Genomic DNA, 576716 nt, shown 5'->3' with positions numbered 1-576716 from the left:
TAACACCATATACAAAAATTAATTTAAAATGAATCAATGAACTAAATATTAAATCTAAAACCACAAAGTTCTTGGAAGAAAATTTAAAAAACCAAACCCATTGCCATCGAGTCAATTCCGACTCATAGCAACCCTACAGAACAGAGTAGAACTACCCCCATAAAGTTTCCAAGGAGCACCTGATGCATTTGGACTGCCAACCTTTTGGTTAGCAGCCATAGCACTTAACCACTATACCACCAGGGTTTCCATATAGGGAACATTAAAACCCATTGCTGTCAAGTCGATTCGGACTCATAGCAACCATATAGGACAGGGTAGAGCTGCCCCGTGGTGTTTCCGAGGAGCAGATGGTGGATTCGAACTGTCAGCCTTTTGGATAGCAACCAAACTCTTAACCACTGTGCCACCAGGGCTCCGTAGGGAACATTAGAGAGATGCAAATCAAACTACAAAGAGATACCACTTCACCCCTACTAGAATGGCAATGATAAAAAAAAAAAAGCAGAAAATAACAAATGTTGGTGAGGATGTGGGGAGATAGGGAACCTGATCCATTGCTGGTGGGAATGTAAAATGTTACAATCATTTTGAAAAACAGTATGACAGTTCTTCAAATAGTTAAAAAAAAAAAAAAAATAGATCTACCATGTGACCCAGCAATTCTACTCTGAGGTATATATCCTAAAAAAAAAAAAAAAAAAAAAACCTGTTGCCGTTGAGTTGATTCCAACTCATAGTGACCCTATAGAATGAAGTAGAACTGCCCCATGGAGTTTCCAAGGAGTGCCTAGTGGATCTGAACTGCCAACCTTTTGGTTAGCAGCCGTAGCACTTAACCACTACACCACCAGGGTTTCCGGTATATTTCCTAGGGACCCAAAATTAGTGACACAAAAAGATATATGTACACCTATGTTCATAACAACACTGTTCACAATAGCAAAAAAAACACAAAAGGTGGAAACAACCTAAGTGCCCATCAGTGGATGAACAGAAAAACAAAACATGCTATATACATACAATGGAATACTACTCGGCCATGAAGAGAAATGAAGTCCTGATGCATGCTACTACATGGATGAACCTCGAAGACATTATGCTAAGTGAAATAAGTCAATCACAAAAGGGCAAATACTGTATGGTCTCACTTCTATGAAATGACAATAGTAGGTAAATATACAGAAAACAAAAAACCAAACCCATTGCCAGTGAGTCAATTCTGACCCATAGAGACCCTATAGGACAGAGTAGACCTGTCCTATAAAGTTTCCAAGGAGCTGCTGGTGTATTCACACTGTCGACCTTTTGGTTAGCAGCCTGAACTCTTAACCACTATAGTTACGAGTGGTTACCTGGGGTGTGAGAGAGGAGGGAGAGAAGGAATCATTTTCTGGGAAGCAGTGAGTTTATATCTATGGTCCTGGGAAAATCGGCATTGATTATACAACTTGACTAACGTAATTGATATCACTAAGTTGTACACCAAAAAAAGGGCAAAATGGCATATTTTTTTTTAATGTAATTTTACAACAGCAGCCAACATTTTTAAAAAAGGCTGCAGTTACTGATACTATCTATAGGTACAACCAAACACCTCATAGGATTTTCTTGGTTCAAAGGCTTGGCGTCACGGCTTCATGGGACTGCCCAGCCAATTGGCCTAACACTGTTTTTAGAGTTTCTGTTCTACACTCCCCTCCACCCCGCTGCTTTGGAAAGTAGTGCCTGGGGTCTTAAAAGCTTGCAAGCAGCCATTCAAGATCAGCGATTTGTCTCTATTTTCCTGGAGCAGCAGAGAAACAAGGAGACCCAGGACTCAGAGAAGAAACTGGACTGTAGGTCTAGTTGCCTCCAGGAACTACTGCCTCCTTTGCCATGAGACCAGAAGAACTGGGTAGTGTCCCACCATCCTTAGTGAACATTTTGATCCAAGACTCAATAGATGAATTCTGATAAAAGGGGGTAAAATTTAGAACAGAATTTTAAATTTCTTATAGAACTGAGCCTTACTGGACCCATTGAGGCTGGAGGAACTCCCAAATCCATTGCCCTGAGGAAACTTTTGAACTTTTAACCAAATCTATCTCTCCAAGTCATCTTCAAACTAAACAACAGTTTAGCCAAATTAGTACAGAATGTTCACTGTGAGCATTGCGGGGAATTATCTATATGAGATCAAATTAACAACAGTGACTTTAAAACAAATGTAGATGAGTAGTTTATCGGAAGTGAGTCTAAGTCAAAGGTGGAGAAATAATAATAGTGAGAATGGCGACACGACGCAAAGAATGTAAACAATGCCCTTGAACTGTACATGTAGAAATTGTTGTATGAAATACTGCATATAGTTTCACCAAAACTTAAAAAAGAAAATCATAAGGTAGCACACAAATAACTGAAAGTTGAAACACTTCATTCTAGGCCTGAAGTCAAAGGAGTTCCCATGGCTTGGGCCAATGAAGTGATACAATAAAATGGTTTTATAGGCCTGGAAGCCTTGCTGCCTGTCTGGGACCTCAGCAAAGCTGCAAGAAGGACTCGATTTTCTCATCATGTTAGGAAGTCTTATTCCCAACGGACAGAGCAACAGTAGGGGGTTCCTTTTATGATCTGCAGACTGTGGGTCAGGGTACAGATGGTAAAGAGGTGGGAATCCTTCCAAATCCCTGAAATTGCACTGAACATCCCCAGTGCCCTGGAGAGGACAACAAGGGCTCTGTTGCTATTTTGGACCAGTTTGAGGCACAGGCACAGCCGAGGGGTTCCTGCAGCTCTTGCCCCATCCCCTTGACCTCCATCCCTGCTAGAACAAGTGGGAACAGTTGGTCAAGGCTTGTCCACCTCCTGGGACAATGAGGAGCGCCTTGGTGAGAACCATACAGACTGTGGATGCTGCCGCACAGGACCTCAATCCTGGCAGTCCCTATAATTTGGCAGGAAGGTAAACTTGGAAGTGAACCATCATCGCACATGAAGAAAAGAGTTTGGTGCTTTTTTACTTACCACTCAGCCATCTCTGGTTAAGTAAACTGTGACTCATCCCCGCAATGCCATACTGTGTGGTTATTAAAAATAATCCGTTAGAGTGGACGTGGAAATGGGGGGGGGGGGAGTTGCAGAAGAGCATTTTAGTATGGGTTTTTTTTGTGTAAAAAGAAAGCATTTAGGATTTAAATATGCTGGTATGTAAGCACAGAGCATTTCTGGAAAGATTTATCTAAACTGTTAATGATGGTTACTTATTTGAAGTAGGGACAGTGAGGGAACTACAGATGGGGGAGATTTTAAGCTCCATCTTATAGCTGTCTGTGTGTTGGTAACTTTTGCAATGACATGTATTGCTTTTACAACAAAAGCACTTTTTGAATGATAGTAAACAGTGGAAAAATATTTAAGAGCTTATGTCAATGTGCCAGAAATACTTAGTCCATGAGACATATGTTACAGTGACACGCTCATTTGCATTTATATTATAATTACTATACTTAATCCATATTACATAATAACCATTGAGATGTATTTGCATTTACATACCAACCATAATACAGAATATATATTACTTAAGAGTCATTGTGGAGCCCTGGTGGCAGAGTGGTTAAAGAGCCTGGCTGCTAACCAAAAGGTCAGCAGTTTGAATCCACCAGCCGCTCCTTGGAAACCCTGTGGGGCAGTTCTACTCTCTCCTATTTGGTTGGAATTGACTTGACAGCAACGAATTTTAATGTTCCCTGTATTTTCTTCCAAGAAGTTTGTGGTTTTAGACTTAATATTTAGTTCATTGATTCGTTTTAAATTAGTTTTGTGTGTGGTGTGAAGTAGGTTCTTGCTTCATTTTTCTGCATGTGGAAATTCAGTTTTTCCAGCACCATTTGTTGAATTAACTGTTCCTTCCCCATTGAATGGACTTAGCACCCTTGTTTGCAAATCAGTCAACCATAGATGTATGGTTTTATTTCTGGGCTTTCAAATCTATGCCATTAATTTGTATGTTTATCATTAAAGCAGTACCAGGTTGTTTTAAATACTGTAGCTGTATAGTGTGTTTTGAAATTGAGAAGTGTGAGGCCTCCTACTCCTCCAGTGCTGCATCTGTTTGTTGAAATACCTCAGCTGATATTCCGTCAATTCCGGGAGCCTTGTTTTTCACCAAGGCCTTCAGTGCTGCTTGAACGTCTTCCTTCAGTACCACCAGTTCCTGATCATACGTTACCTCCTGAAATGGTTGAATGTCGACCAGTTCTTTTTGGTATTGGGACTCTGTGTATTCCTTCCATCTTCTTTTGATGCTTTCTGTTTCGTTTAATATTTTCCCCCAAAGAATCCTTCAGTGTTGCAACTAGAGGCTTGAATTTTTTCCTTCAGATCTTTCAGCTTGAGAAATGCTGACTGTTGTCTTCCCTTTTGGTTTTCTATCTCCAGGTCTTTGCACATGTCTTCATACTACTTTACTTTGTCTTCTCAAGCCACCTTTTGAAATCTTCTGTTCAGCTCTTTTACTTCATTATTTTTTCCTTTTGCTTTAGCTACTCGAAGTTCAAGAGAAAATTTGAGTCTCTTCTGACATCCATTTAGGTCTTTTCTTTCTTTCCTGTCTTTTTAATGACCTCTTGCTTTCTTCATGTCACTCCACCACTCATCTGGTCTTTGGTCATTAGTGTTCCACGTGTCAAACCTATTCTTGAGATGGTCTTTAAATTCAGGTACCTAAATTCAGGTAGGATACACTTAAGGCCCTGCTTTGGCTCTCATGGACTTGTTCTAATTTTCTTCAGTTTCAACTTGAACTCGCATATGAGTAATTGATGGTCTGATCCACAGTCTTCCCCTGGCCTTGTTCTGACAGATGACATTGAACTTTTCCATCGTCTCTTTCCACAGGTGTAGCCTATTTGATTTCTGTGTATTCCATCTGGTGAGATTCACACGTATAGTCACCATTTATGTTGGTGAAAAAAGGTATTTGCAATGAAGAAGTCATTGGTCTTGCAAAATGCCATCATGTGGTCTCTGATATCATTTCTATCACCAAGGCCATATTTTCCAGCTTCTTGCTTCTCTGTTTCCAACTTTCGCATTCCAATCACCAGTAATTATCAGTGCATCCTGATTGCATGTTGAATCAATTTCACACTACCAGGATGGTAAAAATCTTCAATTTCTTCATCTTTGGACTTAGTGGTTGGTGTTTAAATTTAAATAATACTCTTATTAACTGGTCTTCCTTGTGGGCGTACGGACATTATCCTATCACTGACAGCATTGTACTTCTGGATAGATCTTGAAATGTTCTTTTTGATGATGAATGCAACACCATTCCTCTTCAAGTTGCCATTTCTGGCAGTAGACCATATGATTGTCTGATTCAGAATGACCAATACCAACCAGTCCATTTCAGCTCACTAATGCCTGGGATATCGATGTTTATGTGTTCCATTTCATTTTTGATGATTTCCAATTTTCCTAGATTCATACTTCATACACTCCAGGTTCCAATTATTAACGGATGTTTGTAGCTGTTTCTTCTCATTTTGAGTTGAGCCACATCAGCAAATGAAGGTCCCAAAAGCCTGATTCCATGCACGTTATTAAGGTCAACTCTACTTTGAGGAGGCAGTTCTTCCCCGTTGTCTTTTGAGTGCCTTCCAACCTGAGGGGCTCATCTTCCAGCACTATATAAACAATGTTCTGCTGCTATTCATAAGGTTTTCACTGGCTCGTTCTTTTCAGAAGTAGACTGCCGGGTCCTTCTTCCTAGTCTGTCTTATTCTGGAAGCTCATCTGAAACCTGTCCGCCATGGGTGACCCTGCTGGTATTTGAATACTGGTAGCATAGCTTCCAGCATCACAGCAACACACAAGCCCTCACAGTACAACAAACTGACAGACATGTGGAGCCACTGAGATGAGAGGGTTCATTTGTTACTGCTGCTTGTGGTATCCTAAGTAATACAACTACAGGGCAGCTCCAGAATACCACACCAAGACAATCAGATTTCAAAGCCCATGCCTATACTATCATGCTAAAATGTCCCCCAAACCATACTAGAAATCTACTCTGCTTATTTATGACCTTACCCACCACCAGCTCTAAAAGGGGGCCCTGGACAAGCCAAGGAAGGAAACAAGAGGCATCACTGCAGATAGCACTGCTCCAGGAAGGGAACACCTCCCCGGTCACTCTTCTCTGCACAGGAGATAATCTGAGGGAAGGAATGGTTTCTCAAACCTGCTATCAGGTGATTCTCAAGGGCCATCAATTCATCACCAAAGTCACCGGGAATCTCCATGCCAGGGAAGGGTCTGGGAGTCTCAGCTTCAATCAATCCTCCTCCAAAACCCACTTCAGCACCTCCTCTGACTGCACTCACATATACATAACCAAACATGAGCCCCAACTGCACTTCTAACACCCTGTCTCTATAAGGTTATCAGCCTGGCCGGTGAGCATCTTCTTGCCTGTCATGATGGCTGCGCTGTGCTGGACCCCCTTCCCATGCTGGCTAGTGTATTCCTGATCCTCATCTAGTCAGATTGCTCGTGGAGGGAGGCTATGAGCTGTTGTGTCAGCAAGGGGCTGGCAGTGTGGGGAAAGGATTTGGGCTGTACATTTTAGCGGATGCTTATCCTCTACACAGCTCCAAATGTTTTATAGATTTGACCCTGTCACAGTGACTGGTAGAATTGGATCTGACAAAAGGAAAAAACGAAATTAATTTAGCCAGCCCAATACACTGTGGTCTTTTTACTCTGTGAGCAAAAGCCATGTAAAAATACTGGTTTCTACATTATTCCTTCATTCACCAGGTTGTTGGCTCCATAAGAGCAGAGACAGGTCTGTGTTTGCCTACCATTGTGTAGCTAGATCCCAGCCAACTGCTAGGAACACAGTGGGTACTTTAGAAATATCTGTTGTCAAGTAAGGGGACTTCTTCATGAGCCATGGAGAAGTGGACATCCATAATCTCTGAGAGACATTAGATTTTGCTTCAGTCATAGGTGCAGGCTTTGGCTGACTTGTCCAGACATGGTTCCTGCAAGATAGAAAGAAATGTGTACTGGTACTCCCGCAAATAAGGTGAAAGTAAGCAGAGAGGATTTGATTGGGCCCAGGTGACATGAGGCTACATGATGAGAGGAAGATTTAAACCTAGACTGTTCATTAACCCCTGTTCTGCCAGACCACACAGCTTCCGCTACTCTCTCTGGGGACAGGAGTGTGCTGGTAACAGACATAACATCTGACTGAGGTACCAGACGATTTGGTGAGAACCACGTCATCTCACACTGCACAGCCAGTGGTCAGAAAACAGAAGTGAGGCCCAAGTCCTGGAGACAAATGAGGAACTCACCAGTCAAAGCCATAGTAACCCAGTGGGGGATGAAAACAACGTGGTAAGCCTGTAGAACGGTATGTGGTAAGTCTATAGAACAGTTCTTTTCTAACATTTCCTGAGACCCTAAGCTTTTTTTTTTTTCCAAACCCTATGCAAGAAAGTGTTACACAGAGGCCCTGTTACAGCAGTTGCTTCACAAAAGTTGCGTCAATTTTCAGCTTAATATTTGCTTTTAACTCTAGTAGAGATCCACTAGACACAAACATCCTGAATTAACCGAGTCATTAATTTCTTCTTCCAATTTTATGTATTCCACTGATGCATCCATAAAATTTGTTAATTCCTGGGGAAGAAAACCAATCACTAATGTTATTTTAAGATAAAACTATTAAATTTTTTTTTTTTTTTTTTTAAGGAAAAGAAGACAGAGCTAGAATAGTTGGGAATATTTCTTTATTAAGTACCATGAGAGCATTTTCCAGTGGTATCATTTTCTGGTTCATAACAACATAATTTTCTATACGTTGATTATTTTATCCAAAGATACTGATATACTAAATATCCTACCCCACTATGTATCTGTCAATTTGTCATACTGTGGTGGCTTGCATGCATGTTTCTATGGTGCTGGAGACTATACCACCGGTACTTCAAATACCAACAGGGTCACCCATGGTGGACAGGTTTCAATGGCACTTCTAGATGAAGATAGATTAGGAAGAAAGGCTTAGTGATCCACGTCCGAATATTAGCCAATGAAAACTCCATAGATCACATGAGAACACTGTCTGACTTGCTTGCTTTGGGCATATCATCAGTAGGATCTATTTCTGGAGGGGGTAGTTGAGTTCGGTGAAATGGAAGGCCAGCCAGGGTGAGGGAGACTCTCAGTGAGATGGATTGGCACAGCAGTCACCACAATCGACTTTAACCTGCTGGCAATTATGAAAATGACACAAGACTGAGCAACATTTTGGTCTGTCGTACATGGGGTCTCCATGAGTCAGAGTTGACTCAGTGGCAACGAACAACAACAACACAATATTCTACCAATAAATGTTTCCTCTAGCACGTAAGTGTTGTTCACACTTCCATTCATTCAAAAATATTCAGTAAGCACCTACTATGTCCCAAACTCTCTAGGTATCGAGTATACAGCAATGAACAAGTCAGATCACAATCCTTGCCCTTCTGGAGTTTATATTCCGATGGAATAAGAGGTGAAACCCAAGAAACTGAGGCCCTGTGTTCCTGGCAGTCCCAGTGTTAGGACATACTTTCTGGGCAACCTTTTGGCTATATATCCAAGTACCTCAGACAAATAGTGGGAAACTTTACCCAGCCCTCTTCAGGTCTTTCCCTTACCCTAATGAGACAAATCAATGTGTCTCAGGTTCCAACACAATATAGACGTCAAATATAAGATGTGACCCCAAGCCAAAAGATGGAAACAACCAAAATGTTCATCAACAGACGAACAATTAAAATGTAGTACAATGGAATGTTACCCAGACGTAAAGAGAAATCAAGTCCTGATACATGCTACAACATGGATGAACCTTGAAAATATCGTGCTGAGTGAAATAAGTCAGTTGAGAAAGGACAAATATTGTGTAATTTCACTTATATGAAATAGGCAAATGTATAAAGACCAAAGTTTATTAGTGGTTACCTGGGACCTGGGGTAGAAAGGGAGGAGAGAGTGAAGTGTTTGCTTAGGGGGTATTGAGTTTCTGTTAAGGGTGATGGAAAATTGCACAATATGATTGTAATCAATGTCACTAAATTGTAAATGTAAAAATTGTTGAATTGGCACATGTTTTGTTTTATATATTTTTACCACACACACAAAAAAAGATGTGGCTCTAAAGTAGTCAGATGTTGTCATTTTGGTCAGGTGGCTGCCTGGCCCCAGAGGAAGAATTCCAGACAGCCTGTGTCAGAGCACATTTGGAACAGAGTCCTCAGGGCGTGAGCATCTGGCATCGGGCTGAGGGAATAGCAGGCCTCAATACGTCCTCACCCATAAGCCCTGCAAAGTGTGCAACCTGAGGAAGCCAGGTGGGCTTTTCAAGCAGCCAGTTCTCTGTCTTACCTATGCCCTCCTTTGTGTGAATATAAAAAATATTTGTGTGAATATACCATGATTTATTTATCCATTTATCCGTTGATGGGCACCTTGGTTGCTTCCATCTTTTTGCTCTTATAAACAATGCTGCAATGAACATGGGTATGCATATATCTGTTCGTGTAAAGGCTCTTATTTCTCTAGGATATACTCGAAGGAGTGGAATTGCTGATCGTATGGTAGTTCTATTTCTAGCTTCTTAAGGAAGCACCAAATCAATTTCCAAACTGGTTGTACCATTTTACATTCCTACCACCAGTGTATAAGTGTCCCAGCCTCTCCAACATTTATTATTTTGTGTTTTCTGGATTAATGCCATCCTTGTTGGAGTGAGATGGAATCTCATTGTAGTTTTGATTTGCATTTCTCTAATGGCTAACAATGGTGAGCATTTTCTCATGTATCTGTTAGTTACCTGAATGTCTTTAATGAAGTGCCTGTTCATATCCTTTGCCCATTTTTTAATTGAGTTGTCTTTTTGTAGTTGAGTTTTTGCAGTATCATGTAGATTTTAGAGATCAGACGCTGATCACAAATGTCATAACTAAAAACTTTTTCCCAGTCTGTAGGTAGTCTTTTTACTCTTTTAGTGAAGTCTTTGTATCAGCATAGGTGTTTGATTTTTAGGAGCTCCAAGTTATCTAGTTTCTCTTCTGCATTGTTAGTAATGTTTTGTATACTGTTTATGCCATATATTAGGGCTCCCAGCATTGTCCCTATTTTTCCTTCCATGATCTTTATTGTTTTAGATTTTATATTTAGGTCTTTGATCCATTTTGAGTTAGTTTTTGTGCATGGTGTGAGGTACGGGTCTTGTTTCATTTTTTTGCAGATGTATAGCCAGTTATGCCAGCACCATTTGTTAAACAGACTATCTTTTCCCAATTTAACTGACTTTGGGTCTTCATCAAATATCAGCTGCTCATATGTGGATGGCTTTATGTCTGGATTCTCAATTCCGTTTCACTGATCTATGTATCTGTTGTTGTACCAGTACCAGGCTGTTTTGACTACTGTGGTGGTATAATAGATTCTAAAATCAGGTAGAGTGAGGCATCCCACTTTGTTTTTTTTCAGTAATGCTTTACTTGTCCGGGGCCTCTTTCCTCTCCATATGAATTTGGTGATTTGTTTCTCCATCTCATTAAAAAATGTCATTGGAATTTAGATCGGAATTGTGTTGATTCTGTAGATGGCTTTTGGTAGAATAGACATTTTTACAATGTTAAGTGTTCCTATCCGTGACCAAGGTATGTTTTTCCATTTATGTAGGTCTCTTTTGGTTTCTTGCAGTAGTGTCTTCTAGTTTCCTTTGTATAGGTCTTTTACGTCTCTGATAAGATTTATTCCTAAGTATTTTACCTTCTTAAAAAAAAAAAAAACCTTCTTGGGGGCTACTATAAATGGTATTGATTTGGTGATTTCCTCTTTGGTGTTCTTTTTGTTGGTGTAGAGAAATCCAACTGATTTTTGTATGTTTATCTTGTATCCCGATACTCTGCTGAACTCTTCTATTAGTTTCAGTAGTTTTCTTGAGGATTTTTTAGGGTTTTCTGTGTCTAAGATCATGTCATCTGCAAATACTGATACTTTTACTTCTTCCTTACCAATCTGGATGCCCTTTATTTCTTTACCTAGCCTAATTGCTCTGGCTAGTACCTCCAGCACAATGTTGAATAAGAGTGGTGATAAAGGGCATCCTTGTCTGGTTCCTGATCTCAAGGGGAATGTGTTTAGACTCTCTCTATTTAGGATGATGGTACCTGTTGGCTTTCTATAAATGCCCTTTATTATGTTGAGGAATTTTCCTTCGATTCCTATTTTTCTAAGAGTTTTTATCATGAATGGGTGTTGAACTTTGTCAAATGCCTTTTCTGCATCAATTGATAAAATCATGTGGTTCTTGTCTTTTGTTTTATTTATATGATGGGTTACATTAACTGTTTTTCTAATGTTGAACCATCTCTGCATACCTGGTATGAATCTTATTTGTTCATGGCGAATTATTTTTTTGATATGTTGTTGAATTCTATTGGCTAGAATTTTGTTGAGGATTTTTGTGTCTAAGTTCATGAGGGATATAAGTCTGTAATTTTCTTTTTTTGTGGTGTCTTTACCTGGTTTTGGTATCAGGGATATGCTGGCTTTATAGAATGAGTTTGGGAGTATTCCATCCTTTTCTATGCTCTGAAATACCTTTAGTAGTAGTCGTGTTAATTCTTCTCTGAATGTGTGGCAGAACTCTGCTGCGAAGCCGTCTGGAGCAGGGCTTTTTTTTGTTGGAAGTTTTTTAATTACCTTTTCAATCTCTCCTTTTGTCATGGGTTTATTTAGTTGTTCTACCTCTGTTTGTGTTAGCTTAGGTAGGTAGTATGTTTCTAGAAATTTGTCCATTTCTTCTAGGTTTTTGAATTTGTTAGAGTACAGTTTTTCGTAGTAATCTGATATGATTCTTTTAATTTCAGTTGGGTGTGTCTTAATATCGCCCATCTCATTTCTTATTCAGGCTATTTGCTTCCTCTCCTGTTTTCCTTTTGTCAGGTTAGCCAGTGGTTTATCAATTTTGTTAATTTTTTCAAAGAACCAGCTTTTGGTCTCGTTAACTCTTTCAATTGCTTTCTGTTCTCTATTTCATTTAATTCTACTCTAATTTCTATTATTTGCTTTCTTCTGGTGCCTGAGAGTTTCTTTTGTTGCTCTTTCTATTTGTTCAAATTGTAGGGATAATTCTTTGATTTCGGCCCTTTCTTCTTTTTGTATGTGTACATTTTTTGATATAAAATGATCTCTGTGCACTGCTTTCACTGTGTCCCAAAGGTTCTGATAGGAAGTGTTTCCATTCTCATTGGATTCTATGAATTTCTTTTTTCCATACTGAAGTCTTCTGTAACCCAGTCATTTTTGAGCAGGGTATTGTTCAGTTTCCAAGTGTTTGATTTCTTTTCCCTGTTTTTTCTATTATTGATTTCTACTTTTATGGCTTTATGGTCACAGAAGATGCTTTGTAATATTTCAGTGTTTTGGATTCTGCTAAGGTTGCTTTATGACCTAATATGCAATCTATTCTAGAGAATGTTCCATGTGCACTAGAAAAGAAAGTATACTTGGTTGCTGTTGGGTGGAGTGTTCTGTATATGTCTATGAGGTCAAGTTGGTTGATTGTGGCATTTAGATCTTCCGTGTCTTTACTGAGCTTCTTTCTGGATGTTCTGTCCTTCACCGAAAGTGGTGTGTTAAAGTCTCCTACTGTAACTGTGGTGCTGTCTATCTCACTTTTCAATGCTGTTAGAGTTTGTTTTATGTATCTTGCAGCCCTGTTATTAGGTGTATAAATATTTAATATGGTTATATCCTCCAGGTATATCGTCCCTTTAATCATTATATAGTGTCCTTCCTTATCCTTTGTGGTGGATTTAACTTTAAAGTCTGTTTTGTCAGGAATTAATACTGTCACTCCTGCTCTTTTTTGATTGTTGTTTGCTTGATATATTTTTTTCCATCCTTTGAGTTTTAGTTTGTGTCTCTAAGTCTAATAATGTGTCTCTTTTTTTTTATAGGCAGGGTATAGATGGATCGTATTGTTTTATCCATTCTGCCACTCTCTGTCTCTTTATTAGTGCATTTAGTCCATTTACATTCAGCATAATTATGGATAGGTATGAGTTTAAAAAAAAAAATTTTCTTTTTTATGAGTTTAGTGCTGTCATTTTGATTTTTTTGTGTGTACGTTGTTGACAGTTTCTTTTTCCCACTTAATTCTTCATGCTGAGTAGTTTATATATTGTCTTTTCCTCTTATTCTTTGTGGTTGCTTTTGTTTCTGCTGAGTCTCTATTTTTTTTTTTTTTTTTTTCCTCATATTTTATTTTGATGAGTCAGGTTGCTAGTCTCCTTTGTGGTTATCTTAATATTTACCTAACTTTTATTTCTTTGCATCACCTTGACTTCCTCTCCATATGAAAGATCTATGACTACATTTCTTAGTCCCTCTTTATTGTTTTAATGTTGTCTTCTTTTACATAATGACATCACTATTTCCCTGTTTTAAGTGTTTTTTTAATCTTGATTTATTTTTGTGATTTCCCTGTCTGGGTTGACATCTGATTGCTCTGTCCAGTGTTCTAGTCTTGGGTTGATATCTGATGTTATTGATTTTCTAACCAGAGAACTCCCTTTGGTATTTCTTGTAGTTTTGGTTTGGTTTGTATGAATTCCCTAAACTTCTGTTTATTTGGAAATGTCCTAATTTCACGTTCATATTTCAGATATAGTTTTGCTGGATATATGACACTTGGCTGGCAATTTTTTTCCTTCAGTGCTTTATATAAGTCATCTCTTTGCCTTCTTGCCTGTATAGTTTCTGCTGAGTAGTCCAAGCTTATTCTTATTGACTCTCCTTTGTAGGTGACTTTTTGTTTATCCTTAGCTGCTCTTAAACTTTTCTCTTTATCTTTGGTTTTGGCAAGTTTGATTGTAATATGTCTTGGTGACTTTCTTTTAAAACCTTCCTTATGTGGAGTTCAGTGAGCATCTTGGGTAGTTATCTTCTCATCTTTCATGATATCAGGGAAGTTTTCTGCCAGCAGATCTTCAACAATTTTCTCCATATTTTCTGTTATCCCTTTCTGTTCTGGTACTCCAATCACTCGTAGGTTATTTCTCTTGATAGAGTCCCACATGATTCTTAGGGTCTCTTCATTTTTTTTAATTCTTTTATCTGATTTTTCTTCAAATATATTGGTGCCAAGTGCTTTGTCTTCATTCCCTCCAATTTTGCCTTCCACTTGCTCAATTCTGCTCCTTTGACTTTCTATTGAGTTGTCTAATTCTGTCATTTTATTGTTAGTCTTCTGAATTTCTGGCTGCTGTCTCTCTATGGATTCTTGCAGCTTATTACATTTTCATTATGTTCTCGAATAACCTTTTTAATTTCTTCAGTTGCTTTATCTGTGAGTTCCTTGGCTTGTTCTGTGTATTGCCTGATCTCCTTCCTGATATCATTCCTGATGTCTTGAAGATTTCTGTGTATTAATCTTTTGTATTCTGCATCTGGTGATTCCAGAAAGGCACCTTCATCCAGAAGATCCCTTGATTCTTTGTTTTGAGAGCTTGTTGAAGTGATCATGATCTGCTTCTTTATGTGATTTGGTATTGACTCTTTTCTCCATACCATCTTTAAGTTATTGTATTAGTTTATTTTATGTTTGCTTACTGTATCCTAGCTTCTTGCTTTGTCTTGTTTTGGTATGTCCAGATAGGTTACTTGAGTGTGCTAGCTTGATTATTTTCACCTTTGAAGCTCTAACGTCCTGTCACCAGATGGCTAGAGCTGTTATCAGGTATATGAGCCTAGGAGTCCACTCACTTTTCTCATATGAATTCAGCTCAGGTGTCCAGGTAGTTGGTTATCAAGTGTGTGGGATGGCCCCGTCCTACAGTCTTAGAGGGGCAGGGGTGATTGGTGTAGGTACTGGTATCTGGTTGCAGCAGGGAGTCATGCTCTGAACAAGGCAGGGGGCTGACAACCATCCCCCAAGTGCCTGTGAGGGAAGCACGTCCTGTTCCCTAGAGCATACGGGTGGTTGGGTTCTGCAAATGGACCTTGGACACCCAATGCTTTTGGTTGTAAGGACTGGGAGGTACCAGTTATCCTTGGACCCCCCACCACAAGTGGCTGGGTGACCTGAGTGGAGCTACCAGTGGAGCTACCAGTGGAGCTACCAGTTCTTAGGCCCCTGATGCGGGTAGGTGAAGACCCTGTTTAATAGGCAAGTTGGTGTCAATTATCAAACCCCCACCTCTCTACCACACAGCTGAAACAGTTGCAGTCTGCCAACAAGGGCTTATTCTCCCCAAATAGGCCCACACAGGCCCATGTTGGAGGGAAAGGTATTCAAAGTCCATGGACCATTTATGCCTGGACAGGAGCCAATCCTCTCCTGAGCTCCCCAGGTTAGCGGAGCTGACAGATTATATTTTCCCCCAATTGTGAATTTATTCCTTCTCCAAGGTTGGGAGAATGGCTCAGAACACACAACAGAACCTACCTCAGGCCCCCGGAAATTGACAGCCATAGAACCTGGCTTGGGGGCTGGGGGCGCGGTAAAATATACTTAGCTTTTGCCGAGAACCCTGTTCTTCTCTGGTTCCAGAGGTGTGAGTAGGCTGTGCAGCTGGCTGTTTCTCCCTGAGGAAACTGTGACCAAATGCTACCACCAGCCCACGGCAGCCTGAGGGTTCCCAGTGATTCAGGTCCGGTAACTCCTTTCTGCTTCTGAACCATCTCTCCCTTCCCCTGCCACTCAGTCCGTTTTCTAAGTTTGCTGTTGATGTTCAGGGCTTCTAGCTTGTCACAAATATAATCGTTTCACTTGTTTTGGGGGGTCTTTGTTGTTAGAGTGCTCACTGGAAGTGTCTGACTATTCTGCCATCTTGGCCCTGCCTCTGCCTTACCTGTTCCCTTCTTACCTCACCTACCACCACCCACAGAGGGAGGTAAACCAGTTGCCATCAAGTCAATTCCAACCCATAATGATCTCATGTGTGTTAGAGTAGAACTGTGCTCCATAGGGTTTTCCTATTCCTGATTTTTTAGAAGTAAATCACTATGTCTTTCTTCCAAGGTATCTCTGAATGTGAACTTGAACCTCTAACCATTCAGTTAGCAGCCAAGCACATTGCCAGTTTGCACCGCAAGATGTAGCACCAGCCTTCTAAATACTATATTAATATCACTTGGCTTGAATTGACTAGTGTTGCACCATAGTGTTGGATTCTTCAGAGAAAGACACTAAAACGGTTGTCCCATTTTAAAGTGGAGGAGATTAAGGTATAGGAGAGTAGACCAACGTTCTCTGGGCAAAACCAAGTGATGCATCAGTCAGTGACAGGCCTGGAATTTTTCTGTTTCTGCAAAGTGCATTTCCTTCAATTAAAAAATTATGAATACACCAACGTTCATTATAACACAATTCACAACAGCCAAAACGTGGAAACAACCAAAAAGCCCATCAACAGATGAATGGATAAGCAAAATGTTGTATATATATACAATGGGATACTACTCAACCAGTAGAAGATATGAAGCCTTAATATATGCTACAATATGGATGAACCTGGAAGACATTATGCTAAGTGAAATAAGTCAATCTTAAAAGGACAAATAATACATAACCTCACTTGTATAAAAAGACAAGAATAGGCAAATGCATAGAGATTGGAGTTTATTAGTGGTTACCAGAAAAAAAATAAAATTTTTATTTTTTTTTTACCAGGGACCGGCGGGGGGGGTTGGGGTGGTGGGAAGGGAAGTGTGTGTTTGTTATGGAACACTGCGTTTGGGTTCACAGTGATGGAGAAATTGCACTGATTAAGGGTAGAGTTGCACAACCAATTAATATAATTGCTGTCAATAAGTTGTATACCCAAAAAAGTTAAATTGGCAAAAATTGTGTGATAGATATATTTACAACAACAAGAAGAGCAGTTGCTGAGGCTACTTACATACAACCAAACACCTCATGGAATTTGGTGTCTTGATTTGGAGATTTAGGGTCATATTTTCATGGGACATACCAGTTAATTGGCCTAATAAGTGTTTAGGGCTTCTGTTCTATCTCCTAACTCATTGTGTAGTGCCTGGGGTCTCAAAAGCTTGCAAGCAGCCATCCAACTTGCAGCAATTGGTCTATATTCACCTGGAGCAACAGAGGAAGAAGGAGAGACAGGAAGAGGAAGAAAAAATGGACTATGTGGCTAATTGCCACCGTAAACAACTGCCTCCTTTGCCATGAGACCAGAGCAACTGGATGGTGCCTGGTTACCATTACTGAACGCTTTGATCAAAGATCAAAATTCCCATCAAGAGGGAGAAAAATGCAGAACAAAATTCAAATTCTCATGGACTCCAGATTTTCTGGAGTCATGGAGATGACCCCTGAAACTATTGCCCTGAGATAATCTTTAAACTTTAAACTAAAAATATTCCCTGATATCTTTTTAAAACCAAATAATAATTCAGCTTAACTAGTAAAGAATGTCTGCCTTGAGCACTATGCTCTTTTAAGAACTGTCTACACGGGATCAAATCAACAACAGCAACTTTAAGGATTAAATATGTTTATGCTTATGAGTTTCTGTTCATGGAGGAAGAACAACCCAGAAAAGGAGGATGAGAATAGTTGCACAACTTGAAGAATGTCATCAATGTCACTGAATCACACATGTAGAAACAGTTGAATTGGTGTATGTTCTGCTGTGTATGTTCTCAACAACAAAAAATAAAATAACTATTTATAAAATTATGGAAATACTCATTGTGATTCCTCAATTAAATTACTGTGAATTAATTGTGCCCCATTTAGCATATTCCCTGGAATCACCTACCACTTTGTTTTCTTTCTGTCCTGACCCCCACAAGGTCTTAGACTGGGAGATTCCCGAGGACAGGAGCTATTTATAATTTATCTTGGTAGTTCCACCGCACCTACTAAAAAACCCAACATAACATAAAGCTGGATAAATTTTATTTGAAAGGAAAAAATAATTGACAAATGGACCCAGAGTTCCTTCATTAGACCATGTCTTTTCTTAAAACTGTGCTCATAGGATACAAACAACAACTATTAGCAGTGCTGAGCACTTTGTGATCAGAGTAAATAATATTTTCAATCCAAAAAAAATTAAATGCATATATCTAGTTAACCACATAAATGTAAGATTTAAAAAAAAAAAAAAAAAAAACTCATATTTTGGTTCTAAGTAGACCCAGCCATTTGTGTAAGCTATATATATATATTTTTTTTTAGTCATTCTTAGCAAAGAGTACAATATCTGTTTTCATTGCAGAACAAAACCAAAGTCACAGCTAAATAAAAGCTACATATAAAAATAAATGGAATTTTCTGATTAGTAAAATGGAATTGCAGGTTTGTTTTTTGTTTTTTTTCTTGCCTGTATTCCCCACATAACCTTCACTTCACTCTAATAAGAAGTAGACATGATGAATGAATGCATGAATGACTTCCTTCATAGTCCACAGGGCTATTTTCCCAGTCTGGGTATCAGGAGTATTCCATGCAGTGAGCCCTGAAGGTCCCTGGTGAAGTATATATATATATATATATATATATTTTTTTTTTAGGTGCCTTCAAGTCAGTTCCAACTCAAAGTGACCCTATAGGGCAGAGCTGAATTGCTTTATAGGGTTTCCAAAGAGCAGATGGTGGATTTGAACTCCCAATCTTTTGGTTAGCAGCTGAACACTTAACTACGATGTCACCAAGGTGAAGTGTAGGAACCCCCTAAAAGTTGTTTCAGCCAAGACTCCCCCTTCTTGGATAGTTCCTTATTCCAGGGTGAGAAGGGAAGTGATCCGCAGCTGCCTCCCTGCTGGCTCAGCTGTGAAATTCTTCACAGTAATTTGACTTCTCTGATGTTTCTTTGGATTATGGCCTTTTCATTTTTTTATAAAGCAGCTGTTTAAGGGACAGAAAACACCACAGCAAAAGAAAGGAAGAAAAGAAGTAAGAAATCTTTGTGTTATTAGAAACCAGAAAGCACTCTTGATATAGAAAACTGAAGTGCCTTTCTCTTTCTGTTCTCCTTTCATTACTGAACAACACTCCTAGTGTCCTCAAATTCCCAGGATTTTTTAAAACACCTCATATTTTGATACAAAATAAATTCAACCACTTGTGCATGCTAGGCATTTTTTGCAAACAGTACAATAGCTGTTTTCTTTGCAGAACAAAACCAAAGTCTCATCTAAACAAAAACTGCATATAAAAATAGATGGAGTTTTCTGATGAGTACCATGGAACAGCCATGAATTTGGTCAGGGCCCCTGCCCAGTTTCCTAAGATGTTCCCAATATTTAGGGAAACCTCAGAACATATAGCCATCATAGGGAAAGTCACTTCTTCTGGGCTCAGAAATTCAATATGATAGGAGCTATCATTTGTGGCAATACCAAAAAGGAGAATCTAAAAAACCTCTAGCCACAAAATACCTAGACTTGCTGTATAAAAATAACAAACATGGATTTAAAAGCATTGCTGAGATTAGTAAAAGAAATCCCTGAAGCCAAGTGTAAAGCAGAACTGAACACAGAGCAGACACTAACACTTTGTCTGCCTAGGAGGTGGAAGCTCTAGTGGGGAAAAAAAAGTCAACTTGAGTTTCATAACCACAGGCCACACTTCACACAGGTTTGGGGTTTAGATTTACTCACTTGTACAGTTTAGGAACCCCCAAGACAATAAGTTAACATAAAAAGAGTCTCAACCTAGTAATATCAAAAGGGCACTTGCTAATGCAAATGAAAACTTCTCTGTAGAAACAGATCCTCAACCTATGTACACAAGAGTCCCACGGCAAATGTTTAAAATTCAAGCTCACAGTAAAAAAAAAAAAAAAAAACTACAAAATGCTTAAGGAGACATGACCAAAAGTCCCCCATGAGCAAGAATAACAGACACAACAGGCAGTACAAATAATGAACCCCAAGAACACCAGATAATAGAATTATCAGAAAGAAGCTATAACCCATTGCCATTGAGTTGATTCTGACTCATAGCAACCCTATAGGACAGAGTAGAACTCCCCCACAGGGTTTCCAAGGAGCACCTGGTGGATTAGAACTGCTGACCTTCTGGTTAGCAACCGAACTCTTAACCACTACACCACCAGGGTTTCCAAAGAGGCTGTAAGCTGTGGTTAAAATAATTAAAATAGAAAAGAAAAAAGCCAAACGTATGAGAAACTGAGACCCTCAAAATATCACGTATATTTGAAAAAGGACCAAATATTAAATTCTGGTGACGAAATGTGTAAAATTGTAATAAATGTTAAAAAAAAAAAAAATTTCTTTTTTTCGTCTGACCTGCTGACAGCTGAAGGGAGAGTTGGTGATCCAGGAAATGGTTTGGAAGGGTGCTACCTAGAATGCAGCACAGAAAGATAAAGTAGTTTTTTAAATCAAAGAGGGAACCCTCATCTATTGCTGGTGGGATTCTAAATTGGTACAGCCACCGTGGAAAACAGTTTGGCTGTTCCACAAAAAGAACTACCATCATACGCAACAATTCCACTCTCAGGCATGTACTCAAAAGACCTGAAAGCAGCAATGTGAACAGACATATGTACATCAATATTCACACTGCATTATTTACAGTAGCCAAAAAGTGGAAACAACTGAAATGCCCATCAAATGATGAATGCATAAACAAAATGTGGTATATACATACAATGGAATGTTACTCAGTCAGAAAGAGGAATGAAGTCTTGATACATGCCACAATATGGATGAAATTAGAGAACACTGTGCAAAATAAGTCAGACACAAAAGGGTAAGTACTGTATGATATCACTTACATGAAATAAGCAATTATATAGAGACCGTAAGTAATTGGCAGTCACCAGGCAAAGATGCTCTGGTGGTGCAGTGGTTAAAGTGCTTGGCTGCTAACAGAAAGGTTGGTGGTTGGAACCTACCAGCCACTCCGAAGGTAAAAGATGTGGCAGTCTGCTTCCATAAAGATTTACAGCCTTGGAAATCCTATGGAGCAGCTCTACTTTGTCCTATAGGGTCACTATTAGTCAGAATGAACTTGACAGCAGTGGTTTCATTTTGGTTTTAGTTACCAGAGGCAGAAAGAAGGTAGATAGTGGAGGTTTTTGTTTAGAATTCATTGAATGTATGTTAATGGCAGTGGGGTAATTTGGAAAAGGATAGTGGGAATGTTTGCACAAGTGGAAGACTGTAATCTATGTCACTGAAGTGTACTTGTGGAAATTGATGAAATATTGTACGTTTTGTTGTTTGTATATTGCTATAATAATTTTTTTTTAATTTAAAAGAAAAAATGAAAGAGAAGTTAAAGACATGGAAGATAAAATGAGCAGATCTAAAATGAGCAGATCTGGCATATATCGAATAGGAGCTCCAGAAAGAGAGAATAGAAAGAATGGGGGAAGAGGCAATATTAAAAGATAATGGCTGAGATTGGACTGGACAATGGGTTGGAGAGGGATGCTGGTGAGGAGTGAGCTTCTTGGATCAGGTGGACACTTGAGACTAGGTTGGCATCTACTGCCTGGAGGGGAGATGAGACAGTGGAGGGGATTAGAAGCTGACAAAATGGACACGAAAAGAGAGAGTGGAGGGAGAAAGCAGGCTGTCTCATTAGGGGGAGAGTAATTGGGAGTGTGTAGCCAGGTGTATATGGGTTTTTGTGTGAGAGACTGACTTGATTTGTAAACTTTCACTTAAAGCACAATAAAAATTATTTAAAAAAAGGTAATGGCTGAGAATTTTCTAGAACAGGATGAAAATCAGATTCAGAAAGCCTAATTATTTCTAAACAAAATATATAAAATTCTAGCCACTCTGTAAGGAAACTGCTGAAGGGCAATAATCGGTGAGAAAACAGCAGCAACAAATTACTTACGAAGAAATAACAGCTTAGCAGCAGATTTCAATAGCAAAATAGAAGCCAAAAGTCACTGGAATATTTTCAAAGCACTAAGAGATATAGATGATTTTATTATGGGTACAACCTAAAAATAGTGAAGAAACAAATTAAGCTAAATTGAAGATCATGCGTAGGATTGTTCACGGCAAGTTGCCTATGTAGGATGAGCAGCAATCATGGGTCCCAAGCTTGGTTAAATATTAGTTCTGCTGTCGCCATCTTGATATTCTTAATAATTTTCCATGAAGGAGCCCCACGTTTTCATTTTTCACTTGGCCCTACAAATTATGTATCCAGTCCTATACATAGGCCCTGAGGACCTTGAAAGGAGGCAAGCAGCATTCTATATAATGTGTTGTCAGGTTCACACTAAAACAAAGCCAACATATATCTATCTGTATGCAGCAATGTAGGTCCTGTAGCTTAAAAGACAGAAAGACAAATTTATGCAAATACATTTGACAGACTTTATTCAAGTCACTTGTACATGGGGAGGGAAGAGGGAACTAAGCATCATGTCTTCAGAGATAGTCTCAGGAAGGTGAGAGAAAGTTACCAAAAAGCAAAACTCTGTTGAGCCAGATTACTTGCATAGTGCACTAAGAAGCTGAACAAAAACAAAACAACAGCAATAACAAAAATCTGATGGATAAGAAGATAGAGCTTGTGTCAATGAAAAGGAAAATATCTTTCTCAAATATGTCTACATAATGCTTATCATCAGCATCATTGATGATGTCTAGCTATTGGTACCATTTGGACAGCTAGAAACACGATAATATTAATCAAGAAAATCTATAGGAAGTCATGCCTCCAGTCCTTCACATTAGACAAGGACCTTGTATCAGGTAATGATGAAAAAAAGCTGCTTTTAATGAATCTAATTGGTTAACTCTTTTGTTATCAGAAGACCCGGGTGATATTAAACCAGTTACTAGTCAAGTCAGCTTTGACTCATGGTGACTCCACGTGTGTTAGAGGTTTTCGATGGCTGATTTTTCAGAAGCATATCTCCAGTACTTTCTTCCAAGGCACTTGGATGGACTCAAACTTCCAACCTTTCGGTTAGCAGTCCAGTGCTTTAACCATTTGTACTACCGAGGGACTCCCTGGTAATACTAGAAAATGCTTTTAAAGCCAGAAAAATGTAGAAATATTAATATTAAACTATCTGATTTGTTATTTTTTCAAAGACTTGAGTTTATGGTTTAAATGAGTCCTAGCCATTAAGATATTCTTTCACTGTTGCCCTGATTTTTAAAGAAATGCGGAAAGAATTGGAATATTTATATTTGCAGCCTTCTTGGTCCATTAGGCAAAAAAAATCAACACATCCATCAGAGGAGGTGGAGCCAAGATGGCGGATTAGACAGATGCATCCAACGAGCCCTCTTTACAACAAAGACCTGAAAAAACAAGTGAAACGAGTATATTTGTGAAAAGCTAGGAGCCCTGAGAATCAAAGGCAAGCTTAGACAACAAACAGAGGGGCAGGGGGAGGAAGAGACCATTCAGAAGTGGAGAGGAGTTACCAGACCTGAATCGCGGGGAGTCCTCAGGCACCATTCCTGGAGCGGCGGCGGTGGCGGCAGCAGGCTGGTACTAGCATTCGGCCGCAGTTTCCTCAGGGGGAAGCAGCCAGCCACACAGCCCATTCACACCTCTGGGACCCGAGGAGAACAGCGCTCTCGGCAAAAGCTAAGTACTTGCATATATTTCACTGTGTCCCCTCCACTCCGCAAGCCGGCTTCAGTGGCTGAACCCCTGGGCCTGAGATAGACCCTGGTGAGCACCTAGAGCCATCCTCCCGGCCTTGGGGAAGGAAAAAATTTTGCAACTGGGGGCAAAGGATAATTTGTTAGCTCCATTAACTGGGGGAGGTCAGGACAGAAGTGGCTCCTGTCCAGGCTTAAACCGTCTGTGGACCCTGAGCACCTTTCCCTTCTGCATGGACCTGTGTGGGCCTATTTCAGGAGAATAGGTCCTTATTGGCAAACTCCAACCATTTCAGCTGTGCAGTGGAGAAGTGGGTGTTTGACATTTGATATTGCTTTGCCTATTAAACAAGGTCCTCACCTACCCACATCAGGGACCTAAGGACTGGTAGCTCCACTCAGGTCACCCAGCCACCCGTGACAGGAGTCCAAAGATAACTGGTACCTCCCAGTCCTTACAACCAAAAACTTTGGGTGTCCACGGTCCCTCTGCAGAACCCACCCACCAGCACGCTTTAGGGAACAGAGATGTGCTTTCCTCAGAGACACTTAGGGGTCAGTTCTCAGCCCCCTGCCTTGTTCAGAGCGTGACCCCTTGCTGCAATCAGATACCTATATACATGCCAATCACCCCTGCCCCTCTAAGACTGTAGGACAGAGCCTCTACCACACACTGGATGATCATCTACCTGGAAACTTGAGCTGAATTCATACAAGAAAACTGAATGGACTCCTAGACTGATATACCTGATAACAGCTCTAGCTAGCTGGGGACAGGACACCAGACAAGGGTGAAAATAATCAAGCTAGCTATCTCAAGCAACCCATAAAAAAAAAAAAAAAACCCATAGGGGTATACAAAAACAAAACAAAGCAAGCAGCTACAACACAGTAAGCAAGCATAAACTAATACAACAACTTACAGATGGCTCGGAGACAACAGTCAATATCAAGTCACATAAAGAAACAGAACATGATCATCTCAACAGGCTCTCAAAACAAAGAATCCAGGGATCTTCTAGATGAAAGGGCATTCCTGGAATTACCAGATGCAGAATACAAAAGTTTAATATACAGAACCCTTCAAGACATCAGGAAGGAAATGACGCAATATGCAGAAAAAGCCAAGGAACACACAGATAAAGCAACTGAAGAAATTAGAAAGATTATTCAGGAACATAATGAAAAGTTTAATAAGCTGGAAAAATCCATAGACAGACAGCAATCAGAAATTCAGAAGATTAACAGTAAAATTACAGAATTAGACAACTCAATAGAAAGTCAGAGGAGCAGAATTGAGCAAGTAGAAGCTAGAATTTCTGAACTCGAAGATAAATCACTTGGCACTAATATATTTGAAGAAAAATCAGATAAAAGAATTCAGAAAAATGAAGAAACCTTAAGAATCATGTGGGAGTCTATCTAGAGGAATAACCTACGAGTGATTGGAGTACCAGAACAGGGAGGGATAACAGAAAATACAGAAAAAATTGTTGAAGATTTGTTGGCAGAAAACTTCCTTGATATTGTGAAAGATGAGAAGATATCTATCCAAGATGCTCAATGAATTTCACATAAGGTAGATGTTAAAAGAAAGTCACCAAGATATATTATAATCAAACTTGGCAAAACCAAAGATAAAGAGAGAATTATAAGAGCAGCAAGGGATAAACGAAAAGTCACCTACAAAGGAGAGCCAATAAGAATAAGCTCGGACTACTAGACAGAAACCATGCAAGCAAGAAGGCAATGGGATGACATATTTAAAAAATGAAGGAAAAAAATTGCCTGCCAAGAATCATATCCAGCAAAACTGTCTCTTAAATACGAAGGTGAAATTAAGACATTTCCGGATAAACACAAGTTTAGGGAATTTGTAAAACCAAACCAAAACTACAAGAAATACTAAAGGGAGTTCTTTGGTTAGAAAATCAATAATATCAGGTATCAATCCAAGACTAGAGCACTGGGCAGAGCAACCAGAAGTCAACGCAGACAGGGAAATCCAAAAAACCAAAGCAAGATTATAAAAAATTTTTTAAAAAGCCCAAAACAGGGTAACAGAGATGTTATTATATAAAAGAAGACAACATTAAAAAACTAAAGAGGGACTAAGAACTGTAATCATACAACTTCCATATAGAGAGGAAGATACAGTGATACAAAGAAATAAAAGTTACTTTTAAATTTAGAAAAATAGGGGTAAATAATAAGGTAACCACAAAGGAGACAAACTATCCCACTCATCAAAATAAAATACAAGGGAAAAATACAGACTCAGCAGAAACAAAATGAACAACAACAAATATGAGGAAAAGACAATATATAAAGAAAATCTACTCAGCACATAAAATCAAGTGGGAAAAAGAAACTGTCAACAACACACATAAAAAGACATCAAAATGATAGCAGTAAATTCATACCTATCCATAATTAAACACTGAATGTAAATGGACTAAATGCACCAATAAAGAGACAGAGAGTGGCAGAATGGATTAAAAAACAAGATCCTTCTATATGCTGCCTACAAGAGACACACCTTAGACTTAGAGACACAAACAAACTAAAACTCAAAGGATGGAAAAAAATATATCAAGCAAACAACAATCAAAAAAGAGCAGGAGTGGCAATATTAATTTCTGACAAAATAGACTTGAAAGTTAAATCCATCAGAAAGGATAAGGAAGAACACTATACAATGATTAAAGGGACAATACACCAAGAATATATAACCATATTAAATATTTATGCACCTAATGACAGGGCTGCGAGATACATAAAACAAACTCTAACAGCCTTGAAAAGTGAGATAGACAGCTCCACAATAATTGTAGGAGACTTCAACACACCACTTTCGGTGAAGGACAGAACATCCAGAAAGAAGCTCAGTAAAGACACGGAAGATCTAAATGCCACAATCAACCAACCTGACCTCATAGACATACACAGAACACTCCACCCAACAGCAACCAAGTATACTTTCTTTTCTAGAGCACGTGGAACATTCTCTAGAATAGGCCACATTTAGAATCCAAAACATTGAAATATTACAAAGCATCTTCTCTGACCATAAGGCCATAAAAGTGGAAATCAATAACAAGAAAAGCAGGGGAAAGAAATGAAAAGCTTGGAAACTGAACAATACCCTGCTCAAAAAGACTGGATTATAGATGACATTAAGGATGAAATAAAGAAATTCAGAGAATCCAATGAGAATTAAAACACTTCCTATCAGAACCTTTGGGACACAGCAAAAGCGGCTCTCAGAGGCCAATTTATATCAATAAATGCACACATCCAAGGGCCAAAATCAAGGTGTTATCTCTACAACTTGAACAAATAGAAAGAGAGCAACAAAAGAAACCCACAGGCACCAGGAGGAAACAAATAATAAAAATTAGAGCTGAACTAAATGAAATAGAAAACAGAAAAACAATTGAAAGAATTAACAAAACCAAAAGCTGGTTTTTTGAAAAACTCAACAAAATTGATAAACCATTGGCCAAACTGACAAAAGAAAAACAGGAGAGGAAGCAAATAACCCAAATAACAAATGAGAAGGGTGATATTAAAACAGACCCAACTGAAATTAAAAGAATCGTATCAGATTACTATGAAAACTACACTCAAACAAATTTGAAAACCTAGAAGAAATGGATGAATTCCTAGAAACACACTACCTATCTAAACTAACACAAACAGAGGTAGAACAACTAAATAGACTCATAACAAAAGAAGAGATTGAAAAGGTAATCAAAAAACTCCCAACAAAAAAAAAAGCCCTGGTCCGGACAGCTTCACTGCAGAGTTCTACCAAGCTTTCAGAGAAGAGTTAACACCACTACTACTAAAGGTATTTCAGAGCATAGAAAAGGATGGAATACTACCAAACTCATTCTATGAAGCCACCATATCCCTGATACCAAAACCAGGTAAAGATACCACAAGAAAAGAAAATTATAGACCTATACCCCTCATGAATGTAGATGCAAAAATCCTCAACAAAATTCTAGCCAATAGAATTCAACAACATATCAAAAAAATAATTCACCATGACCAAGGCACTGGGTTTTAAGTGGGATTCATACCAGGTATGCAGGGATGGTTCAACATTAGAAAAACAATTAAAGTAATCTACCACATAAATAAAACAAAAGACAAGAATCACATGATTTTATCAATTGATGCAGAAAAGGTATTTGACAAAGTTCAACACACATTCATGATAAAAACCCTGAGGAAAATAAGAATAGAAGGAAAATTCCTCAACATAAAAAAGGGCATTTATACAAAGCCAACAGCCAACATCATCCTAAATGGAGAGAGCCTGAGAACATTCCCACTGAGATCGGGAACCAGACAAGGATGACCTTTACCACCACTCTTATTCAACATTGTGCTGGAAGTCCTAGCCAGAGCAATTAGGCTAGATAAAGAAATAAAGGGCATCCAGATTGGCAAGGAAGAAGTCAAAGTATCTCCTATTTGCAGATGACATGATCTTATACACAGAAAACCCTAAGGAATCCTCCAGAAAACTACTGAAACTAATAGAAGAGTTCAGCAGAGTATTGGGATACAAGATAAACATACAAAAATCAGTTCGATTCCTCTACACCAACAAAAAGAACATCGAAGAGGAAATCACCAAATAAATGCCATTTATAGTAGCTCCCAAGAAGATAAAATACTTAGGAATAAATCTTACCAGAGATGGAAAAGACTTATACAAAGAAAACTACAGTATGCTTCTGCAAGAAACCAAAAGAGACTTATATAAGTGGAAGAACATACCTGCTCATGGACAGGAAGACTTAACATTATAAAAATGTCTATTCTACCAAAAGCCGTCTATAGATACAACGCAATCCCCATACAAATTCCAGTGACATTTTTTAATGAGATGGAGAAAGAAATCACCAACTTCATATGGAAGGGAAAGAGGCCCTGGATAAATAAGACATTATGGAAAAAAGAACAAAGTGGGAGGCCTTACTTTACCTGATTTTAGAACCTATTATACCGCCACAGTAGTCAAAACAGCCTGGTACTGGTACAACAACAGATACATGGACCAATGGGACAGAATTGGGAATCCAGACATAAATCCATCCACATATGAGCAGTTGATATTTGACAAAGGCCCCAAAACAGTTAAAGGGGAAAAGACAGTCTTTTTAACAAATGGTGCTGGCATAACTGGATATCCATCTGCAAAAAAATGAAACAAGACCCATACCTCACTCCATGCACAAAATCTAACTCAAAATGGATCAAAGACCTAAATATAAAATCTAAAACGACAAAGATCATGGAAGAAAAAATAAGGACAACGTTAGGAGCCCTAATACATGGCATAAACAGTATACAAAACATTATAAAGAATGTAGAAGAAAAACTAGATAACTGGAAGCTCCTAAAAATCAAACACCTATGCCCATCCAAAGATTTCACCAAAAGAGTAAAAAGGCTACCTACAGACTGGGAAAAAGTTTTTAGCTATGACATTTCTGATCAGCACCTGATCTCTAAAATCTACATGATACTGCAAAAACTCAAATGCAAAAAGACAAATAGCCCAATTAAAAAATGGGCAAAAGATATGAATAGACACTTCACTAAAGAAGCCATTCAGGTAGCTAACAGATACATGAGGAAATGTTCACCATCATTAGCCATTAGAGAAATGCAGATCGAAATTACAATGAGATTTCATCTCACTCCAACAAGGCTGGCATTAATCCAAAAAACACAATATTATAAGTGTTGGAGAGGCTGTGGAGAGATTGGAACACTTACACATTGCTGGTGGGAATGTCAAATGATACAACCACTTTGGAAATCGATTTGGCGCTTCCTTAAAAAACTAGAAATAGAACTACCATACCATCCAGCAATCCCGCTCCTTCAAATATATCCTAGAGAAATAAGAGCCTTTACACGAACAGATATATGCACACCCATATTTTTTTTTTTATGTTTATTGCAGCACTGTTTACAATAGCAAAAAATGGAAGCAACCAAGGTGCCCATCAACGGATGAATGGATAAACAAATTATGGTGTATTCACACAATGGAATACTACACATGGATAAAGAACAGTGAGGAATCTGTGAAACATTTCATAACATGGAGGAACCTGGAAGGCATTATGCTGACTGAAATTAGTCAGTTGCAAAAGGACAAATATTATATGAGACCACTATTATAAGAACTTGAGAAATAGTTTCAACTGAGAAGAAAACATCCTTTTGTGGTTACGAGAGGGGGGAGGGTGGAAGGGTGGGAGAGGGGTATTCACTAATTAGCTGGCAGATAAGAACTACTTTAAGTGAAGGAAAAGACAGCACATAATACAGGGGAGGTCAGCACAATTGGACTAAACCAAAAGCAAAGAAGTTTCCTGAATAAACGGAATGCTTCAAAGGCCAGCGTAGCAGGGGCAGGGGTCTGGGAACCACGGTTTCAAAGGGACATCTGAGTCAACTGGCATAATAAAATCTATTAACAAAACATCCTGCAACCCACTTTGAAGAGTGGTGTCTGGGGTCTTAAATGCTAGCAAGCAGCCATCTAAGATGCATCAATTGGTCTCAACCCATCTGGATTAAAGGAGAATGAAGAACACCAAGGATACAAGGCAATTACGAGCCCAAGAGACAGAAAGGGCCACATGAACCAGAGACTACATCAGCCTGAGACCAGAAGAACTAGATGGTGCCCGCCTACAACCGATGGCTGTCCTGACAGGGAACACAACAGAGAACCCCTGAGGAAGCAGGAGAGCAGTGGGATGCAGACCTCAAATTCTCATAAGACCAGACTTAATGGTCTGACTGAAACTAGAAGGACCCCAGTGGTCATGGCCCCCAGACCTTCTGTTGGCCCAGGACAGGAACCATTCCCGAAGCCAACTCTTCAGACATGGATTGGACTGGACAATGGGTTGGAGAGGGATGCTGGTGAGGAGTGAGCTTCTTGGATCAGGTGGACACTTGAGACTAGGTTGGCATCTCCTCCCTGGAGGGGAGATGACAGGGCGGAGGGGGTTAGAAGCTGGGGAAATGGACACCAAAAGAGAGAGTGGAGGGAGAGGACGGGCTATCTCATTAGGGGGAGAGTAATTGGGAGTGTGTATATGGGTTTTTGTGTGAGAGACTGACTTGATTTGTAAACTTTCACTTAAAGCACAATAAAAATAATATTAAAAAAATCTATCAGATAGTACCATTTTTAGGACTAACAATTCAGAGTTGCAAAACACATAGCCTTCTAATTCAGAATTAAAATGGGAATCATTTATCCAGTTTCTGAGGTCTTATTGAGTGGGATGAAATGGGGTGGTGAACCAAAGTGAAGTGGCAGATGAGAGGAGAGAGAGTGAGAGAGGGAGAAAGAGGAAGGAAAGAGAGAGAAATGGTTTCAACTCTGTACTGGGTCCTGAGGGCCAAGTTGTACTAGACCAGGAGATGGTTTTTAGAAACTACCTATGACTCTCCTTGTTGATGTAGAAGGTGGAGATTTCCTGTGAAATGAAATTAAACTGCATTTGTGAAGAAACTAATTGGATATTTCTTTTCAGTGAGTCATTGCACATTGGAATAGGAGGGTATGGAGTCTCCTTCTTTAGAGGTCTTTCAAAGTACTGTGTTTTTCGCAAATAGCACATCCAGGTAAATAACACTCTAACACATATAACTCTAGGAAATGACAAAATTATGTTAAAAGTTGTGGCATAGTGCACGCATATATATACCATGCATGTCTTGTGACACATCCAGAAATGAATTTTGGCCTCCTTCGCCCTCATTCAGTAGTCTGACAATGTTACTTTTGATCATATTTGTATAATGAAGGTATAAGCCATGGTCCAGAAGTTGTGGATCAAGTTTTGTAGTGCTGCAATAATCAGAAAATAAACAATTGAAATTGCATGTGTTTCTATTAATTCAAGTTGATAATCGTATCATCAGTTGAGTCATCAACAGAACCTTGAATCTACTGAAGCCTGTCCATAAATTGCGTGCTATCAGTTAGCTGCATAAACAAAGCAAACCCTGCACTGGCATAAATAGTCATTGAATAACTTTCAATGGAAATCTCAATCCAATCTGTACTGACACAATTACCACCGTCATCTTCCGACTCTGGCTTTTAATTGGAGGAGTAAACAAAGCAAAACTGACACACAATCGCCGTGGCTCAACAGTTGAATGCAAAAACCTTATCTGATCATTGAAGTGAAACCATTAAGGTATGTTAAAAAAAAAATGTTAGGTCTGCTTATTTCATAGTTTAATTATGCCTTCTTAGTGCCACTATCTTTGATCCATGATCATAAGTCACATACAGTCATATGATTGTGAGCATAGAAAAAGACCCCTGCTTTTGAACACCTCACGTTTGAATTTTGTGATCTCTTTACTTGAACCAGCCCGTTATCAATTATATTGTGCACATTTTTTTCTGTGTATAAATCTAAATCTTAGAGACCTTTAGGTTTATAGCAGGAATTAAATGCAGGTCCTACACCACTGACTTCAAACGGAAAGTTGTTGCGAGGGAAGAAGAAACAAGAAACAGAGTGGCAGCAAGAGAGTTCAAGGTTGGAGAGTCATCATTTCACGGGTGGAGAAAAAGGAGCTGGAGAAAAGGAATCTGTGAAAACAAGCGCACATCATGGGCCCAGAGTAAAATGGCCTGAGCTGGGGGACGACTTGAAAGAGTGGATTATTTCCCGAAAGGAAAAAAATTAAGCTGTCTCTACTATCACAAGTCAGATCAAAGCTAAGCTTCTGGAAAATGAAAAAGGACTTCCAGGTTTTAAGGCAGGTTTCACCTGGATTTATAAATTCATGAAAAGGGATGCCCTTGCCATGAGAATGAGAACCACTGATGATGACAATGAATGAATAAACTAAAATGGTCTATTTTAAGATGAAAACACAATTTCTTCTGGTGACTTTTATTCATTTCAAAGACATTATTTATCAAAATTGTTTCAGTTTAGGATTTAAAAAAGCAATAAAATATAGACAACATCTTGTTCTTGTAGTTTTAGGCCTAGGATCATGTCTTACTAATTTCTAGCTCTTTGTGCATTCAGGCTCTTTGGTTTCAACATGAAGAACCATTTCCATCACAAGCCCCTTCAGTTCACCATTGGTTGCATTTAGTTTAGGAAAATACCTACTTAAATGAAGCTTCCATGAGATCAAGTTTATCCCAGTAACATTAAATCCACTGGACAGAAAAAAAAAAATTGAAATTGAAGTCAGCAACATGTAAAAAAAATATTGGTATACTGTGCTTACGAAAATAACACGGGTGGGGTTACAGAGTTTGCAAAAACATAAACGTGGGCATTATTTGTGCAAAATACAATAATTTAACTCTTCAGTAGTGCAGGACACAGTTTCCCAAGTTGAAATTTCTCTTCTGTGTAGTATGCTATAAAAAAGAAGTGAAAATTCGAGGGGAGAGGGTGGTTCAAAAGGGTTTGCAAGCTGGCTTTACAAGAATATACCGTGCTTGCTTCTCTCCTTCCTTCTCCTAACTCTTCCCCCTTCCTCAGAGAACTCCTTAAAGATGGCTGTCTTGGCCAGCTTCTCTCCCGCTCAGAACAAGTTGTTGCTGTGGAGGTGGAGAAGATGTTGGCCTATGGAAGGCTGGGATAGGGGATGTTAAGGATCAGGACTTGCCTAAAGACACAAAGAATGATCTCCTCACAGCCTCCACCTAGATTCTTAGACTCTTCTTCCTTCTAAGATTCCTTCAGATTGCCTTTGACAGCCAAATTTCCACTCCTTCCTCTTTCCGTCTCTGCATAGCAGGTTGGGCAAACAATGCCACTTCTATCCCACCGTTGTTTCTATGTGCTTTGGGAACATACATTTTGTGGAAATAAAAAAAGAGAACCTGTTTCTGCTGCTTTCCCATGCAAGGAACCTGAAGGCTATGGCTTAGCAGTGGTTTGCTGGCTTGTTTTGAGCCCGATGCCCTGAATGAACCACAAGGACTGATGACAAGTTCACCACAATTGCTAGTTCGATGAACTGGACCTAAATCAAATACAGGTGAGCACACTGCAAAAATGTTCATGGTAAGAGGAAGAAGACAAAAGGATGTAAGGAATGGGGCATTAGAATAATGAAGATGAAAGACATAAAGGACAGTAATTTCAGAGTACTAGCTCCGGATTCAAGAAGAGACCTTGGCAAACAGCCTTCTCCTATTCAGGGGCGAGCTGGTGAGGACACCACCCCAGAGACCAGTAAGCAGTTTAGAACAAGGAGCCAATCTTTCAAAGTCAAGGTCTTTAAATGCTACTAAGAGCTGGTGCCCACTGGGTGAAGAGAGGCATTTTTCCAGGCATAGTACAGGTCTGCAGGAAATGTTGGAACATTTCCAGAATGTTGCAGGTAGAACAAAGCAGAAAGCAATTTCACCCTCAGGTTTAGTGCTTATTTACAGTTAATGTATTTAGTGGATGTATCTGTTACATAACAACCCGTGGGCATGTTTATAGAAGAATGATAATAAAAGAGGAAAGTCTCTGCTATCAGTCAGGACTTCCAATGCATTGTCTGATGCATGCCAATGGCCAGCTGTTTCAAGGGGATTGTTCTGTAAGCCAGCTCTACGGTCCTCCCATCAAAGCTTCTAGCACTGGCTGCATGGAGGTTCCACCTGGAAGAGGGTTCTTCAGTCCAGGCACACTGGGTGATCACACTGGGGAAAAATCTCTGTTCTATGGTGTTAGAGATGTTTTGACAGTCACAGACAGACACATCCTGCCAAGGGAAAAACGTGTTGTCAATATGAGTTTTTAAGCTAAAGGGAAAAAAGCTTGTTAACAGTTTGAGGAACTTAGTATGAAGATTCAAAGCCACAAGAATGACATTTGCTTAAAAATTCACAGGAGATGACAAAGTAGGAAGACATATCTCTCTACTGTTTTGTTAGGAAACAGTCATGTAATGACAACAGCAGGGAACGCTGAATGGGCACGTGCTGGTGCCCCCACCTGACTGTTGTGGGGAGGGGTGGCCCCCAGCCCGGAATGCTCGCCTTCAGCAAGGGGGATGACAGCATTCCCAGCAGTTCGCACATCGCTTCACCTTTCTAGCATTCTCTTGCTTCCCCTTTTGTCCCTGACCAGAAGCCGTAGACGAGAGAAGGGAGAAGGGAGCCAGGACACCTGGCTCATAGCAGAACTGAAGCCAGCACCTGCTGCCAGGCAGTGGAGCATGTGGCCTATCAAAGGAAGAGTGGTGAGGAACTGCGGCCCTGGGTTTGAATCCTGACCACCACAACCTTTCCTTATGCTTTCACTTCCAGCAGCCGCCCCTGAAGCTCTTTTTCAGAGTGTTCCCAGAAGAGGTCTAGAACCACTTTGCTTGCACAGAGAGTGAGCCAGGAGCGCATGGGAATTTACGGTCCTGGGGCGGTTCAGTCAACATACTAGGATGCCAACCAAAAGGTGGGAGGTTCAAGTCCACCCAGAGGCACCCTGGATAAAAGCCTCGGCGATCTACTTCTGAAAAATGAGCCATTGAAAACCCTCGGGAGTACAGTTCTACTCTGACCCTCATGGGGCCGCCATGAGTCAAAGTAGACGCCACTGCAACCGGTTAACTGGGGGCGGCCCTACACCAACTGCTAAGAGGCCACGGGTCAGGCCACTCTGAGACTCTTACAATTTAGAGTTGCCCTGTGGGCAGGTCCCTTGTTTAAAAAAAAATAAACTATTAAGAATTTCAAGACATTTCACCTAAAGCACAATAAAACTAAAAAAAAAGAAAACAGTTCCCCATGTTAAGACTCTTAAAAGAATGCAGAATTAAATATGATATTTGGCAGTCTTTATCACGGAGTTAAGCCCTCAGTGTCAACGGGGCTTATGTACTGAAGCTGCAGAACAGCAACTTGTTCGATAGCTAAAAAAGTATAGTTCAATCAAACCAACTGTCTTGTGTTTCCAACAATGCCTTAATAAGTTTAACTTTACAAAAAAAAAAAGAGAAAGAAAAGAAAACCCTATGGAGCATAGTTCTACTCTGCCACACACGAGGTCACCAAGAGTTGGAATCGACTTGACGGAAACTGGTTTTTGTTTTGTTATTAATCGTAAAAATCAACGTAAATGCATGTGCTGATATGCCTCCATCGTGATGACTCTTTTCGCCCCCGATCTACACAATGGAAATGTTGATGAGTTTGGAAAAAAGAATTCCAAGACAGCAAGAGCAGAGCATTAATCCCAGCGCGGGACCCTTCTAAGCATGGGGCCCTGTATGACTGCAAGGTCACAGACCCAGGAAGCCTCCCTGCCTGCAAGATCAGCCTGAAGCCCTCTGAGCCACTAGCCGGAGATCGCACCTGCTTGGCTTCCTTCCTGTCCTGTTTTCCGCGCTCTCTCGCCAAGTTCTCCAGGGAACACTTTCTTAATAAGCCCCTGCACACAAATCCTTATCTCAGGATCCGCTTCTGGGAGCCTGACTTAAGACAAGATCTTGGACGTGCTACTTGAACTTCTTTAAGCCTCAGTTTCCTTCATCTGTAAAAATAGGAGGAAAATATAGAATTCCTTGCAGAGCTGTCAGGAGAATAACTCAAGCTAATGCAGGCTAAGTGTTTAGCACCAGGTCAAGCACACAACAATTGCTCAATGAATGTTGTTGTTATTGATGTTAGTTACTGTTGAGTTGGCTCCTGATTCAGGTGACTCCATGTACAACCAGATCAGACTGTTGTGATCCACAGGGTTTTCATTGGCTGATTTTTGGAAGTAGATCAGCAGGTCTTTCTTCCTCGTCTGTCTTAGTTTAGAAGCTCTGCTGAATCCTGTTCAGCATCAGGGCAACATGCAAACCTTCACTGACAGACAGGTGGTGACTGCATATTAAAGTGAGAACTCTACCACTGAACCACCAAGGCCTCACTCCATGAATGTTAGTTAACATCATTTTTATTATCATTACCAACAAAATTAAGGGCCTTTGCCTTAACAAGGGGACTGTGAGTAAGTATGATGTTCCTCTTTGCTCCATCCCCATCCTTGGAAGCTCATGCCTGAACCCTTGGCCCAAGTTTTGTCCATAAGTTTTGACAAAGATAGAGGTATCAAAGAATGAAAGGAGAGAAGTTCCTTTGACAAAATAATTATAAAAGAGCAAATCTGACTTACGGGTGCTTATAGCCTTACTTCCCTTGGCCAAAACAAATTAATTGTATGATAAGATTACTTGACAAGATCATTACAGAATTGCTAAGTTTCATCAATTTCATGAGTTCTTCCAAGACAGAGAGACAAATGCATTGCCACAACAGATAATGGAGAAGGCCGGAAGAAAGCGGCTGGTAATTAGTATTCTCCTTACTGTCATCTGAACTCCTGGGCTGCAAACAGAACAGGACAAGCAGGCACTGAAATCTCAAGTCTTCTGACACTTCTCTTAGAACAGAGAGATGTCTGTGACCTTCAGAATCGGTGTTGAGATATTCTGATTTAAAAAAACAGTTGCCTTCAAGTCAGCTTTGACTCAGGGCAACTCCATGTCTGTCTGAGTAGAACTGTGTGCTCCAGAAGGTTTTCAATGGCTGATTTTTCATTAGATCACCAGGCCTTTCTTCCAGGGTACCTCTGGGTGGACTCGAAGTCCAGTCTTTCAGTTAGCAGCCGAGCATGTTAACCATTGGTAATACCCAGGGACTTCCATTCTGATAAGAAAATCCACAAATCATTTGCGCCTTAAAGCCTCTCAGTTTGTGGGAGAGCACGTCTCTGAAATGAAACCCCAGTCAGAGCCAAGAGCGGGTAGACTCTGTTCACCGCTTAGAACCAACAAAAAGGGAACAGCCTTCAAGAGAGCAGAGGTTTGTTTCAGTATGTTGATTGATCTCCTGCTCAGCCCTAACTCTGTGAGAGGCATCTGAGGATACCAAAATATGTGGAACATAGAGCCCTGCCCTCAGGGAGCTCATAGGGTGAACCAACTGAGGCAGGAAGCCCCAGTGCTCTCTGACTTAGGAAGACTTGATTTCTGGATGAGCCGCAAATATTCAGAGGCATGTGAATAAGGACCCCCTCCTACCCTTGCCCTTTACCCCTGAGGAGCACATTTGAAAAATGGCTGGCCTGGAGCATGGGCCTCTCTGATATGGCCACAGAGGTGGGAGATTCTGTGTCTCTCTGACCTGCCTCCTTGGTCAAGGTGCCACCTGCTGCTGCTGCTCAGATCAGAAGGATGGTCTTAGCTTCCCTCGTTTCTTCCTAGTATATGGTAGGCAATGACTAAGTGACTGACTGACACAATGAGTGAAGGAACAAACAGATGAACAAAGATACTTGAAATGTATCTCCCCAAAGAAACAACATCAGTGGTGGTTACTGGGCCCCGAAACCAAAACACCAGCCAAACCCATTGCCATTGAGTTGATTTCGACTCATAGAGACTCAATAGGACAGAGCAGAACTGCCCCATAGAGTTTCCAAGAAGCACTTGGTGGATTCAAACTGCCAAATACCCACCCACTCAACCAGTATCATAGCTGACAGTAGAACTAGGGATAATATTATTATATTGTAGTGTATTTATTGTATTTATTATATCATATCATATATTATATTAAGTAGAGTACAGTAGCTAAAGCAAATGGCAGAAATGATGAAGTACAAGAGCTGAACAGAAGATTTCAAAGGGCGGCTCGAGAAGACAAAGTAAAGTATTATGATGAAATGTGCAAAGACCTGGAGTTAGAAAACCAAAAGGGAAGAACATCCTTGGCATTTCTCAAGTTATACTGAGCAAATAATCCTAGAAAATGGACTATATGAAGAAGAACTCAGCATCAGGATGGAAAGAAGACTAATTAACCACCTGCAATATGCAAATAATACAACCTTGCTTGATGAAAGTGAAGAGGACTTGAAACACTTACTGAGGAAGATCAAAGACTACAGCCTTCAGTATGGATTACACCTCAACTTAAAGAAGAAAAAATCCCCGCAGCTGGGCCAATAAGCAACATCATGATAAACAGAGAAAATACGGAAGTTGTCAAAGATTTCCTTTTTACTCGGGCCCAGAATCAACGCCCATGGAAACAGCGGTCAAGAAATCAAACACATTGCATTGGGCAAATCTGTTGCAAAAGACCTCTTTGCAGTGTTAAAAGGCAAAGATGCTACTTTGAGGACTAAGGTGCACCTGACCCAAGCCATGGTATTTTCAACTGCCTCATACACATGCATAAGCTGAACAATGAATAAGGAAGACAGAATTAGAATTTATGCCTTTGAATTATGGCACTGGAGAAGAATAGTGAATATTCCATGGACTGCCATAAGAATGAACAAATCTGTCTTGAAAGAAGTACAGCCAGAATGCTCCTTAGAAGTGAGGATGGTGAGATTTTGTCTTACATACTTTGGACATGTTATCAGAAGGAACAAGTCCCTGGAGAAGGACATCATGCTTGGTAAAGTTGAGGATCAGTGAAAAAAGGAAGACCTTCAATGAGGTGGATTGACACAGTGGCGGCAACAATAGGCTCAAGCATAGCAACAGTTGTTGAGGTTGGAGCAGGACTGGGCAGTGTTTCCTTCTGTTGTACATAGGGTCGCTCTGAGTAGGAACCGACTTGACAGCACCTAACAACAACATATTACATCGTATCATATATTAATTATATTACTCACAAACGAACTTCGGAAGCCCAACTTCATTCACAGACTGGAGACTCGGCTAATGAATGGAACCCTAACTACCTTTCCCTGGCTAAAGATAAGCCAAGACTTGAACAGAAGGAACTGTGGTGTGTTAAATCAGCCAAGCTTCAAGTCTTCCATTAAGTTCCTTGTGAGACTCACTGCAGGGCCCACGGGAGAGCAGGACTCACTGAATGACAGGTCATTCAGTGGAAAAATTCAGAAGAAAATTTTGGGTTTCATTTGACTCTCACCTAGAATAAGGTCCAAGTGGTTATCACTGTAATGTGGCACTAAGAGGTGCTGTCCCCATTTTGTAAAAGCTATTTTTTTCCTCTTGACTGGCTTCACAGTAAAGGGTGGTGCTGTAGCTATTTTGGGTGGGTGAATTGCAGCGAGCACCATTTGCAGTCTCCTCTCACCAGGAGTCCTCACTGCTCTCAGACACCAGCAGATCCCCTCAGAGGCACTCTGGTCCCCAGGAGTACTTTTAGCTACTTCCCTGTGTTATTGCTTGATACCAGTACCCACACCGTCCCCTAGCAGCTATTTCTGTGTCTTGCTCAGGTATCTTGGCGAACTGGAAGAGGACCCCCCCTACACACACCATCCATGCAGGTGGGGGGCCATCTCTGCCACTGAAAATCAGTAAGTGCAAATTCCTGGCTGTGGCACTTGAGAAAAGTTCCTCTGCAAATAGTAAGTTGGCAGTGTTGTGCTTACCGTTCAGAGCTGCAGCAAAAGGATCGTGCGGACCTCCCAGCACAGGCCCTGGCCAAAGATGGCACATGTCAGGATGGGGAACCGTCACACCAGAGGAGGAACACTGGGAGATAAGGTTCTCTCCCCTAACCTACAAACCACTGGGACATAGAGATCCAAGCCTAAGACCAAGGTCAGAACTTTTGAATTCTCAAATTCAACTCATTACTCACATGCTGCAAGTACCACCTAAGTCATATCTATATTGCAGAAATTCTGCAAGGATTCCACAGTCCTCAGACACCTTCATTTACATTCTGCCCACCCCTCTAAGGACGTCATTGGCCAATGAAGAATCAATTAATGAGGCCATAAATACAATTTTTCCCTATAGTTATTTTTGTGATTCTTGTAGCTGAGTGAGGTCTTTCTAGCCTTAGAGATGGATGAAGTCTCAGGGACGAGGTGTAGACAGTTAAAGGGCAAAACTTCTTTCAAAGCACAAGCTCCTCATTGCACTCTAAGCTCCTAGGTGAAAAGAGCTGTGTTGTACTGGATACTGATTCCCACTGCCAAGCCCAGGGCACGTCCTAGGAGAGGTGCTTCACAAACCTGCGCAGCACGGACTCTGGATCCAGACTGGCCAGGTTCATGATCTGGCTCTGCAACACACACACTGTGTAATCCTGGTCAAGTTATTTAACCTCCCTATGCCTCAGTTTCCTCATCTGAATATGGGAATAATAATTTTATGAGGGCTAAATGAGTTAATAGCTGTAAAATGCTTCAAGCACTGTATGTTGCTGTTGTTGTTGTTAGTCACCGTTGAGTTGACTCCAATTCATGGTGATCCATATACAGCAGAACGACATATTTCCCAGGCCTGAGTCATCTTAACGATTGTTGGTATGCTCAGGCCCATCGTTGCAGTCATGGTATATTTATTTTGAGTGACTTCCGGCCTAGAGGGCTCATCCTCCAGCACTATATCAATCAATGTTTCATTGGCTCGCTTTTGGAAGCAGATCACCAGGCCTTTCCTCCTAGTCTGTCTCAGCCTGGAAGCTCCACTGAAACTTGTCCACCATGAGTAACCCTGCTGGTATTTGAAATACCAGTGGCATAGCATCATAGCAACACACAAGCCATGACAGCATGACAAACTAACAGACAGGTAGTGGGAGCACTATATAGGTGTTTGTTAAACTGATAGAATAAACAGATCCAGCTATGGATCACAGATTTTACGCCATTCCTCATTTTTGTTTTTTAAAAAAAAAAAAAATTTTTTTTTTCTTTTTCATTTTTGTTGCTCCACCACCTCCAAGAGGTCAGATCGACTTCCAGGGGGAAGATCAAGGCCTGAATGGAAGGTCCCTGCATCCCCTGGCCCATGACAAGAATAGAAGGTGCAGAATGTGGACACTGGGTTCTGAGCTCCTGCCTACCCACACAGAGCCTAGTCGCTGACTGCGACATGCCACCGTCCTGCCCATGGGACTGTACCCAGGATACAAGCTCTAGCACCGGGGGCAGAGCAAAGTGCTTTTCCAGGATTTATCTTCATCTTTGCAGGAATGTGGAATAAATGACCTTCTTTCTCTAGATCACCATTTTCCTATTTATAAAATTGAGACTCCTCAAGTTTGGTATCGGGTCCAGTGCATTGAGCTCCCCCTATACAAGGACTATAATGATCATTCAGTTCTGTGTGATGTGAGTTGTAATGGCTAGCTTCAGTTATCGATGTTAGATTCAACCCAATTTCGAAGCCCAACTATGATGATGGTGATGATGATGATGCTAACAAAATATTCTTGTTTATTGGCTCTTAGAAACCTTTGAGAAAGATGATAATAGGAGAACCAAGGACTATTAGGCCTTAAATGCAAAAGGAAATGAATCTGTAAAAGTACCTATTGAACTCAAGTAACCAAGTCCCTCAGCTTGGTTTCAGTAATTCTTTAGTTTCTAATCCTTACGAAAGATACTACTGAATAACTGGCACTGTTGATTGGAGTATCATTTGTTGGGGTGTGGAGGGAGTTGGGTGAGGGTGGCTAGCAGCAGTCTGGTTTTTGTTTTGTTTTGTTTTTTGTTTTTTCCCCATCATAGCATTTGAGAAGTCGCTTTACTCCATTGCAGAGCCTGCCAACATGAAGCAGGTTGTTGCTGTGTTTGCAATGGGGCCAGAACTGAAGTGGAGATGTTGGCGTACCACCATTGTAACTGCCATTGTTATCTGCTAGCCCTGGGACCCTATAAGCCTTCAAGGCCTGATAAACCCCCTCAGTGGCCTGGGACCCTTCACATCCTGTAGACAAAGGGGGCGACAATAGTGGGGCTGCGGATGAGAGGCAGAGGCAGGAGTAGGATATTGTGTGTCCAGGCATGGGCCAGTAACGTGAAATTTGCCTCCCAAATTGCACGGTGCCAAGAGACCAAAGAAAGAGGTAGGCAACTGCAGTGTGGTGGCGAGAAGTTCATTAGGGAGACCAACAAAAAAGGCCAAGTTCTGAGCAGCCTCAGAACAAAAGCAGATCTCTGCCCTCTGAAATGGGAGGGCAGAGGTTTTATAGTGGTGGTGGACAATAGTGGCTATAAGCCAGGGGCTCACGTAAGACTGACTCAGCAAATGGTAGTGAACTATCGGATCATACGAAGGCACTCATGTTCAGCTTTGCGGAGCTTGTTTCCCCTTCATGTTGCCATTCCAGTCACTAGGGATGAGAAACATAAATGACTGGACCTGTCTGGAATAACATACTTTTTCAATATAGAGTCCTTTTTTCAACCCAAAGCTTAATGGGAAACTCATAGCAAAACAGGTAAAGGCAGACTTGTTTTAAAGCAAAGGGATGGAGCAGTTTAGAGTTCCACTTCCTCCATCCTCCTCCTCCTTGGACCCTAAAACAGCTACTCACTGCTGAATGGCCTTAGGCAAGTTAACTGCCCCTCCAAGTCTTCATTTCTTCATCTGAAAAAGGGAGAGAAAATGCTTTGGAGGACCGTTGCGAGGATTAAATAAAATGGTGCACAGATGGCACCAAGCAAAACGCACAGCCCACTGGGGTGCTTGATATCAGTTACATTCCTTCCACCCAGTTGTGGCGATTGAAGAGGAAAAGAAAACTAAACTTTGTTCCCTAAAATCACCTGAGTCCTGGATGAGCCCCAAGTCAGTTGAATAAACTTTATGGGAGACTCCAAAAATCTTGGGGAGTTGCAACTGGGCCTGCCTTTTCTGTCTTAGACTGACACCAAAGACAGGGTAGAATGTGGCCAATATCTCTCCCTGGATTACTAGCCCACTGGTCACCTGTTAATTCCTGTTTTCCTTCCATCTCCAGGGGAATAGATCAGTGATGGGTCAACATTCCTTTCACCATGTTCCAGGGAGGAAGCAGTCAGAGGCTTCATTCAGCTGATGGGTTCAGAGGAGTGGTCCAAGCCAAGGGTCTACAGATAAGCAGCCACAGGTTTTGTAGCTGGCTGGAATTTTGCTTCTCATCTATGGCCTTGGTTATTTCCTTTCTGTGGTTTGGGGCTCAAAGGAATCCAATTATAGACAAATTCGTCATAAATTCTTCTCTCCCAAGTAACTACTCATGCTTTTTCACACCTTTTATATTGGTCCAAAAATTTCTAAAAGTGAGCGTCATCTCCCAAATTCCTCCTTATAATAGGACCCTCACCTCTCATGAGGCACACTCTTTAACATCTCCACCTCAGTTATGGTTTTCCCAAAACCTTTTTGAGGCTGCCTTCTTCTAATTTCTAAAATACCCATTTTGGATACTTTCCAAAATAATATTTTTTTATTCTTTAAATTAAAGGCTTTCTGAATAAATGACTATAAACTATGAGCATTTGATAATCCTATCAAAATTGCAAATACATTTACCCTTCGACCCAGCAATCCTACTTGCTGGAATTTACCCCACAGATGTACCTGGACATATAGAAAATGGACTGAGTGGCAATGTTTGCAGTAGCAAAGACGGGAAGCAACCTAAGTGTCCATCAGTAGGAGAGTAGTTAGATACATTGACGGTGTGTCCGTGAATGGGATACAATAAAGCTATAAAAATGAATGAGGACACGCTCTATGTACTGATTTGAAAGATCTCCAAAGTATACAGTTAAGTGGAAAGAGCAAAGTCCACAACAGTTTGCACAGAATGCTAACTTTCGTCAACCTTGCAACAGACGTATTTCAGTATAGTTTTAATTTGCATTTCTCTTAACGTAAGTGAGATCGAACTTGTTCCATTCTTTTAAGAGGGATTGGATCTCTTTTTCTGTGAAAAGGAAAAACACACACACATTTGCTTGCATTTGATAAAGACCCTCTGAATGGTTACCAAAGAAAGCAATATAAATGGTTATTTGAGTTGGGGTTGGTGGCAGCAAGGGTAAGAGCAAGGTTTTGTATAGTTTTGATTTATGAACTAAGAAAATGAATGATCTGTTGAAAAACAAAATAAAATTAATTAAAGCTTTGCCTACCAATTCTTCAGGTTCTTTATCAACCGATCATTTTTACATTTGCCAAGTATTAACGGGGTAGGGTCAAGGATGAATGGGCAGTGGGGATAGTCAGGGATGCGCATAAGACCCACCCATGTGGATGAATTGTCTCACACATCTGTAAAGGATTAGGTCAACAGAGGGGCTGTTATTTTTCAACAAGAGGCAGCCAATGCTTTGGAATGAAACTGGCCACTGAGTCAGGGTATCTAGGCAAACAACTTCGGCAACAGACAATGGATTCCAGCACTAGCTGAGGAAACAGAAGGCTCCCCAGCCCAGAATGGTACTGTCCAGCCTTTGGTGCTACAGCTGGGTCCAGACCTAACCTGACTTCCCTGGGGTGTTCCGAGATTTTCCCCCAGATTCCAAACGTGCAGCTGCTCTGTATTTTTGTGCAGCTCTCTGCGTTTCTCTTGGAGCTCCTGGGACCGCAGTCTTTCCCTCCTGGCTTGATACATTTTCTCCAGCCTAAAGGGCCCCTGGCCACAGCTTTGCTTTATCTTCCTTAGCGGAAGAGTAAAAGCTGGCAACAGCACTGCAAGATGAGATGGGCGCCTCTGACGCACAAGGAAAGAAAAAAGCAAGCTGAAATCTCCAAAGCTGCCAGTCCCTCTGGACCCTGAGTGCTTGCAGCCTCTCCCTTTGATTCCTCGGGTTTTATGAGCTCAGAGCACAAACTGTTGGAAGTTAACAAAGGCAGCTGCCCCAGGAAAGAATGTACGCTTTCCACTGTTGCAGACTTCAAGGAAAATCGCTGAGCTGCGTGGGGCCACAGGGAGGGCTCCAGAGTCAATTTCTCCACGAAATATCCAGTTTCCCACCAGCCTGAGCTATCTCTAAATGAACTAGCTGATTGAGCCTGGTGAGGTTCCAATTCCGGGGCTTTTGTAGTAGACTAGGGAAAACACGGTCGCCCTGGTGGCGCAGTGGCTAAGTGCTCGGCTGCTAACTGAAAGGCCTATGGATTGAACCCACCAGCCTCACCGCAGGAGAAAGATGTGGCAGTCTGCTTCCCAGCCTTGGAAACCCTGTGAGGCAGTTCTACTGTGTCCAACAGGGTCTCTATGAATGAGAATCTACTCAACAGCAATGGATTTGGGAGCGGGGGGGAGTTGGGTTGGGTTTTGCTCTGAACTCATGGAGAAGGCAGGACGGTGCTGGTTCAGTGGTAGAATTCTCGCTTTCTATGCAGGAGACTCGGGTTCAATTACAGCCAACACACCTCAAGCACAGCCACCATCCGTCTGTCAGCAGAGGCTTGCGTGTTGCTATGATGCTGCACAGGTCTCAGTGGAGCACCAGGCTAAGACAGACCAGGAAGAAACACCTGGTGATCTACTTCTGAAAATCAGCCAATGAAAATCCTATGGATTATGACAGAAGATGAGCCCCCCAGCCGGAAGTTACTCAGAATACAGTGGCCACAACAGTGGACTCCAGCCTACCAAGAGTCATAGACCGAATTGTGTCCCCCCCCCAAAATGTGTCACCTTGGTTAGGCCATGATTCCCAGTATTGTGTGGTTGTCCTTCATCTTGTGATTGTAATTTTATGTTAACAGGATTAGGGTGGGATTGTAACACCACCCTTACTCAGGTCACCTCCCTGTTCCAGTGTAAAGGGAGTTTCCCTGGGGTGTGGCCTGCACCAACTTTTATCTCTCAAGAGTTAAAAGGAAAGGGAAGCAAGCAGAAAGTTGGGGACCTCATACCACCAAGAAAACAGCACCAGGAGCAGAGTGTGTCCTTTGAACCCAGGGTCTCTGCACCTGAGAAGCTCCTCAGCCATGGGAAGATTGAGGAGAAGGACCTTCTTCCAGAGCCGACAGAGGGAGAAAGCCTTCCCCTGGAGCTGACGCCTTGAATTTGGACTTTTAGCCTACTTTACTGTGAGGAAATAAATTTCCGTTTGTTAAAGCCGTCCACTTATAGTATTTCTGTTATGGCAGCACTAGATGACTAAGACACCAAGGATCATGAAGATGGCCCAGAACCGAGTAACGTTTCATCCTGTTGTGTACAGGGTCATCATGAGTCAGAGCCAACTCGACGGCAGCTAACTACAGCAAGTAGTCCTCTTGTCATAGTGTGGCCCTGGTGATTCTGATGAACAAAATGCATTGGTCCCATCGTCTCTGGTTTGAAATCCTGGAACTCTGGGTCTGTAGTTAGTGACCATGAGGCCAGGCTCTTCATGTTTCTGAGGTGTAGTCTCACAACTTACAGCATCGTCATGGAAAGTTGGGCCTGGGAGGAGAAGGCGAGGAGCAGTGCGTGCCAGTGTGTGTCCTCCCGCCGACCTGCTGCCTGGCTTTACCAGACCTAGTGTCTATTCCTCCTCTGAGGGCCTTTGTGGGTGCTCCAGCTTCCCCATTGCCCCAGTGTGAAGTGGACTTTGGAACCTGGAAGAGCAGTGACCCAGATCATAGGCATGCAAGGGCCCAAAGGCCTTGCTGAGGTGTGAGAGATCCCGAAGGCTTGCGCACGGACAGAAGCAGTGCAGAGAGGAATGGGTGGGTAGGCTTCAACATTTGATAAAAACGCTGGGAAAATGTGAATGGCACATGCGTCCAGGCTGAGTCATAAGTCCCTGTGTACCTGCCGTGGGTGTAGGAGTTATCTATTGCCGTGTAACAAATTAGCTCAAAACTTAGCAACTTAAAAGAACAGTAAAAAAAGAGTTGTCATTGAGTTGACTCCAACTCATGGCAACCCCATGTGTGTCAGAGTAGAACTATAATCCGTAGGGTTTTCAATGGCTGATTTTTCAGAAGGAGTACACCAGGCCTTTCTTCCAAGGTGCCTTAGGGGAGACTTGAACTTCCAACTTTTCACTTAGCGGCCAAGCACATTAACTGTTTAGACCACCCAGGGACTCCAAAACAACGATTGCATTTCTTCTCTCCCAGTTTCTGAGGGTCAGGAATCTGGGAGTGGTTTTACTGGGTGGTTCTGGTCAGGGTCTCATGAGGTTGCAGTTAAGATGCCAGCTGAGGCTACAGTCATCTAAGTACTTGACCGCAATTGGAGGATCATCTTCTAAGATGGCTCCATTGTCACACAACTGGCAAGCTGATGTTGGCTGTTGGCAGGAGACCCCAGTTCCTCTCCGCATAGACCCCTCCATCGGGCCACTTGAGTGTCCTCACAAAATGTCAGCTGGCTTTCCCCAGAGGGAGTGATTCAAGAGAACAAGGCAGAACCCACGATGTCTCTTATGACCCTGCCTCAGAGATCACATGACATCGTTTCTAATTTCCTCTTGGTTACATGATCTGTCTCATTCAGTGTGGGAGGAGACTACACAAGGACATGAATACAAAGAGGCAAAACTATCTGGGGCCATCTTAGAGGCTCGCTACCACAATGAGTGAGTTTTATCTAAAGGAAGTTCCTGAGCTACAGCTGATGTTTGTTTCACCAAAGACAAAGTGGCTTCTCTACATGTCTCCTTCCATATTACTATGGGTTTGTTCTGTAACAGGACACTAGTTATCAATTATGTGTCAAGCGACACAGAGCCTGCTCAGCTGAGGGGTGGAGCTCCTGACTCACTCAGGAATAATGGGGTCAACTCTTAATTATCTCTGACAGAGCAAATAACACTACAAAGAGAGGGGACAAGGACCACCTCCAACCCTGCTCCTCTTACCCCATGAAGTGCTTAAGATTATAAGAAGACATTGGGCGCCATACTGGGTACTTCCACGTATATTGTCTTTCACCACTACACCTGGAGTCTTTGTCCTAATTGCTGGGTATAGGAGGGCATTGAAAGAAACAGAATGAGTGAGACCAGAAATTGTAATCCTGAAGGAAGGATAAGAAAGGACTGGGCAAAACCACTTGAGTAGCTGGGTGTGAGTGTTAAATGTGCTTGGTTCAAGGATATACTGTTCAGGTTATTGTTTGAACTCATAAGCCTGGTGTTCAGATGCCTCTATAATTTGATCCAAATCTACTTTTCCAAACTTACCTCCCCCTGCCCTTTCCTGAACTTCTCACCCTAGCCCAACTATCTGTTCAATGGTGGTTTCAAACATGTTTTGTAAATGTCTACTTATACTATTCTTTTCCCCAGAGGGCTGATAATACTAGCAACTATTTCTATGGCACTTTCTATGTTTCAGGCCCTGTTCTAACCATTCTACAGATCCCAAATCATTTAATCCTCACAACAAACCTATGAAGCACATACTGTTATTATCCCGACTTTACAGATGAGGAAACTGAGGCACAGAGGCTTTAAGTAATGTGCCCAAGGCCACACAACCACCAAGTGGTAGAGTCAGGATTCAAACCCAGGCTATCTGGCTCCAGGGTTGCTGACCCAAGCAGCCCACGTTGATGGACAGAGCTGTTTGTGCAGGAAGGTGTCTCCTACAGCTCAATATTTTAGCATTAACCAGAACTGGCATGGTGTTATGGGGATTTTGTAGTGTAATTCCTGGAGGAAAGTAAGTTTTCCCACTGACCTTCAGGCCTGTGAAAGGATGATGAAACATTAAGTCATCCTGCCATTAAAATTAAGTTCAATCACCTCTAATGGAATGTCACCTCCAAGATAGCCATTAAAGCCACCCTGCCTAACCATTTGACAGGGTCCAGCATATATCACCATTACCTTGTCCCTCTAACAGCCATTTTGTCCAAGGAGCAGGGAGGCCCAGGGAGACCTCTAAGTGTCACTCAGATTCGTCCTGCAGAAAGAGGTCTCCAGAAGAGAGAAGCCTGCTGCTTGATGCTGGGAAGGCAACTAATATTTTCTAAGTGTGGTTGGGGGACTTGGATAGAAGTCAAAGCCATGTCAACGCAGCCAGGATGGAATTCTCATTGCTAAAGGGGTAAACAAGTCACTGGGTAGTAAAAACAATTAACACATTTGGCTGCTAACTGAGAGGCTGGGGGTTGGAATCCACCTAGAGGTACCTCAGAAGAAAGGCCTGGCAATCTACTGCCAAAAAATCAGTCATTGAAAACCTTATGGAGCACAGTTCTAGTCTGACACACATGGGGCTGCCACAGGTTAGTGGCTTAAAGCAGTGAAGACATGCCTCCATGAACTTGCCTGGCCCTTGGATGGATACTGAGCCACCCAGCCAGTGCTGTTGCGTTCTCAAAGGACACACGCTCCCTGCCAGGATTGGGGTTGCCAGGCAGACATCCTGCAGGACCTAACTCCTGCCTGCTCACCATCAGGTCCCCAGCCCTCACAGAGAGCTCCCTCAGCCTCAGATTCCATTCATCAAGTATTTTAGGCTTTCACATCCAGTATGTCGTTTGTGCTTTACAGCAACCAGATGAGGTTGTTATTTTTATCTCCATTTTGCATATGAGATAAATTAGGTTCAGCTGGTGAAGGGCTTGCCCTAGGTAGAAATAATTGAGACTCCCCCTGCCCACCATGCTGTTTTCTGAGCACCTTCCTGGAGATATTTCTTCAATGTCTATACTATACCCTGTACAGTAGTAGATAGTACTATTTCCAATTAGTAGATGGGAAGACTGAGCCTACACTGTTGAACAAAATGCCCTCTGTAGCACATCTGGCCAGCCATGGAGCTCAGCATGGATGGAGCCTCACTGGAGCACAGTGCTCTTTGTACACCATGACTTAGAAGCAACCTGCACCCATGCCTGGGCCTCATAAGCACCAACACCCAAGCATCAGCCCTCTCTGCCAGTGTTCTAGCCACCCCTCGCTTTGGCTCCTCCTTGCTTTTGTTGGCCTTCTCAGGCCTGGACTCACCTTCTCCCTGGGTCCAGGAGCCCTTGGAATCTGGTTTGACTTATCCTCCTAGAGCCCAGGGCCCTACTCCCCTCCTGCCTCACGGAGCTCCCCGCTCTATACCCCCAGGATTCGCACCCCTCACTTGCTTTTCATGCACTAAACTTGCAGACTGTGGCTGTCCTGTGGGTCTTCGTCTGTCCTCACTTGGCAGTGCTGCCACCTCCACGCTCCAGAAGCCAAGGTTTTACTGTTGCCGCCTATTCCTGGGCAAGTTGATTTTCCCTTGAGCCTCTTTTTGCCCACTCTGGGGGTGGTCTGGGCTGGTGCAAACTGGGACTTCAAACCAGTTCAAACAGGTTCAGTCATGGCGAACGAAGAGAAAGTGGAACAGACCCAAATGTTCAGAATTTGGGCGATCTGGAACCATAATTGAAACAGAAAAAATTATGGATCAAAGACCTAGAATGGGAGATTCACAGGAGGCATAATGAGCCCTTTCAGATGCCTGATATATGAGACTGGATTATTGCCGGGGCTGAAGAGAGCAAAACACATTCAGAGCGATTTGGCCAGCCACCATCTTTGAGCAGGACACCATTGTTTCCAACTCTGCACAAAATCTGGTAGGCAAGAGATTTGGTTGCTATGCAACCTGTACACTACTTTTGTTTTCCAATAGGGAGATTAAGTTCCTAGCAGGGCTTCGGCCCATAATTTTTCCCATTCCTGTTATGGTTCTGGTTCACTCAAATTTTAAAGATTTGGGTCTGTTCCAGTGTGGCTTCCTTGGCCATGACTGAACTGAGAAGAACCAGTTTGAAGCCCTGGTGCAAACGATTACTGCGCTCAGGTGCTAACCAAAAGGTTAGAGGTTTGAGTCTACCCAGAGGTGCCTGGTAATCTACTCCTGAAAAATCAGCCAATGAAAATCTTATAGAGCACAGTTCTACTTTGACACCCACGGGGTTGCCATGAGTTGAAGTAGACTCGATGCAACTGGTGGTAGGGCCAGCCTTGGCCTGCACCTACAGGTGGAAGCTTGATGATGCTCTGAATTCCCTGGAACCGCCTCCAAGAACCTGTGGCCTCAGTGAATTCAGAAAGTTTTTTAACTCTCAGTTATTTTCAATCATTTCAATTATTTTGTGCTTTCCGATGCCTGCCTCATCAAATGGTCCATGCCACCAGGCAGGCCAATGCCACCAGGCACCAGCCACTCCCTGCCTCCTCTGTCTGGCTGGCCCACCGTCGCAGGAGCCCTGCCTAAACTACCCCATCCAGGGCAACTGTGCTGCCCTCAGAGACATCGACACATTGTTTTCTCCCGAAATAAGACAAGACCTGATGAAAGAGGAACTTTGATTTCCAACAGCAGGTACCTATAGCAGTAGTTAACATTCACAGGGGCCAGACACAGTTTTGTGCATTTTACACGGTTGACTCATTGACTCTTCACACCAATTCTCTGAGGAAGCTGCCATCTTACAGCTCAGCAACCAAGACAAACAGAAGCTAAGGATGTTACCCAGAGTAAGTATTAGAGGTACGATTCAAACCCAGACACTCTAATGTGAGAGTTAAATCTTAAGAACCATCTCTAATTGTGGCGCAGAGTAAAGAGTAGAATTCGGGGTCAGAATTCTAATTTTGGTACTAACTCTGTGACATCGTCAAGTCATGGAACCTTTCAGAATATTGATCCCCTCACATGTAAACCTAGGCTAACAACTGGATTATTAACAAATTATCCGGTGGAGTTAATGAGAATTAAATAGAATAGTGTGTGTGGAAGTGTCTAGAATGGTGTCTGACATGTAGTAGGTGCTGGGCCATTGTTAGTTTCCTTAGTTCCTCTAATTAAGAAAGTCTTCAAAGTGAAGTGCCTACTGCTATGGTGACGGCTTTAGTGCCAAAGACTTCAGGGTCAAGGGGTTTTAAAAGAGCTCAAGAAACTATCATAGAAGGAACACTTCTAATCTGAAGTGGAGATTTTTTCTAAATCACATGGATAAAAGAGAAAAATGTTGGTCTTCCGCAAGACTATAGTTGGATTAACCGTATTTAATAGCATTTCACAAATATAATAAACCATAATGTTTTTCATATAAGATACATTTTATATTATATTTTATCAATATGTATTCAGATAATATAATCCACATTATATATATTATATATTTTTTATATATGTATCAAATCCATTCATAAATAATTCACATAATCTATCAAATATTCCTATTTGGTCAATAGTCTGGCATTTCTAGGCTTGTCAGTAAGCCAACATAAAACAGTTTATATTTACTTCAGGAAGAGAAGCGTTTCCATTCTCTGAGGTACAGGCTGCTGCCCTGGGCTTCCAGTCCCCAGGAGAGACACGGAGAGGCTGGCAATGGGCTGTGGGTGATTCTGCTCACGTGCAGCCCAGGCCTAGAACTTTCCCTCCTGAATGCTGCCCATCCGTGCACACTGAGCCCTGCAGGCCCAGCTCCTTCCCTGCCTGGCACAATGGCACAAATGTGCAGTTTGCAGTTATTTAATGGAGGCATGGGTGTTACAGGGGCACGGAATAAGGTCAGGACGCTGATTACTTCCAGAGATTCCCTGATCATACATTTTCCTCTTCCTCCCCTCAGATAAATCACTTATCCTCTCTGAGTCTTTATTTTTTATCATTCGTGAAGGGTAGATTACATTACGATTGTCTTGAAAATGCAGGGCAAGTGCAGTTTCCCTTTCCACAGGCTATTCCCTCTCCTTGGAATATAGCTTCAATCTTCTTCCCTCTTTCCTCCCCCTTCTTCTAACAAACTCCTATTTCTCTTTCAAGACTCAGCTGAGAAGCTGCCTACTCCTCCAGGAGGCCCTCCCTTCCCCAACAGTGAGATGGGTGCCCTTCCCCGTCCCCCACAAGTGCCTGGGGCTCCCTTCCTCATGGCCATGATGCTCTGTCTCTCTCATTAAACGGTGAGCTCCTTGCCAGCAAGGTGGATGCTGGCCATCTTTGGATCCCAGAACCAGGAGAGGACCTGGCACATAGTAAATTCTCAAACAGAGCTTCTTGAATAAGTGAATCACGAAGCTGCACTCCATAATCAAAGCCACATTTTCTCATTTGCTTGCAATATGGCATGTAGATCACACCTCTGGAAATAAACAAATCAGAGGCTGTGAGGTCAGATAGCCAGGTTAGAAAGCAGGTCGAGGGCAGGAGGCATGGCCCCTGCCTCCTGGCAACCCAACTAAATGGCCCAGCAACCTCTGGGAGGGAAGGGCAACCACCTCACTGGCCCTTGCTGAGCTATAAACAGGGACTGCAAGAACCATGGCCTAGTCTGCCTCTTGAGAGCATGCCAGCTTATGGAATTTAACCACGAGAAGATTGATAAATCCAGAACAAAGTCGGAGGACAAAGTCTAGGTCGGGCATCAGCCAGATATGGGCTCGCAGAGTTGCAGAGTCATGGTGGATTCAGTGTCATGCAGTTCTAGTTCACCAACTGCTTGGGGTACAAAGCCTGCCTGAGCCCATCATCACTCACAGGGATGGGGAATTAATTTTTAAGTGGCAAACAAAAGAATCACTCCATGACCCCTCTGCTAGAGTGATGTTTTCAAGAATCAGTGTAACACCTGACATGCACAGTGCTCTAGCTTGGGAGCCATGGAGATCACAAGGGTGGAGCGGGCCCATAGTGCCTGCCCTCAAAAAGCTCTCTCTGCAGAGCGGTGATGAGGCCAGTTTGCATGTAGCCATGGGTGAGGACACCTATAATAGAGGCCAAGGGGCAGTGGTGGTTCAGTGGCTGAATTCTAACCTTCCATGCTGGAGATCTGGGTTCAATTCCTGGCCAATGCCCCTCATGCACAGGCACCATCCCTCTGTCAGCAGAGACCTGCGTGTTGCTAGGATGCTGAATAGTTTCAGTGAAGCTTCAAGACGAAGAAGAAAGGTCTGGTGATCTACTTCCAAAAATCAACCAATAAAAACCCTGTGGGTCACAACAGTCACCATGAGTTGGGGCTGATTCAGTGGCAGCTCACAATAATAACATAATAAAGGCCATAAAATGGCATGAATAGGGCAGAGGCAGTGTCAAGAAGCCACGTGTGGGATGTTCTACAGAACAACCAGACTTATTTCTTCAAAACTCCACCAAATGTCTTGGTGGATCTGGATCAAAAAGCCAGCTGTTAGAAAAAACTGAGACAGTTGGGGAAATTTCAAGATAGGCTGGGTATTTAAAAAAAAAAAAAAAAATTAGATGATAGCAAGGAACTATTGTTCTTTTTTTTTTTTTTTTTTGGCTTAATAATCACAATATCTGAGTACTTTTCATAGTCCATACTTTTCAGAGATGCAAAATGAAGAAGGTGGGAGAGAAACGACATGGTGCTTTAAAATAATTCTGTAAAAATACATAAATGAACAAAGCGAGAGAAAACAGGTGGATGAGGCAAGCGCGGTAGAATCTTGTAAACAGTGGAGCCTGGGTGACTCATGGATGGGAATGCTTGTACTCTGCTCCCTAGTTCGGGGAATATTTGACATTTTCATCATTTAGGAAACTTGAAAATGACAAGAAGGTGGCACATGGAGGAAGAGGCGACCTCGGCTAGGCCCTGAAAGATGAGAAGAATTCACAAGTGGAAATGGAAGATGTGTTGGCGAGGGGACAGGCCCGGCTGAGGCCCAGAGGTAGGAGGGCTGGCCTGGCTCTGGGTCATTGGGTAGCAGCCGAGTTTGTCTCTTTGCTGGCCAGAGTTCCAGATATCGACCTGGTATGTAACGAGGGCCACTGTGTTGACCTATTTCTCAAGGATGTGGTGAGTGGGGATCAACAAATAAGGCAAGAGACTCTGCAAATGGCAGGCCCTGAACACAGGCCGAAGGGGTGAGTGTCAGATAATTTTCCAAAACAACTTGTTTGTTCTCACCTCACCAGCCCTTGTCTCAAGGACAACCCCCCGCACCCTTCCAAAAAACACCCAGACCAGTTGCCATTGACTTGGCTCCGACTCATGGTGACCACACGTGTGTCAGGCTAGAACTGTGCTCCACAGGGCTTTTAATGACTGATTTTTCAGAAGAAGATCGTCACGCCTTTCTTCTGAGGTGCCTCTGGATGGATCTGAACCACTAACCTTTGGGTAGCAGCTGAGCAAGTAACCGTTTGCATCACCCAGGGGCTCCTACACCCTTCACGGCTTGCATAATTACCCTCCTAGTGAGTCCAGCTACCTCTGGAGACACCCTCAGCCCCGTGTGAGACTCCATTGTTTCCTTCTTTGGGGCACCGACCGTCTCTTGGGGAATAACTCCTCCCCTTTCCCCTTCTCCTCTGGACTCACAAGCAGCCTCAGTGGAAGACATACAAGAGCAGGCTGTGGGGTCACCAGGCCAGTGGCACATCCCCCTGCCTCTCCTCCCTGGCCCCTTCCATCAACACCTCTCTGGACTCCCTCCTTGCCTGGCGCTGTTTCTGGAAGGATACGGGCTGCCTGAGGGTTCCATCGGGTGCTGCTCTCTCACATGCACCTCTGCCACTGGCCACCTCCCCAGGGGCTGCCACAGCCTCTGCTGGGGCAGGGTGGGTCTCAGGGCCTGCAATAACTTCTTACTACCTCAGCTCTGGGCCTCAGTTGCCCCTGGCTTATCCAATTCTTGTGAGAAATGGAAAAATTAATTCTAGTCATATCTACAGAGTGGCCTTGATGTTCACCTCTTGAGAACCTTAGAATCATTCAGAAACTGTCCATAGGTCACTCAGGCAAGGTGGATGGTTTCTCCTTCTCAAGCTTATCTTCATTTTGCAGCCGCTAGTAATTGCCTAGGGTTGCAAAATCAAAGAGAAAATATTTACAGTGAAAGGTGGCCCAAAAAGCCTTAGACTGGGGCTCAGTACACATTCAGCTTGGCCTGACTGCTTAAAAACACAGCAACTTTGGACAAGGGACTTCGTTCTCTCAGCCGTAGGAAGAGGCAGGGTGATGTGGTACAAGACCATGGGTTTCAGAGTTCCACCAAGAACTGAGTTCAAATCCTGTCTCCACCACATACTAGTTTGTGAGCTTAGGCAGCAGAGTTAATCTCAGCTTGTATTTCCTAGCTCAGAGTTTCCTACAGGTGACTGAGATTAATGCTCAGGAGCTACTAGGCAGAGACACAAGCATGAGTTCTCTCCCCTGCATCCCCTTCCTCCCACTTCAGGTCCTCGCCTCTTAAATAAGGGAGGTGGAGGTGACTGATGGTCACCAAGACCACATTCACCTCTGTTTTTCTATGGAATCACAGGGGTCTTGAACCACTCCCTGTGATTTGCAAGCTTGGCTCTTTGATGTACCCTTCACTCACACAGTCCCCACTCCCTGGACGATTACCTGTGACGTGCCCTGGGCCTGGTTAGTGCTGTAAGACCGTGAGAATACAAAAAGACCTGGGAGGAGTCTGCCCAGCATCCAGACAGGCTCCCAACATTTTCTCTCCATCTTCTGTGTGGGTCTCTGCTCCATGGCACAGCAGGAGCTCCCGTTCCTATGTTCCTGCATTCTTTTGAGAGTCACCAGTTAGGTGGAAATGAATTATAAGAAATTCAGGCCCTAGCTATTGTCCTGGTGGGTGGCATAGTGAATAGAATGTTCCTGCAGCCAGACACCAGGAAACAAAGTCACCCTCCCAGGCAGAGTGGCTTTGGGCACATCTGCTCCTCAAATCCCTCACCTCTCAAATGATAATCTATTCCACTCACCTTGTACTGAAAGGTGGAATTTTCTGGTGAAATAGTGAATTTTGTGAAGGTTGTTTTGTTTTGTTTTTTAATACAAAACCATGGGGAGCTGCAAGGTATTTTGATGACTCAAATACTAGTTTGTGTCTCCAAAGCAGACCTCCAGGAAAGACCCTCCACCTGAACAACCTTTTGTTGTCCTTTTCCCAAGACCTTCCCAACTGGCCAACCCCTTCTCAGTCACTAATGGTGGGGCTATTTCCACCTGTGTGCCAAACCCTTGCGAAGCGGCCTCACCATTTTTCCAATGGAAGCCACCATGTGTTTAAGCAGCTCTATCACCCTCTCATGACCCCTAGGTAGGTAACCATACGTCCCCATTTACCCAGACAGTCCCAGTTTATTTCTGTTAGTCAGTCATTATTAATAGCACCTTCTTTCCTTCTCAAAGTCTGCGAGCTTGCGCAGTAAAGTATATGGTCACCACACCTCTAGACCACGAGGCATCACCACAGATCTCCCATCTAGCCAAGCCGGCCTCCCCCTGCGCTGATTTCCCGGCTCTGAGGTCCTGTCAAGTTGTTTAGTCCCTGTATATACCATCTACCACATGCATTATCCCTAGAAGGCAGCCAGGCACAGATTTGCTCACCAGCCCTCACCAGGTCAAGCACGCAACTCCATTTTGTAGCCCTGGTGGAACACTTTTCCTCATCTCTTCAATCCTTCTCTTGACCAATTCTTTATCTGAAGGTTTGTTGTTATTTTTGTTAGCTGCCGTGAAGTCAACCCTTGACTCATGGCAAACCCATGTGCAATGGGATTGAACTGTTATGATCCAGAGGGTTTTCACTAGCTGATTTTCAGGAGTAGATCCAGGCCTTTCCTCCTGGTCTGTCTTAGTCTGGAAGTGCCACTGAAACCTCTTCAGCATCATAGCAACATGCAAGCCTCCACCAACCAGTGAATGGTGGCTACGTATGAGGTTCATCGGCCAGGAATTGAACCCGGGTCTCCTGCATGGAAGGCGGAAATTCTACCACCGAACCACCAATATCCTCTTATCTGAGGATTTACCACACAATATCCGCATAAGGAGGCACTGCTCCTCCGCCGCTGTACCAGAGCTGCCCCAGGCTTTGGCTCTCAAGGCTGCAGAACAGCTTCCATCTGAGGAGAGACATATGGGAGCCAAGAACATTCTGCGCACAGATTGGAGCTCCTCATCCCTGGGCTAATTGTTCTCGGCTGTTATCACACCATGACAAGAGAAACGGAAGAAGGCTTAGGGTGCCACAGATAGCTGAACTGCTGATGTTTTGACTTTTTTTTTCTCCTAAACCTGTAATTCTGTGTTTTTTCTTACTGGATTGGAGAAGAAACAAATGCCTTTCAGAGCACTTCATGTTTGCAGAAGTTTATAATTATGTTACTTCCATATACTGTGTGCCTTAGAGGTACATCAAAGTCATGAGCCCTGGTCCCCTTTTACAGGTGGAGAAACTAAAGTTCTAATAAGGAAAGAGGTTCTTGTCTCTAACTTGATCCATTTAGTCAGGCTTCCTTCTGGAGATAAGCAAGTCTTGGGACTCAATTGTTGAAACACACACTCGCACACACACCCATATACACACTCACTTGTACACATACACACATGCACACTTACACACATGCACATACATATATACACACTGACACACACGCACATACACACCACACACACACATATATATCACTCACACACATGCACATACACACACACCACCCACCCACACACACACACTCACACACATGCACACACACACACATGCACACACACACCACCCACACATACATATACATACCACTCACACACACACATACATATACACATCACTCACACACACTCACACATACATAAACATGCATACACATATACATGCCATTTACACACATAATTACACATGCATGTATGCACATACGCCACTCACTCACACACATACACACATATATGCACACCACTCACACACATACACACATATATAGACACACCACTCACTCACACACATACACACATATATACACACACCACTCACACACACACATACACACATATATACGCACACCACTCACACACAAACACATGCGCATATTCACATACATATACACATGCCATACACACATGCACACACACATATATACACATGTCTTGCACACATATATATATTTATATACATACCACTCACACACACATACATATACACATCACTCACACACATACATGAACATACATACACATATACATGCCATTTACACACATACACAGACACACATAATATACACATCCACCTGCATGTATGCACATATGCACACATGCACACATTCACATACATATACACATACCATACACACATGCACACACATACAAACACGTCTTGCAACATATATGTACATTTATATACATACCACTCACACACATACAGACATCACTCACACATACATGTACATACACAGATACACACCATATATGCAATACATGTGCACATGTAATATACACATTCATATACATGCATGCACATACACACATATATACTCACCACTCACACACATATACATACACACATGTGCACACTCACATACATAAACACATACCATACACACATGCACACGCATGTATACGCATGTCTTACACACATATATATACACAAACATGCACACACACAAATAAACACACCACTCACACATACACAATCATACACATACACACTCCCATGCATACATATGTACACACCACTCACACATACACACTTCCGTGCACACATACATACACACCACTCACACATACACACACACAAACTCCACTGTTCCCAGGGGACATTACTTGGTTTCCCTGAGCTGGTTTTCCTTGTGAAACTTTCCTATTTCCTGACTATAAATATACCAAGGTCAGACATGTCTCTTGGTTTCACCTCGTTAGCCAAAGAGGCGGTTACGCAGCGGCAGACAGCAGGGAGAAGCCCAGCAAGGGGAGAGGTGGCAGATTTAGATGGCCCCGGACAGAGGTGGCATTTTCTTTATTTCCTTGCCTTTCAGACACAGTGGACAGATTGCTGCCCAGGAATCCTGGCCATCACACTCTCTTGGGCACCAGAAGCCTTTCATGACTGGGGTTGGCCATCAAAGGTACAACATGACCCTCACTATAGATCTTGCCAAAGCCACAAACTGACCAGTGCTAGGCCCCACACAGCCACCCACTGGCTGGCTGTGGAAAGCCCACCTCCAGCCTTCTCATGTGGGAGTAGAGGCTGTGCCTCATAGAAGCCATTTCTTCTAACTGTTTTTTTGCCACCCTCTTCCTCTGTACTCACTTCCAGAATAAATTCTCCCTCCATTCCTCATAGACTTAGAGTCAAAGTTTCTTTATTATCATTGATGTTTTCTAAATGAATATGTAACTATAGAAGTGATATAACTATATAACAGTATTATTAGCATATATTTACTCGCTGCCTGCTATATATCAAACGCTTACATGCATTATCACGTGTATCACTTTCAAAAACTCGAGAGTCTAGGTAATATTATTTTTGATGCATTAATACCATTATTATCATCATCACATAGATGAGGAAACTGTAGCCCAGAAGGTTAACTAACACGCCCAAAGCTACACAGCTACTAAGTGATGGAAGCAGGATTTGGACTGTCTCCATGTTCCAAATTATGATATTATGCCCTCCTTCCTATCACAGATCGTCTAGTCCATTATTTCCCAAATGGAACTCTACTACCACGAGATGCCAAGAGTTGCTACCTGACCTAAAAGATAGGAGGGAATCCTGGTCAAACGAATTTGAAAACAGCAACAAACCAGTTGTCCAAGAGTCAACTCTGATTCATGGTGACCCCATGTCTGTCAGAGTGGAAATGTGTGCCATAGGGTTTTCATGGCTATAACATTTTGGAAGCAGATTGCCAGGCTTTTCTTTTGAGGCACCTCTGGGTGGGTTCGAACTGACAACCTTGCAGTTACTAGTCAAGCACTTAATTGTTTGCATCACCAAAGGACTCTTATTTCCCAAATAAGTTTAGGAAACATTATATACCAATGGTTCTCAAACTTTTTGGTCTCAGGAACACTACACGCTCTTAAAATTTTTTAAAGTTCCAAAGAGTTTTTGTTTACATGGGCTATATTTATCAGTATTTATTGTATTAGAAATTGAAATTTAAGATTTGTTAATATTTATTAACTCATTTTAAAATAATAATAATAAACTTACTACCTGTTAAAAAAAAAAAAATCTCATTGCCATCGAGTAGATTCCGACTCATAGTGACCCTATAGAACAGAGTAGAACTGCCCCATGGGGTTTCCAAAGAGTGGCTGGTGGATTCAAACTGCCAGCCTTTTGGTTAGCAGGCAGGCTTTTAACCACTGAGCCACCAGGGCTCCAAACACACTACACATTAACATAAATATTGCATTTTTATGAAAAATTACTCTATTTCCAAAAACAAAAAATATAGTGAAAGAAAGTAGCATTGTTTTACATTTTTGCAAATCTCTTTAATTTCTGGCTTAAGAGCTGTGTGCTCATCTCTGCTTCAGCGTTCAGTCTGGTGCGATGCCACACATTATGTAGGCTCTGCAAAACACCAGCATACTCTGGTGAAAGGATGAGAGTGGAAAAGACAAATGATGTCTTAGTGCTATTTTGAAAATAGTCTTGACTTCACAGACCCCTGCCAAGGGTCTCAGGACCACAGACTGAGAACACCACTATAAACTGTTTCCTTCTCCTAGAAACTCACAGTGCAAGTTAGCTTATTAAAGGCTCTAAGAAGCCCCACAGGAAGGAACTGTTTATAAGTGTGTCTAATCCCGTGTTTCCCAAACTGAGTAGAATGTCTTCGTCCATGGCCTACCTGATGACATCTGGTGGAACAACCCTCCACTGACAACAGTTTTAAAGCCACTAATTGGCCAGCTCCCTGCTTCAGGCAAGATGACCCTGGAGCCATTCAGGAAACATCCCCGTCTTCCAAGAGCCTACGACACAGAGTTGTTTAATAACTGTCTCTAGAACTTGTGAAGGAAAGCACAAATGCACACCCAGGCTATCCCAGGAAGCAGACCAGCCTTCTGGGGGGTCCTCCGACCTAAGGAAGGTCATGGAATAGTGATCACGGAACACTGGACACCCCAAGGGCAGACATGCAGACCCAGGGTTGGGCCAGGCAGTGCCTCCCTTGGGATGGTGCATGGCTGCCCCTCTACTGAGCTGGTATCTTTAGCTGTCTGTCATGCTTCAGAGAAAATAGCCTCTCTTAGAGGCACTCCCTGGTGATCAATTGGCCATTGTGTCCCTCAAATTGCTCTGCCTCTCTGGGGTGAGCGCTTTAGGGGGACTCCACACACACACCCTGTTGAGTGGTATGGCATGTTGTCCAACATAGGATGCACTGGTCAACACCAAGGAGGTGGAAAGGACAGGCAGGGCCTTGCTGAGAAGCAGTGGGGAGGGAGTCCGAGGGGGAGAGAGTTGGGGCTGGACTGCCCCTCATCCCCAGCTCCTCTAGACAGGACATATTCGGGAACAGGCAGGGCGTCAGCATTGCTCAGGGGGCAGATGGTTTCCTGCATGGGGCCCTCATAGTCCAGGAGGTCTGTTGTATGCAACATGGGCCCCTAAAAGAAGTAGGCCCAGGGGACTCAAGGCCCCCTGTTCAATGAACACATGGAGCCTTCTGCTACAGCCTGTAGGGCAGCCCAAGATCAGGGTGGGTGGGCACAGCGGGGTGAGGATCAGCAAAGGCTCCTTTCTCCTTCCCACCTCTCAGATGTGCATCTACAAAGCTGAGCACGGGGGAGATTGAGATCACAGCTGGAATGTTCCTTGCTATTAGTGTTCACGGAAATGAGGCTGCTTCTGGCCCAGGTCCTGCGCAGCCCAGGCACCCCAGGGAGCCACAGAAGTTGTGGTAAGCAGCCGGCCGAGCCTCAGTGGGAGGAAGCACTGTGTTCTGAAACTCAAGTGGACCTTGGCTGGAGGCAGCCTTGACTGTGCGACAGCCCCACTATTTTTGGAAACTTGTTTAAGGGGAACGCTCATAAATGACTTCCCTATCACTTGAAGGGCAACTTCAGATCTTTTAAAGGAGGTTGTGAAATAAACCTTGACAGTTTCCTCCTGGTTTGGGACTTGTCTCTGTTTTAAGTGGACGAACAGCTCCATGTTTAATCTGGGTCTATAAAGCATAGTTAGCTGGTCTGTAATTATGAATTAGTTGGTAGGTTAGTACAATACAGCATCAGGCTGGAAATGGGTGAGCCAAAAGCACTATTTTCTTAGAGAACCCAGAGAGCTGCTGATTTTAGCCGACCATCTCTGACAGGCCTGACAGAGGACAGACACAACCTTAGGTTGAAATAAAAATGGTGTCCTTCTTGCATTCAGTCTTGCTAAAAGGCGACTTCAACCCACCCTGCTGGCTCCTCCACCGAAAGGCATCTGTTTCAATGGTAGCTAATGACCCAATACCAGGGAGGCTCCTGGGCGTCCAGTTCTACCCATTCACCAAGAACCTCGAGGCCACAGTGAGCTCAGGAAAATATTTTCCTTTCTGTTTTGGTTGTGTTTCGGTTCTGATTTTCAGAAGCCAGAAACAAATGACATAACAAAAGGGTCAGCTCCAAGTCCTCATTATCCATGAGCCCATTGCCAGCACAGCAGATGTTACAGGGATTAAGTCATCTGCAGAAGAAATATTGGGAAGGATATCACCCACTGTAAAATCAGTACCATCGGTCCCAAGGAGCAAGCAGTGTAAGTAGAAAGGAAGAGGGGGTTGACATTTCGATTTAAAGCTCCAGTAACTTGCAGGTAATGTTTTGAGGATGTTCAGCGCAAAGGAAGAACAGGAATAAGACATGAGAGTGATTAACCCCTTAACCTCCACTGCATTTTGGGCCTTGACTTCCTCTGTTACAAATAAGGGCAGAAGGTACTACCAAAGAAGTGAACGGACGTGGGGGTGGTCTGTCCTTGTGTCCAAAAGCTAAGCCTAGTCACAAATGTGGCCTAGTCTTAAATGATTTACATGCAAGAACATCTTTCATGACATATGTGTTCTTTCAGACTGCCACTTATGGAAACAGATACATATTAAGCATCAAATATGCTCAGAAGTAAGTATCGAGTGCCTGTGTGAGACTTAGTCCAGGTTCTCAAATGCCTTAAGGGTGGGACAAGGCAAACCCAGATAGAAATAGTATTGTTGTTGTTAGTTGTCATCAGGTTTGCTACACCTCATGGTGACCCCACACACAACAGAACAAAATGTTGTCCAGTCCTGCGCCATCTTTACAATTGTTGGCATGTTAGAGTCCATCGTTGTGGCCACTGTGTATTTTAAGTGCCTTTTAACCTAGGGGGCTCATCTTCCAGCACTATATCGACAATATTCTGTTGTGATCCATAGGGTTTTCACTGGCTGATTTTCAGAAGTAGATCACTAGGCTTTTCTTCCTAGTCTTTCTTAGTCTGGAAGCTCCACTGAAACCTGTCTACCACGGGTGACCCTGCTGATGTTTTAAATACTGGTGGCATAGCTTCTAGCATCATAGCAACACACAAGCCACCACAGTAGGACAAAATGACAGACTGGTGGTGGAAAAAGAGCATAGAATGATAAGAGACAGAGGACAGGAAAGAGCTAACGCAAAAAGTAAATTGGATTTCTGTTTATAGTGATGGAAAATTTGGCAATGGATATTGGTGATGGTTGCACAACATGATTAATGTAATTGGTGTCACTAAATCATACATGTAAAAAATGTTGAACTGGTAAATGTGTTATACACATTTTTAAAACAATTTTTTTTTAAGTGAATTGGAGACAAACTGTGTGAGGGGCCTGCAGTAGATGGCTAAGCCTCTCTGCCTCAGTTTATTCACTTGTCCACTAGGAAATCCAGTTTTCACATAGCCATAACACATCTGGGTCTAGAGCTCTCAAGTCAGCTGGTAACAATAAAGGCACAGATGTACCGGGACCCACACACCCATGGCCTCCTGGGATAACCCCCACACTGGGACAGAGAGGCAGGGCAGTGGATGGGTGGACCCCTGGGCTAGACACAGGGGAGGGCTGCCCGTGAAGGAGCCATGGGATTTAGGCGGACAAAGGAGGCAGGTACGTGAGTCAGAAAGCACAGTATGGGCAGAAGCAGGGATGAAAGAAAGGGGATGTGCCCGGGAGGAAAGCCTCCTGAGGTAAGGTAACTAAGGAGAAGAACAAAAAGTCACCCTTAAAAGCATTGGGATCTGGCCAAACCAGGAAACAAAATAAGTTCACTACCCAGCAGAACCCTTAACCAAACTCAAGGTTTATGTAGTTGGGCCAACGAGTAATTGTGCTATGTTTTACTGATGCTCACATTAACCCTGCAAGATGAAGACAGGATTATTCATCCATTTTACAGATGGGAAACTCTGACCCATGGCAGCCCAGGGACTGATCCACAGTCAGCTGCCGATGGTGGTACTGCCATTATACCGCCAACCTCCACACCATGGTGCCATTTTGAACTGAATCCAAAAATACAGATTTCTCTGAGTCTTCATATTTTCTAAAACTCCCAAACCAAGACATCAAAATACACTCCAAACAAAACTACCCTTTTATCCATTTCTCGAACCGTCTATAGAGAGAGCCACCAAATAGCATTTTATCAGTGGGTAGGAGCAAGCACCAGAGGTCAGCTGGAAGAACAAAGAGTCCATCGTCAATCAATACAAGAAGGTCAGCCCTGCACCAGTCTAGAATTCCTGCTGTTTAAATGTCTTTTTCCAAGCCAGAGTATAAAATAAATTAGGTCTGCAGGAGTGTTGAAGTTCAAGGTAGGATAAAAAACCACTGTCAGCTGAGGCTTTTCACTTTGGGAACTACATACACACACAGAGTGTATCAATGAACCTGAATGGGGAGACTCAGAGAATCAGCCTTTGGATCAAAAGGGACTGCAAAGAGCATTTCATCCAAATGGCCACTTCATTTTGGGAAGGAGGAAACTGAGGTCCCAGAAGGTCAAATGACTTTCTCAAGGTCACGGAGCTAGTAACCAAGTGACTCTGTCAGTCTGCCTCTTCCAGACCCCAGGCCGAAGCCTCACCATGACGGAAGTAACGTGAGTCAAAAACCCTGCTCCACAGCTCACCCCTCTGAGGACAGCAGGGACACATTCTCAGTGCTGTTAGCAGAAGCAGCAATAATGAGCACTCCCCAGGGGTCATGGCACAGCACCAGGGTTCCTGTCACCTTCCAGCCACCCAAGGAGCAAAGGATGGAATGTGCAGTGGGAAGCAGGTCAAGGAGTCATGGTTCCATGGAAAGAAGCTGACTGTGAAGGGATTTAAGACAGGAGGAGGACAGTGGCACAGAAGACAGGGGAGGCCTCACATAGGGAAGAGCTCTTCCAGCAGGATCAGAAGAATAAGCTGGATGCAGTGAGTGACCATATAATTCCATTGATAGCAATGTCAGGTGTAGACAAAACCACTCTAAGGTGGTGAAGTCAGGAAAGTGGCTGCCTTAGAGTGGCGGGCGGGGGCCATTCCCTGGAAAGGGGCATGAAGAAACTTTCTTGAATGAAGGAAATGTCCTATGGCTTGAGGTGGTTACACAGGTGAATACAAACGTAAAAACCTATTAGACCTTACATTTAAGATTTTCATATTTTATTATATGTAAATTGTGCCTCAAATAAAATTCAGTGGAAAAAATAAAGAATGAATTGAACAGGCTACGTTAAGAAGTAGTGACTATCCTGCCCCTAAAAGTATTCAGACTCTATAAATACTCAGTGGAGCCATCGAAGGGAGATAGGGCTGCATGGCAGTCTGAGTTCCCTAGTGCTGCTGTAACACAAATACCACAAATGGGTGGCTTTAAAGAACAGGAGTTTGTTGTCTCACAGTTCTGACGGCTAAATACAGACCAGGGTCTCCACTGCGTCAATTCCTTCCTTGTAGGCAGCTCTGGGCACTCCTCGGTCCCTTGACTTATAGACCATCCTCACATGGCATCTGTCTTTCCCCACGTGTGTCTGTCTCTGTGTCTAATCTGCTCTTTTTGTCTAACTCAGAAGCAATTAGATTTAAACCCACCCTACACTGGCATGACTTCAACTGATCAATCAATTACATTAGAACTGATTAGATTGCTTTATGAAGGACGATTATATCACATTAGATCACATCCACAGGTACAGAAGTTAGATTCCAGCACATATTTGGGGATGTTGGTGGCACAACTCAATCTATAACAATAGCTTTCAAGGATTCCTCTATCTCTGAGCATTCGAGGCCCGGCCCAAGAGCCACATTCTCCCATAGCTCCTTACTGTCATCTGTCCACACTGAGTCTCTCCTAATGGTTTCCTCAGGACCCAGGGTTCTGTAGCTGGTCCTGCATAGAAGGCTCCTTCCTCCCCTCCAAACACACACCATGGCTCCAGGTGATGCTTCCAGACCCTTCTCCTTCCTCTTTTCTTGTCTCTTTCCCATCCTTTCCTTTAGGTCTCCGGTTTGCTTCAAGCCTACCCCCTTAGTATTCTAGAACCTTCCTTGCTCCATGGCCCTCCCTCAACGAGGAGAGAGATGCAATTCCCCAGCTTTGAACCTCTACCCTTGCCCAGGCTTAGTTCTTAGCACCCCATCTCCGTTACATACTCTACGCTCCAAGCTCCCAGCCTGGACCAGAGGTCAGTCCCTGGGCTGAAGGCCCCAGATGTCTGAGGTGAGGTCACTCCAGGCCTGGCCTAAATGTCCTCACAGGAACTGTCCGGTCTCTGCTGAGAGAGAACGCAGAGACTCAGGCACCATATCTCTAGGGCAAACTCTCTCAGCTCCACAGCCCCTTGGATAGACATGCTTATTTAAATATGAACCTACATGCCACTTCCCATCTCAAATACTGCATCAAAACTAGTTGGTCGAGTGTCCTTGTCCCACGAAGAAAAACCATAAACGCAATAACTCAGTTTGGTGACACAAGTAAACATGGATTCAAAGAATTTAGCTCCAAGGTTGCTCTGTTTGAGGACTTGATTGTGATCAAGGATTTAACAGAGATGAAACTAAGGCTGGAAGGACTTGAAAAGAACAAAACACAGCAACAGCAATAAATCAAAAATGAAAGAAATACCATCAGCCAGTGAAGTCCCTCCAGGATTGGGCTCCAGGACCTGGTCTGAGCACACCAGGGGCTGCAGGCCTGGTTTACCTCTGCTAGGTCAGTCATCACTCCTGCCTGATGTGGGTGACTTCGTTCCTGTTCACCAGATGGGAAGACTGGTGAGTGGACATACAGCTAGTGAGTGGACAAGCACAGATATTCATACAGCTAGTGAGTGGACAAGCGCAGACATCAGAGCACTATCAACTGCACCTGTCCTAAAAAGGCTTTAAAATGTGGCTAGAGAGAAGAACAGCTTGTTGTTGTTGTTGTTAGGTGCCACCAAGTCAGTTCCGACTCGTAGTGACCCTATGTACATCAGAATGAAACACTGACCAATCCTGAACTATCCTCACAATCATTGCTATGGTTGAGCCCATTACTGCAGTCATTGGCAATCCATCTCATTGAGAGTCTTCTTCGCTGACCCTCTAACACGCATGATGTCCTTCTCCAGGGACTGGTCCCTCCTGATAATATGTCCAGAGTACATGAGATGAAGCCTCGCCATCCTTGCTTCTGAGGAGCATTGTGGCTATACTTTGTCCAAGACAGATTTGTTCATTCTTCTGGCGGTCCATGGCATATTCAATATTCTTCGCCAACACCATAATTCAAAGGCATCAATTCTTCTTCTATCTTCCTTATTCATTGTACTGCTTCCTTATTCATTCTACTGCTTTTGAATGTATATGAAGCAATTGAAAATAGCATGGCTCGGGTCAGTTGTACCTTAGTCCCCAAAGTGACATCTTTGTTATTTAACACTTTAAAAAGATCTTTGAAAGGGCAAGTATTGTGTGAGACCACTATTATAATAACTTGAGAAAAAGTTTAAACACAGAAGAAAATATTCTTTGATGGTTACGAGGGTGGGGAGGGAGGGAGAGAGGTATTCACTAATTAGATAGTAGAAAAGAACTATTTTAGGTGTCGGGAAAGACAACACACAATACAGCACAACTGGACTAAACCAAAAGGAAAGAAGTTTCCTGAATGCAACCAAACACTTCGAAGGCCAGAGTAGCAGGGATGGGGGCCTGGGGACCATGGTTTCAGGGGGCATCTAGGTCAATTGGCATAATAAAATCTATTAAGAAAACATTCAGCATCTCACTTTGGTGAGTGGCAAGTGGCCATCTAAGGTGCATCAATTGGTCTCAACCCACCTGGAGCAACGAAAATGCAGAACACCAAAGACACAACATAATTATGAGCCCAAGAGGCAGAAAGGGCCACATAAACCAGAGACTCCATCAGCCTGAGACTGGAAGAACCAGGTGGTGCCCGGCTACCACCAATGACTGCCCTGACAGGAAACACAACAGAGAATCCCTGGTGGAGCAGAGCAGTGGGATGCAGACCTCAAATTCTCCTAAAAAGACCAGACTTAATGGTCTGACTGAGACTGGAGGGGCCCCAGAGGTCATGGCCCCCAGACGCTCTGTTAGCCCAAGACAGGAACCATTCCTGAAGCCAACTCTTCAGACAGGGATTGGACTGGGCTATAAGACAGAAAATGATACTGGTGAGGAGTGAGCTTCTTGGCTTAAGTAGACACAAGAGACTATGTGGGCAGCTCCTGTCTGGAGGCAAGATGAGAAGGCAGAGGGGGATAGAAGCTGGTTCAATGGAGATGGGGAATAGAGGGTAGAGAGAAGGAGTGTGTTGTCACATTAGGGGGAGAGCAGCTAGGGGTGCATAGCAAGGTATGTTTAAACTTTGTATGAGAGACTGACTTGATCTGTGAACTTTCACTTAAAGCACAATAAATAAAATAAATAAATAAATAAAAAGATCTTTTGTAGCAGATTTGCGCAAAGCAATGTGTCGTTTGATTTTTGACTGTTGCTTCCATGGGCATTGATTGTGGATCCAAGTAAAATGAAATCCTTGACAACATCAATCTGTTCTCATTTATCATGATGTTGCTTATTGGTCCAGTTGTGAGGATTTTTTTTTTTCCTTTATGTTGAGGTGGAACCCAAACTGAAGGCTGTGGTCTTTGATCTTCACCAGTAAGTGCTTTAAGTCCTCTTCACTTTCACCAAGCAAGGTTGTGTCATCTGCATAACACAGGTTGTTAATGAGTCTTCCTCCAATCCTGATGCTGCATTCTTCTTCATATATATAGTTCAGCTTCTCAGATTATTTGCTCAGCATACAGATTGAATAAGTATGGTGAAAAGATATGACCCTGATGCACACCTTTCCTGACTTTAAACCACACAGTATCCCCTTGTTCTGTCTGAACGACTGCCTCTTAGTCTACGTACAGGTCCTTCATGAGCACGATTAAGAGTTTTGGAATTTCCAGTCTTTGCAATGTTATCCATAATTTGTTATGGTTCACACAGTCAAATGCCTTTGCATAGTCAATGAAACAGAGGTAAACATCTTTCTGGTATTCTCCGCTTTCAGCCAAGATCCATCTGATGTCAGCCATGATATCCCTCATTCCACATCCTCTTCTGGATCTGGCTTGAACTTCTGACAACCCCTTGTCGATGTACTGCTGTAACCATTTTTGAACTATCTTCAGCAAAATATTACTTGTGTGTGATATTAATGATACTGTTCAATAATTTCCTCATCCCATTGGACCACCTTTCTTTGGAATGGGCACAAATATGGATCTCTTCCAGTGGGTTGGCCAGGAAGCCATCTTCCAAATTTCTTGACATAGATGAATGGGCACCTCCAGTGCTACATCTGTTTGTTGAAACATCTCAGTCAGTGTTCTATCAATTCCTGGAGACTTGTTTTTCACCAATGCTTTCAGTGCAGCTTAGGCTTCTTCCTTCAGTACCATCGGTTCTAAATCTTATGCTACCTCCTGACATGGCTGAACATTGACCAATTCTTTTTGGTACAGTGACTCTGTGTATTCCTTCCATCTTCTTTTGATACTTCATATGTTGTTCAATATTTTCCCAGTAGAATCCTTCAATATTGCAACTCGAATTTTTTCTTCAGTTCTGTCAGCTTGAGAAGTCCCAAGTGTGTTCTTCCTTTTGGTTTTCTATCTGTAGGTCTTTGCACATTTCATTGTAATACTTTATCTTCTCCAGCCACTCTTTGAAATCTTCTGTTCAGCTCTTTTACATCATCATCTCTTCCATTCGATTTAGTTAGTCTATGTTCACAAGCAAGTTTCAGAGTCTCTCCTGACATCCATTTTGGTCTTTTCTATATTTCCTGTCTTTTTAATGACCATTTTCTTTTTCATGCATGATGTCCTTGATGTCATTCCACAACTTTTCTGGTCTTCAGTCAATGCGTCAAATACATCCTTGAAATTGTCTCTAAATATTCAGGTGGGATATACTCTAGGTCGTATTTTGGCTTTCATGGGCTTTCTCTAATTTGCTTTAGCTTCAACTTTAACTTGCATATGAGCAATTGATGATCTGTTCCACAGTCACCCCTGGGCTTGTTCTGACTGATGATATTGAGATTCTCCATTGTCTATCTCCACAAATGTAGTTGATTTGATTCCTGTGTATTCCACCTGGTGAGGTCCATGGGTATAGTAGCCATTTATGTTGTTGAAAAAAGGTATTTGCAATGCATAACTCCTCAGTCTTGCAGAATTCTGTCATGCTATCTCAGATGTGGTTTCCATCCTTGGCCATGACAAGGCCATATTTTCCAACTACTGGTCCTTTTTTTGGAAACCCTGGTGGCGTAGTGGTTAAGTGCTACAGCTGCTAACCAAAGGGTCGGCAGTTCGAATCCACCAGGCACTCCTTGGAAACTCTATGGGGCAGTTCTACTCTGTCCTACATGGTCCCTGTGAGTCAGAATAGACTTGACAGCAACGGGTTTGAGTTGGGATCCTTGTTTGCTTCCAACTTTCGCATTCCAAGCACCAGTAATTATTAATGCATCTTGATTGCATGTTTGATCAATTTCAGACTGCAGAAGTTGGTAAAAATCTTCAGTTTCCTTATATTTGGTATTAGTGATTGGTGGGTAAATTTGAATAATAGTGGTATTAACTGGTCTTCCTTGTAGGCCTATGGATATTATCCTATCACTGACAGCTAACTCTTATTTATTCTGAACCACCAGTGCCTCCCCCGCCCCAAATCTGACTAATGTACCTTATGTGCAGCTACTGTCTGTCGGTAGAGCCTTGTGTGCTGCTATGATGCTGAACAGGTTTCAGCAGAGCTTCAAGACTAAAGTGGACTAGGGAGAAGGGCTTGGCAACCTACTTCTGAAAATCAGCCAGTGAAAACCCTATGGATCGCAAGAGTCAAATCCACAACCAGTCATAAAATGGTGCAGGCCCGGGCAGCATTTCCTTCCGTTGTGTGTGGTTTTGCATTGAATTAGTGACATAAGTCAGTCATGTTGAAAATGGTAACGCCTTTTATTAAATGATTACCACAGCTAGACAGTTTGCTGAGGATTTTTATATGTGTCAATGCATTTAATCCTCACAGTAACCTTCTCAAGAAAATAGTACTATCGTCTGCCACTCTAAATCTGAAGAAACCAAGACATGGAGAAGAGACATAAGTTCAGGGTCACACAGCTGGTGAGCAAAATCCTAGGTATGTGATTGTTTATTGTTTATTGTCAATCTCTCCCACTAGAATGTGGGCTCCCGGGGGGGGCAAGAATTGATGGCTCTGTCTTTAGTGCCCAGCAGAGTGCCTGGCACATAGTAGGTGCTCAATAAATATTGATTGAATGAATGACTGACAGAGCCAAGATTGAACCAAGTAGTCTGGCCTAGATCTATGCTCATAAACACTACACTGTAACATGAAATGTCAAATAGTACAAAATCCACTATCAGTCCAGGAAAGTAATACCGGTGCGAGAGTTGTCACAAGGTAATGGGAATGAGTTTTGATTTTGTATAAGGATGACCAGGAGGATTATAGATACCAGGTAGATTACCAAGACAGAGTCTAAATCTTCTAATGTAGATTGGTTTTTCCAGAGCCCTCTGGGACTCATTGAGCCCGGAGCTTCGTCCTCACACCCATCTCCACATACAGGACACCAGGAACTCTGCCTATGAAGGGGAAAATGGTTCCAGTATTAGTCAGCCAGCCTTCCTGCAGGTGTGGGGTGAGCCCTGATTTTCTGAGAAAACAAAGGCAGGTCATTCTTTCTTCATTGCTCTGGCCTCCTGCCCCTGTCCGGGGACATTCATTGAATTACTGCCCAGGTGTGAAGGGTCAGCCCACAGCTCTCTCCATAGCTGAGTAGCTCAGTCCCCTCCAGCCTGCACCTCTTAGAGAAGGTACCCCACCCCAGAACTGTGAGTCAGGACTCAGCAGCTGGCACGCCTTCCCCATCCCCGCCCCCCCCCCCCCCCCCCCCGTTAGAAGTCTCACAGCTCCTGTTACTAGATCTGGAAGGAGCAGCCTGAGCTGGGCTCTCCTCCCTCACCTGCTGAGCCCAGCACACACTTTATCCCAGCACCTCTCAAGCTGCATGGGCAGACCAGTCACCTGGAAAGCAGTTGCTATCGAGTTAACCCATATTTATGATGACTCCATGTATGTGGGTTTTTTTCATGTATGTCAGAGTAGAACTGCTCTGTAGGGTTTTCAATGGCTGATTTCTCAGAAGTCAGGCCTTTCTTCTAAGGTGCCTCTGGGTAGGTTCAACCTCCAACCTCTCAGTTAGCAGCTGAGTGTGTTAACCATTTACACCACCCAAACCAAACCCAGAAACCCGTTGCCATCGAGTCGATTCTGACTCATAACAACCCTATAGAAAAGAGTAGAACTTCCCCATAGGAATTTCAAGGAGCAGCTGCTGGATTAGAACTGCTGATCTTTTGGTTAGCAGCCGAGCTCTTAACTACTGTGCCATTGCACCATCCAGGGGACTCCAAATCACCTGGGGCTCTTACTAAAAAGTAGATTCTGACTCAGTAGGTCTGGGACAAGCCTGAAGTTGTACATTTCTAGCAAGCCTCCAGGTGAGGTCAGTGCTGCTGGTTCCTGGACCACTCTTTGCGAAGCAAGGCTTTAAATAAGGCTATTTTTAAAAAACATATCCTTCCTCTTATCTTTAGGGAGGAAATGATTATGAATGTGTTCACAGATTTGAGATCTACCAGGGTGTTCACTGCGGTGTTCATTCATTCATTAAGGACCTACTACGTATTGGGAGGGTTCCCTGGGTGGTACAAACAGTCAGCGTCCTCAGCTGCTAACTGATTAAAGATTGAAGGTTCAAATCCACCCAAAGTCACCTTGCAAGAAAGGCCTGGCAATCTACTTTCGAAAAATCAGCCACTGAAAACCCTGTGGAGCACAGCTCTGCTCTGACACACATGGAGTTGCCATGAGTCAAAAGAGACTCGATAGTAACTGGCTCATGTGAGGAGCTAGGGGCATGTGCATAATGGGGATCAAATGAACCCCTGCCCTCGTGGATTTTACAGCCTACAAGAGAGACCATTGGATGAGCAATCCCAATGCAACATGGTCAGTACCAGAGACCAGATGCAGAGACCCTGCATACCTCAGAGGGTCTCCATGAAGACTTCCTGAAGGAAGTGGCATTTTAGCCAAGATAACTGGAGCAAGTGTGTTGTAAGAGCTCCCTCCCAGACCCTCCTCAGTTTTTACCAGCTCTCAGAGTCCTCCTCATCTGGCCTCCCACTGGTACTTCCCCTAATTGATTTGTCATTTGTCATGGCCCACTTGGGAAGTGGTAATAGAGTATTTTTAGGATATAAACAGGTGACAGCTCCAGGATAAGATAGGAGTGGTGCCTTTTTAGGCTATGAATGGGAGATAGCTCCAACCTGGGGGCTGAGGGAATTAACATCCCCTTCACACATCTCTCACAGCATGGCACCCCAGGTAGGAGACTGCACTCCAAGCACACTCAGTCGCGTCTGCCCATGAGGCACCCAAGACCCGCCGATCTTACACTCAAAAAGTGTTTTATAATAGTCATGTCGATTTCACACAGTTTCTCATCAGAGTCTCACCATCAGCGCAGGTGTTATTAACCCCATTTTACTGGTGGAAAAGAATGTGGGTAAAGTGACTCACCCTGGGACACACAGTGAGTCAGCACTGAGCCAGAACCAGTGCCTGAATCCAACCCCAGCAGGTCTGTGACATGTGTCCAGAGAGCCAAATAGGCTGACCTGCATCACCACGTATTTTAAAAAGAGAACTGATGATGTGGAAGGCACCACCCTTCCTGCAAAAAAACCCTTTCGGTTTCTTTTAAATGCCCCACATTCCTCCTGCTTGTCTGTTTCGGTGGTTTCCATTGACATCTATAAGTTGGCTGCACTGCCCTAGAATTCTGAGAAATTCTGTGCTGAATCTTTTCAACAATGAAAAGCTTGCTTTTACTGAAATACAGCAAAGCCCTATAAAGGGAGAGACTGACAGTTCAAGAAGACACAGTGACATAACCTAGAAATATTTGACTCCAAGCAAGTGGAAGCACTTGAAGATTCAGGATACACACCAGACCCTTCCACAGCTGCATCAACAATAGCTACGGGGAAAAAATCAAGACAGCACAAGAGACTCTGGCCACAGATCCCAGGTACTAAATCAGCCAAGCTTTGGAAGGAAGCCATTTCAAACATTCGTGTTAAAACAATGCTGCAATATTTCTTTATTTCCACTGAGGCTTCCACTGAATAACAGCTGTCAACAACTCAGGAAGACAGGGGTTTGATCCAAGTCTTTCTTCTTCGCAAGTGTTCTTTTATAAACATTGTATTGCTCTTTTCAGCAAGGGCAAAATCAAGGCATGCAGAATTACTCCAAAGGGGCAAAATATTTCGGCATGTGTTCATGTCTTTGCTTTGTGTCTACATCTGAAGAGCCAAACAAAGGTCCTGTATTAAGAAAACAATATTTTAAATACATTGTGGAAGGAGGGAGTTATTTGAAGCAACCTCTACTGTTTGCTGTAAGACTCCTTTGGTCTTTACTAAAGTTTCAGTAAAATAAAAAGAGATCACCAGGCTGAAAAGAATTTAAAAGGCTTTGTAAGTTTATTAATATTTAAGAATGTGGTTGTTGTTAGCTGCCGTCAAGTCAGTCCCGACTCACGGAGACCCCATGCACAATGGGATCAGACCTTTGTGATCTGTAGGGTTTTCATTGGCTGATTTTTCAGAACTAGATCACCAGGCCTTTCTTCCTAGTTGATCTTAGTATGGAAGCTTTGCTGAAACCTGTTCAGAATCACAGCAACATGCAAACCTCCTCTGACAGACAAGTGGTGGCTGTGCATGGGGTATATTGGCTAGAAATCAAACCTGGGTCTCCCACTTGGAAGATGAGAATTCTACCACTTAACCATTGCTGTCCCCAATACTTAAGAATAATAATAATAAAAAAAAAAACCCCAATGCCATCGAGTCAATTCCAACTCATAGTGACCCCATAGAGTTTCCAAGGCTATAAATCTCTATAGAAGCAGACTGCCACATCTTTCTCCCATGGAGCTGCTGGTGGTTTCGAATCGCCAATCTTTCAGTTAGCAGTTGATTGCTTTAAACACTGTGCCACCAGGATTCCTTATATTTAAGAATAGCCCTTTTGATTTTACTTAATCATTAACTCTGTAGTCAAAGCACCTGATTTTTTTAACATACTCAGAAATACTGAACACTCTAGATTTCTGTGACTCACTTAAGCCCAGACCCTTGAACGTGAAGAGGTGACTCTGTGACCTGAGGATTTTGTAGACATTTTTTCCCCAGTCCACTGTCTGGCCACCTGTAACCACTACAGTGGGCTTAAGCAACCAAACTGAGAGATCACAAAGTGAAGTCAAGAGCCAGTTCTTCTCTTTGCTTGGTGTTGCCAGTCAATTGGTTCCAGGCGAATATTTCACAGGTGAAAACATGCAGCCAAGCTCATGTTCATCTTGAGATTGTCCCAAGGGAGCTGACAGGCTGGGCAACAGCTCGAGGACGCAGTTGCTGGGCACAACTTCCTCTCACTTGGTACCCAGAAAGCATGCCCAATAGGATTGACTACAGGTCATGCTGTGATGGGTGATACAGCAAAAAGCCCAAACACTGCTGGAAGGACCTCTGTTTTCTATTTCTGAAAGCTTTTTATCTTTCCTCCATTAAAATTTTAAAGCAGTTACTTCAAAGCTATTTGTCCGTGGGATGACATATATTGACTTTCCAATACCTTGTCCAGAGGCAAACCCCCAAATAATAAAAACTCCAACATACGGGTTACCTACCATGTACCAGGCACCTTACTATAACATCTCTTGCAATCTTCCCTGCAGCCCTGCAAGGGTTGTCTCCATTTGAGAGATAAGGGAACCGAGGCTCAGGAGTATTAAGCAACTCTCCCTAGGTCACACAGCTGGTGAGTGGCAGAGCCAAACTCAAACCCAGACCTGCCTCTCTCCAAAACCACACTACCACCAACAAGCAAGGCCAGACAGAGATGACTCACACATGCAGCTCACACTGAGGTCAAGTCCATTTCTGCCACCAAATATACGGGTATTTGACAAACTCTGAATAGCTACTTGAAATGTTCTGCTCTCACTGTACATAACATAAAGAGGCCATCCCAGAATCCAACCACATCACAGCCACTGGTGGAGACACTCAGGAACTTGACTATGATCATAGAGCTAGATCAAGTGCTCTTTGTGTGAGATGCTGGGTGTACCTCATTTAATAACTCAGTGAGCAGGATGGTAACAAACCCTATAAAAGAAATCAGCATGTCCTTTGGAAGTCTTTTGACCAAACATGGCAACACCAAGACGGCAGGTTTCTCTCTAAAATCAGAGCCTTCATGCCCCGTCCTGCTCCATCCCATGACTGGTTGTGGGTCAAGTCATTGTGATCTGTGGGGTTTTCACTGGCTGATTTTCAGAAGTAGATTGTCAGGCCTTTCCTTCTAGTCTGTCTTAGTCTAGAAGCTCTACTGAAGCCTGTTCAGCATCACAGCAACACACAGGCCTCCACTGACAGACAGCTGGTGGCTGCACATGAGGTGTGTTGTCCGAGAATTGAACCCAGGTCTCCTACACAGAAGGTGAGAATTCTATCACTAAATCACCACTGTCCCCAGAGCCTCCATACAGTACTAATCACACTGTCTGGTGACAGGCAAAGCACATGTCTGGCTGTGCTGGCTGCATCCATGTAGGGACACATTCCCTGAGCACACCTGTGTCATGGCACCCGAATCTGCCCTTGAGGCTCTGGCCAGTCCTTCCTTGGGCCAAGATTAGAGGAGGTAACTTTGATTGGGCTGGAGAACACAGACACCCACAGGGTCTGCACACTGCTTCTTCCCAGAGTGGTGGGTGAAAACCAAAGCCCAAAATCAGTTGAAGGCCCCACCAGCAGACAATGGGGACTCAAGTGGCCTAAAGCCCTTTCTTGCACATTCAGGCAAATGTGACCCAACCCAGCTGACAAGTATCTGCTCAGCCTCACAGGCCCCCAAGCTAGTAACTCCTTCAAAATTACATCCAGGAGCAAGAGAGCATAGTCAGGCCAAAAAATGATTTTAGAAGATGAGATTTTGAAACATATTCCTAATCCAGCAGCTTTCTAACTTTATTTGTGCATCAGAAGCACGAGAATAGCCTGCATATTGCTGGACCCCACCCCAGAGTTTCTGGTTCAGTAGGTTTGGGATGATGCGAATGGTTAACACAATCAGCTGCTAACCAAAAGTTTGGCAGTTTGAGTCCACCCAGAGGTGCCTAGGGATAAAGACCTGGTGGTCTACCTCTGAAAAATCAGCCCCCGAAAGCCCTATGGAGCACAGTTCTACTCGGACACATACGGGGTTACCATGAGTCAGAGTCGACTCAATCAATGGCAGCTGGTTTGAGGTGGGCCTGAGAACGTGCATGTCTAACAACTTCCCAGGGGGTACTGATGCTGCTGGTCCAGGGCCAACACTTTGGGAACCACTGTTCTAATTATTTAAAGTAAATTATTTAAAGCCATGAGAACATGGCTCTGAATAGAAAGGATATTATTATCAAATGCCTCCCATGTGCCAAATACTTCACTGCCATTGACATTTACAACAACCTTGCCAAGTAGGAATTTGTATTCCCATATTCCCATTTTATAAACTTGAATACTGGGACTCGAGAGTTTGAGTAACTTGACTAAAGTTGCAGTAATAGCTGGCAGAGCTGAGATTGTAACTGAGGACAGGGTGACTGAAAGTCATCTTCTCCCCAGCTCCTATTCAATTTCATGTGGTAGTAGACCCTGAGGTGGGCACTGGGCAGGCTGGGGCAGGCGGGAGCGGGGGGTCGAGATGCAGGCACAGCCCAAGGCTGCCCCTCTGGGGACTTGTGAGGTTCATGGGCACTTCAGGTCACTGAGTCCTGATAGAAGCCAGGGACTCTGAGCTGAACTGGCCTAGCAGCGAGAGATCAGGTGAGAGGCGGGCTCTTGAGTTACACCTGTCTTCAAAGACAGATGGTACCTTCCATTTGAATTACACTGCAGTGACCAATCTAGCTTCCTGTTGTGTGTGTGTTGCAGGGAGGGACTTGGGTCTGCCATGGACAAGGACTGCACTTGAGAGGCAGAGGGGCTGTGTTGCTTTGGGTTGGGAGAAGGGGGAAAAGCAGCCAGCATTTATTCAGCACCTACTATGAGCCTGACTACTCCTCCTATCACCCAACCATCTCAGGGATAAGGAAACTTAGGTTCAGAGAGGTTAAGTGACTTTCTCCAGGCTGCACAGCACGTAAGAAGCTGAGACATGGGATTTGAATCCAGGTTTTCTAGAAGACAAAGCGGGTACCCACCCTCTAACTGACCTCACAGAATCTCAGGTCAGAGTAGGTCCTCAAAACCTTCCAGACCAGCTTCCTCATTAGCCTCATGAAGCCCCTCTGCTGCCTCTGACCAACGATAACCTATCTAAACGCAATGCTCCCTTATTTAATGGTTTACGGTAGACCCCTCTGTGGAGTCTCTGGTCTGAAAGGCCACCTTTGCCTCCTCCCCTAAAGGGTTATCTCTTCACATGCAAGAATATTTTTAATACTTAACAGCTTCCAGCCAATGAGGGTGTTAGCAAGGGCAGGCCTATCTGCCCTGTGGTATTTTGAGGTAGTGTGACCAGGCCACAGAAAAAGACTTGCCAACCTTTTCTCCCCAGCTTCCCCGCCTGCGTGGCAGTATTCCAGCCAGGAGAGGGACCTTTCAGAGGCCTGTAGGACACGTGTAACCTGAGCTGGAGCCTTCGCTGGCTCTGCATCCCTGGAACAGGAGAGAGAGCACAGCTTCGGGCACAGTAACAATGCAAAGAGTAGCACCTCGGTCCTGGCACCCAATACAACCATGCCCTAGTGTCTGCTCCTTGTTAGACGATGACCCAACACCCCTGGGAAAGTGGGCTGTCAGTCCCTTCTCCCACACTGCGGGGCCTCCGTGTCAGCTTCTTTGATGTGCTATCTCAACTGCACCATCTCTGAGATGGATCTCAGTAGCTGCCCCTGGATTTCGGCTTTGAAGGCCTAGCCACCGCAAGAGCTGTAACCAGAGAAGCTCATGAGGGCAAACTGGGCTCGGCCGGAGGGCCTCAACCCATTCCTGGTGGAGTAATCTAGCCAGGCAGCAGAATTCCAAATATTTTTCTGCTTTGGGGTGCAGACAGCCTCATCTTACATTCTGAGACAGTCTGTCGGTCTGTGACACGTGACACCGTCTCCCCACCAGTGACCTTCTGGTCTGAATTTCTGCCAGACTAAACACCCAGGGCGACGGCGAGGAATTGGGAAGAGGCTGATGCTCCCTGTGGATACCATCTCCTGCCACTCAGTGTTGTGTCTTGCCTTGTTTGATAACAAGATGTTGTGTGTCTCAACATAAATACCATCTAAGGCAGCATATGGCTTGCAAAGCCCCATTTGCAACTATGAGCGTGTACCAGCTTCCAGCCCTGCATAGCTCGCTGCTGCGCGGTGCAGCATGGTGGGGGTCTGCATTCCCCTTGGCCTCAATCTGTCTGCCATGGCTCCTGCTGATGCTAATGGAAGGGAAGCATGTGGGTCCTGGAGAGACGAGTCCCAGCGTGCAGCGCTAAACGAAGTCAAGCAATTGTCCAAAGTGAAATATTGAATTGAAATGAACCTGCTGTTTCTGTGAGATGTTTTTGGCTAAGGCAGTTTAAAAATAAAATCCAACCAAAACATCTGTGAAACCGGAGGAACAGGGCATCCTTGAAAACAATCATGTTAAGTACAACTTAAATACACTGTATTTTTACACAAATAACACGCACCTTCTAGGTTTGTTTGCCAACCACTCCCTACCCACCTCCCCCACCACAAGGTGTTTTCGTGTTCCTGTAAAAAAAAAAAAAAATTAGCATAGTGCACTCAAAAAAAACCTTGAAGGGGGAGGGAGCAGTTGGCAAAAAAACATAGAAATTGGGCATTATTTGCATAAAAATACTCTTCTCCAAATGTGTTTTTATTGTTGTTGTTAGGTCCCATCAGTAGGCTCTGACTCATAGCAACCCCATGTACTACAGAACAAAATACTGCCCAGTCTTGCGCCATCCTCACAATCTTTATTGTGCTTGAACCCATTGTTACAGCCACTGTGTCAATTCATCTCATTGAGGGTCTTCCATTTCTTCGCTGACCTTCTACTTTACCAAGCATGTCCTTCTCCAGGGACTGGCCCCTCCTGATAACACGAATGTGTTCTTAGACATACTTAATTTCACAAGTCAATTCCAACTTGTAGTGACCTTATGGCCCTGGTGGCATGGTGGCTAAGAGCTACAGTAACCTCTGGCTGGTAACCACAGGGTCGGCAGTTCAAATCCACCAGCCTCTCCTTAGAAACCCTATGGGGCAGTTCTACTCTGTCCTGTAGGGTCACTGAGTCGGAATTGACTCAATGGCAAAGGGGTTGGTTTTTTGGTAATTTCACTGGCCACAAAGCCCAGTTTATGGAGGAGACAAATGAGTGGTTGGTGTCATTACAATCACGTGCTTTCATTGCAAGACCTTGGAACCTTTTAAAATAGGAGGCTCTTATGAAAAGTGAGGCTTTCTCTAGGTGATCAGAGAGGCCCTGTGCCCAGCCCTCTCCCAGCTGAACTGGCCATGGAAATCCTATTCTTCTTCTCCTCAGTGACCCAAAGTGCTGGATAGGTCTTCCATCTGCTCACGCATTTGATTTGGTTTTTGTTTGTTTGTTTTCTTTTGTTTTGTTTAATTTTGCTTGCGTGTTCATTCTATGTGGGAATATCTGTCTCATACTGTCAGGCCCTCAGGAGCAAGAAGATCAGCCCTCTTCTCCATCTCTTTTGCTCCATGTCCTTGAAAAAAAAAAAAGCAGAGAGAAGGTACTAGGGCAACCTTCATCAGCCAGGAGAGGATTCAGGAGTCTAGGTGAAGTAATCAGGTGGGGATGAAAATATAGAGATCAGGACCTACAGGAAAGAAGATGCAGCAAGTGGGAAGTGAGGTCAGAACAGAAGAGGCTAAAGTCAGGTCAGACACGGCTCAGATCCAAGTCAGGAGAAAGTTCCACAGTGCAGGCTCATGGGGTGGGGTTAAGGGGCCTGGTGGTTTCTCCTAAAGGTCATCCTTGCTGCTTGATTGGCCCTGCAGGTCCAGCCTGTCTTCTTCCATGTAGGATCTTGTACTACATCAGAGGCACAGCACCCTATTGATTAGATACCTAAGAAATGCTATAAGATAGGAACGTTATTCCCATTATTTTCCCCATGTCTTTAATGTAACATCTCTTCTCCTTTACCTGCGATTCAGAATATTCATACTGAAAAAAAAAAAATTTTTTTTTTTTTTGAGCTTTGAAATAAGCAGCAAGACAGAGGAAAAGACAGCACAGTACAGTAATCGTACTGCAAATCTCATTACAAAGGTATAATTGGGAAACAGCACCATGCACCTCCGTTGCCACGCTGGCCAGGTGCTGGCCCAGCCTGGGGTTGAGAGTCTGAATTGGGATGAGAATGGATATTCTGTTCCAATCCAGGAAGCACGTATAGTGCAGCGCAGCCTTGAGATAGTATCAGGGCAGAGGCTTCCCAGAGAGATGAGTAAGGTTCTGTACAAGGCGGGTGCACACTACAACTCTCTGCAGACTACAAAGGGATACTCTCCTTCTGGGCCAACTGCACAACCTTGCCTTCAGCTCCACCTTTGCTCTACTCCCAGAGCCAAGCCTCTTGAAAACACTCTGGGCAGAGGGATGCCCTGGTCCAGAGCCCCACCCCTGGAACTGGGCTGGGCAAAGCTGGGAAAAGTCGGCCACCAGAATTAAAAAGAGCCAGCTCAAGACGGAAATCTTCACCGGGATTTTGTTCTGTATTAGTATTCAGCAGGAACAGTTTTTAAAAAAATAAACAAACACACAGTTGCTGGTTTGTTGAGTGGACTCCAACTCATGGCAACCCCACGTGTGTCTGGGTGGAACTGTGCTCCATAGGGTTTTCAATGACTGATTTTTTTAAGTAGATCACTAGGTCTTTCTTCCCAGGCATCTCTGGGTGGACTCGAACTGCCAACCTTTCAGTTAACAGCCAAGTTTGTTAAACGTTTGCACCACTCAGGGGACTCCACAGCACCAGTAAACCTAGGTAAAAGTGGCTCTTGTCTTGGCCGCTGTGGTTTGGGGGGCCCTATGTATGTAAAAAATATAATTTTGTTAAAACAGATATGGGCACCTCTGTCACTTAGGAGCCAGTGCTCAGTGCTGGCAAAGCCAAGCCCTTAACCCTAAAAATCTACTCCCGTGACTAACACGAGGACACGCTTCCAGCCTCAGAGAAACGTTTCTCTGTGTCTTGTGGCCTGTGCCTTGAAAAAAACTCTGCTGCATCCAACTGCTCTGAAGGTTTGTGGGTTATACTCTTGCTGCTGATGTCACAGAAGGATAGTGTTTCAGGGTGCAGAGAGGATTTGAGCAGCAACAGAGCTTAGGTAAGAGAAAAAAAAAAAGAGAGAGAAAAGACTCACTAATTAACCTGTCAACTCTTTCCCCTTAGATGGTATGAATGTACAAATTCTTACATAACAAATACAACAAATGACTGTCTCTCATTTTCTTCTTTCTCTTCCTGTTTCAGTTCCTAGTTCTGCAGATACTCAGAAATGAACATGGTCTTTTCAACAATTGTGCATGGCAGCTGAGGAATATTTTGCAATATTCCATAATTCTTCTTTCTCCTACTTTGTATCTATATATTCTAAATGTAACATGTGTGAAGATAATACGTTGTTGTTAGGTGCCTTCAAGTGGATAGAAATACAAAGTTTCATTTTATAAAAATATCTAATAGGATTTAATTTTCAGAAAACTACATTTAAATTCAATTTTATTTAAATCATTTTGACTTAGCATTTTGCTAGTTATTAATTATAATTTGTATTTTTGCCTTCCAACTTTAAATTTTAACATGTCATAAGAAAGAAGGACTTTTTTGAAAATGGATGCAAAAAGTAATTTTGGATGCTCTTACATGTACTTTCACATTTCGATGAAAATATATTTAAATTTTATATACCTTGAATACAATAATATTTTTAAATCCTTTAACTCGTTGCTGTCAAGAGAAAAAATGTTAGGTGAAAAGTTGATTAACAACGCAACTGATGATCATGTTGAAATGAAGGTCCTGGGCCATCACCATGATGGGTTATAGATCAGCTCTTTGTGATCCACAGGGTTTTCACTGGCTGATTGTCAGAAGTAGATTGCCAGGCCTTTCTTCCTAATTCATCTTAGTTTGTCAGCTCCTCTGAAACCTGCTCAGCATCATAGCAACAGGCAACCTTCCCCTGGCAGATGAGTGGTGGCTGCACGTGAGGTACATTGGCCTGGAATCAGACCCTGGGCTCCCACACAGAAGGCAAGAATTCTACCACTGAGCCACCCCACCCTCAAATCAAGCCTACAAACAGTTGAATAAAATATACTCTTATTCTCATACTTTAACAAAACTGAAAAAATGTGTAAAGCTGTAGTTTTTATATGACTAAAAGTTGGCAGAAATTAAAGGTGGATGAATTAATTATTATTGCACATGTTTAAATGTTCTATCGACAGATTTGTAATGTTTGATGACTAATAAAGACAAACATAATTTATAATTATTACTTTTTTTTTCACTTGATTTTTTACCTTCATTTCAACTCAACGGCAGCTAACAACAACAAGCTTGATTTGTATCCCTATGTATTAGAAGCCCTGGTGGCATGGTGGTTAAAGCAATCAACTGCTAACCAAAAGGCTGGCAGTTCGAAACCACCAGCAGCTCCAAGGGAAAAAGATGTGGTTATCTCCTTTTGTAGAGATGTACACCCTTGGAAATCCTATGAGTCACTATGAGTTGGAATTGACTAGACGGCAGTGGGTTTTTGGTTTTATATTTGGGCAATGAGGAGTTATGTCTGTATTCCTGCCCCAGGCTCTGCAAATGTTTGATGCGGGCCTGTGAGTATAGAAGGAATTCAGCCACATGTACTTACAAACACAGAAGACGGAACAGTGTTATACACTTACCTTTAAATAACCACCTTTACATAACTGCAAAATACCTTCATCTTCTGTTTACAGAAACTTCTTCTGGCCTTTGTGGTAACTGATCTTCCTCTTTGGCCAAGTACTGTTTGCCCAGCACATAGCTCAGTGCCTAACACAGAAGATCCTCCATAAGTATTTGTAGACTGAATGCACTTTACAAACCACAACGTGTGCCATAGCTTCCGCCTCTCTGTGTTTCCAATACCTCATTCGTTACACGTGGGAAGAGAATATGAAACCCCAATAGACAGCAAATGAAGCCCGAACAAGTTAATCAGCGGCTGTAAATCCCCAAAAAGGGATCATCAACTTGTATTTCACTTATATGTCATAATTCGACTACTAGAACTTGTTGCCACCATCATCGGGCCCAGGTGATGCCTGGCTCCAGAACAGGTGTCCAATGATCATATTATGGTATCTCTAGATGGCATGTGTCATGAGGTACCAAAGCCACAGAGCCTTCCCTTTGTTTAGGGAAGAAAAAGAACTGCCATGTGTACAACGCTGCTGTATCTGTGAGCACTTCACAGGAAGAGAAGGCTAAGAGGCTTATGGGTAGAAAACAAAAAAAACAATACAACAACCCAAGCTGGAGAACAATAGCTCAGTTTCACATCACACGGGAGCTGCATTTTCAGCAAGCACCTGTTCCCCACGGCATGCTCAGTTGCAAAACACGCAAATTAATCTGGGAACATTAGCACCACCAAAGGTGATTTTCATCAGGTAATGAAACAGGTCACACCACCTTTCTCTTTCTTATCTGCACACAACAGATTCATTTCTCCCAAACAGCCAGGTACATTACTGTCTTTGCCCCTGAGGGCTGTGCTTCTCAATCTTTTCCACAAAATGGCACACGCAGAAAATACATTGGAGTGAACGGGAGGCAGCTGTTCACAGCAGGATGTGATTGGCCCAGGACGCCTGGCTACACCAGGCCCCTCCAAGCCACTGAGGGGGTAAAGGGGGTACAATATCTGTGCACAGCTATGATGTCTGTGCTCAGCCCATGCGTTGGGAAGCATTGCTGTAGGGTGATGCCTCCACTAGTGAGTTCCAGATGAGTAGATGGGGAGAGGTCCTTTGTAATTCTAGGACACAAGGTTAGCCAAAGGAATGGGATGACCCAGAACCTGCCGGCCTTTATCCCAGGACCTGCTATAGACTCTGAGAAGTGGTACTGCCTTCTTGCGTAACTACATGGCCAAGCAGAGTGCCTGTTGGCCTCACCCACTTATAGCAGAGCGGATCCACCTTAGGAAAGGTAAGAGAGAGGGCCTCAGAGTCTCTATTCCTGGCCTCCTCTTTTCACACCAGGGTGGAGCACTCTGCCCTGCCTCAGGTTCTCAAATCCCCCTGCCGGGGTCTTGAAATTCTCCCCTCACCAAAGCAGGGAGAGGCCCTCACCCCACCCACCCACAATAATTTACCCTTGCTCCTTTGACTGAGGCTCCATCACCCCAGACTGCCTGAACAAGCATATGAATGACACCAGAAGGAATGGATTTCTTATCTGGGCCACAGTATCCATGAGTAAGAAGCTTCTTGTTGCCATTGCTAAGTAAGGGAAGGAACAGAAGATTGGTGGGAGGGGTAATAACTCAAAGCCTTCCTGAGTGGCCCTAATTTAATCTTTGTTGAGTGTCCAAGAGGGAGGTAGCTGAAGGAACGGTCTGGAGGGCACACACCCCTCAAGGGCCCTACTGTGCTTGTGGGGCCCAATCCCAGACTGTGGGGGAATGAGAATTGCACTCACTGCTCACAGGCCTCTCTCCAGGACTGGAGCCAGCCCAACCTGGCACAGGCCTCTGGCCCTCTTCCTTTGTCCAGCTCTGTGCCTTGCTACCTCCCAAACACCAACAAGACCTGCCCTGCCCCTCTGTTCCTACAGACCTTGGGCACATATTTAAGTTTTCTGGGGAGGCAAAGAACACAGCGGCTGCAAATGCAGGCTCTGTAGCCACACAGGCTGGACTCATGGCCAGATCCACCTCTATTCACCCCTGACCAGATGGGGTCAGTGATTTGGCCTCTCCAAGCAAATCTCATGAGGGTAAAATCAAAATAATATCCGATACCCAGGGAGGATCATCTTTTAACACCCCTCCCCGCGCCACCACAAAACTATTCGTGTCATAAAACCAAACACACACAAAAAAGAACAATTGCCATGGAGTCAATTCTGACTCATGGCAACCCCATGTGTTCAGAGTAGAACTGCTCCGTAGGGTTTTCACAGCTGTGACCTTTCGGAAGCAGATCACCTGTCTTCCAAGGTTCTGGGGGTGGATTTGAACCTGCAACTTTTCAGTTAGTAGTCAAGCACTTAACCATTTGCACCACTAAACTGTGTGGGTATGCACATACGTGTACTTACATACAGGTTTATACAATAAATCCCAAGCAATCACAAGACTGTAAAGATGAGGGCTCCACTGTCTGATCCAATTGGGCCGCACGCACAAAGACACTTTACAAAGTGTTGGCAATTGAAAGCCATTATTATTATTTATAGAAGGTAAGCAGTAGACAACAAGAACAGATTACTTACAGAAAGAAACAATAAACAACAGGAATAGATTTGAAGTGAATTAGTCTTATGTCTAATTACCCATGTCCATTTCTGTGTCACTGGGTGGGCACATTGTGGACCCGGTGTCTCTCTTTCTCAGTAGGTGTGTTGTCAGCTCAGGTCAGGTGTGGCATGACTGTGTTCCTTCTTTATCTCTCTCTCTGTCTCTCTGCAGCTTTTCTTAGCTGGGTCCAACCTCCTGTGCTTGCAGGTTCAGCTGTCACCCAGCAGCTTTGGAACAACCCTGAGTCAGTGCCAGGGTTAGGCCAGCCTTACGACAGCTCTCAAGGCAAAATTGTTTTACAGGCAACCCCTGTATGGGCAACCTCTACGGGCACATTCTCAGCCCCCTCAGGACAGACCCCCTCTAGGTCTCCTCAGGAGAGACCTCCTCTTGGCCTCCTCAGGAAGCTGGAGCATCTGCCACTGACAAAAGCAGTCCAGTTAAGCCGCGATGCTGCCACTAGCTCTGCTTGGACGTCCACCTGCACATGCACAGACTGAACATTCTTCCCCTTTACAGGGTGCCCAGCTTCTTTGGTGACCTCCTGCTCGAAGGTTCTCAACTCTATCCTGTGAGCTGACTCTGCCCACAGCCACCATCTTCTCCATAGGCCAGCCCTGCCCACCACCACCACCTTGACTACTATCTCTGCCTAAGATCTTGGCTGCTAACCAAAGGGTCAGCAGTTCAAGTCCACCAGCTGCTCCCTGAAAGCCCTATTGGGCAGTTCTACTCTGTCCTACAGGGTCACTATGAGTTGGAATCAACTGGACAGCAACAGGTTTGGTTTGTTTGTTTTTTTCAGGAGATTCTTAGTACAGGGACCCTGTGTCCGAAGGACACATTCCTCTCCAAGTCCTTGTTGATCAGGAATCCCCAAAAATGCTCTGTGAGGTTGGCCACTTATGTAAGAAAATGCCTTGTCAATTTTAAGCCGTGGCTTTCCTAAACTAATTGCTTAGGATTGTAAACCAACCAAACCTATTGGGTAGATTGGAAGTCACCTACATGGACAGCAAACCAATCAATCTTTGCAAGCCAGCTTGTGTGGGCAGCAAACCGACCAATTCCTTGACAGATCGCAACTGACGAATCATTTTGAGAGAATTGCAAATCCGGGGCCAGAAAGGCCACATAAGAGAAACCCATTGCACCACAGATACCCAGGGACTTTGGCTCATATCATGATCACAAAAGAAATAGGAAAAGCCATTACTCTCTTAATATGTTCTTCAGCTTTAAAATAAACAATTAGCAATTTAGAAAGAAAAACAAACATCAGTGTTAAAGATACTGTTTGAATTTAGTAAAACATTTCAGATATAAAATAAAATTCGCACTTCCCAAATAAAAAAGTCACAATTCACAATTCGCCCTGTACTTCGCTGCATTAAATTTTCAACATAAAATCCCCAAGTAGTCACGTAGAATAGACAGAATTGAACTCATTCAAGTTTATAGCTTTGTCTTTACAACCGCTCTGCTGTCACTCTTTCTTTTGAACCTGCAGTTGAAACTCAGGAATACGCTGGGTCACAGGGGTAGGAGACATGAACTGCACTCAAAGTGAACTTGAGTGGTTCCAAATGGTTATGAATTTACTCTCGAAATGAACCATGTATCTGGGTAAGCGTGTGTTGTGGGGGCTAATGGTATAACTGGGAGTTCTACAAATTAATTTCCACATAGAATACAATGTTTATTAAAGCATAAGTAATAAAAACGTGCCAAGGAGCTTACATATATTTTATTAAAACTCAACAGTAACTTCAGCAATTGTTTAGAACCTAAAACTAACAAGATTTTGTGGGGGGGAGTAGGAAGAGTATTTTATCAACTGATAGTGTTTCACATTGCCTGCACATGATGATAATAAAAAGTAGACTTAATTTTTGATTGACTTTATCACTATTTTAAAATCCTCTAGAGATAATCCCTGACATGTCAGTCAGTTTGTCTTACTGTGGGGGCTTCTGTGTGACAGTGATGCTGGAAGCTATCCCATCAGTACGCAGATACCAGCAGGGTCACTCATGGAGGAGAGATTTCAGCTGAGTTTCCAGACTAAGACAGACTAGTAAGAAGGACCCGGCAGTCTACTTCTGAAAAGACTTAGCCAGTGAAAACCTTATGAATAGCAACGGAACATTGTCTGATACAGTGCTGGAAGATGAGCCCCCCAGGTTGGAAGGCACTCAAAAGACAACTGGAGAAGAGCTGCCTCCTCAAAGTACAGTCGACCTTAATGCCATGGATGGAGTAAAGCTTTCGGAACCTTCATTTGCTGATGTGGCACGACTCAAAATGAGAAGAAACAGCTGCAAACATCCACTAATAATCGGAACATGGAATGTATGAAGTATGAATCTAGGAAAGCTTGAAATTGTTAAAAATGAAATGGAATGCATAAACATTGATATCCTAGGCATTAGTGAGCTGAAATGGACTGGTATTGGCCATTTTGAATTGGACAATCATTTAGTCTATTATGCCAGGAATATAACTTGAAGAGGAATGGTGTTGCATTCATCATCAAAAAGAACATTTCAAGATCTATCCTGAAGTACAACGCTGTCAGTGATAGGATGATATCCATACACCTACGAGGAAAACCAGTTAATATGACTATTATTCAAATTTATGCACTAACTACTAAGGCCAAAGATGAAGAAATTGAAGATTTTTATCAGCTTCTGCAATCTGGAATTGATTGAACGTGCAATCAGGATGCATTGATAATTACCGGTGATTGGAATGCTAAAGTTGGAAACAAAGAGAAAAGATGGCCTTGGTGATAGAAACAATGCTAGAGATGGAATGATAGAATTTGCAAGACCAAACACTTCTTCATCGCAAATACCTTCTTTCACTAACGTAAACGGCAACTATACACATCCTTGCCAGATGGAACACACAGGAAGCAAATTGACTACATCTGTGGAAAGAGACAATGGAAAAGGTCAATATCATTAGTCAGAACAAGGCCAGGGGCTGACTGTGGAATAGACCATCAATTGCTCATACGCAAGTTCAAGCTGAAACTGAAGAAAATCAGAGCAAGTCCACGAGAGCCAAAATATGACCTTGAGTATATCCCACCTGAATTTAGAGACCATCTCAAGAATAGATTTGACGCATTGAACACTGGTGACCAAAGACCAGACAAGTTGTGGAATGACATCAAGGACATCATACATCAAGAAAGCAATAGGTCATTGAAAAGACAGGAAAGATGGATGTCATAGGAGACTCTGAAACTTGCTCACAAATGTCAAGCAGCTAAAGCAAAAGGAAGAAATGATGAAGTAAAAGAACTAAACAGAAGATTTCAAGGGAAGGTTCAAGAAGACAAAGCAAAGTATTATAATGACATGTGCAAAGAGCTGGAGTTAGAAAACCATAAGGGAAGAACACGCTTGGCATTTCTCAAGCTGAATGAACAGAAGAAAAAACTCAAGCCTCAAGTTGAAATAGTCAAGGATTCTATGAGGAAAATATTAAATGATGCAGGAAGTTTCAAAAGAAGATGGAAGGAATACACAGAGTCATTATACCAAAAAGAATTAGTCGATGTTCAACCGTTTCAAGAGGTAGCGTATGATCAGGAACCGATGGTACTGAAGGAAGAATTCCAAGCTGCTCTGAAGGCATTGGCGAAAAACAAGCCTCCAGGAATTGACAGAATATCAATTGTGATGTTTCAACAAATGGATGCAGCGCTGGAGGTGCTCACTCGTCTATGCTAAGAAATATGGAAGACAGCTTCCTGGCCATCTGACTGGAAGAGATCCATATTTATGCCTATTCCCAAGCAAGGTGATCCAACTGAATGTGGAAAGCATACAACAATATCATTAATATCACACACAAGCAAAATTTTGGTGAAGATCATTCAAAAACGGCTGCAGCATTATATCAACAGGGAACTGCCAGAAATTCAGGCTGGTTTCAGAAGAGGATGTGGTACCAGGGATATCATTGCTAATGTCTGAAGGACCCTGGCTGAAAGCAGAGAATACCAGAAGGATGTTTACCTGTGTTTTATTGACTATGCAAAGGCATTCGACTATGTGGATCATAACAAATTATGGATAACATTGCAAAGAATGGGAATTCCAGAACACCTAATTGTGCTCATGAGGAACCTTTACATAGATCAAAAGGCAGTTGTTCGGACAGAACAAGGGGATACTGATTGTTTTAAAGTCAGGAAAGATGTGCGTTTGGGTTGTATCCTTTCACCATACCTATTCACTCTGTGTACTGAGCAAATAATCCGAGAAGCTGGACTATATGAAGAAGAATGGGGCATCAGGATTGGAGGAAGACTCATTAACAACCTGTGTTATGCAGATGACACAACCTTGCTTGCTGAAAGTGAAGAGGACTTGAAGCACTTACTAATGAAGATCAAAGACCACAGCCTTCAGTATGGATTGCACCTCAACATAAAGAAGAGAAAAATTCTCACAACTGGACCAATGAGCAACATCATGATAAACGGAGAAAAGGCTGAAGTTGTCAAGGATTTCATTTTACTTGGATCCACAATCAACAGCCATGGAAGCAGCAGTCAAGAAATCAAACAACGCATTACATTGGGCAAATCTGCTGCAAAGGACCTCTTTAAAGTGTTGAAAAGCAAAGATGTCACTTTGAAGACTAAGGTGCGCCTGACCAAAGCCATGGTATTTTCAGTTGCATCATATGCACGTGAAAGCTGGACAATGAATAAGGAAGACCGAAGAAGAGTTGACACCTTTGAATTGTGGTGTTGGCGAAGAATATTGAATATACCATGGACTGCCAAAAGAATGAACAAATCTGTCTTGGAAGAAGCACAACCAGAATGATCCTTCGAAGCAAAGGTGGCAAGACAGCATCTTACACACTTTGGACATGTTGTCAGGAGGGATGAGTCCCTGGAGAAGGACATCATGCTTAGCAAAATACAGGGTCAGTGGAAAAGAGGAAGACCCTAGTGAGGTGAATTGACACAGTGGCTACAACAATGAGCTCAAGCATAACAACGATCCTAAGGATGGCACAGGACCAGGCAGTGTTTCGTTCTGTTGTGCATAGGGTTGCTATGAGTCGGAACTGACTCAACGGCACCTAACAGCATAACAACAACAGATAATGCGCCCCATTATCACACTGAGGGAAGATGACTCCTACCACTTGCCCTCATTCACCGCTGCTAAAAGCCATGACGTTGTAATGCATTCTCTTTATTGTCTAAAATTCCAGCTCCAGCACCTTATTTGTGAAAGCTGTCCAGCCAATTCCCTATTGTGAAACAAGGTAACCAAAATTAACGGTAGAAGGTTTTTTTTCTATAACAAATCCTAACTTCTTGACTTCCTCTAGGAGTCCCTGGGTGGTGCATACGGTTAAGCGCCATATGACTAGCCAAAAGATTGGTGGTTGAACCTACCGAGAGGCATCTCAGAAGACAGGCCTGGTGATCTGCTCTTGAAAGGTCACAGCCTTGAAAACCTTATGGAGAAGTTCTACTCTGCACACATGGGCTTGCCGTGAGTCAGAACTGACTCCATGGCAACTCACAACAACTCCACTTCCAGCATGAAAGTTACATACTCAGTAAGTCAAAAAGAAAAAACCTTAACCCATTATCCAGCATTCGAGTGCTTGCTGGGTGTCTGTCATTGTGCCAGGAGTTTTACGTTAATTATTTCATTCAATCCTATGAACCCTGGGAAAGAGGTTGTTGTTGTTAGGTGCTGTCGAGTCAATTCCAACTTACAGTGACTTTATGTACAACGCTGACTAGTCCCGAGCCATTCCAGAATCATCGTTATGATCGAGCCCATGTTGCAGCCACCATGTCAATCCATCTCATTGAGGGTCTTTCTCTTTTTCGATGACCCTCTACTTTAACAAGCATGATGTCCTTCTCCAGGGACTGACCCCTCCTGATAACATGCCCAAAATATGTGAGATGAAGTCTCACCATCCTTGCTTCCAAGGAGTATTCTGGTTGTACTTCTTCCAAGGCAGATTTGTTTGTTCTTTTGGCAGTCCATGGTATATTCAACATTCTTCGCCAACACCGCAAGTCAAAGGCATCAATTTTTCTTTGCTCTCCCTTATTCATTGTCCAGCTTTCACATGCGTATGAGGCAACTGAAAACACCATGGCTTAATCTTCAAGGTGAGGTATAATGATTACAATTGTTTTTGTTGTTAGTTGTTCTCCTATCAACTCCAACCCATGGCAACCCCATGTACAACAGAATGAGCCATTGCCTAGTCCTGCACCATCTTCATGACCATTGGTATGCTTGAGTCCATTGTTGCAAACGCTGTGTATTTTGAGTGCCTTCAACCTAGGGGGCTCATCGTCTATATGGGACAATATTCTGTTGTGATCCATAAAATTTTCATTGGCTAATTTTTGGAAGTAGATCACCAGGCCTTTCTTCCTAGTCTGTCTTAGTCTGGAAGCACCACTGAAACCTGTTCACCATGGATGACACTGTTTGTATTTGAAATACTGATGGCACAGTTTCCAGCATCACAGCAACACACAAAAAGTCACAGTAAGACGAACTGACAGATAGGTGGTGGATAATTATTATTAGCATCGCCATTTTTCAGGTAAGAAAACTAAGCTCCAGAGAGATTAAGTAAATTGCCCTTGGCCTCACAGCTAGTAAGAGACAGAATCCTAATTCATAGCTGGCTGGCCTAGCTCCAGAGGCTAAGCCCCGAACTCCAGCCCAGAAAACTCCCAGGAGAGGGTGAAGCATTAAAACCCTAACACTTCAGAGTGAATACACTGATTAACTTTATTGGATTTTCTCCCCTCCTTGAAAGATAAGATCTGCAAAACAGTCCTAAGACCTTGGCAAGAAAGATGGACCTTTCAGTTCTGCAGCATGAATGCAGAAAGGGGGAGTAGAAGGTGACAAGTCCAATTTTACCCTAATCATTTAGAGGGGAAAATACTCCCCATCCCTTTTACAGACATTTATCGAGCACCTTGCATGTGCCAGACACCGTGCCAGGTGCCACAGCCGAGAAGTTTCTCCTCCCATCCAAGATGGGGCCATCCAAAGAAAACTTCACCATGGGGAAACATTCGCTCAAATGTGGCTCAGGCTGGGTCTTAAAGACCAGCATTCTGTGTGGAAAAATGTTTGGCTATTCCTACAAGCTGGGGAGACAGAACGGAACTTCATCCAATTACACAGTTCCTCCTGGAGTATTGTAGTTTTCCATGAAGGTTACAGCTTGGCCACAGGATTGGCCAGCCTCTTACTTACAAAGCTGGCGTGGTGACTTTGCAACAGGGTGTTGGTCCTGATCTAACACTTTTATTTCCTCAGCTGCTCTCACCCAAGAGCAAAGCCACCTCCAGAAGGACTGGCAGCTTTCCAAGTATAGTCATAAGTTTCTAAAACTCTCTGGTGGACCAGGCACTCAAATTTCTCAGACCAGCAACATGATCATGGGTTCCATTGCTCCCTGGATGCCCAGATAGTCTGGAGATTGAAACCTTGGGCTTTGGAATGTCAGAACTTTGGGAAATCAGAAATCCTAAAATCAATTCCAAATTGGCCTCTAGCATAGCCTCCTCCCACAATGGTGATTATTGGCAGGAACTGTCCAAGTCCTTTATGGCCAAAGCTATGCATGGAAAATTCAGTGGAAAACTGAGGCCATTACTTGGAAAAATTTAGGCCAAAAAAGCACTTACATCTGAAATACTGGACAACTGAGACTTAGAGGAGTTCTTGTGAATTTTTTTTTTTTTTCCCCCGGAATGGTCTGAATGATAGCCATCGTTTTCCTCTTCCTCCCCTTGTAGAAAACTGGCCTCTGGCTGCTGAGGCATTTTATCCCCCTTCTACTCAGAATTCCTCACAGGGCCCAGAGCATCATGAGGTAGCTTCCAGGAGGAAGAAGCGAGGCAGTGTCCTGGTCAATGGCTGCCTTCTTATGGTCTAAAACCAACTGTGCTGTCCCCCCATTATATGGCAACTATCCTTACCTTGCTTGACTACTGAGACCACTTTCTGAAAAACCAAACCCTTCCTCAGGCAGACCTCTTGGATTGAGGCTACTTGTTACTTCATTGATTCAATAAAAAAAAAAAAAATTCTTGCTGTGATGGATTGAATTGTGTCCCCCAAAAATGTTTGTCAACTTGGCTAGGCCATGATTACCGAGTACTGTGTGGTTGTCCATCATTATGTCATCTGCTGTGATTTTCCTATGTGTTTTAAATCCTACCTCTACGATGTTAATAAGGGAGAATTAGAGGCAGTTATGTTAATGAGGCAGGGCTCAATCTACAAGATTAGGTTGTATCTTGAGGCAATCTCTCTTGAGATATAAAAGAGAGAAGTGAGCATAGAGACAAGGGGACCTCCTGCCACTGACAATGAAGAACCAGGAGGGGAGCATGTCCTTGGACCTGGGATCCCTTCTCTGAGAAGCTCCTAGACCAGGGAAAGATTTACAACAAGGACATTCCCCCAGAACCAACAGAGAGAGAAAGCCTTCCCTTGGAACTAGCACCCTGAATTTGGATTTCTAGCCTCCTAAACTGTAAGAAAATAAATTTCTCTTTTTTAAAGCCACCCACTTGTATTATTTCTATTATGGCACCACTAGAAGACTAAAGAAGCCCTGGTGGCACAGTGGTTAAGAGCTTAGCTGCTAACCAAAAGGTCAGCAGTTCAAATCCACCAGCTGCTCCTTGGCCACAGGGTGGCTATAAGTCAAAATTGACTTGACGGCAATGAGTTTGGTTCAGATACTCTGGTTGCATAGTGGTTATGAGTTTGGCTGCTAACCAAAAGGTCAGCAGTTCAAATCCATCAGGCATTTCTTAGAAACCCTATGGGGTAGTTCTACTCTGTCCTATAGGATCACTATGAGTTGGAATAAACTAAGAATTTAGTACCAGGAGTGGGGTGCTGCTCTAACAGATACCTAAAATGTGGAAGCAATATTGAAACTGTGAATGGTTAGAGGCTGAAAAAGTTTTAAAGTCCCTAATAGTAAAAGCCTAGATTGCCTTGAAGAGACTAACCCAAAAAACCCATTGGTGGAATTATGGACATCAAAGACAATTCTGGTGAGAATTCAGAAGGAAGTAAGGAAGCTGTTACACTGGAGATGGCGCAGAAAGCGAGAAGCAGCTGCAGAACCAGAAGACCAGCTCAACACAGTGCTGAAGCTGACCTATACTGTGAGAGAACTGAGTGGCTTTGCACAAGAGGCTTTCTGGCGGAGTGGGGTGCCTCCAGGAACTTACTGGTGGAGCTAGGCTTCCCAACCCATGGAGCAAGAGAGCTGAGTGCCTTCTGACCAAACTTCACTGGTGGAGTGGGGTGTCTCCAGGCACTTACCAATGGAGCTAAAGAGCTTTGAAAGACTTGCCCGAGCAGGGCAGACGTGGGTGTCAAGGCCCAAGGAGCTAAAAGGCCAAGGAACAAGGAAGCAGAAGCTAATAGACAAGCAACACAGGGAGCAGAGCTGCCTCATTCTCAAAGGATAAAGCCGCCACTTCCGGGGCCTCAAAGAGTGGAGCCACAGCCTCCTAGGTTTTAGAGTCAGATCTTCACCAACTCAGTTCTGGAGTGTGGGGGCTGCCTTCATGAGCGCCTGTGGGATGGGGCTGGGTTCACTGCCCAGAGTTGTGGGGGCAAAGCTGCCATGCCCAAGAGGCAGAAGAACAAGGCCTGCTGGGGTCAAGGGGGTGGAGTTGCCACTCAGATGGACTAGGAGAATGGGGCCGTCCAGATGTGAGGGGGCAGAGTTGCTGTTCCAGTGGGCCTGGAAGGTGGAGCTGAAGTCCAGGGCCAAGAGGCCTCCACCCAGAACCCAGAGAGTGAGGCCAACACCCTGAGGCCGGAGGGCAGGGCCATTGCCTAAATGGTTGCAGAGAACAGAGGAGTATTTTCAACCCTTGAGGGCTAATGTAATGTGTTCTGCTGACTTGCTTGGTACCTGTTATCCTCTCTTTACCTCCAATTTCTCCTATTTGTGATGGAAATGTCTACCTTGTGCCTGTTCCACTATTGTACTTTGGAAGAAGATAACTTGTATTCTAGATTTCACAGATGAAGAAGAATTTTTGGAGTTGATTTAAGACTTTTGCTATGATATTATGGGATGAATGTCAACTTGGCTAGGCCATGATTCCCAGTATTGTGTGATTGTCCACCATTACTTCATCTGATGTGATTTTCCTATGTGTTGTAAACCCTACCTCTACAATGTTAATGAGGCAGGATTAGAGGCAGTTATGTTAATGAGGCAGAACTCAATCTATAAGATTAGCTTGTATCTTGAATCAATCTCTTTTGAGATATAAAAGGGAGAAGAGAGCAGAGAGACAGGGGCACCTCCTGGCACCAAGAAAGCAGTGCTGGAAACAGAGTGCGTCCTTTGGACCCAGGGTTCCCACACTGAGAAGCTCCTAGATCAGGGGAATATTGATGACAAGGACATTCCCCCAGAACCAACAGAGAGAGAAAGTCTTCACCTAGAGCTGGCATCCTGAATTTGGACTTCTAACCTCCTAAACTGTGAGAAAATAAATTTCTCTTTGTTAAAGCCATCCACTTGTGGTATTTCTGTTATAGCAACACTAGATGACTAAGACACTCGCCATGGTGAATCACGGGGCCTGTGCATCTGTGGCCTGAGGAGTTCTCAGAGCTAACTTGCTGAGGTTCTCCTTATCAGGCGTCTGTGATTGGCTTCTTTGAAAAAGATTGCTCCATGCCCACCAGAGTGTTGCTTCCTGGTGGCGGTTTCCCCAGAGAATCCATCTGTGTATAACTCTTGGGAAATGCCTAGATGGGTTCAGAGAACACTGCACAGGTAGGCCCCTGCTGCGGACCCTTATGGGGGCTAATGGCAAGACATGAAGACAGGATCAACTATGGCCTGTGGAAGTGGCTTCGTGTGGCATCTCTCATACCTTCTGAGCAGACTGAATACCTGAGCCCTGGGAGAAGGCAACCAGAGCAGAGGCAGTGATGGCTGTCAGGGTAGGTGCATGGAACATTCTTCACTGCTGCAGGGAACTGTCAACCATGGTCTTCCAGGAGGTTAGAGTACTGCTGAGGGCACCTTGGACACCTTGGAGCCTGAGGAAAGTTAGACGCTGAAGAGGATTCCTATGACGGCATTCCCCACAGCAAAGGGGGTGATGCACTAAAGAACTGCCACATCGTCTTCTAGTAACAATAAGAATATTTACATTTCACTTAAAAGTCTTTCACAGACATTTTGTCATTCTATCCCCTATGAAGTAGTTAGCATAGATGTTAGTATCCTCATAAAAGAGGAGAAAAAGGAGGCTCAGAGGGTTGAAATGGCTGACCCAGGATCCCTCGGAGCAACAGTGAAGAACCCAGGCCAGGTGCTCCTGACCAATACTTCGCCCCAGGCCACATGCCTCTTGGCCAAAGCTGTGTCCTAATTTTGACACAGCATTATAGCCCCAGAGTTTTGTTTTTCCCTCAAGGCTATAATGGCCACCAGATCTCCTCTGAAACTCCCCTCTGCAACTTTCATTTCCTCTCCCAGTGGTTCTCTCTCTTCCTACAGTAGTCATTCTACATCTAAGTCATCAACAATGACAAAAGACTCACTGAGCGCCCGAAATAGCACAGAGCCCTGTACTGAGCAAATTCAGTGAAACATCTAGAAAAGAGCTCCTTGTCTCTGCTTCACAACATCCCCTCTGTGTCCTTCCAGGCCTAGCCAAATCTTGCCTGCCCTTTCAGGGCTGGTCCAGGGCTTCCAGGGTTATGCTGTCCAGTACAGCAGCACAAGCCACAGATGGCTGTTAGCACTCAACATGTGACTCGTCCAAATGAAGATGGGCTGTAAGTGCAAAAAGCACACTGGATTTCAAACACTTGTTCTTAGGTATCATGGAGTTGGTTCCGACTCATAGCAACGCTATGTACAGCAGAATGAAACACTGCCCAATCCTATACCATCCTCACAATTGCTGCTGTGTTTAAGCTCATTGTTGCAGCCACAGTGTAAATCCATCTTGTTGAGGGTCTTTCTCTTTTTTAACCAACCATGATGTCCTTCTCCAGGGACTGGTCTCTCCTGATAGCATATCTAAAGTACATGAGACACAGTCTCAACCATCCTCCCTTCCAAGATGCATCCTGGCTGTTCTCCTTCTAAGACAGATTTGTTCATTCTTCTGGCAGTCCATGGCATATTCAATATTCTTCACCAACAACATAATTCAAAGGCATCAATTCTTCCGTCTTCCTTATTCATGGTCCAGCTTCTACATCCATATGAGGCAATTAAAAATACCACGGCTTGAGACCTGAAAGTGCATCTTTGCTTTTTAACACTTTAAAGAGGCCTTTTACAACAGATTTGTCCAATGCAATACGTTGTTTGATTTCTTGGCTGCTGCTTCTGTGGGCATTGATTGTGGATCCATGTAAAATGAAATCCTTGACAACTTCCATCTTTTCTCTATTTATCACAATGTTGCTTATTGGTCCAATTGTAAGGATTTTGTTTTCTTTAATGTGAAATAAAGAATGCAATCATCTTACTAATATATTTTATATTGATTACATATGAAAACGATAATATATAGGGCTAAATAAAATATAAAATTAAAATTAATTTCACCAGTTACTTTTTATTTTTAATATGGTTACTAAAGTTATCTACGTGGCTTGCATTATATTTCTATTAGACAGTGATGCTCTAGAAAAAAAGAGGATATTCTTAGTCCAGGAGAAGCAGGGATGCATTCGTCATTCAGAAAGCACATTGAGAAGCTTCTCAGGGTCTGGCAGACACTAATTAGAATAAAGGGAATAAAGGCAATGGGCTGAGCGAGTTATCACAGGGGTACAAATGTAGTAGGACAGGTCCCTGCTCCTCAGGGGCTGGCAATGTCAAAGGATCGTAAGCTCACACCAAGAGAGCCAAATAACAGCTCTGACCAAGGTGAAACCAAATGCTTTGGGACTATCTAGGAAGAGGCAGGTATGGAGTCCTGTTGGCGAAGTGCTAAGTACTCAGCTGCTAACTGAAAGGTCAGTGGTTCAAACCCACCAGCTGGAGAAAGTTGTGGCAGCCTGTTTCCATAAAGATTTACAGGCTAGAAAGAGGCATGGTAGGAGCACTTCACAGAGGGGAGTGAATTTTTAGGACATCAGATTATGTTCTCTAGTAAACACCAACATGAAGTTGGCTTAAAAAGAGAGAGACTGGGAGCCAAGATGGCGGACTAGGCAGACGCTACCTCGGATCCCTCTTACAACAAAGACACGGAAAAACAAGTGAATCGATCACATACATAACAATCTACGAACCCTGAACAACAAACACAGATTTAGAGACGGAGAACGAACTAATACGGGGAAGCAGCGATTGTTTCCAGAGCCTGGAGCCAGCGTACCAGTCAGGTACGGCACAAGCACAGAGACCTGCTCCACCCCCTTGAACTAACCCCGGGAGGGGGACCAGCTGGTTCCACGGGCGGCGTGGGACGCAGCCGGTAGGAGAAGTCCCCGGGAGGCAGTGACTGATCTTGGAGCAGAAAGAGCAGCATCCGAGCCGGGGAACCGTCCCGCAGGGATTAGGACTGCACGCAGCGGATTTTCTGGAAAAACTAGTTTCCCAGTGATGGCTCGGAGACAACAATCCATATCAAACCACTTAAAGAAGCAGACCGGGACAGCTTCTCCAACCCCCCAAACAAAAGAATCAAAATCTTTCCCAAATGAAGATACAATTTTGGAATTATCAGATACAGAATATAAAAAACTAATTTACAGAATGCTTAATGATATCACAAATGAAATTAGGATATCTGCAGAAAAAGCCAAGGAACACACTGATAAAACTGTTGAAGAACTCAAAAAGATTATTCAAGAACATACTGGAAAAATTAATAAGTTGCAAGAATCCATAGAGAGACAACATGTAGAAATCCAAAAGATTAACAATAAAATAACAGAATTAGACAACGTAATAGGAAGTCAGAGGAGCAGACTCGAGCAATTAGAATGCAGACTGGGACATCTGGAGGACCAGGGAATTAACACCAACATAGCTGAAAAAAAATCAGATAAAAGAATTAAAAAAAATGAAGAAACCCTAAGAATTATGTGGGACTCTATCAAGAAGGATAACCTGCGGGTGATTGGAGTCCCAGAACAGGGAGGAGGGACAGAAAACACAGAGAAAATAGTTGAAGAACTTCTGACAGAAAACTTCCCTGACATCATGAAAGACGAAAGGATATCTATCCAAGATGCTCATCGAACCCCATTTAAGATTGATCCAAAAAGAAAAACACCAAGACATATTATCATCAAACTCACCAAAACCAAAGATAAACAGAAAATTTTAAAAGCAGCCAGGGAGAAAAGAAAGGTTTCCTTCAAGGGAGAATCAATAAGAATATGTTCTGACTACTCAGCAGAAACCATGCAGGCAAGAAGGGAATGGGACGACATATACAGAACACTGAAGGAGAAAAACTGCCAGCCAAGGATCATATATCCAGCAAAACTCTCTCTGAAATATGAAGGCGAAATTAAGATATTTACAGACAAACACAAGTTTAGAGAATTTGCAAAAACCAAACCAAAGCTACAAGAAATACTAAAGGATATTGTTTGGTCAGAGAACCAATAATATCAGATATCAGCACAACACAAGGTCACAAAACAGAACGTCCTGATATCAACTCAAATAGGGAAATCACAAAAACAAACAAATTAAGATTAATTAAAAAAAAAAATACACATAACAGGGAATCATGGAAGTCAATAGGTAAAAGATCACAATAATCAAAAAGAGGGACTAAATACAGGAGGCATTGAACTGCCATATGGAGAGTGATACAAGGCGATATAGAACAATACAAGTTAGGTTTTTACTTAGAAAAATAGGGGTATATAATGAGGTAACCACAAAAAGGTATAACAACTCTATAACTCAAGACAAAAACCAAGAAAAACGTAACGACTCAACTAACATAAAGTCAAACACTATGAAAATGAGGATCTCACAATTTACTAAGAAAAACGCCTCAGCACAAAAAAGTATGTGGAAAAATGAAATTGTCAACAACACACATAAAAAGGCATCAAAATGACAGCACTAAAAACTTATTTATCTATAATTACCCTGAATGTAAATGGACTAAATGCACCAATAAAGAGACAGAGAGTCACAGACTGGATAAAGAAACACGATCCATCTATATGCTGCCTACAAGAGACACACCTTAGACTTAGAGACTCAAATAAACTAAAACTCAAAGGATGGAAAAAAGTATATCAAGCAAACAATAAGCAAAAAAGAAGAGGAGTAGCAATATTAATTTCTGACAAAATAGACTTTAGACTTAAATCCACCACAAAGGATAAAGAAGGACACTATATAATGATAAAAGGGACAATTGATCAGGAAGACATAACCATATTAAATATTTACGCACCCAATGACAGGGCTGCAAGATACATAAATCAAATTTTAACAGAACTGAAAAGCGAGATAGATACCTCCACAATTATAGTAGGAGACTTCAACACACCACTTTCGGAGAAGGACAGGACATCCAGCAAGAAGCTCAACAGAGACACGGAAGATCTAATTACAACAATCAACCAACTTGACCTCATTGACTTATACAGAACTCTCCACCCAACTGCTGCAAAATATACTTTTTTTTCCAGCGCACATGGAACATTCTCTAGAATAGACCACATATTAGGACATAAAACAAACCTTTGCAGAGTCCAAAACATCGAAATATTACAAAGCATCTTCTCAGATCACAAGGCAATAAAACTAGAGATCAATAACAGAAAAACGAGGGAAAAGAAATCAAATACTTGGAAAATGAACAATACCCTCCTGAAAAAAGACTGGGTTATAGAAGACATCAAGGAGGGAATAAGGAAATTCATAGAAAGCAACGAGAATGAAAATACTTCCTATCAAAACCTCTGGGACACAGCAAAAGCAGTGCTCAGAGGCCAATTTATATCAATAAATGCACACATACAAAAAGAAGAAAGAGCCAAAATCAGAGAACTGTCCCTACAACTTGAACAAATAGAAAGTGAGCAACAAAAGAATCCATCAGGCACCAGAAGAAAACAAATAATAAAAATTAGAGCTGAACTAAATGAATTAGAGAACAGAAAAACAATTGAAAGAATTAACAAAGCCAAAAGCTGGTTCTTTGAAAAAATTAACAAAATTGATAAACCATTGGCTAGACTGACTAAAGAAATACAGGAAAGGAAACAAATAACCCGAATAAGAAATGAGAAGGACCACATCACAACAGACCCAAATGAAATTAAAAGAATCATTTCAGATTATTATGAAAAATTGTACTCTAACAAATTTGAAAACCTAGAAGAAATGGATGAATTCCTGGAAAAACACTACCTACCTAAACTAACACATTCAGAAGTAGAACAACTAAATAGACCCATAACAAAAAAAGAGATTGAAACGGTAATCAAAAAACTCCCAACAAAAAAAAGTCCCGGCCCGGACGGCTTCACTGCAGAGTTCTACCAAATTTTCAGAGAAGAGTTAACACCACTACTACTAAAGGTATTCCAAAGCATAGAAAATGACGGAATACTACCCAACTCATTCTATGAAGCCACCATCTCCCTGATACCAAAACCAGGTAAAGACATTACAAAAAAAGAAAATTATAGACCTATATCCCTCATGAACATTGATGCAAAAATCCTCAACAAAATTCTAGCCAATAGAATCCAACAACACATCAAAAAAATAATTCACCCTGATCAAGTGGGATTTATACCAGGTATGCAAGGCTGGTTTAATATCAGAAAAACCATTAATGTAATCCATCACATAAATAAAACAAAAGACAAAAACCACATGATCTTATCAATTGATGCAGAAAAGGCATTTGACAAAGTCCAACACCCATTCATGATAAAAACTCTTACCAAAATAGGAATTGAAGGAAAATTCCTCAACATAATAAAGGGCATCTATGCAAAGCCAACAGCCAATGTCACTCTAAATGGAGAGAACCTGAAAGCATTTCCCTTGAGAACGGGAACCAGACAAGGATGCCCTTTATCACCGCTCTTATTCAACATCGTGTTGGAAGTCTTAGCCAGGGCAATCAGGCTAGACAAAGAAATAAAAGGTATCCGGATTGGCAAGGAAGAAGTAAAGTTATCACTATTTGCAGATGACATGATTATATACACAGAAAACCCTAAGGAATCCTCCAGAAAACTACTGAAACTAATAGAAGAGTTTGGCAGAGTCTCAGGTTATAAAATAAACATACAAAAATCACTTGGATTCCTCTACATCAACAAAAAGAACACCGAAGAGGAAATAACCAAATCAATACCATTCACAATAGCCCCCAAGAAGATAAGATACTTAGGAATAAATCTTACCAAGGATGTAAAAGACCTATACAAAGAAAACTACAAAGCTCTACTACAAGAAATTCAAAAGGACATACTTAAGTGGAAAAACATACCTTGCTCATGGATAGGAAGACTTAACATAGTAAAAATGTCTATTCTACCAAAAGCCATCTATACATTTAACGCACTTCCGATCCAAATTCCAATGTCATATTTTAAGGGGATAGAGAAACAAATCACCAATTTCATATGGAACGGAAAGAAGCCCCGGATAAGCAAAGCACTACTGAAAAAGAAGAAGAAAGTGGGAGGCCTCACCTTACCTGACTTCAGAAACTATTATACAGCCACAGTAGTCAAAACAGCCTGGTATTGGTACAACAACAGACACATAGACCAATGGAACAGAATTGAGAACCCAGACATAGATCCATCCACGTATGAGCAGCTGATATTTGACAAAGGACCAGTGCCAATTAACTGGGGAAAAGATAGCCTTTTTAACAAATGGTGCTGGCATAACTGGATATCCATTTGCAAAAAAATGAAACAGGACCCATACCGCACACCATGCACAAAAACTAACTCCAAGTGGATCAAAGACCTAAACATAAAGACTAAAACGATAAAGATCATGGAAGAAAAAATTGGGACAACCCTAGGAGCCCTAATACAAGGTATAAACAGAATACAAAACATTACCAAAAATGATGAAGAGAAACCCGATAACTGGGAGCTCCTAAAAATCAAACACCTATGCTCATCTAAAGACTTCACCAAAAGAGTAAAAAGACCACCTACAGATTGGGAAAGAATTTTCAGCTATGACATCTCCGACCAGCGCCTGATCTCTAAAATCTACATGATTCTGTCAAAACTCAACCACAAAAAGACAAACAACCCAATCAAGAAGTGGGCAAAGGATATGAACACACATTTCACTAAAGAAGATATTCAGGCAGCCAACAGATACATGAGAAAATGCTCTCGATCATTAGCCATTAGAGAAATGCAAATTAAAACTACGATGAGATTCCATCTCACACCAGCAAGGCTGGCATTAATCCAAAAAACACAAAATAATAAATGTTGGAGAGGCTGCGGAGAGATTGGAACTCTCATACACTGCTGGTGGGAATGTAAAATGGTACAACCACTTTGGAAATCTATCTGGCGTTATCTTAAACAGATAGAAATAGAACTACCATACAACCCAGAAATCCCACTCCTAGGAATATACCCTAGAGATACAAGAGCCTTCATACAAACAGATATATGCACACCCATGTTTATTGCAGCTCTGTTTACAATAGCAAAAAGTTGGAAGCAACCAAGGTGTCCATCAACGGATGAATGGGTAAATAAATTGTGGTATATTCACACAATGGAATACTACGCATCGATAAAGAACAGTGACGAATCTCTGAAACATTTCATAACATGGAGGAACCTGGAAGGCATTATGCTGAGCAAAATTAGTCAGAGGCAAAAGGACAAATATTGTATAAGACCACTATTATAAGATCTTGAGAAATAGTAAACCTGAGAAGAACACATACTTTTGTGGTTACGAGGGGGGGAGGGAGGGAGGGTGGGAGAGGGTTTTTTATTGATTAATCAGTAGATAAGAACTGCTTTAGGTGAAGGGAAAGACAACACTCAATACATGGAAGGTCAGCTCAATTGGACTGGACCAAAAGCAAAGAAGTTTCCGGGATAAAATGAATGCTTCAAAGGTCAGCGGAGCAAGCGCGGGGGTCTGGGGAACATGGTTTGCGGGGACTTCTAAGTCAATTGGCAAAATAATTCTATTATGAAATCATTCTGCATCCCACTTCGAAATGTGGCGTCTGGGGTCTTAAATGCTAACAAGCAGCCATCTAAGATGCAGCAATTGGTCTCAACCCACCTGGAGCAAAGGAAAATGAAGAACACCAAGCCCACATGACAACTAAGAGCCCAAGAGACAGAAAGGGCCACATGAACCAGAGACCTACATCATCCTGAGACCAGAAGAACTAGTTGGTGCCCGGCCACAATCGATGACTGCCCTGACAGGGAGCTCAGCAGAGGACCCCTGAGGGAGCAGGAGATCAGTGGGATGCAGACCCCAAATTCTCATAACAAGACCAAACTTAATGGTCTGACTGAGACTGGAGGAATCCCGGCGGCCATGCTCCCCAGACCTTCAGCTGACACAGGACAGGAACCATCCCCGAAGACAACTCATCAGAAATGAAAGGGACTGGTCAGCGGGTGGGAGAGAGATGCTGATGAAGAGTGAGCTAATTATATCAGGTGGACACTTGAGATTGTGTTGGCAACTCTTGCCTGGAGGGGGGATGGGAGGATAGAGAGAGAGGGAAGCCGGCAAAATTGTCAAGAAAGGAGAGACTGAAAGGGCTGACTCAAGACGGGGAGAGTAAGTGGGAGTAGGGAGTGAGATGTATGTAAACTTATATGTGACAGACTGAATGGATTTGTAAACGTTCACTTGAAGCTTAATAAAAGTTATTATAAAAAAAAAAAAAAAAAAAAAGAGAGAGACTTTTCATTCTCTCTCAGGTTACTACATGAGCATAAATATTCCAGGGCTAATATGGCAGCTGCACAGGGCAGGAGCCCAAGCTCCTTCCATCTTGTGGTTCTTCTATCCTCAATGCAGAACATTGACCTGATAGTCCAAGATGACTACTCTGACTCCTGACACCAAGCTCATACCTGCCAGCAAGAAGGGTGGAAAGAAACCAGTTTTGGGTGACGTTATTACACTTTGCTTCCAGGAAGGCTGAGAAATATTTCACTTTTAGCTGAGTGCCCTGCTACACCTTGGGAGTCCTGTGACCACCGGAATAGGGGGAAGACAGCTGGCATTCTCTGCACAGATGATTGTTTGAGCTGAACCCAGATGGATGGATAGAATTTAGTAGGTGGAGAAGGGAGGAAAAAGATGTCAGGCTGTGGGAACAGCGTTAACAAAAACACCACAGTGTGAAAGCACCTGACAGTTCGGGGGGGTGATTGAGTGAGACAAATAGGAGATGTCTGTGGCAGATAATCAGAACTTTCTAGAAGGTTCTCATCACAGTCAGAAGCAGATTTAGTTCCCTGCTTTATTTCTCAAGAGAAGATGGGTGTCCCTATGAAAGCCCCAGGAACATCTTTCACCCGGGCAGGCAAGGACTGAAGAAAGGGGACATTTAAGTGTGGGCACCAGCAAAGACATCCTAACAAAGGAAAGGCTGAATAGGCATAAAGTCCATGGAATTCCTATATCCCTGGCTCCCAAAGTGAGGCCCAAACAGATTCTGAATCTCTCTAATGAACCCACCATTGACAACCTGTGCAGGTAATTTATACCCACAAAGACTGGTATGTCCTATATGTTTATCGTGTCTCCCCTCACCAGGGTATAATCTCCATAAGGACAATTGTTGACTGCTGTAGCCCCAGCACATAGAACAGTTCCTGCCACATAGCTGGTACTCAGCAATATTAGTTAGCTGAATAAATAAGTAAATGCCAGTACCTACAACAAAGAAGTTCTTGTTACACATCCAAGAAGATGTCTGAGAGTATGATGCTTTCATGACTCCTTACAACAAGAAGCAAGGGAAGCAACAGTAATAATAATAATTGCTGCTTAGCAAGAAACAGAAAGGTTCACATAAACCAGAGACTACATCAGCCTGAGACCAGAAGAACTAGATGGTGTCCGGCTACAACCAATGACTGCCCTGACAGGGAACACAACAGAGAACCCCTGAGGGAGCAGGAGAGCAGTGGGATGCAGACCCCAAATTCTCATAAAAAGACCAGACTTAATGGTCTGACTAAGACTAGAAGGACCCCAGTGGTCATGGCCCCCAGACCTTCTGTGGCCCAGAACAGGAACCATTCCCAAAGCCAACTCTTCTGACAGGGATCGGACTGGACAATGGGGTGGAGAGGGATGCCAGTGAGGAGTGAGCTTCTTGGATCAGGTGAACTTTTGAGGCTATGTTGGCATCTCCTGCCTGGAGGGGAGATGAGAGGGTAGAGGCGGTTAGTAGCTGGCAAAATGGACATGAAAAGAAAGAGTAGAGGGAGGGAGCCGGCTGTCTCAGTTAGGAGGAGAGTAATTGGGAGTGTGTGACAAGGTGTATATAAGTTTTTGTGTGAGAGACTGACTTGATTTGTAAACTTTCACTTAAAGCACAATAAAAATTAAAAAATAATAATTGCTGCTTAATAGCTTACTGTCAACAGTGTTCTTATTTGGTCTTCCCAACAATCCCTTAAGGAAGGCATTGTTCGCGTTTACAGATGAACACCAAGACTCAACAAAATTGAATGTCTTGCCTAAGGTCACTCAGGTAGGAAGAAGTCAAGGTCAGATTCCAACCTAGGTTTTCCAGCTCCACAATTGCTGCTCTTTCTATCAGTTTCTTTTATTTTATAACCTTCTCTGGACTCTTGGTCAGTCTCTCAACTACTAATAGACCCATGCCAGAGGCTTCAAGGTCCTTGACCCAGTTTATGTGAAACTGTGTCCATTAGGTATTACATGGCCTTCCTAGGAAAAAAGAAGAGTCGATATTGACATAGGCCTCTGTATGTGCCAGGCACTGGAGTAGGTGCTTTCTCCATATTGTCTCATGTCATCTGTACAACAGCCCCATGAATTCAGGACTATTATTTAACTCCATTTGGGAGTTAGAATTCTGAAATGGCTTTTGCTTTTCTTTGGATGCCTAATCACTGAACCACTGAATAGGAATTGGGTAATCCTGATACCTGGAGCTAGTGAGAGCTTTACCACAGTATGTCTGAGCAGTGGGAATAAGTACTAGGAGACGCCTGTATCAGCCAAGAAAAAACTCTTGTGGTTGGTAAATAATGCAGGATCTTTATGGTGGTTTCCAGAGAGAAAAGGAGATTCAATTTCTCTGTACACATTTTTCTTAATGAAAAAAAAAAAAGTTTCAACACTGAATGAGCCAATCACAGCATCATGGTATATGTGTTGTGCTGACATCTGGAAATATTTAGTAGTATTACAAACAAATAGTTAAGGAGTTCACCCAGATAATCGAATACAAATTTGACTCTAACCCAGATTCATAGTAACACATAACAAGAGAGAATGAGCATCAAGCTCCACCTCCATGCCAGAATGGTTGGTCCAGGTTCTTGGGCCTGGGAGAGGTGGGGGATCGTGGTCTCCTGTATACGCTCCCTCCTCCCCACTGCCCCAGCTGGCTCAATGAAATTGAGCAGAAACACTGCCACAGGAGCCCAGCCTGTGAGGTGAGCCAGGCAGATGCCCAGACAGGCAGGTGGAAGCTCAGTCCAGAGGGCAAGGACTAATGGTATGCGGATGGCGGGGAGGGGGAGGCAGAGGTCAGGCCAGATGCATCAAAGGCTAGGCCTGAAGGATGAGTGCCATGCCACACACAGGTCCAGCAGATCTCCATGGTTGCCCAACAGAGGCAGGCCGCACACAGCCCAACACAGTCTAGACTCAGGCTGGGGATCCAAAGCAAAGGTTCAGGCCCTTTTGTCACTGGGTGCTTACGGAGCGAGAGTGGGCAGACCCCCAACTTAAGTTGTGCTAGTTCAGATCAATCTCTGACAACAGGAATCTCTCCCACAACATAGACAGTTATAAGGATTAATAGAAGTAAGAAATACATTAGCCCGTGAGTGTCTCAAAAGAACAATAAACCCTAAATTCAGGGAGAAAAACCAACGTATTAACGGAATAAAAGATACCAACAAGCTGAGGAAATAACTTTCTTTATTATTAAATCTATCAATCCATCTCATAAGCATTCGTTCACTCTTTGCAATATTAGTATTATAACAGGCAGAAGATTTTCAATACCTGGTGGCTCCCCTCCAGAACCAGTAGACATGAGAAAGCTAACAGATCAAGGGTTAAACTGCGTGAGGTTGACTCAAGGTGGAAAGCTCAGGAAGGAGAGCTCATACTTGTTGTTTGGATGCCTTTGAGTTGATTCTGACTCATAGTGACCCCAAGTGACAGAGTAGAATTGCCTGTACTGTAAGGAGGTCAAGTCCTCATCCCAGCCCAGATCTAAACTGCTGGTATTGCCAAGGCATGAATGTTAATGTTTCAGGAAATCGGGAGCCAGGTAAGCTGGAGGGCCTTTGTCAACCACAGTGGCTGTTTCTAATGGTAAAGAGGCTGTCCCCAGGCCAGCATCTTTGTGGAGGGGAAGGTGATTCTGTCTCTGATGCTGCTCTGCATGCACCCATCGGGGCCCCCGCTGTGAGAGAGGTGCCCCTTCTCTTCCCCGCATATATGCACAAAAAAAAACAGTGTTAATGCACTGGGCTAGGCTGCTCCCCTGTGAAGCATCCCACTCCCCTCCATATCCCATCACACACACACCAGGGGGCAAGTTACTTCTACAACCTCCATCTCCTCATCTCTAAAATCACTAAGAAAATCAATGTCTTATATGAATGTTGTCATAAGAAAGAATTGAGATCTAGTATATTCAGAACCTAGAACATGGTATGCACTTAGTTAATTCTGACTCATAGCAACCCCATGTGACAGAATAGAATGGCCCATACTATAAGGAGGTCAAGTCCTCATTCTAGCCCAAAGCTAAAGTGCTGGCATTGCTCATTTCATGGCAGTTGTCATTGCTTTGTATTTTGTTCACTTTGGATTTTGTTCCATTTATTGACTAACATTTCTGTGTAGGCTACTCTGAACTGTTGAAGTGTAAGGGCTTAGAGGGAAGGAGATGCAGCCAAACAAATGGGCTCTGACTGTATAAATCACTATGGCGGCATGCCTGTTGCTGTGAGGCTGGAAGCTATGCCACCAATATTTCAAATACCAGCAAGATCGCCCATGGTGGACAGGTTTCAGCAAAGCTTCCAGACTAAGACAGACTAGAAAGAAAGCCCTAGCAATCTACTTTCAAAAAATTAGCCAGTGAATACCTTATGGATCACAGCAGAACATTGTCTGACACCCTTGCTTTGGACCCATTATCAGGAGAGATCAATTGCTGGAGGAGGGTACCATGTTTGGTGAAGTAGAGGGCCAGTGAGGGGGAGGAAGTCTCTCAGTGAGATGAACAGGCACAACAGCCGCAATGATGGATTCAAACCTGTGGCAATTGTGAGAATGGCACAGGACCTGGCAACGCTTGTTTGGTTTCGTGTTTTGTTTTGTTTTGCTGAGCGTGGGGGGGTCATCATGAGTTAGAGCTGACTAGGTGGCAGCTGTCTAGCTCTCTAACTCTATAATGCCCAGCAAAATGGCACACAGGTAATAGTGGTAATGGCAACCATAGAAGGGGTCCAGGCCCCCAGGATTGAAGGCCCAGGGAAGTCGGCTTGAAAAAACTCCAGCTTTTCGTTTTTCAAGAGTAGCTTGGCTGAGACAACAGTGCATTTCACTTCACCGTGCCAAATAGCATTTGCTCCTCCCCGCCTCTCCCCACCCCACAGTGGCCATTTGGAATTCAGGGTGACTCACCCTAGCTAGAACACAGCAAAGGGGTGAGTAGCAATGAGGTGTTCCTTGTTTACATCCTGCTGGCTGGGCTGTTCACAGGCGAGTTTACTTTCTGCATTCTCCGGTCCTAGAGCGTGAGGACAGGAGGAAATGTTCTGCCCGGCATTCTATAATAAAACAACACAAACTCAGCCGCAAGGAGTTACAAAAGGGCTCTCTAGGGGAACACTTCCTGCCTCAACACACTCCCGTGAGACCCATGCTTTTAAAGGGAGATATAAAATCCCCACCCTTGCTCTTTAAATCATATTACAGCAGAAACGGCCAATGTCCACCAAACACACACACTGCTCTCCTTCCTGCTCACAACTGCCTTGAAATCCTCATATGCTTCCTTGGGGTTGGGGGGCTTCTTCTTAATGTCTTTAAGTGCAGCATATCCTCTGCACTTTCAGAATTGTCTTGTGGACAATACATGCCATGCAACGTAAAGGATCCAATCACAACACACTGCTACCAACTTGCCCCATTTCTAGGGACAGCTAAAGATTACAGCCTTGATGTCCTGGTGTGCACAGCTATGGGTCTTGGGGCCTCCTAGCCCCTTCCCATCCTGCCTGTGAAAGAGGGGGCGAAAAGGAAGCACACACCCCTATATGTCAGTCACTGGCACTAATGGAAGTGCGTGACCGACCCCAAAACATAACTCTGGCAAAGACCGCTGAAGGTCTGACAAAAACCATTCTGGTTTCTTCCATAGCAGTAGCACTTTTACCTGGGCACATTTATCCGGAATAAAGATTTTACTCCCAGGCTCCTTTGCAGCTGGGTTCGGGCTTGTGAGTACATTCTAGGTAATGGGATGTAAACAGAAGGGTCCTGTGGATGCACTTTGCATCTCTTCTTCTTTCTCTGCCTACTCCCTGCTGCCTGAAATGTGGGTGCCACAAGAGGGCCACACCTAGGGACAGCAAGTGGTGCATCCAGGAACCAGGTCCCTGAGAACTCAGTGGGTCAATTCCCTCAGGACTTTACGCACTAACAAGAGAGAGGGAGAGGGAGAAATGCCTACCTTGTTTAAGTCACAGTAATACTGAGTTTTCTGCACCTTGGAGCTAAATCCTCACCTAATTACAACAGTTCTGTCCTAAGACAGAGTCATCATTGAAGATGGTTACATCCAGGCATGCCTATTCACGATGGCCCATCCCAAAGCCATTTCTCATAGTAAGAACCTACAAGTACAGGTCACCATCCAAGCAACCTTAAGACGGTTCCCAGAAACGTTGAGCCATCAGTTCATCCCTTCATTTGTCAACTACTTAGTGAGTGACTACTGCATGTCATGTCCTGGGATGGATCCTGGACATATAGCCATAAACAGGACAGACATAGACCATGCCCTCCCAGAGAAAGCTTACAATACAAAAGGGAAGAGAAACAAGAAAACAAGTAACTGCCATAAAATGAGGTAAGTATTGTAGGGGAAGCCTGGGGTGCTAATGGAGGCATGGGTTGTGGGGACTTAGCTCAGTAAGGGAGTGCTTCCTAGAGGAAGTGATGTGGGAGCCATGACCTGAAGGATACCTTATGGGTAAGTTCACCATTCTACATCCATCAGACCAATGACTCATATTCACACATGAAGAGAGAAGTTTGTGGAAATGACAAATGGTGAGCATAAATTTGCACAATACCTGGAAGGCAGTGGTAACATAGCAGCCACTGTACTTGGGAGACAGGTGCAGGCCCCAGGAACCACTGAGGCTCATGGCACAGTCCCCACCTGCTGGTTCACCTTGATGACATGGGCCGCAGCTCGGCTCATGGCATCTCTAGCCCCCTGGATCTCCTTCAGCTTCTCTGAGTCAGCGGTGAAGAGCACCAGCTGCATCTTTACATACAATGGGACACAGACATGGCAGCCACTGTGTTCCCCCAGTGTCTCTTTGTCTTTTCTCTCTTGCTTGGCCCCCATTTTTCTTCCCAACTATGTGCCTTGCTGACCACAGAGGCCCCAGGCGCACCATCCACAGCAGAAGCACAGCCCCCCACAGACGTCCACACCAGCTTCCCAGGTGGCCCCAATTGTCCCCTTCCAGACTTTACTTCTCCACACAACAACAAGAGATTGCACACCCTGTTTTTGTGGCTGCACAGCTGATTATTGTAATCGCTGTCAATAAGCTACACCTGTAAAAAGTTGAACTGGCAAAAACTCTGTGATAGATATATTTACAATAATGATTTAAAAAAAAAAAAAAGAGTAGCTGCTAAGGCTGCTTATGTACAACCAAACACCTCGTGGGACTTGGTTCCTTGGTTTGGAGGTTTAGGGTCATGGTTTCATGGGACATCCCAGATAATTAGCCTAATAACATCTATAGTGCGTTTGTTCAACCTCCTAGCTGGTTGCGTAGTACCTGGGCTCTTAAAAGTTTGCAAGCAGCCATTCAAGGCACAACAATCAGTCTCTATTGATCTGGGGCAACAGAGGAAGAAGAGTCAGGAATAGGAGGAGGATATGGAATGGGTGGCTAATTGTCTCCATGACAACTGCCTCCTTTGCTATGAGATCAGAAGAACTGGATGGTGCCCAGCTACCACTACTGAACATTTTGATCAAAGATTCCACAGAAAAATTCTGAGTGAAAGGGGGAAATTGTAGAACAGAAGCTCAGGTTCTCAGGGGTTCTAGACTTTCTGTAGCCATGAATAGTGGATAAACACCTGAAACTATTGTCCTGAGATGATCTTTAAACCTTAAACCAAAAATATCCCTTGAAGTCATCTTAAAACCGAACAATAGTTTAGCTTAACTCGTAAAAAAGTTCTACCTGGAGCACTATATTCTTTTAAGAACTATCTACATGGGATCAAATTGACCACAGCAACTCAAAAGATTAGATAGGAAACTTAGGAGGCAGTGAGTTTCTGTTAACGGGGGAGGAACAACTCAGAAAAGGAGGGTGAGAATGGTTGCACAACTTGAAGAACGTAAACAATGTCACTAAATTGCACACGTAGAAACGGCTGAATTGGTGTATGTTTTGATACATACATTCTGAACAACAACAACAAAATAAATAAAAGTTAGAAGAAAAAAAAGAACAAGAAGAGGCTCAGATGTAGCAAAAGGGATATTGATGAAAGCAGAAAAGTTTGCAACTCCTGAAAAGTCACCAAGAAGGACACTGTGGAAGACATGGTGTCATCTGAGAAGTCCCCAAAAGCGGAGGGCCAGAGCCACAAGGTCTTCTGAAGGCTGTATGCCCCAAGGTCCCAAAGTGATGACAACCACCTCCCCAATTTTGTTTGCCCCACTATTTATAGAAGCAATTGCTTTCCGACATAAAGCCCTGAAATAGAAATGTTAAAGAGCAGCTGGTGCCTCACGGGAACCTACTAAAACGTCTGTTTCCAAACAGTCCTGCTTCTCTCCATCATAAATATTCTGTAGTTCTGCTCCCTCGTTCTTTCTTAGCAGCCACATTTGCATAAAGACGGGACTTGGTTTATTAAGAATTTATCTCTCCCTGCTGTTTACAGCCTGCCTGGAGATTCACATGGCAGATTGTGACATCACCAATGATGGAGCCACACCCAGCCTTCGACCTGCATGCAGGTGAAGGATACGTAAAAAAGACCCAGCAAACAGTTGAAGAAGTGTGGGGGTGTTCTCAGGCTTCTGTTTCTTCACTTCAGTAAACAAGAAAGAAAAGTTGACACGCACACATGAATGCATATATGCGCGCGCACACACATATGCACCCATGCTTGCATACAAACACATGTGTGTGCAAGTGCACACACATGCACTCACGTGTGCACTCACATGCATGCACACCAAGCAAGCTCACTGGCAACGCCCCAGTGCAGCTGGGTAAATGCTCAGTGGGGTCTCAGAAGTCTCGTAATCGGCTGGATGGTGACTTTTAGAGTCTTTTTGCTGCAAGACTTCCTGATCCCTGTGCCTTTCAGATATGTCACTGGGAGACAAGCCTGCTCTCACTGAGGTCACCAGAGCCCTTCTTTTCAGCTGCCACAGGTCCCCTAACCATCTTCTCTTCACTGCCAAATGAAGTCCTTGAGGCCACCAGGCGCTGTTGGCCAAGGGCGTGACTAAGGGGAATAAGGGCACGAGACCAGAGGCGGATATGGCTTGAAAATCCAAGTCTGTGTGCTTCTCTATAGCAGCAAGCATGTGGCGGGCATGCAGCGGGTAGGGGGCCCTGTGTGTGCGGAGCACCAACCCCAGCCAAGGCCCCGTCCCTTCTTGATGGGGCTGACCCTGGACTTGGGCAGGAGCCACCAGTTCTGGACTCTGCACTCCACGCTCTGCAGTGCTTGCCCAGCACAGCAGCCTCACATGGAAATACCATTCAGCTTTTTGGTCTATTATTGCGTGCCTAACAATCGAGAGTGTTTTTTTTGGACCCGGTGTGCGATCCCACCATGCTGGACTTCCTTTGTACTGAACGAGTGTTATTTAACGGGGCAGTTTTGATTGTTTTGGAGATAGGCACATATTCGGAGAGGGGAGGGGTTTGTTTAAGTTGATTATGTTGGCCAGCTTCCTTTATTTTCTCTGGAAATCCTTCTTCCCATGTGTATAGACAGTAAGTCTCACAGAGCTGCACAACATGGCGTGTGAGGCCCTTGCTCTGGGCTGCTGCTTCACGAGTTTCTATCCAGGCCTGCAGTTCAGGGATCCTGCAGCAAACACAGCGCAGGCAATCAGGCAGTGGCACCTTGTAAAGTCGCACGCAGGTAAAGCCATCAGCATGAGTGCGCCTGTGTCCTTTATGCACTGAGACAGGGACGTATCAAATTCCACATGCAGTTCCAAAGACCTCTTGCTTTCCTCAGGATCGGCCTAAGCTCTCTGGGCCCCTTCCTTTCCTTCCTCAGCCTGCCCCCTCCCCTCCACTAGCATTCAATGGAAGAATGGCTATTATTCCTTCTCAAGAGGAAAAGCTCTCCGTCCCCTCTGTCCTCCTTGTATCCTGTTCCTGATTTCTAAATCCCACTGCGGAGCAGCGCCAGGGCCTTCCTCCCACCTGAGGGCCTGGCGGGTTCAGATTAGCCGTTTCCTCCCCTGCCTGCCCTCTTGTTCTCTCCTTTCCCGTCGAGCCAGCTGGTCTCTGGCCACCTCCTCCCCGCCTTCCTGGCTACAGGACACCCTTGGCTGAAGCTCCCCGAAAGCCTTGTTCTGCTCGGCCGCCTGCCCTCCGAGCTGCCCTGCGCCATCCTTGCCTCTGATTCACCTGGGCTCTCGGCCTTCCCTCTCCTCACCTTCATGCTCCATCAGTCATGGGCATATTTACCCAGGACACAGTGGAGAAGGCCACCCGGATTCTGGCATCCGCATCCTTTGTCCTTCTCAGCCCACATCACCTGGGGCCCACCAGGAGGGAAGTGTCCTTCTCCCATTTCTTAATGGCCCAATGAGGTCTACAGACAGTGTCCTGTGTCCCAGACCTCTGTGTTACCTGCTCCCTCACCCTGGAACAGCCATTTCTGTGGGCTGATTAACAACAAAGGAATAGGTTTGCTTCCCCGCCCGCCGCTGTCCCGGAAGCAGTACTGGCCAGCTCAGAGGAAGCTAGATTCCAGAACAGCCTTCACACCTTCTGAAGTGACAATTTCTATTCACCATCTGGAGGCTTGGTTCCTTTGGAACCGTGAAAAAATCCAATATAATCATTTTCCTACACAGAAAAGAGTGCCTGCTTGGGATTTAACCAAAATGCCTTGAATTAAGTACACAAAATTGCACAATGACCCAAGAATGCTGTCCTCAGCTTCTTGGATAGTCTCTTCTTTTCCAGCGTCTCTCTGCCTCTGTGGCCACAGGACGAATGCACTCGGGATGTTTCTGAACAATGCTCTGAAGGGACAAGGAGGAGGCTGGGAGCTCTGGGGGTTCCTGGGTGTCTGGCAGTCCATTTCTTGGTTGGTACCTGGATATATCTGGATTTCCTAGGGCTCATGCAGCTTGGGCACCAGCTGTCCTGGAGCCTAGTCATCACAGATTTGTGAATGTGCTGTATCTGCTGTGACAGTTCTCTGAGAGCCAGAAAGAATGCATTTTGAGGAAGAGAAATCTTTTTCTGAAATTGCAGATAAGCTGACGGGGGCCTTGATAATGCAAGAGCAAAGTTTCGTGACTGGCTGCCCCCCTGTTCTCAGTCGATCTCATCACTGTCACCACCATCATGGGAGAGAGACACACGTGCTTCACAGGTTTCATAGTTTAGTTTTCCAGGGATTATGAAACGTCCTGATAAACCCACACTTTATCCAGTTTCAGAGGAAAGCCAGCAGTGTGTGTACCTGTTTTAGGAGGTGGGTACACGCCTGCTGGCTGCCCACAGGGACCAGGGAACCCAGCTGCTTTCATGCTTTCCGGGTGGCCATTTTGGGCTCACTTACCTGGCCACTCTGCTCCCTCCTGAGCTCCAGCCCCTACTCCTCAGGAGTGTCTCTCTCAGCCACCCCCACCTTTTCCAGCTTAGCCCTCACCCCTGCTGCTTGCCAGCTGCCATGCTTCCGACCATCCACCCAGAGCCACAGTCCTCTCCATCTTTTCCAAAGGGGAGCCACTGAGGGTCAGGCCCACGCACCAAGGAGAGTCCACCCAGCAGGCAATGCCTTCCTCCTCCTGTCCCAGCATCTTATGCAGAAACAGCACCTCCAGCTGGGCAGCTCAGGTGGATGGGGCGCTCACTCCTGTACTCATTAGGGACCCCTGCACCACCTCCCCAGGACACAGCAACCGGGAGCGGGGGCTGGGGAACAAGGCCCAGCTGCAGCCGCTGTGTGAGGGCACCTCTCTCCTGTCCTCCTTCCACCCAAAGAACCATGTGGTCTGGTGTCTGGGGTCCTGTGGTGCCTGGCCATGCCACTGCCAACCCCACACGTGCAAAGAGCACGCTCAGGGCTCCTGGGTTCCTTCCTCCAAAACTCTTTGGCCATAGGATTTCAGTCACCTAAAGCCAAAGGCCAGAATATTGCTCAGAAACCGGCGAGCCTTCCTCAAGGTGTAAGGATCAGAGGGGAGCATGCAGCCCAAAGAACTGTCATCATCATGACTCAAACATGCATACAAAGGACCCAGAGATGCATGATAATGGCCTTGTTTGTACCACGAGGCTGCTGAGTAAAGTAAGCAGGACAAATGCCAACCTGGCACAGGGTGCCAGGGCCTTGGTGATATGACAATGATATTCTGAGGGTGGAGCCTGGAGGGGGGAGGGGGAAGACCGAAGATGTGGGCTTCGTGCCTTTAGATCAGCTCAGCTCTCACGTGTTGTAGTTATCAGCCTCCTCAGGATGATTTGTTTACATTTTTCCAAAATTGTCTCATCTAGTCCCCTCCAATTACATTCCTTTGGTTTTAAATTGTCTGTTTTTTAGCTTAGTTTTCTGCCCCCCAAATGAGGGTTTACCCTACTTTTTCCTTCAATATGTCTATGACCAATTATGTAGACTTTGATTGCAAAGCTTTCCAAAACAATAGACACATGTTACTACCTTTGTCCTATAAACAGAAGTTCACCAACTACAGAACGATCTTAAAACAAAATCTGTGGCTAAAAGGCCAAGGCAACTATAGAGAGCGGTTCAATTTTCCCCTTAGCTCAGGGGGAAGAGGAATCCGTGTGAGCACCCTGGGACTCCAACATAGGGCTGTTCCAAGGTAAGGCAAGGCATGTGGGGGCTTCATGAGTTGGAATCAACTCCACCACAACAGGTCGGATGCTTATGGGGCTGATAAGAAACATTTTGTGTTTGACATTAAAAACACAATATCCCTAGTTTCTCATTGCTTAAGGGAGTAATAGATAGAGGCCAGTGTTAACCCAGACCAGTAGCTGCTGCTGAAAGAGAGAACCACCTGAAAGCTAAAGTAGAGGGTTTTCTTCTTTCCTTCTGTGCATGAGTTCCCCAGTCCTGAAGCCCTTTCCCAATGGGGCCCTTCCTCCCAATGGGGCCCTCCCAGTGGGGTACCAGTACCATGCGGACCACCTCAGAGGGCTGTTCTTGCTTCCTAGCAGGCGCTTCTCACCATGGTCATGACTGTTGAGTCTCCTGCCACAGCACAGAAACATATGTCCTGCAGATCCACCCCTAGAAATGTTGGGGTGCCCAGGGATTACTCTTCCTTACCAACTCCTATCTTCCCAGGACTCCAATCACCTGCTGCTCTTGTCGAAAATCTTCCAGCACAAATTTCTCCTCTGGGCATCAAACCCATATGCCTGACTTTCTACTGGACAATGGAGCCTTGAACTCAACATGCTCAAGACCTAACTGCTCACCTTACTTTACTGTTACGAACTGAATTGTATCCCCCTCAAAATATATGCGTTGAAATCCTAACCCCTGTACCTATGAATATAATCCCATTTGGCAAGAGAGCCTTTTTGTTATGTTAATGGGGCCACATCAGTGTAGGTGTGTCTTGAACCTAATCTCTTCTGATTTATAAGGAGCAGCATGGACATGGACAAGCAAACGCAAATGAAAGAAGATAGATGCCACATGAGGATCTACAAGGAACTGTGGAATGCTGGGGTTACAGAAGCTGAGACAAAGACCTCCCCCCAGAGCTGAAATAGGTAGCCTTCCCCTAGAGCCAGTGTCCTGAATTCGGACTACTAGCCTCCTGAACTGTGAGGAAATAAATTTCTGTTCTTTAAAGCCATCCACTTGTGCTGTTGCTGTTACAGTAGCACTAGGGAACTCAGACACCCACTCCTTCCCCAAATCTGTAGTCTCTCCCATGCTCCTTCCCAGAGAATGGGATCCTCATCCACCCAGTCACCCAAACCAGCCATTTTGGGGCTGCTTTGGACCACTCCCACTCCCCCCTTCCCCTGAATTTCATCACTTTTTAAGTCCTATAGATTGGACTTAAGTCACATCCTTGTGTCCAGCCACTGCTTTCCATCCCCACTGCTATGGTCTGCTTCACCATCTCAACACCTCCCACCTGGACCTGCAAGGGCCTCCCCATCACCCTCGCAGCTGGCCCTTCTCTGTCCATCCTCAGCCAAGCCACCAGAGCTTTTTCTCTAAAACAAGACACTCTGGGCATGTCATTTCCTGGTTAAACCCCTCAGTGGCTCTCTGGCTCACTGAGAATGATGAAGCTAGCCTTGGCAGCCTCTCCAGTCTCATCTCACCCCAGGCCCACCTTGTCTCTACCCTCCAGTTACACCGAATGCACCTTCTTTCCCAAGTACACCGTGCTATCTCTCACTCGGGTGTCCCTGCCCACGTTGCTCCCTCAGCCTGGACTGCCCTTCCCACCCCACCTCCCAACCATGCCACCAGCAAACATCTTCTCTCTTTCAAGCCTACACTCAGCAGCAGACTTCCTATGAAAACGTCTGCCCTCACAGCAAGGGGGTCAGCATTTGATGGCTTTCTTTTACCCTTGTCTGTTTCAGCTACTGCACTATAAACTCCTGGTCCTCTTTATATCCCTAGTGCCTAGCATAGTATATAGTATTCAGGCAAGAGATGAGAGAAGGGGGAGAAAGGGAAGGAAGCAAGGGAACATAAACTTGCCCATCTATCTGGGGGATTAGTTGTAAGATGCATGTATATACGTGTGTGTCTGTGTCTGTGTGTGTGTGAGTGAGTGAGTGATGCTAGGGCTCCTTAATCTAAACAATCTAGTATCATGACTTCAAGTGCAGCTCAAGTTGTGGATCATAAACACACCTAGAGACTCACAGCATTCCCTCAGAAGAGCTTCATGGAGTATTATTTAGCAAATACCACTGAGGACCTCCCACAGATCAGACCGCATGCTAGGCACAGGGGAGATAAAAATGACTAACACTTGTCCCTACCCTTCAGAAGCTCAGAAGGAATTCCAGAGCAGTAGACAAATGGGCCAAATACAGCCAGGACCTGATTTTGTAAATAAAGTTTTATTGGTGCTCAGCTACGCTCATTTGTTCACGTATTATCTGTGACTGCTTTCACACTACAATGGCAGAGTCGAATAGTTGCAACAGAGACCATATGGCCCGCAAAACCAAAAATATTTACTACCTGGCCCTTGATGGAAAAAGTCTGTGACCCTGCTCTGGACGGCAAGTCCTTTGTCTTGCTCACCATTGTTTTTCCTCTGGCCAGTAGGATGCCAGGCATGGTGGCAAATACTTATCAAATGCTTCCCCATGTTTCTAGAAGCTCTTGGGTTGTGTCTGACTGATGGGTAAGAATCTTTCCTCAGCAGCTAATAAGTGTGCACTCCCTGGGTTGTACAGTTAACACGCTCAGCTGCTAATTGGAAGATTGGAGGTTAGAGTCCACCCAGGAGCACCTCGGAAGAAAGGTGTGGTGCTCTACTCCTGAAAAATCAACCATTGGAAACCCTATGGAGCACAGTTCTATACTGACATACGTAGGGTCGCCGTGAGTCAGAATCAGCGCTACGGCAATTGGAACCAGTGATTCCCCTCTTAGCAAAATGACAGCGCGACGCTACCAGAAGGAGGCAACACAATGCCCAGTGGGTCTCAGTGATCTGGCCTCCATACACTTGCTGGACTCATTGCTGGGGTCAGCCCCTACCCAGAGATCTTCATCAGGTGTCTCACGGTGCTATGGCCAGAGCTGAGCCGATCTAGAGACCCAAGGCGAAACCACAACTCCTCTTGAGAAGCGAGTCCAAGAGGCTGAAGTGCTGGGTCACGTTAATATTGAGTGAAGGACAGAGCCCAAAACAAAACTAAGGGCAGTTCTTAGGAAAGAGCCACCCTCTTAGGGAAGAGAAAAAAAAAGGTGCATGCAGCATCGCCTGAGGGGCCATCAGTTGGTTTGCCCCCATACCGCACTGTCAACTTTGGGTTCTATTGCCTCCTCTCAAACCAAAAAGTTCACCCACAGAAAACATCTCCCTTCAGCCAGAATAGGGAACACTTCATCTGTGTTAACAATAGTCTTGCAATATGTGCCAAAGACCACCTCAAGGACGTTTTGTTCACCTTCTGTGGACAATTAGCAATGATGGGTGTGAACAGAAAGGCGAGGACAAAGGAGAGAACAGGACAGCCAGGGCCACCGCTCAAGTGTGCAGGACACATAACTACCTCTCACAAGGCGTGAGACAAGCTTGGTGTGGTTCTGCTGGAGTTCAGCCCCACCCCACCCACTGCTTGACTCATCTCTCCCTTGGAACCCTCTGTCTGCTCTCTCCAAAATGGAAACAACGCGTCTCAATGGAAGAGTTATGTGAGATATTCAGCCCAAACATTCGCTAAGAAAACAACACATTCACATTTCAAGAAGAGTTGTCCCAGCCAGGAAAAGAATTTGTAAACTATTAAAAATTCGAGCGGTGTTAGTCAGCTCAACCAAACAGTTTTGTCTTGGCCCTTGCTCTTGGAGTCGTGCTCTGGTGCTTAGTCAGCTCTTCAACATGGTTCATTGTTGTATGCGTGTGTTTTTCCTGTGAGTGTGTGTGTTTAACTTTTAAAGAACTGTGGTTTAAAAAAAATAAGTTGATCAGTAAGTCAAAGTGTCAGAACTGTCTGGGTGAGAAGAGGCACTAACAGGAAATCAGGAAACCCAGTCTGTAAGCTTAGAGGGGAAGGAAACAGAATTTCCATTCAACACCAAGACTGCAGCATAACCCTGACGGAGAACCTAGACAAAGCCAAATGTCATTTTCTTTATCCTAATTTAATGATTTCTGCTGGCTGTCGGGAAGCACTCAGAGGAGGAAGTGTAGTAAGTCCAGAGCTAATGCTTTTCATTGTTCTCACATCAAGCATTGTGGGTGTTGGAGGTGGGTGGGCTGTGGTGTGCAGAAAAACGGTGAAGGGGCTGTGGCGGAACGTGTCAGAGCACAAACATGAACTTGCATTTATTCACTTTCAGGGCTTTTTAAAGGGGCTTATTTGTTTACTTCGAAGAGATCTCATGCCAAGAAAAAAAAAACAGTATCACCCTCTGCACACACACAGAGTCCTCTTCAATTACCAGCCCGGCAACACAAGAGCTGACGATGAAGCACCCTGAAAATGGCCGTTCTGAGAGCACCTTTTAGAACGTCTGTGTAACATACATGTAAACCACAGGAGCTGCACAGAAAACCTTCACTCAGATGGTGTCTCCTAGATGTAAGGAAGGCCTGGTGTCAGGGGGCTGGGCGGAGGGAGACGCATGGACCTCCAGATTGTCCTACGAGCCTGAGAGAAATCTTTGGCCCTCGGGATATCAAGAAACCTGGTTCTTCAGAGTCTTCTTTTCCATTCAGCTACTTCAAGGGAGCTTTTGATTTGAATTTTTCTAGTTATTTTCATAAAAACTCATTCCAAAACTGAAACCAGCATTGCAGAACAATGAGAAATCACCAGCCCATGACACAAGCTCAGAGTTGTGCCTCTGACCACCTCAACTCGTTAAAAAAAAGATTCTCGTATGTGTGAAATGACCTCCCACGTGGGCTTTCCCCAGTCTGCCTGCTCCTCCCTCTAGGTGCCCTCTCACTCAGAGCAGCCAGCCACCTGCTCGCAGCTCCACCTGGGTGCAGGGTCGCCTCTGTGCAGACAGCTCCTGGGCTTGCACACACAGCCCTGACCTCTCTATATTCCTCCAGGTCCCCCAACACCACCCCAAAGTCTACCAACACTTCACATAGCTTCCCTTTGGGCCTTCCCATTTCTGTTGAAGTTGGGTCAGCTTTCGGCCACACAGACTTGAAGCCCCACTGTCTCCAGTGAGTCCTGGAGTCTAGTTTACTCTCCTTAGTGACAAGTTGTCCATGCTCCACTGTTATCCCCCATGCCAACCCCTGGTTAATACAGGCCTCTTCCCAGAAGGGCCTCCAGTCAGCAGCTCATTCTCTGTTCTCAGACCCCTCACATGGCTGTCCACCACCCGTCTATCAGTGTGTTGTACTGTGGTGGCTCACATGTTGCTGTGATGCTGGAAGCTATGCCACTGGTATTTCAAATACCAGCAGGCTCACCCGTGGTGCACAGGTTTCAGTGGAGTTTCCAGACTAAGACAGACTAGGAAGAAAGACCCAGCAATCTACTTCCCAAAATTAGCCCATGAAACGCTATGGAACACAACAGAACATTGTCTGATATAGTGCTGGAAGATGAGCCCCCTAAGTTGGAAGGCTCTCAAAATACACAGTAGCTGCAACAATGAACTCAATCATACCAAAGATCTTGAAGATGGTGCAGGACTGGGCAACGTTTCGTTCTGTTGTGCATGGGGTCTCCATGAGCCAGAGCCAACGTGACAGCAGATAACAACAACATAGCACTCTGTCCCTCTTCTTCCCTCTACTATGCTAGTCTCCTCCTAAAAATTCCTCCTTCCCTAAGCCTTTAGCCTAGCACCTGAGACTCCCAAACCTACGCAACCCACCTTTCAAATCTTCCCTCTTGTTAATCTCCAACACAAAGCTTCAACTCCATCCAAAGAGATGGCCCCAATCACCCCGTGAACATCTCTTTGTTCACACCTTTTTTTACAGCAAAAAGCTACCTGGAAATTCCTCTCCCTCTCATTTGCCTATTCAATTCCCAATTCAAGTGCCATCTCCCTGTGTAACCTTTAGTAACAGTCCAACGATGACCTCTCCACTCCCTGAAATCCCAGCCCTCTTACTGCCTATACACTTTCCCATTTTGCATTGTTATACCGGGAAAATATTTAAAGGTACTAAAAGGGTGCTGTTTCCCGTACTTCCTTATACAAGACCCCTATCAGATCACAATACCACCACCCATCTGTCATATCTCCTGTGGTGGCTTTTGTGTTGCTATGATGTTGCAAGCTGTATCATTGGTATTTCAAATACCAGAGGGTCACCCATGGTGGACAAGTTTCAGCAGAGCTTCTAGACTAAGAAAGACTAGGAAGAAAGGTCTGGCAATTTACTAAAAATTAGCCAATGAAAACACAACAGAACATTGTCTGACTCCCTTGCTTTGGATATGTCATCAGGAGGGATCAACTTCTAGAGGAGGACATCATTTTTGGTGAAGTAGAGGGCCAGCAAGGGCATGACAGACCCACGGTGAGAAAGATTGGCACAATAGCCACCAAGATGGACTCAAACATGCCAGTGATTGTAAGGATGACTCAGAACCAGGAAATATTTCATTCTATTGTACTTAAGGTCACCATGAGTTAGAGTCGAATCAAGAGCAGCTCTCTCTCTATCAGATCATATGCAAATTTGGAAAAGTTCCCCTCTTCAAAATGCTTTCCTTCTAACTCTCAGATAATTGTTACAAAAGTACAGCCCATTCTTGAAGTGTGTAACGACTGGGGCCCCTGGGACGGCCAGTGCCCAACCTGCACACCCCAAGCAAGGAAGTTCAGGCATCAACCAAGCAACGTCTCAACCCTACACTTCTCCATGTGCATGAGGTCGATGCAGACAGAGGAGATGCCGCCTCCACACGCACAGCAGCCTGCTCACACAACAGGCTTACATCATCTTTCTTTGTTTGACCACATAGCTGCTGACAAGGCTTTTTCCCAGGCTGGAACTGCCCAGTGTTACAATTAAGATGTTTACAATAGCAGGAGCCGAGATTGCAGCACCCGGCTCGTCTGTCCCTATTTGGGATGACTTTCACATCCTCCATCTCATGGGATGAGTCTATGGGATGATGACATTTGCACATTTGGCTTCTCTGAGACCTAACCATTGAGGTGTTATGTTTGGTTGGGTTTTTATTCCCTCACCGATGTCTATACAGCACACCCAACATAGGTCAACAGTGGGAGAGAGTGTGCCGGGGACATCTGGGCTGGCTCATCAGCTCAGCTGAGGGGTTTTACCTCAGAGCCTAGCAAACCAAGTAACTCCAGCAGCTACCTCAGAAAGTCAGCCCCCAGGCCCAGGAACTGTGGGATTTGATTTTCTGTCTTCATAGGACTAATGTGCCCACAGAAAGGGCCCCTCTCTCAGTCTCACAGCTGTGTTTTAGTATTATTGTGAGGAAAACATACACACCAAAACATCTACCAACTCAACAACTTACGTGTTGACAATTCAATGACATTGACTACATTTTCCATATTGAGCCACCATTATCGTTATCCTGTTCAAATATATTCCACCACCATTAACGTAACCTCACTGTTCCCCAAACAAAAACTTCCCCTTTCCCACTCTCTCCCACCCCGGTAGCCATTAATAATCTTTGGTTTCTATATACTAGCTTATTTTGTGTAAATGAGATCATACAGTATTTGTCATTTTATGTCTTTTTTTCACTCAGCATAATGATTTCAAGGTTTATCCACGTTGTAGCATGCATCAGGACTTCATTTCTGTTTACAGCTACGTAACAGTCCATTGTATGTATAGACTATTTTTTATTTGTCCATTCGTCTGCTGATGAACATTTCGGTGTTTTCTACCTTTTGACTATTGTGAAAAGTGCTGCAATGAACACCGGTATACAGGTTTTCTGCTATGTTTTCACCAAACCTGGTTCCTACAAACATTCAGCAAATGGAAAGTCTCCCAGCAAAATTGTGTGGTCTCCCCAAGAGCATCTCAGCCTTTCCAAGACTGATGACAGAAACAAACCAGAAAGGAATATTATGGGAAAGGAAACGAGAAGTAGTACAATTGCATTTGTCTAGATTCTGAATCTTCTTAAGAATCTATATATGACTGGAAGGAAAGTGTTCTGTCTTCCTCATCGCTGTATCCCCAACGTCTAGCCCAGCTGAGGAAAATGATGGTGTCCACTAGCCTGGATGACAACCCTGCAGAGCAATGCCCTGTGTAAAGAAAAGGGTCCCTCTCTCCAGGGAAGGCAGCCCCGAGCCCATTCCACAGGGAAGCACAATCTGGATTTCAGAATCCATGTGCGTACTCCCCTCCACACCAAGCCTAGCGCCTTTGTGCAGTGCACAAACTCCACAACTGTACATGGCACCCCTGAACATGGAAAGTGTTTAGAACACATCATTAAGCTGAATTCAGGAGATGAAAGGCACTCTGGCTTCCCAAGCCATTAGCCTACAAATACCAGGTAAGCAGCATTTGCAATACGAGTTTTCGCTGATTTTACTTTACACAGTAAATCAACCCTTTTGGAAAATCCAGTTCCAGATCAAATAGCCTGACCACTGCCATTTGAAAGTTTCTTGGTCTGTTCTGGAGACGAGGACAGACCCACGAAGGAAGGACCCTGCCCCTCATCCTAGAGATCCTACGGCTTGGCCCAGAAGCTCCCTGGCCCTACAACGGCCCCACTCCCAGCAGAGTTACAGTCAGAAATGTGGCTTGAGAGAGTCCTGTGGGGAGCTCTCTAGCTGTGCCTGCCCCTCTGGAGCCACACCCCTCCTCCCAAGGGCTCCCTGTGTGGGATCCAGCCACACTACCCAGAACACAGCAGGTTAACTGCTGCTCCATGCCAGACGCCCACCCAGCACACAGAGCCTGGTGACTGCACACAGTTTCCCTGCAGGGGAGACAGTTATCCTTTGAAAGATTTGCCCCTCCCTATCCTACAAGAGGAGCCCTGGTGGCACAGTTATTAGGAGCTACGGCTGCTAACCAAAAGGTCAGCAGTTCAAATCCATCAGCCACTCTTTGAAAACCCTATCAGGCGGTTCTACTGTATCCTACAGGGTCGCTATGAGTCAGAATCAACTTGATGGCAACAGGTTTGGTTGTTTTTGGTTTGGTATCCTACAAGGAGGAGCCATGGTTGCACAGTGGTTAAAGCTCTCGGCTGCTAACTGAAGAGTTGACAGTCCAAACCCACCAGCCGCTCCACGGGAGAAAGATGTGGCAGTCTGTGTCCTTAAGGATTTACAGCCTTGGAAACCCTATGGGGCCATTCTACTCTGTCCCATAGCGTCACTAGGAGTCAGAATCGGCTCTACTGTAGTGCGTTTGTTTGTTTGTTTCTAAAACCTATAAGTCAGGGATGTTGAAGGTTCAGTGGTAGGATACTCACCTTCCATGCAGGACACCCAGGTTCAATGCACCTCAGGGCACAGCCACCAGCCATCTGTGAGTGGAAGCGTTTGTGTTGCTATGATGCTGAGCAGGTTTCAGAGGATCTTCCAGACTAAGACAGACTAGAAAGAAAGGTCTGATGATCTACTTATGAAATTAGCCACAGAAACCCTGTTCACAACTGATTGTGTGGATGGCACAGGACTGAGCAGCGTTTTGTTTTGCTGTGCGTGAGTTAACTTGATGGCAGCTAACACCAGCCACAACAATCTTACAAGGAGAGCCAGGATTAAAGTGACATACAAGTCCAAGGCATGGTTATACTATTGCTCACACTGCCTCCATTGCTCACAGGCTATTCCTGACTCCTGCAATCCCAAAATGCACACACCCCAGCAACACTGCAGACTGGGCAATCTGTCCGTGGACACCCTTTCAGTATTCCTCATGTTCCCAGGGGCATAGATTTCCATCCATCTGCATCTACCCCACAGATGGCTCTGTCAAAAGCATTATAACAGGTGGCATTTGTTCAGATTATTTTTCATATTAATTTATCATCCATCTCAACATCTCTGAAGGAGGTAAATGATAGACACTAACTTTAGTCTCCACCACCCGTCTGTCAATTTGCTGTACTGTGGTGGCTTGCATGTTGCTGTGATACTGGGAATTATGCCACCAGTATTTCAAATACCAGCAGGGTTACCCATGGTGGACAGGTTTCAGTGGAGCCTCCAGACTAAGACAGACTTGGAAGAAAGGCCTGGCAATCTAATACCAAGAATTAGCCAGTGAAAATTCTACGGATCACAGAACATTGTCCAAGACTTCAACTCACTTACTTTGGACATGTCATCAGGAGAGACCAATCACTGGGCATATATTTGGTCAAGTGGAGGGCCAGCAAAGTCAAGGGAGACCCTAGAGAAGGTGGATTGACGCACAGCTGCAGCAATGGGCTCCAACATACCAATGATCATGAAGATGGTACAGGACCAGGCAACATTTCTTCTGTTGTACATAAGGTTGCAATAAGTCAGAGCCAACTCAATTACAATTAACAACCACAACAACTTCGATCTTAAAGATGATGAAGCTAAGACCCCAAGAGTGAGCCAGGGTGTGCTGGACTTGATGGCCATCACTGGTAGAGCATTAGGGTCAATCAGCCCACCTGGCTACTGGTCCACTTCTCCTACGCTACCCACATGTGTCCCTCCAGAAGCTTGTCTCAAGAGGCTATTCTTCCTGATGGGAAGAACTGTTCCGTATCAAGGGCAGACGTAGAGCTGTGCCTCTGCACTGTAATCTCTAAATATCAGGCCCTAAGAGGAAGGGAAGGGAAGAGTCAAACAGTTAACACTATTTAGTGCAAATGGTTAACGTTTACTAACCAAACAGTTGGTGGTCCCAGCCCACCTAGAGATGCCTCAGAAGGACAGCCTGGCAATCTACTTCCAAAAAATCAGCCATTGAAAACCCAGTGGAGCACAGTTCTACTCTGATGCACCTGGGGTCACCATGAGTTGAAATCAACCTCATGGCTGCTGGTTGGTTACAGGAAGAGAAGGACCTCCTGGCCTTTAGACCCATGAGAACACAGGACAATTTCAAAACCCAGTTCCTTCAGCGTTCACCTAGATCTATGCATACGAGAACATTCTATTCAACTCAACAAATGTTTACCACATGCTTAGTCCATGTCGGAAACTGTTCATGGATATTAGGGATACCGGAATGAACAAGAAGCTTCAAGTACTTGCCTTTACACAGCTTATATTCTAGTTACATGCTCTTTTTATGGGCATTTATCCCAAAAGCATATCAAATCAGTAGGCTGCTTCTTGGCACTGCATTCAAATTCTGTCTAACATTTATTGACGAAAACATAGAATAAGTCCAGCCTGGGAAGAGATAACTTCTAACTGAGACATAACATGTTCTTAGCTCTTCTAATGATGTGAATCCAGTGGTTCAACTTATCCCTGAGATACATACATTTTTTTTTTTCTATCTTCCTTCATGTTTCACCCTTCTTGATTTTCTCTACTTTCTATACCATTTCTTCTTTTCTCCCCTGTGTAATTATCTTTAAGGCCACTGGGCTCATGGCTAACGAGGCTCTTGACCCTGGCAAAGAACATCCACATCTGAAATATTTTCCAAGGGCAAGGTTGTTAGAGGGACATCCTCGTGCTAGAGCCAGGCATTACAGGGAGAGGGAAACTACTCATAGACTTATACCATAGCTCCAAAGGAAAAGGGCCAGGTAGTGTCCTCACAGGCCTTCCTGACCCACCAGGGAAGGAAACAAGGTGTGCATTGACTGGCCTGGGAAGAACTCTGATGAGAGAAGGTGCACCACCCAACTATGCCTTTCTTCAGGCAGTCCAGAGTCTAAGTAGCAACGGTTGCCCCTAGGCTCACTTCAACCTCTCACCTTCTGTCTTAGTTATCTAGTGCTGCTGTAACAGAAATACCATGTCTTTAACAAAGAGAGATTTATTTTCTCACAGTATAGTGGGCTAGAAGTCCAAATTTAGGGCATCAGCTCCAGGGGAAGGCTTTCTCTCTCTGTTGGCTCTGGAGGAAGGTCCTTGTCATCAATTCTCCCCTGGACTAGCAGCTTGTCCACGCAGGAACCCCAGGTCCAAAGGATGCGCTCTGCTCCCAGCGCTGCTTTCTTGGTGGTGTGAGGTCCCCCGTTTCTCTGCTCACTTCTCTCTTTTATATCTGAAAAGAGATTGGCTCAAGACAAAATCCAATCTTGTATATCGAGTCCTGCCTCTTTAACATAACTGCCACCTATTCCACCTCATTAACATCATAGTGATAAGATTTACAACACATAGGAAAATCACATCAGTTGACAAAATGGTAGACCATCATACAATACTGGGGATCACAACCTAGCCAAGTTGACAGATATTCTGGGGGGACACAATTTAATCCATGACACCCTCTATCAGACACTTGGGCCCAGGAGGCTGCAATGTCCACAGACAATGTCTGTACAAAGGAGCTTCAAAGAAGAAGAATGAGTCAGGCATTTCCACACCACTCTGAGAGCACTGGCCAGGACCCAAATGCCAGAGTTTCTCAACCAGTGAGTCTAAAATGTTTCTGAAAAGAGATCCAGGGATTCACCTCATTAGAAGAGCTAAAAACATGTTATGTCCATTTCTCTTTTTTAACTCAACAAATAAAATGATTATTTAAATTTTTCTGCTTTGAAATGCAACTGTTTCAGGGCCTTCTAGTATGTACAGCGTGAGTGCGTACAGTTGTTTGCAGAGGAGGGATGAGCTTCCTTGGGATTCAACCAGTCATCCATGTGGTCCTCAACTGACCACTGCCAGCTGCCATGGTGGTCTTGGGCACAACAGTTCTTAACTGTTTTTATCCTTTGTTATGTATCATTTATTGCATATCCACAGTGTAGCAGTGGCTGAAAACAGGTAGTGTACAAAGTGTACAAAGTGTACAAAGCTTTGATGATGAGATACAAGAATTAACAAGAAGTATAAAATGATAATCAGTCTGCAAATTCATGTCCAGGTTATTTTCACCAGGACCAGATTTCTAGCACTTCAGAAACGTAAGTTGAAAAGAAAAAAAAAAAAAAAAGTAGCAATTATATCCAATTTGGCTTTTAATTTGTTGATGAAAAATATTCATATCCACAATGTATTATTTGAAAAGACCAGCTAAAAATCTCTTGCCTTATCTTGTTGTTTAGAAAAAAAATATCAAAAATTACCAAAGTAGACCAATTGGGTCTCACTGCAAAATATAAGCATTCTAAACATCAGGAAAATAAAACAATTTTTTTGCCTATTTTTATGCTATAACATTGTAAAATACATCTAATAAATGTTTAGGAAGTAAAATTGAAAGCCTAATAAGCCTTTTTTACTTTATTCACCACAAATAACACTTTTTACTATATAAATTCATGTCAAATAAACTAAGTGGCATTTGTCACTTGTTAAAATGGAGAAAAAGACAAATATCATGAATACTTTTTAAATTGTATAAAATAAACTTTAGATACAAACACTAAGAACATACTAACCTAAAAGATATGTTTTACTCAAAATCATTTCTTTATCATATACAAAACAAAAGTGAAAAACACGTTTTCGTTCCTAGAAAGTTTTAAGAGATTGCATGTGAGTACAATATTGGAAAAAAACTAACTCAGCATATAATCAGGATCCATTAGATACGATTTTAATTTTTGAGTTCCTTTTTTGGGTAGTTCTGCCTAATTGTAAGGATTGATATTACTTGACTTTTATTCTTACTTAGAGATTTTCCAAAGAAAAAAGACAATTAATTATTTTTCTTAAAAGTAATAAAACTCACTCTGTATTGCAATTACCATAGGTGTCCTTCAGACCATTTTATAACAGCTGAATTACATTTAGGAACTCGAGCATTCTTATTTTTCTTATATCTTGAAATATTTTGCTATTTCATCATTATTTGTTAATTATTTTTTTTATGTTTAAAAAATGATGGAGCTACCTAGATTAGAAGGATGCTGCAATAGCAAAACAAATAATCAGAATTGCATCATTCTCAGTATTATTGCATTGGTGGAAAGTATTGCATCAGCTTCAAGAAGGTGTAAAAGAAGCCTGGAGACACCATCTTGGTAGCTGGCATTGAACAGTTGAAAATGTACAAATTTTTTTTTTTTTTTCCTGTTGGTCTGTAATACAATGCAGTGAGCTGTCTAAATTCACCAGGGATAAGAATCAGGATCAGCACAAAGCTGGTTCCTATGAGGTAGAGGTCAAACATACCTTCACTCTCCAACTTCTTCACCATTTCTGACACCAGCCATTCCATCCATGGCACTCTCTGCTCTTCTGCAGGGTTCAATAATTTGTTGCAATGGCCACACAGTACTCAGACCACACCTACTGCTGTTGAGTTGATATTGACTCATAGCGACCACATAGGATTTCCAAGGATGTAAATCTTCACGGAAGCAGACTGCCACATCTTTCTCCCAGGGAGCCCCTGGTGGTTTCAAACCCCTGATCTTTCAGTTAGCAGTCAATTGCTTTACCCACTCCACTACCAGGGCTCTTTACTCACAGTTATTCTTTGTCATGTATTGTTTATTACATATCCACAGTGTAGCAGTGGCTGAAGACAGGACACATAAGAAGTACTGATGATGAGATACAAGAATTAATAAGAAGTATAAAACGGTAATCATTCTGTAAATTCACCTCCAGATTATTTTCAATAGAGGCTACAACTCAGGATCAGGATCAACTTGGAAGCAATAGAAACAACTCAGGGTCAGGATCAAGAAGCTCACAGGCAAGGTGTGGAAGGCTCCCTTGAAGTGGAGAGCACATCCCTCTCTTCCTCAGTGTAGGACAGCTTCCAACCAGGACAGCTCTTTTAGCTGCTCTCAGCCATCAGGCCTCTCTGCCATCAAGCTTCCCCACTATCGGCTTCTCTGCTGCTAAATGGCCAAGCTCCTAGCCAGTAAAGCAGCCCTTTCAGCCATGCAGACCCTCTCTTAGGTATGCAGTTCTTCACAGCTACTGGCTCTGCCACTGAGTCCCTTCTGGGCCTCTCACAGTCAGCTCTGCCAACAGGACCCTTCCAGGCCTTTCGTTGCCTTCAGTGCTACTGCACTTGACCCATATTATAGCTCTTTTAGGAGGTTTCCCTCACAGGAACCCCAGGTCCAAATCATTCTGCTCTGAGCTCTTCTTGGTCTTAAGGTTCCCTCTTCCCCTTTTCTAAAAAGTTCTGTGGGACAGAGAACCCTTAAGGGAGCAGGAGAGCAGTGGGATGCAGACCCCAAATTCTCGTAGAAAGACCAGAGTTAATGGTCTGACTGAGACCAGAAGGACTCTGGAAGTCATGGTCCCTAGACCTTCTGTTAGCCCAAGACAGGAACCATTCCCAAAGCCAATTCTTCAGACAGGGATTGGTCTGGACTATGGGATAGAAAATGATACTGGTGAAGAGTGAGCTTCTTGGATCAAGTAGACACATGAGACTATGTGGTCAGCTCCTGTCTGGAGGGGAGATGAGACTCACTCTGGGGGTCAGAAGCTGGCTGAATGGTCACGAAAGTAGAGAGTGGAGGGAAGGAGTGTGCTGTCTCATTAGGGGGAGAGCAACTAGGAGTATATAGCAAGGTATACATAAATTTTTATATGAGAGACTGACTTAATTTGCAAACTTTCACTTAAAGCACAATAAAAATTAAAAAACAGAAAAGAAAAAAAATTTCTGTGGGGCTGGTGCTTATGTAAGCAAACTCTTCGTCAATTTCAAGATCCCCCATGCAGGGCCACGAACCCACTAATCTCCTCTGTGGGCTGCAAGTTACTTAATTCTATTGGGTGGTTTTACACACCACTTTTCAACTATCAAACTGACCAATCCCTGTAAAGTTAGTAAAATAAACCAATCACAGGGCATACTGCTACCCAACCAAGAATTTCTGGCAGAATTACAAACCCAAGGCCAAAAAAGTCATATATAAGAGAAACCCATTTCACTGTGTGGTCTAAAATGGCAAAAAAAAAAAGACACAGGAAGATGTTTCACAACTATTAGCTGAATCAGAAAATGGAGACAAAGAGACAGTGTCATGGATCGAATTGCGGCCCCAAAAATATCTGTCAGTTTGGCTAGGTCTTGATTCCCAGTGCTATATGATTATCCACCATTTTGTCATCTGATGTGATTTCCTGTGTATTGTAAATCCTATCACTGTGATGTTAATGAGATGGATTAGCAGTGGTTATGTTGATGAGATCTACAAAATCCGTTTGTGTCTTAAGCCAATCTCTTTTGAAATATAAAAGAGAGAAGCAAGCAGAGAGACATGGAGACCTCATACCACCAAGAAAGCAACACAGGAACAGGGAGTGTCCTTTGGACCCAAGGTTCCTGTGTGGAGAAGCTCCTAGACCAGGGGAAGACTGATGAAAAGGACCTTCCTTCAGACCAACAGAGAGAGGAAGCCTTCCCCTGGAACTGACTCCCTGAATTTGGACTTCTAGCCTACTATTCTGTGAGAAAATAAATTTCCCTTTGTTAAAGCCGTCCACTTGTGGTATTTCTGTAATAGCAGCACTAAATAACTAAGACAGGCAGCAACTCCTATCTATAACGACGGTGATGAAATTGATCATAAAAGTGAAATCTCAGACCATAAGACTTCAGATGACAATACCCAAATGAACTTTCTCAAACTTAAAAATATGATTTCCAAGGACCAAGAGGAAACATAGTATTCTCATTCAGTTAGTCATTGCACAGAAGGACTTCTTCACGCAATATTTTTCACAGGAACCTGGACCATCTCGTTTGCTAAAAGGATGCACGATGGTGTTCCTTCGTCTTTTATGATGTTTGTCCACTGAAATTTACTTGACATGATTTGTAAGTCGACAAATGCTAAAGGCACATGTGTATACAAATGTGACTGGAGGGAAACAGATGATGTAGAAATGAACAACTTGTTGGACTGAGCATCTGATCTGGTGTTCATAAATCCAAAAATTATGGAAGATGTCCATTCTCTCTTGAAGAAAATTGTTTTTGGTGGTGGTGGTTGCCATTGAGTTGGCTCCGACCCATGGTGACCCCATGTGTGCAGAGTAGAACTATGACTCCATAGGGTTTTTAAGGCCATAACCTTTTAGAAACAGATCAGCAGGTCTGTCTTCTGAGGCACATCTGGGTGGGTCTGAACCACCAACCTTTAAGCTAGTAGTTGAGAGCTTAACTGTTTGCATCACCCAGGGACTTTAACAAAGTTATGCACTATCGAAGGTTTCAAAAAATTTGTTCCCATATTTTGATGACACGAGTGCAAGAAGAAGAACCAGAAACAGTGATAAGCTAGAACCTACTAGAGATGTATTTGAAATCTAAGTCTGTATTTACAAGACAGATCTCCCAGATTCATGCACAACAGTCGATGGGAAGCAGGTTGCATTCAAAGAGCGTTTCCCACTTCAGGTATATATCTCTCCAAAACCAGGAAAATATGGAATAAAAAATTGGATTTGCTGTGTTTAAATTCTTATTAAAAATTTTAATAGAGCTGTTTGTCACTATCCTTTTGTCCTTACCTCTACAGATTACTCACAAAATGAATGAAAAGTATTGTTTAAAGGGTTCATTGAATCCTGAGGGTAAATAGTGATGATTACTTTTTTCTGGAGTATTAAGAGCTAACTTAGGCAGAAATTTCTCAAGGTGTACTCTTCAGAACACTGTTTTGGGGTCAAATAAGTTTGAGAAATGGTGGGTAGTTAAAAGAGTTTCTAAACTACAGGACTCCTCCGAGCCTTTAATATGCAAGATTTCCAAAATTGGTTTGACCACAAAAGTCTTTTTGGTGAATAATATTTCATGAGAATAGTGCTCTGTGGAGTCCCTGGGTGGTGCAAACACTTAAAACACTCAGCTGCTAATTGAAAGGTTGGAAGTTCAAGTCCCCCTAAAGGCGCCTTGGAAGAAAGGCCTGATGATCTACTTCCAAAACATCAACCATTGAAAGCCGTATGGAGCACAGTTCTACTCTGACACAAGTGGGCGCACCATGGGTCAGGATGGACTCCATGGCAACTGTTTCTGTTTATTGCTTGCCTTTTTCTAGTGCTGAAAAGTCACTAAAAAAATTATGCTAGTCGGTAAAAGGAGAGTAAGCTAAACCATATTATTAGTTAGCTAAGATTAAATTTATGAAGACTTTTCCCTTTTTTTAGGGAAATAGAAAGTGTAAGAAAACCAGCTTGCACTTCCTGAGGGTAGCCCCATAACGAGGCTGGGGCAAGAGGGAAAGGAATGGGCCAGGACCCCTAAGAATGTCTGAGGAGGCTCTACTTAGCAGGGTAGGTGCAGAGCAAGGACCCTATGCTATCAACGAAGACAACTCAAGAGGAATTTCTTTATTAGCTTCATTTTGAATAAAAGGAGCAAGAAGCAGCCCATTATTCTAGGAGAAGGGGATGTAATCAGACTCTTTGTGTTTAAAAAGTTTAAAAGAAAAAACAGCCTGATTATGACAAAATACCCAAGAGGGGAGATAGGATGGGGGATGGAGGGAAGAAGGGAAGGCAGTGGTTCCAGACCTTTAAGGAGCAGATAACTTAAATCCTAACAACCACAACAAAACACAGTTGCCATCAGTTGACTCTGACTCATGGTGACCTCATGTGTGTCTAAGTAGAACTGTGCTCCATAGGGTTTTCAGTGGCTGATTTTTTGGAAGTAGGTTGCCATGCTTTCCTTACAAGGAGCCTCTGGGTGGACTTGAACCTCCAGCCTTTCAGTTAGCAGCCAAGGGTATTAACTGTTTGCACCATCCAGGGACTCCTAACTTAAAGCCTGGAGTTTGCATATGTGAAATGAACAAATCACCTGTGCAACTGGGGGCATCATCCCACAAAAGGACTAAAACAGGGACTCCAGCCCTTGCCACTAGGTTCTGAGCTGGACTTTCTTCACCTCTTCCACCAGCCACAAATTCCCACCACCGACTATGGTAACAGATATGCCTTCCCTTATGACAACAACCGAATTGTCCCTGGACTATCTAAGGAGAACAGCTCTACACGTGCCCTGAATTACCTCCTCTCTGGTTTCTCAAGGACACCTTTCCCACCATTATCCTCTCTCTCCCTTGATCCCACATCCTCCTCCAGCAACTGACCCATCTCCATGCTTTCTTTCAGACAAACATCCCCAAAGAGCTGTCTAAACACCATCACCACCTCCTCATCTGCCATTCTCTCCTTCAACTGCTCCAGTCAAGATTTTGTCTCCACCACTTCCCTGAAATAGCTCATGAAAGACCTTCATCAAGCCAACGCTAGTGCTCAATAGTCTTCACCTTACTTGAGCCCTCCACAGCACTCATGGGTGACATCTCACTCTTTGGAACACTTTCTTCAGATGAATTCTCTGATCCCACAGATGGTTTTTCTCCTGACCCACTCCCCACATTTTCTCAGGCCCCTTTGTCTCTGCCTTCTCAACCAGATTTCTAAATGTCATTCACGTGCCCCCAGAGTTCTGACGTCAGCTCTTCTCCCTTCCTTATCTACTCTGTCATTTAGTCCCAAGAATTCAAATGTCATCTATGCGCTGATGACTTTCAAAAGTTATCCCCTGTGCCTATTTTTCCCTGAAGTCCTAGACTGGTATAGCCTAAATTGCCTAGCTCAGCATCTCACTTAGATGTCAAATAGGCATATCAAACTTAGAATGGCCAAAGCTTAATTATCAATCCCAACTCAGCTCCCCAAGCCTCCTCATCTCAGTGAATTGCACCAGTTACTCAAGCCACAAAACTAACAGCCAAATCCAACTCTTCTATATCATCTCCCCACCCTACACCCAATTCAAGAGTAATGTCTATAGGGTCTACCTCTATAATATATCCTGAATCTGACAGCTTCTCATCATCTACTCAGGCACTACTGTGCCTCCCCGTCCTGGCCTCCTAGAGTTCATCTCCAGAAGCAGCCAGAGTGATCTTTCCATGGCACTAATTGGACCATATCAGTCTTGCATTAGTCTCCTAAGGTGTCATAATAAATTACTACAAACCGGGTGGCTTAAAACAACAGAAATTTATTCTCTCACCGTTCAGGAGAACAGAAGTCCAAAATCAAGGTGTTGGCAGTTGATGGAGAAACTGTCCCATGCCTCTTTCCCAGGTTCTGGTGGTTCCTGGCAACTCTTGGTGTTCCTTGGCTTGTAGACGCATCACTCCAGTCTCTGCCTTTATCTTCACATGGTCTTCTTCTCTGTGCGTCCCTGTATGTCTTTTACTGTCTCTGATAAAGACACTGTTTTTTTTTCTAACCCAGGATTATCTCATCTCTATCTCACCTTAATTACATCCGTAAAGACCCTATTTCCAAATAATGTCACATTCGGAAGTTCCATGTAGACATGAATTTGGGGACACATTATTCAATCCACTGCAACTTCCCTGCTTAAAACCTTCTAGTAACTTCCTGCCGCAACCAGAATAAAATCCATACTCCCGCAACGCCCTCAGGGTTCAGCGCCTGCCTAGCTCTACGACCTCATGTCCCTCCACTCTCCCTTCATTCACCGAATTCTAACTATACTAGACCTTTCCCTTCCCTGATCATGTCAAGTTATGCCTGTCTCCAGGCCTTGCCCTTGCTGTTCCCTCCTCTTGAAACACCATTTCCCCAGATTTTTGCATGACTGTCTCTTCATCATTCACATCTAAATCAAAAGTGTCACTTCAAGAGGCCTTCACTGATCACTCATGCTAAAGCAACTACCACCCGACCCTGGCCACTCCCTCATTACACGACTTTATCTACTTTGTAGTGCTCACCAGTACCTGAAATTACTGTATTTATTTGTTGATAAACATGGTATCTGCATCCATGAGAAAGTAAGCTCCTTGAGTGCTTGGACTCTGTCTTATTCACTTGGAATAGGCTCAGTATACAGTAGTTGGAAACCCTGGTGGCATAGTGGTTAAGTGCTACGGCTGCTAACCAAAAGGTCAGCAGTTCAAATCTGCCAGGCGCTCCTTGGAAACTCTATGGGGCAGTTCTACTCTGTCCTGTAGGGTCACTATGAGTCAGAATCAACTTGACGGCAGTGGGTTGACTGGATTATATAGTAGGGGTGTGTGTGTGTGTGTGTGTGTGTGTGTTAGAAACTGTGGGTTGGCTCACTCAACACCCATTGCAACCAACTTGTATGTTGCCTTCCTGTAATGCAGTAGCTGGAATGGTAAAACTATATTTCCCCAACTGCCCTGCAGCTAAAATCCTGGCTGTAATTTAAATTCCTCGAATAGTAGGCAGTCATGCAAGACTTGAATTTGGAACCGAGTTCAGTGGGTAGAGAGGCAGGGCACAAGGCTTCATTTTGGGGTGCAGACTGTAGCAGCTGTAGGGCAGCTCTGCAGCTGGGCAGCCAACTCCCTGGTGGTGGCAAGAGCAGCGGCTCTCTTAGTGGACTCACCCCACACAGGCCAGTCCACAACCGTTCTTCTTGGCCCTGCCAGCTATTTTATTAGCCATTTAATGCCTTGCAATAAATCTCTTTCTGCTTAAAGTAACTAGAGTGACATCTGTGCTCTGCAACCCAACGCTGACCAACACATTGTCAATAAATACTTGTTGACTTACTATGACATAGCAGATGGGGCACCCCAGATGTGGGCTTCCAGGTGCTTCTGGGGCAGCTTCTATCCAACCACTAGCATCCTTGCCACAAAGTTACTGCAGAAAATGACATGTTCTAACCACCCTCAACACTCGGAAGCACTAGGTTTTTCCTGGATACATAATAGGGAAAGGCAATGCTTTATACTTAAGGGCAAGAGTGTCAGCTACTGGGGCATCCATACTGTGGAGGCCCTAAGCTGTGGAGTGCTGGCAGGAACCCTGACTGACATTAAATTCATATGCCTCTTCCTATTTCCATCTTCTGGTATGGGCTCACCAAGTAAAATTCCGAACTATTAATGTGGTCTCTTTGGGAAGGGTGCCGTGCCTGAGACTGACACTCTTCTTCAATAAAGATAAAAATTGGAATATTCTGATGTAGTATCCAGTCTAGACCATCGGTTGCTATGAACCCAGTCGAATCTCAGTGAATTGATCAAATTGAGTTTCTGAATCAAAAGAGCTGAGAGTCAGCATTGGCTTATGCTCTTCCATTTAAGTGCCCTGTAAAGCACAGCTGGCAACAGTATTACAGCAATTAGCTCTGCCATAATTGTGACTGGCTGGGTCACAGTCGCCAGTGGCTACTGTAAAAAATTACCACAAACTTGGTAGTTGAAAATAACAGAAATTTATTCTCTCACAGTTTTGGAGGCCAGGCGTCCACTGGGCTGAAATCAAGATGTCGACAAGGCCATGTTCCCGCTGGGTGCTCTAGGGGAGAATCTTTGGCTTGCTTCTTCCAACTTCTGGTGGCTCCCGGTGTTCCTTGGCTTGTGGCTACATCACTCGAATCTCTGCCTCCCTCTTCGCATCACTTTCTATAGTGTGTGTGTGTGTGTGTGTGTGTGTGTGTGTGTGTGTGATCTCCCTCTGCCTCTCTCTTATAATGACACTTGTGATAGCATTTAAAACCCACCTGAATAATTCAGAATAACCTCCCCATCACAAAATTCTTAATTTGGTCACACCTGCAAAGACCTTTTTTCCAAATAAGGTAATATTTACAGATTCCATGGGTTAGGACTTAATATCATTGGGGGTCATTATTTAGCCAACTACACTGGCCTGGACCAGAAAACTTTTTTTTGAAAACCTTCTCGATTATGCTACGGGAAAGTCATTCTGTGTGCCATATCCCACCCTTGAAAGACTTACATATTGGGGGAGAGTGGAAAGGGAGGAAAGGAGCTAAGATACTGTGGCTGTCAGACACCATCTGCCAAGGGAACTAGGAAATGGGTGAGCCAAGCTCTGACCAGGTGGTCTACAATCAGTTCAGAGCCAAAAGCAAATAACCAAATTGCTAGAGTATCAGCCAAACGTATTCAGCTGTATCTGATAGGCCAAGAGGGAGACGAGGGCTTGGCTTGTCCATTCTGGCAGACAGGTGTATCGGGCCTGATGCACTCTTGGAAAAGAGCCACTTCCCAGCTGACGGCTGGTTTGGCAGAACAGCCTTGCCCACTTTTAAGGCCAAGGAGGAGGAAAGAAGGTCAGAGAAGGAAATGAGAATAGTGACTTAGGAACAGATGTTTGCCTGGGTCTGATAGGCCATTCAATAAAGATCAAGAGAAGTGAATATTTGAAGCAATTATCCGGATAAATTAAGCAAAAATAATAGGGGGTGATGGGACTTAGAGACCTTTATAGCCAAGGTCAGTTGTCTCTACCATTTAGCCCTCCAAACTATCATTCAAACTTCTCTACACTTGCAGGGCAACAACAGACTGAGGCAATGATGGGTATAGAGGTCCATGATTACTTCAGCCATCTTAGCAGCTATGTGATATTAAGTCAAGCCATTCAACTGGGTGGAAATAGGAGTGCCAAACTAATGACTGCATATAACAAGGCAAAATTTGGTTGAATAAAATAAAGTAGGGTTGATCTTTTTAATTAATAAAATGCTGACCTAGATCTAAGTTGTTTGATAAATGTGCAGTATTCATTTATTCATTGAATAATTCTTTAATAAGTACCTGGGGACATACTGATTAACCAGAAAAGGATCTTGTGCACAAAGGGCTTACAGACCAGTAATAGAAATAGAACATATTCATAAATAACTCATTTAATCTTTATCAATAAACCTGTGAGTTAGGCACTCTTACTCCCGTTTTATGAATGAGAAAACTCAAGTTTGCAGTACTTAACACCTTATACAGGGTCACACAGTTAGTGACTGAGCCTGGATTTGAAGCATATATCTTCCTGCTGAAACCCACACTTTTTCATGACACAACTCAAAGGCTTCTTGAAAGAGAAGGCATTGAGCTGGCCCTTCAAAGCTACATGGTATTTGAATAAGTGGAGAGAAAGGGAAGGGTACTTAATGTAGGGGAAAAATATTTACAGGGAAGTAGTTATGACAACAACAGACATGAGAAATTGGAAAGAAGAGGAAGTTTTACAGGTGGAAATTATGAGCTCAATTTTTAAAATATTTTTGAAGGACCTCTAGGATATGCATATAGAAAAGAAATCAGCAGTAATTCAGAAAAGCAGAACTGGAACTCCACAGAGAAGCCCGGTCCAGATATTTAGATTGGGCAGCCTCACACAGAAGGAATGGTGTAAACCATTAATTTACAAAAGCAAAGAATTTACAAAAAGAAAAAATGAAAACAGAAAAGAGGACCAAAAACAAATCCTTTTAGAATGTCTACCTTTAGGAAATAGAAGAAAAAGAAATAGAAGGTGTACAAGAATAAGTAATCAGAGAACATGAGAAGACCTAAGAAAATCAAGCCTTTGTTTTCAGAACCTAAAGAAGGAGAGAATTTAGGAGAAAGGGCTGAAACTATGGCAGATTCTGCAAAAAGATCAAGGAAAATGAGGACTGAGGAAAGGTCACGGAATTGATAACTAGGATGTTTTGGTGACCTTTAAATGATAGTGAATGTTTGGAAAATTGAAACGGGAAGAATAGATTACCCTTTCAAAAGCTTTGACAATAAAAGGGAGGAGAAAGGAAGTAAGAGAGAAAGGCAGAGACAGAGCTTTCATAGAAAAATTTACGTGCTGGACTACAGAACTTAAAACCTTATACATTTTATCTTTCATTCCTCCCTTTTTCCTACCCTCCCCCTTCTCTATTATCCACTGATGTGTAAACTTGTTCTGGCCAAGTGAATCAATCCAGATGGGAGCGCTGATTTGAGCAGACTTGTCACCATTACTCTGAAAAAAAAAAAGGTGGGGGAGGAGTTAAACTATTCTAGCAAGAACTGTCATCAAAAATAATACTGTATAGGATGTAAATTTGAAAGAACAGCAGAGTTTACTGAAAGGTTTTTGTTGGTTTTATTTGTTTGTTTATCTAGAGGATACTTGGGCATGTTGTAGAGGAAAGCTGTAGTGTCAAGGGAGAAATTAAAGATGATTTAAGAGAAATAAGGCCAGGTCATATCAGCAAAGTCTTGCTTTGGAGAGAAGAAAGGACATTTCTTTCCCTGAGATGTGAATTTAAAAAAGGCTGAAAATGAGAAATTAGAGGTGGAGGACCACGGCAGAGTAGGTAATTCACACCAAGCTTCCCAGTAAGTACAAACATACAAGCTACATGAATTATAAAAAAAATATATTCCTGGAAGCATCAGAATGCTAAGAAAAGAGTAAAGAATTAGTGAGCCAGGAAGTTGGAAAAATGGAGATTCAGGAGGTAAGCCAGAGTCTGAAGCCACTCTTCCTCTGGGCTGTTAGGAAACTCCAAATCAGGCAGCAGAGATGTCAAGGGGCTGAGCAGCACCTTAGATAGCATCACATGGTAGAGCACCAGGAATTGGAGCCCAGGGCCTAACAAGGTGGGTGTCTCAGGAAAACCCTTATCTTTGGGTTGGGGCCCTGAAGGACGAAACCATAGGAGTAAATATTAACCAGAAATAGATAAACCTTGCAGACCTTGTAGATCAACCTCAGATCATCTCAATACATGAAAGTGGATTAAATTAACCCGAGGATGCTAGTGTTCCCAGGCTCCTGACAAAGCAAAGTAAATCCTCTCTGGAGCAAGATAACATCATTCTCTGCCTTAAATTATTTCCACAATTAATTTTTCAATTATGTGCACTGTAAGAGCAAAAAAATACTAAACAAGACGAGAAGATAACAGGAATAAAAACCAGACGGGCAATGGACAATAGAAACTAATTCATAGGATCTCCACATATTGGTATTACCAGACATGGACTTTAAAATAAGTATGCTTACTATGTTCAAGGAGATAAAAGACAAGATTGAGAATTTCAGAAGAGAATTGGAAACCGTGGAAAAGAACCAAATAAAAATTCTAGAACTGAACAATACAATAACCAAATTTAAGAACTCATGGGTGGGTTTAATAGTAGACTAGACAAAGCTGAAAAGACCATACGTAAATTGGATGTTAGTTCAGAAGAAAATATCCAGAATAAAGCATGGCGGAACAAAAGGATGGAGAATACAAAAAAGAGGGTGAGAGAGAAATAATAGATTGAGAAAGTCTAATATACTTTTAATGGGAATTCTAGAAAATGAGGAAGAAGAAATATTTGAAGAGATAATGGCTGAGATTTTTCTAAAACTAATTAAAGCTATAAAGGTAAAGATTCGAGAAGCCCTTAAAAATCCCCAGCAAGATTAAAAAAAAAAAAAAAAAAAAGCTAGATAAACACACAGAAATTCACACCTAGACACATCATGGCGAAATTACACTGAAAACCCAAGCAAATAGAAACATCTTTAAGAAATCGGGGGTGGGGGACGGAAAAAGAGATTACTGGTGAAGAAAAAATTAGACTGATAGATTACTTTGCAACAGAAATAATAAAATCTAGAAGGTAACAAATAGCTTTAACACACTAAAAGGATCACGATTTTACACAAATAATGCACACCTTCTACATTTGTTTACCAATGGTGTTCTCCCCTCAGCGAGATATTTTCACAGGCACGCTATGCTAATTTTTTTATAGCAAATATTTTAAAAATTAGCATAGCGGCACTTATGAAAATGCTTCATGGGGGTGGGGAGGGGAGGGCATGGCTGGCAAACAAATGCAGAAGGCACATGTTATTTGCATAAAAATATGGTAAATGAGTATCAACCTAGAATTTTATGTCTAGCAAAAATATTCTTCCGTAATAAGATGAACTAAAGATATTTACAAAACTGAGAATAGTTGTCACAATCAGGTCAGGAAAGAGCATACTAAAGGAAAGATTAAAGACTGTTGTTCAGGCAGAAGGAAAACAATCCCAGATTTCCAGAGGTGCGGGGAGAAAAGAAATGCATAAAAAACAAGTATATAGGTAAATATAAAAACACAGTGACTGCATAAAACGATAATTTAAAAAATTGTGCATATAAAATACATGTTGATTAAAATGCATGATGATAATAATGTAAAATTTGAAAGACGAGCAAATGGAGGTAGAGTGTTCCAGAGTCCTCGAAATGCCTGAGAAGAGGAATCTCAAAATATTTAGACCAAAAAGCAACATATCTACACACAGACCACTCCACTATCATACTGGGGGAATTCAACACACCTTCCTCAAAATCTGATAGTAAAAGCAGACAAGAAGTCAGTAAAGATACAGAAGATTCAAACGACACAATCAGCAACTATATAGCCTATTAGACGTATTCAGAATACTGAGCTCACAGCTTCTAACTGTACATCCTTTTCAAGCCCACAAGGAATAATTTCAAAAATCAATTATATACTAAGCCCTAAAGCAAGTCTTAGCAAGTATCAAATGACTAAAAATATATTCTCTAACTACAAATAGCCAATAACCTTATGAAAAGGTAGCCAACCTCAGAATAGTCAGTGAAATGCAAAATAAAACCACAAGGAGTTACTATATTGAAATGGCTGAATTTTCCAACATTGGCGATAACACATGTTGGCAAAAATTTTAAGCAACTTTCAAACACTACTGGTAAGATTCTAAATTGGTATAACCATTTTGAAAAACCGTTTTAATAGATACCCAAACCCATTGCCGTTGAGTCGTTTCCCACTCATAGCAACCCTATAGGATAGAGTAGAACCGCCTCATAGTGTTTCCAAAGAGTGGCTAGTGAATCAACTGTTGACCTTTTGGGTTAGAAGCTAAGCTCTTTAACCACTACGCCACCAGGGCCTCATTTTAATAGATAGGTAGAACGTATTAAAGCTGAATGTAAGCGTAGCCTATGAACCAGTGGCAATTCCATTCCTAGTTAATATCCTTAGAAATGTATGTTCACATGCACCAATGTACAAACACAAGAATGATCGTAGTGACATTCATAAAAACCCTGAACTGGAAACAGCTCAGGTGTCTATCAGGAGTAGAATCGATAAGCAAATTGTGCCATATTCACTGAATGTAATACTAACCAGTGATGAAAATTTACAAACTGCAGCTGTATACAACAACATAGATGAATTTCCCAAGTATAATGTTGAATGAAAGAAGCCATGCGTGAAAGAATACATACTGTGTAATTACATTTATATGGGTTTGCAAAAACAGGCAAAACTAAACTTTAGCATTTAAGGATACATATTTTGATGGTAAAACTATAAAGAAAATCAAGGATGTAATTACCATGAAAGTCCAGATAGTGTGCCCCTCTGGTGGGCAGGGAGGGAGGGAGGTATGGAAATGGAAAGGAGAATGAGGAGAGCTTCTTGAGTACTGGCAAAGCTGTATTTCTTGACCTGGATGGTAATGACACTGGTGATGAGTTTGTGATAAATCATTGAGCTACACATCTTTGTTGTGAGCACTTCTCTGTGTGTTTTATTTTATAGTTTTAAAAAGGAAAGGAAGAGGAAGGGAGGGAGGGAGGGAGGAAGGGAGGGAGGGAGGGAGGGAGGAAGGGAGGGAGGGAGGGAGGGAGGAAGGGAGGGAGGGAGGGAGGAAAGAAGGAGTATTTAAAGGAGGAAGGAAAGGAAGCTGAGAAGTTGAGGAACACAAGTTGTGTGGTCTCAGGCTTTTCAATAATGCATAAGACCTCCTGGAGAGATCAAGGGCATGAAGAGCCTAGGCAGGGTTTGCGACAACCCTGTGACGACTGTGGTGGGCTAGGAGTCCACTAGAGATAAGGTTGCTGAAAAAACTTGATTGAGCAGGAGACGAGCTCCAATACCCAGAGTAATCAGTCAGGCACTTAACGAATGAAATAGGTTGGGGGAGATGCAAAACCAAAAAGCAAACCCTTCGCCATCCAGTAGATTCAGATTCACAGCGACCCTATAGGACAGAGTAGAACTGCCCCATACGGTTTCCTGGGATCATCTGGTGGATTTGAACTGCTGACTTTTTGGTTACAGCCTGAGCTCTTAACCACTGCGCCAAGGCCCCAGAGGGGGACACCAGCTCATTGATAAATGGCATCTAATACTCAGTCTCCACGTCCAGAAAGACATCCTCTGAATGTTGAAAAGCCTGTCACAACGTGGGGAATGTGTGCATGTGACAGAGGGGCAGCTGCCTCTCAGTTCCCAAGCCATCATTCCAGAGTGAGGAAAGACCCGCTAGGCCAGATCTCCAACTTTTCAAGTAGAGTAAAAACCTATATTTTTGTATGATCTCCTGTTCCTCAAACGTTGATTGTAGTTGTTGCTAGCTGCCGTTGAGTCGGCTCTGACTAAGGACCCCCTCAGGTACAACAGAATGAGACCGTGCCCAGGCCCACATCACCCTCACCATCGTTGGTACGCTTGAGTCCATTGTCGTGCCTATTGTGTCAATCCATATCACTGAAACGAGGTGAGATGAGGGTTTCACTCTTTGTTTTTGTGTTGTCGCCCGCTACTTTACCGATCGTGATGTCCTTTTCTAGTGGTTGGTCTTTCCTGATGATGTCTCCAAAGTCAATGAGCCAAAGTTTCATCATCTTCACTTCTAAGGTGCATTCTGGCGGTACTTCTTCTAGGACAGATTTGTTCGTTCTTCTGGAAGTCCGTGGTATATCCAATATTTTCACCAACACCACAATTCAAATGAGTCAATTCATCTTCTGTCTTCTGTTTTCATTGTCCAGCTTTCACATGCAGATGAGGTGACTGAAAAGGCTACAGCTTGGGTCAGGCACAGTCTAGTCACCAAAGTGACTTCACATTTTGAAATGTTGGTAACTAGATCAATTTATTTCAAAAAGCATTTAGGCCAAACAAAACCCATTTTATGTTCCAAATGAGGTTCATGGGCATTGACATCTGTGGGTTAGGTGATCAGATTTTGTTGTGGAACCAGTCAACCCAGGTCCATGGCTCTCTCCAGCAATTTGTGGTAGCAATCCAGTCAGCAGATACCAGATTTGAGGTAAAACAAGGCTGGGTGGCAGAAGAACAAGAGGAATAGGAAAGCAAGGGAGGACTTGATTGTAAGGACTCGCTCTAAGGTCCTGAAAGTCGGAAGGCCTAGTGGTCCATGGGACTTGGGTGAGATCGGAGCCAGTGAGGATAAAGAGCCAGGTTAGAAGTGGGAGCTGTAAAAGGATGAAAGAGTCTGAAGAAGGATTTTCAGAATTCAAGAGCTTGAAAAATAAACATCTCCCTTTCATCACTTTTCTTTTTTTACTTTAGTTGCTCTCGACTGACTTTTTTTTTTTTTTTTTTTTAAACAATTCTGTAGGCAACCAGAAGTGTGAACAAAACAAAGCAATGCTCGGTTTTTGTGGAGCTGCTCTGCTCATTCTGTTTTTAGCCCAGCTGATTTCAAAGGTAGGCACACACACCTCCTCCTTCCAAAGGAGCCACTCCTTGATTCATACCTAGGAAGTCAAGGCCACAAACAACAACGCTTGTGCTACATCTGCCTTGGCCCCTTGTGGCCGCCTTCCAAGAAACGCTGGAACAGAGGAAGCAACTAGCACAGTCCTAAGAAGTGGTCAGCAGTTGGGAACAGCTGGAGGAAGGAGAGCCAGTGAGCAAATATCAAGCTTGAGAAATAACGTTTTGGCTGAACAAAGTTCACTGTTGTTTTCTAAGGAAGCAGAGCCTGGTGCAGCCTCCCCAGAGAACAGGGCAAGAGCGACTGAACTGAATGTTGGCTCCCAGCTCCTAAGGCAGGGAATGCTTGGCCACCCAACGGTGACCACGGCTATTGTTGCTCCCTCAGGGCAGAGGGCAGGCGGCAGCTTGGGGCAAACAGGGAAGATGGACAGGCAGTCAAAACAAGACCACACTACAGAGGTGAAGAGAAAGATGAAAGGAAAAACAACACAAAGGCTTTGCGTCCTTCAAATGTGCTATGCAAATTCGCTTAATCTCCCCCTAATTTTTCCATCTTGAACGTTCAGAGCTGTTCAACCCAGCCCTCAGCTGTCTTTTGAAGTAGTGAGCTCTCCATTCCTGGCAGAATTTGAGCAGAAGTGCAACGATTTTCTCTCATAAACTCTGTAAAAAGGGTGAGAGGTTGAACTAGATAAGTTTCAATTCTTAGAAAATGACGCAGAGCGGGCCAGTGTTTTTTCTGTTATGCATAAACTCGCCAGGAGTCGGAGCCGACTTGACAGCAACTAACCACAATTCTTAAGACTGGAATTTAGCAGAACTGGATAAGCCCTGATAAATAATGCCCTCTCTGAGTATACATGTGTCACTCTTTTAAAGCCACTTAGACAAACCAGACTAGTTGCAAATGGACCAGATCATGGGCAAACTAGCCGATTGAAGCTTTCCAAGTGTGAAGCGGGGCTTGTTTTAAGAAATCAAGTTAATTTCGATGATGGTTTTGTTTAAAATCAATGAGTCAAAAAACAATTAGAAATAAGACAGCTTCACTTTATACATTTTTTTTTTTTCCAAATTGCTTCTAATCATTGATCTGTTAAGAAAATGTCTTTGTAAATTAATTAAATTTTTTTGGAAGTCATTCTTTTTTTTAACTCAATAGAACTGTGTTCTGTTTTGTTTTTGTTTCCTCGTAGCATATTTACCCATGTTTTATGTGTTTGTGTCCCTATAACACACCCAGTCCTGCACAGATGCTCAATAATTGTTTGCTGAAAGAATCTGTGACAAGGACAGAACTTGCAACTTGGCAGTTCTGCACACTGGCAGTAATAATCACAGTTTGAACACTTAGTGCATGCTAGTGATTGGGCCAAATAAACACTTCATATATATTCTCTTATCTCATCCTCATAATAATCCCTAGGAAGCAGTTGCTACGATTAGCCCCATTTTACAGATGACTCAACTGAGGCTGCTACGTATCTCTGAGACCAGGTCTATCCAATTCCCAGGCTGACGCATGGTATTTAACTGAATGTCAATTCATCTGAACCTCAACTGCTTGGTCTGCATTTTTTTTTATGGCTGCGACTGCATAGAGTGTTCAGCAGATGGAAAGAGCGGTGTAGAAGGGCAGCCAGGCTCCCTAAGCCTTAAACTCAGCCTGGTTTCCCCTCCCCCGGATCCTAAATCACTCCCAGGCCCTTTGTTCTTCCCTACAGCTGCTCAGCAAATTTCTTGATTTGAAATTATGATCACAGGTTGGAGTGCTACTTAAAATAATTTCGCCAAATGTTCCATCTCTGTGCGTTGATGAATATAATGGATAAAAATTTAAAGGGGAAAAAAATTAAGACTTCACTTTGTTGAAGACAAAAAAGAAATCTTAATCTGGGTATGCCGCAAGCGTCCAGGCTGGAGGAGTACTCTCCCCCAGGAAGCTGACCCACTGGAGGGCCACGTGGCCGCCCAGGAGGGTGGCTGTGGGCAGGCAGTGCCCCCCGCGCTGCAGATGGGGAGAGCAAAGGTCAGGGTGTGTGCCGGGTTGTTGGAGCATGAGTCAGAGATGTAGTGGGGATAGCGCCCAGGTTTCCAATTTCCAATTTCCTGTACAAGTCGCTGGGGTACACACCTCTCCTTGCCCGGCGCGGCCTTTGATAAACACGGCTCTGCTGAACAAAGGCACATCCGGGCACACATAAAAACTGCGACAGGCCAGGTCTTGCGCTAATTGAGACCTCTCTGGTAATAGAGGAACCCCTGGGTGTTGCAAACAGTGAATGCATGCAGCTGCGAACCAGAAGTTGGAGGTTCAAGTCCACACAGAGGTACCTTGGAAGAAAGTCCTGGCTATCGACTTGCAAAAAATCAGCCATTGAAAACCCTATGGAGCACAGTTCTATTCTGACATACATAGGGTCGCCATGAGTCTGAATCAGCACAGTGAGCAACTGGCTGGCTTGTGGAATTCAGGCTTCAAGGGAGGCAAGGACTAGGGCAAACCGCTCTATTTACACATTTCTAATCTGAGGCCTACTGTGTCCTGGCTCATCCGCCTCCCCCAGGGCTGCAGCCCTATGACACACAGCCACCGAATGGAGCCCATACAAATCAGTAGTTAGGATCTGCCCTGCTGTGCAGGGGTACCAGGAGCTCTGGGTGTAGCAGCTGTGCCTGGGGGGTTGGGAAGAAGGGTGTGATGAATCCATCAGAACAAGGGACTGTCCTGTCACTCAGATGTTTTCCTAGTTTTCTGACGCTCCCTCTATGCTTGAGCCCTAAGAAGTCGAGGAGCAGGTGGGGAGAGAAAGAACATTCTGAGCAAAGAGGTGTTGTGAGAGTCTATCTCCGAGTGTCTACAACTTAAAAGCCATCACAGCTAGGAGGTGCTTCAATCTGCCAGTCCCAGCCCCAGGCATCTGCTGAGTGAGGCCTCTTCCAGGAATCCAGTGAAGAACTCTGCCTCCAGGGCCACCTGAAAAGCAAACTGCCATCTAAAAATCAGCTCCGCAGGCCTGCGGGAGTCCTAGCACACAGGGAGAGCCAGCCCCGCTGGAAGTGGCCCCTTTCAGCTGAGGAGTATGCTGTCTGACACAGCACCCGTCAAGGCCTCCCAAAGGTGACGCCCCAGGATGGTGCTGAACTGCGATGTGCTCACCTACTGAGCTTCGGGGGAGCTCATGTGTTCCTCCCCAAATGGCCTCCCCCACGGCGCAAAGCAGTAGAAAGACATGCTTACTGCTGAGGGGGCCTTCTCAGTCTTTGAGAGCAGTGAGGCAGTGTCAGGGGGCAGACCCTGGAGCCCAAATAATCCTAGGCCCACTGCTTACCAACTGGGTAATATCGGGGAGGCTCCTGCACTTTTCTGAGCCTCAATTCCTAGGTGGTGGTGGTGGTGTTCGTTGCCATCAGGTTGGCACGCATGATGACCTCATTTACAACAGAATGATACATTGCCTGGTCTGGGCCATCTTCACGGTCATTGATATGCTGGAGTCCATTGTTGCGGCCACTGTGTATTTTGAGTGACTTCCAAACTAGAGGCTCATCTTCTAGCACTATATCGAACAATATTCTGTTGTGATCTACGATATTTTCATTGGCTAATCTTCAGATGTAGGTCACCAGGCCTTTCTTCCTAGTCCGTCTTAGTCTGGAAGCTTCACCGAAACCTGCCCACCATGGGTGACCCTGCCCCTATTTGAGCTATCAGTGGCATAGCTTCCATCATCACAGCAACATGCAAGCCACCACAGTTAACACGCTGACAGACGGATGGTGGCCTCATCTGTTAAATGGGCATAATTCTGTCCACTTCACCAGGTGGTCGTGATGGTTAAATGAACCTGCCCTGTTGGTGAGCAGTGAGTCTCTAGAGATATTTTCACCAGAAATAGCAGAAGCATGGCAGAGTAGTGGGTCTGGACTGAAGGGAAAGTGTCTTTTCACGCAGAGGTCCTGTGTTCTCTGTGGTGCCCTTGGCCTCCAGTCCTGCCCGCTTGACCATAAGATCTGCTTACCAGATTCTCTCCAAAGTACGACCCCTAGCCCAGCCCAGCCTCCTCATGATCTCTGCTCTCAGACCCTGGGAGGGAGGTAGAGCCAGCTGCACGCATCTCACCAGACCACGGAACTTTCTTTCTCCCTCTCTCAGTTGACTCTTTTGGCCTCCACCCCAGGCTTTGAGATCACCCATCTTCTCCACCTTCCTTTGCTGGGAAGTGGAAAGACATGTCTCTAGTTTCTTTGATGCCTTTTAATTATGGTGCTAGTGAAGAATATTGAATATACCATGGACTGCCAAAAGAACAAACAAATCTGTCTTGGAAGAAGTACACCCAGAGTACTCCTTGGAAGGAAAGATGGTGAGACTTCAGCTCACATACTTTGGACATGTTATCAAGAGGGACCAGTCCCTGGAGAAGGACATCATCCTTGGTAAAGCTGAGGGTCAGCAGAAGAGAGGAAGACCCTCGACGAGATGAATTGACACAGTGGCCCAACAATGGGCTCAAGCATAGCAACGATTGTGAGGATGGTGCGGGATCAGCAGTGTTTCTTTCTGTTGTACACGGGGTCACTATGAGTTGGAACTGACTTGATGGCACCTAACAACAACAGACAATGAGGTCCACATTGCCAGTGTGGGCAGACCACCCCACTGCTCTAGGTACTGTTTATACAGTGCGGCATCTTCATGAGCCTCCTGGCTGACCCTTTGTCTTGCCTTTGATGCTCTTACCACAAAAGGTGATTTGCGCCCTTGCTCACATCTCTTCTACAGGAGCACCTGGGAGAGAGACCCATTGAAACTCCAGAGGAGAGTGATCTTCCTCTCTCTGGACTGATTATTGGGCCTTTGGACAAGAAAGAAATAGCCAGTCCCCAAAGATCGCCACAGGCACACAAGAAGAGTTGCAGGTGACTCATTTTTCTTCTTGTGCTATTTTGTTGTTGTTGTTTTGTTTTTATTCTTTTTTGCAAAGAGCTGCATTTAATGAGGAAGTGGTATCAGCAGGAAGGAAAGGAAACCTTCACCCTGGTCACTCCCAGGGTCTCATTCCTATCAGCAGTGAGGCAAGAACATTCTTTTACTCTATCAGGTACCTGAAGGGCAGCCCCATCCACTCATGGAAACAACAAGTAGGAAAAGCCGACAGAGAATGAATTATACTTCTCCTTGTGCAGGTGACTTCCTGGAGAAACTTCTGGAAAAGGAAAACAGAAATTTTATTCCACACAATAAAAATTACATAAATGATGAATAAACCTAATAGTTTGGAAGACTGAGTGTATATTACAAGCCAAGCTACCATCCAGCCCTTCACATGCATCTTCTTACGGAATCCTACAACAACCTTATGAGGGAGACACCATTCACCCTCATTTTACAGACAAAGAAATCGAGGCCACAGAAGGTAAGTAACTTCCTCGGGTGGCACAGTCTGTCTGAAGTCAAGGTTGCTCTTCATTTCATTATACAACCTCTCCAGGGGGCTCCACAGTGTGTCGAGCCACCCTCGTTATAAGGCCTTTTAACTAAGGGTGTCAAAATACCTCACCAATGGAGGATAATTGCCTTCATAAAGACTAGGAAATGGACGCTCCTGAAAGCAAACACATTTCCAAACTTGGAGTTAATGATAAAGCTGGAAAAATGCACAAGACTCGTTGTTCCTCTCCTCCTTTATCAATATATGACTTAGATTTGGATGCCAAGTCAAATTTCTCCAGACCTATATCCTTGGTGGTAACTTATTAAGAGTAAATCAAAGTTTGCCTTAAGAGAAAAATAAATAGACCCAGTTTTCCGTATGACGCCTGGCCCCGAGGTCACTTCCTGGTCCCACTGTTGACTTAGGTTGTAATCTTAGATAAGTGACTGCCCACTTTCTGCCCTGGATTTTTTGAAGCTTTGCTCTGCAAAGCTGGGGTAAGAGCCCATCCCCCGTGCGCACCCCAGGGGCCTTGTGAGAGGGACAGGTGGTATCTTCAGTGAGGTCTGCATGCATCCAAGAGAAAAATCTGACAAAAAGTGCTGCAAAGGGGATACAAAGTTCTGCATTCAGGTAGCAGCCGCTTGTCCTTTTGTCTTTGATTGTGAGGAAAGCAGTCAGTCATTCGTCACATCACCAGTACAACCTGGCCATTTGTACTCACCCGCAATTATTGGGTGCAGACGGGAAGGGCTGCACTTTTGGACTCAGATGGCAGAGAGGATAAGAACAAAGTTGACAAGAGTCAACTCTTAATCACACGGTGAACATTTTCAAAAAAAAACAAATAAAAATAGCCAGAAGTGGGTCAGCACTTAGAGGCAGGAAATTGGGGCATACTCCGAGTCTTGTGCACTCAGTGGCAATGTAAGTTTTATTTATAAGTAAAAATTCATACTATCTTTCCAAGATGATTCCCTGCTTTTCCTTTTTTTCTTCTCCTCACAGTCATTTGGATACACAAGAAATACACAGACAGCTAAAAAAGAACAGTCTGATGTTGAATCGTTGCTCCATCTTCTCAATTCCAAGACTCTCCTTTTTCTTGAGGCTGAAGAAAAAAAGATACTTAGAAAGAATTCATTCAAGAGGCAGTCAAGAGGAGAAATGTAATATACATTTTGCCTATGTTTAGGGTTTCTGCAATCCCAGTGCTTGATGCCTCAAGGAGAAGGGGCAGCCAATCAGATGAAAAGCGCTTTGTACTTAAGTAATTTACCTGTTCCAAGCACAACCTCCTCACACCAGCCCCGTCCCTGCCATGGCCTCCCCCGTGGATCTGTGACATTCCAGTGTGTCACACACAATATACAAGTGTGTGTGCACTCACACACATACAATACACGTGACACACAGTACTCATGTACACACACAGTGCATAGGCACATGGCACATGTACACAGTATTGACATGTAGTACCCATGCTCACTCACGGTATGCATGCACAATACTCATTTACACACAAGAATACACACATACAGTACTCGTGCGTACACATTACATATGCGCACAATCAGTGTATACAGAATCTATACACATGGAACCCAAGTATGAACACAGTACACACATATACACACGGCATATACATACGGTACCCATGTACACACACAGTACACACAGTATACACACATACAAATTACATACATATGGGTAGTATATGCACATGGTACCCATGCACATACACAGTATACACAGAGTAGACACATAGGACGCACGTACAGTACACACACCATATATATACATGGAACCCATGCATGAACATAGTACCGAACCAACAAAACCCACTGCCATCAAGTCTATTCTGATTCTGTATACTATGTGTACTATGTGTGCGTACTATGTTCAGTACACACATACACAAACAGTATATACATATATAATTCACGTTCACATACACTACAGTAATACATGTACACTTAGTATATACACATAGTACCCATGCACACACAGTACACACACATAGTATACACACAGTATACACATCACACAGTATATGCACACAGTACCCATGTACACACACTGTATGCACACACAGAGTAGGCACGCAGTACACACACATAGTACACAAAGCATACACACAGTACACATGTACAGTACACACGTACATATACACATATACAGCACACACAATATATTCACAGGGTACCCATGCATACACAGCACACACACAAGCATGACCCAGAAAGGGCCCTTTCTCTCGCTGAAACCTTAAGATTTTGGCAGTTCTTGTTAGCTCCCACACTTGGCAGGATTATGTTTCTTTGTGGCCTTAGTGACGTGACTAGGGCAGATTTATCAGGTTTACCAAAAGAAAAAAAGAGCAGGAAACTCTAGTATGCAATCATCCTGGACCTTGGTTTTCAGTTGCAGATCACCAGGCCATGGCAGGGGAATGGGCAAGATGGGCTCACTGGCGAGAGTCAGCATGTTTGACTGGTAATCTGCTATAGCACGTGGACACTTCTTCCAGATGCCGTCTTCTCTGAGGTAACTGAAAATCACACACATGCAGACATAAAAAGTATAGCAAGGAATATAGCCAAGATGACTCTGGGAGGAATTTGCCCTCCTTCTCTTGTGGAAGGAAAGCAAGAGAAGCAGGTGGCTGAAGGGCAGTCAGGAGGAGCAGGAGCCCTGTTTCAATGTTTAGCTCTGATACAGAATGTTTTCAAGGCCTAAGACAGCCCTCACATACCTAACCAACGGAACTTTCTGTCCTGTGGTCAGTTAGCCATGTCACACAGAAATGGTCTCTGTTTTCATTTATTTCAAAACATGACCTTAGGTACTGGAAGCCCTTGCCTATTAAAAAGCCCTACCAATTGGCTAAGAGAAAGTTAGGTTTCCAGGAGGACATGGTATTCACCTGCACTTTAAAACTCCCAGAAGACCAGGCATGTGGAAAAGTCTCAGGGTTTTTTTTTTTTCAATCATACGATTTTAAAAGATGTGCTCGTTGTGAATCTAGCCTTGGAGAGGATTAATCGAACATCGATACACAGAAAAATTAGCAAGAATAGATGTTTTTTTTTACCTTGGGGTTTTCAGGGTGGGATTTTTGGGGAGTGGGAGGGAAGCTACTCAGTCAAGATAAACTCCTTAAAAGCATGGGCAAAATTCCCTTTTCTATTACCCGTTTTTTAAAAAATGACAAAGTCACACAAGAGAGGAAATGAAAAGGGAAATTTTTAGATTTCTCATCTGTCCAGAAAGCCCCGGGTCTGTTTCAGAACCCTGTCAGGCTAACTGTTGGGCCTGCGGTTACCACGCTGCAATCCCATGAGGCCTTGCATCACCCGCCCATTATATCAATAAGGAAGTACAATCACCAAACCACAAGCCAGCTTCTTTTCTAAGCCCACATGTTGCTTTAGAGGGTTTTTAAACAAGAGACTTTCCTGTTTTTGAAATCTATGAATCCACAGGTCTTACAGGTTACTCAAATTATCTTATCGCTTGAAGCAACCACTGACATACATTTCAAAACTGCTTACTCCAGCCTTCCCCTCCCCTCACTACACATACACCTATTTACTCTCAGGAATCCTTATTTACAGTATCTTACTGCCAACTGCTGACACAGAAGAAAAAAATACTAGTTATACATTAAGCTTTTTGGTTAAAGTATTTGTGCCAGACACCATCCAAACACCATGTATTCACTGACCTTGAGTAGAACAACCACACCAAAGCAAATTCAACAGAAATGATTTTTTTATCCCAGAAGTTTTTCTTAATAGCCAGACTATTTTTTACACAAATGCATACACTTGTCTGTAAATACAGTGTAAGAAATCATCTTAATTCATAAGGAACTGCTATACTTCTCATAGGCTATGCAAAAAATCTATTGGAAAATTTAACATATTACCAAAAGGTATTCCAAACCACCTAATGAGGGTGCTGCCCAGATCGCCAGAAAATAAATGTAGAGACATGTGGGCAGAGGACTGTACAGGGGCATGGGTGAAAGATGCAAAATATTCAGTCTAAAATCCTCGGTGGAAGGCAAAGCAGACTTGTTTTTCTCTTGAGCAAATAAAAAAATTCAGATTAAAGAGTGCATTCTAGAACTGATGAGCTAAATCCACAAACAAACGTCTCTTTTTTCCTGCTCAGCACAGCAGCTCAAAAAAGTTGTGCCAAACCTAACAACTACATTTGATAGCCATCTTCTGGTTTAACTTCTACCCTGGCCAGTGGCCACTTCGTGTTGCTCAATACATGCCTGCAGAATTCATCATGTGCTCCCTTGCTAGAAGCGTCCACCCTCATAGGCAGACCTGAAGTGAACAGAGAGCTTCTGGAAGGTAGTTCAGGTTCTGTTTTCAGTAACCGCCCAATCAGAGTGAAGATAAACAACCAGTGAACTTTATTCCGCAGCTACCACCAGTGATCTCTAAGCTCACTTCACAGAATCCACATGGCAGTAATGAATCTAGCAGACGCTTACCTAACCTCACACTTTTCCGTCTTTTTGGGTTAGAATTAACAGAGTTCATCAAAAAAACACATCTTCCCAGAAGGACCTGCTTTCTCAATTCGAGCCCACTAGTATTTTGTTTATCTTATTTTTCTGCGTTTCAATAAATCTGCTAGCTCTGAAATGTTGAGGTCGACACCGGAAAGCGATTGTGCTGTGATTTTTATGGCTGAGGGGTTTTTTTTCAAAATATTAAAAATTCTTTTATGATATGTTAGGTGTGAATGATGGGATACCAAAACGTGTCTGAAGTAAATCTCGCTAAAGATCATGACAGTCTACTGTGGCAGAGTGAAATAAATACATCTTGGGGGGAAAAATACCATCACGTTAAAGAATCACAGAGAAGTCCAGACTCCCCACAGAGTCCTAGTAAATTTTGTTTTAATCCTTGGAGGACTGTTTATACTTGTTGGCAAATAATTTACTATGTTTGTATGAAAAGCGTCCCATTCTTCAACCATTTTTTTTTTAATAGTATCTTTTTCTTTCCTTCTCTGGAAAAGCCATTGCCACAAAACCAACACCAAGCAAATATTGAAGTTTTCTGATCAGTTTAAACAGGAGTGATGTAGGACTCTCAAGCCTGAACACTCTTGACCAGCCTAGACCAAATTTGCTGGGTTATTGCTCGATCGCCCTCTGGCACTGGCCGGGTACACCCGGGTTTGTGTGCTCTCTCCAGGGGATGAGTACTGTCCAATGAAGAAAAGGTTGGCTCTCCCCTCTCATGTCACACTGACACCCCATCCCCAGGCCTGTGCCACCAGGCCCACTGCCAGGACTATGGGTACATGTTCCCTGCTATCCTGGGCCTCCCAGCTCCAGTGCTAATGAGGGCACTAGATAAGGACACTTTTAGACAAAGAACATGGAACTAGGTCTTTTCAACATTTACAAAACCAAAACCAAGGAAGCTGACCATTCGGGATCATTACCAACCTTGTCTACTCAGACCAGCAAAGCATAGAGGAAAATAACATATATGGGCAAATATAAGGCTTTAAATCATCCCCCGGGGAAAAAAAAAAAAAACACCACTTTATATTTGTGTCCATAAAAAGCTTCGCACGTTTTAGGGTGCTATCTCAATTCTTTATTTTGAACGACAATATAGCCTGAAAGGAATTTAATGAATGCTAGTTGGAGAGCTTGTAGTTATTCTTGAAGGTATGGCCTCCAATTGCAAGCATTAGATATTATTATAAGCAAGTCTTTAAAGCTCATGTAAAAATATTTTTATTATTTTTTTTCAAATATACTAAAAAAAGAGCATATTATACAATGAACCTCCATACCCATCACCCAGATCAATGATTATTCAGATTTTTCTACATTTGCTTCACCTGACTCTTTTGTGCCTTTTTTCCTTTGCTGAAATGTTTTAAAGAAAATTCTAGACTTCATGTATCTCACCCTGTCTTAGTCATCTAGTGCTGCTGTAACAGAAATACCGCAAGTAGATGGCTTTAACAAAGGGGAATTTATTCTCTCACAGTCTAGTAGGTTACAAGTCCAAATTCAGAGCATCAGCGCCAGGTGAAGGCTTTCTCTGTTGGCTCTGGAGGAAGGTTCTTCCCATCAATCTTCCCCCAGACTAGGAGCTTCTCCACACAGGAACCCCAGGTCCAAAGGATGCGCTCTGCTCCCAGTACTTCTTTCTTGGTGAAGGAGGTCCCCCATGTCTGCTTGCTTTCCTTTTATCTCTCGCAAGAGAAAAGATGGTGCAGTCCACACTCCAGGGAAACTCCCTTTACATTGGATCAGGGATGTGACCTTAGCAAGGGTGTTACAATCCCACCTTAATCCTCTTTAACATAAAATTACAATCACAAAATGGGGGACAATCACACAATACTGGGAATCATGGCCTAACCAAGTTGACATATATTTTGGGGGGGACACAGTTCAATCCATGACACATCCCTTCATAATTTAGTATGCATCTCTTAACACGCGTGAAGATTTTCTTACACAGTCACGACCTCACTCACTAAGCTCGCTTTTAAAGGCAGTGCAGGAAGAGGCTAACTTTGTGGAAGTTGCAAGTAGTGCATGATATTGAGGCTTAGATAACACTTCCAGTGACCACAGCGTATAGATTCAGAAATTACTAAATCTCAAAGAAACTTGGCAGAAGCAGAAATGATGTGTTCTGGAAGACTAGATTATTTAACTCAAAAAGTGGCTCAAGTGATGACAAAAACAAGTGATGAGAAAGGGTCTAACAAGTATAAAAAGACGGTGTTTCTAAATAAGTATATTCACATGCGTAATTTTAAATATACATGTAATTAAATCAACAAATTAAATTTTATAGCTAGAAATTTAAAAATTTCATTACTTACATCATTAGAAGTTAATATACTCAAGCAAGCCAAAAAAAAAAGTTTTAACCTGTACATTGGGAAATGGGTCATTCCCTTGTATTTGGGGTTGCATGCATGGCACCTTTAGCCCATTGCCTGCCACCCTTAACCACGTAGCAATATTAAAACCAAACCTGTTGCCGTCAAGTTGATTCCGACTCATAGCAAGTCTATGGGACAGAGTAAAACTGCCCAATAGAGTTTCCAAGGAGCACCCAGTAGGCTCGAACTGCTGACCTTTTGGTTAGCAGCCATAGCACTTAACCACTATGCCACCAGGGTGTCCTGTGGCAATGTTAAGATTGGTGCAAAGAGTTAAGTACTTGACTGCTAACTGAAAGGTTGAAGGTTTGAGTACCCCCAGAGAAGCCTTGGAAGAAAGACCTGGTGATCTGCTTCCAAAAGGTCACAGCCTCGAAAACACTATGGAACACAGTTCTACTGTGACACACATGGGGTTGCCATGAGTTGGAATCGACTCCAGGCAACTGGTTTGGGTTTACTTTGGTTCATTGCTGTTGTCTTTAGCTAGTTAGTTGCTGTTTAGTCAGCTCCACATCATGGCAGTGTTGTCCAGCCCTGCACCATCTTCATGATCATTAGTCCGCCTGAGTCCACTGACAAGGTTTCTATTACATACTTAAATTAAGGAGAACAATGACGCTTGGAAACCCTGCTGACATAGTGGTTAAATGCTACGGTTGCTTACCAAAAGGTTAGCAGTTCAAATCTACCAGCCCCTCCTTGGAAACCCTATGGGGCAGTTCATCTCTGTCCTATAGGGTTGCTATGAGTCTGAATCGACGCAACAGATTTGGATTTTTTGATGAGGCTGGGAGGAGGGTTTAGCATCTGCCTGATTCACTGTATAGACATAGCTTCTTTTTGTCACCGCTGAATCATCGTTTCTGGCTGTAATAGTCTGGTGATAAACAATAGGCAACACCACCAAACGGTTGCTCTAATTCAGCTAAGACAAATAAACAGCCAGAGCATTTGCAGAAAGGCCTGGTTATACCGGCAGCTGAATGTACTCGCCCTTTAATGATACTCTTTATGTGCTATCATTGCTTGTGTCGGTTTATACAACATCTTCCTACTCAGTTTCTAACTCCACTTGAGAGTTCTTCTCTGCCACCTCCTATGGCATTAATGCACCATAAGGTAAGGAAGAGAATCACAACACAAAGAGCCTACCCAGGCACTGGTGTAACACATACAGGCTTGTGCTGCACCTCAAAGCCAAACAGTAACTCAGGAATCCTGGTTCAGCATCATCTCTGAACTTCGGAGCGATCCCTATGAAGTCATTTAAAATTCCTTCACTGCAGCTTCTTCATCATTAAAATGTGGTACTTCAGGGTCATGACTGAAATAGCCAAATCATCTTATCCAATTAAGGTGAAAAGCACCGTATAAATGCTACACAGGCTAGGGCTTAAATAGCCGCATATGGTTTCATGAAAAGCACTCCAGTGCGTCAGCGAGCAGTAAAAACACGCAGGAGCGAAATGATCTGGTTGGAAACGAACTGCAAATTGATAATCATTTAGCCGTCAATGCAGTGTTTATTATTTTTTACTAGGATAAAAATTAACTTGTGCGGCCTTGGCCTGCAAACAGACTGAACCCTGAACCCTGCCATCTGGGCAGTGGGATCAGGATTTCTGTAGCCCCGGGTTACAGGTTAACGCTGCCAGCTCTGATTTTATTTGTCTATATGCCTTGTGTGTGCAGACAGCAGAACAGGGGAAAGCTGCCGACAAGCAAACTCAAACCTGCCGGGGCGCTGAGGGTGACCCTCAGGAGGGGGCTTAGAAAACTGGGCTGGCCCTTGTCCTCAGGAGTCCCATGTTTCCCAAGAAAGGGGTTGCGACATGTGCCAGTGGGTTTTCTTCACCCTGTGAGTCAACTGGGCTATAGGCTGTGGCCTGGCGGGGAAGAGTGCGAGCCTGGGCAGGACAGACAGCCACGTGACACGCCTGCAAATGCCTTCCTCCCCCCCTGGGCACTTTTCCATCCAGCTTTGCGAGCAGCTGGATCAATTTACGCTAGGCCCAGCGCCCTCCACCAGCACCGACTGAATTATTACTCGTGGAAATTCCCTCAGCTTCGGGGAATCAGGTAGCTTTCAAACTCCCAACAATTAATGACCCTTTTGGTCAAGGGAGAATAGTAAAAAAACACACACCAAAAAACACTGCAGGCTACGGGTTTCAAAACCGGCTGTTTGGTTTCTAGTAAATTAGAGGGAGTGGGTGGTTGAGGTACCAAGTAATGTTATCCTGTGGAGTGTGGTCTTCTTTGACGTCAGCAAGATGTTTCTCTCTCTCTCCTTTTGCTCCTTCTTTTCCTCCCCTCTCTCCTTCCCCCATCTGAGCCCTCCTCCTGCTCCTCCCTCCTCATGTCTAGGAGACAGATGACACAGGGCCCGCTCTGGAAAATTGCTCACAGTTTTGCAGCATAGCTCACAGGCTCAGAAAATCCCCACATTTTCAACAGTGAAGGCCACTTCGCTGAGAGACTCCACTAAATTAGGAGGACAAAAATATACGTGAGTCACAGAAGGGAGAGGGAAAGCAAACAGCAGCCACCACTGCCTGTATGCTCCTTCATCTTGCCCTTAGCAGTTCTGTCTGAGGGAACATTCTTCCTGTGGCAGAGAACACATTCTTCTCTCCGGATGGGCCTGAAATAGTATCCTGAGGGCGTGCCCCTCCCCCTGCCACTGTATCCATATCCAGGGGACCCAGCCGGGCTGCTGGCCCTAGTGTTCCTCTCACTCCGCAGTTGTTTTTCCCTGCTCATCAAAGACAGCAACAGCTGCCCCATGTTAACACAGAACTATCTAGAATAAGAATTCCAAGGCTGGGTAAGTGCGTATAGCCTGACCCTGCAGTATGTTTGTTTCCCCTTTGAAATTGCTTTCTTCTGCCCCCCTGTTTCATCAACGGCAGAGATGGACACTCAGGGGCAGGATCCAGCCAGTGAGTGTTGGTGGACAGGCGCTTCCTCTGTGCCTCTCAATGGCCAGAGAGCCCCGGCAGGATTACCTGTTTTCTGGAGTGACTTGACTCTCATTCTGTGTCCAGGCAATTCTTTAAAAGCAGAAATTGGTCCCAGACCTCACTTCAGGTCCCGAGGAGCCAGTTGTAAGCTCGGTTCCAAACTGGGTAGGGTAGAAGGTAGCCCGCGGAGACACGTGTGGCTGATTTACTCTGTCCAGGATGTGGTGGCTCCTCTCGTCGCTCTTTAGATCTGGTCAGTAAGGGCATCAAAGGGCCTTAGAGACAGGAAGCACTCTGTAAATCAGAAACAATCGAGCGAGGTTAACATGGATCTATTCAGAAATTAGACTTGGACTCGGAAAAAGAAACGCGTGTGTGTGTGTGTGTGTGTGTGTGTGTGTGTGTGTGCACGTGTGTGCACTGGGTGAAGGGGTACACGGGACTACCATGAGCACATTCATCGGCACCAGCACCACCAGTTGCCTTTGAGTCGACTCCAATTCATGGGGACCCCCTGTGTGTCAGAGTCGAACTGCGCTCCGTAGGGTTTTCAGTGGCGGAAGCAGATCACCAGGCCTTTCTTCTGAGGCTTGTCTGGATGGACCTGAACTGCCAACCTTTCAGTTGGCAGCCAAGTCCATTAACCACTTGCACAGCCAAGGGACTCCATAGCTCAGAGCAGATATCGAATATAAGTGCTGGGTAGGTGATTGAATATGTGGCTGAATAAGAGAAATTCATTAGTTTAGAAAACAAAGAATGCAAAAAGGAGCTAAACTTTCTGGGGTGGAAGGGAGAGGTAAGGAGGGGACTGCTGGCAAAAAAAGTTTTAGTTTGGAAAAGAACAGACTTCTCTAGCATAAGTGCAAACTGGAGCCTGGCATAGTAATAATCGATATAACAATGTTTGTTTTGTTTGTTAGCTGCCATGGATTTGGCCACCAACTCATGGTGACCCCATGCGCAATAAAACAAAACACTGGCGGGTCAGCACAGGCAGAGCCTGCCTCGCATTCCAGGGCAGCTCAAAGTACACGCCGAGTGCATTGTGCAGAGGTGCAGAGAGCTGACTGTGCGTGCGGTGTAGAGGGGGCGGGGGGGGGGGGGTGTGGTATGTGTTTGTGGTGTATGTGTGTGTGTGGTGTGCAAGTGTGCGTATGTGGTGTGTGTGACGTGTGTGTGTGTAGGGTAGGGTGTATGTGTGATGTGTGCGTATGTGGTATGTGTTGAGTGCATGTGTATGTGGTATGTATAGGGTGCGTGTGTGTGTGTGCTTGCACACCCTCAGGCCAGGGCAGCACTTTCAGCCAGCACACCAGTCCACCAAAGGCCCATGCTCAAAAACTGCCTATTGAATAGCTTATCTCTGATTCGGCAGGACAGACCCTCAGCCCAGAGCAAACGTAGGAAATAAACAAGGGCCATTCAAAATCAACTCCACGTCCACACACTTTGAAAGAGGATTGTGATTCAAATGGGAAGCTACTGCACGGTAACAACGCTCAATAAACCAAAGAGCCAAGCCCATAGGAAAGCTTTGGTAGACATTTGGACAATGATAAATTTATTTTAAGTCGTTAGAAAGGGAGGGCAAGAAGGTAAAACTAGTTTCTGCTTGGGCAGAGATTTATCCTCATCCCTTCTCTCAGGGTAGAGCCAACAAGCCTGAGTGCTGGCTTGAACAGAGAGAAGGCACCCCTTGCAGAGCTACGAGTGTCTGTGAATGAGCTGTAACAGAAAGCCTACAGGGATACAAAGACACGTAGGTTTAACACATGGACTCTGAATGGTGAGAAGCCCTATTCTGTTCTTTATCCCTCCATATCCTCTTGAGTTTAATGAGGAAGACTCCCTTTTAGCTCTTCCTTCTTGGCAAAGCCACACTTGTTAAGAAGCCAGTATCCTAGAACCTAAAGTAGCCTTGGATGTCATTCTGTGTTTCGGCAGACCAAACTTTCCTTGCTGAATCAAACCCCATAAAATATCAACCATGAGTCACATGTGAGCCACTGTTAAATAGAGAGATACTGAGGTGATCTTTATCAAGGGCTGAATCTGAGCATTGCCTAATCATTAGACAGCTTCCTATGCATTACCTTCCACCCCATCACTTGGTAGCTCTTGGGATGGTTTCTAACTGTCAATATTTACAGGAACCAGGCACTTAACAACACACGCCAAGCTGGCTGGATGTCTCCAAGGATGAGTCATGCCAAGTGAAGCCTTTTATCTGAGGGTCACCGCTCTGAGTCCTCAATGGCTGGAGCTGACGGGAAGTCATTAGGGTACTGAAAAGCACGTGGGTGGGTTGTGGGCTCCGGTGGGTTCTCTGGAAGTACGCGCATTTATGAAATTGAAGAATGGGAGGAGAGGGCAAAAGCTTTAAAGCACATAGAGCTGTTATTTTAATCTGAGAGCTGGTAAACATAGCTCTGGGGGCAGGGGGAGGTGGCAGAGAGATGGCACCAAGAACCTTAATCAGCCTCCACTTAAAATAAATACCTTTGAGTGGCATGTCAACCTGTGCTAGAGAAGACACCTGCATCACATCAGACTTACACACAAACAGACACGCAGCAATGTAGGAGGTGCCTGTGGACCTAGAGCCAGGCATACTATCAGCCCTGGTTATTTGAATTCGCAAAGTAGACTAGGCAACCTAACCAGTCCAAATAGAAATTCTTGGCTCTATTCTTGCATTGGGTGATGAGTTCTTTGGGTTTTGAAAGCTTAGGGTGTTCAGGAGTTGCTCGTTTAAAATGCAGATCACCTCCGGAGAAAGGCACACCGAAAGGACTTATCAAGTAAGGGATTCATACTTTCAGTAAGCAGGGGACAAGAGGATGAGACTGAAGGCCAAAAAAGAAAGGCAGTGCGGGAGAAAATGGGGAGGGGAGGACACCAAGCACGCTGGGCCTTTGTGACACCTTTGCCAGGCTGACCCTCAAACCATCCCTACAAATCTTGGTTTATTTGTTCATTTGTAGAAAAGAAAGGGAAGCTTGTTTTAACATCAACATAAACTAAAGAAATGTCACAAGACTTCAGAAACACCACTAGCAACATGAGGGAAAAGTAACCATGATGTCCAAACTTCACTCCTTCAACACACACACAGAAGCTGATGTTTCTTGGCCAAAGTCCTTTGGTGACCCAGAACTACGCAACATGGGACCAGTTGGTCAACAATGAGCTTCTGGAATTCCAGTCCCCTTTACAATCAATGAGCTAAGCTAGGATTGTGAAAGGACCTAGAAGAAAAACAGTTGTTGTCAGGTCGGCTCCAACTCATGGCAACCCCTTGCGTGTCAGAGTAGAACTGTGCTCCATAGGGTTTTTAATGGCTGATTTTTTGGTAGTAGATCGATAGGCCTTTTTTCCAAGTGCCGCGGGGTAGAATCGAACTGCCAGCCTTTCAGTTAGCAGCCAAGCACGTTAACCATTTGTACCATCCAGGGGCTCCAATAAGCTAAACTAGGATTATAAAAGGAACCTAGAAGGGGAAAGGATTATTTTTGAGTTTTCTTGTGGAAAATGAATTTGGTCTGAAACGGTAGCTTCCAGAGAAGAACAAGAAATATCAAGACTTAAATACTGTGTAAGTTTTCAAATGGGGCTGGCTTCTAAATAGGCTCGGCACGTTTGAAAGCTCAGAAATGTTCCCAGAGATCCCAAGATTTTTCCATGATGAAATGAGCATGTGACTGCTGTGGACAAAGACATCAAAGCACACAGCCATCACCAAGGCCGTAAATCAGAAGACAATCTCCCTGCAGCCTCTGTGTGGAAACACTGACATTGCTATCACCTTTAGCTAAACAGGGCAACGAGGGACGCAATTCAGCGTCCAGAGATATATTTCATCGCGGCCCTTCCCAGTCACTGTACATCTTAAAGTTCGGGCTGGCAAATACCCTGAGCATGCTGCCAGCTGCGCAATTCCAATTGCCCACCACAGCTGTGGACCCTATTCCTGGTCTTCCTGCTCCTTCTGTGGGGCCATGTGTGCAATCTGGCCATGTGCACGCACACACATGAGCTAAATAAGACCTTGTCAGGGCAGGGAGGCAGCCAGAAAAAGACAGTGCTTCTGGTTCTATATTCAAGGCCTTTCTTTTATTCCAGAGTTTCTGTAGGGTGGCTTACTGAGGAGCCCCCTGTTTCATTTCCCCTTAAGTTTCCGCTTTCTGTTGGGGTAGAGGTAAGGAGTAGCTCTATGGGAAGGGTTTGGGGAGGAGACAATGAAAAGGACGGGCCTGTTCCTGTTCCTCTTTTCCTCTACTTCTCTGCTTTGTCTCTGTATCTCCCAGCTGGCCTTGCACATGCTATCTGCTCAGTGAAGGTGCTCAGTGGTGAAGCAGGAGGCAAGGGCAGCACTCACGCAGAGCCATGCCAAGGGCTTGGCACGGGGCCAGCAGTGGAGATAAAACAATAAGAAGATGTAAAAATGGCAGGATGGAGGCATCTGAACTCCTCTAACCTCACAAGTGGGGAGAGAATCACTATCAGCCTCAACAGCCCAAGGCTGCTCCCCATGAGGCAGAGGTCAGACATGCCTCCACCCTCCAACCTTTTTACCAATTCTGACACCAGCTGTCCCTGCCATGGCACTGTCTCCTTCTCTGCTGTGTTTGTAATTCGTTGCAGTGGCCACTCGCAACTCATAGACTCTACTCACAATTATAGGGCTTATTTAGGGAAATAACAGGTTACAATTCAGGATCAGAAAATACTCAGGACACAGTTCTTCAATCAGGACAGGCTCTTCTCAGCTGCGCCCACAGGCAGGCCTCTCTCTGGCCCTCAGCCCCTCGGCCTGGCTTCTGCCCTGCTTGGGAAAGTGTAACAAAGCTCATTAACTCCACCAGTAGTGCCCAGAGGCACCCCACTCCACCAGGAAGGCTCGGCCCAAGAGCACTCAGCTCTCTCACTCCATGGGCTGGGAAGCCCACCACACTGTCTCCTGCAGATCTGGTTCAGCCACCTCTGCTGCTGCTGCTTTTCACTCTTGCTATTGCTGCTCTTGCTGCCTTCCATGTTACAGCTCCTCTCTCTGTCTCCTAGGTCTAGGAGGGTCTCGGCACAGGAATCCCGGGTTCAAAGGATGTACTCCACTCCCATCTTTCCTTCTTGGTGGTAGTCACGTCCACCACTTCTGCCTCCAGGATGACTCATTTTAAGCCTCGTGAAATAGCAAAACTGACCAATCCCCTCATTAGGGTTCCATATGCCCAATTTGCATGGTACCACCCCTACAGGGTTCCATGCACCTTATTTGCATTATTAGCAAGTTGTCCAATTCCCTTGATGGGCCACAAGCACCTTATTTGCATAGTCTCACCCAATCATTATATGGGAATCAGAAAGACTATGGCTAGAAGGGCCATATTAAATAATTCACTGCACCGCAGAAGACATAGTCTCATTGTGACTCCAGATGACAGTCCTAGTGAGGGAGGAAATAAACAGAAGGATGGATCAATAACAGATGAACTGAACGAACAAACATCACAGCTGCCCCCAAGCCCAGAGGCCTGTATAAACCCAACCTACCCTGACTTCAGCAGCATAGCTGACTCCAGAGCTGGCAGCCCACTCCCCTCACCACCTACAGATAATTAGAAAACTAAGGTGCCAAAGAGATGTTAGTGGTTCAGTGGTAGAATTCTCACCTTCTATTCAGGTTCGATTCCTGGCCAATGTACCTCATGCTTCGCCACTACCCATCTGTCAGTGGAGGCTTGCATGTTGCTAGGATACTGAATAGGTTTCAGAAAAGCTTCCTAAGATAGACTAGGAAGAAAGGCCTGGCAAGCTACTTCTGAAAATCAGATGATGAAAACCCTGTGGATCACACTGCAACCAATCACCAGCACGGCGTGGGACTGGGCAGCATTTCCTTCTGTTGTGCATGAGGTTACCATGAGTTGGGGGCTGACTTGATGGCTGCTAACAACAACAACAAGGTGCCCAAAGGGCCACTACTCCATCCCCGGGGAAGCCCAGCCAGCTCTTGCCCAATTGGCCAAAACAAGGGTAGAGCCACCATGCTGTGCAGAGAGGTGTGGAACTCCTTGGGGAAACCCTGGCCTTCCCTGCATGTCTGCCCACCCTCCCTGTGAGGCCTGGGGGAGCCACTCCCTCAGGGGGCTCACAACAGCCCAAGGCCACAGACCAGACGTGGAGCCCACATAGGCAGGTGTGCTGAGAGGGGTGCCTGCCACAGCCACACCCAGGTGTTGTGTGGTGACAGCGGCCTCTGTCCACAGGGCCTTCTCACACCAGTGAAATGAGAGTGAAAGTCTCCACGTCCTCAACTCCATCCCCTTTGAACGCTCTGTGTGCCTGAAACTGTGACGGTGAGGAAGCCAAATGAGAGGAACAGAAAGGCAGCAGGCCTGTCAGCTTCGTAATCAGCACATTCTTCTACTGACTGCAAATAACCCAACGACGTCACTCAATTATTATTATCTGTGCTGTGAGTGTTTACTTAATCAATCTTCAAAGAGATTTCCAAACTGGTATTTTTGTGACTAAATCAAGGTCAGAGTTCCTGCAATGATAAATCGGAGCTGGCCAGGGGGCAGACTCAGCTGAGAGTCATCTGACCTTGGCTGCTACGCACACAGTTTGAACCAGTTCCTGTCAAGCATCTCTTTCAGGCTATGCATGAACCCTGATCATCGGCCAGTTCCTGAATTGCAACAACATACCAGACACACACACACACACACCCGTGGACTTCCCATTTGCATGACTCCTTGTCGTTGTTTTCCAGCACATTCTCCCTCAAGTCCAAACAAAATCACCTCAGAATGGCCTATCTGTGAATCTTTCCTTTATTACTGAGTATGTGGCTCAAAAGCATCAAGTTGGTATTTCCTCTGCCCAAGAAGGGATTTTTATGGGGTTTTTATTTGGTTTCATTTTTGCCATGCTTCTGAGAAAGGTTCCTTTGTTCTTCCTTTGCTCGCTGTTTAGATCCTCCAAGGCATTCTCCTCAGAAAATCACACAGCTGCTGCCCCAGACATGTATCCCAAAAAATATGTAGCTAGGAAAACCCCCATCTTCCTATGGATTTTCAAGCAATGAAATAAAGCGTTCTGAGAACAGAGAAGGCCCCTCCCCCAGGCATGCCACACACCGACTGCCAAACCCCAGGGAGGCAGAAGTGAAGCACTGTGGGTCTAAGTCTTCAGCCTGGGCATGTGGAAGAACATTCACCACCCAGGCGAATTGGGCCCTGTTACTTGTCTGCCTGGGACAGGGACCTCGTCTTCTGGAAAATACTCCCTCCCTCTCCTGCCCTAGTCATGGAGCCCCTGGGTGGTACAGTCAACACACTGAGCTGCCACTCAAAAGGTTGGAGGTTTGAGTCTACCCAAAGGTGCCTTGGAGGAAAGGCATGGCAATCTGTTTCCAAAAAATCAGCCACTGAAAACCCAATGGATGGCAATAGTGGTTGTACAACGTACAGAATATAATCAGTGTCATTGAACTGTACGTGTAGAAATTGTCATATTGGCAAATTTTTGGGTGTGTACGCTTTCACCACAATTAAAAAAATTAATTAAGAAAAATCACTCAATTGAATAAATGAAAGAAAACCCTGTGCAGCACAGTTCTACTCGGACACACGTGGGGTCGCCATGAGTCGGAATCGACTCCGCAGCAACTGGTTGGTTGGCAGCAGTTTTGCAGAGAGTTGCAAAGCCTTGATCAGGTCAGTACTCTCATGACTCACATACTCTTACCCGGATAATTAAAGTGTTTCTTAGCACAGGTTTCAGGTGACAGTAGTGACAGCCCATTTAGGTAGCATATTAGTGACAGATCTTTGGAAAAATCAATGCCGTGGAATAAAAAGCCCCCCGTGACTTCACAGAGGATTGTGCTGGCTGCACACCCAGCCTTCTCCTGTCACATCACTGCTTAAGTGGACAATAGGCTTCAGGAGGATGATGTCCACTACCTCCTCCATCAGTCTAACACCTGCCAAGACCGAGCCCCTCAGAGCCCGACCAGCCCCCCAATACGACTCCCACCTCCTCCCCAGAAGGAAGCCCCTGAGGTAGGCACAGCTGCAGGTGATAACCTCAGCTCTCCACCTCCCCGGTGGTCACAGGCTCTATAGAGTTGAAACCACAAGAAGGCCTCAAGTCAGAAGCAATTACCCAACTTGGAGCGAGGTCATAGAATCAACCTTAATCCCCTTACTCATCCAAAAGGGGTCAAAGGAGGGCCAGTGGCCACAAGGGGTCAGAGCCTCAGTTTTGACTCAAAGTTCAAAGACCCTAGCTAAAGCCACACAGTGCCCCCTGGCACCACCCTACGAAACTGATCCAGTCCTGAGTCAGAGAGGAAGCAGACACTCACTGAATCACCCACCAACTTCCTCCTACCCGCAGCAGCTCAGCCAACACCAGCAGCCTCTTCCCAGGAACAAATAGTGACCGACACTTGGAAAAGTTGATGCTCCAAAGACAAGCAAGCAGAGCTGCACTCACCCTACAGGAAGCCCCACTGGCCTTGCTGAGCCTCCCTGCCCCCCACATTTTCCAAAGTGAAACATCTTGTAACAGCCGCTACCCTGTCCCCCACTGACCTTGGCTATGTTATTTTTCACTTCCCTCTTCAGAACACAGCCACACTTTCCAAATGCCGTGAATCATCACCACTATGCAACGGACATTTAGAAAGAGGAAACCACTGGGTGCAGACCTAGAAGGAACAGTGTGAAGATGCTCCCTGCTGCAGACCTCTCCTGCCCTGCTGGTCATAAGTGGTACTGCCTGCTGCAGTTCTCTCCTCCCCACTGGTCATCAGTAGTGCTCCCTGCTTCAGCCCTCTCCTTCCCTGCTGGTCATCAGGCAGCACTTGAGGCTGCAGCAGAAGTGGCCAGGTCAGACCCGCCGCTGCATACACCCAACAGTTCCACCATCCTCCCTGGGCGACTGCTCTCTCCTCTTCCAATCCACCCTCATGCTGGTCACAGGCAGCATTAGGCATCTTCTGATGTTTCTAAAAGCTCTCTTGGTTGCCTTGGCAGCCATCTTCCAATCCTGGGAGGGAGAGAAATCGGTAGATCCATTCAAGACAAGGGGAGGTTAGAACAGGTGGACCCAGCATGGAGCAGAATCATCATCAGGACCCGGAGAAATCAGCTCTCTGCCTGGAAATACCCTTGCAGTTATGGTATAAATGTTACCCCTACCATTCAAACCCCTTTACGGCTGAAACTATATGGCCTTCTAGATGCCACCCAACAAGTTCCCAGAAGGAGTCTCCAGTGAATCCACAAATAAATAAATCAATGAAATGTTAGCCTCAAAGAGTATTGAACCCTTCAGTCCTGGGCTCCTGACCCTCATGTCTCTGAATAATATAGGTCTGTCCTTATGCCAGTCTTTGGTTCTCATGTAATAGTGAGAACCTAAAAGGAAGTCATTATTTTTGCCTGTATTTGATCATAAATGGTGCCATTCAAAAGTAAAATGACCTAGGAAATGCAAATTAACACAATAATACAATATCAATTATAACATATCAGTTTGGCGGAAACTTTGAATACTGACAATGGCCGTGACCAGTGTTGGCCAGATGGTGGAGAAGTGGGCACCCCTATGTTGTTGATGGGTATAAACTGTTAACATTTCCTGGAGGCAATTTGACCTCCATGTGCATTACTGTGTAATTATTAATGAGGACTCTTTGACTCATTAATTTTAAGGCTAGGAATTTATCCGCAGCTGAACAACCAGGAAAATGAACAAAAATGGTAGCACAAAGATAGTCATCGCACTGTGGTATGTAATACAAAATATATATATATGTATTTTTTTTAAACAACCTAGATGTGATTGGGCAAATGAATTATGCATTTAATAAAATACTATGGGATAATTAAAAATAATGTTGCAAATCTACATTCAAAGTCATAGAAAGATAGTCATACGGATCATTTGGATAAATGAAAACCAAAAAACCTGTTGCCTTCGAGTCAATTCCAACTCATGACGACCCTGTAAGATAGAGTAGAACTGCCCCACAGAGCGCCTGGTGGATTTGAACTGCCAGCCTTTTGGTTAACAGCCGTAGCAATTAACCACTATGCCACCAGGGTTTCCAAAGTAGGTGGCAAAACATGTGTAGCCCATCTATGTCAAGGTATTGGTGTGGGTGGGCTGCACAAAAGAGTTGCCGGGAAGGCTCTTTCAGTTTTAATGGTCGTCATCTTTGCAGAGTGGGATTTAGGGTGGTTTTGACTTTCTTCTTCATATTTTCTGTATTTCTTGGAATTGTCTACAATAAACAACGAGCTTTTTTAAGACCAGTAAACAACTATTTATTTTCAGTTTAAAACCAAAGCAAAACCTGTTGGTTTCCCTGACAGGTCATATCTGTCCAAGATATGTTTGCATCCTACCATTCTGGTAGGTTTTATTGTGGACTTTCTGCCAGGAGGCCTTGGGCTCGAAGTAGTTTTCCCAGGGCTCTGATGGGCTGAACCAGTCCTGCTCACACTTTCATAAGCAGCCCCTGTGTGGCAGCTCAATTTATCACGATGGCTGATCAGGGTCAGGAGTGGAGACTGGGGCATGGCAGAGTTTTCCCCAACAGATGCCAAATACCCAGTGCAGTAATCAAATCCCAGATTTCAACACTAGGAACTAACTAAATTAACCACCGCAGACCTCTCTGGGTGGCCAAGCAGATTCAGATGTTTGGAAAATATATGAATTACAACCCTCTATCTACTCAACTTTAGAAATAAATTACAGACCCTTAAAGATCCCAGAAACTTAAAGCCAGAAAGATCTTCAAGAAATCATCTACTCTGGACATCTCGTTTGACACATGAGGGAACCAAGGCCCAGAAAACTGAAGTGACTTTCCCAGTGCTACATGGAGCCAAAAAGAGAGATCATGTCTCTAGACCCGTAATCTCAGGTCTTTTTTTCACTTTATCACAACCAGGACAAGTATAATGGGTGCTGAGGCAGAAGATGTGTTTCCTACTCTCAAAACCTAGTCCTGTGAGGAGTACAAGAATGTACTACAACTGTCCTGGCCCTGGAGAAGAGGTTAGTTAGAGCTTACAAGTAGCCATTCTTAACCAGGAGGTCGTGCATTTTTTTGAAAGGAGGTCCATATGTAGCTTTCATCATATTTTCAAAGAGATCTCATCACACAACAGAAATTAAGTACCACTGAATGAGATCATGGATTGGCAAACTTTTTCTGTGAAGAAGAGAGCATGCATATTTTAGGCTTTGCAGATCTAGTCTCTGTCACAGCTCCTCAACTCTGCCCTTGTAAAGGGAAAGCAATCATAGACAGTACATGAATGAATGGGCGTGCTCCAATAAAACTTTATTTACAAAACCAGGCAGTAGCTGCCAACCCCCAAACTAGAGGACCTGATCTTTAACATAATCTTTCCATTACATCAGCTTCTGCTTCTGGTCACTTAATGACTCGCCAAACTCCCCCTTTTATCAGGTAAACCAAACCACATCTATATTCCTGGCACTGGATTCAGTTCTTTGCTAAGGACCACCAAGGAAGTAGGGAAACACATAAAAGGAATTTGTTTCACTTTTTCATTAAACAACGAGTTCTTTGAATTTCTAATTGGAAACTTTCACACATGAATTGAGGTTGCTGCAACTCATTTCCTGCAGTTCTGCTTGAAGTTTGTTATTTTGAGCAAAATAATTGTTGAACATGGAGGATGACCTTTGACCTCAGTGACTGACCGAAATACACTTTACTAACGAATTTGTACCTAGGGTGTTCAAAACAAGCTGGCACATTCTTCATTTTTCACACAAAATTCTGAGCTCCTTGATTAACTGGGGACTAAAAAAGGGTTCAAGAAGAAACATGGCTAGGAAGGAATTAGGGGTTTTTTTTTTTCCTCCCATCGTTAGTAAAGGACCTCTTCAACTCAAGTCAATAGTGTTTGTTGAGTACCAACTAGCATGGAGGTAGGCCCTGTGTGTGCCCTCCCACCCTGCTAGGGAAGGAGTGGATGCTATACAGGGATTAGAATCCAATAAATTTGTCCTCTGTTCTTGCATGAAAGGTGAGATTAAAAAAAAGAAGAAATCTTACCTCTGTTGGACCTCTGCACCCCCACCCAGGACCCATCACTCTCCTTCTTGCACAGACACTCACCCATCTACAGTTCTGAGAAAGACAGAGAGAAGGAACACAATGGAAGAGAAGGCAAGGGTAAGACTGTAGCATTTGCACCTGTCTACCACTATGAGTAGGAATCGACTAGACAGCAGTGGGTTTAGTGGCGTAGTAGTTAAATGCTACAGCTGCTAACCAAAAGGCCGGCAGTTCGAATCCACCAGGCACTCCTTGGAAACCTATGGGGCAGTTCTACTCTGTCCTATAGGGTCCATATGAGTCAATGGCAACTAACAACAATAACGACAAAGTTAGGAGCCCTGGTGAGTCAGTGGTTAAGTGTTCAGCTGCTGAAAGGTCAGTGGTTTAAATCCACCAGCCACTCCTTGGAAACTCCATGGGGCATTGCTACTCTGTCCTATAGGGTCCCTATGGGTCACAATCGACTGGACGGCAATGGGTTTTTTTTTGTTGTTGTTGTTAGGGGTGGGAGGAGCCCTGGTAGTATAGTGGTTAAGAGCTCAGCTGCTAACCAAGAGGTTGGCAGTTTGAATTCCCCAGCTGATCCTTGGAAACCCTATGGGACAGTTCTACTCTGTCCTATACAGTCACTAGGAGTAGGAATTGACTTGATGGCAACCGGTTTAGTTAGGAGCAGGAGAGGGTAAGGGGCAGAATCAAAGGTGAACAAGGATAGCCAGTCAGCCTCCTCAGCCTCACCCAACCCACTTCTGGCCTTGCCCCTTCCACATTCTGGGAGCAAAAAGACTGAGTCGGCTAGTCTTGAAAGTGAGAGACAGGTAAAAGAAAAAAATTCCATTTGTATGGACTACAGTTCTAAATACAATGTACCCATATACATCAGAAATACACACTGGATACTAGCTTCTTGTTGTTCTTAGCTTATGTGGAGTCACCCAGGCTCATGGTGGCCCCACGCACAACAAAACAAAACACTTCCCAGTCCTACGTCATCCCCATGATCAGTTGTGGATCTGACCATTGTGATACATAGGATTTCTACTGGCTGATTATCAGAAGTAGATCTCCAGGTCTTTATTCCTAGGCCATCTTGATCTGGAAGCTCCACTGAACCCTGTTCAGTGTTGTAGTTACACACAAGCCTGCATTGACAGATGGGAGGTGGCTGTACACAGTGTGCATTGGCCAGAAATAGAACCCAGGTCTCCCACGTGAAAGGTGAGAATCCTGCTGAACCACCATTGCCTCCATGGATAATACCTTAAAAGAGGTAGAGATTTATTTTCCGAAACCCTTTGGGTTCTTTGAGACCCCTTTTCATGCTTTGGCTTTAGGGCATACATGAACACATCTCTATAAGGGATACCCAGCACACTGCCAGCAACTCCATTCCGACTCATAGTGACCCTATAGGAAAGAGGAGAACAACCCCATAGGGTTTCCAAGGCTGTAAATCTTTACAGAAGCAGACTGCCACATCTTTCTCCCTCAGAGCAGCTGGTAGGTTCAAACTATCAACCTTTGGATTGGCAGCTGAGTGCTTTAACCACTGTGCCACCAGTGCTTCTATAAGGGACATACGAGGTTCAAATATCTCTTCTTCCAAGAGGGAAATGGAAGCAGTGTAGGATTTGTTGATGTTGCTGGTGGTGAGTCAGAAGCTAGGACACGGGTTCCTCCTCTGGTGTCCTGGTCTCTCTACCCCGCCTGAACCCAATTTCACATCTCAAGCAACTTCCAGAGAATCAGGAAGTGTCTTCTCTTTTTCTTCTTGTATCAGGATGTGTTTCTAGATCATTCAGTCCCAACCTTCCTATGGAAAATCCCTGAGCCAGCCACTTCCTGTTTTTGTTTTGTTTCCCTCCCCCACTGATGCACCCTTCAACCTTTTGTCCTTTGTCATGATCTTCAGTCTCAAACTGGGAAATGACGCAGTTCCCAGCTCCAGTCACCAGCCACAGCAGGTAGCTCACTCAGCAACCGGGCAAGGGAGAGTTAGCCCAGCTCCTTGGGCACTGGCAGTGTGGGCACAAACAAAGCATTTCACCCAAGGCTCTAATGATCGGTTTATGCTAAGAAGACTAAGAGATTTGTTTTTGGAGATCCCTGCCCAATACAAGTGCGAATTGCAGTAACAATTGTTTTTTGAGTTTTGAAACTTCTTGATCCACTTCTGTTTTGGACTAGGACTCCTCTTTTGCTTTGTTTTGACAACTAGATTAGCTAGAAGTATGCAGGGTGAAGGGCCATTCTTTCTCCTTCTTTCTACTGTTTGTCCCCTTCCTCTGGGCCCAACATTCCTGGCATATTTACAGGGAGTAGGAGCTGGACGGAGGCCACTCTTCTGACTGTCTTCCCAGCCCTGCAGTCCTAGTTTCCAACACAGTATCTTTGCTTTGTTTATTCTCTGCTTCCCACTCCCCGGCCAGGGCCAAATACAGGGCAGTCCAATGGAGGACACCCACCGCCCCCCTGCCGACACCCGCCCGTAGAGGTAAGCTGACACTGGAAGCACCTAGCTGGAAACTCCGGGGCCCCCACAAACTCCAAAGGGGAACATGTGAAACTGTCAGACAAAGGAGGTGTTAGCAATGCTCCACTCTTACGGGGAATTTCCCCAAACACATCTGGCATATACAAAGCAAAAGAAGAAAGAGTTATCAGATGAAGAGCCCAGGCCTGCCTTTGAGGATGTACCATGTGGAGCAGTTGTCCCTTGCAAGATAATTAACGGCTCTTGGTTGAGCCCTAGCCGCCCCACCCCATCACTGTCTCCTGGGGTCACCTTTGCTAAGGCACTCCACTTCCCTGGGCCTCCAGCTTGTTCTCCCTGGAGGTACCCTCAGAGCTGTACAGAGGGAGCAGAGCGAGGTGCTTCTGGCTGGAAAGAGGGATGGAAAGCAAAAGGTGAGAATTGGTGATGCCTGGTGTCATCACTCTCTGTCGGGCCCAGCTAGTCCGTCTTTAAATCTTACCTCGAGGAAAGGTCAACCAAATTCATATCAGACAAAAACCTGAAGTTTATTCTAGTCTCTAAATTGTTTTCAAGTTCCCATGGGGGAGAGAGATTGATTCATTTTGTTAATAAGAAAAGGTCTTATTTTTCCACCTTCCATCGTATAAACGTCAAAGAAAAAGCACTTCGTGTTCAATCAAAAACAGTTCCAGCATTTTTAAAAAGTCAAGTGGAGATAGAACAGATGGTCTCCCCCCAAAAAGCATGACCTTACCTCCAAAGCCTTAATACCTTAAATTATCCAATGTTAAGCTACCTCAACAAAGGCCTCATAAAAATGCTTGCCCGTGATAATGAATAGTTAAAAGCAGTCTGGGCAGGAGCAACAGCCAAGACAATTCCAGATTTCTTGTATCTTTTGAGGAATCAAACCACCGAATTAAGAAAGCTGAGGCCTAGAAAGGAAAGCCCGTAAGTGGGGCCATGATCTAGGATTCAGAATATTGAAGAAAGAATGTTGAGTGACTAAATCTGCCCCCTCTTCAAAAGCACATATACCAACTCCTCTCTGAGGAACGCACTAGTTTCCTGAATTTAGAGCCCACGCCTGAGTGCAGTAATCTACACACAAGGGTTTCTGCCCCAGAACTCAGCTGGAGCTACGCATCTGTGAGGGAGAGAAAGGGAAGCTCTTTGCCCCATTTGACTAATGGAAAAACCAAGGGTCATGGAGGTTAAGTGACTTGCTCAGGGTTACAGAGTTCACAAGGTCTTCCTCCAGTTAAAAGTTCTGGGTGGAGCTGTCTCCAGATTTATAGCCCCCCCCAAAACACTGAATAAACATGGGACAAAACAAACGTTTGACGTGAGGACTGAGTTTCCAAAATGAGTTCTAAAACCACAGCCATATGAACAAAAAACAGAAGGACTCTCAGGTTCCCTCGTTCAGATGGTGCTGACGGAGCCCCTCTCATGTGCTGGGTTCTCTGCAAGGCTCTGGGTCCTTTGTCCAGTGTCCCTCCCAGAAACTCGGGGTCCTGTGTCCTCTGTCCCTCCTGTGTCACTACTGTGAGCTCTCAGTAGTGCAGGATGCAGGCAATTCAACCAGCAATTACTAACCAGGTCGCAATGCAGAGACGGGGCTGTGGAGAGTGTAGCTAGAGCACAAAGGAGAATCGCAGCCTATCCTGAAGTGGCGCTGCCATCCAGCAGCAGCCAGGGCAGCTGGCACTAAGCAGGGGCAACTGTGTGTTGCATGTGCAAAGGCCCTGAGACAGAGAAGCCACTGCTTTTTAGGGAACCGTTCCTTTGATCTCCCACATCTCTCTCAACCCTGGATGTTCCCATTTTCCTATAAATATGTTGTACCTTCTTCCCTTTTTAAAAGACCGCCATTGATCCCCATGGCTGCCTCAGCTATGTCCCCATTTCTCTGCTCTCCATTGTAGCAAAAACCCTCAAAAGAGTTGTCTAGGCACACAAATTATCGTTGCTATGTTAGCTGCCATTGAGTCAGCTCTAACTAGTGACTACCACATGTACAACAAAACAAAACATTACTTGGTCCTGTGCCATCTTCGGAAACCCTGGTGACATAGTGGTTAAGTGCTACAGCTGCTAACCAAGAGGTCAGCAGTTCAAATCCACCAGGTGCTCCTTGGAAACTCTATGGTGCAGTTCTACTCTGTCCTATAGGGTCGCTATGAGTCAGAATCGACTCGACGGCAGTGGGTCTGGTTTTTTTTTTTTTTTTTGGTGCCATCTTCATGATCACTGGTATGCTCGAATCCATTGCTGTAGCCACTGTGTATTTTGAGAGCCTTCCAACCTTGGGGGCTCATCTTCCAGCACTATGTCAGACAATATTTGTTGTGATTCATACAGTTTTCATTGTCTAATTTTTGGAAGTAGAGTGCCAGGACTTTCATTCTAGTCTGGAAGCTCTGCTGAAACCTGTCCATTATGGTGACCCTGCTAGTATTTGAAATACTGGTAGTATAGCTTCCAGCATCATACCAACACACAAGCCATCAGAGTATGACAAACTGACAGACAGGTGGTGGAGACTCACAAGTACCAACACTAAATGTGGGCCTACCCCAGGCCCAAGTGATGTCACCCTATGATCTTAAATGCCACCTCTTCCTAATGACCCTTACATTTTTATCTCCAGCCTTAACTTTACCGCAGAGCTTCAGACCCATATGTCCAACTAAAACAAAGCTCTTGATTTTTTTCTCCAAACTCAGCTCCAGCCCCATGTCCTCATTTCAGTAAATGGCACGCTTTTTCAGGGCAAAGCCTAGAAGTCACCCTTGGCTATCCTCTTCCTCACACTCTATTCATTCCATCAGCAAGGATGGCTTTATCTTCAAAATCTATTGCAGATTCCGCTGCTTTTTGCTACCTCCACACCATCATGCCTCACCTAGGAAGTACCTCCTAACTGCTCTCTTTCCTTCCATTTGTGAGTTGTTCCATAAGTGGGAGCCAGAAAGATTATTTTAAAGCATAAATCAGATCATCTCTCCATTCCCATTCAGACCCTGCCATCACATGCAGAATAAATCCAAACTCCTTACTACAGCTGACCAAGACCCTCTCTAATCTGGGTACCCTCCAAGTTCATCTTCCTACCATGACTTTTCACATTTCTCATTTGCCTTTTGCCATACAGGCATTCTTGTTATTCCTCAAACACACCAACTTGTTCCTACCTCAGGGCCTTTGCACATGCTATTTCCTCTTGGCCATATGCTCCTTCCCTAATATTGTCAGGGTACTCAGTCTCAGTTTCAATAGCACCTCCTCTGAGAGACCTCTTCTGACCACTCTATCCTAATATCACCGCTCCAGGTCATTCTCAATTCCCCACCCTGCTTTATTTTTCTTCAGTACCACTTATCGCTACCTAACATTAATGTCTATATTTATTCATTTCTTTTCTGTTTCCCAGTGTAGAATGTAAGCTTAATTAGGAAAGGAACTTGTCTTACTCACCAGTGTATCCCAGAGCCTAGAACAGTGGTACTACGTGACAGGGAGGTACAAAGGTAGTAAATACTTGTAGAATCAGTACATAAAATACAAGCAGTTCTATCTGCTTTGATCACAGACCTTTCAAGGTACATAAGATCAGACTATAAAGGGCCTATGAAGCTTGCTAAAAATTAAGGACTTGAGAATTCTGAGTACATGGCAGTGTGAGCAGCCCTAATCAAACCTCCTCACACAAACACCAAGGAAAGCTACTAGAAGTCTGAACTGAGTCCTGTGAGAACTCTATAATGATGAGCAAAGGACTACAGCAAGGAGCTGCAAACTGAATCAAGACAAGGACAAATCTCACGAAAGAGGAAAAGCACTTCTTTCACTGCCCCTGCCCCTCTCTCTCTTGGTGTGGCAGATGGACGGCTACAGCAGAGCCACAGCCACAGCCACACTCCAGCCAATGCACAGCTTTCCTGTGCACTGGGAAGGACCCCAATCTCTGACCCCAAAAGAAATAGAACAGATCTTGCTAATAGACAATTCAGGGTGTATATTCTGATTGGTGATTGGTCTAGAAGTGACCCGAAAAACTGAAACCTCAGTCTGTCCAGAATTGAGGCCCCTCACAGAGCATGAGAGTAGTGACCAAGGACTGAGGGTTATACCTACCTGAGGTCGAATTGAGCAGTGTGCATTTCCTGATCACTCTGGGAGCCGCTAAAAGATTAAAATATTGGTCTGACCTGAACCAGATTAAGAGGGAGGGAGAGGTGAGTGGTAAGCAAAGACTGAAGGCTGTGCCTGCCTAAAAGCTTCTAGCAGAAATAAACACTGTTAAAAGAACCATGTATTCAGGGGTATTGAGAGAGCTAACACCATGGAAAATTTTAGTGTTCCAGCTTCAACAAAAAATCACAAGTCGGGAGGTCCTAAAAATCGTACACCTAAGCTCATCCAAAGACTTCACCAAAAGACTAAGAAGACTACCTACAGACTGGGAAAAAGTTTTTAGCTATGACATTTCTGATCAGCACCTGATCTCTAAAATCTACATGATACTGCAAAAACTCAACGTAAAAAAGACAAATAACCCAATTAAAAAAATGGGCAAAAGATATGAATAGACACTTCACTAAAGACATTCAGGTAGCTAACAGATACATGAGGAAATGTTCACCATCATTAGCCATTAGAGAAATGCAAATCAAAACTGCAATGAGATTTCATCTCACTCCAACAAGGCTGGCATTAACCCAAAAAACACAAAATAATAAATGTTGGAGAGGCTGTGGAGAGATTGGAACACTTACACACTGCTGGTGGGAATGTCAAATGGTACAACCACTTTGGAAATCGATTTGGCCCTTCCTTAAAAAGCTAGAAATAGAACTACCATACCATCCAGCAATCCCACTCCTTGGAATATATCCTAGAGAAATAAGAGCCTTTACACGAACAGATATATGCACACCCATGTTTATTGCAGCACTGTTTACAATAGCAAAAAATGGAAGCAACCAAGGTGCCCATCAACGGATGAATGGATAAACAAATTATGGTGTATTCACACAATGGAATACTACACATGGATAAAGAACAGTGAGGAATCTGTGAAACATTTCATAACATGGAGGAACCTGGAAGGCATTATGCTGAGTGAAATTAGTCAGTTGCAAAAGGACAAATATCGTATAAGACCACTATTATAAGAGCTTGAGAAATAGTTTCAACTGAGAAGAAAACATTCTTTTGTGGTTACGAGAGGGGGGAAGGAGGGAAGGTGGGAGAGGGGCATTCACTAAATAGATAGCAGATAAGAACTACTTTAGGTGAAGGGAAGGACAGCACACAATACAGGGGAGGTCAGCACAATTGGACTAAACCAAAAGCAAAGAAGTTTCCTGAATAAACTGAATGCTTCGAAGGCCAGCATAGCAGGGGCAGGGGTCTGGGGACCATGGTTTCAGGGGACATCTAAGTCAATTGGCATAAGAAAATCTATTAAGAAAACATTCTGCATCCCACCATGAAGAGTGGCGTCTGGGGTCTTAAATGCTAGCAAGAGGCCATCTAAGATGCATCAATTGGGCTCAACCCACCTGGATCAAAGGAGAGTGAAGAACGCCAAGGACACAAGGCAATTACGAGCCCAAGAGACAGAAAGGGCCACATGAACCAGAGACTACATCATCCTGAGACCAGAAGAACTAGATGTGCCCAGCTACAACCAATGACTGCTCTGACAGGAAACACAACAGAGAACCCCTGAGGGAGCAGGACAGCAGTGGGATGCAGACCCCAAATTCTCATAAAAAGACCAGACTTAATGGTCTGACTGAGACTAGAAGGACCCTGGTGGTCATGGCCCCCAGATCTTCTGTTGGCCCGGTACAGGAACCATTCCCGAAGCCAACTCTTCAGACATGGATTGGACTGGACAATGGGTTGGAGAGGGATGCTGGTGAGGAGTGAGCTTCTTGGATCAAGTGGACACTTGAGATTATGTTGGCATCTCCTGCCTGGAGGGGAGATGAGAGGGTGGAGGGGGTTAGAAGCTGGCGAAATGGACATGAAAAGAGAGAGTGGAAGGAGAGAGCAGACTGTCTCATTAGGGGGAGAGTAATTGGGAGTGTGTAGCAAGATGCATATGGGTTTTTGTGTGAGAGACTAACTTGATTTGTAAACTTTCACTTAAAGCACAATAAAAATTATATTTAAAAAAATCACAAGTCGCATAAAGATATTGGAAATAATGGCCCATTCAAGTGAAGGGGACAAAGGGAGAGAAATAATATTTATGGAGGCCCAAATAATAAACAGATTAGAAGAATGTAATACAGTATTAAACAAGTTCAAAGACTATAGGAAAACACAGACAAAAAGTAAAGGAAATCAGGAAATCAATGCATGAACAAAGTAAGAGTATAAATAAAGAGATCCCATTAACCCATTGTCTTTCAGTTCCAGTCTTTCTTTTTACAGTGTCTAAATAAAGAGGTAGACACTGTAAAAAAAGAAAGACTGGAACTGAAAGACACAGTAACAGAAATTAAAAAAAAAAAAAAACTCATTGGAAGTATTTAAACACAAATTTGAACTGGCCAAAGAAGGAATCAGTGACCTAGATGATAAGGTCATTAAAATTATGGCAGATGAGGAGCAACAAGAAAGAACACTCAAGATTGCTAAGCATAGCCTAAAGGAAATGTGGGGACACCAAGAAGTACACTAACAAATGCATCGTGGGAATCCCAGAAGGAGAGAAAGAGACAGAAAGAATATTTGAAAAAATAATGGCAGAAAACTTTCTGAATCTGACAAAGGACATGAATCTATGAATCCAAAAGGCTCAAGGAACTCCAAGTAGGATAAACCCAAAAAGAGTCACACCTTATCTCCAAACAAGGTCCCATCACAAGTACAGGGGTTAAGACTTCAACATATATTTTTAGAGGTACAATTCAACATATAACACCTCATGAGAATCCTTGGGTGGTGACCTCATACCTTTAATTGTTAATCTTCCTCAGGATTCTATCCTAGGCACTTTTCTCATTTAATTCTGCATTGTCCCCTTGGACCATCCCTGTGGCTTCTAATAGTCACAGTGCTACCAATAGCCCCGAACCTCTGCTCTGGCTGGCTCACTGCCACTCACCCAGGACTCTCACAGCCTGCAGTCTCACTCCCTGCAGTCTCATCTCCATGCAGCAGCCAGAAGGATCTCTCAGAATGGAACTCTGCCTAAAACCTATCTTTGAAATAAAGTCCTTGTTGTTGTTGTTTATTTTTTAATTCTTGCAAATGTATATAACAAAACATTTGCCATTTCAACATTTTTTATGTGTGCAATTCAGTGACATTAATTACATTCACCATGTTGGTAATCTTCACCAGTGTCTGTTTCCAAATTTTTCCATCACCCTTAACAGAAGCTGAATGTCCCTTGAGCGATGATTCCCCCCTTCCCCTCCCTCCTTCCCCTGGAAACCAGTAAAAAACTTTGGTTTTTACGCATTTGCCTATTCTAGATAGGTCATATAGCTAGGATCATACAACGTTTGTTCTTTTGTGATACAGCATAACATTTTCAAGATTCATCCATGTCATAGCATATATCAGAGCTCCATTTATCTTTATGGTTGAGTAATATTCCATTGTATGTGTGTACCACATTTTGTTTATCTGTTCATCAGTTAATGGACATTTAGGTTGTTTCCACCTTTTGGTTATTGTGAATGGTGAATCAACGAACATTGGTACAGAAATATGTTTTTCTTTTATTTAACGAAGGTCATACTGGAGTAGAGTAGGTCCTAGTTCTAATCCCTTCTGAGTGGTGTCCTATAAAAGAGAAGAACATACGCAAGGCAGAGCCGCACAGGGGGAAGATGTCATGTGAAGATATATGTACAAGCCAAGGAACACCAAGAGACACCTGGGGCTACCAGAACCTGCAAGAGAAAAGCAGGGATCTTTCTCTAGAGCCTACAGAGAGAATATGGTCCTATGGATGCCCTGAATTCAGGCTTCCAGCCTCCAGAACTGTGTGATACAATAAATTTCTGCTCTTTAAAGCCACCCACCGTGGTATTTTGTTATGGTGGCCCTGGGAGACTAAGACAGAAGGTGTGGCCTGAGACACAAAAGACAGAAAAGAAGAGTACAGTGTCACAGAGCTTGAGGAAATATGACATTTCAAGAAGGTTAAAGGAGTGGTCACCAGCATCCAGCGCTAACAAGAGATCATAAAAAGAGGTATTGAATTCACCCCAAAGGAAGTTGTCAGTGATGTTAGTAAGAGGATTTTCACAGAGTCTAACTCTCCAAAGTGTCTTCCTGGGCATATACTCTTGATGAAGTATATGCGTCAAGCAGTAATTTAGATGTTGGTCTCCAAATATGAACAGTATAGGCCCGAGGAGGAGTTTTCCCTTTCCTGAGCTAAACGCCAAAGCAATCAACAAGAACAGGAAATGGGGACCAGAATCCATCAACTTCCACCAAACATGGGCATGGGACGAGGAGGACAAAGATGCCAGTGAATATCCGCGAGGCCTTCAGGAAAACACAGAATCCTGCATCCAAAACCAGGGTCCGCCCCTCATTCTAGGGAGATTTCTTTGCAAATCGCCAGATCTTCGGATACTTTGTTTTCCTACTTCTCTAAAGCAAAGGTCATACAGCCGATCTGAACCTTCGAGGACTTCTCAGACTCTCAAATCAAACAATCCATCTCCCTTCTGGGACCTCAAGTTCATTTATGTAGTCCTAGAACTATTAACCTTCAAAGCTGGGCCTATGAGTTCCCAGGGTGACCTGAGCTGTCAGCAAAACCCCCATGGCCCCACATCCCCATTTACCTGGCCTCAGCCCTGTGGCCAACAAGCACCTGTCCGATTGTTTAACGTCATCACAAGTTTGTTTGGCATAGAACAAACGCACAAGGACATGGCAAGCATGTCTTGTGCTAGTTGATCATAAATCTAAAGGGGTAAGGTTTTGCTACACACACACACACACTCATACACAGCACACACACACTCACACACACCATACACACTCACTCACACACACCACTGTCACACTCACTCACACACACCACATACACAACACACACACTTGCTCACACTCAGACATATTCATTCACACACCGCACTCACGCTCACCCACCACACATATCATATTCACACTTACACACACACTCACACATATGACATTCACACTCATACACACCACACCTACCACATACCACACATGCACTTGCACACATACTAACACCCACCATGTATGCCACATATACCACACACACATTCACACTCACTCCCACCACACACACTCACACACACTTTTCTACCATCATATTTTACTCAGCTACTCGCCGAATCAGATAGGAGATGAGATCTCAGCTAGTCCCCTCTCATTACAGATGAGGACACAGAGGCCCAGAGAAGTTAAGGGACCTGCCAACAACACCCAGCTAGTGAAAACAAGAGCTGCCCTGAATCTCAGCCCTCCTCTCTCCCAGCCCAATGCTTTCTTAAACTGCTTCTTGTCCTTTTTTTGACATGCCCTTCCCTCCCTGCAAAACTCAACTCTGAGCTTTCTTCCACCAGCACTGGCCCTCCATGATCAGCCCGTCCTAACTCCTAGCACTCTGCTACTCAGAGTGGGCCCACCCGGAGCACACTGGCCTCCCCAGCAAGAAAAAAACAGAGGCATAAGCACACAGCTCTGGGCCAACACCGCCTCAGCCTCCTTCACACCTGGCAGTGCCTTTAACTGCTCCTTCTCATGGCTGCAGAGCAATGCTTTGCAATAGTGGGGTTTCCTCTCGTATTAAAAGGAAAACTCCCTGAGGGCAGAAGCTGCCCTCAACATCTCTTAAATTGGATCCCCAGCTAACGTGTGCTCTATAAAAAGCATGTGCCCCCTGCCCTTCTGCATGTTTCTCAGAGGTCAGGTAGTCTTGGGAGCACCAGGGGACACCATGCCAGCGCTCTCAGCCCTAGAGGGAGCCCAACTCCCCTCCTCTTCTTGGGAAGTCACCCAACAGCTGACATTCTTCAAGGATCAGGGCTCCTCTGAGCACCTGAGGAATCCTCCAACTATAACCTGATACCTACGAGTAAGGTCCAAAAAAGACTCCTTTTTGCTAGGGCTTTTCAAAGCACAATTTTTCTATCAAAGCCTAGCCAAATGCATTCATTAGAGAAATCAGAGATGGAGGCTTATGAGCACAAACACAGAATCCACAGTTGGTTTATAACCTTCCCTCTTCAGTCCGAGCAAAAAATAAAAAATGAATCCTATAATTTATCCTAGGGATGCCATCAGAGAAGGACTGAGATAGGAAACGTCCTAAATATCCAGCAACAGATGACCAGCTAAATCAGAGGTTGGCAAAGCACAGCCTGTGGGCCAAATTCAGGGTGGAACCTGTTTTTATAAATAAAGTTTTATTGGAACACAGTCACACTTGTTCATTTACATATTATCTTTGACCGCTTTGGCTCTACAGCGGCAGAGTTGACCCACAAAATGGAAAATACTATCTGGCCCTTTACAGAAAAAGTTTGCTGACCCTGGGTTAAATTATGATTCCTCCTTATGCTGCTATTAAAATGATTATGTAAATCTATAATTACGATTGTGGAAAGATGTCCATGAAATAGTAGTAAGCAAGAAAATTATGTTGGAATATGTTGAGTTAATCTTATTCTTGTCAAAAGAACATGTGTTCACCTAAATGTGTATATTTGCATAGAAAAATACGTATATTTCTTCTAGAAAGATATGGAAGGAGGAAGATAATACATGATTTTTTTTTTTTACTTCTGCTTTATACTTTTCTTATTATGTCTGATTGTTTTTTCATAATGACTACATCTCAATTTTTCATAAAAAAGCAATAAAGTTATTTCTATTTTGGAAAAAACTGGGCTACCCAACTATCCCCCCCCCCATCCATGATCATCTAGCTGAGCTCTGCTCATTCCCCATCCTCATGTCTAATATGCTGGTGAAAGTGCCAGAATTAGGAGGGGCCCCTGCTAGGAAGACAGCTTGGCTTCTGTGAGAAAGAAGAGACAGCAGAGGGCCCATGTCCCCCATCATCGCCTCAAAGGATCTCATCAAAGAGCCTCAGAAGACAGTCCCCTCAGAGGAGTGGACATCATTGGCACCTTGGAGGGAGCTCTTCAGCCTGGGCAGCTCCTTGTCCTGCTACAACACTTCAGCATTTGGCCACTGTCCAAGGCTGAGATGGGGAGACTCACCGCCAAGCATTGCCTCCATTGCACCTAACCTGGCAGAAAAAGAGTCAAGAGAATGTTCTCTCTCCTGCGTCAGACCCTGGCCTCGACCCACAGGGCACCACATGACTTGGCGTGGAGAAAGTATCAGCTCTCTGAGAAGACAGCACTATGTCCAAACATGAATGGCTTATTTTTAGAAATGTCTACCCCTCATGCCCTGGCCCCACTCCAGGGTGAGAAATGGCATTCCCTCTGACTCAATTCCTCAAACTTACTCCATTTCAGAGGAACGAGATACTCTCCCCTCTATGACGTGAGCCGCAGGTATTCCCAGCCCTTCAGAAGAAAACACTACAGCGGTTCTGAATCTTTAAGGGCCTCTGTGCAGGCTGCTTTAACAGTCCGCCCCTCCAAGCAGAGGGCAGAAACCTCTACATTAAGTTTCCTGGATTCCTGCTTTCAGAGCAAATATGTAAGGGAGATCTTCCCATATGATTTCCCAGTCCAGTGGGCTCGATTAGATAATATATCCAAGGAAACCAGAGGGATAAATTCTTCCTCCTTTGCTTCCTTCTCTTACACGGTGGGCCAACAGCCCACAATCCTTGGGGCCTCAGGCCTCAACTAGGGCCTTTTCCTCAGGCATTTCTCAGTCTCCTTCATCATCAGTCTCCACAGGATGCCCAGGGGCTAAGAAATGAAGGGAGGAATTGTTTTCTTCTGGTAAAGACACTACAACCCATGTTCTGCTGTAATTAACAATGTGAGTCTGACAGAAGAAAATGTCATCAAGGTCAAGAAAAACAGTGCCACATATAGACTGTCCTGCTTCACTGCCGGAGAGAATCCCAGGTTTGTGTATGTAGGGGGTGGGAAATGGTGGGGGTGGAGATGGGGAATATGAGAGAGCCAGAGAGTATCTTCTTTCTGGAGGCCAATGCCCCTAACATTCCAGAGGTAGCAAGGATGCAGCTGTCCCTCCCCAGTTGTTACTGTGTGATTGGAGTTTCAGGTGTCAGTTGTTTCAAAGCAAAGAGAGCCCAGGGTCTGCACGTATTCAAATCTTTGGAGAGAAGAGGCCTCTGTTCTCTTTAGCTGGCAATGGTGTTTCTAATTTGCTCCTGTCTCCCACGTACTGCCTCTTCCATCCTGGGCAACATGAGCAGCTCTGGCCCCGTGAAACAAGTCGAGACCTCACTGTCTGAGGTCAAAAGCTTGAGTTTCTCTTATTTTGTTACTAGGCACCATGCATCAGCCTTGATTCATGCCCTATAAAGTTGTAGCCTTTAAGTTCGGTCTCGTCCACACCTGTAATTCTCCACCAAAGTAATTCATTGTGGAGAAAGAGCCCTCCAGCAGGCAGTGCCTGTGAGTCACAGCTTCCTGAGAAGTATCTGTGGGTATCTACAGCTGTCCGTTAGGGTCAGACTTGCAGAGTTTCTTTGAATCTTCTTTGCAGAAAGTGAAGAGTTTTTGCACGAGGGGAGTAGAAAGGAAGCCAAGTCCCTTTCTTTTTCCCTACCCAGGCAAAAGGGGCCACCATTAGCAGGAGCCTTTGATCTTTCAGCCACTCTGGGATTGGGAAGAGTTGGTCGAGACTCACCTGTGCTCAGGTCAAGGACATTCCACCATGAATAGGAACAACAGAACTCTTTTAATCTGGTCCTTAGTCTTTAAAAAAAAAAAAAAATTTTTTTTTTTTTTTTAGTCTACTCATTTGGGCCTTTGTTCCTCACGTAGGGTTTAGACCTTTCAACTCTGCCGTCTACTTTTCAGATCTTTGAATGGGTGAGATTCTTCGTTCCAGGGCAAGGTGCTTCTCACCTAGGAATTATTAAAGTCCCTAAAAAAAAAAAATTTTTTTTTTTTTACTGGAGTCCTGGCATCATCTCACTCAGTGGATGTGGCCCTACTGTGGAATACAGAGCCTCTCAAGGCCCCTTCCCAGGCCATAGAAAAGGCCCAAGACCACTCTTCAAGTGATGCCCCCTTTCTAAGACTCAATTTCCTTATCTACAAGGTGGTGGAGTTGGGGTAAATATTTGTGAAGTATCCATTCAGCTCTAACATGCTAAAAGTCTATAATTACCTGGATTTTCAGATGTCCAGATAAGACCCGGTTCCACTCAACCTTAATATGTGACCATTATGCTAATGGAATCGACTCGACGACACTGGGATGCTAAAAACCCTCCAGACCAACCCTAACACTTGCACAGAGTTCTCAATCATGATTTTCATTCAAGCCTCACAACACCTGAGTGATGTGGGCGATGTTCATATTACAATTAACACTTTAGAAATGGGAAACAAGTTGCCAAAGGCCACAGAGCTAATACATACAGGAGCTGGGGGACCAAAACCTGATCTCCTGATACTGAAGCCCAGAGCCCCATTCAGCAACTCCACATCTCCCCTACATGTGCGTACACAGCTATAAACAACACCGGCCAAGGGTGGAGCCTCAACCCGCTGCAGTCAGTAGGCATTCAAGTGAGCCTGCAGGGCTGGAAAATAAGATGGGAAAAGCAGATAGCTCTGCTTCTTCCTGCCATTTTAGCTAACAGGAGGTCAGTCAGAGTTCATTAATAGCCAGCTATCTGACAACCCCCAAATAAAACTCAGTTCTCTCAGTTTTTTTCCTTCTTCTGAATCTCTCAGGGGTCTGCTGAGTCAGGGCCCTCTTCTGTGGGTATCTACAGCTGTCCGTTAGGGTCAGACTTGCAGAGTTTCTTTGAATCTTCTTTGCAGAAAGTGAAGAGTTTTTGCATGAGGGGAGTAGAAAGGAAGCCAAGTCCCTTTCCTTTTCCTCTGACCTTGGAAAAAGCCAAAGCTACACTCTTCAGGGTCTGAGAGATCTGAAAGGAAAGAAACTGGAGTAAAATTCACACTCCCACACTCCCGTTCCCACCCAAAAAATGGTTAAGGAGTAGTAAGGGTGGAAACCATTGTTTGAGTTTAAATCAGAGGCCTCCTCAGCCCTTCAGTCCTATGTCATAATGGGCCAGAGTCAGGGAAAAGGTACAATTCTCTTCGTGGCCCCCATAACCCTGTGACTATGGGAAGTGACAGAAGATGTGGGGTGAGGGAGGGAAGTATCTGTGCCTTGTCAGAGTTAGAAATTGCCCAGGTCACCAGCATACACCACCAATCCTTCATTCACAATCCCCAATCCCTGCAGTGGCTCAACCTCGAAAAGACACAGCCTTCTCAAAACATTTACATTTCTGCCAAGCAAAGATTCATGTGACTTTGAATCCCAAAGTACACAGGTTTTCATGGGACGATTAAAAGAGGATCCTGATCATTACATGACAAATTAACCGGTCTTGCCAAACTTCATTTAAAAAAAGAATCCTTGCTTTGCCCAATTGGATTTCCTTATCTTTCTTGAATCCTATACATACTGATTTTGTAGCTTCTCTGACAACTTTTGACTGGAGCTGAATTTAAAGAAAATAGAGAGCAGTGTAAGCCTTAGTCCCCAGTTTCTGCAGAGAGTGTAAAAGGAGGTCACCAAGGGCTTGGAACAGACCTGCAAAACTTCTTGTCAAGGGGCCCAAGATTCATGAAAGGATGTGGTGAGGTCAAACCAACTCACTGACCTCAGAAGACACTGAAGAAGATGTTCTCTTACATGAGGACAGTTGCAGTAACATCTGTCATAGCCCAGTGCTGAAAACACACAAGTCACACACACATGCACACACACACACACACACACCAATGCCCTGCCCCCAGGTAGGAAGAGTTATTCTGTCTTTCACATGCCAAAGGAACAACCCTTGTGCTTAGACCCCTTAAGTATTTTGCCAGAGCCTGAGTTCATGTAAAGCATATTTATCTATTTACAGTTCAACCCATTTCATTAAATGTGAAAGTCAGAACAAAGCATGTACATTTAATATACACGCATGCATTAACGAATATGATGCTTTTGGACTGTCAATCCTCACCTTGAAATATTATTAGAATTTCTTTTTTAACACAGGGAAGATCTGAGGAATTCTATTTGGGTTTTCATTATTGTTTAACACAGGTGATGTAATGATGACACCCTACAGTAAGTGTCCTCTGACTGGTGGGTACAGAAAGGAGGTAGATTTGTAGTGGGATGGGGGAATGAGCTATTCAGAACCAGTCACACAGTGTGGCAACACACAGGCAGCTACAGCTGAAATCAGTATCAAGTGAAGGTTTTATGTGATAAAATGTAAATTTGGTACAGTGAAATCTTGTTTAATCCTGAATAAGAATCTGCTACTAGTACTTCCCAAGACCTACCAGGAAATGGCATTCCATCTACAGATGTGTATTATGAGTATCTGAGTGATTCCTGTGAAGAGAAGGGAGTATCTCTAAATAGCCCGACGATGGTAGAAGGATCCCAGACACGGGGAAGAAGAGCTACAAATGCTAAAGCCGTATTCCACTAATGGTACTATTGCCCCAGCAGTTTTGATATTCCCATATTGTGTTGAATATCCTCAGTGATGGTAAATCCTTATCCTTTAATGGTGGATAAAAAAAAAAAAAAAAATTTTTTTTTTTTTTATGATTTGTAGAGGCAACCAAGAGAAGGCAGTAGAGTGTAGAGGTTAAGAACATACGTTATCTGTGAGTATTGGTAGGCTTCATTGGAATAAAGTCCTTCCAAGGGACCACTGCAGTCTGCAGATGACATGTATCACTTCCTTTGAGGTTCCTTTGGTGAAAACCAGACATGTGACCCTGCCTAGACATCAGGACTAGCAACGTACAGAGAAGAGGATGAGTACGCAGGAACTTACAAGCACTAGCAAAGGTGCAAACTGCTCCTCCCTGGCTAAGAACCAGTCTCCCAATAGAACCAAGAGGCAGAGAAGTAGAGCCAGGAGTGTGAAACATCTAAAGCTAATATATTTTCACCGAGGGCTGATCAGCTCAATGAGAAAGCAAACAGGTCCATAGTATCCCAGTTTTATGGACTGAACTGTGTCCCCCAAAAAGTTATATTTCAGTACTTGTAAATTTAGCCCCATTTGGAAATAGGGGGTTTCTTTTGTTATGATAATGAGGCCATACCAGAGTAGATTGGGTCCTAAACCTAATCCCTCCTGAGTGGTGTCTGATAAAGGAGAGTGCAGATCTGGAGAGATACACACACAGGAGGACAAGACCATGTAAGGAATCATCTACAAGCCAAGGAACACCAAGGAATGCCCAGGGCAACCAACAAGGAAGGACCCTCCCTTAGAGCTGATGTCCTGATTTGGACTTCTAGCCTCCAAAACTGTGAGATAATAAATTTCTGTTCTTTAAAGCCACCCACTTGTAATATTCTTTGTTACAGCAGTACTAGGTATAACTAAGATACCCAGATATTCTCAGACATGCATGCCTTAATTTACATGTTTATCCAAGCACCAACCCCTCAACCTTCTTTGTCCCCTCTTTTGAGTCCACCCTGAATTCTTCCCAGTATATCCTTTAGGTGTCCTGGGCCATCCTCCAGATAGTCCTGTAGTCCTGCCTTGGCGATTCCCCTAAGGCGAACTATCTTCCTTCCAAGCGTGTGCAACTTATAGTATGTTTCTGTGATCCAAAGTATGCAAAGAACAAGGTGGTTACTTTCCATTATATCTCATAATCTCAGCCGGTGTTAAACAGGCCTATCTGACTTGTCCTGACCATAGACTACTTTTAGTTCAGTTTTTAGTGCAAACCTGTCATTACTTTTACATTTCATGGTTAACTTTACCTCTCCTCAGTTTACTCTACAAATATATACCTAAGAAAATAAGTGGAGAATGGAAATGGTGGCCATGGAACTGTATGGAAGGAGATTTTTGAAACTTTTTAATGTTTATCCATGTGGGCGAGTATCTCATCAAAAATACTTTCAAAAAAATAAATGATAAAACGAATGATAAGACTAGCAGGGAGATCCTGTTGGTGAGGAAGAGAGTGGGAAGGGATAGCTGAGGAAGAGAGAGGGGGAAGAAGTGCCATCTGCCACAGGAAGTAGAACTCAGGAAAGACATAGATGCTTAAAAAACAATTTTAGAAATATTTGCAGCATAATATGGAATGTAACTATCTTCCTCCAACCGCCACCAAGAAATATTCAATGAAAGTCTATAAAACCCATTAAAACTTTGGGAGTCAGGGGTGTGCATGCGTGTTATGTGTGTTGGGTTGTTTAGGGGCTGGGGAGGCAATCGGGAGGTGACAATGTGCAAATCTTAGATTCTAGGCCAGGGCAAGATGGACCAGTAACATTTGTGTGTCACATCCAGTGCAAACCCCTGGGCCATGTTCAGGTGGTTTGTTTGGCTCCAGAGTATCTCGATCCTCCTTTGACAGTGGTGCCAACTCCTAGCACCCAGCATGACATCACCTGCTTCCTGGTAAAAACAAGGAACCGCCTGCCTTGGACCACATGCAATGTAGCTCCTGACATCATCCTTGTTTTCTTGAAGTGCAGTTATCCTCATTTCCTTCCCATATCTGCTCAGTCATTAGCTAGCAAATGGTGACTGGGTACCTATTACGGCCAAGCTCTGTGCCAGACGCAGGGACCAAAAGGTGAGCAGGGCAGAATCTCTGCCAGCAGTAGGCTCACAGTCCAGCAGGAAGACAAAAAAAACAGACAAGTAAGTGCAGCAAAGCATGTGGCATGCAATGGCCAGCACAGACTAGGCACCGTGGGGACACACGGCCTCGGGTGGCCCACCTCCTTCAGAGGTCATGTAGAGCACTACCAGCGGAAGTGACAAGTACAGCTCAGCTGAGATCTGAGGTCCTAAGGAAAATTAGGAGCTATCCCTGCAAAGACTGGGAGGGGGATGAAGAAACAAAGGTGGAGGATATTGAAGCAGAGAATAGCACCGTGAAGGCCTAGAACCAAAAGCCACCTACCATCCGTCAGCTTATTATACTGTGTCAACATCTTGCGTGTTGCTGTGATGTCAGAAGGTATGCCACAGGTATTTCAAATACCAGCCGGGTCACCCATAGGACAGGTTTCAGCAGAGCTTCCAGACTAAGATAGACTAGGAAGAAAGGCCTAAAGACCTACTTCCAAAAATCAGCCAGTGAAAACCCTATGGAATCACACAGCAGAATGTTGTCCAATACTTTGCTGAAAGATGAGCCAAATACACAACGGTCACAACAATGGACTCAAGCATGAGGATGGCATGGGACCGTGCAATATTTCCCTCTGTTTTTCATGGGATCACCATGAGTCAAAGCCAACTCAGCAGCAACTAATAACAACCAAAGAAGCAAGACAGAGCATGGAGTATTTAAGGAACAAGAGAATTCCAGCGTGGCTAAAGCTGGAACGTTGTATGTAGGTGATGACCTCAGCGAGGTATGCAGTAACTAGATACTGAGGACCTTGGCAGCCCTGGTTAGGAGCAGTTGGTCACGAGGCCAAGGACATGGGGAAACAACAGAAAGTGTTCAAATGAAAGAGTGACATGATCAAATTTGTATTTTCAAAAGAACACTGGAGCTGCGTTGAATTGAAGGAGTATGAGGGTGGGTGTGGGGAGACAGTTAAGAGGCCCCTGCAGTTTACAGGGAGCTAGGCTAGCTTACAGGGAGCGGAGATAGGTTCTAGAGCTTCAAGGGAAGTAGAGTTGAAGGGACCTAAGCCAGGGCTGAGGGTAAGGAAGAAGTCAAGTTTAACGCCCTGATTTCTGTCTGAGATAACTCACAGAATTTGGGAGTGCTGAGAGAAAGTGGGTGGGGAAGGGGCATGAGAATTGTCCTAGACACATTTGCAGATATTAACCAAAAGCAAAAAAAAAAAAAAAAAAATTGGGCAGAGACCTGCCAAAATCTTGAGATCCCACACAAAGACCTTTGCTTCAAGTCTGAGAGACATCACACTTCATGTCGGCTAGTTTCAAGGTCCTTCACAGGGAGGCATGAGCAGGAGGTGCCTGGACCCAGCAGGAGACCCACATGCAAGCACTGGCTCCACTGCATATTCCTCCTCCATGGATCTGTTTGCTTCTCTACAAGTGAAGGAAACAAATTTAATAAATCCACAAAGCACTGACTTGTGCCCAGTGCTGTTCTTTAATCCCCTTAAAACTCGCAGAGGTGGACAGTATTATCATTATCCTCATTTCATAGGTGAGAAAACCTACGCTCAGAGGCGTTAAGCCACTTGCTCAGGATCACACAGGTGCACAGTGGCAGAGCTTGGATTTGAACTCAAGCACCCTGGCCCTGGATTCTGTGTTCTTAGCCAACACTATGTTGCCTCTTTTTTCTTAACAGAGCCCCCTCCCCAAACTAACTCCAAAGCCAACCACAAAGGCCCCAATAATCAATTCACTGAAGTAAGCCTCTTACTGATAATGGGCCAGGTGACAGGTGTGGGCTAGGTACTGCTACTGAGGAGCACTGAAATACAGATGAGGCCCTGGAGCTCTCTATCTGTACCTAAAGACCCATCAGAGGAGGGAGCAATGGGGAAGGTGATTCAAATGAGTCAGGTCAAACTTAGCTCTAGGCTCAGAGGGAAAAGTCTTCATGAGGTGGCCTTTTAAAACAACAACAAATGTTGACAAAGGAAATCGCAAATAGCTAAAATAACATGGTGGTTTCCCAAAAGTAGCTGAGACCATCAGTGAGCTCTTCAAGACTTTTATCCAAGTCAGACTGAACTACTATCTTTGTAAAATGTCTTTTCCACAGAAGTTTCCATTATCACTGAAGAACACAGAATATAGACATAGCCAGAGCAAGGGCTTTTTACCCTACAAAATGCCCACAAACCTTTTTTTATTATTATTTAATTTTTTTGACCAGGGAAATAGGGGATACCCAAGTTTTGGTCCCCAGACCAGAAAGATTATGGGTGCCTCAAATAGAGCAGGGGGTTTTAGTGAGTTCCCCACAGGGACTCTGGAGGCCCCACCCCACACACACTACCTGCCCGCACTCACCCCTGCCCCCGCTTTTTCCTGCAGTCTCACTTCCTCCATCAGCCTCTTTCAATCTTGCAGCCAGCCTGCCTCTCTCCCCTGGCCACTTCAGTAGCAAGTCGGTCTCTTACCCAAGTCTAGAGTCAAGGCTTTCAACTTCACTGCATAAAAATTTCCTGAGGAATTTATCAAGGCCCACCCTCAGAGATTTGGCGTGAAGCTCAGGCATCTGCATTTTAGCAAGCCTCCCAGGTGATTCTGATACTTTTTGAATCCTAAACCACACTTTCTGTGTGGACTAAGCCTCCTCAAAGACAGAGACCTCATGTTTTACCTACCACTCATCCACACTTCCATACATGCCTGCATACACTCACACCCATAAATGCACACACATATACACTCACTCACACACACTCACGGCTCAGAAAGCTGCAGGACATATAGTAGGTACTCAATACTATCCGTGAAATAAAGACCTGATTAGCTGGAGGCTTCTCTCCGAACCTGTGGAGGCATGCATAATTATTTTCAAGTCTCTCTGACCACCTCCCCTGCTATCTGACAGCTTCCCATCCAGAAACCACACAGTACAGTAATAAAAAGAAAAAAGAAAGCTGTTAAACCCCAGCGAATGTTATTTTTAATGAAAGTGGTGTGTTTTGACTCATAATGTTGAAACCAGATTATAAATGAGTCATCAGTAAATCAACCACAACGAGCCTTTCTGAAGGTGATTTACAGGAGAGTGTGACGTCTGCTGTCCCTTCACATGGTTCACAGAGATGCTGTCAGACTTGGAGTTGGTCTGGGGCATCTGCTGCTGCATCAGCTCAAAAGGATGTTGTGTTGTCACCAGTGGGATTCCCCAGCCTGGCCAGCATTGTGGTCCCACCCACAGAATAAAGGCAGCCATCACTGAACAATGCTGTGGTTACATCACAGTTGCTGGCTTCCAGGTAGTGACGAGTAGATACTAGAGAGAGATACAGGCCATCTGCTGCTCCTGTGTTCCCTGAACTCCTCCCTAATGCCCACATCGTCTTATCTGGCTTTCGAAAAGTATCTCAGGTCAAGGCAGACCTAGGCTCAAGTCCCAGGACTAATGAGGTGGACACAAAGAGTCAGGTAACAACCTCACTTTCCTTATCTCTAAAATACAAGCAATATCCTTGGCCTTCATTTCTGGAATGTTACAATGCCCTCATACAACCATGTGTGTGAACATGTTTTGAAGACTATTATGGGCCCTGGCAATATAAGTGGTCAGTAGAAGACCAAGGCATCCTCTGCTAGGACAGAGCTGAACAACCAGACCAGGTGAACTGGGCAAAGCTGGATGGGTATTAAATGCTCCTTCATCTCCAACCCAGAAATGGAAGACACAATTGCCAATAGCCCACACTCCGGGAGCTAAATGAAAGTCTTACTAAAAAGGACTTTTCAGGCAGCTCGGGCAATGCAGCAGGACTACTAGCTTCTGGTTGTCTGCTCAGAGCTGCCTCCACTGGGGTAAGAAACTGCAGCAAAGAACTCTTGAGTTTTAATACCCCCTGACAACACCAGGGAAGGTGCATCAACCTGGTAGAATGGTGAAACATCGGCCAATTCAGCAACCCCATGCATCCTGGTCAACTGGGAAGAGCAGGATCAGTTGTGAGCTAAACTGCACCTCATGAAGAGTAACGACTCAGTAAATGTAACTACTAAGCATGTGACAGAAAATCCTGAAAGAAGAGGTAAGGAACTCATGAAATCTGAAAAGGGGATAAGAAAAAAACTGCTTAGCAGAGTCAAATGAATTCCTTTTGCATATTCACAGATGCATGACCAGTTTCAGTGTGAAGAAGGAGAGAAAGAAAATTAAAAAAAAAAAAAAAAAAAAAAAAGCAGCCTCTTAGAGTCAGACAAATCTGGACTTGAATACCAGTCTTCATTCTGCTGGATTTGGTCCTTGGACAGGATATCTATTGTCCCTAAGACTCCGTGTCTTCTGTTGGCTTCCTCCCAGGACTATTGTGAGGATTGAGTGAGATCATGTGTGTCATACCTACACATTGGAAGATTGCAAAATATGGCCACGAATATCCTTCCTTTAGCAATAACTTAGTTGCTACTTCCATCAAAGAGTTAGAATCTATTTCCCTACCCCTTTAATCCGAGCAGAGCCCTGGTGGCACAGTGGTTAAGAGATCAGCTGCTAACCAAAAGGTCAGCAGTTCGAATCCACCAGCCACTCCTTGGAAACCCTATGAGGCAGTTCTACTCTATCCTATAGGATCACTATGAGTTGCAATCAGCTCGATGGTAATGGGTTTGATTTAATCTGAGCCAACCTTGCGATTTGCATTAGCCAATACAATATGGCAGAAGTTACAGTGTGTGATTTCCAGGGCTAGCCCTTGTGGCTTCTGCTTTGCCTTCTCGGAATGCCGTCCTGGGACCACCATGTAAGAAAGCGGATCTAGCCTACTGGAAGAGGCCGTGTGGAGGAGAAATAGGGTTCCCAACTTAACAGCCAGCACCAGCTGTCAGATACATGGGAGAGGCCATCTCAGACCTTCCAGTCCAACTGACTCTCCATCTGAACACAGCCACATGAGGGAGCCCAGACAAAACCAGCAGAGGAGCTGCCCAATTAAACCTAGGAATCATGAAAAATAATAAATCCCTGTTGTTTAAGCCACTAAAGCCTTGAAGTGACTGATTTATTATGGAGCAAATTCTGACCAAAATATCTTCTCCCTTGGGTACTCTTGGATTTCCCCTAGCCATACCTGGCAGGTTATTTGATAAAAATTGAGAATTATGGGGACCAGGAGCTGTGATCAACTTTATGAAAATGTTATAAAATCATTTTCATGCCCGCATGTTGTAATAGTTCTTCAATCTAATAATTAAGAAGTATCTACCAACCTATGTTGGTAATTAGCAAGTCTGCCTGTTCTACCATTAAGAAAAATCACATATTTGACTATGTCCACTTCCATCATGATCTCTTGCTTGAATTATTGCAGTAGCCTCCTAATCTTGCTTTTCCATTTCTGTCACTTTACATATTATCATTTTCTGCAGTGAAACCAAAGTGTTTTTTTATGTAAATTAAGTTGTGTCATTCATACATATTCATTCACTCAACAAAAATTTAATGGTTGGCCAAAAATACCCGCCCCCATGGAGCTTACATTGTAGTTGACACTAAAAAAATTGATAAGTAAAATACATGGTGATAACAGCTAAGAAAAAAAAATGAAGCAGAAAAGGGGGATAGGTAGGTTGGGAGGGTTGCAATTTTAGATAGAGTAGCCAGGGAAGATTTCAATGATAAGGTTATGTTTGAATAAAATCCAGTAGAACAGCAAGTGTAAAGACCCTGAAGCAGAACCGTGCATGGCATACTTCAGAAATAGTAAGGAGGTTAGTGTGGTGATAGCGTTAAAAGTACAGTGGAGAACAGTATGAGATGAGGCCAGAGAAGTAACAGGGAGGGGAGGTGGAAGAAGCTAGATTGTGTAGCACCTTGTAAACCAATGTAAGGACTTAGCTTGTGCCCTAGAGATATGGAGAACCACTGTAGCATTTTAGTGGAGGGGTGACATAATCCGATGTACATATTAATAAGATCATTCTGGATATTGTATTGAATATACACTGAAGAGGATTTTGGACTGGTGCCTATAGCATAATTTTTTAATATCCCCAGATTCCCTCACAAAAAATACATAGTACAAGTAGTAGAGGACAACAAAACCAAAAATCCATAGATAACATGTACAACAAAACAAGTTGACAATGATCTCTAAAATACAAGTGGATGGAGACAAACCACCAACATCTAGAAGACCCTAATGGTATTAACATCTGTATAAGAAGAAGCAAAAAGAGCAAATCAGGGTATCTGACAAACCTGAGAATCCCAAAATACCCAACAGGTGATCCATGGAAAGTTGAGAGAGCCTATGTGAGAATAACAGTTGACACTGGGTGAGTGCAAGGTGTTTGCAGTAAGATCTGAAGGGGCTAGAGCTGTCTGAGACAGTCTCATACACCTGAAAAACTAACCAACCAAAATCCCTCCAGGGCAAAGTAGTACATTGAGAGAAAACTGCTGGGAATAGACTCCAAACTGGGCAACACATGAGATGATAGAGACAAAGGAAGGAGGCAAAGGAAAGGGGAACAGAGCCTGAAGATCTCAAAAAGTAAGCCACCTTATTCTTGAACACAACATGAAAACAACAGAAGAGGAAGCTCTACAGCAGTGAAGTTAGAAAAGTCAAGTAGCCTACATCTTCTAGAGATTCAGTGAAACTGATCACATATGAAATTTTTCAACAGAAATTATCAAAGTCAAATACCATACAAAGTTATTTAAGAAAAAATATAAAAGACTAAGAATCACAGCCCTACAGACCGTACAAAATGCCAGAAAGGCATGTCCACAAAACAAATGAAAATGACAACCTATGTCAAATGAGCTAAAAGAACAACATAAATCAGAACTACAAAAACTCAGAAACAAAATGATAGAATTCAGGAAAGTATTAGGAATACAGTGCAAAAATCGTGCATACCAGAAATGAAGATTAAAAAGAAGAGTGCATAAATGCAGCAGATGATGCCTTTAGAAAATAGAAAGTATAAAGGAGAAAATTTTTAGATCAAAAAAATTAAACAAAAGGAATTTGATACAAAGTAACAAACGTAGAAGACAGGCAAAGAAGATCCAACATATGTACAACAGGATCCCCCCCACGCCCCCAGCAGAAAATGAAAGGAACAAAACAAATGCTAAAAACTATAATTCTAAAGAACTTTCCGAAAATTATGCAAAAATTTGAATATATTTTTTATGGAAGTCAAAATCAACCCAGAACAAATACCACCAAAATATATTCTAGTAAAATTTCTAGACTTTAAAGAAAAATACAAAATCATTTGGATATCTAGGCAAAAAAGACCAAGCTACTTATAAGAGAAAAAAATTAAATTGTCATCAGACTTTTCAACAGCCATACTTCATTTCTAGAGAATTGATGGAAAAGGAGCAAGGATGGAGGCAGGGACAACTGACAGGAGGCAGAACAAACAGGATTTGTTGATGCATCACACATGAATAGTGAGAGAAAGAAAGGGGTCAAACATAGCCTGAGAAACTAGAAGGATGGAGTTGTTATCTGATGATATGATAAGGAGGAGACTGTGAAAGAAACAGGTTTGGGCAGGAAATATGCTAACACTTGAACATATTACATTTTAAATGTCTATTAATAATCCATGTGGAGAACTGAGTAGGCAGCTATATAAAGAATCTGGAATTCACCTGCGGTCTGGGTTAGAATTATACATATATTTAGAAATCATCAGTATATAGAAGCTATTTGAAGTCATAAGACTGGGTAAAAGCACTGAAGGAGTGAGTGTAGAGAATATTCCCCTGTTCAAAATTCCACATTAAAACCTTACAATAAACCTCAAAGCCCTACATTTGACTCTCCAACCTCAACCCCTACCAGTCCCCATCTCATTCTGTTAGGTCTACCCACATAGTCCATCTTTCTATTCCTTGAATAATCTCATTTCCATCTCAGGGTCTTTGTACTTCCTATTCCTTATGACCAAGACATGTTCCCCCCACCCCAGATGTTTGCGTGCCTGTATCTTCACATAACTTAACTCCCTGCTCAAATGTCAGCACCTCAGAGAAGTCTTCTGACACCCTATCTAAAATATCTGGCCCCAACCTCACCTCTCTCACTCTCTGACCCCTTAATCTGTTTTATTTTTTCGCCTTTTACAAGTTGCCTGTCCCAGTTGCTATTGCCGCATAACAAATTACCCCCAAATTTTGTGGCTTAACACAATCATTCTATTATGCCCATGGATTCTGTGGGTCAGAATTTGGACAGGGCACAGAGAAGATGGCTTGTCTCTTCTCTACAATGTCTGGGCCCTCAGCAGGGAGGACTCAAGGGCTAGGGGTGACTCGACAACTGGGGTTTAGGATCATCTGAATGCTTGTTCACTCATATATCTAGCACCTGTGCTGGGATGACTCAAAGGCTAGGACTGCTGATCAGAGGTCTACACATGGCCTCTCCATGTGGCTTGGCTTCCTCACAGCATGGTAGCCTCAGGATAGTCAGACTTCCTAGTTGGTGGTGCAGAGAGCCCAGTGCAAGTGTCCCAGCAAACAAGGCAAAAGTTGCATCGCCTTTTATAGCCCAGCGTCAGAAGTCATACAGTGCCACTTCTCCCATACTTTATTGGTCAAAGCTGTCTCAAAGCTGTCAAGGGTGAGACATAGGCTCTATCTCTTAAAGGGAAAAGAAGCAAAGAATTTTGAGGCTATATATTGCTACATCGCCCTGAAACATGCTCCCAATTTTGAGCCATTCTTCCCAAGCCTGTGACCAGCTGCCTATTCAAAGAGTTAATTCTCCCTCCTGTTCTTCTGTTGGCCCTGTGAATATCTTGCTCTAATTATCTCCCCCATACCCTAGGGAGAAGACTGCATTCTCAGCTGCTCTAGTATATATCAAGAAGTCTTTCCTTGATATAAGACCCTGACTCCACAAAATGGAGAACATAGTGCCTGCCTCTTTGCAGCAGGGCTTCCAAATCTGTCAACGGCCCCTCCTCCATGATGGATAGTTCCCACCATTTTACAACCTGGTCCCTCTTAATCTTCTGTAACTTCTTGTCAGGGCTTCTTAAAGGGATGAAATATTTTTTCTGAACATTGAAAAAAAAACCATAAAAACACAACAAAAGAGTTATTAAACAAGTTCACAACAGCTTCTTCACAATGCCATCTTACTGAAAATAAATGGACAAGAAAAATTAATTCCAGACTGAAATGAGGAGTTATTTTCCTAAATGGAAAGAAATGCTTCTCTTTCCACCATCAAAGCCCCCAAAAATGCCACCAAGACTGTTGAATAGCATTAACTTGAGACAGGAAACCATATGACTGGAAACCCAGCTTCCCCGGGTGTATTCATATTTACGCCCACAGATTCACCCTTTGGCCTTAGCATACTTGACTCAAGAGAAGAGTTGCATGTGCCCGGGCACCTAGCACCAAGTTTTAGAAGCTTAACATTATACCGACCAACAAGAATTTCTCACGGAGTAAACCTAAGGCTGGACATCAATTGTGTGAAGTAAGGGGATAGAAATAGGCAGAGACCACATCCCAAAGGGAGATCAAATGAAACAAAACAAAGAGAAGGGTCAGACCCAAAGCCAGATCCCACACACAGGCTAGGACATGGCTTGGGTTGTCTGGAAGCAGCTCCCAGACAGAAACCTCAGTGTGATGAATCAGTTTCCTCGGACATTGAGGGGATAAAGAGCCTGCTGCAGACACAGGGCGTATTTATTCAAGGAATGGCTGTGAGAATTGGGCATGGGTGGAGGTGGAGGGGAGCAGGGGTGTGGAGTGTGTGTGGTAGGGAAAAGCCACCATGAATCCCCAGTCTAGACTGTGAGTGGAGCCCACAACGCACAGGGAGAAGCAAAGCATCTAAAAGAAAAGGCATATTTGGCAAAGGCCAGCTGAGCCCAGCTCTAAAATGACTGGTTGTGATACCAGACTCAGGTATTGCAGATAAGTCTAAAAATCACAGAGAGGAGAAAACAGGGACGATTAACAAAAGACGTTAATAGAAGCGCAGGTCTTCTTTTCTGTCCTGTAAATCAAATTCCATTATAAATAATGTCATTAAAAAAAAAAAAAGTCTATACTTCTAAATAGCAAAGATTTCCAAGTTCTAGATTAAAGTTCTCTTATACCAAGATTGTGCCTGAGTGGCACAAACAGTTTGCATTCAACTACTAACCTAGAGGTTGGCAGTTTGAACTCACCCAGCAATACCATGGAAGGAAGTCCGGGCAATCTTCTTCCATGAAGATTACAGCCAAGAAAACCCTATGGCGCAGTTCTACTCTGCAACACATGGGGTCACCATGAGTCAGAACTACAGGTTTGGCTTGGTTTTGGTTTTACATCAAGCAATATATATATATGTGTATATATATAATTTTGTATTTATGTAATATGTATTATTTATATATATATATATAACATATATATAGATATCAATTTGTTTTACTGTGGTGGCTTGTATGCTGCTGTGAGGCTAGAAGCTATGTATTTCTCATACCAGCAGGGTCACCCATTCTGGTATCTATTGAGGTTTCAGCAGAGCTTCCAGACTAAGACAGACTAGAAAGAAAGGTCTGAAGATCTGCTTCCGAAAATTGGCCAATGTATCACAGCAGAATATTGTCCAATATACTTTTGGAAGATGGCAACGTTTTATTCTGTTGTACATAAGGTCTCCATGAGTCGGAGTTGACATGACAGCAAATAACAGCAACAACGTATCTAACAATATGATTGCATTACAGCATGAAAACAATGTTTTGACTTATATCGCTCAGGACTAACAAGCGCCTTGACACTGATGACATGAATCCTCATGCCCAGGCAAGATAGAGAAGCCCAGCATTTGGTCAGCAGAGTGTTCCACATTATACACTTCTAAACAATGGCACTCTGGTGTGCCTTGTCTTTCACTTCTTTCACATTCCATACTTAAAGGCTGGTCATTTGTGACCAGCGCTACAGATGCCCAATAAATGCTGGGATGCTTCTCGCTATTATAGCAACTATTTGCAGGGGCTGGAGTTCTAGGCTACTTTCCCTTTAAGTGTTTTCATATTGAAAAAAATAATAGCAACTCACACTTGTATTGCATTTTCATGCTTAGAAGGCATTTTATAAACGTTATCTCAATTTAATCTTCATAAGACTCGTGTGAGGTAAGCATGGCAGGATTTGTTCTGACTCATTCACGTGCACATGCAGCCAGAAGCCCTGTTCTTTCTCCAGGGGAGAAGGAAGGCATGTGGAAGGAATGGTAACACGCTCCCTGCCTTGCATTGGTATGGGCCAGGCCCTCCTCATCCTCCAAGAAGATAAACCAGTTTTGTGGTGCTAAGGATATAAGTGCCACTTCAGTGAACTGGAGGGACCGTATGGCAGGGCTTTGGTGTGTGGGGATCTGAAGAGGGAGGGGACTAGGGCCTCAGAAGAAGGGTGGGAGAAAGGGACTTTCAGAGTCACCAAGGCTGGGAGCCCAGAACGTCTGGAACCAATGCCGTGGGACAAGGGCATCGCGAGGGGAATGCATGAGTGTACAGTGGCTGAGTGGGACCAGAGTTCCAAGGCCAGCACTGAGAACTGCAGACGCCTTGCAGATCCCTCCACCTGGGATGTAAGATCTTGCTGGCAAATTTCTGGCCACAGCGGAGCAGGATCATCACCACCTTCCCCTAAGTAGAGTCAGCTTCCTCCCAGTGCTATACCCCCACCCCAGTGCCAGATGGCTCAGCCACCCCACAACATTCCAGACACTCTAAGCCCTAAGAAGGGCAGGGAGGGAGAGCTTCCATTTCTGTTCTTTGGGGTCAGAGTGGTGCACTTTGAATCATCACTCAAGCCAAGGCCAGAGGGGAGTAGATGCCATCTTTACAGTGGCTTTATTATTATTATCTCATCTTTACTGACGAGTCCATTAAGGCCCAAAGAAGTTAAAGAACTTTCCAAGACCTTGTAGTTGGTGAACCACCAAGTCAGTCCTCTGACTTCTCTGATTATTTGGTTATCCCACATTCACGCTCCAAAGGTCAACAAGTGCCAACGCATGGGCCTGTTCATTTGTAACTGGAGGGGGACTCTGTGCTCCACAAGTCCCTCATTCCCTGGTCCTGTGATCCTCTAGCTCTGGGATCCTGACTTAGAAAAAGCAGCAACTCTTAGGTCAATGTGTTTAGTGCCTTTCTCCTGCAGAATGAGCATGGTCCCTCTAAAGTCCTCCGCCTCCTCACAGCAGTGTTCCCTTTGTCCCTGCTATGGACCTGCTTTATAAGATGATAGCTCCCTTTTCATAATAAAGCCCTTTTAATGCTGAAAACATTAAACACCTATGCCTGGGGACAACTCCCCAAGACTATTGCCCTAAGATACTCTTCAAATCTAACTCCTGAGGTTACCTTGTAGCTAAATAACAAATTGGCTCAAAAATAATGAATATCACCCATGAGTACTGTACTCCTTTTTTAGAAAATCACCTATATGAGATCAAACACTCAACAATGACTTTAAAACAAAGATAAGAAGGTAAGGGGGCAGGGAAACTAGATTAATGGAAACAGAACAACCAGAATGGAAATAATGAGAACGCTCACGCATTGTGAAGAATGTAACCAATGTCACTGAAAAACCTGTGTAGAAATTGTTGAATGGGAACCTGAACTGCTGTGTAAACCTTCACAGAAAACACAATAAAAAAATTCCTAAGGAAAAAAAAACCTTTGAATGAGAGGAGTTCCAGACAGACAGACACAGTTTATACAGAGTTCCCCAGAAGCTGAAAGCATTTTCGGGCAGGCCCAGCTGCAGTCACCCATGAAGTGGCTTGGAGGAAAGGGACTATCTTGTGACCAGACAGAAGAACCCTTCTTTCTGTACTCTGTCTGTAAAAGTAGCAGCTGTGCTGTGTTCCTCTGTCCAGGAAACTGGTGACCAACTCAGAGAAAAGCAACAAAGATGATTAATGAGCTAGAAAAGCAAGTGATGGTCTTGGGGGATCATTGCCAGGGCGGGATAGTGTCATTTGCCAGATCCACACATGTGAGGGAGGGTCAGCCACAAAAAAAGAGAGAGGAGCTATTGAGCCAGGCCGCAGGGAGGGTGAGCGCTATAGGAGTTATGGGAATGAAATGGAGAGGAAAGGAAAATGTCAGCCGAAGATCAGGAACCAAGGCCTCACGCAGGGCGTCTCCCGGGACAGGGATGGAAAGCTCGTTGTTTTAGTTGTGTAATGGGAAGCTAAGTTTCAGGCAAGCGTGGCAGCAGCACCAGAGAGATGGGGAAAGTACACTGAGGCTCTGAAAGCAACATCTGGGTATTTATAGCCCCATGATGAGTTAGAATCTTCGGGAAGAGATAGCTGGCTAACCAGACCTGACAGCAGCAAGGCTCCTCAACTCTGCAAAAGCCAGCTTCCCTCCAGGGCCCAGCACTCCTCTGTTCCCAGCCCTCTGCGGTTGCTGTGATTTATATGATAATAGCTTTCCCTAACATGGACCTGGGGAGCTTGGTGGCAAGTCGTCTTTTCTTGGTCCACTGAAGTCCCTGGAACCCATTAAGGAAGTTTTGTCCCTGTCTGTAAATCACTGTCTTAGTCATGAAACATCACTTTTAAACAACTGAGGGGGTTGTTTTGAATTCCCTTAGACTATGAAGCATAGAAGCAAATACCGGTCTGAATGCGGCCTTTGTTCTTATTGTTCTCCTGCACATCATCTCCCAGCTATCTTCTTCTCTGCGGTAAGTAAGCTGCCAGTCCAGCGTCATGTAATTCTGGCCATGTCACACAAGCGGGAGGGGTGGTCGTGGGGGCTGCAGTCAGGGAGGGAGGCTGGGGCTCCATCTGGAATGCTGACTTACAGCCCTCCCAGACGGGAGTGATTTTTGCAGCAGCCTCTGATCTGACTCTAGACACTCTTGCCGTCTCCTCTCACTGCTCCCTCCTCCACAGCCACTGCTTTCACCTGCTGCCTTTTCTCACCTCCAAAATGCCCACCACACCCTGGGTTCTGTGTCCGGCCCACCACACTCAGCCAGCTCGCTCACTTGCTTACTCCTGCAAGTCAAGAGGCACCACAAAGAAGGGACTTTCTCTCTCAGCCTGCACCAAGCTTTGACAAGTGACTGTGTTCTTAAATTCCCAAAAGCCTCCCCTCAGAGGGCTCTGATCAGAAGCGCTAGAGGGTTGGCTTCTCAGGAAAGGCTCACACTTGCTTTGCCTGTTCTTCTGGGGTTAGACCATTTGGTTAGAGTTGATGACACCCAAAGCTATGGGGTTCCTAACCCAAACTCCTCAACCTGACTCGTCAGAAACTTATTCCACCTGAAGAAGCCAATTAAGCTCTGTGGAGGTCTTTTTCCTTCTAACCTACCACATTTCTATGCAGAGACAGAAAATTTGAATAAGTCCCACTTGGAGAAGATGTGCACATAATCTTATATTCACTTCTTATATTCAACAAGAAGTTCATGGGTGGTGCAAACTTAATGGGCTGGGCAGCTAACTGAAAGGTTGTAGGCATTTTGGAAGAAAGGCCTGGCAATCTACTTCCAAAAGGTCACAGCCATTGAAAACCTTAGGAGCACAGTTCTGCCCTGACACACATGGGGTGGGATCGCGGTGAGTCGGAGTCAACTCAATGGCAACTGGTTTCTTACTGGTTATGTTCGATGAACAATTTATTCAACAGACATTTGTTTTTCACCCAGTTAGAGCCGTGGTACTTTGCAAATGATAAAACTCGAAAGTTCGAAGCATTGAAGAAATTTGTGTAACATCACACACCTCGTTTGGGGCACAGCCAAGTTTCAAACACAATCCTGTCTTGTTCCAAAGCCCTTGATTTTTCAGTGATGTCGTATGTTCTGCAATTAGTCCTACAAAATGTTTGCTCCCCACCCCATGCACTGAACACTCCCAGACCGAGTGGTCATCTGAAGACAGCCATATTTGTCAGGACTATTGGTGACAAGTAGCTTTAAAATAAATAAAGTGTTCCATCACGGAAAAGTCTGGTGTTGATTTTAATCATGGCTGGACCCAGTGGCTCAGACAGCATTCTCAAATATCTGCCACTTTCTAGGCCTTGCCCTGCTTTGATCATTTTGGTGTCATTCTTAAACCGATCTTCCCACGAAGAAGGAAAATGGCAGCCAGTGACCCCAGACTCCCATCCTCACTTAGCAACCCAGAGGAAAAGAGTTTTCTATCAGCTCCAGCAACAGTCCTGGGAGTGAGTCTCGTTGAACTAATTTCTGTCAGCTTATTTACCCTTTAACCAATCACTGTGTTCAGGAGGTTGGAATTCACTAAGAGCCCAAGTCTGGACTGTGCGGTCTCCCTGAGCCTGGGGAGGGGTCACATTGTTTACAGAAAAATGGAGCGCAGAGAAGGGCAGACAAAATAACCAAGGACTAACACAAAGACTCTGATGAAAAATTACAAGGTAGAACCTTCAACACATTACCGGGCCCCTGCCTACCTCCCTTGGTTTTTCTTCAGTCCTTCCTCTCTGACACCAAGTCCTTGTTCCCTTGTGCCTCCTCCCTACCTCCTTGCCCACCAGCTCCTACAAGTTCTTCAACACTTAGCTCAGGCAGCAGAGCTTTTGAGGTCTTTGGGCTTCTTGGGAGAGCTTGCTGTCATCACTCGAGCAGGGGTAGGAGGATGGTGCCTGTACCCTAACCCAAAAGAGCAAAAACAACTCCAGAAGCTTTGGAGACCACAGGAAACCCTGGTTTCTCTGCATGTGAAAACAGAGGTGGCAGTCACTAACACAGCACGCTACCATATTGTTCAGGAAACAACACTAAAAGCAGAAGGAATTCTGGCCCTATGGGACCCTGGGGCCTTTTGTAGAAAGATGCAGAGGGACACACCTTAGGCATGTGAAAGCCAAGTTAGTGGCCAGTCTGCTAGGCTCAAAGTCCTTGAGGGCAATAGGCAAGAGGCTTCCTGAAGCGTGCACTGTGGCCACAGGGCTTGTGAGAACCTTGGTCCAACCCCATCATTTTATAGACAGGGATACTGAGGCCTCCAAGGTGAAGCAATTTGCCCAAGGTCACACCTAAAGCCATCCTCAGCAAGCAGAATAAACACTTACTGTGAACCACTGGGCATCTTTTTTGAATACAAGCCTACACCAGCCTCAAACCTTTTCTTTTACTAAGACCCTTCTCTACCCCTCCAGCTCCCCACAAGCCCTGCTCTTTGCCACCTATGGGACATCTCTTGATCCATCCACTCCTCTCCACACCAGCTCCTACACCGAGCTACCCTCACCTGCCTCACCAAGAGTCTAGCAGTGACCTCTTCGCCTCCACACTTCCTCCCCCCATACTGTAGCCAGAGTGATCTGATACCATATACCCGATGCACCCACACACATACCCCTCCAGACTCACCGCTGGCCTCCCTCACTCTCTTTCTGTCCTGCAGCCACCCATGGCCTTCCTTTTCTCCCTCAAGTAAAGCTTGGTCCCGACAACCTCAGGACCTTTGTTCACACTGGACTTTCCCCCCCACTCTCAGCTAGGTGAGGGCTATGCAGCCTGGAGGGCAACTCTGCTCCCGGGAGCCCCCCATAGGGCTACTCTGTTCCTGGGAGCCTCCCCCCCGGCACCAACAAGACCTGCTTGTGGCACGTGAGCTGGGTCTGGGTAGCTGGAAGAAGGGAGCTGGTTGCTGCCTGCAGAAATGCTAGCATCTCCATGTACAATTTTGGACTCATGCCGTCTTCTTACAAGGCCCCAACAGTCGTTCTTAACCTTGGGTGCACATTGGACTCACTTCATTCACAGAGATTCTGATGTAATTGTTCTAGGGTGAGGCCTGGGCCTGGGGGTTTCAGAGCCCCCCAGGTGAGTCTAGAGCTCAGGCAAGGTTGAGAGTTACTGCCCTAAACAGCTCAAGGCTCTCGGGTAAGCTGTTCCATGGATGCTTTTACTAAGTGATTCCCACATGCCAATCACTGCATTAAGCACTCCGTGTCTCACTTTGTGTCAGTCTCACCAAAGCTCTTCGAGGTGCAAATAAATACCTCTATTTTACAGGTGATGAACATCAGGCTCAGAGAGGGAAAGAGACATGCCTAAGGTCACGGAGCTCCTCCAGCCCAATCCAGAGCACGAACCCAGGTGCAATACCTCTGCAACCTGTATTCCTAACCATCCTAGACCCTGCCCTCCCCGGGTTCCAGTCAGGCACACAAGCAAGCCCATGTTTTCTATAGTCATCTCAAATACAACATATAGGTGTGCAACCATGAAGGAGTCATAGGAAAAAAGTGCCCCAGTATAGAAACACGTGTTTGACTTTGGATATCAGGCCCTGCCAATGCACAAATAACGCATGGAGGGACAGGGCCTGATTACCCAATAAGCAAGGTATGCGCGGGTTTACCTGTGCTTCCTTACTAATCTGTAGTAAACAATTTCACCTGTTTTTCACCACATCTTTGATATGGTGGAAACCCTGGTGGCGTAGCGGTTAAGTGCTACGGCTGCTAACAAAAAGGTCAGCAGTTCAAATCTGCCAGGCACTCCTTGGAAACTCTATGGAGCAGTCCTACTCTGTCCTGTAGGGTCACTATGAGTCGGGATCGACTCGACAGCAGTGGGTTTGGTTTATTTATTTATTTATTTATTTTGGTTTGATATGGTGAACCCATGTGAAATTGCTCGCTATAGATTAGTAAGTAAACACAGGTAAGCCCATGCGTACCTTGCTTAATGTAAGCCAGAGCATACCTTATTTACTGGTTAATCCCCCCTGCAAAAGTATGTCCATCAATCATTGTAAATAAACTCTAACGTGCCTCTTAAAAAGACCAAAGTCATGACTGTACCAAAAAAATCAAATTTGGTGAGGCACTTTTCAAGCGCACATTGTTTAACTGATGTCCTCTGCTTTCTTTATTGAAAAAAATCTAGTTCAAGTGCATTTCCAGAAGCTACTTGAAACATAAAAGGTAGGTTCTGGGGTGTTAAGATACACAGCTGGTCTCCTTCAGGCTCTGGGCCTTCCACTAAGCCATTTGTTGTGGGGAAAAAAAAAATTTTTTTTTTAATTTAGTCCATACCAGTAATCCATGACCTGATTAGATATGAAAAGATTTTAAATTATTGAAATAATTAAGATGTCTTATAGTTATATAACTGCTTTACTACTTTCAGGAGCCCTGGTGGCACGGTGGTTAAGAGCTCAACTGCTAACCAAAAGGTTAGCAGTTCAAATCCACCAGCTGCTCCTTGGAAACCCTATGGGGCACTTCTACTCTGACTTATAGGGTCAGTAGGAGTCAGAACTGACTTAACAGCAATGGGTTTGGGGTTTTATTTTTGTTTACTATTTTCAAAGGAGCCCTGGTAGGCCAGTGATTAAAGTGCTCAGCTGCTAAGTGAAAGGTCAGCAGTTCAAACCCACCAACTGCTCTATGGGAGAAAGATGTGGCAGTCTGCTTCTGAAAAGATTAACAGCCTTGGAAACCCTGTGGGGTCACTATGAGTCAGAATCGACCCCATGGCAGTGGATTTGGTTTTTGTTTACTATTTTCAAAGTACTTTCACACACCTTATTTCATTTGAATAGCAGGTATTAAGTGTGGGCTGTTATAGATATGGGCCCTGGTGGCGCTGTGGTTAAGAATTACGGCTGCTAACCAAAGGGTCAGCAGTTTAAATCCACTAGCCACTCCTGGGAAACCCTATGGGGAATCTCTGTCTTAGAGGGTCACTACGAATCGGAATCTACTCAATGGCAACAGGTTTGTTTGTTTGTTTGTTTTAATTATTATTATGGATAAATATATCTGCTACATTATCATCTTCAAACACTATTTTGAATAACACAGATTAAATAAAAATATACAAAAATAAAATGTTCCTTAAGTAAAGCGGAAACCCTGGTGGCATAGTGGTTAAGAGTAACAGCTGCTAACTGAAAGGTTGGAGGTTAGAATCCATCAGGTGCTCCTTGGAAACCCCATGGGGCAGTTCTACTCTGTGCTATAGTGTCACTGTGAGTCGGAATCAACTCCACAGCAACGGGTTTGATTTGGTTTTTTGAAGGAAAGCAGCACACATTCATCAAGTTATGTTTTACAAGATTAGCAAAGCAGTGAGCATAATTAGGAGTTAAAAGCATGTTTCTTGATTCTTTCATTTCCAGAAATAGGGCAGACTAATAAGATGACTAATTCTATTGCTGAAATTAACACCCATCTGTCAGCTTGCTGTACTATGGTGGCTTGCGTGTTGCTATGATGCTGGAAGCTATGCCACCAGTATTTGTAATATTAGCAAGGTCAGCCATGGTGGACAGGTTTCAGTGGAGCTTCCAGACTAAGACGGACTAGGAAGGAAGGCCTGGTGATCTGCTTCAGAAAATTAGCCTATGGATCACAACAGAATATCATCTGATGGGATTCAAACATACTAGCGATTATGAAGATGGCACAGGACCAGGCAACATTTTGTTCTGTAATACGTAGGGTCACCATAAGTTGGAGCCAACTCTACAGCAGTTAACAAAAACAACAATTGCTGAAAACAACTCAAAATATTGAACAAAACACTTTCTAAATAAAAACTTTTTTGAAGAACATCAAGAAATTAGGAAATAATTAAAGGACAGACACTAAAGCAGTCTAAATGAAATTAAGAACCTAGAGATCACTAAAGTCAGCTTTCACATTAAGGACAGTTGCCAAGCTCAGTAACTTAAGCTCTAGTTTTCCAGGCCCTGAGAAGTGCAGAAAACAGGAGACAAGGTTGAGAGTTTTATAAGAAACATCCAAAGCTTCCTATGATGCTAACATATATAAGAACTATACTCGTAGTATACGGGTGAACTAGATCAGGAACTACAAAGAAGATTTTCTGTCTCAAACCTTGGTGCTACATGGAGGGGAAAATTTTTTTCCTGAGAATCTGTGACCACAGCTAGCCCTTACATGAGTTTGCAGTTCTAATATGGCCTGGTGATCCAAAATAAATTAGGAAGTTAGGTCCAGAAAACCTCAACTGAGAATTTTGTTTACAAAGACCTGCTCTAAAAGTTCCAGTTCTGGGTAAGATGGAATAAACACATTCCACCCTGTCTATTCCACGGAATGCATTGACAGAATGCATGGACAGAAATAGTAAATAGAACACTGTTTACTCTGAAAAGTAAATAGTAACAGGAATATTGAAAAAAAAATATTGAAAATACTACTGACAAGAAGTTTACCATTTTTCCCCCTCCAGCCTTCCCACTGCTGGCCCCAGACATGAGCACACTCAGAAAGTACATGGCACAATGGGTAACTAAAGCCCCAGCTTTCTAGATAAAGGACCAAAACGAGGAGACCCAGGGAACCAGAAAGTAGTGTACAAATTCTTGGGCTAACTCCCAAGTGCATATGTGGATCTGATTCTAAAAAGCCTACCAATGACTTCGAGAACAAACTAACAAGTAGACTAACATCTGGGTTCTGAAAAGGCCACTGGGTGAGTGATACACACATGGGACAGATATAAATAGCACTGCAAAGGTTTTAAAATTGAGCTGACATTGGAACTATTTCCACAGAAGGTGGGTTGGAACTTACAGCCTGAACCTAAGCAGGTTGATAATGGGCTAAATCACAAATAGTAACATTCTCCATAGGATTTAAACAAGAGTTAGCCTCATAGCATAATAATCAAAATGACTAGGATATGATCTAAAAGTACTCACCATACAAAAAACCAGGAAAATTTGAACTCGCATGGGACAAGACTATCAGCAGACACCATGTAGAAATGACATGGATGTTGGAATTATCAGGTAAAGACTTTAAAGTAGTTACTATAAAATGCTCCTACAGGTAAGGGTGAATACTCTTGAAATGAATGGAAAGATAGAACATCTTAGTAAAGAAATAGGAAACATAAAGAAGAACCAAAGGGGTGTTTTAGAAATGCAATATAAAATAACTGAAACAAAAAACCCACTTAATTGGCTCAATAGCAGAATAGATATGACAGAAGAGTCAGTGAACTTGCAAATAGGTAAATAGAAATCATTTGATCTAAACAACAAAATGAAAATAAGGAACAAATCCTCACTGACCTGTGTAATAATAACAAAATATCTAACATTCATGTTAGCAGGGTACCAGAAGGATAAGAAAAGAATGTAGTGCTAAAATCACATTTGAAGAAAAAATGGCTGAAATCTGACAAAATATAGAAATACACAGGTTCAAGAAGCTCAGAAAACCCCAAACAGGATAAACCCAAAGAAATCCATGCCTAGTTACATCATAATCAAACTGTTTAAAACTAAAGACAAAGAAAAAAAATCTCTAAAGCATTCAGAGGAAAGTAACATATTACCTAAAAGGGAACTACAATTCAAATAACGGGATTTCTCATCAGAAACCATGCAAGCCAGAAAGAAGTAGCACGCTTTTTTAATACTAAAAGAAAATAACTGTCAACCCAGAATTCTATATCCAACAAAAATATCCTTCAGAAATGAGGGTGAAATGAAGACATTCTCAGTTAAAGGAAAACTGAAAACCTGTTATAAGGTGATAAGTGATATACCAAAAATTGAAGTGCATAATATACAGGATTACCGTCTTTGAGAATTATGAAAAAACATTTTTTGATCAGTGTTTCATTTAGTGTATGAAAAAAATTAGGAAAAATGCACTTATTAAATGCATAGTAGGAGTGCCTGTGTGGTGCAAATTGTTAAGCACCAGACTGTTAACTGAAAGGCTGGCAGTTCAAACCCACCCAGAGACACCTCAGAGGTAAGACCTGGCAATCTGGTTCCAAAAGGTCACAGCCTTGAAAACTCTATGGAGCAGTTCTACTCTGCACACATAGGATCACCATGAGTCAGATTCAGCAACTAACAACATAGTACTGATCACAATCTATAAAATGCTGAATAGACCAAATACTGACCGTGCAAATCCCAAATGATCAAGGGGCGGTTGCTTCATAATATCATTCCTCCCCCAATAGAAGAAAAGAAATTCAGCCCACCCATTTGCATGCCCAATGAAAATGGATTTTTTTTAAGAATGAGAGAAAAAAAACACATTCCTAGACAAAAAAAAAAAAAAAACAAATTTGAGTTTGCCAACAAGTAGACCTTCACTTACTTGAAAAAGAGGGGAAAAAAATGATTTTAGGGGGAAAATCTGAATACAAAAAGGAATTATGAGCAAACAAAATTATAAATAAGTGGGTAAATCTAAATAAAATTTGATTGTATAAAACAATAATAATTATGGTCAATTTTTGGAGTTATAACAAGTCAGAGCTAGGATACGCAACAGTAATAGCACATAAATCAGGTGAGGGTGACAAGAGTTCGGATGCTCTAAGGTCTTTGCATTATTTTGGAGAGGGATAAAGATACTCATTAACTTTAAACATGCCATGTTAAAATTTTGTGACTAACTACTAAAAGAATAGAAATAAGGAATATAATATCCAAACTTGTAGAGGGAAATAGAATAAGCAAAATGCTCATTCAATTAAAAAAAAGAATCAAGAAAGATATAAAATATTTTCCTAAATAAAGGACAAATAGAAAGCACAAAAGATGGTAAAAATAAATTTAAAAATTATAAATAATTATAATAAATGTTAACAGACTAAATGCTCCAGTTAAAAGGTAAAGATTCCCACTGAGTATTAGAAATTAAATCCAGCCTCATGATGTCTATAAGAGACACAGCTAAAGCATAAGAAATGGTTGACAGTAAGAAGATGAAAAACAGTATACCAGCAAAAGAAAGCTTATATATTAAAATATATTAGTATACTAATAATAATTAATATAAAACAAAATAGGACTTAAGTAAAAAATAATTACTAGAAATAGAAAGTCAGTACATAGTGATCAACAAGTTGGATTGACACACTGGTTGCAACAATGGGCTCAAACAAACAATGATTGTGGGGACGGTGCAGGATTAGGCAGCATTTCTTTCTGTATATAAGTTGGAACTGACTCGTCGGCACCTAACAACAACATACTGATAAAAGGTATAATTCTCAATTTGTACATACCTGTGATAGTTAACTTTATGTGTCAACTTGTTGTTGTTAGGTGCCATTGAGTTGGTTCCAACTCAAAGTGACTCTACGTACAACAGAACAAAACACTGTCCAGTCCTGCGCCATCCTCACAATCGTTGCACCACTGTGCCAATCCATCTTGTTGAGGGTCTTCCTCTTTTTTGCTGACCCTCCACTTTACCAAGCATGATGTCCTTCTCCAATGATTGGTCTCTCCTGATAACATGTCCAAAGTGTGTGAGACAAAGTCTTGTCATTCTCCCTTCTAAGGAGCATTCTGGCTGTACTTCTTCCAAGACAGATTTGTTTGTTTTCCTGGCAGTCCACAGTATATTAAATATTCTTCACCAACACTGTAATTCAAAGGCATCAATTCTTCTTCAATCTTCCTTATTCGTTGTCCTGCTTTCTCATGCATATGAGACAACTGAAAACACCATGGCTTGGGTCAGGCACACCTTAGTCCTCAAAGTGACATCTTTGTTTTTTAACAGTTTAAAGAGGTCTTTTGCAGCAGATTTGCCCAATGCAATGCATGTTTGATTTCTTGACTGCTGCTTGTGTCAACTAGGCTAGGCTATTGTTGTTGTATGCCATCAAGTCAATTTCGACTCATGGCAACCCTATATGACAGAGTAGAGCTGCCCCATAAGGTTTTCTAGGCTGTAATCTTTACGGTAGCAGATTGCCAGGTCTTTTCTCCCATGGAATCACTGGTGGGTTTTAATTGCTGACCTTTCAGTTAGCAACTGAGCACTTTAATCGTTGCATACCAGGGCTCCTGACTAGGCTATAGCACTCAGTTATTTAATCAAACACTAGCCTAGGTGTTGCTGTGAAGGCATTTTATAGACGTGCTGAATATCTATAACAGTTGACTTTAAGTAAAGGAAATTACCCTCAATAATGTGAGTGGGCCTCATCCAGTCAGTTGAAGGCCTTAAGAACAAAAACTGAAGTTTCCCAGGGAAGAAATTCTTACTCAAGTCTACAGTATCAACTCCTGCCGAGTTTCCAGCCAGCTCTACAGATTTCAGACTCAAGAATGCATCACCAACTCCTGCTTGAGTTTACAGCCAGCCAGCACAGACTATAGACTTGACAGCTCCCATAATCACGTGTGCAGATTCCTTAAAGTAAATCTCTTTATTTTAGTTGTGTATTATTTAGTAGGCCTCATTGAGAGGACCTGTGACCTTCTATCAAATGTGCAGTATGGCCACACTCACTTTCCTCCCCTGGAATCCAATCCCAGTCTGGGCCAAAGCAACTGAGTTCAGAATAGGGGCTGCCAGGTCACAGGGTTCAGGCTGATCACACAAGAGAAAAGCTGACCCCCAAACCTGTCCCTAAATTTTCTTTGGTTGCCCCCAGGATTATCCAAACAGAAGAGACTTGGGCCCACTCAGAACATACCCTCATCTGAGCCAAGGACACAATGGCCCTTGGGGATCAAGAATAAGGAAAGCTGGGGGTGAATATGAGAAAACCTGGAATTTTCTATCAAGTCATGGGGGAAGGATTGAAGTAGTAAGAGTAAAGAAGGGAAAAAAAGAAATAAGTATCAGTGAAGAAAAATGAAAAAAATCAAAGCATGCTGATAGTTCCCTGAGCAACTTTGTCACCTTGAACAACATCTTTACTGATGGTTGGCAGTTTCTTCTTCTATAAACTGCAATTTTCAAGGGTAACCATGTGAACAAATGGGTTTCATGTAACCAGCATGCCCAAGTCTTTAGGAATTTAACCCAGGTCTTCTGATTTTTCATTCCTTGCTCTAGCAGCCAAGAGACAGGCCACTTGTCTTCACTGCTAAGGTGGAAGAAGGAGATAAAAAGAGTATCTGAATATTCCAGAAAGTTCCAAACAAACCTGTTCCATTTTTTTCCCTAAAAGCTGGACCACATTCTGAGAGTTGAGAAGTACATTTTCTTTCCAAACAAACTTGTCCAGTTCTGCTTCATTCCTACAAACATTGAACTCCTATCAAATGGCAATCGGCTAACTCCCAGGATAGGAAATCTATAGATCAGTATACCAGTTGCAAAGTTGGAAATTCAAAGATTCAAGTGGTCTGCATAATTTGTCACTGGAGTTCCAGGATCACATGGCAGGATCTTTGTGATGGTGTCTCCCACTGCCATGCACCTTGAGTGTAAGAGAACAAGGTAAGGTCAGCTGCTCAGGGAAGGATGAGTAACAACCATTGAGGACCCCCAGAGATAATCACAGCCACACCTCCACACTCTGGTGTGAATTCAAAGTAGGAGCCCTGCACTCCCACAAATAGAGACATCCAAGGCTGGAATTTAAGGCTTGTCCACAGGGCATAGGCTGGATTCGGCCCTCAAGGACCATTCAGTGGGAAACCTTATGCAGACCACTTTTTGCACAATCTTAAAGGCCACATCTCTGGGCAGCATCAACCACTAATGATTCCATAGCAAAGGTAACTGGATGTTAAAAAGTGACACTTTGGGTGCCAAGGTACACTGAAATGCTAAAGCAGAGAGGTATTTTCACAGAAAATGGTAAAGAACCTGAAGAACCTGGTCCACAACCCTAGAACCTCCTCCCTCCCTTGGAGAATATAAAGAGTCAGCTTATGAAAATGCAGAATTTTGAAGAGAAGATTTTTTAAGAGAGGCACTGTCTTAGTTATCTAGTGCTGCTATAACAGAAATACCACAAGTAGGTGGCTTTAACAAATGGAAAATTATTTTCTAACAGTTTAAGAGGCTAGTTTCTTTGTCAGCTCTGGGCAGAGAACTTTTTTTTTTTTTAATAATTTTTATTGTGCTTTAAGTGAAAGTTTACAAATCAAGTCAGTCTCTCACACAAAAACCCATATACACCTTGCTAAAAAAAAAAAATTCTACACACTCCCAATTACTCTCTTTGGCCAGTTCAAATTTGTGTTTAAATACTTCCAATGAGTTTTTTTTTTTTTAATTTCTGTTACTGTGTCTTTCAGTTCCAGTCTTTCTTTTTACACTGTCTATCTCTTTATTTAGACACTGTAAAAAGAAAGACTGGAACTGAAAGACAATGGATTAATGGGGTCTCTTTATTTATATTCTTGCTTTGTTCATGCACTGATTTCCTGATTTCCTTTACTTTTTGTCTCTGTTTTCCTATAGTCTTTGAACTTGTTTAATACTGTATTACATTCTTCTAGTCAGTTTATTATTTGGGCTTCCATAAATATTATTTCTCTCCCTTTGTCCTGTTCACTTGAATGGGCCATTATTTCCAATATCTTTGTGCAACTTGTGATTTTTTTATATATATAATTTTTATTGTGCTTTAAGTGAAAGTTTATAAATCAAGTCAGTCTCTCACACAAAAACCCATATACACCTTGCTACACACTCCCAATTACTCTCCCCCTAATGAGACAGTCTGCTCTCTCCTTCCACTCTCTCTTTTCATGTCCATTTCGCCAGCTTCTAACCCCCTCCACCCTCTCATCTCCCCTCCAGGCAGGAGATGCCAACATAATCTCAAGTGTCCACTTGATCCAAGAAGCTCACTCCTCACCAGCATCCCTCTCCAACCCATTGTTCAGTCCAATCCATGTCTGAAGAGTTGGCTTCGGGAATGGTTCCTGTACTCGGCCAACAGAAGATCTGGGGGCCATGACCACCAGGGTCCTTCTAGTCTCAGTCAGACCATTAAGTCTGGTCTTTTTATGAGAATTTGGGGTCTGCATCCCACCGCTCTTCTGCTCCCTCAGGGGTTCTCTGTTGTGTTTCCTGTCAGAGCAGTCATCAGTTGTAGCTGGGCACCATCTAGTTCTTCTGGTCTCAGGATGATGTAGCCTCTGGTTCATGTGGCCCTTTCCGTCTCTTGGGCTCGTAATTGCCTTGTGTCCTTGGTGTTCTTCATTCTCCTTTGATCCAGGTGGGTTGAGACCAATTAATGCATCTTAGATGGCTGCTTGCTAGCGTTTAAGACCTCTGGGGGAAGATATTTGTCTCTTTCAGCTTCTGGTCCTTGGTGATCTTCAAGTGTCATCTATCTTCCCAGTCTGTCCTTGCTTCTATGCCTAATCTGCTCCTTTTATATCTCAAAAGTGGCTGGTTAAAAGGTATACTACATTGATACAGCTTTATTTACGTAACAAACAAAACCCTATTCCCAGATGGAATTACATCCACAGGTATAGGGGTTAAGATTTACCACACATATTTTGCGGTGACACAATTCAGTCCATAACAGGTGTCTGTGGAGAAAGCTGTGCTTCTCGAGAGGAAAGCGGGGGCCTGTCCCCCCACAACCTCAAACATGTTGGAATTTTTCCACAAAACACTGGGAAAGCTTAACACATGACTCTGTCTAGCTGAGGGTACAAAAGATTGGGGCCTCTTCACCAGCCAGGATGCAGAAGGTGAGAGTCAGGCTGTGGTTGGCTGAATAATGGCCCCCAAAGATATTGTGTCCTAATCACCAGACCTGTGAATGTGACCTTATTTGGAAAAAGGTCTTTGTAGATGCAATTAAGTTAAAAACCTTAAGATGGGGGGATTATCCTGGATTATCCGAATGGGCCCTAAATGCAATTGCATGTATCCTTGAAAGGGGGAGGCAGAGAGAGATTTTAAACACACACATATACACACAGAGGAGAAAGTGGTGAGATGCAGCCAAGAGCCAAGGAATGCCGACAGCCACCAGAAGCTGGAAGAAGCAAGGAACAAATTCTCCTTTGGAGACTTCAGGGGGAAGGCAGCCCTGCCAACACCTTGATTTCGGCCCTGTGAAACTGATTACAGACTTCTGTCTTCCAGAAGTGTGAGGGAATAAATTTCTGTTGCTGTAAGCCACCGGGTTTGGTGATTTGTTACAACAACCCAGGAATCTACTACGCAAGCCACCTAAATGCTTTGGTGGTGGAACCAGGAGCAAGCGCATGACTTGGGGTCTACCTCCATCCCTGAGTTTGTCAGCAAGCAACACATGAGGGTTACACCAGTTGTGGGCCACAGCAGGTGAGAGTCAGTAAGGGGCCATCTGGGAGCCTGAGCAATAAAGTCACCTGGAGGGGCAGAGGGACCCCAGCAGCAAGAAGCTGGAGATGAGCTCTAGGAACTGAGGAAAAACTCACAAGTGGTCACCCAGAAGAGAGATATTCCCACCTGGGACAAGGAGGGCAGGCCTACAAGAGCATCCCACCAAGAGGAAGGTCAGTGTGAACCCTCACCAGGGTCAAAGAAGGTGATGCTAGCTCACCACTGTGCCCATTCTAGTAAGAAATGTCTTATTGCCTTCCTTTCCTCCCCCCTCCACCCCAGCTTAGACCTTAGGTAGGAGTTGGGTGGGGACGAGGAGGAGTTCCCAGCAGAAAAATAGAGAAGCCAACTTCACCCCCTCCACATGCGGCCCTAAGACGGAGATGGGAGAAGATGGGGTGTTAAAGTTAGAGTCTCTATTAATAGCTTGGCCTGGACATTCACATTCCAAATTTAGACTATCTTCCATTTAAAGTGAACTTGCTGTTGTTGCTGTCATCAGCTGCCATCAAGTTGGCTCCAACTCATTGTGGCCTCATGTACAACAGAACGAAACATTGCCCAGTCCTGCACCATCTTCACTATGCTTGAGTCCATTATTGCAGCCATTGTGTATTTTGAGTGCCTCCCCAACCTAGGGAACTGACTTTTCAGCACTGTATCTGTTATGGAATGAATTGTGTCTCCAAAAAATGTGCGTCAACTTGATTAGGCCGTAATTCCCAGTATTGTGTGCCTGTCCACCATTTTATAATCTGATATGATTATCCTATTTGCTGTAAATCCTAACCTCTATGATGTTAATGAGGCAGAATTAGAGACAGTTATGTTAATGAGGCAGGATTCAATCTACAGGATTATGTTGTATCTTGAGTCAATCTCTCCCGATATATAAAAGAGAAAATTGAGCAGAAAGGAGAGGGATCTCACAACACCAAGAAAGAAATGCCAGGAGCAGAGCGTGTCCTTCAGACCCTGGGTCCCTGCACTGATAAGCTCCTAGAACAGGGAAGATTGATGACAAGGGCCTTCCCCCACAGCCAGCAGAGAGAGAAACCCTTCCCCTGAAGCTGGCATCCTGAATTCAAACTTCTAGCCTCCTAGATTGTGAGAGAATAAGTTTCTGTTTGTTAAAGCCATCCACTTGTATTTGTTATAAACCAAACCCACTGCCATCGAGTCAATTCCGACTCATAGTGACCCTATAGGACAGAGTAGAACTGCCCCATAGAGTTTCCAAGGAGCGCCTGGTGGATTTGAACTGCCAGCCTCTTGGTTAGCAGCCATAGCACTTAACCACTACGCCACCAGGGTTATCTGTATTTGTTGTAACAGCACTATATAACTAAGACAGTATCAGACAATATTCTGTTGTGATTTGTAGGATTTTCACTGGTTGATTTTCAGAAGATCACCAGGTCTTTCTTCTTAGTCTGTCTTAACCTGGAAGCTCCACTCCACTGAAAACCTGTCCACCATGGATGACCCTGCTGGTATTTGAAATGCCAGTGGCATAGCTTCCAGCATCATAGCAACACACAAGCCACCACAGTACCATGAACTGACAGATGGGAGGTGGTGGCCATCAGACTATTTCCTAAGAGAAGCAGAAAAATGGGAGCCTGCCTGGGTTCCCACCCAGGAGCAGGGGACATGAATTCTACTTCATCCATCTTAAAGGGGCAGTACAAAGCAATAATTAATACTGCGTTTTGATTACACTGTGAATAATGCTTGTTCAGCATACTCGTTGCAGAAACGCTGGTGAAAACCTCTCAGTGGAACTGAGTCAAGTTCTCATGAAAGGAAAACATGTAAATTTGTTTTCGATATCACATTTAAGCTTCCTGAGTGGAGCCCTTGTCCTAGGAGGACTAGAATTGACGTCAGCCCTGCGTGACCCCTATCAGAGCAACTGCACCCTCTCCACTCCCCACTCCCGCAGCCCCAGTGCAGAAATCTTTGTTTTACAGAAGATTAAAAACATTTGCTGCCCCACCCATAATTCACAACCCCTGTAATCACTGGTTCTAGAAATACTGAGCAAGAAACACTTAAACCCCAGCTCAAAGCCAAGGGGAAACCCACCGAGAGAAGTCAGGGATGAGGATTATGTGTCAGCTGGAACTTGCCCGGACCCCTGTCACTTACATCTGTCCCCATTCTACCCGAACACCAGGAGACAGGACATGTACTGCACACTTGGGAGCCCTTACAAATTATCTAATCTACTTTCCTATATACTTCGTGCTGTTTCTCCTCACAACCCTCTGTGAGGTAGACAGGCAGGTATAGTAAAGGTCAAGAGGATCTTCTCTGGTTCAGTAGCAAAGTTGAAGCAAGCCAGGATGCGAAAACAAGCTTCCAGTCTCATCCCTGGGGTCTTTCCAGGTGGCATTGGTGACAGTGCTGCCTGTCATGTGGCCTGCCTTGGCTTTACCTTGGATCTTCTGGTCCGTCCAGCATCCAGGACAAGGCTCTGGCAGGTAAAGCCCAGCAAAAACAGCTGCTGCAGCACACAGCTAGTTCTTTTCCAGAAATTCTGGTGGAGTTTCATACCACCCTGTGAGCCAGTAGATAAATCCTCACCTTTCCAAAGTGCTGCTCAGACACATCCGGAGATAATTGTTGTTTTGAGATCCCACTAAACGGGAGGCAACAGAAAAGGATGGGTATTTTATCCTTTGTTTAGTTTCAGAATATAAAAGCATCCTTAAACCAGTGATTGGGGGTCTGAAAAGGAACATGAAAGCCCAGAAAGTAGGGGCTGGGTAGAGGCTGGAGTGCTCCATGTGCCTCTAGGTGGTTTTTAGATACTCTGACAGGGAGCTATGAACATGCTGAGGGTGCCTCAGAAGTAGCCTCTTGGCTCCACCAGTTCTCTGAATTCTGAGTCATCAGCAGAGAAGCAGAAGATCTGGGTTTGAGTCTTCCTCAGTTTGTCCCTTTTTCTGTACCACTCTAAATGCAGCAATAGGTGTCTGAGCACTGCGCTAAGCTCCCAGGCAATGCTTGAGGTTTAATGGCTCCTGTCTCCCATCTCACCTCTTCCAGAATGCCTTCCCTGCTCTTCCCATCCCCAAGGCTTGTTGAGTTCCCTGTGCTGAGATTCATCCTCTCGCTATTGTCTCACTAACCATGCCAATCTATACTGGGTTCTACGCCTCCCACTGGACTGTGAGCAACTTGAGGTAAGGACTGTGCCCTGCCTAAATCCCAGCACCCAAAACAGCATCCATTATATAAAAGGGGCAAATAAAGATTCTTGGTGGAACTAGAAGCTCCTCTAATGTTCCCACCATTATTGGCAGGAAAAAGAAAAAGATATTTCTCATGGTGAAGGGGTCAGAGAATAAATAGAGTGGATCTTCCTTGCAGAAGCTGATAGGTGATTGGCAGTGCTAGGGTTCCTAACAAAAGAGAAAACTCATTCTCTGCAGGACCCAGCAGTAGGGCCCAGAACAGCATGTACTTAATAAATATATGAAAGAATGGATGGAATGGAAGGAAGATGGATGGATGGAAGGAATGGACAATAGATGATGGATGGAAATGAGAATAAATGGATGGCTGGAAGGAATGGAGGATGGATGGGTGGATGGATGAATGGATGGAATGGAAGGTGGATGGATGGAATGGAAGGACAATGCATTGATTGAATGGGGAATAAATGGATGGATGGAAGGAATGGAGGATGGATGGATGGTCATATCTTTCATATAAACATGTGCCACTGTCACAGCCATTTTTTGGAGTTTCAAACTCTTGAAAATAGAGGAATGACCCTATGACAATTCCTCAACCAGCAATAATGGTGCCACATTCTATTAGAGATGTTTTGATTCCTGGAATGGGATCAAACATATCTCAAGATAACAGGAAACCAAAACCCTTTAAACCAAGACCAGTTAATACGACTATTATTCAAATTTATGCACCAATCACTAAGGCCAAATATAAAGAAATCGAAAATTTTTACCAACACCTGCAGTCTGAAATTGATCAAACATTCAATCAGGAAGCATTGATAATTACTGGGGATCGGAATGGGAAAGCTGGAAATAAAGAAGAAGGACCACTAGTTAGAAAATATGGCCTTGGTGATAGAAATGATGCTGGAGATCACATTATCAAATTTTGCAAAACCAATGACTTCTTCATTGCAAATACTTTTTTTCACCAACATAAACGACTACTATACACATGGACCTCACCAGATGGAATACATGCGAATCAAACTGACTACATCTGAAGAAAGAGACAATGGAAAAACTCAATATTGTCAGTCAGAGCAAGGCCAGGGAAGACTGTTGATCACACCATCAATTGCTCATATGGATATTCAAATTGAAACTGAAGAAAATTAGAACAGGTCCACAAGAGCCAAAGTAGGACCTTGAGTATATCCCACCTGAATTTAGAGACCATCTCAAGAACAGATATGATGTGTTGAACACTGTTCTTGTTGTTAGGTGCCGTCAGGTCAGTTCCAACTCATAGTGACCCTATGCACAACAGAACGAAACACTGCCCAGTCCTGTGCCATCCTTACAATCGTTCTTATGCTTGAGCTCATTGTTGCAGCCACTGTGTCAATCCACCTCATTGAGGGTCTTCCTCTTTTCTGCTGACCCTGTACTCTGCCAAGCATGATGTCCTTCTCCAGGGACTGATCCCTCCTGACAACATGTCCAAAGTATGTAAGACGCAGTCATGCCACCTTGCCTCTAAGGAGCATTCTGGCCGCACTTCTTCCAAGACATATTTGTTCGTTCTTTTGGCAGTCTATGGTATATTCAATATTCTTTGCCAACGCCACAATTCAAAGGCATCAACTCTTCTTCAGTCTTCCTTATTCATTGTCCAACTTTCACATGCATATGATGTGATAGAAAATACCACGGCTTGGGTCAGGTGCACCTTAGTCTTCATGGTGACTTCTTGTTCTTCAACACTGTAAAGAGGTCCTTTGCAGCAGATTTGCCCAATGCAATGCATCTTTTGATTTCTTGACTGCTGCTTCCATGGTTGTTGATTGTGGATCCAAGTAAAATGAAATCCTTGACAACTTCAATCTTTTCTCCGTTTATCATGATGTTGCTCATTGGTTCAGTTGTGAGGATTTTTCTTTTCTTTATGTTGAGGTGTAATCCATACTGAAGGCTGTGGTCTTTGATCTTCATTAGTAAGTGCTTCAAGTCCTCTTCACTTTCACCAAGGAAGGTTGTGTCATCTGCATAATGCAGGTTGTTAATGAGTCTTCCTCCAATCCTGATGCCCCATTCTTCTTCATATAGTCCAGCTTCTCGGATTATTTGCTCAACATACAGACTGAATAGGTATGGTGAAAGAATACAACCCTGATGCACACCTGTCCTGACTTTAAACCAATCGGTATCCCCTTGTTCTGCCCAAACAACTGCCTCTTGATCTATGTAAAGGTTTCTCATGAGCACAATTAAGTGTTCTGGAATTCCCATTCTTCGCAGTGTTACCCATAGTTTGTTATGATCCACACAGTCGAATGCCTTTGCATAGTCAATAAAACACAGGTAAACATCCTTCTGGTGTTCTCTGCTTTCAGCCAGGATCCATCTGACATCAGCAATGATATCCCTGGTTCCACGTCCTCTTCTGAAACCAGCCTGAATTTCTGGCAGTTCCCTGTCGATATACTGCTGCAGCCATTTTTGAATGATCCTCAGAAAAATTTTGCTTGCGTGTGATATTAATGATATTGGTCTGTAATTTCCACATTCGGTTGGATCACCTTTCTTGGGAATAGGCATAAATAGGGATCTCTTCCAGTCAGTCGGTCAGGAAGCTGTCTTCCATATTTCTTGGCATAGACGAGTGAGCATGTCCAGCGCTGCATCTGTTTGTTGAATCATCTCAATTGATATTCCATCAATTCCTGGAGCTTTGTTTTTCACCAATGCCTTCAGAGCAGCTTGGACTTCTTCCTTCAGCATCATCAGTTCCTGTCATATGCCACCTCTTGAAATGGCTGACTATCGACTAATTCTTTTTGGTATAATGACTCTGTGTATTCCTTCCATCTTCTTTTGATGCTTCCTGCATCATTTAATATTTTCCCGATGGAATCCTTCACTATTGCAACTCGAGGTTTGAATTTTTTCTTCAGTTCTTTCAGCTTGAGAAATGCCGAGCGTGTTCTTCCCTTTTGGTTGTCCATCTCCAGCTCTTTGCACATGTCATTGTAATACTTTACTTTGTCTTCTCAAGATGACCTTTGAAATCTTCTGTTCAGTTCTTTTACTTCATCAATTCTTCCTTTTGCTTTAGCTGCTCAATGCTCAAGAGCATGTTTCAGAGTCTCCTCTGACATATATCTTGGTCTTTTCTTTCTTTCCTGTCTTTTCAGTGACCTCTTGCTTTCTTCATGGATGATGTCCTTGATGTCATTCCACAACTTGTCTGGTCTTCAGTCACTAGTGTTCAATGCATCAAATCTATTCTTCAGATGGTCTCTAAATTCAGGTGGGATATACTCAAGGTCATATTTTGGCTCTCGTGGACTTGCTCTGATTTTCTTCAGTTTCAGCTTGAACTTGCATATGAGCAATTGATGGTCTGTTCCACAGTCAGCCCCTGGCCTTGTTCTGACTGATGATATTGAGCTTTTCCATCGTCTCTTTCCACAGATGTAGTCAATTTGATTTCTGTGTGTTCCATCTGGTGAGGTCCACATGTATAGTCACCGTTTATGTTGGTGAAAGAAGGTATTTGCAGTGAAGAAGTCGTTGGTCTTGCAAAATTCTATCATTCGATCTCCGGCATTGTTTCTACCACCAGGGCCATATTTTCCGATGACTGGTCCTTCTTTGTTTCCAACTTTTGCATTCCAATTGCCAGTAATTATCAATGCATCTTGATTGCATGTTCGATTAATTTCAGACTGCAGCAGCTGATAAAAATCTTCTATTTCTTCATCTTTGGCCCTAGTGGTTGGTGCGTAAATTTGAATAATAGTTGTATTAACTGGTCTTCCTTCTAGGTGTACAGATATTATCCTATCACTGACAGCGTTGTACTTCAGGATAGACCTTGAAATGTTCTTTTTGACTATGAATGCAACACCATTCCTCTTTGAGTTGTCATTCCCAGCATAGTAGACTATATGATTGTCCAGTTCAAAATGGCCAATACCAGTCCATTTCAGCTCACTAATTCCTAGGATATCAAAGTTTATGTGTTCCATTTCATTTTTGATGATTTCCAATTTTCTTAGATTCATACTTTGCACATTCCAGGTTCTAATTATTAATGGATGTTTGCAGCTGTTTCTTCTCATTTTGAGTCGTGCCACATCAGCAAATTGAACACTAATGATCAAAAACTGAAGCAAGCTGTGGAATGACATCAAGGTCGTCATACATGAAGAAAGCAAGAAGTCATTAAAAAGACACGTAAGAAAGAAAAGACCAAAACGAATGTGAGAAGAAACTCTGAAACTTGCTCTTGTATGTCCAATAGCTAAAGCAAAAGGGAGAAATGATATACTAAACAACAGAGGAAACATCAAAAGAAGATGGAAGGAATACAGAGTCATTATACCAAAAAGAATTGGTCGATGTTCAATCATTTCAAGAGGTACAATACAATCAGGTACTGATGGTACTGAAGGAAGAAGTCCAAGTTGCAATGAAGGAATTAGTGAAAAAGAATGCTCCAGGAATTGATGGAACATCAATTGAGATGTTTCAACAAATGGATGCAGTGCCGGAAGTGCACACTCGTCTATGCCAAGAAATTTGGAAGAAAGCTACCTGGCCAACCGACTGGAAGAGATCCATATTTATGCATACTCCGAAAAAAGGTGATCCAACCGAATGTAGAAATTATCAAACAATATCATTACTATTACATGTAAGCAAAATTTTGCTGAAGATCTTTCAAAAGTGGCTGCAGCACTGTATCAACAGGGAACTGCCAGGAATTCAAGCCGCATTCAGAAGAGGACGTGGAACCAAGAGATATCATTGCTGATGTCAGATGGCTCTTGGTTGAAAGCAGAGAATACCAGAAAGATGCTTACCTGTGTTTTATTGACTACACACAGGCATTCAACTGTGTGGATCATAACAAATTATGGATAACATTTTGAAGAATGGGAATTCCAGAACACTTAATTGTGTTCATGAGGAACCTTTACATAGATCAAGAGGCAGTTGTTCAGACAGAACAATGGGATACTGAGTGGTTTAAAGTCACAAAAAGTGTGCATCAGGGTTGTATCCTTTCACCATACCTATTCAATCTATATGCTGACCAAATAACCTGAGAAGCTGGACTATATGAAGAAGAGTGGGGCATCAGGATTGGTGAAAAACTCATTAACAACGTATGATATGCAGATGACACAACCTTCCTTGCTGAAAGTGAAGAGGATTTGAAACATTTACTGACAAAGATCAAAGACCACAGCCTTCAGTATGAATTGCACCTCAACATAGAGAAAACAAAAATTCTCACACCTAGACCAATAAAGAACATCATGGTAAGTGGAGAAAAGTTTGAAGTTGCCAAGGATTTCATTTTACTTGGACCCAAAATCAACATCCATGGAAGCAGCAGTCAAGAAATCAAGACACATTGCATTGGGCAAATCTGCTTCAAATGAACTCTTTAAAGTGTTGAAAAACAAAGATGTCACCTTGAGGAGGCAGGACCAAGATGGTGGAATAGCCAGGCATTTCCAGCGATCCCTCTTACAACAAAGACCCCAAAAAAACAAGTGAAATGATTATATTTATGACAAGCTAGGAGCCCTGAACAACAAAGGCAAAGTTAGAAAACAGCGGCAGGGGAGGGAGAGATAGTTCAGAAGCAGAGAGGAGTTGCCAGCCCTGAACCGCCAGAAACCCTCAGGCGCCATTCCTGGGAGTAGCTGCAGTGGGCTCGTAGTAGTGTTCAGCTGGAGTTTTCTCAACGAGAAGCAGCCAGCCACACAGCCTACTCACATCTCCGGAACCAGACAAGAATGGTGCTCTCAGCAAATGCTAAGTACTTACTTGTTTGTATTTCACTGTGTCCCCCCCCCCCCACCCCACCCCAAGCTGGCTTGAGAGGCTGTTGATTTCCCTGGGCCTGAGATAGGCTCTGTTGAGCGCCAGGAGCCATTTCCCCGGTTGTGGAGAAGGAACAAATTCACAATTGGAGGAAAAAATAATTTGCCAGCTCCACTAACCTGGGGAGCTCCAGACAGAAGAGGCTCCTGTCCAGGCATAAAAAGCCCTTGGACTTTGAATACCTTTCCCCCCTGCATGGACCTGTGTGGGCCTATTTCAGGAGAATAGGCCCTTGTTGGCAAATTGCAACTGTTTCGGCTGTGCAGCGGAGAGGTGGGTGTTCGATGTTTGACACCGCTTTGCCTATTAAACAGGGTCCTCACCTACCCACATCAGGGGCATAAGGACTGGTGGCTCCACTCACATCACCCAGTGACCCGTGTCGGGGTCCCAGAATAACTGGTACTTCCCAGCCCTTACAACCAAAAGCACTGGGGGTCCATGGTCTGTCTGAAGAACCCCAAAACCCATACATTCTAGGGAACAGGGACACGCTTTCCTCACAGACATTCGGGGGATGATTCTCAGTCCCCTGCCTTGTTCAGAGTGTGACCCCCTGCTACAACCAGATACCGGTACCTACACCAATCACCCCTGCTCTTTAACACTGTAGGACAGAGCCTGTACCACACACTTAATGACCAACTACCTGGACACCTGAGCTGGATCCATACAAACAAAGTGAATGGACTCATAGACTGATATATCTGATACAGCTCTAGCCATCTGGTGATGGGATGTCAGAGCTTCAAAGGCAAAAATAACCAAACTAGTTCACTCAAGCAACCCATTTGGGCATATCAAAACAAAACAAAGCAAGAAGCTAGGATACAGTAAGCAAACATAAAATAAACTAATAAGATAATTTATAAATGGCTCAGAGACAACAGTCAATATCAAATCACATAAAGAAACAGACAATGATCACTTCAATAAGCTCTAAAAACAAATAATCAAGGGATCTTCTAGATGAAAGTGCATTTCTGGAATTACTGGATGCAGAATACAAAAGATTGATATACAGAACCCTTCAAGACATCAGGAAGGAGATTGGGCAATACGTAGAACAAGCCAAGGAACACGCAGATTAAGCAGCTGAAGAAATTAAAAAGGTTCTTCAAGAACATAGCGAAAAATTTAATAAGCTGCAAGAATCTATAGAGAGAAAGCAATCAGAAATTCAGAAGATTAACAACAAAATTACAGAATTAGATAACTCAATAGAAAGTCAGAGGAGCAGAATTGAGCTAGTAGAAGCCAGAATTGGTAAGCTTGAAGATAAAGCACGTGGCGCCAACATATTTGAAGAAAAGTCAGATAAAAGAATTTTAAGAAATGAAGAAACCTTAAGAATCATGTGGGACTCTATCAAGAGAAATAACCTACCAGTGATTGGAGTACCAGAACAGGGAGGGATAACAGAAGATACACAGAGAATTGTTGAAGATTTCTTGGCAGAAAACTTCCCTGATATCATGAAAGATGAGAAGATACCTGTCCAAGATGCTCATCAAACTCTACATAAGGTAGATATTAAAAGAAAGTCACCAAGACATATTATAATCAAACTTGCCAAAACCAAAGATAAAGAGAGAATTTTAAGAGCAGCTAGGGATAAATGAAAAGTCACCTTTACTGGGTACTGGGTAGGGATAAACGAAAAGTCACCTACAAAGGGGAGTCAACAAGAGTAAACTTGGACTATTCGGCAGAAACCATGCAGGCAAGAAGGCAATGGAATGACTTAAATAAGGAATTGAAGAAAAAAAAAATTGCCAGCCAAGAATCATATATCCAGCAAACTGTCTCTCAAAAATGAAGGTGAAATTAGGGCATTTCCAGATAAACAGAAGTTTAGGGAATTCATAAAAACCAAACCAAAACTACAAGAAATACTAAGGGGTGTTCTTTGGTTAGAAAATCAATAATATCAGGTATCAACCCAAGACTAGAACGCTGGAGAGAGCAATCAGAAGGCAACCCAGACAGGGAAATTACAAAAATAAATTTAAAAAAACTCTCAAAACAGGGTAACAGCGATGTTATTAAGTAAAAGAAGACAACATTAAAACGATAAAGAGGGACTAAGAAATGTAGTCATAGATCTTTCAAATGGAGAGGAAGACAAGGTGATAAAAAGAAATAAAAGTTAGGTTTAAACTTAGAAAAATAGGAGTAAATATTAAGGTAACCACGAAGGAGACTAACTATCCTACTCATCAAAATAAAATACAAGTAAAAAATAGAGACTCAGCAGAAACAAAATCAACGACAATGAATAAGAGGAAAAGACAATATGTAAAGATATACTACTCAGCACAAAAAATTAAGTGGGAAAAAGAAACTGTCAACAACATACAAAAAAAAGATGTCAAACTGACAGCACTGAATTCATACCCATCCATAATTACGCTGAATGTAAAGGCACTAAATGCACCAATAGAGAGACAGAGAGCGGCAGGACGGATAAAAAAAAAAAAAAAAAAAAACACGGTCCGTGTATGTGCTGCCTACAAGAGACACACCTTAGACTTAAAGACAGAAAGAAACTAAAACTCAAAGGATGGAAAAAAATATATCTAGCAAACAACAATCAAAAAAGATCAGGAGTGGCAATATTAATTTCTGACAAAATAGACTTTATAGTTAAATCCACCAAAAAGGATAAAAAAGGACACTATATAATGATTAAAGGTACATTTTTTTATACCAGGAGGATATAACCATACTGAATATTTATGCACCCAATGACAGGAATGCAAGATACATAAAACAAACTCTAACAGCACTGAAAATTGAGATAGACAGCTCCACAATTATATTAGGAGACTTCAACACACCAGTTTTGGTGGACAGGACATCCAGAAAGAAGCTCAATAAAGACACAGAAGATCTAAATGCCACAATCAACCAACTTGACCTTGTAGACATATACAGAACACCCCACCCAACAGCAGCCAAGTATGCTTTCTTTTCTAGCGCACATGGAACATTTTCTAGAATAGACCACATATTAGGTCATAAAGCAAGCCTTAGCAGAATCCAAAACATTGAAACATTACAAAGCATCTTCTCTGATCATAAGGCCATAAAAGTAGAAATCAATAACAGAAAAAGTAGGGAAAAGAAATCAAACACTTGGAAACTGAACAATTCCCTGCTCAAAAAAGACTGGATTATAGAAGACATTAAGGATGGAATAAAGAAATTCATTGAGTTCAATGAGAATGAAAAGACTTCCTATTAGAACCTTTGGGACACAGTGAAAGCAGTGCTCAGAGGTCAATTTATATCAATAAATGCACACATAGAAAAAGAAGAAAGGGCCAAAATCAAAGAATTATCCCTACATCTTGAACAAACAGAAAGAGAGCAACAGAAGAAACTCTCAAGCACCAGAAGAAAGCAAATAATAAAAATTAGAGCAGAATTAAATGAAATAAAAAACAGAAAAACAATTGAAAGAATTAAAAACACTAAAACCTGGTTCTTTGAAAAAATCAACAAAATTGATAAATGATTGGCCAAATTAACAAAAGAAAAACAGGAGAGGAAGCAAATGACCTGAACAAGAAATGAGATGGGCGGCATTACAACATACCCAACTGAAATTAAAAGACTCATAGCAGATTACTACAAAAAATTGTACTTTAACAAATTTGAAAACCTAGAAGAAACGGATGAATATCTAGAAACACACTGTCTACCTAAACTAACACAGAGGTAGAAAAACTAAATAGGTCCATAACAATAGAAGAGATTGAAAAGGTAATCAGAAAACTCCCAACAAAGAAAAAGCTCTGGCCCGGATGGCTTCACTGGAGAGTTCTACCAAACTTTCAGAGAAGAATTAACACCACTGCTACTAAAGGTATTTCGGAGCATAGAAAAGCACAAATACTCCCAAACTCATTCTATGAAGCCAGCATATCCCTAATACCAAAACCAGATAAAGACACCACAAAAAAAGAAAATTACAGACCTATATCCCTCATGAACTTAGATTAAAAAAATCCTCAACAAAATTATAGCCAATAGAATTTAACAACATATGAAAAAAATAACTCACCATGACCAAGTGGGATTCATACCATGTAGGCAGGGATGGTCCAACATCAGAAAAACAATTAACGTCATTCATCGTATAAATAAAACAAAAGACAAGAATCACATGATTTTAATAATTGATGCAGAAAAGGCATTTGACAAAGTTCAACACACATTCATGATAAAAACTCTCAGCAAAATAGGAATAGAAGAAAAATTCCTCATTTATACAAAGCCAACAGCCAACATCATACTCAATGAAGAGAATCTGAAAGCATTCCCCTTTAGATCAGGAAACAGACAAGGCAGCCCTTTATCACCACTCTTATTCAACACTGTGCTGGAAGTCCTAGCCACAGCAATTAGGCTAGATAAAGAAATAAAGGGCATTCGGATTGGTAAGGAAGAAGTGAAAGTATCTCGATTTGCAGATGACACGACCTTATACACAGAAAACCCTAAAGAATCCTCAAGAAAACTACTGAAACTAATAGTAGATTTCAGCAGAGTATCGGGATACAAGATAAACATACAAAAATCAGTTGGATTCCTCTACACTAACAAAAAGAACATCGAAGAGGAAATCACCAAAACAATACCATTTACAGTAGCCCCCAAGAAGATAAAACACTTAGGAATAAATCTTACCAGAGATGGAAAAGACTTATACAAAGAAAGCCACAACACACTACTGCAAGAAACCAGAAGAGACCGTCATGAGTGGAAAAACATACCTTGCTCATGGATGGGAAAATTTAACATTGTAAAAATGTCTATTCTACCAAAAGCCAACTATAGATACAACGCAATCCCCATACAAATTCCAGTGACATTTTTTAATGAGATGGGGAAACAAATCACCAACTTCATATGGAAGGGAAAGAGGCCCCAGATAAGTAAAGCATTACTGAAAAAGAAGAACAAAGTGGGAGGCCTCACTGTACCTCATTTTAGAACCTATTATACTGCCACAGTAGTCAAAACAGCCTGGTACTGGTACGATAACAGATACATAGACCAATGGAACAGAATTGAGAATTCAGACATAAAGCCATCCACATATGAGCAGTTGATATTTGACAAAGTCCCAAAGTCAGTTAAATGGGGAAAAGATGGTCTTTTTAACAAATGTTGCTGGCATAACTGGATATCCATCTGCAAAACAATGAAATAAGACCCATATCTCACTCCATGCACAAAAACCAACCCAAAATGGATCAAAGACCTAAATATAAAATCTAAAACAATAAAGATCATAGAAGAAAAAATAGGGACAACGTTAGGAGCCCTAATACATGGCATAAACAGTACTCAAAACATTACCAACAATGCAGAAGAGAAACTAGATAACTGGGAGCTCCTAAAAATTGAACACCTATGCTCATCCAAAGACTTCACCAAAGAGTAAAAAGATTACCTACAGGCTGGGAAAAAGTTTTTAGCTATGACATTTCTGATCAGCGCCTGATCTCTAAAATCTACATGATACTGCAAAACCTCAACTACAAAAAGACAAACAACCCAATTAAATAACGGGCAAAAGTGGGGGCAGAGCCAAGATGGCAGAATATACAGACGCTTCTGGCGAGCCCTCTTTATAACAAAGACCCCAAAAAACAAGTGAAACAAGAATATTTATGACAAGCTAGAAGCCTGAGCATCAAAGGCAAGCTTAGAAAACGAACTGAAGGGCTGGGGAAGGAAGAGACAGTTTAGAAGCAGAGAGGAGTTACTGGACCTGAATCACAGGGAGCCCTCAGGCACCATTCCCAGAGCAGCGACGGTTGGATGGTACTAGCGTTCCGCCGCAGTTTCCTCAGGGAGAAGCAGACAGCCACACAGCCTACTCACAACTCCAGAACCAGAGAAGAACAGTGCTCTCAGCAAAAGCTAAGTACTTGGTATATTTTAATGTGCCCCCCCACCCCCACCCCCAAGCTGGTTTCAGCAGCTGAATTCCCAGGGCCTGAGATAGGTCCTGTTGAGCACCTAGAGCCATCCTCTCGGCCTTGGAGAAGGAAAAAATTGCATTTGGGGAAAAGATAATTCGCCAGCTCCACTGACCGGGGGAGCTCAGGACAGAAGCGGTTCCTGTCCAGGCATAAAAGGTCTGTGGACTTAGAGCACATTCCCCCTCTGCATGGACCTGTGTGGGCCTATTGCAGGAGAATAGGCCCTTGTTGGCAGACTCCAACCACTTCAGCTGTGCGATGAAGAGGTGGATGTTTGATATTTGACATTGCTTTGCCTATTAAACAAGGTCCTCGCCTACCCACATCAGGGGCCTAAGGACTGGTAGCTCCACTCAGGTCACCCAGCCACCGTGACAGGGGTCCAAGGATAACTGGTACCTCCCAGTCCTTACAACAAAAATCACTGGGTGCATATTGTCCATCTGCAGAACCCACCCACCTGCACGCTGTACAGAACAGGGAAGTGCTTTCTTCAGAGACACTGGGGGGTCGGTTCTCAGCCCCCTGCCTTGTTCAGAGTGTGACCCCCTGCTGCAACCAGATACTAGTACCTACTCCAATCACCCCTGCCCTTCTAAGACTGCAGGACAGAGCCTGTACCACCTACTTGATGATCAGCTACCTGGATACCTGAGCTGAATTCATATAAGAAAACTGAATGGACTTCTAGACTGATATACCTGATAACAGCTCTAGCCATCTGGGGACAGGACGTCAGAGCTCCAAAGGCAAAAATCATCATGCTAGCTCATTCAAGCAACCCGTCTGGGCACATCAAAACAAAACAAAGCAAGAAGCTACGGCACAGTAAGCAAACATAAACTAATACAATGACTTATAGATGGCTCGGAGACAACTGTCAATATCAAGTCACATAAAGAAACAAACCATGATCTCCTCAACAAGCTCTCAAAACAAATAATCAAGGGATGAAAGTGAAAGTATATTCCTGGAATTACCAGAAGCACAATACAAAAGTTTAATATACAGAACCCTTCAAGACATCAGGAAGCAAATGAGGCAATACGCAGGACAAGCCAAGGAACACAAAGATAAAGCAACTGAAGAAATCAGAAAGATTATTGAGGAACATAATGAAAAATTTAATAGGCTAGAAAAATCCATAGACAGCAATCAGAAATTCAGAAGATTAACGACAAAATTACAGAATTAGACAACTCAATAGAAAGTCAGAGGAGCAGAATTGAGCAAGTAGAAGCTAGAATTTCTGAACTCGAAGATAAATCACTTGGCACTAATATATTTGAAGAAAAATCAGATAAAAGAATTTTAAGAAATGAAGAAACCTTAAGAATCATGTGGGACTCTATCAAGAGAAATGACCTACCAGTGATTGGAGTACCAGAACAGGGAGGGATAACAGAAAGTACAGAGAAAATTGTTGAGGATTTGTTGGCAGAAAACTTCCCTGATATTGTGAAAGATGAGAAAATACCTATCTAAGATGCTCATCAAACTCCACATAAGGGAGATCTTAAAAGAAAGTCACCAAGACATATTATAATCAAGCTTGCCAAAACCAAAGATAAAGAGACAATTACAAGAGCAGCAAGGGATAAAAGAAAAGTCACCTACAAGGGAGAGACAATAAGAATAAGCTCGGACTACTTGGCAGAAACCATGCAGGCAAGAAGGCAATGGGATGACATATTTAAAAAACCGAAGGAAAAAAATTGCCTGCCAAGAATCATATATCCATCAAAACTGTCTCTTAAATATGAAGCTGAAATGAAGACATTTCTAGATAAATACAAGTTGAGGGAATTCATAAAAACCAAACCAAAACTACAAGAAATACTAAAGGGAGTTCTTTGGTTAGAAAATCAATAATATCAGGTATCGACCCAAGACTAGAACACTGGGCAGAGCAACCAGAAGTCAACCCAGACAGGGAAATCCAAAAAAAAAAGCCCAACAAAGGGTAACGGCAATGTTATTATATAAAAGAGGACAACATTAATCAAGAGGGACTAAGAAATGTAATCATACACCTTCCATATGGAGAGGAAGATACGGTGATTCAAAGAAATAAAAGTTAGTTATAAATTTTGAAAAATAGAGGTAAATAATAAGGTAACCACAAAGGAGACAAACTATCCTACTCTTCAAAATAAAATACAGGGGAAAAATACAGACTCAGCAGAAACAAAATCAACAACAACAAATATAAGGAAAGGACAATATATAAAGAAAATCTACTCAGCACATAAAATCAAGTGGGAAAAAGAAGCTGTCAACACACAAAAAAAAGACATCAAAATGATAGCACTAAATTCATACTTATACATAATTTCCCTGAATGTAAATGGACTAAATGCACCAATAAAGAGAGAGTGGCAGAATGGATTAAAAAACAAGATCCATCTATGAGCTGCCTACAAGAGACACACCTTAGACTTAGAGACAAAAACAAACTAAAGCTCAAAGGATGGGAAAAACTATATCAAGCAAACAACAATCAAAAAAGAGCAGGAGTGGCAAAATTAATTTCTGACAAAATAGACTTGAAAGTTAAATCCATCAGAAAGGATAAGGAAGGACACTATATAATGATTAAAGGGATAATATACGAAGAAGATATAACCATATTAAATATTTATGCACCCAATGACAGGGCTGCAAGATACATAAAACAAACTATCAGCATTGAAAAGTGAGATAGACAACTCCACAATAATAGTAGGAGACTTCAGCACATTACTTTCGGTGAAGGACAGGACATCCAGAAAGAAGCTCAATAAAGACACAGAAGATCTAAATGCTGCAATCAACCAACTTCACCTCATAGACATATCTAGAACACTCCACCCAACAGCAACCAACTACACTTTCTTTTCCAGTGCACATGGAACATTCTCTAGAATAGACCACATATTAGGTCATAAAGCAAGCCTTAGCAGAATCCAAAACATTGAAATATTTCAAAGCATCTTCTCTGACCATAAGGCCATAAAAGTGGAAATCAATAACAGGAAAAGCAGGGAAGAGAAATCAAACACTTGGAAACTGAATAATACGCTGCTCCAAAAAGACTGGATTATAGAAGACATTAAGGATGGAATAAAGAAATTCATAGAATCCGATAAGAATGAAAATACTTCCTATCAGAACCTTTGGGACACAGCAAAAGCAGTGCTCAGAGGCCAATTTTATCAATAAATGCACACATCCAAAAAGAAGAAAGGGCCAAAATCAAAGAACTATCCCTACAACTTGAACAAATAGAAAGAGAGCAACAAAAGAAACCCACAGGCACCAGATGAAAAAAAATAATAAAAATTAGAGCTGAACTAAATGAAATAGAAAACAGAAAAACAATTGAAAGAATTAACAAGACCAAAAGCTGGTTTTTTGAAAAACTCAACAAAATTGATAAGCCACTGGCCAAACTGACAAAAGAAAAAACAGGAGAGGAAACTAATAACCCGAATAAGAAATGAGATGGACGATACTACAACAGACCCAAATGAAATTAAACGAATCATGTCAGATTACTATGAAAAACTATACTCAAATAAATTTGAAAACCTAGAAGAAATGGATGAATTCCTAGAAACACACTACCTACCTAAACTAACACAAACAGAGGTAGAAAAACTAAATAGACCCAAAACAAAAGAAGAGATTCAAAAAGGTAATCAAAAAACTCCCAACAAAAAAAAAGCCCTGGTCCAGACAGCTTCACTGCAGAGTTCTTCCAAACTTTCAGAGAAGTTAAGACCACTACTACTAAAGGTATTTCAGAGCATAGAAAAGGACGGAATACTACCAAACTCATTCTATGAAGCCACCGTATCCCTGATACCAAAAGCAGGTAAAGACACCACAAGAAAAGAAAATTATAGACCTATATCCCTCATGAATGTAGATGCAAAAATCCTCAACAAAATTCTAGCCAATAGAATTCAACAACATATCAAAAAAATAATTCACCATGACCAAGTGGGATTCATACCAGGCATGCACGGATGGTTCAACATTACAAAAACAATTTCTCACCACCACACAAATAAAACAAAAGACAAGAATCAGATGATTTTATCAATTGATGCAGAAAAGGCATTTGACGAAGTTCAACACTCATTCATGGTAAAAACTCTCAGCAAAATAGGAATAGAAGGAAAATTTCTCAACATAATAAAGGGCATATATACAAAGCCAACAGCCAACATCACCCTAAATGGAGAGAGCCTGAAAACATTCCCATAGAGATTGGGAACCAGACAAGGATGCCCTTTATCACCACTCTTATTCAACATTGTGCTGGAAGTCCTAGCCACAGCAATTATGCTAGATAAAGAAATAAAGAAATAAAGGGCATCCAGATTGGCAAGGAAGAAGTAAAAGTGTCTGTCTCTATTTGCAGATGACATGATCTTATACACAAAAAACCCTAAGGAATCCTCAAGAAAACTACTGAAACTAATAGAAGAGTTCCCCAGAATACCAGGATACAAGATAAACATACAAAAATGAGTTGGATTCCTCTACACCAACAAAAAGAACATCGAAGAGGAAATCACCAAATCAATGCCATTTACAGTAGCCCCCAAGAAGATAAAATACTTAGGAATAAATCTTACCAGAGATGGAAAAGACTTATACAAAGAAAACTACAGTACACTTCTGCAAGAAACCAAAAGAGACTTACATAAGTGGAAGAACATATCTTGCTCATGGATAGGAAGACTTAACATTATAAAAATGTCTATTCTACCAAAAGCGATCTATACATTTAATGCAATTCCGATCCAAATCCCAAGGACATTCTTCAATGAGATGGAGAAACAAATCACCAATTTCATATGGAAGGGAAAGAGGCCCCAGATAAATAAGGCATTACTGAAAAAGAACAAAGTGGGAGGCCTTACTTTACCTGATTTTAGAACCTATATACTGCCACAGTAGTCAAAAGAGCCTGGTACTGGTACAACAACAGATGCATGGACCAATGGAATAGAACTGAGAATCCAAACATAAACCCATCCACATATGAGCAGTTGATATTTGACAAAGGCCCCAAAACAGTTAAATGGGGAAAAGACGGTCTTTTTAACAAATGGTGCTGGCATAACTGGATATCCATCTGCAAAAAAATGAAACAAGACCCATACCTCACTCCATGCACAAAAACTAACGCAAAATGGATCAAAGACCTAAATATAAAATCTAAAACAATAAAGATCATGGAAAAAAAAAAAAGGGACAACGTTAGGAGCCCCAATACATGGCATAAACAGTATACAAAACATTATAAAGAACACAGAAGAAAAACTAGATAACTGGGAGCTCCTAAAAATCAAAGACTTATGTTCATCCAAAGACTTCTCCAAAAGAGTAAAAAGACTACCTACAGACTGGGAAAAAGTTTTTAGCTACGACATTTCTGATCAGCGCCTGATCTCTAAAATCTACATGATACTGCAAAAACTCAAGTGCAAAAAGACAAATAAGCCAATTAAAAAATGGGCAAAAGATATGAATAGACACTTCACTAAAGAAGACATTCAGGTAGCTAACAGATATATGAGGAAATGCTCACGATCATTAGCCATTAGAGAAATGCAGATCAAAACTACAATGAGATTTCATCTCACTCCGACAAGGCTAGCATTAACCGAAAAAACACAAAATAATAAATGTTGGAGAGGCTGTGTAGAGACTGGAACACATCTGCACTGCTGGTGGGAATGTCAAATGGTACAACCACTTTGGAAATCGATTTGGCACTTCCTTAAAAAGTTAGAAATAGAACTACTGTAACATCCAGCAATCCCGCTCCTTGGAATATATCCTAGAGAAATAACAGCCTTTACACGAACAGATATATGCACACCCATGTTTACTGCAGCACTGTTTACAATAGCAAAAAGATGGAAGCAACCAAGGTGCCCATCAACAGATGAATGGATAAATAAATTATGGTATATTCACACAGTGGAATACTACACATCGATAAAGAATGGCGAGGAATCTGTGAAACATTTCATAACATGGAGGAGCCTGGAAGGCATTACGCTGAGTGAAATTAGTTGCAAAAGGACAAATTTTGTATAAGACCACTATTATAAGAACTTGAGAAATAGTTTCAACTGAGAAGAAAACATTCTTTTGTGTTTACGAGAGGGGGGAGGGAGGGAGGGTGGGAGAGGGGCATTCACTAATTAGATAGTAGATAAAAACTACTTCAGGTGAAGGGAAAGACAACACACAATACAGGGGAGGTCAGCACAATTGGACCAAACCAAAACCAAAGAAGTTTCCTGAATAAACTGAATGCTTCAAAGGCCAGCGTAGCAGGGGCAGGGGTCTGGGGAGCATGGTTTCAGGGGACATCTAAGTCAATTGGCATAAGAAAATCTACTAAGAAAACATTCTGCATCCCACCTTGAAGAGTGGTGTCTGGGGTCTTAAACGCTAGCAAGTGGCCATCTAAGATACATCAATTGGTCTCAACCCACCTGGATCAAAGGAGAATGAAGAACACCAAGGACACAGGCGATTACGAGCCCAAGAGATGGAAAGGGCCACATGAACCAGAGACTACATCATCCTGAGACCAGAAGAACTCGATGGTGCCCAGCTACAACCGATGACTGCCCTGACAGGGAACACAACAGAGAACCCCTGAGGGAGCAGGACAGCAGTTGGGATGCAGAACCCAAATTCTCATAAAAAGACCAGACTTAATGGTCTGACTGAGACTAGGAGGACCCCGGTGGTCATGGCCCCCAGGCCTTCTGTTGGCCCCGTACAGGAACTATTCCCAAAGCCAACTCTTCAGACAGGGATTGGACTGGACAATGGGTTGGAGAGGGATGCTGGTGAGGAGTGAGCTTCTTGGATCACGTGGACACTTGAGACTATGTTGGCATCTCCTGTCAGGAGGGGAGATGAGAAGGTGGAGGGGATTAGAAGCTGGCGAAATGGACACAAAACGAGAGAGTGGAGGGAAAGAGCAGGCTGTCTCGTTAGGGGGAGAGTAATTGGGAGTGTGTAGCAAGGTGCATATGGCTTTTTGTTGGGGGGGACTGACTTGATTTGTAAACTTTCACTTAAAGAACAATAAAAATTATTTAAAAAAGAACGTTAGAATTAGGACTACCATGCTATCCAGAAATCCCACTCCTTGGAATATATCCTAGAGAAATAACAGCCTTTACACAAGAGATATATGCACACTCATGTTCATTGCAGCACTGTTTACAATAGCAAAAAGATGGAAGCAACCAAGGTGCCCATCAACAGATGAATGGATAAATAAATTATGGTATATCCACACAACAGAATACTATGCATCAATAAAGAACAATGATGAAACCATGAATCATTTCATAACATGGAAGGCATGCTGAGTGAAATTAGTCAATTGCAAAAGGACAAATATTGTATAAGACCACTATTACAAGAACTTGAGAAATGCTTTAAACAGAGAAGAAAATATCCTTTGATGGTTAAGAGAAGAGGGAGGGAGGAAGAGAGGGAGGGAGAGCAGTTTTCACTAATTAGTAGATAAGAACTATTTTAGGTGAATGGAAAGACAACACATAACACTGGAGAGGTCAGCACAACTGAACTAAACCAAAAGCAAGGAAGTTTCCTGAATAAACGATGTTTCAAAGGCCAGCATAGCAGGGGCAGCGGTTTGGGGGCCATGGTTTCAGGGGACATCTAAGTCAATTGGTATAATAAAATCTATTAAGAAATCATTCTGCATCCCACTTTGGAGAGTGGCATCTGGGGTCTTAAATGCTAGCAAGTAGCCATCTAAGATACATCAATTGGTCTCAACCCACCTGGATCAAAGGAGAATGAATAAGACCAAAGATGCAAGGTAATTATGAGCCCAAGATACAGAAGGGGCCACATAAACCAGAGACTACATCAGCCTGAGACCAGAAGAACTAGATGGTGCCTGGCTACAACCAATGACCACCCTGATGGGGAACACAACAGAGAACCCCTGAGGGAGCAGGAGAGCAGTGGGATGCAGACCCCAAATTCTCATAAAAAGACCAGACTTAACAGCCTGACTGAGACTAGAAGGACCCCGGTGGTCATGGTCCCCAGACCTTCTGTTAGCCCAAGATAGGAACCATTCGCAAAGCCAACTCTCCAGACAGGGATTGGACTGGACAATGGGATAGAAATTGATAACTGGTGTAGAATGAGCTTCTTGGATCAAGTAGACACATGAGACTATGTTGGCATCTCCCGCTGGAGGGGAGATGAGAGGGCAGAGGAGGTTAGAAGCTGGCCCAACGGACAGGAAAATGCAGAGTGGAGGGAAGGAGTGTACTGTCTCATTTGGGGGAGAGCAATTAGAAGCATATAGCAAGGTGTATATACATTTTTGTATGACAGACTGACTTGATTTGTAAACTTTCACTTAGAGCACATTAAAAATAAAAAGATGTCACCTTGAAGACTAAGGTGTGCCTGACCCAAGCCATGGTATTTTCGATAGCATCATATGCATGCAATAAGGAAGACAAAAAAGAACTGATGCCTTTGAATTGTGGAGTTGGCAAAGAATATTGACTATACCATGGCCTGCCAAAAGAACAAGCAAATCTGTCTTGGAAGAAATGCAACCAGAATGCTCCTTAAAAGCAAGGATGGTGAGACTAAGAATCACATACTTTAGACATGTTGCCAGGAGAGGTCAGTCCCTGGAGAAGGACATCATGCTTGGTAAAGTACAGGGTTAACGAAAAAGAGGAAGACCCTCAATGAGATGGATTGACCCAGTGACTATAACAATGGGCTCAAGCACAACAGGAACTGTGGGCATGGCACAGGACGAGGCAGTGTTTCGTCCTGTTGTACATAAGGTCGCTATGAGTCGTAACCAACTCAGCAGCACCTAACAACAACAAGACCCTTTGGAGGAAAGGAGAAGAAGAGCATTTCTCAAGCACCAAATTTGAACAGAAGCCTTGGTTTGTTGCTTTACATGTAACACCTTGTTTAACCACCAGGGTGGTCTTCTGAGGAAAGCCAGTCTCCTTTGTTCTCACCTTGAGCCCAGAGAAGATAAGGGAGGAAAGTCATTCTCATTAGATAAGAGAATGGAAAAAATGTTTTTGGAGTTACATACCACCATGCATAAACCTAAGCTGAGCCCTCTACAATCAGAATAAAAACTATATAGTTTATGTGTAAGTGCATTGCTTTTATATTAATATCAGTAAATACTTTCTTTGGCACCTGATCACAAACCTCAGGAACTAATTTGCAAAATGATTCCTACAGAAAGACTAAGCTGAGCTCATTTTGCCCCTTTCCCTCCCAACCACCAGCAGAGAGATACTCTCCACTTGGATAAGAAGTGACTCTGAATAGCAAAATGATGGAAACAACCTAGGTGCCTGTCAACAGACGAATGGATAAACGAACTATGGTACATATACACAATGGAGTATTACCCAACAATGAAGAACAACAATGAATCTGTGAAGCATCTCATAACCTGGATGAATCTGGAGGACATTATGCTGAGTGAAACAAGTCAATCACAAAAAGACAAACATCAGTATGAGACCACTACTGTAAAAACTCATGAAAAGTTTACACACAAAAAGAAACAACCTTTGATGGTTATGAGGGAGGGGAGGGTTGGGGATGGAAAAACATTAAACAGACAACAGATAAATGGTAACTTTGGTGAAGGATAAGATAACACACAATAGGGGGGAAGCCAGCACAACTTGTACAGGGCAAGGTCATGGAAGCTACATAGACACATCCAAACTCCCTGAGGGACCAAATTGCTGGGCTGAGGGCTGTGGGGACCATGGTCTCGGGGAACATCTAGCTCAACTGGCATAACATTGTTTGTAAAGAAAATGTTCTACATTCTACTTTGGCGAGTAGCATCTGGGGTCTTAAAAGCCTGTGAGCGGCCATCTAAGATACAACACTGGCCTTACCCCTTCGGGAGAAAGGGAGGATGAAGAAACTAAAGATACAAGGGAAAGATTAGTCCAAAGGACTAGTAGACCACATCTACCACTGCCTCCACCAGACTGAGTCCAGAACAACTAGAAGGTGCTCGGCTACCACCACTGACTGCTCTGACAGGGATCACAATAGAGGGTCCCAGGCAGAACTGGAGGAAAATGTAGAACAAAATTCTAACTCACAAAAAAGACCAGCCTTACTGGCCTGAGACTGGGGAAACCCCGAGAGTATGGCCCCCGGACACCCTTTTAGCTCAGTAATGAAGTCACTCCCAAGGTTCACCCTTCAGCCAAAAATTGGACAGGCCCATAAAACAAAACAAAACTAAAGGGGCACACCAACCTGGGGGCAGGTACTGGAGGGCAGGAGGAAACAGGAAAGCTGGTAAAAGGGAGCCCAGGGTCAAGAAGGAGGAGTGTTGATATGTCGTGGGGTTGTTAACCAGTGTCATAAAACAATATGTGTACTAACTGTTTAATGAGAAACTGGCTTGATCTGTGAACCTTCATCTAAAGTACAATAAAAAAGAAATGACTCTGAATTTTTATTGTGCTTTTGATCTTGGGTGTCCCAAAGCATTTTCCAGATATTCTATAGTTTATCCTTCCAGTAGCCTCCTAAGGAAGATGGAAAGTAAGACCTAATTGTGGGGATTGAAAAAAGTACAGCCGAAAGGATTAAAGTTACTGAGGCCTAGGGTAGCCGCACTTTCCTGAAGCTGGAAAAGTGTGAGATTTGGAAGACAGAAGGGACTAGTGATTGTTAACCTTTTATCTGCCAGCGTCTTTTCTTTCCAGCAACTGCCTCTCCTGTACCTGGTAAAGCTATAGAGCAGGTCATCCCCCCTTCTGCCACACAGAAGAGCACAGGACACAGGCTGCCAATCAGTGTCCCCATCCCCCTGGCCACAGACATTGATTAGGGATAAGCCATCAGGGTGTTCACTGGGACTTTTGCTGGCAGTTCTCAGGGAAGAGGTCTTCTCCTTTCTTTTGAAAAACTAACTGGATGAATAATGTCTGTCTAGAGTTGAAGAATATAAACATTGCAAAGAATAGGAATTCCAGAACGCTTAATTGTGCTCCTGTGGAACCCATACATAGACCAAGAGGCAGTCATTCAAAGAGAACAAGGGACTACTGTGTGGTTTAAAATCAGGAAAGGTGTGTGTCAGAGTTGTATCCTTTCACCATACTTTTTCAATCTGTATGCTGAGCAGATAATCCAAGAAAAAAATCCAAGAAGCTGGACTGTATGAAGAGGAACGCAGGATCAGGATTGGAGGAAGGCTAATTAACAACCTACAGTATGCAGATGATACAAGGAACTTGAAGTGTTTTCTAAAGAAGATCGGAGACCACAGCCTTCAGAATGGATTACTCCTCAACATAAACAAAAATCCTCTCAACTGGACCAATAATCAAAATCACGATAAATGGAGAAAATAATGAAGTTGTCAAGGATTTCATTTTACTTGGATCCACAATCAACACCCATGGAAGCAGCAGTCAAGAAATCAGATGGCATATTGCACTGGGCAAATCTGCTGCAAAAGACCTCTTTAAAGTGTTAAAAAGCAATGTCCACTTTGAGCACAAAGGTGCACCTGACCCAAGCCATGATATTTTCGATCACCTCATATGCATGCGAAAGCTAGACAATGAATAAGAAAAACCAAAGAAGAATTGATGCCTTTGAATTACGGTCTTGGTAAAGAGTACTGAATATACCACGGACTGTCAAAAAATGAACAAATCTGTCTTGGGAGAAGTACAGTCAGAATGCTTCTTAACTGCAAGGATAACGAGACTTTGTCTCACACACTTTGGACATGTTATCAGGAGGGATCAGTTCCAGGAGAAGGACATCATGCTTGCTAAAGTAGAGGGTCAGCAAAAATGAGGAAGACCCTCGATGAGATGGATTGACACAGCGGCTGCAACAATGGGCTCAAGCATAACAAGCATTGTGAAGATGGCACAGGACTGGGCAGTGTTTCGTTCTGTTGTACATAACTCATTTTGTACGTGAGTCAGAACCAACTCAATGGCACCTAACAACAAGTGTTCCAAATATTGCATGGGACAAACTTATACTAAAAAAAAATTTATTCATTGTTTCTCTGAAATTCAATTAAAATTTAACTGGCCATCTTGTATTTTCATTTGCTAAATCTGGCAACTCTCCCTGGAGAGGAGGCTCAAATGGGACCACACTCTTCGAGCTCCTTGAAGAGCAACACAGTCATCAAGGACACAAGAGATACTGTCCGTAATGTAGATTGCAAAGGTAAAAGGAAGCAAATCCCCCTTTTGAAGTACCTGTCACATTCCAGGGATATACTGGGTGAATTATACATATTATACTTGACTTCAAAGAATGGATGTTCTAAATCCATCTCTGCCCCTCCCAAGCTGTGTGATCCTCGGCCCTCTGAGCCTCGATTTCCTTGTCTCCTAAATGGAAATGGGAATTCCTATCGCGTAGGTTTTTGTTTGTTTTGTGTGTTGAATGAAATTCTTTAACCTCAGAGTGATGATTTGCATTGCTCCTGCACCTGCCACTAAACCAAGACACATCTACTAAGGGAGGGTAGGGCAGGGGGCACCTGTAAACCCTCCATTGCAGGTGATGTGTCTGGCTGGGAGATACCAGCGGAGGTGCTGAGCTCCTGGTGAACCAACTGAGTCACGCTCACAGGGCAAAATGGGGCCAAGTCTGCAGAATCCTCCTTCTTAATTGTGCTTTGTCACTGTCCTTCAGTGCCATGGCAACTGCTGCAACTAGCACAGAGATGGTTTATACTGCACGCAGAGCACTATTTAAGGGGCTCAGAGGGGCTTGGGAGCAGCTCCAGGTCCACTTCCTGTGTGCAGCCTCTGGAAAGCCAGGCTAGACCACCGAACAGCCAGGGAGGCCTCTGGCTCCCATGGGACCCCTCCACCCTGGCACCATTTCTGGCACATTATAGGGACCCCATAAATGTTTCTTGTTGGAAATACTAAAGTTAACTTTCATATAAAAACAACTTTATATTAAAGTTGTCTTGTTGGAAAGAATAAAGTCCATAAATCCAAAAGTCTGCTGTGGTAGATATCAAGGTTGATCACAAATATTCCTCTTCTACATGGGTGAATCTCAAAATAATTATGCTGAGTGAAAGAAGCCAGACAAAAAGAGAACATACTGTGTAATTCCTTGTATAGAAAATTCTAGAAAATGCAAAATAATCTACAGCAACAGAAAGCCAACCGTGGCTGTCTAGGAACTGGGTGCTAGGGAGGTGCAGGGGAAGGCTGGCAAAGGGCACAAGGAAACTGTTGGTTTTGTGAATACGTTTATTATCTTGATTGTGGTGATGGTTTCACAGGTGTATGCAGGTGTCAAACTTATCAAATTATACATTTTAAATATGTGCCTTTTATTGTATATCAGTGATAACTCCATAAAGCTGTTATTAAAAAATCAAATATTGCTCTTCTCCTCCTGTCTTCTGTGCTTCTGTTGGATGCAGGCTAGGACTGCCCTGTCCCACCCCCTTTGAAGTTAGATGTAGCCATGTGACTTGTTTTGGCCAATGAAATATGAGCAGGAAGTAATGGGCATCACTTCCAGGTGGAAGTGTTAAGAGCCTGTGGATGACTCATCACCTTCCCTTTGTTCCTGCCTTTATGTGTCAAGATGGAGCCTTCAGCCTCCTGGGTCCCTACAATGGCCAGCGCCCCCTGGTGACATGTACCAGATGCGTTCATGAGTGAGAAGTAAATCGTTGCTATTTTAAGCCACACTGACTGGGGGTTTGTTTATTGCCTTAGCATATCTAGCCTATCCTGACAGATCCACTTCTGAGGGTGAGAATTTGTCATTCTACTGTGGCCTGACTTTGAATCAGGCAGAAGATGGAAGCCACATAGCTAAAGGATGAACCCAGCTCACCACACAGCCTCCCTCTCTCCGCATAGCTTTTTTTTACACCGCACTAATTTTTTGCATACACAATTACACTTATAACATGGCTCCCAAAAGAAAGTGATCTGCTAGTGGCTTAAAGAAGAAAGGACAGTGGTCCAGGAAGGTCCATAAAGTCAGAAAACTGCTTCATACATTACTTGGATCCTGTATTATAAGATCATGGAGTCCAAAGTGGTAACTTACAGCTTCAAGTTTTATTTTCCTACATCATTTGACAGTTAAACATTCCAGAAAACCAAAAACCAAACCAGGCGACTTTGGCTCATGACAACCCCATGTGCGTCAGAGTAGAAGTGTGCTCCACAGGGTTTTCGATGGCTGATTTTTCAGAAGTGGATTGCCAGGCCTTTCTTCTGAGGCACCTCTGTGTGGACCTCCAAACTCCCAAGTAGCGGCCCATTTGTGGACTCCTATTTTCCAGAGGTAGCCTTGAATTCAAGAATTCACAAAAGCACTGATGCTTAATCTCCCTCTTGAATTCCAAGGGCCTAATGTACATTTTTTAATGTACATTTTCTAAGACTCATATCAAACACAACCCCGTCCAAGCAAATCCCCCTTTACAAGGAGACAGCCTGAAGTGAAGACCTGAGGTTTGCTTCTTGCCACTGGGGGAGAACCAGGAGGCTCCACATTCAGTGCCGGCTCCTTCGCCAGCTCACTGTGGGCCCAACTCCTGACCTCAGTCCATAAATTTGGACTAGCGACCCCTATGGACCTCTTCAGCTTTGAGGTTCTGCAGTTGCTCTGTGCTGGTCATTTTACCTCCCCTACTTGTATTTTTTTACTCCATGCTTCAGAGCAAATAAACTTTCTAGACACTAGGCAAGATATTAATCCTCACAACAAACCTCTGAGAGGCATGCTATTATTATCCTGATTTTACTCATGAGGACACTGAGGCTTGACAAGGTCAAGTAGTTTTCCCAAAGTCACACAGCTTTATGAGACACAGCCAGAAATGCAACCCCAGTTTCTCTGATGCTGGAGTCGAAGCTCCTAGCCAGCCTGTCACTGCTTCACAACCTGCGGTCCGCAGACATATGCTCACATATGTGCAAGTTCTCCATGATTTTTTTTTATTTTATCTTTTCATTATGTTAATCATCTGAAAAAATAATTTTGTTGTGGATTATCTGGGTAACTCCTCATAACCAGGAGCCACCTCTTGATGTTGGAGCAGCATTTGCCCTTGTGCCCCACTGGCCCTAAGGGGACCTTAACAAGCCCACATTTATCTTGCAGTGCTAGGTGCCTCAGAAGGGTCTGCACATCCTTGACGGGCCACTGACATAAATATGGGGTCTCATGTTCTCAAAGTCGAAAAATACTGCTTTGTTAAGGGGAAGGAAAGAGAAAGACAGACATCCTCATGATACCTCCTATGCTCCCCAGAAATAGGAACCTGTTGTTGTTGTTAGGTGCTGTCAAGTCAGTTCTGACTCATAGTGACTCTGTGCACAACAGTATGAAACACTGGTTGGTCCTGTGCCATCCTCACAATTGTTGCTATGCTTGAACCCATTGTTGCAGCCACTGGGTCAATCCATCTTCTTGAGGGTCTTCCCCTTTCTCGCTGACCCTGCACTTTACCAAGCATGATGTCCTTCTCAAGGGGTCAATCCCTCCTGATAACATGTCCAAAGTATGTGAGACATAGTCTCACCATCCTTGCTTCTAAGGAGCGTTCTGATTGTACTTCTTCCAAGACAGATTTGCTTGTTCTTTTGGCACCCCATGGTATACTCAATATTCTTCGTCAACACGACAATTAAAAGGTGTCATTTCTTCTTCAGTCTTCCTTCTTCATTGTCCAACTTTTGCATGCATATGAGGCAACTGAAAAACACCATGGCTTGGGTCAGGCACACCTTAGTCCTCAAGGTGACACCTTTGCTTTTCAACACTTTGAAGAGGTCCTTAACATGTAACATGCAGTTCAAAATTTTTTTTAGTTACTTTAATACTCTTTTCCTGTGAAACTCGACTTCTAGGTAGCTATAAAAATAATTATACTTAGCATTTGTCCTTGAGTTTTTAGGCACCTTAAAGTATTCATTCTCACCTTGGACAGGTGAAGGAAATGCACATTGTTCATTCTATAAATCAGTATCAATTCTACATTTCTAGAAGTCTGCCTGGGAGCCTCTGGACCCCTCACACAAACAGGCCCCCAGGGTTAGCCCAACTGACCACTTCCAAGCACGTCCTTCAGAGAGGGGAGAACACAGACACATCAAGTCCCAGGAGCATATGGGTGAACGGAGCTATCACCCAGGCCCACCCCCCACAAGAGATGATGATCCCTGCTCAGTGCCCAGATGGCCTTCTCTATAAGCTGCAGATAATGGACACGGCTTCTCCCATCGATGTTCTTAGGCATGTTGAGGAACAGTTAAAGATGTGTGCAAGTATTTAATGAAAGTAAAAGTGACAGAAAAAATTGACTTAAGCTATTTATCTTAGTTGCCATTGAGTAGGCTCCAACTTATAATAACCCCATGCCCAGTCCTGCACAATCTTCACAATTATTGGTATGCTTGAGTTCACTGTTGTGGCTACTGTGTGTTTTGAGTGCCTTCCAACAGAGGGGGCTCATCTTCCAGCACTACACCAGACACTGTTGTGATTCATATAGTGTTTTCAGAAGCAGATCATTAGGCCTTTCTCACTAGTCCATCTTGCCTGGAAGTTTCTCCGAGATCTGTCTACTATGGGTGCCCCTGCTGGTATTTGAAATGACTTGTACTAAAGGCAGGTAAAATATAGGAAGATACGAGGAATACAGATTTAGGTAGATATAAGGAAGGATTCTGGAAAAGATTTCTTCCTTCTATTCTTTCCTCCCCTTTTCCATAAATGGTTCTTGAATCTTGAGCGCCTACAAGCCAACCACTGTGCTAGATGCTGGGGTACACAATTATCAAATGGATGGCCAGTTCTCTAAAAGTGTACAGTTCACTGGACCACACAAGTCCCTCAAGTAACCCTGCCATCATGGGGCAGTATTACCATGGAGGAGCTGCTCCCCTTCCCTACCACCACCCAGAGGGGCAGTCTGAAATGGCAGATGGAGTCTCATCTGATGGGTGCAGCTCAGGCAGACTGCTCCAGCCAGGCCTCTGATTCAATAAAGTGAAAAGACTCACAGGCTGTTGGGCTGGCCAAGTCCTGGACATCCGTGAGGCCAATACCTGAGGGCCTGCAGCTGGGTGCCAGGCCTCCCCACTCTCAATCCCCAGAACAGGCAAAAACCCACTCCCTCTACCTAAACAAAGTCGATTTTCCCTGCCTGGCAATTTAATTTATGAGGGTTTTTTTTATGGTAATGAGCTGGAACGGAACTCTGCTGCAATGCAACACAAATTACTGAAAGAGGTGAAAAATGCTGATCTCTTTCCAACATCTCCACGCCACGCTCCTGAAACTACCTGCTCCAGCAAGGTTCCCGCAGGTTAATCATTGCTGCAGAGGAAATTGCATGGATTTGCATCAGCTTCCAATGACTCTACCCAGCAAATGTCAGTCCTGCAGGAACAGGCCTGGATTCACCTGCAGCCCAACTGCTCCCAGGCGAGAGGGACACAGGGACATAGCTTTGGCGCTGCCTCCCTGCCTCCACCACCGCTGCGTTTCCCTTGACTAATCACACGCAGTGACTTGGCCCGCCTGGAGCACCCGCGGTGATCCGGTTACCTATTCACCTGTACTTCGAACATCTGATACTCTCCTGGCCTCCGCACCTGCTCCTCACAGCAGCCGCGCGAGGCCCCAAGCTCAAGGCCGGGTATTTAATTTGGCCTGTTTGAAAAGTTCCATCCATACCTGGTGCGCTCATCAATAACCATCAAAGCCAGCTTTCTTCCCCTCCAAGTCCCAGGCTTTTGAAAAAGACCAGCCTCAAATGTAATTTCAAAATCTGGCTGGCTCACGGGAAAGCCGGCTCAGGCTCTCTGACAGACTCATGTTTGAAGGCAGGGGAGCTATAGAAACAGAATGGCTCGCATTAAGAAACAGGAGCTAGAAATCACTAACTCGCTGTATGGGACCAGCCTCTGGGACACTGGAGACCAGAGACCTGTATTCTCACATCACACAAGATTTGAGAGCTGGCTGGCTGCTTGTCCGCCTGTGTGTGTAACAGGGCACCTCCTTGTTCTGAGACAAGGAAAAACCTGTAATCCATACATTGATATGCAAATGTTGCTTACTCAGATGGGGTGTATTGTGAGAGGTGCACCTGGGATAGATTCTCCCTCTGCATTTTGCCTTTATTCCAGAATTCCTATTACATTGGACTACCCAAAGAGGGTTTAAAAAGAACATTCTACCTGCGTACTATGACTGGCCAACACAAATCTTTCACTGAGCCACATTTTAAGCCAAAAAACCTGATATTATTATTTTTGCATTCATACACGTAGACTGTGTTTAGTTGTTTTTGATTATCATAATGGCACCAAGAGTTTTACATCAAGGTAGCACCTGTCCTGGATGGTGCTTTGATGATACTAAGTATATTTAGAAGTATAGTTGTTGTTGTTAGCTACCATTGAGTCAGCATGGTGACCCCATGCACAACGGAATGAAACCTGCCCCGTCTTGCACCATTCCTATGAGCACTTGTGGATAGGACCATTATGATCCACAGGGTTTTCATTGGCTGGTTTTTCAGGCCTTAGGTCACAAGGCCTCTCTTCCTAGTCCATCTTAGTCTAGAAGTTCCACTGAAACCTGTTTGGCATCATAGCAACACGCAAGCCTCCACTGACAGACGGGTGGTAGCTGCATATGAAGTGCATTGGCGGAATTCAAACCTGGTTCTCCCACATGAGAGGCGAAAAATCTACCTCTGAGTCACCAAATAAGTATGTCACATTTACTGAGAACAGACCAGGTGCCACTGCGTTTTCTTTGTGAAAGGGGGTTAGCGACTCTACGTATGCCATGTCTAGTGCCCCCACGATTTTGTTCTTTTATAGCACTTTGCTCCCTACCTTGTGGTTGCTTCTTACAAGCTCTCGAGGGTGGGGACTATGTCTCCGTGATGTTTATATACCTTGGCTTAGCAGAGTGCCTGGCGTAGGAGGCACTCAGTGACATTTGGGGCAGAAGCGAGTAAGTAAAAGTATATACGAATGGATAGAGAGCAAACGCCCTCCCTTAGATAAATCAGGCTGGGGAGAAAAAGCCACCACCACCAGCCAAGGCAACTCAGTGAGGACAGTCAGCAAAGGAAGGTGACTACTACCTTTGAGCTACCTGAATATGCAGAGTTAAGCGTCTGCAGAGGAATTTGGCACCAAACATGTGGCGTATTGTATGACCAGTTTACAGGGATCTTCCTGGGAGAAAAAAAAAGATTGAGGACTCAGAAGGTGCAAGCAATGACTAACCTGGTTAGCTAATTACAGGAGTTACACAAACTGGCTTCAGGGTAAAGTCCATTCAGGTTTTACACAGGACTACCCTCCCTTCCCCAACAGCAGATTCTGCTTAAGCCAACAGCAGTGCTAGGCCCAAGTCCCCCCTCTTACAGGCAGTCCCTCAAATGCTATTCTCATCCCTGTTCTGGGCTGCACACTGGGCTCTCCAGTTGCCATTATCAATCGTTGCCTTGTGCCATGGCTAACAACCATGATTTAGCTTCAAGTGCTCCTGCCTGGAGCACCTGACCCTACAGCATCACCTCATCCCCACCCCCCACCCAGGAGTTGTTGCCACAGGTAGGAAGGGCTCCAGAGCGTGAGTCCCTTTGCTGACAAATGCACTGGGCCAAAATGGAGCCCACGCTGCAGGTTAAACTCTGCGGCTCTGTCTTACGCCCTGACCTTTGTTGTTAGCTGCGGCTGAGTCAGCTCCAACTCATGGGGACTCCATGAGCAGAACGAAACATCATCTGCTTCTGCTCCATCTTCAAGATCATTGGTATGGTGGAGTCCACTGTTGTGGCATTGTGTATTCTGAGTGCCTCCCAAGCTAGAGGGCTCATCTTCCAGCACTCTACCAGGCAATGTTGTTGTAACCCATGGGATTTTCATTGCTTAATTTTCAGATGTAGATCTCCAGGCCTTTCTTCCTAGTCTGTTTTGGTCTGGAAGCTCTGCTGAAACCTGTCTACCACTGGTGACCCTGCTTGTATTTGAAATACTGGTGGCATAATTTCCACCACCATAACAACATGCAGGTTACCACAGTACAACAAACTGATAGGTAGTGGATGTCTGTGATGGTTAAGATTGTGTGTCAGCTTGGCTTGGCCATGATTCTCAGTCATCTGGCAGTTATGTAATGAAGTAGTATGGCAGGTATGTAACGATGTAATTTGGCAATTATGTAATGATGTAATTTGGCAGTTATGTAATGATGTAGTCATCCTTTGTGTTGTGATATAATGTAATAACCTCTATGATGTGATCTGATGTGATCAGTCAGTCAGTTGTAAGGGGAGTTTCCTTGGGGATGCGGCCTTCATCCAGTATATACTGAAAGTTTTCTGGCTTTTGCTCGCTCTAGATCCTGCATCCAGCTTGTCATCACCTGACCTCTGGTTCTTGGGACTTGAGCCAGCAGCCTGCTGTATTGCCTGTTGATCTTAGGATTTGTCAGCCTCTGCAAACTGTGAGCCAGCAGCCTGCTGTCTTACCTGCCTATCTTGGATTGGTCAGCCCCCGTAGCTACGTGAGTCAGGAAAAGCCTCCAGCCTGATACCTGACCCACAGACTTGGGATTGCCAGCCTCTACAGCTGCATGATCCGTTTCCTTGAGATAAATCTCTCATTCTCTCTCTCTGTATCTATAGATATAAAACCAGACCCAGTGCCATCGAGTCAATTCCGACTCATATTGACCCTATAGGACAGAATAGAACTGCCCCACAGAGTTTCCAAGGAGCGCCTGGTGGATTTGAACTGCCGGCCTCTTGGTTAGCAGCTGTAGCACTTAACCAGTACACCACGAGGGTTTCCTCTATAGATATACATACATATATATATATATACACTTCACTGGTTTTGCTTCTCCAGAGAACCCAGCTGAAGACAGTGTCCTAACCTAGATACCCCCAAAATAATGCTGGCCTTCCTCAGCCATCACCCCAGTAAAGAAACACAGCTGCTAATGCCCTTAACCATTTCCACCTGAGACAGCGTTCCGGCCAGGTTTCCTTAGAATGTGAGAGGGCCACAGAGAGTGGTCTGAGAACACTAGAAAGAGAAGAGTGACCCTCTAGTGATGTGTGGATGGGCTGGCCTGAGTCGGAAGGGGCAGTTCCTTCTCCGCTTCTGGAGGGAACAGGGGAAAAATAAGAGGGGGACAAGGAACCAGGTAAGCTGGGACAAGGAGGAACCAGAAATTAAGAACTGTATTTTATTCTCCCTTATGCAAAATGAGCTTAACAAAAGTTATCTAGGTAATTAAGTTATGTTTTAAAAATGATCAGGTAAGAGAATCTTTAGAAAGATAAACTAACGTGGTCATATCTCTCCATGTTACATGTACATACATTGATTACACAACCAATGCCATGGGGAAAAAAAGTCCTCTCGGATCTGGCAACACTGAATTATTTTACAGAGATTTGGCAAAACCACAAGAACAATAGAATTCAAGTGATAAAACCACTGAATATCAAACACCATAAAGATTTTAGCTACCCCTACTTGGAATAATCAAAATTCATAAAAACAAAACATAAACCGCTGCTCATCTGATAGAAGGAACCTCTGGTTTTGTACCTATTCTCACATATACCACCCAACTCAAGAACCAAAATAACTTTCATCTCCAGAAGGAGAAGCCGGTCCCACTACACAGAGCCAAGTAAAAATGCTTCTGGAGGCAACTCTTCAGACAAAGACTGGACTGTAAGGCATAAAATAATACTTGTGAAGAGTGTGCTTTTTGTTCAAGTAGATACATGAGACTTATGGGCAGCTCCTGCCTGAAGGAGAGATGAGAAGGCAGAAAGGGATAGGAGTTGGTTGAATGGACAGGGAAAATCCAAGGTGGAAAGGAGGAAGATGCGGTCACATTATAAGGATAGCAACTAGAGTCACATAACAATGTGTGTCTAAGTTTTTGTATAAGAAACTAACTTGAGCTGTAAACTTTCACCTAAAGCACAATTAAAAAGAAAAAAAAAACTTCTGGAGACAGAAGTTTGAGGACATTTTGAAGACTTTGTTCTTCTGAAAAATTTCAAGCACTGGGTTGGGTTGGGTTAAGATCAAGAGGCAAGGAGAAATCAACATATCCAATATTCTAAAGACTCAGGGTCTCCAACTTCTCATTTGACCAAATAAAGACTTAAAAGAGCATTGGCATCTCCAGTGCATCTAAACGAGATAGCCAAGACAATGGGATTTGAATCCCATTACTTCTGTGAGCAGGATCCCTACAGAAGGTATAAAGTTTGTGAAGGGATGTAGGCGTCCACACTGTAGGCCCCTTCCATTAAACACCCAGCTCTTAATGTGGAGCAGGTGCTATACCAAGTAGAGAAACAGTCATGGAGCCCACCTGCCAGAGGCTTCCAACTGGAACAAACTATGAAGTAATGACAGCACCCAATCCACAGAACTCCTTAGAGGAATAACTGGTATAACATATGTAAAGAGCTCTGCCCAGGCTTGGTTCGTAGATTAGCAAAACAGACCCTTCGTTCCCCTCATCAAAACCAAAAACCAAACCTGTTGCCGTTGAGTCAAATCTGACTCATGGTGACCCCATGTGTTACAGAGTAGAACTGTTCCCTAGAGTTTCCTTGGCTGTAATCTTTACAAAAGCAGATCACCAGGCATTTCTTCCAAGGTGCCACTAGATAGATTCTAGACACCAACCTTTAGTCTAGCAGTCAAGCATAAACGTTTGCGCCATCCACAGTCCTTCTACTCCTTGTAACAGGAGCTAAAAACTTTTTCCATCAAAGGGGGAGCTGTTGCCTAGGGGCCACTGAGCTTTGTTCGGGGTGATAGAAAAGATTAGAAATGGATAGTTGTGATGGTTACATAACATGATGAACATAATTGATGTCACTCAATTGTACGTGTAAAAACTGTTGAAATGGCAAATGCTTATTATATATACCTGTTCCACAATTAAAAAAAAAACTCTTCCACCAATAGCACTTGGGCAAGTGAGAGGACTAGGGTCACCTGGTCCACATGGCCTGGACCAGGTGAATCCCACAGAGCCATATCTAGCCTTCTTGAGTCACAGACATTGGCCTGGAGGCTGTGCTTCTCTGGAGTCCTGCTTTTTGTGGTTGAAGAGTATTCACGATTAAGTTGGTTCTCTGGGCAGAGTCAAATTGCCCTGTGCTCTTATTCTGGGGGGACAAAAGAGGGCCCGAGTGAATGTGACATTGCCCTTCCTGGAAGAATAAAGCTGAGGGCACCCACCAGGCTAAAGTCGAAAGGCATGATGCTGTGTAAGCACGAAGGAGCAAATCACAAACTGGGCAGGAGCTAGGGAGCTAGGCGCTCTCTTCCAGAGCCCTTTTTTTTTTTTTTCTTTTTTCTCTTTTTCCTCTCCTATTCGAAAGATACTTTGTACATTTTAAATTCAAAGGAAGGATTTGGAGGGAAGAGCAGCTGTTGCATCCAGAGAGTACTTGTCGGAACAAGCCATGTGCTGGGGCCAACCGGCCTGCCCCTCGGTCCTTGGGCAATGGTTGGGCCCCAGAGCACAGCCTGCTCATCAGAGGGAGGGCATTCTTCTCAAATTACCAGACCCTCCACCACCACAACAAGCTGTGCCTTTCTCTTTCCCACGTTCCTGGGTCGAGAGGCAGGTGTGGTCTATTAAGGCAAGTTTACATCAATGAAAACCACATTCCGGGGCTCCTTCCCTCAGGAGGGACACGTGCAGTTTCTGAGGCCCAAATGATGCCTGACCTCCAGGTCAGTCCTTGTTTACTCATCCGCACAACCCACTCATTCATCAGAGGGTGACTGATCCTGTGATGAGGCTCCCGCTCAGGCCCAGAGGAGGCTGGAGGCATGGGGCAGGCCTCCCTCCAGGGGCTCCCAGGCTACCCAAGCCAGCATGGCACCTCCTTGCCCCCACCTCCACCTCCACCACTCCTCCACATTCATTCAGCCAGAGGATGATCCCGGGTGTGCCTTCACCCCAGGCACTAGGCCAGGTGTTGAGGGTACAATGGTCCCATCTCTTGTGCCACTTACCTTCAAAGAGAAGAGACATCATAAACAAGCAAGTAAATGAATAAACCAGATATTTTCCCATAGTAGTAAGTGCCATGGAGAAAATTTACCAGGGTGAATGTCATTGGGATGGTTGGCAATTATTGTTAGTTGCCATCAAGTCAGTTCCAACTCATGGCAATCTTATGTACAACAAAACAAGACACTGCCTGCTCCTGTACCATCTTCATGATCGTTGGCATGTTTGAGTCTATTGTGGCTATCATGTTAATCCATCTCATTGAGGGTTTCCCTTGTTTTGGCTGACCCTCTATTTTACCAACAGTTGGAAAAGTGGATGTTAATTTATATCAGGGAAGGCCTCTCTGAGATGGTGACACCTGAGCTGAGCCTGCATGAGGGATTGCAAGAGCACTGCAGCACTGGTCTCCTGAGGAGACATACCCAATGGGAAGCTATGATAGAGAATCCACTTACTAGTGGGAGATGAGGCATTTTTGTGAGCTCGTCAACATGGGGCATGGTTGGCCCATGGGATCCATGTCCAGGCCTCCAGCCCCAGCATGGACCACAGCACTCGGCATTTCCTCCTCTGAGGCGGAGCTCTTTGATGGACTTCAGCCCAGGTGGGAAATCCATGGCCCCTCACGAAAAGGAAAAGACCTTGACCAGCTAAATTAGGAAGAAAAGTTACCTCCGTGAGGATACTCTGGTAGCTCAATGTGGGCGTGATTTCTTCGGGTGTCACCAGAGGTCAAGAGCTGCTGATCCTCCAGTTGGGCCTGGCCTGGCCTGGCATATTCAGGAGCCAGTGGTGGCTTCCAGCCACCTCCTGCCAATTTTTTTTTCTTTGCCTGCCAATAAAAAAATACCTCCTGCTAATTGGCACCCTTACCCCAGCTTGTGGGGGTGGCCCCCACAGAGTATTTGGGTTCCATTCCCCAAAGAGGGGCTGATTCAGGCGTGGCCAAGGTCCCTAGGGCTCTGGTCCTTTGGGCTGGTTGCACTGCACATCCTGGTTTCCCAAAGCTCCCCATCTCCCTGCCACATGGGAAAAGTGCCAGCCACATTGCAGGTTTGGCTCAGGAGTAGTGCTCCTCTCCTCCTGAGTGTCGCAGATCTTTGTGCTTCCTAAGGTGACAAATGACCTTGATTTACATTGGTGAAGTAATGGCTTTCAGTCCCAACCTTCTCATCCTTTAGTCACGTTGCAACACAGCCCTCCATGAAGCAGAACTAGTTTCCAGGAGCCAGCTCAGGGAATTTCAAACACCTCCCAGGCTGGGCTTACCAAACACAGAGTCACACAATCAGACCAGGTGCCGAAATGCCTTGGCCCAGTGCCATCACAGGCTCGACATCACAGGCATGTGGGAAAGTGTGACAGTTGAGGCCAGAGGACTGGGGCTAACTCCTAGCTCTCCCCTTGCTGTGTAACTCTGGGCAGTTGACTTAAAGTGCTCTCTTAGCTTCACATCTGCATCTACAAATTGACAATAACAATATGAGCTGTGGAGGAATCAAATGAGAAAATGACAATGAAGGCACTTTGTGAGCTATAAAACACCAGACCAATGATAGTTGTTCTCATTGGTTAAAACACTCTTAACAACAGGTTAAGAGTCTTTTACCCAATGAAAACTTATGTCCCTGAATCTATTCTGGATCATGGAAAGACAACCTCATAGTACCAGGTTTTTAGTGTATCAGCAGATTAAGTTTTTTGTATAAATCCAAGATAAAGCCTGTTGCTGTCGAGTCAATTCTAACGCATATGGCATCTCCATGTGTTACAGAATAGAACTGCCCTATAGGGTTTTCCCGGCTTTACTAAAGCAGATCTGTGGCACCGCTGGGTGGGCTCAAACTGCCAATCTTTAGGTTAGTAGTTGAATGCAAACCAGGGACCTTATTAAGTCCAAGATATAAACCTCAAACCACATTGTAAAGCATTATGATAAGAAGCCAGTCAATTCCCAAAAATATAAATATCATAATATATGCTTTGTCCCAGAATAATCTTTTGGAGACCCAGAATTTGAATTTACATTGTACTGATGGCTGCATGTTAAATGCACAGTGGTAAAATAAAGCGAGTAGGCCCAAGAGTGCTCTCCAACAGCCATCTTGGCTCAGGCCATTTTTCCTGATGCAAAAGTAGCTTCCAATCTATACAAAAGAGGAAAAATTAACAAATGTTTCAAAGCTACATGTCAAGCCAGTGGCCAAAAAACATCCCCATTCCTCTGCTTACTGCTCCCCTCTCTGGTCAATGGTTCTTGCCACTCACACTAGCCCATCCTCTTCAAAATGCCTTTTATTAAAAGAATTGCTGAACTTTTACCATTCCATTTTATCAACCAAAAGAGAGGCAAGACTTGGGTCCTTCCTCACTCACAGGTAACAAAAGTGGCCTAATTATGACACCCAAAGACAAATCACCAAAGACTTGGAGTGTGAATGGCAATGGACTCTACAGAACAGGATGAGTAGGCTGGGTTTTGTAGAAAGGTGTTCACATTCATCATACTTGACTGGTGTCCTCTCCCACATCATTAGCCAATGTTCACAGAGACCTCTTTCAGATCAGAGAGCGGGAATCTTACCCTCCTTGGAAAACACAAGGTTTGAGCACTGGAAGTCTCAGGTGAATTCAAAGCCAACTGCAGTACACCACTCTGTCCTCCCTCTCTACCACCTGAGGGGGTTGTTTAAGAGATACTGATGTCCAGCCCCATGTGCAGCCACCTAGAAGTAGGAATCCCAAACTCCATGCGTCCAAAGTGTTCCTTTTGATTACACCTCTAAACATTCTCTTCCCCAGTCTTCCTCATCGTAATCAACATCTCTATCTTCCAGACAATTGCTCAAGTAAAAACCTAGAAGTCATCCTTAATTTCTCCTTCATACCCCATCTCAGCCCATCAAAAAAGTACATTAGCACCACCTTCACATTAAACCCTGAAGCACATTGCCTCCCCTTGAATTCAGAATAATGGCTAGCCCATGGCCAACATGGTCCATGACGTGGCCGGGTCCCTGAAGACCACTTTACCTTCATCTCTTGCCACCACCTGGGCACAGTGTCCTGCTTTCTGACCTTCGAACAGACCACCCTCACTCCACTCTCAGGGCCTTTGCACCCACTGGGCATTCTTCCTGGAATGCTCGTTCCCAGGTCTGGCACTTTCTCATAATTTGGGATTAGCTCATGGAGGCTTCTTCTCTGATCTGTCCATAGTCGTTCCTCTCTCTTCCCCTCCCCTCTAGCCAATCTCTATCACATTGTGCATTTTTATTTTCCACAAAGTACATATTATGAGGCAATGGAGGCTTCTTCTCTGATCTATCCATAGTCGTTCCTCTCTCTTCCCCTCCCCTCTAGCCAATCTCTATCACATTGTGCATTTTTATTTTCCACGAAGTACATATTATGAGGCAATGATAGTTTAGAGGTAGAATTCTCGCCTTCTGTGCAGGAGACCCAGGTCTGATTCCCAACAAATGCACTTCATGTGCAGCTATCACCAGTCTGCCAGTGGAGGCTTGCGTGTTGCTATGATGCTGAACAGATTTCAGCAGAGTGTCCAGATTAAAACGGACTAGGAAGAAAGGCCTGGCGATCTACTTCCAGAAATCAGGCAATGAAAACATTACATATCACCACAATCCACAACCAATCAGGGACCAGGCAGCATTAGGTTCCATTGTGTGTGGTGTGGCCATGAGTCAGGGGCAAACCCACAGCCACTAACAACAACATAGCACATATTGCTATCTGAAATGATTTATTTTTAATTTTACATGCTTACTAACTGCCTCCTCCAGTGGAATACAAGCACTGTAAAGGCAGGAGCCATGTCTCTCTCACCCACCACTGTATCCCTGGTGCCTTGAAGAATTCCTGGACCCAAACAGGGTCTTCACAAAGTATTTGTTGACTACCTCCAAGAGTGCCTCATTCCAAGCAAATTTAGCGTGTTGAAGCACGCCGATGCTTCCTGGGGTCATCCATGGCCAGTTTCATCACCTCAGACCACACAGCCCATGGCCAAGGTCCAGCCGTTGCCCCAGGCCCTCCCAGCACTGAAGGAGAAGCCTGCACCTCTTCCAGCTATGGCCTCCTTCTTTCAGAGTCAGCCAAGCTCCCAGCAGGAGCCTGAGAGCTGGATGAGCTCCCAGCCTCTGTGCCATAGCGCCCCAGGCAGGAGAGCACCCTGCTCTCTTTCTTGGCCTCCTCCCAGGATGGGCCAGCTTTTCAGTTTCCCCATCTGTAAGACAGGGACAAAGAATGCTTTGTCACCCCACCTACTTCTCACGGGTGTTATGAAACGACTGTTTGCTCGGAAAACACTTTGAGCAACCTGGGTAAAAGGTGCCTGCAGCTCGGATGACGCGGCCACACTAATCCAGGCCAGGGAGGGCCGTGACAACCAGTCATTGGGTCACCGCCACACAGCCTGAGGGAGGGGAGGCCCAGGGGTTCAGCAGCCTCTCCTGTGTCACCGGGCCTGTTCTCCGCGTTGGGGCCCACAAGGGTGTGAGCATTCCCGAGACTGCCTGACCCGCTGGTTTCAGCAGAATATGAGCTTACCCTGGGCCTGGACAGAGGCTGCTGCATGCTCAGCCTGCCCTTTCACCAGGAAGGAGGGCTAAGGGTCACCTGGGGATAACCTGTCTGAGCCCAGGCCTTGCGGGGTGGGGCTGTGGCACTGATGCCAGTCTGACAGGCAGGAGCCCTGTCTTGGCACCTCGCCTGGGAGGGCAGATCTTAACCTGAAGGCATGCCGGCTCCTCACCGGCGCCAGGACACAGAGCTCACAGCAGTGGCAATGGCCACTGTGTTACCATGACAACGATACTTGGCACACGTCAGTCGCTCTGCCCAGGAGACGGCCCCAGCACTGACCACTGAGATGCCCGGAGCAGCCTGAGGTTAGAAAAGAGAAGAGCCGAGATGCCACCCAGCCAAGGGGCAACAGGCATGTCAGTTGTTAAATGGTTGCTCAAGCCTTAGCGTCCACCTGGACTTTGCACACAGAGCCCTAACAGGTCTCACCCCTGGTGCTGCTGCTGCCAAACGAGCCAACCTCTCTAGCAGGGATGGCGAGGCCCTGTGCAGACAGTGAACAACAGACAGCATGTACGTGTAATTATAACTCTCCTGGATAGGAAGCCTGCTATATACAGTATGTCTGCCTGTTACTGATTATATTTATTTTAAAACAAAGAGGGGGGAGAATCTTCTGAAGATGAGTCAGAAGAGAAGTCCTTCGTCGTTACGAAAGCAGAAGAGCCTCTCTGGAGGGTGTATGTAACGCACCACCATCCTAGCCGGACAGTGGAAAACCTGAGTGTCCAGCCACACAAACCCCGCCAACATCTAATGATTGCTTTCCTGGCCGGGTGGTCCTTCAAGTCAGGGCCTGAGCTGCATACCAAACCACAATCGATAGGGCAGGCGCCTCCCTCGTGGACCGAGCCGGCGTTTCGGAGCCCAGCTGAAGCCTCTGTTCCTGTAAAGACAGGGCAATTGGCATCTGCTGCCACGTTAATTGGGAAGCAGCGTTCCAGTTGAAACACAGCAAAGGTTTTTCTCTCATCAAAGGCAAAGCATTCCGACCAGATGGCTGAAATGAAAAGGCTTCCTCTCCAGCCTCCATATAGCAGACAGTGTTATTAATAACAACACTGCGAATGCCACAAATCAAATGAGAACACCTAGAAACCCAAAATAGTCACCCACATGCCCAGCAGAAGTCACCCGCACTTGGGAGGCTATTAGAGAACTGTGCTGTCTAATTTCAGCAGAACTTGGGCCTTAGACACACATGGGCTCACAGCCACACCTGTCTGTGTATTGGAGGTTTACATACGTGATGTGCACATGTTTGTTTTAGGGGACCTGTTCACCCAACCCACTCAACCCGGCCACTGCCTCCTGGGCTGTGAGGGGACCCTGTGGCTGCCCCGCCCTCCTCCCCAGATAGGCTCTCACAGAGTAAGAAGCAAAGAGAAGGACCCAACTCAGGGTGACACGTTGCCCAAGGAGAGCAATTCAAGGTAAGGGTTCAGGACAGGTTCTCTAATTTTTTTTTTAATAGTCACGTTTGTTTGGTTTGTTTTAAAAAATGTGAGTTCACTTCCTGTGTCTTTTCAGTAGTTCTCCACAGGGGGAGAAGAGAGGAGCTGAGGCCAAAGGGCAGAGTGGTGCTAGGTGGGCCAACACAAGGATGAAGACTGGGACCTGGTCACCAGTGAGGCTCCTTACAAGCCAGCTGCAGGAAGGTGGAGGTCAGCAATGAAACAGCCTTGAAGGGCCTTGGGGAAGACTGGTTTTTTCCCCCAGGAAAATGTTTTTAAGGCTGGTTGTTTTGAGCATTGGTTTCTCTATTTGTCCCAGCAAGTGTTATTACAATATATCCAAATTATCATTTGGATAAAGTAATGATTAAATCAGTTTCTCCAAAGAAGACATAAAATGGATATGGGTGACTGGTGTGTAGGAGACTAGCAGGAGAGAGTTATAATGGCACCAACACTTGTCACAGTGATTGTCACATACATTGTTTTACCCGCTACTCACGGCAGCCCTATGAAGCAAATGGTGGTATGCCCATTTCACAGGTAAGACTCTGAGTGGTTAAGTGGCAAACTCAGGGTTACCCTGCTCACTCCCACAGGTGAAGTCAGCCCCCGCTGTACACTCTCTTAGCAAGCCATACTTCTCCTTCATTGCCATAGTCATCATTGTAAGCAAAAGTGATTTTTGTGATTAATTGGCCCATGTCTATCTCTTCCCACTAAGATGAAAATTTCATGAAGACAAGGACTTGTCCTGTTTACAGAGGTACCCTGTGCTAGACATGGTGCCTTGACCTCAGCAGTACATGTCCATTGAAGGAACCAAGGAATGAACACAAAATTCCTTCTGTGAAAGGGGGAAGAAGGCCCAAAGACAAGACATAGTGATCTCAAACATGCCAGCCAAGAAGCAATACAGTCCATTTTGAAACCAGTGGCACTTTAAGCCCCCCTGAAAGTCAGCAAACGCTGTGCCCTGGACCCTCACTAAAACCAAACCTGTTGCTGTCAAGTCGATTCCAACTCATGGTGACCCATGCGTTACAGAGTAGAACTGCTCCATAGCGCTTTCTCATGCTAATCTTTACAGAGGCAGTTCACCAGCCTTTTCTTCCCACCGAGCCAGTGGGTGGATTTGAACTGCAACCTTTAGGTTAGCAGCTGTTCACAAACAGCTTGCCCCACCCAGCGACCCTCGCTACTGGGCAAGAACACAAAACTACTGCTCTGAAGGAGGGAAGAAGGCCCCACCTTCCTACCAAGGGACTATACACTCAACCATGTGTGGGAGTGTGTTCCCATTCGGCAGATGGGGTAGGAGCACCCTTGGGCAGACAGGCAATGGGGACCTGAAAGAGCTTTACCCTGAAAGTAGCTTGGTCAGTCAGGGGCAGAGTTTGGAATCAGCCCTACCAGTCCTTCCCATAATCCCCTGGATTGAAGCAATGATGCAGTTTTCAGGTTAATGGTGCAAACTCTGGTTTTGCCTCACAAAGATCACACCCAGCCTCAAAGCTTAAGGGCCTGGCAACTGGTGGAGCCTCCCTTCTCCCATCCCCCACCCCCCACCCCCGCCCCGGTTTCCCCAGGCTCTCTCACCCCCTAAGGTTGGCTTAAGGAGACGGTGAGACTGAGGAAAAGGGAAACAGAAGAACCATCGGAAAAGGGGAGATGAGAAGACGGAGGGGAATTTCCTGTCCACCTCACCAAAACTAAAGGTTGATTTTGATTGAGACAGGCTTGTTGGTGTTTTGTCTGCTTTTGTCCTGGTCTCAGGCACAAGCATTTGCTGAGTGTTTATTGTACACCCGGCCCTGCCTGAAACACCAGGACTACGTAAGGAAGCACAGAGCCTGCCCTTGAAAGGCTCACGGTCTAGTGGTGATGCTGAGCAGACAAACAAAACAATACAGGCTCGCGGAGGTCTCCAAGCGCAGAAGCACCAGCCAGACTATCTGCTATTCCTAGATTTCCCTGCTCTTCCAGGGCAACACGAGGAAGCTGGGTAGTTCCAGCCTCAAACAAAGGCAGTTCCTCCCTTCTGGCCTCATATTTCTGATTCTGCTGGGTTGAGTTTTATCCAGTAGGATACTGGATCCAGTAGGACTGGGGGAAAGAAAAGTGGGGAGCTTATAACCAATTACCCTTTAAGAGAACACATTCTATTCCTAAGTCACACAAAGTAAATGTTGAACATATGAATTTGCTAAGCGGCCCTTTGGAGCTACAACATAAATGATGACTCCAGGGCCCAAGAGACAAAGCACTGCCTTGTGAGTACAACGTAACACACTCCAGAGAAGACCCAGATGACACCCAGAGACTCAACTTATCAGACCTCACAGGGCACGTCAAAGTTGGTCTTCCATCACAACTTCTCTCCAAAGGCTGTCTAACTACAACACAGCATATGACTTTGTTCTTAGAGTTACATTTTCACTGACAAAGTTTAACAACAACTATGACTTATGGCCTTCTAAAATTGGCAGCAGAAAAATGAACTGAGGAAGTAATGGAAAAAAACCGCAAGCGAAGCCACTCTATATTATGCACAATTTCTGGGTTGTTGGGGTTTTTTTTGTTTCTTTCCCCCCTCTCTAATTGCGTGTGTGTGTGTGTGTTTTCAAATGGTAGAAAATATTTTCCAGATACACTGTCCTGGCGTTCTCAAGCGCGTATTTATGCCAAGTTTACAAAGGCAGTGGCAGACAGGGTTGACTAAAAGGGTTGCTTCGCTGCCTGGCTTCCAGTTCACACTCTGTCACCAGGAGGTGGGCTTACATCTTAAAACTCTAACTTTATGCATCACACACCTGGAGGAGGACAAACCCTCAAAGCCAAGTAAGCTGGGGAATTGTTAGCTTCTTAACTATTCTAAGCTTTCATATCACGCTTTCTATTTTAGTGAAATTTATTATGATCATTTTTAGTCAACTCAAAATCCTCACAGAGATACTAAAAAAAAAATAAAATATAAAGTATTTCAAGACTCATTTCACAAATACCTGGATGTCTCAGAGGGACAGGGTGATTTCTGAATTGTTCATTTTTCTGAATTGTTTAGAGCAGGTAATGGAGCCCCACATGGGTGAGGTTATGTCGAACTGTCTTTCCATCTACTCATTCTCGGTTCAGCAAGACCATCTATCTTTTCCATTGGTCTAAGAGGCTCCAGTCCCTTCCCCTAACCGCCTGCAGTCACCCCCACCTGTGCCCAGTGAGAAACTTCTGCCTTCATTGTAAATGCCCTTGGTTCCTTATCGCCTTCTCTCCAAGGCCCTGGGAAATCCTGAATGCTGTCAACCCCTGCTTCCAAGTCCAGACGTTCCCACCTCTGCTCTCACTGGCCCACAGTGAGAACTCCACTCACCTCCTCCCCCAACCACAGGCTTAATGAAGACAGTAATAACCTACTTTGTAGCTCTCCTGGGAGTGACTAATTGGTTCATCTTGGGAAGGCCCTTTGAAGATGAAAAGCCTGGTGTTACTCATGGGGCTGAAGGTATGCACCTTCCCCAGCCTGGACCTGAGTCAGCACAGATGACCTCCCACCTGCAAACAGGCTGGGCTATCTGGCCAGGGCCGCTGCTCAGGGTCAGGGTTGGCCATGGGGGTGGGGGGTGTGGAAAGCACATCTATCATCTATCCTGGGAAACCAAGAGGCCGCAGTATGTGGGCGATTCTGAGTTTGGGAGCTGCATCTCATCGGCATTTGCATGGTTTAAGCCTCCAAATAGCACTGCCAAGAGGACAGCGCGCTTCCGGAGTTATCAGTCAAGACAATATTTCCTGGTGATTGTTTGGGGAAAATGCTTTTCTCACAGCGAATTCCTCCCAAGTGTTTTCTCCTTGCCTCCAGAGAAGGGGGGCTGAGGGGCCGAGGGTAGCACCGTGGAGCCTGTGGTCTGGGTGCCAGGCCGGGGACAGCTGCGCTATTTCTTTTCCTTTACCTCGCGGGTCTGCACAGTCTGTGACCCACTCATCTCGCCGAAGAAGAGGAAGTAGCTGCAAGAACTGGGGAACCGGAGGCCAAAGCAAGTGGATGGAAGGCAAGGGTCTTTTAAGATCACGCCCCCACCCACCCTTGACCTGGTCCAGGGGGATTTTGACACAGTGGCAGCTGGGATGCCAAAAACGGAAAGCCTATAAGCTGTGCAACACGATGCCAAGATTTCGCTGGACAGACCCCACTTCCTGTGCTCACTGCACATTCCTCCCATTCCTCCGGTGCCCCTTCTCCCATTGGTTCCCTCTGCTTAACCTCGCTGCTCACTTTCCCCGCTGCTATTTTCTTTCTTCTAGAAAACAAGTCATGTGACCATTAGGATTCCAGGCACCTCTGCTTTCTCATTTAGAGTTCCATGTTCTAAGTTTGCCATGGCCTCTTCTCCTCCTCTCTGTTGCCTAGAACTCCAGATACCCGCCAGCCACACAGAATGATAACGACCTGGAAAATAGAATGCAGGCATGGGGCAGGAGGGCAGGGAAGAGGGCCAACAGGTTACTACATCTTTGCTCCCAGCAGGGGACGGATTTTCAGGGTGGGGAGAAGTGCGATAGCAGTAACAAGCTATGAAATGATTTTGTTCTGTTTTAAAGGAGGTGGGTGGAAATGACAGTTTGGAGAAGATCAGAAGAAGGGAGGAACTGTTTCAGAGGAGCCAGCCTCTTTTCTCCAGTTGTAACAGTGCCATCAAGTGGCCCGGTGAGCCGATGCAAGGCCCAGCCTCCGGACAGCCTGAGTTGAAAGAAGGGCCGTGGGTCTCTGCAAAGGGCAGCAGCTTTGAGCACCTGCTAATGGCCAATGGCCAGCCTCTAACCTCTGCCAAACAGCTTTCCCTAGACCCAACCTGCAAGGAGGTGGGGACGATATTTCCCCAAGTGTATGTGTAATAACCTAAATGGGTATGACTAATCAAGCCTGCCCAGTTCATGCGAGGTGCTTTGTGTAGCATTTTTTCCACATGTGGAAGCATCACTGTGAGGTATTAGGACAAAAGTTAGAGCCCCTAAGAGGCTTTGAAGCTCATGGGCAACTTGAGACATGGTCAGTAACCAGATCAAACCTGTTTATGCCACCAGAGCCCTTGTCTATGTTCAGAGGAGAACTCAGGACAGGGTTCTGGGTGCTGGGCAAGACTAGCTCTTGTGAGCACTCCTCGGGGGAGCTTGCCAGGATGCCTCCAGCTAAACTTCTTCCCAGGGACACAAGTGTTTTGCTGGCATTTCACTTATTTTCATTACATTCTTTTAAAAGGCAAACAAACAAAAACTCTGCAAATCAAAACTAATTTACCTTATTATTATTGGATGTGTCAAGTTTATTTCAACTCTTAGCAACCTCATGTGATAGAATAGAATTTCCTATAGGGTTTTCTAGGCTGTAATCTTTATGGAAGCAGATCTCCAGGTCTTTCTACCATGAAGCCACTGGGTGGGTTTGAACCATCAACCACTTGGTTAGCAGCCAGTTGCTGACCTTCTGGTTAGCAGCCGTAGCTCGTAACCATTTCGCTACCAGGGCTTCTATTGTGCCACCAGGGCGCCTTAATTCACCTGAAAGATACTAAAAAAAAAAAAAAAAAAGTTGCTCTGGAATTGATTCCAACTTACGGCAACCCTATATCCTTTGGTTAGTAACCGAGTGCTTAAACAGTTTGAGCCACCCAGGCAGCCTAGAAATACTAAGGTTTTCTTTTTTTTTCTAAAGAGAGGAATTTAAAAGAACCAAAAGATTTTCTCAGCAACTGTGTGGTTGGTTAACTGGGAGTGAGGAGGAGGTGAAGCTGGGAGGAGTGAGAACATTCCACTTGGAGTCGGGAGCCCTGGGTGCTGGTCCAGGTCCCCATGTGAAGTCGCTATGTACCTCTGAGGAGGTGATGTCACTCTCTCAGCCTCATTATTCTCACATGTAAAAATAAGGAGCAAATCTAGACCCATGGTTTTCAGAACTGCTCTCCTCTGGCCCCAGATGAAGAATGCTGACTAGATGGTACTCGGTCTCTCCTGATACACACTCCCTTTACCATTCAGCCCTGCTTGTATCCATCTTTCATGTTTGGCTTTCAGGTAAGATTGATTTGAACACAGAGTTGCACATATTGTAGCCACTTTTGGAGGTGTCTTCCCTGTCGTGACTCTCAGAACTGTCCACCACGCCAACAGGGTTGAGGACCTAACGTCACACCTATACTTTACAATTCCAGACACTGACTACTGTTGATTGCACAAGAGATGGACACCTCCCCCTGGTGAGCCAATCGGATTCTTTCTCCCAGGAATTTGAATCTGGGTCTAGGAGACACAAGGCAGTCTCTGTTAGAGCCTGATCCGAAGGCGGCCATTGGGGCAACCATCTTGGATCACATGACTGGATGAGCACCAGTCGGGGCTTTAATGGGACCTCACTGCACCCTGCCCCTGGGCACCATGTTCTCCTATAATAAAGTTCTCCCATTTCCATTAGACTTGTTTCAAAGGGCCTCTGACAAAGGTTTAAAAAGCAGTAGACAAGATAATCTAAAGGCTTCTTCCCAGCTCTAAGAAACAATAAATAAATTGACAAGATCAGCACAAACCAAAAACCAAACCAAACCCAATGCCACTGTGTCAATTTCGACTCACAGTGACCATAAAGAACAGAGTAGAACTGCCCATAGTGTTTCCAAGAAGCGGTTGGTGGATTCGAACTGCAAACCTTTGGTTTGCAGCTATAGCTCTTAACCACTGAGCCTACAGAACACTCGACTCCCCAGAGCCATATTCTGTTTTTCTGAAAATAAAGGGTGATTTCTAAATAGACTATGTAATCTTATGTGTTAAAATGTTTAATACAGAAGGTGAAAGGAGAAACGGGGAGATATTGCTCAAGGGGCACCGAGTTTCTGTTAAGGGTGATGAAAAAGTTTAGAAATGAACAGTGGCAATAATTGCACAACATGGCGAATGTAATTAATGTCACTGAATTGTACATGGAAGAATGGTTGAAATGGCCAATGTTTTGTTATATGTATATATGTATAACCACAGTAAAATCTTATAAAAATAAAAAAATTTAATTTCAAAAACATTTTATTGTTTATAACTACCTGGAACTACATTTACCAAGAATACCCCACATTTTTCTTTCAATTTATTTGTCCTGAAATCTTCAATCCAAGGAATTCATTGAAACCAAAAAAAAAAAAACCTAACAAACCCATGGCTGTCAAGTCGATTCCAACTCATAGCGACCCTATAGGACAGAGTAGAACTGCCCTATACGGTTGGTGGATTCAAACTGCCAGCCCTTTGGTTAGCAGCTGTAGCTCTTAATCACTGCGCCACCAGGGTGAAGCATCCACAAATATGCTATCTCACTCATTTCTTGACTCATGTATTCTCTTAGGTGCTCAGAGATTTACCAAAGTAATAGAAGGCAAAAATCCCTTCTTAAGCGCATACAGGGTAGAATTTAAAGACATCATAATTTTAAGTGTGTATTTCTTAAAGTGGGTTTTCTTATGTTAGAGCCGGTCTTTGCATCACCTCATAACAGATCAAAGAGTCTTGTAGTCTCAGTCTGTGAGAGGTTTTCAAGGTACTTTAGCCCAGTATTTTTCAAGCTTTGGGTCACAACCCAACAGTGGGCCCTGAAATCAATTTACTAGATTACAACCAGCATTTTAGAACAAAAAATAGTGTGTGTCAAATGAAGTAAGGTTAAGTACTGGTATGTAAAAACTGATTTCAGTTATATAAATGTGTGTGTGTCCTGGGTCAGATGTCCAATGTATGTCTCACTGTGGGTCTCAAGTCTGACAGTCAGGACTCTAGCCCAACAATTCTATCCTCTCCCTTTTTCTCCCCACTCACCCCAACACAAATATACAGGCACATATATGAACGCACCCAAGGGCACCTCCACGTCATCCTACCAGTTGCTGTCAAGTCGACTCCAACTTGTGGCGACTCCGTGTGTACAGAGTAGAACTGTTCCATAGGTTTTTCATGGCTTTGACCTTTCGAAAGCAGGTCATCAGGACTAGGAATTTCAAAGACTGACTAAATCACTCAGTAAGTTACCTCTGCAATTCCCAGCTTGCATTTGTTTTTTGCCATGGGGGGCAGGTGGCTGCTGGGCTTAGCATAACCCAGAAAGCTGGGGTTGATCCTCTCATCACTTTTAGTTGCACCAGTGATAAGCATGGAGGAGAGAGCTATCCAGTAGCTATTACTATTACAGTTACAAAGAGCTACGAAAGAACTTCCCACTTCATTGCCTTGAACCCTTGGCAGTACCATCTTTGACAGCCATGGTCATCTCCACACAATAGCAGAGAAACTAGTTAAAAAGTGGAAATGTGTTCTTTCAAGTGTTTTTTTGTTTGCCTGCACAAAATACCACTTAACCTAACTTTTTGAGTTTTTTCCCACTGAAAGGACTGAGCCATGGATTGTTTTTGACATAGTATAGACTCTTGCTACTCAAAGCATGGCAGGAACCAGCAGCACTGGCTTCACCTGGAAGCTTGTTAGAAAGGCAGAGTCTCAGGCTTTGCTCACAAGGTAATGAATTAGAATCTGCATTTTGACAAGACACCCCAGAGATTTGTGTGCATGTTAAAGTTTGAGGAGCTCCTGTAGAGACAAGCAATTCGGAAATGCTAGTCCACTAACTGATCCTGGACTATGGCAAAACAGCAGTGTGACAGCCGTCCTTTCTTGGGAAAGACAGTTTTTCACTCTGATTCTATTCCTTTGCTATTGTAGTTAGCTGCTGTCAAGTTGCCCCTGACTCATGGTGACTCCATACACAATGGAACAAAACATTGCCTTGTCCTGTGCTATCCCCTCGATCGGTTGCAGGTCAGATCATTGTGATCCACAGGGTTTTCACTGGCTGATTTATGGAAGTAGGTCACCAGGTCTTTCTTCCTCGTCTGTGTTAGTCTGGAAGCTCCATTGAAACCTGTTCAGCATCATAGCAACTGTCTTAGGATGGGTTCTCTATAGGAGCAAAACCAGTGAAGTATATATACAAATATAAAGAGAGAGATTTATCTCAATGAAATAGCTCACTGTAATTGTGGAGGCTGGCAAGTACCAAATGCGTGGGTCAGGCAGCAGGCTAGAGGCTTCACCTGACTCATGCGGGGGCTGAAGAAACCAAAGTCTGTAGGTCACATGGCAAGCTGCTGAGTCACAGGATTGTGGGAGGTGGCAAATCCAAAATCTGCAGGTCAAGTGGCAGGCCAGACTTCCACAGGCTTATGTTCTAAGAACCAGAGGTCAGGGTCAAGTGACAGCTTTGCCAAAACATTCATTTACATACTGGAAGTGGGCCACTCCCCCAAGGATGCTCCCCTTTCAACTGATTGGTCGTTCCCATCAGATCACAAAATGGCAGACGATTACACAGTGTCTGCCAAACCACTGAGAATCATGGCCTACCCAAGCTGACACGGCATCAGACAAGCCTCCACTGACAGAGGGGTGGTGGCTGCCCATGAAGTGCACTGGCCAGGAATCAAACCCGGATCTCCTGCGTGGAAGGCGAGAATTCTACCACAGAACTACTTCATATTTCTGTCCTACTACTCAGGAAATAATAGCGATTGTAATTGTGTCTGGTATTTTTTTAATGTCTTCACTAGACAAAATAAAACTTGGTTGCCTATGTGGTCTCTTGCTTTAATTTTACTAGTCTGTGGATCTAAAAGTCGAGGAACAGCTAGTAAGAACAAATCCAGTATGTCTTTGCCGAATGGGTGCCTTCCACAGCAGGATTGGAATGTGGTGTTCAATGTTAAGGTTGTGGGTACAGCAGTGGTGTTTGCACAACCATTTGTAGTTGTCGGTACCAAGGGTACCCCCTCTCCTAGGAACATCTTACAGAACTCAGAAATAAACCCAGGAAGGCAGCTATGGGGTTTGAAAGTGGAATCATGGATCTGAGCAGATCCGGCACAAGTCCAGCCCTGTCCCTCCCGATGTGCTTTCCGGCTGCACTTGGCAGACACAGAGACGAACAGATTTCTCTAAGAGCGCCGTGTGCTCGCAAAAAGCAAAATAACACTCTTTGGCCAAAGCAAACTGGACACGAAATCTTACGAAAACACCACCAGCATTTATGCAGCTGAAGAATGATGAGAAGACAGCCTTCATGGCTGGAGACCCAAACATCTCCAGGTTTTTCTCTGACATTCCCTCCTGAAAACTAGAGGGCTTGTTATAAGCAGAGACCACGCAGAAGGTGAAGAAATCATGCAACGGCATCGATAGAAGCAATTTTCCAAAATAAATGGAGTGCTTGGAGTGATTCTGTGATACTCTGGAAAGCAAAACGAGAGCTTGAAGTAGTGAAAATGAAAGAAGGCCAGGAAGCAACCAGAGACCTCCCCAGGGCCTGGGTGCGGTCCTCCCGACCCACATTCTCCAGCCAGGGCTCAGTCTTTGGTCTTCCTCGCACAGGCCTGAGGCCCTCTGCCGTCGTCGCCTGCCCAGGCCTTCCTGTTCCCAGTGTCCTGGGATTTTCAGCATTCCAAAGCCCAGCAAATAACAAAGGCAGTGTTTGTGGCATTTCAGAACAAGCTTGGAAACTTTTAAATGTCAAAATGAGTGATGTGGAAAGACTTGTGGGAGAAGTGAAGAGGCAGAAGCTGAGCTGAGGAAATGGAAAGGGAGTGGGGGTGGCGGGCGGGAGGCAGAGAGGCCACTGGTTAACAAGTCTGTGGGGCTCAAAAGTCTTTTAATAAAAGGGATACTCAGAAGCAGAAAAACATCTTGAGCTGTCACGAGAATCAGTGATGTGGCAAAAATGTGAAGATTAATGTGGTCCCGGCGGGGAAAGCTGGGACTCACGGTATTGATTGTATCGAGGATCCACTGTTGCAGGGGCAAGCATCTGATTTGCAAAAGCGTGTCCCAGAGCAGGAGCCGAAAGTCCAGAGGCCTCCCCACCCTGGCCTCAAGAACCCAAACTCAGTATCTGAAGATGCACACAGCTTCTGCCTTGCTAAGAGCAAGAGGCCATGAGAAACCAGAATGTTCCGCACACCGAAGGCCAGATTTGTTATTCAATTTCTATCTCCCCCATTGTCCCCTTGAGAGGAGAGGGGACGCTCTGGTTTCTCGATGGCCTTTAGCATTCGGGTGATGATGTGTCCAGGGGTCTAGCCCCTGCTCTGCCCCTGGAGCTCAGGCAGGAAAATGACCCATCTGCCCTCAGGTTTCTCATCTGTGCAGTGACAAGCTGGATCGCGGTGGCGTTCCCTTGAGCAGTGGGATCTATGCTTCTCAGAAATAAGAGTCCTGGTGTTCAGCCTGTTGCTCAGGAAACATGCCCTCATGACTCCACAGGGTGCTCCACCTCACAGAAGGCCTCCGTATGCATCCGACATGTAAACCTCGCAGCAATCCTGCAAACTAAAAATTCCTGTTTTATAGATGAGGAAACTGAGGCCAAGAGAAGTATAAAGCTACACAGAACCAAGGTCTTCAGAGCAAGTCAGTGCTTTCTGTAACCTCAGCTGCCTGTAGGAAAGGTCACCCATGAGGGGCGTTATGGGCACTCTCCAGGATGGGTCCCCAGGGGCCTAGGCCCTGGCTGGGAAGCTTACATTGTGTGTATCTGGATCACCTTTGTGGCTCAGCTATGTGCCCCTTCACAAGCTCCCTCCGTCCCTCGACCTCTGGGCATTTTTCCCAGCTTGACTGAGCTGTGGGCTCCAGGAGGAAGGAGTGGGGTCTGTCTCCTTCAGTGAGGCTTGCCCTGTGCCTGACCTGTGGTACCAAACCAGCTGCCATGGAGTCGACTCTGATTCATGGCATTCCCACGTGTGTCAGAATAGAACTGGGCTCCAGAGGGTTTTCAATGACTTTTTGGAATTAGATTTCCAGGCCTTTCTTCCAAGGTGCCTCTGGTGCATTATCACTGCACCACGAAGGGACTCCTGACATGTGGTAGGTGCTGAATCAGTCTTTGGGGCCTACTGCATCTCCTGATCCCCGTGCTCCATTCCTGGCCCTTCCTTTAAATCCCTTTCTTAACCCTGCCATTCCATGGTCTCTGACCCACCCTCAGCCTCCAGGCCCACCTTGGCCCCAGAGCCGAGGATCAGCTTTACCCCTGTCAGGAATGGACCCTCAGCCCCCTCCCTGCCCCCTTCTTACCACCTTCAGACAGCCCAGCCCAGAGCCCAAGTGACCTCCTTGATGACGGTGGGGCAGGTGGTATGGGAGCCCCTCCACTTCTCTCATAGGTCACAGAAACACAGCCTGGCTTCCAGGTCACCAGTGGGAACCAAAACTTTTCACAATAGCCAAAAGGTGGAAACAATCCAAGTGTCCATCAGCAGATGAATAAATAAACTGTGGTACATACATACAACGGAATATTACTCAGCTGTAAAGAGAAATGGAGTCCTGAAGCATGCCACAACATGGACAAATCTTGAAAACATTATGCTGAGTGAAATAAGGTAGTCGTAAAAGGACAAATACTGTATGATCTAACTTAGCTGAAATATGCAAATATATAGAAGCCAAAGATTAATGGTTACCAGGGGTGGCGGGAGGGGGAAAGCAGGCGATTCTGTTTAGGGGGCCAGTGAGTTTACACTAATGATGGTGGAATGTCTTGGATGCAGATAGCGATAAGGTGGTACAGCATGAAAAATGTAATAATGTCAATGAGTTTTAAATATGGAAGTTGTCGTGCTGACATATGTTTCTTTGTGGATATTTTCACCACGATAATAAAAAAAGAGAATGGGAACTGAAATGTTGCAGGCCTATCCCCTCAAAAGGGTCCCTGATGTCACATGATCGTCTCTCTCCCTCTCTGTCTCTCACCAGGCTCCCTCACACTCCCCTCTCAGATAACCAGGAATAGTGGCTGAGCTCTGAGAATTTGCCATAAGGCCTCCACCCTACCAGTGGAGATGTGGAACCCAGGGGAAAAGTGGTCATCTGCCATTAAAAAAATAAATAGATAACAACAACCTCATCTCCCTCGTAAGCACCTTTCCCTGCCCTCCAGAACACTGAAGCCATGATAACTCCCAGCAGATGGCAGAACATGTCACCACACTCAGCCCTGACCCCAAAGCATCTCCCATGCGCCATCTTGTCAGGGAATAAACAGCGCCCACAGAGACAGAGAGGGAGGATGTGGTAGGCTCTGTGTCCCAGCATTCCGTTTGCAGTTCTTGTCCTAGGGCTGCCAGGTGATCAATCGAGTCTGGGTCCTCAGACTCAACACCCTCAGGAAGGCCAGCCTTGGCCCCTCCAGGGAGTCCTCCCAATCTCCAAATACCTAAAGAAAAATGGATCACAAGTAGCCTGGGATGGGCAATCCCATGCCTCCTCTGCTCAGCTGGGCAGGAAGCCTCTATCCCACGCGAGAAACGGGGGACTCGGTTAAAAACCAGTTGCATTGCTGTGGCCGTCACTGTGGTTTGTGCCGCTCCCACTGACCAGAGGCCAATACTCAGGGTCAGCTGAGGCCCCCACCTTCCCAGGTGGTCAGGTGGGGTCTAGACAGCCTGAACTCTCCTGCAAAGGAGAGGGCTCCATAAGGCAGAGCCACAGGAGCAAAGCCGCGGTAAGTTCAGACTACTACTACAGGTTCTCTGGGACAACATGGGTCCCCATTAGGAAAAGAAATTCTAGCAACTAAATCATTTCATTCTACTCAGCCTGGATATTGGGTTAAAGGAAGAAAGGTTGAACACCATTTTAGCTAAGTTTAAATGGAACTCGTTCAGCCTTCCTGCCCCAATAGAGGACAAGGGTCCATTCACCCACGGACCAGACCCACGCGTGTTGTGCTGTTAAAGTGGTGGCTGGGGGTACGCTAGCCCCGCTCAGACACTGTCTAGGCACCCATTTCTCCCAGTGCCATATTTCCCAATGAAGTTACCATAAGGTCATTTTATCACGGGATCATGGAAGCAAATGAGGATTGAAGCAAACACATATTTTGTTATAAATGAAACCGGTTTCTAGCAATAATGGACAAATAAAAGGCAAAAGGGTCTGCCATTGCTAGAAAGCTCAGACAGGCAGGTTGGTCATCCACTCAGACAAGAAGAGGGCGTGCCCACCCCCACAACAAGCCTGAGGTGCAGGCACTGGTTGGATGTCCCCGGGGCCCCAGGTCAGGGTGTGACTGCACCTTACTCATGGAGGTGGCCTTGGCTTAGAGCACAGGGCCAGATGCTGTTGAAGGAATGGGTGGATGAGGAGGTACAAGCCACCTCATCATTAGGGCTGAGACTCTGAAAAGAGACAGAGGATTAAGGAGCAGATCTCTGAGGGGTAGCAATACTGCAAGGAGGGCCCTGTCTCCCCTCAATCCACCACAACTACCTAGTGGGGGAACTCTGTCCAGTGAAGCCTGGATTTCCACAGCAGAAGTTCTTTCATCAGCAGAGTGGTGGGGAGAGAGTCTGGGCCACTAGAACTAAGTCTGCTGCATGCTCGCGTTGGTCTTAGGCAAATTACCTCAACCCTCTAAGCCAATTTCTACACCCGTAAAATGGTAATGGAGTCCCTAGATGGTGCAAACAGTTCAAGTGCTCAGCTGCTAACTGAAAGGTTGGAGGTTCGCCTAGAGATGCCTCGGAAGAAAGGCCTGGTGATCTACTTCCAAAAATCAGCCATTGAAAACCCTATGGAACACAGTTCTACTTGGATACACATTGGGTCATCATGAGTCAGAATAAACCTGAGAGCAACTGGATTGGGTTTTTCTGGTTTTTTATAATAGGGATAGCAATATCTACCAAGGCCTTAGGAGGACTAGACGTAATGTATCTAAAACACCAAGTACAACACTTCACATATAGCAGGTGCTCAATAAAGGGTAGCTACTATTGGTCTAAAGAGGCTTTTCCTGTAAATTAATGCCAGCATCCCTGAGAAGGAGATCCCTCAGAACTGTTGGGTCACTCAGTCACCATGTGTGCATTTAACAGAAACGTTCCTAACATCAGAGTTTGATGTGGGGAGAGCAAAGGAGAAAGGATGAAAGGATGAACTTGGGGGCTAGTGGTCTGAACAGGGGCAGGGGGCTGGGGCATCACTCACCCAGGGAGACAGAGGACAAGCAAGGCTACTGCTGGTCTCTATGAAAGTCCCCCCTGGACTCGCGCCCCCACCCCCGCCCCCGCCAACAGCCTTCACTTCTCAACAGGACTTACCCTCTCTCCAGAAGTTCAGTCCTCAATGGCAAGCCCCACAGTCTTTTGGGGCCGCCAAATGTCTTAGGCTGGGTTCTCTAGAGAAGCAAAACCAGTGAAGCTTGTATAGAGAGAGAGAGAGAGATTTATCTCAAGAAATGGCTCACGCATTTGTAGAGGCTGGCAAGTTCCAAGTCCACGGGTCAGGTGTCAGGCTGGAGGCTTCTCCTGACTCACATAGCTGCAGGGGCTGATGAACCCAAGATAGGCAGGTAAGATGGCATGCCTCTGGTTCACAGGTTGCAGGGTCCAACGAATCCCAAGATCGGCAGGTAGGACAGCAGACTGTCTCACACATTGCAGAGGCTGACAAATTCCAATGTTGGCAGGCAACATGGCAGGAAGCTAGCTCAAGTCTCAAGAACCAGAGGTCAGATGATGATGAGCTGGATGCAGGATCCTGAGCAAGGAAATTTTGCCAGAACATTAATACATATATGGATGCAGGCCACACCCCCAAGGAAATTCCCTTTTCAACTGGTTGGCTGCTCACATCAGATCACAAAAGGGGGGATGACTACATTAGATCACAAAAAGGAGGATGGCTACATCATTAAATAACTGCCAAATTACACCATGACGTAACTGCCAAATCACTGAGAATCATGGCCCAACCAAGTTGACACACAACCTTAACCATCACAGCTGGAAGCGTAGACACTGCTGAATTTAGAAGTGCAGGGCTCTGATCTTTAAAGAAGCACTGCCACACTCTGGCAAATGGAAGGAATAAAATGTTGCTCTGCACTATAAGCCTGGAGGACAGCCACTCAGGTCCTACCATTATGAATAAAACACGACTGAGGCAAGGTCGGGTATGACAAGTCTCCTGCTTACACCTGGTCACATATCAATGGGTGATTTTGGTGGTGAGTTGGAGGCAGTGGACTCTGTGGGACAGGGCAAAGCTAGGGGCTGAAGAAGATGAGGAGGTGGGAGTTATGAGGCCAGCTGAGTGTCCTGGTCCTGGAAACAGGAATTCTCAGATCCAAGGATGGCATCATGAATCATCCTGGAAACAGAATGGACCCCATGAGTCAGATACTCTTAATTCAAGTGGATTTCCTCTGGGACCTCAGCCCCTCATAGCCAGCTAAGGGGACCCTGCCAGCATTCTGTGAAGTCTGTCGTTCCTGCCTGCCCATTGGCTACACTTGGTGAGCACTCATAAAGGAACAGGAGTGGACAATCCTCTGTGTGGTGGCTCCCACCCACGTGTACAGCAGGGAGTTTCTGGCAACAATGCTGGTGCTCAGAGCCCCTCCCCAGGAATTTGACTTGCCAGAGATATGGTCTCTCCTTAGAGGCCTGACATGTAACATGTGAACTTTGGGGCTGCCAGCAGTCATGGTTTCCTCCATGTGGACTAGGAAGCAGAGAGAATCTTTCCGCGGAAAGAGGCAAGAGCAATACTGGTACAGGGGTAAGAGCATTGTGAGAAAGAGGCTCTCTCAGCCTTACACTTCAATTCTGTGAGCTATCTGATCTCTTTCCAAGAAATCTCTTTTCTACCTAAGGTTTGATTTTTGTTGTTTGCAATGAAAAACTCTGATTGGCCCCGCATGTTATCATATTCAGTTCTCATAATGTAGCCCCACAAGGGCAGTACTATTATTTGCATTTCACACCCGAGGACAGTAAGGCAAGTTCAGAGTGCAGATGTGAACCTAGACAGTCAACCTCCAAAGCCTATTGTCTTCAGTACTGTACGATACTGCCTCTCTGTGGCTAGCTAAATTTCCGCAACTGGAAAGTAAGGCAAGTGGACTAGAGGATGTCTGTCAGAGCTAAATTTCTATTATTGACCAACACGTTTATGCTCACCATAGGAAGTATCTGTCAAGAAGAAATTCATCTTAGAGGAAGTACAACCAGAATTCTCCTTAGAAGCAAGGATGGTGAGACTTTGCTTACTTTGGACACATCATCAGACCAATTGCAGGAGAAGGACATCACGGTTGGTAGAGCAGAAGGTCAGTGAATACAAGGGAAGCCCTCAGTGAGATGGACTGACACCATAGCTGCAACGGTGAGCTCACACATACAAACAATCATGAAGACGGTACAGGACTGGGCTGTGTTTCGTTCTCTCATATATAAGGTTGCCGTGAGACAGAGTTGACGCAACAGCAACTACCAACAAGGATACAGGATAAGTCCATCATGAGGAAAGCAAGCAGGGGAGGAGAATGAGCCCAACGGGCTGCTGGAAGGAAGAGGCGGGGATCTTGCATGTTCAGAGCCAGCAGGGCCCGGGACTTAGTAAGCACTCCATCAAGGCAGCTGCCCACCCTCAGATGGCCCTGTTCTTCCCTCAGCTCCTTGCTCACACTTCTCTCGTGGTCCTGACCACACTTGACTGCAATCATCTGCTTCCATTCCATGTTTCCAGCTGGACTTTGAGCTCCTTGAAGTGGAGAGTCTACTTGCCCACTGTGGTGTCACTAGAGGGTGCAGGGGGTGCAAACTGCACCAGGTGACACTGTTAGAAAGGGTGACACCAAAACGACTGTCTATAACATTTTTGTGCAGTGTTTCGGCAGAAAATTTTTTTTAATAAAAATATCTCTGTCGTTATTTATATTTTTCATAATCCTAGCTTACAGGTATCAACATACCTATGAGGCTAAAACTCTATGCTAATTTACTTTTTTGTAACTTCTAATGCATCAGAGCAGTCATTGTTAGCAGATTATAATGACCCTTTGAATCATATGGTTTTGTCTGCACACACTGCAAGCACACACTGTTGTTTTTGCTATTGCCAGTTTTCTTCATAGTCACTGATATTGTCAAATTTTCTGGTGTTTGTGAACCTATATCAACAACTTTTTTGAGAATGAAGTAGTAATTAAAGGAAAAGGAGTGATATACGGGAATTGTGATTTAAGAGTAATAGTACAAAAAACATTACTAAGTTAGCCCAAGACAGGAACCATTCCCAAAGCCAACTCTTCAGACAGGGACAATGGGATAGAAAAAGATGCTGGTGAAGAGTGAGCTTCTTAGATCAAGTAGACACTTGAGACTATGTTGGCATCTCCTATCTGGAGGGAAGATGAGAGGGCAGAGGGGGTCAGAAGCTGGCGGAATGGACATGAAAAGAGAGAGTGGAGGGGAGGAGCAGATTGTCTCATTAGGGGGAGAGCAATTAAGAGTATACAGCAAGGCATATATAAATTTTTGTATGAGAGACTGACTTGATTGTGAACTTTCACTTAAAGCACAATAAAAAAAATTTTTTAATTCAAAAAAAATTACTAAGGACTCTGTATGGTCTGGAACAGGAGGAAGTCCATGGGTGAGGGGAGGTGACAGTATAAGTTACTGTACTAGGTGACACCAACCCTAGTGACGCCACTGCTTCCTGGGCAGTCTTTGTATCTATGCGATGCTTTGTGCACAAGGAAGCCCTTACTAAATGTCTGTTAAGTGAATAAAAGAGTAGATAAGGCACATAAATATGGAGGACTACTAGCATGTGTTTAGAGAAACAAACATGGTACCAGTTATGGTGGTGATGGTTTTGGTGGAAATAGTAACGCATGCAGGCCAGCACGTTGCAGTACCTAAACATAGCACTAGATGGCACCCATGCATACCAAGAAGATGAGGCTGAGAAGAGCAAGAGGCGTGTATTTTTTGTAGAGGGGCTTCAAGGAAGACTGTAGCAGTTGATGCTTATGGTCACCTAATGGAAAGCCTAAGATCTTGCACAAATAAGCCAGCATCAGCAGGACATGCACTGTGAGCTGTTCGTGCTTGGTAATGATGGTCTTGCATGGTCTTGCATGGACACCCGCATTCTCTCTCTCTCTCTCTCTTTCTCTCGTTCTCTCCCAATAACCTGTAATGACTGTGAAGGGCTGGAGCAAAGACCTGTTTCCTCTCAGAAATCTAAAGGTTGTGTTGATCACTGTTTTTTTTCCATTTTCACCCACCAGAAGGCAATGCAGGGATATGACTCTATGATGGTAGTCATATGCTAAATTTCCAAGGGCATTATCCTAGACTATTCTGACTCACGGTGACCCTATATGCAACAGAAGGAAATATTGCCCAGTCCTGCGCCACTCTCGGGATTGTTGGTATGCTCAAGTCCACTGTGTATTTTGAGTGCCTTCCAACCTAGGGGCTCATGTTTCAGCACTATAGTAGATAATATTCTGTGGTGATTTGTACAGTTTTCATTGGCTAATTTTCAGAATTAGATCGCCAGTCCTTTCTTCCTGGTCTTAGACAGAAAGCTCTGCTGAAAACTGTCTACCATGGGTGAGTGTTCTGGTATTTGAAACACTGGTGGCATAGCTTCCAGCATCACAGCAACACGTAAGCCAACACAGTACCACAAACAGACAGATAGGTGGTGGAGCCCAACCCACCTGACTTAAGTACAGTGTTTGCAGAATTTTAGTCAGTGTTTAAAAATTAGCTGATAATCCCTAAAGGCCTGAGAATCGGTTTTAAGTATTTTAATTGGAGATGAGCAATATGGTGAGACCAAGAAAGAAATTTTACTCTTCTTAGCTGAACTCAGCTAAAATCACAGATAGGAAAGAGCTATTAGCAATTCACAAATTAAAGTCATGTTTACATTCCTGTTGTCAACTGGAAACTTTTGCTTGTTTAAACTGAAGTCTCCTGAGTTCTGTATAATTGTTACAGCTTCTCCAGCAAGGCACAGTCCTGGATGTAGGCCGGACTCAGCAGTTTCATAAATGACCACTTGCTACCAGGAAGCACAACTTGCTTTACCTGCTAAATTGTTTTCTTTCATCATAAACTGCGAACAATACCACCATCAGTAAAATCTCATTGTTCTTCCATGTTGTTTTCTCGACAGCAACGGGTTTTGTTTTTATTTTTTATTCTCAGGAAAGGTCTTTGTGTTTATCCATTGTTAGCATAAGAAAAACCTTTTGTTTAAAACAAAATTAGGCCATTAGATTCATGAAAACTATTTCGGGAAAAAACTATGTTTAATCATGTGACATACACTCTTCTTTTGCAATCTAATTTTAAAAATTAAGGCTTCTAAATATACAGCATGAATAGTGACATAGTAGGGTTTCTATCTTGGAAGAAAGCCATTGTGGCCTATCCCTTGCTCCGCCTGGGAGAGAATGGAGGGACAAAGCAGCTGAAAGTCCGTCAAAGTGGGGATGTTCTACAAGGACATATTCCTATTAGGCCATATCCCATTCCCAAAAAGGCTGAAATAATCAAGACCAATTCTGGAGCCATGGTCCTCACTATGGAGACGGACAGACCACTTCAGTGAGGTAGGGCCCAGTAGACCATGCACTTGTGTTATCAGGGCTCTCTGGTGGTATGCAACAGAGACTGGCTGCAAACCTTAGGGAAAGAAGGAAAGGAAAGGGAGGAGGAAGGGATAGAAGGGGGAAGAAAAAAGAAGGGGTTCCTGGGAAAGATACATTGGCTAGAGTGGGTTTTGGGCTCACTGATTTTCATCCTACCAGGGCTACCAGGAGTGGGACTGGGTGGCTTTCCAGAAGATCAGGGTACTGCAACTAAAAGAAGAGAGACAGGACACCATGCAGGAAGGAAACAACAAATGTCCAGGGAAGTGCCCCCAGTGGGGGTGAGAAAGCAAGTTTTGATGGTATGAACAGTATTAAGTTTCATTTTTCCCTTCATTTCCATAGTGATTTTAATGCAAATTGTTTTCCTCACTATGGCTTTTTCATTATTTACCCTTTCTCAACCTCAGTGTCCTCAAAAGTAAAATAAGAACAAAGGATAACTATCTTGAAAGTTTATGAGGGTTAAATGAGATAATGTGCCCAATACAGAAAGGATACTCACTAATAGTAATGTTGACTTATTAGTTATAACTAATATTATAATTCCACCATTCATCTGTCCATTCGTTGTAGTATGGTGGCTTGTATATTGCTATGATGCTGGTAACTATATACCAGCAGAGTCACCACAGTGGGCAGGTTGCAGACTATGACAGACTAGGTAAAAAGACCTGGCGATCTACTTCTGAACATTAGCCAAAGAAAACCTTATGTATCACAACAGAATATTGTCCAATATGGTGCTGGATGATAGGCCTAAACATACCTGACCATGAACATGGCACAGGACTGGGCAACATGCTGTTCTGTTGTACATAGGATTCCACAAGTCAGAGCGGACTCAACAGCAACTAGCAACATTATTACAATTATTTAAAACACATACTGTTTCTTAACGTATTAGCAACCCCTGACTTAGGATGTATTTGAGTTACTGTGAACCACACTTCTGAGGGTCTTTTTTTTTTCCCACATCTTATCATTAGTAATATGTACTACATACAATGTTAAAATATATCATATGAAAAATAAAGATCAGATTTATAAAGATACTGATAATAAAAGGCAATAATAATGATAAGTTAAAAAAAAAAAAAAAAGAGGTATTTGAGTTACATCGAAAGTCAAGGACTACCTGTAATTCTAAAACTTTGGTCTGGGGCCCAGCTAAATCAGATCGTTGTTGTTGTGTGCTTAGCTGCCCTTGAGTTGGCCCCCAACCCATGGTGATTCCATGTACATATACAACAGAACACTACCCAGTCCTGCACTGTCCCCATGGTCATTTTGGGATCAAGCTGTTGTGATCCATTGGGTTTTCACTGACTAATTTTTCGAAGTAGATTGCCAGGCCTTTCTTCCTAGTCCATCTTAGTCTGGAAGCTTCGCTGAGACCTGTTCAGCATCATAGCAACACGCAAGCCTCTACTCGCAGATGGGTGGTTGTTGTGCTATGAGGCCTGCTGACCCAGAATTGAACTGAGGTCTTCCATGTGGAGGGCAGGAACTCTACCAATGTACCACCAATGCCCTCAAATTCAATTACCCCCTGTTTATCTAAAATGCAGTTGTTGGGCCCACCTCAGCTTTCCCCAGGTAATTTTGTTGCCCACCAGCATGTGTTCTGGGGAGTAAAGTGGATAGATACTTCAGCAGACTACACAGCTCCACGTTAATACACGGAAACACAGACTATAAGAATAACACGGGAGTGAACAGATTATACAGGAAAAGTTACAAATATTCTCTTTCCAAAGCCAAATTTTTCTTCTTCCCAGCATTTTCCAGGGGAAAAAAAAATGCTGCCAATTAAAAAGGTGCAAATAGGACAAATCAAGGAAGTAAATTTCCCAAGCAAGAGCAAGGCGACAAGTGACCCTCTCCCCCCACCTTTTGGGACTCAGCAGTCCCCTGTAGCCAGTCTACAAACTTGAAGCTTCAGAGTGGGGAAGAAGGAGCCAGTGGCTCAACGTTTTCTCTCCCAAAGCAGCAAAGCAGTTGTAGCATTCCTAGCGAAGGCTTCCCCCCAGGGAACTGAGCCGGCTTTCTGGCCAGCCCCCCGGACATCTGCAGCTGCCGGCTGCTCTGGCCCTGCTCGCTCATCATAAACAAACGAGGCCGCCATCTTCCGGAGGCCTGAGAGCCGGGCAACTATGGCCGCGCACGTCCAACCTAAGCAGATGTGCTTCCTCTGGTTGTCAACACCGGAAAAAGGATGGAGTGTGAACCTCTCAGGACCTGTGAGAAACTATGTGATCTGGAAAGAGAATCTCTGCAAAGCTTTTTATGAGACAGGCGCTGTGAAATGGGCTTTCCTAGGGAGAATTCTCTGTTCCCACAGCGTAATGTGCTTTCTGTTAGAGGGAAGCGGAAAACGTTGGCGGCACCGTCTGATCAGTTCATTCATGTTCCAGGAAGGAAGAACAGAGTCCAGAGAAGGTAGATGACTCTAAAAGAGGAATGGGACTAGACCCCAGGTCTCTTGACTCTTTGTTTCTGACTGACCCTCAGAGGTCAGTGGATTTTTAACTTTCAGCTTTCAGTTTAACCACCTCCCTCCAGGAGCATATAATGAAATGTTACCACAGCAGCTAGTCCAGCAGCCCATGTTCTGATAATTCCCTGTTCCACTGCAAAGAAAGGTAGCAGGCCATATGGTGGCACTACACAAGGACAGAGGACAGGGACTCATCTCAGTGGCATGAGAAAAAAGGTGAATGTTCCTCAAGAAAGGAAAAAGGGTGAACACAGTCAGAAATGTTTGAGATGGAGAGAGAAAACAGAGGAAGAGGACAGCCTCTACTGAGCCTTGTAACCTTGGAAAGATTTTATCAGAGGTGTTGATCCTTCCTTATTGTTTGATCCTGCTGGGTTAGCATTCTGTGAACAAGCCTTTCCCTTTTTCCTTGGCTGCCAGGAAGCTTAGAGCCAAATTCTGGGTTCAATTAGAGCAGTTTTTCTTTAGTTTAAGTCTTTTAGCATTAAACCGTCTCCTCCCAGTCCTTCTCTGCATTGTCACAACTCCTTTCTTGAAGTAGAAAGGGAGACTGAACCTTTGTGATTTTCTGGTTGTGATTTTCTGGCCATCCTCCATCTATTCCCTTTCTTTGGGACTCCAAATTTCTACCCTTCCCCCACTCCTAGCTCGTGTGCTTAGGGGAAATGTCCCACCTCCATCTCAGAAATGAAGCATGTGACCTAGATATGAGCCAGTGACTCTGTCCTCCTGGTCATAGAGATTGGCTTTCACTATCAGTGATTGGTTCGCAGATGGGTACATGAGTCAAACAGAGCCAATGAGATGCACAGGACATTTTGCCTGGAATATGGGAAAATGGTCCCCACTAGACTTGAAGTTAAAATGATATAACTCTGAAGCTTCCACAGCTTGTGACTGCGAGGGAATTATCTGCCTGAAAATGGAGCTTATTCAAAAGAGTAAGACCTGAGAGATGAAGATAGGGAAACCAGGACCAGGTCTACCATTTGAGCCTTCAATCCCAGCTGTACCTGAAGCCTGTCCTGCCTGTGAAGCTGAGATTCCCGTTTTGCTTACATTTGATCTGAGTTTGTTACTAGCTACAGCAGATGTGGTCCAACTTATGTAGTAGGTATAGACAAGTTTTCTCTTACTATGAGAATAACATGGTTATGCCAGACATTTTGGAAAAATACAAGAAAGTGTAAGGAAGGAAAAAAAAATCACCCACAATCCCATAACCTCGAGGTAATGGTAAAATGGACCTAAAACCAAAACCGAACCAGTTTCTGTCTAGTTGATTCCAACTCCTGATGACCCCTGTGTGTCAGAGTAGAACCGTGCTCCATGGGATTTTCTGTGGCTGATTTCTTCAGAAGTAGATCGCCAGGCCTTTCTTCTGAGGCTCCTTTGAGTGGACGCGAACCTCCAACCTTTCAGTTAGTAGCTAAGCACTTAACTATTTGCACTACTCAGGGACCATAAAGTAGACTTACTGTCCCCCAAATTCATCTTGAAGACAGGAAAATACACTATCACGAGCACCTTCTAACATATCAGTCACACACAAAAACAGATACTTTTACAAGTTATCCCACTTAAGCCATGCAACAGGAGACTTATTGGCCTGTTTAGCTTTGGAGGGTGGTTGAGCGTGTTTTTTACTTGGATTCAGGGTTTTTGTCCCCGCGCCCCCCTCCACCTGCCCTTTCCAAGTTCAAAAGCCAAAAATCTCTACAGCCCGAAACCAGAGGCATGGTGTGGACACACTCCTCTACTTTGTTTTTGCTAGAAGAGCTGAGCTGGAAGAGAGCTGACTGCCTCAGAAGAACAGCTAGCACTCATGTCTACCCTTCACCTTCCAGAAGCCTCTGCAAGAGCTACATGAAGGCAGCGCTGGCCCACCAAGCCACTGACAATGCTGCCTCCTGACCCCCTGGCTGGGTGGTAGCCATGGTGGGATAGGGGGCTTTGAATCAATATCTCTGCAAAGATTACACTACAACTAGTTTCCCACTACAGCTCCTAGCATGCTGTTACTTTTTCATTACTAAAATTTCCAAACATACCGAAGAGTGGAAAGAATAGCATAACAAACGTCTATATGTACATCACCCTGACTGCACAACTGTTAACATTTTGCCAGTTTTCTTTCATGTATTTTTTTGCTGAAGTATTTTAAAGTAAATTATAGACATACCCATTTCAGCTCTAAGAATAAATTTCATATATATACATATTTAAATAAAATTATTTCCATACATAATCACAATATCATTAAGACAGCTAATACAATTGATACAAATCTTCAACATCTAATATCCAGTTGTCTTAGTTACCTAGTGCTGCTATAACAGAAATACCACAGATGGGTGGCTTTAACATACAGAAATTTATTTTCTCACAGCTTAGGAGGCTAGAAGTTCAATTCAGGGCACCAGCTCTAGAGGAAGGCTTTCTCCCTCTGTCAGCTCTGGAGGAAGTTCCTTGTCTGTTCCGTTCCTAGGTGACCTTCATGTGGCATGGCATCTATCTCCCCCCATCTCCGCTCCCTTGCTTAATCTGCTCCTTTTATATCTCAAAAGAGATTGACGCAAAACACACCTTACACTAATACTGTCTCATTAACATAACAAAGAAAACCCATTCCCAAATGGGATTATAACCACAAGTATAACCCATTACCCATTTGATTTTGACTCATAGCAACACTAGAGGACAGAGTAGAACTACCCCACAGAGTTTCCAGGGAGCACCTGGTGGATTCCAACTGCCAACCTTTTGGTTAGCAGCTATAGCGCTTGACCACTATGCCACCAGGGTTTCCACCACAGGTATTGGGGTTAGGATTTACAACACATATTTTTGGGGGGACACAATTCAATCCATAACACCAGTACAGGAGTTAGGATTTATAACACATATTTTGGGGGTGACACAATTCAATCCATAACACCAGTCCATATTCAAATTTCCCCAAATATTACAAAAATGTCTTCTAAAGTTGCTTTGCAGAAATAATCAAGGGCCACACAATGCATTTGATGTTATATATCTTAAATTCCTTTTCATCCAGGACAATTCCCTACCTTATAACACTCCACCCACCCACCCCCTTTTTAAGACGTTGAGTAGTTGAAAGGAACCTATCTAACACAATGTTCCACTTTCTGGATTGCTCCCCAACAGTGCATTTTTTTTTTTAATTTCCTATTCAAATTAGATATCTAAAAAGGACAATATAGCTACCATTTATTCATTTTTTAAATGCCTACTACTTACCAAGTGTTCCACTCATTTGTTTACTTGCCAATATTTATTGAGTACCATCCAAACAAAGGACACTGTTGTAAGCCCCGGGGGATACACCAATGAACAAAAATGGGGGGGAAAGTCTAGCCCTCCTACAGCTTACCTTTTTGTGGAGGAGACAGGCATTAAATAGATGAATAAGCACAAAATATATAGTCATACGAGCTCTGGAGAAAAATAAAGTAGGGTAGGACCAGAGTGATAGTAGTGGAGGTGGTGAGAAATGGCTAGATTCTGGATATACTTTGAAGACAGAGCCAACAGGATTCCCTGAGAGATTGGATGTGGGGTGTGAGGGGAAGAGGAGTCAAGAATTACTCCAAGATTTTTGGCCTGATCATCCAAGGGATGAAGGAGCCATTAACTAAGGTGGAATAGATTACAGGAAGAATAGGTTTGGAAGGGAAGATCAAGAGTTCAGATTGGATGTGTTAAGTGTGAGATGTCTCTGAGCCATCCAAGAAGAGATGTCAAGTTGAAAGCTGAACATAGAAGTCTGCAGTTGAGGGATGGCATCCAAGATGGTGATGCCAATCTGGGAGTCCTCAGAGTATACAGATGGTATGTCCAGCATTGAGACTGGACAAGATCACTCAGGGGATGAGTTTAATTAAAAAAGACACCCAAGGACTGAGCCCTGCAAGCTGGGAAGTAGTACCAGTGCAGTCCAAGACAAAGGAGTGTGGTGTCCCAGAAGCCAAGGCAAAAAAAGGCTTCCAGGGAAATGGAATGATCATGTCACATGTTATTGATAGGCCATGAATATAAAGACTGAGAACTGACCACAGAATTCCGCACCATGGAGGTCACTGGTGTCCTCAGCATAAGTAATTTTGGTTAATTGGCCAAAATCTCATAGGTGGGCTCAGGAGAGAATGGGAGGGGAGGAACTGGAAACAGTGAGAGACAGCCCTTTAGAGATACTTTGCTATAAAAGTGAGAAGAGAAATGGGGCATTGGTACAGGGGATGAGAGATCAGAGGTTGTTATATGACTGGAGAAATTATACCATGTCTGTGTAGTAGAGAGGGGAAAACTAATGATGCAGGAAGTGGGAGGTGGGCTGCTGGACAATGTGTTAGTAGCGGAGAAGGGATGGGACTGAGCAGTGGTTGGCCCAGAGGAGCAGGGACAGCTGAGCCACAGTAATGAGGAAAGGCAGAGGCTGTGCGCAGAGCTACAGGCCGTGGGGGTTGTGGTGGGAGTTTTAATTCTCCTGATGAGATGTTAGCACCTTCTTTGCAAATGAGGCAAACAGACTCAGAGACGTTCCCTTGCAAACGGCAGATCTGAGGACTCCAGCCCTAGGTCTGATTCTAAAAACCATATCCATTCCACCACACCATAGCTGCCCCTCTGTGTTTGCAGGGTGATTATACAAAATTTAGAAGTTAAAGAAACCCTCAGGCACGTTGTATTCTTGGCCTTTAATATAAAAGATAAGGTCATACATATATATATACATTGCTTTGAAGCATTGAAGTTATGACACCTCTCTGTAGAACTACATTTCAGTGTGCGGGGCCGCTGAGAGTCTCTAAAGCCCAGAAGCTTCAAGCGGTTTGCTCCCGGCTGCCAGCTCTCGCGGCTTGACGTCCGGCCAGGGAGGCCCAACCTGCTGCGCCGGGATCCGGCGCGGCGCAGGGCTCAGACCAGCGGCGAAGACGCGTCCACTAGATGGCGCTCATCGCTTTCCTTCTCTTCTGGTTCTACCCCAGAGGAAATGTTCACACTGTCCACGACGAAGGTTGCTCATCACCCCAGCGTCGCACAAAACCTGTTCCATTATGTTCCAGCGCCCTCCATCCCAATTTGGAACAGGAGAGGGTACAACAAGACGCGGGCTGTCCGCTCCACCCTCCGCCCCTAAGGTCAACCCAGCATCTTCCCTTAGCCTTACAGAGATGATTCCGACGATTCGGATGAACAGCCAGGATCCACAACTCTGCACGCCGGAGTGAAGAAATTATTGGGATATTGGGGAAAGGGAGGAATATATTTTTGTAAAAATACAACTTGACAAAAAACTGGTCCAGTGTCCAATAACTCAGTTGCCGAGAGCCCTGTGCAATGGAGAGTAACTTGATTTCCATGTTCTCCAGTTAGCAGCTTTAAAACATTTTCACGTGAGGCATACATTCACATACATACCCTACCTGTTACTTCTGGTTTCACCTTAACAAACAACTTCACAAAACGTGACCACTTACAGATGCTTGAAATCAAAGTCTGTGGTTGACAAACCCATCCCTGAAAAACTTGGGTCTGTGCCCCAGCCATAGCAAGTCAGGTGCTGTATCTCCTTAAACGAAGAACGTTATTAGCCATAAAATTAACCCAGACTCTTGAAAATAGGTCAGGGGAGTGGCTTTTTCTTCACTGGCTGAGTTTTTATTCCTTTAGCTGTGTGATACCATCTCTCAAACGCTTTTCTACATGGAGTGAACTAACATTTTTCAATTGTAGACTACTTTAAGCAGGCTGGAGTAAATGCTGCTCAATGATGGGAGTCTTCCAGGCATGATGTTGCTCTAGGGCATGGTTGGCTTAGAAATTTCCTGGAATCATCTCTGATGACATATGAAATCACTGAAACAGGCTAATTCACTATTGTTTATTTTTGCTTTTGGGAGGGTGGCTGGGGACAAGTGAAGAAATTAAGTATAAAAGATGTAATTTTTACTGAGAAGTATTTCATGTTGATGAGAGCCATTGAAAACTAATTCATTCAGCATTTAATGAGGTACCCATCTTGTGCCAGGCACTGGGAATACAGCAGAAAATAAAAACAATTAAAAAAAAAAAAGTGTTGCTGCCCTGGAGTGTACCCCTTATTGCAGGAAACCAATAAGTCTTCTTACATGCATACTGTTACGATGAGGGTGTTTATCGCCTTACTGTCCTCAAAGCGTGTGAGGTGCCATGACCCATGGTAGAATGGCTCAGGTTCAAGCCAGGAAGCTGAGCCTTAATCCATTTTAATTACTAACTAGCTCAGCGATTTAGAACAAGTTACTTCACAGTTCTGTGCCTCCATGTCCTCTGTTAATATCCTACCTTCCTCTTAGCTTTGAGAATTCAACGATAAAACATCGTGAGCTGCAAAAACATTACACAAATGCAGGTTTTCACTTACGTTACAAATCCTAGTGTTTAAAGAGAGCACTGTAAGATTAGACTAGAACTCTAACAAAAGACATCATTTACTTCCAACTACCACTTATTTCTCTGAAGCAAAACCTTAGGAATCCAGACTATTCGAAATGTTTCTTAAAGGGATCAGGGCTAAGTAATGTTGTCAGCCCTGAACAGGAAACCCTGAGATTGAAGTGTCTTCCTAGCCGTTAGCCTCCTTTGGAGAGTGGTTTAGGCAGTTATTTCTGCATAAAAGGACTGGCTTGCCTAAACGTGTTCAATGAAGCCCAGGCAGCACTGATCTATCTGATCAAGCCCAAGGCCACCATGGATGGGCTGACACAAGGTCAACAGCCTCTGAGGTGTCTTTGTATGAGTCTCTGTTCAATCTGGAGACACTCTAAGGCCTCTCTCAGGACGTATGATGGGTATGAATGAGATGCACACAGTAAAGAGAAGACATTACAGATACATCCTCTGGCCATTGTCTAGGCCAGAGGCCAACAGGACATCCCAGACTAGGAACTGACGGGACTGAGTGACTTACAGATGCTGAGATGCTGTCCCGTGTTAACCTTCCCATTTCCTCTGATTTCCCCATGCCTCTTGACAATTAACCCCATCGCCTAGTGGTTTCACCACAGAATGACTTTTTAATGGGAAACAGGTGAACTAATACTGTCTATTGCTAACCAAAAGGTTGGCAGTTCAAATTCACCAGCTGCACCTTGAAAACCCTATGGAGCAGTTCTACTCTGTCCTATAGGGTCGCTAGGATTTGGAAACGACTTGACGGTAATATGTTTGGTTTTTTTGGTTTATTGTCCTTAAGCACAGAAGAAAGATGTGGCAGTCTGCTTCCATAAGGATTAGAGCCCTATGGGGCAGTTCTTCTCTAAGTCCTATAGGGTTGCTATGAGTTGGAATCGTCTCAACAGCAATGGTTTTTATTGTCCTTAAGTATACTGAGATTTGTATGTTCATTCGTAGAAGTTACATGTGGCAAAAGAAAGAACATGTAAATTCTGCAAATTTCCTTTGTTTCAAAATTACACTGGCTTGCCATTTTGTTTCTATTGGAAAATCAGAAGAAATTTACTCTATCGCTGGCCCAGTGGAGTAATAAACACCATGGGTCAACACTTTCTCCACGAGGAAAATTACTAAAAGTATCGGTACACTTTCTTTTCCACAATCCCCACTCACATCAAAGTTTGGTGTAGACCTCATAAGTGGACAAACATCTGTGTCCACCCTAAAAAACAAGGAATCTTGTGAGTCCAGGACCATTTAGGAAGAAATCTCACCTTCAGCAGAGCTGGAAGCCGTGAAGGAAGTATCTGAATATTACTTAGTATTGTCTTTGATAATAAACAAACAATAAAAGGACAGTAAAAACCCTTTGACCTCTCTGTCCTGAAACTTGTCTCCAGTTAAAAAAATGTAAGGCCTAGCCAAGCCCAGAAAGCACCCCTAATTTTGTCAGTGACTAGAATATTTTAATTCAGATCAAATCAATAGACTGCACATCCTCCTTCAGTTCAGTTCAATAAATATTTACTATCTACCTACCAACATGCCAGAGCAGATACTCAATACCCAAAGAAAAATAAGACCTAGCTCATGTCAAAAAAAACTCATGGTGTAGCAGGGAAGAAAGCACACAGGCAAACAACTGCAGCGCATCCTTTCATTTATTCTCCATTTTACTGATGAGGAACCAAGGTTAAATCAAGCAATATCCAAGGTCAGCCAACCAGTGATCAGAGCCAGAATCACAACCACAAAATCTCTGATTGAATCAGCCATATGAGACCAAAAGGGCAGCATCTGCCCAAAAGCAAAGTTCAGAAAGCAAGAAAGGGCATGAAAGCTGGGCGAATGGAAATGGGGACCCCAGCGAGGAAACGGGGAGAGTGCTGACACACTGAGGGGGTAGCAACCAATGTTACAAAACAAGCTGTGTATAAATCATTGAATGGGAAATTAGTCTGCTCTGTAAATTACCACCTAAACCACAACACAATAAAATGTTTTTTTTTAAAAAACTCTGAGAATACACTCATGTCTATATTATTCCATTTGGTAATATTATTTAAATTGAGCTTGTGCAATGTCTAATGTAGTACCCAGAGAGCTAAAGAAAAGCTGGAAAATTCCACCTTCTATCATCAAACGGTAAGGACACGATCATTTTAGCTAGCATCTTTTTCTGAATATAAAAGTGAACTTGGAAAGTAAATTCCAAGTCTTCAAAGTTCTGTAAGAGGTGCCGCCTCAACTGCTGTCTAGTTTATCTGGCTCAAACCAAACAAAAAACCAAACCCACAGCTGTCGAGTTGATTCCGACTCATAGTGACCCTATAGGAAAGCTAAAAAAAAAAAAAATTCTGTTCTTTCAAAGGGACTGAAAAAAGCAGAGTATGAACTGGTCCATAGAATACCAAGCCAGCTGCCATCAACTCTGACTCATAGCAACCCTACAGGACAGAGCAGAACTGCCCCACAGGGTTTCCAAGGCTGTAATCTTTATGGAAGCAGACCGCCACATTTTTCTCCCACAGAGCAGATGGTGGGTTCAAACAGTTTCAGTTAGCAGACACGCACTGAATGACTGCACCACCAGGGTTCTTGGTCCACAGAAGCAGCAGCCTTAATGAACTACACATAATTCACCCCCAAGTTCTCAAGAAAAGGATTAACAGTTTAAAATGATTTGAAATTATGGCGTTTGTTTTAACCTTGTAAAAGCTATTTCAATGGCTACCAGGTTTGGTTTGTTTTTCGCACTTTGTTTGGTAAGCAAAGAGGCTATTCCTGAACTTTGTATATTTCTAACCAAATGACTACTAATTTGCTTTTTAAATATATAAAATGCATAATTATATTTTATATGCATAATATGTATTCTTCCCTTCCAGTTATCCTGCATGTGTAATCCCAAAGAAACTTTTATACTTAATTGTGAAAAAATTCCCAGCACAGTTCTGCCCACTTGGATTCCCATTCATTAAGTATTTACTTAACACTGAAAACATGCTTTATGCTGGGGACTCAAGGATCAATAAGACATACGTCCTTAAAGGTGGGTGCCCCAGCAGGACAGAGCAGAGCTGCCCTACAGGGTTTTCAAGCAGCAGCTAGTGGATTAGACCTGACCTTTTGGTTAGCAGCTGTAGCTCTTAACCACTGCTCCACCAAGGCTAAAGAGGTGCTCTAGTGAGAAACAAGTCACCAAAATACTACAGTAGACCTCAGTTAAGACTATCCCAGGGTTCCACAGAATACCCGACAAGGGACACCTAACCCTGCCCCAGCAAAAGCTTCAGTTTAAGAATACCTCAACTTGAGAGCAGAATCAGTGAGGCGCAGCCTTATTTTGTCCACCCAGATACACTGTGCAATTAGCAGAGTGCCCACAGCCTAGGGTGCCTCACGTGCAAAAGCCCTGAGACAAAATATAGGATGGCTCCTGGAGAAGGCACATTCAGGGTAAGTGAATTCAGTATGACCACACCGTGTGTGGATGAGCTTGTGTGTGGAAGGTAAGGAGGACGTTTGTGGAATGAGGTTGGGCTTGATCAGATTAGGAGAACCCTGGACGCCAAACAAGGGAGGAATGTGATGTTTTAGTACAATTGCTCAGGCAGCAGAATAGACTGGAATAGATACAACTGCGCAAAATCTGAAGCAAAATTTTCTACACAATGAGGCCGAAGCAGTGGAATGGGCTGGAGACACAGTAAGAAGGGGCAAGGCTTGGTAACTGATGGATGTTAGTGAGTAGATGGCAGCCAGGTAAGGAGTGGCTCAGAACAGGTTCAAGGGAGAACTAATTCAATCCTGCATGTCAATTCCAGGTGTCTGTGGACATGCAAATGATGCGCAGCCAGCAGTTAGCCAAACCTACGATGGCTCCTCCCACTCAGTTTGGGAGTCACCTGCAACAGGTAGCCACTGAAGCCTGAGGGATAAAATCACCCACAAAAACGTACAAAACTACAAAGCATTTTTAGATAAAACCGTACATTTTGGCCAGTGTGAAGAAGCCCGAGTTCTAGCAGAGGTCCTACTCCGCACTCTGCACCCCACCTCCCGCGCTTCTGGCTCCAGCCTCAGTGCATTCCAGCCCTCCTGAGTTGAACTGCTCTCCCACTGAACCTTCCCAACTCACTGTCGTCTTGCTTATCTGGTCCAAACTGGCACAGGAGCTTTAGAAAGTCACAGCATACCCTGTACACACTGACTTAATTCAGTAACTTGGGAAGAGGTGAAGTGATTTTTGTAGTAAACAGCAAAATTACAGATCTAAACACACAAAAAAATCTTTTTTAAAAGATAACACAAGACTTCAATGTTTTGTGTTTTCAACTTCTCAGGCTCTGCACTCTCACAACAAATAAGCACCCATTCTATCTGCAACTAGAATTATATGATGGCCATTTTGGTTTGTTTGCCCATTATGACTCTCTTCTTTGGTAAAAAGTACCCCCATTCTTTTAAAAAAAAAAAAAAAAAAACCTTCAACCCTTCTATGCTATCAAATTGGTAGTCAAGTACAGCCCCAAGTTAAAACTTCCACCTGAAAATTCTGAATCTACCACTTACCATGCAACTTTGGCCAGGCTTCTTAAGCTGCACCTCAGTTTCATCACCTATAAAAAAGAAACTACCTTATAGGTTGTAAGCATTAAATGAGTTTAATACAGAGCTCAGTGTTACTGTCATCATTTATGTGACCTGGAGCTGCCAGTGCCCAGAGCTCTAGCTGCTTCCTTAGGCCTGTTTGTGAAAAGCCTCTGGAAGCAGCAGAGATGAAGGCAGTTGTCCTCAAAGATTCTGGTTCCAATCTTAAAAGTCAGACCCTAACAGATAATGTTATTTTCCTTACATAGTTCAGGGTTGGGTTTCTGCACTTGTTACAGGAACTAGTCTTTTCAGTTACTTTTGGTAAACTGGGACAGGTTCTAGATTTAGAACTTTAAAGATTCTACCTTTGAAAGGACAAACTGAAGGGCCAGTTCAATTCAGTCTACTTCCCTATGCATCAAAGGAAAAGGAAGGGCACATGGGTCTCAGTGAAGTGCCAGTAGGATCTAGCTGTTTTTCCTGAATATTCAGATCATACAGAGACACTGCAGCACACCAGCACCACTCATCTTTTCAGATCTAGCTCCAGCTTTGCCAGTCTCTACTTTCCGTTTTCCTCCCTTCATCTTCAACCTCATCTCTACCCTCTGGTACCCCTACCTGCTTTCTCATTACTATTTCAAAGTATCTGACATAGTATTTGACTCCCATTATCAGTAGTTATCGGGAATTAACAAGGTTCAGTACCTTCCGCAATGCCTCCTGGGCTGCTTGCAGAAAGCAGCTGCAAGGTGGACAATAAATACGTACTGTGGTCTACAAACCCTCTATCTAAAAAGGAAAAAAAAAGAAGTTTTTAATTCACCCAAAGACACAAATACAGAATAAAAATCAAAACACAACTAAAATGCTTAGGGAATTAATTTCTCCTTTACCTGATCTGATGGGCTATCTTCTGAGGAAAATCTCCTAAAATACCTTAATCTTTAAGTGAACTAACCTATCTTGAACATAATTTCAAGTCTGAAAATTAATGGTCCTTATGCTTCAGATCATTACCAATAATGTAACACACTAGGTGTTCTCAAATAACACATTCTGCTACCAATTAGGGGCTTTGTAATTACACATCTTCTTTTTACAGTGCTCAAGTACATAATCCACGACTTTAACACACCTTTTTAGGTAGTACTCTCTCATGAGGATTCTCTATTCACTTTTGCCCCATCACCACTGAGCTTCACTGTCTGTCCCACTTTCATAGTGTGATTCCCAGGCCAGCACCAGCATCTAGGAACCTGTTAGAAATGCCATCACTTGTGCCCTGCCCCAGATCCACTGCACAGCCATCTGTGGAGCCCAACAGCCTGTCTTTTAACAAGCCCTCTAGGGGATTCTAATGCGTGCTAAAGCTTGAGACCACTACTACAGACTCCCTTACCTATTTACATTAATGCAGAGGTTCTTAAGCTGGAATCTGTCTCTTCAAATCAAATGCAAATGTGCATTTCCTGGGGAAAAAGTTTTACAGCTCTGAACACTATGAAAAAGATCCTAATGTAGAAAAGTTGGGTACTACTCCTTCAACATCATCAAATTCCTCAGAATTCACTTCTGCAAATATACAACAGGCCAAAATTTTCTCCAAGCCCTTTAATAATCACTTAAACAGCTGAGGCACAAGCAATAATAAAAACTGCATTTTTTATGTTACAGAAGAAAATTTTGTACCATGTCTGCATGACATACGAATTTCTCAAAATCTCTTCTGCAGTAACATTTCATTTGAACATGGTCACAAAGGCAGGCAAGCATGAAGGTGGCAAAATGTCAAATTTACCTAGGGATCGAGGAATCAAGTATTTACTGACTCCTACACACTGTACAAGGTTTTATATTTTACCAAGTTAGGTGTGAATGTAAATTCCACAACTATCCATTAATAAAATAGCACTATCATTAGGAAAGCCTATTATTTATTCTTTTGCCTGTCTAATCTTTGGCTGAAGGATGAACTTCAGGAGTGATTTCATTCCTGAGCTGTAAGGGTGTCCGGGGCCATACTCCCGGGGTTTCTTCAGTCTCTGTCAGGCCACTAAGTCTGGTCTTTTTTTGTGAGTTAGAATTTTGTTCTACATTTTTCTCCAGCTGTGTAGGACCCTCTACTGTGATCCCTGTCAGTGGTGGTAGCTGGGCACCATCCAGCTGTACTGGACTCAGTTTGGTGGGGGCTGCGGTAGAGGACAGCCTATGTTTTAAATGCGCTTCCACCTTAAGTACGAATTACGGAACCAAACAGATCTTTGCCCAAAGTAGCATGTCCACATGCACGAAAACGTATTTTCCATTTCCAAAGGTTTTACACACGTGTTGCAACATCAACACATGGGGACATCCAGTCTGTTTATTACTAAAGTCTTGGCTTGTTTCATACCCACCTACTGAGGACCATTTGGTCAGCATCACCAATGCCTGGTGGTGTGTGAAACTTCTGGTAGGAAACAGTATCCAGCAATTATTTTTCTGGAGGGATTAAAAACGGCAGTTTTATTTTTTACCCAACACAGTTAGCTTTCAAAAGTGGTACCTTTAAAGCAACAAAGCTGTCACTTGAAGCTGAAGTTATCACTGCCTTTTCAAAAGCAACAGATCAAAGCTAACCTTTCAGAAAGCCAAGTGATACCCAGCTTGTATTACACTACAGTTCTCAAGAGCATACGTGAAGTCTTTCTACCCTCTCAAAACTAAGCTGATCCTTCATTACTTCAACCGGTCCTTAGTTTTTCTGGGCCATTCTTTTCTTGCCAAATTTTCTGTCCCTTGCTCTTTTTTTCACCTCTATTCTTCTATCTATACCCAAGGCAGATTGTTTCTTAGCTGCATGATCAACTACTGACCAATCGCCAATATACTGATTTGATCTAACCATGTTTGCACCGGTCATCCCTCCCCAAAAGCACGCTATTTAAGGGTTCAGGATCACAAACCTGGAAGGTAGCTAAGTAAGAGTTCTTAAATGTTCGAGTCACCTACCCTGATGTTCTAATTTTATAAGTAAGAAGAATACTAGAGGTAAATTCTTACATTTTTAACATGACTTGCCCAAGGCTGTGCGGCTAATTACAGGCAGAACTTAGAACTAATATTCCAAACTCTCTCCACCATACCACGACCACCATAAAAAAGCTCTAGTTTAAGGAAATTTGTGAAGTAAACCAAAATAGGAAGTACAGAAGAAAAATCTTTGGGGTCTCTCCACAGATTTTTAGACAGAATAAAGCCAATCTGTACATGGAAAATGCTTAGTTCAGAAGATGCCACTAAGTACCATGGGTTCTTATTCTCAGTTCTGAAATTGAATCTGTGACTGCAGATACTAGTCAACATTTGAGAATAAGAGGTCCCACTAGCTTCATTCAAGTCTTCAGCCACAAAGTTACAGCATTCATCAAGAAAAAGGAACTAAGTTGAAGTAGGATTAAGGAGGTACAGTGAAGATAAAAGTAAAGGGGAACAAACTTTTTTTTACAAGCAGATCATCCCAGTTATCTTAAAGGATAAGTTTCAGATTAATATACAGAGTAGTGACAGAACCACATGATTTCAGTGATAATCAACATGACGGTTGGACTATTAAGTAAAAAGATCAATTCAGAAATACTAAATCAGGTAGGCATGCAAAATGCAGATTACAAAAAATGCCAAGGCTACTCGTCCAAAAAACATACTCCTCAGAAGGAGGATCTAAAGGTGTTTAATAGAACCACATGAACTAGGAGCTAAAAGGGACACCTCAGAGATCAGTGGACCGATGCCCTCATCTCATAAATGAGGAGACAGAGTAGACGTGAGTTGGCGAAGTTCACACAGCTCTGTTAGCACTGTACACAGATCTAACTCCCGGTGCTACTTCCAACTACACACATTTCAAGTACAGGGAGATAAATAACCAGAACATATTACACTCACTGATTTAAACATCTCAAGACTGATACATGGGGTGGGAATAAAGTTAATACAGCACTGCAACACACTTCATGTATTTATAAGAGATTAAACCGGAAAAAATTATTTCTCAATTTTAATGCTCAGTTTTAATAAACACAATTAAGTTTTCACCCAAATTTCTGATATATAAGGAAATGTATTAGCTTTTAAAATGTGTATTCTTCAGCATATACTTTTTCCCTCATCTTTCAAAACCGAGCACTGGGTATTCTTAACACAGGTAATGTCATATGTACATTTTAATTGCGTGTTTTAGGAATAAACAAAATCCATGCTATTTTTGGTAACTCATAGTGTATTTATAAAATGAAAAACTATCAAAATACACTTTTCACTGGGAAAAAATAAATAAAACAAATGAATCTACACAAAGTAAAAATTAACTTTGGTAGATTTCGGTGTAGTATAGTCCATAACAAGCATATTTGCCCATATTCCCCTAGAGCGGCTCATCTTCCAAGCTAAGAATTTTTAAAGTATTTTTAATTGACATTTTATTATGTTGACATTTTTTTCTCATTCCACATCGTCTTCAGCCAAGCTCTGAGCACTTACGATTCTCTAAAGGAGAGAAAAAAAAGAAAATAATTCAATTTCTCAAAGTATCACAAGGGTTTAACAATTAGGATTCTAAGTTCAAAATAAAATACTCTGTATGCAAAGACTAAAGTCTAGCTCATATTGACCACACTTTTTTTTTTTTTTGGACAAATGACACGCCCATGTAGATAACACGCCTGCACACATAACGCACGGCACAGCACGCTAATTAGGAAAATGGTGCAGGGGGAGAGGGTGGTGCAGGGGTGCAATGGCTGGCAAAAAAACTTTTAACACATGTTTTCTGCATGAAAAAATGTTACCTATCCTGGCATTTATCTCAACATTTAACACTTTACACATTGTTACCATCTAGGACCTTTTTGATCATACTGCTATCAGTTCTATTTCAAAATCTATGCTAATAAAGGAGGCATAACAACACTATGGCACATGTTATTCAATTATGTTAACTGAAACAAACCCAAAAAAAACAAATTAAGATCTCTTTTTACTCCCTAATAAATTAAGAATACTGATTGTGCTTTAATGATTTCTCTATGCTCCAAACATTTTCCTTTTTGGCCTGGAAATGCTCAGTTATGGAAGAAGAACACAGTATCACAAAATTAGCATTTTGAAAACATTTCCAGATAACGAGGTGAGTTAACTAGTAAAGGTGGTTATTTTTAATGGAGAGGAATTCAGGTTTCGTCATCAACTCACCCGTATTTAAAAAAAAAACACCCTCAGGTCAACATTCCAGAAGCACTGTACTATGCTGTCTTTCAAACAGCATAAAATATTGAACAGATGATTCTGATATAGGTAGACTGGGAGCCACATACTCTGAACAAAAGGATTTAGACCCAAGTCCTTGCTTTTTGGTTTTCCAACTCTTTCCTTCAAATCTTTGGGACATCTATTTTCTTACCAGTCCTTTTCCAATCTAGTTGAGTAAGGACAGGTTTGAAGAATTAACCTGCCAATTATTAACCATGAAGTTCTACAAAAACTATCTGTCATCATCTTACTAAACCACACCAACTGAGGAAATAAACAGCAGAAACAGAGATGCTATTCCAAAAGGTCCAGCTTTCACATGCAAGTGAAAGCTGGACAATGAGTAAGGAAGACCGAAGAAGAGTTGACGCCTTTGAGCTGTGGTGGTAGCGAAGAATTTTGAATATACCATGGACTGCCAAAAGAAGGAACACATCTGTCTTGGAAGAAGTGTGGCCAGAATGCTCCTTAGAGGTAAGGATGGCGAGACTGCATCTTCCATACTTTGGACATGTTTTCAGGAGGGATGAGTCCCTGGAGGAGGACATCATGCTTGGCAGAGTACAGGGTCAGCGGAAAAGAAGAAGACCCTCAACAAGGTGGACTGACACAGTGGCTGCAACACTGAGCTCAAGCATAACAACAATTTTAAGGATGGCGCAGGACCGGGCAGTGTTTCATTCTGTTGCGCACAGGGTCGCTAGGAGTCGGAACCAACTCGACGGCACCTAACAACAACAATTCCAAAAGGTAGATTTGGGCTCCAAGGAAGGGATTCAGAATGTACAGAATGCATTTTAAAACTCACAAATTATGAATAAATCCATCTTTTACATAAATGGTTAGTTTGCAATACATACTCAACAATGATTTGGGAATGTACTCTTAACTAGCTCCAAGCTCCAAGCCCATCTCAACAGCAGCGGCACTGAACCCTTAGACAAGTCAGGGTCAGAGCGAGCCCATGCTCCTTAACGACATTAACTTCCAGGATATGCCGTCATGGCTCCTCTTTCCTCTGCCAGGCCACCTAATAGAACACATGGTTCCCCAGCAGACTAGGGAGAAAGCTTGTTTTAGAAAGCAGCTGAGAAAGGCCTGAAATCTGAGATTTAATATTAAGGCCTATGAATTCACACTAAGAGACATACTTCCTGATCCACCTCTAAGGTATAATTATTAGATCTTCTGCCTACTCATTTGGATATTTTGCTATTAGGAAAGAAAATTTCAAGAATTTCTCAGATTTTATACAGTTTTATTCCACGATAGTTCAATCCCTTACCTGACTAATCGTTGGGAGCTTGGTCAGAAGCATCTGGAACACTGGTGGTGGCAGAGTTTGCTGTAACACTTGCAGTAACTGCTGTGGCTGCCCACACACAGCAATTGCATTTGTCAAATGGTCCACGCCCTTTTCATATTCACCTGGAACAGTCACATAAATTACATGTAACTCAAAAGCCTTTCCCTCTGTCAAATATTGAACTCTGAAGTCTTCACTGTATCTCCAAGTGGTGCTGATGAAAAACAACATGCAAGTGAAATTGGAAATAATCTATAGCATATCCACTAACTGAATAACTAGGCAGCCATCAATGAGAATGAGTCAGACCATGATACACATGAAGGGGGAAGACTAGGGTATAAAAGTGTCCAAACATATTAACATTCACAGACTTAGAATATTTCTTAAAAAACACGTAAAAACTGCTAACAATGGAATATACTTTTCTATAAGAAAACTGGAAAATTGGGGACTGAGGTAGAAAAGAAACCCAATTTCACTTTAAACAAACTTTTTGCGCTATTTTAATGTTACCACGTATAATTATAAGTAATGTTACCACATGTAATTAAAATTTTTTAAGTGATGCTGATAGAAAAAATGGTGATACTAGAGGAAATGCCAAGGAAAAAGCTTGTAATTAGCTGAGCGGTATGATTTGTTTTTTAATTCATTTATAAACTTTCTACAGTTACTTTTTAAAGAAAAAAAATTACTTAAGGTTTACGGTTTTGGACCCCCACCACCTGCCACTGAGTCGATCCCAACTCATGTGTCAGAATAAACGGTGTTCCACAGGATTTTCAAAGGCTGATTGTGGAAGGTTTACTTAACCCAATAAATATTAAGTACCTGCCATGTGGTTCTTGTCCTGTTATATCCCATTTTAAACCAAACTCCAAAAAACTGTCCTAAATTTCCTATACAAATGAACCTTGTGTTATTAAAAATGGTTTTAAATTAAGTGTTCTTCTGCATAGGACATAGAAATCCTTTTAACGTGCCCTTAAAAAAAAAAGCCTATTGACATTATTTTAAAAATGAGATAATTTGTTTAAATTGGGGGATAATTCACCACGGTCTCTTAAATTTCTGTATGTCCCCTAAATAGAGCCATTCACTGCCTTTGCTCTACATTACCCTTTCAAGGATGTTTGTACAGTGAACAGCCTTGGAACACACTGCGTCTCCCTCAGGAGCAATGGTCTGTTTGCTCATTGTCTAACTGTTAAGAACATGGCGTCCAGAGCAAAGGGCAGGCGTGCTTACTGCGCACCATGAAGAGTCAGGTTCTCTAAATTAGGGCCATCTCTTGCGCAATACAACCCACGCTTGCACAGGTATCACCTATGGGAACTGGGCTTCAGAAAGCAGTACAAATGCTGACACTCTGACTACTGCAATTGCTGCAAGTGATAATATTAACACCTAACTCAAGACTGATGCGGAAATGAGGCGGCCTTTCATACAAACCACCAGAACAGTGCCCTTTGTCTCTGACACAGGACAATCATGCCCTCTGCCAGCATCCATGAAACTGTGGCAGGCTAACTTGTCCGTACGAATGTAGGGTAAAATCTCAGACCCTTCACAGCTCTTGATGCTAGTAAAGTGTTTTTAATAAGCAACTTTACTTACAAGGTTTTCATTATATATACATGTTTACATAATAGTGCTTTTGAAATATTAATATAAAAATGTGTTCAAAATCCTAAACATTTTCTCCTCAATCTTTACTTTATTCTCTGCTATGGACTGAACTGTATCCCCCCTCAAAATGTGGGTCAAATTGGTTAGGCCATGATTCCTAGTATTGTGTGGCTGTCCATCATTTTGGGATCTGATGTAATTACCCTATGTGTTGTAAATCTTACCTCTATGACATTAATGAGGCAGGATTAGAGGCAGTTATGTTAATGATGCAGGGCTCAAACTACAGGATTAGGTTATATCTTGAGTCGATCTCTTTTGAGATATAAGGGAGAGAATCCAGCAGAGAGGAGAGGGACCTCATGCCACCAAGAAAGAAGCGTGGGGACCTTCCCCCAGAATTGACAAACAGATACAGCATTCCCCGGGAGCTGGTGTCCTGCATATGAACTTCTAGCCTCCTAAACTGTGAGAGAATAAATTTCTGAATGTAAAAGTCATCAACTCGTGGCTTTTCTGCTACAGCAGCACTAGATAACTAATATATTCTCACAACAATATTAATTACTACTAACATTTAACATGTACGTAGATCAAGAGACAGTTGTTCAGACAGAACAAGGGGATACTGAATGGTTTAAAGTCAGGAAAGGTGTGCATTAGGGTTGTCTCCTTTCACCATACCTATTCAATCTGTACACTGACCAAATAATCCGAGAAACTGGACTATATGAAGAAGAACAGGGCAACAGGATTGGAGGAAGACTCACTAACAACCTCCATTAAGCAGATGGCACAACCTTGCTGGAAGTGAAGAGGACCTGAAACACTGATGAAGATTCAAATACCACTGCAACTCAAAATAAAAAAAATAAAAATCCTCACAACTGGACCAATAAGCAATATCACGATAAATGGAGAAAAGATTGAAGTTGTCAAGGATTTCATTTTACTTGGATCCACAATCAACACCAATGGAAGCAGCAGTTAAGAAATCAAGACGCACTGCACTGGGCAAATCTGATGCAAAAGACCTCTTTAAAGTGTTAACAGGAGTCACCTTGAAGGCTAAGATGCGCCTGACCCAAGCCATGGTTATCTTCAATAGGACCATATGCATGCGAAAGCTGGACAATGAATAAGGAAGACAGAAGATCTGACACCTTTGAATTGTGGTGCTGGCAAGAAATATTGAATATACCATGTACTGCCAAAACAACAAATAAATCTGTCTTGGAAGAAGTACAACCAGAATGCTCCTTAGAAGCAAGGATGGCGAGACTTCATCTCACATACTTTGGACGTGTTGTCAGATCAGTCCCTGGAAAAGGACATGTCAGGAGGTATCAGTGCCTGGAGAAGGAATTCATGCTTGGTAAAGTACAGGGTCCACAAAAAAGAGGAAGACCCTCAACAAGATGGACTGACACAGTGGCTGCAACAACGGGCTCAAGCATAACGATTGTACACATGGCACGCAACCGGGCAGTGTTTCGTTCTGTTGTACACAGGGTCACTATGAGTCGGAACCAACTCAATGGCACCTAACAACAACATTTAGCAAATATTTGCCAGGTGCCAGGACACTGTTCTTGTGGTTTATGGAAACAGGTTCACATGATTTTCACGATAATCTTCAGTTAGGTTCTAATATTAGCCTCATTTTACATCTGAAGAAATTGAGGCTCAGGATAATTAAGAAACATACTTCAAGTTATTAAGGCCAGGGTTCCTTAACTCCAGAGGCCCTACTTATATTACTAAACTTGCTCCCTAATCCAACTTTTCTTTACAGGCAGCACAGGTATTAAACCAATTCCGATTTATTCTAAACTAAGTCATCAATTAATGATACGGGAGGGCCCACTCTAAAACAAAACCAAGGATACCACAAAAAACTATCTGCTGCATTCTGAGCTTTACGAAGGTAGCTCATGACTTAAAAATCTTTTCAGACCATACTTACTTACTTTTCTTCTTTCTTAGTTTGTTAGCTAGAGTACAGGGAGGGACTAGGCCGATCTGCAACTCTTTAAGTGAAATTAATTTGAGCAAATTCTAATGGTGTCAATAAATTATTTCCTAGGGAAGGGGAGGCAAGACAAAAAGTAAAGCTGTCCCCTGAAACTACTACTCTGAGATGATCTTAAAACCTTAAACCAAAAATATCCCCTAAAATCTTCTTAAAACAACCATTTACTTAACTAGTAAAAAATGTCTGCCTTGAGCGCCATACTCCTTTAAGATCTTTATGGGATCAAACCGACAATAGCAACTCAAAAGATTAGACAAGAAGCTCAGGGGGCAGCGAGGTTGTATTACTGGGAAGAACAACTCCGAAATGGAGAGTGAGAATGGCTGTGCAACTTGAAGAATAATCAAAAAAAAAAAAAAAAAAAAAAGTAAAGCTGGCACCACTACCTTACACCCTTAAACTCTTCCCATAAAACAAAGGACAAATGCCCCAAATGTGAGTAGCTCAACCTTATTTAAATACTAGCAGTAAGAATAGGAAAGAAAAACAACACTTGATATTGATTTTATTAATAGCTACTTCAAAAAGACTCAAGATAAAAGCTAATTTACACTAAAAAGATCTGTAAATACATTTATTAAGGCTTTAAATTACTGAACAAACTACAGTTCTCAGCTTTGTCAGCTAATCTGATAATAAGAATTTAATTTCATAATAGGAATTTTTAAAAATAAGTCTTAATACTGTTAATGGAATAAATGAGACACAAACTAATAAAAAGCCTGAACTCTGAATCAGATAACTGGCTAGCCTTAAAGTCAGCTGTCATGAACTCATCATGTGACCTTGATTAGGTAAATTACCCTTCTCTGGGACTTATATTAAACAGAAGTTGATTTTTCAAGTCCCTCCAACATCTAACGCTTCATGCAAAATATAGAAGTTTAATAACTGTTAGAGCCATTCCTTACTATAAACATACGAAAAGACATTATGACAAGATGGAGGCTGAGGGAGGATATTTCTAGCTCATATTGCCTCAGTTACTATTTATATATTATACTATGGCTATAAAGAGCCCTGGTGGTACAAACGGTTAAACACTCAGCTGCTAACCAAAAAGGCTGGAGGTTCAAACCCACACAGTGGCTCCAAGGACAAAAGACCTGTAGTCTGATTCCATAAAGATTACAGCCAAGAAAACCCTACTGGCACCTCTACTCTGTCACATAGGATCACTGAGTCAAGACAACACTACGGCAATATTTTCTAAACAGAGTAACCTCATTTTTAATGACCACTTATCATCTCCTCCATGTCAAATGATCTCTCAAAAGTAAACCTAAAACTAACTCAAAATACATTATGGCCAGTGATGATCTACTGAGAATAGTTATTTCTAGAACCAATCTTACATAAATTCTACATTACTGAGTGCCTAAAAACCTGTCATAAAATATCAGAATAACTTCTTAAAAAACAGCCAAAACATACAAGAAAAGCCCCTTAACATCATAAATTTATATTCGTGTGAAGAATTCCATTTAGTTCCTTCATTTTTTAATGACTATTACCTTGGGCTAGTAACTCTTCACCAAGCTGTATTTCTTCAAGGAAGAATTTCTGAACAGCTTCAGCATCTTTAAGGTCTGGTAACTGTTTGGAAATAGAGTATTTAGTAATTGGAAATACAATGTTTACTAACTGATACCAGAATTACGCCAGGGACTATATAATAACCAATACACAGACATACAAGTCATGCCAGAGGAAAAAAAAAATAAGCTCATTCTAAAAGAATGATGAAACAATTTTACCCTTCAACCACATCTGCAAGGATTAAAATTTAGTATCTACATTCAAATGAATATGAGGGGGGGAAACTTATCAAATTGTTACTTCTTTAAACAGTTCTCAAAAAAGATCTGAATCAAACCTAAAATGAATGATACAAATATATCTACCATGAAACATACGTTACACACTGTATTTTTACTGCTATCATTCTAAACTTTACACAACTGTGATCAATTTGTTCTTCTGATCCAATATTTTTGCATAGATTTCACACACATCTAAAAAATTAGTTATTTTCAAATGGCAATAAAATATGCCACTGAAGTATGACTGTTTAATCATTACCTATTTGTTGCACATTTGGGCTCCAAGTTTTTTGCTATTAAAAACTATAAGAAGCTGTATTGAAATCATGTTTTTGTTTCATGGATGGTTACATATTACCAGACTGAATGATGTCGGCAACGTACAATGCCACCAACTATATGACTTGTTTTTAAAATCTACTATTTAAAAATCCACTTTTATTAAAAAAAACTTGGGCTTCTATTAATGTAAGTTTTTGGTTCCTAAATTACAGTATATACACTCTTATTATCCAGTATAGGGTAGAAAAATACTATTTCTGAAAGTGAAAGTATTTTTCATTTCCTATCCCAGCATACCGTAAGAATTTGATTGTATTCTTGAATCTAAAAATGCGCTGACTCATATTTCTGTAATAAATCAACTTTCCTATATCTTTAAGAAAGAAAGGACTACTGAAAACAACATTTTATACATTTCAGAAAGGTAGTTTAGGCATATTGGAACAAAGTGGTTCGTCCCCAGTTTCTACTTCACTATTACCATGTCCCCTCAGTTAAGTGAGTTGATTACTCAACTGCTTCAAAATAACTAATAAAATATAACATCTACTGGTTTAATTTTTCTTTGCCCAACTTCCTTCAAAAAGAACCACTATTTGTATAAAAGTGTGCCACAATTTGTGTAAAAATGGAACAAAAATAATCTGTCCACATGCATTTGTGTGTATACATGTAGCATATCTCTGCAGCAACATAGAAGAAACTACCACGTGTTTCAGGGAAGTGGAACTGAGTGACTTGGTGACACTGGCGGCAGAGAGACTGTGTCCTTTAACCCTTTTCACCTTTTTGTTTTGAATCACGTCAGCATATCACCTATTCAAAATATCAATAAAATCTAAATTAAAAACAAAAAAAACACTACTGATCTAGTAGTCCAATGCCTGGGAATCCAGACAATGGAACTAATTCAAAAAAGGGAAAAGCTATATGTACAGTGATTAACATTTACTTACTTAATTTACTTACACATGTCACAGAACATTTTTTATGAAGTAGATAAACCTATGTAGTCATTAAAAATAATCATGAACACAGGATCTATGAAAAGAAAAAAATGAATAAAAAGATTTATATCTACATTCCATACTACAACAAGGTAAAAATCTATCAGGGCAGTGGGTCTCTGGGTCACTGGGCATGAATAGTGTTGTGTGACTTGAAATGAATAGCATATGGTGCTTTTAAAGAAGTTGAAACAAGGAACAATTAAATCAATAAATGTTATATTTTATTATTTTTAATTGGTCGTCTTAGTGCCTCTTAAATACCGCTTATAAAATCAGCTGTTTGTTGTGGCCAACAAAGGGGAACTGATCAAGGACCAGATCATCAGTATTAAACCCAGTTAACTATTCCTAAACAAAACATATATTTTAAAATAGAAAATTAATGTCTGATATCAACTAGCTTTCTCAAAAATGTGTATTTGAGACAGAATTTAAAGTAATATTTCTATAAAGTATTTAACAGAATCTAAACAAAACAGGCTATCTACCTTGGAAAGCCCAGCTCTCTCCTTGGCAAGCTTCTGTTTCTTTCTTCCTGCAAAAAAATACATTGCAGTATTTTTATTTTACCATTATCAAAATGGAAATTAAAAAAAAAAAAAGGCCTAGCTGCTGTGGTAGTCATTCCTTATATTTGCAGATTATTCCTGCCTCTTACTCTCTGCCTCTCTGGTATCCCTGTGATTTGTCAGGGCCCCAGTTCTGGTCAGTGACCCTGCGGGTAATGTGACATTTCTGGGTAAGAGCTTTCTCCTTCCTTTTGGGGCATCAGGATCAGCAGTTTACAAGATGGAGGGAGCTCTGACAGTTGGGTCTATCTGAGTAATTACAATAAGTAGATCAAGCATGCCCTTCCAACGTACATGTGACATAATCAAGAATGAAGACACTGCTGTTAACAGAGCTTTTTTCTTGACACATTAACAGATTCTGTCGTTCCTGAATGTTGAAAACCATCTGATATTCTTCAATGGAAAAATCAGCATTTGAGAAAGTTTTCCAAAAATAAAGTTTACGCCTTTGGGGGAAATGGGGGGGGGTGTTGGTGCTCAGAAACACACTTCTAAAATTTAAGTCAATTTACCCAATACCCCCGCCATCGAGTCGATTCCAACTCATAGCAACCCTATAGGACAGAGTAGAACGGCCCAATAGTTTCCAAGGAGCACCTGGTGGATTTGAACCGCCGACCTTTTGGTTAGCAGCCGCAGCACTTAATCACTATGCCACTGCTGACTAGTTAAGGAAAAAAAAAAAAAAAACTGCCTAAAATCTAAGTTGTTTTTTGTTTTATTTGATATTAAATCAAGCAATACTATGCATCTCAGGATCCTGGGTGACTGTTTAAAATCTTAATCATCAATGAATCAACCCTTACCACTCAGATGGGAAGTCAACCCTGAGCACTTAAATCACTAGGCTACTGCTAAAGCTAGAAAAAAAATTATGGACTGAAGATGGTGGAAAAGAATTTTGAAAATACCATCCCTCAATCTGTCTAAAATGATAGGATACCTCTTATGGTTTCTTCAATCAAAAAATAAAGTTTTCTCAAGGTTTCCGAAAGTAGTATTGCAGCATTTCCAAAGTTGTAAAGTTACTATAATACAGTCTTTAAGAGCTATACATACTCTTCCACTCCAACCATTTTTGAAGCTACAAAAAAACCAAACCCAGTGCCATCGAGTCGATTCCGACTCACAGCGACCTTATAGGACAGAGTAGAACTGCCCCATAAAGTTCCCAAGGAGCGCCTGGCGGATTCAAACTGCAGACCCTTTGGTTAGCAGCCATAGCACTTAACCACTACACAACCAGGGTTTCCTTTGAAGCTACAGGGGGGAAAAATGACCTAAATTCCATTAGCTACACTTTAACAGGCATGTATGGAGAGGCCTTCCCTATACCAGCAGTTGCGGTGGGGCACTTCACACATCTTACTTAAAATTCACAAAACCTAGAAGAGGCAGGTGGTATTACCTAATTTTATAGCTAAGAAAATTACAGTTCAGGAAAACCCAAGACTATGCTGCTAATCAGTAGCCAGCTTAGGCCTGGAAACCCAGGGTCTGAATCCCAAACAGCATTCTTTCCATTAGTCTACCTAACTATAAATAAAACAAAATACATCTCTTTCCTCCTAAAACATGAGACCTAGAAGAACTGATGTCACCCTGTAGATGGTACAAGATCAGCGCTGTCCATTAAAGGAGGCTACCAGCCACGTGTCGCTACTGAGCGCTTGAAATGCTCTGTTAATTAAACAGTAATTAAGTACGAAATAGGATAATCGGCTCTTTGTATTTTCCGGACTTTCATAACTTACATTATCAATTTCAACTTCAGAAACTGTTTTGGCTGACCAACCTAGTTGTCTTAAGTTACAAAAATACTTCTTATTGCAACAAATTTGCTCTTCTATATTGTTGCAAATGAAGATGCCTTCGAAATTCATAGGAGATCACAATGGTTTTGGTTACACTATTCCCTCTTACAAAGCTAGCTTAAAAGATGTCGCAGGTATGAAATAAGACTGAGCCACAGAAGAAGCGCAGCCCTTTGGACTCCCCTGCAATTTTTGTAGCATTCACTCATTATCTTGGAAGCATTTACAGCGAAGCTACCAAGGGGGTTTAAGAATGCTACAATGATACCGCACAGGATTTGCGAATTTAATCCCAGGCTAAAATTCGTTAAATACAAAATCACAACTTCCGAGTTAAGAATAAGGGCCTTAAAAAATAAATAAATAATGGCAAGGAATAAAAAAAGAGAAAACTTAAATTACAATATAAGGGAGACTGCGTTTACACGGCGAAAGTGTTTGCGCGGGGGAGACAACGTGGGAGAAATCCTTCCTACAAAATGGAGGGAGCCGAGAACAGCCAAAGAGCCAGGCGAGCGCTGAGATTCGCGCAGCCGGCGCCGTCGCCCTCCCCGGCCCGCTCGGCCGCCGCCTCCCCAGGCGCGCGCCGAGGACACCAGGCCCGGCTGCGCCACGCGGGAAGCACCAAGCTCAGGGCGAGGGGGCCCACTCACGCTCTCGCAGCCTGTTCTTGAAATTGGGGTCACTCCGTCTCTTGCGGTCGAAGTAAATGCAGTACCCGATGAAAAGGGCCCCGCATACACCGGCGGCGATGGCGCTGTTCCGACCCACCATTTTCTCTCGACTGCGCAGTGTGCGGGACGGTGGGGTCGGCAGCAGCCAGCGAGGGAGCCGTTGGCCCCTAAACCGCCTCAAGGCCGACTACTCTGCTCTAAACCAGACTAGCCGGCAAGCGAGGGTCGAGGACAAGACCCCGCGCGCGCGTCACTTCCGGCCCCGTAGCCTTCCGAAGCCGTGCCGAGGGCGCCCAGCGCACTGCCTGAGGAGAGGACGCCGCCGGCTCCTCTGCGCCTGCGCACACAGGCGGCCCGGGCGCAACGCTGCGCGGCCCGAGAGGCGACGCCGCAGCGCCCGAGAGGTGACGCGGCAGCGCGAGGGCTGGGCCGCTCGTTCGCGTAAGGGTTCGGTGACTCGTTGCTCATTTGGGTCAATCCTGCTGAGCCTTCTGAGAGCGGATTGCCCGCTGCCGTTATTCCCCCACTCAGAAGTCAGCGGCGTTGTTTCAAAGATGGAAGATAGCTGACGACAAATTCATCTTATTCCTCCTTGCATAATACAGGACAGCCTGTGGCTTTGGTTTAAATTAAACTCAACTTGCTTTCAAGTACAGGCACAATTCATTGTACAATGTAACACCATAATCTAGTGATTGTATCTGATTTTAAAAGAATATTACAATATAGTCTTATAAGTAGAAGGAAATTAAATGGAGCAATTCTTGGAAAAATATAAACCGTAAAATTGAAGAAAAAACAGAAAATGTGAACAGTTTAAAATATTCCCACAAAGAAAACCTTGGGCCTGTTGATTTTACAGATGAGTCCCACCAAATAAACCGATAATACCAATCTTAAACTCTTTCAGGGATTAAAAAAAGAGAACGTTTCTCAACTTATTATTGAAGGATAAATTTGATAACAAAGCCAGAAAAGGAAAGTATGAGAATGGATTTTACAAAGCAATCCCTCAAGAGAACATAAACTCAAAAATCTTAGTTTAAAACAAGTTATTTTGTAAATGCTGTTTCCAATCTGCAGGTGGCATCAGCTGCTGCTGCCATCTCAATAGTCACGGCCTTTCTTAATTTGTTTCCCGGTTTAGGTAGCTATTGCTGCATAACAAATTATCTCGAAATCTAATGGCTTAAAACCACAAACATTTACCTCACTATTTCTGTGGGTCAGGAATTTGGAAGTGGCTTAGTTGGGCAGTTCTGGCTCTGGATCTCAGGTGGCTGCAGTTGGCATGTCCACAGGGGCTGCAGTCATCTCAAAGCTTGACTTTGCTCGTTAAAAAACTGTTAAATCAATTTCCAGTCATGACAACTCCGTGTGTGCAGAGAACTGCGCCAGAGGGTTTCAAGGCTAAGCTCTTTTATTCTCAAAAGTGATTGGCATAAGACACACTCTATACTGACATGGACTAACAAAGAAAACCCTATTACACAGACATAGGGGTTAGGATTTACAACACATATTTTCAGGAAACAATTCAATCCATACATCTGCTATGCTTTAAGAGGCTACCCATTCACATATACCAAAAAGACTTCAAAGCAGCAACGAAAACAGACACATGTGCACCAATGTTCACTGCAGTCCTATTTACAATTGCCAAAAGATGGAAAACCACCTAAATGTTCAAAAGCAGATGAATCAATAAACAAAACGTGACATATGCATATCTTGGAATATCATTCATCCATAAAGAGAAATGAAGTCCTGACACATGCTACAACATGGATGAACTCAGAAAACATTCTGCTGAGTGAAATAATTCCATCAGAAAAAGATAACTACTGTATGATTTCACTAGAAAATAACCAGAATAGACAAAGGTACAGAGATCAAAGCTTTATTAGCGGTTACCAGGGTAAGACGGAACGGGAAAATCATCGTTTAGGAAGCAGTGTCTGTTTACGGTGATAAAAATTTGGCAATGATAACTGATAGCACCAAATCGTACATATAAAACACAGTGAATTAGCAAATATATTTACAGCAATAAAAAAATAAACCATTCACAGAAGTCACAGTTGTTTATGCACACAGACTACATAGTCACATAGTCTATAAAAACTATACATGATAAAAAAGATACATCTTTATATATAGTTAACTGGATATATATGCAAAATTGCTCAAGAATGATCAGGTAATAAGTATTTACTGAAATCTTCTTGTAAAAAAACAAGGTCCTAAGCATACAATAGCCAATCCCTGGGCAGACAGTAAAATTGGAGCTGTCTGTGCTCTCTACAGAGCGAAATTTACAAGATCCCTTAGGTTTTTCTTGTGAAACCCCCAAAGATAGGATTTTCAAAACAGTCAGTGATAAAGCCCCTCGTTCCCATTCACCTACGTGATACCATGTTTGGATGTCATAGTTTCTGCTTGCCTCAGATCAGCCATGCTGGTTTACTACTGCCACTCCTCCCTCCAGTTAGAAAGACCCAGCTTTAAGGTTAAGTCCCAAGAGAGTACAACAGTATTCTCTTCCCTCGTTGAGCATTGTTCATACTTCGTGACTTACTGTATTTTATCAGAAAAATGTTTAAACATGACTTTTTAAAAGATGATGTCATTTTAATGGGCAACACTCCCAAAACTTTTCTTAAGGTCTATGACTCTACCTTAGATCAGTATCCCACTTTATTTACTTAGACACAATCAGTACTACTGTTGATACTGCATTTTTCTTTCCATTTACACCTATTCCTCACTATCTTATCTGACATTTTGCATTTATGACAATAGTAAAAAATCTATCAGACTATTTTGTGCATTAATGAGGCAGCAGGCATGGTGGCAACAGCCACGGAGCATCCCCTACGCTGCACTCCACTCCCTTCTGCTGGCAGGGACACTGTGTCCAGCTGCCATGCGGGGCCAGCCTCCTCTGTGGCCATGACCTCTGGGAGGATTTGCAGGCAGCACAGAGCCAGTGGGCACCTGTGCTGGGTTCCCATCTCCTATGTGGCATGAGGCCCTGCAGCTCAAAACAGCTGTGGTTTGGGAAGGGAGAAAGAGGTATTGGAGAGGGTGTTTGGAAGACGTGCGTGCAAATTTAATGACATCCCAAAGTGAGCTTAACTGGGCCTGAGGCCTCCGCCTGGGTGGGAGGCTTTCTATCAGTGACCTCATAGAAAGTCCCCAGCCTTGATGACTCAAAGGCTCCAGGATAGTGAACACAGGGCAAGTAGGGGTGGGAGTGGAGCCCTGGAGGCAGCTCTTCGAGGGAAGCTCTGACCAGCACAGGTGGAAGGTCAAGTCATCAAGCCGCCAGCCCTCCCATCACACAGCCGAGCTTTATCCAGCTTTTGTCTCCTTCAAGCCTCCTTCTCCACAGAGGAATAATCCATAACTGAACACATCACAATGATGACCACATCAGTAAATCTTAGCTGTTGTTATTTCTATGACTGTATTTTCTAAATTAAACTGGAAAAATGGATGGTCTAAAAACAGAAAAAAAATATCCTCCATTTCTGCATAACGTTATCTTTTGTGTAACAACCTGGTCTTTGGAACCTAACCATGTCGATAAGCGAGGAGTGGGTGTACTCACTTTTTAATTTAGTCACATCCCAAACAATATTATTATTGAAATAACAGATCTGAAGTGCTAACATACATTAAAATTCTGTATGTTCACAGTAAGCCTGAAATCACCTCTTTTACCATTAATAGGGAAACCCTAGTGGTGTAGTGGTTAAGTGCTACAGCTGCTAACCAAAAAGGGTGGCAGTTCAAATCCACCAGGTGCTCCCTGGAAACTCTGTGGGGCAATTGTACTCTGTCCTATAGGGTTGCTGTGAGTCAGAATTGACTCCGGCAAGGTTTTTTCTTTTTTTTTCACCATCAGTAGTAACACATAATCCACACTGAGCATTCTACCTACATCTTAAAGCAAAGCGTCAAAGGCAGTATCACAATTTGAAAGAACTAAGAATACAGAAGTCTCCGTTTTTCACATATGCCATCCATAAAAAATTCTGAAACTCAACACATGGGTCACCACACTTTTATTACCAGTCCTCAGTGTATAAAAAACAAAACAAAACAAAAAGCCTTTAGCTACTTCTGTTTTTTCTGTTTCTTAGGTCGTCCACTTTTCTTCTGTCCTTTCTTTTTCTTTTTAGTGAGAACTGCTTTTTCTCCAATAAATAAACTTTTAGACTTTGCTTCTGCATGTTTTGAAGCAAAATTAAGTCCCTGCTTAGGTTTACTCGCATTCTTCAAACCTGGATTTGAATTTTGTTGTTTTAATTTTTCTTTGTTAACAGAACGCATGACTCTGAGTTTTCTTCCCATTAGTTCCGAATTATTTAATTTCAGAGCAAGATGAACAGCATCTGTATTCTGAAATAAAAATTAATAAGTTAATCTTCACCAGAAACTCATCTGTAAATAAACTAACAAAATCACTACGCTAATGGATAAGAACCATTTTCAGATTTGAACATACAAACCCCTTCCATTTCCATACCTCATAAGCCCCAACCTCTTGTGTTTTCACAGCAGTGCGTTAAGTCGCATTTTAATTAGGTACCAACAAATTTTTCTTCAGGAAGTTCTCAAACAATTTTGTCAAATGATCAGGTGAGTCACAATCCTAAAGGTTTCATTTTTCTCCGGTAAAGCGAGGTGTTAGACTAACTAACCATACGGAATCTTTTAAACCAATAAAACGCCTGCTTCATAGAAATCTTTGGGTAAAAGTCAAGCTGTACTAGACGAATTGAGGGCAGGAAACTCTACACTTCCCGAGATCCTGGATTAGGTGCCCTCTAGAGTTCCTTTCAGATTGAAAGACCTAGCATTCTTTTATTGTATCACAGAACCACTAAATGATAATAACGCTTAATGTCTGTTCAAAGACTTTAGAGCCTATCAGGTAATAATCAAGAAGCAGTAAGATAACTACAATACAGGAATGATGTAAGACACAAATCAAAGAAGCCCTAGTAGTGCGGTGGTTAAGTGCTCAGCTACTAACCAAAAAGTCTACGGTTTGAACCCAGCAGCGGCTCAACAGGAGAAAGATGTGGCAGTCTGCTTCTATAATGATTACAGCCTTGGAAATTCTATCGGGCAGCTTTGCTCTGCCCTGTAGTCGCTGAGTCAGAATTGATTTGATGGGAATGGATTTTAAGTGATATTGAGAGACTTGAAAATGGTCACACAACTTGCGCGCTAATGGGAATAATCATAATCCAAGGAGCAGGAAATCATTCAAGAAAAAAAACGTAACCACTGCATTTTGATTTTTACACCAAAAAACAGAATATTGCAAATGTCCAACATTAGGGGAAGAAAAGAGTATAAACTATGTTACATCACTTAGTGGAACATTCTTACACAGCACAATGTAACAAAGCGGGCTGCAAAATTTTATATACACAGATATAAGCTCAATTTAAAAAAAAAAGGCACAGGAAAAAACTTAAAGGAAATGTATTGACTGACGGTTGCTGAGGGAAGAAAAATTTGCATGCTCTCAGATAGTACATGTATTATTTTTTACTACTTTAGTTTTTTTAACAATGTTAGGCATGAAACAATAGTCATTATTTAGTCAACTAAAGTAAAAAGACTAAAATTTTCTTCTGAGCGAATGGTCAATTAATTTCCCCATTTTAAAGAAACTGAGATTCAGAGAGATAATATTACTGTGAATAAAGAGCCAACCAGAACATCTTTTGGCTGAGGTGCTACTGTAGCAACCGTACTCCCTAACACAGTTTATGAACTCAGTTTTCTCAAGACACAACTGAGGGTAAAAATGACAGTTATGTCCGAATAGGTGAAATGGGAGTAACAACCCCTCCCATTTCTTCAAAGGACAGTGATAGTGCCTGAGTCTGCCCTACCTCAAACAGCACATAGCCAAACCCTTTGCCGACTCCAGTCACTTGGTCTCTCACAATTCTCACGGCCACAACACTTCCACAGTCCAAAAAGTGCTTCTCAACCATAGATTCTTCAATTTCTAAATCGAATTCAGCCAAAACATAGGTTAAGACTTGGAATCTCCTTAGAAAGCTGGAAATTTTTAATAATAAAGCTATTTACACATTAAATCCATTGCTATCGATTCCAACTCATAGCGACCCTATAGGACAGAGTAGAACTGCCCCATGGTGTTTCCAAGGAGTGGCTGGTGGTCCATTTACATATATCATCATGAAAATTAGTCTATTTATACTGCATGCTTTTTAAAGTTGGTCTTCAGGCAAAACATTAAGTTACTAAATCAATTTTAATTTCCCGTTATTTTAATAACAGATAGTTTGTTTAAATAAACTTACTGTAAGGGAGATTCCCCACAAATACTGATCTTTTGTCCCTCTGAAACACAAAGAGAGTTAAGAAAAAAAATCTCTCAAGCAGAAGTCATCCTAAAATCCTCCTTTTCCTTCACTTCTCGGCCTGACTTGGTCACCACTCCTCCTGAGTTAGCCACACATCTCTCTCATCAGTCCCTTGTTTGGTGATCAACTTACTCCATCTTCCTGGCTAGACTGGGAGTGAGTGCCACCAGAGGGAGCTTTGTTCACGGCTGGCACTGACACATGGTAGTTGCTCAAGAAAGGCTTGCTACATCGGGAGTCAGCAAACTGTGTACGTAAAGGGCCAGATGGTAAATATTTTAGCTTTGTGGGCCCTGTGGTCTCTGTCGCAAATACTCAACTCTGCTGTTACAGCAGGAAAGCAGCCAGCAACAATAGGTGAATGGAAAAGAATGTCTACGTTCTGATAAAACTTTATTAACAAAAAGGGTGGTGGATGGATTTGGCCCACAGGTTTGCTGACCCCTGTACTTTCATCCAGGTCTTTCTCATTTCTCAACTAAGCACTTTGACAATGACTGCAATGAACTGTGACTGCAGTGAACTCTTCCAACCCATCCTCCCTTTCCAGAGAGGCCTGTGCAAAACACAAATCTTGCCATGTTACTTCTTAGTTTAAAATTTTAAAACAAATGCCACATAAAATCCAGATCCCTCAGCATGGCAACCAAGGGTCTTCATGATTTGGCCTCTTTTCCTCCAACTGCAACTCTTACTACACTGCCCCTCGTACCTCATACCTTCTATCTGCATCAAGCTCTTACCATTCCCTCAGCAAACTAAGTTTCCCATCATTCACACTGATTTTCTTGCCCAGATATGCCCTTTTTTGGGGGGCGGGGGGGAGGCAGCAGTAGTTTCACTAATGCCTACTCATCTTTCAAAACTGATTTAAGACCTATTCTCTTAGACACCTTCCTTGACCCTTCTTGTTTGCACTTCCCCAAGTTAAGTGCCCCTTTCTTGTGCTGATACAACATACTATGCATCTATTGTATAAAACCGAAATAACAAAACTCACTGCTACTGAGTCAATTCCGACTCATGGCGACCCTACAGGAAAGAGTAGAACTGCCACATAGGGTTTCCAAGGCTGTAAATCTTTACGGAAGCAGACTGCCACATCTTTCTCCCTTGGAGGGGCTGGTAGATTCAAACTGCTGACCTTCTTGATATTTACTGTAAAACCAGGCAACAATCTGTTCATCTGCTCATCTCTACCTTTATACTGTGAGTCCCTAAGGAACTGAGACTGTCTTACCACTGTGTGTCTGACACACAGGAGGTATTCAAATAACGTTTAGTCAATGATTTAACTTTCCCAACCTCAGTCTATATGATAAGGGGTCAGAACAGATAATCTCTAATGTACCTTCTGGCCCTAACGTTCTAGGATTATTTGCTCTAATAGTGGGGGTAGGGAAAGTATTCAAGCAGAAGAGAGTATATTCTTGAAGCTAAAGCTGACTAAAAGTCCTTGTGTCACTCTAAGCACCCTAAGCATCTCGAGGGAAGAAGCTTCATGTTCTTCTGTGCTCACCCGGGTGCTCACACTACGAATCCCACTCCCCTCTCAGCTCAAGTGCAGATGGAAATATTTTTCTCTGCAAGGCTACAGTTAAGTTCTTTAAAAAAATTAAATACTACTTACAGATGAGGTCTCAGATGCAAGATCAACTCTAATACGAAATCCATCTGCAATTTGGGTCCCATTTCTATAAATACATGGGGAACTGGTTATTACAAATGAGCACTGAGTTACTGTAAAATGAGCTGTAAAGTAAAACCAAGGAATAAAAAATGTACCTGTGCACACTGAAATGCAATAATTCTGGGCAAACCTTGAAGAGATACAATTACCTTTTCAAAGCTTTTGTAGCAGCACTCTCATCCTTAAACACGACATAGGCATTAATATTTTTCTGATCAGGATGAATTTTACGTCTACATCAAAGAAAACAAAATTTGTTATCCTCAATCTTACGAAAATAAATACAGCTTATTTTCTATTCTCAATCAATAGATACAACGAGAAATACTGGGGGAAAATTTCATCTCTTAGAATAAATATGTAATAACTCAAAAAGTAACACATAACTAATAAAGTATTAGCCCAAACACGTAGCCCACCCCTTTTTACAAATCATCGCTGTGTGAGAACCAGTAGCCCCCCAACATGACACCAATCCCTGAGAACATTAAGGACTAGACACTCTAATCTCAGTTGCAGCTCTGTATCTGGCACACACACAAACAGATGTGAAAGGCAACTTGGATTTTTTTCTCTAACTGTAAAATAAAACACACGTATAAAAAACTACACAAAAATGTATAGCTCAGTGAATTATTAAAAGGTCAACACCCTAGACACCTCTCTATGTGGCCCTTCCCAATTACAACCCATCCCTCCCTCCAAAGCTAACCACCAGGGGCAGATTATCAAACAAGTTTGTCTTGTAAGAAGTATGACAGAATATTCCTTAGAAGCCAAGGATGGTGAGACTTCATCTCACATACTCCGGACATGTTATCAGGAGGGACCAGTCCCTGAAGTAAGGGCTCATGCTTGGTAAAGTAGAGGATCATCGAAAAAGAGGAAGACCCTCAACGAGATGGACTGACACAGTGGCTGCAACAACGGGCTCAAACACAGCAATGATTGTGAGGATGGCACAGGACCGGGCAGTGTTTTGTTCTGTCGTACACAGGGTCGCTATGATGGCACCTAAACAAGAAGTCCAAAGGGACTGATGCAATTCAAATTTTTTATATAATAAGATTCCCAAAAATGTTTCTAAAGTATATTATTATAGTTTATCTACTACAAAGACACTTCTGATTGTTTTTCATCATTTTATGTACCATTAAGAAAGAAAACACACCCAAGACTGGGGGACGAATGGGAAGCCTCGCATAAAGCTGAAGGTAAATGAGAAAGTACCATGCCATATAGGAAAGGAAAGCAAGGAAATTTGCACGTCTCATACTCGGCACTCAGGGGGAGCCCCTGAGAATGTGAACCTTAAGTCACACTACCAAACCTGTTGCCATCAAGTCGATTCCAACTCACAGCGACCCTATAGGACAAAGCAGAACTGCCCCATAGGGTTTTCAGGGAGTAGCTGGTGGATTCAAATTGCCGGCCATCTGGTTAACAGTGAAGCTCTTAACCATTATGCCACCAGGTATCCCAACCAGAGGACTTAAAGCAGTCTCGGGCTGGTGGTATACCCACGTGACTGGCAGAAGCAAACAGTCCTCCTCCCTAGGAGCGCCTGACTTCAGGCCAGGCTGACAGCAACTGTGAGGCATCACTAGTTCAAGGTATATCATGATTTCAGAGATGATAAGATGTGGGAAAATGTGTAACTCAGCACTGCTGAAATATGGTATTTATGATTTGTACTAGAAAATTTGGGCACAAAAGTTTCTTATTCTGTTCCAAACACTATGTAGTAATGAACATGCTTAAAATTCCTCATGGTATATTTTCCAGTAAATTATTTTATATTACATTCTGTGACTCTACAATCTACATTAAGGCTTAAAGACAAGCATTTTACAAATAAATTTATACACTATTACAGACACAAAAAAAACAGTCAAGCGTGATGCATTATTCAATAAATAAAACTCTACAAAGTTGCTAAGAAATTATCTCAATTTTTAACTAAAATGGAGAGAGAGTTTAAGATTACCTTTCTCTAATAAACTTACTTTATTGCTGCCAACTTTTTAGATAAAGTCCCTTCTGCTGGAATCTTTTAGAAGAAAGGAAAAAACAGTATTAAAGAAAATTCAGTATTTGAAATACTACTTCAAATTTATTAAATTCTAATTTAAGCCTAAATACCTAGCTTGGATATGTTATGATTAAAAAAACTCTAGGGAAATAATCAAACCAGAAACAACTGCCCTGTGCTGTATGAATGGGACCTCATGGCTTAGGTTAAAAATTTCCAATGTTAGTATCATACTCAGATTTAACAGGCAGTGACTCTCAAATAACCTAGACGGAAGTAAAAGTAATGAGCTCTCTACCTGTGTCAGATGCCTCAAAGGGGGTTCTAGTTATGACAACATTCTGCTGTCACATGAAAAATGTGAGTAAAATGGTTTTATGTGTGTGGAAAAACACATTTCTAAATTAATATTTTATATTCGATGTGATTTTAAAATTAAACTCATAAATAATATAAGTAGATACATTGTTACTTCACTCCTTTTGGGGTGAAGAAAATGTTTAAGACCTACATAGAGTTGGTGGTTACACAACATTGTGATGTACCAAATGCCACTCAATTGTTCACTTTTAAATGGTTAATTTTATGTTAGGTGAATTTTACCTCAATTAACAAAAGAAAAAAGATAGAGACCCTGCAGTTCAAGCCTAGGAGCTTCTATGAATGTAAATCTCATTTAGGGCAGTTACTACAAATCTCCTCTGGAAAAGCTGTTTTCCTTCTTGGTCATCTGATAGTTTACATAGGCTCTTTTCTGTTTGTCCTGCTAAGACTGCTAACCTAGAGTCAAACTCTCAAAATATAGGAAGAGAAACAGCGCAAAACACGCCAAACGACAAACGACAGTCATCGAAAAAAATTTGCCAGGTGCCTTCTGTGTGCTCTCAAGGATCTACATCCTGTTATTGAAAATATCAATAAATAAAGATAACATAGGGCAATAAAGTACAAAAAGAATTTAGAGGGAAAAAAAAACACCATTTAATGATATAAAGCACCAGAAGGCTTGAAGAGGTGACATTAGCTGCATATTGAAAAGCACATAGTATCTTGATAAGCAAAATGGAACTTTCAAAAGAATTCTAGGAATAGTAAATGAACTGAGCAAAACGCCCAAGGTGAGAAGGCCTATGTACATGGTCAATAAAGACATGCAGCTACCTGGTTGCTGCACAGTATACATGTGAAGGAACAAAGAGCTGGCGGCGAGCTGGACTGGTATAGTGGGGCCACCATGTAAACTGATAGGTAAGCCCTGAGGACACTATTTCACTGACAGAATAACTCAAAGTTTTTAGGTAATTCAATACATACTTGGAGCCCTGGTGGTACACTGATTAAGAGCTATGGCTGCTAACCAAAGGTAGGCCATTTGAATCCACCAGCCACTCCTTGGAAACCCTATGGAGCAGTTCTACTCTGTCCTATAGAGTTGCTATGAGTTGGAATAGACTCCACAGTAATAGGTGATACATATTTAATGGGTACAATGTGCCAGTGCTGGGGACCCAAAGATAAGCAAGGCAAATAGGGTATTTGTAATCACAGTTTACATTTTCGTGGGACAATGTCACCAACAATTACAGTAAAGAGTGATAAGTATAACAAAGTACAGGGTGCTTGCTGTAGAGTGCACAGCAGGGTCACCAAACATGGGTACTCTAGGGACAGGCAGAATCAGGGCAGGTTTCCCAAGGGTAAGAAGGTAATGCCAAGGGGTGTGTGTGTATGTGTGTGAGTAATAGTGGGGGTGGGGAGCTGGGAAGGGGAGGGGCACCAGGAGGAAGTACTTTAGGAAGACTAAGTTGACACTGGTTTGCTGGATAAAGCAGAGGGAGACTGGAGGTGAGAGCCATAACAGGCCACTGCAACAATTCCAGCAAAAGGTAATGAGAACTTAGGTGTGAAAATATAAAAAGCAAGGAATGACTCATCTAGGAAAGGCACCACAGTTGAAAAACCATCAAGGTTGGCAAACAACAGAATGGCTGGGCCAAAGAAGAGAGGCAAAGGCAACTCCAAATGTGAGTAAGCTTGTAGCCTCGGCTTAAGTATGTAATATAGGAAAAATGATAATATAGACAATCAGTGGGCAGCAGAGATTGGGGTGCGGGGCAGAAAGAGGTAAGCACAAAAATGCTGAAACTGAGGTGCTGGTAGGACTTCTGAGTTGACATGTCAGGTAAGGATCTGATATGTTGAACTAGGACTAGGAAGGGCAGACAAAATGCATGTGAAAAAAGGAGAAAACAAACACCATGAAAACAATTTTGGGGACTGTGTCAAAACCTTGGGAAATGTCTACTTTTAGAGAAGTGGGCAATTCTGGAGATGTCCCAGGGATACTGGCAATGTCTGGAGATATTTTTCGTTGTTACAGCTGGGGGAGGGGAGTTAAGAGTGCTATTGGCATCTAGGGGAGAAAGGCCAGGGACGCTGCTGAACGTCCTACAGTGTACAGGACAGCTCCCAGAACAAACAATTATCCAACCCAAAACATCAATAATATCAAGAATCACCTGAGAAAAAAAAGAAGTCAGAAACACAGAATGAACATTTCCTGTATTCTAATAAGCATTAATTACATTAAAAAATAATAATATTCACAATATATACCACAGTAAATCATACACACAGTTAAAAAAAAAAGTCATGTATAGAAAAACCAACCACCACAAATGACACTCATTTCACTCTCCAATGAATGGCACTACAACTAGCCTACAGAGTGTTTAACTGGTAAAACCAAATACTAATCACTTCTATAAAGTTTTAACATTAGATTAAAAAAAAAAAAAAACTTCATCTGTCTATGCTCAGAGTATGAGTGTTGTTGGCAGCAGTCACACAAACTTACCATACTGGATTGACACAATACATATGATGGGAACACACTGGATGGATGTAGGACATATGATGGGAATGATGGGAATGCAAGATTCTGGAGATGCTATTCAATTAAGTTTAACTTCTCTGCCTATTAAATAGACACAGCAAAAAAAAGTCACCCATCCACCCTCCAAAGAACACGCCTGGCCTTAGTAACAAAGATACGATTTTATTACGTGAACTCATTAAATTGTTTAACAAAGTCCAACAGTCCGCAATAGATACAAGGGCAACTCTTCTTTTGGGACAGATTAGAACGAACCTGTTGCTTGAAAAGGTTAAGGTCAAGTGCTACTCTCACTCATACCAAGAAGTTAATAGACTGATTTAAATGCAACAGCTTTAAGATTATGCAATTTTAAGCGGCAAGGGGCTTACCAGAGAACGAAATCGTACAGATTCTATTTGTCCGTACTCTTTAAAAAAAGACTTCAGCTTCTAAAAAGAAAATACACATATGCTTTTAGTCCATCAATTAAGTGGTACAAAAATGAAATAAGTAAAACTGCCTCAAAATTTTTACTAACAATTTTTATTTTAAAAGTCTTTCAGGAGAAGTAGGTGACTATTCAGTTGGGTAGACAAAAAAATTTACCGCAACTAACACAAAAGGAAAACACGATTCAAGTTCAAATTAATATCCATGAGGTACACAACATTTTTGTCTTCTAATCTTCTACAATCTTTAACTACAACATCTAAATTTAGGTTAGGCTTATTTTTATATTTTCCATAGATTCTGTCACCTTTTCACTATGGGTTAAACCAGACAAAACTCTTTAGGATGTTTATGTCACTATGAGAAATTCTCTAACTGTTCAGAATTGAGACCATCAGATCGAGGGAGAGCCTAGAGGGCAAGTTGTATACATTATTCTTATGACTGGCTCAAGTGTATTATACTTAAGGCAATAATTTCTATAACCAAGTCTAATTCAAAAACAATTTAATTAGTGAGTGTAATTTGTGCAAAGCACCATACACAGTCCTTTCTCTTGAGCCCCTTATAATCTAATAGGAAAATCAATAAGTGAAGTATGCTATAAAGCCAACTGTATTATGTCCTACAAAATAATCATGAATCAAATGCTAGGAGACGAGGGCAACAGTGAAAAGCAGAGGTTAAGAAGTTAAGTTTTTTGTACTGTCTGCTTTTTCAGGAATTGTAATTTAAACTGTACTTCAAAAGATGAGCAGGGTTTTGATCTGAGGGATTGCCAACAGTGTCATATGAAAATACAGAAAATAAAGGGCATGTTTTTGATTTGGTGAAGCCCAAATAATGGAAGAAATTGAGGATGCACTCATTCACTTAGGTAACGAATATTTATTGAATGCTTACTATGTGCTAAAGGAACCCTGGTGGTGCAACGGTGATGCACTCAGCTGCTAACTAAAAGGTTGGTGGTTCGAATTCACCTAGCAGCTCTGCAGGAGAAAGCTCTGGCAATCTATTCTGGTAAAGATTACAGCCAAGAAAACTCCATGGGGCAGTTCAAACCTGTCACATGGCGTCAGCATGAGTTGAAAATCGACTTGATGGCACATAGCAACAACTACGTGCTAGGCACCCTTTCAGGTGCACAGCATACACAGAGCAGTAAAGAAAAGATATAAATAAATACCCCTGCACATACGGAGCAGCTCATGCTTTAGTGCTTATGTGGAAGTCACCACAATAACCCAAATGAGGCTGACCAAAGCCTGAAATAGGGTAGTGACTATAGGAATGGAAAGGAAGGGGTGGAGGGTGGAATCTACCACAGAACAATTTATGTATTTATTTATACTCAACAGTGATTAATTATGTGTGTACTCAACAAAGGAAGAGTAAACAAACGGAAAAATTATTAACGTCCCTCAATTTTTACAATATACAAACCATAAACTCACCTTCTTATTACATGTGACTGGCAAATTACCAACAAACACAGTTCTCTCGTTCTTTAATCTCTCCTCTTCTTGGTTGACTTGAATTTTCTTTCTTTGATTTACAACTGGGTGATCTACATCATCAAGCACTTTTTTATCTGCTGCTTTAACACCACCACCAGACTGGGAGCATTTCCTTTTCTGCCCGTGTTCCTGGTGAATTTCTTCTTCTTCTAAATCAGCACATGCTAGAGCGCTTTCCCTTTTTAAGGCAAAACAAAAAAAGGAAGAAATAAGAGTCATGGAAATCAGGTCTAATATTCGACAAACGCAGTTTATAAATGGATAGATACTCTCTGTGATTAGAAATATTTCCCAACTACTCTGGCTTTTCTAAATATGAATTTACCATTCACAAACATATCTAAAATTTAAAAGTAATATTACCAAACAAGTGGGTAGTGTTTTTAGGAAACAAATTTTCAACTTAAAAAGAGTTAGAAGAAGAAAAACTCCATTTCTGAAGACATGCTACAAAGTCCAGATAAAGCACAACTGCTCTAGAACCTTAGAGGGTTTGCAGCACTATTTTGAAGGGTGGCCCAGGGCGTCTGAGAGGATTACTATACCTGCAAAATATTTACTTTATAAAAGTAGTATGGCCAATAGGAAAGAAAAGATTTCCTACTTTTAATAGTTCTGTAACATTTAAAGAACTGTGTATCAAAATTCTGAAATGGAAAGTTCAATATAAAATACTGGCTTCCCTGAATAAGTGAAGTCTGAGAGTCAGCCCAAAGAGAACTGGATGTGGATCTGAGTGAGGGGAGGGAATGGGTAGGAGTCGTCATAAAAATGACTGATTCATTCAACAAATATTCACTGGGTTCCTATTGAGTTCTAGCATCTGGGGATATAAAGATTAAAAAAAAAAAAAAAGGCACCATTAAAGGCCTTTCAATAGTCTAGCTCATTGCTGCTGGGTGTCATCAAGTCAATCCCAACTCCATGTGACAGAACAGAACTGCAGTATAGGTTTTCTTGGATGTAATTTTTATGGAAGTAGATCACCAGGTCTTTCTCCCACATAGTCACTGGGTGGGTTCAAACTGCCAACCGTTAGGTTAGCAGTGGAGCACTTAACCATTGTGCCACTGGGACTTGTAACTCACCAGACAAGCAAAATTCAAAATAAAATGGTAACTAATATACATCATGGGAATATAAGAGAAAAAATGTGCCTGGAAAAACAAATTTCCTCAGAGGAAGAAGCATGATGCCTGATACACAGTCACTGCTCAATAAATTTTCACTGGGTGCTTCTCCAGGAGATCACAAGCTACACTAAAAAGAGGGACTACGTCTAATTTTTGGTTCAGGATGGTGTATAAAATATCTAGCAGGAGTCAAAGAATATGAGACAGTATGGTAAGGTGGGAACCAGGTCAAGAAAAGCCTTGCCTGTTATGCAAAGCTGCTTAGATTTTATCCCACAGAAGACTGGGGTGACAGCATTGAAGATTTTGAGCAATGCCTACAAAGAGATCATTTGGGCAGCATGGTGGAAGATAATTCGGAAAGGTTGGGCAAGGCTAGAGAAGGGACTGCCAGTATGGAGACAGTTAATGATGGTGTATATCTGAGGAGAACAGGGGAGAAAGTGGAAAGGAGAAGACCGATTTAAGAGAAAATTAAAAGCATCATCAGGACTCGGCATCTGATTAGATATGCAGGGAGAGGTAATGGTATAGGAAGACTCCTGGGTCACTGGCCTAGGCAACTAGAAGAATGGTGGTACCAAAGGGACCGGTTTGATGAGGATGATGAGATTAGTCTGAAGCATTCTGATTTTGAGATGTATGTGGAACATACAGGAGCGAGTGCCAGTATGCAAACAGATATACAGGTCTGGAGATTAAGAGAGAGGCTGCCCAGAATGAGAGAGAAAAGGTTACGAGAAGACGACCAAGAAGAGAATCCTGAAGAAAATCAACATTAAGGTCAGAAAAAAAGGTACCAATGACAACAACACTAAGAAGGGCTAGACAAACATGAGGAGTAGAATCAGAAGAGACTGCTATCAGAGACGTCAACAGCTTCAGAAGGAAAGCAGCCATCTCAAATGTAACAGGGAAGGCTCTTAAGGCCAAGGTCATCTGCTGATCAAATATGACAACCAGGTAGGGTGGCCTCCCTGAGCACTATTTCATGGGCATGGTCAGAGTAAAAAGAAAAAACTAAAACAAAACCAAGAAATAACCAGACAGTGTATAGAAGAATAAAGACATCAAGAAAAGCGACAGTGAGCAAGTATAGACAACTTTTTAAAAAGTTTGAGTACAAGGCAAAGGATTGAGGGAACAATAGCAAAAAGAGATGATTGTAGATAGGGTTTTGCTTTTTTGGGGGGGCGTGAGAGATGGCTTCTTTTTCTAAGATAAGAATCTTTAGTGTACTTATATGGTAAAAAGATTGAAAATACAGAAAAAGAAGACAATGGATGCATCTGATGGCTGGCCCAATCCCTAGAGGTGCAGAAGAATAAGTATGTAGTGTACACACACAGACAGCTGAATAATCTTAGATAAAAAGGAAGACACTTTTCTCTAAGAAAAAGGGGAAGAGATTAAGGGTACACATAAATATAGTAAGGCTGTTGGTGGTTCAGTGGTAGAATTCTCACCTCCCTCGCAGGAGATGTGGGTTCAATTTCCGGCCAATGCACCTCAAGCACAGTCACCAACCGTCTGTCAGTGGTGGCTTGCATGTTGCTATGATACTTAACAGATTTCAGAGGAGCTTCCAGACTAAAATGAACTAAGAAGAAAGCCTGGTGACCTACTTCTGAAAATGAGCCAAAAAAAATCCTATGGATCACAACCATATGATCATAACTGATCACAGGTATGCTGTGGGAATGGGCAGTGCTTTGTTCCTCTGTGCATGGGGTTGCCATGAGTCTGGGGCTGACTTCACAACAGCTAACAACAACACAGATACAGTAAATAAGGGGACAAAAAGTGGAAGTTCACAACTGTTAGCAATTAATAGCTCTTGCACCAGGTAACAGGATCACCTGCTGAGAAAGACTTGGGGGGGGGGCGATGAGGGGGATAAGGGACTTAAAGAGCATGACAACCATTGTGGAAAAGCTGGTAATGGGGTAGAGGAAAGCAAACTAGGATCGTGTGGTGGCACTGCTAAGCAGCAGAGGGTGCACGTAACTGGACGCCCTACAACTTCTGTGGTGATGGAAGGACAGAGTGGGAGAGCTGAGCCATTGCTTAGACTCAGAAGACATATATCAACCAACTGCAACAAACACACCTTCTTTGGATCCTGATTCAAATAAACTGTATTAAAAACAACAACAACAATAAAATACCATCAACTAAGTTAACGGGAGAAATTTGGTCCCTGGATTTAGTTGAAAAACACCAAACTCACACTAAAATTTTATAAATGAAATACTAAGTCTTAGATTTACTTCCAAATGAGGATATGAATGGGAGTAAAGATGAATCAAGACTGACCAAGCATTAACAATTGCTGATGCTGCGTACATGGGGTTCATTATCCTTTTCAAATTCTGTACATATATGACATTTTGTATAATAGAAAAAATTTTAAATTAATTATTAGAAATACGAAATGAGAAAAAGATTAAGACAACTATTGTGGTAAATGAATTATAATTTCTTTAACATCAACTGAGAGGGAGAGAGGTTACTGACCTGTTTGCCAACTTTTTGTCTGCATCAGAAAGTTTCTTCTTCACTTTCACTTTTTTTGCAGGTTCTTGCAAATGTGGTCTTTGAATTTGGGATGTAATTTCTTCCTCCTCATCCTGTTTCCTTTTTTTGGTGGTTTCCTTTTAAAAGTTTGAATTTATGTTTGAGATCTCATCCTTTAAAATTCTGAACCTAAGCGATAATTCGGTGGTCTAAATTAGCATCTTTACTCTCTTACAGGTTATATCTAGTAGTGAAAGGTTACTTAAAATTAATCCTATCTGCCCCATGCCCCCAAAGGCACAACAGAAATCATGTCCTGCATGGTCAATCGACGGGTAAGACTTGCTTGTCGAAAAGCTGTTCTAATGAAACATTCGTCATAGAACCCAGTGACTTACTTTAGGCACAGGCACGTACACGGGTTGAACCGGAGTCTCAAAAGGGCTGAAGAGGGACGCCAGCCGATCTGTGGTGCCTCTGGTGAGGCGCTTACTGTGGAATAAGCTATCGGCGACTTGTCCAACGAGATACTCTCCAGTCAGGTTCCCGCAAAAGCTGTCGTCCGGGTTCTCCCTGGAAATGAACGCTAGATACTCAGCGACACCACTCCACCGCCCGTCGCTTCCCCCCTCCCGAGCTCCCAAATGCACAACGTCCTTGCCCACGTAGACATTCCGCATGCCACTCACCCCTGCCCGGCATTTGTCTTCTTCTTCCGTTTTGTCTTCACTTCCAAAGCCATTCTGATTCTAAGGCCTCTTAGAGAGCAGCGGCATGTGAGCCTGCACTTCCGGGTCCCAGTACTTCCGCTTCCGCGCCCGGCAGTCTCTGCGGCCGAGCCTCTGGGCTGGAGATACCCCACAGGAGTGAGGGCGGCCTGCGAACGCAGGGTTGTGCCGGGTGGCTGTTTGTTTCAGGGACTTGACTTCTGAGTCAGAATCATCCAGGCTGAGTGATAGGGAGTGGGGTGTCAATCCAAGCAGAGGGAAAAACGCACCAAAATGCCAAAGCACGAGGATAAGAATATGTTATTAATCAATGACAGGGCACTCTCCCTAGTGAATATTTGTTAATTTGACTTTTAGGTGACAAGAAACGAGAAGAAATTACTAGGTAAATCATTGAATTCAACAGCGTTGGTAGTAAAATAATTAGGATTTGACTTTTTGAGATCAGCCTTGCTATTTGAAAACTGCTTAGCAAGAGTCACTGGAAATATATGTCACCTTTTATAACCCACATCAGATATGTTTAAAAACAAACAAAAGCCACAATATTGAACTGCTTGGCCCTGGTTTTGATTTCTGAGCCCTAAATTTTGGTTTCCCTTGATGTGGTATTTCACAAAGACAGGAAAAGTCCAATTATCCAGTATTTCAACTCAAGCATCTCCATCTGCCCTATCCAGTCCAATGAAGACGTTCTATTTTTTTCTTCAAAATGTCTCCCAAACTCATTGCTTCTCTCCCCAACATTATTGCAAGAATCACCTCATATCTGGATCACAGCAACCGCTGGCCTTCCTGACTCTTCCTCCTCCAGTCTAGCCTACATATTCCATTTCCAGGTGAATCTCCCTTGTATATTAAAGTTTGCTGTAATGGCACCATCAGTCATCACAGCTTTTGTATGTGCGTACATTACCCCCTTTAAACGTAGCACTTGCTCTCCCTGACCGTACAGTTTAGCATTTAATTCTTTTATGTCTTATTCTTACAACCGTGAAACTCTTCTCTACAGGATTACATCTTGTACGTACCTAACCTCTCATACGATGTTTGTGTCATTCTTATTTTGAGTGACAGATGTGGAGTTCCTGGGGGAAAACTCACACATCCTTAAGTGTTCCTAGAAAGGATGAGTGTTCAGTCCTGGGGAAAGTGCTACTTAGGACCAAAAACTCCTAAATAGTATGGAAAAATTAGGACTAGAAAGGTGAGGAAATGGATTTACAAAGAATGAAAGGCAGCATGTACTTGTAACCAAAAACCAAACCCGTTGCCGTCAATTCCAACTCAGAGCGACCCTATAGGACACAGTAGAACGCCCCCTAGGGTCTCCAAGGAGCACCTGGAGGATTCTAACTGCCAACCTTTTGGTTAGCAGCCGTAGCTCTTAACAACTACACAACCAGGGTTTCCAAATACTTGTAAAGGAAAATAAAATTGTTAATAAGTATGAAGGCTATGATTGTAGATAGTTAAAAAAAAAAATTAGCCTCATTGCCATTCGGAACTGGTTTTTAACCTTTTAGCGATCACGAACCCCTCTGAGTTCTTAAAATATAAGGACTTTTGATAGAAAAGTAGAGTGAGTTTTGCCAAAAAGTCAGAGGTTTCATGCTCCACCTCTCAGAGCACCCCTAGGTTAAGAAAACAAGACCACACCCTAAGTATTTCAAGTAAGAAAAAAGGTCTTGAGGAACACTGTGTAAGAACATAATTGTGTGCCATCCAATCGATTTTGACTCAGAGCAACCCTGTATAAGACTAGGAAAAAACAAACAAAAACAAAAACCCATAGGGTTTCCTAACCTGGAGCAGATGGCCAGATCTTTTCTCCATCCTGCCTCTAGGTGAGAATTTGCGTTTCTACCCCAGGTATAATCAATCATAATCCACATTTTAACCAGAGACTCAGGTGACTCTTACATGTAACCTCCTGGGAACTGTTAGAAATGCAAATTCTCAGCAGTTGTTGGAAGCCCTGGTTCAAACTGCTGACCTTCTGGCTGGCAAAAAGGTCAGCAGCCAAGCGCTTAAGTATTGCAGCACCAGGGCTCCTTAAGGAACATATCTATATTAAGTTTATCAGATTATTGAAAAGTAGCTTGCTAAAATGTCATCTGGGTGACCAGGTATAGACTTAAGTCAAATTCTAATAATTCCAGGAAATTCTCAAATCCTCTGGAGAAGCTGGGCTGAAAAGGGACGGGGGGTGGGGGGTAGAGAGGAGGGAGGCAGGCAGGTGGACAGAGAATCATTTCTCTATAGCGCAGTGTTTCTGTAACACACCATTTAGATGGTATCAAGAGTTCCCTGAAAAACAGTTACATGATTAGTTAAGACTGAAAACACTAAAGCAAAGGAAGTAAACCAGGTGTGTCTTCACAGGCCTTTCTAAGTTTTTTAATAATCTAACATTATGTATCTCTAAGAGGACCCTGGGTGGTTCCGTGGTGAAGCACTCTGGTGCTAACCAAAAGGTTGGCGATTTAAATGCACACAGCGGCTCGCTCCCCTGAAGAAAGACCTGGAGGTCTGCTCCTGTAAAGATTACAACCTAGAAAGCCCCGTGGGTCAGTTCTACTCTGTCACGTGGGTCGCTCTAAGTCAAAATTGACTCGAAAGCACCTAATAACACGAATTCTAAGAGAATGTGATGCATAGCATTTCCAAAATACATTTGACAATAAATTCCCAGAGCATTTCCAGGGACACCTCCAGGTATTATAGAACACATTTTGGGAAACACTGTCCTACAGATTTTAAAACTCATCCCTTAAAATTAAACTAATTCTTGTGAAAATAAAACGTCTATTATGGATTGAATTGTGTCCTCCCAAAAGATACTTAAATCCTACCCCCCATTACCTGTCAATGTGACCTTATTTGGAAATAGCATTTTTGCAGATTACTTAACATGAGGTTATACAAGCAATCCCAAGCTTACAACATATTCGAGTTAATGATGAACTGCACTTAAATGACCGTGCTTTTTGTGTGTATTTTTTTATGTATGTATAGAATCAACTCGACAGCAATGAGTTGAGGTATATTAAAAAATATCTAAGTCTATATGGAATGTTTCCAACCCCCAAAGACAAAGATTGGATTTATAAAGATACTGATAATAAAAGGCAATAATAAGGGGGGAAAAAAAGGTTATTTGACTTACATCAGAATTGACAGGCCATCAGAACAGAACATCCTAAGTTGAGGGCTATCTGTACTGGAATAGGATGGGCCCTGATCCATTATGACTGGTGTCCTTACAAAAAGGAGAGATGCGGACACAAACAGGGAAGAACGCCATGTCATAACAGAGGCAGAGATTGAAGCAATGCATCTACCACAAGCTACAGACACCAAGGACTGCAGGAAACCATGGGAAGCTAGGAGAGAGGCATAGAACAGATTCTCCCTCACAGTCCTCAGAAGGAATCAAGTCAGACAATACCTTGATCTCAAGACTCCTAGGCTCCAGAACTGGAGGAGAATAAACCTCTGTTGTTTTAATCTACCTAGTTTGTGGTATTTTGTTAGGGCAGTCTTTGGAAACTAGTACGGAGCCATTTGCAAAGATGCTTAAAATATATATATTTGGGTTTTTCTGGCTTAAAAAAAAAAAGTTTTTCACTTTAAAGTATTTTCTTTTGGTATAAAGTCAAATAAATAGGGTAAAAAAAAAGTCCCCCAACTATCATTTTTTAAATTTTGAGGTAAAGCAGTGGTCCTTGCCCCAGATGCATATTAAAAGCACTGGAAACCTTTAAAAAGGCTCTGAGGGTGGGGACTGAGCACTATTTTAACGGTGCCCAGGTGATTCTAATGTGCAGTGGGGTAGAGCACACTAGAGTTAAGCATGAGACCTACTATGTAGGTCCGATTAAATTGAAAGACAAAAAATTAAATAATTAAAGGGCTGCTGGTAATGGTTTCAAGTGTCAAAAAAATTTTAAACTTGATTTTCTTTAGACAGACCTCCAAGTCATAAGAAAAATATTTACATTCAGACTCAAGCAAAATAGTATATGCAAAGATGTAAGAAGCCTAAAAAACTTATTATCTGGTTAATGGAATTTTAGTTTTTGTAGGTAGAATATTCCCTTTATTTTGTATGTCAATCAACCCCTGAGATAATACTTGTTGGCTATATATGTTCCAGTCAGTCATCACATACAGAAATGAACTAAAATTACTTAATTTGTTAGAAACAAAATCAAGGATTCACAAACTATGGCATTTTATTTCAGCGCCTTTGCTTACATTTGTACAATATATTACATAATTCTCCATTGTTTGCAGATTCTAATATATACTTTATAGCTTTTATTCTATAAGCTTTTTCTTCAATGTTTTGCTGTCAACAAATCTTTACAGTCCTGTACAAATTTGAGTAACTTGAAACCATTTTCAACAAAATTAGTTACTGTAAGCACACACTACAAGACTGAAAATGCTTTTCTTAGAAAAGTTGAATGTAAAGGATTCTGACACGTTAGCATCTACAACGAAACGCTTTGAAATTCTCACATCGTATTGGCAGAAAACAAAACATGCCAGCTCCATCCAAAAAAAGTACACAGAACTACAATTAAAACAGTAAAACAGTCTGTACAATAAAGTACTGTGTATTAACAGTGCCAGGTATTAAATAGCTTGAATGAACACATCCGCAATATACAAATGTCTTACAAAGGTGTAGAATTAAATACAAGTGCCAACAGAACAGATATTGGAATCATACAACATAAAGTCAATACAAGTGAAAACAATTTCACGTTCAGTTTGGATTTTATACAAAGCATTTAATTTTTTAGGCCTACCACCCGGATTAGCTATTTATATTTAAAATAACAACCATCCTGTTGGAACAGTTCATATCAACAACCTTGAACCATACTAATACAGTTGACTTGTTCCTGAAGTCCTCTCATTGAAGCTCATAATAAAATAATCAATACAAATGAATTATCTGCATTTAAGGGAAAAGAAACATTTACAAGAAAACACAAAAATATAACTGTTATAATTCATTATGAATAAATATACACTTTGAACTGGCTAAGTACAATCTTTATACATTGTTTTAAGATTTAATACAGTTTATTAGCCATTTTCTTTTTTCACACAATGTATTATATCAAAATTAAAAAAAAATACTGATTCATAGAAAAATGGCAAAGTACAGTAGTTCCATTCCAATTTGAAGGGGCATGAAAAGCCACTGCAAGACCATTTCGCCTAATTCAAACCTGTAAACATGTTCAGTCTTTTTTAAAGAGAATCTGAAATATTTGGTTACCAGGACTGATGTCTGATATCCTGTTAACTGCAGGTTTTGAATTTATTACATGTGCTTGACTTATACAATTAAAGCCACTCTAGGGTGACTTGCTTTAAAAAACCATTAGCTTGTACAAATGAAAATAGGTTTTTTTTTTTTTTTTTCATAAATAAATGGAAAAATATCAAATGTTCCAGCTTTAACAAAATACAAGGGAATACATATACAGTAAGTTATCTTACCATGTTCTGGCCCACCCAATATCTATGCTTACTGTATTGTCTCTACAGGCAGTGAAAAGCCTCCATTTGCCACAGTGGAAGGCCTTCAAGTTACCAGACATACAATTCCCAGACAAGTTGGAAACAATTATTGCTTGAGGAAAAGCAGTTCATTGTACTTTTTCTTCATAAAAAAGTGCACTTAAGTGCCAAGTCAGCTTGTCAAGAAACAATTTTAAATATAAAATAGTGCTTGTCTGATTTTTTTTTGTGCCACTGTGCAGTATAAAAAAGACGTGGCCCTCAACAGCCATTAAGTGCAAAGTGCATTGGAAAGTCCTGCTGTCACCTGCACTCAACTGACATTCCATTTTGTGATGCGCTGGACATAGATGGTTCAGCTAAAGTTAACATAACAGCAGCTGTTATGGAACTGGATGAAGGTGAAGATGAAGATGAGGATGTAGCAGCACCTAAGGAAAAGGGAAACCAAATCAAAAGCTTAATAAAAATGATATCCAACAACAGAAAGAAAGCACTATAATTCTTAACTAAAATTCTGTTGAATTTTCACAATTATTTAGCTTTACAATAAGAGCAGTCAATTTTCTCAGCACCATGATGGAAAGAAAGGAAAACCTGGCTTAGCTCATGACAGTGCCAAACGACAGGAGAAGTAATGAAAAAGGCTAGGCCAGGGAAGGGCTCATGCACGCATTAAGAAGAAAAAGGATCATGTCCAGTCTAGAAACCAAAACCCATTGCTGTTGAGTCAATTCCAACTCATAGGACAGGAAATAAAATATCATTAGACCTTTTTTGGTAATAACACAACGAATGTCAAAAAGAACTTTGAATCCAGTAGGAAAAACCTGTAATTCACACAAAAATCTTTTCCTCCTAATATTTTTAATTTTTAAATAATCCGTAAGTGTTTGCATTTTCTTATTAATTTAAAAGTGAGAATGGAAGGTTATCACTTCTTAAAGTTGAAACAAATAGTTAAACTACTGCATTCTCTACTTGGTTTACAAAGCACATGACATACTAGTTACATTAGTTATTTTCCTCAGGGGAATTCTTTCAATGTTATCAGTGTTTGGGGGGTGGGGAGGGAAATATAAAGGCAAATGCATGCAAGGTAAAAAAAAAAAAAAATTCATTTAATGCAAGGGTATAAACTGGAAAAGCAAGTCTCCTGTTCTCCCAAGTTCTCTCCACTGTTAGCAGCTGTTTCAGTCTTCAAAACTCTAGAATAAGGGTTGCAAATTACGGGGCCAAATCTGCCTTCCACCCGTTTTTGTAAATAAAACTTTATTGGAATACAGCGATGCCCATTTGTTTACATATGGCCTATGGCAGATTTTACAAGCACAATGGCAAAGTTGAGTAGTTTCTACAGAGCCTATGTGACCCAAAAAGCCTAAATTTATTCTTTCCCTTTACAGAAAATGATTGCAACCCTCTTCTAGAAGACTCTTCAGAAGAATCTAGAGATATGATTTGCAACTTTAAAATAGATATAGCTCCACTTTTAAAAATACAAGTGGAAGCAAAATGTACTGTTTAACTCAATTTTTTTTACTCTACATCTAAAGACATTGTTCATATTGGTGCATATACTTCTCTCTTTTTTTCCCTCAAAGATGAACAGTATTCTGCATTTATAGAGTATGTAACTTAGTTTCTAGTTTTTTGCTGTTACCAACAACAATGCAAAGAATATTTTGTGCGTTACAAATAAAATTTTAAATGCCTATTTTACCTTGTATCAAGGCAATATATCATTTGATCATTCAATTTAACAATTTCTATCTGCTATTATAAATACTGGAGCTCCTGATGGCACAGTGGTTAAGTCATACAGCTGCAGTTCAAATCCATGAGCAGCTTGCTCTTTGGAAACCCTCTGGAGGCAGTTCTACTCCGTCATTTAGGGTCACTGTGGGTCAGAATCAACTAAATAGCAATGCTTTTTTTTTTTTTTTTTTAAATAAATACTAACATGACCAACTTTTTTGTGGCTACATATTTTTTGTCGGGGCCTGTTCTTACAACCGAAATTATCTAGTTTTCCAAACATGTGGTCAAGTTGTTTTCCAAGATAATTGTGCCAATGCTTTCAGCAATGCATAAAGATATGAATTTCACCACCCTTTTCCTTTCCTAGCATTGGTTTTACTTGTAAATACCTTCTGCTAAGAATGGTGCCTTGTTTGATTTACGTTTCCTTGGTAACCAGGATGAACATTTTTCTGTTGATTACTTTAACAGCATTTCCTCATTTCTGATCTGACTTTTAATGTTGACTCCCTAAAGACAACATCTATTTACCAGAACCATTCACTGCAGAATTTGTGGTGACCAGACCTACAAAACACTATTTTGAAGAAACTATTTCTAGATAGATGTTTTATTACACAGGAAACTCCTATAAAAAAGCTGAGCCTACTTAAGAGTCAGCAGCTCTAGTAAAAGCTTTTAAACAGTATGCTAACTATAATTGATTTTTAATTATTTTTAAATGGCTACATAGTATCAATCATATAGAACTCAGGCTCCTTCCTTTGACAGGATGCTTCTGTATATACTTTCTATACATTAGCATTTAATTTCTCCTCAAATACTCTGTAACTTAGAGGGATGTTTGCCCGCCCCACAAATTAAGAAGTCTAGAACAACGAAGGGGGTGAGAGTTAAAGGGGTACCACTGACACCAGAACAGGGAAGTAGGAATATTGGTTTGAAGGAAAAGAAAATGAAAGTGCTTCAGAAGGACATAAGGAAGGTAATCATGAAAAAAGAAGAGGGACATGGAGGCAAAGCCATAAGCTTAAAATATGCTACACTGTCTTGCCTGTGTCCCCCTCCTGCACTGTCCAATCTCTTTGCTCCCCTTCAGAGCAAAACTGAAGACTTTTGTAAGGTCACAGTCTTTCTACTTCCTCACCTTCCACTCTCCTTTCAACCAATTGAGCTACTATCTCCACTACTCACTGAAAATGCTTTTGACTCCAACACTGTCAAGTCCATTGACCACTTCTCTGAACTTCCAGTAGCATTTGACACAGCAGACAGCTCCACTTCTCAAACACTTTTTTTCTTGATCATCCTCACCTGGTTTTCCTCCGCATTCAGGGCTATTCCTTTGCAAGTTCTGTCTTCTCCTTCTCAGTCCTACTCTAAATGTTAGCTTCTTCCAGTTTTCCTCTTCTACTCACATTTCTTTCCTAGGTGATCTACTCCAGTATTGTGGCTTTAAAAAATACTTCCAGTAAGTACTGTACTGTAGATATGCCAATTCCTTGAAAATTATCTCTAGTCCTGACTTCTCTTCTGAGCTGCAGGCTCACATATCCAACTATCTACTTGACATCCCCGCTTGGATGCTTAACTGGGCATTTCAAACCTAGGATGGCTAAAACAGAACTTTTGATCCTTGTGCTCCCCGACTCACAACCTATTCTTTTCTAGGTCTTCTCCCATTTCTGAACATGACACCATGTATCCAGTTGTTCCAGCCAAAAACCTAGAAGTGATCCTCAGTTCATCCACCACATCTAAACCAAAGCTAGTGCCGTTAACTATTAATTGCTCTCCATCTTCCTTGCAACCATCCTGGTCCATGTCATTCTCATCTCCCACCTGACTACTGAAACAGGCTCCGTAACTGATCTCACTGTTTCTACCACTGCCCATCTAGAAACTACTTTCCATAAGGCAGACAGTGACCTTTTAAATAAAACTACAAAGAGATTGTGTCACTACCTGTTTAAGACTTTCAAATAGCTGATCATTTCCCCTGGAGTAAAATTTAACTCCTCATCCTGGCCTACAAGGCCCCACACTAAGTTTGTCTCTGCTTACCTGAATAACGTTTCTACCACTTCCCACCACAACAGCTTTTCACTATCTGAAATTATCTCATTAGAGTTTGTTTTGTAGATAGTAAGCTCTATGGAAGTGAACACTGTGATTTGAGGTAATTTTGAAGACGGTATTTCAAGAATCCACACAAGGTACACTAATACAGAGAAGTTCTGATTTTCTACTAACTGAGTGCTAACATTTATTAAATGATTATCATGCACCAGACATTGTTGTAGGCAAACTACAAGCATTACTTCTTTTACTTTTAGCCATAAACCTGAGGTAGATATTATTTTTTCATTTTATAGATGAGGAAAATAAGCAAAGCAATTACAGAACTCACCTGAAGATACAGACATAAACCTGCGAGTGTAACTGCAGAGTCATAAACTCAGGTTCACGTTTAAGAAAAGTAAGGTAAAAACACTTACTTTCTCTCTCCTTCTTCTTTAAACGCTTTCTCCTCCGATCAATGGAAGCTACTTCAGATTTCAATGACAGATAATGTTTTCTAATTTCCTGCAGTTTTTCTTGAAGAATTGTGATGCGTTCAGCACTTGTCATATTTTCCAGGTCCGCTATGAATTAGAAAGTTTCATCAATACGTATTTTTGAATAAAAATTTAATATATAAAAGACAGAACATACAGCGTGGTTGTAGAATAAGGTTAAAGAAGATAAACTAAAAAACTAAGGCTTCTAAATACTTGTTTGCTAAGTTTTTTTTCTAGCCTAGAACATTGCTTGGCACATAATATGTACATAGTATTTGTTGAGTGAATGAATTAATTTGTGCAGAATCAAAGGCCTTACGACCTGAACATTGTGTCCTGCCACAGTGTATCATTAAAAAATTACATGTAGAAATAAGACTGGAAAGACACCAAAATTTAAAACTGCATTTTTTTTTTTAACTTCTATTGTGCTTTAAGAGAAAGTTTACAAACCAAGTCAAATGCTGATAAAAAAACCTTAAACACACCTTGCTCTATACTCCTAGTTGCTCTCCCTCTAATGAGACAACACACTCCTTCCCTCCACTCTCTATTTTCGTGTCTATCTGGCCAGCTTCTGACCCCCTCTGCCCTTTCATCTCCTCTCCAGACAGGAGCTGCCCACCTAGTTTCATGTGTCTACTTGACCCAAGAAGCTCACTCTTTACCAGTGTCATTTTCTATCCCATAGTCCAGTCCAATCCCTGTCTGAAGAGTTGACTTTGGGGATGGTTCCTGTCTTGGGCTAACAGAAGGTCTGGGGACCACGTGCTCTGGGGTCCTTCTAGTCTCAGTCAGACCATTAAGTCTGGTCTTTTTATGAGAATTTGAGGTCTGCATCCCACTGCTTTCCTGTTCCCTCAGGGGTTGTCTGTTGTGTTCCCTGTCAGGGCAGTCATTGGTTGTAGCCGGGCACCATCTAGTTCTTCTGGTCTCAGTCTGATGTAGTCTCTGGTTTATGTGGCCCCTTCTGTCTCTTGGGCTCATAATTACCTTGTCTTTGGTGTTCTTCATTCTCCTTTACTCCAGGTGGGTTGAGACCAAGTGATGCATCTTAGATGGCCGCTTGCTAGCATTTAAGACCCCAGACGCCACTCTCCAAAGTGGGATGCAGAATGTTTTCTTAATAGATTTTATTATGCCAATTGACTTAAATGTTAAAATTGTAGATATTGAGTGACAGGGACTGTAGCTGAATTTTTCTCTTTTACCCACTTTTTGTTTTATTTTTTACATTTTTTATGAGTATGTTTAACTTTAAAATTGAGTAAAATGTTTTAAAAAGCTCTAGAGCGATTTTCAATCTCCAGAGGATACTTGACATACTTCTCTGTGTGAGAAACTCTAGTGTAACCTTTTCTTTTTTTCACAAAATTTTTATTACGAGAATTTCTCACATATACAAAAATACAGAGAGTAGTGTAATGAAGCCACAGGTTGCCTGTCATTCCGTTTCAATAATTATCAATTAACGGCAAATTTTGTTTTATCTATGATGCCATCCATTTCCCACCCATAACATCAGATTATTTTAAAGCAAATTTCCAATAACATACCAGAAATACATACTGAGTGTTTGTGGTTTAAGGTCTTAACTGCCTTAAAATTTTTCTTCTAGGAATATGTTTATTCAACTAAGGTCTATGCATTAAAAAAAAAAAGCATTGCAGTTGGTTAATATGCCTCTCAAATTTGGTATAGCCTCTTTTAGGAGTTACTATGATCAATTGCAACCCTTATCTACCACTGGTTGCATTGTAAAATGATACAACCACTATGGAAAACAGTGTGGTGCTTCCTCAGAAAACTAGAACTAGAACTACCTTAAGATCCAGCAATCCCACTTCTAGGTATACCTTAGAGATCTAATAGAACAGACACAGACAGACATACGTACACCTATGTTCATTCTCGATACCAAAAAGATGAAAACAACCTAAGTACCCATCAACAGATGAGTGCATAAACAAAATGTGGTACATATATACAATGGAATACCACACAGCCATAAAGAATGGTGAGTCCTTAAAACATCTTTTAATGTGGGTAATTTGGAGGAAATTATACTGAGTGAAATAAGTCAATTACAAAAGGATAAATACTGTATGAGCTCACTCTTATAAAAAGACAAGAATAGGTATACATACAGAGAACAAAGTTCATTGGTGATTACAGGGGGATAATCTCTAGATAGTAGATACTTGTTATTTTTGGTGACGGGAAACATACACTGAATGTGGGTGAAGTGTGTACAGCCTGACCTAGGTAAACAATGTCACTAAGATGCACACAAGAAAAAAGGGTCTTTTGGTAACTGCTATGACATATATGGGAGCCTTGGTGGCACAGTGGTTAAAACACTTGGCTGCTAACTGAAAGGTTACTGGTTCAAACCCATCAGCTGCTCTGTGGGAGAAAGATGTGGAAGTTTGCTTACATAAAGATTTACAGCCTTGGAAATCCTATGGACATTTCTACTCTGCCCTATGGGGTCATTATTAGTCAAAATCAACTTTGATCACAATAGGTTTTTTGTTTTAAATGGCATATATGAGGAGCCTTGGTGACAAAGTGGTTAAGCCCTTTGCTGCTAACTGAAAGGTCAGCAGTTCGAACCCACTAGTCACTCCACAGGAGAAAGATGTGCCAGTCTGCTTCCGTAAAGATTACAACCTTGGAAACCCTACGGAGCAGTTCTACTCTTTCCTATAGGCTCGCAATGAGTCAGAATAGGTTCAATGGCAATGGGTTTTATGGCATGTATAATTTTGTAGCACCAACCAAAAAAATACATGTGCGGGTATATATGTATGTATGTAGGCATATATGTGTACAAAAAATATACATAGGTAGGTATATGTGTGTATATATAGGTGTATGGATGCTTGCAGCTGTTTCTTCTCATTTTGAGTTGTGTCACATCAGCAAATGAAGGTCCCATCCACATCATTAAGGTCGGCTCCACTATGAGGAGGCAGCTCTTCCCCAATCGTCTTCTGAGTGCCTTCCAACCTGGGAAGCACATCTTCCCATGTCTCTCTCTGCTCACTTCTCTCTTTTATATCTCAAAAGAGACTGACTCAAGATACAACCTAATCTAGTAGATTGAGTCCTGCCTTATTAACATAACTGCCTCTAATCCTACCTCATTAACACCATAGAGGTTAGGATTTACAACACATTGGAAAATCACATCAGATGACAAAATGTTGGACAATCACACAATACTGGGAATCACGGCCTGGCCAAGTTGACACGTATTTGGGAGGAACACAATTCAATCCATGACATTGCACCCCTTGCCCCACCCCCAAATTCATGTCCTCAACACATGCAAAACACACTGACCCCATGACATAGCAAAAGTCTTAAATCAACTCCAAGTCCAAAATCCAAAAATTCCTCTGCATCTGTGAAATCCAAAATACAAGTTATCTGCTTCCAAAGCACAATGGTGGAACAGGTACAGGCTAGACATTTCCATTACAAACGGGAGAAATTGGAGGGAAAGAAGGGATACCAGGCACCAAGCAAGTCAGCAGAACACATTACATTAACCCTCAAGGCTTAAAAATAATCCTGTTCTCTGAGACCATTTAGACAATGGTCCTGCCCTCCAAGCTCTAGGTATTGGCCACACTCTCTGGATTCTGGGTGGAGGGCCCTCAGCCCTGGGTTTTGGCTCTGCCTTCCAGGCCCACTGGAATGGCAATTCTGCTCCCTCAGCTTTGAGCAGCCCCATTCTCCTAGTCCATCTGAGTGGTGACCCTACCCCCTCAGCCCCAGCAGACCCTGTTCTTCTGCCCCCTCAGCTTTGGGCAGCAGTGGATCCAGCACCCTCCTGCTTGCACTCATAAGCAGCAGTCCCATGTTTCAGAACCAAGTTGGTGAAGATATGACTCTTTGAAATCTAGGAGGCTGTGGCTCCTGTGTTCCTTGTCTCTCCAGCTTCTGCTCCCTGGTTCCTTGGCCTCTCAGCCCTTTGGGCCTAACCAACCACATCTGCCCTGCTGGAGGAAGTGTTCCAAAGATCTTTAGCTCCACCTATAAGTGCCAGAGGCACCCCACTCCGTCAGAAAGCCTCCTGCCAAAGACACTCAGTTTCCTTGCTCCTTCGGTTGGCTCCAGTGCTGTCTAACACTGGTCTCCTGATTCTGCTGCAGCCATTTGTCTGCTGCTGCTTCTCGCCATCTGCACCATCTCCAGTGTAACAGCTCTCCTCACTTCCTTCTGCGTCCTCATCAGAATTGTCTTTGATGTCCATAATTCCACCAAAAGTCTCTTCAAGGTAATCTATGCTTTTACTATTAGTCACTTTAAAACTCTTCCAGCCTCTATCCATTCACAGTTTCAAAACCTACCACATGATAGGTATCTGTCAGAGCAGCACTCCACTCCTGGTAGGAAATTCTGTCTTCATCATCTAGTACTGCTATAACAGAAATACCGCAAGTGGATGGCTTTAACAAAGGGAATTCTATTCTCTCACAGTCTAATAGGATAGAAGTCCGAACTCAGGGTGCCAACTCCAAGGGAAGGCCTTCTCTCTCTGTCAGCTCTAGGGGAAAGTCCGTGTCATTAATCTTCCCTGGTCGGGGAGCTTCTCAGCTTGGGGACCCCTGGTCCAAAGGACATGCTGTTCTTCTGGCTCTTGTTTCTTGGTGGTATGAGGTTCCCATGTCTCTGTTCACTTCTCTCTTTTATATCTCAAAAGAGACTGACTTAAGACACAACCTAATCTTGTAAATTGAGCCCTGCCTGATTAACATAACTTCCTCTAATCCTGTCTCATTAATATCATAGAGACAGAATTTACAACACATAGGAAAATCACATCAGATGACAAAATGGTGGACAATCACATAACACTGAGAATCATGGCCTGGCCAAGTTGATACATATCTTTGGAGAATACAATTCAATCCATGACATCTCTTAAAAGCTTGTGAGCTGCCATCCAAGATACAACTATTGGTCTCTATTCATCCAGAGCAAAAGAGAAAGAAGGAAACTAGAGATTCAGAGAAGAAATTAGTCTATAGGACTAATAGTCTACACAAACCACAGCTTCATCTACCCTAAGACCAGAAGGACTAGACGATGCCCAGCTACCACTACCAACTGTTCTGATGAGGGCAATCATAGATGGATCCTGATAGAATGGATATTTGAGGAATGGAACAGACCCACAAATTCTTAAAAAATCTAAATATCCTGGTCTGGTTGAGACTGGAGGACTCCCCAAGATTATTGCTCTGAGATACTCTTTTAACACTGAACCGAAACTATCCTGAGGTCATCTTTTAGTTAAATAACAGGTTGGCTCACAAAATAAACAATATCATCCTTAAGTACTGCACTTCTTTAAAAAATCTATGTAAGACTAAACGGCCAACAGTAAATTTAAAAATAAAGATAAGAAGTTACCCAAAACCAACTACCACCAAACTGATTCCAACTATAGCAACCCTACAGGACAGAGTAAAATTGAGCCACAGGGCTTCCAAGGCTGTGAATCTTTATGGAAGCTAACTGCAACATCTTTCTCCCATGGAGTGCCTGGCAGGTTCCAATGGCTGACCTTCAGGTTAGCAGCCAAGCCCTTTAACTACTGTACCACCAGGGCTTTTTGATAAGAAGGTAAGGGGGCAGAGAAATTAGCTACTAGAAATGGAACCACCAGAATGGAAAAATGAGAGTGTTCCATGCATTGTGAAGAATGTAACCAATGTCACTATACAATTTGTGTAGAAATTGTTGAATGGGAACCTAATCAGCTGTGTAAACAAACATTTGCTGAAAACACACTAAAATACTTATTAAAAAAAGAGTAACGAGGTTGAATTTTTCTACTTGATGTAGTTTTAACACAGGCACTTACACATCTGAAAACTCCATTTGTAAACTTTGGGCAATCGATGACTTGATTCCTTTAGCTCAGCATCCTTATCACCATTCTTTCCACATTTTCCGGGAGACTGAGTCCTTGCAGGAGATTTGGTACTATGAGACTTCATTCCGGCGGAACCTGATTTCACTGGCTGGGTCTTAGTTACACTTTCACCAGCAGAAAGTTCTTCACTATCACTACTGTTTGCTAAAAGAATAAAAAATAAAAGCATTAATAAACATCAGAAAAGTAACGAAGAATTTCTGTCACAAGTTTTTGGTGGACAATTTTAAATTAGCCATTTAAATTTACTACTACCGTAAACCATTTCCTTTGTAGACCCCGTCTAGGAAGCTGGAAAACCATCACTTACAAAGACAGCAGCATCTCAGTTTAAAAAGTGTACACCTGAACTACTGATAATAATTTTTAAAAAGAAATCACTCAAACTAATCTTTCATTATACTTGTCAGATTGTCAGATATGGAATAATTATCTGAAGGACTTTCTGTTCTAGTATGTTAATATGTAAACTAGAATAGAACATCTTTTAAAATGATTCATTGTAGAAACTTAATTTTAATACTTTGGATTGTGTATACATCATGTACATGTAACATTTTTCTACTCCTTCAGCCACAAACAAATGATACACAATCAAATCATGCTCAGTAAAGAATTCTTTGGGGATAGATGCTAAATGTACGATGAATTTCTTAAGGAACTCCTACATCATACCTTGTTAACTAAAATAAACATCATTTTCACCCCGATAAACATATTCAGTAATTTATAAAGAATCCAGAAGTCAGTGTAATAATTATATTCTTTACACCTGCCTCTGCTGATTAAGTTTCAGTACTAGAATGGAAATGCTTGACCTTGACAGCTTACCGTGTAAACAGGTGATGGGATTAGTATTTCTAAAAATTACCTCTTTCTGGATACAGAGTATTAATTTTAGATTCCATTAAGAGTTCATTCACTTTACTAAACTATTCTCAGAGAAAGTTTTACTCATTCTGATTCACCATGGCATAAGCTCAATAATTAAAATGAGAGAATACAATCAACCATTGTATCTCTAAAGTACATGGATATGTTAATTGACTTGTTGAAGATGAACCCTCTTAGTAAACATCATTTAAATTGTAAAATCTTGAAGACAAAAACATCTCAGTGTAATAAAAATCACTTTAAATATCCTCTCAGTTATACCAAATAATCGACGATCAATTTGGTATATATTTACTGATACTTCGTTTAACAGCAGCCACCAAAAAAAAAAATCTATTAGGATCTCAAAGCCTAAAAAGTATCCCAACTGGCAAAGTAGACGCCAACTCCTCCCACTGTGTTGTTTTGGGAATAAAGAAACTCCACCACTCTGTCACAGGTATCTTAAACTAATCCCATCCCAGTCCCCCCACTGCTGCTCTGAAATCCCTGGCAACTCCTAGCTAAGCCACCCAAGGCTTGGCCCCACTCTGATGCAGTGGTCTGCCTCAGCCTGGCTTTCATGGCCCTCTGAGCACAGCCGCCCGGGGCCCCGAGGGATGCCATATTCACCGCCTGGAAGTCATATGGGCTCAGCAGAACCTCGGGGAGCTGGCCGAATAACCCTTTTCTGCACTGAAGTGCAGCCAAGCCGGCTGATAGCAAAGGTCAGGCAGTGGAGGTGGCAGGAGTCTCCTGGAAGAGCAGCAGGAGGTCAGTGTGGGACACCTGAAAAAAAATTCTTTACATATTTTCTGCTTCTCACTTTGTGTCTACAAAAGAGAGATAAAATGTGCAGCTCTCAGGAGAAATACAGTATATATATCTCTGTAGGTTGACAATCAGAGTCATAGCTAAATTAAGGCTTTAGCTGGAGCATACTTAACAAAAATACTTGTAGCTGCTCTCAGGGCATATAGTTTGGGGTACTAAACAAAGATATAAATGTAGTTAGACTGAAATTCTTGGAATTATAGTTCTAAAAGTATCTGAGTTATTTTCTTCTAGGCTGATGTTGCCCTGAAGAATTACCAATTTCATTGTCATAAAAAGGATTTATAACTGAAGCATTTTACAATGTGATACATATAATGGCAAATGGAAAGGACTGTACAACACAAAGATAACATAAAGATGTTGATGTTTATATTACACTGGCTCAGTATCGTAAAAAAGGAATGTCTGTTCATCAGCAGTCAATACTACTGCTGAATATTGCCAAACTGCTTCATCTTAGAATTAATACTGAGGGTCAGAAGACTCTGTGACTTTTTTTTTGAAGGAAAAGATCACATCAAAATATTGAACTACACCGTATCCTGAACACCCTTTTTTAACAGGAAAAAATACATGTATCAGCTTTTATTTTTATATTTAAAAAATTAGAGGTTTCACACTTACTGCCTTTTCCCTTCTTTTTGTTGTTCACCACTGTTGCTTTATGGCTTCTTTTCTGCTTTTTTGATGCGCTTCCTCCACCTTGAGCATCTTTCACTCTTTTCTGACCTGTACAGGCTATGATGGGAAAAAAATTATTAAGCAACACAAAATATAAATCAAACCTTCCCTAGGTTTAAATTAATACCACATTTTATAAGCATGGAATAATTTCAAAACTACACATTATAAGACTCATAGATTATCACAGAAATTAACTATAAATATTTTATATTATCATTAATAAAGCTGAATGATTATATGTACAAAAATAGGGCTTTTTAAAAAATCAAATAAAGTATGCATATACTTCTTTACAAAATCAGATATAAACTGCAAATAGTTCTCAGTAAAGTACTGGGAGTATATGAGTCTAGTAATTAAAAAACAGGTACATGCTGAAAATAAAAACTGAAATTTGTTAAGATTCAATAAAATCAAAATATTAAGATTTAATTACAGATTAAAATATTAATGATATATATTATAATGATATTAATATAATTTTATGATGATATTATTGGGATAAATTTTAGCAGTAATTCACACATGGTTATTTTACCAATTTATTTATTTCAATAATCACTTAGCTCCCAGGGCACTGGTCAACACGTACACACCATGTACAAATCCAGCACAGCTGTTCATCTTCGTGGTAAGAAATTTTCTCAAAACATTACAGATGTCTCTCTTTTCTTCAAGGACTAGCCCAAGTCTTACATCTTCACTAAGACCTTCTCTGATGCCACAGTCTTTGTTAATAAATCACTGCTCTGAACTATAACATTTACCTACACTGTTCATTTGGTTCTTACCATCTGCTTTGTTTCTATATTTTTCTAATTACATGTATTATCTCCCAGATTATAGAGTAAGCTCTTTTTTCAGAGACTAGTAGAGTCCTATCTCTAGCTGGTTCCAATGCCAAATGCTATGATGATATGATATAAATTTTAATAAAATTATGCCATGTTTGCTACAAAAAAAAAGTTTTTTGATCCTGTTAAGAATGCTGAAATTGACCTTAAGTATGTAAGATGTGACTTCCCTTGTCAAAAATGGGATAGGCTATCGATTGTTTGCAACTTCCTAGACAGTTGGTTTTTTCTTTTCTTTTTAAATGAGTCACATCTTATTTATAACTTTTTCTAATGCTATTGTAATATAACAACTTCAGTGAGACACAAAGAAGGTGATGAAGATATTGACTGTACAGAAGCACAGAATCAAAAAAATAACTGCCAGCCTCCTCTCTAAGATAGTGCCTTTCGTACCTATATGTAAGCTACATCAGAGCGAAAAACAAAGTTTAAATAGTAAATTTTACGTTTTTACCTAATATAATGTCGATTTTCCAATATTAGTAGGAGATAATTTTATTAAAATGAGGTCATGGGGAACAGGTACTTAAGAATTTATTTCTAAAGAGATGTAATTCTTAAAAAATACTGTACAAATGCTTTGATTTGATAAAACAAATGGTCTCTCTTACCCTAAATTTGGGACTGGCTCTGAAGTTCCATACTTTTTAACCTAGTCAAGATTAAAATTCAAAAGGGCAGCACTACTTAGTCTATCAAAAGATATGGTATCTCTTTTTATATGTATTTTAATCTTTCTTAAGATATGAGGAGCGCGATAAGGATACAACCTCTTAAGAATTATAATTATTAAAACTTTGTTATATCATTGTTGGAAGCCTTTCTAATTTCCTATCATAAAGGAATCCTTAATTTTGGATTACTCTATTCACGCCTGGATATTCATTTCAATGAGATAGTATGGCACACTAATATAGGAGCTGTACATGCGAATGTGGAAAAAAAAAAAGAACAAGCCAATTGCAACTATATTTTTTTACTTTATGATTTATAAAGATAAATGTCTTAAGTCAAGATTTGTGTGAGAAAACTTAGAATTATGATCTAGATCATATCGCTCTAAGCTTAGCTAAAAGAATCTAAATCTTAGCATACTGAAATTTGTTATGTTATATGAAATATAAACCCTAGTGCTCTCTATCTTCCCAGTGAAAGGAATGTGTATTCCAGAGCCAAGTGTCAGCCCTGCATATATTGACTTAAAGGTACTTGAACCAAGTGGTTTATAAGACAAATGACGACAGAAGTATAGCTATGGCACCATCAAAAGGCACTAATACTTTTGGAAAGTACTAATTTGAATTTCCACTTTTAACAACTACACGGAAAATCAAAAAAGTATTACTGTAGGTTATTAACATATACATTTGGTCCTTCAATTTGGAAGCTATGCATCTAAGAAAGCATCAAATTCCTTTACAAACTCACACAAGTTAGTCAGGCTTGAAAATCAGTTTGACACGGTTGTCTGAGGAAAGCAGTGCCTGGACAGTTGGTTGCTCCAAACCCCTACATACAGTATTTGGTTAAGGGTGGAGGGGTCTGTCAATAAATCAAAATGTTTGTGAGAAACTGCACATTACAATTGCAAAAACAACGTTACAGAAATATATTTAACTGCTCATGCCATATAGTCAACCAGTGTATAATGAATTTCCAAATAGGTTTGGATTTGGGCTTGGGTGCAATTTCTAGGATGTGTTCTGGTACACTATGAAATGTCATGGATGGCTCAAGCAAAGAACATTAAAGCTTTTTCAAGCTTTTAAATGCATTCTACTACTCAAGTTACCTTTTAATCTCCATTTTTACCATGTTCACACAAGTACTTCACTTAAACGTCTCATGTTGTAACAAGAGATACTGCGAAACCATTACACATTTAAGAGGGGATATCCTAAAATAACTCAACATATACTTTCTCCTTCTCACCTTTTTCAGGATGTTCTGGTTCTGGCTGATTACTACTGCTGGAGCTCACACTCGCATCAAAGCCTGTTGGTGAGCTATTCCCTTCAGACTGGAGGTCTTGGAGCTCCCCTGCAACACTATCCACCTCAATTGTGCTATCAGTTTCACTCTTGATACTTCGAACTTCTTCTTGGTTTGGAGCCAATGTTTCTGATACTGTTACAGAAGATTGCTGCCGACTGGCTTCCGTTACAGTGACTGATGAAGGTGATTCTGGTGTAGTAGGAGGGGTGTTGAGCACTGAATTACTGCCACTACTTGGAAATTCTGCTTTTTTGTCACTGACTTCCACTGTTTTATCCTCAGCAGGTTTACTATCGACACTGACTGGTAGTGGTTTTTCTAGCTCTGCACTGGGTGAACGACTCTCCTCTTCTGCTACTGTCTGCAGCGGCTCCTCTGCTGCTGCCTCCTCAGGAGAAGGATGGGGTGGAGAAGCTGCAGCCTCCGTATCAGAGTCTGAAAAAAGTTCTTTCAGCGTTTTTTTAGGCCACTGTCCCTGAATACTTGACCAGACATCTTTTCGATCTTTAACTCTGCTGTTCTGAAGTCTTTCATCAGAGTTATTTAAAAGTTTTATCCTTTTTTCTGCCACTTCTGAAAATCCTGAATAGAAACCAGTTGTCCGTAGAGATTTTCTTTTTTCCTCCAAACCATTATATTTCTTAGTTGGTGTCATCTTTGCTTTTGATTTTTCTTCTTCATCTTCATCTGAAGAGCTGTTGCTACTGTTTTCTATGCAAAGTGATTCTTTGTTCTTGACCTTCTCTTCCTTTTTGCCAGGTGATCCAGTTTTTAAACATTCCTCTGTATTGCAATGCCTTCTTTTACCACGTTTTACCTGTGGTTTTGAAGATTTCTCTGTTGTGTCCTTCTTGACATCCTTTCTCTTTTTTGCAATTTCATCCTCTTCTTCATCATCAGTATCTTCCGATAATCCTTCTACATCTTTTCTTAATCTTTCTGGAGATTTTGATACTGGTTTGGATATTACCAAATCTGCATGGACTTTGTTTTCTTCTAGCAAAGATGAACTGTTCTGTTCCTCTTTTGAAATAAGATCATTTCTGCTGTGGGCCAAATGATCAGTCTTAGATTCTTCTTTGCCATTACTGTCCAAGTCCTGGGCACTTGTCTCATCTTCCTGCTCACTGTCCTCAGCAGAACTTTCAGAAGCTAGAAAAAAAGAAAAAAATAGATAATTATAAGAACACTAGCAATGTCTCCTATGTTCATAGTCACCTTAGGCGCTAGGTTTTATCTGTATTTTATAGGTAAAGAAACTGAGGTTCAGAGAGGTTAAGATACTCACCCAATGATGGAAATGTTCTATATCATGACTGTCGTGGTGATTAAACTACTGTATACTTTTTGCCAAAAGGCATCCAATTGTAAACATGTAAGTGGTGAATTTTACTATGTGCAAATTATACCTCAGTAAAGCTGATCATTTAAAAAAAAAAAAAGGAATTTTCCCAAATTTATATGAGTAGGAAGTAGTGAAGTCAGGATGTAATCCTAGGTTATTCTAATTCCACAGTCTGTAGTCTTATAAAATTGTGGCCTTCATTTTCAATGTAATAATGACAATTCAAAGATTTATCAACAATGGATTTTCATGATACTTTAAAAAATGGACACGATTAATTTAAATAACTCATACCTTATATAAAAATATTTATAGAAATTACTCCTTAAATGTTCATTGTAGTAAATCAATTAAGCACAAAAATAATAGCTTTTATTATTATTTTAAGAAAACATTTATTGAGAGATTACTACATGCCAGGTACCTTGATAGGCTTTGCACAGATCATCTCATTCAATCTTCACAATAACCCTATGAAATCTACGTTATCACTAGCCCCGTTTTACGGTTTTGGAGTCTGACATTTCGAGATTAAAGTGCCCATGGTCAAAAAGCTAGTTCAAGTTGAGATCTACATCTAAGTCATTTGACTTGAGAAATCAGAATTTTAATTACGGCACTGCATTGACAAATCCATGTATGTTCTTCAGCTAAGTTTGTAAAATGTAAAAAAAATTGAAACAATTAAAAAGGTTTAAACATTTAATCTTTTCAATGTGTTGTTGCATGACAAAGCAATACATAGTTACAGAAACAATTTTAGACTCATAATGAAAAGCCAACAGTCCCCCCTTCTCCCACTCAGCCTCCAAAATCAACTACTCCAAAGTTTTATAACTATTTCCTCTGATAGTTATTGCCATCTTTGAATAATATACTATTTGTTGATTTATGAAAACTTCAGCCTGCTATGAGCAATGAGGACTTTTCTCTTCCCCCATTCTTTCTATATATAATTAGTTTTAGTCATTGAAATATAGTATTTATAATATATGTAAATATGGTTTACTACAAAAGTAAGTAGAGCACTTGACAAATTTTCCTTTTGTGTATAGCATTTTATTTTTCCAAGAGCTTCCCATTGCCTTTCTTTTCTGCATACAATATCTTCCACATTTTTTTCAATTGCTCCATTAAGCATTCTATCCACTTCCCTCTTTTTCACCAAATCTCTCTATATTGGAGACCTATTTTCTACTCCAGCTGGTTGGCTGCCCTCTGGGTCTGCTCTCTAGGTGTCATCCTGAGAATTTCCTTCAACGTTTTCTCTTGAATTACATGAAATGAATCTCATAATGAATTAAATGGATCTCCTAACTTCTTTCTTGGTTTACTCTCATGCTGTGTTGGAGCATACCATCTAGTTGTTGTTGTTGTTAGGTGCCGTTGAGTCTGTTCCGACTCACAGCAACCCTATGCACAACAGAACGAAACTATCATCTATTATCATCTAGCAGTTTCCTAAAAAAGCACATGGAAGATAAATATTTTTTGTTCTTGATGTCTGAATATATCCCTATTTCAAATTTTATTGTCTGATTGACAGCTTAACTGGTTACAAAATTTCAGACTGAAATTATTTTCCCTCAGAATTTAAAGACACTGCTCCTTCGTAATACTGAAAACACTGTTCTCATTTGGTTTCTCATTCCTTTGTGGCGTTTTTTTTTTTTATTCCCGTTAGTTTATAATTTCATCATAATGTACTCTGACATGGCTCTTTCTTCACTACTTTTATCAGGCACCTGATGGGCACTTTCAACTTAAAGATTTTTGTCTGTCAATTCTGGAAATTTACTTATTTGCGAATTTCCTTCCCTCTGTTTTTATTGTTCCCTCGTTTTGTCTTCACTGTTCCTAGACTGATACTCTATGTCACTTATCTCTTCTCTAAAATTTCTACCGTTGCTCTTTTTATACTTCCTGGAAATTTTTATCAACTTTAAATTCTAAGCCCTCTATTAAGTTTGAATTTCAAATTTTAATTCCAAGTTTTTCCTGTTGTCTGATTATTTTTCATTATATCCTTTTCTTATTTTACGGATGCAATAGGTTCTCTGATATTACTAATAATTAGTGAGATTATTAATAGTTTACTTTTGTTACCTTCTTATCTGTTTCCTCACGGTGGTTTCTTATGTTTGCTTTGGTCTTTATCTTTTATGTTGGAGCTTTTCTTGATTCATATTCAAGGGTGACTTACCAAAACCTGTGTTGGTAGGATTTACTATTGAAAAGTTTTCCGTTAAGGTTTTTGATCAAGGATCCAGTTTACTCTAGGGGGCTTCCTATGCCAGGATGTAGAAGATTTTTCTCTGGGGCATTCAATTTCTCCACAGAACTCCAACCCACAACCTACTCTCTATCCTGTTCCCAGCATATCTCATGCAAACGGGATAAACTCCTAGTTGTCTGTGTTCTACACTCACATGTGGAATGAAATTTTCTTGATATATACATATGCATACATATGAGCAATAATTTTTAATTGGAAATATTTGAGATGCCTTGAATTTCAATTGATGAGCAAAAATAAAAACTCGGCAAAGAAAAAATATAAAGAAAAGAATATCTGAAATCCCGATATGGATGTTTCCTGTCAAATTTTTTATAACATGAAAAAAACAAATACCTAAACTAAATAAATAGATATGGATGTGCTAATATGGGAAGAGTTGTAACATTTATTACCAAGTGAAAAAAAAGCAGGGTTCGTATGATCACATTTGTATGAAGACTTTATATATATAAATACACACACACCCCACGGTATATCTAAAACCCGTTGCTGTCGAGTTGATTCTGACTCATAGGGATCCTATGTAGGACAGAGTAGAACTGCCCCATAGGGTTTCCAAGGAGCACCTGCTAGATTTGAACTGCCGACCTTTTGGTTAGTAGCCGTGACACTTCACCACCACACCACCAGGGTTCCCCTATGGTATAAAGAATGGTATAGTGGTACATAAAAACAATTTCTGAAATAATATAAACCTTTAAGAAGAGGGAAAACCAGGAGAGAACAGCAACAGAATTTGTAAGGCAGAAAGCAAATGGATGAATGAAACAGACCCAAGAAAGCTAAATCTCAAGCCAGCAGTGATGGGAGCGAGAACCAACCCAGTTTGCCATACAATCCTCAATAATAACTGGCTGCACCAAAAGTACCTGTTAAATTGAAAAAAGGGGGAGGGATTGGGCGAATACCTTTGACACGCAGATTCCTAGATTCTTACTCCTATTCCAGGCTGATTGGTGACTACCCTCTATAAGTTTATTCTCTAACGATGGTAAAACAGAGGGTTTCTGGCTGGGAGATGATAAGAACTGTTGAACGCAAATACAGCTGTGATGCTGAAACCAGGGCGGTTAAGTGAACATATGCTAAGACTCCCCCTTTCCTACCCCTTTCCTCAACTTCTAAAACCCGTTGCCCATCGAGTCAATTCTGACTCATAGTGCCCCTGTAGGACAAAGTAGAACTGCTCCCATAAGGTTTCTGAGCCTATAAATCTTTACAGAAACAGACTGCCACATCTTTCTCCCACAGAGGGGCTGGTGGGTTTAAACGGCCAACTTTTTTGGTTAGCAGCCAAGTGCTTAACGACTGTACCAGGGCTCCTTCCTCAACTGCTAAGACTTCCCTTTTTCCAACCTTTTCTTCAACTAGGTCATGGAATAGTAGAAGCCAGTCCTTTACCCTCCCGCCAAGAGATTGGGAGCCTCTTCTCTCTGGAATCCTAAAGATCTGACATGGAGGAACTCCCAGTAAAACTCAAAGTTAACAAACCCTAGCCACATGCCAGAGATTCTAAATCAGTATTCAGTCTTTTGCTCATAATCATGAAAAGGTAGCCAAGAAAAAAAAATCTTAGCAGGGAAGAGATCAAAACAATAAAACAGAAAACAACAAATTGGAGGTAAAATGACCATGCAAAACAAAACTTAAAAAAATGACAATATTCTTCGAACAATAAGATCGTGTGAGGCTGGCAAAACACTGTACCCATATTATACAAGAACAGAATAGTATAAAAACATGCAGAAAATAAGAGCGCTCAAAAATTAAAAACATAGCAGTCAATAAACATTACAGCATTCAATAAAAGGATTAAAAGACAAAGGTAAGAAAATCTCTAGGAAATTAGAAGACAAAGACAGAAGAATGAAAAATAAACCAAAAAAAGATAAGCACATTAGAATGTATTTCAAAAGATACAATATCTAAATCATGTACGTCAAAAATAAGGGAACAGTAAACATACAGAGGAGGAAATAACAAAATAATTCAAGAAAACTGCCCAGGACAAAAAGACAGGAGTTTCTAGACTAAACGAGCCTACCAAGGATAAAGCGCAATGGATGAAAACAGATCCACGTAAGGCACACGTCACTGGAATTTTAGGACATCAGAAACAAACAGTCTTGGAAATTCCAGGGAGAGGGAGAAAAGCAAAAATCAAACAGTAAAACAAGTCACATACAAAGAATCAGGAATTTTAAGAACTGTCGACTTCACAGAAGCAACACTGGAAGCAAAAAGACAACCAAACAATCCCAGTAAAATACTAAAGGTAAAACTTGCAACCCAGACAAACTATGATGCAGAATAAAAATATCTGCAGACTTGCAGAGTCACTAAAATTTACCTTCCCTGTAATGCACTTGTTCTTAAGAAGCTACTGGAGGATGTGCCTCTATCAAAATGAGAATAAACCAAGGATGGAGGGAGAGGGTAATAGATGAGATGCAGAAAACAAAGGAATTAAAAGAACTATGTTGAAAAGACTCCTAGAATGGGATCGCTCTAGGAAGACAGCTGTGCAGCAGATGTAGAAGGAAACCAGTCCACTCTAGTGCAGTGTTACTCAAAAGAAAGTTGTACTAAGGATTATCAACACTAAGATGCCTGCTGACATTATTCAGTCTTTGAAAGCCCAGGGGAACCTAACTAGATTCTTAGATGTAGCTTGTTCTGACAATGTGCTGCTGATAGAATTCCAACGCTCCCCTGAATGTCCCATGTGCTGTTACCTGGATGGGCCAAGAACATCATTTCTCCTAGCAGAAACATTCTGCTTTGCCCTTTCCTTGAAAGCTAGAGGTAAATCTTAGTAAGTCTAGAATCAGAAAATACAGATCAGCCTACTCCCAACTAAGGATACTCCTGCAAGTCATCCACTACAACTATGCCAGATATCCTAACTGTCATGAGTCCCTGGTGCTTTCCAGAACTCACTTATGACCTTGCCACACTGAATTCCCTAGTGGGGCTTTTCTCAGAGAAACTGAAGCTGAAACCAGAATATCACCTAGAGACTCTATAATAGATAACATTCTCAGGGAGCCTTTGTCTAAGTGGAAATACTGCCCTTTTTTTACATAGCTAGGTTTATACTTACTACTCAGTTTTTAAAAACTAAACAATATTCTGACTAGGAATATATGCGTAGGTAAAACAATTACAAAGTAAAGTTAAGCAATGATTACGCTAAAGTCAGGATACTTTTAGGGTGAGGAAAGCGGACACAGAATCCTTATAAGTACATTCTCTTTGTTCTACCATGTGGTAGACATACTAATGTTCAGATTATTGTTCTTTATATATATTTTCTATATATTACTTTGTGTGTCTAAGACAACTGAAAAAAATTTTAAATGAGCTTTCAAATATTTATAGCTTTTGTTTATAGAATGAGTTCATATAAATATCCACTTGAAATAAAATAGACGAAAAGCAATTTTCATTACATACAAAAAAAATAAAAATTCTCTTCAAGTTATTTGAAAATATAAAGTATTTTGTGGAGACGTATTCTTTTACTTTGGTTTGATAGATCAGATCCCCCCTTTCCCTGCCCAGTCAGACTTACTATATCTCCCCCTCCAGTCCTTATTGCTTTTATTATTGGAAATTTACTTCATTCTACCATATATATTACAAAATAGTGCCATCATAAAAGAAATAATAATAGTGACACCAAAATAAGCAAAGTTTGGCATTCTTTACAAGAACTGTCAGTGCTGCAGAGTTTTATAGTTTGATATTGTATAATACAAACTATGCTTTTACACGGCAATAGAAAGGATGGTGCCTAAAAAATATACAGTAACAATGCTGCAGGATATTAAATTTTAGTTAAAATTTAATGTTGCCTTTATATCTATTAATAGCAAAAAGATTTCTAAGCCTCAACCAATGGCCGCTTTTATTTCAAGTAATAGTAGAGAACAAAATTCTGGTTCAATTAAAAAACAATTCTTATAATCTCACTGAATTAGTTATAGAATTTGACTTATAAAAACAAAAATCAAATACTTGCATGCAGCAGGATGTTATGTTTACCTTGAAGTCCATTAAGGATAGAGGTAATTTCTATGGATTTAATATGAGCTGTATCAGAGTTTTTGGCATCAGTAAGATCCAGTTTGGATACCATTTCAGGAGATGGATTTGTCTGAAATGGTGGTTTTGACAAGCGCCGAAGTTTACAGTTTTTGGGAGAGTATTTTTCATCTTTGTCCTTTTCTTTGTCTAATTTATTCTAGGTTAAGAAAAAAGAAAAGAGTATGTCACATTAGCCATAACTTACCATCACCTATTTATTAGTAACAATGTCAATATTCATTTTAACTCAAAGTTATAGAATGTATTATTAAATACTTAACATATAAAGGAAAAATATAAGAAGACTCCACCAAAACAGTCAAAGAAGTTTTTTGAAAGTTATTTAGCAAAATACTACAGGGAGAGCAAAATGTTTTTGTATAGTATTAATGACATGTTTTAACAGTGAGAATCAAATTAGCAATCAGATAGGCTATTAAGACTAGCAAGCCTATATACCGCTAAAAATTGGTGTTACAAAGTCTTCAAAATTACATCACAATAGGTTTAAATTAAGTATTTATTTTTAAAAAAGAAACTCTTAGTTTTAAAACTTGTAAAAGCTGGGCTGGGAAAGACAAAACTCTAAATACTTTCATTCAGTTGTCAGCTGAGAGAAACTCTAAATAAATGATATGTTGTAAAGTCAAGTCAGGGGCGACCTTCCTCCCTCATAAATAAATGCTTCAGGAAAAAAATGAATTTTCTCAAATCTTCTGCTTTCAAGTAGATAAGCAGAGATTAGCTAATATTTCTTGGAAACCATTTTTTAAATTTGCTTTAAAATAATTTATAGAAAAAATACTTCAGGCAGGATCTCAGGGCATGAAGTAACAGCAAACAATTCTGAAGTTCTGTTACACAGTCAGACTAGAAAATATGAGTGACTATTTTCACAATTCTCTAAGGTGGTACATAGCTAATACCACTGTGGATGAACAGGAGAGAACATATATATAATGAGTGACTATTTTCACAGTTCTCTAAGGTGGTACATAGCTAATACCACTGTGGATGAACAGGAGAGAACATATATATAATGAATCTTTTAAGGTAGCTGTTCTGAAAGTGTGGTCCCTGTCCTAGCAACATCAAAACCTTCAGGTGACTTGTTAGATATGCAAATTCCTGGATCCAACCTCAAACCAGCTGTTTCAGAAAGTCTGGAGATGGGACCCAGGAATCTGAGTTTTAAGGGTGATCCTGACACACGCTCAACTGTGAGGTTGGCTGCCTTGAGGCATCTGGGCTTAATTCTTTCACATGAAGGCAAAATAGTCTATTCCAGTCCAAATATGGCTTTCAAAGCCCTGTTGTTACAGGACAACCTCTAAAAAAGTGGTCCTCAAGGTAAGTTGAGATTGAGTGAGGGAAGAGGTGTGCAATATCAGAAAATTACTTAGAAAGCTTTTTCAAAATTTGCATGCCCATTCCCTTATGATTAGGAATTTGAATACGCCTGGGGAAGGGCCAGGAACTGAACAGACATAAGTATTTAGAAAAAACTTCCTAAGAGATATTCTAATATTGCTTCCCCCCCCCCCATCCTTGGCTGCAACAATTCTAAGGATAACAACAATTGTAGGACAGCTCAGGACCGGGCAGCATTTCCTTCTGTTCTTCTGTTGTACATAGGGTCACTGTGAGTTGGAACCAACACAATGGCACCTAACAACAATCCCTGTCTTCTCCTCTGCCTCAGAAGTACTGCTCTAAACCTTGCTTTGTGTAAGAAAATTAGCTTTCCTAGTGTTGCAAAATGCTCTTCGAATAAATAACTAAAAAACAATGCTAAATACAGCTTGATTCATACATTCCAGTAAAGACAAGTAGTGAAGATTAAAAGAAGTTTAAGAAGGCCTGAGATGGAGCTACTGGGTTGCTATACTGAAAATTAAAAAACCTGGGTTCAGTTTTACAGTGAGATAAGAAAAACCACATTAGGAGAAAGCTTTCACTATCTCAGGCCACTAGGCTATCATTTATTAGCAGTAAAGTAAATATAGCTCCTTACTTTGAATATGAAGATTAAATTTTAGAACTATTAAGTACTTCGGAAACCCTGGTGACACAGTGGTTAAGTGCTATGGCTGCTAACCAAAAGGTTGGCAGTTCAAATCCACCAGGTGCTCCTTGGAAACTCTATGGGGCAATTCTACTCTGCCCCATAGGGTCACTGTGAGTCAGAATCAACTCGACAGCAGTAGGTTATTAAGTACTTCAACTACATGTACTATTCAAACTATTAAAAACCACTTAAGATAAAAAATACTTAAAAACCTAGTTAATAGTGTGCTTCCTTGTCAAATATTTTAAAAGGTTTAGTCTTAGAATGAAGAGTAATTCTATCATACATAAAAGTAACATTAATTTTCCACATGAACTCATTAATATATCCCCATGACATCTAGAAGGGAGTGTGGCTAATAGATCATCTGAACATACTCTATACCACTCCCTGAAGTCAGAAAAAAATGAAAAGAAAAACAAGAGCTGTCAGTAGGCTCTTATCTGCCTTCAGGCACCTCGTTTTCTACCTCTGAATAGCGTACAGCTATTATAGTAACCCATGTCTCCTACAGCTCATAGTTGGGAACCAGAGGGGCAGGAAGAGATGAAATGGCTAAGTGAAATCTGGCTGGGTGGCTTTACGATGTTGAGACTGATAAAACCTCAGATACCATTTAGTACTGTCTCCAAAATGTCTTTTCACAACCTGACGAAATTATTTGTACCAGAACTCAGCACTTGATAAATTCATCATTTCAGGACAGTGCTTCTAACTCTAAGGCTAAGGCACACATTTAACCGCATCGTTTCAAAAGAAAAGTTCTTTAGTTAAGAGCTACGGTGTGTAGCAAAATAAGTACTTACCTTTATTTTCTTCCGGTGTTTTATTTTTGGCACATTTTTATCAGCAGGTCTTACTATTTTATCTGCTTTAATCCATTCATCGTATCTAAAATTAAAGGAAATTAATATAAATATGCAAGCAAAACACATACTAAAGAAGTAAATATTACACATTAAAGAGAAATTCATATATAAAATCTTAATATTTTAGAACTGGAAAGGACCTTAGTGATCATTTAGTTCAACTTCCTTGTATGATGAATAGTTACCAAAGCCCAAACAGAGGTGAAGTGATTTGCCCAAGGGCATGGTGTTAGCTACTGGTTAAACCAGAACTAGAAAGCAAGACCACTTTGACTCCTATACTAGCGCTCCTTACTCTGCTCTAAGAAAAAGATAAATCAAATCTGTACAATAAATTTTAGGAGAAACTACAATATTTTCTATACTTCCAAAATTTTTGTTTTGTTTTTAAGCAGCCTTTAGGAAATTCTTCTCTAGACACATCAGAAAGCTAAGGTAATATGCTAGTTTTATGTAATAGAAAAGCATCATATTCTTATAATTTATGGACAATGCAAGAACAGAAATAATGCCTACTCAAATACTAGAAATCATTACTCTAAAAAGCTTTTCAGTATTAAAAATAAAATAAAAAAAAAGGTCAATTCCAACTCATGACAACCCCATGTGTTACACAGTAGTACATAGGGTTTTCGTGGCTATAATCTTTATGGAAGCAGTCGCCAGGCCTTTCTTCCACAGTGCTGCTGGGTAGGTTTGAATCGCCAACCTTTAGTAGTTGAGTGCAAACGGTTTGTGCCATCCAGGGACCTTCTCAGTATAATGAGGTGCTTTCTACACTGAGAGTAGACACAGCTGTGATGCCCTCTCCACTCAATGCTAATAGTCTACATAATTTTACAGGATGCGAGTTACTACTGACTGCGATAAAGCTATCTGTGTAAAACAAAGAAGAAACAACAGTTTATCTTTGTAAAAACTCAGCTAGAAAGAATAAGCATTTTAAAAAGAATTAACAGCGTGTTCAATAGTTATATACACTTACTGGAGAAAACAAAAAACCCTGACATTTTAAACTTTAAAACATGAATATCTGAAAATAAGCTTTTAAACTAAAATGTCCACATCACTAGAGGTACTAAGTGAAATAATTAGAGATCCCAAATCAGGGGGAAACTGACCTAGGTCATTATCTGACCAGTAAATTATACTGCTGCTCTACAGTAGGCCTGGAAAGTATCCGTAGCAGCTCCCTAGCAAAGTTATACTGCTGGTACAAACTACTGCCTGCAACAAAACTAAAGACTCAAACTTAACACACAGAATTGTGCTTGTGGTTATCTGATGGAAGTTGTTGAGGGAATCAGAGAGAATAGGGGAAGAAAGGATGTGAGCTTTAGGAAGGTCTTAACATAATCCATGCTTACTAGTTATGTGGCCCTGGTCAAGCCATTCTTATCAGGCTTAGTTTATTTCTGTATACAGTGAAACTGACTATATATGGCTTCTTGAGGAACAAATATATAAGTACTTTGAAAAACTTTAAAGCAAGTATTATTATTCTACCAAACACATTTATTTTGGTGTTTATACTGGCACAGCAGCACCCACCTATATTTTTACTACATTTACCTTTCTCATTAATGCCAAAAACTGCATTAGGCTTAAGAAAGCAACTCGGTTCCTCCTCAAACTGGGGTGGTGGTGGAAAACAAACAGAAAATATCTCTGCTGTCTGCAAAGTTTAATGTAAATTCCTAGAAGATTCTCTATTTAGTATGATTATGGAAGGAAGTCAATGATATCAACTTTGTTTAAAACAAAATAGGCCCATGAAACAAACAATAACACATGTGAGGAATATGCTTCTTAGTTCAATTAAATATATGAGACCAAATGGGCAACTCCTGCCCAAAAGCAAGATGAGAAGGCAGGAAGGGACAGGAAAACTGGACAAATGGACACAGGGAATTTGGGGTGGAAAGGGAGAGAGTGCTGTCACACTGAGGGGATTACAACCAAAGTCACAAAACAATTTATGTATGAATTTTTGAATGAGAAACTAATTTGTGCTGTAAATTTTCACCTAAAGCACAATAAAATAATTTTAAAAAGAACGAGGTTTCTTGTTTTGTCTTTTCCCTTGTAAGATTAGCTGAGCTAGTCCATGATGGTTATACGTAACATCAGTGTAAGCTAGACAAAGACATTTTTACTAACAACAAGAATAAAACCCATTTGAGTGATGTTTTAGACATGAATTATAATTTTGAATTAAGATAAAATACTTGCTTACAATTTAAGACTGCAACCATCACCTTGTACGTCTGTACATTTTACACGAAGAACCATACATGTCAAACAACCAGAACACACTGTCCCCGTGCTTAAAATAGTTCACTGACAGAGGAAGATTTATGAGTATGAGCAGAGTGATGCTTGTTGCTTAAATTCTTTTAGGAACAAGGTAGGAGGAATATACACATAAATGATAAAATAATGGATGCTCCATGGTAATCTTTTTCTCCTCCAACAAATTATAAAGTAAAGATGGTGTGAGAGGACTGGTTATTAGAGGGAGGTAAGCAGTCAGATTTGTTATGTGAAGCAAGTGTTGGACAAGACAAGACAAATAAAAGGCAAATTGTTAGATCAAACAAATTACAAATACTGCTAAAATATTTGAGCAGTAGTAATATAAACACTACATTCTGGATAGTCTTTCTATTTTGGATATCAATTTTTTTTTAATTCTTATTGAATATTCTGTATGGCTTTATGAAATTCCTTGGAATACTCCTTGGGATGTTTCCTGTTGGGAGTAATTACATGGTAATTTATGATTCTATAAAAATAAGCTAGTATTATGATTCTTTATTATTTGCATTCCTTCTACTTTGTGCCTTTTTGTTGTTGTTACTCAGGCATTCCCTTGTTCCAACATCATCCTTTAATTTTTTTCTTTTCTTAGGCATATTTATACTACTTTTATAAAATGTAAAAATACAGTATTGCTATTGTTATTATGATTATTAGCCTTTAGAACTAGAACATGTCTTAAAAATCTGCTAGTGAACGGATCTCACAGATTAAGAAACTCAAACCATCAGAGTGAATTGATCTTGCAAGTAATAACTCGCCAAAAAGCAGTATGTGCGGAGTCAGAGGCGAATGGGAACAGGACTACTATTATAACAGTGCAGTGCCAGAATAATGACAGCCAGGACCAACTCCGAGTACGCACAGGGAAGAGTAACAGGCCAGGACTGAAAAAGCCTCATTAAAAATGCACAGTATAATCTTGTGATGAGGGAGTAAGGTGAAAACAATGCGTGAAAATTTTGGATGAGGGAACTTTTACAAATTACAAATGCCCTCACTAAATGGAGATTGAGAACCAATGAAATAAACATATCGGAAGACAAATGTTTCAAAACCTAATGAGGCTTTAAATAGCACTTTAGATGCCTGATCAATCTTACAAAGAAAAAAAAATTAGAAAACTGGCAGCTATAAGTGATCACTATATTAAAAATAGGAAATGTTCTGTCCCTTTATGTAACTACTACTATCAGTGTTCTATTTTCTTTTCAGAATACTTTTGCAGAAAGGAGAGAAACACAAATTCATGTGGAAAAAAAATAGTGCCAAAAAAATCATTTCCAACAGATATTAAAATTATTTAAGAAAGAACTGTATCAATTTAGTTTTGATCTTACTAGTGCCAACTAGAGCCCTGGTGGTACAGTGGTTTAGAGCTTAGCTGCTAACCAAAAGGTCAGTAGTGGGAAACCCTATGGAGAAGTTGTACTCTGTCCTATAGGGTCGCTATGAGTCAGGACTGACTCCATGGCAACGAGCTTGGTTTTCTGAGTGCCAATTAATTTAAATAAAGGAGGCAATAGGTTTAAGATCTCAGATTTCCTACCAAGTACTAAGAATAAAGATTTGAGTAAAGGGAATTCAGTTCAGAAGTGCAGGAAAAAGCTGTAATTGATCTTGTTTGTTCTGTATAACAGTTGGAATCCACCAGCTGCTCCTTGGAAATCCTATGGGGCAGTTCTACTCTGTCCTACAGGGTCACTATGAGTCGGAACCGACTTGACGGCAATGGGTTTCTTTTTTTTATTCCGCATAAAGTTAGACTTTTTATACAATACACATTTAATGTGTAGTGAAAAGTGACAGCACATTTACTTTAAGCAAAATAAATAGGAAAACAGTCAATGCAGATAAAAAACAGTAAGAAAAATTTAGCCTCAAGTTCAAATATCATGAATACCATAAAAATTTAAATTACTGTGAAGGAAGTGGCAAAGAGCAGAAAATTGCAGCTAAAAAAAAAAAAAAGAAGACCATAAATATTTCTCAAATCATTTCTCCTTGTGGTAACATATCAAGTGAGGTACCCATTCACTCATCTCTCAAAATGCATTCTTCAAAAATACAAGAACATTAATAACTAAGGCAAATACAAACTTTTTGGTTTTAAAATGGTACTAATCTTTTCTTAGACTTCCCAAATACATGACACCCTGTCCTTTCCTCATCTATACTGGTCATCCCTGCACCGACATATTCTTGACTCTGCTTTAAGCAGGGCCCTGGTGGCACAGTGGTTAAGAGCTAGGGCTGCTAACCAAAAGGTCAGCAGTTCGAATCCACCAGCTGATCCTTGGAAACCCTATGGAGCAGTTCTACCCTGTCCTATAAGGTGGCTATGAATCAGAATTGACTCGACGGCAATGGGTTCAATTTCCCCCCCCCCCCCCCCCCCCGCTTTGAATACCACACAGGGAATCAAAAAATTAAAGCACACTTTGATCAGATCTCTCTACTGCTTAACAGGTCTTCAGAGAAATTACCTTATTGCAAATAACTAGGTATGTCTCCAAGGATAGCATGCCTGTTATTACAAGTGATCATGTTTAGTGATAATGTAGCTGGAAAACGAAGAGGTAAATTTAAGCTAAGCAGATGGTCAACGAACAAACTGACCTGCAACTTTTGCGCTAAGCAATAAGAGTACTTAGAAGGATGACTGTGGAAGACCAGGTAACTTGGATTGGTGATATAAACTATCCTGCCTTTAGTTGGACTTTACCTCTTGAGGTTATGACCGAAAGAGGGTAATTGGCTTCTTCATGACAAAAGGAAATATAGTTTGCCAGGGCACAAGGAAAAGAGAATTTCAAAATTCTTCCATTTAAAAACAGACAATAAGTACCAGGTTAGAAAACTAAGTCTGCTAGTGATTCATCCATATATTTTTCAATTATCAACAAATTCGTTATAATTAATGCATGCTATCGACGAAATTAAGGAGCCCCAGTGGCACAGTGGTTAAACACTGGGCTGCCAACCAAAAGGTCGGCAGTTCAAGCCTACTAGCTGCTCCACAGGAGAAAGATGTGGCAGTCTGCTTCCGTAAAGATTAAAAACCAAAACCAAACCCAGTGCCGTCAAGTCGATTCCGACTCATAGCGAACCTGCAGGACAGAGTAGAACTGCCCCATAGAGTTTCCAAGGAGCACCTGGCGGATTCAAACTGCCAACCCTTTGGTTAGCAGCCATAGCACTTAACCACTACGCCACCAGGGTTTCTCCATAAGGATTACAGCCTTGGAAATCCTATGAAACAGTTCTACTTTGTCCTGTAGGGTTGCTATGAGTTAGAATTGTCTTGACAGCAAAGAGTTTGTAAGTTATAGACAGAATCTATACATTTTCTTATCTGACCTTTATCTGATGTACTAAGGAAAATATTTTCAAGGTGTACGCATGACTTATCTGAGAATATTTCTACTGTAATCATTCAACTAACTAAGCAAACGTGAAAGAATATTTTATGTGCAACTCATTTAATTTCTGAAAGCCTGTTCCCTGACCTACATAAAATGACGAAGCTGGATGAGATGATCCCTAAAATGAAAAATTATGAGACTCTAGGACTAAAAGTTTGCATGTGAACTTATTCAACAAATACTTCTTGGGTACTTACTATCTGCTAGACTCTGCACTAGGCACTCAGTACTCAGCAATGAATGCAATAAACATAACCCCTGCCCTCAAGGAGCTTACAATTTAACAGAGAAGACAACACTAAACAGGTAATTACAAAAGCAACAATACCAACCTTCTCAAAGAAGTCACATAAAATCTGAATTTTTAAAATGTATTGAATTAAAATATTCATATAAAGCTACAAGAAATTATTCAGAGACCATAGCATACTTGCTCTCACCAGAGAAAAATGGAATTCTAAGAGAAAAGCCTTATGATCTTTGTTTGGAGGTGTTGGCAAATCATCTAAGAAATCATTTTGCAATAATAAAAACTAAAATGACTGTTAGTCAACCAGATATAAGACACCGAAATGGTTACTGTGCCCACATCAATTCCGATTTTTATTTTTCTTAAACACAACTAAACCACTTTCAAAGAAGTATTTTTGGCATGTTGTGATACACACCCAAAAGGCACAGATTTAGAGAAAATAGTAATTACATGCAAAAAAAATAATATTTTTTTTTAATTTCATAAGCAAAACTAAACTGATATAATGCTTAAAAACACACTGTATGAAATATGTATACAGGTTATAATGAAATCTGATGACCAACCTTCAATTTAAGTAAAATATTAAATCATTCTTTTTTTTTTTATGGATAGATTCATTTAATAATTGCTAACAATATGTATCTTACATCTTGCTTATCTGTACACAAAAAAGTTAACAGGTCATATAACTAATTTGTTTAACTTTTAAAAACCTCATATCTAAAGGTGAAATTTAGGCTATTTCACCAAGAAAGGGAACTACCCATTGCCATCGAGTTGATTCTGACTCAGCAACTCTATAGGACAGAGTAGAACTGCCCTACAAGGTTTCCAAGGAATGGCTGGAAGATTCAAACTGCCAACCTTCTGGTTAACAGCTGAGCTCTTAACCACTGTACAACCAGGGCTCCAAGAAGAGGAATTAACCTTCCTTACTTAATCAAGAGAGAATATATGAAAAAAGTATGGTATCATTATAGGAAAAAACATCAAGCCATGGTAAAAAGCAATACTAGTTATTATTAATTATAATCTTTATAAACAATTTTACCAATATTTGCTTAGTTTATCAATTTTATATAATATTCTCAATTTACATACACATTTTTTAAATCTGAAAGAATACTTAAAGCAAATTTTATGGAAAGACCTACTGAACGCAATTCAATGCTTTTAACCATGTTCCCCAGATAAAATAAAAACAAAAATCAAAGTATTAAATTATCCAAAAATCATACACATGCTATTAACAGTTCACATTTCCACTTTATATAACACTGTTAAATTCATATCAAAGAGACAGGAATGGTGTTCATCATAAATAAGAATATAACAGAATCATAGAAACATGAATATTATAGCATAACCATAATATCTGACACAAATACCCCAACAGGATGATATAGTAATTATATCAGTAGGTTTTCCTAAGGAATATAATTGTAAAATGAAGCAAAGGTCTTAAGTCTTCAGGCAGAGGTAATATGTAATATTAAGGAAACATCACAGAGCAATTTACCAGGCTTATAAAGACCACTGCAGATGATTAACAAATGTGGCACTAATTGTATATTGTGATACATACTTGACTTAAAAAAATAACAAAAAAGTTTACTAATATTTGATAAGTTTAGGGAATCAGTATTTGTGTACATTTAGACAGATAAAGATGTACCTGTCAATCTACCATTACAGGGTTATGTTTTATGTTAAATATACCTGCCAATCTATAGAAACTACTGAATGAACATGACCAAATTTAGTAAATACTCTGATTAAGTTGAACACAGATAGAAAAATTAAAGCTCATTTGAGTACAAAGCTAGCTTGACCTACTCATCTTTTTGTAATGAAGGAAATGTTTATTTTCACTTGTACTTAAAAACTACAGTTAACTCAAAAGTGACTTTTTAAAGTAAAAATTTTCATGTTCACTTTATTCACTGCTTATAAACTTTGTTTTCAATTTCTCTACATGTCATGTAAGACTACAAAAGAATTTTTCACGTGAGCAGTACACAAAGCCCTTTTGCTCCCATAGTACTTTTTAATTTTAATCTGCTTTACGTCATAAACATAACTGAGTATAACTGAGTAGGCTTGAAGAATGTGACACAAGGGTTTGTGGAGGTGAGAATTTGGAGAAGATGACAGTGAGGCGTCAAGAAGAGACACATATAGGAAAAATTGTACACAAAGGGAGGATGAAGGCTTGGAGAACAATACAGTGGCAATGTTCTCTTCTCTCCCCTTAAAACAAATTTACAGATACTTGGAAATCATTGTCAAATGGTCTTCATTTATTAGCCTCTAGCTTTTACAATACAGAAATAAAGCAGACAATTTATCAGAGTTCCTGGCTTTTATAGCTCTGCCTAATCCAGAGGATGCTAGTCTATCACTATCAGGGTATTTAAAAGCATAATGAGTAGAACTTTGTATTCTTATATCAATATTCCTAAATTTAACAGTATGCACAGTGGAAGTATGGCAGGGATCTAATTACATGGAAGTAAAACATGAAAGAATAAAAAAAGGAAAGAAACAACATTCTAGAGAAGGCAAGAAATAGAAAAATTGAGCTGAAAGAATTTTTAATGGACAAAATGAGACTTAAGTTCGGAAAAAAAGTCATCTCCAATCAAATTCATTCCCATCTCACAGGCTCAGCAGCATCTGTCTACTAATTAGGAGATAGGTTCTTTATATGACCCAAAGAGGACACAAAAAACAATTGAGAAGAGCCTCCAAACCTGTCCCAATCCCCCATCGTCTCTTATCATTCTAGAGGCATCATTTGTAAAAACCAATGGCTTTTTTTTTGGGGGGGGGGGGGTAACTTCTGATCTACTTCTATTTTGTTGCCAAGGTTCATTTTAGTGCAACATTCACTGAATACTTACAATGTGCTAGACAGGTACTGTGTCAAGGATGGGTCAAGGATATTAAATGATATTAAAGGAAAAAATCTGAAAAAGTTTTTTATGTTCTAAAATTAAATCACTTGTTATATGAAGTAATGTGGTTCTGATATAGAAAGCTTGAAAAATGAATAATATGGGGGTGGGGGGGGAACGGAAACAAAAGGAAAAAAAATTACAGTCCCAGATGGTAGTTATATACCAAGGTGTCAAATTCCTTTGAGTCAGGAAAATACTTCAGAAATATTTAGTATCAGAAAAACGATTTAAGTTAGGACTGGAAAAATAGGAACAAAAGGTAAAAAATAAAAAAGGATATGTGAAGGAAAAAAGAAAGGAACAATTAGAAGAAGAAAACGAAGACAAAAAAAGAAGAGACAAAAGAGCAAAACACAGGACAACTGAGGAATGATTACTTCTGAGGACAGCAAAATAAACAAGAAAGTAACTTCCGCTACAGCCCCTGGAAACCAAGTAAAATGTATCATGGGAGGCGTGATCAGCTGGGTCAAATGCCACTGATAAGGCAAGAAACGAGTATGTAATCAGCTACACAGGGGTCACCGGTGATGCTGATATGCCCAGTTTTGGAAGTGGGGTTGGGGCAAAAGCCTGACTGAAGAGGGTTTAAATAAAAAGGGAAGAGAAACTGGATTAAAAAAAAAAAAAAGTAGACAACAGCACATTATGGGAAAGTGAGGGCAAGAAAGGTTTTTTCTTTCAGATGAGAGAAATAACAGTAGGCCTGCAGGGAGATGGAAAAGAGCAAGAAACTGACAATACAGAGAAAGAAGGGGAGAACGGCTGCAACCATGTCTTTGAATAGGCAAGAGGGGATGGCAATTAGAAGACTGGTTTTAGATAGCAGCATGGATTACACGTGTATGGCTAAAGATGGGAAGGCAGAAAATGTGGCTGCAGATGCAGGAAGGGAGGGGTAGATGTAGTGGAAGTCCACAGAAATTCTCTTTTCACTGCTGCAGATTCTCAATGAGATAAAAAGCAAGGTCACAGGCTGACAGTGAAAATGGAAGGAGATGTTGGAAATTTGGGGAGACAGAAACAGTATGAAATAGTTTCCTAAGAAAGTAGGAATGGGAATGGACCAACACCATATAGGGCCCACTTTGAGGTTCACAGTCATGAATTTAAAATACGACCAATCTGCATGGTGGTGTGATTTACTGCAGTCAGGATCAGCTGCAAAGGTACAAGCAGGGAGCAGGAGTGTTAAATTTAATCAGGGTTGTTGTGGTATTGTCAACTGAGTACCACAAAGCAAGGGAATGGCAAAGGACGAGCACAGGAGTGAAAAGAAGTGATTATGACAACTGACCAGTGAACTTAAGCAACATAAGATGAGGGTTGTTGTTGTTAGTTGCTGTCTAGGTGGGCATAAAAAGGGAGAGGAATCGTAAATAGATGATAAATCTTAGTGGGATAATTCCCTTGTCTGGACCACAAGTTCCTTACAGGGATGGACCTTTTCTTCATATCCTTAGTGCCAAGCATAGTACTGGGTACATAGGTATTCAACACGTTTGCTAAATAAAGAAATAAAATTTTTTTAAAAGCAGTTAAGTATTACAAATAGTAGGACTTAACATATTCTCTGTGAAAGCTTTACACTAGTTCCTCTCTTCATTCCCACCAAATAGGATTCAGCTTGCTTGGTGAGTTAAGATTTTTTTTTTTTTAATTACTAAAGTACATTTTTATTCCTAATAATACATTCAAGTATAATTTATCTTATTTTCAGTTGGAATAGAAGTATCGTTACTTATTTCATAGATTTACAGGTGAAATTTTTAAACGTCTCTTTTTCTCTTACTCTTTCATATCCTTTAACGCAGTTAATGATCTAGAACAGGAAAAAAAAAAAAAAAAAAACTTCTCTATTCAAATTCCCAACTCCTTGATATGGAAAGCCAAGTCAGAAATGGAACAAAAAATCAACGCTTTTATAACATGATAAAATAATGATGTATTTTAAATCCCATGCCAAGTAGTCTAGATAGTTCTAGTACACTTAGTTGTTATTCAATTAAGGATAAATCCAACACACTGAACAGAGCTTATGGCAGGTGCATTTCAAAGTGTAACTTTCAAAGATCAATCCCATGTTTATGACACGATTAACAAACTTAAGCGTGAAAGGTATCAATTAGCTAATGATAAAGAATTTCTATAAAATATAAACATCACTAACAGAAGTTACTTATAAGTTAAAACGAGTACAACAGACCAAAAAAAAAACAAACCAACCCGCAGCCATCAAGTGGATTCCGACTCCTAGCGACCCTATAGCACAGAGTAGAACTGCGCCACAGAGTTTCCAAGGAGCGCCTGGCGGATTCAAACTGCCGACCTGTTGGTTAGCAGCCACAGCACTTAACCACTAGGCCACCAGGGTTTCCAGGATAACAGAAGCCATTGTTAAAATTACTAAGGTATGACCATAACTTCAAAAAGCATATAGGCCTATTTTTAAAAGCCTAAAACACAGAGTAAAGTGATTTTTTTTCTACTTTTATGTATTTTTCCATTTTTCTAGACTGAATACTATTTTAAGAAGCGTTTTAAAAATTATAAAAAAGCATTGACTTGGAATACAAGTATGTGGCAACCCCATAAATTCTACTGTTGGACAACGGTTTCATCTACGGTTGCTGTATCTGAAAACGTCTGTAGCGTGATTAAATCATTTATAAGCCATTAATGTGGGTTGGGTCAATAGTTCTGTTTCCAGTACATGTGGTGTAAGCAGTAAAATAATGCCTGTCTCTTCATCCTACAGTTAAGAACAAACTAGCCCAACACTATCCTTTACAGAACAAAAGCAACATTTTTCAGTTGTGAAAAAGTGGTATAGATGAGAATTAATTTAAAGATTTATACAGCACTTCAGAAAAAAAGGAATACTGTAGAAGAAGAAAAACTTTTTTTTTTTTTTTTTTAACTAAGAAAGACATTCTTACTTTCTTTATGAAAAATCTGTTTGCTGGAAAACATTTCAGATGCAACAAAAACCCATGTAAGTATCTCCATACAAAATTTCCTAAACTGCTATTATCACAAATGACTGTAACTGAAAATGAAATTCTTTTCAAGAATCTTCAAGTGTAAGTCTTTCTAATTTTATATCTCTTAAATATAACGTAGAGATCAAGTTGAAAGCCTCCCAAATAACAGAAAAATATTTGTAGAGCTGATGAGAATTTTTTTTGCAATCCTGATTAGATTAGCTTCAGAACGAAGGAGCCACAGACATCGTAATTATTGCTTACTCATCAATAAGACAGACACTGTAGTTATTATTACAAAGAGAAACAGGGATATAATTATGTTACCTACAAGAAAATTAACTGCCCAATTTACTGAAGTACAGTTGTTTTTCTCTACGATGCTGGAGTGTCTAGAGATCCACTTATAGGTCTTCATCAAGATGTTAAGTTCGGTTCTTTTGAAAGTTCATACCATACAAATGCTTGAGTTGTCAGAAATAGATGGCATCCTTCTTAGTAACACAAGTATGTCTTGCTGCACCAGGTTACATTTTCTTCCCTATGTTATTAAAAACTTGAATGCCTCAATTAAAAAATCTTCTCTTACCCCAACCTATCTCCTATCAATTTCAAAACTAAAATACTAGACATTCCTCTAATACCCAAGTGCCCTAGGATTAATCAAAAAGAAGTTTAGTCCATCTTTTCTTAATGTAACAGAAAGTTGTATATTAACTGCAGAATAATTTTATGAATACCTCAATTCTTAGACCTTACAAGCCTCTTTTGTTTAACAACAACAAATTAAGTCCTGATTATAGTGAAAGTTGGAGAACTCCTAAATTCTATCTATTCTTCACACAATTTAAAGTATTCCATAAAGGCCACTAGGAAAACTGCCTTTTTAGATTAAGCTAGTAAAATAAGGAGAAGTACTGAGAGAAGAGGCAGAAGATGATGTGGCTCTTATCTATCTTGTGGGCATAAATTAGTAAGTATTAATTTTTGCTGATTCAATTATTTCTTCCTAATTTAAACCAGTGTGTTCTATATTTACATTTATATTCTAGGCAGAGCAGAGTAGAACTCCTTCTTCGTTTATATGTAATAAGATCATTAGTAAGATCAAAATGATAAACATAAAAAACTGGACAAAGTATTCTTATAGCAGCTACATGTGAGATCTCAAATATCTTCTTCTGAACATGATCATTAAAGCCAGCCCTTTAGGTGAGGAAAATTAAGCACCAAAGCAGCAGCGTAAGAACGAACGGCCAAAAGGATAAATTACACACAATGTTAAAAAGCGGTCATCTGGAAGAGCTTATGTACCACTGATATACCTAACTACTGATGATAGGTATTCTAGCTTCTTGGTTAGAAATAACAGAGAATGACTCCCAAGCAAAACTTCAGAAACCTTCTTCTGACTTGTTTTTTCCTTCTAAGTATCAGAATGGATCAAAATTGTACTTTTCCCAGAACAAGAAAGGTAATCAGATTAGACCATACTTTTAGAGCCTTCCTATTGCTGCAACAGGACAACAACAAAACGTACTTTTAAGAAACAAAATTTTAGATGGTATTCTCTTAATAACTTCCCAAACCACGGAATACAATTTAAATATAAAGTACAGGAACTGTATCCTCCCTGAAGCTAGGTACCATGAAACCACTACTTAAAACTTCTATGGTTAATTTTTCAAGAGCTACAACTCTATCATAGACCATATTTCAAATATAATACCAAACACAGCAAAATGAACTGTTATTCTTCAAAGACAACTAAATGATAAGATCTTAAAATCAGCCTGCCAAACTTAGATAAAATTGAAATACAAAATTTCTTTGGGTAAAACAAAGAAAACTTGTGTTAAGAAAAAAAACTAAAGTCAGTGAACACAACCTAAAATCGAACCTCAATCTTTCAGTTCCCTAGGTTAGTAACAGTCAGAAAAGTATGCTCTATTTTGGTCAAGCAGACTTGCCTACATTTTTAACCATAATGTTTCAAAGATACAAATAAATCTTTGAGACTTTTCAACAAGGTTGTAATGCAAGAGCTCTTAATGAGGAGATAAGACCTTTTTGAAGTAACTAATGCTTAAGAAATCTCAACTTTTAAATCCTTGCCTACTGAAGGAAAGAAATATGATGAGTTAAGAAGATTATGAAGAAGTTATTGTGGCAATGTAGTAAAATTGCAAGAAGGCAGGTAGCCTCGTAACTGGTGTGTAGACATCAAGAAGCTAAATCTCTTTTACTTTTTTAAGAGATTCTTCTATCATTTCACCAAAAAATGTTTTCTCTATTAATTTATATTTATTGCATAAATATCAACTGTGTAGCCCTCAGTTTTCTTAACATTAAGACATCCTCTAAGTACTCAAAACAGTAGGTAGGGAGCCACCAAGTGAGATATTTACATGCTAAAAACTAAGTACTTTTAATATGGAATCATGAGCTCAATTAGAGTACTAACAAGTCTGTAATTCATTAATTAAATTTTAAAATAGAAAAGTATTTTAGACGTGTTTTTAGGTAATAATCACTAGCTAAAACTCAAGTTACCTCACATTCCATCCGCAGTAATGCACCAAGTAAAGGACCTCTCCACCTTCGACATCAGAATCTTTAATACTAGCTTCATACATTTTTTGATTTTTCCCTCGTCCATACCGCACTTGGACTTTCATGCCTGGTGGATAGCATTCAAACTCCTCTTCCTCATTGTTGTCATCATCATCTTCATCTTCTTCCTCCTCCTCATCCTCCTCTTCTACATCTTCATCATCTTCATCTTCCTCTTTATTCGTTTCATCTCTTGAAAGGTTTAAAAAATTGCAGAGTTAATAAAAGATACTTCATAAGCTTTTCAGTTCCAAACCACATATACTGATAAATATTGTGGCTGTGATTGTTCCGGGGAACAGCAGGTTCCATGTGTATGAAACTCTCTGAGTTTCAATTTAATATTAAAAACTAAAAATGTTTAAGATGACCATGGTTGCAGAAAGATACGGCTAGAGAAAATGAAGACTGAAAAACAAGCGTATTAAATTTCCATCAGCGAGAAGAATGGAAGTTGTGCTGAATAGCAAGAAACTAGAAAGGTTGACTGTAACAATCTGTGTTTTAATGTAAAAGTGTTTTATATGTCAGTTGATCAAAAAAAAATTACATTTTCTAACTAAAACTAATTTTTTATTCAAATATTTCCAGCCTTAGGATGTTTAAAACAATTTTTTTACTAACAGATGGCTAATTTTAACAACACTAAAAGGTACTATAGCCGAATTTTCAAATGTTATAATAGCTAAAATACTGTTTTATCTTTTACAGGAATATTCCACTAACCTCCTATCAATATCACATCAAGTCTGATATTTCTATCTTTCTACACTTCAATTTCTGTTCTCTTCACCACATATTTACTGAAAGTTTTTTTTTATAAATCCTTTTAACTTTCAGATTCCAAAAAACAGGTCTATCGGAGACCAATTTTTTAAAAAAATGCAAAACTAAAATCAAACCATTCTAGAAGCTGCATTACAATCACTTTGACCTTGTCAATACCCCATGTACTTTCTAAAACTGAACATTCATGTTTTTTATATTAGACACTAATTTGTATTCATTAAACTGAAGAAAATCTTAAAATTATAAATCTTTCCAAGGACTAGACTTCTAAAACAACAAACTTCAGTATGAAATTCCACACTATATTTAAATAAGCTTTTTATCTGCTCTGTAGTACGTCTACGCTTACTACAATAGTTTTCTCTCAAAATGAATCACTGTACAGCTAACAAATGAATTAATATCGTAAAACAGAAGCCACAAGACAGCTAAGTAAGCTTTATAACTGAATGGCCATAATAAACCCATTGCCACCGAGTCGATTCCGACTTACAGCGACGCTATAGGGCAGAGTAGAACTGCCCCACAAGGTTTCCAAGGCTGTAAATCTTTATGCAAGCAGACTTTGACATCTTTCTCCCGCAGGCTGCTGGGTTCAAACCGCTGACCTTTCAGTTAGCAACCAAACACTTAACCACTGCACCACCAGGGCTCCTCATGGCTTTAGTAGTTATATAAAAAGCTTTCTTCCACTGATAATTTAAGTTTTACATTCTTATATCCAAACTTTTTAGGAATAACATACTTTATTATTCCTAATTATGTAATTATACATGCCAAAACAAATCTATAAATAGCAATACAAGTAGCACTCTAATGCTTTTTCCTCTTTCCTTTAATAGAGTGGGGGGAGGAGGGCATGAGAAGCCCAATAAACTTTTGAAATTAAGACTCAGTTCACTAAAGTATCAAATGGGTCAACATCTGAAATACATCACAAAGTCTATAAAGATTTTCAAGAATTTTTCTTATTGTAAAGGCTAATTTATTAAATGAATAGGAATTAAAAATTAAAACCCAAACAAAATTACTTACAAGCTGATATTAAAAATATGACCTCTCTCACTGAAACACACTAAATATTTCTATAAATATAGAAATTAGTAAGGCTAAAATATTCAAAAGTTATCAGAAATACTGTTATGGATGATAAACTACTATTAAAATTTTTAAATAAATATTATATAAATTTTTTTCTAAGAAACAACACTACATATCTCAAAGATTATAACCCTGCGTATCAGGGAGAAAAGGAAGTATATTCCTTTAATATGTTCCATAATAAAGGAAAAGATTTATTGTGCACCTTGTTTCTAAAACTTAGAACATCACGTAAGAGAAAAGACAAAGAATACAAAGTCTAAATTTTTTTAATGAAAAACTCTAAACTATATCTTACTTTTTACAATGCAATGAGTATAACTGGTGTCAAAAACAAGCACAATCATACTTTAAGTGGTAGCCAGGGCAAACTTTTATTTAATCTGGAATGACGACTACTAACAAGCAGCATTTAATGTTAACCTCAGACACAATCCAAATGAAATTTAATAATACACTGAAGTGTAAAGAAGCAAACACCATAATTACTGGCAATCAGCCAAAGACAATATTCTATTGCTCTAAAAATTCAGCAGCATACTCAGAGGTTAACGCACTAAATGAGAATGCCAAGAAACACGGCCTTTTAAAGTGTAAAATGTAACCATTATTTAGGTTTAATGCACACACACATACTAACACACACACAGATTTAAATTTGTTATCTTTTAGAGAACCACACTTTGGAAAACCAAATGTATCAGCAAGGATTTTTCATTTGAATTCACAAAGAAATAAATTTTCTGAGTTTGAAGTCAAGTTCCTCACAATGGCACACACACACACACACACACACACACACACACACACAAGCTACTATTTATTAAGTACCTACTACAAGCCAGTTAAAGTCCCTCAGTGGCGCAAATGATTAAGCGCTTAACTACTAGCTGAAAGGTTGGCAGTTCAAACCTACCCAGAGGAGCCTCGGAAGACAGGGCTGGCAATCTGCTTCCAAAAGGTCACAGCTATGAAAATACTACGGAGCGATTCTGCTCTGCACACATGGGGGTGCCATGAGTAGGAATCAACTTGGCACCTAACAACAAGAAGCCAGCCACTGAACGAAGCATTTTACATATATTAACTTCTTTAATATCCCTTATCTGGACACAGAGGAAGGATGTTCAAAATTCTTGGTAGTAGACAATTAGAGAAAGTTTATATACTAGAAGAATATCTATATATTAATTCTATATTGATTCTTTATAATTGTAGAACTTTCTATTGCACTTATCCAGTAAAGTTCAGAAAATAATTTTGGACATTCCCAACACGTAGTCCTTTTAAACACCTAGTAAATTAGGGCAATGACAGCAAGAAAATTTCATTTTGTAGTATAAATACATTTACGAATATCTGTAGTAAATTAAAAAAACAATTGAAGAATTAAAGGGATCAATAAAATAAAAACCTATAAAATATAGTTCATACAATAAAATAAGCTGAAACACCAACTTGAAAAACTAATTACTAGAAACAAAAAAATATATATAGGTTTTTCACAGTGCCTTGCACATAATAAATGTTCGAGAAACATCTGTAGATTTAAAAATCAAGATTTTTTTAGGTAAAAAGTTGAATCCTTTACTAAGTTTTTTAATAGCTGAAATAGTGTCACATAGAGTAAGAAATAAATAATTCAAATATGCATTTGTACACATAGAAATATAACAAAGTATAATGAACAAACACCTTTTACTATGTTCATCTAAATCCGGTTTTCTTCTCTTCCATGTTTGTCTGTAGGCTGTGGCCAAATTTCAAAAAAATACTAAAATACTCAAGATATTTTAAGAGAAAAAGCTGAATTCTTATTAAGATTCTTAATACCTGAAAAGAGTCTCCAGTAGCAGTAAGGAGTGCTTCAAATAATAATTTGTACACACAGAAATATAACAAAGAATGATAACAGACACCTTTTAACTATGTTCCTCTTCCATATCTTCCTGCATGCTGTGGCCAAAATTTCAGAAAAATACTAAAATCATCAAGAAAAACTACTTTTGCTTATTTAAACAGACCACTAACAATGGAGATGTTTATGTTCTTTAAACCTTAGAAATAAGACTAACCACGGAAGATTATCTTTAAAATCCAAGGGGTCCACTGACAGTGCATAAATTACATTGTTAAATAATTCATCATTTCAAAGAGACAAGAACAAATAAATGCTACTGTCACAGAAAACACAGCATAACAATTTTGTACTCCTAAAAAGCTTATTGTTAGGACTTTGCCATTCTTATTTTTTGCTTACAAAATGCCAACTAAAACTCTCAGAATCTACCAGCCAACATGCCATCTACAAAACGCTGGAGAAGGCCATCTTCCCAAGTTTGTATTATCTGGTCATTCAGCAGGATTTAATGCAATAAGTACTTTTTCCAAACTAAAGAATTTATAAATTTCCATGATGAGAGCAAGAAGAATAGATCAAAAATATGATCTTTTCTACAAATTTATATTAGTAGGGTCTCTGAAAGAGGCAAATACTATTTACCTAATAAATGCAAATCAGTTATTCTATATTTGCCAGTCAAATTTAGATTTATACATACACACACATACAAAAAGTAGATTACAAGAATTCATCTAGTCAAAATGCATCTTAACCAAAAGCAAATCTCTTACCCAGATTTTGCTTTTTCTTCTTCAGCTTCTACCTTTATTGTGAGGGATTCATCTACCCTAGTTGCCTCATCATCTTTATCTTCCAGGTTTCCATTTTCTTCTGATTTTTTCATGTTAACTTCTTTTTCCTGATCAGGCTGTGTAGATACAGATTCTAACAAATTCTTTTTACTTCCCTAGAAAAAGATCAGAGGAACTAAACCAACAAAAGTTAAAAAATTTCAGACTAAACCCATAATAAAACTGTAACCACCAGGAATTAGGTACCAACCAATACTGATATTAAGAAAGTTATTAGTTACTTTTAAGAAACTCCTGCCATTCCTAAAACACTAGGCAAAATAGCTAAGAGATATTTTGAATAGTTATTACACTCAAAACCATACAAAATAGTACTTAATGAAGAAAATGCACAAACAACAAAGTATAATATAATACATTAACTTTGGGAACTTAAAGAGGCTGTAGAAAATGAACCAAAGAAGGCAAAGGACAGTTAGCAATATCTGATTTACCAGAGAAGGTTTGGTATTTTCTTTTCTTTCAATATCATCCTCCGCAGGCTTTTCTTCTTTTAGTATTATATTCCCCTCCTCTTCAATCTTTATTTCTTTGATCTCTGATTCATTTTCTTCCTTAATTTTTATTTCTTTTACATTTTCACACTCCTTACATGGTTTGTTAACAACTTTCTCTGGCAATGCCATCTGAAACTCAATATTGGCTGACCTACAGTACTCCTCAAAACCATATAAGTATCTGGAAACATAAAGAGAAATTACATTTGGTGAAAATATTTCAAAGAATTACTGTTATTTTTTTTAATGTGCGTCCATTCCTTTTTTTTTTAATTCCCAGACACTGACTCATGTTAACTTTTTAATTCATTCTAGTTCAATCCCTCCCAATCCTTTTAACTCAAACAGAAAAACTCTTCAAAGAATTTTTTTTTTTAATGGGCTAAATTGAGAAAAGTTATAATATTAAATATAACAGCATAAGCAGTAGCTATTATACATATTTTTGTTTGTTTGCTTGTTTTTATTATACGTATTAGTAATAACCAATACTATTTGATGAGCACTTCAATATGCCAGGCGCTAAAACCTCTTTACAAGTGAAATTTAATTATCAGAGTAATTCTTTGAAACAATATTATTCCATTTTACAAATGAGGGAATTGAGGCTTAGGAGGACAAATAAATGATCCAAGGACACAAACTGCTAATAACTGACAAAACCAGAATTAAAATCTGCGTTTGTCTGATTTTAAAACTTTGGCTTTCCAAATTTACTTTACCACAAAAACTTTCCTTCACAGGATATCTTACAAATCTAGTTATTTTTTACATGTAAAATCTCAGAATACACACTAGTAAAAATATTTTATTTCTTCTGAGAAGAAATAAGTACCTCAGTTATGGTAAATTCCATGCTGCTTCCTAGGTAAAATATATAAAATAGCCATATCAAGTATGCTAACTTACTTTTTATAAGCACATTTAACATTGTATCCTGCAGCTGAATTTAAGACAGGGATTCCAAGATCTTGGTAGACTTGCTTCCAGACAGCTCCACTTTCAATCTAACAGACAAAGTGAAATGAAAACTCCCAAATTAAAAGGTGGGAATATGATAAAATCTTGAGAGATACAACATGTGTATATATGTATATGTGCATATGTACATGTATATATGTGCGTGTATGTGTGTGTACATATACATTTATACCTACTGGTTTTAGTCTCAAAGGAATGACAGATACCAAACTTGATAAAATCTAAATTAAAAATTTGATTTGCAATGTTATGAAGTAAGTGTTAATACTCAAATCTCAGAGAATTGCAAATGTAAAATATTGGGCCATTTAACTTTCAAATAAACCTTGATAAGTGAATAAGAAGACATCATCTAGGTTCCTAAGTTAAATTTTGTAATGAAGAAACAGAAAAAGATTTTAAAGGACTTATTAATTCCCATAAAACTTACAAACAAATAAATCGAAGTAGTTCTACTGGCCTTCAGTGATAAGCATTTCACGATGCAGAATACCCTTAATCGGATGAATATGGTTTGTCATGGACTACTTTAAAACAGTCTCTTCACATCAGTTCAACAAACATTTTCTGCATGCTTTATACACACAGACATACATATATGTGCTAGGCACTGTGAAACAACTTAAGGATATAAAAAATATAAAGATAGATCCCTGCTCTCAGTTTAATAAACAAGAGACACAAAGAATTTTCACCAATGATTATGCTGTGACTCAGATATATATACAGGCAGTTTATTACAAAGTATGACTAACTTAACACTTAATCAGAAAGCTCATTTAAAAAAAAACTTTAATCTTTAATTAAATATAAATTTGGTCTGAGGAAGGCTAGCTGTATGTTTTAAACCTGTACTTTCCATTTTCCATATATTCTTAGATTTTTAATAGACATTTATTTTAGAGATAGCAAGTACATGAGAGACGATGTTGTATGAAAAATACTTCACTTTTAATTATAATACTTACATTATCGAATCCTCCAAGTTTGTGTACAAGTCTGAATAACTTAAAGAGATTCAAATTACGATACCCAAGTACAGGTCTTTTGTTAATAGGTGTGCCTATTGAGAAAACACCAAATACATTAGAACCAAACTACATTTTTAATTTAAAATTTCAAAGGATTCAAATATTATCACTAAATATATACACTGCAAAGTAGATACATATATATCCTTTGTTAATTCCAGACATGATGTCTATTAAGCCCACTTCAGTGTTTTGTTTTGTTTTTTAATTTTTCACATACCAAATTTTTGAAACCATATATAATTTCATTTCACATCCTTGCCCCTAGGAATCAAAAGAATAAATACCAAATAAAATAAAATACCAATGAATACCAATAAACCAAAATCTTTTTTAAATTAGGGAAACAAGGATTTGGCACTGAAAAAAGCGTTGTGGTGAATGACAGGCAACTGCATCACAAAGGAGTGTTATTTTTATGATACTTCATATTTTACTAACTTACAATTACTATACGCAATCACTCTACAGTAAAACTAGTTTTGTTCCATTTTAGCATAGTTAAAACGTGGGGCAAGAGTACTGAATCAAACTATCAAGCCACTAGAAAAGTGGTAGAAGAGAGAAAACGGCCGAGACAGGCAATCTACGGCCCTCTGCGAAACACACGTGACTGGCACGACTGCATTTTATCACTCTTCTCTAATACTAGCTTTTATTCATTTTCTTTGCTTTTTCATTTCTCTTATTAAAAAGTCTAAGAAGTGGCACATACATTCTTGGACCAAGCCTCCACTCAAATGAAGAAATAATACAGGAATCAAAGGCATTTTATATTAAAGGTACTTACGCTGTGGTAGCCAATATAATTTATGAGGGAAAAAAAAGACAGAACCACCTTCTTCTCATCAGCATTACAAACAGGGATTTAAAAGACATTAATTCCCAGAGCATGCTGGCACCTCCAAATATTACTCTTTTTGTCCTTTTCCTCAGCTAGAGAGCTTTCTGCCTCTTCCTACCCCGCTTCCTAGCATTTTCCCATGAAAGGAGAAGCTAGATCCTGACCAAGCAAATAAGCAACACAGTAACAGAGTAATAGTTACTGAAGGATCATCACTGTAAACTGAAAGGTTAGTACACATTCCTCTTTCCCCCAGTCTTGCATTTCTTTAACATTAGACAGATTCAATAAGCTGAGTCAAGCCTCACACTGAGACTCTGTCACCTTTCTTTCTCTTATTTCTGGATCTCTATGGATGGTTTAATTCTAGTTAGTTCTATGCAATTGAGTCATAAGAAGACTTACAGCTCATCTTAGGATGAGTGAGTGCTTGCTATCTCTCACATGTGCACGCACACACACAAGGTACTGCAAACAGATTTTGGAGAAGCGGGCTTTTTACTAGAGACCTTTGTGTAAATGTTAGTAAAATGTTACTATGATTCCATTCTGCATTGCTCCCTAGTATAACGGTCCTTTGGAGAGCCCATGGGTGTTTAGGTGGACTAGCAGGGCACAATACAGGCATTTATGGGCCCACAGCCATAAAAACCATTAAAATACTTTCAAATTCCTCATACCACAAGCACAAATGTAACAGGTACTATGCTAGGTGCTGGTAATACCGGCAGTCAAAAAGACAGCTGTGATTACCAGTGACGTGAAGCTCAATGAACTGAATTCTTATTTTTAGAATATTAATTATCTATCTGAAACCTACAGCATTAACAATGAATTAAAAAAAAAAAAAACAAAAAACACTCACCTCTATCTTCCATAAATTTGTACAACTGCTGAAGAAAGTTCTCCCTTTCTTCTGGAAATGGCTCTATTTCTTCCTAATTTTAGTCACAGAAGAAAAGAATGTTTTCCTTAGTTAGGCATTTTAATAACACAGACAGTATTAACACTAATTAAAAATATTTCAAAGACTTTATCAAATAAAAATTATTTAACACTAAGCTGTTCAAAATCAGAGAAGTTTGGACACTTTATGCTTTACAAATGTATTCTAAAAGATATCTCAATAGTTAGAATCTCAAATATAAATTCTCATATAAAAAATGAGACTAGCAAGATGTTAATGAACTTTTTACCGTATCAGCGATCTACTCTCAAAATCAGGGTCACAGGCTCAAGAAGACCTACTCTCAGTTGTATTAAAATGGGCCAGGGTTTAACATCAAAACTAATCTATTACTGCTCCTCAAGGAACTATACCAAATTTGGGTGCCATTAACTTTAACTACAAGTATTCTTCATTATATAAAGCCCCACTGTATAGTAGTTCAAGCTTATAAAATCAATAAAGTGGGGAACAAACTTGATCTACAATACCTGAAGATTCAGACTTAGGGAAATCTTCAAGTAATAAAATAGTTCCCCGATCTATCAATTACAAGGGAGGGACTAGCTTCTTGCTGCTGTGGCCAGGGGCTGTGGTAGTAGGGAGCTGGTCCTGAAGCAACCTGCAAGGAGCAGGGTAGGAGGTAAGACTGAGGAATTCATAAATTCAGTGACTTTCATCCATTCAACAAACATTTACTGAGCACCTATAAGTGTAGGCACTATGCTAGGTGCTGAATCAAATACAAGAAAAATTAAGCTATGGAACCTGCTGTTAAAGAACACATAATTAGGAGTAACTACAGAGAAAGTGATTCAAAATATACAGTTAGGTTTTAGTTACTATATCTGAATCATACATATTCCTAATATTAAGAGTTAGAAGCAAAATTTTCAACCAGGGCTTCAAATCTGTTCAAATCAGTTCTGTCATGGCTGATGAAACAAAACCAAAGACACCCTAATTATAAAAATTTGGAACAATATTGATTTGGAACAATAACCAGAATGGGAAAAATTATGAGTTGAAGCCCTGGAATGGGAGACTCAGAAGAGGCATAGTAAGCCTTTTTAGGAGCCTGACACATGAGATTGGATTATTGATAGGACTGTGGAGATCAACACACATTCAAAGTGGCATACTTGGCCACCATCTTTGAGCAAAATCCAACAGGCAAGAGATTTGGTTGCTAGGCAATGCACATGCTGCCCTTGTTTTTAAAGGGCAAGATAATGTTTCTAGCAAGGCCTTGACCCATAATTTTTTCCAGGCCAGTTTTTGTACCGGTTCACCCAAATTTTTAAAAAATTCAGATTTGTTCCGGTGTTGCTTCCTCGACCATGAACTAAACCGGGAAGAACTGGTTCAAAGGCCTTTTTTTCAACTGATTTCCTAAGTGAACCTAAATATATCATTTTTATTTAGAAATCATGGGTCTAATGTCATAGTGAGATGTGCCCTTTTATTTTAAAAAACCAGTGGAATAAAAAGCTACTTAAAAATAAAACAAGAAGAAAAACCCATGTTAATAAGCTATTAGGCTTGCAAGTTGAGCAGAAAAGAATACATGGTATTTATTAATTTGCTTATGATAAATCTGTATTTCTCAATTTAAATACAGTTCACATATGCTGGGTTTTGGTAAAGATTCCCAGCCGATGCACCTCATACGCAGCCACCCTCCTTCTGTAAGTGGTGGACTGTGTGTTGCTATGATGTTGAACAAGTTTCCACAGAGCTTCCAGACTAAGTAAAACAGACTAGGAAGAAAGGCCTGGTAATCTACTTCCCAAAACCAGCCGATGCAAACCCTATGGATCACAATCCTATCAGCAACTGATCAAGGGAATGGTACAGGACTGGGCAGTGTTTCATTCCATTGTGCACAGGGTGAACCATGAGTTGGGGCTGACTTGACAGCTGCTAACAATTAGAAGTCAGATATAACTAGAAAACTGTTTTCTAGATATTATCTTAAATGTTACCATGGTACAATATTTGACTTTAAAAAACTGCGAAATCTATTTCTATTAGAACATTTTTTAAGTGAAGTTGGTTTTTAACTTAAAAAAAAAAAAAGTTTAAATTGGAGACCAGATCTGATTTTACAAATACATTTGTGAAACACAAATCTAAGCAACAAAAAGTTTGGTAATTAATATATATTGATCATATTGGGCACTATGACAGACATTGTGTGTAAAAATATGAGTAGGGCAGGGTCCATATCCTTAAGAAGCCTATAGACTTCTTGGAGAGAAAAAAAGTAGATCAAATGGGGAAGAAAAAAAATATCTATACACACACACACATAGATAAAACAACAAAAATATACACAAGGCATATTAGTAGCTTAGACTAGCAAATGGAGGAAATTACCTTTCCTGAGGGTGTTGGAGGTGAATGTTCACGGTGCCATTTACAGAGAAGACACGTTAATAGGGTTTTGAAAACTAAGAGGAACGTGCCAGGCTGACTAGGGGAAATAAGGGAAGGGCATTCTTGGCAGTGGTATTAGTATGTACAAAGCTGAGGAGCAGCAAAATATGTAATTTGATATGCTACAGAATAAAGTTCAAAGGAAGAGGGTGTATCAAGAGAAACAGGCCGGGAATGGGACATAAAGGAGGTTCTATATTGAAGCCTGGCTCTTAGAGTGACACGAAGCTACGAAAGAGGTTTTAAGAAAAGAATCATTGCTCGTTTTCACATTTTAAATACAAAGCAGTCAGGGAGAAAACTGAAGCAGGGAAACTGCTACTTCATTATCATTACAGATCACTATACCATAAATGGAGCCCTGGTAGTACAGTGGATAAGAGTTCAGCAGCTAACCAAAAGGTCAGCCATTCGAATCTACCAGTGAAACGTATGGAAACCCTATGGAGCAGTTCTACTCTGTCCTATAGGGTCACTATGAATCAAGCTTTATTTTTTCATAAATACTATGAAAATATGATCTCTGAAACAATCCTATTTCATAATACTGTTTACCACAATTAAATGGCAGAATTAGAAAACTTACCTGAAATATTACATGACATTAAATTATCTTAATTTCCTGAACACATTAATACAATTCATTTCACTATCAAGTATAAGTAGCCTTCACTATGTGTATCCCCACACAGAAATTTTTTTCACAAAGTCATTTAGCAAGCCAGTGAAGAATCCATTGTCACTGCAGGACCTAAAGCGCCAATTATGGTAAAACGCAAAACTTCAGCTCCTTCACCCATATAAACTGACACATGACTTATTTTTTACTCAATTAGTACTATATATGTATTTGTACTAGATTAAATGATTTGAGATTCTCTGAACCAAAGTGATATTAATCTTTACTTTTACACTCACTATTTTAATACTAGATAGAAGGTATAGCTTATGCTTTTTTAGGTTTTCCAATAAAATATGCAGATATAACATCTTATGAGGTGACAGTTGTCTACATCATGGTGCAAAGCCTGTTAAAGAGTTTCAATATATTAGGTGTATACTTCCTTAATTATAACAAGTATAACAAGATTGGAAATCCTGGTGGCACAGTGGTTAAGTACCACGGCTGCTAATCAAGAAGTTCGCAGTTCAAATCCACCAGGCCCCCCTTGGAAACTCTATGGGGGAGTTCTACTCTGTCCTATAGGATCGCTATGAGTCGGAATCGACTCGACGACAGTGAGGTCTTTTTATAACAAGATTAAGAAACATTTTTGAGTATAATAAGATCAAGAAACATTTTTGAGGTTGCTAAAATAACTGAATTTATTATTATTAATTTCACAAGAACATATTTCTATCTTAATGTAAGCAAACACTAGATTATGATGACTATCACAAATATAGTTTTATTATGAAATTTTTCTAATACTAAAAATATTTAAGTGATTAGTAACATTATGACAACTCCTAATCCATAAAAAAAAATCCAACTGTTATAATTTTAAAAGACATTAATTGATTTTACTTGCCTCTTCTTCACTGCTGTTATCTTCCTTTTCTTTTTCATCATCTTCCTCTTCTTCTTCTTCCTCTGCTTCACTGCTAGAGCTGTCTTCTTTCAATTCAGTCTTCCAGTTAGCAGGTATAGTTCTACTTTTATGAAATTCAAGGGCCTGATCGAAGGCTGCAAAGAAACCATAAATTACAGGAACTAAAGAAATTATGACACCTGTTTTGTATAAAAATATTAAGCAAGATAAAGAAATAAAAACTGCTGTGCTAATACCACTGACGTTTAAGGGTTTAGTATGTGCCCAGGCACTGTGCTAAGTGCTTTTTCATGTAGCAACTCATGTAAACCTAACAATCTTAAGAATTAGGTACTATTACTATCTCTATTTTATAAAAAAAAAAAAAAAAAAATTTTTATATCTATTTTATAGATGATTTAAACAAATTAAAGAGGAAAAGAGAAGTTTTCTCATTTTAAATGAAAATTAGGCTTGTATAGGTCATTTAATTTAATCATTTATCGAACCATTATTAAACAGTATCTTATATACCAGGCACAGAGCCATTGTAATAAACATACTATATTTGAAAATTTACTATAAACACGTCCTCTACATTTCTCATTTAATCTGAATTAAAACTATGTTAACAATTAGCTTAAACTAAAATTAGATAGACATAATTATTCTCATTTTACAATATATGGAATCAAATTCTGAACCACAAATTCTTGTTAATTTTCAGGCAGTCTATTTAGCATATTATTGGGTTGAATTTATTGGGTTGAATTAGCAAGGGCAAAAGAGAAAACAAGTAGCTATTTACAATGCCAAAAAGCAAGTAAGAATTGCAATTATACAGCATGTTCCCCAATCAAATATCACTATTGGAGCCTTGCAGTTAGGGATGTCCATTCATTAGTGATAAATGCCAATCAAAATGATTTTCATTTCTTCTTCTACCATCTCCAAGAACTAATGTTTTATTTCCCAGGCAAAAGCCAAACCAGAGTTGATGATATAGTTACGTCCTACTTTGTAGATTATAACCCCTTATTATAAGCTAAAAAGGAAAACAAAACTTATGATAACAAAGACACATGGGTTTACAAAAGTATAAGCCACACAGAACCAAATATAACTTCAGAGACATACTTTAGAAACAAAAAAAAAAATTTTTTTTTTTTTTTTTTTTTTTTTAAGTAAAACGAAGATTTCATCTTTAAAAACACTTCAAACGTCTTTAAATTACTAGGTAACTTATTCCAAAATTATTCTTACCTTGTTTTAATACAGCATCAGGCTTTAGCGCAGTGTCACTAGTAATTTCATGGACATCTTTTCTTGGTACCGAAGTACTATGTTATTTATTTATAAAGAAAACAAACAAAAATATGTCAGAGTTTAATTAAGAGTTCAACTACATACCACAGAAAGATACTGAAAATACGGGAAGAAAATCTGGTATTTACAATGAAAGTAATTGTACACTAGGTTACAGGCCCCAGGATCCTAAAATAGGTAACCATTTACAAAAGAACCCCATTTTAAGAGGTGTTTTATAAACCCTAAGATGTTCTCAAATTTACTTGGCTAAATGCAAACCTGAAAACAGTGTATAGCAATAACAATAAAAAATACAAATGTTTGGGTAGCACAATGCATATATCCAATAAAAAAGAAGTCAAACAAAGACTCTGCCGTTATCTTGGGATAGTCAGAGGAAATTACCAATGGACATTAGTTTAAGATTAAAAACTAATGTGTCAATTTATAACAAAAATTTTCTTTTATAAAATAAAAAAGTTCATTCTAGGCTCACAAGCAAACTTCCAATATGCAATTTAAGGCCTTTCATTGACCTGCTATCCATAAGAAGGGGCCAGAAGCAAGCAACTGAGACTCACTATATTTGCATATGTCACATGTACTTCCTATTTTAACCTAATAAATCATCATTTAGCTTTTGTGCATTTGTTTTGTATCAACTGATCCACAAAAGCTTGAAAACCACTCCACATACAATTTCAACTTCCCATCTCTTTTAACTTTTTATTTTAAAATTTCCAAACATAGATAAAAGTAGGTACCGTGTGAACTCAAAGACAGGAGTGAACCCCCATGTATCTATCACCCAACTACAATAATCATCAACTCGCAGTCACTGTTTCACTTATATACCCTTACTCACTTCCTCCCAATGCAACTGGATTATTTTGAAGCAAACCCCAGATTATTATTTCATTTATAATATTTCATTACAGATCACTGAAAGAATTATTTTCTTAAAACACAGCCACACTGTTATCACAGATTAAAAAATTAACAGTAATTTCTTAATATCATCAAGACAGTATTCAAAGTTGAGTATTCAAAATTTCTTTGATTATCTCAATCTTGTTAAAAGTCGGTTTCATAGTTTTGATTTGTTTTGTTTAATTATTTTTAAGAGTTTGAAAATCCAAGCACCAAATCCTAACCACCTGGCTTCTCTAGTCACAAAATTCTTATGAGAAAACATAATTTCAGAACTGAGATCTAAAAAACATTCTACGTAAAAAATTGTATTCTTAACATATATCTATAAAAAACAACAAAAAAACCCTGTTGCTGTCGAGTAGATTCCAATTCATAGTGACTCTATAGGACAGAGTAGAACTTCCCCATAGGATTTCCAAGGCTATAAACCTTATCGATGGTGCCATCATTGTGCAGTGGTTAAGCATTAGGCTGCTAACTGAAAGGTTAACTGTTAGAACCCACCAGTCACTCAGTGGGAGAAAGATGTGGGTGGGAGAAAAATGTGGTAGTCTGCTTCCGTAAAGATTTACAGCCTTGGAAACCCTACAGTGTAGTTCTACTCTGTTCTATAGGGTTGCTATCAATTCAAATTGACTCAACGGCAATGGCTTTTAATCTTTGCGGAAGCAGACTGCCACATCTTTCTCCCATGTAGCAGCTGGTGGGTTCGAACTGCTGACCTTTCAGTTAGCAGCCAAGCCCTTAACCACTTTGCCACCAGGGTTCCTCATATATCTGCAGCAACCCATGTTAAGCAAAGGCAAAGGCCATCCCACAGATATCACAACCATTAATATAACCAGAAGTATTAGAAAGTCATAATTAGGCATTCAGAACAAACACTAAAGAAATGTCAATAAATCTAACAATAAAGTATTAGGTATGCTCAATATATCGAATTTGCCTCAACAAATCACCAGCTATTATACAGGCAAATGCTGACAAATTACACAGTAATGAGAGTCTAGTTTAGAAAAGGGAAAAAAGTGAACAAGGAAAGATAGACTACACTCTGTAAAGACCACTACACCCTCCCCCCAAAATGAAAAAAGGTCGCTGTTTGAAAGAAGAATTTTGATTTAATCACTTTAGCCAAACTGAGTCAATGGAAATAACTAATTCAACATTTAAGATCCTAATCTGGAAAAATGGTGTATATTTATAAATTGCCAGATAAAATAGATTGATTTTTCATACTAAGTGAATTATACTTACAATTTGCCATCTTTGAAAGATCGAACAAGAATATTGTCTTTTTTCACAGCAATCTCATCACTACAATCAGGACAAACCACCTTTTAAAAAAAAAGTATGAAACTATTATAACTAAGACCACATTTATAGATAGTTACTTAAGTATCTACTATTTAAACCCTTTTAAAAAATAGTTTAAGCTTAAAGTTTAAAAACTAATTTTAGTTTGAGGGTGAACGAGTACACATGCATGTGGGAGACATACAAGTAATTTTAAATTCCTATCCTATATCCTTCCAAGCTTTCTGGGTAATCCAGATGCTTTTTGGTACAGGCATGGTGTTAAAGCAGAAGCATGGCTGTGACTACAGTGAAGATGTGGACTAAGTTCTAGTCGGATATAGAAAGCTTAAATGCAAAGTGAAGCAGGGGTGGAAAAGGAGGTAGAGCTAAAGTCTTAACTAACTGAGGGTCTACATCATGGCTAAGAGAAGGATGTTGCTGTTGCTGTTGTTAGCTGCCCTGGAGTCCATTCTGAACCATGGCAACCCCACATGTGCAGAACAGAACAGCTCTGTGGGATTTTCAAGGCTGGAAAAGCAGATCTCCAGGACTGTCTTCCTACACCACTGGGTGGGTTCAAACTGCCAACCTTCAGGTTGCTAGACCAGCACTTAACCATTTGCGCCACCTAGGGACTCCTAAGAGAAGGATAGGGAACCAAAATGGATTCAGGTATCAGAACCTGTTTATTAGTCTTTATTTTTTTTATCCTAAAAAATACAGGTATGAGGTTCTACCTATTATGAACAGTTTAATATATATTTTAAAACACATTAAAATCTTTTCATAATACTATTCGTTTTGAGGAGTCCTGATGGCACAGTGGTTAAGAACTTGGCTGCTAACCAAAAGTTTGGCAGTTCAAATCTACCAGTAGCTCCTTGGAAACCCTATGGGGCAGTTCTACTGTCCCACAGGGTGGCTATAAGTCAGAACTGACTCAACGGCAACAGGTGAGGTTTGGTTTTTATTTACTCTAAAAAGAAGTATTTTAAAAGCAGGTACCTTCCTGGAGTCTGTCTAAGACTTATTACTAATATTTTTGATCACTGTAATTCCAAGACAGCCCAAGATTTATACAGAGAACAAGTTTACAGTATATTTATATTTTTAAATGAAAAACAGGCTAAATAAATATGACAGGCTTGTTTTAGAGGGTGTCTCATTAACCCTAAAAAATGACTCAAAAACACATAAAGGCATGTACTCTCATGGCAGATGAGGGAGGTCTCAGAAACAGATTAGTTCTAATTCAGTCTTTCAACATTAAGCTAGTTAAAATTTTTCATAATTGAAATTGCATTGTTGTTTTCTTGTAGCATTGCTTAAACGCTAATGGTATTCTGAATAATTCACTGATGAAAAGTGTTTCACACACATGAAGTATCTGAAAAAACTCTGTCATTTCAAAAAGGCCTTAAAGTAAACACTTAATATTTCATTCAGTCATCTAGTCACTCCACAAACATTAATTAGTACACGGAAGGTGGTGTACTAGTGGAGAACATAGAGACCAAGTCAGGTACTGTTCCTCCCACATGCAGCTTGCATTCTAGTTGGGAAGACAAGCATTAAACAAATAAGTGCATTTTCCCTTTTTTTTTTTTTTTAATTGTTATTGTACTAAGCCCTTTGTATAGTGTGCTATAAGAGGGATGTGGGAAGTCAGGGACCACTTTCCTGAAGGCAAATAATGAATAGGAATCAGTCTGACAAAGCATGTATGTGTGCGCATGGTGTAGTATTAAGAATGCACTGCAAGCAGAGGAAAAAGGTCATGCGAAGGCCCTGAGGCAGTGGAATTTATTCCAAGAAGCAAAAAACGTTTAGTGTGGCAACCTTTTTGTCTAGACTGAGTAAGAGATAAACAGAGTCCAAATACTCCTGGGTCTTATAAGCCATATTAATTCTTAGGATAAAATCTAAAACCTCTGACGGAAGGATCTGAAGCAGGGGAATGTCATGATCAGACTTGCCTTTACAAAATAATTTTGGCTGTTGTGAAGAAACTGGACCAGAGAAGGACAAACAAGATCTGAAAGAAACTAAGCTACTGTGATCATCCGGGTGAGAGACGGTGACTGGAACAAAGAGTGGTGGCAACAGCAAATTAAAGGAATGAAAAATGCTAGAGATAATTAGAGGAATGGATAAGCAGAGGACAGTTAGGTTTCTGCTTTATACAAATGGGTAGATGATAGTATCATTTACTGCGAAAGGAAAGCAATGGGGAAGTTACCAAGTTTGGGCATGAGACGGAAGATTTAGTAAATTTAGTTTGAGGCTTATTAAGTTTTAAGGTGGTTGATAGACATTCAAATGGAGGTGCTGAAGAGACAGACCACCAGGTCTGGAGTTCAGAATATAGGTCTGGACTCAAGATAAAAATCTGGGAGTCAACAGCCTAAATACCAGAGGTCCATAACATGGGGACTTTGAGCCAAATCCACCCATATTTTTCTCTGGCAAGCATGTTATTGTTTTTAGGTACCACTGAGTCAGTTCCAACTCACAACAACCCCATGAACAATAGAACAAAGCACTTCCTGGTCCAATCCTGTGCCATCCTCATAACCCTTGCTATGCTTGAGCCCACTGTTGCAGCCACAGAGTCAATCTACCTTAAAGAGAGTCTTCCCTTTTTTTTTTTTTTACTGGTTCTGTACTTTACCAAGCATGATGTCCTTCTCAAGGGACTGGTCCCTGTTGATAACGTGTTCAAAGTATGTGAGACAAAGTCTCACTATTTTCACTTCTAAAGAACATTCTGGCTGTACTTCTTCCAAAAGAATGGCAAACACAGGATTTTTAAAACTGTACATATGATAGCTTTGGCCAGTGCTGATGGTGATGTGTGAGTAAGAGGTTCCACACTCCAATTTTGCCACAAGAACCACACTCTGTTGTATTCTATCCAGGTGACTCATGTTTGGTATTGTGTTGGTCCCTAAGGTATTTCAGTTTTTTATCTCTGCAATAGTTGGCATCTGAAGCTATAAAAGAGGATGAGATTACCCGAAAGATAACACAGAACGAGAAGAAAAGGTCGGAATCTTGAATTAATAACATTTTAAGGTTGGGAAGAGGAAAATCTGATAAAGGAAACTAAAGAGGACTGTGAGTCATGAAAGCTAAGATTTTCTCTTCTTAAAACAGGGTAAATGGCACATATTTTCTAGTATTAATGTTAAGATTAAACGAGACTACTTATGTTAATAAGCTTAACACATGCCGGGCCAGGGTAAATGTTCAATACATGGTGGTGATGATTTACAGTTCCTAAGAGTACGCAACTGTTTGCTATATGATGTTGCTACAAAATCAACTATAAAATTTACTCAATTTATAAAATATACTTTTAAAGTTATAAGATGAGGATTGTTTATGTGATTATGTTAAGATTGTTTTCTTACGATGCTCTCTAACTGACCAAACAATTCATCACTGTCCAGTAGATCTCAATTCTTATTGGTGGTAACATACATATAAATAATTTTAAAATTTCCTAAATAATAATGAAATCATGGGCTAAACAGATTACTAACCTGCCAATACCATAAATCCTTAAATATTTTTCATCAGAAACTATTTTGGAATTATGGCGAGAGAATCTTAAGTTAGTACTGAAAACTCTGACTGTGAAAATTTTTATTTTCTGTTGTTTGAGAAAAAGACACACAAAACCATTTTTTAAAACACATTTCCAAAATAAATTCTTACAAAGAATTTCGGTGCTTTTAGGAGTGAAAAAATTATCACACATACTTAAGTTGTGTGACAGCTTAAGTTGTCAGCTTACTCATTAACCCAAAGCTTGGCAAGTTACTTAAATCTTCCAACATTCAGTTTCCTTATCTCTAAATGAGAATAAATAATAATATCTATCTCATACGCATGTAAAGGCCTCAGCACAATCCTTGCATGTAATAAAAAGACCAAAATCAAACCCGTTGCCATCAAGTATATTTTGACTTACGGCAACCCTATAGGACAGAGTAGGAACCCAATAAATGGTTGACTGATGGAAGGACAGATGGATAGATGGAGAAAAGAATGGTTGGTTACATGGGAAGGTACAAAAAATAATTATACTCATTAAAGTAAATAACTATTCTCATTAATTTTAATTACAAGAGCTGGCATTTATTGAGCATTGATTTTGTACCAAACGCGGAACTAAGTACTAGAGATAAAGAATATGAAACATGATCACTGAAAAGGACGATAAATACACATCACATACAGAAAAGAGAGATGCTTCTACCCAACATTTCTTTTTCATTTGAGAAATCAATCCGTTATGAAAACATGATTACCTAGTTTAGCTAACCCAAACCACAAATATAGAAGAGTATGTATATATTATGCATATAAATTTTGATACAAATGCCTGAATAAACATAGTACAGTGTTTTAATCCCATGTCCAAGCCTTCGATTGAGAGTCAGTAAATAGGAAAACAAGAGGATGAGAATAAAAGTAACAGATTGTCAACCATTAAAAAAAAAAGGTTAAAGATTAATCGACCTTACTAAAAAAGATTAATCAACCACAAGGTAGAGAGAACCTCTAAAATATTAAATAAGTCAACACTTGTAAAACATTTTTAACGTGCCTGGTGTATGATAACTGTCATATTACCAAAAATGTGTTAAAATAAATACCCTTGAGAACACACAAAATTTTTTATTAAATGCCTTCAACAGAAGAAAAAATGGATCCTAAGGAAGTCTGTCTACTTATAATCAGTAAGGGAATGAGAATATACGAAACAGAGACCAGGTAATAATTTTTGACCAACGAGGTCTCATTATCTAAGGGAAAAAGTAGTTGGTAGAAGTGAGGAGAATACCATCTTCAGATTTCTTCAGTATAGTGAAAGGATCTAGCAGTTTATAGTTTACATGTATGGAGGGTGGGAGTAATCTGTAAAAAGTGTGGATCCCACTGTTTCATACAAATGGCCACAAAGGTTTTCAGGTTAATCATCAGAAACCATGTCATTCAGGCACACAAAAATGTTAATGTTAGAGTTTAAGACTGTTCTGAAGAGATGATTCAAATAAAAGACTGTTTGAAATATGAAACTTTAAACAACTTATCCAATTATATCTTATCCAGAAAGAAATATATTCTACTGCCACAAAGAGTTAAATCGTAAAGTATAACACATGATTAATTCTTAGCTGAACTTGCATTTGCTTGAAATGATGTAAATTGTTTTCTTATCTATCAAAAAGTATTTAATGGAAAGGCAGTCTGAGTAAATGTCTATGAAAGACATGGGTGTGTTCCCATTGTAAAAGGCAAAGAAAATGGTCCCCTATATACAGCCCTTCCAACATGCTGGAGAGGCCAGTGGTTAGCTAAAGCAAAGAGATGAAGCTCAAAAGACTTTGTCATCTGTCATCACAGTTTGAGTTGCACAGAACTTGAGACAATAATGGGGATATTCCTTATAACAAAGCACTGAGAACCTAACTTAGTATTGGAGAAGGCAATGGGAGAAAGCAAAGAGAAAATTCAAAATACTCCACATGGGTTCTCTAGGGTTGCAAACTTCTGGGGAGAAAGACATTTAAAAGCACGTAAATTTAAGAGTCTATTGTAGAGAATGTTAGAGACTGGACTACTCTATAATTTAAGTCATTATTATGTACGAAAAAACTAACAGGCAAGATTAAGATCAAGAAAGCAAACACCCTGGCTCAGAAGAATGAGGAAAATTCCTAGCTGTCCCTGTCAACCAAGAAAGGTTCTGTTCTTCTTTTGCAGTCTAAACTTCATGGTGGACGTGTGAGTTTTTAAATTTGTATTATGAATTTTCTATCCAAAATAGAGATTAGTATAATAAACTCCCATATATCAAGTTTCTATAATTATCAAAATTCCTCCTTTCTTGGATGACTTCAAGTTTCTTGGACTCAAAGGCAATTTTGAAAGTAATATATGTATGAAATGAATGATGCTAAAAAAACATTTCCTCAGTTTGTACCTATGAAAAACACTAGTAAGAAAATAGTTTTTTTCATGAGTTTATATAGTTAAAAATTAAAATTCTTTTATACTGAAGTTACTCACCAATGCAGGAAACCACAGTGCTTTCTTTTTATCCAAACTAATATAATCTACACAAACAACTTTTCCTAGGAGCTCATCAATCTGTTTCCTATCATCCTCATCTTCATCACTGGAGGATGATGAAGACTCTTCCTCTGGTCTAGGGAGAAAAAAAAAGATATTTACATTCATCTTCACAAAAAATAAACATGCCAAGTTGATGAATACAGGTATTCCAGAACTCTTATCCCGTTTCCTAAAACCTATAAAATGCCTAATTTAGCTAATAGTTTCTAAACAGTTCTCTAAATTTCCAAGAAAAAACAGAAAAGGTTTATCATTAGAGGAAAGAACACCATGTTCCTGAAAATCATTCATGTTTATTTGTTGTTGTTGTGGTGGTGGTTGTTAGGTACCATCGAGTCATTTTTGACTCACAGCAACCACCTCATAGGGTTTTCTTGGTTGTAATCTTTATGGAAGCAGATCGTCAGTTCTTTCTCCCTCAGAGCTGCTGGGTAGGTTTGAACTGCCATCCTTTTGGTTAGCAGCCAACCACTTAACCATTTGCGCCACCAGGGCTCCTTTGTGCTTCTTAAGAGCCATTTAAAAAATTGAGAAAGATCAGTTTTTAAAAATGGAATAATACTGGTCCCCAAATGCTCAAAAGACAAAAAGTCCCGTATTAAATATCCCAGCAATGCACTAAAATATACCAAACCCCATCTCAGATTAAAGGAGTTCTGGAGATGGTAATTTTACCCTCCCAGTAACACTTCCATTAACAGAGGAAAGGGGAGGTTTCCAAGAGGGAGGCTGGAAGGGGAGGCAGCAACCCCACAAGAGATCATTACTGCTATCTTTAATAACGAATAAACACAAACTGGGTATTCACAGGATACACAATATGATTCTTTGGTTTTATTTTAAAAATTCCTTTCAGTTACTTTGTACACTGGATTAACCAGAAAGATGTTCACTATCAGAAGAAAAAAAGAAATACCTAAAACCATCAATTGAATGCTAAAAGAAAGCGTAGTAAAAAGTAAAACTAAATAGGAAAAAAGACTTTCTATTCCGAACCTGGTTTCAAGAAAGGCCACAATTAATACTAAAGAAAATAAAGGTTTCTTATAAGTGACTGCTCAAAATCCCCAGAATAGTAAAGACACTTGGAAATGCTAACTAGATAGACTGCAGTGTATGCTATTTTTATAAGATAATGGCTAGCACTGATTCCCTAAAGGGATGAATAACATTTTTGACATAGCTGGTAATGGTCACATTCATGGACCAAAAAAAAGACAAAAACTATTTTAAAACTTTACATATGATTTATATACTTGGTTGATAAGGACAAATCCAGTATACTCTAAATTTATCTTTGATGTCTTTCCAAAGGGATGAGAATATAAATGTTGCCCCTTATATTTCTACAACTTAATATAAATATAAATGAAGGAAAACTATTTTAATATTAAACTACTATAATATATTAAACATTGTATAATGATAGAGGAATATCACTACATGATTTCAATGATCTTTCAAATAAAAACTGTCCCCTGGTAAAGAACATATCTTCAAATTTGCTACTGAGTAGAACTTCTGCATTTTAAACGGCACTTAAATAAGTTTAACCCCTACTTAGAAAGTAGGTAATAGTAGGATAAAACCAACATACCTTCATATTAGCAGAGCATAAAACCTTACATATAGGCACATGGCTTGGGCTAGTAATGACAGACTGATTTCTACTTGATTAGAAGAGCTTCTCAAGGGCTTTTTTATCTCTCCACTTTCTAACGACTGTAGAACAAAACCAAGCTTAAAACCGTAAGTATTGCTTTTACGAAGTCGTAGAACACTCAATCAACTAGGGTTTTATAGAAGCTCTTCACTTATATCATTAGCATTAGCAAAACAGAAAACCAGAATGTCAGATAGCATATCAAAATCTATCAAACATAGAGAAAAACTGAGATTTATTTGGCTAATAAAGTTAACAGTATCTTTATTAAAATCCTATTTTTTTTCTTAAAACTTAAGAACTCTGAAGACTTCAAACTCCAAAAGTTATATCCCCCCACCCCACAAAAACAAATTAAAGGGTGGGGTGGGACACAGCTAATAAATAAAACATCTAGCTACTTTGCAGATTAAATACCCAGGCTCCACTAAAAACACTCCCCATTTATGGATAGATTCCTCTCCCCCTCACCTACTCGAGACATTGTTCCAGCAATGCTTCCTTCTCCCTCCTGTATCAATTTTTCTGCCTCTTACTAGATTCAGTCCCATCAGCATACTGTTATTCATTCCTATCAATATCCTGCTATTTCTCCCATTTAAGAAAATCCAGACTTCACTTTCCCCACCACCTGCTGTCTCATTTCTCTACTCCCCTTTGCAGCAAAACAGGCCTGGATATTTGGAAACTCTTTCACCTCTTTTAAGTCTCTGCTCACATGTCACCTCAATAAGGTTATCCTGACCACCTTATTCAAATTCACATCCCACCCACTCTCTATTTCCCTTCACCCTGCTCTTATTTTATCCATAGCACTTAGAACTTCATTATACTATATAAAATACTTATTTTCTATGTTTATTCTTTACTGTCCACTTACCCCACTAGAATGTAAGCTTTAAAGGCAGAGATTTTTTTAATGTTTTGTTCACTGATGTGTCCCAAGAGCCTGAACAGTACCTGGCATAGAGCAGATGCTCAATAAGTATTTGCTGACTAAATGAATGAACCAAGTAGATTTATTTCCTCCCACCACGGTACTTAAAGTTTTTCTTTTGGATATGTATATAATCAGTGTAAACCATAACATTATATTTAACTTTTCTTTTCAGATGAGTTTAGCCAGGAAATTGTGTATATATGACAGGCAGTCAATAAACTGATGTGTTAAAATAAATGAGCAACAAAAATATTTTAAGGGAACAAAGACGCACAGAGAGCTACCTGGTTTTTATTCACCTCTGACATTTCTGCTTCTTTGCTGGCAAGGTATATACTCACTGAGCCACAAGAAAATAACGCACTGTCTCTATGCAATAAAATTTGATGTTGCCAGTGGAAACAAAGCTAATCACTACAGAAATATTTACCAAAACAGAGTAACAGCTGACCACTCAAAGCTGATCATGCATCATTATTAAATGTAAATCAAGTAAGAAAAACTTTTTACAAGGTATATGCTAAAGAACAGTGAGTGATGAGATTCAAATACAAAACTGAGCTATGAACTACAGAGACTCAATTTTTGAAAAGCAATTCTTAGTTCAATGATTCCTATTATTTTAGGCAAAAAAGTTAACTCAGTTTCAGGTTTTGTATTAAAAAAAACAGCAAACCCATTGCTGCTGAGTAGATTCCGACTCCTAATGACCCTACAGGACACAGTAAAACTACCCCACTGAGTTTCCAAGGAGCAGCTGGTGGATTTGAACTGCCAACCTTTTGGTTAGCAGCCAAACGCTTAACCACTGTGCCACCAGGGCCCCAATAGCAAACTAAAATAATATGAATTACTATCAGGAAGACTGATAATGTATAGCTTCTGAGAGTAAATCATACAGAATGTATGGACATGTATACTCACCAATGAAAGGTTTTTAGTATATACTAATTTTTACCAAGAAGGAATCCAGAATAAAATTCTCGTATTAAAATAATGAGCAAAAAATAAGATCTCTTAGAATTAGTTAGTGGTAAATATACTAAAAACCACTGAACTGTACACATTAAAAGGGTGAATTTTATGGTATATGAATTACATCTCAATAAAAAAAAATTTTTTTAAGATCTGCAGACCTGTAAATGCTGGGTAAAAATCACTAGTTTATTGGGTAAATCTTAACACTGTCACTGTAAAACCTGTGTACCAATAAATATGCCCTAACAAGAATTATTAGTAAATCTTCTTTTACTATATTCTTTTTCTCAATGGGGAAAAATAATAGCAAGAAAACTGTTTTTGTACTGTAACAGCTGCACACCTACTTTTCCAGGTTATTGGAAAAAAATTGAGGGGGGTACTTCTCCATAATTTCAGGCACTTTATTCTTTAAGCAGAAACAAACAAAAATCCCTGCACACAATGGGTAAGTTATAAAGGCAAAATTTATACAATGATCAAAGGAGAAACAAAAGTTAAGCTAGAAGATGATAATAATCAAAAAGAAAAGAAAATCCTGAATTTATTAGAATTAACTTAAAAGTAAAATACAAATAAAACTCAATATAAAGGAAAGTGTCAAAAATAATCAATTTTGGCATATCTAGGGGAAGATTAACTGCTGTGTGGATTAAGAGTTGTTTAAAGAAAACAAAGGCAGCGATTATACGGTTGCAACAACAGAGTCCTGGGAATCCTAGGAAGAGACAATTTTATTCATCTTTGTATGGAAATAAATTATAAATGGCAATTAGAGAACTAAAGGGCTTTTGCTCTCCCATTTAATGAAGACTTTTTTTCAAAGGAGTAATGGAAGAGGAAATAAAGGATAGATGAATGACATCAAGATCCAAGTCGACTTTGTTGTAGAAAATCACTCTGAAGAAGAAGAAAGAACTTTAAGGAAGTGCAATTAAGCAGATGGGCATTTCAAACTGAGGTATTTAACTGTTATGCTTCCACACCAAGATTTAAAAATACCAAGAACATTATAAAGTCTCTTGTCAGTGAGAATGACCACAATATTGAGGGGGAAGGAACAGCAAGCAAAAACAAGATCACACAGAGCTGGACTTCATTTCCTACACTAGTAAATCTTGACCTTTTGTTTACCTTTGTACTTTGCAGATGCAAAACACAATCCTAACAGTAAATCTCTCATTGCACACACAGATTGTCGAGAACCACTTAGACTCTTTGTTGAAGAGTCTGTAGAAAGCAAGGATCAACTTGAGCAGTGACAACTGCGTGTTTTATGCTCATACGCAAGAAGGGCTAAGAAACACGAACAGACTTTTAAATAGATCATAATTTTTAGTCATTTTTGTAGATTAATCTATGTGATACTCTATAAATTATCTTATTTGTTTTTATACTTCTGGATGACATTTGTAGAAAGGTAGGACTATATCTAAATATTAGATTTGGATTGTTTTAAAAAACAAACGAAAGCTTTTTTCTATTAATTTTATGGAAATGTTACTTCAAAAATTCATAAGCCTTTTCATAATACCACAAAATCTGCCCAAACTTTCATAGATAGATACCATTAAGTATAATTTTATACTTAATCTAAATGAAATCATATTCCACTCATCACATGATGATGATATCTAATACATACTACATACTAAAGAAAACACTTTAAAAGAATATGACCTTGTTTAATCTTCACAACAACCCTATGAGATAGGTAATGCTATTATCCCAATTTTACAGATGAGAAAATTGAGGCATGAAAAAATTAAGTAACCTGCCCAAGGTCACACAGCAAGGAAGTGGCAGAGCCAGGATTCAAACCCAGGCCAGCTGGCTCCAGGCTCTGCTCTTAATAACTAAGTCCTATTACTACTCTCAAGAGCTACAGAATTAGAAATCATTGCTAATGAAATAATTTTACATTAAATACACTCCATCTCACTGCTTGCCATCAACAATCATAGTTAATTAAGAGTTAACCATAGAATTAACTTAAGGTATAACTTAATTTGTAAGCGCTTTCCTGAATAATTTATGGCAACATAATAGCCCTCTGGAAAAACCTGGACACAATCACAGTAACATCTAATACTCACATCAGCACCCTTTCTTACTAATAATGCCATCATACATTTTTCATTTATTTTTCTTTCTGGTTACAACAGTCAATGTTTAAATGTCCTATGTAGAAGATTAATAATAATCATCAACCCGAGTATCCTACAAATCATTACTTCACCAAAAAGCTAAGTCACCAGTCAGAGAATTAACCCACCCCATAATTAAAGAAAACATTTTTTAAAAAATACAGAGTTATGCGAAAGAAAAATGCATGGAAGCATAACAAGTATAGCAGGAAAATGAGTAACATTAAATATTTTTTTCAATGCAAGGATTAGTCTTCTAAACTTCTACCTTCAAATGAGTCCTTAATTATTTACTGTTTAAACTACTTTGGAAAGTAACCGAAGCGCTCTATCTAAACAAAAAAGAGTCAATCAATTGAATGGGAAAAGGCTTATGGAGCGAAGGCAAGTTCAAGTCTTAGTCCCTTCCTTCTGTGCTCCTTGGATTAGTAACTTAATGTCTCTAAGACCGATCTCCCCAGTTTTCAATAGGTATAAAAATAATGCCTATTTTCGTGGGTTTGCTTTGAGGCTGAAATTAAGTAGTGAGAAAGTGCTTACCACTTCTATCTCCAAAGCTCCACTACAATTAGATTTAATACCCAATTCCACATATTGAACAAAAGCATTTACTTACACTAAAGCTTTTAACAATCCAACTCAATATTTATTTTTAATGAAGTGATTCTGAGAACATTTGGGCTTAGCCATATCAAAATTTTTAATCAAGATAAAACATTCAAAATTATTTTAAAAATAACCTCCCAAACCCAAACCAAACCCACCGCCGTCGAGTCGAATTCCGACTCATAAATAACCTACAATAGATTAAATTAAAAATTACATTCTCCTGTCCCACTTCTTTCAAGTTCCTTCTTCTGCTTCAGAGAAGCAACTCCTTTTAAGGCTTTCAGCTGTTTCTCTGGTATTTGTTACCTTTTTTCTAAATAAAACGTTATGCTGGTATTTCTTGATTTATATATTTTAGACATTGTTCTATTCACTTCCTCTTCTTATGAGGACTTAACTTCTATATTTAACACACTTCACCACCCCTCCATCCTGCTAATGTAGCTATATCACCATTTTTTAGTTAAATAATCACTGTTGAAGACTATATAATACTATTAGCTAAAGGCAAATACGATTTTATGATTACATTTCCTTTCTTATATAATGTTTTTCTAAAATTGCTATATGCCTATTTTCTTTTTCTATTTGTTATCACTGCATCTTTAATTTTCCCCCAATGGTCCATTACATCACACAATCAATCCCTCCTTTTTAAAACTTTCACTCCTCCATTCTGCATTCTACTGCCCACTAACACGTAGTATTATTAATGAGAAGTCTGAGATCATTCTGCCTCTCAGTCCTTAGCAATAAATTCTTTTTTGTTCTGGAACTGTTTGAAGACTGTTTCTTTTATCCCTACCAGGTGCCCTTGAGATAGTTCTGACTCATGGTGACCCCATGTATGTCAGAGAACTGTACTGCATAGGGTTTTCAACGGGTGATTGTTAAGAAACAGATTGCCAGGACTTTCTTCTGAGGCACCAATGGGTGGACTCAAACTGCCAATTTTTTGATTAGTAGCTGAGCATTTTAACCCTCTGCACCATGCAGGGACTCCCTTATTTATAACTAACCAAAAAAAAAAAAACAAAAAAAAAACACCCATTGCCATCAAGTTGATTCCAACTCATAGCAACCCTGTAGGACAGAGTATAACTGCTCCATAGGGTTTCCAAGCAGCAGCTGGTTGATTCGAAATGCCGACCTTTCAGTTACCAGTCAAACCTCTTGGTTCTGTGCACCTTTTTACCTTGCAGCCTTTTAGAGCCTAGATACATTTCACTGAAAATGATTTGTTAAATATGCAGAATGTATCAGTACTTTAAGGAGGCATAAAAATAAGTAAGGCAGTTCCTGCTGACAAGGAGAATAAAATTATTAGGAATGGAAAAACAAGCACTATAAAGGTAACAAAAGGTGAAATCTTGTCTATGACATTGGATAAATGCAAAGAATTTGGGGCAGTTCAGAGGAGAGAAAAACATGTCTGGTTTCAAGGAAAGAATGTGGAAGCACAAAATGGTTCACACAAAGAAGGAAGCATTTCTGTTGAGACTTGAAGAATGAGTAACACAGAGATTTGGAAGGAGGCATTCAAGACAGAAAGAAAAGCAGGATATCAGGAAACAAGGGACATATTCAGGAAATACTGACTAGTCCCATTATGACTATAGCGTCAAGACAAATGTAGGGAGAAATGGGAGGCAGATACAGCTGTTAAGGTTGGATAAGCACTGAGAACCTCTATCACCATGCTAAGAAGTCTGAAATTACTATAAAATCCGGCTAGCATTTTGCAAATTACAACTTAAAAAATAGCAACTATTAAGAGAATGTTAGAAGAAGAAATTAATTCAGGTTCAACTAACAGTTATTAAAATGGACTTACATATGATTAGATCTTCTTCCTCTATTTGTTTTCTTTCCTATGACTGGAGTGCCAAAATGTTCAGGGTTGGTGAGTGGTAGCTGGTCTAATGTCTGTGGGTAAGAACATAAAGCCATCAAAAGTTATTACTTTGCAAATTCTTTTTTCTTTTTAAACCAAGTCAACTTAAGAATATGCTCAGATTTTAAGTATAAAACTTTCTCCAAGAAAGACTAAAATGCAACTTGCCTAAAGAAAACTCTAGTTTCAAAGATACCAGAATAAAAACGAATAAGCCCATTATTGGAAAAAAAAAAATATTGAAAATAAATGTAGTTGTTCTCCCTAGATTATTTCATTATCTATTTGAAGGTTGAAAGATTTCTAGGAATGAGTAAAATATAAAACAAAACAATCACAGCTCAGTGGAAGCACAGATGTGAGAGATAAGACACCAATCTGTAAGGAGCTAAGGCCTAGATTGAGTCTAACTGCAACTCAAATTTTCCTTTCTACATAAGGAATCATAATCCATAAAACAGAATTCTTATTAAAGACCAGAAACAAAAATCATTATTATTAGCATTAACATCAATTGCTTGAAAAAAGGCTTCATACACTATACTATTTTGCAAATATTTTCTGCAATAAACCTTATTAAAGAAAATTGTAAACATTCATTCAGTTTTTCTCTATATCTAGTATTTTAACTTCTCTTCCTTTTTAATCTTCAGCATCCAATACTGTGCTTGGTATGTAGGTAACAATCAGTCAATGAGAACATTTCTTTTTGGTTATAAACTGGGCAGTTCATATCCCTTCGCCCCTCACCCCCATACAAAAATAATGATTTCTAGGCAAGGGATTGGTTGATGGCTAGAGGCAGGAAGAAGAAAAAGGAATTATGTAATGATTCTCTTTATTTCTCAATATAAGACACTTCTTTGATTCTTTTTTTAACTGTTTCCTGAAAAGATTTATAAATCCAAAAAGTTTAGGTATTAAACTCAAGAAGCTATGATATCCCAACTGATTTAATTCTCTAAATATCAATTTTAATAGTATTCCTACTCTCTTCATTTTCCACAGATGCTCTTTTTTTTGGATACCTAAATAGAACAAAAAAAAAAAATTTTTTTTTTTTTCTTTTAAATAGAACCTGTGCGCTCACAGATAATTTCATGAACTCCAGGGGGGCTAGAGATTCCAGGAAAGCCATCAAGGTGGGAGTGAGGGTGGGAAACTCTTTAGGATAAAAAGACTTCTCAAAGTTACAAACCAAGGTATTACATCAACTTAGGTTTAAACCATCAACTTAGGTTTAAAGATCAAACATTCCAACACAAACTAAGGTTTTAAATAGAAAATTTTAACTTTTATTTTAAAAACTGAGATAATTTTGCTGAAATGATGACCTAAAATGTGAAAACAAGCATATTAACAATCCTAAGAATATATGTAATGTATGTAAATATATTAAAGATACTTATCCAAAAACTAGCATGAGACAATAGCACAGGAAAAAGGTACTAGCCACAAAAGATTAAATGAAGGCTGATTCCTTCAAAAGATAGACAAAAATCACTAACTTTTGTAGGGCAAAATCCCTTATCTTTTGAACTTAGTTTGTAGGGAATCTAATCTTGTGCAAAGTATCCTTAAACCAGGCACTCCAAAAAAAAATATCATTTGCAGGCAAAAGCTGGTCCAAACACAGTATATGCCAAACAGAAACTTCTCAGAAGTTACTTGTCATTAATTATGTTTAATGGCAAGTATGCTTGTCGTAATTATGCTTCTCAAGGGGACTAAAATTTCAAAGTGCTATATTTGGTAAACAAGGAAAATAAATTAATCTGGATTCACTTTCTGCCAAGCTAACAGATGGACTAAATGTGGGGGGGGGGAAAGTAATGCTGCTCTCTTGAAAGCAGAGATTTCTACTAACACTGTGAGTTCTATTTTCAGTATCTGTTAGTCATTTCACTTGTTACAGGAAAGAAAACATCCAGGATTTCTGAAGAGTTGTCTAGGAATCACACATACGAATTTTCAAATAAACCATAGTCTCGTCATAGTGTGGAATGAAGAGTCAGAACATTAAGAAGCATATATCTTGCCCATGGTCTCTCAACCCATGTTCAGGTAAGCAGGAGCACCTTTATTTACTTCAAGTGATGGCAACAACTCAGGGGAGGGCAGAATTTGTCTTGATTTATATTAAAGAGCAAAAGCTAGAAACTCCCAGGAGCAATATGAAAGAATTCAAGAAAGGGGTAAGGCATCACATACCAGTATTTTAATTTCCCTCCAGCAAAACATAAAAGTGTACACATTCATGGAAACACAGCAAACCCGATCCTTTTTGAAATTATTTACTCATATTACTTCTGCCTATATAATACAATTGTCTTATGAACCTTTCCAATTTATAATTCTTCTGCTAAAAACAAATATAGTATTTCAAATATTTCTCAGACCTAATAAACAAGACTCATGCCTTCTTGTAAAAAAAAAATTCTTGTAACAGATGAACAATTAAATTAAGAGTCTTCAAGAGCCCATACTCACTGACTGACTATAAATGTACACATAGTCTAACTAAAGTAATGAAATTATTCTAAGAATTACATAAGCTTAGATAAATCTGTGAAACATCTCACAACATGGATGAATCTGGAGGGCATTATGCTGAGTGAAATAATTACAAAAGGACAAAATATTGTATGAGACTACTACTATAAAAACCCATGAGAAGGTTTACACACAAAAAGAAACAATCTTTGATGGTTACGAGGGAGGGGAGGGGTGAGGATGGAAAGACACTAAATAGACCATAGATAAAGTGGTAACTCTGGTGAAGGGTAAGACAGTACACAATACTGGAAAGCCAGCACAACTTGTACAAGGCAAGGTCATGGAAGCTTCATAGTCACAACCAAACTCCCTGAGGGACCAAACTGCTGGGCTGAGGGCTGTCGGGGCCATGACCTCGGGGAATGTCTAGCTCAATTGGCATAACATAGTTCGTAACGAAAATGTTCTACATTCTACTTTGGTGAGTAGCATCTGGGGTCTTAAAAGCTCCTGAGTGGCCATCTATTTCACTGATCTCATCCCATCTGGGGAGCAAGAGAGAATGAAGAAAACTACAGGTTCCACCAGACTGAGTCCAGCACAACCAGATGATGCCCAGCTACCACCACTGCCTGCTCTGACAGGGGTCACAATAGAGGGTCCCAGACAGAGCTAGGGAAAAATGTAGAACGAAATTCAAACTCACAAAAAAAACCAGACTTACTGGTCTGACAGAGACTGGAGAAACCCCGAGAGTATGGCCCCCGGACAACCTTTCAACTCAGTACTGAAGTCACTCCTGAGGTTCACCCTTCTGCCAAAGATTAGAAAGGCTATAAAACAAACAATAATACACATAATTCGACCATTATTCGAGACTAAATGGGCACACCAGCCCAGGGACAACAATGAGAAGGAAGGAAGGGACAGGAAAGCTGCACAGATGGAAATGGGGAACCCAAGGTCGAGAAGGGGGAAGTGTCGACATGTCACAGGGTTGGCAACCAACGTCACAAAACAGTATGTATATTAAACGTTTAAAAATGAGAAACTACTTTGCTCTGTAAACTTTCGCCTAAAGCACAATTAGAAAGAAAGAAAAAGTAAAATTCCATCAACTGGAGAGGAACAGGACTCAGGTAGAACCAAGCCAAACAGTATGAACCATAATCTGGGAACACCAAGTAGTCTTGTAAGGCAGAAGTACAGGAACATGGTAGAATATGAAATTTGAAAGATAAGCAAGGATCATAATATAAAGAACCTGTATTTAAAAGATGTCTCAAATCTGAGTTTATATCGAAATTCAATCATTCAATCAAATATTTTCAAGTAAAACAAAATAAAGTGTAATAGCTTAATATTATTAAAATGTCCTCAAAGAAACACTGGTCTAAATGGCGACTAAAAATCAAAAGCCACTGCTGTAGAGTCTATTCCAACTCATAGCGACCTTATAGGACAGAACAGAACTGCCCCACAGCGTTTCCAAAGCTGTAATCCTTACAGAAGCAGACTGCCGCACCTTTTTGCTGCAGAGCACCTGGCAGGTTCGAACAGCAGACTATTATGTTAGCAACCGAATGCTTAACCATTGTGCCACCAGAGCTCCTTAAATGGTGATTATAAAAAAGAAATCACAGTTCTGCAACACAGTGCATTAATTAATATTTATAGACCGGACTAGAGAATATAACACCATTTATAACAATGTATCTTATTTTTAAAATTCTGAATTGCAAACTACTGACTTACAAAGCTTTGTGATCCCTCCACTCAGTAATTTAACAGCATGTTTTAATTTAAGAGCATGACTTTGGACCTAGAAAGTTCTGGTTTGAGATCCAGCTCTGAACAATAGCTTACTTATGTGTAAACTGGAGCTAATAATAGAATCTACCTCCTAATGTTGTAAAACTGGAACGTTGGTGGTGCAGTAGTTAAGAGATTGGCTGCTAACCAAAAGGCTGGCAGTTCAAATCCACCAGCCACTCCTTGGAAACCCTATTGGGCAGTTCTACTCTGTCCCATAGGGCCGTTATGAGTCGGAATTGATTCAACAACAATAGTTTTTAAGGTTTAATGTTGTAAATGATATAATGTATGTAAGGCATATAGCAAAGTCCCTGGCAAATTCATGCATTTCATTTATTCATCCAACTAATATTTATTCAGTTTCTACTCTGGGCAGTGTAGTGATGAAGCACTACGGCTGCTAACCAAGAGGCTGGCAGTTCAAATCCACCAGGCGTTCCTTGGAAACTCTATGGGGCAGTTCTACTCTGTTCTATAGGATCGCTGTGAAGAATCAACTTGACAGCAGTGGGTTTGGTTTATTTCTTTTACTCTGTGCCAGGCACCGTTATAGAAACTAGAAACCAAGTAGCGAAAACAAATTCCCTGCCCTTGTGACACATTCTAGTAAGAAAGGCAGATAATAAATAATTAAGTACATATCAAGTAATGTTAAGTGCTATAAAGAAAACTAAACCAAGATGATGAAGAGTAAACGAAGGGACTATTTTAGAAAGGGTAGTCAGAGGTAAGGTTTCTTTGAGTAAAGGCTGTAGTAATGCCAGATATTATTATTAGTTAGGGACTGCATGTAGTCCCTAATTATGACACAGTTCAAACGAATTACAAATCAGACATCTCTTTTCTCCAATTACCTAAAAATTAAAGGAGTCTATGTAACAGTTGCTTAAAGATAATAATTAAACAAGCCCACTGTACTTTGTAGACAAGTGCTAAAATATTTTAGACAAAGAAGAGAGAACCTGGTGCTCAAACAAAGCCTTAAAGAGGCTTCACAGATTACATTATAATGGTATTACGTACTAACAAATTTTCCTGATTAACATGAAAGTATATCTATCTGAGGGGAAAAAAATTGCTCCCTTTAATACAACATTCAGACATAATGATTCATTCAGTGATTACTTACTTCACTTTCAGCAAAATGTCTCTCGCCTTTCAGGCACAGTGAAGATCGTCGAAGTGTCTTCTCATCTCCATCATCGAAAACTATGAGAGGAGATAAAAATGGAAGCTACTGAAGAGTTCTTCAAAGATTAACAAGATGATATAAATTATCATTTAATTTCCTGAGTGCAAATAAAGCTTTTTGTTTAAAAACATTACATTTAAAATTCAGTTTACATTTTATGTTATCTAAGGAACAACTTCAAATATAAAGTACTAGACTATCTTTTCTAATTCCTAGCCAGAAAGAAGTTAATATGTCTAAATTTAAAACACCTTCTTTGAAACAGGAAACACCAAAAAAAGATGCAACCATTTCAGGAGGAAATCATTTAAATCCTAATTAACCTAATTAACCCTTCTCAAGATGGTAAAGGAAAGGCATAATTTCCTGCTGTTCGGTATCGACAGATTTACCTAAGAAACAGAAAGTAAAAAATGCACCTAGAAAAAGACTCTGTTTTCATTATTGAGAGCAGGGTTTCTCAAGTTCAGCGCTAATGACGTTTTATACCAGATAATTGTGGTGGGAGCCTTGTCCTGTGTATTGTAGGATTAGCAGCATCCTTGGCCTCTAACCTCCAGAAATCAGCAGCAACCCCACTCCCAGCTGCAACAACCAAAAATGTCTCCAGACATTGCCAAAGATCCCCTAGGGAGCAAAACTGCCGTTCACTGAGATTTAAATCAGTGAATTTAAAACACAGAAATGTCTTGACAAATCTGCCATAAGTTTACACATACAAATATATGTATACATTATAACATATGTACATAATTTTATGATATACAGGTAGTCCCTGACTTACAACATATTCGAGTAATGACGAACCACACTTATGGCTGCCATCTCGGCAATGTTCAAACTCCAACAACATATGACAACTGAACTTCACCTACGCCCAACAGCCCTTACGACTCTGAGTTCACTGGAGACCAGGCCTATAGCATGAATCTTATTTAGCATTTGGTACCATAAGAAGCATCAGTTATTAATCTGAAATGAGGTATTCAACTTACATCAGAACCGACTTATGACAGTCATCAGAACTGATTCCTGTCATAAGTCAGGGACTACCTGTACTATGTTCCTCAGGAATCATAAAAAAGAGTGTGTCTCTATTTTAAATAAAGTTGCCAGCCCTTGAAATTTAGAAACCACAGTTTTTGCCCAACTACCAAAATTTTACTCAGTAATATTTAGCACATTTAAAAAATATTATAACTAAGTTATGCAACAATAAAAGTGTCATATTTTTAAGACTATCACACATAATTACCATCTAGGCTTAATACATAGAACTGTTCAGTTTTGTAAACCACAATGATTCAAATGTTTTCTTATGTCTCAAAATCAAATTTCCCCTCTCTCTTCATCAGGTTTTTCCTCATCCCACAAAAATACAAACAAAACTCACCTATGCTATTTCAAATTCTGACATTTTACTCAAGTGTTTACTCTCATCTTTTGGCTATTAAAGAGTAAAAATCAGTCAATAAACAATACTGGGATAATTGGTCATCAATTTAGGAAATAAACATTAATTATTTTTAATCTAAAAATATTATTTCAGACTGCTCAAAAAAATACACTAAAGGTGGAGTAAAAAGTTATTTGTAAAACTTAAAGAAGTCAAAGAACCTATTAGAGAATAGATTAATAATACTGATAGAAGGAAGGCCTTCTTAATCAAGATTCAAAACTAGAACTACAAAGGAAAAGGTGACTATGTGAAAATTAAAAGCAAAGATACTGGGCAAAGCAACAGGAGAAAAATATTTGCAGCTTAAGACCTTAAGTAGCAAAGGGTCAATATCCAGAATATATTTAAAAAAAAAAAAAAATCGCATCCTACAAATATTAAGAAAAAGATAAACCACCCCAAGAATGAAGAGGGGAGAACAGGAAGAGATGATTAACCACCAATTCACAACAACTACAGATGAAATGATGTTCCTTTCCATAAGCATGTGAAAAGATATTCAATCTCACTAGTAATCATGGAAGAGGCACATTAAAACAAAAACAAGATACTCCTTTGTGTCCAGTCTGACAAAAATTTAAAAAGGTTAATAACATCAAATTTGGCAAGGGCTAGGAAAACAGGTATACTTATATACTGTTCACTGGAGTGTAAATTAATACTTTTTAGAAAGTGATTTTATTTGATACTAAAGTTATAAAAAATATATTTCCCTCAACCTGTATCTATTCCTTAGCATATATACTTGAGAAATACTAAGATAATGTGCGTGTACAAAGACATACCATCCGGCATTGACTGTAACAGAGCAAAAGAAACTGGCAATATCATCACTAAGAACAAATAAACAACAGTACATTGAATATTATGAAATAAAATACTACAGTTGAAAGAACTTTTTCTAAGATATATTTTAAGTGAAAAAAACTAGAAATTCATTTGTATAACATACACATTAAATAATTTAAAATTATGTTAAATGTATGTACATATTCATTAAAAAAAATTTTTTTTTTTTTTTTTGAAAGATACAAACCCATAACATATCAGCCAATAAAGTAATAATGTCTACTGCATTAGGGGAAGAGGTGAATCAAGGAACTTTTGTTTCATTTGTATTATTTTAAAGTAAGTTTTATTTGTAATTGAAAATAAACTTTTAAAAGAAAATTTCTTCCCTTACCTACAGTGTACCAACTTGCATCTGTTAGTTTATTGATGACAGCTTCCTGATAAGCACCATCAAGATTCTTTACTTCGACAATAGCGCCTACCTAAAAAGCATTTTTTTAAAAGTTAGGAAAACTCTAAAAATAAATGAAGAGAACATTGTTTTCTGTATGTATGTTTAAATGAGGCTTTTTCCCTCTTAGGGTATATCCTATGATTTACTTTTCTTTTCCAGTAATTCCTAATAACAAAAGACCAGGAGGTTATAAACAAAAATAACAATTAACAAAAATCAAATCTTTAACTTGTAGGTTAATCAATTCAGAATCCATACTCAAATTTTAAAATAATTACGTAAATCCACACTTGTTAAATGATTTCAGATTAACAGACAAAAATAAATCATACTTTTTATTTATTTAAATCATGTTTTGTATTTATTATAATAAAGATATAGATGTTCTTAGGAAGGAATTTGTACGTGCAAAATACATTATGTAAATATGTGCTCAGCCATTCCATGTTTTATTTAAAAAGTCAGCTCCTAACTCTCTTTCCACATTACATTACTTGAATTGTATCTATCAATGTTTAAAATATTAAAAATTAAAACATTTTTTTAAATATTAATTCATTTTAAAACAATAATAAATCATCACATATGGGCACAAATACTATTTTTTAGGAAAAACAACAATTTCCAAAACAAATCTTAGTGGGAGGAGTAGCATTTTACAGTTTTGCAAATCTCTTTCATGTCTGGCCTAATAAAAGATAGCTGGCTCTCATATCTGCTTCTACATAGAATCTGCTGTGATCTGTTGTTTTGACTGAAATACGTAAAGAAAATCTGGCCTCACAAAGATACGCAGCTGAAAAAGGAGGAGTATTTTAACAGTCTTTTATAAAACTATGGATATTCTTCTTTGGTACTATTCCAAAACTCACCAAGTGGTAGGTTCTTAGAGCTAGTTGCAATATAGACTCTAAAATCGTATCAATGAATTTTTCATGCTATGACATTAAAATCCACTGGCCTATCTTCCACTTTGAATGGTCCTTTTAGCTATGCATACTTTTGTAACACTATTCATTGGTCATGTGCAAAATATTGATTTGCTGAGTTATACAGGCCTTCTAAATATTGACACATTTCATTATATAACATCAAAAATCACATTCATTGACATCACTGCTCTCATCAGAAAAGTCTTTCTGTATTAAGAGGCTTTCCAACTCACAATGGCAGATACAAGTTTACAAAGTTCTTATTTTTTGCTTCAAAGGGTGACTTTTATCATTAACAACATATACTGTGAATTATTTCCTTCAGGTGATAGATACATTTAGATCATTTTTGAGAAAATGTCTGCCAAACAAACCATTCCGAATAGCCAGTGTCTCAGTCAAAGAAAAATGGTATTCATTTAAAAAAGCAGCTACTTCATAATTCAAATCACAGAAGTGCTTTATGTGTATTTCTTATTTTGCCACATGAAATACTAAAATTATCTGTATTCAATAATAAAATTAGTATTTTTTACTGTTTCTTTACTGACATTCTTAAGTGAAACTGGCCTTTTTTTTTTAACTGAGAGTACATGGTGGTGAAGAAAAAATTATTACTGACTTGATTCATGTTAAGTTGCCAGCAGTTCTACCCCAATTGTGTCATATCAGTGAAAATGTCAACATGATGAAAAGGACAAACGTTAGTATTACTATTATAAAAAGTTTTGACCGTACAAGCCCCCTAAGAGGGAGCCCTCAACAGTCCTCAGATCCCACTTTGAGAATGGCTGTCTTCAGAACTGACTGTCCTTGTCCTATACCACCACTCTCCTTTAAAGAAGGTTATGGAATGAGAAGGAAAAATAAGAAATAGCTTTGAGGTCTCCTTAAAGGTTAGACTGTGCAAGACAACCATTTAAAATATTTTCCATCTGATCTAGAAAGTGTTGTTGATCACATTTATATGATCTTTATACCCAACTCCCGGCCCCCCAAAAAACACAGTTGCCATCGAGTCATGGTGACCCCATGTGTGTCAGGGTAGAATTGTGCTCCATAGGGCTTTCAATGCTGATTTTTTTGATGCAGATCACCAGGCCTTGCTTCCAAAGTGTCTCAGGATGGACTTGAACTTCTAACATTTCTTAATCAGCTGAGTTCATTAAATGTTTTCACCATCCAGGGATTCCCGTGATCTTTATAGTGACAATGAAAACATGTTTGTTCATACAAGAGACTATTAACCCCACACAATTCCCAAAAGGGTGGAGGGTAACTCAGGCAAATCAACAGAACTTTCATTAAATGACTATAACAAATGGCTGGTATAATTTTTTTATTTAATAGTGAAGTGGTCTAGGTATTGTTTTCATGTAAACCATTACTGAAAATTTATTCAGATAAAATGATTATATTATTTCATAGTGAAGCGGTATAGGTATTATTTTCATATAAACCATTACTGAAAATTTATTAAGATAAAATGACCATTCTGGGGGGGCATTTATTTGCTCTAAGAGAAACATTTGTCCAAATTTTGACACTTTTCTATCAGTTCATAGAAAGCTAAAAGTATGTTAGGAAACAATTCAAAATCTACAGGCCAAAAATAATAATAATAATAATTCATAGACATGAGAGATGTTCCAATAATCTTGAAACAAAAATCTGATATACTTGCCTTTGTCAAAACCAAAATGGTCCTAAGTCCTAATCATATACAAAGAAAATTTCATAAAATAAGAAAGACCAAACAAAATAAGCCAATTTTGCCACTATCAAAAAGGCTGGATCAGTACAATGGGAGGAAAATGGCTTAAAGCTACAAAGTAGTTGCCCTTTCTGTTCTTTCCAAACACTGAACCTTTTTTGTGCTCCAGGAGGGCATGTGCCAGCCTAACAGGTGAGCCAAGCAGTAGAGACATGTTGGTGCGCTTACGAAGCAAATACCCAAGTAAGGCTTGGAGGTGTATGCATACTAAGTACAAGAAGGCACAATGGTTCAATTACAGGCTCAGAGCCTGTCAAAATTTTGCTTCTGCCATTACTGGTTATGGGACCTTGGCCAAATTACTTATGTTCCCTTTAGTTTCTTCTTCTGTTATGAGGATTAAATAATACGTGCAAAACAACTAGCACAGTGCTTGCATATACTAAGCACTAAATAAATAACGGCAACATCATTATTATAACTGAGCATGTTTTTATCCCTTTGTCCCTGCAGGTGGTGGGCATGCATGTGTAACATTAAAGATGGCATCTACAGAACAGCAATAGTGGAAAGTAATTGCTACAAGGCAACATAAAAAAATTAACTTATTAGTTTTACTTCTCCATACTACCTACTACACACACACACAATGTACTAATACTGTGGGATCCAATTAGAAGTTTTAAAATTCAACCACAAACAAAAACTGACAGATTACGCACATACATCTCTTTCTAAAAAGGACAGTTTTATCGGTGAAGAATTTTTTTTTGCGTGCACATACGTTTTTTCAATTTTGTTAGCATATCTTAAAATTCTCCTAGCTAGACCAACATCCACTATCAGACATTTAGAAGGGCTAAAGTGCACACAAGTGGCTACCCACACATTCTCGTTAAGTTAAAGTAAAGCAGGATTTATTTCACTGGCCAATGAGGAAAATGGAGTGTGTTAATATGGACATGCTCATTACATAAAACTGCTTGATTATCCTTAAAACATTTCATTTGCCAGTAGTTGCTCCAAAGAATTTAGAGCTCTGAATTTTTGTTGTTTAATTTTCTCCCTTTTTAGATTGTCATGGAACTTTCTCATCACTAATTCCTAGTTCATCATCTATTAATTGTGGCACAACCATCAGTTTAGTAATAGAAATAAGGTGGGACTGAAACAGGTAAGTAAAAACAGTCAATACTTCCTGGACAGTCATTTCATTCCTGAACACACTGTTAATTAAGCTTTACTATCATATCTTTTTTTTTTTTTAATCATATCAAGTTTTATTTAACATTAAATCTATTTTTTTCTATTAGTCTTTTCAGAGAAAATTACTCATAAGAAAATAGCCAGTGCATGTTTTATATCAAGTTTTATTTAACATTAAATCTATTTTTTTCTATTGGTCTTTTTAGAGAAAATTACTCATAAGAAAATAGCCAGTGCATGTTTTATAATGACCAAATGTAATATTAATGTTTCCCAATCAAACATTAGAATAATAAATATTTTAATAAATGAATTACCTTTAGTGGGCCCTTTACATGGTCGTCCTGAACTTCCACTGTTGAAGAATCATGCCTAAATGTTACCTAGAAATTACAAATTTAATCAGCCATCACACACACACACACAAAAAAATCAAAGCGATTAATTAGCTATAATACATATTTTTAATACAAATAATTGAAACTAACAGCTGCTTAGTTTATAAGATCCTAATCCCTCGACAGAGTAAGTGAAAATTCCTTAGACAACTGCCCAGATTATATCTCACTTTTTAAAAATAAAAATAACCAATGACATCACATCTAAACTACTCCATGTTTCACATATCATACTTTATTCAATACTATCAGCTATTAGATTACTTGTGTAATTTCTTTCCCTAAAATACAAAGAGGAAAAGTCGGAGATCTTCGGCTATTTAGGTACTGTATCATTTTATGAATGCCTGTATTATTAATAAGAAGCAGCAGCAAATATTTACTAAGAGCTATCTAAATATCCCTCAGTGGCACAAACAGTTAAGCACTCAGCTACTAACCTAAAGGTCTGTGGTTCAAATCCACCCAGAGGCCCTTGAAAGAAAGGCCTGGCAATCTACTTCAGAAAAGTCACAGTCACGGAAAACCCTATGGTGCAGAGTTCTACTCTCACAGACATCGTGTGGGACAAAAAACTTGGTTTGGCCTTTGTTTCTGGTTTCCTGAAAATAACTCTTAGAATTTGCCAGCATTCAAGATGCCTCTATGTGCAAATATAGTGGGAGCCCCTAAGATCCCTCAAAAAAAAACAAAACAAAACCCACTGCCACTGAGTTGACTGACTCATAGTGACCCTACAGGACACAGTAGAACAGCCCCTTAGGGTTTCCAAGGCTGTAAATCTTTATGGAAGCAGACAGCCACATCTTTCTCCCAAGTAGTGGCTGGTGGGTTGGAACCACCAACCTTTTGGTTAGCAGCAAGCACTTAACCAACTGTACCACCAGGGCTCCTCTAAGACCCCTAGGTGTAGCAAAATGGTTAAGCCCCTGACTACTAACAGAAAAGGCGGTGGTTCGAATCTACCCAGAGGTGCCCCGGAAAACAGGCCTGCTTCCAAAGTCACAGCCTTGAAAACCTATGGAGTACTACTACTCTGCATATGGGGTCACTATCAGTCAAAATTGGAAACCCTGGTGGTGTAGTAGTTAAGCACTACAGCTGCTAACCAAGAGGTCGGCAGTTTGATTCCACCAGGCGCTCCTTGGAAACCGTATGGGGCAGTTCCAGTCTGTCCTATAGGGTCAGAATCAACTCTACGGCAACGGGGGTTTTTTTTGTTGTTTTTTTTGAGTCAAAAATCAGTTGGAAGGCCAACTAACAGTAACAACAACAGGAATAACTTCAGGAAGGGAGGGGGTCATGATACAATCAATCACACATATTCACTGATTCCATCGATCATATACATGCAGTAAGTCCTTGATCATTGACTACGCCTAAGCTAAGAAAGGCCTATGATGAGGAAATTCCTTGGAATTGATGATGTATGTGGGAGGACCTCAAGTTTTGGGGACATGGAATCTCTGGGGATGTGAAGTTTCAAAGTCTGCTCAGAAACTTCCTCCAGACCTCACCTGTGCATCTCTTCAGGTATATCCTTTTTATGTTTTTAAAGATAGCCCTTTTCTAAGGGAGTTGTTGAGTCTCTGCCACAAACTATCGGATCTAAGGGTATAGTGGGGTCCCTGGTCAAAAGTGGAGGGAAGTCTTATGAATTCCCTAACTTGCAACTGGTCGGGAGTGAGGAAGTCATGTGAACTCCCTAACTTACAACCGGTATGGAGTGGAGGAAATCATACAAACTCCCTAACATGCGACAGGTATGGGGTCAGGAAGTCAATGTGAACTCCCAAACTTGTGATTGGTCTGGTGTGGGGGGAGTCATGTGAACTCTACCTTGAGACAGGTCTGGAGTGGAGGAAATCATATGAGCTCCCTAACTTGCGACTGCTCTGGAGTGTACGTAGTCATATGAAGTCCCTAACTTCCAACAGGTATAGAGCAGGGGGGAAGTCATGCGAACTCCCTAACTTGTGACTTATCTAGAGGTGGGGGAAATCATGTGAACACCCTAAACTGCAACTGGTCTGGCGTGGGGGGAGTCACGTGAACTCCCTAAATTGCAACTGGTCTGGGGTGGGGGGAGTCATATGAACTTCCTAACTTGTAAGAGGTATGGAGTAGGAGAAAGTCATGAGAACTCTCAAACTTGCAACTGGTCTGGAGTTGGGAGAGTCATGTGAACTCTACCTTGAGACAGGTCTGCAGTACAGGAAGCCATATGAACTATCTAACTTGCGAATGGTCTGGAATGTCGGAAGTCATATGAAATTCCTAATTTCCAACAGGTATGGAGTAGGTGGAAAACTTGCGATTTGTGTGTGGGGGGGGTCATGTGAACACCCTAAATTGCAACTGATCTGGAGTGTACGAAGTCATATGAACTCCCTAACATGCAAAAGCTATGAAGCGGGGGGAGTCATGTGAGTACCCTAAATTGCAACTGGTCTGGAGTGAAGTGAGTCATGTGAACTGCGTAAATTGCGACTGGTCTGGTGTGTGGGAAGTCATATGAACTCCCTAACATGCAACAGGTATGGAGTGGGGGTGTCGTGTGAACTCCCTAAATTGCAACTGGTCTGGAATGGGGGAACTCATGCTAACTGCCTAACTTATGACTGGTCTGGAGTAGGGGGAGTCATGTGAACTCCCTAACTAACTTGCAATGGGTCTGGAGTGGGGGTAGTCATGCAAACTATCTTGAGACAGGTCTGGGACAGGGGCAGTCACATGAATACCCTAAACCTGCAACAGGTATGACACAGAGGAAGTCATATGAACTCTTCAACCTGCAACTGGTCTGAAGTATGAGACGTCATCTGAACTCCCTAACTTGTAACAGGTCTAGAGTGGGGGGCAGTCATGCGAATTTCCTAACTTGTGACTAGTCTGAAGTGGAGGGAGTTACGTGAACTCCCTAACTTGCGACTTTCATTTGCCAACACTTTGCGAGTGTCTTGTGTGCGGCTCAATCATACTAGACGGACTCGGCACCTACGTAGTTGTTGATGTCATGGGGTGTTATCCTCATCCTAGCAGTCTTATGGCTCCTTGGAATTGAACACATGAAATGCACATAGGGTTATCATGAGTTGGAGTCCACTCAAAAGCAACTGTTTTTTTTTTTTAAATCTGAGTTATCAGGCTCAAGCATTAAACATTTAATCCTCACAATTCTGCTATAAGTACAATTATTCCCATTTTACTGACAAGAAAACTGAGAACAAAAAATGCATATAACTGGTTTGCCAAGGTTACAAAACCAGTATGTGGTAGAGCTGAGACTCAAGCCTAGACAGTCTATACTGCCTCTCTCTGTATCAGTACAGCAATGTGAGAATGGGAAACTAGACAAGAAGAAAATTAAAATAAAGAGTTCAAATTTAAATATTTAATTAGCTGACAAAAAAGATGACAGCTTACAGCACACAGTACAGAAAAAGTTGTTTTCTCTGTACAAAGCTAAAGAGTTCTTACAGGAACTGAACACACTAGGACCGGTCTTATCAGATGTATGTGGTAATCAGTTCAGGTAACAGGCTCATAAGCCAGCTACAACAGAATATGCCCTGTACCCACAGGACCACAGGCATTTCTGTGTCACACAAAAACATTATCACACTTTATTTAAACTTAGACTGTTAAGCCACTTAACTCGTAACTCTAGAGTTTCCGTACTGAATATAGTGCTTAGCACATAGTGAATGCTCAATACATGAAAACTGGTGAAGAAATGTACAGTGAAACCTGTGATAGCCAGAACTCAACAGGACTGCCTTGTTTTTCCAGGTCTCACAAGGCTCTGTCTTTGACAGGGTACAGTCTTACCACTTTTCTATCGCTCACTATTAGTGGAAAATACTCAAGAGTTTTCCTTCCCTGACAAGTTTCCACCTTACACAGTTTCCGGCTTTCAGAGGTTTTACTTTATCAATAAATTTGTTTTAAAAAATTATTAACTTTGAATCATAAACAAATTACACCAGTAAAGAAATATACCATCAGACCTGTTGAGAAAATCATTAATTCTGATTATAAACAGATTTTTAAGAGTTGTCAAAAGAAATTAAAAATAAGTTTTAGATATCCATTATTTACAAGGCACAAGGCACTCAATGCTATCAGCAGAGGCAGTACAGAAGGGTACCAATGGTTTTGTTCCTTTCATTAGTGGCAAGAAATCGAAGGACTGCTACATGTCATTTTCCTGGTTGCTCATTACATAGGGACGCCCAGCTGATGGTGCATGTGAGGGCTAAAATCCAGCCTTTGCTCTGTGGGCCATGACACGGGTCCCAGAGTGATGCTGCCCCTGCACAAAGACAGCACCTTTTTCTGTTGTTAGTTAGGTAGCGTATAGCCGGTTCCAACTCATAGCAAACCTATGTACACCAGACCAAAACACTGCCAGGTCCTGCACCATTGCGTCAATCCATCTCGTTGAGGGTCTTCCTCTTTTTCGATGACCCTCTACCTGGTGGCGTAGTGGTTAAGTGCTACGGCTGCTAAACAAGAGGTTGGCAGTTCGAATCCGCCAGGCACTCCTTGGAAACTCTATGGTGCAGTTCTACTCTGTCCTATAGGGTCACTATGAGTCGGAATCGACTGGACGGCAGTGGGTACTACCAAGCATGATGTCCTTCTCCAGGGACTGAACCCTCCTGATAATATGTCCAAAGTACATCAGACAAAGTCTCACCATTCTTGCTTCTAAGGAGCATTCTGGCTGTGCTTCTTCTAAGACAGATTTTTTTCTAACTGGCACAAAAGTGCTAACTGCATGCCAAGCTCAGCCAATGAGGTCCTCCACCAGAATGGAGGGCTTTCATCTAATTCACACAAATGTGTTACATGTGCTAGCAGTAGCTTGTCAGAAGAAGTGTGAAAACTGACAAAAAACCTTTCTCTTCATCTCTAGGATAGGAGTGGCAAAAAACCTGAGTGCTCCGGCAACACCAGCGTGTGAAACGAGAACAGGAAATGCCACTATAAGAGCAGTGTAAGAGCACTTGCATTATCAAATTACGATGAAACTCACAGGCACTAAGCATGTAGAAACTGACGGGGGTTGGGGCCAAGACTAACATTTTATGGGCTTACAGTCAATTTAAAGGCCTTTTCACAATGGTTCTAACCCAGGAGTACAAATTAGAATCACCCAAGAAGCTTTTTCCAACACACACATGCTTAAGGGAGGAACTCAGGCATATAAGCATGGAATAAGCTCCAGAAAAGTCTCTGATACTTTCCACTGGAAGTGTAATAGCTTTACAGTCTATTTAATTGGTAACATTCAAACTAATGTTTTAAAGGCTATTGCCTAATTTAGATTGTAAATCCTAGAAATCAATTCTGCCACTAATCTGCTATAATACTTTGGAGAAATTATTAAACCTCTATAAACCTCCTTTTTCTCATAGTAAAATTAAGGAACTAACCTAGATGATTTCTAAGATCCTTTCCCAGCTCTAACAATACAAAAAGGCTAACAATATAAACAACATCAAGTCTATAAGAAAATGGCATTTAAAATACCAACAGTGATAATCTAATTTCATTCCAATTGGAATATTTTAAAATCAATAACTCTTTATTTTTGAGGTATGTTTTGACAACCATTACTCCTAGAAATTCATCTTGCAGAAAAACAATTCTTAGATACATTCGCCAAGAGTTTAAATATTGAATACTGTACATATGATTTGTAACGTCTACAAATACTGTACCTTGACTTTGACAAGTCTTTTTGCTGTCTTGATCTTGGCTTCACAGAAGGCTCCTCTGTATTTAGCACTCACATCAGTGCCCACTGTCAAATAGGGAGGCTCATCAAGGGCCTAAAATGCAAAGAAATACAATTATATTTAAATTCTCCAATTCCTTCCCACAATCAGACTTCAGAACAGCAGATCTAATCCTGGTATAGCTATAAAACATATAATAGTTTAAACATATTTGTTAACAAGGACAATCTATAAAACACCACAAATTTTAAGAGTAGAATGTTCATCATAAAGCCTATTTAATGTGCTAAATATAAATCATAAAAAATACAAAGGCATCTTTTTTCTATTAAATATCTGCGGTCCATGTTATGAATTAACCCTATCAGAAATACAGTTTTTCACCCACTCCTCTTCATCTACCCACTTATTCACTCAAATATTTACTATATGATCATTCAAACAGAAGAGTCTATTTGCCAGAAGGCAGAACCTTAGAGCTCAAAGTCTGAGAAACATCTCTCAAATATTTAGCTATTATCTTGGCAGCCACCCAAATTCGGAAAAGCTGTTCTAGCTGTATCTGGACAATTCTAAGGTAGAATAGCACAAAAGGAAAAAAAAAAAATAACCTGTACACGAACAACTGATGAAAAACTATATGAAGAAATCCAATCTGGGAAGTCTCAAATAAAAATTAGCCAAAGCGTCTCAAATGTTTTGGCATGTGTTCGCTGTTTATCTACTCTTCTACGAGGTCTCCTGACTCATGATTTAGAGTTTAACTGTCCTAATCTAGCTGCTCTGACTTTTTGTAATCAGACACATTTCTGCATCTGATCTATAGTCCTAAATCGTTCTTCTGATTATACTGATCAATTGTATAGCCAAATGAAGATGAGGTAAGCAGCTTTTTCCAAAGTGTTTTCAAGAAATACTAATATCCCAAGATATTCCATCAAGAAGGAAAACATTGAGGAAGTTTGGGGAAATCAGCTTATTGAATGTACCCACACTCTGTTTCATCTTCGGAGATTCACAAAAATGTGTTAAAGGATTTGGCAAGCCCTACAACAGAAAAAAGGAAAACAAAAGTCTAAATATTAACTTGGTATTTCCCAATCCATTTGTCCAAAGAACCCTTTTTATTCTATTAATATTCTGCAGAAATTCCACAGAACATACACTGGCAAATGCTGTTAAGTAGCACTGACTACTGAAAATGTTTATTTCATCTGTTCTTAAAATAAACCTACAGCTAACAGTTTTGGCTAATACACGAACTGATCTTTTAAAAGACATTCTAGTGCTACTACAAAAAGTGCCACAATTTTATCAAATATCAAACAACTTTAATAACTTTTTTTAAGGGGGGTTATCAAATAAACCAAGAAAAATCAAGCAGATGCACAAATGGCCATTTGCCTCACATTCTACTTATTTCATTAAAAGTCGTTTTTTTTTTTAATCAAATATATAATTTTGAAAATCTCCTTAGGAAAAAAAGCCTACATTTCAATTCATTTATGCTATAACAGCAGAATACCCTGATAGAAGGATAATCATTTCTGTGTTACTTTTTTTTTAATTTATATTATTAATTAACTATAGCTTAATACCTTTACACTACTTTCACAGCAAAAGTTAATAAATGCTTTTTTACTTTACTTATTTGTCTTTGCCCTTATTTAATGTTATTCTCCTTCTCCAAAACTTTAATTCAACTATAGAAGGCTAGTGACTTTATTTTAGCAAGAATATCAAAAGACACTTATAACACTTGACTGGAAAGTGTAAGGAAATTTCAAAAAGATATTAATTCATTTTGTCGTTCAACTCGTATCGGGTATTACTGCTAGAAAAGCCCAAATGGTAGGACAGTTTTCATATCATAGGCTCATTACTTTCACAACCTGTAACCTCCCCCCCGCCATTAACAAATCCTTCTTTATTAGCCTGTAAAATTTTATTTACAGAAATAAATAGCATAAGGTAAATGAAGCTTGATGTGGCACCAGAAATGATGAGACAAAGAAGAAAACAAGAAATCAATTCCAAGTTGCTCATTTGTGCCTACTTAGGAACTAATATTCATGAGATGGTAATAAGCTTTTTAAATTTTTTTATTATGGAGAATTTTAAACAAAAAAGAATAGAATAATAATATATTTAGACTACTAGTACACAGAAAGCCATTTATGTACACTTTTATTACTATTCACACTTAATACTAGCAAAATATCTACAGTTTGTTGTAGATATGACAAAAAAACCAAAAACCCACTGCCGTCGAGTTGATTCCAACTCATAGCGACCCTATAGGACAGAGTAGAACTGCCCCATAGAGTTTCCAAGGAGCACCTGGTGGATTCAAACTGCCGACCTTCTGGTTAGCAGCCGTCGCACTTAACCACCACACCACCAGGGCTTCCGTAGATATAAATAGGGCAGATTTATTAGACTTTAATTTGAGATAGGGGATTCCTCCCCACCCATAATACAAACTAGGCCTATCCACTTAAGCTATCCTCACCACATGAAAATCCATGTCGATAGAAAAGTATTAATTACCTCAAATGTTGTGGGGTGAAAGTTATTATTTTGAAGGATAATATTTTTCCTCATTCAAGCTCTAACACATAAAGAGGAACTAACATGTAAAAGAAATGCCTTAGAAAAATGCTGGCAACAGAAAGAGTCTAATAAAAAGTTGCTATAATTGAAATACATTTTTAAAGCAGTGCCAATTTGTTAGAGCACAGGAAAAACAATGATCAATGTTCTGGTCTTTCTTTTGCATCACCTTAACTATGCAAATTCACTCATTAGCTATCCCAATTTATCTCATAAATTAGATAACACAGTATTTCGAATTCTATATACATTTGTTTAAGAAGCCTGTATCAAAGCATCAAGGTCACAAAGATGGTCAGACTAGGACACTGCAAGATACATATAGTGATCTGGCAGCAAAACTGTGCAACTATTTCTAAATGCTGACCAAAATATAAACCAGAATTTCTACAGAAACACAAATAAAATCCATAATGTACATGGTCAGATTTGTACATGTAATTTTAGAAGAGCATATGTTATCACTCTTAATCATCTGCATAATTAGGCAACAGAGCACACTAATTATGCACAGACTTTTCAAGGCAGAAAGACAAACATCTAATACCAGCTCTATCTTTATACTAACTAGATAAATATTTCCAAGCTATTTAACCTCTCTGACTTCAGTTTCCACGTCAGGTAAATAGGGCCAATATTAGAAAAACACTTAGTTTGATTCCTGGTGTATTTATGAAACACTCAATGTGCGCAAACGAGTCATTCCAGATAATATAAAAATTCAGCAAAGTTGCAGGATACAAAATTAACACACAAAACTCTACCGTATACATTAGCAAGGAACAATCTGAAATGAAATTTAAAAAATAGTAATTCCATTCACAATAACATAAAAAGAATAAAATACTGAGAAATAATTTAACTCAAAACTACAAAATGGCAGGGTAGGGAACTCCAAACTCCCATTCCTTCACAAGAAACATCAGTTAAAAAAAAGGAAAACTGATAAAACTGTCAGAAGCAACTTTGTCAGAACTTTGGAAACAGTAAAAAGATTTACAGCAACTAAGGAACAATCAATCAAGAAAATAGCAATTTAAAAATGGTTGGTCTTCCAAAAAACTGAAGAGGAAGGGAACACTTTCTAACTCGTTCTATAAGGCCAGCAGTACCCTGATCAACATGATAAAGAACACTTATGTTTAAACTTACAGCTAACATCATATTCAATGATTAAAGACTGAAAGCTTTCCCACTAATATGAGAAACAAGTCGAGGATATCTGCTATTCAACATTGTACTACCAGTTCTAGCCAGAGCAATCAGGCAAGAAAAAGAAATAAATGACATCCAAATGGGAAAGGAAGAAGTAAAACTATCATTATTATGATATACAAAAATCCAAGAAAGCTATTTCACAAATAGCTTTTTCACAAGAAAGCTATTTCAGCAAAGTGGCAGGGTATAAGATTGTCACCCAAAAATCATTTATGTTTCACCTTGAGATTGGTTTTCTAGGTTTGAAGGCTTAGGACCTTCGTCTCATGGGACAACTGAGTCGAGTGGCATAATATAGATCACAAAGTTCATGCTCTGCATCCTGGTAAAGTGAGTAGCACCTAGGGTCTTAAACGCTTGTGAGTGGCCATCTAAAATACAGCTACTGGTCTCTATCATCAGGAGCAAAAGAGTAAGAAAGAAACCAAAGTCTCAGAGAAGAAAGAATCTACAAGGTTAACAGCCTACATGAACCACAGCTTTATCTTCAACCCTGAGACCAGAAGAACTAGATGGTGCCTAGCTACTACTACTGACCAACCATTCTGACCAGGGTCACAATAGATGGTCCCAGGTAGAACAGACAAAGAATGTAAAACAAAACTCAAATTCTTTTTTAAAAAAAGCCAGACTAACTGGACCAGTTGAGACCAAAGGACTCTGAAAGTATTACCCTGAGATACTCTTTAAATCTTGAAACAAAACTATCCCCCAAGATGACCTTTTAGCGAAACAACGAAGTGGCAAACAAAATAAAGGATATTACCCATAAGTACAGTGCTCTACTAAAAATCCATCTATATGACACCAAAAGGTCAACATTTCCTCTAAAGCAAAGATGAGAAGATAAGGGGGCAGGGACATTAGTCTACTACAAATGGAAGAATAAGAATACAATTAAAGAGAATGCTGACACATTGAAAAATGTAACTAATGTCACTGAAAAAGTTGTATAAAAATTGTCAAATGAGAAAATAATTTACTGTGTAAACTTTCAGCAAAAACACAATACTTTAAAAAATCAGTTGTGCTTCTATACACCAACAAAGAACAATCTGAAAAGGAAATTAAGGAAACAATTCCACTCAAAACAGCATCTAGAAGAATAAAATACTCAGAAATAAATTTCACCAAGGAGATAAAAGACATGTACACTGAAAACTTTAAAACACAAAAGAAATTAAAGGAGACCAAAATTAATGGAAAGACATTCCATGTCGTGGACTAGAAGATTTACTGATGTTAACATGTAGTACTCCCAAAGCAATCCACAGATTCAATGCAATCTCTATTAGAATTTCAATAGCCTTTTTGTAGAAATGGAAATGTCAATCTCAAATTCCAAATGACCTTGAAAAGCCAAAACAATTTTAAAAAAGAACAATGTTGGAGGGATCACACTTTCCAATTCAAAACTTATTACAAAGCAACAGGAATTTAAACAGTGTGATATTGGAATAAGGTAGACATATAAACCAATAGGGTAGAGTTGGGTGCTCAGAAATAAGCTCATAAACCTATGGCCAATTGATTTTTGACAAGAGTGTCAAGTTCTTTCGATGGTGAAACAATAGTTTCTTTCATCAACAGTACTGGGAAACATGGATTTCCATATGCAGGAGATGATGTCAGACCTCCTACCACACAACCTGTATGAAAATCAACTCAAAATGGATCAATGATCTAAATATAGGAACTAAAACCATCAAACTCTTAGAAGCATAGAAGTAAATCTTTAGGACTTTATATGTGGCAATGGATTCTTAGATATGACACCAAAAACATGAGCAAAAAAAGATAAACTGGATTCCCTAAAAACTAACAACTTTTGTGAATCAAAAGACATTACCAAATAAAGTGAAAAGAAAACCTACCCAAAGTGAGAAAACACCTGCAAATCATTTATCTGATACGGGTTTAATATCCAGGATATATAAAGAACTTCTACAACCTAACAAAAAGACAAACAACAGTTAAAAATTGGACAAAGTACTTGAATATAAACAAAGGCCAAAAAGCACATAAAAAGGTGCTCAACCTCATTACTCATTAGGGACATGTGAATCAAGACCACAATGAGATATCATTTAACACCCACTAGGATTGCTGTTTTCAAAAAAAAGGAAAATAACAAATGTCGGTGAGGATGTAGAGAAATCAAAATCCTCAAGCACTGCTGGTGAGAATGCAAAGTGGCTCAGCCACTGTGGAAAACACTTTTGCAATTCCTCAAAAACTTAAATATAGGTGCAAATCAAAACTACAATGAGATACCATTTCGCCCCAACATTACTGGCATGAATCAATAAAACAGAAAATAACTAATGTTGGCGAGACCGTGGGGAAGATTAGAACTTTTACACATTGCTGGTGGGAATGCAAAATGGTACAACAATACGGTGCTTCCTTAAAAAAAACGAAATAGAAATACCAAATGATACAGCAATCCCACTCCTAGGAATATATCCTAAAGAGAAATAACAGCCATCACACGAACAGACATATGCACGCTCATGCTCACTGCAACATTATTCACAATAGCAAAAAGATAGAAACAACCTAAGTGCCCATCAAGAGATGAATGACTAAACTATGGTACATACAACGGAATACTACAGGACAATAAAGAACAAGGATGAATCTGGTTAACATCTCGCAACACGGATGAATCTGGAGGGCATTATGCTGACTGAAATAAGCCAATCACAAAAGGACAAATACTGTATGAGACCACTATTATAAATCTCATGAAAAGTTTTACACACAGAAAGAAACAATCCTTGATGGTTATTAGTGAGGGGAGGAATGGGAAGGAAAAACACTAACTACAGAATAGATAAGTGGTAACTCTGATGAAGGGTAAGACAGTACACAATACTGTGGAAGTCAGCACAGCTCGACCAAGGCAAGGTCATGGAAGCTTCATAGACACATCCAGACCCCCTGAGGGACCAAATTACTGGGCTGAGTGCTGGTCTCAGGGGATATCTAGCTCAACTGGCATAACATAGTTTATAAAGAAAATGTTCTACATTCTACTTTGGTGAGTAGCATCCGGGATCTTAAAAAATTGTGAGTAGCCATCTAAGGTACTCTACTGGTTCCAACCCATATGAAGCAAGGGAGAATGAAGAAAATCAAAGATGTAAGGGAAAGGTTAGTTCAAATGACTAATGGACCACAACTACCATAGCCTCTACCAACTGAGGCTACCACAAGTAGATCGTGTCTGGCTACACCATCAACTGCTCTGACAGGGATCACGATAGAGGGTTCCAAATAGAGCTGGAGAAAAATATAGAACAAAATTCTGACACAAAAAAGCCAAGATTTACTGCTCTGACAGAGACTGGAGAAACCCTGAGAGTATGGCCCCTAGACACCCTTTTAACTCAGTACTCAAGTCACTCCTGAGGTTCACCCTTCAGCCAAAGATTAGACAGGCCTATAAAACAATAACACATGTAGTTCAACCATGTATACAAGACTCCAGGCACACCAGCCCAGGGGCAAGGACAAGAAGGCAGGAGGGGACAGGAAAACTGGTCAAGTTGAACTAGGGAACCCAGGTTAAGAAGGGGAGAGTGCTGACACATCACAGGGTTGGCAACCAATGTCACAAAACAATATGTGTACTAATTGTTTAATAAGAAACTAATTTGCTCTGTAAAATTTCACCTAAAGCACACACACAAAAAAAAATTAAATAGAATTACCATTTGGCCCAGCAATTCTACTCCTAGAGAACTGAAAGTAGGTACTCAGATACCTGTACACCAATGTTCACTGTAGCATTATTCACAATGGCCAAAAGGTAGAAACATTGGAAATGTTCATCAACAGATGAATGGATAAACAAAATATGTTATATACATACAACAAAAAACCCTGGTGGCGCAGCAGTTAAAGAGTTCGGCTGCTAACTGAAAGGTCAGCCGTTCGAATCCGTCAGGCGCTCCTTGAAAGCCCTATGGGGCCATGAGTTTTACACATACAATAGAACATTATTCAGCCATAAAGAGAAATTAAGTTCTCACACATGCTATGATATGAATGAACCTTGATTAAAATAGTATGCTAAGTGAAATAAGCCATACACAAAAGAACAAGTATTGCGTGGTCCCACTTACATAAAAATCTAGAATAGGTGAATTTATAGAGAAAACCTTTTGATTAATACCCAGAGCTTAGCAGACTGTGCCACACAGAGACTCCTTCCCAACATATAAAAACCAAAACCAAATCCATTGCCATCAAGTCGATTCCAACTAACAGCAACCCTACAGGACAGAGTAGAACTGCTCCACAGAGTGTCCAAGGAGCGCCTGGTGGATTCACACTGCTTACCTTTTGGTTAGAAGCCGTAGCACTTAACCACTATGTCACCAAGGTTTTCACCCCATCACACAGTAGCCAAAAAATAGTATTATTACCACTTAATAATATAGAGGGGAGTTCTGTATTAAAAAATGTTTTGTAAGTTAAATAGAGAAAATGCCAGTATAATTATATGGGGGTGGAGGGAGGCCTTCCTTAAAATATCATCTTCATGGAGCCCTGGCGGTATAGTGGTTAAAAGCCTGGATGTTAACCAAAAGGTTGGCAGTTTGAATCCACCAGCCGCCCCTTGGAAACCCTACGGGACAGTTCCACGCTGTCCAAAGGGTTGCTATGAGTTGCAATCGACATGACGTCAATGGGTTTTTCTTTTGGTTTTTGTTTGTTTGTTCGGTTCAATTCAGATATGAAGCTATCATGCTGAATTCTAGTAGCAAGAAAAATCAAGTCTTTGTGCTGATACTCTATAATGAAGTGTATCACGACTGTTTAGTGTATCAGAAAGACAACCAAGACTATATATCTAAGCTGAAACTACTGTACTTTGGTCCAATACAGAGATAAACAAAGAATTATGTTGTGAGGTAAACTAAGACTCCTTTGAACACCAATCCTGATAGATATATATGTACACATGCAGAAACAAAACCTTTTACCTTCTCTTCTTGTTCTGCTTCTCTGATTTTGGTCAATAATATAGGCTATCTCAGAGGCTAAAATAAAATCTGTTTTTATGTAGCAATTTCATGCCAAAAAGGAAATTAAACTACTAATTACCATCCCTTTGTTTAACAAATAGAAAAGCTCTCTAGTTGTCAAGGAAACAGCTACCTCACAGTTACCCAGCATTGCTTAAATATTTATTTTTGTAGTCAACCTACCAAATGCTCTAACTGGCACCTAAAAATCATTAAATTCCATGAGCACACTAAAAAAGCATAAATGATTTTTAAATTAGCTACTGGTAAATAACAATCCTTCAAGTTCCAAAAAGTCAGGGAAATGTTTAAGTACCCAAATGAATCAACAGTAATCTCTAATGTACCTTTGGCTTTGAGGATACCAAACATATAAAAGAGAGTTTAGTAAGACAATCAATGAATCAATTCTCCAAATAGCAAGGTAATGCTGACACTCCCTAGGAAACACTGGGATATCCAAGATCTGTATTTTAAAAAACCAAAACATGCTAGATGACATTTTATTGAGGGAGCATCATAAAAAGAGGTAGGCATTCAAACTGCTTACCCAAGGTAGTGCCAATGCAGCCAGGAAAATAAAAAAATAAGAGTATTAAATTTGAGATTCTGGGAAGATGGAAGCACAAAGAGAACATCATTCTGACTCTCTCCCACAAATAAAATTAGGAAAAGGTGCTCAGCCTTGAGGGACTCTGAACTGGGGAGCAGAGGACAGCAGCAGCAGTGTGCAGAAAGGCAAGAATCAATGAAATGATGAGTCGCCTATGACAGGAAAATTGCTTCTCCTACCCAACCCTGCCTCTCCTCCCAGCAATTCTGTCCAATATCTGCTGTGACCTGGGGAAAGACCCCAGCAAAAGAGCCTGCTTCCCTAAACACCACACCCCCTGCCTGTATAAAGCAGTAAGACCCCAAGCTTCTGATCTAAAATCAACAAGGCAGACCTCTCCAGGGGTCCATCTGGAGTGTGCCAGCACCTCCCCCACCTGGATACTGTCACCTGCAAGTCCACTGTGAACTGCTATAGAAAGCCCCTGCAGTGGAGTCTGCTCCCATAGTCAACACTCTGCCTGCCTCTCTGCACACTCCATAGCTCAGGCCTCTGCTACCAACAGGACAGACCTCTCTGAAGGTCAGTTCGGGTCTGTCTGCCTCCACCTCCGGTCAGCAATGAGGACTGCTGACTAAAACTGCTACGTGCTAGGAAGCAGGCATCTTGACTAGACACTACACCCATGGCAGGAAGAGAGTAAAAGAGATTTTATTTTAGCCCCTGAGATGCTCCATACTATTGACCAACTTCGGAGAAGCAGAGCAAGAAGGGAAGGTAAGAGGCTTTTTCTGGTTCTGTACGTGTATATATATCAATACTGCTGTTCAAAGAAGTCCTGGTTAACTTGATGACATAATTCTTTGTTTTTTCTCTATCAACAGGGGAAGGGGGCTGCAGACAGCAACAAAGCAGGCCTCCCTGGGGGTCTGTTTGGAGTGACATTCCCTCCACCGCCTGGTTACAGGTGGCTGCAAGGCTGCAGCAAATAGCTAGAGAAGTCTCCCTCCAGTGGAGTCTACACTGATGGCACTCTACCTGCCTCCCTATGCACCCCATAACTCAGGCCTCCGAAACCAACAGGACAGGCCTCTTTGGCTGTCACTTTGAGACAGTCTGCACCCACATCTGGTCAGCGCTGAGAACTGCTGACTGAGCCTGCTGTGTGCTAGGAAGCAGGTGCCTTGTGTGGAAGCTGTATTCACAGCCAACAATCGGCTGGGGAGGCTCTGAGAGAAACATGACAAACCTCACTGAGGGTCTATTCAGAGCATGACACTCCCGCCCCGACCTGGTAACTGCTGGTTGCCAGGCTGCATCCAATTGCTACAGAAGGTTTCCTCCAGTGGAACCTGCCCCCACACTCAGCATTCTATTCGCCTCCCTACAAACCCATAGCTCAGCCCATTAAAACCAACAGGACAGACCTCCCTGAGGGTCAGATCAGGCCTGTCCGCTCCCGCTGCTGACAGAGGCTGCTCAGGTGTCCTGAAAAGGTGCTACACCCACAGCCAACATACTATGGGGTAGAGGAGGGGACTCTGATAGCTACAAGGTAGAACTCCCTAGAGGTCCATTTGGAGCATGATAGCCCCTCTTCCACCTGGTATCTGTCAGCTGCTGGACTGATACAAATTCCTACAGAAGGTCCCCTACAGTAGGTAGGATACCTAAGTGGATACTAATCCCCCAACCACTACATGGATACTGGGGCTGTGAAACCAACAAGACAGGTCTCTCCAAGGGCCTTCTGGGGAGTCAGCCCCTTCTCCTAAATGGAGGAAAGTCCACACTTTCCCTGATTGTCAGTTTAGATATAAGCAGCCCCTACAGAGCAAGAAAGCAAGCCTGGGGCAAAACCAGTGGGCAACATCCACCCAAAAGGGGGCTTGCTGAATGTGGGTTTTCTGACTGAAATGGTGGTTGCAGAAACAGAGAAGGGAGTAATAATCAGAAAGAGAGGACTGCACCCCCTGGTGGACCAAATGACCACAGCGTGATCTTGTGTGGGAGACAATGAAAGTTGAAAACTGAGATCTGGAGCTTTCGAATCCTAATTAAACCAGGTAAGGAAAAGGAGTTATCACAAACGGAGAGGAAATGGGGAGCAAAGGCTGAAGGCTCTGTCTACCTGAGAGTTTTTCTGACAAAAGTAATATGGGCAAAAACACCAAATACTGGAAAGAACTGAGACAGTTAACACCCTCGAAAATTCTAATGCCTCAACAAAAAAATCACAAGACACAGCAACAAAGGAAAAACAGTGCCCCGTCCAGATGAACACGACAAAGTAAAAGCACAAACACAGAAGACCGAATAATGAAAAGAATGGGATAATATAACACAACAATGTTAAACACAAGTAATTCGGGGAAAGCACAGACAAGGATCTGAAAGAAATAAGGAAAATAATATTTGAACAAAATGAGGATCTAAATTGAAAAAAAAAATGCAGCTGAAAGGGACAATAACTGAAATGAGAAACACAATGGAAAGATTTAACAACAGATTTAATCAGGCAGAAGAAAGAATCATCAAATTAAGAGAATAAGACAGTCAAAATTACAGAGGCTGAAGAGAAACAAGAACAGAGGATATCAAAAGGCTGAGCAGAGATTAAGAGATCTAATATATGCATCATGGGAATTCCAGAAGCTGATGAGAGAGAGAAAGGAACAGAAAGATTATCTGAAGAAATAATGACAGAAAATTTTCCCCATAACACAAAGAATATGAATCTACAAATGCAAGAAGCACAAAAAGCTCCAATCAGGATAAACCCAAACAGATCTACATTGAAACACATCATAGTCAGGCTCTATAAAAAAGTTAAGGATAAAGAAAGAATCCTAAAGCAAGTGAGAGAAGCAAACAGTCACAAAGATTCCACAATAAAATAAGTGTCAATGTCCCCTCAGAAACGAAGGCAAGAAGGAAACTGAATGATGTATTTAAGGTGCTGAAAGAAAACAAAAACTGTCAACTGAAAATACTATACCCAGCAAAACCATCCTTCAAGAGTGAAGCTGAAATTAAAACATTTCCAGACAAAGAGAATCTGAGAGAGATCATGTCCACGAGACCAGCCCTACAGAAAATACTAAGGGAGTTCTGGAGATGGAATGGGAAGAACAAGAGAAAGTAACTAAAATCCATACATAAATAAAAAGATCCCTAATACAGGGAATTGCAGGGAGACAAGTAAATAAGGGCTACTGATAAGGTACTCACGCTTGATAATTCTAATTGTTTTGCCCTTCATGTTTTTTTATAACAAATGTATAAAAATCAAAGATAAAATTATTTTACAGGACACATGACACATATAGATATAATCAGTGATAGCAATAAGAAAATGGGGAGGTATAGCTATAGAGTTTCTTGTATGTTACTAAAGTTACACTGGTATCACCCTGCCATAGGATATTATAAGTATGTGCTATAAAATGAAATATTCATGTAACTACTAGAAAAATATCTAAAAAACATACACAAAAGGAAAGGAGAAGGGAAACAAAATGGATCACTACAATGAACCAACAAACACGAAAGCAAGCAGTAGTAAAGGAAAAAGATAAAGAAGGTTCAAGGCACACAAAAAACAAAATGGCAGAAGTAATTTCTTATTGGTAATTACAATGAATGGAAATGGACTAAATGCTTCAAGCAAAATGCAGAGTGGCAGAAAGGATTAAAAAAACAAAAAGTCCAACTATACACTCTTTACAAGACACACACTGTAGACCCAAGTACATAAATAGGTTCAAAGTGAAAGAATGGAAAAAACTATTCCATGGAAGACAAGAAGGCGGGAGGGGACAGGAAAACTGGACGAATGGACGCGGAGAATCTGGGATGGAAAGGGAAAGGGGGACAGTGCTGACACAATGTAGGATTGTATCCAATGCCACAAAGAAATTTGCGTATAAATTTTTTAATGAGAAACTGATTTGCTCTGTAAACTTTCACCTAAATAACAATTTAAAAGAATACTCCAAGCAAATAACAACTAAAAGAGAACTAGGGGGGCAATCTAAATACCAGACAAAGTAGACTTCAAGATAAAATTTGTTTGAAGAGATAAAGGATATTACATAGTGATTAAAGGGCCAATTCATGAAAATTTAACAATGATAACCATATATCTATGCAACAAAGGAGCAGCTAAATACATAAAGCTAACACTGATGGAACTGAAGGGAAAAATAGGTAACACTACAATAACAGGTGGAGATTTAAAGACACCACTTTCAATACTGGACAGAACAACTAGAAAGCAAATCAACAAGGAAACAGAAGACCTGAATGACACTATAAACCAGCTAGATTTAACAGACATATATTGAACACTTCACCCAACAACAGCACAATACACATTCTACAGGAAACATCATGTTAGGTCACAAGGCAAATCACAATAAACATAAAAAGACTGGAATTTACACAAATATGTGGAAATTAAACAATATACTATTAAATTACCAACGAATCAAGGAAAATAAGATTTCAAAACAGATATAACAAATTTCTTACAGTCAAATGAAAATGACAGCACAACATACCAATACATATGGGATATAGCAAAGGCAGTACTCAGAGGGAAATATATAGCACTAAAAGCCTACATGAAAAAAGAAGAAAGATCTCAAATCAACAGCCTAACTCAAAAACTCCAGGAATTAGAAAGAGAAGAGGAAACTAAGCCTAAACCTACCAGAAGTGGGGAAACAATAAAGATCAGAGTAGAAATAAAATCAAAAAAAGAAAAATAGAGAAAATCAACAAAACCAGAAATTGGCTTCTTGAAAAAAATCAACAAAATTGACAAGACTTTATCTAGATTGCAAAAAGACGGAGGGAAAGAAAAGATGCAAATAACCAAAATAAGAAATGAAAGAGGACATTACAACTGACCCAACAGAAATAAAGAGAATTATGACAGAATCTTATAAACAGCGGAAACCCTGGTGTCGTAGTGGTTAAGTGCTACAGCTGCTAACCAAGAGGTCAGCAGTTTGAATCCACCAGGTGCTCCTTGGAAACTCTATAGGGCAGTTCTACTCTGTCCTATAGGGTCCCTATGAGTCGGAATCAACTTGACGGCAGTGGGTTTTTAATTATAAACAGCTATATGGCCACGAACTGAATAACCTCGATGATATGGACCAATTCTTAGAAGCACAATAGCTACCCTTAACTTAAGAGGAAACAGAAAATCTCAACAGACCTATAACAAGTGAAGACACTGGATCAGTGATCAAAAAATTACTAACAAAAAAAAAAAAGTCCTGGACCTGATGGCTTCACTGGGGAATTCTACCAAACATTTAGAAAAGAACTGACAAGAATCCTGTTTAAACTCTTCCAAAAGACAGAGAAGGAAGAAATACTCTGTAATTCATCCTATGAAGCAAACATAACCCTGATACCCAAACCAGACAAGGACACCATAATAAAATAAAACTACACCAGGAAACAAAACAAGACTAAGGGGGTGCACCAACCCTGGGCAGGGACTGGAAGGCCGGAAGGAACAGGAAAGCCGGTAATAGGGAACCCAGGGTTGAGAAGGGAGAGTGCTGACAAGTCATGGAGTTGTCAACCAATGTCATACAACAATGTGTGTACTGTCTGATGAGAAACTAGTTTGCTCTGAAAACCTTGATCTAAAGTACAATGAAAATACAGGCCAGTATCCCTTATGAATATTGTCATGGTTTCATGAGACAACCCAGTTAATTGGCCTAACAACGTGTTGATTCTGTTCTACCTCCCAGTCCACTCAGTAGTGCCTGGGATCTTAAATGCTTGCAAGAGGCCATCCAAGGGATAACAATTGGTCTCTATTTACCTGGAGCAACAGAGAAAGGAGGAGTCTGGAACAGGAGAAAGGAAATGGAATATGAGACTAATTGCTTCCATAATAACTGCCTCCTTTGCCATGAAAGCAGAAGAACTGGTTGGTACCCGGGTACTGTTACTGAACATTTTGATCAAAGATTCTTTAGAAAAATCCTGATCAAAAGGGAAACTATAGAACAGAATTTCAAAATCCCATGGAATCCAGATATTCTGGATCCATGGATGGTGGAAGAACCCCTGAAAATACTGCCCTGAGATAATCTTCAAATCAAACCAAAAATATTCCCTTAAGTCTTCTTAAAACCAAACAATAATCTAGCTTAACTAATAAAGAATGTCTGCCTTTAGCATTGTGCTTTAACATCTACATGGGATCAAACTGACAACAGCAACTCAGAAGATTAGATAGGAGATTTAGGGGAACAGTGAGTTTATATAATGGGGGAGGAACAATTCAGAAAAGGAGGATGAGAATGGTTACATAACTTGAAGAATGTGATCAATATCACTGAATTGCACATGTAGAAATTGTTGAATTGGTGTATGTTCTGCTGTGTATATTCTCAAGAACAATAAAAATCAATTATAAGAAGAAAAAAAGTATTAGATTTGATGCTTAGACCCTCAGTAAATAAAACCCAGTATTTTAAACACACGGGGTGACAATATATCTATAAAAACAACCTAATTTATATATGAGAATCCCTAAGAGGCATTGAAACCATAATGGAAAGAATTTCAAAAAGGAAAAAAAAAGTTCCTACAAATGAATGAATGAAAAACACTCATACCTATATACAAAAGTGTCTGTAATTTTAAAAGTAAGCTTAAAATGCACAATTTTTAGGACATAGAAAACATAAGTACACTGCTGAAATAAAGAAAACTGTGATCTAACTTTAAAATCTTTTCTGGGACCACTTCTTCTTTCCCTTTTCATGTGGGGCTGAGGACACAGGGTAGTAAAGGGGTAAGGGCTGAGGAGGCACAAAGAAGTGAAGTACAGTAGACCGAGATGCTGAGTATACCAGGCAGTGAGAAGAAGCTTGGGGGAGCTTCATGGAGGCCCGGGCAGATTCCTGTGGCTGAAGACATGCATGGGACGTGAACAGTGGGTAAGAGCTACTCATCTTTATGAGCTGCACAGTAAAGATTTTTTACACTGACCAAATACATAAATGAGTGATGAAATAAGTAAATATACTGAGGACAGTGGGGGCCACGTTTCTCATCGCCAAAGAAATTCACAAAGGATAAAAAAAAATCTAAGGTATTGGACTAAAATTAGAAGGATGGTTTGAACTCATGATTTACTATATATATACACACACACACGTGTGCATGTATTTTATATATATATATACATGGTACATATATACACACAGAATAGTTATAGATCTCGTGTGTATATCCATACATGTGTGCATATGTGTGCATATATACAACCATATATTCTCTTTGCCCTGTCTACCAAGAAGGCCTAGAAGCAATTGATAGCCAAGTAACAAAAAACATACCAATGACCTGGATTTTGGATTCTAAATCCCATCTTCCATTAGAAGAAACCAAGGGATCCTTGGAAAAATGCCTGCTTTCAAGACTGTGCAGAAAAAGTACAAGACTCTGAAACATCTTTTGTGCCAGAAAATAAAGTGATGCTCAATGAATGAGGAGGCCGTTTCAAAGGGACACAGGAGTCACCTTGAAGGGGCTCCTACTGACCAAATGGGGGACAATTTGACCATCCAAATATGTATTAGTTGTTCTGCTGTCTTGTTAGGACAACTATAATCTCCAAACTGACCAAACTGTATACTTAAGATCTATTGCACTGTAAGTAAATTTAAAAGAAAAAAAAAGGTCTGACAGAGAAACCCCTGGACACCCTTTCAACTCAGTACTGTAGTCACCCCCAAGGTTCACCCTTCAGCCAGAGATTAGACACGTCTATAAGGCAAACAATAACACACAGACAAACGTGCTTCGAAGTTCAATCATGTATATGAGACTAAATGGGTACACCAGCCCAAAAGCAAAGACGAGAAGGCAGGAAGGGACAGGAAAACTAGAAGAATGGAAACAAGGAACCCAAGGGTGGAGAAGGGGAGATCGTTGACACATCACAGGGTTGGCAAACATTGTCACAAAACAATGTGTGTGTTAATTATTTAATGAGAAACTAACCTGCTCTATAAACTTTCACCTAAAGCATAATTAAAAAAATATTTAAAAATGCATCAAAAAAAAAAAAAAGATGCCCTCAAGTCAATTCTGACCCATGGCAACCCCATGGGTTTCAGAGTAGAACTACATTCCATAGGCTTTTGGGGTTTTTTATGTGTGCTTGCTTGCTTGCTTGCATGTTTGTTTGTTTTGGGGGGTGAAAATATACACAGCAAAACATACAGCAATCCAACAATTTCTACATGTATAATTCAGGGACGCTGATTACATTCTTCATGTTGTGCAATCACTCTCACTAGCCTTTTCCAAATTAACCACTAACAAAAACTTGCTGCCCTCTTAGCAAGAACTCACCTTTCCCCTACACGCCTACCCCTACTAATAATTTTCTATATATTTGCTTATTTTATCTAAGTGAGATCATACGGTTTTTGTCCTTTTGCAACTTATTTTGCTCAACATAATGTTCATCTGTATTGTGGTATGCATCAGAATTTCATTTCTCTTTATGATGAGTGTCATAGATTGAACTGTGTCCTCCAAAAATGTGTGGCAACTTGAACAGGCCATGATTTCCATATTATGTAGTTGTCCACCATTTTGTCACGTGATGTGACTTTCCTATGTGTTGTAAATCCTACCTCTATGATGTTAATATGGCAGGATTAGAGGCAGTTATGTTAATGAGATAGGACTTAATCTACAACATTAGGTTGTGTCTTGAGTCACAAAAGAGAGAAATGAGTAGAGAGAGGGGGGACCTCCTACCACCAAGAAAGCAGAGCTGGGAGCACAGTGCGTCCTTTGGATCTGGGGTCCCTGCACTGAGAAGCTCCTAGACTGGGGAAGACTGTTGACAGTGCTGGAACCCTGAATTCAGACTTCTAGCCTACTGGACTGTGAGACAATAAACATCTGTTTGTTAAAGCCATCCATTTGTGGTACTTCTGTTATAGCAGCACTAGATAACTAGGACAGAATTTGGTACCGAGAGAGTGGGATGCTGCTCTGACAGATAGCTAAAATGTGGAAGCTGTTTTGAAAGTGTGAATGGATGGAGGTTGAAAGAGTTTTAAATTGCCTAACAGTAAAAGCCTAGATTGCCTTGAAGAGACTATTGGTGGTATTATGGACATTAAAGACAATTCTGGTGAGGACTCAGAAGGAAATGAGGAGAGCTGTTACACTGGAGACAGTGTAGATGGCAAGCAGCAGCAGAACCAGGAGACCAGTGTAAGATGGCACTGGAGCCAACCCATGGAGCAAGAGAGCTGTGTGCCTTTCAGCCAAAGTTTACTGGTGGAGTGAAGTGCCTCTAAGTACTTATTGGTGGAGCTACAGAGCTTTGGAACACTTGCCCAAGCAGGGCAGATGCTGGTGGTGAGCGCCGAGGGGCCAAGGGACCTCATATCACCAAGAAAGGAGTGACAGGAGCAGAGCATGTCCTTAGGACCCAGAGTCCCTGAGCTGAGAAGCTCCTAGAACAAGGGAAGATTGATGACAAGGACCTTCCTCCAGAGCCTACAAGAGAGAGAAAGCCTTCCCCTGGAGCTGGCAACCTGAATTCGGACTTCCAGCCTACTAGACTGTGAGAGAACAAATTTCTGTTTGTTAAAGTCATTCACTTTTGTACTTCTGTTATAGAAGCACAAGTTAACTAAGACAGTGAGTAATATGCCATTGTATGTATATATCACATTTAGTTTGTCCATTCATCTGTTGTCTGATATTTTCGCTGTTTCCTCCTTTTGACTATTGTGAAAAGTACTGCAATATACAATAGTATACAGGTTTCTGTTTACATGACTGCTTTCACTTCTGGGTATACATCTAGGATTGGGATTGCTGAGTCCTATGAGAACTCCTGGTGGTGCAGTGCTTACAGTGATCAACTGCTAACCGAAAGGTCGACAGTTCAAAAACACCAGGGGCTCCTCAGGAGGAATATGTGGCAGCCTGCTTCCATAGGCATGTACAGCCTTGGAAACCCTATGGGGTCGCTATGAGTTGGAATCGACTTGATGGCAGTGGTTGGCTTGCATATTTTTTGGGACAGGGGGGTTTAGGGAAGTCCTATATTCAACTTTTTGAGGAACAAACTGTTCTTCACATTGGCTGTATCATATTACGTTCTCACAAGCAATGGAAGAGGGTTCCAGTTTCTCCACAACCTAGCCAACACCTGTAGCTTTCTGTTTTTGTTTTAATCACTACCATTCAAATGTGGCTGAGATGGTATCTCATTGTGGTTTTTATTTGCATCTCCTTAATGGCTAATGATGGAACCCTGGTAGCATACGGGGTTAAAGTGCTTGGCTGCTAAACAAAAGGTCAGCAGTTTGAACCCACCAGCAGCTCTGTAGGAGAAAAAATCCGAAATCTGCTCCCATAAAGATTAGAGCCTAGGAAACCCTAGGGGGCAGTTCTACACTGACATATGCCACCTCTATGAGTCAAAATCAACTCAGTGGCACTCATCAACAACAGCAGTGAATGATGTTGATCATCTTTTCATACACTTGTTGGCCATCTGAATATCCTCCTTGATGAAATGTCTGTTCAAGGCCCTCTGCAGGGTTTTTAATGGCTGTGATCTTTCTGATGTTGATCAACAGGCCTTTCTTTCAAGACACCTTTGGGTGAATCTGAACCACTAACCTTTTGGTTGATACTAAGCACTTAAGTAAATGGTAACAACAACCCGTTCGATAAAATTAGAATCTGTAAGTCCATATTATGAATGAATGAATGGGGAAAAGGGAAAGCTCTTCCTTATAGGAGAATGTTAACTAATACATGCAGCAGAAATGACGAAAATAAAGAATCTTTTAGCAACCATAATAAAGGCGGCTGATTCAGAGAACTGTCAATAGATGCCAAGGCTAAGGGGCAGAGGTCTGATAAGGGACAGGATATCACCATTATCTCTGAATAAAAAATAATCTCTGAATACTTCTCAATTATCACTGGTAGAAATTAGAAGACATCATGTACCTCCTGATGTAATGTATTGAGAACAGAACAAATTCTTTTCTGTGGCATATCTGCCAGAAATGCATGACTGACCGATAAATGAGAAATATTACACAGGACTGGGTTGAAGTTATCCCACAGAATGCAAGGCCTGTATTCCTTAAAACTATAAAGGAATAGGAAAGTATAGGGAAAGACTGGGAACTGTTTTAGATTGAAACACTCTGAAGAGACATGACAACCAAATGCAACGCACGTCCCCGGATAGAAGCATGGATCAGAAAGGAAAAAGAGACATTACTAGAACTGGTAAAACCTGAAAAGGGTCTATAGATAATGGCAGCAATGTACTAATGCTAATTTCCTGATCTGAAAGAATCAATGTGGAATAGGTAGGAAAATGTCCTTTTTGTTGGGACTTACACACTGAAGTATTTAAGGGTGACAGGACAACACACCTGCAGCTTGCTTTCAAAAAGTTCAAAGAGTAACGATGATGGCTGTGTCTGTGTGTGCATGTGTGTGTGTACGGAGAGGGAGAGCATTATTTGTTCTTAGTATTCCAAATCTGAAAATTATTTCAAAATAAATCATTTTTTAGTAGTACGTATTTCCTGGTCATTTGCATATATTTCCTATGAATTGTCCGTTTATGTTTTTTAACTATCTCTCTGAGTTACTCATTTTTTAACTAATAAAACTTTTTGCACATTAAAATAACTCCTCCCCCTAAAACAGAAAACAGAAGTATTCTGTAGATGCTACCTATATTTCCTAATAGTCTTCTTCAAATTTAAGTTATTTTTAGGGGACGTAACCGCAAATTTACTTATAAGTAAATTTTATACATCTATTAGCCAGAGAGAAACCCTGGTGGCGTAGTGGTTAAGTGCTACAGCTGCTAACCAGAGGGTCAGCAGTTCGAATCCACCAGGCGCTCCTTGGAAACTCTATGGGGCAGTTCTACTCTGCCCTATAGGGTCACTATGAGTCAGAATCGACTCGACGCCATTAGGTTTGGGTTTTTTTTTTTTTTTTTTTTTGTATTAGCCAGATGGAAACTCTGGTGGCACAGTGGTTAAGTGCTACGGCTGGTAACCAAAGGACTGGCAGTTCGAATTCACCAGGCCCTCCCTGGAAACTCTATGGGGCAGTCCTACTCTGTCCTATAGGTTCACTATGAGTCAGAATCGACTCTACGGCAACGGGTTTTTTTTTTCTGGATTAGCCAGAGGGAAAGCTGCATATTCAGATAACAAAGAGTATCTGCATAGTCCCGATCATTTAAATAAATCAAAAGAGGCATTCTAACTGTGAAATTTTCAGCACCGGCAAAGACTTAAGAGAGAAATACATTGGGACAGACAATTATCAAGTACCTACTGTATTTAAGACAAAAAAGCTAAGGAACTTTCTCGTGTAACACAAATGAAGCAATTAATTTTGCCCTCGGAAGAGGTTAATCTATTTATTATCTTGCTAATAAAAAAAAAAAAAACAAAACTCAAGCCCACTGCCATTGAGTCAATTCCGACTCATAGCAATTATCTTGCTAGTGAGGTCAAAATCTTATTCATATACAAATGAATCTGGTTTATAGTAATATCACTCTCAGAACATGCTGCTCTTACATTTTAGTTTTTAAACTTTAATCATCTGGAAATTAGAGTCAGTTCAAAAATCAGAACACAAAGAAAAATCATAAACTGGCATTGTAATGGTTTATATCTACTTGGTCATGTTAGTAGTATTACTAACATGAGTTAGCAGGCAGTAAGAAGAGCACTTTGAAATGTCAAAATATGTCACTAAAGATATATCTAGAGAATGTCTTTAAGAGTTTGTTTTATTACAAAATATTTTAAAACTTCACTGACCAAGTTTTTATCCTGTTTTACATCCTCAAGAATGCAACCTTAAAAGAAACCATCAACAGAAAACATCAACCTTTGACTGCTTGAAAATCTATTCTTTACCTGTCTAGTGACCAAAAGAAACTGACCTGCCTAGTAAAGAGGAAAACACTCTAAATCACAGAATTCATTCTAATCTCAGCGTTCTAACGAAATAATGCCCTTACTAATAAATACTACAATACCCAATGCTACCACACTATACTGACTTTGCTTGTCCCAAATGGACACCAACACTGTATTTTAATGATTTGTAAGCTCTCCTAGAGTAAGCTACCTGAGGCAGAAACAGCATTTTATTCATCACTATATGCCCTAGTCCTAGAACAGCATTTAGACACAGGAGGAATTCTGGATGCTGAACCAAAAGGATTAAACATTAATGTAGCCACACTCACCACTAAGGAAGAAAAATGCTGCCACTTAAACTATGGCATACCATCAATTGACTGGTAGATGCATTCTCATTTCAGAGATGTTAAAATGTGAAAAAGGTATCCCCCCTTGGACCAGATGAAATGCAGCAGGTACAAACTCCTTTTGCTTACAAGTATAAAACCAGAACAAGTTTACAAACGAAATAACAAAACCAATAAAATTCAAAAAAAAAAAAAAAACTTTAATATGATGGATGATATTTTGCTAAAACTACATACTCAAAACATAAACATCACAGACTATGTGGCCCAGCCTGCTTTTAATATTGATCACAGTGTAATGAATCAATTCTCCCACTACTTTTCTCTACTTCAACTACTGCAAAACCTTTGCTTATTCAGATCAATATTGCTTCATAAGGGAGGAGGAGCATATCATTTACTATTAACTGCATCTCTGTTCTTTTCTCAATAAACATGCAACAACAAAAGTAATACTATATACTATCAACTTTCATTATAAAACACAAAATACAATGGTAGAAACTTGAAATGGTAGCACTCCATTATCCAGATGTAGTAATGGCCCAGAAAATACTTACATTAAATATTTTTAGCTCTATGAACTGATATCACAGGAAATCAAGATAAAACAAGGAAAGAATAATGTATATCACTTCTGTATTTTTTAATTTGGTGTAATTTACATGTATTACATGTAGCCTAGTAGTGTCAGACTTCATTTACAATCAGTCAGAGGGATGACAATCACCATCAGTCCAAAGCTGACTCCTATGAGACGGAGGTCAGAAATACCTCCACTCTCCAACTTTTTCACCATTTCTGATATCAGCCATACCTCCTATGGCACTCTCTACTTTACTGCTGGGTTTGATAATTCGTAGGAATGACCACACAGAACTCACACACCTTACTCACAATTATGTGGTTTATTAGGGAAGTAACAAGCTACAACTGAAAATCAACTTGAAAGTAAGAGGACACAACTCAGGAGACAGGATACAGTTCATCAGCCAGGGCAGCTTCCAACCAGGACCGCTTTCAGCTCTTTCTCAGTCAGGCCAGCAGGCAGGGCCATCCTCTCGACCGTACCAAGCAACAGCCCTTCTCTCAGCCATGCCAGCTGACAGGTCCTTCTCTAGGCCTCTGCCCTGCTTGGGCAAGTGTTACAGTTCTTTAGCTCCGCCAGAAAGTACCCAGAGATATCTCACTCCACCAGCAAGCCTCCTGCATGAAGACACTTAGCTCAGCTCTCTCTCACTCCATTGATCAGTAGGCCCACTGTGGCCACCTGCCAGTCCTGTGGTTCTCGTCAATCTTACTGCTTACACCGTTTCTCTGCTGCTGGGCTCTGCAGTGCTTGCCACTGTTTCTCACAGACTCATGCCGTCTTCAGTGTTACAGCTTACTTGGCTGGGTCTAGGAGGCTCTCAGCACAGAGACCCCAGCTCCAATAGATACACACCACTCCAGCCTCTTCTTGATGGCAGTGAGGTGCCCCTCAATCTCTGGAATTGGTCCTTATATTCAATTTCAAGGCATAGCCCTCTCAGCTAGATCACATACTGACCAATCCACTCGGTCAATAACAACCACTTAATTTGCACAGTAAAAGTCCAATTCCCCGCGAGATCACTTAATCCTATTGGGTGGCTTTATGTAACCTGTTTGCATAGTGTACTGACCAATCCCTTGTAAGACTGTGGCCTAGCCAATAGTTTCAGCAGAATTATAAACAAGACCAGAAAGGCCAAGTGTAAGAGACCCACTGCACCGCAATTACCTAATAAAAATAACTTAGAATTTTTAAGTTTTGAAATAGAACTTGCAGACTAGCCACAAGAGAATTTCTGAGGACTCTAATTTGACATGCGCTGTTTTAGAGGCAATACAATACAGAAAAATGAAGACAGAATATGTGTAAAGAATACCCAAGTTTATGATGTGGGTGTGCACCCTACTAGAGTTCATTGACTTTTTACTCCGAGTCTCAGTTTCTCCATCTTTATAAAGAGAATAAATAGTATCACCTACCTTAAAAGTACTTTATATATTTCACATCTGATGCAGGTTTATCTTCTTGGAATTGCGATGTCATGTTCAAAATCAACTACCTACCAATAACAAGTTCAAAGGTAAGAGCACACAAGACTGAAGATCTCCTGTACTGATTGTGTGTGTATGTGTGTGTGTGTGTATATGTGTGTGTCTGTCTGTCTGTGTGTAGACTACCCAATATTTGGAAGGTGCTGGGTCTCCTCTAACGGTCAATGACTACGCATATTAGGGTCCTACAGAATCATACATTTAAAACGAGCAGAAATTAGTACAAATTTCAGTTTCCTTATAATCAAAGATATTCGAAATGCCCACCATGGAAGCCAACGCATTACATTATATGCTGATAAATCCAGAATGCCGTTTAGAATTTATCAGCTGTCCGTCCAAATTTTGATGCTAAAAAAAGGCTCATATAATTTCCTAAGGAATAAGTTGTTCATGTGACAAGCATTAATTACAGGGTTATTTTTCTCTTACCCAAGAGATATATTCTGGCAACATGCTTTGTCAGCAAGTAGCTGAGTAAGGCAGACAGCAGCAACCTGACCTAAAGGGGGTCAAAAGGCATTCTCTCTCCTGGGAATCGAAAACTGAGCTGGCTAATCAATTAGTTGGCAAAAGAAGGAGGTGATACGGCCTGGGATAGCTATTTTCAGGGAGAAGTTGAGAAAACTGGTCTGCAGTGAGAAAACAGTAGAAATAAGGAGAAAGAAAAGAATAAAACAGTTGTGCAGAGAAAAAGCACACATAAGAGACTGTGTATCCTCTCTGAGCAATTCAGAGACTAGCTAGCTTTCCAATTCCTGAGTTCAGTCCCTCCTAAAGCCTGACAGTTCCTACTTTAGGGTATCATGAGATACCTCTGTATTCTTGTACTAAATTCCCTTTTCTACTTTTGATAATCTGAGGTTTCTATTACCTTGTAATCAAAGGAACCTTAATTAAAACCCATTAGAAATTTATTATCAAAATAGAAATAAAATAAAATGTAATTACAATCCTACAAATGTTTACTGAGTACCCAAAATGTCTGGGATATTTAGGACTCAGATCGTATCTATAAAAATATTATAAGTCCTGGTGGCACAGCAGTTAAAGCGCTCGGCTGCGAACCAAAAAGACAGTGGTTCAAGCTCACCAGCCACTCCACGTGAGGAAGATGTAGCAGCCTGCTTCTGTAAAGATTTACAGCCTTGGGAACTCTATGAGGCAGCTCTACTCTGTTCCGTAGGATCATTATGAGTTCGAATTGACTCAACAACAGTGGGTTTGGTTTTGGTTTGGTATATGAATATTAAACCAATTCCAATCTAAAATTTTAAGCTAAACTGTCACAATGTACAAAAATCCTATAAGACCAATCAAGAATAATAAACTGTTAACATACAAACCAAACATATAAAATGTTTCTAAAAAGCTATGCAAGGTCACCAGATCATTATTACAGCATTAACAGCATTAGAAAACAGTATAAAGACCAAACCTCTGGCCACCAATTTTTAAAATCAACTGGTAAGCCTTTATTAATAGGTCTTGTCCTACAATGTTGTCAAAGTCTAAAAATTTATTTACACTAAAAGAAAAACTTAATATTTTATATCTTCATCAGACTCTTCTACTTTCACCCCCCACCCCCCACATTTTTGAACACTTAGAAGCCCTTAACTACAAAAGAAAAAAATAATGAAATTTTAGGCAGGAATTAAGCAAAAATAGTAGTTGCTCAAATGAATCTATCAATCAGTTACACCAAATCAAAACTGACTACCTACTGTGTTGCTGGCTAGGTGCTGAGAATATGTAAGAGACAAAACATTATTCCTATCTTCAAAAGCTCATAATCTAGTTCGGTAAGAATGACAAGTAAAATCAGTGTTTAAAAACAAAAATCAATTTTTAAAAAGCAGAGCGCATTCCTGGTCGGTGATACTGGGAAGACTAAATGGATGCATGTAATGCTGTATATTGAAACTACCATGATATAGACAGGCCAGAGGGGAAAGGGGCTGCCAAAGCTTCCAAATTAATAATCTCAGTTAAAAACCTCTAAATCACTCAATTCACAACTTCCAAAGATTTTGCTGAAAATAAGACTGCAACCTTACATTAAAAAATAAACTCTAAAAAAATAAGCCCAGTCTATTAATCCTCGCTGAGTAATTATTGAATAATTTATTTAAATACTGGTTAACCATGCTATATTTATTTCACTATTAACAAAAAGTCAGATACTTGGAACTGTTTTAGGAAAACAATAATCTTGAAGAACAAAATCACTTTTAATAATATGTAGTCCTTGCCTCAATTTCTATTAAAGTACTATCACTAAAACTGAAAAGAATTTTTTTTTTTTCATTTTATTTTTGGTGAATATATACACAACAAAAGCCACAGCCATTCCAGTTTCTAGATATAATGATCAGTGACATTGGTTACATTCTTCACACTGTGTCAACATTCTCCATATTTCTGTTAGGAAGGGACTTTTTGATACATCTCATCAAAAGAATTATTTTTATGTTATAGACTATTAATCTGCAACACAGGAAAAACAGTGATATTTAAAACAATAATGTGAGACTTTTTAATGCCTCGTTTTCTGTATGCATATTTTAGGGTTTCTTTTCCAGTTTTTTGTTTTTTCCTGATCACCACTCTGGTATCTTTCAGGTTTTTTTAATGGCAGCAATAAAGCTTTTTTAATTGTGGCATCAAATGGCTTTCACTTTCCCTGGCAGCACCGTAGTTAAAGCACTCAGCTGCTAACCGAAAGGTCAGTGGTTCGAACCCACCAGTCACTTCTCAGGAAAACAGACCAGGCAATCTGCTCCCGTAAAGATTACAGCCTAGGAAACCCTATGGGGCAGTACAAGCAACTCGATGGCACACCACCACCAACAACAACAACCATACCACCCTCATACTACACAGACATTCTGTTAGTTGCTGAGGATATGCATTCCAACGGCTCACTTAGGATCAAGAGGAATAATTTCAGGATGGGTGTGGAGAAGCATACTTCAAAACTGTGTCTCCTGACTTTCCATTTGCACCTACTCTTACTCCTAGATCAAACAGGTGTCTTCTGGGTCACCAGGAATTAGCGTTATGTAGGAGTCAGTATCTAAAAGTCCTGTCAAATTTTAAGAATTGAGTATTTCCCTTTCCCCGTTACATAGCTATTTAAGTAAATGAACACAGGGTATCTTTAACAAAGGCAGGTAGGGGGTCAGAGTACATGAATGTGGTACGTAACAGATATTTGACTTTGCCTTCTTTCAATGGGCTCTGGGAATTAAAGAGACTCAATCTTAAAGTATTCTAATCAGAAAAGATGTGTGTCAGGGTTGTATCCTGTCACAATACTTATTCAATCTGTATGCTGAGCAAATAATACAAAAGTATGCACTGTATGAAGAAGAACGCAACATCAGGATTGGAGGAAGACTCATTAGCCACCCGCAGTATGCAGATAACACAATCTTGCTTGTCAAAAGCGAAGACAGGTACAGATATTTTGGAAAACCTTGCTCTCCCTTTTCACTCTGCACTCCTTTCCCCCTTGCCTGACCTTCAGATCTTGGGAAACAAGCCTGCAGGGGTCTCCAGGCTACCACCTGACCTGTAGATTTTTGACATGCCAGCTCCCAAAAATCACACAACCCAAGCCAATTCCATAGAGTAAATCAATCTCTCTTTCACTGGCTCTGTTTCTCTAGAGAACCCTAAGATAGTGATAATGGAAACATACGTACATACATACTAAGAATTAAAATAAGGCAATAAAAACACACTCATTTAGAATATTATATTCTTGAAAAGTGACTTAACATGCTACCAAAGAAATAAGAAATTAATATGAGACTATCAATGCAAATGAGTAAAAAATAAGAAGAGCTGATACTTCTGTGTGAAGAGCTTACATAGCAGTCCTAAACTATTATCCTTGGAAAGACCTACTTGCAAGGCTGGTCCTTGGCTGGTGTCTGGGAAATCAGACTTTGGGAGGTGTCTTAGGCTGGGTTCTCTACAGAAGCAAATCCAGTGAAGCATATATATGTACATGTAGGTATGCATGGATGTACATGTGTGTCTGTGTGTGTGTGTGTGAAGAGAGAGAGAGATTTATCTCAAGGAAATGGCTCACGTGGTTATAGAGGTTGACAAGCCCCAAGTTCGTGGCTCAGGCATCAAGCTGGAGGCTTTCCTAACTCATGTAGCTGCAGGGCTGATGAACCCAAGATCAGTAGGTAAGATGGCAGGCTGCTGGCTCAGAGGCTTCAGAGGCTGGCAAATTCCAAGATCGGAAGGCAATATGGCAGGCCATTGGTTCAAGTCCCAAGAACTGGAGGTCAGATGATAAGGAGCCAGGTGCAAGACCCAGAGTGAGAAAAAGCTAGTGAGCTTTGCCAGAATGTCCACATATATTGGATGCAGACCACATCCGCAAGGAAACTCCCCTTATAACTGACTGGCTGATCGCATCATGGAGGTACTTAGGTTATATCACAAAATGGAGGACAACTACATCCTTACATAACTGCCAAACCACTAAGAATCATGGCCCAGCCAAGTGGACACACAACCTCAAGCATCACAGGAGAGTTCCGACAATTAAGCAATAAGTGCGGCTCATTGTGCCTAAACTGTTTGTACAAACAAACCTGCTTCTGCTCTTGGAGTCTGGAATCTGAGTACATGCCAGGCAAGACTGCAGATGTGACTAGCCTCCAATAAAAGCCCTTGGTGCTCAGTCTCTAGTGAGTTTTTCCCTGGTTGACAACATTTCACATGTGTTGTCACAACTTCTTGCTGGGAGAATTAAGTGTACCCTATGTGACTTCTCTGGGAGAAGACTTTGGAACCTTGTGCCTGGTTTCTCCCAGGCTTTGCTCCATGCATCTTTTCCTTTTGCTGACTGTGCTTTGTATGCTTTTGCTATAATAAAGTATAGCCATAAGTCTGACTATATACTGAGTCTTGTGAGTCCTCCTACCAAATGACCAAACCTGAGGGTGATCTTGAGGACAACCCAATACATCTCTTACTTTTATTATAAGACTCTTGACAGTCACAAAACAGAGTAAAAGCACTGACAATATAATCAAATCTGGCATATTTACACTGCTTTTGCTTGACACATTAATAAAACATTTTAGTATTGGTTTATCTTCATTTTCTTATTCTTTTTAATATATCCGCTGAGTTTAACTTAAATCAAATGCTCAAGCATTGCCAGTAGAGGGCAGAGCACCTAGATTGACAGCCCTTTAAAAGAAAGTGCACGTTTTGTTACCAAAAGAAGAGGAAGTGCATGCTGGGCAGGCCCAAACAACAAATGACCTCTAAAATCAGGCTATTTGGCAAACACAAAATATACCTTAAGGATATTGGGGAAGCACTTAAAAGAAATAGACAGTAACGATGCCCCACAGCTCAAATTAACTTACCAAGAATCCTAGGCAACTTCTAGTTTTTTATTTTGTATATTAAGACATAAAAAAAAAAAACAAACAAACAGTGGTTTCAAATAAGAGCTCCAAATAAAAAGTCACAGGGGCTACAGATTCCAAGTGTTGACTTGCTATCTCACCAGGGCAACTCTTCAGCATGCTTCAAGGGGAGCAGGCAGCTATTTGTTTAACAGGGGGTTAGAGATACTCTCAAGCAACTCTAGGCAGGTTGGGTAATATATAATAAAAATACTATTCAAAAGGAGAAATGTGGAGCAGATACTTTACCACAGAAGACATTCACGCAGCTAAGAGACACAGGAGGAAATGCTCATGATCACTAGCCATTAGAGAAATGCAGATCAAAACTACAATGAGATATCATCTCACTCCAACATTACTGGCATGAATCAAAAAAACAGAAATAACAAATGTGGGAAAGGCTGTGGGGAGACTGGAATTCTTATGCACTGCTGATGGGAATGCAAAATAGTACAACCATTTTGGAAAAAGATACAGCACTTCCTTAAAAAACTAGAAACAGAAATACCATATGCTCCAGCTATCCACTCCAAGGAATATACCCTAAAGAACTAAGAGTAGTCACACGAAAAGACATTTGCACTGCCATGTTCACTGCAGCATTACTCACAATAGCAAAAAGATGGAAACAACCTAAGTGCCCATCAACAGATGAATGGATAAACAAACTATGGTACATACACACAATGGAATACTACGAGACAATAAAGAACCAGGATGAATCTGCTAAACATCTCACAACATGGATGAATCTGGAGGGCATTATGCTGAGTGGAATAAGTCAATCACAAAAGGTCAAATACTATATGAAACCACTATTATAAAACTCATGAAAAGATTGTAACACTTAGACCCCGCTGGTGGGAATGTCAAATGGTACAAACACTTTGGAAATTGATTTGGCGCCTCCTTAAAAAGCTAGAAATAGAACTACAATACAATCCAGCAATCCCACTCCTTGGAATATATCCTAAATAAGAACCTATACGTGAACAGATATATGCATACCCATGTTTACTGCAGCACTGTTTACAATAGCAAAAAGATGGAAGCAACCAAGGTGCCCATCAACAGATGAATGGATAAATAAATTATGGTATATTCACACAATGGAATACTACGCATCGATAAAGAACAGTGAGGAACCTGTGAAACATTTCATAACATGGCGGAACCTGGATGGCATTATGCTGAGTGAAATTAGTCAGTTGCAAAAGGACAAATATTGTATAAGACCACTATTATAAGAACTTGAGAAATAGTTTCAACTGAGAAGAAAACATCCTTTCATGGTTACGAGAGGGGGGAGGGAGGGAGGATGGGAGAGGAGCATTCACTAATTAGATAGTAAATAGAACTACTTTACCAAAAACCAAACCAAACCCACTGCCGTCAAGTCGATTCCGACTCATAGCGACCCTATAGGACAGAGTAGAACTGCCCGCAGAGTTTCCAAGGAGCACCTGGCGGATTCGAACTGCTGACCTTTTGGTTAACAGCTGTAGCACTTAACCATTACGCCACCAGGGTTTCCAAGAACTACTTTAAGTGAAGGGAAAGACAGCGCACAATACAGGGGAGGTTAGCACAACGGGACTAAACCAAAAGCAAAGAAGTTTCCTGAATAAACTGAATGCTTCAAAAGCCAGCATAGCAGGGGCCAGGGTCTGGGAACCATGGTTTCAGGGGACATCTAAGTCAATTGGCATAATAAAATCCATTAAGAAAACACTCTGCATCCCATTTTAAAGAGTGGCGTCTGGGGTCTTAAATGCTAGCAAGCGGCCATCTAAAATGCATCGATTGGTCTCAACCCACCTGGAGCAAAGGAGAATGAAGAACACCAAGGACACAAGGAGATTAGGAGCCCAAGAGACAGAAAAGGCCACACAAACCAGAGATTATATTAGCCTGAGACCAGAAGAACTAGATGGTGCCCGGCTACAACCAATGACTGCCCTGACAGGGAACACAACAGAGAACCCCTGAGGGAGCAGGAGAGCAGTGGGATGCAGACCCCACATTCTCATAAGACCAGACTTGATGGTCTGACTGAGACTAGAAGGACCCTGGTGATAATGGCCCCCAGACCTTCTGTTGGCTCAGGACAGGAACCATGCCCAAAACCAACTCTTCAGACATAGATTGGACTGGACAATGGGTTGGAGAGGGATGCTGGTGAGGAGTGAGCTTCTTGGATCAGGTGGACACTTGAGACTAGGTTGGCATCTCCTCCCTGGAGGGGAGATGAGAGGGTGGAGGGGGTTAGAAGCTGGCAAAATGGACACAAAAAGAGAGAGTGGAGAGAGAGAGCGGGCTGTCTCATTAGGGGGAGGGTAACTGGGAGTATGTAGCAAGGTGTACACGGGTTTCTGTGTGAGAGACTGACTTGATTTGTACACTTTCACTTAAAGCACAATATAAATTATTTTTTAAAAAACTCATGAAAAGGTTTACACACAAAAAGAAACGATCTTTGATGGTTATGAAGGAGGGGAGGGGTGGGAAGGGAAAAATACTAACTAGACAACAGCTAAGTGGCAACTCTGGTGAAGAGTAAGACAGTATACAATACTGGGGAAGCCAGCACAACCTGACCCAGGCAAGGTCATGGAAGCTTCAAAGACATACCCGAACTTCCTGAGGGACCGAATTACTGGGCTGAGGGCTGGAGACCACAGTGTTAGGGAACATCTAGTTCAACCACCATAACATAGTTTATAAAGAAAGTGTTCTACATTCTATTTTGGTGAGTAGCATCTGGGGTCTTAAAAGTTTGTGAGTGGTCATCTAAGATTCTCCACTGGGCCCACCCTGTCTGGAGCAAGGAAGAATGAAGAAAATCAAAGACATACGGGAAATACTAGTCCAACGGACTAATAGACCATACCTACCACAAAAAAAAATAATAAAAAAAAATTTATTTTATTTTATTTTTTTTTTTACCACAGCCTCCACTAGACTAAGTCCAGCACAACTAGATGGTGCCTGACTAGAATCATCGAATGCTCTGACAGGAATCACAATAGAGGGTACCAGACGGAGCTGGAGAAAAAAGAATAAAATTCAAACTCACAAAAAAAAAAAAAAAACCAGGTTTACTGTCTGACAGAGACTGGAAAAACCCTGAGAATGTGGCCTCTGGATGCCCTTTTACCTCACAACTGAAGTCATTCCTGAGGTTCACCCCTCAGCCAAAGATTAGACAGGCCCATAAAACAAACAATAGTACACGTACTTCAACCATGTATACAAGGCTAAATGGGCACACCATCCCAGGGGCAAGGACAAGAAGGCAGGAGAGGACAGGAAAGCTGGTAATGGGGAACCCAAAGTCGAGAAGAGTGTTGACACATTGTGGGGCTGGCAGGCAATGACACAAAACAATGTGTATTACTTGTTTAATGAGAGCCAATTTGCTCTGTAAACCTTCATCTAAAGCACAATTTAAAAAAAAAAAAAAAAGGAAAAATGTGGGAAATATTATAAAAGTATACCACATTTTTACACAAATAACATATGCCTTCTGTATCTGTTTGCGGGCCATGACCTTCCTGCCCCACTCCCCCTTACGAGGGATTTTCATAAGCACGTGTGCTAAATGTTTTACGGCAATATGTAGAAGAGGACTGGCATGGTGGTTCTTATGAGGGTACCTCATAGGGGGAAGGCACTGCCAGCAAACAAGTGCATAAGGTGCGTATAATTTGTGTAAAAATACAGTAGGCTATTAGATATCAACATTATCATTAATGGAATAATTTTCAGGCACAAAATGGTCCTTAAAAACTTTCCTATTTCGAGTAAAATTTTAAGCATTGCTCATTTAGTTAAGACATCAGACATGTAGGATATTTAAATCTACACAGCATAATTGATAATTATATTCACATCTTCATTAATGAAAAAGATTCAAAGTAATAACATTCTTTGTCAGAAAGCTCATTAAGTTAAAATAATGAAGGCAGTTGAGGGATATATATAAGGAGTCCTGGTGGTACAGTGGTTAAGCACTGAGCTGCTAACTGAAAGATCAGCGGTTTGAACCCACTGGCTCACTCCAAAGGAGAAAGATGTGGCAGTCTGCTTCCATAAAGATTACAGCCTTGAAACCCTTTGGGGCAGTTCTACTCTGTCCTACGGGGTCACTAGGAGTCAGAATTTGACTCAAAGGCAATCTCGGTTTAAGGATATATACATTATCGTGATCCAGGAGAAGGGGGATCTGGTGTGAAATAAAGACAAACTAAAATACCAAAATTTAGTGGCATTCTGAAGAAACGAAAGCAATCAAAAACACAATCACAACTACAGCATAATGGTGTCTCTAACAATGTCTTTACTGGATCCTGCTTAATTAAGATTTCACTTGATCTGCCCTTAGCACCATGATGTTGTTTTATATCAAGAGCCAAACTTTTTATGTGGTCTAGTAAACCCAAGATCTTAATTTAGCACTGCACTGGTTTTATCCCTCACTGCTGCCACTAACTCATAGAAGGTAATATTCTGCTCTAAGCACTTCAGAGGGTACAATCAGCTCAAGACTACCTTCTTTTTGATTGACTTCAGGGTAAAAGTAAGCAAATCTAGTTCTGACAAAATTTAGTTTATGGGCGTGATAGATTTCAGAAACGCAAGCAGGAAGGGTATATGGTAAACCAATGTGCCGTGGGACAGTAGTTTAAAACTACTATCAATATAGGAAATTTTTAACCTGGAAACCATAAAACTATTTCTGGGGGTTTCTGAAGACCCTGTAATTAAAGACAGAATTTTAAGAGACATATATCTATGCAACGGGAGCCTTCACTTTCACCAGTGTAATAACACGTACATTAGCGTGGTTTTTCATAAAGGTTATCTAATTTAAATGGAAGAAAGGGAGAGTAAGAATACTCTGAAACAATTTAACCAGATTTAATCATACCTGGTAATATTTATGACCTTAGATACTAATTTTATAATAATAAAGTTTATACCACATCTTTCTAAGCATCTTTCAAAAAAACTCCATAGGTACACAGGAAAAATACTATTGCCCACTTGTATAAAAAGCAAACAGAAGCAAAGATTTAAGTGATTTCAGGATACAACTAACTAGAGGCAGGAAAAGAGCTTAATCCCAGATCTCTTACTCAATGTGATTCCAAGCTGCCTATGAGGTAGTAAGACTCTATCACTCTTTAAAAACCTATACATAAATAATATATAAACTAAACTAATCTGCCCATTCAGGAGCCAGTGTTTAAAAACATTAAAACAAAACACTGTTATTACAAATTGTGTTTAAAAAATTACATAAGTAAAGATTTGAAAGGATATACTAAAACGTTAGTAGTAGTTATCTCTGCAATGTCTGGGTTACAGGTGATCTTTTCCTTTCTAAATTTTCTAAAATTTCCATATCTTCTATAATTAAATTTTCTATAATAACCAGGACTGCATTTCAAACCCACCAGCGGCTCCACAGGAGAAAAGACCTGGCATTCTGCTCCTGTAAAGATTACAGCCTAGGAAACCATATGGGGCAGTTCTACTCTGTCACGTGGGGTCGCTATGAGTTGGAATTGACTCGATGGCACCCAACAAGAACAATATAATAACCAGAAAAAATCTTAAAGACAGTCAATTATTGAAATTTCTTACCAAGACTGTACTAAGAAAAAGTTTACTTAGACATTATATAAAGGAAATGAAATTTACCATACATTTTAAACAAATCTCCATAAATTCTTAAAAGTCTAGCATCACTTGCTCTCCAAATAAAATGTAAGTTATCTTAAGACGGCAATGTGATAAACTGATCAGATAAAGAAATTTAATTCTGATACTTCACTGGTTTTTATCTGTTACAGTTAAATAACGAGTATGTCTTTTAGAAATATAGAGGACTATGGCCTATTGTTTCAACTAAAAACTAAGTGATTTAATTCTAAATGATGTACATTTTCACCTCAACTTTGTTGTCCATTTTAACTTTGCAAAAAATTCACTATTTTCTGCTTAATTGGTCCTATTGCCATTCCTGTGGTTATCAAAAGGAAGTAATTATACTTCTTGCACAGAAATTAAAGTACTCTCTTTGGTTAACAAGAAAACGCAATAAATCATCCTACTACTGTATTTACTCTCTCATACCTCATATTCATTTTTTCCCCCCTCAAAAAAGTGGGTTTATTTCTTAGAGAGGGTTAGAAACTGGCAAAACCGTCACGAAAGGAGAGACTGGAAGGAGGGACCGGGCTGACTGACTAGGGGGACAGTAAGTGGGAGTATGGAGTAAGGTGTATATAAGCTTATATGTGACAGACTGACTTGACTTGTAAACTTTCACTTAAAGCACAATAAAAATTATTCATTAAAAAAAAAGTGGGTTTATTTCACAAAGGTATGGGTCTGAGACTGGTGAATGAAATAGAGATGGCTGTCTTTTGAAAGTCAATGTAACAGCTACTTTATTTTACAAAGTGTTGATCTGACCAAAGAAGGTTTAGGGAAGACTTTTTTGTTTTTTTTGGGGGGGGGAAAGAAATTTCACTGCTTCCCTCAAGTTTTTCAGCATTTGAACCTGTCCCACTCAAGCTGAAAAAGTTTGTAGCCAAAGAAGGTCTGCCTATTGAACCTGCAGGTTGCAGACAAACAACATTTCTGTATTAGCCCCAGTGAATCTATGAGTGGTTGAAAGCGTTACCTGTATCAAAAGTGGAATTAAACATTCGATCCTTCTGAGAATTTCATTTCTGTTCAATGACAGGTTCTGGCAAAGAGTCCAGTAGACTTTAGAAATTTCTGAACATTTTAAATTGGCTAATTCAAACTTTTGAAAGAAAGAAGCTATAAAGGACAAAAACTGACAGGTCATCTTGTTGACCCCATCTATTACGGGCAGTTTCAAAGACTGATGCATGCAGGCCTGAGTGGGAACTGACAGAAGTCAGTGATATAGTCACCACGAAGCTTTGGCTTGACAGTTCTTTACAGCCCTAGCACTACTGCTGACTTAGTCAGGTTGTCAAGACACGAATATAAAGTTATGAAGGCTGTGATACCTTTGGCATTGCTATATTGTATCTGCACCCTCCTTCTGACATTTGAGGGCAGTCAATTCAAAGTCCATCCTTAAAATTGATCCTAGCTCCTCAGAGGTAAGCGCCTGTTCTTTTTTTCTTTATTTACTTTGTTGATGTCGTTGAGAACACATTCAGCAAAACATACACCAATTCAACAGTTTGTACACATATAATTAAGTGACATTGATTACATTCAAGTTGTGCAACTTTTCTCAACCTCCTTTTCTGAGTTGTTTCCCCCATTAACATAAACCCACTGCCCCAAAAGGTTTTTATCTAATCTTTCAAGTTCCTGTTGTCAATTTGATCCTGTATAGATAGTTCTTAAAAAGAGCACAGTGCTCAGGGCAGACAGTTTTTACCAGTTAAGCTAAACTACTGTTTGGTTTTAAGAAGGCTTTGAGGGATATTTTTGGTTTAGGTTTAGAAGATTACCTCAGGGCAATAGTTTCAGGGGTTCATCTGGCCTCCATGACTCCAGTCTGGAGTCCATGAGAATCTGAAATTGTTTTCTGTATTTTTCCTCTTCTCATAAAAGACTTTTCTACAGAATCTTTGATCAAAATGTTCAGTAATGGCATCCAAACCTACCCACTGCCGTTGAGCTGATTCCAACTCATAGCAACCCTATAGGACAGAGTAGAACTGCCCCATAGAGTTTCCAGTGAGCACCTGGTGGATTCAAACTGCAGACCTTTTGATTAGCAGCCATAGCTCTTAACCACTATGCCACCAGGGTTTCCAACGGTATCCAGACACCATCAAGTTTTTCTGGTCTCAGAGAAGGCAGTCATACCTCCTAATCTTAAAAGTGTGAACTAAGGCAAATCAATAACAGAGTCATTATCATCAAGAAAAGTGTTAAATTAAGTTTACAACAGTCTTTTAAACAATATAAAATACTAAGACATTTTATAAGACTTCCATTCAAAGATGTTAAGCTTAGATGTTTAAAAAAAAAGGAAAAGCATAACTACACAGAGTGACTCACTTTTCCCAAAGGTTCCAGAAAGCCTAGATTTTACTGTATTCTTGAGTAATATGTCTATTCAAATATTATTATGGAAAAATTCAAACATCCTATTAACTATAACCGGTCCTACAGGGGTTAAATGACTACTACCACTTATAGATCCTATTTTCATAAGCATGTTTTTCTGGTTAAAACTAATACTCTGTGTTTTATTTTAATACAGAAAAGACTAACCTTAAAAGCACTTTAGCTTTTTTCGAACTCTAAAAAGCTTATGTTAATATTAATGGCTAACATTTGTGCTTACTATGTGGTAACTGCCACGCCAAACCCTCTACGTTAACTCACTTAGTCTACCTATGAGTTAGGTACTATTACTATCCATATGATGAGAAATTCTAAAATAATAGCAATGATAGCAAAATGTTTCCATAGTGTTAATAAGGATCATTAAAAGAAGCTACAAATGAGAAATAAAGAGACTGATAAAGGAATGAGAAATTCTTAATGATAATCTAACCTTACGTCTAATTCACAAGCTTAGATATCATCAGCCCTAATCGCATGAACACGGTTAACGGTTAAACTGATTACTTCTTCAGCAGACCCTAGGCGTGAATTTTGATGCACTAATTCTGTATTTCTGGAATCTTGGCTTAGAAATTTTAAAAAATCCTTAGTTTCTACTTCCAGCCAAGATGCAGTAAGTAGTAAAAAGGGAATGGATTTGCCATACAGCCAGAGACAAAAAAAAGCAAAATACATTAAACAGTGGTTTTCAAGTCACTAGACATCAGGCAAAGAAGGATACAGATCCTTAAAAGGTGGAAAACAAATGAGGTGAATCCTATAATTGCCCCAGTTTACTGCCTTGAGAGAGTTATCAGGACATGGCACGAGAAGGGGCAACTGAAACAGAGGTTATAAGACTTCCTGCATTAAAGGAACAGAGTTAAAGAGTCTGAGGAAACCAAGGTGGCTAGAGTTCATGGGACAAAATACCAGATAGGACAGGGATGCACAAAGGGACAACACTGGAGATCTACAAAGCCCGCCCCCACCACCCCCGCTCAAGTACCCAGTTGAGGGCTGATGAGTACATGTGTATGAAGAAACTAACAAGTACATGTAAAGAACCATCAGAAAGGATTAAAGGAAACAGTCCCTGGTGTTCCAACCAAATTGGAAAAACTCATAATGCATAGGACATTGAGTAACATATGCAAGAATGTCTTGTCTCAGTAGTAGCGAGTAATTAGCCCTTGTCTGAGCACTGTTCCAGACCTGACTGACAAGTCTTAAAAGCAAGACCCAAAAAGATCAAAGTGTTTCCAAGCAACTTAAATGCATCCTAAAATTAAGCTCAGGAATATTTGGAGAAATAAAAAAATGTCCAGAACCAAACAAGGCAAAATTCACATATCTGGCATTTAATAAAAAATTACCAGGCACACAAGGCAGACCCATAATAAAGATAATTAGTCATTTAAAACTGATCCAAAACTGTCAAAAGATTTTAGAATTAGTACCAAACCCACTGCCATCAAGTCAATTCCGACTCATAGCGACCATACGGGACAGAGTAAAGCTCCCCCATAGAGTTTTCAAGGAGCAGCTGGTGGATTCGAACTGCCAACCTTTGGATGGCAGCCAGCCATAGCTGGTTGTAGGTTTTAACCACTGCCCCACCAGGGCTCCAATAGAATTAGTACATAAGGACATTAAATACTTTTTTTTTTTAAATTATACTTTCGGTGAAAGCTTATAGCTCAAGTTAATTTCTCAATCAAAAATTTTATACACATATTGTCATGTGACACCAGCTGCAATCCCTACAATGTGACAGCACACTCCCGCTTTCCACCCCAGGTTTCCTGTGTCCATCCAACCAGATCCTGTCCCTTCTTGCCTTCTCATCCTGCCTCCAGGGAAAAGCCACCGATTTGGTCTCATGTATTTGTTGCCTAAGGAGCTCCCTCTTCAAGAGCATTAAATTATATTTTATAGTCCAGTCTAACCTTTGTCTGAAGAGTGGTCTTTGGGGATGGTTTTAGCTCTGTGTTAACATAGCTCCCAAGGGACACAGACTCAGGGGTCCTCCAGTCTCAGTCAGACCATTAAGTCTGGTCTTTTTATGTGAATTTGAGTTCTGTTCCACACTTTTCCCCTGCTCAGTCAGGGACTCTGTCATGTTCCCTGTCAGGGCAGTCATTGGTGGTAGCCAGACACCGTCTAGTTCTTCTGGTCTCAGACCGATGGAGTCTCTAGTTTATGTGGCCCTTCTGTCTCTTGGGCAAATACTTTCCTTGTGTCTTTGGTGTTCTTCATTCTCCTTTGCTCCAAGTGGGTAGGAACCAACTGATGTGTCTTAAATGGCCACAGGCACCACTCACCAAAATGGGACGCAGAACATTTGCTTAATAAAATTTGTTATGCCAACTGACCTAGATGTCCTCTGAAACCACTGTCTAGACATTAAATACTTACTTACAGCTATATTCCATATGTTCGAGAAGTCAAGTAGAGTCACGGAAAACATTTTTAAAAAAAGACTCAAATAGGATGAAAATTACAATGTCTGAGATTAGATGAGGAAAAGATTAATGCACTTGAAGACACAGCAATAGAAACTACCCAAAATAAAAGAGACAGAAAAAAGAAATCCCCCCTCGCAGCCTGTTTAAAAAAAAAAATGGGAAGAGTATCAAGAGCTGTGGTACAGCTTCAATTAGCCCAATATGTAGTTGGAGTCCCCAAAGGAGAGGAAAAAAATTTTTTCTTAAGAAATAGTGGCCAAAATGTTTCCAAACTAGATGAAAACTCTAAATCCTAGAAATCCAAGAAGTTCAACAAAACTCAAACATAACAACACTTAACCAACTTCAACTGTCCTACTTCTACAGAACTCTACCAAAAAACAGCAGACTACATATTCACACAGAACATTTACAAAGACACAACATATTCTGGGCCATAAAACAAGTCTCAATAAATTTAAAAGTTTATAAGTTACACAAAGTATGACAATGGAATGAATTTCAAAATTTATTACAGAAACATCTCTGAAAAGTCCACAAATATTAGGAAACTAAGACATTTCAAAATAGCCCACGGTCAAAAAGAAATGAGGAGGAAGTATTTTGAATTGAACGAAAACAAAGAACACAACAGTTTGTAGTATGCTGTTAAAGCAGTACTTAGGTAGAAATTCATAGCACATAACAGCTTATATTAGAAAAGAAGGGTCTCAAATTAATTACCTCACTTTCCACCTTAAGAAACTAAAAAAAGAAAAGCAAATTAAACCTGAAGCAAGCAGAAGAAAGGAAAGAGTAAAAATCAATGAAAAGAAAAATAGAGAAGGTCAAAGAAAACAAAATCCGGTTCTTTGAGATCAAGACAAATGATAAATAATCTAACCAGACTGATAAAGAAAAAAGTAGAGAAGACACAAGTTACCATCATTAGGAATGAGGGGTGTGACATCACTACAGAATCTACAGATGTAAAATGGTTAATAACGGAATATTATGAACAACTCTATGCCAATAAATTAAGACAACTTAGATAAAAATAGACAAATCCCTTGATAGACACAAACTATAAAAGCTCATTCAGCAAGAAGCAGAAAATCTAAATAGCCCTATATCTAGCTCAAAAATTAAATCTGTAGTTACAAACTTTCCCTCAAAGAAAACTCCAGGCCCAGATGGCTTCCCTGGTAAATTCTAGCAAACAAATATTTAAGAAAGAAATAAACCAGCTTGACCTAAACTCTTCCAGAAAATTAAAGAGGACAGAATCCTTCCCAACTCATTCTATGGGGCCAGCATTAGTCTGATACATAAGCTACACATTACAAGAAAACTACAGACCAGTATCCCTCAGGAGAAAAAAGGCAAATTTCTAAACACAATTTTAGCAAACAGAATCCAACCACATGTTAAAGGATAACACACCCTGAAGAACTGGTGTTTATTCCAGGAATGAAGGACTGGTTTAACATTCAGAAATAAGTCAATATAATTCAACACATTAAAAAAATTAAAAGAAAAAAATATCATCTTAATAAAGAAAATGTATCTGAAAAAATCTATTCCTGGTATCTCTCAGTAAATTAGGAACAGAAGGAAACTTCCTCAACCTGATAAAAGGCATGTATAAAAAACCTTCAACTAACATCATAATGATCAAAGACTGAATGCATTCACCTAAGATTAAAAAAAAAGAGATGTCCACCTCGCCACTTCTGTTCAACACTGTACTGTAGAGTCCAGACAATATAATCAAGGGGAAAAAAAAAGCATTTGGGTTGGACAAGAAGTAAAACTCTTTATTGGCAGGCAACCTGATCAGTTATACAGAAAATCTGACAGACTTTACAAAAAAGCTACTGAAACGTTTATAAGTGGGTTTTAACAAGATCACAGAATATATTATTAATACAGAGAAATCAACTGTATTTATATATACTAGCAACAATCAGAAATTGAAAGTGAAAAAACAATACTGTTTATAACACAGCCGTTAATGATATATTCTATTTACAACAAACCCCATACTTAAAACCATCTTTTTTTTGTACATTTTATTGTTAGTAATATGTACCACATACAATGTTGCAGTGCATAATTTGCTGATGTCATTCTCAGACACTCACTCAAAGATGTTCAAAGATCAGATTTACAAAGAAGCTGATAATAAAAGGCAATAATAATGGAGCGAAAAAAAGGAGGTATTCGATTTATGTCAGAACCGACTTAAAACAGAGTTGCTGGAATAGAACCCTGTATGTCAGGGACTACCTGTTGATTCAAAAATTATTAATACTTAACAATAAACCTAAGGAGCCCTAGTGGCTCAACAGTTGGAAGACAGGCACTTTGAACCCACGCAGCGGCTCTTCAGTGGAGACCTGGAGATCTGCTCCCCCAAAAGATTACAGCCTAGAGAACCCCATAGGCAGTTCTACTCTGTCTCATGGGGTCACTCTAAGTCAAAAATCTATGCAACAGCACCTAAAAAGAGCAACAAGGATAAACCTGACAAAAAATGGGAAAGACTTGTATACAGAAAACTACAAAATATGGATGAGATAAATTAAAGAAAATCCCAACAAATGGATATATCTTGTTCATGGGCAGAACACTCAATACTGTTAAGATGTCAGTTCAAATAGATAAATTCAACACATTCCAATCAAAGTTCCAGCAGGCTTTTTTATGGAAATCTGACAACCTGATTCTAAAATTCATATAGAAATGGGCAGCTCCTGTCTGGAGGGGAGATGAGAGGACAGAGGGCTAAGAATCTGGCCGAATGGACACAAAAATAGAGGGTGGAGAGAAGGAGCGTGCGGTCTCATTTAGGGGTAGAGCAGCTAAGAGTATATAGCAAGGTGTATATAAATTTTTGTATGAGAGACTGGCTTGATTTGTAAACTTTCACTTACAGCACAATAAACACTTTTTTTAAAAAAAAGGCTATCAGGAGAGTAAAGAAACAACCAACAGACTGGGGAAAAAACCTTTGGCAACAATATAAATGATGAGGGTCTAATTTGTAAAATATATAGAAAGCTTTTACAACGTAACAACAAAAAGACAACCTAATCAAACACTTGGCAAAGGACACGAACACTTAACAAAAGAGAACGTACGAATGGCCAACAGACACATGAAAAGATGCTCAACACCATTAGCCATCACAGAAATACAAATCAAAGATATAATGAGAGATCCCATTTCACTCCTAGCATGATGGCGAACGTTAAACAAAAAAAGGAAAATAACAAGTGTTGGAGAGGATTTGGAGAAATTAGAACCCTCATCACTGCTGGTGGGAATGCAAAATGGTAAAGCTGCTGTGGAAAGCAGACTGGCTGCTCCTCAAAAAACTAAAGGTAGAAAGGCCAAGTGACTCAACAGTTCCACATCTAGGTATATATCCTAGGGATCAAACAGAAGTGACATAGACATATACAGACCTATGTCCATCACCGCACTATTCACGTACCACAAACATGGAAATAACCTAAATGCTCATCAACGGATGAATGGATAAGTAAAACATGGTACATGCGTACAACAGACTACCGCTCAGCAAAAAAGAAAAATGGTTCCCGAAACCATCTTGGGACATGGATGAACCTAGAAGACATGTGTTGAGCAAAGTAAGTCAATCAAAAAATACAAATATTCTATGTTCTCACCTTTATTGAACAAATAAATATACAGAAACTAATGCTAATTGGTGGTTACCAGGGATGCGGGTGGGGGAGGGAGTCATCTCTAGATAGTGTTGTTGTTAGGTACATTTGACAACAGCAATGATAGCCCTCATTCTACATCCTCTTCTGAATCCAGCTTGAACTTCTGGCAGTTTCCTGAAGGTCTACTGCTGCAACCACTTTTGAATGACTTTCAGCGTAATTTTACTTGTGTGTGATATTAATGATACTGTCCGATAATTTCCACTTTCTGTTGGATCATCTTTCTTTGGCATGGGCACAAAAAAATGAATCTTTCCCAGTCAGTTGGCCAGGTAAGTGTCTTCCAAATTTCTTGGCATACACGAGTGAACACCTCTAGCACTGCATCAGTTCACTGAAACATCTCAACTGGTATTCCATCAGTTCCTGGAGTCCTGCCCTTTGCCAAAGCCTTCAGTGCAGCTTGGGCTTCTTCCTTCACTACCATCGGTTCTTGATCATATGCTACCTCCTGAAATGGCTGACCATCAACCAATTCTTTTTGGTACAGTGACTGGGTATTACATCTTCTTTTGATGGTTTCTGCATCGTTCAATATTTTGCCTGTAGAATCCTTCAATATTCCAACTCGAGGTTTGAATTTTTTCTTCAGTTCTTTCAGCTTGAGAAATGCCAAGCGTGTTCTACCCTTTTGATTTTCTAACTCCAGGCCTTTGCATATTTTAATACCCTACTCTGTCTTCTCAAGTTGCCCTTTGAAATCTTCCGTTCAGCTCTTTTACTTCATCATTTCTTCCTTTCACGTTAGCTACTCTACATTCAAGAGCAAGTTTCAGAGTCTCTTCTGACATCCATTTTGGTCTTTTATTTCTTTCCTGTCTTTTTAATGGCTGTATGCACACATATTCACATATATAATAAACCACATAGGGGGCACAGTTACAGATACTTCTTAGACATAACCAAACACCTTGTGGGATAGGATTTCTGGGTTTGAAAGATAGTCTCATAGGCCATCTTGGTCAACTGGCATAACATAGTTCATAAAGTTATGTTCTAAATCCTAGTTTGGTGAGTAACGTCTGGGGTCTTAAGAGCTGGTGAGCAGCCATCTATGATACAACTATTGATCTCTACTCATCCAGAGCAAAAGATAAAGAAGGAAACCAAAGACACAAAGAACATGGAAGCTTCACAGACACATCCAAACTCCCTGAGGGACCGAATTATTGGGCTGAGGGCTGGGGACCATGGTCTTAGGAGGCATCTGGCTCGACTGGCTTAACATAGTTTAGAAAGACAATGTTCTACATCCTACTTTGGTAAGTAGCGTCTGGGGCCTTAAAAGCTTCTGAACGGCCATCTAAGGTACTCCACTGGGCCCACCGATCTGAAGCAAGGGAAAATTAAGAAAAACCAAAGACACAAAGGAAAGACTAGTCCAAAGAACTAATGAACCACAACTACCACAGCCTCCACCAGACTGAGTATAGCACAGCTAGACAGTACCTGGTTACCACCACCGACTGCTCTGACAGGGATGACAATACAGAGTCCTGGACAGAGGTGGAGAAAAATGTAGAACAGAATTCTAACTCACAAAACAGACCAGATTTACTGGTAGAGAAACCCCAAGAATATGGCCCCTGGACACCTTTTTAACTCAGTACCGAAGTCACTCCAGAGGTTCACCTTTCAGCCAAAGATTAGACAGGCCCATAAAACAAATAATAATATACATACTTCAATGATATATACAAGACTTAGTAAGCATACCAGCCCAGGGGCCAGGAAGAGAATGCAGAACAGGACAGGAAAGCTGGACGAATAAAAATGGGGAACCCAAGATCAAGAAGGGGAAACTGTTGACATGTCGCAGGGTTGGCAAGCAATGTTACAAAACAATGCGTATTAATTGTTTAATGAGAAACTAATCTGCTCTGCAAACTTTCATTCAAAGCACAATAAAAAATAAAAAAAAGACTCAAAGAAGAAATCAGTCTACAGGACAGTCTATACAAACCACAGCCTCATCTACTCTGAGACCAGAAGAACTAGATGGTGCCTGGCTACCACTACTAACCACTCTAATCAGGGCCACAGTAGCTGGAACCTGATAGAATGGGTGAAAAATGTGGAACAGAACCTCAAATTCTTTAAAAAAAAAAAAAAAAAAGAGAGAGAGAGAGAGACTGAATGGACTGGTTGAGACTGGAGAACTCCCCAAGGCAACTGCCCTGAGATCCTCTTCGAACTTTGAACTGAAACTAACCCCTGAGGTCACTTTGTAGCTAAGTAACAGATTGGCTCACAAAATAATGAATATCACCCATAATTATTGTTCTCCTTTAAAAAATCACATATATGAGACCAAACTGTCAACAATTACTTTAAAACAAAAGTGAGAATATAAGGGGTTGGGGGGGGGGGGAGGTGGAGACTAGATTAATAAAAAAAGAATAACCAGAATAGAAATGAGGATGTTCACACATTGTGAAGAATGTAACCAACGTCAATGAACAACCTGTATAGAAAATGTTGAGTGGGAGCCTAAACTGCTGTGTAAATCTTCACCGAAAACACAATAAAATATTATTTAAAGAAAAAAAAAAACCCAACAACCCAATTAAAAATACTAAAGATACGAGCTGACATTTCACAAAAGAAGACATATATATGGCAAATAAGTCCACAAAAAGATGCTCAACATTAGTCATAAGAAAAATAATGCAAAATAAAACTTCAACAGGTACTACTACACACCTCTTGTTGCAGTGTGCCATCAAATCGATTCCAACTCCTAAAGACCTCATATGACAGAGCAGAACTGCCCCTTAGGGTTTCCTAGGCTGTAATTTTTAAGGAAGCAGATCACCAGGTTTCCTAGGTTGTAATCTTTAAGGAAGCAGATAGACAGGTCTTTTCTCCCAAGGAGCCCCTGGTGGTATTGAACTGCTGACCTTTCATTTAGCAGCTGAGGACTTAACCACAGCGTTACCAAGGCTCCTTACACACCTATTAGAATGGCTAAAACTTAAAAGACTGACCATAACAACTGCTGGCAAAGACACTGAAAAACTGGAAGTCTTCATACACTCTGGTGAGAATGTAAAATGGTATAACTACTTTAAAGAACAGTTTGGCATTTTCTCAAAAAGTTAAACACATTTTTTCTATCATATGATTCAATTATGCACTTGGCTGCTAACCAAAAGGCTGATGGTTCAAATCCACCTCGCCACTCTTCGGGATGAAGACCTGGCAATCTGCTTCTGTAAAAGAAGGTAACGGCCCCAAAAAATCCTATGAGACAGTTCTACTCTGTCACATGGGGTCTCTATGAGTCAGAACAGACTCTATGGCACCCAGCAACAACATCAGCTGATCTGTTAGGCAATCAACTACTAGCCGAAAGGATTGGAGGTTCAAATCTACCTAGAGACATTTCAGAAAAGAGGCCTGGCAATTTGCTTCTGAAAGGTCCTTGAAACCCCTATGGAGCTGTTCTACTCTGTACACATGGGGTCGCCATGAGTTGGAAGGAACTCAGTGGCAACTAACAACAACAGCAATGTTATCATCTAGCCATTCCACTTCTTATCATATGATGGAGCCATTCCATAACTATCCAAGAGATAAGAAAGTATATACTACAGGCAGTCCCTGGTTACTAACATCTGACTTATGTATAACCCGTAGTTATGAACCAACCCCCATAAAGCCTATTACATTAAAAATTCAAGGTACATAATGGTTCATAATAACTGGTGCTACTTTGTGACATGTATCAAAACATTATTATTATTACTGTATTATTATGTTAAAGATGTGTTAGTGTATCTGGAAGTGTTTCTTAAATGTTCTTCATGCATAGATAGGTACACTACACACTAAGACAAACAGCTGACTGACATTAGATTCGAACTGTAACTGTTCCAACTTACATACAATTTTGACTAAAAGACAGACTTCAGGAACAGAACTCATTCATAATCCAGGGACTGCCTGTACAAGAATGTTCATAGTTTTATTTGTAATAGCCAAAAACTGGAAATAACCTAAATGCCCTGTTCATCAACTGACAAATAAAAAAAACAAATTGTGGTTATATATGTATACATTTCATAGGCCCCTAGGTGGCACAAACAGTTCACACTTGAGAATTAGGCTAAACGTTAGCAGTTCAAACCCACCCAGCAGCACCAAGGAAGAAAAGCCTGGCAATATGCTTCCATAAAGCAGCATTATGGAAGCTGTAGCCAAGAAACCATTATGGAGCTCAGTTCTACTCTATAACCCATGGGGGTGCCATGAGTTGGAATCTATTCCATGGCAAAGGGTTGTTTTTTTTTTTTTTTTGGAGGAGGGGCTTATAGATTCCATAAAATGGTATAGTATTCAACAATAGGTGCCCTGCTGATGCTGTGGATAAGTGATATGGCTGCTAGCCAAAAGGTCAGCAGTCCAAATCCACCAACTGCTCCTTAGAAATCTTATGGGGCAATTCTACCCTGTCCTTTAGGGTCGCTATGGGTCAGAATAGACTCAACGGCAATAGGTTTATTCAACAATAAAAAGGGACGTAGCACTGGTACATGCATCAATATGGATGAATTCCAAAATAATTATGTTGAGTGAAATAAGGTGAACAAAAAAAGAGAACACAGTGTATGACAGTATTTATATAAAAGTCTGTTGTTTTTATCGTCAGTTGCCATCGAGTAGATTCCAAATCATGGCGACCCCATGTGTGCCGAGCAGAACTGTTCCATAGGGTTTTCAAGGCTGTGACTTTTCAGAAACAGATCACCAGGCCCACCTTCCAAGGCGTCTCTGAGTAGGTTTGAACTGCCAACCCTTTGGCTAGTAGTCCAGCCCTTAACCCTGTGCGCCACCCAGGGACTCCTAGACAATGCAAACTAATCTATATAGACAGAAAGCATATCACTGATTGCCTGAAAAGAGGGAGCAGGAGAGAGAGATTATAATGAAGCATAAGGAATTTTTTGGTGGGGTGATAAATATGCTCATTATCTTGATGGTGGTGATGGTTTCATGGGTATAAACACATGTCAAAGCTTACTAAACTGTGTATTTTAAATATGCAAGCCTTACTGGATGCCAATCATACTTTAATGAAGTTTTTTTTTTTTTTTTTAAAGGAATTCAAAACAGTACTTTCTATTCTCCCAAAGACTGGTCATAAAGAAATCATCCATGCCTTGCCCTCAAAATAACTCTCTCTAAAGAAAACTGATTTCTTCTTCTTGTATAAATAAAAAGCTCTATAGTGATTTCAACAGAATTATTTTAAATAAAATACATCTATCCTTATTACCATGAGTTAGGAAATTATCTCAGTAACCCTACATTCATACTCATCAAAAAGTATGCAACTCCTTATGGAAACTAAACATACTTGCCAATATTTAACCTAGTCATTTAATTGAACCAAACTCATTTAGGCTTAAATCTACCTGGACTGCCTATTCTGTACCTGATTAAGTACTCAGTACTGATAAGCTTTGATAATTTAAAAGTTTCCCCATAAAACAACTTAACAATAACGGCTATATTCTCAAACTAGCCCACAGATGTCTCTTTAAAGTTTAACACCCTGGACATGTTATATTCCCAGAAAAGGTGTCCTGCATTCTGAGAGTTCTAACTGGTAAGCTATCGGTATTCTCTTACACAAGTGATTTTCAAACTGTGGTTCACAACCTACTAATGGACCGTTGTGGTGAAATGAGTTCCTTCAGTGGCCTTTTGCCTTGGTTCCGCTTGAGAGATTCTTCACCTAAGCCCTGAGGTGTTACCTTTGCATGTAGCCTGCCCTGTGACTGGTATGTACTTTGCAAGGATTGATTAATAAATCATGCAAATAAAGTGACGATGGACTATGCAAATGAAGTATCTGTAGTCTAGTGAGAGGGGACTGGTCAGTTTGTAAAGCCCCCCGGGACGGGCCATACCTTGAAATTCACAAGGTGTATGTGTCTATATAAACAGCCAACCCCACAGAGGCTTTTCAGACAGAAAGAAGGAGCCAAAGAATCAGAAGAAAGAAGCAGAGAGAGGAGGCAAGGAAACTCCTAAAAGACTGTAACACGGGTCAAGGGTTGTAACACCGAAGACAGCTGGGGCCTGGAAGGGGCCCAGGAGCAGAGTCGGAGGTTACAGATGACAAGGCCAAGGGGAGCCTATGCAGAATGGGCCGAGAGAAGGCCTGCACGGCCAGGAGGAGCTGAGAGACCAGTCCTGCACTGAAGAAGGGAGACTTTGCCTACGTGCTTCCTGATCTAGATCCTGAAATTGTACCCTATCAATACTGATCCTTAGTTGTACCTTGTTCCTTAATAAACCATTTAACTGTAAGTATGGTTTGTGAGTTCTGTGTGGCCAATGCAGCGGATTATCAAACCCAGAAGAGAAGCAAAGAATGCCCTGGGAGGGATGGCTGGTGTCAGAACTGGTAAAAAGGTTAGAGAATGGAGGTACGTCTGACCTCCACCTCATAGGGATCAGCCGTGAGCTGATCTTGATTCGCATTATTCCCCCTGAAGTTAAGCAAGTTCGGTCGCTGGTATTATTACTCCCACCATTTCATAACTGTGAACGTAATCTGGTGGATCTTAACTAGCATTTTTTTTTTTTTTTTATGTAAAAAAGAATAAAAAAGTCAGAGTTCAATGAACATGGCTGAATTACTCTTCTGTAAAGTTTGTGTTTCCAGTGTCTGTGTGTGTACACATACGGGGTTGTTATATAAAATGTATGCTCAAACAAAGTTTGAAAGCCACTATCCTACACTACTCCTAGTGTAGGTCTTGGTGAAAAACCCACCCAGGTACATGGCTGAGGGTTAGGCCTAAGTGAAGGATGATAACTCCAGTTTGAGGTATTGGCAGTTAAGTGAGTAATCAGAGAGGTATGGCTATTAGGAGGTGTAATTCTAATAAAAGATTCAGGAGAAAGGTTCCCCAAACCTACCGCCTTTGAGTCGATTTCAGCTCATAGTGACCCTACAGGACAGAGTAGAATTGCTCTGAGGGTTCCCAAGGCCATAAATCTTTATAGAAGCAGACTGCCACATCTTTCTCCCACCGCAGTAGCTAGTGGGTTTGAACCGCCGACCTTTCCGTTAGCAGCTGAGCATTTAACCACTGCTGTACCAGGGGTTCCTGGAGTAAGGCTATTTTTGTTAAGTGCCTCCAACTCATAGCAACCCTGTGTACAGCTGAATGAAACACTGCCCAGTCCTGCCCCATCCTACGCAGGCACAAACTCAGTGCTACAGCCATCCTAGGCTTTTTACCACTCCTGAGTTCTCCCAGCCCACTGGGCCTCTGGCCACACTGTGATCTGTCCTTGCAACACCCTAATCTCCATCTGGTGAACTTCTTCTATTCATCCTCTAAAGTTCTGTTTAAATATAAACCTTTCTCTGAATTTTCCAGACGTCTCAGAATTCCTCTTAATTTTTTGTGTGTCCCAAGGTCAGGGCACTTTGCCCACTGTATTGTAATTATTTATTCATAGGCCCTACACCCCTACTAAACAGAACTTTCCTATTCTCTAGATCCCGTGTCTCACTGGCATGCATACAAACAGCTCAACGAGTACTTGTTAAGTGATGAGTTAGTACATTAATTAATGAAATGGTCCAGCGTCCAGATAACTCCAAGAGAAGAATACTTGGAGGACTTCCTGTTTAACCTAGAAAAGTTTTTGGAAATTCTTTTTTTAATCTTTTTTGTACAGTTTATTATAAAAGTTTTCAAGTATACAGCAAGGTTAATAGGATTTGACAGCGTACAACTTAGATTTTGCCATTAATATTTTATCATACTTATATTATGACCTATCTTTCTACCTAACCATCCTATCCATCTGTGAATCATATTTTTGGTGAATTTCAAGTAAATGGAAGACATCAGTACACTTCCCCCTAAATACTTAAGCATGCGTATAACCTATTTAGTTTTTTGAACTAAAAACTGTATTTCTTGCCCGGAAATCTAAAACTGAAACAGCAAACGTTCATTCTCCGTAACAATTATAATAAATTTTTGCGTCCTTAAGTGAAGTCAGTTAAACAAGTGAGCAATTATAATACAAAGGTAACTACTGTCATCAGGTTTATACAGATTTAGCACAGGGGAGGACATTAATCAATCTTAAGATGTTACAGAATGATACCTGATGAACAATTAGAAGTGTTAAAAAAGAAAAAAAAGACATGCAATAAACTGAAATGAGAAACAACACAGAGTCTGGGAACTGTAGTACAAGGGGAAAGGTGGCAATACTGGGGGCTGCGGTTATTAATGACCAAGTCAAGAAGCATTGTGATAGCAAGGGGAGAACTTTGGCTAGAGGGCAACGGGGAAACCATTAAAGTTTTATACAGAACAGCATGATCTTATGTAGGTCTTAGAAAGATCACTGTAGCTGCCATGTGGAAAATGGACTGCAAGAATCCTATATGATAAGGGTTTAATATCCAGAATGTATTTTAAGAAAAAAACCTCTTACAATTCAACAACAAAAAATAAGCAACCCAATTAAAGAAAATGAGTGAAATTAAGGACACAACAGATACTTGTATACCAATATTTATCGGAGCATTAATTAACAATAGCCAAAAGACGGAAACAACCCAAGTATCCGTCAACAGATGAAGCGATAAACAAAATGTGATATACGTACAACACAAAATTATTCCACCCTAAAAAATAATAAAACTCTAATATAAGTTACAACATGCATGAACCCTGAAAACATTAGGCTAACTGAAATAAGCCAGACACAAAAGTACAAGTACTGTATAATTCCATTTAAATGAAACATCTAGAATAGGCAAATGTATAGGGGACAGAACGCAGATTAGTGGTTATACGAGCTGGGGGTGGGAAGGGTGGGGAGTTACTGCTTAATGAGTAGTTTCTGCTTCAGGTGATGGAAAAGTTTTGGAGATAGTGGTTACAGCTGCACAACATTTTGAATGTGAAATGCTATTGGAATGTACACTTGGAAAGGGTTAAAATGGCAAACTTTACATTTTATATATTTTAGAAAAATAAACTAAAGAGTTAATGGATCGTAAAAATAAAAAACAGAATCAGAGAGACCAGTTAGGAATCTGCTGCCATAATCTAGAAAGAAATGATGCCTCACTGTCATGGGCTGAATTGTGCCCCCGAAAAATGTCTGTTGACTTGGCTGGGTCATGATTCCTAGTATTGTGTGACTGTCTACCACTTTGTCGTCTGATGTGATTTCATTATGTGTTGTAAATCCTATCACTATGATGTAATGAGATGGGTTAGTAGCAGTTACATTGATGAGATCTGCAAGATTAGATAGTGTCTTAAGCTGATCTCTTGAGATATAAAAGAAAGAAGCAAGCAGAAAGACATGGGGACCTCATACCACCAAGAAAGAGGCACCACCAGAGCCTGTCCTTTGGAGCCAGGGTTCCCGTGCACAGAAGCTCCTAGTCCAGGGGAAGATTGACTACAAGGATCTTCCTCCAGAGCTGACAGAAAAAGCATTCCCCTGGAGCTGACACCCTGAATTTGGACTTCAAGCCTACTAGAGTATGAGAGAATAAATTTTTCTTTGTTAAAGCCACCCACTTGTGGTATTTCTGTTACAACAGCACTAGGTGACTAAGACATTCGCCAAGGTAGGAACAGAGAGAAGAACTCACTGGAGACATACTAAGGAGGCAGAATATTCTTTTTTAGTGACTAGGTGAATAAAGGGATAAAGAAGAAATTTACCTGTTTTCCCCCTAACTGCTGACTCCCATTTCATAAGAATACATCTGATCCTGGACTAAGAAACTAAGAAAACTGAACAAGAGAGATAACCAGGCTGCATGGGACCTTGCCGAACAAGGAGAAAGACGGGGGAAATTTCAGGCTACGCAGTAGGGGAAGCACAGCTCTGTGTTTACTGTCTTGAATGCAGTAGAACATGAACTACTTGAATTCATGATGGTAATGGATGGCTCTACTTGTTTTTATTCTTTTATTTGCCCTAAAGTGATGAACATGCATCACATCAACTAAATTAATACCTAATTGTCAGCAAATTAGTAAAACTATTTCTGCTGAAATCTGTAGTCTCTACTGAGTGATTCAACTGGCAGCTGCTATCTTCATTAAGAACTGTTAAATAAGCCTGATAAAATAAGATCATATTCTCATACGAATTCTTGGCCCCAGAGAATTTAGTCTTTTTTCATTACACAAGTTAATACATGGCTTCATTTATTTTACAAATATATAAAAATACAGAAGTCTACAGAAAGTCAATGTTGGTCACCCTTCATCTTCTCTCCTTCGCACATCCCTCATCAACGTAAGTACTGTCAACTATTTGGGGTATCCTTCCAGTCTCCTTTCTCTGCATTTACAGGACCTATGTGGTTCAGGGAAACCCTGTTGATATAGTGGTTAACTGCTACCGTGCTATCCAAAAGGTCAGCAGCTGGAATATACCAGGCGCTCCTTGGAAACCCTATGGGACAGTTCTACTCTGTCCTCTAGGGTTGCTACGAGTCAGAATCGGATCGATGGCAATGGGTTTGGTTTTTGACTTTTTATGTGGTTCAGTGGAGTCCCTGGGTGGTGCAAACAATACACTTGGCTGCTGAGGCATTGGAGGTTTCAGGCCACCCAGGGCCCCCTCTGAGGAAAGGTATGGCAATCTACTTCTGAAAATCAGCCAATGAAAACCCTATGGATCACACTGGTTCATAATCAATCATGAGGATAGCTTCCGACCTGGCATCATTTCCTTCCTTTGTGCATGAGGTCACCATGAATCAGGGGCTGAATGAATGGCAGTGAACAAGTACAAAATAAAGTATGCCCTCTGCCAACATGTTTTTAAGACTGATTTTAAGTTACACAATCCACGAATATATTAGCTTATAAAAATAATAAAACAAACTGCTGAATGGGAACCTCAATTGTCATGTAAATCTCCACTGAAAACACAATAAAATATTACTTAAAAATAATAATATAATGAAACAACATTAAAGTAAGCTCCTAATTACCACACCCAAACCCAATCTCTTCCCCTTGGTAATCACTATTATCATTCTGGCATCTGTCATTTCCACGCTGCTTCCAGAGTTTTTCATTTACATGCATGCACATGTATCCATATATATTTGGATACATACATATGTTTATATATAAATACATGTATGAACATATTTTTGTTAGTATACTTAATACATCATCTTTCAACTTTTCTTCTTCCCTCAAAAAATTCCTGGGCAATCTTTCCACATCAGTAAACACAGACTACCAAATTATATCTATGATACGTCCATTGTTGGAATTTACTATGATCTATTCTCCTTTACTGACGGTATCAAATGATTTCCAGTTTTTTACTATTAGAAACAAGGCTACATTAACATATTCATACATACTTCCTTCTGCACCTATACTACTGTTGCTTTAGGACAGACACCAAGAGGCAGAGCATAGAATAAACACATTTTTGGGAGGCAAGGCCAGGATGGCAGAGTAGTCACTTTCTGTGATCCCTCTTACAACAAAGACTTGAAAAAACAAGTGAATCAATTATACATGACAATCTAGGAGTCCTGAACATCAAAGTTGAGGAGCTGGACTTGCAGGGAGGGGGAGCAGCTCAAAAGCAGCAAGGATTTCCCAGACCTAACCCGACTAGCACCCTGCAAGATGGATCAACCAACATTCACAGGCTCAGGCAAGCAGTAGTGCTCAGGATGTGTTTTTCACAGTGGGAGAAACCAAGTGGTGGAGAGTCTGCTCAGGCCTCCAGAAATAAGGAGAAACGGAGTTGAATCTGCAAAAGTTAAATGCGAGCACCTAACCTGCTGAAGGGGATCAAAAAAAACCCTTTCCCTATCTGGGAAGTACCTCTCTTCCATTTACCCGTCCCCTCTCCCCACTATGCTCCAGTCAACTTCAGCACTGGTCCCGGCCAACTTCAGCATTTGTCTACCCCCTGGGCCGAAGTGGGACCTGTCGCACACAGGGAGCCATTCTCCCAGCTTTGGAGAGGGAACAAATTAACAAACAGAAAAAAATAATTTGCCAGCTCCCCTAAGCCAGGAACTCGGGGCAGGCACAGCCCCTTTGCCTAGGCACAGGCATAAGGGGTCCACCAACTTTGAATGCCTTTTACCCCTGCATAGACCTGTGTTGGCTCATTTCAACAACATAGGCCCTCATTAGCACAATACAACAGGGTATATACCTGAAGTCTATTTTCAACTGCAACAGCTAAGGGGGAGTGGCAGATTCGTGACATTTGACACCATCCTGCCCATTAAACAGGGTCCTCATCTCAGGGGCCTGACGACTGGTGGCTCCACCCACTCTACCTAACCACCCGCAACAAGGGTCTCAGAATAAGCGGTGCTTCCCAGTCCTTACAGCCAACAGCACTGGCTGCCCAAAGTCTGGCTGCAAAACTTACCCACCTACATACTATAGGGAACAGGGACACGCCTTCTACCCAGGCACTCAAGGGCAGCCATCAGCCCTCTACCTTGCTCAGTACATAACCGCCTCTGCAGTCAGATACCTGTGCCTGCTCCAATCACTCATATGTAGCCCATCTAGGACTGTAGGTGAGAGCCTACGCCACACACTCAGTGACCAAGGACCTCGACACCTGCGCTGAATTCACACCAAAAAAAGTAAATGGACTCCCTTGCTCACATACCTAGTAACTGCCCTAACCCCTGGTGACAGGACATGAGAGCTTCAAAGACGCCAATGATCAAAGTAGCTCACACAACCAGCCTATTTGGGCATATCCAAAAAAAACAACAACAATCTAGGACACAGTAAGCAAATATAAAATAAATAAGTATTTAATAATTTATTGATGGCTCAGAGACAATAGTCAATATCAAATCACATAAAGAAGCAGACCATGATGGCTCCAGCAAGCGACCAAAACAAAGAACCAAGAAATCTCCCAAAGGAAGATAAAGTCTTGGAATTATCAGACACAGAATTCAAAATATTAATATACAGAGCTCTTCGAGAGTTCGGGAAGGAGACCAGGCAAACACAGACCAAACCAAGGAAGACACAGACAAAGCAATAGAAGAATTTAGGAAGGCTATACAAGAACAAAATGACAAATTTAACAGGTTGCTAGAATCCGAAAAAAAATTTTTTCTTTTTTTTAGAATCCATAGAGAGAGGGCAAACTGAAATCCAAAAGATTAGCAATAAAATTTCACAATTAGACAACTTAGTAAAAAGTCATAGGAGCAGAGTTGAGGCAATGGAAGTCAGGATTAGTGAGATTGAAGATAAAGCACTTGGTACCAATTCACTGAGAAAAAACAGATAAAAGAATTTAAAAAAATGAAGACACCCTAAGAATTATGTGGGACTCTATCAAGAGGGATAACCTACGAGTAATCAGAGTACCAGAAGAAGGGGGGATAACAGAAAGTACTGTTGAAGATTTGTTGGCAGAAAACTTTCCTAATATTGTGAAACACGAGAAGATATCTAAGAAGCTCATGGAACCCCACACAGGGTAGATCCCAAAAGAAGGTCACCACGACATAATCAAACTTGCCAAAACCAAAGATAAAGGGAAAATTTTAAGAGTGGCTAGGGATAAACGAAAAGTCACCTACAAAGGAAAGTCAATAAGACTAAACTCTGACTACTCAGCAGAAACCATGCAGGCAAGAAGGTAATGGGATGACATACATAAAACCTTGAAGGAAATAAATTGCCAGTCAAGAATTATATATCCAGCAAAACTGTCTTTCAAATATGATGGTGAAATTAGGGCATTTCCAGATAAACAGAAGTTGAGGGAATTTGTAAAAAACCAGACCAAAATTACAAGAAATACTAAAGGGAGTCCTTCAGTTAGAAAGTCAATAGCATCAGATAATAACCCAAGACTACAACACAGGGCAAACAACCAAGTATCCACCCAAATAAAAAAGTCACCAAAAAAAACAAAAGAATAAGCAGATTTTTAATTTTAAGAGGTAATAAGATCATCCCAAGGAATTTCTAAATAAAATTCTGATACCTTGAAAACCAATACTGAAAGAAAAAGATTCTCACACCTAAGTGTTTTTTTCAGCAGTGACTTCACACTGGATCATGGGGACTAGAATGTTTTTCTAATCCTGGAGGAGTTTAACAATCTAGCATCCTGAACAGAAATTATCATTAATTTCTGCACTAATTATTACCAATGCAGTACTTACTGACAATAATTATCAAAATTAAAAACACATATAACCCTAGCCCCAGGAATATACCTCAAAATTTATCCCACAGATATACTTGTACAGTGAGGTCTTGATGGTGCAAGCAGTTAAGCACTTGGCTACTAACCACAGGGTTGGTGGTTTGAACCCTCCCAGTGGCTCCATGGGAGAAAAGACCTTCTATAAAGAGTCTATAAAGATTATGGCCAAGAAAACCCCTATAGGGCAGTTCTGCTCTGTCACATGGGGTCACTATGAGTGGAAAATGACTCAACAGCACCTAGCGATAACAACAATACTTAACACGTATGAAGTAACATATGTTCAAAGTTATTCATCACAAATCCAAGTCAGTAAGTCCGGCCAAATCTCTAACTTAATTCAAACCAATAATGAGTTATGGTCTTGGAAGGGTTTCAATTTACCTTACTTCAAATAGTAAATCAGTTCAAAGTTCAGAAGCTATACAAGAAAACACTGATAAATTTAACCATTAAAAAAATTTTGATGTGGGAAAAAAACCTACACAAATCAAACAATCTTAAAAAATCATAAACCAAACCAAAATACAAATGATAAACTCTAAAAAAAAATTATTTATAACCCATATCACTAATAAAGAGATGTAAAGGACACTTAGAAATAAATAAATTAAAAGAGACCAACCATTCAACAGGAAAAGACAGCTCACAGAAAAGGAAATACAAGTGACTCCTAAACATATGAAAAGATATTCAGCCTCATTCATAAGAGAAATACAAATAAAAAAAATACCCTAAGATGCCATTTTTCATTATCAGAATGGCAAAAATTCAGAAGTCTGGTAACATACTTGGCTGGTAAGGTTTAGGAAAACAAGCACTCATATTAAAACAGAGAGTAAGTATGTATAAGCCATATGAAAAAAAAACTGGCAATAATTATCAAAATTAAAAATGCAAATACCCTTTAACCAGTAGCTCTACTTTTGGAATTAGTCCTACAGACACTCTCCAACATGTATGAAATAATATACATACAAAATTATTCATCACCAAACTGTTGATAAAGGGAGCAAAAGGTCAAAAACTTAAAAGTCCGAAACAACCTAAATGGGCAAAAACAGTGGAGTGGATAAAGAAATTATGTTACATCCATAGAACTGACTAGTATAGAGCTGTAAAAACAAATGAGATAGATGATCAGGGGTTGCCTTGGGTTAGAGGTGGGAATGAGAATGACTGCATACTGCAGGAGGAACATTTTAGGGGTGACAGAAATGTTCTGAAATTGGAATGTTGTGATATATGCACAACCCTGCAATCATTTATTTAAAAATCTTTGATTTTTATACTTACAATGGTTTGATTTTATAGTATGTAAGTTATACCTCAATAAAGTTGTTTTAAAAAAACATACAAATGTGGATATTTTCTATAAACTGATACAGAAACATCTTCCGGATATGGCATGTGACAAAATAAAAAGATGCAGGACAGTATATATGATTTAAAAGGTGAAGGCAAAAAAGAGGGAAATAAGAAAGCAAATTTGTGTTTACTTTTGTGCACAAAAATAACTTTAGAATGACACAGAAGAAACAAATAACAATGATTATCTGGGCCGAAAGACGGGAAACAACAAATAGAGGGAAAAAAAGGGAGGAAGTTTTTTACTATATTCCTTCATATATTTTTTAAACTTTGCAGCTCTGTAAATGTTTTAACCACTCAAAAAATTAAGTTGTGAAACAGACAGATGAACTTCAACAATATAAATATATCCTCTAATGTAAGTTGTCTGCTTCTTCCTTTCATTATATGTTTAATATAATTTTACAATCGTCCTGACTATCCCCAAGAGTCCGCTTTTCTGAAGAGTTACATGTACCTACGGAAAGTTTGCATCCTGAATATTCAGGGAATGGTTTCAACTATTCTATTCCAGTGCCCCTGGGTGGCACAAATGGTTAAGCGCTGGGTTATTAATCACAAGGTTGGAGTTTCAAACCCATCTGAAGGCACCTCAGAAGTAAGGCCTGGCGATCTGCTTCTGAAAGGTCATGGCCTTGAAAACCCTATAGAGTAGTTTTACTCTGCACACATGTGGCTGCCATGAGTCAGAATTGACTAGACAACAAGTAAAAACAACAATATTCCAATGTCCTAATAAATAATGGTTCTTGGAAATTCCAAATTTCCAAAATTATATATTCAGTGACTTGTGGAAGAAGAACAAAAAACATTTTCATCACATGACCCAGTTTGAAGTTGGAGTAGAATCATCAATACACATTAAAACCAGAAATTTTCACTTTTTTGATTATTACTAACAAGATAAATTTATAGGTCTATTTTCAGGTGACAGTAACAAAACAGGTACAAAGTAGATTCCAAAGTCTGTGCTGGGCAGACAACTGGAAATGAAGCTTTCTGGGAATATACAGTGAAACCTGTGAGAGCCAGAACTCAACGAGGCTGCCTTGTTTTTCGCGTTTCAGAAGTTCCCCGCCTTTGACAGGTTTCCACTTTACACTGCTTCCAGCTTTCACAGGTTTCACTGTACTTATATTTTAAAAAGCTGAAGTTGAACTAAATAGTCAAGGAGAAAACTCCAAGAGGAGACTGCACTCATGAACACAGAGACCTTTTAAGATTCCACAATACACTCCTCGTATTTACGCAGCTAAATCATCCCCTCTACCCAAAATACAGAGGGCAGCAAATCTGAGTTCCTCACTGGCAGAGCTCTATTTACTGACTGCTTCCCATATGCCAGCTATCACGCTGCAGTTATAGTATTGCCTCATTTCATCTCATAACAACGCTGTGACACAGGCATTGCTACTCTCGTTTGACAAATGAAAAAACTAAGAATCACACAACTACAGGTTAATCTTCAAGGCCAAAAAAACACATGCTACGAGAGATTTCTATTTTTCCTGCCTTACTCTGTGTTACATTTGAATTACTGATCAGCAACACAAATGTCACAAGTGAAATTCTTTTATGATTAATAAAACATTACACACTTATTTAAAAAAATAAGCACTGTAACTGCACAAGGTAGACACTAAGCGGTTTCTGTACTCTCACCCTCCAAAGACAATCACTATTAACAGCTTGTTACAGGACCTTCCAGATCTCTTCTAAGAAGCATTAATGAATAATGAGCCAATTCAGTAATCTGAGGTAAAACATCTAATTACAGACAGTACAAAGGAAGACAAAGGCAAAATATTACCCAAATCTAGATTTCAGCAATTTTGGGTTTTACCAAATGGAATATCATAAAAAGTACAGATACTGAGTAAAAAGAAGGATGAAAGGGCCAGATAAAGCCTAGCAGCCCAATTCAGCTGGTTTGTCACCACTTAATCAAGAGCTGATTCTAACATCTATTTCCACAGTAAATAGGCATTAAGCTAAAAAATATATACAACAGACCTTTATAAAAATTCCATCTTTCTCCTCTGCTAAAAAAGTGCTTAGTCTGGCAAATTTGATTCACATAATCTAAAAGTTTGAAGTTTGTCATAATTTCAGTGTATCAGCCAGAAGCACATCTTTAGATAGTTATTAACTGATTGGGGGGCATAATTACAGGGAATAACAAGCTAGCTCTTGTTCATCTGTTCTCCAGTTCTTGGAACTTTAGCTAGCAGCTTACTTAACGGTCTTGCCTACCAATCTTGGGAATCGTCAATCTTTGAAGCCTGTGAGCAAGAGTACTGCTCTCTGACCTGCCAGTCTTGGGTTCACCAGCCCCTGCAGCTATGTAAGTCAGGAGAAACCTTTACCCTGACCCATGGACTTGGGACATTCCAGCTTCTACAGCCACAGAAGCCATTTCCTTAATATAAATCTCTCTCCATATATATTTATATGCTTTACTGGTTTTGCTTCTTGAGAGAACCCAGCCTAAGATACTTCACATGTTAATACAGAATGCATGGTATTTTGAAATAAAAATTTCAATACCAAGAAGGAAAAAATATACATGTATTTCCTGGGTCTAAACACAAAAAAACCTTACAAGTAATGTCCAACCCAGTAGCAATGAGTACCTGTAACACCGTGAATGTGATCTCTAAAAGCCATCTCCCACTTAAAGGAACCTGAAGTAGCTGAGTCTAGGCCTGGGGCAGAAAATAAACAAGATGAGTCTGAGATCCCTTGTGACAGAAAGTAAGGAAGTTATCGAAGACTAATGGGATCATATTCAAAAGGACACAGAACCTATTTGAAGGGACCTCCAACTACCCAAAGACAAGAAAATTAAAACAACAAAAATAACAAGCAATGGATTAAGACACAACAAATACATAAAAATCCATTATACTAAAAAAATTCATTTAATTCATTAGTCATTTTAGATGGTTCCTAGGGTACCAATTCATTATTCTAAAAACTAGAAAAGTGAACGTTAGCAGCCAAGCTCTTAACCACTGCGCCACCAGGGCACCCACATACACAATGTGGGAAATTCTAATGTTAAATGACATAGTTTCTTCACCAAATAAATGATATGAAAAGGGAGAAGACTTTATAGAATCAAAGGCTAGGCTTAAAAGACAAATCTTCCAATTGCAATGTGAGGACTCTGAATCTTAAAATCAACAAATCAATTATAAAAGACATTTTCAGGACAATCTGAAAAATTCGAACACATTCTAGCTAAAAGATGACATTAAGAAATTGTTGTTAATGTTGTTAGTTTTGACAATGGCATTGTGGTTATGCTTTTTGGAAAAAAAGCCCAAGTGTATTAGAGAGACATACTGAAACATTTATGGATGAAATAATATTGTCTGAGATTTGCTCTAAAATACTCAGGGCATAGGGGAGAGCAGGGTAAAAAATACACATCAAGAACGACAAAATGTGGGCAACTGTTGAAGCCAGACAATGAGTATGTGAAAGTTCATCAAGCTTCTTTTATGTTTTCACATTTCCAAATAGTTTTAAAACTGTATCATGTACATACTTATTACCCTGAAGTATATTCTTCTCTAATCATCTACTTTTATTACTTCTAGTCTCTAGAACTCTAACATCATCGAATTTTCCAAAAATTAAAAACTTTATAATGTCTCAACTTAAAAACCAATTACGATACCATATTAAATATATATAAAAATTACTACCTGCATTATAAAACAGTCACCATCATGCCTATCCACAAGACTGGGTTAGTTCAGCAAACTGGTGTTTACATCAGGCTTTGAACAGGTCCATTCTGGTTTGAGCCCCTGCTGAGAATCTGCCCTTCTAACAAGTTCCCAGCATCTATGCTAATGATGCTGGTTAGAGACTCATTCTGAGAACCCCTGTCAGAGCAGTGGTTCTCAAAATTTATTATACTTAAGAATCACCTGAGGATCTTGTTAAAACGCAGATTCTGATTCAGTGTATCTGGGGTGGAAATGCAAATTCTCAGCAGGCTTTAGAACTGGAACGAGCCAGTCTGAAGCCCTGGTTTACATAAGATACTTCTTCATTTTACCTGTATTTTAATAGAGACCTTCATTTCTTTCATCAACCTTTAATCACAGCTAATATTGCAATCAGAACAATTTAAGTTATAGCTTAAGGAAGGTGGAGAGGAGAACTAAACCACACTGTTAATGTTTGCCATAAAAGCTGACTTCACTTTATGCACAAAGCCGTTCCACTCAGGGGCTATCTACAGAAAATAGTGCCTATGGCAATTAGTTTTAAATTGCTGCATGATCTCTCACAGCTGGCTATGGAAACTGCAATGGCCAAAAGAAACTGCTCTTTAGCACCCCTACTCAAATGACTCCCAGGGAACGTGCCCTACCTGCTGTGCCTTAGTTACGCCTCTGATTTCATTCATTAAAAACTGCTGTCTTATAAGTAAGTCTCCTATTGTACTTTCTAGGGCACTGTAGTACGAACCTGATACAAGTTCACAAACATAAGAAGTTTTTTAATGTTTTGCAGAGGATGAGCTGTGTATCTTTAAAATCAGCTGAAGGTTAAGTACCTCAAGAAATTACAAATGCTGAGAGCTCAGCCTAGTCAAAAATTAACACCAGACACTAATACATAAAGGAGTTATTTACTTATAGAAACAGATGCTACTTGCTAATAAGTTTTTAACCTTACCATTTGAAGAGATGTGAATCCTGGCACTGGTTTAAAAAGTGGAGCAGTTCTCTGGTATATAACAGAACACTGGATTAAGAATCAAGAGATCCAAGTGAAGGAGGTGTCCTACAGGAGAGTTTGAATTCATAATTCTTATCCATTGGTGGTAGAGGCCTACAACAGATTAGAATTCAAGCAGTCTAATTTGAAAGTTTGTATTCTTAACCAGTGAAGGTCTACTAGAAAAACTTGGTGGTGTAGCGGTTAAGCGCTATGGCTGCTAACCAAAAAGTCGGCAGTTTGAACCCACCAGGCACTCCTTGGAAACTCCATGGGGCAGTTCTACTCTGTCCTATAGGATCACTTTGAGTCGGAATTACTTCCAGTGATTCTAAAAGCCATTCAATTACCTTTATTATTAAACAACCCTAGAAGAAAAAACCAACCACAAAAGAAAAAAACAAAAACACATTACGGCTGCAAGAACAAAGATTAATCAAAGCTATATGAATTTAGTTTCTGATAATTTGATGTACAGGTAGAAATATGCATTCTATTTATTTTACCATAATGCAATGCACATGGACCATAATAAGTAAACATCCTAAACTATCATTTTTTTTATTATTACTTGCCATCAAGTCAGTTTCAACTCATGACAATTCCATGCACGATGTTTCGTCCTGCGCCATCTTCACAACTGTTGGTATGTTTGAGTCCACTGTTGTAACCACTGTTTATTCTGAATGCTTTCCGACCTAGGAGGCTCATCTTCCAGCACTGTATCAGACAATATTCTGTTCTGATGCATAGGTTTTCATTGACTAATTTTCAGAAGTAGATCACCAGGCCTTTCTTCCTAGTCTTAGTTTGGGTGCTCTGCTAAAACTTGTTCACCATCGGTGACCCTGCTGGTATTTGAAATACTGGCAGTATAGCCCCCAGCATCATAGCAACATGTAAGCCACCACAGTAAGACAAACTGACAGACAGGTGGTAGTCTGAATTACTGGCAATTGGTAACCTAAAGACATTGTGCAAAGTGGTTCTCCCCCTACCCTGCTATATATTAATTATTTTTTTGGCACTTACAAGCCAAACATGGTAATAATATTTTATATGTATCATCTAACTGACAACAAACCGACAAAGTAAATGTTAGTATCACTATTTTTCGTATGGTGAAAATCAGGCTCAAAGAATTTGCCTAAGGTCACACAAATAGTTAAGAGAACAGGATTTAAACCCAGTCTGACACATCCATTCTACTCTGTCACTTCTCTATCATCAGAGTGATGAGCTGAACAATATCACATCCTGAAACACATCTTCTTTTGCTAATACACCTCTGATGAACGTTGACAATGAAGGATGGTGCTTTAACTTATCGCTTTCATTAAAATGAGGTATTGATAGTTTAATTTTAAAAAGCTAAATAACAATTTGAATATGGTACCACCCATACCATCAAACTCAAATACTTTCATATCCACATTCCAAGAAACACCGAACAAAATGTTTCACATATGGTCAAATGGTACAACCACTTTGGAAATCAATTTGGCACTTCCTTAAAAAGCTAGAAATAGAACTAACATACGATCCAGCAATCACACTCCTCGGAATATATCCTAGATAAACAAGGGCCTTTACACAAACAGATATATGCACACCCATGTTTACTGTAGCACTGTTTACAACAGCAAAAACATGGAAGCAACCAAGGTGCCCATCAACAGATGAACGGATAAATAAATTATGGTATATTCACAAAATGGAATAGGAATACTATGCATCAATAAAGAACAGTGAGGAATCTGTGAAACATTTCATAACATGGAGGAACCTGGAAGGCATTATGCTCAGTGAAATTAGTCAGTTGCAAAAGGACAAATATTGTTTAAAACCACTATTATAAGAACTTGAGAAATAGTTCCAACTGAGAAGAAAACATTCTTTTGTGGTTACCAGAGGAGGGAGGGAGGGAGGGAGGGAGGGAGGGAGGGTGGGAGAGGGGTATTCACTAATTAGTAGATAAGAACTACTCTGGGTGAAGGGAAAGACAACACACAATACAGGCGAGGTCAGCAAAACTGGACTAAACCAAAAACAAAGAAGTTTCCTGAATAAACTGAATGCTTCAAAGGCCAGTGTAGCAGGAGCAGGGGTTTGGGGACCACAATTTCAGGGGACATCTAAGTCAACTGGAATAATAAAATCCATTAAGAAAACATTCTGCATCCCACTTTGAAGACTGGCGTCTGGGGTCTTAAACGCTAACAAGCAGCCATCTAAGATGCATCAGTTGGTCTCAACCCACCTGGACCAAAGAAGAACGAAGAACACCAAGGACACAAGATAATTACGAGCCCCAGAGACAGAAAGGGCCACATGAACCAGAGACTACATCATCCTGAGACCAGAAGAATTAGATGGTGCCCGGCTACAACCAATGACTGCCCTGACAGGGAACACAACAGGGAACCCCTGAGGGAGCAGGAGAGCAGTGGGATACAGACCCCAAATTCTCATAAAAAGACCAGACTTAATGGTCTGACCGATACTGGAAGAACCCCGGTGGTCACGGCCCCCAGACCTTCTGTTGGCCCAGGACAGGAACCATTACTGAAACCAACTCTTCAGACATGGATTGGACTGGACAATGGGTTGAAGAGGGAGGCTGGTGAGGAGTGAGTTTCTTGGATTAAGTGGACGCTTGAGACTATGCTGGCATCTCCTGCCTGGAAGGGAGATGAGAGGGTGGAGGGGGTTTGAAGCTGGTGAAATGGACATGAAAAGAGCGAGTGGAGGGAGAGAGTGGGCTGCCTCATTAGGGGGAGAGTAATTGGGAGTATGAACCAAGGTATATATAAGTTTTTATATGAGTGACTGACTTGATTTCTAAACTTTCACTTAAAGCACAATAAAAATTATTTTAAAAAAATGTTTGACATATGTAGAACAGAAACTTTGAGAGCCTAAATTTTTAACTCAGGGCACACAGAACTTTGTGAAATTGATTTGGTACTGATGCATTTAAGAAAACAAGTATTTGTCCCACACTGTCAACAGAGTGTTATCGATGCTGTGTTAAAAGTATGAACAGGGTATAGTAGTAACACAAAGGAGAGAGGGAGGGGTCACCATCAGAAAAGATATCCTAGAGTCACAGAATCCTGTCATGCTACAAGGACCAAATCTCTGGTTACAGTTCAATCTTTAGACACATTCTAATTTAAACCATATTCAACCAAGCAGTTACGTGTGCAAAGAAATACCTCATGATTCAATCTAGAAAGACAATTTTTCTCCAGCCACAGAACTGAGAAAACCTTAATCACTTACCTACCTGAAGCAGGTTTGTAATAACATAGAATTAGCAGGCCTCTCTTTCCATCTATAACATCTAAAAGATGACCCAGTGGGTGTCTGGGTAGAAATGTTTGCTAAACTTATTCTAGAGCAGTGTTCCCCAGATACGAGACATATGCATATCTCTAAAATTCCTTTTGACCAGGGTTTTCTGACAGCCATTTCTATCATCTGCTCCTTTACTCTGTGAATCTTGTCTTGCATCTCCACAGTTTTCAAACAGACTTTGATGGAGGAAAAAAAAACAAAATTCTCTTTCCTGATTAGAAATTAAATATCCTTCCACTACGTCACATAAAACCCCCTTGGCCCATAATCTACACATCAATCTGATTGTGTAATATGCGTTAACCAAGTAAAAAGGTGGCTCAAAGAAAAATTAAGAAATGGCATCACTAAAAGCAGCAATTCTCCAAGTTCAGCTTCAAGAAAGAATACCAAATGAGACCAGAAGAACTGGATGGTGCCCAACTACCATTACTGAACATTTTGATCAAAGATTCTACAGAAAAAGTCCTGATCAAAAGGGGAAAAATGCAGAGCAGAATTTCAAATTCTTACAGACTCCATACTTTCTGGAGCCAACGAGGCTGGATGAACCCCCAAAACTACTGCCCTGAGATAACCTTTAAACCAAAAATATCTTGGGAAATCTTCTTAAAACCAAACAATAGTTTAGCTTAACTAGTAAAGAACGTCTGCCTTGAGCATTACGCTCGTCAAAGATGTTATCCAAATGAGATCAAACTGACAATAGCAACTGGAAGGACTATGTAGGAATCTTAGAGAGGGCAGTCAGTTTATATTAAAGGAGCAGGAACAACTCAGAAAAACAGGGTGAGAATGGTTGCACTACTTGACAAATGTAATCAATGTCACTGAACTGTATATGTAGAAACAGTTAAGTGGTGTATGTTCTGCAACACAACAAAAATAAAATAAATTATTAAAAAATAAAAGAATACCAACTACGCACTTACAAAACAACCTGGAGCAAACTGATTTAAAAGTGCAATTACTCAATTACTTTATACACCAGTTCTTTGGAAATCACAGTAAGTAGAAAAACCCATTGCTTAAAAAATATGTTGTAGCTTCTAGACTAAAACAGATGCAAATCATAAAACAAATCAGAGCTAAGCATTCATCTCTTTTTTAATACCATGCTATAAATTCATTACTATATTTAACCTACAAAAGATCTGAAAAGGCTTAATTCTAAAAACAAAAACCTGTCTTTAGAAGAGTCGAATGAAAAATAACAGCAATGAAATCTCGCCATATGGAAAGTGTTTGAGTCAGTGACATCCAGAGACCAAGCTTAACTCAAGATATTCAGGCTAGAGTGTACCAAGTCTACTAGTTACCTTGGCAGCTACCTATTCCCAAGCATCTACCTTGCAGATATGATCAACCAGACAGCATCTGTTAATAATTCTGAGTGTATTCTATGCATGACCTGACTGAATTAGCATATAACTTCCATCCTCATAAAATCCCTCTGTGGTAAAGTCAGTAAGTACTAACCCCATTTCACACAGAGGGCTAAAAGGCTAAACGATTTTGAGTAACTATGGAGCCTGTGGTACACAGAATAACTGACCCCCAAAATGCCCATGCCCTAATTCCTAGAACCTAAAAAGTGTTATCTTACATGGCAAGGGAGAATTAAGATTGCAGATGAAATTTCTTAATCAACTGACCTTGAGAAGGGGAGATTATCCTAAATTATCCAGGGGGCCCAACAAGTGTCCTTATAAATCAAAGAGGAAGGCAGGAGAGTCAGTAGCAGAGCAGAGAGACACAAAACCATAAATCTATACATATATATATGTATATACCCCTAAAACAATAGCCAAGGTAAGATATATACGTTAAATAAAAAGGCAGAGCAGCATTTGTATTAGCAAGAGCTCTGGTTTCAAGTAGTTTAGGTTTAAATCCCAGTTCTTCCATTTATTAGTGGAATAACCTTAGGCAAATTCCATATCTCTCTCAGCCTTAATTTTTGAAATATGTAAAATAAGGATACTCATATATAACTCTCAGGGTTTTTCTGAGGAATACATTCTAAAACATAAAATCCCTACCATATTAAGAATTAAGTAGGTAGTAGCAATAACTACCAGGTGGTAATAAAAAAAAAAAAAAAATGATGGTATAAAGAACATGACCAGGACAAAGGCTGTGCACTATTTATTTTAATACTATTTCAGAACAAGACAAAACTGATGTGACTTAGTTTGACTTTGGGATAAATGGAATGTTCCTACACCAATAACAGACGTACTCAGAAATTACACGGTTACTATAACAGGATTGTGCTAACTACCAAAGTACGTGAGGATTAACCATTACTTATTATAACAGACGTCAACATACTCATGTCAAAGAATCTGTCTTAACATTTCAAAAGTGAACATATAAATTTCAGACTCTATACTACCCGTAAGTTAAATCTTTCTATAATGGTTGCAAATTACTTGAGAAAAGAAAGATTACCATTGGGATTCTTTTCAGTTGGAGGGAAAAAAGGTTGAATACATAAATTAGAGAAAAATAACTACACAGGGAGGGGGAAGGAATGAATTAAGAATCAAGTCCAAACAACTAAATAAAAAATACGTCTAATGGACAACCAAAAAAACCAAACCCAGTGCCATCAAATCAATCCTGACTCACAGCGACCCTATGGACAACAGAACGAAACACTGCCTGGTCCTGCGCCATCCTTACAATCGTTGTTATGCTTCAGCTCATTGTTGCAGCCACTCTGTCAATCCACCTTGTTGAAGGTCTTCCTCTTTTCCATTGACCCTGTACTCTGCCAAGCATGATGTCCTTCTCCAGGGACTGATCCCCCCTGACAACATGTCCAAAGTATGGAAGACGCAGTCTCGCCATCCTTACCTCTAAGGAGCATTCTAGACGCACTTCTTCCAAGACAGGTTTGTTCATTCTTTTGGCAGTCCATGGTATACTCAATATTCTTCGCCAACACCACAATTCAAAGGCCTCAACTCCTCTTCGGTCTTCCTTATTCACTGTCCAGCTTTCACACGCATATGATGTGATTGAAAATACCATGGCTTGGGTCAGGCGCACCTTAGTCTTCAGGGTGACATCTTTGCTCTTCAACACTTTGAAGAGGTCCTTTGCAGCAGATTTGCCCAATGCAATGCGTCTTTTGATTTCTTGACTGCTGCTTCCATGGTTGTTCATTGTGGATCGAAGTAAAATGAAATCCTTGACAACTTCAGTCTTTTCTCCGTTTATCATGATGTTGCTCACTGGCCCAGTTGTGAGGAGTTTTCTTTTCTTTATGTTGAGGTGTAATCCATACTGAAGGCTGTGGCCTTTGATCTTCATTAGTAAGTGCTTCAAGTCCTCTTCACTTTCAGCAAGCAAGGTTGTGTCATCTGCATAACGCAGGTTGTTACTGAGTCTTCCTCCAATCCTGATGCCCCGTTCTTCTTCATTTGGTCCAGCTTCTCGAATTATTTGTTCAGCATACAGATTAAATAGGTATTGTGAAAGAATACAACCCTGACGCACACCTTTCCTGACTTTAAACCAATCAGTATCCCCTTGTTCTGCCCAAACAACTGCCTCCTGATCTATGTAAAGGTTCCTCATGAGCACAATCCAGTGTTCTGGAATTCCCATTCTTTGCACTGTTATCCATAGTTTGTTATAATCCACACAGTCGAATGCCTCTGCATAGTCAATAAAACACAGATAAACATCCTTCTGGTATTCTCCGCTTTCAGCCAGGGTCCATCTGACATCAGCAATGATATCCCTGGTTCCACGTCCTCTTCTGAAACCAGCCTGAATTTCTGGCAGTTCCCTGTCGATATACTGCTGCAGCCGTTTTTGAATGATCTTCAGCAAACTTTTGCTTGCGTGTGATATTAACAACATTGTTCTATAATTTCCACATTCGGTTGGATCACCTTTCTTGGGAATAGGCATAAATATGGATCTCTTAGAGTCAGTTGGCCAGGATGCTGTCTTCCATATTTTTTGGCATAGACAAGTGAGCACCTCCAGCAGTACATCTGTTTGTTGAAACATTTCAATTGATATTCCATCAATTCCTGTACCCTTGTTTTTCGCCAATGCCTTCAGAGCAGCTTAGACTTCTTCCTTCAGTACCATCAGTTCCTGATCACATGTCACCTCTAGAAATGGTTGAATATCGACTAATTCTTTTTGGTATAACGACTTTGTGTATTCCCTCCATCTTCTTTTGATGCTTCCTGCGTCGTTTAATATTTTCACCCGTGGATTCCTTCACTATTGCAACTCGAGGCTTGAATTTTTTCTTCAGTTCTTTCAGCTTGAGAAATGCCAAGTGTGTTCTTTCCTTTTGGTTTTCCATCTCCAGCTCTTTGCACATGTCATTATAATACTTTACTTTGTCTTCTCGAGAGGCCCTTTGAAATCTTCTGTTCAGTTCTTTTACTTCATCAATTCTTCCTTTTGCTTTAGCTGCTCAACGCTCAGGAGCAAGTTTCAGAGTCTCCTCTGACATCCATCTTGGTCTTTTCTTTCTTTCCTGTCTTTTCGGTGACCTCTTGCTTTCCTCATGGATGATGTCCTTGATGTCATTCCACAACTCATCTGGTCTTCAGTCACTAGTGTTCAGTGCGTCAAATCTATTCTTCAGATGGTCTCTAAATTCAGGTGAGATATACGCAAGGGCGTATCTTGGCTCTTGTGGACTTGCTCTGATTTTCTTCAGTTTCAGCTTGAACTTGCTTATGAGCAATTGATGATCTCTTCCACAGTCGGCCCCTGGCCTTGTTCTGACTGATGATATTGAGCTTTGCCATTGTCTCTTTCCACAGATGTAGTCAATTTGATTTCTGCGTGTTCCATCTGGTGAGGTCCATGTGTATAGCCGCTGTTTACATTGGTGAAAGAAGCTATCTGCAATGAAGAAGTTGTTGGTCTTGGAAAATTCTATCATTCGATCTCCGGCATTGTTTCTACCACCAAGGCCATATTTTCCAACTACTGGTCCTTCTTCGTTTCCAACTTTTGCATTCCAATCGCCAGTAATTATCAATGCATCTTGATTGCATGTTTGATCAATTTCAGACTGTAGCAGCTGATAAAAATCTTCTATTTCTTCATCTTTGGCCCTAGTGGTTGGTGCATAAATTTGAATAATACTCATATTAACTGGTCTTCCTTGTAGGGGTATGGATATATCCTATCACTGACAGCGTTGTACTTCAGGATAGATCTTGAAATGTTCTTTTTGATGACGAATGCAACTCCATTCCTCTTCGAGTTGTCATTCCCAGCATAGTAAAATATGATTGTCTGATTAGAAATGGCCAGTACCAGTCCATTTCAGCTCACTAATGCCTAGGATATCGATGTTTATGCATTCTGTTTCATTTTCGACAATTTCCAATTTTCCTAGATTCATACTTCGTACATTCCAGGTTCCGATTATTAAAGGATGTTTGCAGCTGTTTCTTCTCATTTTGAGTCATGCCACATCAGCAGGTGAAGGTCCTGAAAGCTTTACTCCATCCACGTCATTAAGGTCAACTCTACTTTGAGGAGGCAGCTCTTCCCCAGTCGTCTTTTGAGTGCCTTCCAACCTGGGGGGGCTCATCTTCTAGCACTGTATCAGACAATGTTCCACTGCTATTCATAAGGTTTTCAATGACTAATGCTTTTCAGAAGTAGACTGCCGGGTCCTTCTTCCTAGTCTTAGTCTGGAAGCTCAGCTAAAACCTGTTCTCCATGGGTGGCCCTGCTGGTTTCTGAATACCTGTGGCATACCTTCCACCATCACAGCAACACACAAGCCCCTACAGTACGACAAACTGTTGCTGTTAGCAACCCTATAGGACAAAGTAACCTTAAAGCTAAGGAAAACCAAACCAAATCCATTTCTGACAAGTCGATTCAGACTCACAGCAACCCTACAGGACAGAGGAGAACTGCCCTATAGGGTTTCCAGTGACAGGCTGGTAGATTCAAACCACCGACCTTTTGGTTAGCAGCCAAAGTCTTAACCACAGCCACCCCGATTATATTTTTTAGGTTAGATAATCTTCTGTGTTGTCACTTGGCAGAATAATTGGGACCTTAATTCACAGGACCAAACGGTCTTTGAAAGTATCTTCTGGTTCTATAAGGAGCACTAGTGGTGCAATGGCTCTGTGGTGTAATTCGTGAGCCACAGGATTTCAACTCAAAAGTACTTGTGGCAATATAACCTGAAGATTCATTTTTCTCCTACTTTAAAATATTAACTTTTCAAAGCCTTGTACTGTTTTCCTCTAATGTATGATACAAGTTGTCAAACTAGTAAAAGTTCTCCCAAAAGGACTAAGTCCACCGTAGTTTGTTGTAATATATTTTCTCATTGTTTCTTCTACTTTTTAAGATAACAGGGGTGATTTACATAGGAATGTTTAACATAATGATGTATTAAATTTTTTTTTTTCAATTAAAAAAGTACACCCTCCACTGGGTTTCTAAACTAATTTCACTATTCAGTAAAACCATCAACTTTTATTACCCACTTGTAATAACTAGCAGAGAGGCAACATGGTTCAGTTTACTAACAAAGGAATAGTCCCTACCATCACCTTAATGTGTTGTTGTTGCTCTTGTTCTTAGGTGCCATCAAGTCAGTTCTGACTCATAGTGACTCTATGTGCACAAGAAAAAGCACCGCCCAGTCCTGTGCCATCCTCACAATTATTTCTGTGTTTAACCCCATTGTCGCAACCACTGTTGTCAATCCATCTCACTGAGGGTCTTGGTCTTTTGTGCTGCCCTCTACTTTACCAAGCATGATATCCTCCTCCAGCAACTAGTCCCTCCTGATAACATGTCCAAAGTGCATGAGACGAAGTCTTGCCATCCTTGCTTCAAAGCAGCATTCTGGCTGTACTTTTTCCAAGACAGATTTGTTCGTTCTTCTGACAGTCCGTGGTATATTCAATATTCTTTGCCAACACCATAATTCAAAGGCATCAATTCTCTTTAGGTTTTCCTTATTCATTGTTCAGCTTTCCCGAGCATATGAGGCAACTGAAAACACCATGGCTTGAGTCTGGTAAACCATAGTCCTCATGGTGACATCTTTGCTTTTTAACACTTTAAAGAGGTCTTTTGCAGCAGATTTGCCCAATGCAATACATCATTTATTTCTTGACTGCTGCTTCTGGGGCGCTGATCGTAGATCCAAGTAAAATGAAATCCTTGACAATGTCAGTCATTTCACCATTTACCACAATGTTGCCTATTGATCAATCCAGTTGTGAGGATTTTGGTTTTCTTTACACCGAGGTGCAATCCATACTGAAGGGTGTAGTCTTTGATCTTAATTGGTAAGTGCTTCAAATCCAAATGTTCACTTTCTGAAAGCAAGGTTGTATCATCTGCAAATCACAGGTTATTAATGAGTCTTCGTCCAATCCTGATGTCAAGTTCTTCTTCATATAGTCTAGTTTCACGGATTATTTGCTCAGCATACAGACTGAATAAGTATGGTGAAAAAAATAAAATCCTGACACATGCCTTTCCTGATTTAAAACCACGCAGTATACCCTTGTTCTATTTGACTGACTACTTCTTGGTCTATGTACAGGTTCTGCCTGAGTACAATTAAGCGTTCTGGAATTCCCATTGTTTGCAATGTTATCCATAATTTGCTATGATCCACATAGTCGAATGCCTTTGTATGGTCAATGAAACACAGGTGAACATCTTTCTTATATTCTCTACTTTCAGCCAAGACCTACTATCAGCATTGATATCCCTCGTTCCATGTCCTTTTCTGAATCCAGCTTGAATTTCTGGCAGTCCCCTGTAGATGCACTGCTGCAACTGCTTTTGAATGATTTCATCAAAATTTTGTTTGCATGTGATATTAATGATATTGTTTGATAATTCCTGCATTCTGTTGGATCACCTTTCTTTGAAACGGGCACAAATATGGACCTATTCCAGTTGGTTGGCCATGTAGCTGTCTTCCAAATTTCTTGGCATAGATAAGTGAGCACCTCCAGTGCTGCATCCATTTGTTGAAACATCTCAATTGGTATTACATCAGTTGCTGGAGCTCTGTTTTCCCCCAATGCCTTCAATGCAGCTTAGACCTCTTCCTTCAGTATCATCATATGCTACCTACTGAAATGGCTAAACCTCAACCAGTTCTTTTTGGTATAGTGACTCTGTGTATTCCTTCCATCTTCTTCTGACGCTCCCTGAGTTGTTCAACATTTTCCCCGTAGAATCTTTCAATATCGCAACTCAAGGCTTGAATTTTTTCTTCAGTTCTTTCAGCTTGAGAAATGCCAAGCATGTTCTTCTATTTTGGTTTTCTAACTCTAGGTCTTTGCACATCTTGTTATAATACTTTACTTTGTCTTCTCGAGCCACCCTTTGAAATTTTCTCTTCAGGTCTTTTACTTCATCATTTCTTCCATTTGCTTTACCTACTTGACATTCAACAGCAAACTTCACAGTCTCTTCTGACATCCATTTTGATCTTTTCTTTCTTTCCTGTCTTTTTAATGACCTTCTGCTTTCTTCATGTATAATGTTCTTTACATCATCCCACAACCAGTGTTGTCTTTGATAATTAACACTTTAAAGAGGTCTTTTGCAACAGATTTGCCCAATGCAATACATCATTTATTTCTTGACTGCTGCCTCCATGGCGCTGATCGTGGATCCTAGTAAAATGAAATCCTTTTTACTTGCATCAGTGGTTCAAATCTATTCTTGAGATGGTCTCTAAATTCAGGTGGAATACACTCAAGGTCATATTTTGGCTCTCACAGACTTGTTTTAATTTTCTTTGGCATCAACCTGAATTTATACACCAGCAATTGATAGGCTACTCTGCAGTTGACCCCGGACTTGTTCTGAATGATGATATTGAGCTTCTCCATCATCTCTTTCCACAGACATAGCTGATTTGATTCCTGTGTATTTCATCTGCTGAGGCCCATATGTATAGCTGCCGTTTACGTTGTGGAAAAAAAAAACTGCAATAAAGAAGTCACCAGTCTGCAAAATTCTATCATGCAATCTCCAGAGTTGTTTCTATCACCATATAAGGCCATATTTTCAACTACTGATTCTCTTCATTTGTTTCCAAATTTCTCATTACAATAACCATTAATCATCAATGCATCTTGATTGCATGTTTGATGAATTTCAGACTGCAGAAGTTGGTAAAAATCTTCAATGTCTTCATCTTTGGTATTAGTGGTTGGTGCAAAATTAAAGTAATATTTGTATTAAGTGGTCTTCCTTGTAGGCGTATGGATATTACCCTATCACTGACAGCGCTGTACTTCATGATAGATCTTAAAATGTTCTTTTTGACAATGAATGCAACGCCATTCCTCTACAATTTGTCATTTTCAGCACAGTAGACCATACAGTTGTCCAATTCAAAATGGCCAATACCGGTCCATTTCACCTCACTAAACGCCTACTAGGATACCTATCTTCAAGCATTCCATTTAATTTTTGACAACTTCCAATTTCCCTAGATTCATACTTAGTACATTCTACATTCCAATTAAGTTTAATGTGTACCTCTGGGCAAAATCACTCAACGTCTTTGCATCTGCTTCTTCAACCATAAAAAAGGAAAAATGCTGCTGACCTGCCTCAAAGGGATGTTGAAAGAAATAACTAATGATTATGAAACACTTTAAAAACATTAATGCGCATTTAGAAACACTATAATTGTAGTGTGAAAGAACCCCTTATAAACCACATATTCTTACCCTGAGCATCTGCTGTGGACAATGACTAATGTGGTCTGCCCCAAAATTAACCTTTCTAATGGAAGCTACTAAGGAGCCCAGATGGCGCAATGGTCAAGAACTTAACTGCTAAACCAAAAGGTTGGCAGTTCAGACCTACCAGCCACTCATAGGACACAGACATAGAAGTTTTCTTCCGTAAAGATTACAGCCTTGGAAACCCTATGGGGCAGTTCTACTCTGTCCTATAGGGTCGCTATGAGTCAGAATCGACTCGACAGCACAACAAGAGCAATAACAATGAAAGCTACTAGGGATCCCAAAGAACAGAGTTAGTAATGATAGAACCAGCTTCTCTAGAAACCAGCCTACAGCATAGGGATACTCCCTTAATAATCCTCACAGCTTACGTTCTAATAGCAAACTCATGCAATTAGATATCATTAATAGCATTAGAATAATAACCTATAAAGATATGAGAGCCCGCTATATATTTTACAGATGATTGAAACTATTTACCACCTACTAGTACTAGATGGTCAGATAAATTAACGATATTTCCTGAATACCCACGGAATGCTAAACACTCCTAGAATCAAGGCCTAGACATATCCGACAAAAGTTAAAACTAAGAAAATATACTGGTACCCTATATAAATCACTTACTGGTAGAGAAAATAACATACTTAATGCAAATAAATTTTGCTAAAGCCATCAAAAAGAACCACACAGATCTGTACGAACTGACACAGAAGGATATCCATGACGGAGTAAGTAAAAAAAGTAAGCTACAGAACAATACGTATTTTATGAGCCCACTTTTGCAAAAACAAATATATATATATATATATATATATAAGTTCACGTGTGCAAAGAAAAGGTTATAGAAGAATATACCCTAAATTTACTCAACTTACCAACAAGAAGTGAAACTAGAAAAGGTAATGACTATTTATTTTTACTTTAATATTTAATAGTTATAGCAAGCTAGTATTGCTTTTGTAATAAAAACTTTAATTCTGCTAGGAGCAGAACTAGTTTAGAGAAATAAGTATTTCTTTAAGTTGAGGCAAAGCAAAAATAGACACTTTCCAGTGACTTAAAAGTGTCAAAAGCCCTGATTTGCTTTTTTTTAAAACATCACCAAATAAATAATAGCTGCGCAATTTTCATCAAAAAAATTCAGATAAAACAGAAATGGGTCCTTTGTTGAGGTATCCTTATGAAGATCAAACAGAAAATGTGAAAAGCTGTATTTTAATAAACTCCCAAATAGGTGTAAGCCATGCTGCTTCATTTAAACTATGAAACCAATCAGACAGACAAACAAAAAAACCCACTGCGTGGAGTCAAGTCCGACTCATAGTGACCCTATAGAACAAAGCAGAACTCCCCCATAGGGTTTCCAAGGAACGGCTGGGCTGGTGGATTTGAACTGCTGACATTTTGGTTAGCAGCTGAGCTCTTAACCACTGAGCAACCAGGGCTCTTTCATTTTCAAGCCTGTTCTTCTTCCTCTTTACTACTTCTCTCTAGGTAGAAACTTAGGCTTGGCAGGGCCCCAACATTCATTTGCTCCACCCCATAGACTTACCATTGTAGACTGGCTTCAGGTTACTAACTGCCACCATCAAAGCACTGAGCTAGCTGATCAAGAGAAGAAAAAAATTCTTGCCCCACATAAGCCATGCTAGAGGTGGATGCTGACCCAGGGGGAAAAAAAAACATATATACACACACACACATATATATACGTATGGGTATATATACACATATACATATACACACACACTGGCTCAACCAATACAGTAACCTTCTAGGCTCGGAAGTAAAATCTACTTTTCCCTTGAAAGAATCCTTTCTAGTCAAGATGACAGCAAATTAGCATGGATGACAAGTATTATATTTACTAAGAACAGCTTTTGTATTAGGAAGGACTAGGATAAATAAAAGTTTGAAAAGCAAACAAAGAGTCTTTGAAATAAGGATGAGGGTTGAACAACACGATGAACACAGTATCACTGAACTGTACAGATAAAGACTGTTGAAATGTCAAAAGGTTTATTACATAATATTTATCACAATTAAAAGAAAAAAAAAACAGAGTCCTTGGAATAAGGAAATCTGGCTTTCACCTTTCATTAAAAGTTCTGTTTTAAAAGGTTTCAAAAAGGCAAAAATAACAGGTTTTGATCTTTACTACAAAATAGTAACTTTTTTCCTTAAAAAAGATTATTGGGAAGTTTGTCTTCCCAATAATCTTTTTTAAGGAAAAAAGTTACTATTTTGTAGTGTACTATTTGTGTTTAATCTCAAAAAAAAAAAAAAAAAAAAACTAAAATCACTACAAACCAAACCTGTTGCCGTGCAGTCAATTCCGACTCATAGTGACCCTATAGGACAAGGTAGAACTGCCTCATAGGATTTCCAATGAGCATCTGGTGGAATCGAACTGCAGACCTTTTGGTTAGCAGCCATAGCTCTTAACCACTACGCCACCAGGGTTTCCAGAATCACTTTACCGCTCTAAAATTTCACAAGAATTTCCACATTCTTTGTATAGAACTAATAATAGCAAAAAAAAAAAAAAAAACCGCTACCGTCGAGTCGATTCCGAGTCTAATAATAGTAAAAAAAAAAATTCCGAGTCTAATAATAGTAAAAAAAAAAAATAATAGTAGCTACTATTTATTCAGAATTTACCATGTGGTGGAGCATATATTTAGAATTTTACGTTTCTTATTATATTCAGTCATTCCCAACAACTCTATGAGGTAGGTACTACAATCATTGCTCATTTTAGGTGAGAATGCCAGCCTTTTTGGGAAGTTTAAGAAACTTGTCCACTTGACTGGTAAGCAGGAGAGCTGTGATTTGATCCTAAGGGGTCTTGATTCAAGAATCCTCCCTAGAATCTGGAAGGCATTACGCTGAGTGAAATTAGTCAGTTGCAAAAGGACAAATATTGTATAAGATCACTATTGTAATAACTGGAGAAATAGTTTAAACAGAGAAGAAAAAATTCTTTGATGATTATGAGAGGGACAAAGGAGGGAGAGGAGTTTTCACTAATTAGATGGTAGGTAAGAATTATTTCAGGTGAAGGGAAAGACAACACACAATACAGGAGAGGTCAGCACAACTGGACTAAACCAAAAGTAGTTTCCTGAATAAACTGAATGCTTTAACCCTAGCATAGCAGGGGCAGGGGTTTGGGGACCATGGCTTCAGGGGACACCTAAGTCGACTGACATAATAAAATCTTTTAAGAAAACATTCTGCATACTACTTTGTAAAGTGGTTTCTGGGGTCTTAAATGCTAGCAAGCAGCCATCTAAGATGCATCAATGGGTCTCAGCCCACCTGGAGCAAAGAAGCATGAAGAACACCGAAGACACAGGTAATCATGACCCCGAGAGACAGAAAGGACCACATAAACCAGAGACTAATCGGCCAGAGACCAGAAGAACTAGATGGTGCCCGGGTACAACCGATGACTGCCCTGACAGGGAACACAACAGAGAACCCCTGAGGGAGCAGGAGAGCACCGGGATACAGACCGCAAATTCTCATAAAAAGACCAGACTTAATGGTCTGACTGAGGCTAGAAAAACCCTGGAGGTCATGGTCCCCAGACTTTGTTAGCCCAAGACATGAACCATTCCCACAACCAACCCCTCAGACAGGGATCAGACTGGACTATGGGACAGAAAATGATACTGGTGAAGAATGAGCTTCTTGGATCAAGTAGACACATGAGACTATGTTGGGATCTGAGAGATGAGAGAGCAGAGGGGGTCAGAAGCTGGCCAAATGGACATGAAAATAGAGAGTGAAGGGAAGGAGTGTGCTGTCTCATTAGGGGGAGAACAATTAGCAGTATATAGAAAGGTGTATGTAAATTTTTGTATGAGAGACTGACTTGATTTGTAAACTTTCACTTAAATCACAGTAAAAATTTTAAAAAAAAAAAAAGAATCCTCCCTGTATCAGCTCATAAAAGAAGTGATAGGCTTCTACCAAAATAATATAGCTACCATGTATTGACTGCTCAGAACTATGCCAAGCACAGTATAAAGCATTTGATATATGATACTTCATTTAGTCCTTAAACAATCTTGCAAGGTAGCTATTATTACCCTCATTTTGCAAAAAATGAAACGTGTTTAATCTCAAAAATGAATAACTTTTCCCAAAGTTCTGCGGTCAAGTAAAGGACACAGACAGGGCTAGAAACAAGAGCTCTTTCTTTCAAAGCCATATACAAACCAATAATAAGGTGCCAGTGCACCAGCACCCCCCTACTGCCCGCCTGCCAACACTAAGGTTAAGCTAAAAAGATGCTGACCCCAGGTACAAAAATGTAGGATTTTATACTTATTTCTAAGTGCATCCTAAAGTTAATTACATCTGGTTATTCACTGTTCTCATAGGGTCGCTATGAGCCGGAATCGACTCAACGGCACTGGGTTGGGTATTCACTGTTAGATATTATCCTTGCCTCAGTATACCTCATTAGGGCAAATAACTGAATGTGGACAAGATGAGAGCAAAAATATATTAACTTTTATAACAGTTTCGTAAATAATACCCACAGTGCTAAAAGCTATTTTTCCAAATTTCCACACTGGCCTTTTATAATTACGAAATGTTGCCATGAATCAAAGCCTTTTTAATTATAATTGAAAAAACTCAGATTCTTCTTAGGAATCCAAAAAAGTGAACACCTCAAGCAATATACAAAAGCAAAAGAGAAAATAAAATGAGTAGTGCCCAGCTGCATCACCCATTTACTTAACGGTAAGAGGCTATCCAAATGACTATTCTTAATACCAAATACAGAGAATAGATAAGGTTCTATAGAGCTGTGTTTCTAACATCTGAATTATGGATTCCATTGAGACTGTGACAAAAGCTGCGGTTTCTCTCCTCAGAAAGTGTATGACCAGGTAAAATTTTACACGGCACTTTGAGGAGGGAGAAATTTATGGAGACCTTGAAAAGCCTCTACTGGAACCGTTTAAAGTATGAGCAAGTGTTAATTAAGGAATACTAGAACTCAAGATAAGTGGTGTTTTAGAACTTTATCATTTTTGCTTTTTTTTTATTATGCCTCTTGCTTTTATTAGCCAGCCTAAAATATGACTATTAGTATTGTAAAGTAAACACAACATTTGCCTTCTCCAGCTACGTAAGCTGATCTTAGTATATCTGCTTTTTATTTTGTGTAAGCTGTTCATATACTTCTATAAATTAATTTTTTTTCTTCACCAAATCTACATGATGCCTCCAATTTTAGTGTGAAAATTATCAGGGTCTAGAAATACACTATTTTCCATGGAAAACTTGAATGTCAGGATTCCCTGCACAAGATCCTGAAAAAACTTACACGTAATCATTAATTACAACAAAAGTTCTCTTTTAAAATTAATTTAAACAAACTGATCAGTTGTTTTAAGAAGCAGCAAATGTACTGTCTTATTTGGGTGTAGGTGCCCTGGCAGTGCAGTGGTTAAGCACTCAGATGCGAATGGAAAGGTCAGTGGTTCGCACACACCAGCTGCTCCGTGGGCAACAGATGTGGCAGTCTGCTCCCATACAGAGTATAGCCTTGGAAATCCTATGGGGCAGTTCTACTCTATCCTATAGGGTGGCTAGGAGTTCGAATTGACTAGACAGCATGGGATTTTTTGGTTTGTTTTGTTTTGTATTTGGGTATAAACTAATTAAATGAAGATATTTAAATCATCTTGGGAACAAAGCTAGTTAGAGCTTATGTTTTGTTCAATGTCCATTAGTTTAAAAGGAGCCCCCAACTGAAAAGAAAACAATGTTGATATGCTTCCGTTTTTCTTCATATTCAAATTAAGTTACAAGCTAAAAAAACAATGTTTTGCACTTAGGTAATCAATGAACATTTCAAAGAATTCTATTTGCAACGTACATCTTACAAAATTCCACACCTTCCACAACCTGCAATCATTTAAAAAGCAATTAATGTAACTATGGTTTCCACTGTTTCCTTTAAGTGTCATCTTATCTAGTGTTTCTAAATTCACAGGAATTTAGAAACATCCTACAAGATCTACCACTTTTGTTCTGTGACACCAAAAGGAAAGCAGCAGGAGTCCTGTTTTTTAAAAAATTTGTAAAGAATAGTTGGCAAATCTTTTAAATGTATCTGGTACTAAAAAATTAATATAGTACAACAGTATTTACTTACAGTCACATTTCACATACTGCAGTTACCATTTGTTACAAGTATAAAATACAAACACTTATTTCCAGAATTTAAGTAGCCCTAATTTCACCCTGGAAACCCCTGGGGGCATAGCAGTTAAGAACTACAGCTTCTAACCAAAAGGCTCACAGTGCAATCCACCAGATGCTCCGTGGAAACCACACGTGGCAGTTCTACTCTGTCCTATAGGGTCCCTATGAGTCAGAATTGACTCAAGGGCAACAAGTTTAGTTTCTGGTTTTAACTTCATCCTAAGGCACCCTGGTGGCACCATGGTTAAGCACCTGGCTACTAACGGAAAGGCTGGTGGTTCGAACTTATCCAGAAGCATCTGTTCCCACAAATATTACAGCCTAGGAAACCCTATGGGGCAGTTTTACTGTGTTGCATGGGGTTCCTCTGAATCAAAAATCAACTGGACAGCACCTAACAACAATCACTTCATCCTAAACTCCATTTTTCCAATTAGTCAGGCAAAAAATCTTGGTGTCATCCTTGACTCTCTCTTCTACATTCAATCAGACAAGAACCCCTGTTGGCTCTTGCTTTAAAATACATCTAGGAAAAAAAGTTACATCTAGATTCTGACCACTTCTCACTTCCTCCACTGTGACCACCCTGGTATGAGCCACCACCATCTCACCATTATCCTTTATTAAAACTGTTTTCTAACCTGTCTGCTTCTATCCTTGACCCTCCTATAGCCTGTCTGAACACAGCAGTCAGTGATAGTTTAAAAAAAATTATGAAAATGTATCACTCTGGAAGAAGAGTATGTCACTCCTGTGTTCAAAACTCTGCAATCACACCCTGTGTCTTTCAGAGTGAAAGCCAAAGTCCTCACGAAGGCCTCCAAGTGATTTGATCTGCTCCCCCACATTTCCTTTACCTGTCGGTCCTCATGCCCTACCCATCTCTTCCTTATTCCACTTTAGCCACTCTGGCTTCAGTGTTCTTGGCCTGGCCTGCCACATAAGCACATGGTTAACTCACCTCCTTCCTTCAAGTATCTGCCTGAAGTATTTGCTTGAAATGCCTAGTCAATAAAGCCTACCCTGACAACCATATTTAGTATTATAACCTGCCCCAATTCCCATGTTCCCTATCCTCTGGACCCTGCTTCACTCCTCTTATTTCCATACTACTTATCATCTAATGGAAACCCTGGTAGAATAGCGGTTAAGTGCTACGGCTGCTATCCAAAAGGTTGGCAGTTCAAATCCGCCAGGTGCTCCCTGGAAACTCTATCAGGCAGTTCTACTCTGTCCTATAGGGCCGTTATGAGTCAGAATCAACTCGACAGCAGTGGGTTTGGGTTTTTGTTTTTGTTTTTTTTTTGCTTTTATCACCTAATAATGAGCCCTGGTGGCACAGCGGTCACTCGCTCAGCTGATGACCAGAAGGTCAGCAATTCGAACCCACCAGCCACCCAGTGGGAGAAGGATGTGGCAGGCTGCTTTCATAAAGATTTACAGCCTTGGAAACCCTACAGGGCAGTCGACTCTATGGCAATGAGTCTGGTTTGAGTTTATCTCCTGACGAACTAAATAATTATTTATTATGTTTATTCTTAATTGTCTACCTCCTCTCTCTTTAAATAGTAAGATCCATGAGGCCAGAAGTTTTTCTGTTTTGTTCATTGATATACCCCAAACGGCTAGAACAGGGACTAGCACATAGTAACCACTCATGTTGAATGAATGAAAAAAAAAAAGTCCAGCTCCTTGGTGGCCACTTGTAAAGCTACACAAAACACCTGAAGTTAAACACTCAGCTCACAACAGGACTATCACAGATAGTATTACTACCCTAAAACTGGAAAGGTCCCCAAGAGAATTGAAAATACATGTTCAGATATATGCTTGTACGAATAATAGCAGCATTACTCATAATAGCAAAAGTAAAAACCCAAACGTCCACCAACTGACGGATGGATTAACAAAATGTTGCATATCCAACATTATTCAGCAACAATAAGGAATAAGGTGCTAAAAAGAATATTGTTGTTGTTGTTGTCGTTAGGTGCCGTCGAGTCAGTTGCGACTCATAGCAACCCTATGTACAACAGAACGAAACACTGCCTGGTCCTGCACCATCCTTACAATCGTTGTTATGCTTCAGCTCATTGTTGCAGCCACTCTGTCAATCCACCTTGAGGGTCTTCCTCTTTCTCACTGACCCTGTACTCTGCCAAGCATGATGTCCTTCTCCAGGGACTGATCCCCCCTGACAACATGTCCAAAGTATGGAAGACGCAGTCTCGCCATCCTTACCTCTAAGGAGCATTCTGGACGCACTTCTTCCAAGACAGGTTTGTTCGGTCTTTTGGCAGTCCATGGTATATTCAATATTCTTCGCCAACACCACAATTCAAAGGCCTCAACTCTTCTTCAGTCTTCCTTATTCACTGTCCAGCTTTCACACGCATATGATGTGATTGAAAATACCATGGCTTGGGTCAGGAGTACCTTAGTCTTCAGGGTGACATCTTTGCTCTTCAACACTTTGAAGAGGTTTTTTGCAGCAGATTTGCCCAATGCAGTGCGTCTTTTGATTTCTTGACTGCTGCTTCCATGGTTGTTCATTGTGGATCCAAGTAAAATGAAATCCTTGACAACGTCAATCTTTTCTCCATTTATCATGATGTTGCTCACTGGTCCAGCTGTGAGGATTTTTGTTTTCTTTATGTTGAGGTGTAATCCATACTGAAGGCTGTGGTCTTTGATCTTCATCAGTAAGTGCTTCAACTCCTCTTCACTTTCAGCAAGCAAGGTTGTGTTATCTGCGTAACGCAGGTTGTTACTGAGTCTTCCTCCAAGCCCGATGCCTCGTTCTTCTTCATATAGTCCAGCTTCTTGTATTATTTGTTCAGCATACAGATTAAATAGGTATGGTGAAAGAATGCAACCCTGACGCACACCTTTCCTGACTTCAAACCAATCCGTATCCCCTTGTTCTGTCCAAACAACTGCCTCTTGATCTATGTAAAGGTTCCTCGTGAGTACAATTAAGTGTCCTGGAATTCCCATTCTTCACAATGTTATCCATAGTTTGTTATGATCCACACAGTCAAATGCCTTTGCATAGTCAATAAAACACAGGTAAACATCCTTCTGGTATTATTATTATTATTCAAAAAGAATATATTCAAAAAGAATATACATGCTACTAAATGGACGAACCTTGAAGACATTATACTAAACAAAAGAAGCCTGTCACAGAAGTCACACACTGTATGATTTCATTTATATGAAATGTCCAGAATAAGAACACTGAGAGGCAAAAAGTAAATTAGGAGTTTCCAGGGGCAGGGGGAGGGGAAAACGGGTAGTAACTGGTAATGGCTACGGGGTTTCTTTTTGGGGAGACGAAAATTTCTGGTGTTAAGATAGTAGTGATGGTTGCACGGCCTTGTGAAAACACCAAAAACTACTGAACTGTACACTTTAAAACGGTGAACTTTATGGTATAGGAATCATTTCCCATTTTTAAAATTTACAGAAAAAAAAAAACTGAAAGGACTGCTCAGCTGAATGTTCACTGCTCAGCAATAAGGGAAATCTAGTTGTACCTAGCTCTAAGAATCTTATCCATCAACTAATCACAGCAAAAAGAAAAAAGAAGCGGGGTATAAATCTGTAAGTCCCCAGGTACTGCAAACAGTCAACATACTCAGCTGCTAAGCAAAATTTAGAGGTTCAAGTCCACCCAGACACGTCTCAGAAGAAAGGCCTGGCAATCCACTTCCAAAAAATCAGTGATTGAAAGCCCTATGGAGCACAGTTTTACTATGACACACATGGGGCACCATGAACTGGAATCAACAGCAACCGGTGGTGGTGGACTCATCTACAGAAAGCAGCAAGTGGGACTTTTCCCCCTCAGCCAATCTATTCAAATCCTATCACCCTCACCATTAAACACATTCTCAACACAACCGCTTTTCACCACCAGGTTCACCACCACCTCTCACCAGAGTGTGACAGCCTTACAACTGCTCTCCCTACTTCCGCTCTTGCTCCTCGCGTTCTATTTTCTACACAGTAGTTGCTGTTCTTTTTTGAAAATTGTCATGGATTGAGTTGTGTCCCCAAAAATATCTGTCAACTTGGCTAGGTCCTGATTCCCAGTATTATATGTCTATCATTTTGTCATCTGATGTGATTTCCCTGTGTTGTAAGTCCTATCGCTACGATATAGTTAGAAGGATGGTGGCAGTTACACTGATGAGATGTACAAGATTAGATACTGTCTTAAGCCACTTTTGAGATATAAAAGAAGTGAACAGAGAGACATGGGAACCTCATACCACCAACAATGAAGAGCAAGAGCGCACATCCTTTGAACCCAGGGTGTCTACGCTGAAAAGCTCCTAGACCAAGGGAAGACTGATTGATGAGAAGGACCTTCCTCCAGGGCTGACAGAGAAAGCCTTCCCCTGGAGCTGACGCCCTACATTTGGACTTGTAGCCCAATAGACTGTGAGAGAATAAACTTGTTTGTTGAAGCCATCCACTTGTGGTATTTCTGTTATAGCAACACTAGTTGAGTAAGACAAAAATGTACATCAGATCACTTCACTCTCTTGCTCAAGACCCTTCAATGACTTCCTAATACACTTCAGATGTTATTCTAAGTCCTTATCAAGGACTACAAAGCCCTACATTGGACTAGCCCTTGCCTACATCTCTAAACTCACACCATACACCTCAGCCCTAATCGCCTTCTTCCTGATCTTAAATATGCACAGCTCATTCAGTTCTACCTCCTAGTTTGTTGGTAATACCTGGGGTCTTAAAAGCTTGCCAAGCAGCCATTTAAGGCACAACAACCTTGAGCAACAGAGGAAAAAGGAGACTCAGGAACAAGAAGAGAAAATTAAATGTGTGGCTAATTGCTTCCATGAACAACTGCCTCCTTGCCATGAGACCAGAGGAACTGAACGGTGCCCAGCCACCATTACTGAACAATGTGATCAAAGATTCTACAGAAGAATCCTGATCAAAAGGGAGGAAATGTAGAGCAGAATTTAAAATTCTCATGGACTCCAGATTTTCGGGAGCAATGGAGGCTGACTGAACCCCTGAAACTATTGCCCTGAAATAACCTTTAAACCTTAAACCAAAAATACCACCTGAAGCCTTCTTAAAACCAAACAATATTTTAGCTTAACTAGTAAAGAATGTCAGCCTTGAGCACTATGCTCTTCCAAGATCTACTTATAGTTTCCATATACATCACACCCTGCTTTTTTCCTTCTTACTTTCAACATGCTGTTCCCTTTATGTCTGAAACACTTTTTCACCTAGCCAAAGCTTAACATCTCAGCTTAAATGTCAGCGCTACCAGAGAGCTGTCCGTGAACCCAGTCTGATCCAGATATCCTATTCTATCCTCCCACAAACACTTCTCACAATCACTATATGCTGTAATAAGTATTCTTATAATTAAACATGCTGTAACTTTTGCTTTATTTTTCTGTCTTATAATAAATTGTGAGCTCCTCGAGAGCAGGTCACCTTACTCACCTTCATACCACACTGCCTGACACACGGAAGGTGGTATTGGTAAACGAATGATTTATTTAAGAATGAAAGAGGGAGGGAAAGACAGAAACAGAAAAAGGGGAAGACAGAAGAGTATTATAAAAGGGCATCTGTTATCAATCCATTAATTTTATGTAATCACTGAAAAAAGAATGGTACATCTGAAAAAGCCAATCTACCCAGATTCTAAGTACAATCATCCAAATCCCTCATCCCAAAAATTCTGCTGTTTAGTCCATCCAGGCCACCTCATCTAAAAATTTACTACAATGTAATAAGAGATGCTAGTAACATGCACAAGACATAAGCAGGAAAAAAAAATTTAGTTCAGAAAAAAAGGTAGGAAATGAATTTGACATAACTAAAATTGTCTCAGAATTATTTATAAACATAAATGAACCACCATTTCCTGATAATGCTCTATCAGTGGTGTTGAAAAATCTACCTAAAGTACAAAAAATAAACCCAACATAACATCAACACCATGATCTATGTTAAAGCATAAATTGTGTTTCAAGTCACATTTCTCAAAAACACAATGTACAAAAATACCACAAGATAAAGCATACTCATCAGTAAAGATGCTGTATTTATTTAAATAAATTCTTAAAGAACTACATGAAAATTCCTGTTAAAACATATAACACTGAAAACGACCTGTACATTTTTATGTTTGGAATTCAAAGCAATAGCTGAAAAGTATTATTACTAAATATTCTTTCAGTTATCTCACAACACTGTCACTTAGCAATTTTTTTTTTTAATTTTGTCATCAATGGGACAGAGACACTACAAACTTAAAATCTTGCTTCAAAATACCAATATTCTTGGTAAAATCCAGTAAATGGCAAAAATTCTTCTACAGTTCCATTGTCATTATAGAATACAAATTGGGAATACAAAACAAAAAATAATTTAAGCCCAATATAACCAATACTAGATACTTCTTGATCTGTAATTTTGCCTAAAAAAATATCAGTTATGAGCAACTTTTCATCTTTTACCACACAAACATTAAGTTGTAAAAAAATAAGCTAACTTATTAGTACTAGTGATTATCTTCTTCCCAAAGAAAAGAATTACTAATAACAGCAAAAAGTCCCCGTTGTGTAAAATTAGAAATTTTAATAACTTTTTCCTTTTAATATTACTGATTTTTTTAAGCAGATAAGAATGGAAATGTTGAGCACTTAAAATTAACAGTTCTAAAATAATACCAAAAAATTTGCATTTGCCTAATACTATGAAACTTTTAAGGCTAAAATTTCCAATATACTTTCATTTTTTTAAACAGACAAGTGAAAAAAAAAAAAGAAAGAAAAAGAAATGTTAAATCTAAACACCTTCAACCTCCCACATTTCTCTTAACCAAACATTTACAGAGAACCTAAGATGTGTCAAGCACTCCTTTGGGAACTGGGACAGATGACACTTATTCTAAACTAAACCCGTATTACTGAGCTCCTCAACTTCACATATTATTCAAACCAACAGTTTTCTTAAAAAATTCTTGTCCAACACTAAGGAAGATATACGGTTTTCCTAATAAATCCACTTTTCACCGTTTTACACAGGTCACAGGAGTTGGAGCTACTATCTGCAACTAACAAAAGATTCATTTCGGAAACATCACTGATACAGGAACTGAGCAGATAAAAACTGTTCCATGTAGGAGTTTACAGCACCCAAACTCAAGGAAAAAACCGATCTGGGCTCACAGAGAAGTCTGTAGCAGATACAAACGTCTCAACAGCCACAGATTTTACTTTCTTCTATAAACACAAGCATTACAAATTTTAATCCAGATGCAGTACTGTAAAACCGGTCTTGATTTCGAAGTGAAATACATTCTTAAAAATAATTCATCAAAGGAACACTCAAAAGTAAATGACAGTTACACTTTAACATATTATCTGTTCCATTTCTACACTTGTGAACACACTCTACCCTTTTCAAGCATTTCTCAGTATGCACCGGATGAAAAAAACATCTGCTAACCTCAAAATTCCACCAGTTGAATCTAGACATTTCAGATATCTAAGGCTTTTTATTCTCGAGTGTATTTTAAAAAATCAGACAGCATTCAATTACAGATTCTCTAAACCGAAAAACCACCACCTGTACTTTTATTGTTATCATTTCTTCCATCAATTAAGCAAACTGTACTTTTCAGACACCGTCATCCTCCATTCAGCTAACCTGTTTACATTTAAGAGAAACCTGGCCATCAATTTTCCACACATCACAAAGCAATACAGCATCGGACAATTTACAGACAAATTGGATCAATAAAGGAAAATAAAACACATAAGTCCCTAGAAATACAAGGAACAACTGCTATCTCTGAACTGTGGAAAGATCACCAAAATTCTCTTTGAAAACCTTTCAATCAAGATTATTTTCTCGCTAATGAAATAGATTTTCTGCTAAAAATTCGCAATACCGTTCAACAATAAATAAGATTTTCTTTCATCACTGTAACCGACAGAACCACAACAGTTCAGTTTCTAGAAACCGATTACTTGACCTGCTTTTTCAGTTCTACGTTTTAAAACATTCTAATTCGTGCAGTTATTCCTGTCCCTCCCTGCAAAAGGAGATGTTCTACCTAGAAGAATCACCCTCACTGACTCCAACTCACGGGCCCAAGTGTCCAGGCGGCAGCAAAGCCTCTGAGATGTAGCGATCCACGCCAGCTGACCCCCATCGTCTCCCGCGGAAAGGCATGGGCACCAAGCCACCAAACACACCTTCCTCTGCAAAACTCGGAGGCCCGACACGACGACCTCGGGCAAATCCCCTACTTCCTGAGTTCTACCCCCCAGAGGTTTGTTTTCAGTAGCCAATCTTACCTTCATTGTGATTCCGGGGCCGCGATCCCCTCGAAAACACCAGATTCACCTGCACCTGGAGGGGAAACAAAAGACCCCCGATCAGCACTTCAGACCCCCCCTTTGCGCCGGCAAAGACGCAGGGGACAGAGTAAAGCCTCAGCCCCGACACCTTTAAACGCTGATTCGGGGCTCCTTCTGGCCCCACCGTCCCCCCAAGGCCAGCCACCTACACCGCTCGGCAGCTTCCCGTCCCCATTGTCAGGACCCGACGGAGTTTCCCGTCTCCGACAATGACGCCATTTCTGTCAGAGAAGAAACTCACAACAAGCCCGGAGTCCGGCGCCGAGTCGCCTGCCCTCCCAGCGGCGCCTCCTCGCCCCGCCGCGCTGCTCCTCTGCCCTGAGGGCCCCGCAGCCCCGCGTCGGAGCCGAAGAGCGGCCGGCCCGGAGGAGGAGACCGAGAGGGGCGCGGAAGAAGTCCGGCCGACCCGAGGGGCCGCGCGCGGCAGGGCTCCCCCTCCCCCCAGGAGCCTCTGCCCGCGGCCCGTTCCTGGGCCGGGGACCCTGCGAAGCGGGAGCAAGACCACCACCTGCCCACACCGCGGGGGACAGCGTGAGGACCGGAGACCTCGGACGGAGCCCCCCCCGGCCGGGCCCCCCACCGCGGCCGAGGGCCGCTAAACCGCTGAGTCTGCGGCCGCTCGGCCATGGGCGATTCGGGCTCCGCAATTGCGGTGGGGGGGGGGGCGGAGGCTCCCGGGAAAAAGAGGCCCCGAATTCGGGAGCCCGCTGAGAGACCACCACGGCGATCTCCCTCCTGCTCCTCGACCGGGCCCCGTGACTCCCAAAAGGCTCCCTTACGAGACCCCAAAAGCCCCCAAAATGTCCCTACCTTTCTCAGAGGCGAGATCTGACCCTGGCACGTCCAGAGTCCCCTCCCTTCCTCCTCCCCCCCAAAAACCAGCAGGCCCGGGAGAGAGATGGGGGAAGAAGGGCGGCAGGTCCAGCGGTTGCTGAGGCTGAGGCTCCGGCTCCTCCTCCTCCCGCGGCGGCGACTGGTACCTTTGTTTGGCGGCCGCTCGGGCTCCCTCGCTGGGGGGGAGGGGGAAGACGAAAAATCCCTCTCGGACTGGAGGTCCGGGTCCCCAATCGCACTGCCCTCCAGAGGACGGCAGCAGTGGACCCTCTGTAGCTCTCACCGGGCAAAGGACCAGGCAGTGGCCGTGGTAGCCGCAAGCTTAAGCTCGCAGTCACCCTCCGCTCCGGCGCCCGAGCTGCTCACTCCGGACTCGACTGACGGGCAAACATCGCTTCCCCCACCAACCTCAGGTCCCCCCCCCCCCGCTTCTCCTCTCCTTTCACCCCGCCCCTTGGTTTTTCTCCCCTCCCCTACCTCTTTCCCGGATGGCCTCTTAGACGACCTCGGATTGGCTAGAGTTACTTAGAGCCCGCCTATACCTTCTTCTTATTGGTCTCTGCGATACAAACACCGACGCCATTTTCCCACCAGTTCTATGGAAACAGAAAGTTATGCCTCAAAGTTTCCGGGGAAATGTAGTCCAGCCTCTGAGGTCAATGCGCAAGCCCCTAGTCCAGAGAACTGCAACACCCGCAATGCCCCGCGCCTGCGAGAGACGGGAGGGGGAGAAAGGGGCGGGTGCGACAAAGCAGTGGGGAGGCGGCAACGACGCCTGCGCAGTGTGACCGGGATGGCGCATTTTCTTGCACCGAGTAATGCGGGGTCGCTGGCTGCTGAGGAGGGCGGAGAATTCTGTGAAGTAGGGGAGGGCCTCAAGTAGGCGTCGGGAGGAGCCGTGGTCTGAACTATAAAGTGGGAAGTTAATGCTGGGTACAGCTACTACCGGACCGGCGGCGTGAAAGTCGTGATATCATCGTTTAACCGTGAGCGGCAGCGGTGGCGGCTGGGGGGAACCCGGATGGTGAAGAGGGCGGGGGAGGCGGGGCTCAGAGAGGAAAGAAAGGGGGGCGAGGACCCGGATGCTGAACCGGATTGTGTATTTTCCATCTTTTCGGTTGAGACCCGGCAGAGTGAGGCGGCAGAGAGCAGGAGAGCGGGGAGGAAGCAGAAACCTAAAGACCCCTGTGCTAGGCAGAGTAAAGATTTGAAGTTCTTTTACCTAGATTTTGTTGAAAATCTGCCTCAAAGTTATTTATATCCCCTGCCTATATCTGTCAGGTGATTTTCTTCAGCCCCATCGTTCCCCGAGGACTTGGGTGGAAGGATTCATGCTGCGCTTCACATTTGTATGTCTCTAATTTAGCAACTCTGAAACCAGACGCTTTCCTTAAAAAAAAAAAAGCGTGATATTTTCACTTTTAATGCGCAAATTTGTGCCCTCATTTGCTCCTGTAGCGCGTTAAAAGGCACTTTCCATGCATCGGTCCTTCACATATTGATTGAGCCCCTATCATATGGAAAAGCTGGTATGGTGCCCAACCTCATGGACCTAAGTAGTGAGACAGACTAAGCATTAAATAAAATGGACACACAACTTGCTGTAAAATTGCGACTGCGGTAAGTGCTACAGAGAAAAGTTGCATGGTGATGTGAGAATTTGTAGTAGGGAATTTGGTTTACGGAGATAAGGGAAGGCTTTTCGAGCAAGTGAGGATTGAGCTGAGAGCTGATGGGTTAGCAGACGTTAGTTAATTAAGGAAACAAAAAACATTACAGACAGAAGGCATTAACATGTTGCAAAGCTTTAGGAGCTTTTCCAGTATGGGGCTGGGGCGGGGGGAAACCTTATAACCTTACAGGCTTTGTTAAAGAGTTTTGTTCTTATCCTAAAAGTAATGCGGTATCATTGAAGGATTCGCATCCCGACGGGTAATAAGATCAGATTTGAATTTTGCAAAGATCACTGACTGAAGAGTAGAGGACTAGACAAGCCACCGAATGCAGGGAGCCCAACCAGGAGGTCATTGCAGTAGTAGTCCACACGGAGGAGAGAGTCTGTTGTTCATATTAATTTTCATTGATCCACATTTTGAACAGATTTAAGGCAGTTTTTCAGTTTTGAAAGTGAGGAGTAGTTTGAGAGTCTCACAGAGGTATTCTGTAGTTACTCACCCGAAAATAAAGTAGTAGAATTCATGTAACACACTAATGTCTCTTTTACATTTAAGTCTAGTACTGGTAACTGAAATATCCAACTGTGACAAATTGGAGTTCTTTGAGTAAAAAAAAAGGCGGGGGGGGGAAGGGGCAGACAGGTCAGACCGTATGCCACAATGCATTGCCACAGTCCATAATACTACTTCGACTCTGAAGAAGATACAAGACTTGGATTTTCAGTACTTAAAAAATTGAGGTTCCTGTGTTTTCCTGCTGCTGAGGATAATTGTGTATAAAAATCCTTCTGGGAAAGGAAGATTGACTTATTTGTTGAATATTCTTTTACTTCTCTGAATAAGCAAAGAACACCTTTTTGAAATGTATAACTAGTATTTTAAATTGAGAACTAGCATCAACCAAAGCACTAAGAATTGAAACAAAGGTTAGCTCTCATTTCTAGATCAATAACAGTTGCAATGTTATTGATCCAGACAGAAACGAAAAAGAACTCTTGAAATTTAGTTTCATTGATTTTTAAGTTTAATGGGTTTTTGGAGGCTGTGAAAAAGTTACAGACATGATTTTTGTTCTCAACCTAGTTGGGAAGAGATGGCTAACTGGTTAAATAGAGAAATGGATGAGAGATGCTTTTCGAATTGTTTTAATTCTCTTCAATAATCTTTTACCTAAGCAATTATTGTACCTGTTTAGGAAGAATTGGCATTTTTCTGTGATCTCTAAGAATGAGATAATCTGTATCAAAGCCAGAGATAGCTGTCAAACAGTATGGGTAATAGGTTACTAATTTGGCATTCGAATCATTTCAAAATACTTTCTGAGCATTTTTAACCTTGTGACCCCAAAAGCTCCCCAAAATACTAATACTTAGTATTAATTGCTAGTCAAGGTAGATACAGAAATTTTCTGTCTGGAACGCTTCTCTATTCAGATTGCAAAATGATTTCCTGGTGAAGTGCTGATTTTGTTTGTTTCACAAAGATGATCAAGGATAAACTACAAAAACACAGCTTTCAAACCTACAGAGTAACCTAAACTATATACTATTTTCATGTTTTTATTTCCAGTTGTAATCTGCTCTCGGTAGGAGTTAAACTTTTTTTTTTTTTAATTTATGTCAGCTGCTTTATACTTCATGTAGACATGCATATTTGTTTAGCGTTAAAGATTAAGATACTCTGTAGCTGTGGATATTCATCAGGGGCACATATAAAGGATTCGGGGGGTACATGATCTCTGAGAAATTATATGTAGAGTTTTGTGGTGTGTGTATATCTTTATGTGGGTATGTTCACATATATGCAAGGTTGGTTGGTTGGTTTTTTTGAGGAGGAAAATTCATAGCTTTCATCAGATTCTCAATGTTTCTTCAACCCATGCTTGTTTTACACTACATGGAAGCATGAAAGCCCTTGTACAGTTGATGATAATCTGTGGGTATTATTAGTCAGCCTTCGACACGTGCTTTCCACATGCCTAATACTGCATAAGAATGTAGGTATTTTATTCTTTTCTCCTATTGCCATGTTACACATTTCATTCTACTGCAGAAAAATAAGTACATGATAAGAGAATGTGGTTCAATCCTTTTACCCTTGTATTAGTTGCCTATCAAGAAACAGAGTACATTAGGTACCAGACTTTCACTGCTTAAGGTGGTCCTTAAGGAAGACAAAAGAAGAATTGATGCCTTTGAATTATGGTGTTGGCAAAGAATATCGAATATACCATGGCCCGCCAGAAGAACGAACAAATGTGTCTTGGAATATGTACAGCCAGAATGCTCCTTAGAAGCAAGGGTGGCAAGACTTCGTCTTACGTCCTTTGAACATGTTATCAGGAGGGACCAGTCCTAGAGAAGGACATCATGCTTAGTAGAGTAGATGGTCAGTGAAAAAGAGGAAGACCCTCAGTGAGGTGGATTGACACAGTGGCTATGTCAGCGGGCTCAACATAGCAATAATTGTGAGACTGGCACAGGACTGGGCAGTGTTTTGTTCTATTGTACATGGGGTTGCTATGAATCAGAACTGACTCGGTGGCACCTAACAGCAGCAACAAGAACGTGGTCTTAGCTCTACTGAGCTTTTAATCGTACTGGTACGGTGAAATGTCAGCACTAATAATGAGATTTTGGAAATTGTTTTACTTTTGTGGTCACTTTGTCAGCATTTACTTCAAGATTTTCAGATTTGCTCACCAGCATGAATACAAACCAGTATGTTATGTACTGAAATAGGTGAAAAGACTTGTACTTCGGCATCAGATGAGTTCTGCCCTCCTAAGTATTTTTTACTTTTCTAATTTAATGCCAGGAAGGAGAAACAGAACTAGAATTCCCTTGTCTCAGTGAGTGTGAATGATGAGGTCATAGTCTGAGATGACTGGGTTATAAAAGATGGAGTTTAGTATTAAACATTATGAAGTTAGTAAGACTACTTTAGAAATTGAAGAACACATCCTGAGTCTTTTACAACAAAAAACACCACCACACCTTCTTTGGTTATATCGTGGTATGATGGAAAAACCAGTTGTCATCAAGGCGACTCCGACTCACAGTGATCTCATATGTTCCACAGTACAACTGTGCTCTGTAGAGTTTTCAGTGGCCGTTTTTTTAGCAGCATAGCCATGCCTTTCTTCCTAGGTAACTCTCAGTGAATTTGAACCTCCAACCTTTTATTTAGCAGTAGACCATGTTAAGATATAATGGGCCAGAACTAATTGCCATCAAGTCAGTTCCAACTTACGGTGATCCTTTGTGTTTCAGAGTAGAACTGCTCTCCACAGGATTGTCATGGTTGTGACCTGGTGGTACAGTGGTTAAAGCTCTGGGCTGCTAACCGAAAGGCCAGCGGTTCAAACCCACCAGCCGCCCCGCAGGCAGAAGATGTGGCAGTCTGCTTCCAAGCCTTGCAGTTCTACTTTGTCCCATAGGATCACCATGAGTAGGAATCGACTCGACAGCAGTGGGATTGGTTTTTGGTTTGACCTTTCAGAAGCAACTGCTAGGCCTTTCTTCCCAGGTGCCTCTGGGTAGCTTTTAACTGCCAGCCTAGTGTTTATGCATTTGCACCACCCAGAGACTCCAAGGTATGATGGAAGCAACCTGTTAATCATCTCCAGTTCCCCTTTTCACGCTGTCTCGGCCATCTGCATCAGAGTCACACCACGTGCCATATTAAAAATGAAAGTTCCTAGTCCCCTGCCCAAACTTAGAGAATCGTAAAAAGACCTATGAATAGCCAAAACAGAAAGTATGTGAGCTCAACTTCATTTCCTTTATTCAAAAAAAGTGGCTGTCACTGAAACGAATGTAACTGTATGCTTTATTATCTTCAGCTTACTGAGAGAACTCTCTAAGGTGCCTTCCAATTCTGAAATTCCATTATGTGTGACTCTTTGAACAGCACTAATCATGAACTACAGTTAGATACTGTATTACAGTTAGTCTTGTTGTATCTGTAGTGCAGCTAAAAAAAATTGGTTAGGAGAGCACTAGTGATCCTAGACACCAAATCATAGTCCCAAGAAGCAAAAGAAAGAGGGCAGAGGTGAAAAACCTCCTAAAATGTGCCAAAGATGTCAGCAATAAGAAAATAGGAATCCTAATGTAAGAACAAATAGATAATTTCCAAAGAAACAGTAGATTTTTGTTAGTAAAGGAGGACTCTAGGAAGACCATAAGTGGTATTTTAGGAAAAAGTAAATGTAAAGTTCAGAATAATATAGCACTACTGGAGAATATTTTTAACAAATATAATTACATTCAAGTTAATGTATGTGTAAACGAGAGTATCTGAAATGGATGGATTGTAGAGAAAATACAGGGTTTCCCTCCCCTTAAAATTTAAATGTACAAAGCTTACCCATCCTAATGCTCGTGAAAAGTCTGTATAATTTATGTAATCAAAAATAGAAGTATCTTTCTAATACTGTAAGTTTTTGTTTATTTAATGTAATGACATTATCAACAATTTAAGCTTTTTACAGTTCATTAAAAAAGCTTAGTATAAGTCATTTAACTGAGGAAACCACTTAAAACCCAGACACTTAGACCAGTGTAATCACTTGAATGAAGAATTCAATTTTTCTAATATAATTTACATACCATACAATTCACCCATTTAAAGTGTACAACTCAATGTTTTTTTTAGTATATTCACAACCATCACTACAATCTTAATTTTAGAACATTTTGGTCCTCCCTCCTCCTCGAAAGAAACCCCATACCACTTCGCACCCACTAGGAACCCTCTAGGATGGCTATCGTCAAACAAAAATAGAAAATAGTAAGTCTTCTGAGGGTATGGAGAAATTAAAGCCTTTGTGTGTTGCAGGTAGGAATGTTAAATGGTGCCACCACTATGGAAAACAGTGTGGCGAGTCCTCAAAAAACTTAAACATAGAGTTACATTCTGACCCAGCAATTCCACTGTTGGGAATATACGCAAAAGACCTGAAAGCACATCCAGTAAGAAGCTCAATAGAGACACGGAAGACCTACTTAAAACAATCAACCAACTTGATCTCATAGACTTATACAGAACTCTCCACCCAACTGCTGCAAAATTTACTTTTTTTTCTAGTGCACATGGAACATTCTCTAGAATAGACAACATATTAGGTCACAAAACAAATCTTGGTAGAATCCAAAACATCGAAATATTACAAAGCATCTTCTCAGACCACAAGGCAATGAAGCTAGAAATCAATAACAGAAAAACTAGGGAAAAGAAATCAAATACTTGGAAAATGAATAATACCGTCCTGAAAAAAGACTGGGTTATAGAAGACTTGAAGGAGGGAATAAGGAAATTCTTAGAAAGCAACGAGAATGAAAATACTTCCTATCAAAACCTCTGGGACACAGCAAAAGCAGTGCTCAGAGGCCAATTTATATCGATAAATGCACACATACAAAAAGAAGAAAGAGACAAAATCAGAGAACTGTCCCGACAACTTGAACAAATAGAAAGTGAGCAACAAAAGGACCCATCAGGCACCAGAAGAAAACAAATAATAAAAATTAGAGCTGAACTAAATGAATTAAAAAAAAATAGAGAACAGAAAAACAATAGAAAAAATTAACAAAGCCAAAAGCTGGTTTTTTGAAAAAATTAACAAAATTGATAAACCATTGGCCAGACTGACTAAAGAAATACAGGAAAGGAAACAAATAACCCGAATAAGAAACGAGAAGGACCACATCACAACAGAGCCAAATGAAATTAAAAGAATCATTTCAGATTACGACGTAAAATTGTACTCTAACAAATTTGAAAACCTAGAAGAAATGGATAAATTCTTGGAAAAATACTACCTACCTAAACTAACACATTCAGAAGTAGAACAACTAAATAGACCCATAACAAAAAAAGAGATTGAAACGGTAATCAAAAAACTTCCGACAAAAAAAAACTCCTGGCCCAGACGGCTTCACTGCAGAGTTCCACCAAACCTTCAGAGAAGACTTAACACCACTACTACTGAAGGTATTTCAAAGCATAGAACAAGACGGAATACTACCCAACTCATTCTATGAAGCTACCATCTCCCTGATACCAAAACCAGGTAAAGACATTACAAAAAAAGAAAATTTTAGACCTATATCCCTCACGAACATAGATGCAAAAATCCTCAACAAAATTCTAGCCAATAGAATCCAACAACACATCAAAAAAATAATACACCCTGATCAAGTGGGATTTATACCAGGTATGCAAGGCTGGTTTAATATCAGAAAAACCATTAATGTAATCCATCACATAAATAAAACAAAAGACAAAAACCACATGATCTTATCAATTGATGCAGAAAAGGCATTTGACAAAGTCCAGCACCCATTTATGATAAAAACTCTTACAAAATAGGAATTGAAGGAAAATTCCTCAACATAATAAAGGGCATCTATGCAAAGCCAACAGCCAATATCACTCTAAATGGAGAGAACCTGAAAGCATTTCCCTTGAGAACGGGAACCAGACAAGGATGCCCTTTATCACCGCTCTTATTCAACATCGTGCTGGAAGTCCTAGCCAGGGCAATTAGGCTAGACAAAGAAATAAAAGGTATCCGGATTGGCAAGGAAGAAGTAAAGTTATCACTATTTGCAGATGACATGATTATATACACAGAAAACCCTAAGGAATCCTCCAGAAAACTACTGAAACTAATAGAAAAGTTTGGAAGAGTCTCAGGTTATAAAATAAACATACAAAAATCACTTGGATTCCTCTACATCGACAAAAAGAACACCGAAGAGGAAATAACAAATCAATACCATTCACAGTAGCCCCCAAGAAGAGAAAATACTTAGGAATAAATCTTACCAAGGATGTAAAAGACCTATACAAAGAAAACTATAAAACCCTGCTACAAGAAATTCAAAAGGACATACTTAAGTGGAAGAACATACCCTGCTCATGGATAGGAAGACTTAACAGTAAAAATGTCTATTCTACCAAAAGACATCTATACATATAATGCACTTCCAATCCAAATACCAATGTCATATTTTAAGGGAATAGAGAAACAAATCACTAATTTCATATGGAAGGGAAAGAACCCCCGGATAAGCAAAGCATTACTGAAAAAGAAGAAAGTGGGAGGCCTCACTCTACCTGATTTCAGAACCTATTATACAGCTACAGTAGTCAAAACAGCCTGGTACTGGTACAACAACAGGCACATAGACCAATGGAACAGAATTGAGAACCCAGATATAAATCCATCCATGTATGAGCAGCTGATATTTGACAAAGGACCAGTGTCAGTCAATTGGGGAAATGATAGTCTTTTTAACAAATGGTGCTGGCATAACTGGATATCCATTTGCAAAAGAATGAAACAGGACCCATACCTCATGCCATGCACAAAAACTAACTCCAAGTGGATCAAAGACCTAAACATAAAGACTAAAACGATAAAGATCATGGAAGAAAAAATAGGGACAACCCTAGGAGCCCTAATACAAGGCATAAACAGAATACAAAACATTACCAAAAATGATGAAGAGAAACCAGATAACTGGGAGCTCCTAAAAATCAAACACCTATGCTCATCTAAAGACTTCACCAAAAGAGTAAAAAGACCACCTAGAGATTGGGAAAGAATATTCAGCTATGACATCTCCGACCAGCGCCTGATCTCTAAAATCTACATGATTCTGTCAAAACTCAACCACACAAAGACAAGCAACCCAATCAAGAAGTGGGCAAAGGATATGAACACACATTTCACTAAAGAAGATATTCAGGCAGCCAACAGATACATGAGAAAATGCTCCCGATCATTAGCCATTAGAGAAATGTAAATTAAAACTACGATGAGATTCCATCTCACACCAACTAGACTGGCATTAATCCAAAAAACACAAAATAATAAATGTTGGAGAGGCTGCAGAGAGATTGGAACTCTCATACACTGCTGGTGGGATTGTAAAATGGTACAACCACTTTGGAAATCTATCTGGCGTTATCTTAAACAGTTAGAAATAGAACTATCATACAACCCAGAAATCCCACTCCTCAGAATATACCCTAGAGAAATAAGAGCCTTCACACAAACAGATATATGCACGCCCATGTTTATTGCAGCTCTGTTTACAATAGCAAAAAGCTGGAAGCAACCAAGATGTCCATCAACGGATGAATGGGTAAATAAATTGTGGTATATTCACACAATGGAATACTACGCATCGATAAAGAACAGTGACGAATCTCTGAAACATTTCATAACATGGAGAAACCTGGAAGGCATTATGCTGAGCAAAATTAGTCAGAGGCAAAAGGACAAATATTGTATAAGACCACTATTATAAGATCTTGAGAAATAGAAAAAACGGAGAAGAACACATACTCTTGTGGTTACAAAGAGGGGAGGGAGGGAGGTAGAGGGTTTTTTATTGATCAATCAGTAGATAAGAACTGCTTTGGGTGAAGGGAAAGACAACACACAATACAAGGAAGGTCAGCCTAATTGGACTGGACTAAAAGCAAAGAGGTTTCCGGGATAAAATGAAAGCTTCAAAGGTCAGCGGAGCAGGGGCTGGGGTCTGGGGAACATGGTTTGAGGAGACTTCTAAGTCAATGGGCAAAATAATTCTATTATGAAAACATTCTGCATCCCGCTTTGAATTGTGGCGCCTGGGGTCCTAAATGCCAACAAGCAGACATCTAAGATACATCAATTGGTCTCAACCCACCTGGAGCAAAGGCAAAGGAAGAACACCAAGGCCACAGGACAACTAAGAACCCAAGAGTCAGAAAGGGCCACATGAACCAGAGACCTACATTATCCTGAGACCAGAAGAACTAGTTGGTGCCCGGCCACAATCGATGTCTGCCCTGCTAGGGAGCACAACAGACAACTCCTGAGGGAGCAGGAGGCCAATGAGATACAGACCCCAAATTCTCATAAAAAGACCATACCTAATGATATGAATGTGACTAGAGGAATCCCAGAGACAATGCTCCCCAGACCTTCTGTTGGCACAGGACAGGAACCATCCCCGAAGACAGCTCATCAGGCATGAAAAGGACTGGTCAGCGGCGGGGAGAGAGATGCTGATGAAGAGTGAGCCAGTTAAATTAGGTGGACACTGGAGGGTGTGTTGCCAACTCTTGACTGGAGGGGGGATGGGAAGATAGGGAAGATGGCAAAATTGGCATGAAACGAGAGACTGAAAGGGCTGACTCAATAGGGGGAGAGCAAGTGGGAGAAGGGAGTAAGATGTATGTAAACCTACATGTGACAGACTGATTGGAATGGTAAATGTTCACTTGAAGCTTAATAAAAATTAATTAAAAAAAAAAAAGAAGAAGACCTGAAAGCAGGGACTCAAAAAGACACTTGTACACCAATGTTTATAGCAGCCTTATTCACTGTAGCCAAAAATTGGAAACAGCCCTGGTGTCCATCAACAGATAAATGGATAAAGGAAATGTAGGTACATACAATGGAATATTACGCAGCCATAAAAAGGAACGGGCTTCTGTTACATGCTACAACATGGATGAACCTTGAAGGCATTATGCTAAGTACAATAAGCCAGACACAGAAGGACAAATACTGTACAATTCCACTTATATGAGGTAGCTAGAATAGTCAAATCTATAAAGAGAGAAATTAGACTAGAAGTTACCAGTGTTAGAAGGAGAGGAAATGGGGAGTTATTGTTTTAAAGAGAATAGTTTCTCTTTGGGTTGATATAAAAAGATCTGGAAGTACTAATGATGATTACCATGTGAATGTACTTAACGTGCTGAATTGTACACTCAAAAAAGTTAAAATGGTAAGCGTTGCATATATTTTACCACAGTTAAAGAACATGCCAACTAGCAAGCAATATTTCCTTGTTTATTACCCACTCTAGACAACCACTTACGTACTTTGTGTCTCTAGACGTTATCTATTCTAAACATTTCATATACACGGAATCAAACAACAAATGGTTGGTTGTAAGTGGCTTCTTTCATTTAGGATAATGGTTTTGAGATTTATCCACATCGAATTTTCTTTTAAAACAGCACTGAAAGTCCTTCCTTCCAAAAACACCTTGAGAAACAAATTGCTTCATAGTTTGACTCTGGAAGATAATTTGGTTAATAATATCTTCTTTATGTTTCTCCTTTTAACAGATCAGCTTTGAAATTTAAAAACAATGGAGAAGGATCAAGAAATAACCCAAAGAATTCTTCTAGAACCCTACAAGTACTTACTTCAGTTACCAGGTAACCATTCAGTTACAGTCCACATAGGGTAGTTTTCATACAACAGCAGGTCATTAAATGTTAGCAAACAGATAAAGTTAGACTTGCCAGCTCTTGACATTTTCTATTTAATGTATGCATATGAGAAAATTGGTAAATAGGATTTAGTAGATTTTTGTTCCTACAAGGTACATTTTTGAGGTACCCTTTTAAAAATAATTATATAACATACCTTAAAAAGTAAAAAGATTTGAAACATTTTGTTACCCCATTAGAGATTTTATTCTTTACGAATGTCACACATTCCTATTCCTCACTGTGTAGATATATGGGGAAGGTAAATGCGGATTTGTATAACAAGAAACAGGCTTCACTTACCTTCCATGTTCAAGTTTTCCACTATCACACACATTGCATTTCTTACACTTCTGGTTTCTTTGAGAGCTAAACAGTAATGTTTATAGACCACATTATTCAGAAGCATAATGGTAGTTGCAACCGAGGTGATTCCGACTCATGGTGACGCCATGTTTGCAGAACTACTCTATGGGATCTTCAAGGCTGTGACTTTTAAGAAGCAGATCACCCAGCCTGTCTCCCAAGGCACCTCTGGGTGAATTCCAACTACCAACCTTTTGGTTACTAGTCGAGGACTTAATTATTTGTACCACCCAGGGCCTCCTTTGGAAGCATGGCCCACATTATTCCATCAAAAGCGTGAGTCACTGGACATGGTTTCCTACAGTACCACCTGCCTGATTGTATGTGTGTATGTTTTGTTTTGCTGGTTTTTAAAACCGTGGGTTTTTTAAGTATGGGTTCTTATGGTAAAAATTCATTTATAAGCCAACCATTTGGAATGCTCTTTCTCATAGAAATAAGAGGTGGCAAATTTTTTGACTACAACACAAAAGCCTATTTAGCCTGAAATATAGCTAAACTGTAGTCTGATAATGCTCTCAATTCAATCACAATAGATACTTTTTTCCCCCTGTTCTAAAGCACACCTTCTCTCTGTGAACACACCTTAATGGTAATCTGTTCATTTCTATTATCCATGAGCCTGGGGAAGATAAACAGGGTTATGAAAAGCCAGAGCATGCTAGTTCCCTGTCTGCACCTTGGAAAGTCATGATTGGTGTCATTTCTATTCTGGCAGACCTTAATGGAGACTCACCTGCTAATGTCAGTGCTTCAAAAGAATAGAGGGAAGACAAATGGAGAATTCAAAGGGAAAGTTGCCTGCTGTTTAGGAAAAAGCCAAGAGACTGCTTTTGAGTGACATTTTTTCAGCAGCTAGCAACTTCTATTTCAGGGTGTCCCATTGAGAAACATGGCATTGTTTATCCTATACTCTACCCACCTATTGCTGGACTTCTTTTGTAACAAGTTGGCACACACTGACTACAACTGTGCTGCAATAAAACATGCCAGTTATCAGTGCTGACAAGAATCTAAAAAGTGTCTACCGCTCCACTGCCATGCAAAGCAAGGACTACTGGGAGTTATATTTTAACCATAATGTTTACCTTTGCAACATTAAAAAAGAAAAATCATTATCTGGAAGTACTATTTTGTGTCATTAGGTAACACGTTTAAAACTCATTAGTTACCTCACCTTTTTTAATATTAAATATACTCTTGCATCTATGATAAAATATAGCCCCAAAAGATTTTCCTAAAGGATATTGTGTTATATACATACATACATACATATATATATATATACATACACACCACACATATATGTATATATATAACAAGTCTATTTTTCAGAGCTACCAAAGTGACTCAGAGGTAGGCCAGACCATTTGTACTATGTAAAGTTACTCTTGCTCATAAAAGATGATGATAATGTTGACATTAGGATTTTTCTGAAATTAATGAAGTAGAATGACTTTTATGTTTGCTATTTGCCCTAGTTTAGGTCCCCAAAGGAGCCCTGGTGGCACAGTGGTTAAGAGCTCAGCTGCTAACCAAAAGGTCAGCAGTTACAATCTACCAGTCTTTTCCTTGGAAACCCTGTGGGGCAGTTCTACTCTGTCCTGTAGGGTCACTATGAGTCAAATTGACTCAATGGCAATGAGTTTTGGTATGGGTAGGTCCCCAGATCTTTGGGGAAAGGAGAGGCTGTAGAAAGGGAATCAGGAATGGTAAGGTCTTAAGAATGAAGAAGTAATTTTCTTTTTAATTTTGCGGGATCTCTGTGACTACACTTAGTGCCATGAGGTAGAAGTAATTTGGGGACTTAAAAGTATTAGGTCAGATCCTAGAATCAGGTCAGAGGAATAAAAATAACACAAAACTTTATACCTGAATGAATAAACCCTTTATTGTACTATGTAAGAAAAAGCCAAGTTTTCTATGTAACATTCAGAAGTAAAACAAGAAAGATGTGGTTCTACACTGATTCCCTGTTCTTCATCTTCTAAACCTATTTTTTAAAGTGATGTGGATTGCTTTATAGAGTTGTGCATTGTAAGTGTAGCCCAGGTTGACCCTTGTTAAACTGTAAAGTAGATCAGAAGTATAAAGTATATAATTGCTACACAGAACATGGTGCACCTTAACATTTAGTAGGCAGAAGATACTGTTTCCAGAACCCTGAGAAAAGCCTTCCCTTCTAGACTTCTCACAGAAAGTGAGACTTTGTTCCATTTTGATAAGCGGTAAGAGTCTGTGTGTGTATTTAGGTGTTTGTTTGGATGATTAGTGCAGAGAGAACATAGACAGGACTTAAAAAATAGTGTTTTTCCCAGAAGGACTAAGTCCACAGTAGTTGTTTTAATATATTTTCATATTATTTCTTCTACTTTTTAAGAAAACAAACCACATTTACGTAAGAATTTTAATATCATTATGCAAGAAAATTCCAGCATTAAAGTAATTTTCTTTCAGTAAAGTACACTCTACATTGGGTTTCTAAACTACACTCACTATTCACTGAGACATCATCTCACTTTGTAAATAAAAGTATAAAAAAACACAAAAAAGGAAATGGTGTTTTTGTTTATTGAAACTTAACTTTTTATGTAACCACTTGCTTAAAAACTAATCTGAAATTAGTCTGTTACTGTGCATTCACTTTATCAGGAAACTCACAGATAGAACATTTTTATTGAATAACCTGGTTGTGGTTTTTAATCTACCCTTGCTTTGTATTTGGGCTAAAATGACTTTTGGTAGTAAAGACCTCTTTTGAGCTTTCCATGTAAGAAAAAATAATGTTGAAAAACTAATGGTCCTAGTCAAAATAAGCAGATTAGTTTTGGATTACTTCAGGGCATGGTAATCTCATTTTTTTTTTTTTTTTATAGGAAAGAAGCAGAGCTGTTCAGTCTCTAAAAGCTTAATTTAAAGGAATAATTTAAGAGGTCATTTTACAAGGTAGTAATTCAATACCGAAGTACATAATCATTAAAAAAAACTAGAGTTCTCTGTTTGCTGACCAAGTTGCAACAATTCTAAGCAAAGCAGGCAGTGCTAGTTAACTGCCACTAACAAAGCTGCCATCCTTCTCAAAAAAGGAATAAATTAGACTAATTCCTAATAAATCCATCCCAGTGCTGAAATTATTGTTTTTATGATCCACAGTAAGATGAAGGGAGTGGGTTAGTAGGCCACTGAAGTCCTTTAGATTCTCTTCTGCTTGCCCTAATTTTAAAATTTTATGCTTTTTAGGGTGTGAATTTCAGGGGGTTAGAGGCTGAGCAAAGAAAGATGAGCTCTGCTTGGGTGATGGATTGATGGGGCTGGGTTTAACAAGCTTGATCAATTTTGGAGGAAATCTCTAAATGTGTTTCTGATAATTAAAATATTTTACTACCAAATTTTATTTTCTTTAATTGCAGGTAAACAAGTGAGAACCAAACTTTCACAAGCTTTTAATCATTGGCTGAAAGTTCCAGAAGACAAGCTACAGGTATTTAGCTTATTCTTATCTAATCTAATCTTACCTTAATTTTATCTAATCTTATTCTTAATCTCCAGGAAATTAATAGATGAAGTGTAAAAATGCTCTTAGCTCTTGATTCGGTATAGTGCTCATGCAAAATATTATATTGAGATGGCTAAATAATCGTTAAATGTAAAGATTTAAGAAACCTGAAACTTCCATGATCTATTAATACAATTAAGTATTTATAAGATGTTTTATATAGGTAAAAACAAATTTTCAATTGTCTTTTATGTTAGATTATCATTGAAGTGACGGAAATGTTGCATAATGCCAGTTTACTCATTGATGATATTGAAGACAACTCAAAACTTCGACGTGGCTTTCCAGTGGCACACAGCATTTATGGAATTCCATCTGTCATCAATTCTGCTAATTATGTCTACTTCCTTGGTTTAGAAAAAGTCTTGACCCTTGATCACCCAGATGCAGTGAAGCTTTTTACCCGTCAGCTTTTGAAACTCCATCAAGGTCAAGGCCTAGATATTTACTGGAGGGATAATTACATTTGTCCCACTGAAGAAGAATATAAAGCTATGGTGCTTCAAAAGACCGGTGGACTATTTGGATTAGCAGTAGGTCTCATGCAGTTGTTTTCTGATTACAAGAAAGATTTAAAGCCACTACTTAATACTCTTGGGCTCTTTTTCCAAATTAGGGATGATTATGCTAATCTACACTCCAAAGAATATAGTGAAAACAAAAGCTTTTGTGAAGATCTAACAGAGGGAAAGTTCTCATTCCCTACTATTCACGCTATTTGGTCGAGGCCTGAAAGCACCCAGGTGCAGAGTATCTTGCGCCAGAGAACCGAAAACGTAGATATTAAAAAATACTGTGTACATTATCTTGAGAACGTAGGTTCTTTTGAATACACTCGGAATACTCTTAAAGAGCTCGAATCTAAAGCATATAAACAAATTGACGCATGTGGTGGGAACCCTGAGCTAATAGCACTAGTAGAGCACTTAAGTAAGATGTTCAAAGAAGAAAATGAATAACATTAAGCCATTTTGATTGGGCCTGATCACTTATTTTAGTTACATATATTTTTTGTCTTTTAATTTATCACCTCGTACAATATTTGCCCCAGTGGTTAGTCTCCAAAAACTGAATGAATGGGGTGATGTGAATCAAGTTGTTTCAGTATGGAACCCCTCTGTACAGATCATTACCACAGTATAAAGCTGAAGGAATGGAAAGGAGCCACATTTAAATAGGTCTAATTTGGATGTCGGAATGTGCTGCAGTGGGACATTGTGACCTACTGTGCTCTGCTACCATGAATGTTCTATTGGTTCTGTCAATAAAGAAGACTTCAGCTTCCAGAGATTTTTATCCAGATGCTTCCTAACGGTACTGTATGGTTAGTTCCCAGTTCATCTACCCCAGTTCCAAGCTAATGACTGCTTTGAGCCAGTTTCTGTAGCTAGCTGGCCCAGAGACCACAGGAACCTGTTGTTTACAATTTCTCAGTCTTCTTTTCCCTGGAAACCCCCTTACTGAAGTCCTTCATGAAAAGCATGTCAGTGATAAAACAGTAAGCACTCTGGTCCTTTTTCTTGCCCCCTACCTTTTTTTTCCTCTTTTCCCACCCCACAAATTCTGTGCTTTAAATAGAAGTCTACACTTAATGATATTCATATACTTGCCCAAATCCAAGGAGACCTGGTGGTGCAATGCTTAAGCACTCAGCCTCAGACTGAAAGGTTGAAGGTTGGAGCCTACCCAGCAGCTCCACGGAAGAAAGACATGGCAATCTGTTCTATAAAGATTACAGCCAGAAAACCCTATGGGGAATTCTACTCTCACATGAGGTCACTATGAGTCGAAAATAAACTCAACAGCATCCAACAGCCCAAATCCTTTTCTTTTTTTCCTTCTAATATAACTTACTTGTGTGCCCTAAAACTGATTAGTACCTGGTTATGGCATTGTCTTTTCTGTTGGGAAGAAAAAAAACGGTGTATGGAAAAAAATCTTAGGATGGAGCTTGTATATCTCCTTATATTAACCCATTATTGGTAGTGAAAATTATTAAAGGGTTATTTACTTACCTCACACACAAAAGCAGGGGGAAATGCCCTTTTCCTTCCCTTCCACATCACTGCCACCTTGAAGGCAATAGGTGATTGAATGAAAAGGGAAGCAGGCATTTATAATCTCTATGCTTAAAGGAAAGAAAAAGTGTTAACATGAGAGCTAGTAGTGCCTGACTGAAAGGAACTGTTCAGCTCTATAGTGCCTTAACCTTGACTTCACTATCCCGTTTGTATAATGTTCAGCCGCAAGCCACTGGAGCCATTCTGTGGCCCAAGTAGTAGGAAAAAAAATTGTTCTTAATTAAAAAAAAAGCGCCCCTGATCCCTGTGTTAGAAGTATTTGTTAACATTCCAAAATGAAAGTTTGTGTTCCCTTAGAACATTGTTTGCTTGATTGGCTCTATAACTGTTTATGTAGGATCTAATCACCATATACTTATATGAGAAAATTCTCAGGAAGCATTCAGCCTAAATCTTTTGAAAAGTTAGTTGCTGCCTATACTAACTTTTAAAATAATTTGAATCTTCCGTTGTAACAGTGATGATGCCTCTTCTAAATATCATGGGTATTTGTGCCACAGTATGGAAATTTGAACTTCATGTTTATAAGCCTATAACTTTAAAAAAAAAAAAAAAAAAGTTAAAAAAAAATGTAATGCTGACATTATAGGCAGAAATTAAAGTATTTATCTTTAAGTATAAAGATTGCTAAGGAGCCCTGGTGGCACGGTAGTTAAGCGCCCGGCTGCTAACCAAAAAGAAAGGTCGGCAGTTTGAACCCACCAGCTGCACCATGAGAGAAAGATGTGGTAGACTGCTTTGGTAAAGATTTACCACCTTAGAAACCCAGTGGAGCAATTCTACTCTGTCCTATGGGGCCTCTGTCAGCTGGAATCAACTCAACAGCGCTGGGTTTTGGTTTTATGGGTATAAAGATTGCTTAAATAGATTTATTCCTTATCTAATTAATTTTGGCCCGGTGCTATTCATGATTCTTTCCTCGTTTTTATCTTTGTCAGTAACAAATGCTTGGCATTGAGTCGGGGACTTATAAAAAGAGTATTTGTTGAATAATCAAAAATTCTCTTCACTTCATCTATATACAGAAGAAAAAAATATAGTTTAAATCCAGTAGAATGAATTAGTCCATCTACTTAGATGTCATTTTTCTCCTGCATAAAGGAAAATCGTGTGTAACTCAAGAATTGGATTTTGTCAATTAGAAGACATGTAATAAATTTAAAGAAAACATTTATTTTTATATTTTCTAGCCTGTAGCTTCAAAAAACAAATTGATTTTATTTGTCAAAATCAAAAGAACGAAGACTAGTTACATTGTCATGAATCAAGATCTTTTATTCCTCACCTCTTCTCTGTCCCACTCTGTCATCCTCTTCCTTACTTGACTTCCCTCTGTACCTAATGTATATCCTATTATCGTTCACTTAAGGGAGACTTTCAAGAGCATTTTTCACCACTTTTCCTCCTGCCAGTTCCCAGTCCCAGATGAATCAAACTGTCCACATTCTTTGCTCCTCCCATGTTGCCGAATGGTGCTGGAGAACATTTCCAGATTTACTCTTGTGACCATTACAGGTTAATGTATTACAGCCTCGGTAACTTTTTTACTTGGTGTATAATCTTCCTTTTCTGGTAGAGATTTCAGATTTATCAGTTTAAAGTCCACTGCTTCTCCACTTTGTCTCCCATCAAAGGTAAAATAACTTACCTCCCCTCTACTTCTTTAGTTCAGTCTTCAAATAGTCTGCCTTTTATCTCAGAAGAAAAGCTTGTTTTCCTTTTCTAGGCCAAACACATATGTTCTTGATTCCCTCTACTTCTGGGTCTTGTTCCATCCCCTGCTTTATACTCGGAAGATTTATGTATTTCTCTTTTTTAATGTACCGAGGAAGGAAAAGGGGAAGGAAATGTACACTTACTAAATACTGTTAGGTACCAGATGTTTCGTATGTTTTTTTTCTTCAAACATTTACTAAACAGAGCCAGGATCTTAATTCCAGGTCTAAGCTCTTGGCCCTTCTGTATCTCATTGCCTCCCAGTAACCCTATATGCACCTAAGAATTTGGGAAGTACTGGTTTATTGTAATAGCACAGTAAGCGATTTTCCTTCTGTCATCTCTCCCAACTCCAATCCATGTTTCATATCACCAACCAGAGTTGTCGTTTCAAAACATGAATCTGATTATGTCACTTTACTGTCCCCAAACACCTAATGCTCTGGCCATAAACTAGTGCTCATCATTGCTAGGATAGTCTATTCTAGTATTCATTTAAGTTCAGTTAGAATACTTGAGTGCCTATGTGCTAGATCCTTCACTAGGCATTGAAGATATAAACGTGGTAGACACCATCCCTTAACCTCATGTAATTTTTCTGTAATGGAGACTGTTAAGTAAATAGCCCATTATAAAGCAGTGTACCTGGAGCTGTAATAAAAAAAAAAAAATTTTTTTTTTTTTTTTTTTATAGGGGCCTCTAATTGCTTATTTATTTGTCTCCCACGTTGGATTGGAAACATTAAGGGCAAGGACTGTGGACTTATTCCCTGTATTCCCAGTAGCACTTAATAAATATTTGTGAATTAATAAATCTTGAAATTAATCTCTCACCTTCCAAGGGTTCCATATGTATGTGATACAATGTGAGGGATACATGTATGTGAAGAGATACTATAAACTTGAAATGCTTTTGTGTTAACATGGATCTTTTATCTGATGATACTCCCTCATCCTTCTATTCGGTTCTGAAAGCCTTTCTCAGACTGTTAACTCTTAACAGGTTTGTCCATACTTAATCATGATAGCAAATGCCTGACCTTCTTAAACTTAAGTCCTGTGTCTAACCGCCTATTCAACGCTTCTTTCTAAGTATCCTGTTGTCACCTTGAAATCAGCATAACTCAAATCAAACTAAGTCCCCTTTCCTACTCCTCTACCAATCTAAATGATGGGATGAAACTGCTCTATCCCTGCATTTTCTATCACTGTCTTCATTCTTCAGGTGACCCAGTGGTGTGTCTTTGATTTTTCACTTACTCTTGTCTACTACATCCAGTCAGCCCAAGTCCTGTGAATTTGTCCTTTGAGATGTCTCTTATCTGGCCTTTACTTTTCATTTTTACTGTCATTAACATAGAACAGGCCTTTATTGCAACATATGCAGGACTGATTTTGGTGGTTGAAATACAGAGAAGACTCATAGTGGGCCCCACATTAATGTGAATTCAGATATAATGCAACAACTAACTGGCAGTTGGCTTCCCAAGCTCCCACAAGTGCAGGCTCACTGTGGTCATTTCATTAAACTTGTAATAATAGAACCTTAAATTTTATGTAATTGAATATATTCGATCACACAGTTTTATGGCATAATTTAACTATCTGGAGATTGGATCCCTGTCGGCGCAGTGTTTGAGAGCTGGGCTGCTAATGAAAAGGTTGGCAGTTTGAATCCACCAGCCATTCCTTGGAAACTGGACAGGGCAGCTTTACTCTGTCAGCAACAGGTTTTATCTGTGGATTGATAGATAAGATAGCTGCCATTTAGTTGACTCCAGGTCATGGTGACCGTATTACAACAGAACGAAATATTGCCCTGTTCTGTGTTATCTTATGCTCACTGTCATGTTTGAATCCATTGTTGGAGCTATTGTGCCAATCAGTCTCCCCTAGGGTCTCCCTCACCCTCGATGATCCTCTACTTCATCATATATGATGTCTTCCTCCTGTGATTGATCCCTCCTGGTGATGTGTCCAAAGCAAGTGAGTTGGACAATATTCTGCTATGATCCGTAAAGTTTTAATTTTTGGAGGTAGATTGCCAGGCCTTTCTTTCTAGTCTTTCTTAGTCTAGAAGTTCCACTGAAACCTGTCAACCAGGGGTGACCCTGCTGTTATTTGGAAATAACTGGTGGCATAACTTTCAGTATCATAGCAACATGAAGTCACCATAGTATGACAAACTGACAAGTGGTAGATGAGTTCCTGTACTAGCTGGTAAAGTGGAATAAGCTGTAATATTAGTAATAGATTTTAATATTAATCCATTAGTTCAAGAAATTGTGTAGAATGTTTCATGACCATTGAATAATGGGCATCCTGTCAGAGACATCTGAGAAACATTTGAAATACTATCTGCCGTATCCTATTCTTTATAAAACACTATGCCTTAGGAGAATGACTAATTTATTATCTCTGAATTATATATTTACTGCACATAAGAAGGAATAATATATCTGAAGATCTAAGATTTATGTAACGAATAATGAAACATTCTTGAATTTCAGTGGGCAAGGTAGTACTAATGTTAAACTGCAAAATTCGTTTGTAAATCTTACCAAAACTTGTAAAGTCACTTAACAGAAATTGTAAAATGGGAATAGTTATATTTGAAAAGTAAAGTTTAAAATATACATAGCTTTAATAAAGGATACTCTAACAGAGATACCTTGTTATAAAGTCAATACAAGAAAAATATTTTGTCGATTAAAGCTGACAGCTAAGGTTAATTAGCAAAGATGTGGACGTACACAACTAAGTAAAGGAAAATGAAGCAGAAGATTATTGAAAGAAATTATGGTATACCATTTGAAACAAAATAACAATTTCAAGAGAAACTAACGTTTTCTAATAATTAAGCAAATGCACTTGTAGTTTGATAATAAAAGTGAAAAGTATAATGATTTTTTAAGTTTGTTCAACTTACTGAATCCTGAAAGTTGGACAATTAAGATTTGCAGAACTCTGAATTGAAGGTAAATAAAAATAAATAAAATTATGATTTTCAATGAATGACTTAGCACTAAAGATGTAAAATTTCAGACTGTTTTAAGGGTTAGAAAGAAATGTAAATGTAGTTGTTGATAGTTCAGAGGAAGCGAAGAGAGGATTCAACACAGTGAAGAATGTCATTGATAGTAAAAGAAATTCTCAGCTGAGACCACAAATACACCTAGTGACTATCAATTTAATTGGGAAGTTGTTGAAAGAATTTGATACAGTTTCTTATATTGTGACTCATTTGGCTAGTGACTGCTGCAACAAACAAAGATCACACCAGTAAATTCAATACTGGCTTGGAATATCATCACAGTGCATATAGATGATGTCACCTATTTTTCTGGATCTTTTCTCTTCTTTAAACCCATCTTGCACACAACTGCCGTGATAGAGGCTTCTCCTGATTCACATAGCAACAAGGGCTGGTGAACCCAAGATAGGCAGGTTGGAGAGCAGGGCTGTTGCTCATAGGCTGTGAAGATCAACGAATCCCAAGGTCAGCAGGCAAGACCGCAGGTAAGCTGCTAGCTCAAGTCCCAAGAACTGGAGGTCAGATGAACAGGAGCCAGCTGCAGGATCCAAAATGAGCAAAAACTGCCAGCTCCAGCCTGCCTAAACATACGTCCACGCTCAATGCAGGCCACATGCCCAAGGAAACTCCCCTTCAGTTGATTGACTACTCACAGCAGATCCCATCATGGGGGTAATCACGTATCCAATCTCAACAGGGAAGTGATCACAACATTATGTGACTGCCAAAGCACTGAGAATCATGGCCCAGCCAGGTTGACACAGTCTTAACCATCACAGTCACTATGAGTTGGAACTGACTCAAGGGCACCTAACAATAATAGGCATATAAGTGGGAATGTGTATAATGTCTTTAGGTGAGAATAAACAAACAGGCTTTGGAGAATTAAAGGCCATAAAGGGATGGTGAGAGTTAAGACAGGAAGCAGATACAGAGAGCTTTGAATGTGAAGCTGAAGTGTTTGTCCTGATTGCACATCCTCTTCTGAATGTGGCTTAAATTTCTGGCAGTCCCCTGTCGATACTCTGCTGCAACTGTTTTTGAATTATCTTCAGCAAAATTTTGCTAGCATGTGGTATTAACTATAAAAAAAAAAAAAAATTAATTATACTGTTCGATAATTTCCGCGTTCCATTGAATCACTTTTCTTTAGAATGAGCATGTATATAGATCTCTTCCAGTCAGTTGGCCAGGTAGCTGTCTTCCACATTTCTTGGCATAGGTAGGTGAGCACTTCAAGCGTTGAATTCATTTGTTGCAATATCTCAATTGGTATTACATCAATTCCTGGACACTTGTTTTTCTCCAATGCTTTCAGTGCAACTTGGACTTCTTGCTTCAGTACCATTGGTTCTTGATCATATGCTACCTCCTGAAATGGTTGAATGTCAACCAAGTCTTTTTGGTACAGTGACTATATTTTTCCATCTTCTTTTGATGCTTCCTGAATTGTTCACTTTTTTGCCCATAGAATCCTTCAGTGTTGCAACTCAAAGTTTGAACTTTTTCTCCAGTTTTTTCAGCTTGAGAAATCCCAAGCATGTTCTTCCCTTCTGCTTTTTTAACCCCAGGTCTTTACACATTTCATTATAATTGAAGAAGAACAGAATCCCATTAATTGTCAAAAAGAACACTTCAAGATGTATCCTGAAGTACAAGCTGTCGCTGACAGGTTAATATCCATGCATCTACAAGAAGGACCAGTTAATCTACTCTTACTCAAATTTACACACCAACCACTAAGGCCAAAGATAAAGAAATTCAAGATTTTACCAGCTTCTGTATCTGACATTTAGATGCATTGATAATTACTGGTGATTGGAGCGTGAAAGTTGCAAACAAGAAGGATCAATAGTTGTAAAATATGAACTTGGTGATGGAAACCGTTGGGGATCGCATGATAGAATTTTGGAAGACCAATGACCTATTCATTGCAAATACCTTTTTTCAACAATATGAAAGCGACTATACACTTGGACCTTGCCAGCTGGAATACGTAGGAATCACATCACCTACATCTGTGGAAAGAGACGATGGAGAAGCTCAATATCAAGTCAGAACAAGTCCAGGGGCCGAATAAAGAACAGACTGTCAATTGCTCATGTGCAAGTTCAAGTTGAAGATGAAAATTAAAACAAGTCCACGAGAGCCAAAGTACAACCTTGAGTATATCGCACCTGAACTAGGAGATCATCTATCATGGATTGAATTGTGTCTCCCAAATATATGTGTCAATTTGGGTAGGCTATGATTCTCAGTATTGTGTGATTGTCCACTATTTTGTCATCTGATGTGATTTTCCTGTGTTATAAATCCTGCCTTTATGATGTTAATGAGGGGGGGATAGGTGGCAGTTATGTTAATGAGGCAGGACTCAATCTACAAGATTGGATTGTGATTTGAGCCAATTTCTTTTGGGATATAAAAGAGAGAAATGAGCAGACACACAAGGGACCTCATACCACCAGGAAAGCAATCCTGAGAGCAGAGTACATCCTTTGGGCCCAAGGTTCCTGCACGGAGAAGCTCCTAGTCCAGGGGAAGGTTGATGAAAAAGACCTTCCTCCAGAGCCGACAGAGAAAGCCTTCCATTGAAGCTCACGCCCTGAATTTGGAAGTCTAGCCTACTTTACTGTGAGGAAATAAATTTCTCTTTGTTAAAGCCATCCACTTGTCGTATTTCTGTTACAGCAGCACTAGATAGCTAAGACACCATCTCAACAATAGATTTGATGCACTGAACACTAAAGACTGAAGACCAGAAGAGTTGTGGGATGACATCAGGGATATCATACGTGAAGAAAGCAAAAGGTCATTAAAAAGACGGGAAAGAAAGAAAAGACCAAAATGATGTCAGAAGAGACTTTGAAACTTGCTCTTGAATGAGGAATAGCTAAAGCAAACAGTAGAAATGATGAAATAAAAGAGCTGAACAGAAGATTTCAAAGGGCAGCTTGGAAGTTAAGGTAAAGTGTTACAATGAAATGTGCAAAGACCTGGAGTTAGAAAACCAAAAGGGAAGAACATGGTCCTACATCCATAGACTCATATATGTTCCTTTGTGAAATGTTAACCATTAAGTTTACGATATATCTAAAGTCCCACTTCAGGTTGTAACTCCTTGCTGAAGACTCTTTTCCAAAGCAATAGATATTTATAATAAAAAAAAAATAATAGTAACAGGGTCCCTAAGAGAATAAAACTGCTCCACTTTTAGAAAGTGGATGAGAGAATGGCCATTAGCTGAGTATTTATTAGAGACCTTACAAGGCAAAGCTTAAATATGGCTTTTGACTAGGGTAATGTTCATTAAGAGGCATTTGGCTGACTTAATAAAGAATCTTTTTTTATTCTCAGCAGACCTATTGCTCTGTCATAGTAGGTGAGGAGCTGACTGCATTGTGAAGCAGCTGGAAGACTTTAATACAGATTTATACCAGCGTTTCTCTGACTTGAATGATGCATCATCTCCTGTAAAAAAGAAAAACAAATCCTCGGCCTCAACTGTTGACATAGATTATTTTTGTTATACTTAAGTGTATAAAATAAAACAAGGCATAAGCTCCTCTATTGGCCATTCTCCCATCTTAATTCTTCTTAATCACATTTCCATCTCCTTTTGGTGAGTTACCTCTCCCCAGTTGTATACAGGCAAGGCACCCTACTTTCCCATACAGAAGGCAAGGGGGTCCCAAAAGGTCGCTCTGTGCATCCTGTCATTGTCCTAGTACAGTCCAACAGTGGACACACAACCTAATCTTTGCCAGTTCAACCTTCTCTCCAGAGAAATTCTTGAGTGGGAAAAACTCATCTGGCTGTAGGTTATGACCAGAAAGTTAGGTAATGTCTGCTGTTCTGGTTATTAATCTGGTTCTTGTTCTGTCTTGGTTCTTAGTCCTAAACTTGGTTCTCCAGTCTTCTTGTCATGCTGTGAGTGACCCAGTATCTTTCCAAAATTCCCTCTTAAGTTTGCCAGTTCTCCAAGATGTATGAAGAGAAAAAACAAGAGAAATGTAAGGTTGTACAAGAGATTGTATAGTATTACCATTTATGTGAAAAATAACAAAGGGAAAGAAAAATATGTGCATATGTTTGCATGCAAAATATCTAGGTTTGGGAACATGGGGACGTAGGACTAGAAAACTGGGGAAACGAGAGACTTGTCACCCACTTATTTTTTACTTTTGAACCATGTGAATATGGATTACCTATTCAAACGTTAAAATTTTATGTCCTAAAAACATCAATAAAAAATAGTTACAAGTGCTAAGCAGATAACTTTAAAAGGGTAGCTGCTCACATTGGGTATTCAGAGAAGATCTCTCTGAGGACATAACATTTAAGCTGAGCTCTGAATGATAAGCAATTAGCTATCCCAGGATCTTGGTGAAGAGCACTCCAAACAAATAATACTAATAATTAATAATATTAGTAAGGTGGGAAAGAGCTTTCCTTATTTGAATAATTGAAAAAAGGCCAGTATGTACAAGATTACCTAGGTTCCAGATATGTGCAGGACTTTGTAAACCAGAGAAGGGGATTTACATTGTAGTAGTGCAATTGGAACAATTTTAGTAAAGGGAATGACTAGATTTGATTTATATTTATTAAAAAACATTTTGTTTTCTGAGTGGAGAGTGGATTATAGAAAGCCAGGAGAAGAGGTAAAGAGACCTGTTAGGAGGGTGTTAGGGTATCCCAATGAGAGATGATAGTAGCTAAAACAAGGGTGGTAGCAGAGGACGTGATATGAAATTGGTGGTTTTGGGGGATAGGATGTAGAATTAACAGAAGAGGATATTAAGAGTGACGTCTAGGTTTTTTTAAGAAAGTATGGTGGTACCATAAATTGGGTTCTGGAATACAGGAGAGGAGCTGGTTTTAGGGTAAAATGAGAGATGTCTATATAACACCCAAGAGGAGATATCAAGAAAGTATTTGCATACATGAGGCAAGAGTTCAAGGGAGCTATTAAAGTTGGAAGTGTGGGTTTGTGAGTCATTGGAGTGTAGATGATGTATAAAGCCATGGAACTGGATGAGGCTATCTAGGAATAGTGTGTAAATAAGGGAGTTCAACACTAATCCCTGGGTACTCCATCTATAGGAATATATATATTATCTATATACAGCTATAGGAATATATATATGCACATATATATTTTTAAAACAGCACTATTGATATATGATTCACATACCATATAATGACCCATTTAAAGCGTACAAGTCAGTGTTTTTTAGTCTATTCATGGGTTGAATGTGCAACTATCACCACTATGGAACATTTTTGCTACCCCTAAAAAAAACACCATACTCATTAGCAGTCATTCCCTCCCCATTCCCCACTCCACTACTAGCCCTACATAACCAGTGGTCTGTTTTTTGCCTTTACAGATTTGCCTATTCTAGACTTTCGTATAAATGGAATCATACAACACATTGTTTTTTATGACTGGCTTCTTCCACTTCGCATGTTTTCTGGTTCATCCATGCTGTAGCATGTATCAGAAATTCATTCCTTTTTATGGCTGAATAATAGTCCATTATATGGATATACCAAGTTTTATTCATTCATCAGTTGATGGACATTTGGGTTGTTTCCACTTTTTGGCTATTATGAATAATACTGCTACGAGCATTACTCAGTTTTTGTGTGGACATATGTGTTAAATTCTCTTGGGTAGATCTCTAGGAGTGGAATTGCTGAGCCACATGTTAACCCTGCGTTTAACATTTTGAGGAGGGAATATATTCTTAAAATATACTCCCATAGATATACAAAATATATATAAAAGTACATTTGTTGCAGCATTATTTGTAATAAAAAAAAGTAACAAATGCCCATGAATATGGGACAATTAAATCACAGTTCAGTGATTTAATGCGGCAAAACTATGTGTACTATAATCCCATTTGTGAAAAACAAAAGGATGGAGAGTTCTAGAGCAACAGATAGATAAACAGACAGCTAGATAAAGTAGATTACAAATATGTATCCAGATGGATTTATCCAGAGAGTTATAGGCTTTCTTGCCTCAGGGAAGTTAAAGAAGTTATTTGCAAGACACTTTCCTTTCTGCCTTAGTTTTCATAATGCCTGACCTTGTTGAGAAGTTGAGGCTAGGTGTCTGTGATGGTTAATGTTATGTGTCAACTTGGCTAGTCTATGATTCTCAGTGGTTTGGCAGACATTGGACTAACTGCTCTTCCATAATGTAATATAGTGTAATCACTTCCTTTATGTAATCTGATGTGATCAGCCAGTCAAAAGAGGTGTTTCTTTGGGGGTGTGGCCCGCCTCCCCTATATAAATGGATGTTCCACCAAGGCTTTCTCTCTCTCTCTTTCTTTGTTTCTCTTTTGACACTGCGCTCTTCTCATCACCTGACCTCCAGTTCTTGAGATGTAACTGCAGAATTCTTCAGCCTTCTGCCTGACCTGCAGATTTTGGGTTTGCCAGCAACCGCAACCACGAGAGCCAGCTAGAGAGGCCTCTAGCCTGCTGCCTGATTCACAGATTTGGGACTTGCCAGCTCCCACAACTGCACAAGCCATTTCTTTTCAATAAATCTCTCTATATTTATACATATGCTTCACTGGTTTTGCTCCTCTAGAGAAACCAGACTAAGACATTGGCCTAGCAGGACCACAGAAAAAAGGAGAAGTGACTTAAGGGCGAGGAGAAAAGGAGAGAGAGGGGATTCCTTGTAAGGGTACAAAAGCCAGCAGGTCCCATGATTTCTGGTAGTATTCTGAGGAGATGAGCAAGATTTTAGAGGGAATGTCGTAGCCTAATAGGGCAATACCATTCCCACTCAGCAGAAAGTCTTCAGCCCTGCTCGTGCCCTGGAAGCAGAGAGATGTTAGACTTTAAAGGATCACTGTCAGCTTTAGTAATAAAGATGTCAGTGGTGTCTATGATGTCTGGAGATGAGATGCCTTCAGGCACCTCTTAAATCTCCCAGAAGCTGGTGTAACTATGAAAGGTAATGAAGCCCCAACACTGAGGAAGATTAAATTTTCTGCTAGCCCAGAAAGATGGAGGTGGAGAGGTTCCTGGACTAAGCACGTGTATTCATCTTTCCTCCCTATTGAGAGAATACTAAAAGAAAAAAGAATAAAAAGGTTAAAATAGCATTGAGAATGGGAAGGGCTCTATTAGTTGATGAGAAATTTCAAAAAATCTCTGGAGTGCAGAAAGCAGAAAGATGATTGGTGAAAGCAGTGTAGATAAAGCTGTAACTAATGATATAGAGAGAAGGGGCTTCAGCTGAAAAGGAATCCAGTGGCTCAGTAGAACCCTGTGTTGGTAGGCAGAATAATGGCCCCCCAGTGATGTCCACATTCTAATACCCAGAGGCTGTGAATATGTTAGGTTATACGGCAAAGAAGAAAAGTTGCAGATGGAATTAAGGTCCCTAATCAGATGAAATCGGAGCCCTGGTGGCATAGTGGTTAAGAGCTCGGTTGCAAACCAAAAGGTCAGCAGTTCAATTCCACTCCTTGGAAACACTATGGGGCACTCACTTCTACACTGTCCTGTAGGGTTGCTATGAACTGGAATAGACTTGATGGCAACAGGTTACAGTTTTTTAATCAGATGACCTTAAAATAGGGAGATTATCCTAGATTTTCCAGTGGGTCTAATGTAATGACACAAACACACACACACACAAAACCCATCCCATAGAGTCAAGTCTGACTCATAGCCACCCTATTAAAAAAAAAAAAAAATAGAGTAAAACTGCCTCATAGAGTTTCCAAAGAGCACCTGGTGGATTCAAACTGCTGACCTTTTGGTTAGGAGCTGTAGCACTTAACCACTACATCCCCAGGGTTTCCATATAATCACACGGGTCCTTCAAAGTGGAAAAGGGAATAAGAAGAGAGAGAGAAGGTGTGGCAAAAGAAGCAAGGTCATTTTATAAATTCAATGCAATACCCATCAAAATTCCAACAGCCTTCTTTGCAGAAATGGAAAAGCCAATCCTCAAACTGATACAGAATGGCAAGGAACCCCAAATAGCTGAAGTACACTTGAAGAAAAATAAAGTAGTAGGACTCACACTTCCTGATTTCAAAACATACTGTAAAGCTACAATAATTAAAACAGTCTGGTACTTGTATAATCATAGGCATAGACCAATGGACTAGAATTAAAAAGTCCAAAAATAAATCCATACATCTATGGTCAACTGATTTTCAGTAAGGGTGCTAAGTCCATTCAATGGGGAAGGAAGAGTCTCATTAATAAATCATGTTGGGAAAACTGAATTTTCCACATGCAGAAGAATGAATCAGGATCAATGTCTCATACAGAAAAACCTATTTGAAATGTACTAAGGACATAAGTATGAAAAATAAAACCATAAAATTCTTAGAAGTAAATGTAGGGGCGAGGCTATGGGACCTAGGGTTTAGCAACAGATTGTCAGATAGATAACAAAAGCGCTAGCAACAAAAGACAAAATAGACGTTGTTGTTGTTGTTAGGTGCCATCCAGCCGGTTCTGACTCATAGCGACCCTATGCGCAACAGAACAAAACACTGCCCCATCCTGCACCATGTTTACAATCCTTATTATGCTTGAGCCCATTGTTGCAACCACTGTGTCAATCCACCTCGTCGAGGGTCTTCTTCTTTTCCACTGACCCTGTACTTTGCCAAGCATGATGTCCTTCTCCAGGGACTCATCCCTCCTGACAACGTGTCCAATGTATGTAAGACACAGTCTCGCCATCCTTGCTTCTAGGGAGCATTCTGGTTGTACTTCTTTTAAGACAGATTTGTTCGTTCTTTTGGCAGTCCATGGTATATTCAATATTCTTCGCCAACACCACAATTCAAAGGCGTCAATTCTTTGGTCTTCCTTATTCATTGTCCAGCTTTCACATGCATATGATGTGATTGAAAATACCATGGCTTGGGTCAGGCACACCTTAGTCTTCAAGGTGACATCTTTGCTTTTCAACACTTTAAAGAGGTCCTTTGCAGCAGATTTGCCCAATGCAATGCATCATTTGATTTCTTGACTGCTTCTTCCATGGCTGTTGATTGTGGATCCAAGTAAAATGAAATCCTTGACAACTTCAATCTTTTCTCTGTTTATCATGATGGGACCTCATAAAAATTAAAAACTTTTATTTATCAAAGGATTTATCAACAAAGTGAAAAGACAACCTGTGGATTGGGAGAAAGTTTTCAGGAGCCAGGAGAATAGCGTGTCCTTTGGACTTGGGTTTCCTGCACTGAGAAGCTTCTAGACCTGGGAAGATTGATAATAAAGACCTTCCTTCAGAGCCGACAAAGAGAGAAAGGCTTCCCCTGGAGCTGGCACTGTGAATTCGGACTTCTAGCCTCCTAGACTGTGAGAGAATAAATTTCTGTTTGTGTAATTCATCCAATTGTGGTATTTCTGTTATAGTAGCACTAGATGAACCATGGAAGCAGCAGTCAAGAAATCCAATGATTGTAAGGATGGCGCAGGACTGGGCAGTGTTTCATTCTGTTGTGCGTAGGGTCACTATGAGTTGGAACCAACTCGACGGCACTTAACAACAACAACACCAGCAGCACTGGATGACTAAGACAAACTCAATCAAAAAAATGGTAAAGGACTTGGCCATTTCACCAAAAATGATATTCAAATGGCCAACAAGCACATGAAGAGATGCTCAACATTATTTGTCATGAGGGAGATGCAAATCAAAACCACAATGAGCTCTCTATCACCTCACCCCCCACTAGAATGGTAATGATCGAAAAAACAGAATAAATGTTGGTGAGGTGATGAAACTGGAACCCTCATCCATTGCTGGTTGGAATGTACAGCCCCTATGGGAAATAGTTTGGCTGTTCCTCAAAAAGCTGAACATGTAAGTATCATGTGATCCAGCAATCCCAATCCTAGGTATAGACCCAGAAGATGTGAAGGCAGGAAAGCAAACAGAAACCTGTACACCAATGTTCGTTGCAGCGCTTTTCACAATAGCAAAAATGTGGAAACGACCAATACGATATATGTCTTAAAACAAAATGATATATATCTTAAGTTTATTCCATAGAAGTAGAGCCTGAGAGATGGATTTGGGTATACATGAGGGAAGCAGGATATGGAAGCAGAAGGAACCAAGTAGGGATGTGATGTGGTCGCAGGTAGAGTGGCCTCTGGAGTATAAATCATACAGTGGAATTGCCCTGCTATGAGGCAAGAAGGTGGCTGAGCTTTTTCTTTTTGTTGACCTTCACCCTATATCAGTCAGTCACAGGAGTGGGGAGTCCCCATGAATCTCAATCTCTTGGAGACAGAGATGGCTCCTATTAGCCAAGGGCAAATCTCCAGAGAAGGTCACAGGTATAAGCCTTTAGTTCCAGCATTTGCAGCAACTAGGGGATGGGGTGAGTGGGGGTTAAAAGGAGCTGGGCAGAGCAGAGAAGCCCTGGGGTGCAGTGGTTAAGAGCTCAGCTTCTAAATGAAAGGTTGTGATTTTGAGCCCACCAGCCACTCCAGGGGAGAAAGATGTGGCAGTGTTGGAAACCCTATGTGGCAGTTCTACCATGTCCTATAGGGTCTTATAGAATCCCTGTGAGTCGGAAGTGACTCAAAGGCAGTAGGTTTTCGGGCAGAGCAGCAATAGCAATTAGTACATTAAGTAATTACTCACCAGATAAAAACTCATATAACACTTTTAATATAAAAAATAGAATTAAAAGATAAACGTTCATAGGGACAAAGATGGATATTACACAATGAGAAAAGGACAGATCAACCAAGAAGCTATAAAATGATCATCAATGTTTATGTACCAAAGAATACAGCCTCACATTTTTAAAGCAAAAACTACTAGATTTAGAAGAAAAAGCTGAAAAAACCATCATCGTAATGAGAGATGTTTAACACGTCTGAAACAATTGATTTAATGGTGCAACAGTTAAGCATTTGGTGGGCGTTTGAAACCACCCTCTCCTGAGGGAGAAGGACCTGGCAATCTGCTACAGTAAAGATTACAGCCTAGAAAACCCCATGGAGACATTCTACTCTGTCACATGGGGTCATTATGAGTTGAAATTGATTTAATGGCCCCTAACAGCAAGATTTTTTTTTTTTTTTAACAACAACAGCCAATATTTTAGCAACTATTCAAAGTCCAAGAAAGGACTTCCACTTCTGCTTAGAATGTAGAAAACTGCAAAGAACATCATTCCCACCTAAGAGTGAGAAATGGCTGTATAAACTACAAAACCAGGAGTTTTCTTGAACTCTTTTGAGAACTAAGGTCATAAGGCAACCGGGTAACTGCAATTCCGGAGAAGAAAAACCTCACCAAGGGAGAGTCATGACATACACATAGCTTCATCTGTGGCATGGCATGGCATGGCATAGCATGGCATGGCAGGAAGAGGTGCCAGCCACCATACTCATAGATAAGAGGAAACCAGCTAAAACTTAATGTGCTAAGGCTCCTGTGAGTTATGATGCCTGTGTGGAATAGTTGAGGCCCCAGACAAAGTGAGTTATACTCACTCAAAAGCCCTTTACCAAGGGCTTCCACTACGTACTCCTGTCCTGAGAAAAATTGGGAGCAGGACAGGAGAACAAAGAGAGACACCCAGGTGTGCAGGAGGTGAGAAGCACAAACAACACCTGGTTCCCCAGACCCTTCTCAGGTAAGAAGAAAAGCCTAAGACACTGGGGGAGGGGCAAGAAAATCTCTGGCCCACAAGGTTTAAAGGGGGTGATCACCGTCAGGGGCTGGGGGAGATGCGGGCACATAAGCTAGTTTACTGGAGAGCAAAAGCTTTAAGTTGCTGAGAAAGGGACAGCACAGCCAGTTACCCTAGGGTAACTGGCTTTTACCCCAGGGTAAGAGGCAAAAATACACTGGCACTGGGGTAAAGATAGAAGAAAAAAGTATCCCTGGGGACAAGGCAGGAACATGTTTTGGGGCCTAAAATGCCATATCAACACCAAATGGGGGCTCCTACTCCTACTGTGGAAACCTGGTGGCATAGTGGTTAAGAACTACAACTGTTAACCAAAAGGTCGGCAGTTTGAATCCACCAGGTGTCCCTTGGAAACTCTATGGGATGGTTCTACTCTGTCCATAGGGTTGCTATGCGTCGGAATTGACTCTACAGCAACAGCTGTTTTTGTTACTCCTGCTGTAGATACCTGAGAGCATCTAAAAGCACAAGGTAGAGTTTGACCACTACAGGGGGGAGGGGAAGGAATGCTGAGAAACCCAACCCTCAGGTCCAAGTTTCTAGGGTCTCTCTAAGACTGAAGCTTGGTCAGAGTAATAGGTAACACTTCCTACCTCCAACATGAGCCTTTCTGTTATTGTTAGCTGCCATGGAGTCAGTCTCCTACTCATGGTGACCCCATGCAAAACAATAAAATGAAATGCTGCCTGGTCCAATGCCTTCCCCACAATCAGTTGTGGATTGAACTGTTGTGATCCGTACAATTTTCAAAAGCTGATTTTTGGACGTAGATTGCCTGGCCTTTCTTCCTAGTCTTAGCCTGGAAGCTCTGCTGAAATCTGTTCATCATCATAGCAACATGCAAACCTACACTGAGAGATGGTGGTGGCTGTGCATGAGGTATACTGGCCAGGAATCGAACCCAGGTCTCCTAGTATGGAAGGTGAGAATTCTAGCGCTGAACTTCCAGAAAAAAAAAAACTCAAAACCAAACCAGTTACCACCACCTGGCCTCTATTATCTCAGGGTCTCATCCTCTGTACTATCAATAAGTTTATTCCCGTAATGACCACCCCTACCATTAGCCCTGGCTTACAGAAGAGAGCAACCTTGAACTTCTCGGTAATACTGATGTTTCGTGGCCATGTTTTTCATGTTTTAAGGCCATGGTAAATGCCATATCCTCCAGACCTTCCTGTGGAACATAATCATCCGGTGAGTTTTCCATCCTTACCTAGTACATCACCTGAGGCTTTGTTTTTAATTTTGAAATAATTTTATATTTACAGAAAACTTACAGCTATAATACAGGAACAAACAAAAAACCGAACCCATTGCCATTGAATCGATTCCAACTCACAGTGACTCTATAGGACAGCATTGAAGAGAGCTCCCATAAATCCTTCACCCAACTTTCCTGTTCCCTGCTGTTAACACCTTACGTGCTATCATTGTTAGTTGCCCTCAAGTTGGCTCCAACTCATGGTGATCTTATTTATAAAGGAATAAAATATGGTCCAGTCCTGTCCCATCTTCATGATCCTTGGTATGCTCAAATCCACTGTTGGAGCTATAACATCTTACTTAATCACGGTATATTTATAAAAAGCAAGATATTAGAACTGGTGCAAAACTTCTAACTTCATTCAGTTTTCACCAGTGTTTCCACTAATGTCCTTTTTCTGTCCTGGGATCCATTCAAGGATACCACATTACATTAACTTCCCAGGTAGACATGTCTACAGGGGGCCCTGGGACACATCAGAGTGTCCACCACAGGAGGCTGTTGCAGCAGTCCAGGTGAGAGATGATGAAGGGTGGTTTGGCAGGGATGAGGAGTGTCATGGATTGAATTATGTCTCCCCAAAAATGTGCATATAAACTTGTTTAGGCCATGATTCCCAGTATAGTGTGGTCATCCTCCATTTTGTGATTGTAATTTTATGTTGCTCAGGTGACTTTCCTGATCCAAGGTAAAGAGAGTTTCCCTGTGGTATGGCCTGCACTGCCTTTTATATCTCAAGAGATAAAAGGAAAAGGAAGCAAGCAGAGAGTACCAAACCAAAAACCAAACCCAGTGCTACCCAGTCGATTCTGACTCATAGTGACCCTATAGCACAGAGCAGAACTGTCCCATAGAGTTTCCAAGGAGCATCTGGCAGATTCAAACTGCCAGCCCTTTGGTTAGCAGCTGTAGCACTTAACCACTAAGCCACCGGGGACCTCGTACCACTAAGAAAGCAGCACCAGGAACAGAGCATGTCCTTTGGACCCAGGGCCCCTGCACCTGAGAAGCTACTCGACCAGGGAAAGATTGAGGACAAGGGCCTTTCTCCAGAGCCGACGGAGAGAAAAACCCTTGCCCTGGAGCCGACACCCTGAATATGGACTTTTAGGCTACTTTGCTGTGAGGAAATAAATTTCTCCTTGTTAAACCCATCCACTTGTGGTATTTCTGTTGTGGCAGCACTAGATAACTAAGACAGATTTCCAAGGAGCAGCTGGGAGATTCAAACTGCCAACCTTTTAGTTACCAACTGAGCTCTTAACCACTGTGCCACCAGGGCTCCTGGGGATGGAAAGGTCAAAGGAAAAAAAAAAAAAAAAAGCCTAGGAAGGAAAAAGATATTAGCTAAATGAAAAGAGAGAGGTTCTTAATCTGGGGCCCATGGACTCCTTTGGGGCTCATTAATGGGCTTCAAAGGATTAATTAATTCCCTGAAATTATATGCAAAATTTGTGTGTATGTAGATAACTTGCATCAGATTTCCAGACTGGTGTGTAACATTCCCATCCCTTACAAAAGTAAAACAAAACAAAACAGAAGGAGGCTGGGCCAAAATGGCAGAAAAGCCAGATGCTTTTGGTGATATGTCTTACAACAAAGACCCGAAAAATCAAGTGAAATGATTATATTTATGACAAGATAGGAGCCCTGAACATCAAAGGCAAAGCTAGAAAATGGACTAAGTGGCAGGGGGCGAGTGAGACCGTTCAGAAGCAGAGGAGTTGGTGGACCTGAATTGCTAGGATCCCTCAGACACCATTCCCAGAAGCAGCTGTGGTGGGCAGGTGATAGCGTTTGCCCACAGTTTTCTCAGGGAGAAGCAGCCAGTTGCACAGTCTACGCACACCTCCGGAACCAGAGAAGAACGGCACTCTTGGCAAAAGCTAAGTACTTGCGTATATTTTACCACACCCCCTGCCCCCAAGCTGGCTTCAGTGCCTGTTGATTTCCCTGGGCCTGAGATAGGTGGATTTGAGAGCCCTGAGCCATGCTCCCTTGCTTGGAGAAGGCATAAATTCACAACAGGGGGAAAAGATAATTTGTCAGCACCACTAACTGGGGGAACTCAGGACAGAAGCGGCTCCTGTCCAGGCATAAATGGTCTGTGGACTTTGAATACCTTTCCCCCCTGCATGGACCTGTGTGGGCCTATTCCAGAAGAATAGGCCCTTGCTGGCAGACTACGACTGTTTAAGCTGTGCGGTGCAGGGGTGGGTGTTTGATATTTGACACAGCTTTGCCTATTAAACAGGGTCCTCACCTACCCACAACAGGGGCTTAAAGACTGGTGGCTCCTCTCAGGTCACCCAGCCCCTGTGAATGGGGTCTAAGAATAACTGGTACCTCCCAGTCCTTACAACAAAAAGCATTGGGTGCCCATGGCTAGTCTGCAGAACCCACCCACCTGTATGCTCTAGGGAACAGGGTTGTGCTTTCCTCAGAGAATTTCAGGGGACAGTTCTCAGCCCCCTGGTTTGTTCACAGCATGACCCCCTGCTGCAACCACATACTGGTACCTACACCAAACACCCCTGCCCCTCTAAGACTGTAGGACAGAACCTTTACCATGCACTTGATGACCAGTGACCTGGACACCTGCACTGAATCCACACAAGAAAAGTGAATGGACCTGTAAGCTCATATACCTGATAACAGCTTCAGACATCTGGTGACAGGACGTCAGAGCCCCAAAGATGAAAATAGTCAAGCTAACTCACTCAAGCAACCCATTTGGGCATATCAAAACAAAACAAAGCAAGAAGCTAGGATACAGTAACCAAACATAAAATAAACTAATACAATAACTTATAGATGGCTCAGAGAAGACAGTCAATATCAAACCACATAAAGAAACAGAAAATGATTGCTTCAACACACTCTCAAAACAGAGAATCAAAGGATGTTCTGGATGAAGGTACCTTCCTGGAATTACCAGATGCAGAATTCAAAAGATTGCTGTACAAAACTCTTCAAGACATAAGGAAGGAGGTCAGGCAATACACACAACAAGCCAAGGAACGTACAGGTAAAACAGCTGAAGAAATTAAAAAAGTTCTTCAAGAACATAATGAAAAATTAAATAAGCTGTGAGAATCCATAGAGAGACAGCAATCTGAAATTCAGAAAATTAACAATAAAATTACAGAATTAGACAACTCAATAGAAAGTCAGAGGAGCAGAACTGAGCAAGTGAAAGGCAGAATTGGGGACCTTGAAGATAAAGCACTTGGCACCAATACATTTGAAGAAAAATCAGATAAAAGGATTTAAAAAAATGAAGAAATCTTAGGAATCATGTGGGACTCTATCAAGAGAAATAACCTACGAGTGATTGGAGTACCAGAACAAGAGGGATAACAGAAAATACAGAGAGAATTGTTGAAGATTTGTTGGCAGAAAACTTCCCTGATATCGTAAAAGATGAGAAGATATCAATCCAAGGTGCTCATCGAACTCCACATGAGGTAGATTTTAAAAGAAAGTCACCAAGGCATATTATAATCAAACTTGCCAAAACCAAAGACAAAGAGAGAATTTTAAGGCAGCTAGAAATAAACGAAAAGTCACCTACAAAGGACAGTCAGTAAGAATAAGCTTGGACTACTCAGCAGAAATCATGCAGGCAAGAAGGCAACGGGATGACTTATATCAAGTTTTGAAGGAAAAAAATTACCAGCCAAGAATCATATATCCAGCAAAACTGTCTCTCAGATATGAAGATGAAATTGGGACATTTCCAGATAAACAGAAGTTTAGGGATTTTGTAAAAGCAAACCAAAACTACAAGAAATACTAAAGGGAGTTCTTTGGTAAGAAAATCAATAATTTCAGGTATCAACCCAGGACTAGACCACTGGACAGAGCAATCAGATGTTAACCCAGACAGGGAAATCACAAAAATAAATCAAGATAAAAAAACACTTAAAACAGGGAAACAGCAATGTCATTATGTAAAAAAAGAACACGTTAAAATAATAAAGAGGGACTTTAAGAAAGGTAGTCATAGATCTTTCATATGGAAGAGAAGACAAGGAGATATAAAGAAATAAAAGTTAGGTTTAAACTTAAAAAAATAGGGATAAATATTAAGGTAATCACAAAGGAGACTGACTATCCTACTCACAAAAATAAAATACAAGAAAATAATACTCGGTGGAGGCAAAATCAACAGCAATGAATAAGAGGGAAAGAAAATATGTATAGATTAACTACTCAGCACAAAAAATTAAGTGGAAAAAAAGAAACTGTCAACAACAAACAAAAAAAGACATCAAAATGACAACACTAAACTCATACCTCTCCATAATTACTCTGAATGTAAATGGACTAAATGCAGTGATAAAGAGACATAGAGTGGCAGAATGGCTAAAAAAAAACCCACCATCTGTCTATATGCTGCCTATAAGAGACACACCTTAGACACAGAGACACAAATAAACTAAAACTCAAAGGATGGAAAAAAATATATCAAGCAAACAATAATCAAAAAGAGCAGAAGTGGCAATATTAAATTCTGACAAAATAGACTTCAAAGCTAAATCCACCATAAAGGGTAAGGAAGGACACTATATAATGATCAAAGGGACAATATACTAGGAGGATATAACCATATTAAATATTTATGCACCCAATGACAGGGCTGCAAGATGTATGAAACAAACTCTAACGGCATTGAAAAGTGAGATAGACAGCTCCACAACTATAGTAGGCGACTTCAACACACCACTTTTAGTGAAGGACGGGACATCCAAAAAGAAGCTCAATAAAGACACAGAAGATCAAAATGCCACAATCAACTAACTCGACCTTATAGACGTATACAGAATACTCCACCCAACAGCAGCCAAGTATACTTTCTTTTCTAGTGCACATGGAACATTCTCTAGAATAGTCCACATATTAGGTCATAAAGCAAGCCTCAGCAGAATTCAAAACATCAAAATATTACAAAGCTTATTCTCTGACCATAAGGCCATAAAAGTAGAAATCAGGAACAGAAAAAGCAGGGAAAAGAAATCAAACACTTGGAAACTAAACAATACCCTGCTCAAAAAAGACTGGATTATAGAAGACATTAAGGATGGAATAAAGAAATCCATAGAATTCAATGAGAACGAAAATACATCCTATCAGAACCTGTGGGACACAGCAAAAGCAGTGCTCAGAGATCAATTTATATCAATAAATGCACACATACAAAAAGAAGAAAGGGCCAAAATCAAAGAATTATCTCTACAACTTGAACAAGTAGAGAGAGAGCAACCAAAGAAACCGTCAGGCATTAGAAGAGAGGAAATAATAAAAATTAGAGCAGAACTAAGTGAAATAGAAAACAGGAAAACAATTGATAGAGATAACAAGACCAAAAGCTGGTTCTTTGAAAAAATTAACAAAATCAATAAAACAGTGCCCAAAATGACAAAAGAAAAACAGGAGAGAAAGCAAATAACCCAAATAAGAAATGAGATGGGTGATATTACAACAGATCCAACTGAAATTAAAAGAATCATATCAGATTACTATGAAAAATTGTACTCTAAAAAATTTGAAAACTTAGAAGAAATGGATAAATTCCTAGAAATACATTACCTACCTAAACTAACACAAGCAGAGATAGAACAACTAAATAGACCCATAACAAAAGAAGAGATTGGAAAGGTAATCAAAAAACTCCCAACAAAAAAACTAGCCCTGACCCCAATGGCTTCACTGCAGAGTTCTACCAAACTTTCAGAGAAGAATTAACACCACTACTACTAACGATATTTCGGAGCATAGAAAAGGACGAAATACTGCCAAACTCATTTTATGAAGCCAGCATATCCCTGATACCAAAACCAGGTAGAGACACTACAAATAAAGAAAATTACAGACCTATATTCCTTACGAACTTAGATGTAAAAATCCTCAATAAAATTCTAGCCAATAGAATTCAACAACATAACAAAAAAATAACTCACTAGGACCAAGTGGGTTTCATACCAGGAATGTAGGGATGGTTCAACATTAGAAAAACAATCAATGTAATCCATCATATAAATAAAACAAAAGACAAGAACCACATGATTTTATCAATCAATGCAGAAAAGGCATTTGACGAAGTTCAACACACATTCATGATAAAAACTCTCAGCAAAATAGGAATGGAAGGAAAATTCCTCAACATAATAAAGGGCATTTATACAAAGCCAACAGCCAACATCATTCTAAATGGAGAGAGTCTGAAAGCATTTCCCTTGAGATCACCAAACAAGGTGATCTTTATCACCACTCTTATTCAACATTGTGCTGGAGGTCCTAGCCAGAGCAATTAGGCTAGATAAAGAAATAAAGGGCATCCAGATTGGTAAGGAAGAAGTAAAAGTATCACTGTATGCAGATGACATGATTTTATACACAGAAAGCCCCAAAGAATCCCCAAGAAAACTACTGAAGCTAATAGAAAAGTTTGGCAGAGTTTCACGATACAAGATAAACATACAAAAATCATTTGGATTCCTCTACACCAACAAAAAGAACATCAAAGAGGATATCACCAAATCAATACCATTTATAGTAGCCCCCAAGAAGATAAAATACTTAGGAATAAATCTTAACAGAGATGTAAAAGACCTATACAAAGAAAACTAAAAGACACTACTGCAAGAAACCAAAAAAGACCTACCTAAGTGGAAACACATACCTTGCTCATGGATAGGGAGGCTTAACATTGTAAAAATGTCTATTCTACCAAAAGCCATCTATAGATACCATGCAATTCCCTTCCAAATTCCAATGACATTTTTTAATGAGATGAAGAAACAAATCACCATCTTTATACAGAAGGGAGAGAGGCCCCGGATAAGTAAAGCATTACTGAAAAAGAAGAAAAAAGTGGGAGGCCTCACTCTCCCTGATTTTAGAACCTATTATACCGCCACAGCAGCCAAAACAGCCTGGTACTGGTACAGCAACAGATACGTAGACCAATGGAACAGAATTGAGAATCCAGACACAAATCCATCCACATATGAGTAGCTGATATTTTACAAAGGCCCAAAGACAGTTAAATGGGGAAAAGACAGTCTTTTTAACAAATGGTGCTGGCATAACTGGATATCCATAGGCAAAAAAATGAAACAAGACCCATACCTCACATCATGCAGAAAAACGAACTAAAAATGGATCAAAGACCTAAATATAAAATCTAAAACAATAAAGGTCATGGAAGAAAAAACAGGGACAACGCTAGGAGTCCTAATACATGGCATAAACAGTATACAAAACATTACTAACAAAGCAGAAGAGAAACTAGATAACTGGGAGCTCCTAAGAATCAAACACCTGTGCTCATCCACAGACTTCACCAAAAAAGTAAAAAGATTACCTACAGACTGGGAAAAGTTTTTAGCCATGACATTTCCAATCAGCATCTGACCTCTGAAATCTACATGATACTGCAAAAACTCAACTACAAAAGACAAATAACCCAATTAAAAAATGGGCAAAGGATATGAACACGCACTTCACTAAAGAAGATATTCAGGCAGCTAACAGATACATGAGAAAATGCTCTCGATCATTAGCCATTAGAGAAATGCAAATGAAAACTACGATGAGATTCCATCTCACTCCAAGAAGGCTGGCATTAATCCAAAAAACACAAAACAATAAATGTTGGAGAGGCTGTGGAGAGATTGGAACTCTTATACACTGCTGGTGGGAATGGAAAATGGTACAACCACTTTGGAAATCTATCTGGTGTTTTCTTAAAAAGTTAGAAATAGAAGTACCGTACAACCCAGAAATCCCACTCCTCAGAATATACCCTAGAGAAATAAGAGCCTTTACACGAACAGATATATGTACACCCATGTTTATTGCAGCACTGTTTACAATAGCAAAAAGCTAGAAGCAGCCAAGATGTCCATCAATGGATGAATGGTTAAATAAATTATGATATATTCACACAATGGAATACTACGCATCGATAAAGAACAGTGATGAATCTGTGAAACATTTCATAACTTGGAGGAACCTGGAAGGCATTATGCTGAGTGAAATTAGTCAGATGCAAAAGGACAAATACTGTATAAGACCACTATTAAAAGATCTTGAGAAATAGTATAAACTGAGAAGAACACATTCTTTTGTGGTTACGGAGGAGGGGGGAGGGAGGGTGGGTGAGGGTTATTTACTGATTAGTTAGTAGATAAGAACTACTTTAGGTGAAGGGAAGGACAATACTCAATACAGGGAAGGTCAGCTCAACTGGACTCGACCAAAAGCAAAGAAGTTTCCGGGATAAACTGAATGCTTCTAAGGTCAGCGGAGCAAGGGCGGGGTTTGGGGACTATGGCTTAAGGGGACTTCTAAGTCAACTGGCAAAATAAATTCTATTATGAAAACATTCTGCATCCCACTTTGAAGTGTGGCGTCTGGGGTCTTAAATGCTAACAAGCGGCCATCTAAGATGCATCAATTTGTCTCAACCCACCTGGATCAAAGGAGAATGAAGAACACCAAGGTCACACGATAACTAGGAGCCCAAGAGACAGAAAGGGCCACATGAACTAGAGACTTACATCATCCTGAGACCAGAAGAACTAGATGGTGCCCGGCCACAACCGATGACTGCCCTGACAGGAAGCACAATAGAGAACCCCTGAGGGAGCAGGAGAACAGTGGGATGCAGACCCCAAATTCTCATAAAAAGACCAGACTTAATGGTCTGACCAAGACTAGAAGAATCCTGGCAGTCATGGTCCCCAAACCTTCTGTTGGCCCAAGACAGGAACCATTCCCAAAGACAACTCATCAGACATGGAAGGGACTGGACAATGGGTTGGAGAGAGATGCTGAAGAACAGTGAGCTACTTGTATCAGGTGGACACTTGAGACTGTATTGCCATCTCCTGTCTGGAGGGGAGATGGGAGGGTAGAGAGGGTTAGAAACTGGCAAAATGGTCACGAAAGGAGAGACTGGAAGGAGGGAGCGGGCTAGCTCATTAGGTGGAGAGTAAATGGGAGTATGGAGTAAGGTGTATATAAGCTTATATGTGACAGACTGACTTGATTTGTAAACTTTCACTTAAAGCACAATAAAAATTATTTTTAAAAAATGGGCAAAGGATATGAATAGACACTTCACTAAAGAAGACATTCAGGTGGCTAATAGATACATTGGGAAATGCTCACGATCATTAGCCACTGGAGAAATGGAAATGAAAACTACAAGGAGATTCCATCTCACTCCAACAAGGCTGGCATTAATCCAGAAAACACAAAATAAATGTTGGAGAGGTTGTGGAGAGACTGGAACACTTATACACTACTGGTGGGATTGTAAAACGGTACGGCTACTTTGGAAATGGATTTGGCATTTCCTTAAAAAACTAGAAACAGAACTACCATACAATCTAGCAATCCCACTCCTTGGAATATATCCTAGAGAAATAAGAGCCTTTACACAAACAGATATATGCACACCCATGTTCATTGCAGCACAGTTTACAATAGCAAAAAGATGGAAGCAACCAAGGTGCCCATCAACGGATGAATGGATAAATAAATTATGGTATTTTCACACAATGGAATATTACTAATTCATAAAGAACAACAATGAATCCATGAAACAGTTCATAACATGGAGTAATCTGGAAGGCATTATGTTAAGTGAAATTAGCCACAAAAGGACAAATATTGCATAAGACCACTATTATAAGAACTCGAGAAAGTTTAAATAGAGAAGAGAATATTCTTTGATGGTTACAAGAGGCAGGAGGGAAGGTAGGAGGGAGGGAAAGGGGTT

General features: G+C 40.9%; 4 protein-coding genes and 1 non-coding gene across 13 annotated transcripts; 1 reads left to right on the top strand and 4 right to left on the bottom strand.

Moving 5' to 3' along the window:
• Positions 1-310764: 310764 nt before the first annotated feature.
• Positions 310765-323250, bottom strand: TOMM20 (translocase of outer mitochondrial membrane 20). Of its 2 annotated transcripts, none has more exons than XM_049868189.1 (5): positions 322941-323246; positions 320390-320436; positions 318301-318382; positions 313099-313241; positions 310765-311051 (listed from the first exon to the last, which is right to left on the bottom strand). In XM_049868189.1, exons 1-5 carry the CDS (start codon positions 323059-323061, stop codon positions 311007-311009), a joined length of 438 nt encoding a protein of 145 aa, XP_049724146.1. In that variant the 5' UTR covers positions 323062-323246; the 3' UTR covers positions 310765-311006. The 2 variants fall into 2 exon arrangements, with proteins under 2 accessions (XP_049724146.1, XP_049724145.1); XM_049868188.1 differs by lacking the exon at positions 310765-311051 and adding an exon at positions 311065-312541 and having other exon boundaries at positions 322941-323250.
• Positions 322411-322546, bottom strand: LOC126067116 (small nucleolar RNA SNORA14). Its single transcript, XR_007515345.1, has one exon. It is a non-coding gene; the product is annotated as a small nucleolar RNA SNORA14 (small nucleolar RNA).
• A 1602-nt stretch (positions 323251-324852) lies between the features above and the next one.
• Positions 324853-342400, bottom strand: RBM34 (RNA binding motif protein 34). Of its 2 annotated transcripts, XM_049868485.1 has the most exons (11): positions 342287-342400; positions 341996-342170; positions 341598-341734; positions 337885-338125; positions 336370-336429; positions 333077-333120; positions 331220-331303; positions 331011-331074; positions 329318-329357; positions 328880-328998; positions 324853-327368 (listed from the first exon to the last, which is right to left on the bottom strand). In XM_049868485.1, the coding sequence occupies exons 1-11, from the start codon at positions 342337-342339 to the stop codon at positions 327084-327086; spliced, it is 1302 nt and encodes a 433-aa protein (XP_049724442.1). In that variant the 5' UTR covers positions 342340-342400; the 3' UTR covers positions 324853-327083. The 2 variants fall into 2 exon arrangements, with proteins under 2 accessions (XP_049724442.1, XP_049724443.1); XM_049868486.1 differs by lacking the exons at positions 328880-328998; positions 329318-329357.
• A 4153-nt stretch (positions 342401-346553) lies between these two features.
• Positions 346554-531625, bottom strand: ARID4B (AT-rich interaction domain 4B). Of its 5 annotated transcripts, none has more exons than XM_049868572.1 (24): positions 531194-531625; positions 530321-530375; positions 437598-437708; positions 431788-431853; positions 427556-427646; positions 424851-424930; positions 419351-419442; positions 411114-411252; positions 404991-405070; positions 402756-402832; positions 401489-401647; positions 397441-397509; positions 395669-395763; positions 394629-394726; positions 393657-393900; positions 393142-393317; positions 388558-388809; positions 373998-374082; positions 371082-371280; positions 363328-364542; positions 360479-360592; positions 358073-358288; positions 352129-352275; positions 346554-348300 (listed from the first exon to the last, which is right to left on the bottom strand). In XM_049868572.1, the coding sequence occupies exons 2-24, from the start codon at positions 530324-530326 to the stop codon at positions 348173-348175; spliced, it is 3939 nt and encodes a 1312-aa protein (XP_049724529.1). In that variant the 5' UTR covers positions 530327-530375; positions 531194-531625; the 3' UTR covers positions 346554-348172. The 5 variants fall into 5 exon arrangements, 4 of the variants coding, with proteins under 4 accessions (XP_049724529.1, XP_049724528.1, XP_049724530.1 ...); XM_049868571.1 differs by having other exon boundaries at positions 531364-531625; XM_049868573.1 differs by having other exon boundaries at positions 531501-531625.
• Positions 531626-531957: 332 nt separating this feature from the next.
• Positions 531958-553570, top strand: GGPS1 (geranylgeranyl diphosphate synthase 1). Of its 3 annotated transcripts, none has more exons than XM_049868575.1 (4): positions 531958-532203; positions 543037-543129; positions 546960-547030; positions 547303-553570. In XM_049868575.1, the coding sequence occupies exons 2-4, from the start codon at positions 543060-543062 to the stop codon at positions 548062-548064; spliced, it is 903 nt and encodes a 300-aa protein (XP_049724532.1). In that variant the 5' UTR covers positions 531958-532203; positions 543037-543059; the 3' UTR covers positions 548065-553570. The 3 variants fall into 3 exon arrangements, with proteins under 3 accessions (XP_049724532.1, XP_049724533.1, XP_049724534.1); XM_049868576.1 differs by lacking the exon at positions 531958-532203 and adding an exon at positions 532313-532837; XM_049868577.1 differs by lacking the exon at positions 531958-532203 and adding an exon at positions 546426-546495 and having other exon boundaries at positions 543042-543129.
• Positions 553571-576716: the final 23146 nt, after the last annotated feature.

This window comes from Elephas maximus, chromosome 24 (assembly GCF_024166365.1).
Source record: "Elephas maximus indicus isolate mEleMax1 chromosome 24, mEleMax1 primary haplotype, whole genome shotgun sequence".
Classification (NCBI taxonomy): Eukaryota; Metazoa; Chordata; class Mammalia; order Proboscidea; family Elephantidae; genus Elephas; species Elephas maximus.
Note: the sequence above shows the minus strand (reverse complement) of the source record. Positions and strands in the feature narration are given on the sequence as shown.

Excerpts from the sequence above, each read along its gene's own strand:
- TOMM20 (XM_049868188.1), bottom strand. The coding sequence starts at position 323,061 with ATGGTGGGTCGGAACAGCGCCATCGCCGCCGGTGTATGCGGGGCCCTT. Across the intron at positions 313,242-318,300 it reads TGAAGAGTTACTAGCCCAAG|GTGAATATGAAAAGGGCGTG; the intron begins GTAATAGTCATT and ends TGACTGTTCCAG. Across the intron at positions 312,542-313,098 it reads AGCTCCCAACGATTAGTCAG|GTGCCGTCGAGTTGGTTCCG; the intron begins GTAAGGGATTGA and ends TGTTGTTGTTAG.
- RBM34 (XM_049868485.1), bottom strand. The coding sequence starts at position 342,339 with ATGGCTTTGGAAGTGAAGACAAAACGGAAGAAGAAGACAAATGCCGGG. Across the intron at positions 342,171-342,286 it reads AAGACAAATGCCGGGCAGGG|GGAGAACCCGGACGACAGCT; the intron begins GTGAGTGGCATG and ends GTTCATTTCCAG. Across the intron at positions 328,999-329,317 it reads TGTGGGGAATCTCCCTTACA|AAATTGAAGAATCTATGGTT; the intron begins GTAAGTTTATTT and ends AATTCGATTTAG.
- GGPS1 (XM_049868575.1), top strand. The coding sequence starts at position 543,060 with ATGGAGAAGGATCAAGAAATAACCCAAAGAATTCTTCTAGAACCCTAC. Across the intron at positions 543,130-546,959 it reads GTACTTACTTCAGTTACCAG|GTAAACAAGTGAGAACCAAA; the intron begins GTAACCATTCAG and ends CTTTAATTGCAG. Across the intron at positions 547,031-547,302 it reads TTCCAGAAGACAAGCTACAG|ATTATCATTGAAGTGACGGA; the intron begins GTATTTAGCTTA and ends CTTTTATGTTAG.
- ARID4B (XM_049868572.1), bottom strand. Across the intron at positions 427,647-431,787 it reads ATGTAAAGGGCCCACTAAAG|GTAGGCGCTATTGTCGAAGT; the intron begins GTAATTCATTTA and ends AATGCTTTTTAG. Across the intron at positions 401,648-402,755 it reads TGATGCTGTATTAAAACAAG|CCTTCGATCAGGCCCTTGAA; the intron begins GTAAGAATAATT and ends GTTTCTTTGCAG.